We start from the raw sequence: 522,449 nt of genomic DNA on the forward strand, positions 1-522,449 counted from the left end.
TGAGCAGTCATAGTATGCATGTGTACAGTTTATCTATTAACCTGTTGTAGGGCATTTGAATCGTTTGCAGTTTCAGGCTATGCTGCCGTGAACAATTGCTTACACTCTGTGTGGATGGAAGTGTCGAGTGTGGGTGCTTTGTCATTGTCCTTGATTCATAATTCTCTGTGACTCTGTTTTGTTATAATATTTAAAACTGTTCTTTAGTTGCATACGTATTGGCAATCGCTAAGTAATAGAAACATGTAAGCTCTTTTCTCCTGTGGATGGTTTATTTTGATATCAAGTATTCCTTTTATTTGTAAAATTAGTTTTAATTTTGTCTTTGGGGAAGAGCTAGTTCAAGGAGTGTGACTTGATTTCATATTTAAGGACTCTTTTCTTTCTTCCCCTGGAGGTTATTTTTTCATCGTCTTGTAAACTTCTAGTTTACAATTCAATTATGGTTAGAGAATATAGAAATATTCTCTATATCTAAATATAGAATATACAAATCTCTCTTACTTTTTGGAATTCATTAGGGTTTTCTTGATGACCAAGAATCTGACTTATTTTTTTCTGGTTGGTTTATATTTTATCATTACTATTTTTAAACTTGCAGTTGGATAGACCAGGGCAGCCCAGGGCCAGAGCAGTGAGGTCATCTGGCATGCTGCAATGATGTACTCTGTTGGGTTGTTCAGTTTGGGGAATCTGAAGTTTTTCTAAGTAGAGAAGAGCTCTCCTACGAAGAGGGACCACAACGTGCTTAGTACTCAAGTCAGGGAAGATGGAGACCAAGAAGAAACATAATTACAGAGAGAAAAAACACTACATTTATTGTCTCATAGATGCTAACTCCCGTGCTTGGCTTTTGGTAGTACTAATCATTAGGCCTTTAATTGTGTTCACCACGCTGTACTGTATGGAATACATTATGTTAAAACACGTGGATTAAAGATGTTTATAGGAGCACTAGAAAAACAAATCATTACACTCTTAAAATCCAGTGAGTAGGTGTGAAAATTTTTATTTTACGGAGAAGGAAATGGAAACTCAGATTAAGTAACTTCCAAGGTCACAAAGCTAATAAGAGAGTTAGGATTTTAATTGATTTTTTCAAATATTTCATGGATATAAGATATTTAGAATAATTTACAGAAAACAAAGTTTTATACATATGCTTCTATTAAGTAAGATGTGTATCACTCACATCTTCTATGGCATTGCTGTTATTTTGTCTATTTGAGCTGTCAAACTCTAAGAGTTGTATTACGTATATTATCATGATGGATGGTTTTAGCAAGTTCCTATAACTAACTCTAGAAGTTTTAGCTTTATGCTCAGTGCATAAGGAAACACAATGTCTATAATCTTTATGATTCTATCTTTTATCCTTGTGTAATCCTCCCTTTTTGTCCTCTTTAGTTAGTTGAGGTCTTGAGTTTTGGCGAATTTGATTTGATTCTTATATGTTTAGTTCATTACTTTTTTTCCATTTGCATAATAAAGACTCTAGATAATGTGTTTATGTTACAAAGAATAATATGAATGCATGTTCAAGTCCTACTAGTTGTGTGTGTGGGAGTATAATTTAATTTTGGAAATTCCGATTTTTGTATACATCAGCCGTGCTGATAAAATCAAAAGCAGGAATTTACCTTTAGATTTTTGCTTCCAAGTTTGGAAAAACTTGAAGAACATGCAAAATACAGGAATTCAGATTTGTTTTCAAACGGGTTTCAGGTCTAAATGAGTTCAAAAGTGTACACGATTAGGAGCGAGGTCAAAGATAGGTGAACAATATTATAAAAATCTTACTTTTATATACAGATTTAATGGAGAAAAGGAAGTGGTTAAAACACTCAAAGGGAAGGACATAAAAATACTGAAACTTACTTAGTTCCAAATAATTAAGATGCAACTATTGGAAATACCATTTCAGTCTCCACAGATTAATGTAATTTCTATAAATTATATCTTAGATGTGCCAATTAAATAGATAGGAACACTTTCACAAGGTATATGTATACCAACTCATCATGATGTATGCTCTAAATATCTTTATTAGCCAATTATTCCTCAATAAAATGGAGTAAAAAACTTTTCTTTTTTTTCAAGAATGGGTCTTGACTTATAAAGGATAAATATTACTGTTCCTAGGTTAGTATTTGAAAACAGAGTTGAAATAAATGCAGTAGATTCAAAAAAAAAAAAGCTATATTGAATTCTAGATTCTTTTTGATTTGAAAAGAAAGCCAATCTTATATTTTGGATGGGTAGAGAAATTTCCATCCACATAGCATCAAATGTTTTGATAAACATGGGGATGTGAGGAAGATAACAGTTGCTGGATTTAAAAAAAAAATGGCAGTTCCTGTGTAAACCAGTTTTAATTTTCTCACTCACAAATATTCTAATTTTTTTATTTAAAAAAAATTTTAAGAAATATTTTTGATTGCCTATAACCCAGGACAAGACAGACAAGTTCCCTACATTCATGGAATTTATATTCTTATGGGACAAGATAAACGATTAAAAAAGTACATTTGGGCTTTGACATCACTTTTTTCTTTATCAAAACCCACACTACTGCATGTTCTCCTGCAAAAAAGTGCACACCGTTTGCCACATGCCACCAAAACATGAAAGTTTCTTGGAAATGAATTTATTATTGTATGTTAACTCTTGAGCCTGACCATTTCTATGGCTAGGATTGCAGGACTTGAGATAAAACCCAAAACTGGAGAGACAGAGTATAAAAAATGAGGAAAGATTGCAGATTTTCAGTGAGCATGTGGCAGGGAGGGTAGACATGGAGCACCAAGATAATTTCGACTTTGCTGTTCTCTAAATTTTGAAACTGAGCTATTGAGATTTGTACAGTGTGTGTTCAGGGCAAAACTGTAGCCTGCCATGTCAGACAATTTTTCTGCATAGTCATGTTTGAAGAACAGAATTTGATGACACATCTAAATCCAAGTAGCGATAACTTAAAGTGAGACTTAGTATTTTATTCCTTTCATATGTATACACAATGTAACTATGGCCATCAAAATTTGAACCAGTTATTTTATTAAAAAAATTTTTTTAAAGTTTTATTTATTTGAGAGAGTACGAGTGAGGAGGGTCAGAGAGAGAGAGGGAAAGGGACAAGCAGATTCCCCACTGAGCAGGGAGCCCATCAATGGGGCTGGATCCCAGGACCCCAAGACCATGAGCGGAGCTGAAGTCAGACTCTTAACCACCTGAACCACCCAGGTTCCCGGAACCAGTTACTTTTAAAGGAAAATTATTTATCAAGAAGAATGGGCATTTTTCTATAAGAAATGTTTGTGTGGTTGCTTTTTTAGGAAAGAGCTCATGAAAAGAGGAGAGGCCGGTATATAACTGTGTGACGGCAGCATCAAGATGAAACAAGATGGGATTGGGAGGAAGACAAACCATAAATGACTCTTAATCTCACAAAACAAACTGGGGGTTGCTGGGGGGAGGTGGGATTGGGAGAGGGGGAGCGGGCTATGGACATTGGGGAGGGGAGGCGAACCATAAGAGACTATGGACTCTGAAAAACAACCTGAGGGTTTTGAAGGGTCAGGGGTGGGAGGTTGGGGGAACAGGTGGTGGGTAATGGGGAGGGCACGTTTTGCATGGAGCACTGGGTGTTGTGCAAAAAGAATGAATACTGTTACGCTGAAAAAATAAATAAAATGGGGAAAAAAAAAAAGCACAAAAAAAAAAAAAAAAAGATCTCTAAATGAGATCTTCCAGTTGTCCATTAGGTGGCAGCAGCTCTTCAGTTATCTGGAAATCCTGCAGTGAAGGTCACGTTCAAACCTTAGGAGGCTGTAACTGCCCAACTGAGAATTTTTACAGGTTGCACTTTTTTTGTTGTTGCCAGATTTCTTTTCTTGCCCCTTCTTTGCTCTGTCTCTCTTTCTCATTCTTCCTTTTTTTTTTTTTTTTTTTTGGCAAAGTTCAGCCATGGATCACCTTTTTATTAGCTCTGAGCCTTCCTCTTCTGAAATGGCCTAGTTATGAAGTCAACAGGCAGACTTCGCAACAGTCCTCAGGGCCAAATTACATACAGTTCAGCATCCACAGAGGTTGACTTGGCTGGAGACCGAGAAAATGGAAACATAATTGATCTTGCATTTTAGAGGAGAGGATTGCTTCCTTCCGGGGATATGCATTTATCTTTTTAAAGAGAAGTTTCTGAGGATTAGATAGAGGCATTATAGATAAAATGTGGATGCCATCGATGTTTTGTTAAACAGTTAATTTAAGGCTTTAAAATGATTTATTTACTTTTATATTTTTTGCTTTAAAATCATTTTAGAGATTAAAATTTAGATTATATTAGTCTTTTTGTGAGGAAGGAACTGTTTTCTGGAAACACTCAGTTAAAATAAAGGATTTAAAATTGCACTTCATTTTCCACCAAACTTTTAAAACTAAATTGTTCGATGATTTTGACTACAGTATATTGAATACATTTAATTCTAATAGACTTCCTTCCCCAAATGTTTCAAATTATGAGACAATTCTGTCATTGTATTCTTCATCAGAATCTGGCACTACCTCTTTTTCTCTGCTTACTTTGCTTAAATGACACTATTTCTGGCCTGAGTAATGACAGACGTGCTTGATATAAACGCGCTCATAATGGTAGAGTCATTTTTAGATGCTTTAGAAGTCTTTTTTCCATTAATGTTCTTGATCAACTTGCCACTTTCAAGGTGTTGGTTTTATTGATAACGTCTACATTTTTATCAGTAACATTTCTACTTAATTTTTGCTTCTATATTAACTCTTCCCTCTACTTTTAAGAAGTAGACTTTGTTTTTTTAGTACTCGTAAATTCAGAGCAAAATTCAGTCAAAGAACAGGGTTCCCATACAGGCCCTGTCCTACATACACACAGCCTCCCCCACTATCAACATCCCACACCAGTTGTTTTCCCATTATTGATTTTTTTTTTAAGATTTTATTTATTTATTTGACAAAGAGCATGAGTGAGCACAAGCAGGAGGAGCAGCAGAGGGAGAAGGAGAAGTGGGCTTCTGCCTGAGCAGAGAGGACATGGGGCTCGGTCCCAGGACCCTGGGATCACGACCTGAGCTGAAGGCAGATGCTTAACTGATTGAGCCACCCAGGCGCCCTTCCTATTATTGATTTCCAGATTAATACCGTTGTCATCTGAGAGCATATATGATTTCTATTCTCTCAGATTTGTTATGGTCTCTTTTTGTGGCTCAGAATATCTAAGTTGGTGAATGTGCCACATAAATTTGAGGAGAATATATGTATTTCATTGTTGGGCGAAGTGGTCTATAGTCAGTTACAACCAGTTGATTGATGGTTCTGTTGAGTTCAGCTGTGTTTTTTGTGTTCTGCCTGCTGATCTATTTCTGATGCAGGGATGCTGAGAGCTCCGACTATGATTGTGAATTCATCTATTTCTCCTTGCAAATCTACCAGTTTTTGGCTTATGCATTTCAATGTTGTGTTGTCAGGTACATACACATTAAGAATCGTTATGTCTTCTTAAAGAACTGACTCCCCTGTTATTATTTAATGTTCCTATTTATTCATAATAACTTTCCTTACACTGGGAAGACTGATCTGTCTGAAATTAATAAAGCTATTCCCATTTTTAAAATTAGTGTTAGCTATGTCTCTCTTTTTTAAAGATTTTATTTTTAAGTAATCTCTACACCTAACATGGGGCTCAAATTCAACCCCAAGATCAAGAGTCACATGTTCTGCTAAGTCAGCAGGCAGCTCTGTGTCTTTACCTTTAAAGAGGGTCACTTGTAGACAACACAAAGTTGGGTTTTGTTTTTGATCCACTCTGACAACTAACTCTGTGTAGTACATTTAGATCAGTGGCATTCAAAGCAATTATTGATACAGTTTAATGTCTTTATATTTATACTGTTTTCTATTTGTTGCCTGGCTCTTGGTTCTTACTTTCCTTTCACTCTTTTTCTGCCTTTTGTGGGCTTAATCGAACATTTTATATGATTCCATTTTCTCTCCTTTCTTAGCCATTCAATTATACTTTTTTAAAAGATTATTTTATTTTAAATTCCAGTCTAATTAGTATAGTGTCATGTCAGTTTCAGGTGTACAATATAGTGATTCAGCAGTGCTATACATTACTCAGTGCTCCTCATAAGTGTACTCTTTGTTGTCGTTGTTACTGTTTTTAGGTGAGCTCTGTGCCCAACACTGGGCTCAAACTCATAACCCCGAGATCAAGAGTCACATGCTCTACTGACTGAGCCAGTGGCCCTACTTATGCTTTTGTAAAAAGATCTTTTTAGTGTTGCCGTAGAGTTTGTAATATACACTTACAACTAATCCAAGTCCGTCTTTGAATAATATTGTACCACTTATGAGTAGTACAAGTATTTTATAAAAGCAAAATATTCCCAATTCCTTGCTCTCATCCCTATGTCACTGCTGTCATTCATTTCACTTAAACACAAGTATATACAGAAGCATACATAATCAAACACATTGTTGCTATCATGATTTTGAACAAACGTTCCTATTAGAACAAGAATAAAAAAATGAAAGTTTTTATTTTACCTGAATGTATTCATTCTCTCATTTCTTCCTTTCTTTATGTAGATCTCACTTAGTTTTTTAAATTCAAGCTCTATGCTCAACATGGGGCTTGAACTCACAACCCCAAGATCAAGAGTGGCATGCTGTACTGACTGAGCCAGCCAGGCATCCCTGTAGATCTGTTTTCAACCCATAATATTTTTTTCTTTCTTTCTAAAGAACTTCTTTTAACATTTCTGGCAAGGTGGGTCTACTGGCAACAGATTCTCTCAATTTCTGTTTGAAAAAATTCTATTTTCCCAGCACTTTTAAAGGATAATTTTACAAGATACACAATTGTGGGTGGTGTTTTTTTCTTTCAACACTGTAAATATTTCACTCTATTATCTTCTTGTTTGCATGGTTTCTGAGGAGAAGTTGATTTAATTCTTACCTTTCCTCCTTTATAGGTAAGGTTTTTCCTTTTGATTTCTTTCAAGATTTTATCTTTTTTATGTTCTGCAGTTTGAAAATGATACAGTTAGGTATAGTTAGCTTTTGTTATTGCTGTTTTATTTTTGCATTTATTCTGCCTGCTGTTGTTGAGTTTCCTGATCTGTGGTTTGGTATCTGACTTTAATTTGGGAAAAGTTTTGGTCGTTATTGTTTCAGATATTTCTTCTGTACCTCTCTCTCTTCTCCTACAGTATTTCCACTATGTGTGTGTTATACTTACTTGTCCCACAGTTCCACTTTTTTTCATTATTTTTTCTCTTTGTTTTTGTGTTTTGGAAGTTTCTATTGACATATCCTCAAGCTCAGTGATTCTTTTCTCTGAATTTAGTCTCAGTTGTCTAGTCTACTAATGAACACATCAAAGGCATTATTTCTGTTACGGTGTTTTTGATCTTTAGCTTTTTTTGTTTTTGTTATCTTAATTTTTATTTGATTAATTATAAAGGAAATTGAGCATTTTTTTTCAATTTCATTGTGGTAAAATATACATAACATAAAATTTACCAGCTTAACCCTTTTTAAATATAGAGTTTAGTGGTATTAATTACATTCATAATGTTGTGTAACATAACTACCATACATCTCCACAACACTTACCATCTTATAATACTGAAGTCCTATATCCATTAAATAGTAACTCCTCATTCCTGACAACCCACTTTCCCCAGTCCTAGCAATCACCATTCTAATTTCTGTCTCTATGATTTTGACTATTTCAATTAACATACGTGAAATCATACAGTATTTGTCTTTTTTTGACTGGCATATTTTACTTAGCAAAATGTCCTCAAGGTTCATTCATGTTGGAGCACATTACAGAATTTCCTTCCTTGTTAAGTCTGAATAATATTCCATTATGTAGGTATACTGCATTATATTTATCCATTTATTTGCCAGTGAACACGTTATTTCCAGGTTTTAGCTTATTGTAAGTAATGTTACTATTAACATGAGTGTACAAATGTCTCTTTAATACCCTACTTTCAGTTCTTCTGGGTATATACTGAGAACTGGAATTGCTAGAAAATATGGTAATTCTATTTTTAATTTTTGAGGAACCACCATATTGTTTTCTACAATGGCTGTTCCCCATTATCCATGCACAAGGGTTTCAATGTCTGCACATCATTGTCAACACTTAATTCCTGTTTTTTGAATACTAGACATCTTAATGGGTGTGAAGTGGCATCTCATTTTAGTTTTGATTTGTATTTCCCTGATGATTAGTGATGGTGAACATATTTTCATGTGTTTATTGGTTATTTGTCTGTCTTCTTCAGAGAAATGTCAATTCAAGTCTTTTGCCCATTGTTGAATCATGTTTCTTTTTTTTTTTTTTTTTTTTTTTTTAAAGATTTTATTTATTTATTTGACAGAGATCACAAGTAGACAGGCAGGCAGAGAGAGAGAGAGAGAGAGAGAAGCAGGCTCGTTGCTGAGCAGAGAGCCCGATGCGGGACTCGATCCCAGGACCCTGAGATCATGACCTGAGCCGAAGGCAGCGGCTTAACCCACTGAGCCACCCAGGCGCCCCATGTTTCTTTTTATATTGTTGAATTTTAGGAGTTCAGAATATATTCTGGATATTAATTCTTTATCAGATTTTTGACTTGCAGATATTTCCTCTCATTCTTTCAGCTGTCTTTTTACTCTATCGATAATGTCTTTTGATCCATAAATTTTTAAATTTTTCACTAAGTTAAATTTACATATTTTCTTTTGTTGCCTGTGCCTTTGGTGTTATATTCAAGAAATCATTGCCAAATCCAGTGTTGATAAGTTTTTGCCATATTTTTTCCTCAGTTTTATAGTATTAGATCTTCATTTAGGCTTTTGATCCATTTTGAGTTAATTTTTGTATACGATGTTAGGTAAGGGTCCAACTATTCTTTTGCATGTGGATATCCAATTTTCCCAGCACCATTTTTTTTTTTTTTTAATTTGTTAGAGCACAAGCAAGGGGGAACGGCAGGCAGAGGGAGAAGCAGGCTCCCCAGTTAGCAAGGAGCCCGATGCGAGAGACTCATCCCAGGGCCTGGGGATCATGACCCAAGTCGAAAACAGCCACTCACTCAACTGAGCCACCAAGGCGTCCCTCCCAGCATCATTTATTTAAAAGACTGTCTTGGGACACCTGGGTGGCTCAGTCAGTTAAGCCTCTGACTCGGTTTTGCCTCAGGTCATGATCTCAGGCTTGTGGCGAGATTGAGCCCCACCTTGGGCTCTGCTCAGCAGGGAGTCTGCTTGAGATTCTGTCCCCATCCTCCTCCCTTCCCCTCTGCTCCTCTTCCTGCTTATGCCCATGGTCTCTTTCTCTTTCTCAAATAAATACATAAAATCTTAAAAAAAAAAAGACTTTTATTCCCCATTGAATGTTCTTGGCAGTTGTGTCAAAAATCATTTGCTCATATATGCAAGGGTTTATTTTTGGGCTCTTTATTCTACATGTCTGTTGTTATGCCAGTACCCGGCTGCTTTGATTACCGTAACTTTGTAGTAAGCTTTGAAATCAGGAAGTTTGAGTCCTATAGCTTTGTTCTTTTAAACGATTGTTTTGGCTATGTGAGGTCCCTTGAGTGGTTACAGGAATTTTAGGATAAGTTTTTCTTTTTCTACAAAAAATGACTTTGGGATTTTGATAGGGATTGCACTGAATCTGTCTATTGCTTTGGGTGGTATTATTGTCTTAATAATATTAGGTTTTGTTATCCATGAATATGGAATATATCTCCATTTATTTATATCTTTACCTTCTTTCAACAACATTTTATGGTTTTCATTGTACAAGTCTTTCATCTTCTTGGTTAATTCCTAAGAATTTTATTCTTCTTGATGTTTGAAAATGGAATAGTTTTTATAATTTCCATTTCAGATTTTTCATTACTTATATATAGAATACAACTGCTTTCTGTGTTAACTCTATACACTTATTCAGTTCCTTACTGAATTCATTTATTTTAATAGCTTGGTGTGTGAGTGCATGTGTGAAATCTTTAGGGTTTTCTACATAGAAGATCATATCATCTGTGAACAGAAATACTTTTACTTTTTCCTTCCAATTTGAATACTATTTATTTACTTATTTACTTTTGCCTAATTGCTCCGGCTAGAACTTACAGTACTATGTAGAACAGAAGTGGTAAAAATGGGCATCTTTGCTTTGTTTCTGTTTAAGGGTATGGTGTTCACTGTGGATTTTTCACAGTTGGCTTTGATTATGTTGAGAGAGTTTCCTTCCATTCCTAGTTTGTTGAGTGTGTGTGTTTTCTCATGAAAGGGTACTGAATTTTTTTGAAAGCTTTTGCTGCATCAATTGAGATGATCATATGAGTTTTCTCTTTCATTTTCTTAATGTGGTGTATTATATTGATCAATTTTTGTATTCTGAACATCTTTAAACCCAAGAATAAATACCACTTGGTCATGGTGTATAATCCTTTTACTCTAGTGCTGAATTTGGTTTGCTAGTATTTTGTGGGGGGATAGGCACATCAATGTTCATAAAGGATATGGGTCTGTAGTTTTTTTGTAGGGTCTTTATCTGACTTTGGTGTCAGACTAATGCTGGCTTTACAGAATGAGCTTGGAAGTGTCTTCAATTTTTTGGAGAAGTTTGAGAAGTACTGATGTTGTTCTTTAAATGTTGGTAGAATTCACCAGTGAAGCCATCTGTTCCTGGGCTTTTCCTTGACGGATTTCGGATTACTGAGTCAATCTTTTTACTAGTAATAGGTCTATTCAGATTTTCTATGTCTCGTAAGGTAGACTTGGTAGGTTTTATGTTTCTAGGAGTTTGTCTATTTCATTTAGGTTATCCAGTTTGTTGTATAGTTGTTCATAGTGCTCTGTAGAATTGGTAGTGATGTTCCCACTTTCGTTTCTGATTTTAATAATTTGAGTCTTCCCTCTTTTTTTCTTAGTCCATCTAGCCAAAGGTTTGTCAATTTTGTTGATTTTTTTCAAAGAACTGATTTTTTGTTAGGTTGACTTCCTCTATTTTTTTTTCTATTCTCTATTTTATCGTTCTCTGCTCCAGTATTTATTATTTCCTTCTGCTAGCTCAGTGTTTTCTTCTTCTTTTTTTAGTTTCTTAAATGGTAGTTCTGTTAGAGAACATCTAGTAGAGAAGTTCTATGTAAGTTTGTTTCTCCAGCACCAGCAGCAACTTTGAGCTCCAGCTCTTGGATAAGTTGCAGCTGAGTAAATATACACAATTACAGTATTTAGATAATGCTCTCCCTGCTTTTATTTTAATGCCAATTCTCCAAAGAAAAGTGCCTTCTAAATTAGATTGTTGATTTGAGATCTTTCTTGTATGGGTTTTTTTTTAAGATTTTTATTTATTTGACAGAGAGACAGTGAGAGAGGTAACACAAGCAGGAGGAGTGGGAGAGGGAGAAGCAGGCTTCCCGCTGAGCAGGGAGCCCGATGCAGGGCTTGATCCCAGGACCCTGAGATCATGACCTGAGCTGAAGGCAGAGGCTTAACAACTGAGTCACCCAGGTGCCCCTCTTGTGTATTTTAATGTTAGCATTTATACCTATAAATTTCCCCCTTAATGCTCTCTGTGTCATAGATTTTGGTATGTTCTGTTTTCATTTACATTTGTCTCTATTCTATAGCAGTTTCAGCTCAGGTCATGATCTCAGGGTCATGAGATTAAACCCTGCACCAGGCTGTGCACTTAGCTTGGATTCTGCTTTAAAGTCTCTCTCTCTCCCTCTCTGCCCCTCCCCCACTCGCACGTGCACTCTTTCAAAATACAATCTTTAAAAAAGAAACCCACATGGAATAGTCACCAAAAATGGGTCATATCCTGAGCCATGAAGCAAGTCTCAGTGGATTTCAAGAGAATGAAATCTTACAGACTATGTTTTCAGTGATCTCAATAGAAGAAAAACACAAATCAGACCTCAGTAAAAAAGTGATCTCTCTTTTCTCACATAAAACTGCTCAGCCTAAATTCCTTAGTAGGACATGGCCTATATCCTTTTAGCCACCTCCCCCCGCAGTGGGAACCTTCCTAGTGTGCCACTGGTGTGTGGATAACTCCTCACTTTTTTGTCCTCTTTCGCCCACTGGTAATTTGTTTCACAGAGCTTCCTGTTCTTTTTACTTTATGACTCTCCATGTTATACAGAAGGCACTTCTCTTATTTGTATCTTTTAAACAAAATGTGTTTTCTGCTTTGATTCTGTTTAGGCTGACATTAATAGTGCCAGAGTGTGAGCCTTCACCTCGTTTATCAGTTTCAACTCTGTTATCTTCCGGTTTTGTGTCATTTTGATTTATGGCGCATTTTCTGTAAACAGCATACAGCTGAATTTAATTTGTTTCTATTTTTTAGGTCAGTCTAAGAATTTTTTTTTTTTTTTGCTGGATTTAACCCATTCATTTTTACTGCAGTAATTGACATAGTCTTATAGCTCTGACCTTGGTGTATGTTTCCCATTTATTGTACTTTCTTTTTAACCTATCAATCAAGTACTCTTATTTCTTATCCTGTCTCCTTTTCCCCTCTCCCCCATCTCTTCATCACTCTTGTCCTTCCTTTTAAAATACTTTTGTGATTTGAAAGTTATATATCTTCTTCTTTAAATTGGTAACCTTATATTTTTCTATCACCATTGTGAATCCATCTTTTTTACCTGCCTCTTTTAAAGCCTGAAAAGTCAGGGATCTTAGTGTAGTTCAATACCCCTCTTTGCCTACCCACTGAATTTACTTTCTGTGAAATTGTAGTTGCAGAGTTTTATTATTTAAAACCATGATTCATCTACTTTTAGGGAAATGGTTTCTTAAATATATATAGTATAGAATGAAATGTCATAAAAAATTTTACTGGTTTCTTACTTTCCATTATTTCCATTATTATATAAAAAAGCCATGATGGCTTTTTTCCAACTTTTTTGGTTAATTTTTAGTGAAGTATAGCATCTAGTAATTCCTTAGGAATGTGTTCCATGAGAAGTAAACTTTCAGAATCTTTGTAATTTGAAAATCTCTTTTTCTTTGGCCTTTAAAATTATATGATGGTTTGGTTTTATATTTGATTCTAAATTTAAAATGATTTTACTACAGAGATAATATTACTCTGATTTCTTGTAGATATATCATCTTAAACAAGTGTACTTATATACCTTAATAAGTAACTTACTTTGCACTTTGTTTGCCCTCCCTCCCCTCCCCTTTCTTCCTTCCTCCCTTCCTTCTCTTTTCTTCCTTCACACCTAAATAACTTTATCCTCATCAAAATTTTCAATTAGCTATATCTAGTATGCTGTCCACCCCCACAACTCCTCCTAGACTTTCAGTGGGCTCTTATGTTTATTTTCCCTGCTTCTTAACATTTCCCCCATAATTCATTACTTTTTATTTTACACTCTATTCCAGAAGAATCCCCAGCTTGCATTTCCAGGTTACCAGTTTACTTACTTATTTCTATTAATTCCAACTCACATACTGAAATTTATTTGTGGAGTTGAGGGATGACAGTTGTTTCAACCACTCTGGTCACTTTTTTCTACAAACTTTGGCTTGTGATAGCCTCTCACTTCTCTGAGGGCCCTAATGGCTATTTTGCAGTTTCCTCTGATCTTCTTTGCAAATTGTGTTTTCTCATGTTTGTTCTTTTCACATTGTTGATTTTTTCCCTCAGGTATCTGTTTGTTCTTAGAAATATGTTTAAATTTATGAGGAGAGATTTTTATTTCAGTGCTTTTAGATGAAAGGTATTCCTTCAGCAAGTTGAGCATTCTTATTTTCCTGGAAGTGAATACAGATTCCCAAGGTTGTACAGGAAAGACAAGGAGGATGTACGTGCAAGAGGGTTTTTCTTACTGTAAGGGGTTACCTTGTCTTGTAGGTGCAGGCCTCCCATCCTTATCAGCTGCCATGTGTGTGGGCTATTACTCCATTTCTGTGGTGCTCTGAGTCTTTCATATCAGAACTCATAATTTATTTAGAGCAGTGTACTCTCAGCATATTACAAACACACACAAACTTTCGTCATAGTCACCTATGAAACACCAGCCTTCAACACTAGAAGGGCTATCAAGATTGGAATGAGAGGAGTTATCCGTCAGTTAAATTTTCACTAGGGTAGTGAGGCATACTGATTTTTTATTATTGCCATAACAAATAACCACAAATTTAGTGGCTTAAAACAACCTGGATTTGTTAACTTAGAGTTTTAGAGGCCAGAAGTCCTGAAATCAAGTTATCAACAGGGCTGTGTTCCTTCTGGAGGCTGTAAGAGGAATCCATTTCCTTGCTCTTTGCTGGCTTCTAGAGGCTGGCTGCATCCCTTGGCTCATGGCCCCTCTTCCATCTGTAGAGCCAACAGTCCCTTGTCTTCAAATCTCTCTCTGACCCTGCTTCTGTCATTACGTTTCCTTCTGTGAGTCTGACCCTCCTGCCTCTCATATGAAGAACCCTGTGATTACACTGGGCCCATTTGCATCATCTAAGATTATCTTTTCATCCCAAGATTCTTAAATGAATCAATTTTGCAAAGTCCTCTTTGCCATGTAAGATGACATATTCATGGTTCTGGAAATTAGAACGTGGACATCTTTGGAAAAGGGACATTATTCTGCCTTCCTTAGGAAGCGAAGAGTTTTGTGCCTCTCTTTGGTGAGGCATAGCCGTGGGTGGTCTCAGAGAAGATAAGGAGAAGGCATCTTTGGTTTGGAGTAGATTCCTTAATAGTCCTTCTGCCCTTTCCCTGTTGGTCCCCTGCTCCCTACTGAGACCATCTCCTCCTTTTCCTACTCCTTCCCACTCCTTAACACGGATAACTCAAAGTCACCCTACAGGGATGCAGAAGCCATTCCACCCAATTAACACAATTCAAAGGATAAATGTCAACATTTATCCACAATATTGTCAGAAAAGGTATAAAAAGTAGGGACGGATTCTTTACAGATTCTGTAAAGGCCTGTAAAAATCCAATTTATGTACCAGAAATGACTACATATGTTATATAGTCGAAATACCTCTACCGAATGCTGAAATGTATATGTGTTGGGCCTGCGTTTAATCTTGGGTCGTCTCTTTAGATTATTATGTGAAATGCACTTTTGAGGTCTTTGATGAGAACCACATGGAGGAGCTTTCCCGCTGAGCTGTAGTACGGGGTAGGTGCTCTACCCGCACAATGCATCCTGTGTAGCTCTCATGTTTGATGAATGGCCCACTCTTCTGCGAATGTCACAGACGCATCTTTCTGAAACAGTGAAATCTGATCATAGAGCCCATATTTAATATATTGGACCTGAGCTGTTGAGAGAATTAAACACATTTCAGCTGAGGATACGGTTCTTTCCCTTTGTCTGAAACAGAGTATTTGTTATTGTTGTTCTTGTTGAACACTGTGCCCCCAAGAAAGGGCAGACAAGCAAAATAACAGATAAAGCATGGAGTAGTGGGAAGTGGGGTCAAGACCTGGCAAATTCATTAATCACAAGTGATGAGGGCCTGGAGGCCATCTAAAGTTTAATTTTGTGATTCTTAATAAGATAGTCTATAATAAACAATTTAATAGAATAAACATTATTTCATAAAAGCTTCTGGTTGAAACACATTTTTCTCTTACAAGTATTTTTCAAATTATGAAATACTTCAGACACATAGAAAACAGAACAGAACATCTATGTATTTAAGATCCAGATTTAACAAATGTTAACACTCACTTTGTTTACTTTAAATATTGAAAAAAAAATACAGGGGTGTGTGGGTGGCTCAGTCGGTTAAGCATCTGCCTTCAGCTCAGATCATGATCCAGGAGTCCCTGGATCTAGCCCTGAGTCAGGTTCTCTGACCAATGGGGAGTCTGCTTCTCCCCAGCCTCCTCCTCCTGCTTGTGCTCTCTCTGGCTCTCAAATAAATAAAATCTTAATAAATCAATCAATAAATATTTTTTAGATTTTATTTATTTGACAGAGAGAGAGACCACAAGTGAGCAGCAGGCAGAGAGAGAGGGAGAAGCAGGCCGGGAGCCCAACACAGGGCTCGATCCCAGGACCCTAGCTAGGACTATGACCTGATCCAAAAGCAGACACTTAACTGGCTAAGCCACCCCAATAAGTAACTATTTTTTAAAAAATATAGAACAGATATAGTCAAAATCCCATTTCAAGTCTTTCCCTGACCTCATTCCCCCTCTTCCCCTCCCGCCTCCATGGGGCTAGCCACTCCTCAAGTTAGTAAATATCTTTCTCATCCAGTCTTTTGTTCTTCCGAAATTTCTGTGTAGTCACAAAATACACATTTTTGTTTGATGTGTTTGGAACTTTGTATAAATGGTATCATAGCACACATCATTTTGCTACTTGATTTTGTCCCTCAACATCACTTTTGAGATTGATTCCCGAAGACACCTGTGGCTCCAGTAACTGCATTTAAACAGTGTCATTCTGTCCCACTGTATTAACACACCATATTTTATTTGTCTCTTATCAACAGATACAGAAATTGTTTCTACCATTTTGTTATTTCATAAAAGTGGGGGGGCTGCAACAATCACAGCTTTTGCCTTTCTTGTTTTTGTGTTTTTTTGTATGTTTGCTTTCTACTTTATTAATTTCTATTTTTGCCTATTTTAAAAAATGTATATCAATCTTGTCCTTGCTCTTTGTGTGTGGAAAGCTCCTGTGTCTCCTCTCAAGTCTACTCATGCTCAACACTTCTGTGACTTGATAGATGCCAGCGTGATTTTCCCACATCAAGCAATTCAGTGATTCCAGTGGGGCGTCCTATCCTCTAGTTCGGAGTTAGTCCCATCTGCAGTTAGCAACAGGACCCGCAGGTTAAGGGCTCAGTCCCACAAGTCAAAAATCAAAACTGGTCCCTAGGGAAATCATAAAGCTTCACCCAGTTCCCTGACTCCTGCTGCTGTGCGGCAGTAGGTGGGCTCTGTCTCCCTAGCAGAAAAGTGAGAAAAGTGAGAAAAACCAGCATCTTGGGTTCATGTAGCTCTTACGATGCTCAGGTCTTTCTAAGTGTTGAGAGGAAGTAAACACCCTGTGAGTATTTACTTGCCTTGTTTTTTGAAACTTTCCCCCAAATTTCACTGAGCTTCTTGCACTTCTGGCAACTTCTATTTCTGCATGATTTAGTGAGATTTGACGTTGTTGGGAACACCTACTATCGGTGGAGTGCAAAATTCAGAAGAGCAAAGTAAGATGATGAGCTTTTCAGAGCACTGCCACCATATTTTTCAGCTCTGCAACCCAGAAACACAAGATTGTCATATAAGAGACACAAGTAAGAGATTTTCTCTGGAAACCAATAACAATAACAACAAAAATCCCTTAAGCTGCAGAAAATTAAATAGATTATAATTGAGGAAATATTTTAAACAAAATCCAGCTGTTAATCTAAATGATGGTGTTTTTATTCTGTTTCCAATAGCTTTGGATTGAGAAGACTCGAAGAGAATGCTTTAGAATAGAATAAAACTTGCTGGTGGTATTATTTTCACCTATATCCTCTCTTAGCAGAGGTACATCTTGTTTGGCTCATATACTTGTCATCCTCATAGTAAAGGAGTGTAAGAGGCTCTATTTATTTTTATAATTTAAAAATTTTTTTATAAACATATAATCTATTATTAGCCCCAGGGGTACAGGTCTGTGAATCAGCAGGTTTACACACTTCACAGCACTCACCATAACAGGCTGTATCTAAACTGACAATTCCAACTTAGTTCATCTTATTCTAGAACATTAGATAAGCTCAAATGTTTGCTACAAGAACTGCTTGCTTGGAATATATACTAGGATGAAATGTAATGACATTTATTTTAAAATAAATTTAGGTGAAACATATTTTTGAATTATACAAACACTATGATTTTAGGAACATTAGAAAGTTTAGATACCGAGGAATATGGATATATAAGTACAGGCTTACGTATTACTAATTCCCATCCTTGACCCCAGACTGCTCTCACAGGAAAGACTAATGACATAAAATAAAAAATAAGACAAGTCTTGATTTTAGGAAAAATGCCAACTACCTTGTATGAACATCATGGAATTCCTGCCACATACATTGCAGGTCGGACCCAGTGAAGGAAGCCACGGAATTCTGAGTTATGGGGTCTTCTTTATCTGAGAGAGCAGTGCAGCATTTCTAGAGGCAAGAAAAGGACATTCTGATGGGGGGTGGGGACAACACTGGAAGGGCCAAGTCTGAAAGCACTGGGGGGATCAGGAGTGCCTGGCACGCTGTGGCCCCATCTCCCTGCTGCAGATCATGGAGAAGTTAAGAGTCTATAAATGAGGCTGATGGCCAGGAAGCAAGAGGCTCGTCCTTACTATTTTCCTATGATCTGGTGATTTCTTCAAAGGATACAGGCTCCTTATGACTTGGGGATGTCCCTAATCTTTAGGGGATGAGTTTTTAAGATTAAAAAAAGAATAGTAGGAGGAAGAGCAAGATGGCGGAGGAGTAGGAGACCTAATTGCATCAGGTCCCAGGAGTTCAGCTGGATATCAAACCATTCTGGACACCTACATACTCAACAGGAGATTGAAGAGAAGCGGCACAGCAATTCTGTGAACAGAAAAGTGACATTTTCTGGAAGTCATATTCTATCTCTTCATTGTATTTAGCCTTATTTTCTGTATACATATGTTTTTCTTTCTTTAAAATTTTGGGATACAGTTTTGTCTAACAGATCAAAATATACCCTTAATCTAGTGCATGGCTTTGTTCTAGTCTTCAGCCTGATCACAATCTTTCTTTTTTTTTCTTTTTTCAACCAACTTCTTATCAATTCCTTTTTTAGAATCTTTTTAAATTTTCATCTTTACAGTCATATTCTATCCCTTCATCATGTTTACCCTTATTTTTGTATATATATGTTTTTCTTTTTTTAAAATTTTGGGAACAGACCAAAATACACCCAAAATCAAGAATCAAGTCTGTGACTCTGTTCTATTCACCAGTATAATATATGTATATGTGTGTATAAATATAGATATAAATATATACTATATAATTTGTATTTATGTAAATATATAATTATATGTAATATATAATATGTCATAAGTATATACTATATATAATACTTAAAAATTATATATAAATATATTGATATATATTTAAATATTTACTTAATTAAATTATATATATTATATTTATGTATATAAATATTTATATATATATAAAAATATACTAAATATACACACACACACACACACATAAATTTTTTTTCCCTTCTCCTCGTTTCAGGTCTCTTCCAATTTGGTTAGCATATATTTTTCTGGGGTCATTGCTACCCTTTTAATATTTTGTTATCTCATTCATCTATTATCTGGATAAAATGACAAGGAGAAAAACTCACCTCAAAAAAAAAAAAAGAATAAGAGGCAGGACTGACGGCTAGGGACCCAATAAATACGGACATTACTAAGATGTCAGATCCAGAGCTCAAAATAATAATTATCAAGGTGCTAGCTGGGCTTGAAAAAAGCATGGAAGATATTAGAGAATCCCTTTCTGGAGAAATAAATCCATTTCTGGAGAGATAAAAGAACCAAAGTCTAACCAAGTTGCAATCAAAAAAGCTATTAATGAGGTGCAATAAAAAAATGGAGGATGGGGGGGCGCCTGGGTGGCTCAGTGGGTTAAGCTGCTGCCTTCGGCTCAGGTCATGATCTCAGGGTCCTGGGATCGAGTCCCGCATTGGGCTCTCTGCTCAGCGGCGAGCCTACTTCCCTCTCTCTCTGCCTGCCTCTCTGTCTACTTGTGATCTCTCTCTGTCAAATAAATAAATTTAAAAAAAAATTAAAAAAAAAAAAGGAGGATAGGATAAATGAGGCCAAAGAGAGAATTAGTGATATAGAAGACCCAATAGTGGAGAATAAAGAAGCTGTGAAAAAGACAAACTACTGGACCATGAGGGGAGAATTCGAGAGATAAAGTGGTACAATAAGATGAACAATGTTAGAATAATTGGGATTCCAGAAGAAGAAAAAGATGGGCAGAAGGTATATTTGGAGCAAACTATAGCAGAGGATTTCCCTAATTTGGTGAAGGAAACAAGTATCAAAATCCAGGAGGCAAGAACAACTCCCCTCAAAATCAATAAAAATAGGTCCACACCCCATCATCTAATAGTAAAACATACACGCCTCAATGACAAAGAGAAAATCCTGAAACCAGCTTGGGACAAGAGGTTTGTAACATACAATGGCAGAAATATTAAAATGCTAGCAGACCTATCCACAGACACCTGGCGGGATAGAAAGAACTGGCATGATATATTTAGAGCACTACATGAGAAAAATAATGCAGCAAAGAATACTATATCCAGCTAAGCTGTCACTGAAAATAGAAGGAGAGATAAAAAGCTTCCAGGACAAACAGAAACTAAAGAATTTGCAAACACCAAATCAATCAATGTGACACAATACATTAATAAAAGAAAGAACAAGAACCATATGATACTCTCAATAGATGCTGAAAAAGCATTTGACAAAGTACAGCATCCCCTCTTGATCAAAACTCTTCAATGTGTAGGCATAGAGGGTACATACCTCAGTATCATCAAAGCCATCTATGAAAAACCCACAGCAAATATCATTCTCAATGGAGAAAAAACTGAGAGCTTTTCCGCTAAGGTCAGGAACATGGCATGGATGTCCATTATCACCACTGCTATTCAACATAGTACTAGAAGTCCTAGCCTCAGCAATCAGACAACAAAAAGAAATTAAAGGCATCCAAATCAGCAAAGAAGTCACATTCTCACTCTTTGCAGATGATATGATACTTTATGTGGAAAACCCAAAAGACTCCACTGCAAAACTGCTAGAACTCCAGGAATTCAGTAAAGTGTCAGGATATAAAATCAATGCACAGAAATCAGTTGCATTTCTGTACACCAGCAACAAGACAGAAGAAAGAGAAATTAAGGAGTCAATCCCATTTACAATTGCACCCAAAACTATAAGATACCTAGGAATAAACCTAACCAAAGAGGCAAAAAATCTGTACTCAGAAAACTATAAAGTACTCATGAAATAAATTGAGGAAGACACAAAAAGAAATGGAAAAACATTTCATGTTCATGGATTCAAAGAACAAATATTGTGAAAATGTCTATGCTACCTAAAGCAATCTACACATTTAATACAATCCCTATCAAAATACCATCCATTTTTTTCAAAGAAATGGAACAAATAATCCTAAAATTTCTATGCCACCAGAAAAGATCTCGAATAGCCAGAGGAAGGGTGAAAAAGAAAGTAAAAGTTGGTGGCATCACAATTCCAGACTTCAAGCTCTAGTACGAAATTGTCATCATCAAGACAGTATAGTACTGGCACAAAAAATAGACACACAGATCAATGGAACAAAATAGAGAGGCCAGAAATAGACCCTCAACTCTATGGTCAACTAATCTTTGACAAAGCAGGAAAGAATGTCCAATGGAAAAAAGTCTCTTCAACAAATGATCTTGGGAAAATTGAACAACCACATGCAGAAGAATGAAATTGGACCATTCCCTTACACCACACACAAAAATACACTCAAAATGGATGAAAGACCTCAGTGTGGAAAAGGAATCCATCTAAATCCTTGAGGAGAACACAGGCAGCAACCTCTTTGACCTCAGCCACAGCAACTTCTTCCTAGAAACGTCACTAAAGGCAAGGGAAGCAAGTGCAAAAATGAACTACTAAAACTTCATCAAGATCAAAAGCTTTTGCATAGCAAAGGAAATAGTCAACACAACCGAAAGACAACTGACAGAATGGGAGAAGACATTTGCAAATGACATATCAGATAAAGGGCTAGTATCCAAAATCTATAAAGAACTTATCAAACTCAACACCCAAAGAACAAATAATCCAATCAGGATATGGGCAGAAGACATGAACAGACATTTCTGCAAAGAAGACATCCAGATGGCCATGTGTCTACATGGAAAAGTGCTCCATATCACTTGACATCAGGGAAATACAAATCAAAAGCACAATGAGATACCACCTCACACCAGTCAGAATGGCTAAAATTAACAAGTGAGGAAACAACAGATGTTGGCAAGGATGTGGAGAAAGGGGAACCCTCCTACACTGTTGGTGGGAATGCAAGTTGGTGTAGCCACTCTGGAAAACAGTATAGAGGGTCCTCAAGAAGTTGAAAATAGAGCTGCCCTACAACCCAGCAATTGCGCTACCGGGTATTTACCCTAAAGATACAAATGTAGTGGGGCGCCTGGGTGGCTCAGTGGGTTAAGCCTCTGCCTTTGGCTCAGGTCATGATCTCAGGGTCCTGGGATCGAGCCCCGCATTGGGGTCTCTGATCAGCGGGGAGCCTACATCCTCCCCTCTCTCTCTCTCTGCCTGCCTCTCTGCCTACTTGTGATCTCTGTCTGCCAAATAAATAAATAAAAAATCTTTTAAAAAAAAAAGATACAAATGTAGTGATCCGAAGGGGCATGTGCACCCAAATATTCATAGCAGCAATGTCCACAGTAGCCAAACTATAGAAAGAACCTAGATGTCCATCAACAGATGAATGGATAAAGAGATGTGGTATGTATGTGTGTATGTATGTATGTATATATGTGTGTGTATATTTACACACACACATATACATACAATGGAATACCATGGAGCCATCAAAAGAAATGAAATCCTGCCATTTGCAATAATGTCGATGGAACTAGAGGGTATTATGCTCTGCAAAATAAGTCAGCCAGAGAGAGACAAGTATCATATGATCACTCTGAAATGAGGAATTTGAGAGGCAGGGTGGGGGGGGGGGATCGTGGCAGGTAGGGAGGGAAAAAAATGAAATAAGATGGGATCAGGAGGGAGACAAACCATAAGAAACTTTTAATCTCAGGAAACAAACTGAGGGTTGTTGGGGTCATGGGAGGGAAGAGGTAGGGTGGCTGGATGATGGACACTGGGGAGGGTATGGGCTATGGTGAGCGCTGTGCATTGTATAAGACTGATGGTTCACAGACAAGTACCCCTGAAGCAAATAATACATTATGTATCAATAATTTTTAAAAAAAGAAAAAAAAATTCTTGTAACCATATAAACAAAAGTAAAAAGGAGATGAAATTAACTTTCGTATGTTGTATGTAATCTATCATATCAAAAGTAATATTATTACACCATGTAATAAGTACTAAAAATTTTTTTAAAAAATAGATCAGAGAAGAAACGGTCATATTCACTTGGGGTTATTTCCGTAGCTTTGGGCCAATAGCAGTGAAAGGAAGAGAAGGAAGAAAGCTATGAATACCTGAAGGGTTTTGTTTTGTTTTAATCTTAAAGTTCTTGGCAATATGGCTGGCTAACACCATTGCAGAGAAGCAAATTGAAGTCACAGCCCCTGGTAAGGCCACTGTACCCCACCAGGATGCCAGTACTCCACCAGAAATGTGGTTATAAGAAACCAAAAAATAGGAACAAACAGTAACATCAACACCTGAAGTTACTGTATGTCAACTACACGGAACTAACCGGGGCACCTGGGTGGCTCAGTGGGTTCAGCTTTGCCTTCCACTCTGGTTGTGGTCCCAGGGTCCTGGAATCGAGTCCCGTGTCCGGCTCCCTGCTCAGCAGGGAGTCTGCTTCTCCTTCTGCTGCCCCACTTACTTGTGCTCTCACTCTCTCCCTCACATAAATAAGTAAAATCTTAGGGGGAAAAAACCTCTATACTGAAGTAACAAATAATAAGGTCAAAAACGGAAATCAAGTTGCGATGCTGAGGTTCCTGTGCTGGGTTTGCCCACAAGACCCACATCCCTCCCATGCACCTCAGATGGCTGAGTGGGCCGTGGATAACAACCTACATCTGGGAGAAAAAGCTACACCAACCAAGCTGTGTTCGTACCAGATACAAAATATGTTAAGGCAAGATGCATTACTAGTGATAAGGAGGGTTCAGCGTGAAGCTACAGAACAGTTAACTAGGAAAACAGAACCCTCCCATATGGTCTTACGCACTTGGTACCTACCACGTGTCTTATGAGAATCCAACAGTAAACAGAAGAGGCAAAAATCCCTAAGCTCAAGGAACTGTGATTCCAAGATTAGATCAAACAATCCCCAAATTGGTAGGGATACAGAAGGTTTGACCAACACAACACACAATGTTCATCCAATGGGCACATAGACAACATTGTTTTCAGTCACGTGCAAAACATTTGTGAAAAACTGAAGACAGGATGGGCTCTGAAGAAATCTCAGGATTAATATCACACGGACCACGATTTCTTTTTTTTATTCCTGATTTTTTAAATTTATTTTTTCAGCGTAACAGTATTGTTTTTGCACAACACCCAGTGCTCCATGCAATACATGCCCTCCCTATTACCCACCACCTGTTCCCCCAACCTCCCACCCCTGACCCTTCAAAACCCTCAGGTTGTTTTTCAGAGTCCATAGTCTCTTATGGTTCGCCTCCCCTTCCAATTTTTTTTTTTTATAAACATATAATGTATTTTTATCCCCAGGGGTATAGGTCTGTGAATCGCCAGGTTTACACACTTCACAGCACTCATGATAGCACATACCCTCCCCAATGTCCATAACCCCCTCCCCCTCTCCCAACCCCACCTCCCCCCAGCAACCCCCAGTTTGTTTTGTGAGATTAAGAGTCATTTATGGTTTGTCTCCCTCCCAATCCCATCTTGTTTCATTTATTCTTCTCCTATCCCCCTAACCCCCCATGTTGCTTCTCTATGTCCTCATATCAGGGAGATCATATGAAGTTGTCTTTCTCCGATTGACTTATTTCACTAAGCATGATACCCTCTAGTTCCATCCACGTCATCGCAAATGGCAAGATTTCATTTCTTTTGATGGCTGCATAGTATTCCATTGTGTATATGTACCACATCTTTATCCATTCATCTGTTGATGGACATCTAGGTTCTTTCCATAGTTTGGCTATTGTAAACATTGCTGCTATAAACATTCGGGTACACGTGCCCCTTTGGATCACTATGTTTGTATCTTTAGGGTAAATACCCAGTAGTGCAATTGCTGGGTCATGGGGTAGTTCTATTTTCAACATTCTGAGGAACCTCCATGCTGTTTTCCAGAGTGGTTGCACCAGCTTGCATTCCCACCAACAGTGTAGGAGGGTTCCCCTTTCTCCGCATCCTCGCCGGCATCTGTCATTTCCTGACTTGTTCATTTTAGCCATTCTGACTGGTGTGAGGTGATACCTCATTGTGGTTTTGATTTGTATTTCCCTGATGCCGAGTGACGTGGAGCACTTTTTCATGTGTCTGTTGGCCATCTGGATGTCTTCTTTGCAGAAATGTCTGTTCATCGGACCATGATTTCTAACCACAGTGCCATGAAATTAGAAATTTTTTTTTCATCCTGCAGTAAAGCTGAAGTTGTGGCTCTCCCATAACTTTGCAATTACACTTCTGGGTTTCTACCCTTGGAAAAAACCTGGCATGTGTGAACCGGGGGAATATGTACAAGAATGTCAAAGAAACTACGTCTATTAAAAGATGGTTGGAAACAGCTTGTCTGGAAACAGAAGTTCACCTACAAAAATTAGGTTAAAAACAATTGTGGTCTGTTCTTATAACCAGCAAGAAGTATTTGTAATCTATACTTATAGGCATCAATATAGATGAAAATCCCAAAAGGTTAATTTTCATGTTATTTCATCTAGACTAGTCTGAAATTATGTACTATGGAATAATATACTGCTTCGTATTTCAGTGTGGGAAGGGGTCAAGAAAAGCCAGAGGGGCTAGCCCCAGAATTCCGGGTTGTAGGAAGGGGATGAAGTCAGAGGAGTAATCATGTTTCCATCTTTTTTTTTTTTTTAAGATTTTATTTATTTGACAAAGCGAGCGAGCACAAGCAGGGGGAGCAGCAGAGGGAGAGGGAGAAGCAGACTCCCCACTAAGCAGGGAGCCTGAAGAGGGCCTCGAACCCAGGACCCTGGGATCAGGACCTGAGCTGAAAACAGATGCTTTACTGACTGAGCCACCCAGGCATCTCTGTTTCCATCTTTTTACCTCGGGGCAGGCTGGTTATAGGGTATAGTAGAATTCTACGATGGACCCAGTGATCTCTGTCCCTTACTCTTACATTGGCAATGATGTCACTTAATATTGCAAAAGGGATTTTACAGATACAATCAAGGTAACTTATCAGTTGATTTTCAGTTAATCCAAAGGGAGATTGTCTGGGTGGGTTTAACTTGATCAGAGAAACTCTTTAAAAGCAGACTTTCTTCCAGCTAGTTGCAGAATAGGAAGCCAGAGATTCAAAGTGGGAGAAGGCTGTGACTGGCATGCCATTGTTGGCTTGAAGATAGGGGTGCCATAGGTCAAAACCTCAGGACTTAAATTCTTCAACTGCAAGGAACTGAGTTCTGCCAGCAAGACTAGCTGGATGCTGATTCTTCCCTAGAGCTTCCAATGAGAATTCAAGCTGGCCATCAGCTTTTCTTTTCTTTAAGATTTTGAGAGAGAGACAGAGAGCGAGCATGAGCACGGGGAAGGGCAGAGGGAGAGGGAAAAGCAGGCTCCCTGCTGAGCAGGGATTTCCCCATTCAGGACTTGATGCCAGGACTCTGGGATCATGACCAGAGCTGAAGGCAGATGCTTAGCCAACTGAGACACCCAGACGCCCCAAGCTGGCCATCATTTCGACTTCGACTTTATCCCATCCCACCCTGCTGGACTTCCGGCACACAGAGCCATGAGCTATGAATGGGTGTCGTCTTAAGCAGCTATGTGTCACAGAGCAATGGAAACTGACACACATGGGTATTTATATTGTTGTAGTTGTGCCTTTTACATATGCTATAAATATTCTTCGGTGTGATTTCCTTATTTAATAAGCCTTTTTGTTGTTTGCGGAATATTTTTTGAAATTTATTTTTAGTGAGATGTAATTGACGAATAACATTGTGTAAGTTGGAGGTGTACAGTGTGTTGACTGGATACATTCATAGATTAAAGAGAAAGTCAGCAATGAATTCTATTGACTTCAGTGTGCCTTCAACAATGTAGTTGTGACGGGGGAGGGGGGAAGGAGGCCTCTGTAAAAACAATGTAAAAATCTGACCCTTGCGATAATGACAATATGGCTTCCAGACAGATCATGGGGTCACAGGCCCTTTTTTCTGATAAGTCTTTTGGTAGACTGCGTAAAGTTACCAAGCAAAGATTACAACGCTGGGCCAGGAATACCAACTACTATTTATGGAGGCCTAGAATTTGGGAAATGATTCAGGCCTGTTTATTCTATGTAATGATGTTATTGTTGAACTAAACATCGGAGTTGTAAAGTGATTCTGTATGTTGGTCTAAATGTGTAAATATTTCTGTTATGGTATCCGTATGTACACTGACCATGAATATTTTATTTTATGGTGTGCTTGAATTAAATCCATTACAATCAAAGAAGGCATTTGAACCTGGAGTGAAGCTGGCATGGCTGCAGTACCCTGAACCCAGGAGGCATGAAATTGCGACTAATAATACAAGGAAATAGGGGCATAAAACCCGGAGCCTTAAGAAGGCAACGCTGTTGCCTCTAAAAAACAATTTAGCAGATTTTAACAGATGTGAGATGAATGGCAGCGGATAAATGAAACCAAATGTAAATAATCAGCCACAAGATGGCATTTGAATACTGATGAATTTAAAGTTTGGGACTGTATTGTGACTTAAAACATGTTTGTCTCAACCTCTTCCCTCCCCTGGTCACTTTTTCTCATATCGCCTTGTAATAAGACCATCAGGCTTATTTTTTCTATAGCCTAACAGTCCTAAAATATTTATTTTTCAGCTTTTTAAAAATCTCTTGTTAGTGGTTAGTTTTATGTCAGGTTGAGCCATGACATGCCCAGATATTTGGTCAGACATGACGGTGGATATCTCTGTGAGGATATTTTTGAATGAGATTAACATGTGAATTGGTAGACTGAGTAAACAAGATTGCGCTCTATAATGTGGGTGGGCCCCATCTAATCAGTTGAAGGCCTGAACCTTCCCCAACCTTCTCCTGCCTGATACTCTTCAAACTGTACCACTGGCTCTCCCTGGTTCTCTGGTAGCCTATCAGTCTTCAGACTCAAAGTGGGACATGGGCCCTGCAGATTTTGGACTTAATAATTATGTGAATCAGTTCCTTATAACAAATCATCTCTTTCTCTCCTCTCTCTCTCTCATCAGATTTATCAGTCTGTCATCTATCTATCTGTCCCACTGGGTTGATTTTTCTGGAGAATCCTGCCTACTATATCTCTCAATTTATTTGACAAACTCCCCACTATTATGAAAGCTCCATAAAGGCAAGGGCTTTGTTTCATTTGCTTTTATAACCCTAGTGTCCAGATGGGCCCTTAAAAACATACAGATGATATTTGCTGAGTGAAAGTATCTCCTTGGGGGAGCCCCGATGCATTTATGTGTTCTCGGGTGTCACTGAAGGGGACACATATGGCAACTCGAGAAACCAGCGTCTCCTTGGGTGAGGGGTGAAACTTGTCCCGTTGTTGCAAAAAATAAAAGGGAAGAGAATTTTTAAGAGTCAAAGCATATTATTACTCAAAGAGGAAGTTTATATAAATTCTGCTAAAAAGCAGGGATAATCTATCCATGAGTTTTAAATATCACTTGTAGATATTTGGAAATCATGTATGTTGATAAAGAAAAATGACTCTTACCCCGAAGCTTTGGCCAGGGCTGGAATCTCCAATCATATGGCTCTGTTGCCCCAGAGATCGTCCGTCTTGACCATGTCACTCGGCTGAAAGCAGACTGCAAAGAGAACAGTGTCGGTCATGACTGCAAATCTCGGTTGTACAGAAACCATGGCCGCAGGCTGTGGGCACTATGGATGTGAGCTGAGAGGCTCATGAGTCACGCCTGTGACCTGCGCATTCCGTGACAAATCACCATGTCTCACCGCAGTGCATTGCTATGATAAAACAGGTAGCCCTCTCTTGGGAGCAGTCTCACAAAGTTTTGAAAAAAAAAAAAAAATCAGGTGAGAAATATATCCTGCCTGACTTATTGAGTGGGCTGAACAGAGTCAGGGTCCAATCAGGAAACACACTATTTTTCTCTCGTGCTGCCTTTAGACAAGCTCTTTCTGGTGTCCCTTTCCCCGGTCCCTGCTGGCAGCTGGCGTATGCACTTTCAGCGGTGAGCTGTCAGGAGTTGGACGTCCAGTCCAGTGTAACCCAAAACTGCCCCTCGGCTCCAATACCAGCCACTGGTCTCCTTCCCCTCCTGCCTGGAAGCTGTGGTTCAAGAATCTGCGGTGGGGTCAGGTGAGTTCGCACTCTCTGGGACCATCCCCAGTGTAACCTGAAACTGGCCGCTGGACACGGGAGGCAGGGAAGGCAGATAGAGACGGAAGAAAGAGGGAAGCCACCCCCCCCCCATATTCATAAGCAAGGAAACTTACTTAGGAGGCTTGTCCTGGCGGCGACAAGAGGAGCAGATCTCCGCACCTGCCCGGCAGAATCTTAAGTTTATGTGGCGTCTATGACTGGGTCCAGTCAGGCATCCGGTCCAGGGTTCTGTCTCAACGCCACATTTCTGTCGCAACGCTGTATCCTTGGAGCAGCTCTGGGAACATTCCAAGCGGGCAGGGGAGGGGCTGGGGAGTCTCCAATTGCCTGGGTCCTGCCCAAGGGTCACCTGGTGGGGACGGGTGTATTACAGAATGTTTTATTCTTTTTGTCGTTGTTGCTAACTTATTGAGATATCATTGACACACAGCACTGTATGAGTTTCAGGTGTACTACAACATGATGTGACACTCGTGTACGTCACCACACGGTCACTGCAGTGTCTGTCACCTTGCCAAGTGAACACAGTGTTCCACACAGTATGCCCAGGATGGACACGGTCACAGCTTCTTGCTGACCTCCTCCCACAGCGCCGCGCTTTCACGAGTGCTCCACTCTGATCTCGCACTTCTCCATTAACTACTGCTTTCCTAGGTGGGTGGGACAAGGAATGGGAAGAAGGGGAGACGGAAAAGGGACAATGTTCTCTTCACGGGGATGGTGCGTTTTCTCCTTCTCCGGGCGGCGTCACATCGCCCTCTGTGAGGCGGACCTCCAGCTCTGGCTCTGGGGGGGCATAGTAGGGGATCCTCAGAGAAGCCCAACGGGGAGCTCTGCCCTGCGCTCTCCCGACCCCTCCCACCTTCTCCTTACTTCATTTCCTGCTTGCCTGTCACCACTGCCCACCCCCGCCGGCTTTCTTCAAGGTCTCTTCATCCTGATTGGGAACCCCCTTGGTGGCAGGAGTGGGGGGTCTGTTGAAGCTCGCTCATGCTCAGTCACCTGCCACAGAGCCCTTAGCCCTTGCAACTCGTGCTTCCGTGCCCCCTCCTCCTCAAACAGGGCAAGTACAGCCGGCTGGACGCGTGCCGCCTACAGTCTCTGGCCTCCAGCACCCTGTGGGTGGCTTCAGGATCTTCCAGCTGGGAAGCCGGCGCCCCCATCTCTTCGAGTGTTTCTCCATGGAGCCGCCCTCACCTGCTTTGGCAACATTACTGCCCGCCCTCCCCAGCTGCAGGGCTGCACGTGGAGGGTGCATCCCAATTCTGCACCCCACCCCCCCAACCCTTCCCCTTTGACTAAGCACCTGCGCCGTGGTTTTACCTGATCATCTGAGTTTCAGCATTTGCACAGGGAGCCTTCCAATTGCATATATCTGAGCCTCACAAAACCTGGTTACCCCACCTCCTGAGGGAAACTGCTCAGACGGAGTGACTGCCCTCCCTGACAATTCAAGGCACACCAAGGGTGGCAGAATAAAATGGGACAGGCAGCCCCCGACCTGCCAGTTTGGTTAGAAACTGGCTTTCAGGGCTCCATTTGATTGCGCCATACATTAAGTTAAAATCTGGGGAAGCGTGTTTTGCCCTCATTATTCGAGGTGACTCCAGGGTCAGTGGAACACATACCTGTTGATCTATCTAGTCTAACAACACAGACACTGTAAAAAACGAAGTGAGAACATACACGCAGTTCTTCAATTTTCTTCTTATTGATCACATTACAGGCATTTCCTTGTCTCTCTCTGTATAAATCTGCCTCATTCTGCTTACCATCAGAGTGCATGATAATTTTTAGTCCCTACTGACATTTAGATTATTCCAATTTTTCTTTATTATAAACACACTTTTATGTAATGTTACTGTCCAGAAAGGTCATAACACGCACTCACTGGGGCTTCGCGGCAATACCCATCCACCCCGATAAGGACGGGTGCTGTAAATCTTAATTTTTGCCAAATGTCGAGGCTCCAAACTTCTTACCTCCTTCCTTCAGTTTGAAAAAATAGGTTATAAATGAAATTGAACATCTTTACCTACGTATATTCACTTTTTAACTTATTCAGTGTCTTCTATAGCGAATCGATATGGAATATTCTTTTAGTTTTGACTCTGGATGCCCATTAGGTCCACGTTAGTACCGACTGCGCGGGATGTTTAAATCGCAAGTTTTCAAGGGCTTGTCGTGGCTTTACCCCGGGAAAGGTAACTGTACTTGGTGTGGCGCTCCCCGCTGACGAGGGACACCTTTTCTGTAGATAAGCAGTTGCACAGTGTCCCTAAGGGCTGAGATTACTTAGTGCAGCTGGCGAGTGGGCCAGATTGACCCCTGCAAGGAAGAAAGTGTGCAGAGGTCAATCTTGAATTTAAGTGGCTGCCCTCAGGCTGAAGAGTCACCCCCATCATGTGGCTTCCAGTTAGCTCCAGAGAAGGGGTGCCAGACTGGCGAATAAATAAATTGGATGTCCAGTTAAATTTGAATTTTAGATAAATTTTTTGAAAGATTTTATTTATTTGAGAGAAAGAGAGCATGAGCAAGGGGAGGAGTAGAGGGAGGGAGAGACTCCCCACTGAGCAGGGAGCTCAATGAGGGCTCTATCTGGGGGACTTTGATGGCAGACACTCAACTGAGTCACCCAGTCACGCCCACAAAACAAATTTCTGTACTGAAGTCTATTCTATGCAATATTTGGGATATACTAAAAAGTATTTGCTGTGGGCCGCCTGGGTTGCTCAATTGTTAAGCATCTGCCTTTGGCTCAGGTCATGATCCCAGGGTCCTGGGATCAAGCCCCACGTCGGGCTCCCTGCTCAGCTTGGTTCCTGCTCTCCTACTCCCACTCCTACTCCCTACTGCCTTCCTACTCCCACTGCCCCTGCTTGTGTTCCTGCTCTTGCTGTCTGTCAAATAAAATCTTTTTTAAAAAGTATTTGTTGTTTATCTGTAATTGATATTTCACAGAGTATGCGGTGTTGTAGCTGGATACCCTTTTCTAGATTGATGAGTTACCTTGAACATAGCTCCGGGTGCCCAGGATCCAAATTGTACAGCGTATTGTATTAAGGACCGGCCCCATGGTAGAAGGGCTCTAGGAGCTCAAACTTCGCAATTAGCAAGAGCAGCTTTGATCTTCCAGCAGAAACAGACTTGGGGAATGAAAGAAAGCACACCCCTGGCATTCTCTTGGTAAGTTTCACAGGCTTCGACAGAGAAGCCACGGGGTACCCAGCTCCAAAAATGCCAGTTCACACAAGAGAGTTTTTCCCAGGGCAGAGCCACACTCACCGCAGCATCGAGTTGCCAGAAATGTGAGACCCAAAGGAAAACTTAGTAATTCAACTGACTGAATATGGCCGATGGAAAATGAAGGCTTAGTGCCTGGAACTGTTTCACTGCAGAGGTAATTAGCAAGAACAGAGCATGTTTAAGAATGCCGCTTTCTGAAGGGGGATCCAGTGCGTACAGGAGACTTTCTCCCCTGTGTATTAATGCGTAGTGCCCAGTTTAACCTCTTGATGGAAGATCTCTTCGAATGGAGATTAAATTCCTAAATTGTGGACTCTGGACAACTGATGGAGATTAACCAGTATCTTGGTGACTTGAATCAAGATCTTCTCCAGTCTCTCCTTCAGATGCCAATGACTTTTTGCCTTGTACTTCGCAACTATCTTAAACTATCTGAAAACATAATTTTATCTGGGATAATTGCATATAGGGTCTGCAAATTGGCTTGCTTCCTAAATTTGGTAGCTGTAAAGCCAATGTTAGGATATTCTTACCTTTCTTTGAACACACTGGACTTGTTAAAGGCAGGGTGTATGGGAGGCTGGAAGTTCAACTTCTCTGGTCCAGAAGGAATTACACCTTTCCAGAAATCAACCTAGTCTACTGCCGATGAGTAATCCTCTCTCCACCCAAGCATCGAGGGAGGTTTAGAGATCATGAGCAAAATCAGAGCAAAATCAAACATGGCAGAGGAGGAGGAATATTAAACCTCAATTTCTTTGGGTTTTTAACTCACCAGGGCAGAAGCTTTTGGATGTTATATCTTTTAGATTGTAGTTTAAGAATTCTGGATTTTGAAATTGGAGGGGGAGATGAAGCATGAGAGACTGTGGACTCTGAGAAACAAACTGAGGGTTTTGGAGGAAGGGGATGGCGGGATGGGTAAGCCTGGGGTGGGTATTAAGGAGGGCACATATTACATGGAGCACTGGGTGTGATACACAAACAATGAATCTTGGAACCCTGAAAAAATAAAGAATAAAAGCATTAAAATAAAAAAAAAAAGAATTTTGGATTTTGTAATCCCAAAATTTGTACGGAACCAGAAAAGACCCCAAATAGCCAAAGGGATGGTGAAAAAGAAAGCCAAAGCTGGTGGCATCAGAATCCCAGACTTCAAGCTCTATGACAAAGCTGTCATCATCAAGACAGTATGATACTGGCACAAAAACAGACACACAGATCGATGGAACAGAATAGAGAGTCCGGAAATGGACCCTCAGCTCTATGGTCAAATAATCTGCGACAAAGCAGGAAAGAATGTCCAATGGAAAAAAGACAGTCTCTTCAACAAACGGTGTTGGGAAAATTGGACAGCCACATGCAGAAGAATGAATTGGACCGTTTCCTTATACCACACACAAAAATAGACTCCAAATGGATAAAAAACCTCAATGTGAGGCAGGAATCCATCAAAATCCTTAAGGAGAACACAGGCAGCAACCTCTTTAACCTCAGCCACAGCAATTTCTTCCTAGAAACATTGCCAAAGGCAAGAGAAGCAAGGGCAAAAATGAACTATTAGAACTTCATCAAGATTAAAGCTTTTGCACAGCAAAGGAGACAGTCAACAACACCAAAAGAAAACTGACAGACTAGGAGAAGATATTTGCAAATGACATATCAGATAAAGGGGTAGTATCCAAAGTCTATAAAGAACTTATCAAACTCAACACCCAAAGAACAAATAATCCATCAAAAAATGGGCAGAGGACATGAACAGACATTTCTGCAAAGACATCCAAATGGCCAACAGATACATGATAAAGTGCTCAACATCACTCAGCATCAGGGAAATACAAATCAAAACCACAATGAGATACCACCTCACACCAGTCAGAATGGCTAAAATTAACAACACAGGAACCAAATGTTGGTAAGGATGCAGAGAAAGGGGAATCTTCTTACACTGTCAGTGAAAATGCAAGCTGGTGCAGCCACTCTGGAAAACAGTATGGAGGTTCCTCAAAAGTTGAAAATAGGGGCACCTGGGTGGCTCAGTGGGTTAAGCCACTGCCTTCGGCTCAGGTCATGATCTCAGGGTCCTGGGATCGAGTCCCGCATCGGGCTCTCTGCTCAGCAGGGAGCCTGCTTCCTCCTCTCTCTCTGCTGCCTGCCTCTCTGCCTACTTGTGATCTCTGTCTGTCAAATAAATAAAATCTTTTTTAAAAAAAGTTGAAAATAGAACTAACCTAGGGCCCAGCAATTGCTCTATTGGGTATTGACCCCAAAGATAAAAGTGATCCAAAGGGACATGTGCACCCGAATGTTTATAGCAGCAATGCCCACAACAGCCAAACTATGGAAAGAACCTAGATGTCCATCAACAGACGAATGGATAAAGAAGATGTATATACACAATGGAATATTATACAGCCATCAAAATTGAAATCCTGCCATTTCCAACAACATGGATGGAACTAGAGGGTATTATTCTAAGCAAAATAAGTCAATCAGAGAAAGACAATTGTCATATGATCTCACTGATATGAGAAATTTAAGAAACAAGACAGAAGATCATAGGGGAAGGGAGGGGCAAGATAAAACCAGAGAGGGAGACAACCATGAGAAACTCAATCTCAGGAAACAAACTGAGGGCTGCTGGAGTGGAGGGTGGTTGGGTGATGGACATTGGGGAGGGTATGTGCTATGGTGAACATTGGGAATTATGTAAGGCTGATGAATCACAGACCTGTACCTGTGAAACAAATAATACATTATATGTTAATAATAATAAAGAATTCTGGATTTTGACTGATTGATTTGCTGTGTTGTTGGAATAGTTCTGTATCTTTAAATTTTTAAGTACTTATTTTTTAATTTAAATTTTAGTTAACATATTGGTGCCATGCTGGTTTCTTGAGTAGAATTCAGTAATCACCAGTGCTCATCACAAGTGTCCTCTTTAATGCCCATCACCCATCTAGTCATCCTCTATCTTCTTCCCTCCATCAACCCTCAGTGTGTTCTCTATAATTAAGAGTCTTTGTGCTTTGTTTCCCTCTCTCTTCACCCTTCCCATATGTTCATCTGTTTTCTTTCTTAAATTCCACATATAAGTGAAATCATATATGGTATTTTTCTTTCTCTGACTTACTTCATTTAGCATAATACACTCTAGCTCCATCCACATTGTTGCAAATGGCACGACTTCATTTTTTTGATGGTTGAGTAATATTCCACTGTATATACATTCCTCAGTCAATGGACATTTGGGCTCTTCCATCCTTTGGCTTTTGTTGATAATGCTACTATAAATACGAGGGTGCACGTTGCCCCTTCAAATCTGTATTTTTGCATCCTTTGTGTAAATACCTAGTAGTGCAATTGTTGGATTGTAGAGTAGTTCTATTTTTAACTTTTTGAGAAATTGGATTTTGATTTCTTTAAAAGTTAATCTTCAAATTTTAATTTCTCAGGAAGAAATTCATAATGGGAAAGGGTTTTCATTCAAATGTGAAGTAATTTTATGTTATTGGAATTTTATTATTAACTTAAATAACAAAAGATTTGATATAAACAAGTTATTGGATTAGCTCAATACCATGAAGAACCTCTGACAATACGGCCAGATGTAATTAGGTTGGAAAATAGGGAGGGTTTAGCCTTGATTACAGATTGGCCCAAGGAAAGAAATTAATGTGTTTGCATGATTCCAGACCATATTAAAGGATGTAAAACTTGCTAATTAATTTTATGAAGATAGCATTATCTTAGTACCAAAATCTGATATAAAGATAACAGATAAAAACATATAGGGGTCCTCCTTTATCCAGGGGAATACACTGAGACGCCCAGTGGACACCTGAAACTGTGCATAGTGCTTAACCCTAAATATATTATGTTTTTTCCTATACATACATACCTATGATAAAGTTTAACTTACAAATTAGGCACAGTCGGAGATGAACAACAACAATAAAATAGATCAATTATAACAAGTACTGCAATCCAAGTTATGCGAATGTGGTCTCTCTCAAGATACCTTAATTCTACTGTACTCATCATCCTTCTAATTGCGACGATGTGAGATGATGAAATGTCTAGGTTTTAAGAGGAGGTGAGGTAAGCAATTTTGGCATGTGATGTAGTGTTAGGCTGCTGTCAATCTTTTTTTTTTTTTCTTTAAGATTTTATTGATTTGTCAGAAAGAGAGAACACAAGCAGGGGAAGCAGCAGCAGGCAGAGGGAGAACCAGGCTCCCAGCCAAGCAAGCTCAGTGCTCAGAATGAGGGCCATCTGCTTCTGGACCATGGCTGACCATGGGTCACTGAAACTGGGGACAGTGAAACCATGAATAAGGGGGACTACTGTACAGCTAGTTCATGTTACTTGTGGGAGTTCCGTTCCATACAACTGCCACAGATCCTGAATTCGTGGATACAGACCCATCGCTCCTAGGGGAAATACACAGGTTCCTGCAAGCTTTTGGTCATAGTTTTTTCATCAACCAATTACTGCATAACTTTTGTTTCATGTGTGTTTCTGTTTAGAGACACTTGTTTGTTGTATATAGTTCTTCAGAACATTGAACACATGACCAACCCGTGCCTATAAGCCGTGCTTGAATGAAGCTTTCCTAAGATACATATTTTCTCCCAAAGGCACATCACAGTCTTTTTACACATAGGCACACTGGACAATACCTCAGCACTATGGCTATGGGCCATTTCAACCATTGTAATCACTAACAAAAAGCACAAAAATGGAAAAAACATAGCCCTAAATATACCAGGAGCTGGACACTTGCTTACAGTATGAAAATTGAAACGCAAAGGCAGAGAACTGCCCCAGCTGGGGCCGCGCACATGAGCTGACTCAGATGTGTCTCCCTCTCTGCCCAGGCGCGCGAACGACAGTGAAAGCATGGAAGGTGTGGATTTGGGGTTACAAATGTGTTTCTGCCACAAGGTGAATTTGCAAATAGAATCTGGAAATGATGAGCATCACCTGCCTGGCAAAATTGCATTCACAGCAGCAACATAATTCTAACTGTGGACTATGGACCCAAATGACGGCAATGGTAAAATAGTATTAAAGGGCATTAGACAAGACCTGAATAGATGGATACACCCACTGTTTCTGGATGGGAAGACTGAATCATATAAGATGTAGTTAAAATTACAGTGGGTAGTTTTTACACATTACTTTTTTTTTTTTTTGAGAGGAAGAGGGTGTGTGAGCTGGGGGGTAAAGGAGCAGAGGGGGAGGGGAAAAGAGAATCTTAAGCAGACTCCATCCCAAGTGCAGAGCCTGACGTGGAACTCCATCCCATGACCCTGAGGTCATGACATGAGCTGATACCAGGAGTTGGCCGCTTAACCAAATGAGCCACCCAGGCATCCGTTTATTTTATTTCTTTAAAGACAAATCATTTTAAAGTTTTTGTGTAAAAATAGCTATGTAAGAGTTGCCTAAACATTTTTAGAAAAAATAGAGAATATAAAATTTACTATGAAAGAATGTCTTCTATGACCACACACCATTTCAGTTCAGCAGAGGACAGGGTGTATGCCTGTATTTAAGTGTTGGAAGAGAACACCGAGACCCGAACCTCACATGATATACACAAAAATGCCTTTCAAATGGGTGAGTGAACATTCTTGACCTTTTTAACTGTAGGAATTTTAAAGAAAATTTAAGATGCCGGTTTTATCACCTTGGGTGGCATCCACCTTTAGGAAGCCTAGAATCCATGAAGAGTTGACTACCTAACAATTAAGAATTTCTGTGTGTCAAAGGACAAGATTAAGAACAAAGCTAAAAGACAAACAAGTCTGGGGAAAAAACTTATTAACACATGTGAAAGACCAAGCGTTAATGTAATTCAGCTTCTACAAATTCCTAAGAAAAGGACCCTACGTCACAAAAGCTGTGAACAGGCATTCTCAGGAGAGAAGAGGCCCCAATAAACACACACAGGTAAACTCAGCATGAAACACGGACGTGCAAACAGAAATAATAAAATCCTCTGAAGCTCATAGAGTTTGGGGAGAAGGAGGGAAAGCAACCTGTGCTCACAAAAGTGTGGGATACCAACATTTGTATCTATTTCTAGATACAAGACTCGTTAGCATAATAACACTTGTTAGCATAATTTTTGAAAATAATACACCAATATACTTAAATGTCCAATGTCCATGCCTATAAATACCCAACCCATGGACAGCATGTGTAGGAAACTATCCTCCAGAAATCAAAGCATCATTTTAACACTTATTCACATATATTCATCGACTGCAGCATTGTTTGTAACAGAAAAAAAAAAAAAATGGAAACACTGAGTGTCGACCAGCAACGAGTGTAGCCAGATCATGGAATAGTCTGTATCTGTGAAAATGGATGTTATAGTTTTCCTGTTCACGTGGTGGCTTTTTTCCCCACAAAACAATGTTTTTATGACCCTGTGAGATCTTGCTCTAAATTTCTCTAGAAATTCTCCAGGCTTCGCGGCGCTGGCCGAGCTTCAGGTAAGATAGTGTTACAGAAAAATTTGTGTTTGTGATCTTGCATTGAGCAGCAAAACAGGTTTCCCTCTCTGGGGCCACCCACACGATCCTGGTTATGTGCTTAACAGGTTCACAGCTTTCTCCCCTCTCCCCCCCAAGGGGCAGAGGAAATCGCATCATCCTTCTACCAAACCGATTCGGGTTTCACTGGCCCGGTGTGATCTGCCCCAGACCCTTAGAAATATGACCCTTTGGGTGGAACCACATTAAAAAAAGTTTTTTAAAAAATGATTTCAGAAAACCCTGGGGACGGGGTAGGTGGGGATAAAAAACACAATATGGGTTTTTCAGTAACATCTTGAACTTATAACTCTGTGAAATATTGTCTTTGAGCCATTAATGAGACCCACATTGCACCAGCGGCCTTGATGTTGCACACGGCGGGGGCGGGCCATGGCATTCCCTGTCCTCTGGCTCTGTACTCCTCATTACGTCCTTCTTTCTTTTTGTTCTCTCGAAGATAACTTCTGGGGTGCCCATGGCCTCTGTGACATTTCTCCTGGGAAGAACTGGTTTAGAAATTCAAGCAATGCTTGACTCTATGTCCCATGCCTGACACTGCCAGCTGCATAGCCTGAGTAACTCTGGGGCGGTGGACCCCAGCCTGCCCTCCTCAGTTTGGGTTGATGAGCATTCCCCTCGGAGCCTAAACCTTTAAAGTCTGCCCAGGAGAACAGCAGTCCTACAAATTAGCAGAGGTGCGCAGGGCCTGAAGGAAATTGGAAATCTTAGAAATGACATTATTTCTAGGCTGGTAGAAACTTTAGAAGTGTGTGTGCTTAAATCCGCCCCCATTTACAGACTGAAAGGAAATAGAATTTCAAGAAAGGAAGACTTCAAAAGCTTCAGAGAGTTGCTCTGGACCTGGGTGTCCCTCAACTAGTTCTTCTCGGAGTGTGGTCTGTGGACAAGTTGCTCCAAATCACCTGGGAGCTCATTAAAAATGGAGATTTCGGGCACCGGGTTGGCTAAGTAAGTTAAGGGTCTGCCTTCAGTTCAGGTCATGATCCCATCCCAGGGTCCTGGGATCGAGTTCAGCATCGGGCTCCCTGCTCAGTGGGGAGCCAGCTTCTCCCTCTCTCTCTCTCTGCCCCTCTCCCCTGCTCATGTGGGCTCTTTCTGCCAAATAAAAAAAATAGTCTTTTAAAAAATGCAGATTTCAGAGATTTCAATTCAATAGTTCTAGAAGGGGGCCTAGAAATCTGGATTTTAAAGTCTTCCCAGCCAATTTGTGCATTCTCTAGGGCATAAGAACCAGTGCACTACGCTCAGTCTACCTACCTGGGGCAGGCCGTCTCCGCTGAGAAGGCAGGCAGCCAGGTGCATTCGAAACAGTGAGACAGCCCCGATTTAGAAATTGAGCCTGTAACGCCCCAAGACAGTCTCACTGAAAGACAGAGCTTGTCCTTCCGGATCATTGAAAAGATGAGGATTTCTAATACTGCTAATATAGGATGTTACAGTACTGTAACTTTGTGTGTGTGTGGTTTTTTTTTTTTTTTTAAAGATTTTATTTGACAGAGAACACAAGCAGGAGGAGCAACAAGCAGAGGAAGAGGGAGAAGCAGGCTTCCCGCTGAGCAGGGAGCCTGATCTGGGTCTCGATCCCAGGACCCTGGAATCATGACCTGAGCCAAAGGCAGATGCTCAACCGACTGAGCCACTCAGGCGTCCCTAATATTGTAACTTCTAATACTGCTAATTAAAGCTGACACTTTGTCTTGTTTCTGTGCTGACAAAAGCCAGTCAGTGATCATGGCCATCTGGAGAGTTAGTGGTGCTCCTTGGGTGCAGGGGATTCGATCCTTCCTACTTCGTAAAGCGCTTCCTTTGGCTTGTGGAAGGTGCGAGATGCTGACATCTGGCAAAGCTGGGAAAGAACAGGCCAGAAGGGCTGATGTTCTTCCCATGGGACTGTAGATCTTTTCTGAATCTAGGGGACACTGTGCCCCTCCTCCATAGAAACACTTACACAAAGTTGCACGGAAATTTCTGAAAACACACTCTGAACTCAAAAACCCCCACTAGAGACAGAGGAAATCTTTTCTACTTTAATTGACTCTGAGAACTCCCAGAGGTATATTCTGGGGAATCTGGAATGTAAAGTATCTAATTTTTCAAGAAAAGTGGAGAACAGCAAATTTTGTAAGGGGCTGATAATAAAGTTGGGTGAGAGTTGTAGCAGGGTGCATTAATATGCTTCCTTTAGGGTATGAAACTCTGTAGCAGAAAATGGAAATACGTTGAAATATCAAAGTCTCTTCTATTCATTTACATCTGGTTGTCTGTTACTGAGGGAATCTGGGATGCCAGCAGAATATTGATGGGGACCAGTGAAGTCACACTGATAAAAAACAATCCCCAAATTTTGCAGCTGTAAAAAAAATTCCCTATTATACACCAAATACCAGGCTTTCCCTTGTAATTTATCATCTGTTTTCTTTTCCGTGGGGACTCCTATCAGTCAGCTCTCGCCACAAATTGCTGCATAACACACCATCCCCGAACGTGGTGGCATTTAAAAAAAAAAAATTATTTGGGCTCACATTTCTGCTGGTCAGCTGGGCAGGCTGGCTCTGAGCGAGAGGCTGACCAGGGCAGCTCTGATGATTCCCGCATGCTCCAGCATGTTCTAAGTGCTCCTCATTTTCCTGGGCTTGTTCATCTCTCCAAGGCATGCTCTTCCAGAGAGGCTGAAAAGAGCAAGGCCCTCCTTGCATTATGTTGCTAATACCCTGTCAGACAAAGCAAGACACCTAGTAAAGCCCAGAGTCAAAGGGAGGAGATCACAGCAGCAGAGGGAAGAGTTACAAAGTCCCCAGTCCCCTGTCACAGCCGCTGGAGAGGGGGTGGTCAGTAATCTCTTCACCATCCGCCTAGTCCACTGGATTTTCCACCCCCCAATAAAGAGAACAGTCACTTCCCCTGGGTATCTAGAGTGAGCCAGGCCTCTGTTACCCAGGCTGGTCTCCCCGCAGGGGGGCCCATGGGATACTGTCCCCCTGATGAGGAAATAAGTCTGTGTTGGGAGGTGGTGACCAATCCCGCAGGGGAATCCCAGTCCCGGCGCCAGGGCCATCCCCACTTTCCCCTGCCCCGCCAGCCGCAGCCGGAAGCGGGGCACAGAGACAAAGTACAAGAGCACAAACTAGTCTGTGCTCGGGCTCAGACCGGGAGAGGTTACGCTGTCCCGGGCCCGCTGGTGTGAAATATTCTCCGATCCTTCACGGTCTCTGAGGCCGCTAGGACTTTTGGGCCCGGATCCAGTCCACGATCGGTAACATCTGGTTCCCTGACCAGGAAACCCAACCTCGCTGGCCCATTGCTGTCACCGGTTTGAGGTCAACGGCGCGGCGGCAAGCAAACGAGGGGTCAGAAGGAGAAGGTGCGCCCTGCCTAATCTTCAGTGGTTTCCTACCCGGTTGCCTGGGACCGCCCCGCCCCGCTGTTCCCACCGGACTCAAAGGAGACTTGGCAGGTGTGGACCGGGTTCCGATGTCGGATTCCCGTGAGGCCTGGGGCCCCAGGGGCCCAGTCAGACCCACCCATCAGGGTGGAAGCAGGAGACCTGCAAGGTCTCACAGGTAGGACTTCCTAGAGAGGGAGGTCACTCAGGTCACCCCCTCAAAAAGGGGATCAGAAAGGAACTTCTGAAAGGAATTCCACAGCTCGGGGCCTCTCGGGGGTGGGAGTCAGAGGGGGCTGTAACAACTTCGGTGTGACTACCCTAGTGAACGTGCACTTGGACCTGGCTTGTCAGGCGGACTGATACTGTGGGTCCCCAGTCTTGAGACCATGGAGTCCGAGTGGGCCCCAACCCGTTTCCGTCGTGACCTTGTAGGGTCTAATACGAGCCCTTGGCATGCCAGTCTGGGGTTTATATGGACTCCCTATGGCTAAGAGGCCCTCAAGTCTCCTCTGGGAGGGTGGACAGACGGGTGTCTGCCTGGTCTCTCCTCAGGAGGGGCGCCCACCTTGTCTGTCTCTGCGCCACCGCACAAGGCTGAGCAAACCTAGGGTCCTAGGTTTCAGGACCTAGGTTTCAGAGGGTCTGAGCAGTTTCAGGAAGGGGTTTTCAGAAGGCTATGGAGTTGAGAAGCATCCCAGCAAACCGAGAACCCTGTGAGTTACAGTGGCCCACATTTAAGGTCAGCTGGTCTTCAGAAGGGACACTGGCTGTCTCAGCCGTTCATCGAGTGTGACAAGTTGTTTTAACAGAGGAGCCAGAACACCCCAACCAGTTTCCATACATTGACTCCCGGCTGGGAATTGCCCAGACCCCCCCTCCCCCCACCGCCAACCTTGAGTGCGATTCACTTGCAATAGGCAGGGACAGGCCAGGGTCTTAACTGCCTCATCCGCGTGGCCCCAATATACCACAGAAGCACCAGCCTCCACAGATCCTAGCCAGAGATCCCGAGGCTAAACCGATCCTGCCCCCTCCATCTGCACCCCCAAGGCCGTCCTCACCTGGCCCCTTCTAGTTCCAGACTCTCCACCGCCATCCGTCTCCCTGGCCCAGAGGATCCACTTTCTCCAGCACCAGCAGCCAGGCTGCGCCCCAGGCCGGGCCAAGTGCCCTCCCATTGCCGGTACAAGAGAAGCGAGAAACCCAAGAGACACAGTAAAGACAGAGCAGTCCGGCCTGGCCATCCCATGCTGTATTACCAACATTCCTCCACGCCGATCCCCCCCCAACTGGACACAGGAGCCCACGTGTTCATGCTGGGGAAGAATTTTCAGAGTGGCCCTGTGGGCGGGTCTATAAGACAGAGAGCCCCCAAGCATGGAAAGGGGGGTACCCGGAACTCTCTTGGCCGGTGATCAATGTGCCTACTGCAAAGAAAAAGGGCATAAAAAAAAAAAAAAAAAAAAAAAAAAAAGAAAAGGTATGTCCCAGCTGGGGAAAGGCTCAAAATACCAGCGGCTACAATGAAAAACCCTGGAAAGGGGACCTTATAGGCCTTGCAGAAACAGACGCAGACTGAAGGGAACCGGGCTCTCTTCTTGGCCCCCAGGAGCCCGCGGTCAAAATAAAAATAGGGGTCGGTGATTTCATGGTTCACACTGGGACTGAGCACTCTGTCGTCACATCCCCAGTGGCCCCTTTCAGCAAAAGGACTGCGACCACCCTTGGGGCTCCCAGGACATGGGCAAATACAACAACCTTTTTGCCTGGCCCGTCTATAAACTCGGGGATCACAGGGTCCGACATGAATTCTTTTATCTACCTGATAGCCCCATCCCCCTCGTGGGCTGAGTTATACTCTCCAAGCTTAGCGCTCAGATAACATTTGCGCCTACAGGGCACACCAGCCTCCAATTAAACCCAGGCAAAAGGAGACGGGGTCTCTAGCAATTACCACACCAAGAAAGAAATGGAAGCCATTCTGCACCCAGGCCCAGCTGAATGGGCCGCCAGAGTTCAGGCTCACGTTCAGTTTGGGCTAAAGATAACCCACCTGCACTAGCCCAGACCTGGGCCCCTATCATCGTTAAAATGATCCTGGGAGCCCAACCCCAGAGGCAAAGCAACCCCTTCCCCCCCAGAAGCTAAGCTTGCATTCAAGAACATTCGGCCAGACTTAAAAAGCAGATATTCCAATTGAGTGCCAATCGGCTTGAAATATCCCCACTCCTGCCAGTTAAGAAGACAGGAGGAGGATATCGACCAGTCCAAGACGTGGGCCATCAACAAGGTAGCCGTCTCCCTCCACCCAGTGGTCCCAAATCCATGCACCCCCCCTCCAGGATGTGGATGACCTCCTCCTCTCCAGGGACACACAAGACGACTGCACAAAAGGCACAAAGGCCCTCCGACAGCTCCTGCCAGTCTCATGGAAAAAGGCACACATCTACCAACAACAGGTCTGTTATCTCGGTTTCCTCTGTACCCAAGGGAGAAGAGAACTAGGACCAGAGGGAAAAAAAATCATCCCCTTGCCACAGCTCCAGACGAAAAGGGGCCTACAAGCATTCCTGGGGGCTACAGGATTCTGCTGCATCCGGATTCCTGGGTTTTCGGCAACGGCAAGACCCCTCTATAATCCCTTGGGTGGGGGGACCAAACCAGGAACCCCCCTGCCTGGACTGAAAAAGCAGAAGCTGCCTTCACAGAGATAAAGGCTGCCCTGAGGTGGGCTCCAGCCCTGGGCCTACCAAACACAGAAAAATCCTTCAATCTCTTTGCACGTGAAAAAAATAGTGCCCGGGGTACTCACCGCGATTGCTGGGCCCAGACAATGAGCAGTTACAGATCTGGGGAGGGACTGGACTCCGTGGCAGCAGGATGGCCCCTGTGCCTCAGGGCACTGGCAGGGAGGGAGACAAGCTCACGCTGGGACAAGAACTTAATGTCAAAGTCCCTCATGAACACACAGGGGCACCGCTTCCTGTCTAGCTCTCGGCTAGCACAGTACCAAGGGCTCCTCTGCCAGAATCCATGGGTCACCCTTGAAACAGGACATTAAACCCAGCAACCTTCATCCCCACGGAAGAGGGGGAACCAGGCCATGACTGCTCCAAAGTAATGGATACAGTCTATGCGGGCCGCCCAGACTTACGGGATCCAGCCATAAGAAATCCAGAGCCCACACTGTTCAGCGATGGCAGCAGTTACCTACAAGAAGGTGTCTGAAAAGCGAGTTACGCAGTGACCACGACCACTGAAGTCCTACAAGCTGCTGCCAAGACCATAGCCAGTGAGGACACGGACAGGGCCCGTTCCCTCACCATGGCCCTGACACCCCCGGAAAAAGTCCCTCTGGCCAGTGACACTAAAAAGAGGAGGGGAGTAGCCCCTCTCGGCGATCTAGAAATAGATTTCACAGATGCGCAGCCGAGTGGGCGCTTGGACAGCTCCCAGCGGGGATGCGCCCATTCTCTGGATGGGTCCAGGCCATCCCCATCACGACCGAGCGAAGCTGGGAAGCAGCCAAGGTCCTCTTGTGGGAGCCCGTGCCCTGGTTCAGCCTGCCATTAATGCTCCAGAGTGACCCTGTGCCCTCTTGACCACGTCTCCCAGCATCACCTGGAGGCTCCACACCGCCCCCGTCCGACGCTCAGGGAAGGTCAAGTGAAGGAACGGCACCCTCAAGGGAGCCTCAGCACAGGTGTGTCGGGAGACTTGTCTCCCAGGGTCAGATCCACTGCCCTGGCCTCCTGAGGCCTGCTGCACCCCGGGGGCGCTTGGTTACTCCAAATTCGTGTAAGGACGGCCTCCCCCGTGCCTGGGGAGCCTTCCAGGAAACTTACGTCAGACTGGGGGTAAAGAGATAGAAAGAGGACTTCAGGCCCTGGGGGCGGCCCTAAATAAATGACAAAAGTACACCATTAAGAGGACCCCAATCTCCTTGGATTCCCAGGTGCACTCCTTCCAGGCAGGAGACCCAGTCTGGGTCAAAATGGGAAAGGGACCGCTCAAACCACAGTGGACAGGGCCTCCCTCTGTTGGTCCAACCACCTCTCCTGCCCTTAAGGTCTCTGGTGTCACCCCGTGGGTCCACCACTCCAGAGCGAAAAGCCCATGACCTGGACAAGAAGCCAGGCCACTGGAAAGTCCGGCCAAACCCGCAGACCCTCTCTGGCTTTGACTCTGACGAGACCCCACCGACGCATGGACGGACACCTGCTCGCCGTGGTCCCTGGTTCTCACCGGCACCATAGCCCTCATCCTAGAGGTCGGACTCTACACGTTGCCCCTTCTGACTGGGCTTTCCCCCAGAGACTTGCCATGGCTGTTGTTCATCGGGTGACCCTAGGGTGTTTTCTTGCCCTTACTTGTCCACAGACTTTATCTGCTGTCGGGCTAGCCACAATGGTGCCCTCTAACTACAGTTGTGGACCCCACTTTTGGTGGCCCTCTGTGTCTACTCCTAAGGGCCTTTCACTACGGTTTTCCCAACCCCAGTCAGTCCTGGTCTCCTGCTACCTGGTGTGTTGTTCCTCCTCCCTGCCTCCAGCTCGCCCGACCAGGCAGCGGGGGACAGACACCCCACACGATCACGCCGCCTCTCAGTCCCTTACCCGATCTTTCAGTTCTCCTCGGGAGCGACGCTCCACTTACATGAAAACCCAGCCACCCCGATGCGCCCCCACGGCCATTCCCCTCCTCGTGAGCCTGCTGGCCGCGGCGGGAGCTGCCCTGGGCACCAGGGGCGTGGGGATGTCACAGGTTCAGTACCAGGGGCAGCAGCTCAGCCGCTCACGGCACATTTTCCCGCCCTTGCTCAGCCCCAGCCCTGCAGCACCAGCCCACCTGGCTGGCCTCGGTGTCCCCCAGAACAGGCACGGACTCCATGGACTCCCAGCCACGCAAGGGGGGGCTCTGCCTCTTCTTACAGGACTGTTGTTTCTGTGCTAGTAAGTTGGGGGCATCCAAGAAACCCTCACGCAATTGCAGGGGCGATTAATCGCTGGGGGAGGCCCTCCAGTGGGTGCCTCTGCAAGATTCCCTCCCAGGACAGTTCCCTTGGCTCGCGCCCTCACCGGCCCCATCCTGAAGCTCCTCCTCGCAGTAGCATTTGGTCCTTGTATTTTTAACGCCCTCACCAGGTGTATCACCGCACAAAGTGCCAAGGCCAGAGTCCAGTTGCTGCTCACTTGCTATAATAAACACGAGGCGCTCTAGACCAGGTGTTTAAGGGGGCATCAAGGGAGGAATGATAACGAAAATCTGTGTTGTGAGGTGGCTGACAATCCTGCGAGGGAATCCCAGTCCCGGGCCCAGGGCCTTTTCTCTTTCCCCTGCCCCGCCCGCCGCAGCGGCAAGAGGAGCGCAGAGATAGACTGCAAGTGCACAAACTACCCCCTTTGTGCTCGGGGCTAAGCCCGGGAGAGATTACTCTCTCCTGGGCTCGCTGGCATGAAGTAAACCTCCCATCCTCCAAGGTCTCCGAGGCCGCTTGGTTTTTTTGGCCGGGATCCAGTCCGTGATCGGTAACATCCCCAGTCCAGATTTCGCCCAGTTTGGGTGGGACTATTTCCAACCCTGGCTCTCCAATCTCTTAAAATTATTATGTCGGGGATGAGATGGTTCTACTATGTGAAATCCCAAAGGCTGTCAAATTGGATCCAGACATCTAAGGGATAAACAAGCATATTAATAGGATGGACTTATATTTTTATTATTCATATTTACACTGATATAGGTGAAACCCCACCAGGTCTATCAGGAAATCATGAAGTTGGAACAAACCAGCTTACATGTACCAAGAAGCTTAGAAACTCACCCTCTGTTAAGGGACATTGTGAGAAGTCCACTCTCCTCTGGTGACGTGGTTTTCCTGTAAGGCCAGATGGGAAAAGGCCCCAAACTTCAAACCTGAAATTAAAGTGAAAGGTGTATTTATAAGTTTTTTGGTTCTACAATCTTTTCCAGTTAATGAAAAGATTTTTAGTCACCAGAAAGCTAAGCTAACCCCCCTCAGAAAACCCTCCTCAAAAAGGGGGGGAGAAAAAAAAAAGATGGTGATTTTCCTTACCGGCCTTGCTCTTCCAGAATTCGTCACCTGATAAATTCTTACCTTTGAGTAGGGACAGGACAACCCTCTGGGCTCAAAGTGTAGAAAGGGCATTCTCTTCCAACACGGAACATGAGGCTTGTTTGTCCTGTGCCTTTAGAGGAAAACTGGTAGGTTGAAGGCAAAAATGGCCAGAATTCACCACCTCCCCCTTGACCCACACCTTTTATCGTGCAATTTGGAATTTCCTCCCACCAAGAGGTGGAGCCTCTTTCTCCACCTCTCAAATCTGGGCCAACCATGTGATTTGTTTCGGCCAACAGAATGCCCTAGAAGAATACCGCACCGCGCATGAATCTAACTAAGCTAGCCTAACGAGGTTTCGCGGGCTTCGTCTCTCATTTTAAACCCCGCGGGCGGCCACGTGACCAAACCGGGTGCACCTGCAGGGGTTGGGGGCGGGGCACAGATGGTTCCTCCCTGCTGGCCCCCAGCTGCCCCGCCAGCGGACCACGAGATCCGGCTACAATCAGCCGAGCCTGCCCGGGTCAGCAAAACTGCCCGGGGGAACCCACAGAACTCAGCAGCAAGACGCCCGCTGTTCTATACCCTTGTGGTTTCGTGTAATGATGGAGGGATACGGCAGGGCTGGGGGAGCTCAGGAAGACACGAGCCTGCTGACCCCAGGGAGTCATCGCCACTCCCTGGGGGGAATTGGGTGACAGTGCGGACTGGCCTGCAAGGAGGACGGCAGCGGAGAGGAAGTGAATTCGTCCGTTGGATCATGCCCCTCCAGCTGGCTAAGAATGATACACTGCCAGAAAAGCGGACGATTTATTCCACGGTGCTCGACAAATATTGCGGTGTTGGCATTCTCAGATGAAAGAAAACTCAGGCAGGTGCGAGCCAATGTGCTGGTTTCCCGACAGGCTGCAGGTGCGAAGGGTGGTGACGTGGAGGGGGAGGGGAGTGCTGGCTCACACCTAAGCCCACGTGCAGATTCCCTCTTCCGTCTCCAACAGGTGTGTCACGAGAGGCCGAGAGGGTTCTTTCGACTAACTCTTGGCACCTGGGAGACTCTTCGCCAGGGGAGCCACACCTTAGCATGGTCATGGGAGGCCACGAGTGCCTCCTTCTTTGTGGGAACTGTCTCCGATACGGTGACGGGATCTGGCTCCAGAAATGATGGACAGGGCAAGAGATGGGGTGTTTTCTTCCCGGAAGAATTATTCCAAAGGCGAGTCAACCTCTCTAGCTTTTCTTGATAACGGAAGATTCATGGGTCTGGTTGCCGTTCTAGCAAGTCAGGCTTTTTCTGAGTGTGGTCTGTGGAAGAGGCAGGAAGCTACGGGGGAAGCCCCCTGACGCCCCGCACCCCCCCCCACCCCCAGTTCCCGACCCGCCAGAGCAGCTAGCTGCACATCGGCCGATGCCGATGCAAATGCACATCGGCCCCTCTCTTCACGCGCAGCCTTCCGTCCCATACTGGCCTTCAGGAGAAACTTGGAGAAGCCTGCTCTCCTGTGCCCTCCACACTTCCGCCCACCCTCCGCCTTAGGCTGCCTCACATCGTCTGGGAACAAGACATTTCTTGTATGCTTAAGGCACTTCATACCCTGAAGTGCTCTTCGTGCTTTCACTTCTGAACTTGTTTTATCTTAAACGTGGAAATGATTCACTAGGAAAACAAAGGTCTTTTCCTACTTTATAGACTGGGAAAACACAAGAGCTCAGGAGTAACCCCAGGAGTCTGGTGACTAACACCCAGCCCGGTTCCTGTATGACCGACAGACAGTTTGGCCGTGCTACGCGGACTCAGATCCTAAATTTCTTGGCTCTACAGTCAGGAGATGGCAGCGGCTGACATCTTCCCAGAGCTCCAGAACCTTCCTGGAGCAGCTCTTTTACTTTGCTAATTTTGCTAATTGGAAGCTTTCTGTGTCAAGGCCTTAAAGTGAGTGACTGCAGAAAGAGGGTGAAAGTGTATTTTCATGCTGCTGAGTCTAATGACAAGGAATCAATTCCACAGGTACCTTTTTCATTGACTTTTTTCCACATGGTGCTCTCAGGAAATTCCATTACTATTGATCCCCTCCAATTGTCATGCTCTAACGATGCTGTTCCCATTCACCAGGGAAATGATTATGGACACTCTGAGCTGTGTGAATGCATTCCACGTATTTATCTACATATCTTTGCTGCTCTAGTAAAGTTCTCAATGCAGTTAAATGGTTTGTGAATATCTTTCCTAACCCCCCTCCAGAAGTGTCAAGCAGCATACGGTAAAGTCAGACTTTTCTTCTGTTTGTTGGTTGGTATGTGCTTTGAACGTGCCAACCATTTCATATTATACAAAAGGGATGACTCTAGGTTTGTTCTCCTCTTCTCTCCCCCAAACCCCCCACCGCAAAGAACTCCTTTTCAACGTAAGAAGTCAAAGCGTCCTGTGTTATTCTTTGGATCTCTCCCTACAACATTCAAGCCTTTGTCTGGGTCAGAAGAAGAGTCGAGGAGGCTCCCTCCGGATTGGCAGCCAGCTTCCAGAGTCTCCCCTTTCCAAACGGAGAAATAAATTAAAGCTGACACTTGGAGCGTGTGTACGCCTGCTGCCTTTAGATTTGCGCTTGCGAGAGCTTATTTATTTTTGCTCCATTGCAAAAAGATTTATGACCCCTAATTATGAATTCTGATACTCTTGCGCTACATGGATGCACTTACGTTGCTTTTCACTTTCTGATGGCTTTCAAAAGCCTTCCTTTTCAACTCTCAACCCTCAAGGGCAACAAGGGTCCCTTTTGAAAGAGGGTCTGGCCAGTGCCCCTGCCTACAAAGGCTGTGTTTGCATGGCTGGGGTTTCATCAGGGCTCCGGGATTGATGGATGGGCAGTAACCTCGGCCGCTGCTTTATTTACTCTTTCTTGGCCCCTGTCTCTTCTGGAGAATTGAAGTGAATGTATAAAAAATGTGTTTCTAAATAAAAGCCAGCAAGCAGAGTGTTGGCCTGGAAAGAACCTTTTTCTTCCTTTCTTTCTTAAATTTCATTTATTTGACAGGGAGAGACACAGTGAGAGAGGGAACACGAGCAGGGGGAGTGGGAGAGGGAGAAGCAGGCTTCCCGCTGAGCAGGGAGCCCGATGTGGGGCTCGATCCCAGGACCTTGGAATCACAACCTGAGCCGAAGGCAGACGTTTAAGACTGAGCCACACAGGCTCCCCCTGGAAATAAGCTTTTCAAGCCATTTCAGAAGAGCACGAGTACTTCATTATTTGAAGTTAATTCTGAAAAGATAACAGTGATGGCCGAATTGGCTGGGACTGTCCTGTTGGCCCAGCAAGTGAAAAACTGCATTGATTATGCAAAACAGAAAAATTGACTCAAACTTTACGGACAATTCATCCCAAGTGCCTTCGGAAGATGGGGAGGAGCCTTTGGTTTCCTCCGCTAATGCGCAGCTCTGGGCATTTCCTCAGAAGCAGGGAAGAGGTCAATCTGATGGGCGGAGCAGTAGCTATGAGACCTGGAATCAGCCGAGGCCCCAAGAGGCCTGAGGGAGGTACAGGAGTTCACCCCGGTGGCGGTGTGTAACAAAGGGTTTCAACAGCATCTGAAAATCCAGGCATCTTCTGGAACCTGGGCAGGATTCTTAGCTCTTCCTTTCCTGGCTCCCTTCCTTCGGCCCAGACCCCAGTGACTACTCTTCTCGTGTGTGGATCTGATACTTAGGGTGTGGGGCGGCAGTTGGGGTGGTGATGGGCCTCTCCTGCTGGACAGCAGGCTCCCCAGGGGATGGAAGCAATGTGTCGGGTCGCCCGAGACATCCTGAGGGGTTGGGGAATTTTTCTTTACCGGAAAATGGCGAGGAAGAAGCCAAAGAAATTAATTGATCAGCCGTTTTAAAACATCATAATCTCTAAATTTGAGAACAAACCCAGGTATATTATGGAATGGGAAGTTAAATCGACATAACCCTTGATACGGTCTTAGCCTCCCGAGAAGAGGCTCCTTTCCCGGGGGCCCCCACTCACCCCTGAGTTAGAGCCCTTTGTGGGTATCATGGAGGAGGCGTGGTCTATGGCTGTTCTCCCAACCCTGCGAGGTGAAGAGAGTTGAAGTAAATCTCCTTCCTTCCAGAGTTGGTGAAAATAACTAAATTTTGTTGGTAAATTTAGCCTTGTAGGAGGGGAGCATATTCAACAACCCCAACTAAAGAAACCACCTTCTTCTTCTTCTTCCTCCTCTCCTCACATTTTCTGTCCTGAGTTACTATGGGGCCACAGTGGGGATTCTCCCAGCTGTCTGGGCCAGGGTCATTCAGTCCGGACCCCCAGTTCCTGAAGGCTTGCCCCGCCCAGCAGGATTTCTGCCCACCTGGCCCCAAAGATCCCCCCACATGAAGCAGTCGCCATGAAGAGCTATTTTGAAGACCCTCTACTGACCGCAGCAGGGAGTTTAAACACCGCGGGAACAAAGAAGCCTTTTTCTGCCCCATGCGACATGGGATCCCCAGTGCTGGCATGGATCCTGTCCCATGGGAGGAGCCTGGTGAACGTTTGTTGAGTGAATGAATGAGTGAATGAATGAATCAATGTGTCAGGCACGCTGCTGGTGGTGGAGGGGAAACAGTGAATGAGAGCTGACCCCCCACCTCCATGGGGGCTTGCAGGCCAGTGGAGGAGAGGAGAAATGGAACGGTGACCCCTGGGCTGTCCCATGGGAAGTGCCGCGAGGGTAAGGCTCCCGGGGAAGGACAGACTTGAGTGGGAGGGATCAGGGGGCGTCCCCAGGGAGGTGATAGGCGCTGAAGCACGAGAAGAGTTTTCCACTTGATAATTTGGTGTTAATTTGGTAATTAGCCTGGCTCCCAGAAGGTATCAGAGTGAGAGGCAAGCATCACGGTGGGAGTGAGTGGCCGCCCAGAAGGACCTCTGCAAGGCCAGGGGATTCAGTTCACGTCTTTTTACACCTGGATCCGCTGTCGCTCCCCTTTTCCTTTTCCTCTCTTTCTCCTTTTCTTTTTTTGAGAAGTGTTAAACTCTCTTCACAAAATACACTGATTTCTTTCGACCTACAGTTGCTTCCCCTCAACCCCCACCCCCTAGTTGTTTATGATTCCAACGCAGGGGCCTTGCAAATGTCTTCTCTTACGCATTTTGATCTTTTCTGTCAGAGAGCGATGATCTCCTGTGTCCGTGATTGGCCTGGAGGTGCTCCTCCTCCTTCCAAAGCTGGTCCCAGCACCGCGTGTCCCAGCGGTCCCTTGTCACTCGGGAGCAGGCTGGAGCAAGAGGGCCGCAGGCTTTATAAAAGTACAATAAATCAGAATGCAGCCAGGCTCTGCCGGGCACCTTCTCGTTTCTCCTGAAATTCTGTGCGCGCTCCGAAGGAAATTTCTTCTGCCGCTTTCCCCTTCATTTGAGTCAGCTCCTGAAAATGGTGTTTCTTAGAGCCACTGCAAGCTCAGCAAGTCTCTGCCCCTTTCACCTTCCCCACTGGTGTCTAGAGACTTCGGAGCTGCGTGAGGTTTCAGATGCTCCCACCTGGGGCGGGGGAACTGAGCTGTTCTTAACTTCCCGCTCAGGGTGCTGCTCCTGGGGGGTGAGTCTTCTTTTTAGCCATTTCCACCTCAAAGTGAAGGAAGCAGGGAGGTGACCCAGTCCCCGCACAAGGAAGGGACTTCCTGTCCTCCATCAGAGAGATTTCCCTCATGGCCAGTTAGAGCCCACGGCCACCCTCCAGGTGCATGGAGGACAGCCCTGGAGCTCTGCCCGCGTCTGACGAAGGTGTCGAGATCCACATACCAGATGGTCTCAGGCTCTCAGGACACCAAGGTCCCCATTGCCTCTTAAATACAAAGAGCAAAAGTCCCTTCTAGGAGCTTATGGGGAAGCATGCTGAGAGCAAACCCCTCCATGGCCCCAGGAAAGGATGATGACTGTTTGAAAGCCTGTGAACTCTGAACAATTAATTGAATATAAAGTTGATATTAATCTGAGAAACACACATTTCCAGGTAAAAGGGTTAAATGTCTGCAGGCAGTGATTATTACAAACAAAAAAATCCCGCTTTGTGAGTAAGGGTGTTTGGGAATCGAGAAGAGGAAACATTCTGGGCTCAAATTTTTTCCCAAGATGATCTTGTGAGTAAAAATTGGTCCTTACTTTAGGTAAAAGTTCAGATGGAAAGAAAAACCTATCCAGGGAGACAAAAAGCTTACAACAGGGTTTTGGAAGTGAGGTCTTTTTAGACAGATGGATGTAGTTTTGGAATTGTGTTTTGAAAATTGTTTTTTAACTCAAGGACCTGAAGTTCTGCTTGAAATTCTGCAGAGGGCTGAATCCTTTGGGTGTTGGTTGTATCATGTCCTGAGAAGAATTCAGTCTTTATTTTGTCAAGAGATCTATTTGATCTAAGAAGATAAGAATACTTCCTTTTCTTCCAGTTTCTTCCCACTGGGAGAAGCTGAATCCCGACGAAAGAAAACCATGGCGTTCACCCTTGCGGGGAGAGTGGCCTTATTCAACAATGCTAGTGGTTGCTCCCGATTTTGGAAAGTGCGCGTTAGTCCACTTTGCTCTTAGGGAGGACCTACATTAGTATCTGTTTCTGAGAAACCACAGAAATCTAAAGAGAATTTTTGCTTTTAGGAGAAAAGAGGAAAAGTGAAAATCGCAGCCAATCGGGTCCCACCGATCTTCCCCAGGAACCCCACTCCGCACCTCAGGCCCAAGTGGTCACTGCTCTGACCTGTGTTCATGAGCATCTGGGCCTTTACCTTGATTTATTTTGTGCATCTGCTAGCAAGATGTGTCCTAAGGTATCAGTTAAGTCCAAAAGAGGTTATCTTGGGAGTCTGAGAACGCTCAACAACTTTTCCGTGTAAATGAATGGTAATTGCTTCTTTGCTTTACGCCATTCCTAGGAACACGTGGCCTTCACGTGGCAGGGGGAAGCCTGTACCTCAAATCAAGAACTGAGCACACAGGTAAATAGGAAGAAAGGGATGACAAATGTTCTTTAAACTCTAGGTTCAGGACGAAGTTACACCTCGCCCTAGGAATCAGTCCTCCATTATTTGCTTCAGAAATTAATTACCCCAGAAGTCGGGTATCTCTGAGCAGTGTAGTTGCCATTTTGAATGGATTTTAAAAATTCTGCTGAACCCCTCCCTCACACTACTAGGTCCTTCATTCTGTGTTTCTTGTTAGATGGACTCAGTATGTTTTAGCTTTTGCTTGTGAAAGTTATTTACATGGCCTAAGGTCAAACGGTGTTGTTTCATATTTTGCTTGGCGGAAATGGCATGGGACTCCATTGTTTTTATAGGGAAAGATCAGTTTCAATGAGGTGGTGGAGAGCTTCACTTCGAACGTGTCTGTTTAGTGGTACGTTCCCCAGGCATTCGAATCTTCTGGAGAAGATATAAAACAATGAGGTCTGGATCCGGAGTTTCAGTGTGGTGGTTCCTGATCCGCACGGGGCTGGTTCGCACGTTGTCAGGCTCACATACCAGCAAGGGAGAAGGTCAAATGCAACATTCTTTCCAACAGAGGCAATGGAGCGGTGGCTTTGCTCGCTCGAGAATTATGTAAGAAATTGAGATGTCTGGAGGTCATCGGTGGTAACCGGAGGAGAAAATTGAACTGAACAGGCTGCTTCCACTTAGCGAGCCTCCTCTAGGAGATTATTTACAAGCCTCAGAGTCCAGCTCTGGTAGAGCTCAGTTTCACAGAGTTAGAGAAAAGCTGTAAAATAAGCTTAAATCAGCCCATCCAACATTTGAAAGGGCAAGGGACGGGGGAAGGGAGAAGGAACAAAGGGGGAGGGAAGGAAGAGGACTCGTTCCAAAATCCGCTTAATTTATTTCTTCCCTCTTCATCTTTGTCTCCTTGGCTCTCATCTCTTTCACCATGAAGTCTGCAAGTAGAGCAAAGGGGGGTGAGTAGCCAAAATGGTAGCCATCTCTGCTCTTCTGGTAGCAAAGCCTCTGGACTTAGGCGGCCATTTTCCCTTGGATCATGGATGTCCAAAGTCACATTCTATTAGCTCAGCAGCACATGCAAAATAATAACCATAAACCCAGAAATGTGCTGTGGAATTTTCTCCAGCTCTCTTAACGAGCTTTGCAAAGCTCCTCTGTCAAGGAGAGCAGGGAATGTGTAATTTCAAACACATTTTTAATAGTTTCTCTTGGCTCTCTCCAAAGAAGAGGGAGGCATGCTGACGCGGCTGTCGGAGAGGCAGCAACTTTACAAGAGTAATGTTAAACAAATCACCCAGGTGCTAGTAGCACTTGGAAAGCATGGGGAGCTGCCTGGGAAGCGGGGCTCATCCGGCGGAGAACAGCACTGGAGTCTGACGGGTGGTTCTAGCCGTCAAACTGGTGTGGCATATGGCAGGTACAAATAAAGACAGGCACCTTCAGAGCGCTCTGTCCAAATCGTTCTCAGGTGCTTCCACCTCCCAAAGTCCGTTTTCCTCTTACACCCAAGCAAGATTTTGTAAAACACACGAAAGTGGTAGAAAGAGTGGAAAATGGTAGCAGGTGCCAGACCACCAAGGAGCATCAGTTAGGATGCCCGGAACTCTTGGTCCTTGGCTGTAGCAGCAGCTAGATCCATGGTGTAACTCAGTTCTTAGACACATTGCTGAGAACTCCGAACTCCTGGAGATGGGGTGGAGGAGGCATATGACTCTTGGGCTTCTCCTGCTCAAGAGCCCCAAAAGGACTTATCAGAAAGACGTGAAGAACTGACAAAAAAAAAAATATCTTATGCTCTAGATGTGGGAACATCTGAAATCGAGACAATTTTGAAAAAAAGCTGTGACTACAGTTACTGTAATACAGATCTCATTCAATGAATCTACTGAAGTCATTATGCCTATCAAATCAGGAAGTTTTAACTTGAAAAAAAGCCTTTCCTATTTTTTAATCCAGTAATCAGTAATGGCAAAGTTAGTTCCTCGTGATCAGTTTCAGTGTTCTTAAGGGAGAGAGGAAATGGAGATTTATTGAATCAGGGGGCTGAAAAAGATGTTGGGGGTCTTCTGTTCCAAGCCCCTTGTTTTGCAGATAGGCGAGACTGGAGATGACAACATCGGGGGCTGAGAAACTCAGGGCCCCCCATTTCCAAGCTTGGTGTTATCTCAACTACCTTCTGCTGCCCATTGTATATATGTTTTATGGGGGCCCATTCTGACTGGAGGGGTTCTGCTCTCGGCCGTCCATCCTCTCCCATTCCTGTCTGTGATGGGAAGACAGTGAGCTTCTTCCTCGACTCCCAGACTCTTAGTGGCATTGCAGGTCAAGTGGGATCCCAAGGGAGGGAAATTCTGAGTGGGGTGTGGCCATGGTACAAGTAGGCTAATCACGGTGAGTGGCCGGCAGGAGCTGGGAGAAAGACACGAGCTCCCAGCAGTACCATTTTCCTCCCAGCCCCGAGCTTACCCTCCCAGTCTCCTTTAGGTCATCTATTTATTCCCCGACAAAAACATCTGGTTGTTTCCAAACTGAAATTTTTATGCATTTCAACTCATGTAGGAATGTCGAGAAGCTGTTCTGAAAAACACAGCTCCTCCCTGTGCCAAACCAGTTGGGCTGGAATGAACAACTGTTGTTATAAATCTCCACTCTGCCTCTTCGACGGCCCTAGAAGGTACAAAATAGAATGTTTCATGAGACTGGCCAGACGGTTCGAATGAGACCTGCCCAGAGGAGCCCTGTGCGTGAAGACTATGGAAACACCCCCTTTCTCTCCTCCTTCCTCTGTCCTCGGACTCTCTCTTTCAGACAATTTCTGGAACGGCTGGCAAGAGGACAGCATGTCAGGGTTCTCTGTGTTCACCACAAATTCTTTTGTGTCCTTAAGTGGAAAAATATTTTACGACATGGCAGAACAGCTGCTTGTTCTATGAGTGATTCACAAAGAAAACTCAACGACCTAATGATGTGTGTCCTCGCCAAGACCCAGACAGGGAAGGGGATAAAAAAAAAAAAAATTATAAAAAAAAAAGTGGCTCAGAATCAAAAGGCTGAGAGGTATTTTGGAAGTCACTGAGGATACGAGGCCACCTTTCCACTGAGATTCCCCCTGTGGGCTGTGCAGCCGCCCCACTGGCTGCCTGTCATTTCACACCCGTTCCAGAGGGATCCTTGTCCGTGGTGTGACACACCTGCCCATGCACAAGACCTCCTGTCCCCTTGGGCCTTGTTGGTGTGGTTTGCTCACCATTTTCTAGCAGTGTGTGCTCTCATCAAGATGGTCTGTTGAGCTCTTAAGGGCTAGAAATTAAGGGTCCTCTCGATCCTAGAATCAGAGGGCATGGACCAGATGGAGGACACTCGAGGAATCATCTAGCTCCATTTACCACACACTGCAGGGTTACTTTCTGCAAAGTATCTGTCTTCAGATGACTGTGACAGGGTCTTGCCCCCACAGGGAGCTCGCTACCACACAAGACAGCCCGTGTCATTGCTAAAGGGCTGTATTGCTAAGAAGTGCTTCATTCTCTTGTTAAACAAGGCTGTCTCCCTGTCCCTTGGACTTCCTTCTGCAGCACATCCTCCTTCTTTTTGACAAATGGCCCATTCAGTATTCGAAGAGAGCACTCACAGTTCTCCAGCTTTATTTTCCAAGCAACATATCCTACTTTTGCAGCCATTCCTCATGTTCTTCAGAACTCTGCTTGGTCTTCCATCTCTGCTTACCTTCTAGTCATTCTTAATTCTCTGATCTCTTTCCACAGGAAATCACGCCAGCACAAATCTCCTTCATTCTGTTCTTCTGTGATTCATTTTTGGAGATGAAATCTATGGCTTTACCTTCTTTACCTCCCCTGTGTTAAGGTTCATGCCACCAGTTTCAGCCAATATTCAAGATGTTTGATGGCGTGTTGAATCCTGCACCCATTGTCTATGGCACTGGCTATCTCTCTTGATTGGTTTTCACTTGCAACACTAAAATTATCTTTCTTCATAAAGTCACTGATGAAAAAAGTGAACTCTCTAGATGCTGTCAGGCCATTACTCACTCTTCAGATTCAATTTTTCACCAATTTCAGGTCCAGCCAGCGCTTTATTCTCATCCAGCCTCCATCTCACTGTCTTTTCTTTTCTTCTTTTCTTTTAAAGGTTTTATTTATTTATTTGAAAGAAAGCACAGAAGTTGGAGGGGCAAAGGGAGAGGGAGAGAGAGAAACTCAAGCAGATCCCTCAGTGAGTGGGGAGCATGTCAAGGGGCTCGATCTCAGGAACTTGAGATCCTGCCCTGAGCTGAAACCAAGAGTCAGACGTTTAACTGACTGCACCACCCAGGCGCCCTTCACCATATTTTCTCTACAAATCTTGCTGGGTGTTTTGTCACATGTTTTGCTGAAACCACACAGCATGTTCACTGCAGTTTCCTCCTCTATCAGCCCAGAGACACTGTCAAAAATGGAACTAAATCTAGCCCAGGAACCTGTCCCATCAATGCCATAGAAGCTTTCCCTTCTAAATGCCCTTCTTGTGAGACTGTTTGGTTAGCTACCTTTGCTGCTGCTCTCCTCCTTGAATTCCTTTTGGGGATCCCTTTCTTCTGCATTGAGAGCACCAAGATACATTTTATGGACCATCAAAAGAATTCACCTAACCCATCCCCTAAATCCACAGTGGGGCTGCCTTCCAGGAAAACATCTGCATTTCAAGGGCAGCCCTCTATGCCTCAACCCAAGAGAGAAAAAGGAAAGTTTGCGGTGATACCCAGGACTGGTGTGATCATACCTGGAGTCTGCTGACTCTGTAAAGCTGGCCTTCACATCACAATCTCTTTGTGCCTCTAGCAACTCTCCCTATACAACCAAACCTCGCACCCCAACATGGCCAACAGGCACGCTGGCCACACAATGGGAATCTTCCATAAGGCTCAGGACAGGTTTCTTTTAGCCAGTAATGAAAATGGCCTCAAGGGATTATTCCCCCCCTACCCCCTCAGTTCTTTTCTAAATCATGCTAAGCCAAGTTAGGGCAGTAGGGTTTTAAAAATCTCCCCCTCTTTTTTTCTCCTTATCTTTTTCAACACTCTTCTTCGTTAGCCACAAGCAGGGGGTTGTTCATTCATTCATTCATTCATTCATTCAATCAAAGAGTTGTTAAGCCCCTACTATGCGCCAGTCTGAGGTAGGCACTGGGGATTCAGAGGGTCCATGAACAGCGAACCCTGCCCACGGGGAGTAGCCAGTCCGACCAGGAAGCAACCGTGTGAGATGGGCTATGGGAAGGCTAGGGCCACTCTCAGTCTAGAGGTCAGGGCAGTGATGTGGGCAAGAATAGGATGGTGATGACCTGAGTGCATCTCAAAGCCCAAGAGAAGACAGCCATCCCTGGGAACCTGCCCAGAGTTATGTCCCTCAAAACACCTCCGAATTTCTCCAAAGTTGGGGGTCCTGTCTGTATTTTGGGAAAGGAATCTAGTCAGATCTCATTGCATCCCCATCTCAATTTAAGCCCCAGAGCTGTCACGGCCTCTGTTTATCTACAGAATATTTACCTCCCTGTGGGGTGGTTTATCTCTGTAGGGGACAGTGTGGGAAGCGTTTCTTTCATTGCTACAATTGCCAGTTTCCTCCCCTTCCAACCCCCAAGTCTCCCCTTCCTCTTCAAAACACCTATGCCTACAAGTGCCCCAAAGTTGCCTGTTGGAATTAGAATGCCTGGTTGTTCTAACCCAAGGGCGGATTTGAGAAACTAGGGCCAGAAAATGTGCGTTTGGCCTCCATAAGCAAAGCTCCATTCCTAAGGCCCAGCAGGACCGCCTTCCAACCCTGTTTTCTGGGGGGCAGCGAGGGGTCCGGGTCTGGCTGGCCTCCTGGCACATGGGCCTCTGGGACCTGCAGAGCCTGCACAGCCAGAAGAAAGGAAGGTGAAAAGCAGTACAATGAGCAGCGTGTTCTCAGCCTTGTCTGTGTTGGGCAGGGGGGTGCTGCACTCCTGAGGACCAGCCTCGGCCCTGTCCTGCCCCTGCCTCCATTCCTTCCTCCCCCTGCACAAGGTGAATTGCTGGCACAGCCCCTCTGTCTTCCTGCGGGGTGTCCCTTCATTCCCCTGTCCCAGGCCATGCCAGGGCTCCTTTCCTCCAGAAGCCCCTCAAACAGGAGTCAGACGCTTTGCGGAGGCTTTGCACAGCAACTTGGAGCTGGAGCGCGCCGGACCGCCTCTGCAAACGTGGAAAATTTCCCTGTTGCCTTCTCCCTAAACATTTGACAAGAATTAAAGCTTCCCCCGGGGGGACCCCATTTCACATATTGAAACCAAACTTTTTTCCTTCTTAGAGTCTCTCTCTCAGCCCCAGATTCAGAAGGAATGATTTCCTCGGAAAGAAAGCCACTGGTGCTCACGGGGCCGTGGTCAACCCCGCCTGCCCGGTTTAAATTAGGGCGCCGCAGCCGGCGTTCACGTTCACTGTTCTGAATGTGTTTCAGGGCTGTCACAACTCATATCCTACCGGGGCCAAACCTGTTTTCCCTGGAAAAATAATAAAACGTGGAGCCTGTTGCTTTTAAAATGGCTTCTGTTTCACAATTCAAGTTGTTTTCTGTCGGGAAATGATTAGCCATTAAGGCTTTTAAGGTGGAGGAAGGGGGAAGGCAGGCAGAGGGGAGGGGGCAGGCGGAGAAGGCGGAATGGAAGGGGTCTGTTCGGTCCTCCACCCCGAGTCAGGCTGGCCTGGGCTGGCCCTGGGCGGCAGGCCCTTCGTGGGTTCCTCGGAGTCTGACAGCATGGAATCATCCATCGAGGCATGGCCCAACCTCGGCTCAGGACAAAGATGCCACTCGCTATCCTACTCTTCTGTCTGCGGTAGGGTCATTTCTGCAGCTCTGGGCAGGACTCCTTCCAGAAGGGATGAGGACCAGCATAACCAGACGGAATATACATCTGTAATGAAGCCAAGCAGCCACTGGATGTCAGCAGCCGGTGTCATTTTAGGACCACGGGGATGGTTCCGTGAAAATCCCAGGCGGTGTTGGCTGCCAGGAAAACAAGAATGGAAATAGGGGGCATGGGGCTGTGGAGAGGGGGGCCCAGGCAGCCCGGAGAGGGGGCGCAGCCATAATATGCATGTCTGGCCAGTGCGGAGTGCAAATTGAATGTTAACGGACGGACACAGGGCGCACTGGGGCATGTCTGTGAGCATCCCCTCAAGGGCGGGGAGCTCAAACACACACTTGGAATGTTCATTGGAAACACATGCACAATTAACAAAAATGAAAGCATAACTTAGCAAAAGTGAACTTGCACCTAGGCAATTAGCAAGCTGGTTCATTTTGATTTGCTCCATTGTGGGGCTCGAATCACCCACTCCTGATGCCGCGGCAGGAGGGGCAGAAGTCTAGCAGGTTTTCAGATACGTTTAGGCCTGCAGAAGGCTGTCCAGATTCACGCTGAGGCTGGAGGGTGGGATGAAGGCTCAGCTTTTCAGATTTAACACCTTGTGATTCCCAAGTTATTCGGTTTGGAAAAGGGATTGAGACAATATTCATCGTATTTTTAAACTTTTTATGATACACATACAGAGAAGCATGTCTCCCAGCTCAGCGAGTTTTCTCAAACTGAACACATCTGTGTAGCCAGTACCCAGCTTGCAGGAAGGCCCCCCAGCAGCCCCCCAGGAGCCCACCTCAGCTCCCTTCGAGGCCCTGCCATCTCCCTCTTAGTCATTGCAGTTTAAATGACAACATTTCTTGTCAGCCCCTAAGATGATGATGATTTATCTTGTGCCCGAACTTCAGGGCAGATAACGCCCAGGTCAGGGACAGGCCGTGTACCCCAGAGACCTCCTCACGCTCCCCTGGCCATGCCTTCACTTCCCTCCGACTCGCCGGTATTACCCAGAATCTGGTTCAAATATCTTCTCCCTCAAACCTCTCCAGACTTCTACCTCGTCGATTTCAGTGGCTCTGGGAATTGTGAAGTCACTCAGCTTAGATACCGACTAAGTCCACTGGGGCTCTGGTATAGACGTCAGAGACTGGGTGGCTTGTAAACAACAGAAATTTATTTCCCACAGTTCTGGGAGCTGGGAAGTCTGGGACCAGCATATCTGGTGTCCGATGAGGACCTGACTCATGTTCATAGATGGTTGTCTTCTCCCTGTTTCCCCGAGTGGAGGAAGGAGTGAAAGAGGTCTCTATTACAAGTACTAACGCCATTCATAATGGTCCCACTTGCATGACCTAATCGTTTGCCAGAGGCCCCATCTCCTCATACCATCCCCTTGGGGCTTAGGATTTTAACATATGATACAAAGGTTCCGTCCCATCCAAACATATCGAGAGCCAACCAGTACCAGGATCTCCGCTTCTGCAGAGCTTAGGAACCTGTGTGGGGTGAAGACAGACTTGTCAACAATAAGGCGTGGCCACTGCTAAGGCCATAGTCAGCACAGGGGGTGGAAGAGGATCTAAAAGGGAGCATTTAGCTTGGTCTTATGAGGTCTAGGAAGGCTTCCTAGAAGAGGAGGAGCCTAAGCAGGGACCTGGAGGAGCTCAGAGCTTTCCCCGTGAAGGAGCAGGTGGTAAGGAGAATGACGCTCAAAGCAGTGAGAACGCCACGTGCAAAACGGGAGAAAGGTGGGAGGTGGCGTGGGAGAGATGAGCCGGGATCGGCTCATGAAGGTCTTTTATGCTCTGGGTGACCTCATGTCCCAGTCTGTCCTCGGGTAATCGCTACCTACACGTGTTGCGCCAGCAGAAAGGCCCTTGGCCCCTCCTTCACTCTCAGTAGTGATTGGCTTGGACGAAAAAGTGAGATGGTCCCCCGTTGAAGCCGCATCATAGAATCCAAATTCCATCCTGAAGATCCAAGGAGCCAGCAATGGCCTCTGAGGAGGGCGGAAACATGACCCCATCTGCAGTTTAGAAATACTACTTTGGTGGCAGTAGAAGAATGTTTTGAGGGGAAAAAATACCGGAAGCAAGAGATGCTTTAGATTACTGCTTTAATCCAAGGTGGAGATGAGGGTGTCCAGGGTTAAGAGACTGATGGTGATGAAGGATGAATCCATGATACATGAGAAGTGCGGAGAGGAAGAAATCACAAGGGCCGGGTAGTTTTATTTACTCTGTGCTCATTAGTCATTTATACGCTGCCTTCGGAGATTTAAAACTGGATTCTGTTGGCAGCCTGGTGCTTGGGTTCCAGGAACACAGAACCTTTGGAAAAGCTGGAAGAAGCGAATGACCACCAGCCCAGCGTGGTGTTTTCCCTCTCTGGAATGCAAAGCTTTCTTGTGCTGAGCCGGGTCCCAGCAGTGGCCTGGGGTGAAGCCAAGGTCAGGGCTGGGGCAGAGTGGGGCTGGTTCGGGGTGGCACAGACAGCTTTGGTAGCAATGGGGTTCTCCGCAAAGACTTCGCAGGTTCTCTGCAGGTTCTCATCTGTAGGGCTGAGGAATGTCACAGGCTTGTGCGTTACATTTAAAAAATATTTTATCAACACCTCTGACATAGAACAAACTTCAGTCAGTGCCACATGTGTTTTCCATGTGTTGCGACTGTAGGAAGTAACCAAACAACTCAGTATTGAACTTGTCAGAATATAATCAAAAATTCCGCTAATTACTTCAGCATGAAGCCTACTGAGCGCTCTCCCTTCATCATCAGAAGCAGGTCCTATTAGTGAGCACCGTGGCTCAGAAACACCACTTTATTGTGTTTCTTGGACAACTGCAAAAGCTTATCTTTCACCGCAAGGTTTTCTCATTTTTGGAACCTCCGTCCCCATAACAGTCATCATTACTAACTACATCAAGAGTGTAGTTCTGGGAAAAGTACTGTGCAAAGAAATTCCTGAAATGGGAATGGACATTCATGTTGAAGTGGTGGTTTTGCCAGGAAGTTAAACTCTAGCAAATGAATTTATTTTTCTAGGTGGCTGGCTTCATCGCCCGAGAGAGCAGCAAACAAAACTCTGCAGTGCGCACATGCTAGTTAGAGCCTTGGTTTTATCTCTGAGAAGCCAATAATAACCACAGAACAAAGTTAAAGCTCAGAGCCCAGGCAGAAGAATTAAGAGGTTTGTTACTTTTACAAAGAAAAACATTGTCTCTTTAATCTTTCTTGTCATTCAATTTCAGCTCCCTTTAAGCATCCTTGAGGTCTGAGGCTAGAAAGAAAGAGAAAGAAGGAGAGGCAAGTGAAACAGGAAAAAAGAAAAAGTGAGTTCTCAAATAGAGAGAATGCCTAATTGTGTCTGCGGATAGGAAAGCCTTAGTGCAGAGTCTGTAAATGTTTATATTTGGTTTTTAAATGAAATATGGTAAGCCCCATTTACTATTCAGAAATCCAAATTTATAAAACAGATTTTTTTTGTTATTGTTGTTAGCGGGGAAAGGAGGTGGAAATGGGCTGGGATAGGAGTTTGTTCACATTGCATAAAAATTCTTTACTTTGCAAAATGATTCACTGAAAGCTTCCTTTAAATAACAACTCTGCTGGTGCATTTAATTTACCAAAAAAAATCAATTTTAAGCAGAACTTTAGGAATAAAGTCTGTGTTATGTGGTGGAAATGTAGTAGGCATTTAAAAATAAAAACAGACTGGGGTGAATATTAAAATAAATTTGCATTCTTTGAGTAAACTCTTACTAGGCAAGTATCAGGATGTGGCTTTAAAGTGTGATGGGAGTGTCAAGGAGGAAAGGGAGCGGAGAAGGTTGAGGGAGTGAATTAGGTAGGATTAGGAGAGAAAAGATGCATTTATATTTAAAAAGTGGACATGAAATTATATAAGGAATGAATTTTGAGAAGAGATTTTGCTTTAGTAAATGTAAACAAGTGTATTTCTAATTCAAGATGCAGGTAAGCTCCCCTCAATTTAAGCATGCAGGTGATTTCCCCTCCTCCGACAAATTCCCATTGAAATAAGCAAATAAATACACAACCAAGAAATCTGCCTCAGAATTAATCTGGTTTCTACAAAAGCAAGAATGACAGAAAAGAGCAGTGATGGGAAGGGCGATGGACCCTAATATTTCTAGGTTGCTACTCCTGGTCAGACTGCTAGAAGTGACTTGAAAGGTCATGTACATAACGTTAAAAAAAGAATTAAGATTAGTAATTTGAGGGCACCTGGGTTGTTCAGTCAGTTTAAGCATCTGCCTTGGGCTCGGGTTATGATCTCAGGGTTTTGGGATGGAGACCCACGTCAGCCTCCATGCTCAGCACTGAGTCTGCCTCACCCTCTCCCTCTGCCACTCCCCTGGCTCGTGCTCTCTCTCAAATAAATAAATAAAATCTGGAAAAAATTCCTAATTTGGGTCTAAATTTTGCATTATTTCAACAGTAATGTGGATCTAGGGGAAACAAAGTAATAGGCGTTTCAGGTCCTGTTTTACATGAAGGACAGCAAAGACTTCTTACCTGTTTGTGATCAAGAATTTAGGTTGAAATATTATTGAAAGGCAACTCCTGTAAAATAAACAGGGACATATAGAGAAAAAAACATTATAGCATAAGTCATGCCAAAAAGAAGAGAAGTCTTCATAACTGGTCCTTTCAAAATAGAGAGACAATTTGGGAGAAAGACAAAATCTTAATATTACATGCAAACACTTTGATGCTGGTAATCACAGGATCAAGAAAACATATGCCCCTTTTCTAGCACACTATGTTAATGAGTTTTGGGAAGGCAGGAAGGCTTGAATAGGGGTGAGAAGCTAACATGTTACCCAGGCAGAAGTAAAGGTCCAGTGAGAGAAAGAAGTCAACTTTACATGTTGGAGAATAGCCACCTATGCAAACAGGTGGCTCGTAAGAAGTGTTGACTGTCATGATGATCACAGAACTCTTTTTTTTTTCTTTTTAGGATTTTATTTATTTGTCAGAGAGAGAAAGAGCGCACAAGCAGGGGGAGCGGCAGGCAGAGGGAGAAGCAGGCTCCGCACTGAGCAGGGAGCCTGATGTGGGACTCGATCCCAGGACCCTGGCTCATCAGTTAAGTGGGTGCCTCCGGTTTCTGTCATGATCAAAGAACTTTTAGGAAAAAGTTTGTCCCATCTGATACTATGTTTCTTAGGCTTCTGTGATTCACCATCCCTTCATCACCTGGAGTGCTCAGTAACCTTTGCAGAAGGTTTGGAAGTAATTAGAAGCTTGTGTAAGGTCTGGAGTGACAAGAACATTGAGGAGATTAAAGGCAAAGGGATGTGAGAATGCATCTGGGCCAGAATGAAGCTGTGGGTGTCACTCAGCTCCTGAAAGTGTTGCAAAAGGTTTTGAGGGTAGAAGACAGATAATCTGAGCACAATTTACCATGAGAATTTAAGTTCCTAGAAATCTGCCAACTGGGAAAGGATGTTCGACTTCTCACTGAATGTGGTAGAAAGGGTCCATGGTTTGTTTTTAGATATCGAGGAACCTGGTGACACCTGGGGTACACAGCATCTACATTACTGAGGTTAAAAAGATACATCTATGAGAAATTAACATGAGAAGTAGCTACAATGCATTAAAGAAGATACACAAAGTTGGATCAAATAAAGCAGTTACAGTAACTTAACTTAATATGAAATGACAAAGACTCAGAGACTTGGCATCATGGCAGGATATAGTAGGTTACAGAAGCCCAATGTCCTCCCTGCAAGAACTAGAATTATCCAGAAAATTTCTAAGATTTTATGTTTCTTTTTCAAAGATTTACTTATCTTTATTTAGAGACAGAGGGTAGAGGAAGAGAAAGAAGCTCAAGCGGACTCCCCATGAGCATGGAGCCCACCGCTGGGTTCAGTCTCACCACCCATGAGATCAGGACCTGAGCCGAAATCAAGAGTCAGATATATAACTGACTGAGCCACCCAGATGCCCCTCCAAAATTATATGTTTAAAGACATAGCAGAGTTGTGGAAACAGAACTAGATGGGTTGAAATTCCACATCTGGGATGATCTGGCAATTACCAGCTTTTCTCTCTGCTGAAACCATTTGCCAATTTGGCCAAAAATAAACGGCCATGTGCCGTTTACAAGACACACACTTTAAACAAAATACTATTTGGAAGAGACAATTTATAAGGACACAAGAAGATGGAAAAATAGGAAGAAAAAAAGATATGCCATACAAACACTAACCAAAACCTAGTTGTCGGAGTTGCTATTAACAGTTGTTAATAGCAAACAATAGGATATAAAACAAGATATGTTAATAGAGGGATTTCCAAAATGACACAACAGCTAGTTCATCAAGGAGACGTAATTTCAACTCTGTGTTTACCTCATAGTTATAAAAGATATAAAGCAAATATTGATAGAACTAAAAGTAGTAATCAATAATCCATGTTTTCCTTGGGGATTTTAATACATCATTCTCGGCAACTGATCATAATTGGTAGTAATATGTAGAGAAAAAAAATGAATGAAAACACGGAAGATCTGAACCTAACTGACACATTAGAACATCATACCCAACAACCACAGGACAAGCATTCTTTTCAAGGTTACATGGAACATTTACCAAAATAGACCATGGGCTGGATCAGAGTAAGTCTCAAAAAATGTCAAGGGACAAGGAGACACAGAAAATGTTTGTGGGCCACAGCAGAATTAAACTTGAGATGAATAACGGAAAGATTAGAAGAAAATCTCCAACTCTGAATAACACATGTATTGAAAAAGAAATCACGGTAGTAGTTATGAGATATTTTAAATTCAATAATAATAAACATGGTATATCAAAACTTGTGGAATATCATTTCTGACCAAAGAGAAATGTACAGTTGAAATGAATATATTAGAAAAGGAAAAGGGGAAAAAAGTAAATGACTTAAGCCTCCAATTTAGGAAATAAAGAGCAAATTAAACCCTCAGAATATGGAAGGAAAAATAAAACTAAAGCAGAAATCAGTGATGGGAAGGAAAGATACAGTGGAAAGGAAATCAATAAATTGCAAGTACAAACTACTTAAAATGACTTAGCAATATCTGTTGAAGCTCACTGTGCATATATCCCGAGACCGTGATTCTACTCCTAGGACACATACCAAGACAAATGACTTCTTGGGTCCTCCAAAACAGTATATATACAAAGCATGGAATAGAGAGGCATGCATAAGAACGATCCCTTCCTTGACCTCACAGGGTCATGTCTCTACTCCCTATTTCAACAGAAGACTTGAGGTTTTCTCTTGGGAGAGGGCAAATCTGACAGGTTCTGTATTTGGGCACACCAAGCACAGCAAGAAAGTGAGAGTGAGGTACCATATTGAAAAGTAGAAGGTCACAGGAAAGTTGACAGTGGTGACGACACCTCTGGTCCTCTTTCTTCATTTGGGTCTCAGAAAACCAACAGCCGGTGTCAACTCTCTTAACAGAAAATTAATTGATTCCTTCCTGAGAAAACCTCCAAGCTCAAATAAAAAGACTAATCTTTTCTTGCGAGAGCCCTGTGTTCTTAAAGCCTGAACAGCTGGCTTTCAGCAGGACCCCAGTGAGTCGGTCAGTTGGAGTCTAGGCGATTGCTTCTCGACATTCTGCAAGTCAGCAGGGGAGCTCATAACCAGTATCCCAACCTGTCTTCGAGGGCTCACCTAATCTGGGGTTCCCTCTGCATTTGGGGGAGGAGTCAAGACAATTTAACTTGAAAGGTATAAAAATGAGGAGAATGCAGTCGACATCTGGATTATACCCTAAATGAAGAAAACAGCCAAAAAAAAAAAAAAAAGGAATATTTAAAAAAAAATTGCAATGATCTTAAGTGCACCCTAATTTAATAAATAAGTCCTAATACAGGTGTTTAACAAAATCAGTCCAATGGTTCTAAATTTTACTGAGTGGTCTTGTCATTATTGTCAACTTTCCTGTCACCTTCTATTTTCAATATGGTACCTCACAATAAATATAAAAGACCATGATTTTTAAAAGGGTAAGGAAAGTAGACTTACTATATAAGATATAAAAATTAATCGTAAATTTATAGGAAGTGGTATTTTACATCAGGAGGGAAAGAATTGATTGTCCAATGAATTGTGTTGATGGCCACTAGAAAAAGAATAGAGTAATGATTGTATGTCTTTTTCATTGGTTAATTAATGAAGAATTTATGAGGACACTGGGCATCCCCAGTGAAAGCTGGTAACCATGACTGCTCCCAGTTCGCTTACTCGTGAAGAACCTGGATTGAAATGGCTGCCTGGTAAGATCACTCTCAGCTCAAATCTAAACTAAGATGGTTCTGCATTTGTTTGTCTTTTTCAAAGCTCAATTGAGTGGTGGCATTTGGTAAATCAAAATAGAAAGACAAAAGTAAAAATAAACTCGGTCTGGCTTTCTCTCTTGAAAGAAGAGGAAAGATGTCTGAGATGGCCCATTCTGGCCTCGAGGGCCTGAGGGACTCCTGGAGCTTTCTGACATGCACTGTTTGTTTTCAATGGGAAATTACTCAAAATGTAATAAGGAAATATTTTGCTGAGTAAATAGATTCGTTTACATCTTGTGGCGTGGACGGTTAAAAAGAATCCTGGCCTTTTAGCTCCCTTGGCTGAAATCCCTCGTGGAAGGGAGGGATTTCTCTTTTCACTAGTATTTCTGTCTTTCCAAGGGGTTCTTCCTCCTCCTTCTTTTGAAATCAGATATTTTAAGACACTTGAAATCCAGGGAGGGAAAAGAGACTTTATTCTACTGTAATGGGGAAGAAAATTATTAATGTTTTGTGGTCACAGCCCTTCCCGGACCTCCTGGGCCTCTCTTAAGAGAATTCTAGCTTTGTCAGCTCAGAGCCTGGGTTTAGGATTCAGAGTGGAGGCAGAGACAGACACAAAACTGGACAGGGGAGGACAGGAGGTTGTCGCTGGAATGGACAAGATTATTCCTGAGAAAGAAAGCGGAGATGAAAGGGAGGAGGGGTGGACAGGGAAGATGAAGAGTAGAGGCCTCTGGGCCATGGAGAGTTGCTGAGAGGGAGGGAGCCTGGGTGGGGGGCGGGGTCAGCTGCCATGGTCAGTGGTGAGCACTGAGAGTGGGGCAGTTGCCGGGACGGGGCTCCAGGCTCCGCATGACCGGGCACACTGAGAGTGTAAGCTCTCTCATTTCTTGGCAATTTTTCTGTAAGTGAAAGTTGGAACTGATTTCATTTATATTTTTCAGCAGAGTGTGGTTCTTTGAATCAAAACGTATGTGCTGAAGTGGGGCCAAGTGGGTTCCAGTTATATTTGGGTTACACCACAAAAGCCAAAGGTTGGATCATTCTTGGCCCTTGTCGTTCACTTTTCTCTTGGCCTAGCCCCATCTTTTTGCTTCATATAAGGGTTCTCCTGTTCCCTGCTCATGGGCCTTCTCTCTGCTTTGGGCTGCCCTTCCCTGATTCCTTTAATCCCAGGGCAGGTAAAAATATGTTTAAAAAATTTAATCTCAAATACTACCCATGTCATCTCATCTTTGTCATCATTTGCAATCTCTGAAGAAAATTTCTGTTTGGAAATGATTCGTCATTCCAAAGTGATAGCAGGGTGCTCCCCACCAACTGGCTACCTAAGGACTAAACGGTACTATTTTTGCATTGCGAAACTCAAGCCTCCAGTAGAAATGCACGAGGCTGGATCCTTGCTTCCTCACATAGCCTCCCTCTGCTTTCAAACACACAAGCTCTTACTTGAAGGTTGCTGCCAAGTCCGTGCTATGTGCACGCATTCATGCAACAAATAATTACTGGATGCCTGGTGCCAGCTGCCCTCCCAGTTGGGAGGATACAGCCGTGCAAAAAGACGTAACGAAATAGGCCCAAGGAATCCAGCTTTCCTGTGTTTACAATCCGGTGACTACATATGAGACAGATGGTGGAGGCTGCTGAGACTTCTGGCTGAAGCAGGTGTAAGGCTAGAAGTTATCAGGATGGAGGGCGGTAGTTGAAAAGTTTGATGGGGTGGTGGTGGTGGGGTCTCACAGGTGATATTTGAATAAAGACCTGAGGGAGGCGAGAAGGAGAGCATTTCTTCTTGGGGGGGGGGTAGGGAGGTGGGGAGGTGGGCTGTGAGCGAGGAAGGTACCTGCCAGAGGCGCTGGAGGAAGCCCAGTGAATGGGGGTGGGGGGCATGGAGGAGCAACACAAGATGGTTTCTGAGAGGTTGTGGGGGGCAGGGAAGAACACCCAAGGCCCTGAAGGTCATAGTGAGGACTCGGGCTTTTAATTTATGTGGGAGGGGAACCCACTGGGGGAATCTGAGAAGGGACCTGATGTGATAAATTGTAACAGGATGGTTTGGGCTTCTGTTTTGAACACAGAGTGAAGACGAGGGGAGAAGGAGGAGACCAGCCATGGGGTTACTGCAGCATTTAGATGAGACAGACTCGAGGCTTGCACCAGGACACTGGTAGTGGAAATGGGGAGAAACTAAATTCTGATGTATTTTTAAGGAAAAGCTGATTAGATCTGCTGACCATCTAGATTCAAGAGTGATTCTAGACTTTTGGTAGGTTAGAGTTGTCCTTCACCAAGAAGGGGGGAAAACTGTGCCTGGAGCAGACCTGGATGGGAACATCACGAACTTGATTTTGGACATGTTAAGTTTAATAAGATATCTAGAAAACATCACATGGAGATACCAGGTAGGTAATTGTGCAGATGAGTTCAGGGCAATGGCTTGGACTGTGGATTTAGATCAAGGCATTGCCATTACATGGTTTCTATTTAAAGTCATAAGACAGTTTATGATCAATAGGGGAGTATCTGCAGAGAGAGAAGAGAAGAGAAGAGAAGATACCCAAGGCTGGGGAACTGGAGCACATCAATGTTTAGAAGTCAGGGAAATGAGGAAGAACCAGAAAAGGAGACTAAAAAGTATGGCCGCAAAGAGGTTGTCTTGGAAGCACAGTGAAGAAAGCACTACAGGAAGGACGGCATGATTAGATGTCAGATGCCACTGGGGACTCAAGAAAACACAATCAGAAATTGGCCCATTGGATTTAGCAAACTGGAAGTTGTCAGTGGCACAGATAGAAGCCAACTCAGCAGCATGGTATGCGTGGCTATCTTATTGAAGTGCTGTACACAGAGAGGAAAATTAATAGAAAGAGGGAAGAACTGCTGGAGTAATGTCCTTTCATACTCAAGGGAAGGCAATGGTAGTTGGAAAACCTTTTTGATTATTTATTCTTTTTCTTCCCCTCCCCCTCCTCCCTCCCCCCTCCTCCTCCTCCTTTGAAATAAGAAGATCATAAGCTGGGAAGGAAGATGGAGAAAGCATGAGGTGGCTTTCTTGGTTCTCTGGGATAGTGGGAGAGTGAATAGACTGAAAAAAAATCAGTTTAACCAACAGACAGCAAAAAACATCCATTAGAAGTTAGTGCTCATGAATTAAAAGAAGACCAGTGAATGCGGTGGTGCTTTTTACAAAATCTACCCCTGGAGACCTGCTTCAAATGGCTGGAGTTGGATTTAACCACGGCTGGGATTTTGCCACTGGAGCACCCTGAAGCAAGAGAAGAGCCAAGGCATTGTGGGCATGTATGAGTGTGTGAGTGAAATTTTAGTTGATTGGAGAGCAAAGTGAGAACATGAAGGAGGTAAGGACAATGGAAAAGATGGTGGAATTAATAGATGGAAAATTCTACTGTCGAAGAACTTGCTGGTGTTGGGGTAGCTGAGAGGAGGAAGTGGAAGGAGGGGAGTAGTGGGATAGAGGGCAAGAGTTCTCAACTTGAGAAAGAGGATTGAAAATTTCTGTTATTGACAGGGTAAAGCTTGTGACCAAAGGAGTGACTGACTGAGACTGGGTGGTGACAAAACTACTGGAGAGGAGGCGCTGAGGGAACTGGATTATGGGGTTTTTGGAATGAGCCTGGGACAGACTGAGGATTAGGGAACAGGAGGGGAAGATGACTGCAACCAAGAGGGGTACGAAGAAGGGCTGTGGAAAAGAAAGCAGCCACCTCTGGGAGGGCTGCAGAGATTCCAAGGTTGGCAGAGGAGAGCCCACTTTTAGAAAGAGGAAGAAGGTGAAGAAAATGTCCATAGAAGAACTAGAGGGCTGAAGGAGCTTTGCTGATGATTGACCTTGGGTTCTAGAGTATAGGGATGTAGAGACGTGCAAGATGGGAGATGGGCTCAGAAGGGGCAGCTTGCAGAGCTGTCTGGGGATTCATGTCCGGAGGAAGAGGGAATACCTGGGGGTCTTGTGGTGACTAACATAAACAAGGATAAGAGGTACAGGAAGATGAGTCCTGCTGGTGCCAAGGCAGCTATGAGTGATAACAGGAGCAAGATGTGGGGTCCAGGTTTCCAGGGGTACACAGAGTTGAGGGTATTAGTGTGCTGGAGATGTCTAATAACTGGCTCTCTAAAAAAAGTGTGCATGCATACATATGTTTATTATAGATTTTACTCATACAAAGACTATGTGGTAGCATATAATTCATAAATAATAAAATATAAATACATATAATAATATAAAAATATTCTGTATTCTAAATTGCATACACCTGTCACTTTTATCTTGCAAAATCTACTATTATTTAATTTTTATGGTGGCAAAAAATACATAACATAAAATTTACCATTTTAATCATTTTTTAAAGATTCGGTTATTCATTTGAAAGACAGTGAAAGAGCAGGGGGAGGGGCAGCAGGAGAGGGAGAGAGAGAATCTCAAGCAGACCATACTGAGTGCAGAGTCCAACACGGGGCTAGATCCCACGACTCTGAAATCACAACCTGAAGGAGGGGCGCCTGGGTGGCTCAGTGGGTTAAGCCTCTGCCTTTGGCTCAGATCATGATGTTAGGGTCCTGGAATTGAGCCCCACATCAGGCTCTCTGCTCAACGGGGAGCCTGCTTTCCCCTCTCTCTCTGCCTGCCTGTCTGCCTGCTTGTGATGTCTCTCTCTCTCTCTCTGTCAAATAAATAAATAAAATCTTAAAAAAAAAAAAAAAGAGTCTCATGAAATCACAACCTGCACTAAAACTCAGAGTCAGATGCCCAACCAACTGTGCCACCCAGGTGCCTCCATTTTAACGGTTTTTATGTATGCAGTTCAGTGGCATTAAGTACATTCACACAGTGCAACCACTGCCACAATCCGTCTCCAGAATTTTTCCACCATCCTATACTAAACTCTATACCCATTAAACAATAACTCCCTATTCTCTCCTCCCTCTAGCCCCTGGGACCATGGTCCTACTTTCAGTGTCTATGGACTCTTATAGGTCTGCAGATGAGTGCAATCATACAATATTAATCCTTTTGTACCTGGCTTATTTCACTTAGCATAGTGTGTTCAAGTTTAATCCATTTTGTAGCAGGTGTCAGAATTCTCTTCCTTTTGTAAGGCTGAACAATATTCCATTATATACATATATATCTCACATTTTGTTAATCCCCCCTCAATGGACATTTCAGTTGTTTCATCTTTTGGCTATTGTGAGTAACACTGCTGTGAACATGGGTGTATGAACATCTTCTTGAGTCCTTTTGTATGATTCTTTTGGATGTATACACAGAAATGGAAATACTGGATCATAAGGTAATTCTGTATCTAAGTTTTTGAGGAGCCACCAAACCATTTGCCACAGCAACTGTACCATTTTTCATCCCCACCAGCAGTGCACCAGCAGGTTCCAGGTTTTCTACATGCTTGCCAACAACTGATTTTTAATTAATTAATTAATTAATTAATTAATGTAATAGATAACCTATTGTTGTTCATACCTATTGTGATATGAAGTGGTATCTCATAGATTCAATTTGTGTTTCCCTAACAAATAGTGATGTTTAACATCTTTTCATATGTTTACAGGCCATCTGTATATGTTTGGGGGTGGGGGTGGCATATCTTTGATTCCTTTGCCCAGTTTACATTTCAGCCTTATTTTGTTTTGTCATAGGAATTCTTAATATACCCTAGTTATTAATCCTTTTCAGATACAAGATTTACAAATGTTTTCTCCCATTCTGTGGATTGCTTTCCTTCTCTGCAGACACGTCTTTTGATTCACAAAAGATTTAAATTCTGATGAGGTTCTGTTTGTCTACTTTTTCATTTGCTGATTGTGCTTTTGGTGTTATACCCAATAAATAATTGCCAAATCCAATGTTCTGAAGACTTCCCTTATGTTTTCTTCATAGAATTTTATTGTTTTAGCTCTCATATTTAGGTCTTTACTTCATTTTGAGTTAATTTTTATAGATGGTGTTAGGGAAAGGACCAATTTTATTCTTTTGCATTTGGATATCCAGTTTTTTTCCAGCACACTTATTGAAAATTTCACCATTAACTGGTCTTGGCATTCTTGTTGAAAATCATTTGACAATGTATGCAAGGGTGATTCCTCGGTTTTCCATTCTGTTATATTGGTCTGTATGACTGTCTTTATGCCAGTATCACACTCTTTTGATTACTGTAGCTTTATAATAAGTTTTGACAACAGGAAGTATAAATCCTCTAATTTGTTCTTTTTCAGATCATTTTCGTTATTGAGGATCCCTTGAGAATTTTAAGATGGATTTTTCTATTTCTGCAAAAACATGACATTAGAATTTTGGCAGGGATTTTATTGAATTTACAGATTACTTTGAGCCATATTGATATCTCAACAATATTAAATCTTCTATCCATGGACATGGGATGTCTTTCCATTTATTCATGTCCTATTTAATATCTATCAGGATTGTTTTGTAGTTTTCAGTTGATAAATTTTTCAGTTTATATATCTTTCACCCTCCTTGGTTAAATTAATTTATAAGTATTTTGTGTTGGTGTTTTTTCTTTTTTTGATGCCATAGTTAATAGAATTCCTTTCTTAATTTCCTTTTGGGGTTGTTGATTTTTAGTATTTAGAAATGCAACTGATGGGGCACCTGGGTGGCTCAGTGGGTTAAGCCTCTGCCTTCAGCTCAGGTCACGATCTCAGGGTCCTGGGATCAAGCCCCACATCAGGCTCTCTGCTCAGTGGGGAGCCTGCTTCCCCCTCTCTCTCTGCCTGCCTTTCTGCCTACTTGTGATCACTCTCTCTCTCACCCAAATAAATAAATAAAATCTTAAAAAAAAAAGAAATGCAACTGACTTTGTGTGTTAATTTTGTATCCTGCTGAATTTATTTATTTATTTTTAAGCACCTAAAATTCAGCACCCCTCCTGCTAAATTGATTAATTCCAGCAGTTTCTTGTGGCATCTTTAGGGTTTTACATATGTGATTATGTTTTCTGCAGAGACAATTTTATTTCTTCCTTTCTAGTTTGAATGCCTTCCCCTTTCCTTTCCTTTTTTGCCTAATTGCTCTAGCCAGTAGTTCTAATACTAAGTTGGACAGAAGCCAAAATCTAAAAGCAAACATCTCTGTCCTTGTCCTAGAGGGAAAGAAGTCTTTTACCATTTAGCATGAGGGTGGCTGTGACTTTTTCATATATGGCCTTTATTGTGTTGAAGTAGTTTCCTTCCATTTCTAGTTTGTTGAGCATTTTTGTCATTAAAAGGTTGAAGTTTTTCAATTATTTTTTCTGCCTCAATGAAATGAACATGTGGATTTTTGTCTTTCATTCTCTTAATGTTTTATATGGATTGATTTTTACACTGTGTATTACACTGATTGATTTTTGTATGTTTAGCATCCTTATATGCCAGGAATAAATCCCACTTGGTCATGCTTTATAATCCTCTTAATATATTAAGGATTTGGCTGCTAGTACATTTTTGAGGATTTTTTCATCAGTATTTTTCAGGAAGATAGGTATGTGGTTTGTTTGTTTCCTTTGTAGTGTCTGTCTGACTTTGGTATCAGAGTAATGCTGGCCTCCTAGAATGAATTCAGAAGCATTTTTCCCTCCTCAAATTTTTAGAAGGAATTGAGAAAAATTGGTGTTAGTTCTTCTTTATGTTTATTTTACTTCACTAGTGAAGACATCTGGTGTGGGGAAATTTTTATTACTGATTTTATTTTCAAGCTAATTATAGGTCTATTTGGATTTTCTTTTTCTCATGAGTTAGTCTTGGTAGGTTTTATGTTTCTAAGAATTTGTCATTTCATCTAGGTTATCCAATTTTTTGATATACAACTGCTCATAGTCCTCTCTTATAATCCTTTTTATTTCCATAGAATCAGCAGTAATGTTCTTGCTTTTAATCTGGATTTTAGAATTTCAGCCTTACCTCTTGTTGCTTAGTTGTCTAGTTAAAGTTTTATCCATTTTATTGATTGATTTTTCTCTATTGTTTTTCTAGTCTCTATCTTATCTTTCCCCATTTTTTGGTACAAAGGACTTTTTTTCTTTTCAAATTCTCATTTAAATTCTAGTTAGTTAACATTACTGTAATATTGGTTTCAGGAGAATTTAACGACTCATCATTTACCTATGACATCATGTGCTCATTATAACAAGTGCTTCCTTAATACCCATCACCCATTTACCCCATTCCACCCAGTTCCCTCCATCAACCTTCTGTTTTCTATTGTTAAGAGTCTCTTATGGTTTTTTCTCTGTCTCCTTTTTTCCCTCTTCCCATATGTTCATCTATTTTGTTTCCTAAATTCCACATGAGTGAAATCATATCGTATCTGTCTTTCTCTGACTGACTTATTTCACTTAGCATAATACACTAGCTCTAACCATATCATTACAAATGGCAAGATTTCATTCTTTTTGATGGCTGAGTAATATTCCATTTTACATGTATACCACATCTTCTTTATCCATTCATCAGTCAAGGGACATTTGGGCTCTTTCCATGGTTTCACCATTTTTTATAATCCTGCTATAAACACTAGACAGCAATGTACACCTTTGGAGCTGTATTTTTGTATCCTTTGGGTAAGTACCTAGTAGTGCAATTGCTAGGGCACAGAGAAGTTCTTTTTTTTTTTTTTTTTAAGATTTTATTTATTCATTTGGCAGAGAGATCACAAGTAGGCAGTGAGGCAGGCAGAGAGAGACGGGGGAAGCAGGCTTCCCGCTCAGCAGAGAGCCCAATGCAGGGCTCGATCCCAGGACCCTGAGATCATGACCCTAGCTGAAGGCAGAGGGTTTAACCCTCTGAGCCACCCAGGCACCCCAAGAAGTTCTATTTTTAACTTTTTAAGGATCCATACTATTTTCCACAGTGGCTGCACCAGTTTGCATTCTCAACAGTGTAAGAGGGTTCCCCTTTCTCCACATCCTCACCAATATCTGTTGTTTCCGTGTTGTTAATTTTAGCCTTTGCGACAAATGTGAGGTGGTATCTCATTGTGGTTTTGATTTGTATTTCCATGATGATGAGTGATGGTGAGCATCTTCCCATGTGTCTGTTAGCCATCTGAACATCTTTTTGGAAAAATGTCTATTCATGTCTTCTGCCCATTGCTTAACTGGATTATTTGTGTACTTTTTGGGTGTTGAGTTTGATAAGTTCTTTATATATTTTGGATACTAACCCTTTACCCAATATGTCATTTGCAAATATCTTCTCCCATTCCATAGGCTGTCTTTTAGTTCTGTTGATGTGCAGAAGCTTTTTATTTCACGAAGTCACAACAGTTCATTTTTTATTTTGTTTTCCTTGCCTCCGGTAACATTTCTAGTAAGAAGTTGCTCTGGCTTAGGTCAAAGAGGTTGTTGTCTGTGTTCTCTAGAATTTTGATGGTTTTCTGTCTCACATTTAGGTCTTTCAACTATTTTGAATTTATTTTTGTGTGTGGTATAAGGAAATGGTCCAGTTTCATTCTTCTGCACGTTGCTGTCCAGTTTCTCAACACCATGTGTTGAACAGACTGTTTTTTTCCCATTGGATATTCTTTCCTGCTTTGTTGATGATTAGTTAACCATAGAGTTGTGGGTCCATTTCTGGGTTTTCTATTCTGTTCCACTGATTTATTTTTGTTCCAATACTGTACTGTCTTGATTACTACAGCTTTGTAATATAGCTTGAAGTCCAGAATTGTGATGCCTACAGCTTTTCTTTTTCAAGTTTGCTTTGGCTATTTGGAGTCTCTTGTGGTTTTGTACAAATTTTAGGATTGTTTTTCTAGCTCTGTGAAAAATACAGGTGGTATTTTGATAGGATTTACATTAAATAAATGTGTAGGTTGCTTTGGATAGTACAGACATTTTAACAGTGTTTATTCTTCCAATCCATGAGCATGGAATGTTTTCCCATTTCTTCATGCCCTCTTCAATTTCTTTAATAAATGTTCTATAGTTTTCAGAGTACAGGTCTTGTTTATCTCTTTGGTTAGGTTTACTCCTAGGTATCTTATTGTTTTAGGCTCAGTTGTAATGGGATCAATTCCTTGATTTCTTTTCTGTTTCTTCCTTGTGTATAGAAATGCAACAGATTTCCATACATTGATTTTATATCCTGCAACTTTGCTGAATTCATGTTCTTGCAATTAGTTCTAGCAATTTTTTGGTGGAGTCTGTCAGGTTTTCTACATGGAGTATCATGTCATCTATAATGGTGAATGATTGACTTTTTCCTTTCGGATTTAGATGCTTTTTATTTCTTTTTGTTGTCTGATTGCTGAGGCTAAGACTTCCATAACTGTGTTAGATAGTAATGGTGAGAATGGACATCCCTGTCTTGTTCCTGACAGAGGAGGAAAAGCTCCCAGTTTTCCCCATTGAGGATGATATTAACTGTGGGTCTTCCATATATGGCTTTTGTGATGTCGAGGTATGTTCCCTCTATACCTACTTTGTTAAGGGTTTCTTTGTTTTGTTTTTTTTAATCAAGAATGAATGCTATATTTTGTCAAATGCTTTTTCTGCATCTATTGAGAGGATCATACAGTTCTTATCTTTTCTTTTATTAATGTGGTGTATCACATTGGTTTGCAAACACTGAACCACCCATGCAGCCCAGGAATAAATTCCATTTGGTTGTGGTGATTAATCCTTTTAATGTACTGTTAGATTTGATTTGCTAGTATTTTGCTGAGGATTTTTACATCTTTGTTCATCAGGGATAATGGCCTGTCATTCTCTACTCTATTTTAGTGGGGTCTTTGTCTTGTTTTGGAATCAAGGTAATGCTTGATTCATATAAGGAGTTTGGAAGTTTTCCCTCTGTTTCTATTTTTTGGAAGAGTTTGAGAAGAATAGGTATTACCTCTTTTTTAAATGTCTTGTAAAATTCCACCGGGAAGCCATCTGGCCTTGGACTTTTGTTAGCTGGGAGATTTTGATTACTTGATTCAATTTCTTTCCTGTTATAGGTTCTTTCTTTTCAGTTTTGGTAGTTTGTATGTTTCTAGGAATTTGTCTGTTTCTTCCAGACTGCCCAGATTGTTGGCACATAATTTTTCATAATGTTCTCATATAATTGTATTTCTGTAGTGTTGGTTGGAATCTCTCCTCTTTCATTCGTGATTTTATTTATTTGGGTTCTTTCTCATTTCTGACTAAGAGTTTATTAATGAATCTGGCTAAGGGTTTATCAATTTTATTAATTCTTCAAAAAACTGTTCTGTCCTACTGGGTTTAGTTTTTATTTCTATATTGTTTATTTCTGCTCTAATCTTTATTATTTCCCTTCTTCTGCTGGCTTTAGGTTTAGTTTGCTGTTCCCCTTCTAGCTCTTTTAAGTGTAAGGTTAGGTTGTACATCTGAGACATTTCTTGCTTCTTGAGGTAGGCCTACATTATAAGATACTTCCCTTTTAAAACTGCTTTTGCTGCATCCCAAAGGTTTTGGACTGCCATGTTTTCACTTTCCTTTGCTTCCATGTATTTTTTAAATTTATTCTTTTTTTTTTAAAGATTTTATTTATTTATTTGACAGACAAAGATCACAAGTAGGCAGAGAGAGAGGAGGAAGCAGGCTCCCCACTGAGCAGAGAGCCTCATGCGGGGCTCGATCCCAGGACTCTGGGATCATGACCTGAGCCAAAGGCAGAGGCTTTAACTCACTGAGCCACCCAGGCACCCCTAAATTTATTCTTTAATTTCCTGGTTAACCCATTCGTTCTTTAGTAGAATGTCCTTTAACTTCCATGTATTTGTGACCTTACCAAATTTTTCCTTGTGGTTGACTTCAAGTTTCATTGTGTTGTGGTCTGAAAATATGCATGGTATATTCTCAATATTTTGTACTTGTTGAGGGCTGATTTGTGACCCAGTATGTGATCTATTCTGGAGATTGTTCCATGTGCACTTGCAAATGTGTAATCCACTGCTTTAGGATGAAATGTTCTGAATGTATCTGGTAAGTTCATCTGGTCAAATGTGTCATTCAAAGCCACTGTTTCCTTGTTGATTTTATGCTGAGATGATCTGTCCACTGCTGTTAGTGTGGTATTAAAGTCCCCACTATTATTGTATTATCATCAATGAGGCTTTTTTAATGTTTGCTATTAATTGATTTATATATTTGGGTGCTCCCAAGTTGGGGGCATAAGTATTTTTAATTGTTAGATCTTCTTGATGTATAGACCTCTTAATTATGAGGTAATGTCCTCCTTTATCTCTTGTTACAGTCTTTCACTTAAAATCTAGTTTGTCTGATAAAAGTATGGCTACTTCAGCTTTTTTTTGATGTTCATGGGCAAAATAGATGTTGTCTATCCCTTACTTCAATTTGTAGATGACTTTAAGTCTAAAATCAGTCTCTTGTAGGCAGCATATGGATGGGTCTTGGTTTTTTTTTAATCCATTCTGAACTCTATGTCTTCTGATTGGAATATCATATATAATAATTGCGTAGTTTTTAAAGAAACTATCCAACTTTTCCAGATTGGCTGTACCATTTAGTTCCCACCATAGATTTATGGGAAACTGAGTTTCTCTTCATTCTCGCCAGCGTTTGGTATTACCTTCTGTTTTTTGTTTTTATTTTTGAGGTTTCAAGCTGTTCTACAAGATGTGTATTATTAATTCATCATGGTCTTAGCATTTCCCTAATGGCTAGTGGTGTTGAAGTCCCATGAGCTTACTGCCACCTGTATATGTTCTCTAGTGAAATGTCTCTTTGTTTTTTGTTCATTATGTTTTGATCAGATTACTTTATTAATGTTAAGTTCTGAGAATTCTTTATTCTGGATATCCTTAATTGAATATGTAGTATGCAAGTATTTCCCCCTCTCTGTAAGTTGTTTCTTCATCCTTTTAGTAGGATCTGTCATAGAATGAGGTTTTAATTTTGATGAGGTTCACTTTATCAATGTTTTCTTTTATGGGTTTTGTTTTTTAAAATTTTTTCCCGTATTTTTTTTAATCTTATTTTTTCAGTTTTCCAAGATTCATTATTTATTGTACCACACAAAGTGTTCCTGTTTATTTTAGAGAGAGAAAGAGAGTGCATGGGGGAAGGGAGGGGCAGAGGGAAAGGGAGAGAGTCTCAAGCAGACTCTGTGCTGAGTATGGAGCCCAATATGGGGCTCGATCCCATGACCCTGAGATCATGACTTGGGCCAAGACCAAGAGTTGGATGCTTAATCGACTGAGCCACCCAGGTACCACTTTATTTACTAGAGATGGATTTCTGGAGATTCCTACTCTATTATCTTCCCTGACATCATTCTTCCACCATCAGGTTTTGTACCATTTCCAGCAATCTCATCACAAAATCAGGCTTGATTACTATATGACTGAGCAAAGAAATCACTCACATCATTAATGTTGGTTGATAATTTTTATTTATTTTGGTTAAGAACAAAGTGAAGGAACATAGAAGTATGGTGGAACTTCACTTATTTGGTAACAATGTGAAAGATTTCTTTGTTGGATTGGATAATAGTTTCCAAATACTGCAAAAATATTTCCTTGTTTTTTGTACTATTCATAATATAACTCTAAGAGACACAACACTCCTAATTTTAATGTTTAAGAATCTGCATTCTTAACATTTCCTTCTCATTTTCCTAAATCTAGACCAGATCAGAAAACTATTTCTGTAAAGAACCACATAGTAAATATTTCTGCTTTGCAAGCCATATTCTCTCTGCTGCAATGACTCAACTTTGACAACATAGCACAAATTAGTGATAGACAATACATAAACATGGCTACATTCCAATACAACTTCATCTATGGGTGCTAAAATTTGAAATTTTTTGTAATTTTCACATATCATGAATATCACTCTCTTCCATGAAATGTATGAACTAAACATTCCTGACTACTCTTCTAATTGCACGCCTTGCCCCAACTCCTAACATTCTTCCATAAACCCACTGTTCATAGTTCTTCATACTGCTCAGGACAAACTGAAATTATTTTGTTCATTTCTATGTTTTCTTGTTTACTCTCTTTCTGTCCACATAGAATGTGAGCTTGAGAACAGAGACCTTATCATTTAGCTTCTTATCTCCAGCACCTGGAGGTGCCTGGTGTCTAGTAAGTCCTTATAATTATTATTATTATTTTTTTTTTTAAGAAAGAGTGAGATTCAATAGTAAATTCATGGTCACCTCACCATCACTTTTATTATGGTATGTATTTTTATGTAACAGAGCCAAAGAATATTTCACATTACAAATGATGTGGAGAATTCCCACTCTATTTTCCTCCTAGAAAAGCTGTAAAGAGCCATGCCCTGAGAGCATGCTCATCTCTGCAGGAGGTCCTATAGCTCCTCATAGAACGAAAGCAGTGTTTCAGTCAGGGCAGCTGTATAAGGCAATGCTCTGTTGGAAGTTGGTTAAAAAATATTTGTGAGAAATGTTTTCCTTAGTGTTCACAGCTTAATGGAAAGTTGTTATTTCAAAGGTGCTGTACGAGGCTAGTCATGTTCCTTGAACGGGTTCTCTCTGAACCAGCTCTAAATGAGTTTCAAGCTCTCTGGGGACTTTTTTGATAGAGACCAAATTTCACAGTTCCTGACTTGGCCGTGTTTGCTCAGGGAGACAGTCTTGTTTGTCCTGCTCAGTAATTGTAAGGCAGCCTTTCCTGAGAAAGCAGCCAGTTTCATGAAGGACTGCTGAGCGTGTGGCTGATGCTTCTGCCCTCCTCCTCTCAATGTGTTTTAAATGCGTCTTGGCTCGAGGTGGACCTGCTGACCTGTAGAAACTTGACACCTTTGAATAGGTGTCACTACAAGACACACACTCTAATAAAAATTGCCATCTTTAAAACTGACCTGTGTTCCTGTCATGATCGTGGTGGAAACATCTGGAATGATATCCAAATGGCGTATTTCAGTATTCTTTGCCACTTGTATCATACTTTGTAGAATTTATGGGGTAACAAACCTTGTTAGTTGGAACGTCAATGTTTCCTAGATGAACAAGCATTCTTAAAATCTGTAGGTAGAAACTGCACCCCAGAACCATTCTAGCTTAAGCAGATTTTCCACAAGTGTTTCAGACTCGTCAAGTTAGAAGAGAGAGGAGGGGAGGGAAAGAGGAGGAGAAATCATCAGATCTTCTTTCCCAATCCTGCTGACCTGGTTTCCATTCAGTGTCTGCTACCACCTCTGTCTTCCTTTTATTCTTCCAGCCACCCAAGTCAGCAGGGCCACAGTGCCGTTCCAGTGACCCCTCCCCCCCGACATTCCACATCCAATAAGCTTTGAGGGCTGTCATTTCTCCGGAACCATCCATCAGAAGGCTCCCCACACTGTTCAACTCTCTGCCCCTCTCCCCGCCCCACAGACCCGCCCTCACTCCGGCCTTTCTTCCACGTTCAGGCCTCTGTTCCTGCTCTGCCTTCGCCCTCCTTCCGCTGGGGCTCCCTACTAAGAAGTGCCCAGGCTACTTCCGCGATTTCCGTCGGGTCTCTCCTCCACAGTCCCCACACGGGAACCTTCCCGCACCACCGCCACCCCAAGCCAGACGAGGTGCCTCTCCTACCTGCACCTTCTGCAGCGCTGCCTGTCCCTGTTTAGCTCTTCCTCTTCCTCCTTGTTCTGTCGCCATTTTGTGTCCTTGGCGCTTCACGGAGCCCCTGGGTGTGGTGGCCTTGCAGAAAGTGAACAGAGAGGATCTCAACCTCCATGAACACCGACTGAGTCCCAGGGCGAGCAGAGGCGGCCAGAGAAGGGGCAGGCTTGTCCCAGTACTTTCGGCCGGCGTGAAGAAGTTCGGTCCCCAGCCCCCAGACAGAGGCAGCCCTACTGGGGGGTCTGGGGACCCGGACAGCAGCACTGGGGCAGGAGGCCATTGCAGAGGCAGTAAGAGTCTTCTGTCAACATGTACCTTTTAGAAGCTGGGTCAAGGGCAAGGTGTGGCCCTGGGAGCCCCGCCAGGCCTTGGTCTATGGCTGGCATTAGGAGGTTTCTCAGGCAGCAGCAACAAGCACAAGGCCAAAAAAAAGAGTTTACCGGTGCTGGGAAGCCGCGGGGGTGCCACAGCCTGGAGATGCCGCCCCGGGAGGAAGCTCCGCCTCCCAGAGCTGGGGAGCCGGAAGCGGGAGCCTGGCGGAGCAGCTTCCCGGAAGCAGACCCGCGTCCCTCGGCCAGGGGCGCCCCACATCCTGGCCGCAGCCCCAGGGGCGTGGAGCGTAGCATGGAAGACGCCCTGCGACAGGAATGGCTTTGGCACAAATACTAGGCCTGTATAGAAGGCTCCTGGTTCAAAAAACTGGGCACAAAAGCAGCCCACGCAGTGGAGGTCCTTGCGCTTTGCTTGCTCTCAGATCCTTGCGCCAGGAGACCGCTCGGGATCCACCGTGTTCTTGCAGCTGTGGGGCCGGAGGAAGGGAGAAGCGCAGCGGCTCCCCCGCGGCTTCACAGGGCCCCTCCGGAGTGACCCCTGGGGCTCCAGTTCCCACCGGACAGGTCGTCCTGTCCCTCTATGGTCCCAGCTCCCGAGGCAGCCACTGCCAAGTAGCCTGGCTTCGGGCTCCGCTAGCGCCTGCCTTGGCTCCTTTAGTCCCTCACCCCTGTAGCCCGTTCCCTGTATGTAAATTCCCTGTTTAAAGGATCCAGGGTGTTCAGGCTTTCCATCTTTCCAGATTGAACCCTGACTCATCCAGTCCTCGGAAGAAATTCCGCAGCACAGCAGGATAACATAGGGCTCAAACGGTGGAGAGAACAGAATTTTGTAAAGGATTTATTGCAGAAAAAGGAAGTCGTATTTAGGCAGCATCTGCTATGGACTGAATCAAATTTAAGAAAACATGGATTTTCTGAAATGGGACTGAAATCAGTCATCCAGCTAAAATTTTCTTTTTAAAGATTTTGTTTATTTATTTGAAAGAAAGAGTGAGTAAAAGAGCACCAGCAGGAAGAAAGAACAGAGAGAGAGGGAGAAGCAGACAGCTCGTTGAGCAAGGAGCCCGCTGTGGGACTGGATTCCAGGACCCTCCCGATCATGACCTGAGCCAAAGGCAAACGCTTAACGGACTGAAGGCCACCCAGGTGCCCCAAGATTTCCTTGAAAAGCTAAACTGAGGGGGGGGGGGTGTGTGCCAGGGTGACTCAGTCGTTAATAAATAAAATAAAATCTTTAAAAAAAAAGAAAAACTAGGACACCTGGGTGGCTCAGTGGGTTAAAGCCTCTGCCTTCGCTCAGGTCATGATCTCAGGGTCCTGGGATCGAGCCCCACATCGGGCTCTCTGCTCAGCAGGGAGCCTGCTTCCCCTCTCTCTCTCTGCCTGCCTCTCTGCCTACCTGTGATCTCTGTCTGTCAAATAAATAAAATATAAAATAAAATAAAAATAAAAAAAGAAAAACTAAATGGGATAAGGAAGGAATGCAAAATGAAATAAAAGATCTGAATTGCTATCCTGGAATACCAACTTAGTAGTATGGAAGACAGGCTTTACAAAACACCCTCGCAAACTCAAGAGAAAATAAGGGAAAAATATTCTGAGAGTAGAAAAGTTTTAGAAGCCATTTTTGTAAACTTATTAAAAGGTTTTATATTTTTATAAAAAAGAAATGGATCATTTATTATAAAGCCAAGGGTTTTGGTTAAAATTTTTTAAAGTTGGATTTTGAACAAAATATAAATGTGTGTTATAGTTTGTATCAGGAATTCTAAAAATCTGTTGTGAATCAGATTCACCTGAGAACTGTTAAACAAACAGCAATTTATGAACCCTGTCCTCAGAACTTTATTGAGTAGGTCTGGAAAAGAGCCTGAGAATCTGCAATTTAAAAAATTATCTCATTTCACTCTGACACATCTGGTCCTGACCAGGATTGTAAAATTATTGGTTTGAACAAAAAGTTACATTACGGTACCACCCAGCAGCAGTAAACCCTGACCGCAAATTTTGTGTGTTGGGAATGGTGGGGTGCTTCCTGGCTAGAATAGGACCTGATTTCCTCTTCTTATTTCTCTTCTTCCTCTTATATTTAAAGTTTGTTTGTTTGTTTGTTTGTTTTTAGTAACCTCTGCACCCAACGTGGGGCTCAAACTTGTGACCCTGAGACCAAGAGTCCCACCCTCTTCCCACTCAGCCAGCCAGGTGTGCTAGACCTGATTTGTTTTAACTGAATTACTTCTATTGAGCAAAATTTAGTAACTGGCTGTAAATGTGGGAAGGAAGAAGGGGATTATTAAGGGAATTGGGCGTGAAAGGACAAAAGAAGTACCAACTGCCGTATGAATTAAGGGAAAAATACCCTTCAGTTAGTGTTAGGATGGGACTCTGTTTTTTTGTTTTTTTTTTTAAGATTTTATTTATTTATTTGATAGAGAGAGATCACAAGTAGGCAGAGAGGCAGGCAGAGAAAGAGAGAGGAGGAAGCAGGCTCCCTGCCAAGCAGAGAGCCCGATGCGGGACTCGATCCCAGGACCCTGAGATCATGACCTGAGCCGAAGGCAGAGGCTTAACCCACTGAGCCACCCAGGCGCCCCGGGACTCTGTTTTTTGAGAGAAGTTCTAAGCCTGTCCTTGCCACACACTCTCCTCTGCAGGGGCATGCTGACCTCAGGGACTCACTGAATCCTTAAAACACTCAGACCTAAACAACATCAAAGAGGTGTTTTCTTGTCTCCCTGAGAATAATTCTTTAATCACAGACAGGTAGAGTGTGCGGCCCAACAGTCACAGCCGCTGGTGGATACCTGACTACCAAATCCAGCCTTGTTTTGAGACTTTCTTTTGTCGGTGTCAGTTTGAAAAGCCACATTTAACAACCACCATTCAGGAGTGGGCTCCCTGTCTCCCACAGACGTTAGACTCCGTGATGTCCAGACCAAGAAAAGCTGAACCCTATTTCACACCTACCTAGGTCCATGCTCTTGGTTCCAATTTCCTTTTTGAAGCTCAAGCTTCTTTCCTAAAAAAGCTGGCCAAGGAATCACTCCATCTTTCTAGTGAGACTCACCTATACAAGGGTGCCATCCAGCCCTTGTAGAATCAGCAGTAAAACTGTGTTAAAACGCGATACGACCATGCATTTTCATTCGACAAGATACCCCAAAACCGTAAAGAGTTGTTTTCAGAAAGAAGTTTTCACAACAGGGGTGGTGGTGGAGGGGTATGTGTGTGTGTGTTTGTGTGTGTGTGTGTGTGTATTAGGTTTGTTTTTAGTATCAGAACTCTCACTTCAACTCAGAGACACAAATTACCAAGTAGTTTACATAGGGAAAAAAGAGGAGAGAGAAAGGGAAAAGAATGAATTAGAGAGGGGCTAGAAAGTTACAAAAAAAAAAAAAAAAAAGTGTGAGGCCCAGTTAGAGAGAAATCGTGTTCTTGTCTCATGTATTTCTGAGGACGACAATGGCAGAAGTGTGAAGTGTCATTCCAGCTACACTTTGAGCTAAGCATGCAGGAAGCAGTCAGCTCCCTTCTGGTTTAACATGATCAGGAGCCTTCCCTCTGGGATGAGATGCTAAATCCACTGGCTCCTTTCTGAAAGGTCTGAACAGGCCAGCTCCAAGCCGAGGCTGTGTCTCCATTGGTCAATAGCAGAAGTATGGAAAATTCCAGACAGTGGATAAACAAAGACCTTCCAATGTATTTGGCTTTTGGGGGTGCGTGATATATGACGGTAGAGTTTTCGGTAGCAGATTTCCTTCCTAATGATGTTTTTCTTAGGCTAACAAGGCTGTCTGCCTCTATGCGCCAGCACATTCGCAGCCGTACCAGCCTGCACGACATCAGAAGCTGTGCCACTCTGGTTTCTGCCTCTGTCACCTGCTCACGTGCAAGTTTGTCTGATGATTCTTAACACATATAAGCAGATCAGTGCAGTTAAGATCTGCGTCTCATGTTCCCTGGAACCTGGACTTGTCTGTTGTGACTAGGTAAAATCACTTAAATATTTGGTGTATGTATTGGCGTGTTATCTTTCTCTCTTGCTTGTGTCTATGTGATGAGCACTATTTTCGGAGAAATCTGGAAACAAGCTTTATATGAACCCAGTATCAGTTCTAACTGGGAGTCATTGGGTAGAGACTCCCTTGACTTGAAGGCAAATTCATTAAACATCCATTCACTTGGTGACCCATTTCCTCAACGAGTGAGGATTCTCCCCAAGTTTGATTTTGCTTTGGCTTCTCCGCAGGTCTCTGACCCTGCCCACCTCTCTCCTTGTCCCTGTCATTTTTGTATACCAATGGGTGGCTTTTGGGTAACTACACAAGACTCTTCCTGTCTTCTGCACCAACAGATTTTGCCCCTGGCCTGGTTTTTGCATTTTCAGCAGGATCAGTCCCTGCCTCTATGGTGTTTTAGAAAGAGAAGCGATCCTTCCCTAAACATTGTTTAGGGCCTTCTCCATTTTTGCTGACTCGGTCATGCAGCTAGCTGCTCCTGAGGCCTTGCTCTTGCCAGGTGCCTGTCCCTGTCCCCTGCCTGTGGCAGCGAACCGGTCACCTGGTGTGAGCGATGAGGGCAGGGCAGTGGTGACAATGTCCAAAGCCCACTAGGTAATTTGGAACCCTGGTTCCATGCTTCCTAGCCTGCCGCCTGCCTAGGCTGCTGCTTTTCCTGGTCACGGTTGCTCCGTGAGCCATTTCAGAAGGGACTGCAGTGGGACATGAGCTCCTGCGGTGCCTGCCCAGGCCTTGGCGCCAGCACAGAACTGGGAGTGTGCTTTTGTTAAATCTCAGCTGGTGCTGGTGGGAGTTGTCACACCCACCTTCCACCACAGGGAGGACTGCTGAAGGGGGAGTCACAGCCTGCAAGTCAGGCAGAGGGACCTGGGGTCAACAGTTCCAAGAGGGGGAGTGTGGGAGAGAGGAGGCAAGGTGGCCCCTCCAGGAGAGAGGCCCAAGACTGGAGGAACGAGGAGCCGGGTGGCGAGGGATCCTCTTGGACATAGTCAAAGGGCCTCCCAATCTGCATGAGTAGAGAGGACCCCAGGACAGGACCCTAAGGTTGTGCATTTACTCAAGTTCGCTCAGAAGAGGTAAATGTGGAGAAGGTAGAAGGCCTGAGGTTACTTTCTGATCTCCTTTTTAAAAAGTAATATATCTTTTTAAAAAAGTATATATCTTTTTTAAAAAGTCATGTAAATGTCATTTTTTAAAAGATTTTATTTATTTATTTGACAGCTAGAGATCACAAGTAGGGAGAGAGGCAGGCAGAGAGAGAGAGAGGAGGAAGCAGGCTCCCTGCCAAGCAGAGAGCCCGATGCAGGGCTCGATCCCAGGACCCTGGGATCATGACCTGAGTGAAAGGCAGAGGCTTTAACCCACTGAGCCACCCAGGTGCCCCATAAATGTCATTTTTAAGGGTACAATTAAGCAGGATTAAGTCCATTCACAATGTCATACAACCATCATCCCCCTTAGATCCCGCATCTCATTACTCCCCCAAAGAAACTGTACCCATTAAGCAATAACTGTCCACTGACCCTTCCCCAGCCCCTGCTAACTTTGAATCTACTTTCTGTCTCTGTGAATTCCTCTATTCTAGGTACCTCAGTTAGGTGGAACCATACAATTTTTATCCTGGCGTTTGGCTTCTGCCACTTAACATAATGTCTTCAAGTTTCTTTGTCTTCAAGCGTCTATGCTGTGGCACGTGTCAAAATTTCATTCTGCTTTACAGCTGAATAATATTTGATTTTTAAACACTGGATTTCTCCCACTTTGCAAAAACACAGTGTTCCATGGTATATATGAAGCCATGCATCTCACTGATTTAAAGACACCAGGGCTGGTGGAGAAGTCCTTGGCAGCTTAGGCTGGGGAAGAAAAGAGATGCCATCTTAATGAATCCACGCTTTCCTTCCACGGACGTCTCCTCCCCATCGAGAACTGACCACATCTGACCTTTCCGAGTTGGGCAGACTTGGAAGAATGACCCGGCAAGGAGTTAAATATATGGAGAAAGATGATTCAGAATCCATTTTAATCTTTGCCTACACCTTAAAGGAATAGAAATGTTCCTAATTTGTGGTTATTTACAGCACTGTAAATCAAGCAAATGCCATGAAGTGCCAATAAAAATTTTTAAAAATCAGCCTTAAATAGCTAAACTCTCAACAGCAGCTCATAAAGTGAGGCTTGGCAGTTGTTAGGTAGTTATGGTTAAATTGACAGTCCTTTGGGGAGTTAAGATATCCAAAAAGCAGAGGTAGTTAAGACTATAGTGATAAATGGTCGGGCTTGTTGGTTGAAGAGATTTTATAGCTCACATTTAAGCTTAACTGCCTGCGAGAAGGTGAACAGGAAATCAAGGTTATCACTTCTTCATAGCTCCATTGTTCATTGCGGACCTCAGGGGGTCTTGCAGCGCAATGGGAAAGGCAAGACGGAAGCTATTGAAAGGAGGAAATCATTTCTAGGTAATATGATCTTGTCAGGCAGAGAGAGATAGGGAGGGAGGGAGAGAGTGAGTGGTGCAAATCTAGTAAAGATACCAAAAAAAAAAAAAAAAGGAAGTTAAAAAAAATCACAAAAGGAATTTTTAAGACCACAATAAAGAAAAAAAAACAAGAATGTTATTTCTTCTGAGGCTTCTGACAGAAGATGGTGGTACAAAGTTATACTTACTCCACTCCCTTTGCCAGAGCCTCCTCCAAGCACCAACAAGAAGAGAAGCAGAGGGCAAAGTTCCATATTTGATGAAACTTGGCTTGGGCTCAACCACAGAATATGATGAATATCTAGTGTAGGCAGTGGCATTCTGACCAAAGGAGTTCTGCCTCTCAGGGTATAGATTGCTCTCAAAGTAAGTGAAACAAAATCTGAAAACAGCCAACCGACAATCCCTTACTTAGAAAGACAAGGACTTGGGTCATGAGCAGACCACAGGAAAAGGGGTAAATGTAGACGGGCATTTATTTTCTTAACGTAGAGCTAGAATGGGGAGGGGGATGCAAGACTTATTTTCTCCTATCCAGAAATGGATTAGAAGTGAGACAGACCTGAAAAAAAAAAAAAAAAAGACAGAAAACATGATCTCATTTCCAATTGCTGACCTGAGTCAGTTGAACAAAGAAGTCATCGGTGAGAGCTGCCGTATTTCACTCTGCGCCTTTTCAAGTCCTGCATGGGAGACATGTTCATCCCGGAGAGGGGAGTTATGCCCTTACACAGACACAGAGCAGATTTGTTGGGAAACAAGAGCAGGGTGTTGTTTTGAAGCACATACCTGGACTGAAGTTGCCAGGGACACTGTGGCCTCCCCTGTCCCACAACCATTTTTGAGCAAAGAGTAGCAGTAAATATAAAGGACAAAAGGTGGGACCTGAATGTTATTTTCAAAAAGGGCAAGATCAAATATAACAAGCAAAAAGCAAATGAAGAACCTCTATGAAAAGGAAGTTTTCCAGGAAAAGAATACGTATGACGAATACTACTCTATCTAGACACTAAAATGGAAATAGATTTTGAAATGCAGTCTCTAAGAGGACATAAATGATTTAACTATCACAGCAGAGAGAATAATAAAGACATGAAGAGTGAGCCTCCTAAGGGCAATAAATGCAAGGTAATTTAAAAAAACAAAACAAAACACAGATATGTGAAAACAACAAAACGAAAACCTGATGCCACTAAATTTAGGTATGAAAGAACAACAGAGGAGATTTACTTGGAATTCTGCTCTACTCTGCTAGTACATGTTACTGACGCCCAACACCCAGCAGAGTGTCTGGTGTAGGACAGGTTTATAGTTGAATAAGGAAAATAAGATAAATGGCAATTCTGAAGAAGCAAACAGAAAAGGGAACTTAAGAAATAATTTAGACATAAGAATTTTTTTCCTGAAATAAATTAAATTTCAGTCTGTAGATCCAGAAGACATGGAATGCTCCATAATGCTTCAAATACATTCTGAACATTAAGTATAAACAAAGACTTGTGTGGGCATTCAGGCAAAAAACAAAAACACGTAGTGTACTGGGGGGAATATAAGGCTGCATCAGAGTTTCCCACAGCAATATCTAATTAGTTAATTCGTAGTGGAGGAGTAACAAGAGTTCCAAGCATGAAAGTAAGACCCAGACTTGTATGTTTTTCTAGATATTATGAATGTATGAAGGACAGCTTCAACCTCAGGGAATACAACATTCATGGCTCATCTTAAAAAAACAAAAAACAAAAAAACACAATAATAACAAAGTCTATTCAATCAAAAAGTAAACCAGAATAGAGAACTCAGAAAGGGGAAGCAGCAAATGAAAGGACTCATAGTAAGCACTAAACCCATTTCTGCAACAGTGGGAGTTAAGATTTCAGAGACTAATTTAAGTAGCACAAATATCAACAATGCAGAATTAATAAGAAAATTGTTTAAATGACATGTGAGAATGAAAAGGAAATATACAATTTTTTAATAATCTTTTTTAAAAAAGATTTTATTTATTTGATATATATAGAGAGATCACAAGTAGATAGAGAGACAAGCAGAGAGAGAGGGGGAAGCAGGCTCCCTGCCGAGCAGAGAGACCGATGTGGGGCTCGATTCCAGGTCCCCGAGATCATGACCTGAGCCGAAGGCAGGCGCCCCGGAAATATACAAATTTTAGCATTCTTTCATATCAAGGATTCAACATCTTTCATATTGGAGACTCAGCAGATAGTACTTAAAGTGTGTAGCTCAAGCAAGATATAGAGATGGGGAAATGGCAGTCGACATATGCATCTCAGCTGCCCGAACCGTCCCTGCCCATTCCTATTCAGTGCCTCAAGAAGCTGCTCTTAAGTCATTAGGCAGAACCTGTGGAGTTAAGAGGACAGAGAGAGAGAGAGAGAGAGAGAGAGAGAGGGAGTGCAAGGAGGAGAGGAAGAGAAGAAAACCAAGAAAGAGTAAGAAGGGGAGTAGAAAAGGAAGGGTGGAGGGAGATTATTTGTTTCCTTTTGTGCAGACTAGAACCTGGAGAGCTGTAGAGAAGAGCCCCAAAGTGAGCATGGAGGTCTAAGTTCTTAGAGAAAATGTAACTTGTAAAAATAGATCTCTGAGAAGAAGGCAGCTTAGCCAGGGTGCTGTCCCGACCCTCAAAGCCCTATGGGATTGCTAAGCAATTAGCCAAGGTCTTCCTACTTTTTGCAGTTCTGCAGGTCTGGAGAGAAGAAGAGATGACTATAGCTGCCTTAACAGGGGATTACAGCTTGCCAGCTGGTCTGTCTCCTGATCATGAGCATAGTGTCTGCTCCACCCTCTCCCTATTCATAAGCTTTTTACTGCCTAAGATGAACTTGGGCTTCATGTTGAAGAAAATCTTGAGCACACAATGAAAATGGTGATTGAGCAGCCAGAGAAAGAATAACAAACACAATAAACAGAACAGGCAGTTTGTACTGAAATGATGGATAGGAGAACTATAATAAACAAACAGACAAACAATGCATTTAAAGAGATTCAAGCATAGTATTTACAAGATATTTTCTAGAAAATACGCATGTATTTTGTATGTATGTAGCATTACATACACACACATACGAGCACAGACATGTATGCATCTGAAAAAGGATTCACATCCAGAATGTATTAGGAAATACTTTGAAATCAAGAAGAAAAGAACAGACAACCCAATACAACAATGGGCAAAAAAGTTGAACCGGATCTCCACAATATCCAAATGGTATATACATATCAAGACCACAAATTACATATTAATTAAATTTAATATTAAATAGCACTAATATTAAATAATTATTTATTTATTATATTTTATATATAATATATAAATATATAATTATATTATATATAAATATATATAAATATAATATATAATATATATTTATTATATAAATAATTAAATAATAAATATATAATGAATATATTGAGTATTATTTTGTTTTAATGTTAAAAACACAAATAAAAACCACAATGAGATGCTTCTGTGAATCTACCATAATGGCTAAAACATTAAAAACTGCCAAGTTTGCATAGTGATTTGAAGGGGCACCTGAACCCCAATGTCCACAATTACCAAATTATGGAAAGAACCTAGATGTCCATCAATAGATGAATGGATAAAGAAGATGGGCATATATATATAATGGAATACTATGCAGCCATCAAAAGAAATGAAATCTTGCCATTTGTGATGTAAATGGAACTAGAGAGTATTATGCTTAGCAAAATAAGTCAATCAGAGAAAGACAATTATCATATGATCTCCCTGATTTGAGGAAGTTGAGAGGCAATGTGGGGGGTGTGGGGGTAGGAAAAGAAGAAATGAAACAAGATGGGATCAGGAGGGAGATAAACCATAAGAGACTCTTAATCTCACAAAACAAACTGAGGGTTGCCGGGGGGAGGGGGATAGGGAGAGGGAGGTGGGGTTATGGACATTGGGGAGGGTATGTGCTATGGTGAGTGCTGTGAAGTGTATAAACCTGGCGATTCACAGACCTGTACCTCTGGGGCTAATAATACATTATATGTTAATAAAAAAATAAAAAAATTTAAAAAATAGCACTAATATTAAATAATATGTATATATTTAGTATTATTTTGTTTTAATGTTAAAAACACAAATAAAAATCACAGTGAGATGCTTCTGCGAATCTACCATAATGGCTAAAACATTAAAAACTGCCAAGTTTGCATAGTGATTTGAAGAGGCACCTGTACCACAATGTCCACAATAACCAAATTATGGAAAGAGTCAAGATGTCCATCGACAGATGAATGGATAAAAAAGATAGGTATATAGACTGGAATACTACTCGGCCATCTAAAAGAATGAAATCTTGCCATTTGAAACATGACATGGATGGAACCAGAGGGTATTATTCTAAGTGAAATAAGTCAATCAGAAAAAGACAATCATCATATGATTTTACTCATATATGGAATTTAAGAAACAAAGCAGATGATCATAGGGAAAGAGGGAAAAGTAAAATAAGACAAAATTAGAGAGGGAGACAAACTGTAAGAAATTATTAGCCAAAGGGAACAAACTGAGGGTTTCTGGAGGGGAGGTGGGTGCAGGGATGAGGTAACTAGGTGATGGGCCTTATGGAGAACAATTAATGTAATGAGCACTGGGTGCTGTATGCAACTGATGAATCATTCAATGCTACCTCTGAAATCAATAATATACTATACGTTAATTTAAATTTATGTGAATTTAAATAAAATAATAATAATACATTAAAAAAATTTTTTAAAAGGATCTCATATCCTGCTTGTGGAGATGTAAACTGGTATCACTGTGATGAAAAATTGTTTGATAATATTCATTAAAACTAAAATATAACTCAAAAAGTCCACTTCTACCTAGTAGAAATACATACATAAATTTATCAAAAGAAATGCCCAAGAATGTGTTTATAGGAGCATTATTTGTCATTGCTTCCCAAATGGGAAACAATCCAAATGTCCATCAAGAGTAGGATGTATTAATAACTTGTGGTATATCCATATAGTGATGTAATAGTATATAGCAATAAAAAAGAATGAAATGCTGCTGTATGCAATGAGATTGATGAATCTCACCAGTTTAGTATTGAGCAAAAAAGACAAGAGTATAACTTTATAACTTCATTTATTTAAATTTCAAAAGTAGGCAGAAGTCAGAAAAATGTTTACCTTTAGGGGGATTTCTGGAATACTTCTTTTTTTTTTTAAGATTTTATTTATATATTTGACAGAGAGATCAGAAGTAGACAGAGAGGCAGGCAGAGAGAGAGAGAGGGAAGCAGGCTCGCTGCTGAGTGGAGAGCCCGATGCGGGACGCGATCCCAGGACTCTGAGATCATGACCTGAGCCGAAGGCAGCGGCTTAACCCACTGAGCCACCCAGGCACCCGATTTCTGGAATACGTCTAATGCTTTTTATCTTTATCTCTGTGTTGGTTATACATTATATTCCCTTTGTAAAAGTTTGATTATACATCTGTGGTTTGCAAAGTTTTCTGTTACAATTTAATTAAAATATTTAGAAAAAATCAACACACATTTATAATAAATCCTTAAGTAAATCAGGAATGAAAGAATATTGTTTTAAAATATAAAAAAGATAACACCTCAAATCAACATCTTTTATTATATATAATATTTAAATACTAGAGGTGAGACCATTAATGTAAGAAAAAAATACAAGAAATCACCTCTATCATTAAAAAATTATTCTGGAAATATTAGTCAACGCCACAAGGTAAGAGAAATAGAGTATAAATATTGGAAAGGGGGCAGTAAATTTCATCATTTAGAAATAATATGATTGTATGACTGGAAATCCAAATTGTATATTTGGAAAAATAATTTAAAGAATAGAATCCTAACTGAGGTGGTTGGCTAAGAGAAACATTTAAATATCGATAGTTTGCCTATAAAAATGATAATTAAGATTACAAAAAATGGAAAAATCCCATTCACAATGTAATGCTAAAATAAATACCAATGAATAAAAATTAAGATACACGAAGGAAAATAAAACTCTTGAGATCAAATGAAAGAAGAAAATTGGACCATAAAACTATTGCAACGCATCAGTTGACCTATATATTCATACAATCCACAAATGCCCACACAATTTTGGGGGCAGTGGGGGTCTGGTAAAATAATTTATCATGTATATCTTTACAAGTTAAGATGAGGAAAGAGCCAGGAAAATTATGAGAAGGAATAATAGAAATGAAGGACTCTATACTCACTGTCGTAATTAGAAACGGAATAAAGGGTTCAAAAGCAACTATTTAGATCAGTGGAGTATCTAGCAAATACTTTTGAGACACGAGTTATATTTCTTTTTGCAGGATGGAGGTGGGGTGTTCAGTGAAGAACCAGATAACTAGTTCACTTTTTCTATTTTTTTTTTAAAGATTTTATCTATTTGAGAGAGAGTGAGAGAGAGCATGAGACGGGAGAAGGTCAGAGGGAGAAGCAGAGTCCCCACAGGCCTGGGCTGGACTCGATCTCAGGACCTGTGATCATGACCTTAGCGGAAGGCAGTGGCTTAACCAACAGAGCCACCCAGATGCCCCACTAGTTCACTTTTTAAAATTAAAAAAATTTTATTTGGATTCTTCATATTTATTTATTTATTTATGTTAAAGATTTTATTTATTTATTTGACAGTGAGAGAGACACAGAGAGAGAGTGAGAGCACAAGCAGGGGGGAGTGGCAGGCGGAGGCAGAGGGCGAAGCAGCTTCCCTGTGGGTCTCTATCTCAGGACCCTAGGATCATGACCAGCAGACGTTTTAAATGACTGAGCCACCCAGGCGCCCCATAAACTTTATCTTAGAGTAGTTTTAAGTCCACGGCAAAACTGAGGGGAAGGTGCAGAGATTTCCCATTCGCTCCATGTCCCTATACATGAATATCCTCCTTCATGTTCAACAACCTCTACCAGAATGGTATAGTTGTTACAACTGATGAACTGTCATTGAACCCATCATTACACCCAAAGTCCATAGTTTACATCACTCTGGATTGGACAAATGTGCGATGACACCTGTCCATCATTATGGTATCATGCAGAGTATATTAACTGCTCTAAAAGTCTTCTGTGCACTGCCTATTCATCCCTCTTCAACCCCAACTCCTGAAAACCACTGATCTTTCTGCTGTCTTTGTAATTTCACCTATTCTAGAATATCACATTGCTGGAATCATACGGTATGTAGTCTTTTTTAGATTGGTTTCTTTCACTTAGTAATATGCATTTAAGTTTCCTCCATGTCTTTTCATGTCTTGATAGCTTGTTTCTTTTTAGCACCGAATCATTCCACTGTCTGTTTGTACCACAGGTTATTTATCCATTCACCTACTGAAGAATATTTTGGTTGCTTCCAAGTTTGGAGAATTATGAATAAAACTTCACCTTTATGTGTAAGTTTTTTGTGGACATAAGTTTTCAACTCCTTAGGTAAATAATAAGGAGCATAATTACTGGTTCACATGGTATGCTTAGTTTTAAAAGAAACTGTCACACTTTCTTCTGAAGTGACTATTACCATTTTGCATTTCCACAAGCCATGAATGAGTTGCTCTACAGTCTTGCCACTGTTGGGTATGGTCAACATTCTGGGCATCAGCCATTCTAATAGGTGTATAGTGGTATCTATTGTTTCAATCTGAACTTCCTGATGACATATGATGGGGTGCATGTTTTCCCATGTTTATTTGCCATGTGGGTATCTGCTTTGATGAGTTTTCTATGAAGGCCTTTGGCCCATTTAAAAACAGATCAAGTTTTCTCATTGTTAAGTTTTAAGAGTTCATTGTATACTTTGGATAACAGTCATTTTTCAGATGTGTCTTTTGCAAATATTTTCTTCCAGTCTGTGGTTTTGTCTTCTCATTCTCTTGGCATTGTCTTTCCAAACTTTTTAATTTTAATGAAGTACAGTTTACCTTTTGTTTCATGTGTCATGCCTTTGGTGTTGTATTTAAAATGCCATTGTCATCCCCAAGGTCATCTAGATTTCCTATGTTGTCTTCTAGGAGTTTTATAGTTTTGCATTTTACATTTAGGTCTGCGGTCCATTTTGAATTAATTTTTGTGAAAGATGTAAAGTCTGTCTAGATTCTTTTTTTTTTTTTTTGCATGTGGATGTCCAGTTGTTCCAGTAAATACATTTTTTTGAATTTTATCTTTTCTTTCAAAAATTATTTTTAAATTTTACCATTTTATCTTTTCTCCATTGTATTGCCTTTGCTACTTTGTTAAATATCAGTTGTCTGTATTTGTGTGGGCCCATTTCTGGGCTCTGAATTCTGCTTCATCATTGAATTTGTATACTCTTTTACCAATACTATGCTGCTTTGATTACTGTAGTCTTAGAGTAGGTCTTGAAATTGCATATCAGTTCTCCAACTTTGTTGCTCTTCTTCATTGTTATATTGACTATTTCAGGTCTTTTGTCTCTCCATATAAACTTTAGAATCAGATTGTGGATATCCACAAAATAACTTGCTGGGATTTTGAGTGGGATTGCATTGAATCTATAGATCAAGTTGGGAAGAACTGACATCTGAGTAGTATTGAGTCTTTCCATCCATGAACATAGACTATCTCTCCATTTACTTAGTTTTTAAAATTTCATTAACCAGAGTTCTGTCATTTTCTTCATATGGATCTTGTGCATATTCTGTTAGGTTTATACATAAAGATTTCATTTTGGGGGGCTGCCCAGCTCATTTTTTATGCCAAAATAAATTGAAAATGGATATAAGATTTAAACATGTAAAAATAAACCATAATACTAACGGCAGAAAAGATGGATTTTTTTTTTTTTTTACAATCTTGGCACTAAATACGAGGTAATATGATTATAAGTGCTTTATATATAATAACTAATTTAAGCCTCACAACACTACCAAGTAATTATTATAATACATATTTTACAGATGAGGAAACTGAGACTAAATAGGTTAAGTGTCTTGTTTAAGATTGTAGAACTAGTAAGCAGGAGAGATAAGATTTGAATCTCAGAAGTTAGTTTCAGAGTTTGTGTTCTGAACTACTATACTATAAATATATCCAGTACTCGCCTTGACATTCTATGCATAGGTACAGATTACGTTTAAGCTTCTGAATTTAAAAATACTATAAGTGAGGTAAAGTATATTTAAAAACAGTCTTGGAAAATATTTACAGCATATATTGTGGACAGAATAGAAGAGAATTTTAAAATATACAAATAATGTACAAATCACTAACAAATGGATGAAAGGAAGGTAAGAAGGAAAAAGAAATGAAGAAAAAACAACAAAAAAGACATGAACAAGCAGTTCATTGAAAAGAAATACATGGCCACTAAACATGTGTGCCACTCACCTTGAAAAAGTGCAACTTTTTAACTGCACTTTTAACTTTTTTTAACTGCAGTTAAAGCAATGACAAAATATCACTTTTGCCTACCACATTGTCTAGTATGGAAAAGTTTAATAATACTCAATGTTTTGAACAAGTTGAAGAAAAACAGACATTCACTTTCTACTGTTGACAGTGTAAATTGGTAGACATTTTACTTGGTAATTTGGCAGCATCCATCAAAAAACTAAATTTACCTATCATTTGACCTATTAATTCCACTTTTAGTTATTTATTCCATAGACATACAAGTGACTGAAGTCACATATATACAAGAATGTTCGCTGCATCAGTATTTTTAAATTCTTTTTTTTTTTTTTTAATTCTTTTTTTTTTTTCCTTTAAAGATCCATTCATCCGACAGATAGAGACCACAAGTAGGCAGAGAGGCAGGCAGAGAGAGAGGAGGAAGCAGGCCCCCAGCTAAGCAAAGAGCCCGATGCGGGGCTCGATCCCAGCACCCCGGGACCACGACCCGAGCCGAAGGCAGAGGCCTCAACCCGCTGAGCCACCCAGGCGCCCCGCTGCATCAGTATTTTTATCAGTGATGTTGAAATATGGTCTGTTTGATGATGACAATTCATCAATTGTTGGTTATTAGTCTGGGAGGAGATAAGGGGTCAGAATATAAATCAGCTAAGAGCTCTGTGAGTTCAGGTGACAACTTTATTCATAGAAGTTTTTCTTCCAGTATGCTAATTTATATTCTGGGGTAAGCACCTTATCTCAATGTAAAACAGCACTTTGAGTAGCACTAGTTTATAACAACCAAAAATAGGAAATAATCCAGAAGTCCACCAAGGAGGTATTTGCTAAGTAAATTATAAAAGATCCAAAATAAAATCCTATGCATTCATTTAAATAATGAAATCTACATATATATATAGATATGAAGCATATATACACATACACATGATAGAATGGAAAAAATATTGCAGGATCGTATGAATATGGTAAGAAGTGCAAGATGAAAAAGTACAAGTTTGTATAAGCATAGAGTTTCTGGAAATAGACACAAGACATTGTTAACCATGGTTATCTTTGGGATGTGGGATTGGGATCATGGAGAGATACGGTATGGGTTTTTTTTTTTTAAATCTTATGTCCTCCTACACTGTTTAAATGTTTCTACAGCTAGCATAAGTTATGTTTATACTTTTACAAAACATGAATTAAAATTTTAAATTTTGTTTAAAAGTCATGAATACAAGTCAGATTAGACTCACTTCCGGTCAAATTTCCAGAAGCTGGCTTTGGGCTGAAATTTATTTCAGAAGACTTACTGAGACAAATTTTATATGAATTTCCATGGAGTCATTAGTGTAAAGACGTAAAAAGCACGTCAGCTTATTTGTCCAAACTTAGAAACTGGTTTTTCTCACCTTAAAAAAAAAAAGAGTTTATTATGGGCAATACATACACTTCTCCAACCAAATTTTTAGTCCATCTCTAAGATGTGTCTCCAGCCTAGGAAGTGATGAAATTAGGATTCTGTCCCTGATATGTGACAATCAGTCACCGAATTCTGACCATAACTGTTAAAAAAAAAAGGTGAAAAATAAAAACAAAACAAAAACAAACAAACAAAAAGAAGTAGAGGACCAGAGACTTTGCTCAAGATGGCCCAAAGATGGTAGATCACAATATGAACTTGACAAAATCTGGTGGTCTTATATGCTTCATGGAAACCACAGTTTATATTGCCAAAAATTATAGGATATTAAGTGTTTCAGAGTCATCTGGAGCACATTAATAATCATTAACATTTGTACAGTACATGCAGTTTGCGAAGTACTTTTATATTCACTGCCTTATTTGATCTTCACAATAGATCTTTAGAGTAGGTAAATTTCATGATCAAATTTTATAGATGCAAACACTGGGTACACAAGGCTTATGCTTATTCCCCAAAGTCACCAAGCAGTGAGGAGGCAAAGCCAGGTTATGCCAGTCCAAGTCCTTACCACCACCCCACACTGCTTTCCAAGGCATGGCCGACCTAAGCTGCCCCAGACAGAAGAGTCTGGGCGGCTTGCTTACTCTCTGTGTTTATTTGCATGATGTTATGCTGTTGAGCTGGATGAGTTTAAAAGCAGACCATGGCTGTTGCCACTGTTTGTTAAACACTGCTACTTGGAGCAGGCAGGGATACAGAGAGCAGTTTGAGTTCTTCGTCATCTTGAACAGGATCAAGCATGATGAATAGAGGGAAAAGCAATTCTAGCTGATATGGATGAAGGAAGCTCTCCCACATGCTATGTTTTGTATTGGCACCTCTGTTCTTTCCTACATTTGTTATACTTTATTCTTTACTCTGGGAAGTTCAGGGTAGTAATAATAAAATGATCTTTCTTGAAGGTCTCTCTAACTCTGATCCCAACTATTATTATTCCCCAGCAGTCTTTGATGTCAGACCTCTTTCCTTTCCCAACACTCCTCATGAAACTCTCCATATCTCATACACTGTGTGTATTGCTACTTTCTTGCACACAAACCCTATATAGAGGAATTATAATTATGTGATAATACCTTCCATCTATTAAGCACCTATTAAACGCCAGGCATTGTGGTAGGCACTTTATATACTTTATGTGATCTCTAAACCTTATAGCCAGTCTACAAGCTATGACTCATTCCTCTCACTTTGCAGAGGAAGAAAGCCACGTCCGGAATGACTGAGTCTGGATCTTATGTAGTGGGTGACGGAACTGAGATAGTTAGAGCTGTCTAACTTCAAAGCCAAGATTCTCTCCAGTACATAGCACACAGTGATAATACTTACTGTATTGGCTATTCAAAGAAGGTATTTAGTGCAAATGTTCATTTTAAATTTATGTATGCATTTTAACAGTTAGCATCATACTCTCTTTTCCTCAGCTCTTAAAAGGTAGGCTGGTGGTCTAAGGTGATGAAAAGCAAACCTAATACAAATGTGGTGCTCCCATATCATATCCCTTACTGACCTAAAGAGACTTACGGCATATAATGGACCCTTCTGTTCTATTTCTTTCTCCACCTGGTCAACTCTCAAAGGAAAACAAAATTCATATGATCATTGAAGTCTAGAAATTAACTTTTATTTTCAATCTGTCAAGAACTCCTGGCAGTTATTAATTTTATTAAAATGATTACATATGGCAAAACAAAGAATAGAGGTAATTCTATTTCTCTACAACATAAATTATGAGTTAGATTCTTAGCTGCTGGCTCAGCATTGTTCAAGATTCTTTTAAGGATTGGGGGGAACTTTAATTTCCAGAAAATGTTAAAGCAGCAAAAAGAAAAAATAAATTAAAAGTAATTGCAATTGGAGATATTGCCAAGGATATGCTAATTATAAAATCTTTTTGATGTGTTTATAGGCCAGATTCCAAGCTTTGGTATTTAAAAATAAAAATCATGTGAAAGCTCTCCTATAATGCCTTGTCATCCATAGTTTATAACACAAAACGAATTTGCTGATTCTTTTTAAAGGGATGGCAAAAATGAACTATGACTAATTCAAATAAAAAACAACCAGCATCCATTCATCTAACTGAAATATGTCAAAATGAAGTCAATTTTATTAAAATATTTAATACTAGAATAACTTATAATAGTATGAAAAAGAGTGAAGTACTTGTCCTTAGTTTTCTTTGACATGATCACATTATGACAAAATTAATTTGTAAAGATTCGAAAGTTTTTGTCAAGGATCTGTAACTATTTAAGGATGTAAACCAAATGAACTCATACTTCATCTGATCATACAGTCATAACTTAACATATCCTGCTTTGCACTTACTGTTACTGCAAACAGCAATTTAGAAAACAAAGTAAAAATATATATATACAAAATATTTTTATATCAAATTATTTTCATTACACTAAGTAAACCCAAACCCCAAATACTATGTTACATGAAAAAGTGTCCTACGATTTATATCAAGATTGATATTGTCCACATATCAACTAGAGCAGCCTTTGGTTTGAAAAACGTTTTGCAAAATAAAGAAAAATATCACCACATGGCTGCACTAATGGCTCTCATTCACACTCACGAAAAAGCTTTCCAGTTAAAAAAAAAAAAATTACAAAATAGATTACATACCCAGAAAAAACATCCCACCATAAAAGAGTCAAATCCTTTTTACTTCTCTGTAGCACATATTCTCTGTTATATTTGGCATCTCCACTGTTTATTCAAGTTTCAAGTCTCCCCCAGCTGATTAGAATATTATTGTTTGATTGAAAACTATATTCTTCTTTCTTGATACTGATTATTCTCACTCAATGATAGTCTAATTTAGAAATGAAACGTTCCTTCTTTTAATGCATGAGTTCACTTAATTTTTACTTTAATGTCCTACTTGGCAAAACTCAAAGACTGTCAATGTTTGTTTTCCATATGTTTTAAATTTAAAAACCAATTTTATGAGTGTATATGTATATTCACATAGAGATACATTTCTTTCATTGTCTTGTTCTCGTTGCAATACAAATTGTCCATCAGCAATTATAATTTGAAATGAACCAACTAAAAGGTGTTTTAACCATTCCACATGAAAAGCTTTCCATCACAAAAAGCACTGAACTTTAACGCAAACAGGATTATGTGTTAAAACTAAACTATAGGTTTAGTTCTACACAGGAACATGTTGAGTAATTTATATAATAAAATTTTAAGAACTTCAGCGAAACTTAAGAAAAAGAAAATCCAAATTAATTCTAAAAGGGCATTGTGGTATTTTCCAGCAATGCTTGGAGAAGGTACTTCGGATCACAATGTATTCGCTGGGATTCTTCTTACACGTACATGTTCTGTGATCGCCGCTCCTTTCCTTGTGGAACTTTGTAGTGGGTCTGATAGCAGGCAAGATACATGCATGAAATTCTCACTGTCACTCTGAAAAGCATGCTGAACAATTTTAAATGCTGCAGAAGTTTTTTTTTTTAAGAGGAACGTTTCATTTGGGCTGAATAGATGTCCAAGTTTTAACACGTGAATTACTGAATACTTTGTGAGGCCTTTCAGCGCGTGTGGTTTCAGTCCCGGAATGGTCAGAGGCCCGTCTGGCATGACACACAGATGAACAAGCATGGCGGTGTTGTCATTTGAGGCATAGCTGCTCTACTACGCCCACGTTGCTGCTGAGTTTTGGGAAGCAAGGCACTTACTGTAATGGCAATGCAGACACCTGATGCATAGTTTGAGTAACATAAAATAAGTTACTATTTTTGATTAAAGTGAGGTTTTTTATAATTTATATGTCTTTTATAGAAGCAACTAAATGATATAGTTAGGATAATTAAAAATTAAAAGAGGTTTGAAAGGGAGTCATTTCCTCTTCTGCTTCGGCTCGTAGGAGGAGGCTTTATGGAAAAACACTGATGGGAAGAACAGCCATTGGTTTGAAAAGCGACAAACCCTTAAAACTGGTGGACCAGTGGCACTTTGACGGTCTTGACTTCTGCTATATGTGACGACTTCTGGATGATGCAGCTGGTGGTTCCCTGCAGTGTGTCTTTGCCCTGTGCAAGATTTGTTAAGGCCATAGCGGCATTAATCTCCTTCCAGTACGTGTCATCCTTGCTTGGTCCCTTCCTGTGGGATGCACTGGATTTCAGCAAGAAAAGAAAGATAATGATCAAACCCACTGTAGTGTACACAGAAAATGCCATCAGTGAAAAGCACAAATGGCGGATAAAAACATATTTCTCACCTGTCACCCTTATTGGATCCATTTTCCAGAGCGTCTGTAAAGATAAGCAAAAACTCAATTATTTTTCTTTCCTTGTTTCTTTCTGTTTTACTCTCTGGAATTGCCTCATTAACGACCAGGAATAGAAGCTCATCAGGAAATATGGTTGAAAAGCAGTTAATTTTTTGTTTAACAAAGATAAAGTAGTTTAAGATACAAAAGAAATCTCTCTGCAAAGAAGCAGGAATAAGATGAGAACAGGTAATAAAAAAACAAAATAGCTTTCATAAATATACAGAAATCTGAAATTGATTTATTCCAAGAAATTGTTTTTTTTTTTTTTTAAGATTTTATTTATTTATTTGACAGACAGAGATCACAAGCAGGCAGAGAGTCAGGCAGAGAGAGAGAGGAGGAAGCAGGCAGTCCACAGAGCAGAGAGCCTGATGCGGGGCTCGATCCCAGAACCCTGGGATCATGACCTGAGCCGAAGGCAGAGGCTTTAACCCACTGAACCACCCAGGTGCCCCAGAAATTGGTTTTTTTAATGAGGAGGCAAACAGTAAAGGGACAAGAACCCTAACTCTTCCTGCGGCCAGGTTCTGATCTCACTCCTCCACTCACCTGCTGTACCTTTGGACAGGCTATGATGCTCCCACAAAGTCTGGGATGCAATTTCCTCAACTATAGAATAAGAGAGTTCTTGGAACTTCAGGGTGCCTCTGGTTCAACCTTCTATGACTTCGTGGGAATCAAACCGTGATTTTAGAAAAAGGATTGACAAATAGTTCCCTCTGGCTAGCTGTCAAATGAGTGGCAGATTCAATGCAACAGCACAGGACTTCTGGCCCTATTAGAATAAGCAGGCACCAGTCTTCTAGCTGCAAAGGAATCCTTCCCACTGCAGGAAATGAGCATTATGGGGTGAGCTTTGCTTATGCACTCTCTCTTCTGGTGTACATTTCCTCCCTCTCTCACGCACTAATGTCTACCAGTGCAAACATCAATATCAAGAAAGATGAAATGGGCTACTGAACTTGATGAATTCTCCCTAGGTAGCTTTTAGGGTAAAAGAATATGGTATTGGGAACCCAAAAATAGACAAGCTGGAGGGAAAGACAGACAGAGGGTAAAGAGGATTTGCTAGCACGGCATGGGAAGTGGGGACAAAGGACAGGGTTGAGACTCCCCATCAGCCTATGAGACTCCAAAACTAAGTTAAGTTACGACCACCATCACCACCACCATCATCATCATCAACAACAACAACAATAAATATTACCCAGTAGGTACGAAATGAGGCACTTTGCCCTATACAAGAAACATGAAAACCAGGGTATTTACTCAAGACCTCCTTCCAGTTGTATGGCTTTGGAAAGCTTTATTTTCCTGCCCTCCCTCCTCTCCCTTTGTTTTACCTCTCTCAACCCAATATTTTTTGAAAACATATTTTTTTTCCCCTCTGCAAGGCTCAAGGCTAGTAAGGTGAGGCAGCATAATTTTCCAGTTCTGGGCTCTACGACAGTAATGGGACTTGAGAATAAGAGCATCAACATGACCATAATACAGTGTAACCAGGGTAAAATTTTCCAAGGAAGATATGTTCAGGAGAAAAATGATTTATGTCCATGGAGAGGAGGCAGCTAAAGTCCTGTGTCCTCTAGGAAGGAAAAGAATTAGGAAAGCCTGTTAGTGCATCCTGAGTCAGGCCTCCTGGTGTGGACCTGGGGGAAATAAAGGGTCACTATGGGCTCTTTGTACAATCCTTCCTAGGGTCCCAGGGAGCTTTAAAAAAAAAAAAAAGGCAAGCCAACAAAACAAAAACACTTAGTGCATAAATAACAAGATTGTTATAAGGAATAAGTGAGATGCTATGTGTCTGGCCCCAAACAGAACAACAAATATTAGTCCCTTTCTTTGATCTCTTTTCATTTAGGGGTCCTTTGGGGAAATAGCTCAATCTGTGAGCAGTTGGATGGTCACCGACTGTATCTTCTGGTCCTTCTAGGTTGGCCTGCATCGATAGCTATATTTCGGCTGCTTTTGATATTTTTGGAACTATATAATTTCTTATGTAATTGAAGAAAGAGAATGACAATTTTTAATTCACAGAACTCCAATAATCCTAGTTTACAGATCCCTTCCTCTGTGCCAGGCACTATTCAAAGCACTTTGTGTCTTAGCTTATTTTGTATTAGTGACTCTGTACGTGGATAGCATGTCTCTGTTATGTCTGTTAAGTCACTCTTTGTTTCATACTATTATCTGTAAATCTTTACTCAGGAATGACAGAGACAGCGTACTACAAAAACAGAGAACAAGTCAAGGTCTTTGTTTAGGAGGAGGAAAGCCAGCAACACTGGATATTTTACAGAGGAAAAAAAAAAGAGTTAAGCCTTTGCTCAATTTTGCCCACAAATTGCAACAATTCTGTTGCCAAAGTGAAGCAATAGGTTATGGAGATATTTATTCAATGGAAAGACTTGGCAAAAGCAGAATAAGTTCCATGAAGCTTAAATAACATTAGGGAAATAACAAAACATAATTTAGAAAAGACCATGTAACTGATGCTCTGGCTTACAAACAAAGCAGTCTCACATATTCAAAGGGGACCAGAGGCGAAGTCCCTACCTGAACGATCAACCCAAGAGTGACTACCGCAGAGACGACAAGAAGGAAGGCTGTGACCATCAAATATGTAATGGGTTACAGAATCCAGAAATGCCATAAATGAGTGGAGCCTACATGTGAATTCACTGTTCAGGTCCACGGAGAGATTCTGTTGAAGAGGAAGAGTGAACGTGTACGTCCTACAGCGCGGTCAGCAGCTAGTCTCCCTGAACTCCTTCCACGGAGAAACAAGTTTACTACAGCCAACTGCGAAATTATAAAATTCTGCTTACTCTTCGGGTGTATGAGTTTTACAGCTCAGTGCCTATGAAAATACCTTTGAAGTGTAAAACCTAGATTCCAATCCCATTCGGGGATTCTTAATTAGTTTCACGATTTCAACAATGTCCTCAGCAGCATTCAAAAGACTGCATCCAGCGTTTCATTTCTAAAGCTGACGGGTATGTTCAGTGTCATTAGGTATGGATTCAGGTTCTTTCCCCAGCAACAGAAAAAAGGTCTTCATAAAAAGTAAGGAACAGGGGCACCTGGGTGGCTCAGTGGGTTAAAGCCTCTGCCTTCGGCTCGAGTCATGATCCCAGGGTCCTGGGATTGAGCCCCACATCAGGCTCTCTGCTCCGCAGGGAGCCTGCTTCCTCCTCTCTCTCTGCCTGCCTCTCTGCCTAGTTGTGATTTCTCTCTGTCAAATAAATAAAATATTTTTTTAAAAAAAGTAAGGAACAGAAGAGACATTTTGCTTCTCTATCAAGAGCAATGCAAAACAGGGTGTAACAAAGCTCAGTGTCAAACATTTCAAACCAACAAGAAAGAGGTGACTACTACTATTTGGGGTGGAGGGGGGTGGGGAGAGTCTCTGTGTCCAGGGTGCTTCTGGTTCAAAACATAAATTGGTGTTAGAAGGGCATGCTTTCCCTGTTGCTGTTATTGGTGGGTTGCCCAGGGTCACTAGGATATTATGCGTCCAAGAGCCACCTCCTGCAGAGTAGTGTGTTCTAGTTCCCAGAAGAGCTAGCAGAAGCAAGATAGCAAACAGGGGTCCTTTTACTCTGAAACATTTGTGCTCTTGCAGGAAAGCAAAGGGCAATAAAGATCTGCTGGTTTGGGAAGATTGTTTTTCCAGTCCTTATTCTGAGCTGAAATCTGGGGAAATACCCCAGCTATTTTAGAGAACTGACATCATTGAGGGGAACTCAGAAAATGTACCCTCTAGTCCTTACATTAAATAACTCCATTAATTGTGAAGATGCTTTTTTCTTAAGCTTTTTTCTTTTGATGTGTAAACTAGCTGGCTTTTATCTGATTCAAGTGTTTTGCATCTTTTCAGCCAATAGATAGGTGCTCGGTGGGGGGCTCAAGCCACTTCTACCCACAGCAGACAGGTGGTCTCCCTGGCTCCTGTCCAGAAGTGACATCCAGTCACAATCTGCCAGGAGAGGGAAGGATTCTGAATGCCGCTGGAAAGAGAGAAATCTGAAGTCTGAGCCAGAGCAGACGTTTCCCTGCTGTTAATTAGCATGCACAGACTTAGGGTCTGACTGCCCTACATTCAGCTCAGCTGTATCTCTCACTCTGCAAGTAGCTTGGCTCGGCCTATCCGAAGTCTGGGCTAAAATGCCTTTTTAGATTCTAAGGTTCCAAAAATCAGCTACGCTGTCAATTACCATAAAAGCAACTGGTTGGCAGGAACAACTTATTGAACCAGCCAAAAGAGCGTGTTTTAAGACCAAAAAAGAAAAGGAAAGAAAAAAAAAAGAGGTGCGTAGTTAGGAAAATCTTGGATGCCGTAAAACCCAAAGCATGCTGAAATTTAAAGTGGGGCTATCCTCAGTTTGGACATGTGTTTCCTTATAAAGTTATGTAGAGAAACAATTATACTGAAAACCACTTCTATTGCAATTCGAGATGTGGAAGCACCAAGCTCTGTGGGCAGAGTCCACTCGACTTTGATAAACGCAATCTAGAAACGTATTAATTCTGATATATATTCCTGAAGTAAGAGTTATGGTCATAAAACGAGATAAAAATATGGCCAAATCTCTGAGATTTTTTTTTTAAATTGAATCAATAAGCCCTAAGGTTAAGAATGTTTAAAAAGATTCCACAAATGTGGAGCAGAAACTCACATCACTTAAGTGTAGATAAAGAATATGAGGATTTTAAAAAATTAAATAATCTAAAAATCATGCACTACATATTTCCCTAAATTGTGATGGAGTGATTCAGAGATGCAGATGCTTGACCACTGAGCCCCCTCGCAACTGTGTCCGTTTTGGGGCCATCACTGGGGACAGCGGATGTGGACAGCTAGAGTTCGTTGTGTTTCTGATCTCACAGGTCCCAAGAGCCCCCAGGACACCAGATCAGTTTCTGCAGTTATTTACATACTTGGAACTGTTGAGATAGAGAGCAAGGCTCTGGCAAAGCGGGCAGATGGAAAACCTTCCTGAAGATTACGAAATGCCGACGGCTCTAAATCTGCAGGACCTTACCCCAAACGAACGGAGCGATCCCCGGGGCTCCCCGCTCCCACCTCCACAGTCTTTATCTATACTTCCCCACATACTGAATTGGGGGGGGGGGGGGTCACACACACACCTACAGATTGGTTCCACTATGACTCTATACTGTCCTTTTAAAAACAGCATGTTTTTCTAATAAGAAAGTCATACAGGTTCACTGCAGAAAATCTAGGAAAAAAGTATATAAGAGAAAATACAGGAAGTTTAGGGATAACTAATATAACATTTGAATATATGGCTTTCTAAGCAAGTCTATATACATTTTAAAAAATGGGGTCATTCTGTACATGTTTGCTTTTTTCACTGAACTTCGACTTTTGCCTTATTAATAAGATGGTAATCTCTTTAATAAATAAGATAGTAATCTACCATGTGGCCTTCCCTGATGCGGCAGTGGTTTTGGCCTGTGAAATAGAAACAGATTGAAAGAATTCAAAATCCAGCTTCATCCAGTTCAAACTTGAATATTGAGAGACTCCAATGTTACGAGAAGGGGTTATCTTTAAAATAACAATTACTAACATTGATTGGATGGTTATTCTTGTGCCAGGCGCTATCCCAGGGACTCTAAAATGTTATCTGGCTAAATGCTGATAATAACCCTGTGAAATAGCACCATGGGCCTTATTTCCAAAAGACACTGGAACTTAGAAGGGTCCAGACACTCGCAAAGGACTCATTTTGGCAACGGGGGTGGTGAGTCTCAGTTCCACGTCAGCCGACTCTGAAGGTCATGTTTTTAACTACTGCATTCAATTACTCGAGTGGTCTCCATCGATAAAGCCACCTTCGAAGACCGTGACAAGGCTTAATGCACTGTTTACACAGAAAGCCTGTCGAATGACAACTTATGAAAAATTGGTTAAACACCTTTTCTGTTCTTTTTTTAAGTATTTTAGACCACAGAGATGCAAAAAGAGACTTTTTTCTGCTTATGATTTAATCTATAATATTAAAAAAAAAATCTGTCCAAATCACAGAATAGGGACTCTGAGCTCTCTCGAGTTCTCTCCCAGGCTTTAATTGGATTGACGTTTTAATAGATGTGATATCCTTATAATCACTCTTCTATTGCCCAGAGTGAATTACTGCTAAATAACTCCTAGACAGCTGTGGCTGCATCACTTTTAGAGGAAATTTTTGTGGTTAGCCTCTCTTTGGGGTAGTCAGAGCTTCCGAATGAGTAACGATAAATCATTCTAAGTGATGTTTGCCCCAGCAGGAAGGAAAAAATACCCAACGCACTGCAACACGTATCTGGATGATGGAGCTGCTTCTTCCAGGCCCACAACCACCCGAAGGGAGTTCTTTACAACTCCAGCACGGCGGGAAGAGACTGCGTCTGAGCCTGCTGAGTACAAGGACGCTGCTCGCAGAAGAGCACTGGAGCCCGAGTTTTGAGGGCCTTGAGAGGGGTGGTGGGGCAAGAGTTTGCCAACCTTTCTGAATAGCTGAGAATTATAAATGAAACCCACCTCCTCTTCACGGATAGCGTTTAGATTTTTTTTTTCCTTTTTGCAATTTACTAGCACAATTATTTATCCTGAAGCCCTAAAGAATGAGTGGCTTCCAAAATCACTTCAGGGTTTGAAGAAAAATCTTTTCCAAAAATGAAGCCAGTGTTTCCTCCAGCCATGACTTCGAACATCTGGCCAAAGATTCTTTTCCTTCCTGCTGCCTCTCATGTGGGCTGGCCCCTCACTATGGCTAATGATGCCCAGATGTCCTGGATCCTCAGGATCCCCACCTTCGGCTGCCTCTCTGTCAATGCATCGTCTCCTCTAACTCCTGCCGGCCGCGAAATAAAAAATGAGAAACCACACCCCTCTCTTCTGGACCAATAGCGAAGAGCTCCTCCGTCCAGGTGGCGATAAGCTGACTTCGCAAAACTTTCGGGATAGGTTACATCTCCATTAACAACAACAACATCTTCATTATTCCAGCAGTACCCACGTGTGTGTGCAAACCTGGGAAAGTGTTGCTTGGCTCCTTATCAGTCAGTGAGTGGTGGCCTTGTGGCTTTCCTTATTGGGCAGAGCATAAGAACTTGAGACTAATGGCTCCTTATCAATTCCAAGTGGAACTGTTACTGTAAAATGCACCGGTGTTCTGACTTCAATCTAGGCCGGAGGACTGAAGTTGTAGGAAGCGGGATTTAACAATTTGAAAGTAACTTTACAAATAAGCTGAGTACGACCCAGTTATAATGCCTCCACTTCACTTTCAATCTTTTTCGCTAAATACATTAAATATTCTTGATGCTAAGTTGTTCTGCATGAGCCCATCTACCAAGATTGCTCCTCTGTGATCTCAAAGGCTCCACCTTTCCAAAGTCGAAAACTTTCAGCCTGAAACTTCACTTTGAAAATTAGAATGCAATCTGCGGGGAGGAAATTGTTGGTGAATGACCAGAAAGGGGGTCTGGAAATGTTAAATATTCTCATTTCTCTTCTGAGCTCATCGTTATTAACTACCAGGGTGGTCTGGAATGAGGCACAGGGACAGCCTAGTGCAGTGGTTGGAGCCCAGACCCTGGAACCAGACAGCAGGAGCTGGACCCCTGCTCTACCGCCTACTGTCTGACAGTGGACCAGCTGCTCGACTTCAACTTTCTCACCTATATAATGGGGCTAACAGTACTATGATAATATGCTTCTTCTGAGGACCACATGATTGAATATTTTCTAAAACAGAAGAGCGCTTGATCACGTATACCAAGCACCAAAGGAACCCTCATAAAATGAAAAAAAAAAACCAAACCCAAAAAAACAAAACAAAAAACTTCCTCTCTCTCTCTTTACTTTTTACATCTAGAATATGGGGTTGAATGTAGACACCAGAAAAACTGGTATTGTTCAGAGATTTAATAAGAAAGCCATTATGCAAGAACAGAATGTTTTAACTCTGGGCAAAGCCCATCAGCTCAGATTAATGGATTAAGTGTGCAGAATCTATCATCTTCAGGGACAAAATGGTTTTTCTGATGCTATTTTGTGCCAAACTATCACAACATGCCAAGACAAAGAATACTGGATCCACATGAAACAAGAGCTGCGAACTTTAAGTGTCTAATGGATTTCGTTACTTCATTTTTCTCAAGGGGAATATTGGAGATGTTACCCAAAATGTTTCATCCATGAAAGCTAGGTTTCTAGCCAAAGTCTCAGAAAATGACTTCCTAACTATGCATGAATAACTTCTGTGTGTGTCTGTGTGTTGCAAGGAGCATTAATTGTTTATAAAAACACTCCTTTTGCATGCCAGTTGGGCTACTAGTTTTGGAAACTGGATGGACTTACCAGTTCTTAGCTAAATCTTAATTTTGGCCCAAAGTTGGTATTGATATTCATCCTCTAAGTTCTTCAACAGCACCAGTACTCTTTCTCCTGAGATCAATTTTATAGCTGCTTCCCTGCAATTCTAGAAGGTTGACTTAACAAACATATATCTATATGATATCAGGTTATGAAGTATTAATATGTCTTTCTTCAGCAAAAAGAAATGGAAGAGTATGCATTTGTAATAGTCTAGAAACTGGCTGGAGAGTCTGGCTCTGTCTATGTATTTTCAAGCTCTTGAGTATCTCTGAAAAACCACTGAAAAGTATTTTTGCTTTGATATATGAACCGTAGTGTATCTTTGAATTGGCTCACATTTTTGTCATGCTTTGCAAATTCCTCAAATTACCATCTCCAGAAATGGCACTTGAGATGAGGAGACCTAGCTGTTAAACCTGTCTGACTGCATTAACACCAGAAATGACACAAGAAGGGAGATGACGCTCGCAAACTTCTTGGATCTTTCCGAGGAGTGGCAAATGACAGCTTCTTTACTCACAGTTCATCTGCTGTATTTATTAATAGAAAAGAAACATATTTTGACATAAGATGAACAGGATTACCAGGACTTCTACTTTTCAAATGCATCTCAATGTTCTTAATAAACTTAAAATGTTACAACTGTACTTGGCATGTCAGTGTTCTACGTTCACACATTTCTACATTTAAAGGTTCTGTGATTTTCTGCTTTTCATTTCAGACACAGTCATTTGAAGTCTGAAGTAGGGTGGGGAGGGGCTTTGAAATGAAGACTCGGAAGATTTTTGCTGATGATACTGAAGGGCATTCGAATTTAAACAAGGAACTAGGTGTAAAGGGAGATAAAATGCCTTCTGGGGGTCAGAAGGGCCCCAGAGTACTCCTAGTATAAAGGTTTTCTGATGACCTGTTTGATCAAGGGCATACCAAATCCCAGCCCCCCCCCCATTTAAATCTTGCCAGGAGTATCCACACAAGATTTTGTCTAGGCATCTATATTCCACAGCATTTATTAAATTCCAAGAGTATACAGATCCTAATCCACTATTATCACTTAAATTTAGAATACAAGAGATTTCTAGGGAAAAAAAAAGGAGAACAAATTGCTGAATAGTAACAAGTTGATTTGTTGGGAGGGAAAGCAAAAACATTTTATAGATCAAAACCCATCTTTTTGTACCATAATTTGTAGAAGTGCAGGAAGTGTGGAAAAGAGCTGACTTGCTAGGTATGCGACCTTGGGCGAGTTATTTATGCACATGGTGTCTAAGTGTCTTCCCCTACAGAATGTGGACAACAGTAATGCCCACATCTCTGGGTTGCTGTGAGGGTTAAATGAGGTCATGAGTGTTGAACTTCTGGAACAATGCCTGGCCCATAGCAAAGGCTAAGGCATCATGATTCCTGAAGTAGAGAAACAATGCTGTCAGTCACCCATCACTGGTCACAGGGGTTGCTCCAGGTGCCACCAAGCTGTCAGCCTCACGTGCGGTTTCCACTATCACACCCTAGCCTCTAACCCATCTTCTTCTTTTCTTTTACTTTTTAAAAATTTTAATTTTTTTCTTTATTATTAACATATATTATTCGCTTCAGGGGTACACTTCTGTGAATCATCAGTCTTACATAATTCATAGCACTCAGCATAGCATATACCCTCCCCAATGCCCATCACCCAGCCTCCCCATCCCTCCCCCACCTCCCCTCCAGCAGCCCTCAGTTTGTTTCCTGAGATTAAGAGTCTCTTATGGTTTGTCTCCCTCTTTGGTTTTGCTTTGTTTCATTTTTCCCTCCCTTCCCCCATGATTCTCTTTTTTCTCAAATTCCTCATATCAGTGAGATCATACAATACTTGTCTTTCTCTGATTGACTTATGTCGCTTAGCATAATACTGTCTAGTTCCATCCACGTCATTGCAAATGGCAAGATTTCATATTTTTGGTGGCTGCATAATATTCCATTGTATGGGGGCGCCTGGGTGGCTCAGTGGTTTAAGCCTCTGCCTTCAGCTTGGGTCATGATCCCGGGGTTCTGGGATCGAGCCCCACATCGGGCTCTCTGCTCGGCGAGGAGCCTGCTTCCCCCTCTCTCTCTGCCTGCCTCTCTGCCTGCTTGTGATCTCTCTCCCTCTGTCAAATAAATAAATAAAATGCTTTAAAAAAATATTCCATTGTATGTATGTGTGTGTGTGTGTGTGTGATATATATATATATATATATATATATATATATATATATATATACCACATTTTCTTTATCCATCAACTGTTGATGGACATCTGGGCTCTTTCCATAGTTTGGCTATTGTGGACATTGCTTCCATAAACATTGGGGTGCACGTGCCCCTTCAGATCACTACATTTGTATCTTTAGGGTAAATACCCAGTAGTGTGATTGCTGGGTCATAGGGCTGCTCTCTTTTCAACTTTGTGAGGAGCCTCCATACTGTTTTCCAGAGTGACTGCCAGCTTGCATTCCCACCTTCCCTTTTCTCTGCACCCTCACCAACACCTGTTGTTTCCTGAATTACTGACTTCAGCCATTCTGACTGGTGTGAGGTCGCATCTCATTGTTCTAACCTATCTTCTTGAAATGCTGTAGAAAGGAGAATAACATACACAGGGGAACTTCTCAAAAGAGCAGGCTCATGGATCCCATTTCGGACCATGATTCTGTAGGTCACAGAGATACTAAGGAACGTGCCTTTGAATGAGCTCCCCAGGTGCTCTAATGTAGATGGAAAAGGACAGCCTCCCTGGGAGAAAAAGTGCTGTGGAGCATAAGAAGTGGCTGTGTTCAGTGCTGGAACTCCTGCGGATTCTCTCCAGGGTAGGAGCATAAGGCAGCGTTTCTTTAGTATTTTTCAAAAATCATTATGGATTCTTAGTATTCCAACAAGGGTCAAATAACAAGGCTGTATTTAACAAACGAAGTTCTTGAGTCTACCTTCATGTGAATAGGAGATATAACATTATTGTTGGAAAACACTGTTCAGAAATGGGCTTCAGAAATACTTTTCATTGTGTCTGTTTTTGCTGAAACATGAATATAATACCGCTAAAAATGTTTTTTTTTGGGGGGGCGATAAAACATTTCACTTTACTTATATTGCTTTCCCCCCAGTTATTATAATTTCTAATATACTATGACATATAATTCAGGAATGGTCATTAAAAATACAAACTGGAGAATAAAGAAACCCAAGATTTTCATTGTAATATATTACAGAATACTTCAGAATAAGCAAATCATCCTCCTTCTTCTAATTGGAACAGTGATGGAAATAATACACTGTTATAAGATCTGTGTTTTCTGTTTTGAAAATAAACGTGTTGGCCCAGTTCTATATTGCTGTGATGGTGGGGTTTTTATTTTTGAAACTCTTGTATTTTTTTAATCTTTCCTTTGGGAAAATAGGGGACAGACAGTAATCCACATGGGGTCATCAAAAACTAATTATTCAACCTAACATAGAATTTTTTCTTTCTAGGGTAGGATAATAAGCTTTTTCAAACTAAAGTAAACTTAGTTTCTGCTGCCCTAGTAGAATGTTTTATTCAGGCCTGCCTCAAAAAGAACAGAGCATTGTTTTATTATACATCAACATAGTGATGAGGTTTTACAAACAGTTTTGGGTTATTTTAATGTTATTTTTACCACAGCCCTGAGATGTAGCTGGAGCTATATGATCTCTAAGGAGGAACAAGGATGAGGAGTACATGCAAAAAGCAGGCCACCACTAAGGTCAAAATCACTAAAATTGAATGTAGTGGTCATGATGTTGAATACGGTTGTGAAGAAGGATTAAGAGGATCCTGTCGAGGCCTGCCAGTGGCTTTGCTTTTAAACAATGGCAGAATGTCAGAGCACCTTGGACCAAAGGACTGAAGAGAACCAAAGTTCTAATAATGGTGGTCATTTCAAATCCATGTAATGGTGGATAGGCAGGCTGAAAACTGAGAACAGCTCTTGGTTGGGTGTCCACAGGAGAGTGAGCTGAGAATGTTCTTTCCCTAGAGCATACAGAATCATCCTATGCTGAGACCACCATTGCCAATGGCCTACCAAATTTCGACGTAGCAAGTCTAAAATAATAAGGTTCCACACCAAGGCTTAAGAAGTGTAATGTTCAGGAAGGGTACTTCTGTGAGCATCACAAGGTATTAAAAATATAGTACTCATGCATGGAAACAAAGAAATGATAAAGAGAAAGCAAGCATCCTTACGATCACATACACAAAACAAAACAAAGCAAAACAAAATGAAATACCAGAGCTCAGTGACTACCAGGAAAGAGGGAGAGAACAAGTATAGTATAGAGAAAAATTCTTGCAAAGCCATTTCATGAAAATGTAAATACAAAAGAATGGCAGGTTTTCATGACTTAAATATATTTAAAAGCAAGCAGCTGCCATAAATATTGTCTTACGAAGGTCACATGGTGTTATAAGTAAATATGGAACCTTTAAAATAAAAAAGAAAACATTTATTTTAGTCATTAAAAATTATTTGATTTAGAGAGAGGAACAATGAACTTTCTCCAGGCTAAAAGTAGTCCTCTCCTACTCCTTATATTTTCTACCTTTTCCCATACTTTTTGAGACTTTAGAAAGAAATGTATGTTTTGACAATCAATAACATAAACCAACTTTAAACAAAAGAAAGAAAGGGAGAGAAAAGGCAGAGGGCTGTGCAAAAGAGAAGAGAAAGCAAAAGTTACACTTCCAGAACAAACTAGATCCACTTATCCACATTTTTGTTTCTGGTGATGGAATATACTATACATTTTCAAAAATATTTTAAAAATTAAATGTTCTAATTCTAAATTCTCTCCAGACATCCAGAAATATGGTGAATCAGCAATGAGAAAAAGAGTTATTGCCTTGAATCAAAGGATTATATGATAGAACTTGGCTCACATATATAAGAGAAAACAAACTATATAATTTCATCATGAAGGCACCAAAATTACCCTTTTGGGGGAGGTGGGGTAGAGAACGCTAATAACAGCCATTCCTTGTAAGATTCCCAAGATCTTGTAGGTCAGTTGCTCTCTCTCCTTCCTAATAGGATGTGGTAGTTCTAGTCACTTTTCCACACTCAGGAGGTGGAAGCCAGAGGGGTTGGTATTCAAAGGCAGACTAGTTTTTCACAAGAAACCAAGTGTCGTGAAGGCCCCTGACCCTAGAAAAGTGCCACAGCACCACTGTTCATGACCTCTATTATTTCAGATGTCTGTCTACTTAGAAGCACACTCAGTTAATGTCCAGCACTAGTGTACCACTCTCTGTTATGCATAGTTCACATGTGGGTCCAAAGCCAAGGGAGCTTAGGTTATCTACTGAGCATAGGAGGAACAACCATGCTTCCCAGGCCACCCGCAAAGGGAGCTGAACACAAGACATTACAGAACACACATGAAGAAGTGAGCCATTGTTTCAGGCTTCAGTTGTGGTTAATTATACAGCCCTTAGCATAAGGTGAGAATGGGAGAGAAGAAGGTGGAGTTGGGCAGCAACACTTTTTAGAAAAAGTATTTCTCTTCTTTCCCAAACTTGAAGTTGGCTGGATACTTTATCCAGTTGATTTTCAGCCTACATTAGGAGCTTTATAAAAAGCCATTCTATAAGATAGTTTATTACACAACATAATATGTTGATCTTACTTGGACAAGAAGATGGCCAATCATACTCTCAAAGTGAAAGAAGCAAGAAATCTGTATTTGAGTTGACTTACAGGAGGTCCTGGGAGAAGAATAACGAAATGAAAGATGAGCAGTGATAACGAGCCCCAGGTGAAAAGGCACTTAGTTAATTATTCACACAACGAAACCTTGTAATAATAAAAATTGGCAGGGCTAGAAAAGCAGAAAGTGGGCCCAGAAATAGAAAAGAGATTGTTTTTACACTGAAGAAAAGAGGAAGTAATGGGAGTTGCATGGGGCAAGTGTAGGAAACATCTATCAAAAGGTTGCTTTAGAAATGGGAGCCAGGGCGCCTGGGTGGCTCAGTGGGTTAAGCCTCTGCTTTCAGCTCAGGTCATGATCCCAGGGTCCGGGAATCGAGTCCACATTGGGCTCTCTGCTCAGCAGGGAGCCTGCTTCCCCTCTCTCTCTGCCTGCCTCTCTGTCTGCTTGTGATCTCTCTGTCAAATAAATAAATAAAACCTTAAAAAAAAAAAAAGAAATGGAGCCAGAGTTTATGATTAATTGAAGAATTTTTCAAATAGAATTCCAAGCTAATTTTAGCAGTCTTTGAGGCACAGAGAGAATAAACAATTAGTTACTCAATTTCTCCAGCTGCTTTTAATGGGATTTGTGTCTTTGTTTTGGTTTATAATGAATTGAGTACACCTGTTCTCTGCTAATCAGTGCAAATTTTGAAGGGTACCTTCACTTAACCACACCTGATTCCCCCAACAGTAAGTTACAGTGGAAAGGGCGTAGATTTGGAAGCAAAGAGCTTGGGGTCTGAATCCCAGTTCTGCTACATATTAGCATGTGGTGTGGAGCAAGCTACCTAATCTCTCTGAGCCTCATCTTTTTTCCTCTGTAAACCAGATACAAAAAATATTGAACAATGAGGACTATTGTAGAAATTAGAAATAATCACTGTAAGACACAAGGCTCCCAATAATACGCAATACATAACCGCTACAATTATTCCACAATTGGAAATACTCTGTAGTGGCAGCAACCCTTGATGAATGTGGAAGTTTTACCTTGAAGTGGAGCAGATAACAAGTAACACAACAATTCAAAATAGCTTCTGTATTCGAATTATCTAAGCTAGGTCAAGGGCAGCCATGTTATGTCTATGATGCTTGAGTGTGGAGAATTCTCACAGGAGCAGGACCACATATTATGAAGGCTTCGGTGTTGCAAGGGCTTGGAGAATATTGCTTCAGTTGCTTGGTAGCCATAACATGCAAAACATGAGGATGGAATGTTTGGTGAGAGCGAGAATGAGCACACCAAGGCAAATTCCAGGATTATGTCAGCGACTGGTCTTTTGCTGCTCATTTTGGGGCTGGCACATGTAACTGCTACGGGGCCAGTGGCTTACACGTGTTATCCATGCAATCATATACGCATGTTGTAGTGTTTACTCTTAAATGCCAGGAGAAAGTTTTACATGGGAAGGTCTTTACTTATGATAGGATATAGCACTTGAATTTGGGGAAACAGCTTTGGAAATTCCCTATTTTTATAAGCTACTTCTCCAGTATTTGTTATTAAGAATTTTCTATGACGATCTAACTAACTGGTATACCTGTCCTTTTCACAAGGAATAAAATAACGACTTAAATCATATTTAAAAGACCTTAATTATATCAGGGCTTTATCTTAAACAACCGTACCTGATATTCTTAAATTCCTGATTAACTGAAGGAAGAATGTATAGAGTATTTTAAATATTCCTGATATTTTACAAAGAGACTGAAAATTATTAAACAGTTCTTCCTGGTGCACAACAGAATGGGAGAAGCACTTGGTTTCTCTTGAAAAAAAATTGTTCCCCTCTTCGGATGGCTGGCACTTTGATAGAGAATGTACCACTACATTACAGAGAATCTGAACTTATCAAGGAAAAACCCAAATTATCTTTTTGTATCAAATGGAAAATTATACTTCATACATATCATTTCATCCCCCCAAATCCTCTCTGCCTTTTGGGGGCATAATTAAAGGCTAGGTCAAGTTAACACAATTCAGGTGATGATAATATTTATTGAACACTTGCAAGTCATAAGTGTGCAATTGATCTCATTTTTTTTCTGTGTACACTTATCATTTCCCCCATTTTACAGTATGGAAATTGAGACTGAGAAAAAATGAGAGGTCCAAGGTCAAATTGTTAGTAAACAGTAGAGCCAGGACTAGAAGCCAGATCTTTTAATTTTTAAGTGCAACAGAATTTTCTCTTCTCCAAGTTGTCTTTATTTACTTATTCATGAGTCCATGGGTCCCACAGCAAACATTTACTGAATGCATGTTATAGACTAGACACTGTGGTAGGGCCTAGAAATACAAATCACAAATGGATCTCATCCCTAAGTAAACTCACACTTTGAGAGAGAAATGACAACAGCTCCTTGTGGGAAGTGCTGTGGGAGAGAGCAAAGGCAAAGGCAGGGGGTGGGGGTCCTGAAAGGAGAAGAAAACCTTGGGCAGCAGGCAGGGGCCCTGGGCAGTTGACTTGCAGCTGCAGGGAGCCTCCTGCATTCATGCCAGCATGCCCAGCCAACGTCATCACTATCTGAGTGCCTAGTCCTGGAAAAGATGGGGAAGCACAGGCCTGGGGTCAAGAGGAGCAGGAGTTACTCAGATGAAGACGACGGGGAGAAGCATTCCAAGGAAGGGGAAAGGTGGACTGTGTGAAAACGCAGTGTCATGACATGGTACAGCTCCTTTGGGAAACTCTTTTTGGCACTGCTGAAATGAATGAGGTGTGTGACAGAGCAGCAGGGAACTAAGCCAATAGAGATTTGCAGAAGCTAGGCGCTGAGGGGTTTATGGTTTTGTGTGTAAGATAAGGAGTGTGAACATGATCCTGAAAGGTATGGGAAGCGAGTAAAGATATTGAGCAGTGGTATGATCAGAAGTGGATCTTAGAAAGCTCCCTCTTGCCCTACTGGAAGACCAGATTGGAGGAGCCAGGTGGGATCACGGCAGGGACCTAAGGCATAAGTGAGGATTCCTGGGATTAAGGAGCGAATAGTGGGGATGGCGAGCCAAGATCTGAGAGATAAGGGGGCAGACGTGTTCAATGACTAGATGGGTGTAGGGATGGGAGGCAGGAGTCTGAGATGCCCCTTAAATTTCTGCCTGGGATGACCGGGGTGGGGGACAGTGATGACATTCTCTGAGTGAGGGAAGAACGGAAGAAAAGCAAATTTCCCTTTGGAGGAGGCAGGCCACCGAGAGCGATTCTGACATATTAAGAGTATGTGGTGCTTCGAGGACCTTCAAGTGTGCATGTTGGTGTACTGTTAGGGATGTCTGCCGCCACCCTTAACACAAAGAGAAAGCTGTTTCTGGCTTACTTCGAGAAATTTTCTGATATTTGCTACCGAAAGCAATTTATTTTAACATGGAATTCATCAGCATATAGGAAAAGCAGGTATACAAATAAATAAGGTTAGATCTTACGTGAATCTAACTACAGAATAATATTTTGCACATAGATCTAAATATTTTCCCATATGCTGTTAATATTATTCAACATGTGATTTAAAAAAAAAGTGTAAAATACCAAAGTCCTGAAAGATGAATTATTTAAAAATCTTTATTAGTCGCAGACCCTTAATACATACTGCATTTGCTCTGAGAAGGAAATGCACACCCGAAGGATTCAGGGGAAAAAATAGTTTCCTTAAGTGAAGGAACGGGAAGAGCAGAGGATCTATCTGGCCACTTTCCAGTCTGAGAATATTGAAAAACTAGATGTTTCAAGACAAATCTCCACTAATCCATCTTTTACCAAAATTCTTGCTTAAAGTCCACTTTTTGACATGAAATATTTAATAGGAACTTATTTTAGCCACAAAGTGCCCTTAAAAAAATGTAATATTGGCCCCCATACTAGGCTAAAAGAAGAAGGTATTAGGTGGCTGAAAAGAAACTTGCATTTAAAAAATGGGGGGTGGGGAGGGGACTTGTGGAAGGCCTAAGGCAGTTAATGAGAGTTTCTACTGAAAACTGAAAGCTAATGACAACATAAAGGTTCTTTGCTATTGATGACAGATGCTTTTTAAAGAATGGATAAATCAATAAAATTTGTTTTCTAGTGGCATCTGGAACCACAACTTTAATCTGTTGAAATGGCAGAAGGACAATGAACAAAATACAAATAAACACAAAAGGATTTTCTTTTAGAGAAGCACCATTTAATTGGCTTCCACCCTCGCTGTTTATATCCAGCTCCCTGACGGGGGTAACCCCCCCGTCCCGGCCCCCGCCAAGGTAGCTTTTTGTTGGGTGCATGCATGATGTTCTTTCGTCTGGCATCTAAAAATTAGAACATAACAAGCTTCTAATCATCACTTGTTAATGCAAAACAAAAAGAATTCTTTTTTTTCCACTGAAAGCAGATTGTATTAAAAAAAAAAAAAAGCAGCCTTCTCCAAGGTCATATGCTGTTGGCAAAGCTCAAAAAAACCCTGTAGTCCAACTTGCTTATGTTCAGCTGTGTTTACTTAGACGTAACATCACAAAGTCTGCCTCTGATTATGCTGTGCAGTCATCTGCCCACAGATAAATAGATATTACACAAACTTTTGGAGAGAATGACATTTGGCCTCCATAATTTTGGAATAATTTACTATGTACCTTCAACTTAAAACACCAAAATGATCCACAATATGTTTTTGGGAATGAAACATAAATATTTCATTTTGCAAAGGGAGCTGTCTCCATGACCTTTACGGATTTTAGGTGATTTACTAACAGAGTATGGTACTGGTTTGGGAGGTGTGGGGTAGCTCTGCAACAGGCAGTTTGAGGCAACATTTATTTCAGTCTTTTCAATAACCATCAAGATTTCAAGGAATTTCTGTAAACAAAGTGTCACTTAAAGAAAATAACTTTCCATCAATTTTTGCAACAAGTCTCGAGAACAGAACATGCATATAAAAATAAGAGTTAACTAAATTATTTCCAGACACTGCATCTTGGAGAAATGTTTACACTATTGGTAGAAAGCAAAAGCTCAATGTTTTACCACCATATCTTACATTAAATGCAAAATTTTGCTTTTGGAGTAATGTAAACCATTTCCACAGCATACAGTCTGTTCCTGATTACCTAAGAATTGATTCTGGCCCATCATATTTACTTTGCTTGCTGTTGTATTTACATAATAAAAGATATACATACTTTCCTCTCCAAACGGAGATTGTTTCAAAGGTGGAAGTACTTATTCTATTCCCCAGCTATCAATCAATAAACCAATCAATCAACAGATCTTTACTGCACTTTGCTAACAGCTGGTAACACGGTAGTGAATGAGAGGAGGAGGATTCTGTCTTCTGAACGTTCTCTAATGAGGAAAATGACAAGGGGAACACATGCTGTCACTTTCTGGGTTGCTCAGCTTCATTTACAGAGCTACGAAGGGTTTTCCTCCACGGAAGTGAATATATTTTCAACCCCGAGTCTGGCTTTATTATTGAATTAACGTAGGGGCGGGTCCCTGCACTTGGGGTGGCGGTGGTCTGTCAAGGGAACCAGGAACGTTCTGCCCTGCCAGCTCCCTTTGCCAGTTCATGCACGTCTGTAAAAGGGTTAGTCTTTGACGGATTCATTTAATGCTTTCTAGGGTGGCCTTTATTTTAATTTTCTAAATTTGCTTGGATAGGCACTCCGGAGAGTGGACTAACGTACAGGATGGCACTGCTGCTGTTCTAGCAACTGCCGCTTAAATTCAATAAGCAAAGACTTCCAGAAGCCCTTCCCTCTAAGAACTGAATCCATCCGTGTACCTTATGCCATATTCCCCCATTGTTTTCTCTGACTGTCTTTGAGATTCACGAAAGATGGTTGTAGGCATATATATATATATATATATATATATATATATATATATGTTTTCAAATGTGAATGCCTTTAAGGTCAGCAAACAAATCCAAAACATACGCTGGAGATTAACATCCTGCTTATTCCAGTCTCTGCAAGAGCATACATGTAGGCCTCATTAGCTTTTATTTATTATTATTATTATTATTTTTAAAGATTTTATTTATTTATTTGACAGAGAGAGGGAGATCACAAGTAGGTAGAGAGGCAGGCAGGGGCGGGGGGAGCAGGCTCCTTGCTGAGCAGAGAGCCCAGATGCAGGACTCTATCCCTGGACCCTGAGATCATGACCTGAGTTGAAAGGCAGAGACTTAACCCACTGAACCATCCAGGTGTCCCATTTTATTTTTTTAAGATTTTGTTTTTATTTATTTGACAGAGAGAGACACAGAAAGAGAAGGAACACAAGTAGCAAGAGTGGGAGAGAGGGAAGCAGGCTTCCCACTGAGCAGGGAGTCCAATGCAGGACTCAATCCCAGGATCCCAGGATAATGACTAGAGCTGAAGGCAGATACTTAATGACTGAGCCACCCAGGTGTGATTTTTTATTTTTTGCTTTTTTTTTTTAAAATTAGGTTATGTTAGTCATTAGTTTTTGACGTAGTATTCTATGATTCTTGTTTGTGCATAACACCCATGCTCCGTGCAAATCGTGCCCTCCTCAGTACCCATAACCAGGCTCACCCATCCCCCCACCCCTCCCCTCTAAAACCCTGTTTGTTTCTCGGAGTCCATAGTCTCTCATGGTTCGTCTTCCTCTCTGATCACCCCCCATTTCATTTTTCCCATCCTTCTCCTAATGTCTTCTGTGCTATTCTTTATGTTCCTTAAATAAGCAAAACCACACTCATGAAAGAAATTGAAGAAGATACAAAAAGATGGAAAAACATTCCATGCTCATGCATCAGATGAATAAATACTGTTAAAATGTCTATACTGCCCAGAACAATCTATATGTTCAACATCATCCTGATCAAAATACCAAGGGCATTTTTCAAAGAGCTGGAACAAACAATCCCAAAACTTGTATGGAACCAGAGAAGACCCTGAGTCACCGAGGATATGTTGAAGAGGAAAAGCAAAGCTGGGACCATCACATTGCCTGACTTCAAGCTATATTACAAAGCTGTGATCCCCAAGACAGCATGGTACTGGCACAAAAACAGACACATAGATCAATGGAACAGAATAGAGAGCCCATCTCTGCTCTGCCGGGAGCCTGCTTCCCCCTCTCTCTCTGCCTGCCTCTCTGCCTACTTGTGATCTCTCTCTCTGTCAAATAAATAAATAAAATCTTAAAAAAAAAAAAAGAATAGAGAGCCCAGATACAGATTTTTGACTCTATGGTCAAATAATTTTTGACAAAGCAGGAAAAAAAAAACCCATTGGAAAAACGACAGTCTCATCAATAAAAGGTGCTGGGAAAATTGAACAGCTATATACAGAAGAATGAAACTCGACCATTCTCTTACACCATACCCAAAGATAAACTCAAAATGGATGAAAGACCTCAACGCGAGACAGGAAACCATCAAAATTCTAGAGGAGAACATAGGCAGTAACCTCTTTGACACTGGTCACAGCAACTTCTTTCAAGACTGTCTCCAAAGGCAGGGGAAACAAAAGTGAAAATCAAGTTTTGGACTTCACCAAGATAAAAATCTTTGGCACAGCAAAGGAAACAGTCAATGAAATGAAGAGGCGACTCACAGAATGGGAGAAGATATTTGCAAATGACATTACAGACAAGGGGCTGGTATCCCAGATCTATAAAGAACTTCTCAAACTCATTAGCTGTCAATGCAAAACTGCATTTGCGGTCATTCTAGAAAGGGCAGATGCCTTAGATTAAAAGTGTCATCACAGAACTGAATCCAGGAAAATGAGGGAGTATGAAATTCTCTTCTGAAGCCCAGCCACACAACCAAGCCACTGATGAAAAAGGGAGCCCAGTGAGGAAGGCTGTTGCTGCTCAAAAGAAATTACTTTCACAGCTTGATTCCGAGTTCCTATGAGAGCTGCCTCAAAGAGGAAGGTAAATGGTGTTAGAAAACATGGGGGACACAGATTACCATGCAGTTTACTTTCTGAGCATGGGGGCTGTGGGGCCAGTTGATATATTAAAGTAATGAAAACCCTTTTAAGTTATAGAGCCGCTTGCTGGGGGATTTCTTACGAAGGAAAAGTGATTTGCCAATTTTACTAGATTGGACCAAAACATAACGCTGCACAAAAATTAGTACAGAAGCTCATTTTAAAAAAAAGAATAAGGAAATCCTATATGCACAAATTATCTGAGAGGGCTATTCAGGCGGCAATGTTGTGTCTAAGAAAGGAATGACAGCCATCAGTATCTCCAGGCACAGAGTTCATGCTCTAAAACACAGAATTTAACACAGAGGAAAATGTTATTTAGCAGATCACTTGACAGGAATTAGTTTGCAGAAGATGTGTAGTTAATTGAACTTACATGGCTTTCTCAATGTTAACCAAAGTTGGAAGAAAAAAAAAAAAAGGAAAGCTTTCACAACCAACAATCTTGAAAAATTTCCTCTATTTTTTGGTTTCATTTTTCCCAGAACTGAAACACCACAAAATAACACCATCTCAGTGCACTCAATTCCAGCTCAGTCAGGAAGTGCTGAGGTACATAAACATTTTTTATTTCACTTTTTTACAAGAAGGTGACCAACATTTTCTTAGCCTTCCAAAAAGCTTCAGGTTTGGAATACATTTTGGTTAAATGTCAGCGAAGGAATTTGCTCATCGTTCAAAAAGCACTTTTTCTTTCCAACCTTGGAATATATGTAGAAACTGTGTTGTGAATGGAATTACAGAAAAGGCTTGGAGCCACAAAGGGAAATCCAGTTTTATAATTCCGAAAAGAGTTGCGGAGGGAAGCATTCTGAACAGGAGGAAACAGGAATAACAAGGGACATGCGCATTGCACAGCTTGCCACCTGCTTTCACGACCATTAGCAACAGCGCTGGGAGGGACGTGATTTTCTTTCCCTCATTTGACAGATCCGGAAATAAATCAGAGAAGTTAGATGACTTATCTAACGTTTTTCAGTTAGTTAGTGGTAGAGAAAAAAAAAATACCAGAACCCAGATCTTCAAAGTCTAAAGCTATAATAAAGGCATGGATTGAAAACCAAAAGCCAGCATCATGCATAATGGGAAAGAACTGAAGTGTTGCCATAAAGGTCAGAAGCAAGATAAGAATGTGCACCATCATCACTATTATTTCACACTGTATGTGGAGGTGCAAGTCAATGCAATAAGCCAGGGAAAGAACTCATGGCAAAAATTTCAGCAGGAGGTAAAACCATCAACGTTTGCATGTCATGTAATTGTATTACTAGAAAACACAAGGAAGTCAACTAACAAACTGCCCATAATAAGCTAATTTATGGTGGTAGCAGAGTATAACATTAACATACAGAAATCAATGGCATTCTCATATAAAAAACAACAACCAGTTAGAAAAATGTGATGGAAGAAAGGATTCTACTTACAGAAATAAAACAGCAAAAAGATAAAATACCTACGAATAAATTTAACAAGAAATATTTAAGACCTATTTAAAACATTTTAGAACCCTACTAACGGCCACAATGAAGACATAGACAGACATACCAAGTTTTTGTATAAGATGATTCTACAACCTAAAAATACCATTTTTCTGTAATTAATTTGTAAACATAACACAATTCCAATAAAACTAACAAAATGGTTTCTTACTAAAAGAAACAAAATTAATATGGAAAAATAATCAAGCAGTAATAGCTAGAAAAAGTATGAAAAAAGAAGAATGAGAATAAACACAGCCAGATATTAAATATATTCTAAAGGCTCACTAATTAAAACAGTGTGGGACTGTAACAAGATGGAGTCAGTAGAGAATAGAGAGATAAGATAGGCTCAGTTTAAAATGTGGTATATTTCCACCAGGGAAGGAGAAAGACCAACTGATGCTAAATGGCATTAGGATAACGGAGTAGCTATATGGACAAAAAAACCTGAATATTTTTTTCACATAATATGATACCATATGTCAAACTCAAATGCTTTCCAAATAGGGAAAAGATTTAAGGTAAAAATTGAGACCCACAGAAATATCAGAAGAAAACTTGTGACACCCTTTTTATAGTTGTGAAGTAAGGGGGTTCTATCACTTAAAATCTAGAAGCCATACAGAGAAAAAATATTAAACATAATTACAGTTTTTTAAAAGACTACATGGGGAAATAAATCAAAAAGAAAATAAGAATATACATAGTTAATCGGGACAAAATATTTGTTATTCACAAGGATCTCTCTACTTCATAAAATGTTCCTCAACTTAATAACATTGTCTACAAGAGAGTCCCATAGCAAAAAGAATATGAATATATATACACACACAGAGAATGAAATTTTGTGATTGTCTCATTTCACTTAAAATAATGTGTTCAAGGTTCATGCATTTTGTAGTGTGTGTCAGAGTTTCCTTCCTTTTTAAGGCTGAATACTATTCCGTTACATGTATATACCACATTTTCTTTATCCGCTCATTTGTCAGCAGGCACTGGGTTGTTTCCAACTTTTGGCCATTGCGAACAATGCTGCTATGAATGTGGGCGTTACAAACAGCTGCTTCAGTCCCTGTTTTCAGTTCTTTTGCATATATATCCAGGAGTGAAATTGCTGAATCATATGGTAATTCTATTTTTGCTTTTCTGAGGAACTAGCATACTGTTTGCTATAGAGGCTGGACTATTTTATATCCCTACGCGCAGTATTCAAGGGTTCCAATTTTTCCACATCTTTGCCAACGCTTGTTAATTTCTTTTCTTTTCTTTTTTTTTTTAATAGCCATCTAAATGGGTGTGAAGCAGTATCTCATTCTGGTTTTGATTTGCATTTCTCTAATGATTAATAACGTTGAGCAACTGTACATGTGTTTAACGGCCATTTGTGTATCTTCTATGGAGAAGTATCTATTTAAGTCCTTTGCCCATTTTTAATTGAGTTTTTTTGTTGTTGTTGTTGAGTTGAATAGTCTAACTTTTACGTAAAATTAGGAAAATAATAATGTACATATGCATTTGCTTTTAAATATTAAGGACTCTCTGTAGGGATACATTAAAAGTTAAATATTTAAAAAAAAAGTTAAATATTTAAAAATGTGTACTTAGATGGTATTCCTCTGTTACATATCTATAGGACCCTGTATTTCTTCGTAGTATTTGGCATACTTTATTCAGTGCTTGTCTCCCACAATATGCTGTCTGCCATGTTCATTGTTTTAGCTCTGATTCATCGCAGAAAGAATTCTCGATGATTATGTTAACAGACTCACTACTGAAGAAGAGAGAGTAATTTATCACGATAGAACATTTTATGTTATTAGGAGGCTAGACCGTCAGATTACAAAATAGTAGTCATGCTGGAAAGCAGAAAGAAGGACCCGAGGAAAATAAATAGTAGGCTGAGGGCTGCATTATGACTTCTGTGTACTCTAGGTACTTCTGTCTTTGCACACTCTTTCCTACATTAAAAAATGTTAAAATTACATTTTATGACTACATCAACGTATAGGTGTACATAATCCCTGTTTGCTATTTATTCACTGCTATTATGTTCATTTTTTTTTTCGATTTTAAAAGAAATTAAGATGGAAGTATTTCCATGGGTCCTCGGAATTGTGCCACTGAGGGGAGTTGGTCCTCAGAAAGGGAACCAAAGAAAAAGTAGTGGATGTGAGGTATTTCTTCAAGAAGGCAGGCCTTGATACCAAAGACCTGGTCCTGGGGGCTGGAGAGGCAACACGAACATGCAGGAACCCAGCATGTTATGAAGAGAAGTAAAAGAAACATACAAATTCGACCATTTTGAGGCTCATCTTCTCTGCTTCCACACCACTGTTCGTCTGCCCTCTCTGACAATTACTTGCCACAGTATTTGGCATCCATTGGCATTAAATAGGGGCTAATTCTGCAAAACTAACTACATTTTGAATCTCAAAGACAATGAAAGATAAAATAGAACTTTCTTCCGGCCCTACCCTAAAATGTTCCTCTAGTTAGTACACTTGAAATTTCAAAAGAAATGTATTAAGAAAAAAATGAACATTGGGGAGGGTACGTGCTATGGTGAATGCTGTGAATTGTGTAAGACTGAAGATACACAGACCTGTACCATATCCCGAAACAAATAATACATTCTATGTTAATTTAAAAAAAAAACAAACAAAACTCTGCTTTTCTAAATGGAAGTTTACAGTCTATTTTTTTTTAAAGATTTTATTTATTTATTTGACAGACAGAGATCACAAGTAGGCAGAGAGGCAGAGAGAGAGAGGAGGAAGCAGGCTCCCCGCTGAGCAGAGAGCCCAATGCGGGGCTCGATCCCAGGACCCTGGGATCATGACCCGAGCCGAAAGCAGAGGCTTTTAACCCACTGAGTCACCCAGGCGCCCCAACAATTCTATTTGAAAGCACAGTGACTCATGTCATACACGTGCAGATTAAGTCAAACTGGCCTGTGTATTATTCTATCAAAAATAAGCAGCAATAAACCAAGGCCAAATTTGTACCCTTAGAAGAAATGGAAAAGTGGATAATGCTAACTTTTGCAAATTTTCTAAATAATTTTCTCCTACAATCTATGCATGAAGAGGGAAACTAACTCTCTTCATTGATTTAAAGAATTTTTTTAACCTAACTCTTCCAACCAGAGGGTATTAAAGTATTTAACAGCTGGGATGGCATGTACACCAACCACTTAGAAAACAGGTTGGCTATAAAGATAGGGACCCCTGTGCACACTTTGTTATAGAAAAAAACTTTGCTTCCAACTTCACATGCTTTTTCTCTGATTTGGCCCACTGACCATGGCAAGGTCTTTGATCCTTTTCCTGGACCTATATTTTTCTTGTGCACCACTCATTTATTTAGTAATTCAATCATCTATGCATTTTCTTTATACCTTAATGCACACACAAAATCAACTACAGACCAGCTTTTGGGCGTGGGGATGAATGTTTGCACCTTCAGAATCTGTATTTTAAGGAAGTTGTACCCTAATGAGGGCAACCAACTAGTTCTTTCCTTCACACTGATTCCTGGCAGCTCTGGTGACAATAACAAAACAAAGATGAGCTGATACAGATGTGGCTCTATGCCATAAGCATGAAGCACCATGAAGATGGCAGGGTTTCCTTAAGAGTAGGATTCATTGCTCTTCCAGAATGGGACGGAGGGAATATTAGTCAGTTTTTAGCTGAACAGAACTTTGACTTCCTTCTCCCTGATGCCTCTTCCTTGACATTAGCACGTTGTAATAAGAAGCTCTTTCCCTAACTTGTCTCTTACTACCACCACTAAGGCACTCTCGTCCAAAAGAATCACAATGTGAGCCACAGATGCAAACCATGTAAGCGATTTTAAATTTTCTAGTAGACACAATTAAGAAAGTAAAAAGTAAAAGATAAGATTATATATACATATACATATATGTATGTATGTGTGTGTGTGTATATATATATATATATATATAATTTTTGAGAGAGTGTGTGCATGCAAGTGGGGTGGGGTCAGGGGAAGTGCAGAAGGAAAGGGAGAGAGAATCCCAAGCAAGGCTTCACACCCATTGGGGAGCCAGACATTGGGCTGGATCCATCTCAAGATGCTGAGATCATGACCTGAGCTGAAATCAAGAGTCAGACGCTTAACTGACTGAGCCACCTAGGTGCCCTATTTTATTTTATTTTTTAAAAGATTTTATTTATTTATTTGATAGAGATCACAAGTAGGCAGAGAGGCAGGCAGAGAGAGGGCAGGGGAAACAGGCTCCCTGCCGAGCAGAGAGCCTGATGTGGGGCTTGATACCAGGACCCTGGGATCATGACCTGAGCCGAAGGCAGAGGCTTTAGCCCACTGAGCTACCCAGGTGCCTCCAAATGAAATTATTTTAATAAAATATTTTCTTTATCTCAATATAGCCAAAAATATTATCATTTCAACATCTAATCAATATAAAAATTGACAATATATTTTCCATACTTTTCCCCCCACACATTTAAACACATCTCAATTGAGACTAATCGCATTTTCAGTGTTCAGTGACCTTATGGGACTAGAGGCTACCATATTGGAAGGCACAGTTCTGAGTGGCTCTAGATAAAACGCTCACATGACCTCTCTATGAGCCATTCCTTAACTCTCACAGTGATGTAGAGAATTCTGAAGAAGCTGTGAAAGTACTGAAAATATCCATAGTTTCCCATAGCATTCCTGTGAAAGCAGAAACTTCAAGAACGACTACAATGAAAAAGTGAAGATAAGACAAGGTGTGACTGTGGCCACGTCATTTTGTTTTCCCTCCTTAATCTCTGGTTACAGAAAACTCTCATTCCAGATTCACTACTAATCCCTCCCTCACGATGACCATTTCCCCTTTTTACCAGCTCATCTCCAGTTTCTGCATTAGCACGAGAAGGAAAGAATCCTTGATGTTGCTGAATCCGTACACACTTTGACACAGTTTTTCTCCCTTAACAGTACCTTTTTATCTTATTTATGGGACACTGGGAGAAGACTGAGGCTTACAAAAAGCTTACACATAAGTCCCACAGTACTCAATAAATAAAAATGCCAGCTTAAAGACTCACCCCTTACTACTCAATACAGAATCCATAAATTCCTTCAAGAGCCCATTCAGGCCTAACTTGTTAATAATCCCTGTTTTGTTTTGTTTTTTAATTCTCTTATCCTTTAGTGTGCAAACCCCGATCTGAGAGTAAGATCTGGAAGTAAGAGTCGTTCCTCTATTCTATTCTGATTTTCCTTTCTTTCTCTAGCTCTCCTTTCTCAATCCAAATAATCTTTCAAATGTTCTTTTTCCCACATTACTACAAAGTTGACTTTTTTTTAATGTTTCTCCTCTAGTTTTTCTTTCCTATTACACATTTCTCTATTTCTGATATCATTATTTCTTACACCTGGCATGTTATCATAGTTATTATTTCTCTTTCTAGATGATTCTCTCTTAAAGTCAGATTCTCTAGCTCTTTACCAAGACAGAACTATCTCATCCATAGTCAAATATTAAAACAGTCCTTCCTTCCTAGGAAACAAATTTATATATAATTTACCCAAGTGCCTAAGTTTAAATGATCAGTGGTTGAAAGAGAGGTGAGTGAAGTTACTTTTGACCCTGGCTGAGTCTTTTTATGATGACAGAAAGGACTTAAAAAGAACAATCTAATCATGATGAGCGGGTTAAAGAAGGCAAAATGTGTCTAAAGTTGCTCCTTTGATTTAATATCCTCCTAGCCTTCCTCTGGTTGATAAATCAGAGTGAGCTAAGGACCAGGGACCACAGAAGGAACTCCAGTGCTGGAGGGAAGCATGGACAGGGCCCAATCTCCACTTTGAGGATTTCTACTGCTTCAATACAACTTCAGAACTCTAGGAGTTATAATGACATTTCTGGTCTATCCCTAACTCCATACCTCTGCCGGGTCTTACCACTGTTTACAAGGGCTATTTCTAGGTCATATAATGGGACTGGATGGGAGGCTTCCTTCAGAAATATGATAAACTATAGCCCAACCATGTCACTGCTTTCAAGTGAGAGGAAAATCTTTTTGTCCTGCTCAATCACTGGTAAGAACCAAACTCTACATGCTAGAATGCCCTGGGAATGGAAATAGAATGAAAGCAGCAGTGCTTTGAAATCACAGACCATCACCAAGGAGGGAAACTTTATCACCTATCTATCTCTCAGAATAATGTAGTTGCAAATTTAAATCAAATGGAAGAAATTACCTAATTAACTCTTTTGCTAAAATTACTATCCACTTTTTTATACCAATTTCTATTCCTGTATCATGTTCTTCACTTTTTCCAATAATACATGTATCATTTTCTTAATAACACATAAACATGAGTGGAAGTTTTTTTTTTTTTTTTAAAGATTTTATTTATTTTACAGAGAGAGAGATCACAAGTAGGCAGAGAGGCAGGCAGAGAGAGAGGAGGAAGCAGGCTCCCCGTGGAGCAGAGAGCCCAATGCGGGGCTCGATCCCAGGACCCTGAGATCATGACCTGAGCCGAAGGCAGCAGCTTAATCCACTGAGCCACCCAGGTGCCCCGGAAGTGTTTTCTGTTAGATTAATTGATTTGTTGTCTTTTTCCCCAGAAGCTTCAATGTGACCCTCAGTTTCCAGACTGGCCAGGAAGATGGAATGGGCAAATCCTCATGGGCTCCTCAGCCCAGAAATGATCTCCACACCAGCTGTCCTGGCCTAGATTCTGCCCTGCAGAGGTTATGAGAGCACATTGTGCCTAGCCACCAACAAAGAAGAACCCCAAGAAAGTTCTAAATTCACAGTCCCAAGAAGACTAGAAACTCCAGAACTATCTCCAAACCTAGGGTGAATGATGGTTGGGTTTTAGGGAATCCCTGAAACCCCTAAAATTTTAAACACATATAACTGAAGAAAATAAGTTGCCATTTAGTAGCATAAGTATCTTATAAGGAAAATGAAGGTAATGAACCACAAGGCCCCATAGGTTTGCTTAGCATCTTGGTGGGTGGGTTTGAGCATGCAAAGGTAGGTCTGGAGCAGACTTTGGGAGCTGACACCAGAGACAGCTGGATTCTACTTGGAGATTTTGAGACAACTGGGGAATTAGGGGGTGAATAAGAAAGGGTGGAAGGTGGAAACATGGAACTAGTGAGATGTTATGAGTCTGGGGGCCATGTCAGGCATCGCAGGAAGAGTCCCACGTGGGATGTCTAAAAGACACATAAGAACAGAGAAAAATAGTGTTCCCCATGAAGCTATGTGAACTGCTATGATCTAAGGCCCTCCTCTGGCCCCTCCAAATTTTCCATAGGCTACTACACGTCTGCATCTTCTGAGTGGAAGGACACGCTGGCATCTGAGGAGGGAATCATGTCATATCTGAATCAATGTGATGCAGACCAGGGACCACATATGTGAGATGGCAATGCAACCCATAAGCTGAATGCACTTTTGAAAGTACACAGTGACATATGCTTTTAAGACCGAACCCTCAGGCAGAGTCAGGAATCCTCAGAAGGGTCCAACCTTCCACAGCATGAATAAAGTGTCCAAGACAATCTTACTTAGATCTGAAGAATCAAAGATACCCCTTCTGCCATCTGGGTTACACTAAAGCGTGGGGTGGGGAGAATGGATGCCTGTGCCTCTGGACAGGGATCCGAAGCTTTTTACCCAGTTTTCAAAGCAGCCCATGTACAAAAGGAGGAACAGCTCCAAATAAGTTAAGAGTCACTGTTTTGGAGAGTTCTACTCCATAAATGATTTTTTTATTTTGAGTATACTTAACCAGGATGGAAAACACCGTAAAATCGAGTGGAAAAAGCCTGAACGAGGGAGCTGAGAGATTCAACTTCTCTTTCTGGCTCAGCCGTTAAGTAGCTGTACATCAGTGGGTCACTCCCTCCTGCCCTGCGAGAAAGCAGGAATAATTATCCTTATTTTTACCTCCTAGAGTTGTAATGACGATCAAATAAAATAACAGCTGTTCATGGACTTTCTAAAGTACGTAGAGCAACACAATGTATTATTAGATCTAATCTGGCATTAGACTTGCTAACCTAATACCAGAATAGTAAGTACAAAAATGACCTTAGTAAAAATATTTTTGCAATTCAATCATGGATATTATCCCCTTTTCTTGCCATAATAAACAATGACATTCTGCTTTAAAGGATATTTTTATCGGCCATCCAACTTTTGGAGGCTCACTGTGTTCTAGTCTCACTGTACAGCTTCTGTTTTGTGATTCTTCCTACCTACTGCCTTGCTCCTCTGCAGGTGAGCAAGTCAAACCTGTGGCGGCGGGGGCGGGAAGGGACTTAGCCTGCTTCTATGCATGGCAATGGGCATGACATTTGATCTTAACACAAGGATTAAGTCATTCATGAGTAGAGCCCAAAGAGGGGGGAACAGCTCCAAAAAAACCACGAGTCTTGCTGGTACTACAACATCCAGAAATTCACAGTCGCTTCTGCTACAGTTACAATTTGTAGTCTGTCTGGCACTGAGAAATCCAACTGTAGTCTCTGTGGTTTAAATAAAATGTATCTACAGCAGCTTGGAGCCATGTTTTAAAATGTTCCATGTTATTTTAGTTCAAGGACAAGCTTTTAAAATTAAAAGAAAACTTTGGCTTTAATTATAGATTAAAAGTGAGGCTTTTTTTTTTTTTTTTTTAAGGAATGCTATTGAGTCCAACTTTTGGAGAAAGCACTTAAAATAAAAAAAGAAATTAATTCTTCCCCTAAAGTAACAATCTTCATTAATATAGGAAGATCAAAAAATGGAGAGCATACACTCACATATAAAGACACATTTTTGTGGTTTTAAAACTATGATAGTCACAGTTCATCCATTCGGTATGATATTTTCCGGTAATTTCTGTTACATTTTATGACCAGGATGCAATGCTTTAATAGGCATTACTGCTGACACAATGACAGGCCTAATAAAAGGCAGTTAATACTGTTGTTTAATCGTAATATAAAAAAAAAAAACCAAACCAATATCTTAGAATATATACTTATGAAACACAGAAGTTGAGTTATATTGTTCACATAACCAAAAGATTCAATGCAGGGGTATTTGAAGACATCAAGTGCCTACACTGTCATTAAAACTTGATTCAATTTAAATCTAATGTTCGTGGAATGTATCTCTTCTGCAATTCAAGGCACGACCGTGTTTCCTGTGGATGTCTACAGAGTGGCTTGAAGCAGAAGCCTGAAGTCAAATACACTAGCGGAGGCTGTGCAAGAAGCCTTAGACTCAGGCTCCAGGAAATGCCGGCTCCTGGCCGGCCCTCAGTGCTCTGGGGCTGCTGAGGATGCTACAGGAAGGAATCTCACTGTAGTCCTGCTTTTTGTCTCTGTAGATTTGCTGCCCCTTCCAAGGGAACAGCTCTCCCTAACAAAGGGGCTCACCACCCTTGTTCCGTGCGGCTGCTTTATCTATGCTGTCCCCATGTTTGGACTCCACAATTGTCAGAAAGATTGCTTCAGGCACATGCCTGCCTCCCTCTGGCCACTGTTGTGCCCCTGGATTCCTTCTCCCTACAGAGATGCTCTATGCTTCCTCCTGAAGTCTATGGCTTGTGTGTCATTGCCTGTCCTACAGAGAAAGCTCTGTCCTAATGGCATCATCTCCAGCCTTGAGTGCTCTTACTGGGACTCTGAAAGAAAGAGCCTGCATTACGACAAAGGAAGTGATGAAATATAAATTCCGGACTGAGGGTTGTAATCAAAGATGGAGGAGTCACAAGGCTGAGAACAATCTTCTGGAATGGGGAAACGATTAGGTTGGCCCAGAGTAGCCAAGGAGGCTCCTTTCATATTCTCACAGATTCAGTCACTTACAGACTTGCAAGTTCTGCTTTCAAAATACCGTGTGGGAAATGGGGATGATAATGGTACCTGCCTCGTGGGGTTGTTATGAGGATTAAGTAAGAAAGTGAGTGTTAAGTATTTGACAGAATGCCGGGCACTTGATAAATGCTCAATAATCACCAGCTACTATTACAGCCATTAATGTGCCCTAAACTATCTTGACCACGCTGCTTTTGTCCTCTCACAGGTACCAGCTGTCCTGAGATAAAGGCCGGCAGCTCCAGACCGAGAACCATTAACTCCGGAAGACTGAAGGGGTAGACAGGTGGTGGACTGAGCACAGTACCAGGACACAGGCTCCTTAGAAGCTAGGAGGGAGAAGAAAGCTTAGAAAAGGAGGTGGGAGGATCTCTCAAAGATAAACTACCATCTTTGTAACTTTTCCCACGTTTGGGAAAAAGTAAAAGATAGTGGTCCAGAGCAAGGTTTTAGAGTCAAACAGATCCGAGCTTGAATCCTGGCTCTGCAACATGACAGCTTATGTGGGCAAATGCGACAGACCTCTGTCCTCTCATCCTCCAAAGAAGGGCAGTAAGAACAGCACGGAGTTATTGCAGGCGCTAGATAAATTAGCATGTGAGGGTAAAGCACAGTGCCAGGCATGCAGTAAGTGTTCAATATATGGCAGCCGTTGTTTCTACGTGTGGCGAGTGTTCATCATCCCACAGCGAACCATCTAGGAATCTACATTAGAAATAACTTGTCAGTTCTCTGATGATTGCCTGCGTGTTAAAATGCCAGCTTCAGGGCACTCAGATGGCTGGTAGATGAATGTTCAACTTGCGGTTTTGGCTCAGGGCATGATCTCAGGGCGTCTGCTTAGGAGTCTCTCTCTCTCTCTTTCTCTGCTCTCCTCCAGCTTGCATTCTCTCTTTCTCTCAAAATAAATAAATAAAATCTCTTAAAAAATGCCAGCCTCGTGTTATGAGACAGAATGTATATCGTTAAGGAAAGCAAGACTAACCAAATGTATAAAGAGAATATATAATGTGTGATTTTGTGCTCATATGTAACTAATTATGCAAATGTCATCTAATTTATTTAGACAAGATTTGATTTCCCAGTTTAAAGCCTATCCATATCAAAGCAATATATTTTTTATACTTTATAATTAAAAGATCACACTAATGATAATGCTTATTTTCTAAACTTTTGAGATTGAATGGGTAAAACCTTATCTAAATCCCCCAAGAGATCTCTGCTGGAATAGGCAGAATTTTGCCCTCCTGACTTTTTCCCCATTCTTTGTGCATATGTTATATGTTTCAAATGGCATTGCAGGGGTAATTAAGGTTGCCAATCAGTTGGCTTTAAGATGTGGAGATTATCCTGGATTATGAGTGGGCACAGTTTAATCATATGTGCCTTTAAGCCCAGAGTTTTCTCCTGTGGGGGTGCAGGACAGAGAGATTCAAGTGTTAGAGGGAATCAGTACGCTGTTGCTGGTTTGAAAATACAGGGGAAGAATGGGGCAGCCTCTAGAAACTGAGAGGCAAGGAAGTGGGGACTTCAGTTCTACAATCATGAGGAAATGAGTTGTGCCAATGGCTTAAATAAACTTGTGAGTGGGCTCTTCCTCAGTGCCCCCAGATAAGAGCCCAGTGTGACTGACACCTTGATGTCAGCCTAGTGAGACTCGGAGCAGGGGTGTCCAGTCATGAGTGCCAGGCTTCTGGCTTACAAAACTCAGAGATAATAATGGTGTTAGGTTGTTATTTGTGGTAATTCGTTATGTACCAATATAAAACAAATACATTGGTGTAAGAACTGTTCTTCACATTATAACCACAGCTGTCTTGTTCAGATCTGTCATGGTTAAGTAATGAAAAAATACCCCTTTTCTGACTGTGGCATACAAGTTCTCTGTCCCTAGCAACCTATGTGCTATGATCTCAAGCTGGCTTTCTGGCATTTCTCTTCTCCTTCTTAGTTCAAGGCCTTCAGTTATCATTTTCTTAGAATCAGTTCTTGGATATACTGCTGCCCATTAGCATCTCCAACAGAGGGTCTGCAGGCTCATTGGAAAAGAAAGCCCTTTACATCCCTATATTCCTGGGGCGCCTGGGTGGCTCAGTGGGTTAAAGCCCCTGCCTTCTGCTCAGGTCATGCTCTCAGGGTCCTGGGATTGAGCCCCACATCGGGCTCTCTGCTCAGCAGGGAGCCTGCTTCCTTCTCTCCCTCTGCCTGCCTCTCTGCCTACTTGTGATCTCTGTCTGTCAAATAAATAAATAAATAAATAAATAAATAAATAAAATCTTAAAAAAAAAATCCCTATATTCCAGGAAAACCCTTGTGAAGGGATCTGCTGCAATGTCTGCCTAAGAATTAGTTCTTATATTTACTCTTTATTCATTTTGCCCAACACCAGATCAACCAGTAATAATATGTAAAGCCCTTGGCCTCATCGGAATGATTCTACCACTTCAAAGGATATACCATAGCATTTGATACATAATCCAGGGAAAGACCCACCCTGTATAACTGATACTGCATTACACAATGACAATAAAGTCACCACAAGCAAAAGACTCTGGAAATTTAGGTGCTCCAAATAAAAGAAGGTGCTACTCTAGGAGAGATATTAGGAACAGTGACCTATTTTAAATTAATTACTGTATAAATAGCACAGTTTCCACATGTTGACAGCTGGACAATCAAGCATATCCCTGAGGGATGAAAGAAAATTCATAGAAAAGGATTCTGTGGTCAGTCCACTACTGCCGAGAGACATGGAAATGTGGCGAAATACTCAGTCAACTTAGCCACAGTTGAACAAACTGAGGAAGAATCTGGATAGCAGAGCCCTGAACAAAGACCATGCACTTTAGTGTTTAAAAAAGAGAGAGAGAGAGAGGGAGAGGAGAGAGGAAGAGAAGAAGGAAGGGAAGGGAAAGGAAGGAAGGAGGAAGGGAAGGGAAGGGAGGAAGGAAGGAAGGAAGGAACAAAGAAAAAGATATTAGAGAAAGAAAAGATATTCTGACATTTTCCAAATAAATCAACTATGCAAATTTTAATATGCAATTTATTAATGTGATATTCTTGAAATGTGATAATCCTTTCCCTCCCATGGTATCTCTTTATTTTGATGTATAACTTTAATCAGCTACATTTATAGCACTAGCTAAAAATTATTAAAGTAATCCAAGTACAAAAGGGTTAAAAAAAAACCCTAACAATCTGAAGCACATGATTATTTAATGTCCCATTAATTGATAATTTTGCTTGAAGGAAAGATTGGAAAAAAAGGAATGGAATTCTTAGCTCCTTGTGTTTACTTAAAAATTCCCAATAGTAACCACTCAAACAAAGAACTTAAGTTTTCTACTGGAAGGGTGAAAAGAAAAGTCAGTTCTAGCATGCCCTGCCACATGCTTAACTTCAAGGTAAAATAGTATGGATTCAGATTCTAATCACGTTTCAAAAGTGTAGTATTTATTAGGTCTATGACTGCCAAGCACTACTATATCATAATATAATTACAGGCATTGTTTAATTTAAATTATATTTAGCTCTTTATTTCAAGCACTGCAGTTTGGAAAGTCTTACCATTGTAATGTGTCATGTTTACGTACATGAAAGCCAGCAAAATTTTCCAGGAGTTCCCATATTTCATTCTGTTCTATTATTCCTTTGATATTCAGAATCTGTACATAATTCTGAATGTGTGCAAATTCCCACTAAAAACTATCAGCAACAAACATCTTTTATGAGAAAATAATTTACTAACAACAATCTATATTACAGAGTTCCCTTTAAGATGGTATACTGAACAAGCTTTATTTATTTCTCTTCAAAAGCCCATTAAAATTACAGAGTGTAAATTTAAAAACAAATCAGTGCCTAGCAATGCTCAAAAACAATAAAGGGCACCATGGTCAAATCAAAAAAGTCAAGAAATTCATTAAAGTTTAAATGCATGTGGCATTAAATTGACGAGGAAATCTAAACAGAGAACCACAACTCAAAACAGGTGGAGACCAAGACCATGGCAGTATGTGAGCTCTTCTCCCACCAAGGAAGACACTGCAAGTCAGCAGTCCACAGAGAATAAAGCAGGCCATGGGAAGAATCATGAAGGTTACCAGTTAAAGACAAGACATTAGAAGAGCTAGGCCATGCTTTTCCTTCCTGAGCCTACAGAGCACCTCTAGGTCAACTGAACCCAGGGCACAGTTTCTATAAATGTTCTTTTTTTTTTTTTTTTTTAAGATTTTATTTATTTATTTGGCAGAGAGGGGGAGAGAGAGAGAGAGAGATCACAAGTAGGCAGGCAGAGAGAGAGGCAGAAGCGGGGCTCAATCCCAGGACCCTGAGATCATGACCTGAGCCGAAGGCAAAGGCTTAACCCACTAAGCCACCCAGGCGCCCTTCTATAAATGTTCTCTAAACAAGTTAGGGGACTTATACAAAGACACTCCTAGCAAAGGCTTTAGGCCTTGAAGAGATGCAGAGTAGAGATTCAGGTAACTTCTGATCCCTATAGGGTCGTGACTGTTATGAAAAAGGAGCAATAAGAAAAAAAAATGATGTTCTTGGAAAATGAAAACAAGATATCAAAATTGAAAGACTACAGTAGAAAGGTTGATCAATAGAATGGAAAGGGCAAAGCTGAAGACTAAATGAGTTACTTGGAAAAGAAAGTGGAGAAAACTATTTACCACGTGGAAGGGAAAGATGAAGAATGTGAAAGGGAAAGTACAGAACCAAGGGATCCCAGGCCAAGATGATTTTAGAGGTGACCTCTTTCCAGTCCTCAAGATACAGAGAAAAGCCAATCCTTACATTGTTTAAACTTTTCCAGAGCAGAAAAATATGGAGCATTTTCTAGCTCATTCCACAAGACATAACACTAATATCTGTGCAAGGAGAGCATTAGGAAAAAAGAAAATTATAGACAAATCTCACTTGAGAATTTTGATATAAAAAGGTTAAATAAAATGTTAATAAATCAAATCCAGAAAAATATTAAAATAATGATATACTGTGATAGAGTAGAATTTTTCCCAATAATTCAAGGAGAGTTAAACACCATGAAATTTACTCTGTACAAGTAAATTAAAGGAGGACAAAATTGTCTTAAAAATTGTGGAATTAGCATCTGATACGTATAATAACCTATTTAGTTATGTGTGCATTTTGGGAGTAGGGAAAATCTTTTATTAAATAATCTAGGAATGGAAAGAGAATCCCTTACCTTGATAAAGTGATTATATCAGAAAATTTCTGCAAACATTATACTTAATAGTAAAATATAAGAAAAATTCTCCCCCCCTTTTTAAAAGATATTTTAGTTATTTATTTGCCAGAGAGAGAAAGCGCAAGCAGGGGGAGTGGCAGCAGAGGCAGAGGGAGAGGGAGAAGCAGGCTTCTCACTGAAGAAGGAGCCGGATGCAGGACTCGATCCCAAGACCCTGGGATCATGACCTGAGCTGAAGGCAGATGCTTAATGACCAAGCCACCCAGGCACCCGAAGAAAAATTCCCTTTAATGCCTGCCATCACTACCATTATTCAACATTGTTTTGGAAAATTTGGTCAATGAAATGTAATAACTAGAGAGAGGGAGGAAAAGAAAGAGAGAAAAGAGGAGAATACATAAAACTCTTACTATGTGAATGTTGTATGTTTGTGTGTACTCTAGCAATCCTACTTGAGAAAATATAAGACAATATAAGAAAAATACAGAAAACCCAACAGATTTCCTACTTATCAGTGATAACTATGATCATATCTAGTAAATAGGAACTCATCCACAATGGGAACAATAAGAATGACAAAATGAAACATCTAATAATCTAATGAGAAGTATGCAAACCTTATGTAAAGAAAACTACAAAAATTCATTGAATGTCCTGAAAAATAATCAGAATAAATGGAAAAATATACTATATTCCTGAATGTAAAAACTTGATATAAGCAGGATAAAAGTATTCCCCAAATTAACATATAAATTCAGGGCCATCCCAAATGAATTTCCAAGGAAATTTTTAAAATGACATGTGTCAATCTCACCCAAAGTTCAACTGGAAAAGCAAATTCAAGCCTTGATGAGAATATTTAGAAAAAATTGAGAGTAGACATACCCTACCATACGTCAGAATGCACAATAAAGCTACTGTCATGAAAAAAGTGTGCTACTGATGTAGGAGTATTTTAAAAGTTTGGTGGAATACATTAGAGGCTGGGAATAGACATACAGAAAGGAAGGTAGAGTACAATAAAGGTAGCATTTCAAGTCAGTAAAGAAATGTGGAAGCACTCGATAAACTGTGTTGGGACAAACTGTGTTGGGGAAAAAACAGAAGTCAGATCATTACTTCATATAATTTACAAAAAAAAATCTCAGGTCCATTGTCAGTATATAAATGTACAATTAAAATAAGAATAGTACTAGAGGAAAAAGTAAAAGTGAACTTTTCTAATCTTGGAATAGGTCTTCCTAAACATGACGAAAGACATAAAGAACACATCGATATATTTAATCATAACCCCTCTCCCCTCTTGGCCTCCTAACCTCTCCTCAGGGCCCAACACCCTCCCCGGGCAAAGTCCTTTACCTGCCACCATGGGCGGCTTTTCTGTTGCCATATTTGCTGAAGCTCCTTTGAAATGTTCCTAAGCTCAGAGCCCAAGGTGGGAGTGATAAAATGGTAGGCCTTAACTATGACTTTCTGTCAACTGCAGGCTTCCTTTTCTCCCTATACTTATGCACACCCATTTTACAGGTGAAGGAACCAAGGCCCTGGTTAATAAAGGGACTTGCCTTGGAACACAGACCTAACTGCTGGCAGTTCCAGCTGAATACGGTACTTCTGGTTTCATTACAGAAAGCAATGCTTTCTGCTCTTCCCACCTTATAACTTCGTGTGGTCTAATCTGCAAGGGGGTAATTTCAGTTCAGGTAAGGAGGCTCACTATAAGGAAAATGTGAACCCAGCAAAGTCATTTTCCAAATCACACTTGAAACAGTAGGAATTTAACTATAGTCAAAATAAAGATCAAACTGGTATTGCTTCCACAGAGTCCCTACTTAAACCTTTACACCATCATTTTAGTTAAAGCACCTAAGAGACAGGATGAAGTCAAATAGAATACAGATAGATCATTTGCCTTTATCTTTCTGTTCTGAGCTTCCTATTAGCATTTCACTGAGTGTGTATGTCAGGGGGTGGGGATTAGAGACGGTATTTGGGGGTTGGTAATATGTCATGAAATCATAAAGTTGAGGTTTTTTATATTTTCCTAATGAGAGGAAAGTTATTGTAACCATAAACTAAATTTTACTGCTTCAATCATAGTAACCGTGAAATAGTCCTCAAACACCTTTCAAGATAGTTGAAAATTACTATTCCAGATGATTTATGTTTATACTTTTTAAAACACATTTTAAGAAAAAAATATAAATAAAAAAGTCTTCTGAAGGAAAAAAAGTACACAGGTTAGACAAACTGGAGGCCCCGTGGGTTATGAGTAAAACTGAATTGGTGCCATATTTCTGAAAAGGTCTAAAGTAAAGGAACCCAGGAGACCCAGTAAAAACTAAGACAAGACCAACTGCACTTCTGACAAGGTTGTGAAAAAACTCCTTGATCCAGCTGGATAGACTTAGCAGCTCAGAAAGAATTAAAGAGGGGGGAGGGGGAGGAGGGGAACAAAAACAACAACAACAACAACAAAAAAACAAGACAGAAAAAAATGTGGATAAGGCAAGGATAAAAGAAAATGTAAAACAGCAATGGCACTCGAGCTCAGCTGCAAACTAGCAAAAGCTATGTGGGTTCTCAAGCAGCCACAATATTGCAACCATCTAGCACTGAACTCAGCGAAGACATCACACCAAAGGCACTTGGCACCAAGTAACTTCTGGCCAGGGAGTTTTTACATTTAGAAATGTAAGACCCAGTAACATTTAAGGAATTCTCCCTCTTGCCAGATAGCCATCCTCTGGCCCTGAAGCCATGTGACAAATGATCCTGAATACCACGTTGCCTTTTATGCATCTGTTGTCTAAATCAGTGTAGAAACTGGAAGGACAGACTGAATTCTGGCCCTTAGCAAAAGGGTACATTTTAGTGTCATAATGACAGTCTTGGCAGAACAGGGCATTCTTACTTGAAATGTCTCTGCCATACTGAGAGCTTTGTCCACCATAACCTGAGTCTGGCTCAGTTGAAGGGACTATCAGTTCTAAGTTTTAAATACACAAGCAACTATGTGAAAATTTCAAGAGCAAATTGTTTCTTGGAAATCCCACTTCATGAATGATTGTCTCTGACCACCTTTCAACACTTGAAAAGGTTTCATTTTCATTTGTGTTATTTTCTGTTTTAATTTTATATTACTAAAATATTCCTCTCAAAATCACCATTTAAAACTTTTCTGTTCTCTTTATTTAATGACACATGATCAAAGGCAAAATTGCTTTTGTGTACCATGTGGTGGGTGGTGTGTGTGTATATAATGGCACCAAAAAGGGAACACATTCTTTTTATCAAAGATGTTCACCTTGGTCACTGTATCCAAGATACTCTAAAGGACAGAAGCGGGTGGGCAAGAAACTGTTTGTAACCTTATGTGCAGGTCAGGGATAGTGGCAGACACAACACGTGCTTCCAAGTGTCCTGGCCACAGAGCCATCACTACGGGCTGCCCGGATCTGTGAGACAGCTTTAGTTTTGTTTTTTCTAGGTACATATAGCGGTGTGCCTGGCCCCAGGAAATGCTGAAGGTGAATTCGACTCTGCAGGGCCTCAGCATATCTCGTACCACAGTGTCCTACTTGTCTGAGAGAAAGAATTCATGGCCTGCTTTTCAGACTGGGAAGACCTAAAATTATTGGAAGTGGATGAGCAATGTTGCTGCTTAAACCTGAGACTAGTCTATCTTCCCCAGTGATTTTCCATTTGGGTTGTTATTATCACTTGATTTTTTTTTCTTTTTCTGTTTCTTTTTAAAAGATTTTATTTATTTATTTGGCAGAGGGCAAGACAGCAAGAGAGAGAGAGTTCAAGCAGCGGAAGCAGCAGAAAGAGGGAGAAGCGGGCTTCCCACTGAGCAGAGAGCCTGATGCGAGGCTCGATCCCAGGATCCTGGGATCACGACCTGAGCCGAAGGCAGGCCCTTAACGACTGAGCCACCCAGACACCCCTTAAGTTTTTTTCTGACCACTAGCAGGAAAAGGACTCAATGTCTCCAGTGTTCACACAAGGAAGAGGGAAGATACCACTGGTCAGTTTCAAAAGCCACCTTATTTTCCTAACTACATTCAATTTCTATTAGGACTATGACTACACACACATGTAAAGACACACACAAACCAGCAGTATTAACCTTTAGACATTTTCTGGAAACTATTCATGTTTCCCTTAGTAACCAAAGGATGACCCCTAGGTAACGATGTCTGTTACAACCTGCAGTCCATAAACCTCCGTGAGGATCTTTCCAGTGCAGCGACTGAAATAGAGAATTTTTAAAATGCACACACACCTAGCCTAAGTTCTCAAAAGTTTAACCTAATGGTTTAAGTATGTACTTTCATTTTAGAGTGAAAGTCAATTAAGTACCTGCAATTGCCCAAAGCAGTTAGACTTATTGTGCCAAGGATCTGGATCATATCTCCAAGCAACCAAGCAAAACGTATCCAAAAAAACTAACGATTTTGATGCCTAGGATACAGCCTAAAGCAATTTTCTAACCTGTTAGAGGATCCTTTAAAGTTCACTGTTGGATTTATAAAAATCCTTGACTATTTACTTCTTTAGTACAATGAAAATGAGAGAAATTGGGTGACAAAGTTGTTAAAGGAAAAAAGGGACATTATGCCATTGTACCTTAAATGTGCCATCCTTCACCTAAATGGAAAACTAAGAGAAAACTCAGATTTTGCAAAAGAACTATTTCTTTTGTGAGTGAATAAAATTGTTAACTGTTTTTGCTTCCTCAAAACTCACAATTATAAATGATATAATTTCTGGTGGAAAACAAGAACGGAAGCTTCCAAAATTTAAAAGTACCCAAATTCTGGTCTGGAAGAAAACACATATTTATTCTGAGTAAAAATTCTGTTACATAAACAAGACACATTTTGACATAGAAAAATACCTGTTTAATTTTAGAAACAACGTAGGGAGGCAGAAGGGAAAAACTCACTGCAGCTAACCAAAAAAGAAAGAAAGAAAAGAAACCACTTCCATATTCATTAAATAGAATGTCTCGTTATTTTCACAGACAGTAAAAACTTTTTGACATCCTTTTTCGTCCCAGACTGGAGAGGTGTCAATGGATCTTTTTTGGTCTCTTCAGTGTGTAAAGAGTTTACAAACCTACCAAACTTAGAAGTAGTGGGAGTTATGCACTTATGTTCCTTATACATAAGAGAAGAAAAAAAAGGCCCCTTTATGCCAGCTTTGAGTTAGGCTTGAATTTTTATGACTTATTTAGAAGCCCTAGGGAATGAAAAAAAAAGTCTCTTAATGGAAATACTGACACAGGCTTAAATATAGTGACATGAACAAGCACTTCTATGAAACAGTACCAGGATGTGACTGACCACACCAGCAAGTCTGAAATGCAGACAGTTTCAATCAATGACAACTGACTGAATGCCAGGAAAAAAAGTAATGGCAAGCTAGAGAATCAAAATTTCAGGTTGATAAACTTGTTTTTAACAGGAAAAGATGTAAAAACGTATGGGATCTTTACTCCAATATATGGAAGAAAAAGAAAATGTAAAGTATAAAATTTCTGCTAGACTTTCTCCAATTCTGTTACAGGGCTAAAAAAAGTCATTCTTAAAAAGTCCAAGCTGTCCTATCAATCCTGAGAGATGTGGGAGAAGAATTGAAATCAGTAGATCTAAATCTGTGCTTTGTTTCTCAGATCTTACTCACAAGACTATGTGCTAGACAGAGACAACAAATACTTGTTTTTATCTGTCTATCTGCTACAGTTTTTTATTCTTTGGCAGATTTTTAAAAACTAGCTAACCCTTTCCATGTACCATCCTTGCATTTTCCTGAAAGTCGCTTTTCTCACTTGAAAATCGGGTTAGTTTCATTTTATACTTTCTAAGTTATTATTTTGAATCTCTTAAACATCTCATATTTTCAGCTACATCTTGTTTAATATTTCCTCTGGCTTTAACTTCTTCACAACTGCCTTTTTTTAAAGCCGTTTAAACTGATCCGAGATCATTTTCTTTCTCTGGTCATGTTCATGGACACAGACCAACATATATCTGTGTACATTAAAATTCTTTTACGATTTGGAAGGCAAGCAGACCAAATCATTAAAACACTAACTCATTTAAGAAACAGTTATGGGGCCAATATGGGAAAGACACTGTACTAAGTGCTAAGGGGGCTATAAAATGAATGCAACGCCACTTCAGGGCCTGACAGAACTTTTAATACACGTAAGGCAGTGAGCAGCAGCACAAAAGAGGGACAGAATGCAGAAAAACAGCGTGTCTAACCGTCACACACAAGGACTATTCGTGCTGTAATCATTTTTAGGTACCACGTGGAAGAAACACAATGTGAAAGGACAGAAAACATTAGGACCAAACACAGTTCTAAAAAATGTGTACATTTTCTAAACCAAGCTGCCATATACTTTCGATTTGTTTGTGAGCAGGGCTGTAGGTCTCAGGATTTACATTCACGTTTTTCAGACTCTCATATGATACCAAATAACAAAGAAAAGTGAAGGAAACGCTACCCCTGAAGGAGGCAGCAAACCACTCATGCCAACAGTTGTTCTTCTTTTCTATTTTTGTTTGCCATTATTCCCCCAGTTTGTAACAGTAGATGGAACACTTAGGCAATTTCATTTAAATTTTGCAAGTGAATCCGTAAGGGAAATTCAATTTTAACAATCGAGCTACTTTTAAATAGTCCACATGAGCGTGTTTGGTCTTCATCACCACTGACAAACATTTAAAAATCTGTGGTGTTTAGAATATCATGCTTAAGTTTTAGTAATTCTAGAGTAACCCCACGCTTATCCAAAAGTCAGAACTTCTGTAGATCTCATTTGTAAGATTGCCACTTTGGAATCAGTAATTAAGAAAGAATCCCTTCCAACATGCTATCAGAAAGACACCATTCTTTATTCAAAGGTGTGAGGGGCAGATTTGGGATTGTGGTTAATCCTAAAATTACTGATTTGAAAGGGTGGGATATCATATAAAAAGCAACAGGAGGTGGGAGGTTGGGGGAACCAGGTGGTGGGTAATAGGGAGGGCACGTATTGCATGGAGCACTGGGTGTTGTGCAAAAACAATGAATACTGTTGTGCTGAAAAAAATAAATAAATTAAAAAAAAAAAGCAACAGGAGGAGGGAGTTTAGAGAAGAGATGATATTGAAGCACACCCCACATGCTGCGTTTAATATCCTAAGCTTAGGAGAGCAGAAAATTCTCTATTTCTAAAATCAGTACTTAACTTTCTATCTGGAAATTTCACTTACGTGGAATACCTCATTCCCAGATGGTGTTTGATAGGTGAGGTATTATTGTACTAAGGATACAAGACAAGGAATTGGATAACCTTTCAAGTATCCTTTAAATGTCACTAACTGGGCTGGTTGATAGAGGGTTTTATTATTCTCTATTGGAGTACACCAGCAGTCATTTGCATGCCAGGAAAAGGATGTCTGGAATAATCCAAAAGGGCAAAGCTTAGTTCTTTCACTAAAAACAAGGAAGTGACAGGCACAAAAAGGGAAATAAAAGAAGATAAAAGTATCCAAAGCAGACTTACTGGTCAACAAAATCACGTAGAGAAACTAGCACGTACACAGAAACACACACTATTTTAACAGCTGGCGCCTGACAAAGCCTTCTCTCGACTACCAGGAGGCTTTCTTGAAGCTACCCACAAACACAAAACCTAAAACTGATGAAACATATAAATTAGTAGTGATTATCCACTGTTCAAAAAGTTCTGCCAAGACAGCCCTTTAAATCTTTCTTCTACTTCATTTAACTGTGGTTTCTTTGATGAGCAGCCCAACACAAAACACAGGGCTCCGGTGAGCCTAAAACAGGGCCTGTGCGCAGTAGCTCTTAATAGACATTTCTGTATGTGGAGAGAAAGCATGAAAGGGTACCGCATATATGAGTGAACTGTATCCCAGGGATGTACCTGTGAAGTCAGCTCTTAGAACGGAGAGCCCACTTCTCCCAAGAAGTCATGCTGTAAATTAAGGTTAAATCCCAGGCTAATCCAGGGCTTTATGGAACTCATGGGCATACTTGGGTTTTTACCACTGATAATGCCAGTTTAGATTCTAAAGTACATGCGTATGCAAGAAGGGAGAGAAAAAAGAACATCTCTCTTCTCCTGAGGGGGCATCGTTAGCCAAGAAAAAATGTTTGGAAATGGTATTTAGCCTCTGGCATCCTCCCAAACTAACTTTCTACTTCCTAGTTCCTCTTTCCTTAGTAACCAAAATCCCTAGTTCTGTCATTTTGCTCCAACGGCGGCAGGCCATCTAAATGGACTCTACGTTCCAAAGAATTCCATACACCAAGTAAGTGACTTCTTTCTTCTCTCAATCAAAATCTCCATTTCTTCAGGGATAGTCACCTCAGTCAAGTGGAGGGGAAGCTAATCTAATTAATTCACACTAACATAGAAAAGAGTTCTATCCGCCTACATGTTTTTGCCCCACCAGATGTGTCTAATTAAGAGGGATTTTAGACAGTTTAACAAGATGAAGTTTAAACATTCAGCCTGTGGGAGCCGGTTAAATTTATGAATTATACACTAGCAGAGCAATGGGGCTCAGAGAATAACCATTCGAATGTACTAGCCATTTATAAGTTGATCATTTGTGAGCTGCAAAAAGAAAGAACATAACAGGGACTTGTCCTCAAGCCAAGCAAAAGAAGGAGGGGAAGTCCACACGTTTTATTTCAAGACTTGCCTGATTTTCCCTGCGTCAGTACACTTCTTAGAACCTCCCCCCTCTTTCCTTCGGTAAAGAAGGAAATTTGATAGGCTTTTGAGGGTAAATCAAACTTGAATGCAAGTTGGGAAAGGCTCCAGTGAGGACTCACTCTGTAAGATGGCCCAGGTGGCAGATGGCTCCTTCACAGATGGTCCCATCTGGAGAATATCGGTACTGATTCAACAGAAATGGAGGTAGATATTAAAGCTAGAGTCCTCATCCTGGTACCTTTGAGAGCAGACCCACCCAAGACTACAGGACTTGAGGTCAGTTTGTAATGCGAATTCACTCCATCAAATATCTGAAAATTGTCATCCATTAACCTAACATAATGAAAGGTACTGTAATTTTAATTTAGATAGCTTAATTCAACAGACAACACTGAGTGAGTAACTTTTCTCAAGTATTATTTAATTGTATTTAGAAGCAATAACCTTAAAAATTCTAATTAATATAATTTCTGTTGTCAGAAATGCTTTAGCCAATTTTTATTGAAAGCTTAGTATACCCCCTGAAAAGAGAGCTTTTTTTTTTTTCTTTCTGCACGATGGGGAGACTGCATATTACAGAGAAATATTTAATGTCTACATAAAATCAATAAAAACATGTTTGTATCTACTTTGATGTTGTCAATCAAGTGGAGAGGAAGCTAATGTGATTAATTCATACTAACATAGAGAAGAGTTCTATTGCCTCTATGGTTCAATTAGGAGTATGACTTTATAATCTAGCAGGTTTCGCCCTCCTAGAATTTAACAAGAACAAGTGAAATGAAATTCAGTGATACATTATCCTTCCACACACCAACTCTTTGATTTGGTACTTGATTCCATATCATTAATGAAACCCATCATAAGATAGCAAAAACAGGTGGAAAAACAGATACAGTTGTTTTTAGCATAGATGAATAAATTACGTTTAAAGGTGATCTATTCTGGAAAAAGAATTTAAAAGGTGAAATCTTTGCACTACTATAAAACTGGTTTGGGGGAGGGGAGTGGTGTTTAATAGCAGATTTAGAGGATTTCTGTTTAGGTGAAGAAAGAAAGATATAACCAGAAGGAATTGAAGGAATTCAGCATAAGCCTGTATGCCAGAGAAAACCATAGCAGTTGCTCAGAAAGTATTTATTGAAATCCCCTGTTCTACTATTTATGCATGAGCGGTAACCCAGCTAAAACTGTAGCAACGTTGTTGCTCGGTTCCCCCAGAAGACAGCCCTTTATTGTTTCAGGCTGAGATTTAGCAGACTAGTTTCAGACCACCAGTCTTTCTCAATTCTTTATCCACAAAACCAAAAATTTTATTCTGTTCTTTTTAAAGTTTATACACACGCATGCAAAACCAGAAGTTTACGTGTCTAGGCTGCTTTCTCATCGCTTGCATAACTAAAAAATAGGTTTTTATTTAAAAATAGAACTTGGCACATGAATGGGCCATTGGATATTTTAATAAAAATAAATGGCCAAGATACTTAACTTCAAGAAGCATCAACTACCCAGGCATGCTATTCCCTCTTCGATTTTCTATTTTATCACTTTTGAAAAGAGCATGAATTTTCAGGAGACTCATCACATTGGGTAAATTTCAAATTTGTTTTGACTGTGCAGCATAAAGAACTTTATAAGAAATTTTTAAAAATAATAGACCTTCAATTATTCCACCTATTCAAAATTAATTTTCATTGTTTCCAAAAATCTTGTTTTTGTCTATACATACTTGTACTGTCATAACTGCATTCAGTGTCTCCACAGTTTTAAATTGTTTTTCACTTAACCTTCTGTTACCAATATTTCTCATGCTGTTTTAAAGTCAGCATCAGTATTGTAAATAAAAATGTTGATTTTTATGCTATTCTAATCCGGTTTTGGATTAGGATAACATTTACATTTTTAAAAACTGACATACTTCCCATATTTTTACATGTTCCAGAAAAATGCATAAAGCATGAGATTTAACTATTTCTTCAAGGTTTGGAAAAAAAATCCAATGACTCTATCAAATCATGTGTTTTGGGAATGGAGTTTACTAAAAACCTTGACTTTTCCTGAATTACTGGTGTTTACAACTTTTCTCATTATAATTCTCTAATTTAATTTGTGTGGGATAATACTAATTCATTTCATCTACACATTCACATATAGTATATTGTCTACAAACTGTACATAGTACAGTACCATTTAAAAAATATTTTTAATGACTTGTATTGATTGCTGTACCTCTTTGTCACTACCAACATTAATCTGTGCCAATTTTTGCTTGTTTCTTTTAGTATTGCTTTCAAAGAGTCAACTCTTTATTTTTCAGCTTTCCATTGTAACTTTTTTGTTTTTATTCTTTTTCCAATTCTCTGTACTTGAATGACTTGATTTCCTATCCTTACCTATCTCTGTACATAAAATTCATGAAGCTTTGAATTATCTCCAAGTTCTGCTCTGGTCACATTAGCTAGATGTTAGTGTGTAGTTTTAAAATTTTGTTATTAGCTAAATAGTCTTTTATTTTATCTTTTACTTCTTCCTCGACCCAATTATAATTTACAAGACTAATTTTATATCTCAGAGCGTTTGGAGTTGTTTTCGTAATTGAAGTTGGAAATGCAAACAGAAAATGAGGTTAAGTCCTTAAAACTAGATTTTCTCTGAATCCTCACAGATAATATATCTTATAACCATTTGTGGACAGAAAAGTAAGATTTCTAATTAAATAATCTGGAACGTGTATTAAACAGACCAAATTTCAATTCTTTTATAAAGCTCTACTCTTCACATATCAAGATTCCTACAAGACTACCTATAAAGTCATTTATGTAGTGTTTAGCAAAGGGCCAGAATATTGTAACTACTCCATGAATGAGTGGTGGCAGTACATGTAATCATTAAGAGTCATCACAGGCTAGTAGTAGTTATAGTCCCCCTACCTCTTATGCAGGCTAAGCTGCACTACTGATCTAGGAAGAGTAACTAGCTATGTGTTCTTGGTGTGGGTTTTCTTATCTATGATATAACATGGCTGGACTAGATACTTTCGGAAGTTATTTCCAGCTCTAAACATTTCTAAATTTCCTTTGTTGGCATTTTCAGGACCTGGACCCTATCTACACCAGATGTAGGTCACACATATCCTTTGTTCTGAAGCAACTTGCTCAAAACTCTCTAAAAACTGAAGTGAAGATAGAAATTTTTACCAAACTTACTACTCCATCAGAATGTTTGGACAAGCAGAAATCGATTCATTATTTTTGGAATAAAAGTAAAAAATTCAAAGCTATTTATCAGCCCTATTTGTGCTTTCCAGGAATAAAAGTAAAATTTCCAAAGCAATTTAAGCCAGATCTACACTTTCCCTTCACAAGAGCCTTGGCACCCAGGCTAATTTGTGTTCATTTTCCACCACTATTAGCAATCAAAGAATTTAAGAGAAATGATGAAATACAAAGTGTTTGCATGGCTGGCTACAATTCAAGGCACTCCTCCTCCAAGAATGTATATCATTGAGATTAAAAATGAGTATTAAGGATGAAAATTCTCATCTTTATTTTTGAGGGTGAAAATCCCCAGTAGACCATCATCTACTAACAAGCACATCTGGTAATTAAAAACAGAAGCTTTCAAATTAAATTTTATGGGTTATCTGTGAATAATCTCATACAAAAGCAATAAAAAGTATGTCTTTATACCTGTTGAAATAGACCCCTTGCTGGGATTTTAGTTCTGTTTCAAATAAGGTGTTACGAAAAGCACAGACTTACCTGTACGGTAGACAAAGTTGCCTTCAGTTTCTGATGATGAGGGAGACACCAATTCTTCCTCGAATTCATTGGAACTAAAAGATCCCGAATGGTTTCTTTGCCTTGTCTTTCCCATCATGGCAGCATTTGTGGCCATGACATGTCTCAAAGAGTCGTTAAGGTAACGATTCAATAAGCTGCTCTTGTATTTGGGGGGTGATACGTAGTCCTCACTGGCCCGTGACTCTGGCCTGATCACTCCAGCTTTTATGACTGAGCTCTCACTTTTAATCACAGGATGGTGAACTGGATTATTATAGCCCCCTTCATTTATGTGGTTTCTTGGAGGATTTTCTCCATCTAAGGGAGAAAAATATCAGTAGGTAGTACTTACATATACTTTTCCCCAGCCACCAAACTGTTATAGTTAATCATTAAATATATACATAAAGAAGGAATATTTAAAAGTATATAAAATTATCTTTGATACACAAGATTAATTTTTAGGCAAGGAAGCAGGAATCTATATAATCTCTCCCTATGGTATTTTATTTTTAATGAATTTCACAGAAAATGTTATTCTGACACATGATAAATCTATAAACAAGAGGAAATAGCCATAATTCTGTTGGTCATTTATAGTATTGTAAAAGTGAAGTTACCTCATGCAGTAAAAAAGAACCATTATACCATGATGTTTTTGTGGAGTCGACCTTAAAAATAGCAATTGAGGTGAACTTCTTATTAACAGAGGTAAAACAAAATAAAAATATTAACAAACCTTCAGAACATGAATCATCGCTGCTTACACTAAGCCGCTCAGCGTTTCCTTGAACATACTTGTTGTACAATTTTATTCTTAAAGCCCAGCTTAAATCTGGCTGTCGAACAGTGTTCTTAAGCCGACGTCGTGCATTAGCAAACCAATTTGATACCTAAAAAAGTTTTATTTTTCAATTAACAAAACATAAAATATTACCCGTCACATAATTACTTTCCCACAAGAACCTAAGCCTCTCTCAGCATCTCTGATCATTAAATATTCTCAGAATGTAATAGTACTAGACGTTCATTCCATTCATTCACTCATTCATTCAACAAACATGTGCACACTTACTACAGAGACTGAGCATATACTGTATTCTGGGAATAAAAAAAAAAAGAACAGCTTTTGCCATCAAATGCTCAGTCTAGTAAGAGAGGAAGGAGAATGTACAAATAACTCTAATATAGGAAATAATGTGATGAATGGTTTAAGAGGCATTAAAATAAAATGATGCAGGAATCCAAAGGAAGAAAGGGTTACTTTCAAGTCTTCATGAGAAATTAAGTGAAGCGTTGAAGGAATGTGTCCAGTATAATGGGTAGGGAAGTGTGTTCCCAATAAAGAAGACATGGGAAAATATATGTCAAATTCGAGAGACACCGAGGTGAGTGAGGAAAAGGGAAAAGTTAAAGATGACCTTGAATCATCCCTGTGTAACCAAGAGAAGGATAATGCCATTTTGAGAAAGAAAGTAGAACTGTTTAAGGGTGAAATGATGTGCTTGGTTTGGGGAGTCATTAATTTGAGGTACTAGGAAAGCATGCAGGTGAGAGGTGCAGCAAGAAAATAAAACTGTTATCTGAGACTCAAGGGAGAGAAAGAGCAGATGTGGGTCAAACACACAGAGGTGACAGCGGCAGCTTTGAGTAGGTAGAAAGAGAGATGATTGAAGACCAAACCCTGGAAGCCCCCAGACATCAAAGGGGCAGGACTATAAAAGAGGAACTAGCAGAACAATCCGACATAGAGCAATCAGACAAGTAGAGGGAGAAAAATGCCAATAACACCCAGCTTTAAGTTCAAAGTCAAGTTGCTTCAGTTGAAGGCAAAGAAACAAACACTGCAAAACAAAGGGAAGTTACTTCATTGTTTTTAAAAGATGTTGGATTTCCAGAAGTTAAAATGGTTCTTGAGATTTCCTTTAAAATATCAGGCTATCATCAGGATAAAAAAACTATGTAAATAACCTGAGGGGCCAATATTTGCTTTTAAAAGAAATGAAATATGGAAATGAAATGAAATATGGAAAGAGAATTAATTATATCTTTCTGCCAGTTTATTCTAGAACATGACTCCACATTACTATAATGGTTTATGTAGCAATGCTTGCATTGGAAGTTTCTTTTTTTCTTCATTTAGGTTGATAACATAAATATACAGTTTTGACACATTGCTCAAGAGCTAATTATTGAATGGACCTATGGTGAATCCTACTTTTTAAGAAAACAAAACCACAATTCTTTTCCTCTTTGTCTCCATGGGTTTTTAAAACATGGTAGTTCCCCCAATTTATACACATACACAATGTATATATACATACACAGAAAATATATCATATATGTATATATATAGTATATATATATATATATATATATATTCAGTATTCATTACCTCCTAGTGCCTTAATAACTGTCCTCTTAAATTTATGTGCATTGATGCAGTAACTCACCATGACATTGCAGAAAACTTAGTCTTCAACAATATCCTCTTCTTACCAAGCTGTGCTATTATAACTATCATTTTAATCTGGGTTCAAATTTTAAGTCTTCTCCAGCCTCTATAGACAGACAACCTCTGGGGCTATTCATTCAATAAACATACATTGAGTAGTTTGTGTGCTCTAGTCATGACATGACGGTCAGTGCTAAAAATCTTTGTTAGGATACACTTTGTCCCTGCCCACAGGGAAGGATTAGCACAAAACTATGTATTATCTGTGATATACTGGTGAACATTCAGTATGGAAGCACAAAATGCCTGGTCCAGTCCTCAAACCTCCCTCTATTCTCCAAGTTATGGCCGAAGTATTCATCCATGTCCTGGATAGTATAACTGGGAATTTTAGAACATTCTTTTTCTGAACTTCCTTATCTTCCATTCTATGCACTTGAATGAATCTTAACCACCACCATCATCAAATTCAAGTGTTGATATACCCTTATGATTTAATTGCTTAACTTCTTCAAATCCTCATTAGTGTCCTATTACCTATAACTGGTATAATGGAAAGAGATCTGGTTTCCTGTTCTCAATTTGAGAAAAATGCGTGAATTTAGAGAAATCACTCAACTTTTCTGAACTTCATGCCCTTCATCTATAAAATGCATTAGATGGTCCCTAATAACCTTACCAACTCTAAAAACTAAGATCTGTGAATCTAGTCTATGCTCTCCTACAAAATTATTAATTTATTCCCTTTATATAGCTGGTGCTGATCTACCTTCTGTTTTCGAGCAATCAAACATGCGTGTTTATGTCCCCTGACATGCAACGTCTCCTGTGCCTATGTCACTTATATTTTTAGAATTCAACTTCAAAACATATTTCTTTCTTTACTAAATATCATATAATTCAGAGTATCCTTAAATCATAACTGATCATGAATTTTAGCACAACCATCACATAGTACAGTGTAAAATTCAATTCTTATGGAACTCTTCATATTTTATTAAAATGCAATAGCTTTCAAATTTCCAAAAACATTAACATGCCATAACTGTAACTATGAAAATGGGGACCGTTAAGTGTCATGGTGGGATTACAGTTTTACATGTACAGGGGTCATATCCTTTTTCATGTTTTATATACTCAGTTCTTACCACAGTATATTAATTACAAATTAGAAAATTTTCAGAAAGGTTTGCTGATATCTAACATGGGCTTTCTCTGACCTGATTTCATAAGTTTGACTGGCAAACAATCTGCTAATAGATTTACTCTGCCAGTATTTTATCACCAGAAACTTTCTGTACAATTTAAGGGCTGGATATAGTCTAAGGTGTTTAATATCATGTAAACAGCAAAGAGTTGGTTAACAAATTTGCATAAATACTGTTTTGCAATTTTTTTTTTCGTCCTGATGAACTAATGCAAACTCCATCTGTCTCACAGAAGGTAAAAATACCAGTTCAGATTTTCTACCTTTAACTTACTATGGATTCCGTCAGGTTGTCATGCAAATCTCATTAAATTCTACTTTACATGAAACAGGCCTCCTTACCATGGTTAGGTTCTGCAACAGCATTTTGATGTCAAACTCAGAGCTCAAGAAACACTATATTTTATAGTGAAAACTTGGAGAACCAAATATCTAGAAGCTGGAAGAGAAAACTAAGTAATTTTCATCCCTACTCTAGCCGAGGTGTTTACATTCATCGTATTGACAGAGCAATCATTATAGTAAACCCAAAGGGATAAGCTGGCATCTGTCCACCTTTGAACATACAGAATTAACAAACTTATTCTGAGTTACTCAACTGAAATATTGAGACTCTCATTTCTACGCCATGATGTATAACACTTGGAATAACATAGAAAGACCAATCTGAGATTTTGTTAAATATTTAACGGTTGCTATAATCCTTGCAGTTGATAACTACATACTTATCTCAGCAGAAGCACTCACCCGGCAAAAACAGAGCTATGTTAATAGAGGGGGTAAAATCTTAAAACTAGCAGTTTTAACCAGCGGTACATGGACATTATCACAGGAATGTGAAACTTCCACAAGTAAAGGAAGCATTAACATCCAATCATTAAATGTAATCTCAAACTCCACATGCATTGCGCTCTGCGTTGTGATCATGAAGGAAATCACCCCAAGGAGACATTTCACTCTTTTAATCCAGAAAAAATATTAATATGTTAAAAAATATATACATGTGAACAATGGGGATCACTGGACCAGATATAACACCCATCTGCCCTTCTCTGAAAAACTTCTTCCAAGGCAATTATTCTGCAATAAGCTCTCTATATCTACAATAATACAAAACCTCAATTGCATATCACCCTATGTTATTCCACAATAAAGCTGTTCACATTTTGATAATACCAGAGTCTATTTTTTATAATGTTTAAGCAACAATCATCCATAGAAATTAAGCACAGTGGAATATTTTGGTTGGTTAAAGTACACACACACACACACACGTCATAACCTGTTAATTTTAGGAAAATGTTTATATCTCATTAGGAAATTAATAATAATTAACTCTTTCTGCTCCATTTCTCAGGGATAAATAAAATGTAGGTGTGGATTAATGTCCTTAGAACTTCTATTTATCAGAAAAATTACCTTTTGTGGTCCTAAAAATATTTCCTCCAGTAAAATTTCAGTTCCTTCCTTCTAGGTTTAATGGAGAGTGCAGACCAGGTTTTATGTCTTTCCTTATCAATTTAAGAGTAACAAAACAAGGCAAAAGTACATTTTATGAAAAGTTTAACAGTTTGACACAGGGCCAAAAAGAAAATGTTAAGTGTTAAAGAAATTCTCAAAATACAAGATACTCTCATAGTTAAGGAATAAAAGTTATGATAACTGCTTATTAACATCAGTTACAAGAAAGATAGGAGGTACTGCAATAAACAGGAAATAGGACTTTAGAACCAGAAATGAGGGCAACACTCCATATTCATCCACAGACATAAAAATATGTCACACTTCCAGCTATACTGAAGGTAATAAATGAGTTATATTCATGCTGTGCTATAGAACCATCATATAGCATTAAGGATAATGAGCTGCCCTCTGTGTATTCAATGGAGGGGATTTTAAAACCAGAATATCTTAGATTTCAACACATTCTCTAGTTTTCAGGACAGTGTTTTGGAAAGCTGCCTGGTGATTATAATGGTATTCCCCCACCAGAACCTGTTCACTTTGCAGACATGTACAAACAGTTTATGGAAAGCACGGTGCTGGGATATGGGGGTATGAAGATGAAAAAGACATGATCGCACTTCTCAAGAAGGCTGACTCCACAGGAGAAATTTATTCACTGGGAGAACTTGACTCATTAAATAGGGGTCTAATTTGCAGGGATCAAAAGTTTTATTCAGCTTCCAGCTTTTTATTTTTTCCTCCAGAAGTGTAAAGTGTTTACACAACTCAGTTGGCTTCCTATAGAGCCAGAATTTGCTTAGATGTTTAAGGTATGTCTGACTTTCACAAACTCTCCCATATATATCAACATAAGTGCAGGTGACTCTTGAATAACACAGGTTTAAACTGAATGGGACCACTTATACGTGGATTTTTTTCACCAAATACAGTACAATACTGTAAATGTATTTCTCTTCCTTATAATTTTCTTAATAACATTTTCATTTCTGTAGCTTACTTTATTGTAAGAGTATAGCATATAATACATATAATATACAAAATACGTGTTAATTGACTGTTCATGTTATGGGTGAGGCTTCAGTCAACAATAGGCTATTAGTAGTTAAGTTTTGGGGAAAGTCAAAGTTCTATGTGGATTTTTGACTTGCAGGGAGGGTTGGCACCTCTAACCTTGTGTTGTTTGAGGGTCAGCTGTAGATAGACACGTATGCATACATATATACGCACACACATATACATATATATTTATATCCTACATGGATATCCTATTATGCCTAACTGAAAGTAAGTGGAGCCAAATTGTATTACTATGTTTAAAGTTCCTTGGCTATCCTATACATTTTGATTTTTTTCCATTTATCACTATAACATTCCAGAAACCAACTTTATTTACCATAAAAATTTGGAAATCATTAAGCAGGTATCTTATTATTACAAATAATTATCTTTACTCCATTAAAAATTAAATCTGTGCATTTTTATTTTCTGAGGACTAGAGTAAGAGAAATAAAATATAATGAGAATATAAGATATAATTAGAAAATCATAATAGTATTACCAAGATCTTAATGCAGAAAGAATGGTTATTTGTATTTGAACTATCATTGTAGGTAGGAAATAATTTGGTTCTGTATTAAAATTACAACTACTTGCATTGCATCTCAACAAAACTACTGTACCCCCCAATTTAAGTATCTCTGCTAATAACAATGTTACCTTTCATAATTAAAAAATGTTCTAAATATGTCTTTTTTTTGCTTTCTGTATGAAAGAATGGCAAGCATTAAGTATGCAACTGTATGATATACCAAAATTAATCTAATGTTTTATTGCTGACATCACAGTGAAACACTCAAATGCTCTATAAACTAGGGTATTTTCAAAATAAATAGCATACCTGTTTAAACTGAAATCTGAACATATGCATTTATTTTCACAAGTCAAGTTTTTCTGACTGAAATCACCGAAAATTCATAGTTTTATGTTAAACAGATATTAAGCCAAGAACACTAAATAAATTTTCCCCTCCAGTGCTGCAGCAAATCACTATTAATACTATTGCCTGTTAACATGAAGCAAAACAGATGTTTTTCTCTACAATTGTATTCTGAATACAAGCAGACAAATGCATATTATAGTTTTAATAAACTTGAATACAAGTCAACTTTCATGCTTTGTCAAACTTTCCAGCAATTCCTAAAATGCCAACCTTAAATACTCTGGAAAGCAAGTTTTATTTTATCTAGTAGTTAAATATTATCTTTTATTTGGGGCCTCCCTCACTATAAATTTAATGGAATGACCAAAACTTCACAAATGTAGTAATGTTGTGCTACTATAATATATGAAACTTCTCAGCTTATTTAGCTCCTCCTCCTCGTTCTGAATAAATTTGTTTGCACCTATAAAAGTTCACGTCACCAAATTTATTAAAGAAGTCTGTGGTGTGTTGGAAAGAGCGGTTGATCTGGAATTACCTTATTTCCAGGCCTACCTCTACAGACCTTACTAATACTTAACTGCCACAGTGCCTTGGTCACATCATCTATAAAATGCTCACTGCTGCTCTGCCTCACCACGTTTTCGTGAATACCAAATAAGACTGTGTAAGGAAAAAGCCAGTCAGATATTAAGGAAACGAACTTGCACCCTGTTTCTGCACCTAACAAAATAAGCTAATCACTTGAACATGGCCTCTTCTTAGACCCAGTAGAAAGGTATCAGCAGCACAATTGTGTGGATTCCAGCTAATGCTCAGGATGCCTTTTACTTAAAAATAAAATCAAAACCCACTTCTTGCCCTTCTACCCTATGTCCTAACTGTTTCAGTAAAAGTAATTTTTAAGTCACCCTGTACTTGATCTTTAATATGGGTGCCCAATGTAGAGTGCATTCCCGCATGGTTCTTGAAGTTTCATCCAGGGCCAGCAGCTGTAGGACCATCCCGAGAACTTGTTAGAAATGCAGCTTATGGACCCCACCCAAACCCACGACGGAATCAGGATTCGGGCGCGGGGCCCAGCTGTGTGAGTTCGAACCCGTCCTCCAGGTGATTCTGACGCCCACTCAAGGCTGAGGATCAGCGCAGGGGGTCCCATCTGTACCCACCAATACAGACTCCCAGACACCTTTTCATGACTCGAAGTTGACCTTCACTGGCCTCCCTAACAAAACACCACGCAATCCCTCCTGAGAGGAAGCGCCCCGAATCCATAGATAAGACTGAGAGGAAATCCAGAAACTTCCTACAACCCCTCAGCATCCTCTGAGGCAGCGTCCGGAGCACCGGGACCTGCCTCGAAGGGCCCCATCCCTGCCCAGCGGGAGGCGCCGGGCGCAGAGCCGCGCGCACACCACGCGGGCCGGCTCCTCCCTCCGCCGCGGTTACCTGCACCAGCGTCATCTGCGAGCCGAGCGCCAGGAGGATCTTCTCGGTCTTGGTGGGGTACGGGTTGTCACGGTGCTTGTAAAGCCACTGCTTGAGGGGCCGCGCCATGTCTTGCAGAGCCTGCCGCTTGTGCCTCACCTTCCCGTTGTTCTGCCTGGCCCTGGACAGCGGGAGAGAAGAGACCCGGGTGAGCGGCGCGGCCGGGCCGCCGTCCCCGCGACCCCCAGCGGCCGGGGACCTTTGCGCCCGCAGCGCCGCGCCCCCGCCCCCTCCCCGGGAAGGGCCGCCGCGTCCGCGTCCGGCTGCGCAGGACTTCCGGCTCGGACGCACTAGCCCGCCCGGCGCCTCCAGGCTGAGGTGAGGCAGGGGCCGGGGCCCCAGGGGTTCTGGACGCGAATATCCTTCCCTGGGCGTCTCTCTTTGACATGGCCTCGTTGTCGCAGGGGGTCATGTGGCAGTAGCCAGGGGTTAGAGGTTTAAGTGACGACGGTGAAGTGGTCTGAGGGGAAAAGTGATTCAGGCTATATAGTTCGGCGCCGCAGGGCTGCCGCTCTCTCCACGCCCGCCCGCACCCTTGCCCTTGAGCGGCTCTGGCCTCTTGGGCCGGGTCAAGCTGCCGCCAGCTCTCGAACGTTCTTTATGGGCACTCTTGCGTGCCGCTTAGGGCTTCCCGTCGCCCGTGGTCAAAGGAAAGGTCGCCCACCGGACGGCGGGCATAAAGCAAGGGGTGATGGCCGTCCCGCCGCCCTGGTTCTTTCTCTTGGAGCTATTTCCTTTGATCTTCTGGAAAAGGGGGAACTTTCCAAGCAAGTGCTTGTGGAGTAAGGACGCAGAACCTTAAAAGAAAAAAAACCCACTCTAGGGGCCTTTCCCCGACCGAAGGAGAGTTTTAAAGTGTGGAAAACTCCGTCGGTGAGGAAAAGCACACTCAAACCGGGAAGGGGTCCAAGTAGCCTGGAGCCGGACGCTACGCGCTGCGCTCCCGGGCGGCTCCGGGAGGTGTCGCCGCGCGGCCGCCCGCGCGCCCGGCCACTCGGGGAAGCTCGCGCGCCTGCGCCGCAGCCTCCAGGACTTTTGCCTCTTTAAACACTTTGAAATGCAACTCCATCCGAAAGGACTGGTAGTAACATTTTGACGAAACCTAAGCTCTATTTTACTAACCAACGACGCCGCAGAACAAGCAGCTGATGCAATCGCTCAGGTGGAGACGGCCAAGTACGGCCGCCCCTCCCCCCGCGGGGCGCTCTGGGAGCCGCCGCTACGCCTCTGCAGCCGGAGCTGCTGGCCCACCCGCGCGTTCTCGCTCCCCAGCAGCCCCTCACCCGGCTAAACCGAAACCCGGCCCGGGAGACCCGCGGCCTTCCCCTCCGGGCTCGCAGCGGGCCCAGCCGAGCCGAGCCGCGCGCGCGCGCGTCCAGGGCGCCCTGCGAAGGGCCGACCTTGCCAACACCTTGGCGCGGGAGGTTCGAGGCCATGGCGAGGCCCTGTCGTGACATAAGAGGGGAAGCCCCGACTGCTTGCCCTGCCCGGTTCCTAGGCATCCCGCTCAGTCCTTTCGGCCGCGCGTCTGCACGCGTGCTCCGGGGAGAGGCAGGTAGCCCCGTGTCCTGAGGTCCAACTATAAGGGGACTAAGGGGCCGTTCCAGGCGTCCTCAATTTCCAGCAAGCCTCTTTTGAGCTGTCCAGATGAACCGATTCCCCTATATTTTGAGAAACTAATGCCTTAAAAGGACAATAAGCGAGACCAGGGGCGGAGACCCGCCCTCCCGGGAACTCTGGGCCCCTAACCCAGGGGCCCGGGGTGCCACTTGCACGCCTGCGCCGCACCGCTCCCACCCCTCCGGGCTGCAGGCGGGCAGGGGTCCCGGGAAGGTGAGCGTACCCTGTTCTCCGGTGTCTCAGGCCGAGGTTGTCCTTGAGGGGCGGGCCGTCCGGAATGCCCACCTCGGGGCGGGGGTGGGTACTATCCAGGACGCCACCATAGGGCCGGCTGCCCCGTTCCCGTTCCGGAGCGCCGTGGTCCTCAAAAAGCACGGCGCCGCTGAGCTTGTTGAAGACGATGGTGTTCATGGTGCCGGCTGGCTGGGGCTCGCCGCGCGGCCGCAGCGCCTCGAGGCCTGGCCGCCGGGAGCTCCGCAGGGCTCGGGTTCTAGGAGAAAATGATGCATTACGTTACTCGCTCAGCTCTCACATCTCTATAGGTCCTGAGCCCCGGACTTGGCCACGGCTCTGGGCTGGGGAGTCGAGGGGAGCAGCGACACCAACGCACCTGGGCACTGGAACACTTGCCTCTCCCCACCTGATTACACCGCCCCCCCCCCCCAAGTCCCCACTTGCTCCCGGGACAGGTCCCTACCCTCCTCCTTGCCCTGGCGATCGAGTTCCCAAGGAACCTCAACCAAGAATAATTTACCTGCGTGGGCAAAGGAAAGTAATTCCTAAACGAGTTCTTTTCTTGGTTTAAATCTGGAAGTACTGGACTCGGGTTATCGGAGCGGGATAGGCGCGGAGGGCGGGGGTGGGGGGTTCTTCAGTCACAACGGAAGTCTAAGCATCTCTGAGCTCCCACTCGGGTTTTAAGGAGGGGTTGGAAGGAAGGGAAATTTGGGGGCAATATGAACAACTGCGTCTGCAAGTCCCGTTAATGAGTCCCAGGCCACACCGGGATTCCTGGGATTTTCATGTTTTCTAGATTCTGGATGGTTTGGCTGAAACCCCGTGCGTTCTAACTTCGGTTAAGGTCCCTGGGGGTAGCGGTGAGGGCAGGGAAAGTTAGCTGACTCCAGAGCTAGATAGTTAGGTGGCGTCAGGGACAAATGCACCACATTGTCTCCCTCCCCCGGAGTCTTCTACCATCCCCCAGCCCGCTCCAGGATGCGCAGGGTCCGGGCAGGTCAAAGGCGCCGGAGTCCCGGGCCTCCCGGGGCCCACTGTTAGTGCTGCCCTCTTCCAAAGCGCGGGTGTGAGCCTTAACTCGGAGCCCTTTCTCACCCGCCCCTTTCTGGGGTGTCGGGGAACCATTTGAGGTTGCATAGGTGTTAGTAGCCGAAGGAGGCATCACGGTCCGCGCACCACGAGCCTGCTGGCTGCCATCCTTTTACAAAGCTTTTCAGCTCACCTCCCGGGTCGAGGCGGCCGGGAGCCTCAGGCCGCAGAGCGTGGGCCTCAGGTTCAAGTCCGCACAGCCGCCGAGCAGTCGAGTTACCGCCCCCATCACCCCGCCTCAAGCCTCGGGGTAGCTCCAGTTTCTTCCCCGCCGCCTCCGCACTGCTGCCAGCGCCCCCTCACCCCGCCCCGCCGGCGCAGGCTGCCACACTAACATGTACAGATCTTCTGCCTCGAAGAGCGCCCACACTTGCCAACGCCCCCTGCCCCGCCCTCCAGCCACCGCAGCAGCGGCCACGCGCGACATTTAGGGCCGTGACCATAGCGATTTAAGCGACAGGTACCGGCAGTATTCGTGGGGAGGTGAAGTCAGACTTCTGCTGGCTGCCCCGTGTTCCGTAAGGCTGAGTCCTCCCACGCAGACAGGTACGTGTCTGGAGTGTGCACACAGCCTCGGCGAAAAGTGTCAAAGCAAATTTCCGTGCTCGAAGCCCCTGTTCTAAGGTCAGGACTAGCCTTGGTTCTTCTTTTTTTTTTTTTTTTTTTTTTTTTTCCCTTTAATAATCAGTGCGCTTAGTGCTTTGCGTTCATGCTGTATTATTTGTAAAACACACCCTTTTTCAGTCCCATAGTGTTTCCCCACCCCAGTCCTGTCCTCCCATATTCAACGGCGAGTTTTTCTTAGCGACTCCGCTGAAAGGTGCCTTCCCGGTTGTCCCTAGCCCACAGAGAGGCCGCAACCACAGACACCCGGCGCGATCTGGGTCTGCAGGCGGCAGGCGAGGTGGGAGGGGGCTGCAAAGGTCCAAGAGCTGAGTCCTGACCGGAAGGGGTGGGGGGGGGGGTGCGTGTGAAGCGCGGTCCCTGGCCCTCATCCAGGGCCCAGGCGCAGTCCCAGCGCTTCTTCTCTGCTCCTGTACTTCCCACTACCCTTACCCTGTCTCACTCCAAACTGTCGCTTGGGGAGCTCCCTCCCTGCGGAACTACCCCGCCCAACGCCCGCGAACAATTCTAAAGCCAAGGAGGAGCGGCCAGGTGGGCTCCCAGACTCCTCGCAGACCCTCGGGCCAACCTCGGCCACCACCAGGGCGCGTGCCCACTGGACCTTGGGGGGGGGGGTGGGGGAAGGGCGGGGAGAGCGCCGGGGGCAGAGGGAACCAGCCGCTCGGGAGCCAGAGCCAAGTTTTGCACCCCGAGGCCCGGAGCAGGGACGCCGAGACCCGAGGGCTGTACCTGTGGCGGTGGGGCCGGCGGCCGGCGGCAGGGCGGCTGGCTCTCCCGCGTCGAGGCTAGGCGCACTCCCATCCCCGCCGCATGTTCTCGGCGCGGGCTCCAGCGCGCTCACCGCAGCCACCGCCGTCGTCTCGGCTTTATTTACCCAGACGGGCGCGCGCGGCCCGGGAACAGGAATACCGAGGCCTTCTCATGTTTCTTGACTGCCCGGCCCAGCCGGCGAACATCCTGCGGGCGCGGTATCCACGTTCCCGGGCCGGCGAGAGGAAGCCTCAGCACCCTCCCGGCCGCGGGGACTTCTGTTAACCCTCGCAGACGAGCCGCCGCTGCAAGCGCCGCCGGGGAGCCCCCGGCCCGCCGAGTCCTCCCCAGCGGGGCCCGGCCCTCAGATCCGCCGGCCTCGCAGGCGCAGAGCAAAAGGGGTTATTTCCTTCGCACTTAGGGGAGAAATCCGAGAAGCCGCAAGTAGCGCCCGGCTCCGGCTCTGGGATCTGAGAAGCTGCGGTACAAATCCCGCGTCTTAGCTGGCCCGAGAGCCGGAAATTTAACCATGCGTGGCTAGGCACGAGAGAACATCGCGATGCTCCCTTTATTTTCCTCGCGATTAGAGGGAGTGAAGTTAGAGCTCGGGTTTGTGCCTATAACGCGTGAGCACGTTACAGGAGATGCTTGCATCCCGGGAGCTGCTTTTCTGGTGTCCCCGGGCTTCTGAGGTCCCGGCTGTCTCAAATCCAGGCACACGTTCGCCGGCCGAGGCCAGCGCTGGAGAGGCTGCGCTCGCCGCGGGCCATAAGGGTGGTGGGAGGCAAGGCTAGGGCGAGGCGAGCCCAGGTGCCCAACCCACTGTGACCCAGGTAGGGAAGAGAAGGCGAACCCTGGGCCAGGAAGCTGCATGGAGTAAAGGGATGGAACTTGGAAGAATCCCGAGCTGGGACACAGCGCAAGGAGAGAGAATGCCTCTCAGATTCTCTTACTGATGATCATTCCCTTTCCACCGTCACCCCAAAGAGGAGAGTAGCGAAAACTGTGATTTAGGTGCAAGCTCAGTGTTCCTGGCAGCCTTGGAGATCCTCAAGGAGCCGAGCACCAAGCCGCCCGCGTTCTTGCCGTGGGCCTTGCCGCCGCAGCGACACCTTCATCTTTTTGTAAGAGCGAAAGTAGATTTTCCCAAACCTGAAAGTTATGGCATCATTTGTTCTTTTCTCCTTCAAGGTGGCTGGCCAGCTCGGAGGCAGGGGCCCACCTAAGCATCTTCCTTTTATGTGGCCTGGAATTGGTTAAATATTTATATATATTAAAGCCATTATTTCCAAGACTAATCACACCTTCGAATTTTCCATTATGTTAGCTCCCAAAATGCGCGACGGTAAACCGGGCAGTGGCACAATCTAAAACAGAAAAGGGCGAAGGTTTAAGTTTTTGCGCATTAGGCGGATAAATATCATTTGAACACATATCCCAATGTCCTTGTTTTCCTTTATGGTGTAATTTGCGGTTGGAGCGTTCGCATTTTGTCATTGGCGCTGCACTTCACTTGCTGTAGTGTGAATTCAACATACACATCGGTCTACAGCCCTCGCTGTGGGATTTAAAGTCAGGGATACATCATAAAATCTGAGCCACAGACTTGCAGCCACTAAGTTTCACAACAACTGATAATTGATAATTCAGGGGGAGAAAGACGGATTCTCTCCTATGGTCTCTATAACTGATGGTAGTCACGAGACATTATAATGAAATCAGCTGTAAAACGCCCCTCTGACATATATTTTGATCAGCTGTGCTGGATAAAACCTACAGGCATGTATGTAGTTGCTTGCAATTTCCTAGTACAATACTGACTCATGGAGCAGTATGCTGTAATAGAAGCTAGTCTAGGACTGCATTTACACAATTTTAAAGAGCATTTTAAATTTTAAAAACTTACCTGCATTTACACAATTTTAAAGAGCATTTGGGGAACTCTGACTGAAGATATATTTACATGTAAGATTTGTTTTCTTGAAATCTGATATAAAATACACATCAAAAAAAATCTTTCTGTAAAACTTTTAAAAATTTGATATAGGAATAATATACACCTTAGTTTTAAGTCACTGAAAAAGTAATGCAGAATTACTTTATAGTTTATTAAAATCCATTTTAAAATAAAACAGTGAAGGGTTAATTTTAAAATGAAGTAGTATGGAGAATCCCTATGTAATATACAAATGGGCATGTATTTTGTGATAGACCAAAATCTTATTTTTCCAAGTTTCATCCTCTCTGCAAGAGTGAAGTTTCTTCTTTATTTTAATCCACAGTTCAGACACAGTTATCATTATCTTAAATTTCACCTTTTCTGAAGATGAATTTTACTGAGCTTCTAATGTTATATTCTAATCTCAGTATGTGAAATGCTGTATTATAATCCTCAGAAATAAACCTTGAAGTTTTAGAAAACTTGTCAGAAGATTTAAGAGAGTGTATAGTTTGTAGGAGATAGCCATATGCAGGGAAAAGAAAAAACAGCTATAGGCCAGAAGTCAGAAAATTTGAGTCCTAATCTGAATTCTGGTTAATTTGATCTTGGTTTAGCCTGAATTTACTCAACTATCAAATGAAGATATTAAGTTTTCCACAAATTTGCCATATGCTATTATTAAGATTTTTTTTTAATGTGAAAGTAACGTGTTGCTGTTGCTAAAACTAGAAAAATGTTAAGTAAGAACATTTGGCAGAAATCTTAATTCATTCTATTAGACCTGGAGTGTGGTTATAAATATAAGTAATTTTTACTTCCTAATAAAAAAAAAGCCTTCATTTTAAGCATTTTGTTATTTTACCAAGGAGCCTGACATTTCAGAACAAATATTGGTTAAAGTTTTTGAAAATAAGATTTGCTTTTAAACTCTCTTTTCTAGTTATTACTTATAAGCAATGAAATAAATTACAAAGCCAGGGAATGACTGTTACTTTCCGTCCAAATGTTATAAAATAGTAAATTTATGAACAAATAGAAGGTTCACCTCACACTTGGCCAGTGTGACTTGTAGAGATACATGTCGAAATGCGTAAGTGGAACAACCGGACAAGTAGTGAAAGTCACAGCTGCAGAAACACTGTGGGCAAACGAGGAGAATCGGGGGGCCTCCCAATTTCTCACAAGACACTTGTGCTTTGGTTGTAATTTAGCTTTAATTGCATGAATAATGCAGGATAAATCCTCTCAGAGAGGGTCTTCTCCATAAATTCACTCGCAATCAAAGCAGAGTCTAAGTGAAAGTTCCTCGTCTGCCACCTTCACCCAATCACGTTCCTGGGAAGCAACCACCAAAAGGTGGCCACTGCTGGTTTGATGTGTAGACTTTGACTCTTGTTTCAGTGTGTTCACATATGTGAATGCAAACAAAACATTATAGTTTTGTTTTATGACCTTCTGAAATAGATGAGACCATACCTTATACCCTTATGTAGATGTACACACTCACAGACAGCCAGAATTAAACTAAAGCTAGCTTTGTCATTCAGTTTCGTAGAGAATTTCATATTAGGACATATAGATGTAATACCATATTTTTAACTGTTACATAATGCTCCAATAATCCATTTAGCCATTCCCCATCCTCCTTGCTGCCTTTTCAGTTTTCACTATTATAAACATGAAACACCCTTGTTTAGGATTATTTCTGCACATGTGTAAACATTTTTTCTAGGAATAGCTACACAGACGTAGAATTGCTGGGTTGGAGACATGATTTTAAAATTTTGATGGATATTTCCAAATTTCCTTCCAACCTGTACCCCCATTCGCTGCCATGCTATACCACATTTCTTATGTTTGGATTTCATAATGTTTGCCAGTCTGATGAGTAAAATAATGTCTTATTTTCATTTGTTTCACTTGTTTTCCTTTGTTTATGAGCCATTTGTATTTCTTAATTGAAGAAACTTGTATCTTTATCAGATGCCTTGTTAATTTTATAAAGGTCCTTTATAAATCATTTTTCCATTATATATATGCTTTATATATGCAAATATGTTACCTGGTCTGACGTCTTTAGCCTATTTTGTTTTTGTCTTACAGAAGGTTTAAACTTAAATATAGGTCAATAGGTCTGCATTTTCCTTTATGAATTCTTGTGTCTTCCTTACAAAGGCTTTTTATAAAAAAATTTTTTTCCAATTCTTTTAAAAAATTGTTTTCACTTGGCTCTTTAATCCTCCTGGAATTAACCTGTATATCTTGTGAGGTAGAAATGTGTAATTTGATTTTTTTCTTCTTCCTCAGTTGAATAGCCAGTTATTCCTATGGTGTCTAATAAAGAGTTTTCCCCCATTGATTTGAAATTACTTTTCTGGTACACACGGCAAATTCCTTTCCACGTGTAGGTTGGTCTAAGAAGGCTTTAAGAGATGTTGCAAAACACCCAATAGACTGTAATAAATTTAATCTTCAAAATTTTAAAACCATCTTGCGTGCCAAAGACTTCCAGTATTATTCTGTTTCTAATTTCAGAGCATGTCAAGTATCAAAATAGTAATATGCATGGCCTGGTTATGGTTCTAATTTAGAAGGCTAATTCAGTACTGTTGTAGGACAAAGTTGCCGTTTATTTTGTCGCTGTCCTGCTCGAAGCACGAGAGCAGTTTCAGGCAGCCATATTCTCCAGAGTGGAGTACGGGCTGCACAGAGTTTTGCAAACACATCACATAACCAAGTGGTAACTGGCCACGAGCAACATAAAGTTATTTGTCAAAGTGATGAGTACCTGTCATCCATGATTTGAAGAGTAAAATGCATCGTCTTTTCCTTGCTCAATTCTTTATGGAATGTGAATTCCTTTTTTTCATAAAGCAACCAGTCAAGATGAGAACCTTCAATCTGATTGCATATTAGTCAATTTCACTCTGGACAAAAATGCAAATGTTTTGTTGCCACCATTTCCTCAAAACATTAGCTACATAAAAGTACTGAACTTCAAATCATAAACAGTTAGTAGAGCTGAGATCCGGGGAGGTTAATGTTTTTTCTACTTCACAGAGCTGGACACAGGACCTGAAGTAACCTTGGGACACTAGTATGTCATCTTTTTGCTTGATTCCAAAATATCTCCAGTAGCCACCAATGATCCTGGAGTCTCTACTCCATTACACACATGAAAATATACTATGTACTGGGGTCCAGAGGAGAATCTGGGGAACATTTTGTCCTCAAGTGGTGCGTTGAAATCAAGAATTTCTCCCAGGAGACTATTCTATCTTGAAAATCAATTTGCTTGCACGTCAAAACATGACCATTTAAATTAATACAGTGAAGACTTTTGATCACAAGCTCGTATGTATGACTCGCTATTTGGAACCTAATGGACTTCAAGTGCTCAATAGAGTTTTAAGATTTAATTGCTATATGTACTTCATGGTGGATCAAGCTTTCAGCTGACCTCCCACCCCATCCATCCTTTCTGCTTTCATTTTTATCCTGTTTTCACCTATGTGTAGGATATTTGAATAAATTCATCAAAGGAATGCCTGTGAGCAAAAGTGATGTGTTCAACTTCTGCTTAATGTGCTTAAAAAGAAATCACTTGTCCTCCTCTTTAACTCTTCCCTGTTACTAAGGACCGGAACGCGGATGTGGCAGTGACCCACATCCATTGATCAGATAACAACTCAAAGAACAGCAGAGCCACAAAATGAAAGGAACCTGGGGCCTCGAATGGACCACACGGGCAAGAGCTTCTGGGCTTGACCTCAGCTAACTCTTTCTAGAAAGGGCTGCACAGTAAATATTTTAGGTTTTGTGGGTCATAAGGTCTCTGTTCATTTCTGACACTGCAGTGCAAAAGTGGTCATAGATAATGCTTGACGATGAATGAGTCAATGGCTGTGTTTCAGTCAAACTATTTGATGGACACTGAAGATCGAATTTTATGTAATTTTCATGTGCCACGCAATGTGCTTCCTCTGACTTTTTTTCTACCATTTAAATATGTACAAACTGTTCTTACCTCAGAAACAGAAACAGACAGCAGGCTAGATTTGTCTGGAAGTTGTATCTGCTGGTGGCCTGGACCTGGGCTACTCAGCTTTGGACTCTTATGGGAGAAAAGAGACTTCCCCTTCTTGAAGTCGCCGAATTTTGGGGTTTCCTGGCCAAGGGAACTTAGCTTGTACCCTCCATAATGCACACCTGTATGAAGTTACCACAAATGGGCTTAAGCAAAGTGCTTTTTAGATGACCAGAGGCTTTCACAAACAAAGAGAACTGGAAAGGGGATGTAAAGAAAGCGTGCTTTCTCCCCTCTCTTCCTGACAATGTGTTACATGTGTTTAGAGAATTAGCCTTATTATTTTTACAATAGTTTTGATGCTGTTCTTTTTTTATTTTAACCCCTTTAAAAAAAAAAAAAGGTATTGACAGGCCTTTGGGCACGGTATTGGTGTTTGGGTTTTGATGCTTATTTTTTTTATGTCATGGAAAATGGTGTTTAACGTATAGGGATTACTGTTTTCTGGCTCACTTCCTCCTGCCTCTCCTCCAAACCCCACAAAGTTCATACTATGTTTTTCATTGTTTTTTTTTTTTTTAAATAATCAACAGTAAATATTTATGGGACACCTGCATGCAAACTGCAGTGCCAAGATATGTGTCGGATGTGATTTAAAAGACATGATCCTTGCCTAGCTTACAAACTTGTTAAGAAAGCCCCAGAAAATAAACATACCTCATCTAAAATGTTCAAAGGTGTCTGATATCAAGATTGCTTGAATCCAGTAAATCTGTAAATCATCTGTAGAAATGCACGAGGGAGCCCGAAGACGATAGAAGGGCCATATTATGTGTCTGCTAAAAATTTTGTAACCATATTACCAACATCCTTCCCGAAAACATGCAAAAAGATCATTATTTCAGAAATTTGAGCCTGATTGAAAAACAGCATTTTCACCTCTTACATCAGACTTTTTCAGGTTTTTTGCCAAAAACTTCTGCGTTTCAAGAGAGATTTTTAGGGCTTCCATTGAAAAAAACTATATGGGAAGAGTAAACACACGGGTTAGCTCATGACCTTTCCTTCCTCCTGCCCTTGTCCAGGACTTCCTGCAACCTGCCTCTGGCCCTCCACCTTTACATGCCTTTGGACAACTGTTGAAGGGAGAGGGGGATTGGAGGAGAGACGTTTTGTGAATAAACTTGCCGTACGTGGCAGTGAGGTAATTCTTGAGGCTTAGAGAGAGAAGCCCCCACCGCTCCTTAGCTTGAGGAGACTAATTCTTGCCCAAGTATCTGGGACCCAAAGCCCCCCCCCCCCAAGAAACTGTTTTTGGGACGCAGTCAGGTCTACATCTAGAACCATGCAGTGATCCTAAGTAATTGATTAGCCATCCATTTGTTTTGATATTCATTGATCTTTGCTAAGTGTGCTTTGATGCTGCTGGCTACCACAAATCCTGTTAAGAAAGGAGTGTGGACTACACAAGAAAGGGAAAAGGAAAAAAAAAGGTGTGTATGCCAGTGAATTGTGCAATTTAAATAGCCCAAAGTCTAGGATAAGAGAAACCTTGCAATATCCAAATGTCACAATTTTTTCCTTGGATGTGCAGTAGCAGTCAGCTCAAAACAGACTGTCCTAATACAGCTCTTCTGGACTCTTGTAACTGGGGACATAATTACGGATTTTTTTAAAAAAATTACATAATGTGCACACAACACTTACTACACGCCCATGTACTATTCTAGGCACTTAACTTATGTAATTCTCACAGGCACTCTTTGCAGTAGGTGCCCATTTTGTAGAAAAGGACAAGTAAAAGGACAATGCCCACTGGTGCCCATTTTGTAGAAAAGGACAAGTAGGGATAGAATTGCCCAAAGTTTCCGGTTGATCTCTGGTGGACTCCGGATTTGAATGCTTTCAGGCAGGGGCCAGAGCTGTTTGCTGAATCATCTAACTATAACTAGCTGCATCCTTGCTGGTTCATGGGGAAGGTAGAGAGAAAGCACTTTCAGTACTTGACTGCATAATTGTAGGTACAACTAAACATGTGGTTGACACTTTTGGCTCCAGCAGGAAACTGGATGCCAATGTGTTTGCTTTTCTTTCTGTATGTGACCTTCTTCCTAGGTGGGGAGCTGGTGGGATCTCAATGTCACCTAGGCTGTGACGACTTCCCATGGCTCCGACATCATGGTAAAAGGCTGTACTTCCTATTCGTCTTCATGTGTGGGTTCACACTCAAAAGCCGTAAGTGCTGACTCTTCTGTGGGTTCTCTAAATCTGGAGAACATCCTTCCTACCAGGCAGGAAAGTGATTCAGCAATGAAAAAAAAAATGCTTTGGAATAGCCCCAGAAATTTGGAAATGTTGCTTTGTTACAGGCGTAGACACAGCACGATTACAAGTGGTGTATCTCAAATGGGGTCAAAACCAGTAGCTTTGACTGCGAAGCCTACAGAGATGATAGTCATGAGCTTCTTCTTGTTGTTTTGTCTATGTTTTGTCTTGTTTTCATTTGTGACAGTTTTTAGGCCTGCCTCTAATGTTTGTGTAGTCCAAGGCAAGAGTACAAATGAACGCCTACACACCATATGTCTAAATATTTAGAAGTTACAAATCAAGCTAAACCACTGTTAAATAAAATACGTTACATCCATCTGCCTTGACAACTATATTATCATAAGGAAAAATCGGAAACTATGTAAAGTTATGATTTTTGTTGGGAAAATATCAAAGGCAAGTTGGTTTAATTGTTATTGCACTTGTCTGGATGTTTTGTTGCTTGGACTGGCAATGTTAGATGAGTAATAAAATGAAAGAGACATAATATGTAATTTATTGTGTATTTATTTAATCAAATTTGTTTTTCTGATCTTCATTTCAATAAAAATCCCTGTGTTATTGTAATCAATATTCTCTCAAAATTTGTGCCCTGAAAGAATTAAAATAAAATGTAATTTTATGAAAAGTGTCCAAAATATATAGAATATATGAAACATAGGAATATATTTTCATCAAGAATGTACATTAAAACAAATATAGACAATTTTAAATTTATTTTAGTATATATTGTTATGAAGTGCTATTTTTATTCTAAACTACATTGTTTATGACATTCAAATAGAAAAGAAAAATTCATAATTAATACAGGATTTTAAATAAAGCTGAAATTTTATTTAACATATTGAAAAGTTAAGAATAATTTATGTAAACAAATTATTTGTTAATGTTAGTGTCCAAGGCACAGCTGGCTGTCAATGTAAAGCATTGGTATCCGATTTTGGGAATGGTTTGTGTAGATCTACACACTTACCAATCTTTGAGTGATATGAATTGTTTAATATTGCAAAATGTTCTTTCGCTGCCAGGTTGCAATCATTGAAGAGATTGGCTAAATATTGCATACCTACGGAAGCTTGTGTTGGAGAAGCAAGAAAATGATCCCCCGCACTCCTGGAAAACAAGTACCACGCAAGGTAAGTCTAGATTGCATTCATGGGATTTGCTGTGATGATCAATTGGTCTTTTCTCCCTGCTCTTGGAAGCAGTGCTCACCTCCAGTATTCTTAGCAGGATAACCCAAACCTTTACCATTTTTGGATGGGATCACTTTTTCTTTGAGGACATACAGCAAAGAGGTTGTAGAAGCATCTCTATGGACCCTGAATGGTGCTGGTCATGACGGCATATTTTTGGGTTTAACATTGCGCTTTTTTCAGTTTTTATGTATTCGTTTAGTTACATACTTACTTATTTGTTGATCTTTTTCTACTTTATTAAACTTAGGCCCTCTGATGAATTCAAAAGAAATCACACTTACCAGAACCTTTCCATCAGTGTATTCTCCGATGATCCTACAATGATAAACCCATAGCACAACACCTGAAATGACATTTTTAGGATCATAAATGGATGCCAGGGACACATACATTTTTTAGCGGGCAATTATTACAGAGCTGTCCTTTCAGACATAATGTCATCCCCGAGGATCGGAGGATTATACACTTGAGCGAAGTCAGCTTTGCAAGGTATTCCCCTTAAGATGAACGAGGAGACAGCTGATTATGGGCACTGCATCTGGCTACCACTTACTTGCCTTATTCATCGGCAATCATGAGCTCCACGAAATGTTTTTTATTTCCTTCAACACCGTGTTTTTCAACATGTAGACTATGAACTGCCTTCAGCAAGGGTACTGGTTAAAAATGCATATTCCAGATCCCAACTATACATGATGAAAGTCAGGTTTTCTGGGCTTAGGCCCCATGGGGATGCTGACAACGGTGTTTCTCAAACCATGCTTTGAGAAAAAAAATTGATCTAAGACAATGGCACTTAAGCTTTTTAAATTATATACACTGATTAGTAAAAATATTGTGGGCTGGTATCTCTCATATATAATCATTTATTTGTAAATTGTGTATGTGCACTATTGTGCTATTATATCATGTCAACTGTAAAACACAAAGAAACAGAAATTTTTTTAAAAGGCAAAGGTAAACAGTATTTTAAAATAGCTGTTTTATCTCTCAGTGATACAAAAATATTTTTTGTTTCCAGCAAAATATAATTGTTAGTGAAAAATATATATTAATGTGATCACCAGGCTATTTTTAGTGAAAGGAATATAGTTTGAATTGACTCGTACTTTAAAAAATCTTGGCTTGGGACGCCTGGGTGGATCAGTTGTTGAGCATTTACCTTCCGCTCAGGTCATGATCCCAGGGTCCTGGGATTGAGCCCCGCATCGGGCTCCCTGCTCAATAGGAGCCTGCTTCTTCCTCTCCCGCTCTTTTTGCTTGTGTTCCCTCTCTCGCCATGTCTCTCTCTGTCAAATAAATAAATACAATCTTAAAAAAATTAAAAAATAAAAAATCTTGGCTTGATAATAATTTAAAGGTTGGGACTCAAGTTTGGGTTAATCGGAACCTTGTTTTTCATGTCATCTCTAAAAAAAGATACTTCAAGACCAGACTGGTTCACACAGGACAGGTTGATTTCTGGCTATATTTACCGTTTGTTTTCAGCCCATCCACAAATTACAGAAGGAGTTTGCTTAAAATTATGCTTACAGGTCTTCCCTGATATCAACCAGTTCTTGTAAATTAATCACAACGTGTTACATTTTAATTTTTAAAAAACTGACTTTAATAATTCACTGAAACTCTGAGATTTTAAAATAGATATGAAAATTCTGTTTCCAACTTTTTAAAGTATGATAGGCGTTTCAGTAGGCAATATAAGTCACTTTTAGGAACAAAAATCACACCCTGATGGGTACATTTCTAAATCACGAGTGTCTTTTGGAAAGCAGTTACTTTCTCAATTACTGTTAAATGTCATCTTTACCTGAAGGGGGCAGATGAAGAGTGTTTTATGGTTTTTTGTTTTTAAATAATAGTAAGGTAGATTCCCACTGAAAGTCACATCCTCAAGAAGATAAACAAATGACCGTGGCTTAAAGCTAAAGTTTCAGAGGTATAAAGGAAATCGTGAAAATCATGAGCCTGCCAAGAAGTGGGCGAAGGCTAGATATTGGGAGGCCTGTATTTTATGCCCACTGCTTTCATTTGTATTCCCTAAAAATGGAGCAGTCATAAATGCTAATTGTGGATGTGGCCAATTTCCTGTGGGAGGGGCAGGGAGACCTCTGGGCTGAACCTCAGCCTTGAGTGATTAGGGGCATAGTGGAACCCTTCACTGAGAGAAAGACAAGAGCTGATAATTACGGAAATTTGGATGCTAGGCACTGTCCAGGGTTTAGGTGAACCACTTTATTTCTTACTCACACAATGTCCTGGGCACAGTCCTAGTATCGGGCTTTTATGGACAAGGAATCTGCATTCAAGATCATATAGCTACTAAATAATGGAGCCAAGAATCTGGCAAGTTTAGGGACTTTGTTTGCAGACCTGAGGAGTTAAAATGCAGGTCTGGCCCCAGACCTACAATTATGACTCAACTCTGGCTTCCCAGTAAGATGGAAGAGATACCAGAGGGGGTCTGGGGGCTGCATGCCACACACCCAGGAAGCAGACCTCCCTCCCACCACAGGTGCCGTCTGCAATCTTAAGTCTGCAAACAGAGCAGAGGCTACAATATCTGAAATCATCTGCTGATCCCGTGGAACACTGATTTCCTGACATCTACAGCCTCCTTGGCAGGAATTCTCTCTCTTGTTGTTTTGGATATCATCAACTTCAGAATGTGTTTCTTTAATTTCTGTGATGTATAGAGATGTAGTAGTAGTGGCTATAGGGCACTTTCTAGTATTATAAATATTAGCTTGTGTTTTCTTGGAGCGTTTCTTCTGAATGAGTCGACATATACGCATCCATTCTATTCCAGGGGTTGTGCTAGATTCTTGCGTTTCTGTGGTTTCAAAAACCAGCCCCTTTCTCTCAGTCTAGGGAGAAAGAGGTGAGTGGGTAGGTAATTCAAATTTTTTATAGGGCTAAAACGGCTGTGCTCAGACCTGGGAAGACAGAAGTTAGCAGGTGGAGGGGTAGGGACTGCCGACGAGGCTCCATTCATGGGTGTATCATAGTACTTGAAAATAGATACCACGTGCTTCCTCTTTCATTTCTCACGTCTGTCCTTCTCGGTTCCCTTCTTCACAAATTTCCTTTCATTGCCTTTCTGTTTTTTTCTTTTCTTTTTTTTAAAGGATTTTATTTATTTATTTATTTGAGAGAGAGAGAGAGAGAGAGCATGAGAGGAGAGGGGTCAGCAGGAGAAGCAGACTCCCTGCTGAGCAGGGAGCCTGATGTGGGACTCAATCCCAGGACTCCAGGATCATGACCTGAGCTGAAGGCAGTCGCTTAACCAACTGAGCCACCCAGGCGCCCTGCCTTTCTGCTTTTTTCTTAATTCTTTCCTTCCTTTAAAACAGAATCACTGTCTTATGTTTAGAAGACATATTATTAGCAATAAGCAAAAGGAGGGTGAGCAAGTCTTCTCTAATAATCCTTACCTGGGATTAAAAGTTCTCTGTTTGAAGTCATCAAAAATTGTTGCAGTAATCACTGCTAGGTACCAAAATGGTCTAAAACTCTAAGAGCATTGAATCATGACAATCCCACTCTCACTGTGTAATTCTTACAGTTTTTTAATAAAGAAATGTCTTATTGTTCTAAATAGTGTATAAGCACCTTGAGAAAGCTAGAAAATTAGATAAGCAAAAATTAAGAGAAGAAAAGCTCTGTATTCCTACTAGTGGGGATTATCTTTAATATCTTTTTGATTTGCTTTCAGATACTTTATACTTATGGATATATTTTTGTTAAAATGAGATAATACTTTGCAAGCTGTTTTGTATCTTGGTTTCTAATAGTCTTTCCCTTTATGGGTCAAAATTTTAATCTTATGTAATAGTCTATCCCTAATCAGATTTCTCAGTTATCCTCATAATACCCTTTAGAGCTAGTGAGTCCTACATATTGAAACTAGTTTTTATGGTTCTCAGATTTCTTTTACTCTAGCATCATCCTTAATTTTTTTCCCATTATACACTGACTTGTTGAATAGACCAGACCAAGGATCTTAACTGAATGATTCATCTTAATTTTGTCTGGCTGCCTTCTGATGCTATCACTGAACTTCCTCCATTCACACTATTTTCTTATGTTGAAAGTTAGGTCTAAACTTTGGCTGGACTCATGTTAAACATTTTGGCTAGGGTATGCCATAGGTGATGGTTTGTAGTTCATAGTGTCACATCAGGAGGTTTGATGGCTCTGCCATTCATGGGGCTAAATTTGCACACCGGATTCGGGTGATGAAAATCCATACACTTATGTTTTTCTCCTGTGACTAGAAAGAAATCTTTGTGCTATTACTTTGGCGTCCTGCGAAAGTCAGATTCCCCATAAATCATGCACTTAATGCTTTTAACACTACTTGACAGTCCTTGCCTGGGTCAATAATTTCATTAGGGATCAACCATGATTAAAATCTAATTCAGTCCTTCCTTTCTCTTAGTTGATGAAATTCTTCTATGAGATAAAGCTTTTCCTCATCAAGTGGGATTGTTTTGGTTACTCTGTAATATAGTCTAACTGGAGTGGTGGAATAAATATTTAGTATTCTCTCTTAGATACATGTTTTCAAAGGAAAAAGCTTACTTAGTAACTGCCTCAAATGATGGCATCTGGTTGTGGGGGCGGGGGGGAGAGGGCTTTTTCTTTTTTAAGTATCATTCTTGATTCATGGATTTTCATTGATTCAATCAATGTTTCTATACCCTCGAAACATTTTTTTGGTCTAAAAATTTTAAGTTGAGTAATTCAACATCAGTTGCTTTACACTGCCATGCTATTTAAAAGAAACAGATACAGCCAATTCTACCATTTTATGAATATTTTGAAAAAATGAGATTGACAAGATGGTGAAAATCCCTTTCATTACACATGACGAGCCACCTGGCTCAGAGTATGCCCTCCGCCCGTTGCAGTGTGTGAATTTCAGTCTGTCAGCCTTGCAAGATGAAAATGAATTCACTCTTGGAAAAATGGATTTACCAAGGCCAAAAGGAAAACACCATTTCAATAACTGTTCACTTGTACCATAGTCAAGATGAGATGTCTCTATTTGGGGCATCTTTCTTTCTTTTTTTTTTTTTTTTTTTTTTTTTGGCAATACTGTTATTGATCGTCAGATTTTTTTCAATTTTTTTCTTATCCTTTAAAAAAATAAGTTGATAAACAGCTAACTACTGGCTTAATGGCACAGCTCATTCCATAGCCTGTACCTTGAAAAGAGGCATGTATTTATTTGCTTGTTACTCTGCCTTCTAAAGTGAAGTTAAATCTAGAAGAACATGAAAATTATGTGTATGAGCAGGCACATGTGAGTGTGCACCCAAGCACACATGCGCGTGCGCACGCACACACACACAGAAAGATGTATTATTAAATTATAGAGTTACCCATAGTCTTGACTTCAGCACTGAAAGTCTCTCCAGTCCCAGGGAAACGGGAGGATTGGTCACCGCAGTTGCTGTGTAGAGATCGCATGGGATTCAGCAAAAGGTGAACCTAATGAATCTTCCTGTTCTTGACTGAGACATTTAATAAGGCTTTTAATTCAGACATAAACTGATATGTCAAACGGGCAGGAAACGAATTTATTACATACATTAGAATATGTTTTCAAAGAAGTATCAGAAATGCACTCAAAGTCTTTAAAACTGCCAGTATGAAAGGGATCAAGAATCTTAGTACTTATTTCTTCTTCAGAAGGAGTCATATAGCTGCCAGTATTTCTGAGTACTTCAGCCAAAGCTTAGAAAATGGAATGGCGGAAGGTACAAGGGGCTTGAGTTGATTTTCACTATGGAATTTTATTTATGCAGAGACAATTTAATGGATGTTAAGTTGAAAAAGACCTTGAGGAGTCATAGAATCTATCTTTCCCCGTCTAGTCAAGGCCACAATTAGATCAGGATGGGATTCTACCCAGTATATTTTTAAATACCCTTAAAGAAAGAGATGTTCCATTATTAATTTTATGCCTTACCTGAAACTCTCATCCTTTATATGGAACTAATTTTTTTATTTTTCTGGTTGATGCTGGAGGTTGCGAACAGCCAGAAACTGTTCTTTGACAGAGGTTAGATTATTTTTCAGTTTCCTTTAGGTATTCTAATTCTAGAAGCTTTTAACTTTTCTTCAGAGTTTGTTCTTTTAAACCTTGGGTTACATCCGTACTCTCCTCCAAATCCCTAAAGCATACATTTGGGTGTGTTAACCATCATAAAAAAAAAAGATATGAGTTTTTATATTCTTTCACTTATAGTACCATGAAACCAAAATATTTGTAGTGAGAATAGTATAATATAATAGCCTTTGTATCAGGCTCTTAATAAATTGCTGCTTCAAGAAATAAAACCACCAGTTTTATTTATCACAGTTTAATAGACTCTATAGGATCTCCAAATAGCTTTGCAGATATGGCATCTTATCATTAAGGATTTATGACTAAAATCTCATTCTTCATCTTCAAGACCTGAGATTAGATTATCTTTCTTACTAAAAAGAAGTGCTTTGAGATCACAAAAGGGAAAGAATCTGATCCTATGAGACATATATGCTAATTTTAGTTCTTTTTCTGGCTTCCTGATATTTGACCTTAGTTATTGTGTTTGTTGGGTAGTTTAGGAATACAGAAGTATTTCACTTAGGTTGTTGGGTTTTTCTGAGATTGAAAGAGCTAACAAAGTTAAAGGATATTTGCTATTGAATGTCAGTGCAGAAGAATGAAAAAGCAGTATTTCAAACTTGAACATGCATACAAAGTCACCTGGGCGATCTTATTAAAAAAATCAGCTTATGATGCAGTGTGGCCCAAAATTCTGCATTCCTAACTAGCTCCTAAGTGGTGCCAGTGGTCTAAGGACCTTATTCTTGCTTGCTTGCTCGCTTAATTGAAGTATAGTTGATATGCAATGTTACCTTAGTTTCAGGTGTACAACATAGTGATTCTGTTACCCTTCCTCACCACAAGAGTAACTACCTTCTGTCACCATACAACACTATTACAATACCACTGACTGTATTCTCTGTGCTGTAACTTTCATCCTTGTGATTTATTCATTCCGTAAGTGGAAGCCTATACCTCCCACTCCCTTTCATCCATTTTGCCCATCCCTCGCTGCCCTCCCCTCTGGCAACTACCAGTTTGTTTTCCATACTTAAGAGTCTACTTTTGCCCTTTTGTTTGTTTGCTTTTGTTTTGTTTTCTTTTTAAGGACCATACATTGAATAGCAAGGTTGTAAAGAGTTTAGCTAGGGCTTACTTCAGAATTTTTTTTCTTAACCTAGAAAGACAAATAGTACCCAATGAGATACTCCCTTTATAGGGAGCATTGGGGAGATGGATAGAGATGGGAAAACTATTTTAATGGTATTACTGGTATAGAGAAATATTTGTAAAAACTAAGAAAGCTATTTCTGTAGCACAGTGACTAAACCGTGATATAAATATGAATACTATATATAAAGGAGGCTTATCCTGTAACTGGTGAGTATTTTATTATGAATTTTTACTTCTCACTATATAACTAGATTTAGACTTGTTTTACTTCCTTTTGATGTAATTAATTTTTCTCTATTTCATATCATGAATAAATGAAATTACTTTCTACCAAGAAAGCTCATATACAGAAATGTGGTATTGCAAATACCAGAAACCAAGTACATTTTTACATTTTCTAATTAAAATTAACATTTAGATCGGGGCGCCTGGGTGGCTCAGTTGGTTGAGCACCCGACTCTTGATTTTGGCTTGGGTCATGATCTTTGGGTTGGCTGAGCCCCTTGTTGGGCTCCACCCTGAACATGGAGTCTGCTTGGATTCTCTTTCTCCCTCCAGCCAACCCCTCTCCCCCCATTCCCACCCTATGTGCCTGAGCTCACTCTCTTTCTCAAAAAAAAAAAAAAAGGTTGACATTTAGATCGTTTGCACCAACCCCTGGTAGCCTCATTTCATGTAGTGCCGATTTCAATTTATGGCCATTTAGTATTTCAGCAAAAATCGTTTATTGAGCAGCTCCTTACTTGCTTACTGTGCTTTTTGAATTCTTGTTTGATCTGTTAGGATTGTTTGTGATTAACAGAAAAAAAACCAAAGTGGTTTAAACTAGATAATAGTTTACCTCTTTCTTATATATTCAGGTGTCTGCCTTACATTCTCAGATGTTAAGGATCTAGTCACCTTCTGTCTTGTTACTTCTCTAAGTCATGTCTTTCTGTCCTGACATTACTACCTCATCCAAGATGGCTACTGGAGTTTTCAGCACCGTGACCACATTCCTGTCAGCAGAAAGGGAGAAAAGGGGACAGAAATGCATGCTTCTTCCACCCCCACACTTACATTTACATCACATTTAATCACATGACCACACTTAGCTGCAAGCAAGTCTGAGAAGTGCAGTCTTCATTCCAAGTGGCCATGGTGCCCATCTATAAAATTTAGGATATTATTACTGTGGAAGAAGGATTGGCAAACTATGACCTGTCAGCCAAATCTGGCCGCTGCCTATTTTTGTAAATAAAGTTTTATTAGGCCATAACCCCACCTTCATTTACATAATGTCTGTTGTTGCTTTTACACTACAATGGCAGAGCTGAGTAGTTGTGAAAGAGAGTATATGGGCCACAAAACCAAAAATATATTCTGTCTGGTCATTTACAGAAAATGTTCGCTGATCCCTGCTATGAAAAAAAAAAAAAGAGAGAAGGATAACCTGCAGCTTCTGTTATCTTTTTTAGGATCCTTATTCAATTTTTAGCTCATTTATTTATCTAAGATTTTATTTGAGAAAGAGAGAGAGAGAGAGAGAGCAGCATGAGCGGAGGGGGAGAGGCAGAGGAGGAGGTGAAGAGGTGAGGGGCAAGGGGAGGGGCAAGGGGGTGAAGCAGAGGGAGAGAGGCAGAGGGAGATGCAGGGGGTATGGGGGGGTGAAAGGGAGGGAGAGGTAGAGGAAGAGAGACAGAGGGGGAGAGGCAGAGGGAAAGCAGACTCCCCACAGAGCTGGGAGCCCTACATGGGCCTTGAACCCAGGACTTAGAGATCATGACCTGATCCAAAGGCAGATGCTTAACCATCTGAGCCACCCAGGTATCCCAATTTTTAGCTCATTTATAAAAACCAGTAGTGCCTACAGAATGTTAAGAAAATAGGGTTTGAGTGAGAACTGTACATATCCTAGTATAGGACATTGGGGAGACCATTTGAGTAAGTTACTAAAAATGTCCCCACATGGTACTGTCTTTTTCTTTATTTCATCAAGACAAGATTTATAACTGTTCCATGTTTGAGTCTTGTATCAGTCAGGACCTAATTGATGTAAACAGAATCGACTCTAGCTGGTTTAATCAGGACGGAATTAAATGACATAGAAAATCATTAAGAGCTTAAGAGCAGGCAGGAGAGGGACTCAGTAAGTAAATTCTGGGTCAAGTTTTTAGAAAACAGCTCTCTAAGTTCACTGCAAAGTAGGACCACCAAAAGAGCTTCCATCTCGTCCCTGATCAGGAAGCTATTGACTCCAGACCACCACCAGCCCTGTGTTGTAGTCAGGAATCGCTATAATTAAAAAGCCACCATGCTTCTAGCTCCGGACTGTGATTCACTCAACAGCATCTGTGTCCTCCACTGTGCCTCTGGACACAGCAGACCCATGGAACTTGTGTGTGGATACTTGGAACATCTGCTGAGAAAGGCATGATAAACTTCAGCTGTCTCTGGGAGGAGGTCTCCAGGAAGACATGGCACCATTGCAGAGGCAAGGCCTCCACCTTACTTCCAAATGCCCAATCCCACGCAGAGCACATATGATTTGTCAAATCTAGATCGCATTCAGAATCCAAGCTGCAAGCTACGTCTGGAGAACGTAGGTCTTAATTGTCTAGTCTCGGTAGCGTGAGAAGGCCAGCTAGGAAAAGGATGGAATGAATGGTGGGCACCAAAGCTTTATGCCCTGTTCTGGAACAGTAGATGTTCTAGAATGGAAGCTCAGCATCTATAAGGGATGATGTCCTTGTTTGTTGATTCTGACAAGTCAGTACATCAGTCTGTCCACAGTCTTCCTGAACTTGGTCAAACCATAAATGTTTCTATTTTCAGAAGCATACCAGAATGAGGCAATCTTAGCTTTGAAATAAGCATTTTTATTTTTTGGATCAGTGTCTACATGTATTTTTTTTTTTTAGCCAGAAAACGTGGTCTTCCGGTAAAATATCCCTTGGAATCATTATGCATGAGTAAACAGATAAACTGCTTCTCTCATCAAAGCAGTGGTAGGGCCAGAAACAGTGTGAGCTCCTTGTCTATTTCAGGTGCTTGCTCCTGTCTTCCAGATTCCCTCGAAGTTAGGTTGCGACCACGTGACGGCATTCCTGCCCAGGAAACGTGTCACTTAGCTGGCCCTAAAAGCCCTGTGGACCCTCATTTCTTTCTTCCCATTGCAGCAGTGGAGTCCAAAGCTGGATACAGTAGCGTCACACCATGATGACGGCCGGACCCCGGACTTAGCAGATGGAAGAGAAGGCCTGCAGCAGTGTTTGTGGGGGAGAAATAAAAGTTTGTGGCATGCTGCCACTGAGCTCATGGGCCGTCACAGCATAGCCTGTCTCTCTTGACCGAGATGGGCCTGAAGTCCTGCTGCCACTGCCTCTCATTCCTTCAGTGCCAGCCTCTATGCCTCTCCTTTTCTCTCTGCTTTCTACCCACCTCCCCAGGCAACTCCACATAGCGATTTCTGGGGGCCCAGTTTATGAGCCGTTACTCTGGGCTTTTCAAGTACCCTCTCCTCTGGTTTTGGAGTTTAAACAACTGTATAAAAAACGAGTGAAACAAGATGGGATTGGGAGGGAGACAAACCATAAATGACTCTTAATCTCACAAAACAAACTGGGGGTTGCTGGGGGGAGGTGGGGTTGGGAGAGGGGGAGGGGGTTATGGACATTGGGGAGGGTATGTGCTATTGTGAGTGCTGTGGAGTGTGTAAACCTGGCGATTCACAGACCTGTACCCCTGGGGATAAAAATGCATTATATGTTTATAAAAAAAAAAAATTGGAAGGAGAGGCGAACCATAAGAGACTATGGACTCTGAAAAACAACCTGAGGGTTTTGAAGGGGCAGGGGTGGGAGGTTGGGGGAACAGGTGGTGGGTAATAGGGAGGGCACGTTTTGCATGGAGCACTGGGTGTTGTGCAAACAATGAATACTGTTACGCTGAAAAAATACATTAAAAAAAAAAAGCGAGTATATTGCTTTATGGGTAAATGGGAGTAGGGAAGGCAGGTGTTGATCTCTCATTGCACTTCCCTGAGAACAGCCCTGAGTTTATGTTATACACGTAGAACTTGCACTACTCAGAAAGAGTGTGAAAACCATCGTTTCCAGGTTTTGAAATTATTATATATGGAATCCATCCTTTTCTGGAAACGGCATTGTTTGTCCAAGTAATACAATTTGGTATCATTTGAATCTGACTTTTCGATAGAAATGATGTTAAAATAGGCACAAATGGGCCTGATTGAAAGCCTAATTTCTGATGGGGCGCCTGGGTGGCTCAGTCATTAGGCGTCTGTGTTCAGCTCAGGTCATGATCTCAGGGTCCTGAGATCGAGCCCCACGTCTGGCTCTCTGCTCAGTGGGGCGTCTGCTTCTCCCTCTCCCACTTCCCCCTGCTTGTGTTCCCTCTCTCTCTGTGTCAAATAAAATAAAGCCCAATTTCTGAAATAAAAATCACTATAGACACTGTATTTAACCAGCTGGAAATAGTATATTTGATTAGCAATAGAAATAAAATTATATTATTTAAATAAATGGGAGCTGTATTAACCAATCACAGAACATTTCATTTAATAAAAAGCATTATGATAGTACACTGTAACTAATTAATCAGCCCATGAAAAGCAATCTCAACAAACAGTTCACAAAATTCAGGTGGTCTTCTCTGAAAGATTGACAGGTTTTGGGGGGAAGAGACCTATGGCATGCTTCATTCAGGAATTTAATGACTTTCTTTTTTCCTCATCAGACATTTCCCTGTAATAATCTTAGGCATCAGAGATCAAGCAGTTGACCTTATAGATACATTGGGGGTCAGACTGTTTCTGTCAGCGTCTCTCTGGGACCTTTGGTGTCCATGCATGTCTAGAAAGTCAGGAAGAAAAATGTGAGTGGACTGAATATGGATCGCTCTGCTTTTACGGAGCGAGCTTCTATTCCCTTCAGTCCTCAGCTCAGATGCTTCCTCTTCTGGGAGATCTTCCCTGACCACCGTATCTGAAGTAGCGATTACCTTCCTCGCCCATTACTTTCCAAGCCTTGCTTTACCTTTTTTTCCTCATACCACTTATCACTATTTGAATTATGTTGCTTATTGTCCTTTGTCTTCACTAGCATATTAGCTCTGTGAAGGGAGGGGTGCCTGGGTCAGCTGAGCTTCCACTCTTTCTTTTTTTTTTGCAAAGTGTTATCATTTATTATAGCAAATGTGAAGAGTAAACTACAGAGTTGGCTATTCCTTCAAAGAGTTGGATCAATTATCCAATAAGGCTAATTTCAACATTGATTCATGGTTTTCTAGTATGATTTCTTTTTCTTTTTTATTAACATATAATGTTTTATTTGCCCTAGAGGTACAGGTCTGTGAATCATCAGGCTTATGCATTTCACAGCACACACCACGGCACATACCCTCCCCAATGTCCATCACCCAGCCCCCCCACACCGCTCCTCCACCTCCCAGCAACCCTCAGTTTGTTTCCTGAGATTAAGAGTTTCTTATGGTTTGTCTCCTTCCCAATCCCATCTTGTTTCATTTTCCTTCCCCATCCCCACGACTCCCCCACCCTGCCTCTCAAATTCTTTATATCAGAGAGATCATATGATAATTGTCTTTCTCTGATTGACTTATTTCGTTCAGCATAATACCCTCTAATTCCATCCACATTGTTGCAAATGGCGAGATTTTATTTCGCTTGATGGCTGCGTAGTATTCTATTGTATGAACTTCCACTCTTGGTTTCAGCTCAGATCATGATCTCAGGGTGTGAGATGGAGCCCTCCAATGGGCTCCACACTCAGCACGGAATTTGCTTGAGATTCTCTCCCTCTCCCTCCCCATCAGCTCCTCCTCTTGCTTGCGTACTCTCTCTCACTCTTTCAAATAAATACATTAAAAAAAAAAAAAAGCTCCCCAAAGGGAGAGATTTTGTTTAATACCACTGTAACTCCAAAAAATGCATTGCCTGGTGCATTACATAATAAGTGTTCAATATTTTTTCGGTTTCTCTGCCAGACACAAGAGGGCAATTTTCTCTGATATTTGCTGTGAGAACCTGGTAGGGCTCTTGGAGGTAAAGCTCATAAAAGTGCCTTCCACCTTCCCAAGGCCAGATCCTACTCTGGAGTTTTTAATTCTCAAACTTGTCGACCCAGAGCCTCCAGGAATTTGTCAATTACAATTTAGGTTTCCTACCCTATTGCTAGGTTCCCAGGAAGTTTTTCTTGGTGGGATTCACCTGTCTCTATAATTTTGGGGACAGAGGTTTGCCCTGTGACCTCAGTTCTTGAATGGATCCCAGAATTGTTGATTTCAGCTCATTCAGCTTTTTTGGGGGGTGGATAGGTGAGATGACTCCCAAGCTCCTTATGAGCTTGACTTGGAACTGGAAACTATTCAGTGTTTTTAATAAATAAGTGAATAAATGCTGTTAGAATTTATAGCTATCAGCAGGCTCGCTACAATTGTTACTCTAGTTTTGTAAAACTGAACTTTATTTTAATCAATTACAACATAATTGTACAGGAATTCATACCAGTGAATGGCACTCCTCTGATGATTGAGCTTTTTTATGACATGGGATTGTTTGCCTACAGAGAGTGGTAAATAAAAGTTACAGTACAAAAAAAAAGTTACAGTACATTAACCAATAATTCCTTAAACTGAAAGCAACGTATTCTAAATGTATTGATTATGGTATAGGCCAAGCTGCAATAACAGATTCTATAAATCATTGGTTCAAACATAATAGAAGTATATTTCTCTCTCACACAGTCTGGAAGGAGGTGGTGGCCTGGGTTGGGTGGGCATAAGACCAGCTACAGACCCAGACTGAGTTTAAAGAGAATATGTAATCTGGATGCTGACAGTTTAGTTAGGAAGGATTGCGTATGATCCAAATATAAAGTGTGTATATGTGTGTGTACGGGGGTTCAGATGAATCAATTTAAGCATAGCATTTCATTTGAAGAAATATATCTCCAGCAGCCCAACATAAATAAAAAGACATTTTAATATTTTATGTGCATTTCTCAAGAACTGTTAAGGAGAGCTGTGCCATAGCCCACAACAATACTTTTAAAAATATCATCTCCTCCACGCTTCTTTCGTACTCCATATTTGTTCCAGAGTCTCCTTACAATCCCCCATTTCCCCTGACACCCACCTTTTATGGCTTTTTCTGTCTTCTTCCTCCTGCCTCCACCTCAAGCTCTTTCTTATTTAGTTCAGTTCAATTTAGAATTGCACTTCTTTTTATGGTTTCGTTTCTGCTTTGCTCATTACCTGGATTCTCCACAAGAAAGAACCCAGGGCTGACCCAGAAAGCAAATATCCTTTCCCTTTTCTTCACGCAGCACTGGCCCAATTGCTCTCCCTGTCTTCTAATTCTGCATTACAAAAACACCAAGACCGAGACTGGCAAAGAAAAACCTGCTTAAGGTGGTGGGGGAACAGTAGAATCTGCAGAGACAGGAATGGGGAGGCAATGAATACTTACACGTTAAAACGTCTTGTTTCCATCACACATATATCATTAAGAGCTCAAGTGAGGATAATGTGGACTGCTATAACTCTGAAACAGATGGAAAATCTCTCAGTTTAAAAATATTCACAAAGCTGGATTTATGCAGATGTTCCACCTGAAGGCAGAGCTGAGCAAATTAATGCTCACGGTGGACTATGAAAGTCTAATCTATAATGTGAAAAGGGAAGGGAAGGAAACTGAAAATTACTGAGCACTTACTCAGTATTGTGTTAAGCTCTTTAAACAATGTCGAGTCATTTAAAACCCCCCATAACCCTTCAGATCAGTGTTCTCGGCTTGGGGATCTGCAGACCATATACTCAGTAGTACATGAGTGCTGAGATTGAAAAATGCTTATGTTTTTCTACCAAAAATAACATGAAAATGTTTAACATGATATCCTGACATTAAGCTTTTTTGATTGTTATGTAAGTGCCTGACATTAAGCTTTTGATTGCTGGGGAATCCATTTCAAATATGTCCATCTCGAATAAACATATTGTCAGCTGTATGACACAGCTCCTAGCTAAACAACTAAGGTAAGGAGTGAGGTTGCCCCCACCTGCAAAGGTCCCTTTTCAGAAAGCCCTGATTCACCTAGGTAACTGACTGCTTGAGTCACCCTGCTTTTTCATTCCTACTCCCCAATCCCGCCCTCATGTTCTAAATTCACCAATAAAGAATGAACCCAAGACACTAGGGACCCACACTTGAACAGCAATAAAGTCAAATCCCCAGGTCCACATTCCCTCCCCCTCTACCTATGACCTCACTAGTAGCCTTTGGTTATGCTGTGTACTCTCCAGGAACCCCAAAGTCCCCTTATGGTTGTTACTGAGGTGCGTCTTTCAATTGTAAAAACACAATGGCTGGTACAGCCACAACCATTGGCTCTGGCCAGGGAAAACGTCTCCGGGAGCTTGCAGTAAGTAGTATGGGCCCAGGTAATTGGCCTTGGAAATTCCCAGCCCAACTAATTATTAATGATTGGCTGAAGCTGGCAGAAACACAGGAGCATGTTCTAGATCATCAGAAGGATCATCTTATAACCAAATAATTATAACCAAAGTCACACCGTATCTCACTGCTACCCTAATTGAGGTAGTCTAATGAGAAAGGCACAAAGTCAGACTTGATCATGTGTCTTCCAAGTAGAGGCCAAAAGACCTCATACTGTATGACATGAGTGATGACTTTGCAAGACTTCAGATTCAGAATGGGTCTAAGAGATTTGAGTCATCATCTGGCATATGGATGTAAAGTCATATTCTAAAGAACATGCATCAGAGCAGTATTAACATTTGAGCTGTGATTTGGTATAAACAAGAAAATGTTATCACATTGTTAATGCTGCTCCCTTGAGTTTTGTTGTTTTTATGAGTATTTGAACAAATTTACAAATATGTGTTGATTTATATCAGTGTGGAAATTGGATTATTCTTCCCAACTTTTCACTCTTTTACTATTCTACCATCATATAGCCAAGATTGTGTCCTATGACTCTGAAGCACTTCTTGCAAGAAAAGGCAGAAGGTCATAGGAGGCTGGAAAAAAGGCAGCCTGTTTATGTGGCAGCAAAACATTTGGTGAGACGGTTGCTTTCAATAGCACAAAGGCAAAAAAAAAAAAAATGTACCCAGCAAACCTGTGGCATTGGACAGATCAGAATGCTGATAACGTGAACAGGTTGCAATTTGCAGCATAAGAAAATATACAACAGGAAAGTGATGAGCTCAGGAAAATTGGCCAGTTTATAGACAAAATTGAGAGAGTGTAGAGAACCTAGAAATTCCAGAAGCTGTAGGGTTGATAAATAAAATTGTTTCTCATTTCCTTTCAATGAAAGATAATATTGAAAAATACCTTGTGTTTGAAAGACCTACTAAAATAGCCTCATGGAAATGACAGAATCCAGGCACAACCTTGTTAAGACAAACCTTAAGGCCATGTCTGGCAGTAGATACTTTCACCTGCACAAAATGACTTTGGGAAAAATGGTTATGAACCCAAAGTACTTGTAATTAAGTCTAGAGAGAGAGAGAGACAAGCCTCACAAAAATTACAGTGTGGATTTTGGCATATGGATTGGCTGTCATTAACTGCATCAAAAAATCCAACAGGTTTTTGAGAGGCGTGTTTGCAAACATACCACTGTGCTGGGTTAAGAGACTGACTTTGAGATGGATAAAAGAGCTCTGGGCTGCCAACTTTCTACAGGTAGCAAGTAAGTGAGAGAGCTGCTCATATTCTGTGATATGATTTTAGATGTGGCCCAGAAGGGTGGAAAAGAAAGGTCATGCTTGAGGCAGAGCTTGGCCATGGAGAACAATGGACAGGGGCATTTTTCCCAGGGAGCAGAGCCAAGGCCTAATAAAGGACTTTCCCTACCCTAGTGGAGAAAGTGGCTAATACCTTCCTGCTTCAGAGTGTGAAAGGACCAGTTGACCCCTATATGCCTCCCAATCTTCCTCTTTTCAAATAGGACCAAACTTGGGACCATCCACTAATAAGGCTGATACCAACATCAAAGTGTGCTGCCTGAAAAAAAGAGCATCCTACAGAATTAGATGAGGGATGAGAGGCCACTGGGGAATAAGAATGCAGATTACAAAGCATTCTACAAAAGTAGAATCTTCTAGTGTTCAGAAGAGATTTTCTTGTTGAAGTTTTCCTCACTAGACCGTAAATTGAGTAGCTTCAGACCTTAATCACATTGTGGAGGAGTGAAACCACTCCCACCCCCCAGAGATTTATGTTTTTATGTGGCTCATTATTAACAAGCCTTTTTATACATAGAAGAAATGTGAAAGCACCTTGGGGGTTTGCACAAACTGTCCATAAGATGGGCCATTCGGAAGCCCATGATCAGTCACACTATGATGAAAGTCCTTGATTCCTTAAGTCACTGCCTCCTTTGGGTGAGCAGAGACCAAAAGTCCACAGACCCAGAGCAGCTCCAGGGCCTCCCTATCTGTCTAGACTGCTACATGGGTGCTGTCACACAGGCAAGCAGATCACAAGAATGTGTTGTTTATGAGGATTACTTCCTCAAGCAGTGTTATGGGGATACTAAAGCGGTAAAAAGAAGAAAAGGAAAAACTAATAAAGAAAGGAGGTTAAATCCTCTACCTCCAGCCACCAATAGTCAATTTTCTCACTTTAGAAAACTTCATTTCTGAAAGTCCTCAAAACTTGGACACTTCTGAATTCATTGGCCATGTCTTGGGAAAAGAACTCACCTCCTTCACATGACATGCTGGGACACAGTTGCTCTGGGAGCGGTTTGGAATCAGAGAAGGATGGTCATTCCATAAATGCAGGGTCTCTTTCAGGAAATAACGCAGAGTGGTTCAGGTTCAACAGATGACACTTCTTAGAAAGGTCTCTCTTACAAACTCATGATCCTGGGAAGGTCACTCTGGTTTGGAGGTTCTCAGCAGGTGCTGAGAATCCTGTGTCCAGGATTCTTTGTCATTGATGGCCTTGGGGACAAAGAGAGCAGCTGTTTAGCAAGGTCAAACTCTGGTCTGTAACACTGTGAGGAAAATAATACTTCAGACAAATTAAATTTGCGTCAAAAAAAATCACAGATTTTTCATCAAATGTAGACTTGCACGGTTATCTTTATTGCCTCTTTCTGTGATCATAGGTAAGACTAATTTATTTCCACCTTTTCCTTTTCTACACTCCCCCCAGCTCCTTTTTTGGGGGGGGGTGCTAATCCAATTCTTTGTGTTGTGAGGGTGGACATGGAAAAGGAAAGTGGTTACAATTTTGGAAGGAGTGGGGGTATGAATCTTATTCTCAATGCAGTTTTTGCAGTAGTTTTTCTTAAAAAACCACGTTGAGCTAAGATGTTCAAGACAAATTGATATGAGCAAGATGGCTATAAACTCTGATTTTGCCAATTTTTAAAAATATTTGAATTTATCAATTAAATGAAATGTCAAAATACTCTCAAAAGCCTGAAGTGACATGTCTGGTTTTTAAAATTGAATTAGACCTTTTGGTCTCTCTAATCCAGAAGTTAAATGTGAATTGATTATAGTGACTGTTAGATACCTGACAAGATGTGACAAATTACTAATAAATAAATCTGAAATTAGATATAGTTATGTCTTATATAGACTACTGTCATATCCTTAATCTTTAGTAATTCTTTTTATTTTAAAATTCTTTTTAAATCAGGAAAATGAATCTATTTTAATAAATATATTTATCAAAAAATAAAACTTTCTAAATAAAACATAGGCAGTAATTTATTTGACATTGGCCATAGATACAATTTTCTAGATGAAACAAAAAGCAAAAATAAACTAATGGGACTACATCAAAATAAAAACTTTGGCACAGTGAAAGAAACCATCAACAAAACAAGGCAACATACTGAATAGAAGATACTCGCAAATGATATGTCCAATAAAGGGTTAATATCCAAAAAAAATATAAAGAAGTTATACAATTTATCACCAAAAAACCCACAAATAATCTCATTAAAATGGGCAAAATACCTGAATAGACACTTGCCCTAGGAAGACATACAAATTGCCAAAAGACACATGACGAGAAACTCTAAATTACTAATCATCAGGGAAATGCAAATCAAAACTACAAAGAGATTTTACCTTAATACCCATCAGAATGGCTAAAATCAAAAAGACAAACAGTAAGTGTTGGCAAAGATATGGAGAAAAAGGAACCCTCTTACACTGTTGGTGGGACTGCAAATTGGGCAGCCACTGTGGGAAGCAGTGTGGAGTTTCCTCAAAAAATTAGGAAGGGAAGTACTGTATGATCTAGTAATTCTAATTCTAGTAATTCCACTTCTGGGTTTTTCCCCAAAGAAAACGAAAGCATTCATTTGAAAAGGTATATGTATCCCTATGCTTATTGAAGCATTATCTATAATAGCCAAGATATGGATACAACCTACATGTCCATCCATAGATGAATGGATAAAGAAGATGTTACATATATATGTTACATATACATATATGTATATACATATACATATACATATACATATATATGTAACATCTTCTTTATCCATTCATCTATGGATGGACATGTAGGTTGTATCCATATCTTGGCTATTGTTATATATATATGTTATATATATATATGTTATATATATATATGTAACATATATATGTAACATCTTCTTTATCTATCTATCTATCTATCTAGATATATAGATATGGAATATTACTCAACCACAAAAAAGAATGAATCTTGCCATTTGCAACAACATGGAAGGACCTAGAAGGTATTAGGCTAAGTGAAATAAGTCAGACAGAGAAAGACAAATACCATATGACTTCACTCATATGTAGAATTTAAGAAATAAAACAAATGAATAAAGAAAGAAAACAGAAAGAAAAAAAAAACAGACTCTTAAATATAAAGAACAAATTGGTGGTTGCCAGAGTGGAAGTGGGTGAGGGAAAGGAGATTAAGAATATAGACATATCGTGATGGGCACTGAGAAATGTATAAAACTGGTGAATCAATATATTGTACACCTGAAACTAATATAACATTATATGTTAATTATACTTCAATAAATTTTTTTAAGTAAGACTTTTTAATTGAAATATTTCAAATTATTTAGTGGTACATAAAAAATATCCAGTCTCTCTGATAACCGTTTAAAACTTTGGTGTATGTTCTCAAAGACATTACACACACCTCCAAATATAAATGGACTTTTTAAAAGATTTGATTTATTTGATATGTGTGTGTGTGTGTGTACAGAGAGAGAGAGAGAGAGGGTGCACATGCATGTTCATGAACAGGGGGAGAGGCAGAAGGAGAGGGAGAAGCAGACTCTCCATAGAGCTCAGATTCATGGTTTGATCTCAGGACCCTGGGATCAAAACCTGAGCCAAAGACAGATGCTTAACTGACTGAGTCACCCAGGCACCCTCATAAATGGACTTTTAACAAGCTTTCTCTCCCTACTTTTCATTGACATTGTTTCCATATCAGTTTATGCAATTCAATTCATTATTCTAAAAAGTATTATATATACTAGAATTTATTTAACCATTCCTCTATCAATTGGACTCTTGCAGAAACCAGTATCAAAAAATTTGTGGACATATTTCAAAACCATCACAATTACCATCAGAGAAGAGTGAATAAAGGTGACAGTTCTTTAAGGAGGGAAGAAATGAGGGTGACTGATGGGGAGACAACAAATTATTTTTACTACCTTCCACTCTTGGTTTGCTATGTTCTTAAAAATGATGTACACTTGAATTTCATCAAATATCATTTCAATTATAGAAACAAATGTAACTTTTTTCTCCTTTAATGAGTTGGATTATATTCCTAGGTTTTTCTAATTCTGACACACATTGTTATTAGTAGGATACATCTTTACTATACATCTTTACTATCATTCTAGATTATTATTTTTTTATACATTGCTTATTTAGTTTTGTACCTGTGTTCAGAGATGAGATGGATTTTTTCCTTATTCTTCTATTGTCTTGCCTAGCTCTGGTATTAAAGATGCTAACCTCATAAAATGATTTGTTGTAGTCTTTCCTCTTTTTCTATTTTCCGAAAAGTAAGCTATGTCTAGCTGTCTCTCTTGCTCTCCTTTTTGCTCTCCTTACTCAGCCCTTTTTGGCTTCATCTGAAAATTTGTGTTTCTTAAGTGTGTGGTGTTTTCTACCCGTCCCCCCCCCCCCCACAATAGTCATATTTAGCCTCTGGCTCCACAAGGAGCCCACAGTTACAGTCCCTCTGCTTTATTTAGGGAATGGTTTTTCAGGCTTTATTCTGCTGAAAATGCCACAGTTTCTGTGGAGCAGTAACCGAGTACATCCTCAAAGTTTTAAGTAGGCATTCGTCTACCTATGCATGATGCTCTTTGGCCCCATGGATTTACTGACTCTACCCTAGGTGGATGAGAGGGTTCTTGATGGAAAGATAGTGATGTGATTCTCTGGCAGTCGTCTCCCATATGTGCTTGGACTTAAGGGTCACTCGCTTGGTGCTGGTTTCTTCATAAGTTCGACCTCATTTACTTTTGTACGATAAAAACCTCATCACAATATCTGCTTTACTGGTTATACCAGTCCTTGGTTTCCAGAACTTAATGGATTTATTTTATTTTTATTTTTTATTTTTTTATTATTATGTTCAATTAACCAACATATAGTACATCATTAGTTTTTGATATAGTGTTCAATGATTCATTAGTTGCACATAACACCCAGTGCTCATCACAGCGCGTGGGATTTATTTCTTTTACTCTTTGTCTCCTTGGAAATTTCAATGAGACTTTGGGAGGAAGAATTATAAAACTTCCTTTAGTCTGTTCAGCCTACCATTTAGTCTGTTGCTACTATGCATTGTGCACATAGAACTTGACCCCTGCACAAGCATGTCCACAACTGCGGAATTTAGAAACCATTATCTTTTAAGATATACATTATAAAAATATCAGATGCATACTATAGAAACCCTGGAAAATGCAAAAACATGAAAAGAAGGAAAAAAGATCCATTGCCCAAACACCTCGAAACAATTAGCGTTATCAGACCTGGGTATTTTCTTTCTTTTTTTTTTTAAGTACACTTTCTTTTTTTTTTTTTCCCCAGTATTTAAATTTATTTATTTTTTCAGCGTAACAGTATTCATTGTTTTTGCACAACACCCAGTGCTCCATGCAATACATGCCCTCCCTATTACCCACCACCTGTTCCCCCAACCTCCCACCCCCGACCCTTCAAAACGGGAGGTGGGGTTGGGAGAGAGGGAGGGGGTTATGGACATTGGGGAGGGTATGTGCTATCGTGAGTGCTGTGAAGTGTGTAAACCTGGCGATTCACAGACCTGTACCCCTGGGGATAAAAATACATTATATGTTTATTAAAAAAAAAAATTGGAAGGGGAGGCGAACCATTAGAGACTATGGACTCTGAAATACAACCTGTGGGTATTTTCTTATAAATTCTATTAAGTATTTGTAATCATGTATATGTTTATGTATTGTTTTTGGTGTTTTTTTTTTGGTTTGTTTTGTTTTTTTGAGATAGAGAGAGGAAGACAGAGCATGGGGAGGGCAGTGCAGGAGAAGAGAGAAAGCGACAAGCAGGCTCCCCAATGAGTGCAGAGCCCAACCTGAGTCTAGCTCCCACGACCCTGACATCATGATCTGAGCAGAAATCAAGAGTCAGAGGCTTAACAGACTGACCCACCCAGGTGGCCCTGTATATCTTTTTTTTTATTTAGCATTATACTAGAATTCTTTTTTTGTGTTATTGCTTGCTTTGTAATAATGGTAGTGTCATTTTTTAAGTCATAATTTTCATGATTCTAAAATCTAATTTTTTTAGTCTGATATGGCCTTCGATGTTGTTTATAGCATACCATTTTTCTATTTTTATGGGGTTTTCTACTAGTCCTTGGGTTGGGCTTGCTTTATTTGGGGAGGGGGGTTGTGCTTTCCATAAGCAACGATTGCTCACCTTTTGTCTTTGCACGATCTTTTCCACTATGTTCTTTGCTGCAGTGTAATTATTTATCCTTGCTATGTTGTCTTATTACTGTAGGCAGCTCTACCAAGGTGTTCTCTCTCATCTGAATGTGAGTGAATCGTCTTGATTTCCTTCTCATTTATCTGAAACCTCAGAATTCGAGGGCAGGGTGCTGGTGTTCCAAATGCTTTTGGAAGCCTAGTTCTGATCTTTAGTGAATGAGTCCTGATCTTTCTTCTATAATTTCAAGCCCTGCGATGGGATTCATTACATCCAGGTGTGGCATTTCTTACTTCCTTAGGTAATTTCTTTAAGCTTCACATAGTTCCCTCAACTCAAGCTGTAACACTTTAGTAAAGAGTCACTTCTTTCACTTCCCTCAGTTCTCCCCAGCAGTAATTTACATTCTTCTCTGGCTTCTTTTTTTAAATAATAGTTTTTTTTTAAGATAAAATTTACATACATGAAATTCTTTGCTTGAAAGCATACAATTCGGTGTTTTTGGTATATTCACAGTGCTGTGCAAGCATCAGCACTATCTAATTTTAGCACATTTTCATTACCCCAAAAAAGAAATCCCCTACCCATTAGCAGTCCTTCCTCATTGTTGTCTTCCTCCCCAGTCCCCTTAGTTTCCTGGGAAGTGCCAGTCTACTTTCTATGGATTTGCCTATTCTAGACATTGACTATACATGGCATCATACTATATGTGACCTCTTGTCACTTAGCATGATATTTTCAAGGTTCATCCATGTAGTGTATGAGAGAGAGAGAGTTGAGAAGGAGCAGAAGGAGAGGGTGAGACAGAGGCTTGAGTAGGGGCTACCCCTCAATGTGGAGCCCACATGGGGTTTGATTCTGACCTGAGCCAAAATCAAGAGTTGGACACTTAACTGACTGAACCAACCACCCGGGTGCTCCTATCCATATACTTTTTTAAAAATCATGGTAAGAATTCTTACTATGAGAGCTACAGCCTTAACAAAATTCTCAGTGTACAATACGGCTTTGTTGTCTATAGGCATGACGCCATACAGCAGATCTCTAGAACTTATTCATCTTCCACAATTGAAAATTTATACACATTGATTAGCAACTTCCCATTTCCCCCTCCCCCGGACCCTGGCACCCACCATTCTATTCCTTGTTTCTATGAATTCCATTATGTTAGATTCTTCATAGAAATGGGGTCATGCAACATTTGTCCTTCTGTGACTGGCTTATTGAACTTAGCATAATGTCCTTAAGTTTCATCCATTTTATCACGTATTACAGGATTCTCCTCTTTGTTAAGGCAGAATAATACTCCATTGTACTTATATGCTACCTTTTCTTTATTCAAGTTGTTTCTTTATTCTGTTGTATGGTTAGGCCACATTTTACATTATCAATTAATAAACATTTGGATTATTTCTACTTTTTGGCTATTATGTCTCAGGGGTTTTAAGAGGGGGAACATCCCACAGATTTTGATGCAGGCAGTCTTGGTTTGGGGTATGGGAGGGAAGGAGCGGTGGGACTCTCCTTAGACCTCTCTGCCCCATGCTTTCACTCAAGCAATGGATTTTCCTTCTTTCTCCTTTGATTTCTTTCTTTATTTCCCTCCCTCACTCCCTTCCTTCTTCTTCCTTCCTCCCTCCCTTCCTCCCTCTCTCCTTCCTTTCCTCCCTCTCTCCCTCCCTTCTTTGTTTCTTAGAGAGAGACAGCACTAGAGAGAGAGAGAGAAAAAAAACACAAATGGGGGGGGGGCGCTGAGGGAGAAGGATAGAGAGAATCTCAAGCAGATTCCATGCCCAGCACAGAACCTGATGTGGGGCTTAATCTTGCAACCCTGAGATCATGACCTGAGCTGAAATCAAGAATCAGAGCTTAACCAACTGAGCCACCTAGGTGCCACTCTCCTTTGCTTTCTGTTCCAGCAAATCTTTATCACTGGGCTACTTGTCTGTGCCTCACAGGGACTGCTCTGCAGCCTCCTCTATGTTTCTAGTCAAAAAGAACAGGAATGGTGAGCCACCATTTTCATTATGGGTGAGACACAGGCTTGGGCGAAACGTTTTCCCTTCTACAAGAATCTGCTGCTTTTCTTCTTCCATACTGCTTCCCTCTGTCCTAAATAAGCCTCTCCCTAAACTGCGTAGGAGTCACAAGAATATTTAGGATTTCATGTACTCACCTTCTTCCTCCCTCTCACTTCCCACTGTTCTAGAATGGAAAGTTAGGAGCTCATCCAAATGACATAATTTACTGGTCTCTTTCTTGCCCTGACTGCCACTTTTCAAGCATTATTATATGAAGTTGGCCTTCTCTCTGAACATTGCTTTATTCCTTCTATTTGTAGCCTATTTTTGCTCATTTAATTAGTTTTAAGGGGAGGGACATTTTGTGATCTGGCTTTGTTTTTTCAGAAACTCTTCAAGTGATTCTCCAAAAACTGTTACAAGCTATTTCCTTAATTGCTATTTAATAGTCCATGGAGTGAATGGAACATGAGTTTTTCCAAAATTCCCTTATATCTGGACAGTAAGTTTGTTTCCCTTTTTGGCTATTATAAATAATGCTCAGAAGAGAAATTTTTGCATAAATCTTTTTGTTTTGAGATCATTTTCTTAAGTTAAATGGCCAGATATGTAATTATTTGACCAAAGAATAAGTTGGTTTTTAAGGTCCTTGAAACATCTATGCCAAATTTTGTCCCCAGAAGATTATTCTCACTTGCACTCCCAGCAGCATGGTTTAAGTGCACCTCTCTGATTAGATTTTTGCTCTTATTTAAGCAAAACAAACAACAAAACACATAACTAACTTCTTCTTGTTAGAATTTATAGCACTATGAGTTAGAAAAAGCATAAAATTAATTGCAATGGCCTTAAAAGGCATAAAGGTATGACAAAGCTATTGTTACCTTATTTTGTATATCTGTGTACTTTTTGATGATTACTGTCTACATTTCACTGAAAAAAATAGAAAGATGCATGCTGGATCAGTGTGATCTAGCAAGTTTGGGTATACTTAAGTAGATTTTTCAGAATCTTTTCAGCTGGGTCTCTTTTTGTTCTCAACAGTTTTATGGAGGTAGACATACATACTGCAACATATAGTATACTGCATTTTTTAAAGCGCACAATTTGCTAAATTTGACATATGTATGTGCCCATAAAACCATCAGCCCAATGAACATAAAGAATATTTCCATTACTTCTAAGCTTCTTCTTGGCCTTTGTATTCTTTCCAGATCCTTCCAGCACTCCCACCCCCATCTGGTTTTTTTGTCACTGAAGATTATTTTGAATTCTATAGAGTTATGAAATTAAATCATAAATCACATACTCTTTTTTTGTTTGGCTCTTTCAGTCAGTGTAACTATTTTGAAAGTCATCTATATTGTTGTGTTTCCAGTTTGCGGCCATTACCAAAGGGTCGCTATGAACATTCATGAACAAGACCTTGCATGGACATAGGCTTTCTCTTCTTTAGGGTAAATACCTAGAAGTGAAAAGTCATATGGTAGGTACATGCTTAACTTCTAAAAAAATGGCCAAACTGTTATCTCAAGTGTCTGTACCATGTTACGTCCTACCAGCAGGACATGAGAGCTCCATTTCCTCCACACCATCACCAGCACTTGGTATGGTCACTGTTTTTGAGTTCAGACACTATGATTCTAATGGATATGTAGTGGCATCCCACTGTGGTTTTAGCTTGCATTTCCAACAGTGCTACTTTGGTGTTCTAAGAATGTGCAGTAATATAGTGGAATTGTTGTGTCCCTTTATATAGTTTTGTGATGCTGGATAAATTTTTTTTAAAGATTTTATTTATTTATTTGATAGACAGAGATTGCAACTAGTCAGAGAGGCAGGCAGGGAGAGAGAGGAGGAAGCAGGCTCCCTGCTGAGCAGAGAGCCCGATGTGGGGCTTGATCCCAGGACCCTGGGATCATGACCTGAGCTGAAGGCAGAGGCTTTAACCCACTGAGCCACCCAGGCGCCCCGTGATGCTGGATAAATTATTTAATCTCTCTGTGCCTTCGTTAACTCATCAAAAAAAAATAAAGATGAAAACTATACTATACACTTCAACAAAGTTGTTATTAAAATTCATGGACATCGTGAATCTAAAATGCTTTGTAAACTACGTAAGTAATAGTTATTATCATGATGATAGTTAAATTGCTGCATGATTTTGGGCAAATCACTTCAACTTATTTGAGGATTACTTTCCAGTTCTGTAAATTGAGGCTAAATAAGTTGACCTCTAAATTTCCTTCAAGTACAAAAATGTTCTTGTCTAAAATATATACTGATGTTCCAATACCATATATATATATATATATAACACATTTATAGAAAAGTACTCCTTAATGTGGAAAAATCATAACTAAACATTAAAAAACCATGCATACTTTATAATTTCTTATTAGCTATGCCAAATTTTAAAATTTTAGCACAGATTTCTATTTTTCAGTGTCTTATGTAGAGGTGGTTACTACTAAGTCCCTCCTTTGTTTCTGAGATTGCTCTGACCCAAAGAGAAAGAGGTTTTAACATTTATATGTAAGTTCATCTTCTGTATTCTAAATCTTCAAAATAATATGATTATTTCACCAAATATCATGCAGTCAGTTAAGGCATTTTTGTAAAGTTTAAAAAACTCTCTCTGTTTATTCAGATCAAGTGCCAGGCCAAATTTGGTGATGATATAAGGTCTAGAAACCACTTCTGTTTGGATTTGTATATAAATGAAATCATTTAAAGGAACACCTAATTGGAATTGAGAAAATCAAGGGAACTGTGGTTTGGAGGTGTTGGAAGATTCCAGGCTTCCTGTTTTAATAATGTTCTGCCAAACATCTGTTTTATTGCTTAAAATCAGGTAAACAAATAATAAGAAATTTGATAGGAAAGCATCTCAAAATTGAGTTTCAAGTTATTAAGAGATTTAAGGATATGGCTTGTTGTACCTAATTAATGTATTTCTTAGCAAACAACATAGTTGTTTGACTATGTTGAGTTGTTGACTCAAACATAGTTATTCCCTGATAATTTCAGTGACTTCATCGATATATTTTGATGCAGTTTAACTGCTTGGTTTGAAATATACTCAGAGTGACATGTTTTTTTATTCAAGTTCTCTTAAATACATTATAATTTGTCCATATTCCATAGAGTCTAACAGCCATCTCTTAGTTGGGAGAGAAACAGTAGCAAGCAGGAGCCAATTCCTTCATTCTCTGGTATTTAGCACATTGCAAGCTGACAAGGTTACACTACTGGTCTCCCATTTCTGCTTAAAAATTCTGTTTTTCCAATATTTATTTCATCATTTCACCATCTTTCTTTAGTTCCAGTACTTGATTTCAGGGCTTGATCTCACTGGATCTGTATTTCCAACAGTTGTAGAATTACAGTGATGGCCCTAGTTCTGTCTCCCTGCCTATCTTCATACCCTTGGCCATCTCACTGCAAGTGAGTGGAGTGACTGCCCATGCCTCACGCCGGGCTCAGCCAGCTGACTTGCTTTGGCTAATGGGATGTCAGGTGGTCTGACACAAGCCAAGTCTTGAAAAGGGTGTCTGTGGCTTGTTCTTTGACACCTTGGACATCACCATGAGAATACCTTTGAGCTAGCTTGCTGGAGGATATGAGAAATGTGGGCAGAGTCAGAGTCACCCTGGTCATGTCCAGTAATTTGGATCAGGCAATGGACAGCTGACCCCCCAGTTGTCTGAACTAGGCCAGGGAAGAGCAGCAGAAATGCTAAGCCGATCCTCAAGTCACCCATAGATGCGTGAGCAGTGAACACAACATTCTCTGTCAGTGACTGTGACTCTTTGTTGTGCAGGTTACTGCCACAATAGATAAGGACACACTAAGTCCTGTTTCTGAGTAACATCCCTTCACATACATAACATTTTTTTTTAAACTAAACAGACTATAAAGTTAGAATGGTCTAGAACAAAAAGATATGGACATCATTAGCCAAATTTTGCAAGTATGCCAGGAATCCCCTGTGCTGTTGATAGTGAATAAGAAAAAGTTTTATACTTACATTGTTTGACAAGATGGGTTGAATAATACCACTGGAACTTTTATTAGGATAAAAAGGTTAAAAGCCAGAGACAGGGTGTGATGCTTTTCTGAATCAATTCAGGTAGGTGTCTTTTTTTTTTTTAATAAACATATAATGTATTTTTATCCCCAGGGATACAGGTCTGTGAATCACCAGGTTTACACACTTCACAGCACTCATGATAGCACATACCCTCCCCAATGTCCATAACGCCCTTCCTCTCTCCCAACCCCACCTCCCCCCAGCAACCCCCAGTTTGTTTTGTGAGATTAAGAGTCATTTATGGTTTGTCTCCCTCCCAATCCCATCTTGTTTCATTTATTCTTCTCCTATCCCCCTAACCCCCCATGTTGCATCTCCACGTCCTCATATCAGGGAGATCATATGATAGTTGTCTTTCTCCGATTGACTTATTTCTCTAAGCATGATACCCTCTAGTTCCATCCACGTCATCGCAAATGGCAAGATTTCATTTCTTTTGATGGCTGCATAGTATTCCATTGTGTATATATACCACATCTTCTTTATCCAGTAATCTGTTGATGGACATCTAGGTTCTTTCCATAGTTTGGCTATTGTAAACATTGCTGCTATAAACATTTGGGTACATGTGCCCCTTCGGATCACTATGTTTGTATCTTTAGGGTAAATACCCAGTAATGCAATTGCTGGGTCATAGGGTAGTTCTATTTTCAACATTTTGAGGAACCTCCATGCTGTTTTCCAGAGTGGTTGCACCAGCTTGCATTCCCACCAACAGTGGAGGAGGGTTCCCCTTTCACCACATCCTCGCCAGCATCTGTCATTTCCTGACTTGTTAATTTTAGCCATTCTGACTGGTGTGAGGTGATATCTCATTGTGGTTTTGATTTGTATTTCCCTGATGCCGAGTGATGTGGAGCACTTTTTCATGTGTCTGTTGGCCATCTGGATGTCTTCTTTGCAGAAACGTCTGTTCATGTCCTCTGCCCATTTCTTGATTGGATTGTTTGTTCTTTGGGTGTTGAGTTTGCTAAGTTCCTTATAGATTTTGGATACTAGCCCTTTATCTGATATGTTGTTTGCAAATATCTTCTCCCATTCTGTCGGTTGTCTTTTGGTTTTGTTAACTGTTTCCTTTGCTGTGCAAAAGCTTTTGATCTTGATGAAATTCCAATAGTTCATTTTTGCCCTTGCTTCCCTTGCCTTTGCCGTTGTTCCTAGGAAGATGTTGCTGCGGCTGAGGTCGAAGAGGTTGCTGCCTGCGTTCCCCTCAAGGATTTTGATGGATTCCTTTCTCACATTGAGGTCCTTCATCCATTTTGAGTCTATTTTCATGTGTGGTGTAAGGAAGTGGTCCAATTTCATTTTTCTGCATGTGGCTGTCCAATTTTCCCAGCACCATTTATTGAAGAGGCTGTCTTTTTTCCATTGGACATTCTTTCCTGCTTTGTCGAAGATTAGTTGACCATAGAGTTGAGGGTCTATTTCTGGGCTCTCTATTCTGTTCCATTGATCTATTTGTCTGTTTTTGTGCCAGTACCATGCTGTATTGATGATGACACTTTGTAATAGAGCTTGAAGTCCGGAATTGTGATGCCACCAACTTTGGCTTTCTTTTTCAATATTCCTTTGGCTATTCGAGGTCTTTTCTGGTTCCATATAAATTTGAGGATGATTTGTTCCATTTCTTTGAAAAAAATGGATGGTATTTTGATAGGGATTGCATTAAATGTGTAGATTGCTTTAGGTAGCATAGACATTTTCAAAATATTTATTCTTCCAATCCAGGAGCATGGAACATTTTTCCATTTCTTTGTGTCTTCCTCAATTTCTTTCATGAGTACTTTATAATTTTCTGTGTATAGATTCTTAGTCTCTTTGGTTAGGTTTATTCCTAGGTATCTTATAGTTTTGGGTACAATTGTAAATGGGATTGACTCCTTAATTTCTCTTTCTTCAGTCTTGTTGTTGGTGTACAGAAATGCAACTGATTTCTGTGCATTGATTTTATATCCTGACACTTTACTGAATTCCTGGACAAGTTCTAGCAGTTTTGGGGTGGAGTCTTTTGGGTTTTCCACATATAGTATCATATCATCTGCGAAGAGTGATAGTTTGACTTCTTCTTTACCAATTTGGATGCCTTTAATTTCTTTTTGTTGTCGGATGCTGAGGCTAGGACTTCTAGTACTATGTTGAATAGCAGTGGTGATAATGGACATCCCTGCCGTGTTCCTGACCTTAACGGAAAAGCTTTCAGTTTTTCTCCATTGAGAATGATATTTGCGGTGGGTTTTTCATAGATGGCTTTAATAATATTGAGGTATGTGCCCTCTATCCCTACACTTTGAAGAGTTTTGATCAGGAAGGGATGCTGTACTTTGTCAAATGCTTTTTCAGCATCTATTGAGAGTATCATATGGTTCTTGTTCTTCCTTTTATTAATGTGTTCTATCACATTGATTGATTTGCGGATGTTGAACCAACCCTGCAGCCCTGGAATAAATCCCACTTGATCATGGTGAATAATCCTTTTAATGTACTGTTGAATCCTATTGGCTAGTATTTTGGCGAGAATTTTTGCGTCTGTGTTCATCCAGGATATTGGTCTGTAGTTCTCTTTTTTGGTGGGATCCTTGTCTGGTTTTGGGATCAAGGTGATGCTGGCCTCATAAAATGAGTTTGGAAGTTTTCCTTCCATTTCTATTTTTTTGGAACAGTTTCAGGAGAATAGGAATGAGTTCTTCTTTAAATGTTTGGTAGAATTCCCCTGGGAAGCCATCTGGCCCTGGGCTTTTGTTTGTTTGGAGATTTTTGATGACTGTTTCAATCTCCTTACTGGTTATGGGCCTGTTCAAGCTTTCTATTTCTTCCTGGTTCAGTTGTGGTAGTTTATATGTCTCTAGGAATGCATCCATTTCTTCCAGATTGTCAAATTTGTTGGCGTAGAGTTGCTCATAGTATGTTCTTATAATTGTCTGTATTTCTTTGGTGTTAGTTGTGATCTCTCCTCTTTCATTCATGATTTTATTGATTTGGGTCCTTTCTCTTTTCTTTTTGATAAGTCTGGCCAGGGCTTTATCAGTCTTATTGATTCCTTCAAAGAACCAGCTCCTAGTTTCATTGATTTTTTCTATTGTTTTTTTTTTTTTTTTTTTTGGTTTCTATTTCATTGATTTCTGCTCTGATCTTTATAATTTCTCTTCTCCTGCTGGGTTTAGGGTTTCTTTCTTGTTCTTTCTCCAGCTCCTTGATGTGTAGGGTTAGGTTGTTTACTTGAGACCTTTCTTGTTTCTTGAGAAAGGCTTGTACCGCTATATATTTTCCTCTCAGGACTGCCTTTGCTGTGTCCCACAGATTTTGAACTGTTGTGTTTTCATTATCATTTGTTTCCATGAATTTTTTCAATTCTTCTTTAATTTCCTGGTTGACCCATTCATTCTTTAGAAGGCTGCTGTTTATTCTCCATGTATTTGGGTTCTTTCCAGCTTTCCTCTTGTGATTGAGTTCTAGCTTCAGAGCATTGTGGTCTGAAAATATGCAGGGAATGATCCTAATCTTTTGATACCGGTTGAGACCTGATTTGTGACCCAGGATGTGATCTATTCTGGAGAATGTTCCATGTGCACCAGAGAAGAATGTGTATTCTGTTGCTTTGGGATGAAATGTTCTGAATATATGTGTGATGTCCATCTGGTCCAGTGTGTCATTTAAGGCCTTTATTTCCTTGTTTATCTTTTGCTTGGATGATCTGTCCATTTCAGTGAGGGGAGTGTTCAAGTCCCCTACTATTATTGTATTGTTATTGATGTGTTTCTTTGATTTTGTTATTAATTGGTTGATATAGTTGGCTGCTCCCACGTTAGGGGCATAGATATTTAAAATTGTTAGATCTTCTTGTTGGACAGACCCTTTGAGTAGGATATAGTGTCCTTCCTCATCTCTTATTATAGTCTTTGGCTTGAAATCTAATTGATCTGATATAAGGATTGCCACCCCAGCTTTTTTCTGATGCCCATTAGCATGGTAAATTGTTTTCCACCCCCTCACTTTAAATCTGGAGGTGTCTTCGTGTCTAAAATGAGTTTCTTGTAAGCAACATAGTGATGGGTTTTGTTTTTTTTATCCATTCTGATACCCTGTGTCTTTTGATTGGGGCATTTAGCCCATTAACATTCAGGGTAACTATTGAGAGATATGAATTTAGTGCCATTATTATCCTGTAAGTTGACTGTTACTGTATATTGTTTCTGTACCTTTCTGATCTACTACTTTTAGGCTCTCTCTTTGCTTAGAGGAACCCTTTCAATATTTCCTGGAGAGCTGGTTTGGTGTTTGCAAATTCTTTCAGTTTTTTGTTTGTCCTGGAATCTTTTTATCTCTCCTTCTATTTTCAATGATAGCCTAGCTGGATAGAGTATTCTTGGCTGCATGTTTTTCTCGTTTAGTGCTCTGAATATATCATGCCAGCTCTTTCTGGCCTGCCAGGTCTCTGTGGATAAGTCTGCCGCCAATCTAATATTTTTACCATTGTATGTTACAGACTTCTTGTCCCAAGCTGCTTTCAGGATTTTCTCTTTGTCACTAAGACTTGTCAATTTTACTATTAGGTGACGGGGTGTGGACCTATTCTTGTTGACTTTGAGGGGGGTACTCTGCACCTCCTGGATTTTGATGCTTGTTCCCTTTGCCATATTAGGGAAATTCTCTCCAATAATTCTCTCCAATAGACCTTCTGCTCCCCTCTCTGTTTCTTCTTCTTCTGGAATCCCAATTATTCTAATGTTGTTTCGTCTTATGGTGTCACTTATTTCTCAAATTCTCCCCTCATGGTCCAGTAGCTGTTTGTCCCTCTTTTGCTCGGCTTCCTTATTCTCTGTCATTTGGTCTTCTATATCACTAATTCTTTCTTCTGCCTCATTTATCCTTGCAGTGAGAGCCTCCATTTTTGATTGCACCTCATCAATAGCTTTTTTGATTTCAACTTGGTTCGATTTTAGTTCTTTAATTTCTCCAGAAAGGGCTTTTATATCTCCAGAGAGGGTTTCTCTAATATCTTCCATGCCTTTTTCGAGCCCGGTTAGAACATTCAGAATTGTCATTCTGAACTGTTGATCTGACATATTACCAATCTCTGTGTTGATTAGGTCCCTAGCCTTCGGTACTGTCTCTTGTTCTTTTCTTTGTGGTGATTTTTTCCGCCTTGTCATTTTGTCCAGATAAGAGGATATGAAGGTTCAAATAAAATACTAAAATGGTGGCAAAGACTCACAGAAAAATGCGCTGTTACCAAATCAGAAGAGACCCAAAATTGTGGGGGGGGGGGGGGGAGAAAGGGGATAAAAAGAGGTACAGAAAAAAAAAAAGAAAAAATTTAAAAAATAAAACAAAGAAAAAATATAAAAAAGAAAGAAAAAATATACATTTTAGATAAACTAGTCAAAAAACATTAAAAAAGAAAAGGGTAGGGGCACCTGGGTGGCTCAGTGGTTTAAGCCGCTGCCTTCGGCTCAGGTCATGATCTCAGGGTCCTGGGATCGAGTCCCGCATCAGGCTCTCTGCTCGGCAGGGAGCCTGCTTCCCTCTCACTCTCTCTGCCTGCCTCTCTGCCTGCTTGTGATCTCTGTCTGTCAAATAAATAAATAAAATCTTTAAAAAAAAAAGGTAAAAGTTTTAAGAAATTTAGCAGAAGAAGAAAAAAGAAAGAAAAAAAATTGAAAAAAAAAAACCACTAATTAGCCACAAGACTAAAGAGTAATGGGGAGAAAGCCATGAGTTCCTTGCTTTCCTTTCTCCTCCTCTGGAATTCTGCTGCTGTCTTAGGTATTGAACCTGCTTTCCTTGATAGATGAACTTCGTCCTGGCTGGATATTTTGTTGATCTTCTGGGGGAGGGGCCTGTTGTAGTGACTCTCAAGTGTCTTTGCCCGAGGCGGGATTGCACCGCCCTTACCGGCGGCCGGACTAAATAATCCGCTCGGGTTCGCTTTTGGGAGCTTCTGTTCCCTGAACACTTTCCGTAGAGTTCCGGAGGACGGGAATGAAAATGGTGGCCTCCTAGTCTCCGGCCCGGAGGAGCCGAGAGCCCGGGGCCCCACTCCTCAGTGCGCCCCCAGAGGACAGCGCCCAATCACTCCCATATCCCCAGCCTCCAGCCGTGCTCCGAGCTCACCCAGCCCGCGACCGGTTCAAGGTAACCACGAGCTGAGAGTTCAGTCTTCGGCTCATTCTCTGTAGCCGGCTTCTCCGTTCTAACACCTGCGAGCTCTGGGACACTCCGACACCCCCGATCCTTCTGTGACCCTGCGAGCTCTGGGACACTCCGACACCCCCGATCCTTCTGTGACCCTGTGGGACCTGGGGCCATGCTGACCACGCGTGGGCTTCACCCCGGTTCAGCCTCTGGAGCAATGTCCCTCAGCGGAACAGACTTTTAAAAGTCCTGATTTTGTGCTCTGTTCCTCCGCTGCTTGCCGGAAGCCGGCCCCTCCCCTCGTGGTCTATCTTCCCGTTGTTTTAGATTCACTTCTCCGCCAGTCCTACCTTTCAGAAAGTGGTTGATTTTCTGTTTCTAGAATTGCTGTTCTTCTTCTCTTCAATCTCCCGTTGGATTTGTAGGTGTTTTCAATGTTTAGATAAGCTATCGAGCTGATCTCCTGCTACCTGATGTAGTCTCAGCCTGCTACTTCTCCACCATCTTGACTCCTCCTCCAATTCAGGTAGGTGTCTTAAAGAAATGTGGAGTTTCACTGTTAGTTTGCAGTGTAGTTAGATGATACAGTTACAAGGCAGTGGTTCTCAGCCCTGGCTGCATCAGAAGCATGGGGTGGGGAGAGTTCCAAAAATGCCCATGCTCAGGCCCATCCCAGACCAACTGCATTGCCATTCCTGGGAACGAGGCCCAGGTTTATATGTTGTTTAACAGCTCTCTGGGTTTTCTAATGTGTAGCCCAGGCTGGCAGATGTTAGCCTCAGAGGAATGATTACATTATATGGGAGATAATGCTAAACATCTCAGTCTGACCTCAAAAAGTAGGCTCCTTAAAAAAAAGGTAGTGCTCCGCCAATTCTATGGTGACGAGGTGCAGAGCAAAATGGGTGTAAAACATGAAACATATGGGCACTGACTCGAAGGCCTCTGCTTCCAGCATAGGAGAGAGCTCACTATCTTGTGAATGTTGTTGGCATGTGAGGTTTTAAAAAAAGTTTTTATTTAAATTCCAGTTAGTTAACATACAGTGTAATACTAGAGTCAGGTATAGAATATAGTGATTCCATAATTCCACATATCACCTGGTGCTCATCTCAAGTCCCCTCCTTAATGCCCATTACCTGTTTCACCCATCCCCCCACCCATCCCCCATCCATCATTGGGCTTTCTGTAGTGAAGAGTCTTCTTGCTTGGCCTCTCTCTCTCTCTCTTATTTTTTCCACAAAGGAGTGAAATCATATGGCATATGTCTTTCTCTGACTGACTCATTTCACTTAGCATTAATACTCTCTAGCTCCACCGACATCACTAGAAAGGGCAAGGTTTCATTCTTTTTTCTGGCTGAGTAATATTCCATTTGGGGGGGTGTTCAGTTTTATAACTTCTTTATATATTTTGGATACTAAACCTTTGCCAGATAGGTCATTTGCAAATATTTTCTCCCATTCTGTAGGCTGCCTCTTAGTTTGGTTGATTATTTTCTTCAGTGTGCAGAAGCTTTTTATTTTGATGATGTCCCAATAGTTTATTTTTGCTTTTGTTTCTCTTGCCTCAGGAGACATACCTAGAAATAAATTGTTATAGCCAATGTCAAAGATGTTACCACCTGTGTTCTCCACTAGGATTTTGATGATTTCCTATCTCATGCTTAGGTCTTTAATCCATTTCTAATTTATTTTTGTGTGTGGCATAAGAAGGTGTTCCAGTTCATTCTTCTGCATATTGCTGTCCAGTTCTCCCAACACTATTTGTTGAAGAGACATTTTCCCATTGGATATTTTTTTCCTGCTTTGTCAAGGATGAACTGACCATAGAGTTGTGGGTTCATTTCTGGGTTTTCTAATTTTGTTCCCTTGATCGATGTGTCTGTTTTTGTGCCAGTCGCATATTGGCTTGATCACTACAGCTTTGTAATATAACTTGAAGTCTGGAATTGTCATGTCACCAGCTTTGCTTTTCTTTTTCAAGGTTTTGTTTTGTTTTGTTTCGTTTTTTGGTTATTCAAGGGTCCTTTAGGGTTCCATACACATTTTAGGACTGTTTATTCTGGCTCCATGAAAAATGCTGTTGGTATTTTTTTTTAAAGATTTTATTTATTTATTTGACAGACAGATCACAAGTAGTCAGCGAGGCAGGCAGAGAGAGAGAGGAGGAAGCAGGCTCCCCGCTGAGCAGAGAGCCCAATGTGGGGCTCGATTTCCAGGATCCTGAGACCATGACCTGAGCTGAAGGTAGAGGCTTTAACCCACTGAGCCACCCAGGCACCTCTGCTGTTGGTATTTGATAGAGATTACTTTAGATGTGTAGATTGCTTTGGCTAGGATATTTGTTCTTCCAACCCATGAATGTGGAATGTCTTTCCATTTCTTTGCATCATCTTGAATTTCTTTCATCAGTGTTTTATAGTTTTCAGGGTAAAGGTCTTTCTCTCACCTCTGTGGTTAAGTTTATTCCTAGGTATCTTACGGTTTTTGGTGCAACTATGAATGGGATCGATTCCTTAATGTCTCTTTCTGCTGTCAGCCTCTGTTTTGAGTAACAATTTCTGCCTGTCTTGTTCAGTAGAGCACACAGTTCAACAATCTCTTAACTTTCCAAGACTTTTCATTAACAATTGCTTCTTGAGCCCCTTAGTCTGCTTCCCCTAAGAAGGTACTAACCAGGGGCGCCTGGGTGGCTCAGTGGTTTAGGCCGCTGCCTTCGGCTCAGGTCATGACCTCAGGGTCCTGGGATTGAGTCCCGCATTGGGCTCTCTGCTCAGCGGGGAGCCTGCTTCCCTCTCACTCTCTCTGCCTGCCTCTTTGCCTACTTGTGATCTCTCTCTGTCAAATAAAATTTAAAAAAAAAAAAAAAAAAAGAAGGTACTAACCAGAGCTGAAAAAGCAAAGTATAGTGCCTATAGAAATTAAGAAATGCAACAAGGATTTTAGGCTTGGAAAATGGCAATTCTGATTTCTGCCTCCATAACAGGTTGAGTTGCTGTTTGAATAATTTTAATGGTAGCATTGCTTGCTAGAATAAGAATTCTAGCTCTAAATTCAGATAGGCCTGGACTCAATATCTGGTTTTATCACTTACTAATTTTAGTTTCATCATTTTAAAAATGGGGATGGTCCCCAGGGGTACAGGTCTGTGAATCACCAGGTTTACACACTTCACAGCATTCACGATAGCACATACCCTACCCAATGTCCATAACCTCCTCCCCCTCTCCCAATCCCACCTCCCCCCAGCAACCCCCAGTTTGTTTTGTGAGATTAAGAGTCATTTATGGTTTGTCTCCCTCCCAATCCCATCTTGTTTCATTTATTCTTCTCCTATCCCCCTAACCCCCCATGTTGCTTCTCCATGTTTATAAAAGAAAAAAAATTGGAAGGGGAGGCGAACCATAAGAGACTATGGACTCTGAAAAACAACCTGAGGGTTTTGAAGGGGCAGGGGTGGGAGGTTGGGGGAACAGGTGGTGGGTAATAGGGAGGGCACGTTTTGCATGGAGCACTGGGTGTTGTGCAAAAACAATGAATACTGTTACGCTGAAAAAATAAATAAATTAAAAAAAAAGAAGGCAAAAAAAATGGGGATGGTAATGGTCACTTGCTCAAGAAGTTGTTGGGTGCATTAAATAACACGATGCAGAAAAGTGTCCCTTACAGTTCTTGGCACATGGCAGTACTCAATAAATGTTGCTTACAATAATGATAATAGTTGTTTTAATTACTATTTTAAGGTAGTTGATTCTGTTTTATACGGTTGGGCAGCTCTGTATGATATTTAAGTCATTATATATTTTCTCAGAACTTCCAATGACTACAGTCATATTCTGAAATATTGGGGGTTAGGACTTCAACCTATGAATTTGGAGCAGGGGCACAATTAAGCCTATAGCAAAAAGCTTCAGACTCTTCTCCAAGAGTTTGAATCCAGAGCACAGTGACCAAGGCCAGAACACGGCACGAGCTGGTTCCCCATGACAGGGTGTGTTGGAGGATCTTTCCATTAGTACCCAGGGCTGCCCTGACTTGACTTCTGTCCTTCATGAGACCCTGTCCTTTGCTTTCTCTTCTTTTCTATGAGCAACTCCCATTTCATTGTGATACATTCCTTCTTCTTCCCTTGAAGCCAGCCAGAGTCAATTTCTATTGTTTGCAATACAAAAAACCAAAAACCAAAAACCAAAAAAACCTCTAACTGACACATATCTCTATGTCTATTCCCCCTGTGTGGACTCTAGACAATTTGTGCTGAAAGCCAGCATCATCCTTTTGGAAGTCATTGCTACCAGAACCAACAAATTCCCAATTTGAGTTGGACTGAAAGAAAACTCCCTAATTGTATATGTATGCCTGCAGATAGATTGCTATACAAGTGAATTAAATTGCTTATATACTTAATAGTAATCTGTTTAAAGAATATGTGCTGTGACAACCTCTTCGACCTCAGCCGCAGCAACTTCTTCCTAGAAACATCCCCAAAGGCAAGGGAAGCAAGGGAAAAAAAATGAACTATTGGGACTTCATCAAGATCAAAATCTTTTGCACAACAAAGGAAATAGTCGACACAACCAAAAGACAACTGACAGAATGAGAGAAGATATTTACCAATGACATATCAGATAAAGGGCTAATATTCAAAATCTGTAAAGACCTTATCAAAGTCAACACCCAAAGAACAAATAATTCAATCAGGGAATGGGCAGAGGACATCAACAGACATTCCTGCAAAGAAGACATCCAAATGGCCAACAGACACATGACAAAGTACTCAACATCACTCAGCATCAGGGAAATACAAATCAAAACCACAGTGAGATACCACCTCACACCAGTCAGAATGGCTAAAATTAACAAGTCAGGAAATGACAGGCGTTGGCGAGCATGTGGAGTAAAAGGAACCCTTCTACACTGTTGGTGGGAATGCAAGCTGGTGCAGCCACTCTGAAAAATAGTATGGAGGTTCCTCAAAAAGTTGAAATAGAGCTAACCTAGGGCCCAGTAATTGCACTACTGGGCATTTACCCCAATGATAAAAATGTCATGATCCAAAGGGGCCCATGTACCCCAATGTTTATAGCAACAATGTCCACAATAGTTAAACTATGGAAAGAACCTAGATGTCCATAACAGATGAGGATAAAGAAGTTTTGGCACATATATACAACGGAATATTATGCAGCCAGCAAAAAACCCCAAAATCTTGCCACTTGCAACAATGTGGGTGGAACTAGAGGGTATTATGCTAAGCAAAATAATAATCAGAGACAGACAATAATCATATGATCTCACTGATATGAGAAATTTGAGAAACAAGACAGAAGATCACAGGGGAAGGGAGGGAAAAAAATGAAATAAGACGAAACCAGAGAAGTAGACAAACCATAAGAGACTCTTAATCTCAGGAAACAAACTGAGGGTTGCTGGTGTGGAAGGGGGTGGGAGGAATGGGATGGCTGGGTGATGGACATTGGGGAGGGTATGTGCTATGGTGAGTGCTGTGAATTGTGTTAAGACTGATGAATCACAGACCTGTACCCCTGAAACAAATAATACATTATGCATTAATTTAAAAAATTAAAATAAAAGGGAAAAAAAGAATATATGCCATGAAAGGATTAGGAGAAAGTATTCATTTTTTAAAAATTCCATTTATCATTGAAAACCCTTCATTTATTTTTTTTTTTTTAGTTTAGTTAACAATTGTGGAAGCTCCCATCATGAAGACCAGGAAAAAAGTTGGGTTATGGAAAAGTTGAGTTAATCTGATGGAGCTCAAGTTCTGTATGTAAGAAAAGTGGTGCGTGGGAATAAAAGATTTCAACTGAAAGTCAAATCCATAATGCTTTATTCACTGGGTAGTGACTCTTGACAGAGACTACGATTTATACTCAATGTCCATCCCCTCTCCCCTTTACATAGTATTGGATTATTTTAGCTGTACACATGGCCACCCAGAACAAAGGCAACATTTTCTGGCTTCTCTTGCCTCCAAGTGTGGCCATAGACTACAAGCAATTGGATGTGATACATGTAGAGTGATATAGGCAGCTTTTAAGGTTTGTACCCTGCCCTTCCCTTTTATTCCTTGCCATTGCTAATTATGGATCTAGTGAGCTCTCTTAGATGTTGTAGACAGGGGCAACACTCCAGAATAGCACTATGCCAAAAGAGAAGGAACATAGCCAATTGCTGATTTTATGGGACAGACCCTTGGTACCAGCTTGGATATCAAGGGGATCCTTGTGTGATGGAGAAAAATAAGCCTCTCTCTTATTCTAGACTCTGTATTTGATTTAACCTACAGCAGTACCTATGTCCTATCTGACATAGTGGCCATGAAAATGTTTTCTATTCTTGATTAAGTATGGGGGTAATAGTGGAAAATTGAAATATAACCAAATTAGAACTGCTGTTAATGAGTTGTATTCAATGTGGTCAGTGAACAATGAAGGTGTATGATACTCAGTTTTGTCACACGTTGAAAGTAAGAGGAAGGCCCTCAACTTCAGTAAAAAAATGTTATATATTTCAAGTTCTCTTTAAAAATACCAATAAAGAACGTTTCCATGATTTCAAGAGGTTTGCCAAAGTAGCTTGTATTGCAGTCGAGTGAGTTTTGTTAATGGCTGGATCCTATTGCTTCAGAGCCAAAAACAACTTAATTTTTAAATGTTCAATAGAAGAAAAGAGAATTTCTTAAGAAAATCAAACTCTGGTGCAAACAGCTCTATCACGGTGTATATAACTCCTTTCAAACATCAAATACTCAATTTTCTTCCATCTTCAGAGGAAAAAAAAATAATGACATCATATTGGGCGCATTATAAAACCACATACATATGCTGTAACAGAAGTGGGAATGCTTTCCAGAGTCAAATGGAACCAAAGAATGGAAACCATTTGCCTCTAACGTCCAGCTTGAAGCATACAACTGTCCAACGCTTGAGTGTGGTATGTTCCTTGATTTAGTCTTTGACAGAATGCTGAAAGTTGTCCTCAATTGGAAGTTTCTCTGTATTTTCAATCCAAATATCCAGAGCCATTTGTCAGAGCCATAAAATATTTTCTGCCAGTTCTGATGACCTATAAATCGTGAGTTAGAATTTTCTTATCTGGAATAATAAAGAATGAAAAATAAAACCATTTGAACTTGGAACCTAATCTAACACTTTAGCTGTCCATTTTAGAGGTTGATGAAGATTTTTGGTGAAAAGATGGCAAATGTTAAAATCTTTCTAACAATTAGGTATTTTCTCTTTAATAGTCTCACGAATGCTTTTAAAAAAAATTACCTAAAATGGATGGCCCCTATGTCCATCCAGTGTCTAATAAGAGGAACTTCTGTTCCAAAAGTTAAAGAAAAACGACTTCTTTTCTTCAGTCTACATTTCCAGATTCCTCAGGGGTAAGTTTCTTTAACTGGGGTCCATGGGTGAATTTATGAGTCTATGAGTTCACTCGCTAAAATGAAGTTCAAAATTTTGTAGGATTCAGATCCGTAGTTTTCATCAGGTGCACCCAAGTATCCCAATCCCCAAATAGATTAAGAGCCTATAAGGTATGGGCGCCTGGGTGGCTCAGTGGGTTAAAGCCTCTGCCTTCGGCTCAGGTCATGGTCCCAGGGTTCTGGGATCGAGCCCCGCGTCAGGCTCTCTGCTCGGCAGGGAGCCTGCTTCCTTCTCTCTCTCTGCCTGCCTCTCTGCCTACTTGTGATCTCTCTCTGTCAAATAAATAAATATTATCTTTTAAAAAATTTTTTAAAAAAGCCTATAAGGTATATAAGGTATCCAATATATATATTGGATAATAGATGCTAAATAAGAGTTTAATACAACCTGGCTCTATACTATTAAAAGATTAAAAAAGCTTAATTCTTTTGGAATGACAAAAGCAGGGTATCTGTTGCAACAGCCCACGGTTTTCAAAACCTTATTTTTTGCCTCAGTCGTGCAAAGTTGGGCTTGCTCTCTGTGATACTGAAGCCAGAGCCTTGCAGCGGCTGCTTAATGGAGAGTAAAACTCAAGACTGGAGTAAGAGTTTGATGTTTACTGCATCAGTTTCAAAGTCCAGCTGTAAATATACTATAGTTGAGAAACGGAGCAATATAATCTTTTCAAGTTTGAAAAAACAGTCATGCAAAGCCAAAGGCTTTGAACTGTTTGCTTGTTTAAGAAGAAATCTATTTCAAGATTTGATTACCACTAACTCAGACAACTTTTTCATCACTAAGTCCTTTCAATTCCATATCATGTGTTTCAAATTTTGTCTGCATAACTTATTTTTGTTCTACTTCTCTGTCAAAAACAATGTGGAAATCCCAGGTTATATAATTGAGGACTTGGAGAGGCAATATACATCTAGCCAACCAAAATAAAATGAAAGCTATTATCATGAAACATGCTTAAGGAAGTCTATCCTTCGTTCGGGTAAGAGTGCCAACACTGGTGATCTTAGACTGAAGTCAAAGGAAACTAAAATGGGTTTTCCTTAATGCAGCCATGTGCAAAATCACTCTTCACCATACAGATGATCCGTAAAAATATTTGTGCATTTTTAGATTCCCATGAGAACAAGTCAATTTTAAGTAAAATAGTAATGTATTATTTTATGATATACCTGGAAGCTGAAATCATTCTATTCATCTTCCTTATTTGGGTTTATCATCATACCCATTTGACAAGTCAAGTGAAAGCGTCTTTGCATACTCTGTGTAGAATGCACACACAGAAGTGCTCATTTCTTTCTTCCTCCTTCCTGATATCAGCTTGATCATGTAATTCATTTGAGTTACTGTTAGAAGGGAAAATGTTGCATGGCTTTGAACTAATGTCTCTCCTGTCTATAGTGTTTTAAATTCACATTCAGGGGTTCTAGGAAGAGGAGGTTACCAATGTACAGAGTTGTGAAGGGTCCACAAAGAGATAAGGCAATTTCAGTTTCTTTGTGGAGAGGACAAGAGAGGAGTAGGACACTCTTTTGATAGCCACTGGATAGAATTAGGGAAACATTCCTCTGTGGGGTGGCAGTGCAGAAAGGCTGACCATTACTGGATTGGCCATTGTATAAAATTGCCACAAAAATGCTTAATAAAGAGAAAATGAACAGCATATGGACTCCGGTTGAGGCTTCATGAAAACACTCAGGGAAGAAAAGAACAAAGGGCAGTCTTTCCAATGTATATGGAAGAAGTAAGATGTTTTTCTAAATTTTTCTATCACTGTCAGCATTTTGGATGGAAATATGCTGTAGGAAAAAGATTAGCTCCAGTTTGCTCAGAAAGAATTTTTCCTGAAAATAATCCTGTGTGTTTTTAATATGTCGGGTTACATTGCCAATCAGTTCTATTTGGTAATTTTCAATATGATTTCTTTTTAACCCATGAACTATTTAGAAGGGTTTTTTTAAATTCTGGATTTATCGATGTCTTGGCTCTCTTTAGCTATTGATTGCATTTGTAATTTGAGCGCATTGTTTTTTGTTGAGTTGTGCTTTGTGGTCAAGGGTTGATCCACTTTTATAAATGTTCAATGTGTGCTTGAAATTTATACCATAGTTTATACCATATTTATTTGCAGGACTGTATACATATGCAATGTATGTACACATGTATGTATCAGTTATGCCAAGCTTAATAATTCTATTGTCAGATTTTCTGGATTTCTACTTAATTTTTATCTACTCAATCTGTCTCTGAGAAAGGTGTGTTAACCCTTTTCTGCTATGATCTATATGACTTTCCACTATGATCCATTCACCTCATTGCCTGCCTTGCCTTGTTTTTCTGCTTGTTTTTTGCTGCATATATTTTGAGGTTATGTTTTCAGGTGGATACAGAATCAGAATAATTATGTCTTCCTGGTAAATTTATCACTCTGTAGCTCTTGGTCCTTAATACTGCTGTTTTGTGCTTAAATCTCTTCAGTCTGTATGAGCTTTTCTTTGGTTCCTATTTATCTGGTATTGTGATCATCACCAGTTGCTCAGCCAGCATCTCTTTACCCCTCTTCTGGTAGAAGCGGGGCCTCCGTCTTGTTCAGGTATACCTCTTTCTCACACAGCTGAGTGTCTTGGGTGAAGGTCTGATTGGCTGAGTCACTTTGTGACTCCAATCAGACTCACTCACAAAGGGTGAGTACATTGTGTTTTCCAGTTGATTGATTATTGGGCATGAGATCCAATGCTGGCCAAAATGAAGCGTGTGGGTAGGCAGGGAGCCTTTGGGAAAGTGTCTTTCTTCTTAACAAGAGTCATGGTTTCTTATTTCCACCTGGATGTTGCTATTTCTGGTATGACACCCAGAATTGCTGCGACCATCTAGTTATAAGCCTATAAACCAACACAGGATTGTCAGACCAGAGAGGCAGAAAGCACCCGGGTCCTTCATGCAATCATTTACCTAATTTCTTTTTGTATATCCTTTTAATTTTTTAAAAAGATTTTATTTATTGGGGCGCCTGGGTGGCTCAGTGGGTTAAAGTCTCTGTCTTTGGTTCAGGTCATGATCTCAGGGTCCTGGGATCGAGCCCCGCATTGGGCTCTCTGCTCAGCAGGGAGCCTGCTTTCCTCTCTCTGCCTACTTGTGATCTCTGCCTGTCAAATAAATAAATAAGATTTTTTTTTTTTTAAAAAAAGATCTTATTTATTTATTTGACAGGGGGAGAGAGCACAAGCAAGGGGAATGGGAGAGGGAGAAGCAGGCTTCCTGCTGAGCAAGGAGCCTAATGCAGGGCTCGATTCCAGGACTCTAGGATCATGACCTGAGCCAAAGGCAGATGCTTAACTGACTGAGCCTCCCAGGTGCCCTTATCCTTTTAATTTTTATGTGTAACTTTCCTTGTATTTCATTACATAATCTCAGTAAAGTTGAGTTGCTCCAGACCTGAACACAGGTTTTTTTCTTAACCTCTGAAGAGGTACATTCATCCATACACACTCATTTAATAATATATTTGTACATGTTGTGATGACCACTGGGTGTTACACACAACTAATGAGTGGTTGAACATTACATCAAAAACTAATGATGTACGATATATTATCTAATAGCATAATGATAAAAATATATATATATTTGCTCATCTGTCATCTTATTTTGTTGTTTTCAATTTCTTTGCAATTTCTTTTGCTTTTTAATCTTTTGTCATATGTATTAGGTTTTATTTACCTTTTTCTTGGTAATTTTTGAAAATTACAATTAGTTTTTCATTCCGCAAGCAGGGGTCTTTAAAAATAAGGAAAATTCTTGATATTCAATGCCAGTTTTGTAAAATCAAAAAATGATACATTTAAACGGTAGCAAGAATGAAATAAATCATTATGTATGCACATAATAAGGTCTTTATAAGCAATTGGAGTGGTAATATTAATACTCACCTGAAAAAAATTTTAAAACATAGTGATAAAAAGTTTATAAAACTCTGTGTACAGTTGACCTTCTGTGACTTCCTGTAGTTTGTTCTCATTCCCTTTATATTTTAGCAGAAATTCTGTTACATTCCCAGTATGTAAATGCCACTTTTCCTAGTTTCCACAACTAGTTCAGGCTTTCTCCTATTTTTTTGTTCCTTTGGTTCTATCATTTGCCTGAGTGGTGGTGTAAGAATTAGGATTTCTAGGGGCGCCTGGGTGGCTCAGTTGGTTAAGCGACTGCCTTCAGCTCAGGTCATGATCCTGGAGTCCCAGGATCGAGTCCCACATCGGGCTCCCTGCTCAGCAGAAAGTCTGCTTCTCCCACTGACCTCTCCCCTCATACTCTTTCTCTTTCTCTCTCTCTCTCAAAGAAATAAAAACAAAATCTTAAAAAAAAAGGAATTAGGGTTTCTACATTTACTGTAAGTTTTTTTTTCTTTAGTGTTGTGTTTCATTCCTTCCTTCCTTCAATAAATATTAGTGACTAGTTACTAAGTGTCAGGTTTTTGAGTCTAATTGTAAGGTTATATAATCTATATACTAAAAACAAAAGAGGCCGGAAGATAGGGGCGCCTGGATGGCTCAGTTGTTAAGCAACTGCCTTCAGCTGGGGTCATGATCCCAGGGTCCTGGGATCGAGCCCCACATAAGGCTCTCTGCTCCACACGAAGCCTGCTTCTCCTTCTCCCACTCCCCCTGCTTGTGTTCCTGCCCTCACTATCTCTCTCTCTACGAAATAAATAAATATAATCTTAAAAAAAAGAGGCTGGAAGATAGAAGGGTTAGAAAATAAAAGCCCTATAGGGTAGCTTTGACCATGAATGACTAGGAGAATCTCTCATTCATATATTTGCTATGTTCCACCCGAATAAGTAGGGTAGAAGAAGAGAATTCAAGGAAAGTGGGAGCGTAGTAAATCTGAAGGGTTTTTTTTTTTTCAAGATTTCTTTGAGAGAGAGAGAGAGAAAGAGAGAGAAACAACAGTGAGTGGGGGGAGGGGCAGAGGGAGAGCATCTGGAGCAGACTCCCTGCTGAGCCCAGAAGGCCAACGCGGGGCTCAGTCTCATGACCCATGAGATCATGACCTTAGTTGCAATCACCAGCCCAATGCTTGACTGACTGAACCACCCAAGTGCCCCAGTCTGAAGTTATTTTTAAGGTGTGAATCTTACTCTATAACTTACCAGGAAAATCCTGCCATGTCAATAGCTCAGAAAACCAATAGCCCTATTTATTATCTATGCCTCAGTTTCCTCTGTAAAATAGGCTAAAAAAAATAATACCGACCTTTCTAGGTCTAGACTAAGGATGGAGTAAACACTTGAGTAAACACAGGTAAAATGGGGTAATAATGACTATTGTGTACTAGTACTATTGTATATTATAATGACATTGTATATTACTATATATTATACAATGATATTACATTAATATGCCAGGCACTGTTGTACTTACTTCTCGTATGTCAGCTCCTTAATCCTCATGTTACCCTACAACATCAGTGTGATCATTCTTATTTGCTGATGAGCTTTAGTGGCTTACTCTAAACATTTTCCTTTTTTTTTTTTAAGATTTTATTTATTTATTTGACAGACAGAGATCACAAGTAGTCAGAGAAGCAGGCAGAGAGAGAGGGGGAAGCAGGCTCCCTGCTGAGCAGAGAGCCCAATGCGGGGCTCAATCCCAGGACCCCAGGATCATGACCTGAGCGGAAGGCAGAGGCTTTAACCCACTGAGCCACCCGGGGACCCCTAAACATTTTCCTTAAGAAATAAATTCCCCCCCCAGCAATCCCAAAGATATCAAGACTAGTAATTATAGGAAAAAACTGAAGTTATGTTTTTTATAGAACCAAAGTTACTGTTAATATAAGATAAAAATGCACCACACATTTATTCTCACCAATTACATTTCACTGAAATGAAAATAGAATTTAATGAGATGATAACTGCCTACAGGACAACTATTTGCCTTGAAATGTTTTCAGTTTTATTTTTAACTGAGCTGGAAGCACAAGAACATTTGACCCTCCCAAAGACCCATTGTGAGGAGGGTATTCACACACCTCCACCTTTAGTGGTACAATAACTGAGAAGAGTAGAAGTGTAATAATATTTACAGTAATAATAATAATAGAACTGTGTAATACCTATTATACTTTTTAATATACAGAACTATTGCTCTTCTTTAAAGCAGAAGTGGGAAAGATCCAGGCTGAGGTTTCTCTAACCTGCCATGGTTGTTACATTATAGCCTTGTTTCTTACTATTTGTCTACTTAGTCACCCAAACCAGAACAGACCAGTAAAGGACAATCTATTCCGGCTACCCTCCTGTCACCTGCACTACCTGAGGGGGGATCTTACTAGCTCCTTCCACTGCACACTTCCCCACTACATGGGGTGGGTGCAATGGAGCTCCCATGTTGTAGTCTCCATAGGACCTGAGGAAATCAGCATAAAACCATCTCCTTATATAGCTCCTCAGGGACAGATACAGCTGGGTCTAAGGCAATCTCTGTTGTCATTACCTGAGCCAGTTCCATCAGCGGGAAGCCCAGACAGTCTACTCAGTGGCTTGAGGAAGTGAAACACTTCTGAATGGAGTGGTATGAGGATATGACCTTCAGAACCGCTGCAGCTGTTTTGTAGCCATGAGGGAACCCTGCTGACAATAAAGCCAACATACAGGAGAAGGACAGCCAACATAATTTCATACAATAGAATTCAAACCCAGATGAAAGTTTACGTGAAGATCATTCTACCTTTGGACTTTTGGTTACATGGCCCAATAAATTCCCTTTATTTTAAATGCCATTTTGAATTAAGATTTCTGCTCTGCAACTTAATGCATCTTAGTCAGTGCTGACTGTGGTGCCAGGCAACAGGCTTGCAGAAAAATATATGAAATCCAGAACTGGTTATTTAGCCACATGGTAACATAGTCAATAATAACTTGGTCTATTATTGCAGCTGATTAACTGCTTCCTGATGTCTTTTGTGTCTACCCTACATTGTATTATCTTTCTCACTTTTGATGTGGTCCCCTACCCATTTGTGCTCCTTCTTTTTGTTCATCCTTGGTGATCTGGCTAGCCATCTTTCCTTGGTTCTCTAAATTGTCTTTCAGAACTTTGCACAGTTCTGCTTCGCCAATTTGGCAAGCTGTTCCCTGTCCTGCACTTCCCATATAGTTTGTTCACCTGCCAAAAGTGTTTGTTTAAAGACCATCCAGCTCTTCTGGACTCCTTTCTTCCCATCAGGTCTTTTTTTTTTTTTTCTCACATCAGTGCCCTACACTTGTTGAAATTTGCTTTCCCAGAACTGATTATTTTTCCCTCATCAGCTTCTTTCCTTTTCCTTAGGAAAGAAATTTTTTTTTATTACTTTCACAGAAGTTTCAGTTCTCTTAGGTCTTTATTAACCCTGCCATTATTGAAAATTGAATTAAAAAGGATTTGCCTTATGATTCATTTTTTAACAAGTATTTATCTCCAGTGTATTTTAAATCTATTTTGCAATTTGTGGTTGATCCATTTTCTACAGCAAATATCAGGGAAGTTAGAAACCTGGCTGATCACCACACTAGGATATTAGGATTCCTGTCCTCATATAATTCTTGTGACGGGTAAAATAGAGCAGTTGTAAATATATGTTTATATTGTTTGCTTATCTTAAAGTCACTCTAGCAACACATTTTGAAAATTAAAAATAAATTACCATAATCCCAAGAGCCAAAGCAATGACTCTTATTTTTTACACATCTTCCCCCTACCCCCCACCCATACACACACACTCACACACTGACATTATTTCTCTGTGTTCCTGGGGAGAGGGGGAAACCCAGCTGTTTAAGCGGTGGCTGCAAAATTCTTCTGAGGGGAAAGAAATATCTTTTTACTAAAAACAATTTAAGGGTCACATTGATTGTAGAAAGATAGTCCTTAGGATTTGTACTGGTTGGGTTCAGAATGAGGGAGAGAGAATTAAACGGCTCTATATAAGAGAAACAAGAAATTGTAAATTATCTGCTAAAATAGCTATAATTAATCTCTACCCCATCCCTGGCCCACCATATGCTTACCTCTTTGCAACGTGACTTTGTCGCTCACTCTGTCAAGTGGAGACTTGCTTTGCAGCAGAAGAGGTGGTGTACTAGTTGTTCTAGGGTTCAAGAAGCCTTGTGTACATGTCCTTGTGCTCTTGGAACCCAGCCAACCTCCATGTGCACGAACACTAGCTAGCTTACTGGAGGATGAGAGACTACACGGCAGATTCAAAACAGCCCATTTGTCCCACTGAGGCCCTACACATGAGAAATCCCAACTACTAAAAAGCAGAGCTAACCTCCCTCTGACAGTAGAGGCATGAGGGTACCCTGCTGAGTCCAGCCCAAATTGCTGACCAGCAGAATCACTAGCTAAATAAATGGTTGTTCAGAGTGGTTTGTTAAACAACAAAAGCTAATCGATATAGAAATATCTAAATCTCTGAAGATAGCATCATGTGAGGAGGTGCTGGGAATGGGGAGAAGCTATGGGAAAGGAAAATCAGTGGGGAGGAAAAAAGAGCCCAACAAGGCAGGCGATGTCAGTGAAAGGTTGACTGTGAGAATGTCTGGGAAGCAGAGCTGAGGTTGGTATTACAGAGTAAGCTTTCTTTAGTCCTGCCTTAACCCCAGAATCTTCTGCAAATGACTCCTACTCATGTTTGCCTTGGATGAGTGGTATTTTTCAGAATCAAATAAAATGGGTTGTATTTCATATCTGTGATCATAAGCATATGAAGGGAGGAAGGAAAGGGGAGTAGTTGTCAGAAGTGAGACTTGGGTGAGCTGAACATCCAGAGGAACCAAGCAATGACTGGAATCATGAAGTAATTTGGAAAGATATGTTGCACCCAAGAATTCTTGGAAATATTGAATGGGTTGGGGTTTTGTTTTTGTTTTTGCTGTATGTCAGATCAAGTCAATTTTATCTAATTAGTGCATAAGATCATCCCCAGGAACCAGAGAACTTTCAGCCACCAAGAGCCATCAGGTTATACATAGTTTGTGTCTACCATACATAATGTTGCATCATTTGTTTCAAAAGTGTAGGGTGGCTGCCAAAAAATTGTACGGCACACTAATTCAGCTCTGGCATGGGTAGAAAGTCATTTTCATTGGTTCATTGCTAAATTTTCTTTTAATACATCTGGAATCAAAAGAGAAATCTGCTCATCAACCCCTGTAAAAAGCCAGGTGACCACAAAACAAGTGTGAAGTTAAAACTGAATTCCTGGATATATTTGAGGTAAAGGGAACAATGCAGGCAAGATGCAGAGGCAGGACAGTCCAGCATATTTGGGGGAAGAAAAGCAGTTTAGTTTGGCTGACTACAGTGGCCAGTTGTTTGAAATACCATATGATGTGTTTTTCCTCCCTATTATTTCCAGAGTCGGTTTTTTTTGTTTTTTTTTTAATTTGTTTGTTCGGTCAGTTGGTTGTTTTGAAAACCCTGCAGCCCTCCCTCCATTAAATGAAGAAGCTGAAGATAATTTTTTACAGGGAAAGGGATACTGAACACTATCCAGAACAAAGTCTTTGCTTAGCTTTGGGTTTCAAACTAGATTTTCAAAATAAAGTCTGTAGATAAATAATAGTCTCAAAAAATTAGACTTTCAAATACTCTGCAATGCTAGAAAATCAAAAGAGTGATGGTTTTTGTACAGTGACTGAGATGAGGTCTGAAAGGGACTTCTGAGGTGCTGGTGATGCCCATTCATTGATCTGTGTGGTCTTGATCTTATATGCATGTGTTTGTTATGAGAACATTCATTGAGCTACACAATTTTGTTTGTATAAATAAATAACCAAATGAATAATCAAGAGAAAAAAATAGACTTTCAAGCAGTAGAAGCATGTCTTCTCAAACTTCTTGGGGCAGAGTCTTTATCTAAAGAACCAATATTTGGAGAGGTGGCCTCAGAAAAAGATGAAGAATTTCATTAGAAAAAGTGCCCGCCCTACAGAGGAGAATGAAGGCCCTCTACTTTGGGAGGAGATGCCTGAAAATGCAAGGAAGAGAAGGAGAAGAGGTTGTCTGTGAACTCTTGGCCCACTTGGGATTTTGAAGGAAACAAAAAATATTAGAGATAGCCTGGATGGGGGCATGTCTTGGAGAATTTCCAGTGTCAGCAAAGCACATTAGGAAGATGCCCTAGCACACCTGTCTGTGGGGGGCGAGGGGATGTCAGGGCAGCCTCGCAAGAATCCCCTCCCAGCTCTGTGGTGCTGGTAAAGTCTCCAGCACATCCCAGGCCTCTGGGAGGGCCTAGCAGTGGGGTAACAGGGATGCCACAAGAAGTCAGCGGTCCTCAAGAGAAGCTCTGAGATGGTGGCCTCTTGGCCAGGATCCATGGAGGACTCCAGGCATCAGCACAGTTGTCAACACAACACCCCAAATCCCAGCCACATGTCAACAGCCACCAAAACAAGATGCACAGTGACTGTGATGGCCCCAGCTCCCTGCAGTGTGCAGGGAGGCAGTCTGGTGATGAGACAAATAGAGCAACACAAATTACCTTGAGGCTTCTGACCTGCTGCCTCCCAGGAGTCCTCTGCCTACAAGGTATGAATGACGGAGGGAGGTGAGAAAGGCAGGGAGCACTCAAGAAGGGGGCAAAGCCTGAAAGATGGAGCGGCTACTCTAAATCAGGAGAGGCTGGACCCTTTCAACTGGCAGAGTCAAGTTTTTCAACCATCAGTAGAAAAATATGTAAAAATCAAAGGAAGTTACATAAATTTTTACACATCTGAATCAAGATATGTGAATTTTTTTTGGACCAGAGTACATATATTTGAAAGAGAATAGTGGGAGAGAAGACTGGGGAGATAAGTTGAAATTAGAATACTAAAGTATTCTTTAAGGGAAGGGAAATCAAAGACATTTATGTCAGTTTCCCTAATATCTGAGCAGAAGGGCCAGGACTACATTGGATAATCTAAGAACATTTATTTAGAAGGTTATTATTAAGAAAGTTTTCTCCTGGAGGACATTATGCTAAGTGAAATAAGCCAGTCACAGAAGGACACAGTGATGTTTTTCCATGACTATTCTAACAGTCAAACTCACAGAAGCAGAAAAACCAATAGTAGTTGCCAGGTGATGGGGCTGGGAGGAAATGGGGAGATGGTCAGTGGGTATAAAATTTCAGTTATACTACATGAATAAAATCTAGAAACTGCTATACAATGTATCACTTACAGTTAACAATAGTGTAATGCACAATTCAAATTTGTTAAGAGGGTAGGTCTCATGTTAAGAGTCCTTATTATACACACACACCCAAACATGACACAAGGAAACTTTGGAAGGTGTTGGATATGTTTTATTACCTTGACCGTGGTGCTGGTATCATGAGTGTTTGCATATGTCCAAACTCATCAAATTGTACACATTTGCATATTAATTAAAACTCAATAGAGTTGTTTTTTTAAAAAAAAGAATAAAGTGAGGGCTTTCCAATGTTCATAAGGGATTCCTCATTCCTTCTTTGGAACATCAGTCCTCTGCCTAAAGGGCATAAAGAGAAATATTCTTTCCCAGGAAATTATTCACAGTATTATCCAAAAATGAAAACCTCACACAGCTACAGTCCAGGGCAAGCCCGTTTGAGCTCCACTGGGCTCACAAGCAGAATCTGCCCAGCTCTGAGATGATGGACTGCAAATCTTGGCAGGACCACCTCTGTCTTGCACATTTGTCTGATGCCTTCATTGGCAGAGAAGAAAAGACTCTCCTTTACACCTTCAAGTTTATTGTTTTAGCTCATAATTAGTTCAGATTAAGAGAATAACCCAAATGAATTGACCTCAGAGATTACAGTGCGTTGGCTTGTCTTCTGTTTTAAATCAGCGTTCACTGCTTCAACAAGACGGTATAACTAAGAGGATCCCTTTATGTTTTGCACCTTGCAAGTGAAGGTTGTAAACAGCCGCCGAAGCTTTAAAAAGTGACACATTTCCTTCAAGAGAAACCTGGGGCTAGCTGTGAAATCCTCCTGTGTGCGCGCGACAGGCCAGCAAGACAAGGTTTGGCTGGTGCTACCGTTGCCCTGCAGCAGAGGGGCATAACGCAGAGGGAAGAGTGAGCAGATGCAGATAGTGGCGTTTGCAAGCAGTCAGGATACCGGTCTCACCGTCTTTACAGGCCTCTTTGTTTGTAAATTTGGATTGCGTCCACAATGCAAATTGCACAAATTCTCATGGCAGCTCCCACCGAAGAAAGAGTTCTGAGAGCTCCAGCATAAAGTTTTCAGAGGCCTTCAGCCTCTTTTTCTCTCTACAAGTGCAGTATTGTACACGGTGGTTGCAGAAAAGACACATTTGCCTTTTAGCACAACCTAAACATCACACAGTGGAACTTATGAGAGGTTTGTTCATATTTTTTAGGCCATTTCGATACTATTAGTGGCACAGTTGCAAGGCCTTACTATTTTTCCAAAAGTATGACTATACCTTCTTAAATGCCTAATTTGCACTCACTGAATCACACACTGGGAGAACTTGGCTCATTCAGAATTTAAAATATACTAAACCTACTGAAGCAGCTTGAGGGGATTCTTTGTCTATGAGTCAGTGACCGTGAAGCTGTTGGAATGTTTAGGGAACAGAGGTCCTTCTAGAGAGATGGCGTGAGTGTACCTCAAGTCCACTGACTCTGCTGGTAAGCATGCCGCAAGCCACCATTTCTCACTATAGGTTTGAAGAGTTAGGTCTTAAAAATCACTGTATCCAATTCAGGAATTCCACTCTTGTGTCTATACGCAAAAGGACTCAAAGCAAGGACTTGAACAGATATTTGTACACCTATGTTCAGAGCAGTAGCCAAATGATGGGAACAACCCGAATGCCCATCAGTGGGTGAAGATTCCATTGTGTACACCTACAATGGAACAGTATTCATCCATGAAATGGAAGGAAATTCTGACACCTGTCACAATTAAGCTTAAAGACAGGCTGAGTGTGATAAACCAAACGCAGCAGACCAAATACTGTACGGTTCCACTTCTTTTTTTTTTTTTTTTTTAAAGATTATTTATTTGACAGAGAGAGATCACAAGTAGATAGAGAGGCAGGCAGAGAGAGAGGGAAGCAGGCTCCCTGCTGAGCAGAGAGCCCGATGCGGGACTCGATCCCAGGACCCTGAGATCATGACCTGAACCGAAGGCAGTGGCTTAACCCACTGAGCCACCCAGGCACCCCTATGGTTCCACTTCTATGATGTTTGTAGAGCGTCAGATTCATAGAGGCAGAGAGTAGAATGGTGAGTCCCAGAGGCTGGGGGAGGGAGGAGAGGGAGGAGTTACTGTTTAATGAAAGTAGAGTTTCAGTTTGGGTTTCTGCAGATGGATGGTGGTGATGGTCACACAACAATGCAAATGAACTTAATGCCAGAGGACTGTATGTTGAAAATGGCTACATTGGTACATTTTATGTCATGTATATTTTATCACAATTAAAAAAAACACTTAAAAATAACCATACCAGTGGCAACTGGGTGGTTCAGTGGGTTTAGCATCTGCCTTCAGTCAGGTTGTGATGCCAGGGTCCTGGGATTGAGTCCCACATTGGGCTCCCTGCTCAGTGGAGAGTCCTCTCCCTCTACCTCTGCCCCTCTGTTCCCCCCACAAGCTCTCTCTCAAAGAAAATCTTCTAAAAAGATAACTGTACCCCAAATATAATGCTGACTATAGCCTTCTAGATGAATTGCACTGAAATTCATACAAACTAGAATTTTAAAAGTCATCATGCCAGTAGAAAGAGCATGACTCTGAGAAATCTGTCAAGAGGGAAAGAAGCATTCAGACAAGACAGCCAATGATCTGACATAAACCAAGGAAATAATGAAAACTTATATAAATTAACACCAGTATTGATGAAAGAAACCCTTTAGCCTAACCAAGTGAATAGGCTAAGACTTATCCAACATGGTACCCCTTTGATTCTATGGGACTAGTGAGTCCTTGAATTGTGGCTGGTCTGAATTGAACTGTGCTGCAAGTGTAAAATACACATCGACTTCAAAGATTTGGTGAAAAAGAAAATGTGATGTATCTCAATTTTTATACTGATTAAATGTTTAAAGGGGAATATTTTGGATGCATTGGGTTAGACAGATTAAAATTAATTTCAACTGTTTTAACATTTTTAAATAAGGCTACTGGAAATTTTATTTTATTCATGTATTTATGTTTTCATTACTTTTTTTTCCTGATATATTTTTTAATGGTTTATTTATTTATTTTTTCAGCGTAACAGTATTCATTGTTTTTTGCACCACACCCAGTGCTCCATGCAACACGTGCCCTCCCTATTACCCACCACCTGGTTCCCCCAACCTCCCACCCCTGCCCCTTCAAAACCCCCAGGTTGTTTCTCAGAGAAGTTTACTTATTTGTTTATTTAAGTAAACAAAGTCTACACCTTATGTGGGGCACAAACTCACCACCCCAATATCAGGAATCACATGCTCTTCCTACTGAGCCAGTCAGGCATCTTTGTTACTTTCTAATTGAACTATAATTGACATACATTCATTAGTCTCGGGGGTACAACACAATGATCAGTATTTGTATATATTGTGAAATGACCACCTCAATAAGTCTAGTTAACGTCTGTCACCATACATGGTTACAGAAGAGCTTTTCTTGTGAAAACTTTTACGATCTTCTCTCTTGGCAGCTTTCAAATATACAATACAATATTTTTTTCACAAATACTTCTTTTTTATTTTTATTTATTTTTTAAAAAATTTTTCAGTGTTCCAGAAATATAGTACTTTTAACTATAGTCACTATGTTGTACATCACATCTTCATGACTCATTTATAACTGAAAGTTTGTGCTTTTTGAATCCCTTCACCCATTTCACCCACACCCACTCTCTGCTTCTGGGAACTGCCAGTCTGTTTTCTATCTATGAGCTTGGGCTTTTGTTTTGTTGTTTAGAGTCCTCATAGAAGTGAGAGCATATGGTATTTGTCTTTCTCCATCTGTCTTGCTTTACTTAGCATAATGCCCTCAAGGTCCATCCATATTGCCACAAATGGCAAGATTTCACTGTTTTCTTTTATGGCTGAATAGTATTCCATTACACACACCACACACACACACACACAACACACACACACTATTTTCTTTATTCATTCATCGATCAATGGACAACTTAGCTTGGTTCCATATCTTGGCTATTATAAATAATGCTGAAATGAACATGGGGGTGTGTTTATATTTTTGAATTAGTGTTTTTGCTTTCTTCAGATAAATACCCAGAAGTGGGATTGCTGAATGATGTGATAGTTTTTGAGAAAACCCCATATACTTTTCCAGTTTTTATTTCCACCAAAGAGCACAGGAGGGTTCCCTTCATTTCTCACAATATGTATTATCTTTTTGAAACTAGCTATTCTGATAGGTGTGAGCTGATATCTCATTGTGGTTTTGATTTGTATTTGCCTGATGGTTAGTGATGTTGAGCAGAAAAATTTAAAATACAGGGTGGCTTGTCTTTTATTTCTGGGGGACAGCACTGCTGTAGAAGTATACCAGAGCTCTTCCTAGTAGAACAGAATAGAGGTAGATTTCATTTCATGATCGTGGATTCATTCTCTAATGTATAAGGGACAGATATTCGTAACTTTTTAAGATTTTGTCAGTTCTGCTAATGTTTTCTTAACATTTTTTCTCATACTTCTTCCTTTCTATTCCTTTTTTTCCTTGTTTTTCTTAAATTTAAATTCAGTTAATTAACATATAATGTATTATTAGTTTCAGAGGTAGAGGTCAGTGATTCACCAATCTTATATAATACCCAACAGTAATTACATCATGTGCCCTCCTTAATGTCCATCACCCATGTACACCATCCCCCTACCCGCCTTCCCCTCCAGCAACCCTCAGTTTGCTTCCTATGAGTAAAAGTCTCTTATGGTTTGTCTCCCTCTCTGATTTTGTCTTGTTTTTTTTTTTCCTGTCTATTCCTATTCCCCAGTCTTGGCCCTCTGCAGCTTTAAACTGGATCTTGTATAACAAATGTTTATTGGTTTCATTTCCTGTCCTATAATCTATTCACTATACCCCTACCAGGTTAACTTTTAGGAAATCCTTGTGTAGCTATCTTTTTCTGTGCTCAAAACCCAGTGACTACAGTCTGGGGAGTTTGCAGATTCTGGATTTCCCAAAGATTCTGCATCAGTCGGTTGGGGTAGGACCCAGACTTTGCATTGTAACAGTTACCCCAGATTGTCGTAAGCAGAAGGTCTGAGGAACAGTGGCCTGGAGGATTAAGCTCAGATTCCTTAAAGCAAGTTTCAAGACTCTTTTTATCTTCATAATCTGGCTAGTCCAATCTGTCTGAGGGAGAATGCAAAGAATCTATACCTAGAAAACCACTGGAAGAAAATAGGCTTCTGTCCTGAGCAGCTTTGATACTTGCCTAATTAAGGCAAGTGATTTGGCCCTAAAGACATCTCCAGCACTGCTATTCTATGACCCTACACTTACCATTATGATAATCTACATCTCCAGCATAATTTTTCCAGGTTTCTATATGAATTTGAGGAAGTCAACCTCTTCAGTACTACATTTTGTAGTACTGCTATCATAATATGAGTCTACACAGACCAAGATAGTTTGACATGTGCCCTTTTGCACAAATTATTTTCTTTGGTTTTCTAGCGATTTGTTCCAGGCATCTTTAGGGGGTGCGATTGTAAGGATTTAATCAAATACACTCTTATTCTAATAGATGAAGATTATGATGTTGCAGATTTGTGAACCACATCTGGTTCACAGAATCATTTTGGTTTTTCTGTGTGTTTGCTGTTACAGACTGTCTCATAAAAATTCACATGTTGAAGCCTTTAACCTCTAATCTCAAAATATGGAGATAGCCTTTTAAGGAGGTAATTGAGGTTGAGTGAGGTTAGGGGGCAAGGCCCAATCTTACTGGACGAGGGTCCTTGTAAGAAGAGGAAGAGACACCAGAGACTGGTCTCTCTTTGCATGCACACAGAGGAAAGGCCATATGAGGACATAGCAAGAAGGCATCTGTCTGCAAGCCAGAAAGGCCTCATCAGAAACCAACCTGCTGGCAGCCTAATCTTACACTTCTAGCCCCTAGAACTGTGAGAAAATAAATGTCTGGTGTTTAAGCCACTGTGGTATTCTGTTATGGCAGCCTTAGCACACTGATACCATAGCCAATATTTAAAGTTTGGGAGGGTGCCTGTAAAAATCTGAATTTCTCTTGAGAAGTTGTAAGATTTAGCAACAACTGGCTAGAGATGAGCAGTAATTCGTCTGCACTTTCTAGTTCTCTAGTTTCCACCAGTCCCTTTTTCTCCTCGACGTGTAGTCTGAAGGTCAATTGCCAGTTGTGTTTCTCTTATTTTTTATTGTTTTAATTGCACTTCCAGTGTAGTTAGCATACAGTGTTATGTTAGTTTCAGGTGTACAATATAGTGATTTAACACTTCTACACATCAATGGTGCCCATCATGACAGGTGCCCTCCTTAATCCCCATCACCTATGTCCCCATCCCCCTACCCACTTCCTGTCAATATGTCAAAAACAACAACATATCTAGCTCTCTCCACTCATTTATGTTACTTGTCTAGCTCTTGTGAACGCTTTGGTTTATAATTCCTAATGTAACATATCTGCTGAGGAAGGTCAGTTTTCTTTCCAATGTGAGGGATTTGCGTTTAACTATGCACATTCTTTATCTGAACTCGATTTTTTGATCTATAGTCACTCTCTGTGAGCAAGCCAACCAGCTATAGATTAAGCCTGTATGAACCATATGACATACACTAATATACCTTTCAATCGTTAAAAATAAATTGGGGCATAAATCTAAACTAATGACAAATCTTAACTCTGAACATCATGAGCCAATTATGTAATTTGCAAAGGATGTCGTTTTATCAGCTAATCAGGGTGGCACGAACTGAAGAAAGAAAATGTCCCTTTGGTCTTGACAGATGCAAATAAAGAATAAATTATTTTTACTTGAAAATTTGAAAATAATGGAGTTATAAGGATTCCATCTGTTACATGATTTCAAGTCAGCCATGACAATTGTGCATTGAAAACATATTGAAAAGCTAACTTTATATCTTGCATTTATAGAAATTAAAGCATAAAACTTTTTAAGAGGCAGAAAATGTAATAACCATTTGTTAGAGAAATGGGAACGGAAGCTGAAGACATAGAGATTTGAATGCAGAGAAAAAAGGAAAACAATTGCTAGAGGGCAAGGAAATTAATCTAACAATTAGAGCATAAAAGAAGAGCACACAAAAGGGGAAATGAGAAGTCGTTCATAGTCTACCGTATTTACTTACTGGTGGGCATAATTTTGTGGGGACTGTATTTCTATTAGATTTATACAGGAAAAATATATTAGAAAATTACAGTATTGTTTGTCTTAGGTATCTATAATGGAGTAAACAAAACAATGTTTTATGAAGCAATCTATCAATGACCTCTAGAGTTATTTCATTTGTCTGCTTCCTACATGTTTGGGAAATAGAATTCATCTGCTTAATTTACAAAAACCAAGTAAGAAAATGTTCAGAATTTACTACGGGCCACCCCAGTATGTTTCAATTATACCATACTGTTAATTAGCTGTAGTTGAAAGCTATTGCAAATATGCATTTTGCAGAAGAAAGATATTTTGATAGTGGTTTAGATGTTGAAGCTATAATTCTTACTTCATAAAAAAACCCCCTGCTCATTAATTTTTTTTATTTTTTATTTTTTATATATACTTTTTTATTTGTTTATTTTCAGCGTAACAGTGTTCATTGTTTTTGCACCACTCCCAGTGCTCCATGCAGTACATGCCCTCCCTATTACCCACCACCTGGTTCCTCAACTTCCCCCCCCGCCCCGCCCCTTCAAAACCCTCAGGTTGTTTTTCAGAGTCCATAGTCTCTCATGGTTCATCTCCCCTTCCAGTTTCCCTCAACTCCCTCTCCTCTCCATCTCCCCATGTCCTCCGTGTTCTTTGTTATGCTCCACAAATAAGTGAGACCATATGATACTTGACTCTCTCTGCTTGACTTATTTTGCTCAGCATAATCTCTTCCAGTCTCGTCCATGCTACAAAAGTTGGGTATTCATCCTTTCTGATGGAGGCATAATACTCCATTGTGTATATGGACCACATCTTCCTTATCCATTCATCCGTTGAAGGGCATCTTGGTTCTTTCCACAGTTTGGCAACCGTGGCCATTGCTGCCATAAACATTGGGGTACAGATGGCCCTTCTTTTCACTACATCTGTATCTTTGGGGTAAATACCCAGCAGTGCAATTGCAGGGTCATAGGGAAGCTCTATTCTTAATTTCTTGAGGAATCTCCACACTGTTCTCCAAAGTGGCTGCACCAACTTGCATTCCCACCAACAGTGTAAGAGAGTTCCCCTTTCTCCACATCCTCTCCAACACATGTTGTTTCCTGTCTTGCTAATTTTGGCCATTCTAACTGGTGTCAGGTGATATCTCAATGTAGTTTTAATTTGAATCTCCCTGATGGCTAGTGATGATAAACATTTTTTCATGTGTCTGATAGCCATTTGTATGTCTTCATTGGAGAAGTGTCTGTTCATATTTTCTGCCCATTTTTTGATATGATTATCTGTTTTGTGTGTGTTGAGTTTGAGGAGTTCTTTATAGATCCTGGATATCAACCTTTTGTCTGTACTGTCATTTGCAAATATCTTCTCCCATTCCGTGGGTTGCCTCTTTGTTTTGTTGACTGTTTCCTGATTAAAATGCTTCAAAGTATAGGAATAGAGGGAACATTCCTGAACTTAGGATGCCCACTCTCACCACTCTTGTTCAACATAGTATTAGAAGTCCTAGCAACAGTAATCAGACAACAAAGAGAAATAAAAGGTATCCAAATTGGCAAGGAAGAAGTCAAACTCTCTCTCTTCGCAGATGACATGATTCTTTATATGGAAAACCCCAAAGACTCCACCCCCAAACTACTAGAACTCATACAGCAATTCAGTAACGTGGCAGGATACAAAGTCAATGTACAGAAATCAGTGGCTTTCTTATACACCAACAATGAAAACACAGAAAGGGAAATTAGAGAATCGATTCCATTTACTATAGCACCAAGAACCATAACATACCTGGGCATAAACCTAACCAAAGAGGTAAAGGACCTGTACTCGAGGAACTACAGAACACTCGTGAAAGAAATTGAAGAAGACACAAAAAGATGGAAGACCGTTTCACGCTCTTGGATTGGAAGGATAAACATTGTTAAAATGTCTATACTGCCTAGAGCAATCTATACTTTTAACGCCATTCCAATCAAAATTCCACCGGTATTTTTCAAAGAGCTGGAGCAAATAATCCTAAAATTTGTATGGGATCAGAAGAGACCCCGAATTGCTAAGGAAATATTGAAAAACAAAAACAAAACTGGCGGCATCACGTTACCTGATTTCAAGCTTTACTACAAAGCTGTGATCACCAAGACAGCGTGGTACTGGCATAAAAACAGACACATTGACCAGTGGAACAGAGTGGAGAGCCCAGATATGGACCCTCAACTCTATGGTCAAATAATCTTTGACAAAACAGGAAAAAATATACAATGGAAAAAAGACAGTCTCTTCAATAAATGGTGCTGGGAAAACTGGACAGTGATATGTAGAAGAATGAAACTCGACCATTCTCTTACACCGTACACAAAGATAAACTCGAAATGGATAAAAGACCTCAATGTGAGACAGGAATCCATCAGAATCCTAGAGGAGAACATAGGCAGTAACCGCTTCGATATCAGCCACAGCAACTTCTTTCAAGATATGTCTCCAAAGGCAAAGGAAACAAAAGTGAAAATGAACTTTTGGACTTCATCAAGATCAAAAGCTTGTGCCTGCTCATTTATTTTATCTATGGGTTGTGTATCCCATTTGTTAACTGAGGATTTCTTTTTTAAAATTAGTATTAGGAAGAACGCCTGCCTTAGAAATATCCAAATAATAAAAAATTGAACTTCATTGGGAGTGTTTTTATTGAAAAAAAGGAATTCATGTTCATTGTGAACAGATTAGAAAACAGATGAGCAGAGAGAAAACAAAAACCATTCTTATTGCACCATTCAGATATAATCATTTGTTTAATCACAGTTTGGTATATTGAAATTGTATCTTCTTTCATTGTGACTAGCTATATGTATATAATTTTCTAAAAATGTGCCCCCACTGTGTATATACTGCTTCAGAACCTGCTATCCAATTTAATAATATTTTATGAAAGGCCTTCTATGTCATTAGCTAGTATTCTACAACATAGCTTCAGTGTGTGGTTGGACCATAATTGAATTAACCAAAATTTCCCCTAACATTTGTACCATTATAAACAATGATGTGGTAAATAGTCTTATAGCATAACTGGACACCATCCAAAAGGCACACAAAATTATAAAGCTTTTGGTGTGCATTGCCAAATTGCTCTTGCAGAATGATCGTGCCCATTTAGGTAGACCCTAGTATGATATGAGAGCCTCTATTTTGTCAATTCTTCTGTATTTTAAATAAGATCACAAGTGGGAAATACATAATACAGTGCCTGCATGTATTAGCATTATGCACAATTTGGTTCTTTTTCTACTCCAGTCTCCTTAAGGGACAGAATTCTACCTTCTACCTTTGGGTACATGAGAAAGTATTCTTTGGGTGGGCATTTAGTGCATTTGAGTCACTGAGATTCTTAAATTAGTGGGTTTCCCTATTGTTTTTGCTGAATTGTAGGTATAAACATAGCCTATTCCACTGCCAAGTCTTCCATGGAATGAGATTAAACATCTTGAATTATTTGGACTGTGAAATTACCTTTTAAACCTAATCCCATTAGGTCAAAGAAAAAAGATTTACTCAACATCTCGGTTGTCTGTTTATCAACAACTGAGATTCTCATTTTCCTAAATGGAAATAATGGAGTGTTTTGGATCATAGTCTCTGAATTCTATGCAAAGGCCTTAGAGAGGCGTAATGATAATACCAAAGTCTATCAAAATAACAGGATTTGCAATGCCATCCCCTAAGGAACCCAACATTCTGTTAATTGTCAGAACCCAGGAAAGTCTTAAAAAGAAACGAGCATAAGGAATAACACAGAGGACATTGGGTGAAGGAGAGGAGAAATGAGTTAGGGGAAGTCGGAGGGGGGAGATGAACCATGAGAGACTGTGGACTCTGAGAAACAAACTGAGGGTTTTGGAGGGGAGGCGGTGGGGGTTTGTGAGAGCCTGGTGTAGGTATTAAGGAGGGCACATATTGCATGGAACACTGGGTGTGGTGCATAAACAATAAATCTTGGGACAATGAAAAAATATTAAAAAAAAGAAAAGTTATTTTTAGTGCAAGTCATTTTGATAGTAGCAAAAGAATATTCACTATGAACAGCAAAATGGTCATGGCAAGGATTTCTAAAAGGAAGCCCTGCAAACCAAAAACAGTGGAAGATAAAAGAATATCTACTTAAAATTCCTTCCTCCTTAAACTCCTTTCAAACTGAACACCTGGCTATCACCCAGGAGTATATTGGATTCCTAGGATGTCCTGGGGAAGAATAAAACCTAAAAAAGAACTGTTGCTGAACACTTATAAGGAATTAAGTTTGTCGGCTTTAAATAGCAAAAAATAAATTATAACACACAAAATCTTACGAAAAACTAATGAAAAAAAAAAAAAAAGAAAAGACAAGTTCTATCACAGCATGTAGTAGCAAAGAGATGGTGTGTCTGTCCCCATGCTTGTTCTCGGATAGCTCTGGGTGTTTTCACTGTCTTTTCTTTTCTTTTTTTCTTTTTTTCTTTTTTCCCAGATTCAGTTAACCAACATATAGAACATCATTAGTTTCAGATGTAGGGTTCAATAATTCATCAGTTGCGTATAACACCCAGTGCTAATCATATCACGTGCCCTCCTTAATACTTTCACTGTCTTCAACATTTTTCTAGTGAGATCAGAGTTTTCTGTGTTGTTGTTTCTCACACACACACACACACAAACACACATACAGAGCCAAAAATTGACCCTTAACCTCAGGTTCTCCTTCGTGGTACCTAAAAATACTACATTTCTGGTGTTTAAGAATTCAAAAAAAGTCTTAGGAATATACAAGATGATTTTCATGTTAATTTCCTTGATCTGTTTCCAAGTGCCTAGTTTCTTTTCAAATGACACTGTTGCTTTCCTTTTATGAATTTATTAATCATAAAAAACATAAACCCCAGCTTCTTTCTGTGAAGCATATTGTAAAGGAGCAGTCATTCACTCGCAATTCTTTCTGTGCTGCTGTTTTCTACCTGCTACTTCCCATGGATCCTAGGACCCGGTAATTCGGAGAAGATCTTGAAATCTTAAGACAGTGATAAAAGCTTCCTTTAATAAAAATATAACAATAATGTTTGTTCATTTTCTATGGCTGTCATGATCTGTGATTTCTGAGATGTACCTTTAATGTTCATGAACCATGGCGAAACAGTTACTTTAACATTAGAAAAATGTTGAAAGTTAAAGGATTTAAACTATTATTTAAACTTGGTTCTTTTTGTTTTGTTTTGTTTTTTAAACTCAGTTCTTAATTAGCATTAATTACCTTGTTCCTATTATCTTCTATAACCTCTTCTGAAAAGCAGGGAAGATGAACTGGTGTTTTATAAAACCTTAAAATGCTCAGAAACGTCTAATCTTTTTATCAGAGAATATATTACCATAATTTTCATCCTGTACAGGCTTTTCATTTCATACAAATTATTTACATTTAATTCAATTAAGGTTATGATTCTCTGCAAATTATGACAAACATAGACAGTACGTAGTATTTTTTTAATAAAACCGCCTAGCCTGCTCTTCAAAGAATTAACCGAAATTGTCAGTTTATGGAGCTGATGCATACAAAGCTATTTTCCTGGCTAGTACCGGATACTTGGGACAGTCAGTTCCCAAACATTTTAGCACACCGAGGTTACATAGGCGATTCTTTTAAGTGGCCTCTAATGTTTCCATAACCTGATAAAATGCTATTAATCTTTTGTGGCCACTTAAAAGAAAAAAGTACTTGGTGTGCTAAAAGCGAGTTCAGAAATTCAAAGCAATTTTATGTGAAGTAATATTATCCTTAGAGCAGCATAAATTAATTCTTCAATAAAAGTGTTGGTCAGTCCTGTGAGGGAAATAAAACATAATTGTTTATGCTTTGTAAGTCTAAAAGTAAAAATCCCACTCATTGCTTATGTTTTTGTGATTTGCATTATCTGGTACAGTGACAGTCACACATTATTTTCTCCATTGTTTGATAGGATGACCTCAGGATGATCTCTCTAGGTCCCGCTGCTTGACTCTAAATTCTATTTAATAAGTTCGTGAAATCAGCACGTCTCCTTAGCGCTCTCCGGTGGGTTGCAAGTGATCAAACAGACAAAACCATAATGACAGAGCAGTCAGATAGGTTTAACAGAAGGGGAATTCTTAAGACATGCTCGAATGACTGTTGAACTGCACACTGGGAAGGCCATATCTTTTATTAAAATCATCACAAATACAAAAGTATCCCCAAAATGTATGTATTGTATACATATGTTCTCAAATCTTGGAAAATTATCACAAATTTATTGGTTTTACATTTCCTTATATGGCATGTCCCTAAAATATTAAACAGGACACAAATACCTATGCAATTTGTGGGTGAATAGCACCCTTTGCCTTTTTAGTTCCTGCATTTTCATCCAGACATTTATCTGTTTGTAAAGCATTTGCTAGTCAATGCTTCCTGGTCTAGGCTCCCTGGCCATGGGACTGCCTGGTTCTCTGTCACGTAAAATTTGGTAGATGGTAACGTCTGTCCACATTTCAAGTGTATCTTGCCTTTTCTGTAGCAAGAGCCAGTCTGCGTATGTTGGATATACAACCGGCAGCGGCTTCCTGGAGGTCCTGGTCTGGCGACCCAACCATATCCAGCAGAAGCTGTGACACGTAAAAGAGGACAAAAAGGGAAACAAGTATAAATTAATTAATTAAATTAACCTCAAAGCATAAAGTTAGGCTTTGAAAACAATTTTCAACATTAAATGTCTTTTAAAAGTTACCAAAAGAGAAAAAGAGAAAAAAAACAAGAAATTCTTTTTAGGCAAATGCAAATATAAATGGTACCTAACCAGGTACAGGGATTTCTCTTGAAACACTTACCTTTTTATTTTTTGGAGCCGAGCTAGACCTGTTTCTCTCTCTCTCTCTTTTTTTAAGATTTTATTTATTTATTTGACAGAGATCACAAGTAGGCAGAGAGAGAGGCAGGCGGGCACAGGGGTGGGCAGGCTCCCTGCTGAGCAGAGAGCCTGATGCAGGGCTTGATTCCAGGACCCCGGGATCATGACTAGAGCCAAAGGCAGAGGCTTAACCCACTGAGCCACCCAGGCACCCCAGCTTTGTTCTTTTTATCATCTAACTGCTCTGGATTCTGCTTTGAAATTTCTCTTGCATTCATTCTTTCTGGTTTTTCTGCCTCCAGGCCAAGCCAACAGCATATCATGCCTAGACTATTAAGGTGCGCCCTTAGATTTAATTTCTCTGTATTCCAACCCACCTGATCATGTCACAACCTAATTATGTCAGTCCCCTAACTGCATTGACTCCCAGTGCTAAATAACTACAGACCAGTCTGTTAACTTGTCCTTTAAAGGATATTTGTGCCCTGGCTTCAGTTTACCTTTCTAGCCATGCATCTTTCTCTTGCTGTATCCTGTACACCAAGGTCACATACTTCCTCATTTCTTTTGTCTTTGTTGATGCTATTCCTCTTCCTAAAAGTCACTGTCAGCCTCTTCTTGACTTTCTAAATTTTATCCATCTTTCACAACCTAGTTAACTTTTCCACAAAGCCTCTATTGATTTCCCTCAAATAAGATTGCTATTTCTCCCTCATCAGAACTCTCCCAGCAGTTTATTCAAATGCCTATTACTATTCTTGTATCTTCCCTTTTATTTTTTTTAAGTTTTGCTTTTTATTTATTTAAGTAATCTCTACACTCAACGAGGGACTCAAACTCATGACCCTGAGATCAAGAGTTCATACTCTGCCACCTGAGCCAGCCAGAGCACCCCTATATTTTCCTTTTTAAACAGATACTTGGATTAATGTTTTCTGTCCTTTTGATTGTAAACTCTGAAATTTATAATACCATATTGTGCCTGTTACATAGTAGATGCCAAATGTCATAAAAATGAATTAGAACTTTAAAAATCTGGGGCGCCTGGGTGGCTCAGTGGGTTAAAGCCTCTGCCTTCAGCTCAGGTCATGATCCCAGGGTCCTGGGATTGAGCCCCGCATCGGGCTCTCTGCTTGGCAGGGAGCCTGCTTCCTCCTCCCTCTCTCTCTCTCTGCCTGCCTCTCTCCCTACTTGTGATCTCTATCTGTCAAATAAATAAAATCTTTAAAAAAAAAAAAAAGAACTTTAAAAATCTATCACTTAGGATTCTGATGAGTAGTTCTGACAAAGGATTTGAAAATTTAATTTGAGTTGTATATTTTCTACACAGTACCATTTGGGTACAAATGTTGATAGTGAAAGAAAAGAAGGATGACTTGACAAGCGAAGAGATAATGTAAAGAGAAATGTTGTGAAACATCTTAAATATGGCAGGATTAGAGGTTGGACTTTCATTCTGTAGGAAATAAAAAGAAGTTATTTAAGCACTTTAATCAGGAGAGTGGCATGGTCACGTTTGTATTTTAGAAAAATAACTTTCACAGCGCCACGCAGAGTATGGATATAGAGAAAAGAACTGAAGGACCCTGCAGTCCTTCGGGTCAGAGGTGATGAGGACTGCATACAGGAGGACCCAGGCATAGTGCAGCCAGAATGAATATGAAGGACATTTGGGGGTTAAACCATTCAACAAATGGCCCCAGGATGCCTGGTCATCCAAATAGAAGAAAATAAAGATGACAATCTCCCATCATACATTAACATCATGTCCAGGTGGATTAATGGTTGAAATAAGAAAGGAAAAATATAAAACATTTGGAAGGTTGTAGATAAGAAAACCCTGATAAAATTGAGTTTCTGAAGGATGTCTGGCGTCTTAGGTCCTCGACCTCCTCATTGTCCATGACCGTCACCACCCGTCAGCACCCTACTTCCAGGGTCACAGCCTGGTCCTTATTTTTCATCACTCTACCATTCCCATCTCCAAACTCTCTGACCACTGTTTCTTCTGTGATTTAGCCATTGAATAGCTCCTACTTGTTTGTCTTCTTCATGATCTCTAGTCCACTGGCCTGTATATTTTTTTTCTCTAAGCATCTCCTGTCTCCTCCTCCTCAAGAACCGGTTTAGATTCCATAGTCCATCTTTTCACTGGCATTCTCTTACCTGTCTTAAACCTCCTCATGACATCCATCTGGCAAAACTGTAACTGTAACTGTGCATAAATCCAGCTCTGTCTTCCTCCCATTCCCCCACCAATCACTGAGCCCTCCTGGAGGCAGGCAGATGAATACAATATAAATCCAACCTCTACAGGATTTTCATCACTGCTCAACAATTTAAATATGTCTCTCTCTAAGTACGTCACTTTCTTACCCTTGTCAAGGCCTATTTCAAGTCTTCTTCATTCTTCTCCAATCTCCAACTCTTCCTTAAAGCTCCTGTTCTCAACAGATAATGTGGAAGGGCTCCTTCATAAACTTGATAGAAGTCATCAGATAGGAATTACTCCAGCCAAATCTGCAACACTACCTGCACACTTTTTTCTTCTTCCTTCCAGACATAATGGATGTCTCTCTCCTACTACCCAAGGTCCACCATGCCACTTGTGTTCTCTATCCAGTCTCCTTCTCTTTAGGACATTTTACAACCACATACCGTTCCTTCTTTCTAAGAGAGAGGTTAAAGACCTCTCTCTTCTACTGATTCCTTCCCGTCATCATTTACACCATGTCTTTGTATCTTAACCTCCCCCCCCCGCCCCATTCCCACCACCACTGTGATTCCTTTTCCTCTCTTCATAGCAAGATTTCTTTATTAAAAAAAATATATAAAAATTTTATATAAAATAAAAATTTAAAAAAACTTTTAGAGAGAAATATTAAGAGAGAAAGAGGGGAGGAGGGGCAGTGGGAGAAGGAGACAGAATCTTAAGCAGGCTGCATGCTCAGTGTGGAGTCCCAAGCAGGCCTCCATCTCACCACCCTGAGAGAGTGACCTGAGCAGAAATCAAAAGTGGATGCTTAACCAATTGAGCCACCTAGGCATCCCTAGCCAGACTTCTTTAAAGTGTTTTCTGGACTCTCTCTCCAGTCATAAGTTCTATTCAGCTCACTCCAGGTTGGCTTTTGACTTCATCTCTCCACTGAAACAGCCCTCTCGAGGTCATCAAAAACTTTCATCTTGCCAAGAACAATAGACTTTTTTTACTCATCTTATTTGACTCCTTAACAATGTTTGATGTAACTGATCATTTTCTCCTCTTTGAAATGGTCTATGCCATTGGTTTCTTATATCACACTGTCCTTATACCCATTTGTCCTCATCTTCTGACTCTTCAGGGATGGTTCTTTCTCCTCCCCTCCATAAATTGTTAGAGCTCCTTAGAACAAATTCCTTTTCTGTCTTCATTCTGTTTTCTCTCCCTAAAGGGTTTCTTTAACTACCTGCCTTTAAATATCATTTATATGGAGCCATCCTCTCAATTTATGTCTTCACCTCAGAACCTTCTTCTGGAGAGCACACCTCATATCCAGTGCTTCTTAGACATCTCCACTTGACAGCCTCAGAACAGTCTTGAATTTAATATTTTACAGGTGAAGTTTCTTTTTTTTTCTATCTAAACCCGGGATCCCCACCACCACCATATTCCTGTATCAGTGAAGATATCACTACTTAGTTGCTCAAGCCAGAAATCTCCTCACCTCACACTCACTCCCACCTCATCTCCCCTGCATTCCATCCAACAATTACCATATCTTTGCAATTCAACTGCCTACACTTACTCATTGTCACCACCCCTGTAAAGCCTACAGCAGTCTCCCCACTGTCCTTGCATCCTCTCTTGCCTGGTCCCCAATCAATCATTCGTACTGCATCCAGAGTAGTGTCCTAAATTGTGAAGTTCACCAACAAGGGGCGAAATTCTAGAGAAGCAAGGGGAATAAGACATGATCAGTTTTCTGAAATTCAAGAAAGGAAATACTTTCTTCTGAGTAAGGGAATGAGGGCTGTTTGGGGGAGCTCCTGCCGTGGGAGTTTTGCATTGTTAAAGTAATTAAAAAAGGAGGCCATTAGACAAGGGGGCTCTAAAGCTTTGATGGTCGATGTAAGCAAACCAAAATCTAACCCAGAGTCAACACACTTCAGTCTAAGAAAATGAAACCTGAGGCCAACCAATTACAAATAGTCAATGAGGCTTTCCCAAATAAGGCAACTGCTTAACTTACCTGCCAATCAAATAATTTCCCTGCTTTCCTTCTGCATCTTCTTTATTAAAAACCTTCCCCTATCTCCTGGAGGTGGAGCACTCCTAACCACTTTCAGTTTAGTACTGCCTGGTTTGAAGCATGCTTCAGTTTACCTTTTAACAGCATTACTGAGTGTTTTGCTCAGTAACCGAAGTGTAAGATGGAAGAAATGGGTTGTAGGTTTGCTGTTCATTTGAATAGCCATGTAGTCCAAGCTGGGCTAGAAGGGAAGTACAAACAGAGGCTACTGATAATCTGGGAGATCGTCTGGAAGAATTAGAAAGGGAGATCTCTGTGAAGTGAGAAAACAATGTCAGTGGAATTGAAGCTCAGGAAGAAGTTGAAAAATAGGACATTAAAGTCTGAGAATGGATTATCTGGAGTTTAAGATATAGATTTTTTTTTAAAAGATTTTATTTATTTATTTGACAGAGAGAGATCACAAGTAGGCAGAGAGGCAGGCAGAGAGAGAGGAGGAAGCAGGCTCCCCACGGAGCAGAGAGCCTGATGCGGGGCTCGATCCCAGGATCCTGAGATCATGACCTGAGCCGAAGGCAGCGGCTTAATCCACTGAGCCACCCAGTCGCCCCTAAGATATAGATTTTATCTACAGATAAAGTTGCCTTGATTATTGACAAGATCCAGGATGTGACCATGGGAACATAGGTCAATATAAGATTGCTAGGCAATTTTATGCACACAAACATGAAGACACATACCACCCTATGAACACATTTATTTAACTTATATTCCCATTCTCTCTCTCTCGGCAGAAAGAGCAAAAGTGGAAAAATAATGAGAAGGAAGAACAGAGTAGCCAGCTCTCCTTGGTCTCTCCTTGGTTACTGTTACATGTGGCTTAGATGTCTTGGTATTGTAATTCACCCTTACATCCCTTTTCTAGCTTGCAACTTTTAACTCTTGATCTATAATTCCGTATTTTTATCAACTTATTTATTTGCTTATACCTCATTGTACTGTCCTATAAAAGCCGCTAAAGCAGATACGAAGCTTAGACTATTTCTTCTAAATACATACTTAACAAGGACTTTCACCCACCACTCTTTTTTCACACGCACACATTTTAGTTGTCCACCTCCATCCCTATAACCTTCTGTCACTCTTGAGTATTGAGTATGAGCTATAAATGTGGAGATTTTGCTCCTTTGCATCATTAGAAAATCAATAAAAAGAGCAGTCCCACTCTTGACACCAAGCCTGATATTAATACTTCTCCATTCTCAGATGGACCTTCTTTTTTCTTTCACTTCTGCTTTCCAAGCTTTAAATTGGTTCTTTAATCAAAACAAAACATTCCAATTTTTTGAGTAAATTAATAATCCCTTGAGGATTTTAAAAGAAATTATTAATAATTTCCCTTTACATAACGCATTTTCTCCTTCCTTCTCCAAAGTAGATGATTCAAAAGAATTCATCAGTTCCCTCATTGATTCTATTGTTTTAGAAATGGAGTATTAAACTCTTCCAACAGCCTGAGTCACTTTAATAGATAATATTTACTACTATATTAATTTTTTATTACAGCCATGTCATTATAATGAGTAATGTCGGTTACCTGTATGCTTTTCTGGGCCCTGAATGAGGGAGGGCCTGAGGCTACATGAAAAGCTTGATTTCCACCAGCAAATGGGATGCATAGGTTTTCTACTGTCTGAGTTCTCTGTATATGTTGTTCAGCAAGTTGGAGGAACACAGATTGCCAGTTCCAACAAGCCCAGCTAATGTCTATCCCACAAGGCCAGCCTGCCTTGCTTTGGCACTGATCCTTGGTCACTCCTCCAGTAGATTCTGTTGTTGATATTTTTTAAATCTAGCAAGAGGTGAAATAGAATTCTAGCTGCGATCCCAGTCTATCTGAGCAGGGAACTAGACCCTTGCCTTATGCAGTTCAGCTGCTTTCTAGGAAAGGCAAACAGTAGTCAAGGAGCTGGGTTTTGAGGTCATAACTCCTTGGATTTGTATCCTGACCCTTTCACTCACTGGTTGGGTTACTGAACCTCTAAACCGAATCTTCTTCTAAGTTTAAGAGGATTACCTGCCTCTGAGGCTTCTTGTGAAGATGAGTGAGATTATAATAAAGACGGTGAAAAAATGTATGAACACCTGTATTCATTGCTTCTTCCTGTCTTTACATCCTTTGATCTCCCCCTCCTCTCCGCTTCCCATTTTGTCTGACTGTTCCCTGAGCCTTGTTTGGATCCGACCATGCAGTGTGAGAGAGGAAAAACTGCAGAAGCACAGGCGGGTAGAATTCACACCAGAAAGGTGGAGGATTCCTTGTGGGAGAGAAAGAAACAACACGTAGGGAAGGAAAGGAGGAAGGTGGAGAGAGGGAAGAGCTTCCACCCTGTTTTGAATAAAGTTTGGAAAAGTTGGAATTGAGGGGGGTTATTTTAGGAGCAAGTTTAGGGTGAGACATATGTACTGAGTATAAAAAAAGATAAGGGGATTTTAAAGAAGTTTAACAGTGCACAATTGTGCTGTTTTCAAGAAAGAGTGCAACTAGGATTAAAATTACTTTCAACTGCTCTTTGGTTGCCAGGCTTTTGTGTCTGACTGCATTTCCATGTCAGGACTAGACCACGAGGCCGCTTGGCTTCATACAGGTTATGCAGTTGAATCACATAAACCCATGCTCGGTACAAAGTGAGAGCTCCATAAGTGGTATTCATTATCATGGTGATTATTTCGCCAGTTCTGGCTTCTATTCCCTGGAGCCTAGCCCTGGTTAGTTTGGGAGGAATGAGGAAGCAAGAATTTTGGCCCTAAGGTCAGGCTATCCCTGTCAGCATTTGCTGCAGTCCCCACCTCATCTCCGGTAGACCCCTATGGGCACCAATGGCCCAGGCTTCACTCGGCATCAGCCGTTGCCACCACGCCTCACATGGTTCCCTTGGAAAGCAGCCCTTTGGCCCGATACCTGCCCAAACCGGACCTGCATTTTGCCCATTATCCCTCAGATCTTGTTTTTGCTCTGTGGTTCCCCCTCCTCTGGCTTTCCAAGTCAGTTGCCTTTATTCCCAAACCCTTGTGCCAGTTATATAATTTCATATTACATAAACTAATGAACTGTGAGTGTGAAATGTACCAGTCATAACGTTTGGCAGGCTGTTGGCATCTCGGTGTTTCACAGCGAGCCTGTAGCGTTTTGGCTCTGCCGGGAGTCAGCAAGATAAAGGTTGCAGAGGAAAGGATCTCTTGTGCATTCACATGCTGTACGTTAGAACAGAACGTTAAATCAATGCAGGACCCTTTTTATGACTCTACTCTGTAAATGACTTTTTCTAGGACCTGAGAAACTTCTAGCCCTGAACGCATGAAGAGGACTATCAAATTTTGGGGAATTAATTTAGCCTCAATTTCTTGCATGAACCACGAGGTTTCATTCTGTATCACATATAGTGGCTAGTAAATGTTTAATCTAAAAGCTCAACTAGTAGAACCCAGCAGTCCAGGATCTTAAAGACCTAAAGTAGAGGCAAGGGTGAAATTAAAAATAAATAAAAGGAGAAAAGGATGTCTTAGAACAGTACTTGTGGTAGGCAGTGAGAGTTGCTTCCTTTAATGTACCTGGAGTGACTCCCTGGCATCAAGCCTGTGAGTTACCTAACACACTTGTACCATGTGAAATGACTTTATTAGCTACCAAGCCCACTAGGTGCCAGGCACTGTGATTTATTCATCACTAGTTAATTTATCCTGCTCTACCCATTTTCCTTAGCCAGGAACATTCTCAAGGGTATAGTGTTGGAAGTGTAGAATTTTCTGTGTGCTCAGGATATGAATGACTTGATATTTGAGAAGCACTCCTGAGACTCTCTTTTGGTGATGTTGCTTTCTGAATTTATTGGTTTTCCTGCTTTTTATTTACAGCTGTCAGTGAATGTTCCTCATTGCTTTGTTAATACACCCAGAGGCTGTGTTGATAATGCTGCTTTACAAATTGAAAAAGGATGTGCTACTTGGCCAAACCACTATCTGAACAACGTGTGCTATATATGTGTCTTAGTTTTGAATTGGACTCAGGATTATATGCTTTTGTTTTTCTTAAGAGCATAGTAAGCAAACCAAGGCATTCAGAGGAGTGTTATAAAATGAATAGAAACATCTACATAATAGACACTTGGTGCAAAATTCTGCATTTGAGGGGCAGCTAACAGAAAGTAAAGAGCAGCATATGTTTTCCAATCACTAACACACGGGGCAAGGTGAGGGCAGTTTGTAATACTTTGCGATAATTACAGAAAGGGGTACTTTTCTTGGGAAGGTGAGATGCAAATTGGGTAGAAATGACCTGTAGACGTTTTCCAACTATAAAAGCATTTTTCATATTACAAGGGGGAAAAACACCTCAGGTTTACCTTTTTGAAGTGTTTGTTCCTTTCAAAAACTTTCCTCTTTTTAATCTTTCCCTCCCCCAAACATACCCAAAGACCTTAAATTTATTGGGAGTTTCATACATACAGTGAAGGAAAACTAGCCCCCTTGCTTTCAAAGTTAATTGCATAGAGCACTTTAAAACTTCATTCAAGCACATTACTTTTTATAACGTTGGCGTGAACGAGGACAAGGGGAAGGGCACAAAGCGTGGTTTGTGATCAGGCTAACACGAATACTTCCTCCAGAGTCAAAGGCTTTGATCTCGAGGCGCATGCCCTGACGATGCAGCTGTGACCTACGTTTCACATCCCGGTAAAGGTAGCATGGGGATTGGTGTCTGCATTCAATTTTTAGTTTTATATCTAACAGTTCGTGATTTTATATAATATTTCAGTTGTATGAAAAATATGTACCCATTTGAGTGATAACAGATTTTCTTGTGGTTTGACTCAACATTGTTTGGGTGAACACAGACTGGAAATATGAATTTTAATTAGAGCCGGATGAGTTCGGAAATACCTGCATGCACACCAAGCTTAGCAGGTTTTCCAGAAAGATCTTGAGTTCCCAGAGCTCATTTGAACTGTGAACCGTTTTGCTGTTTTCCAGTTCACGAGGCACTGCGGTGTGGTTGCAGCACTAACGTGCAGCCCAGCAACAATTCGCACCGTGTCTGCCCTGCACAGTGGCTGCAGAGGCTCCACAGTGGTTTCTCTCACAGCCCGCCTTTGAGCCCTGGTAATTCATTTCATATGACAGCTCACCAGAGCCGTGGGCCTCAAAACATATTTTACATTTGCTGGTTGGGGCAAAACCTTTGATTCTGTTTGGTCAGTGAAGTCCATCAAGGGGCTTGCCTTTTGGTGGTGCCTGTCTGCCTCCCGGTGACAGGAGCGTGTGCCCTATTTATACGATCTGAGGTTCATGTCCGCAAAGCTTGAAAGCACGGTCTACTTGTTTGATCTGGTGTTGCCTCTGTGCAGATGTACGTTTACACTTGAGCAGGTTGGCCCTCGGGTTTTTCTTCCACGCTGTTTTTCCATGAGCCTTCCAGTAAAGAGCTCTTGTGCCCGGACGTACGCACGCACGCGCACACGCACGCACTCACGCAAGCACATAGGCATGCGCATGCGCAGATACGAGTGCTGATCTATAGTACTGGGAATTAATTAGGGGATATATAAAAAAGAGAATCCTAACCACTGTCTAAAGAATGCTATAAATTCTAGAAATGGACTATGCCTTGATGACTGGCAGTATCAGGAGATTGCAGGACCCTACGCTCTTCGTCGGAGGAAAAGGAAATGGTAAATCTTCACGCGCCCTCCATGGAAGTTCGTGGTGTCTTTTGCAATGGCTTCAAGTTGCTGTTCGATTTTTTCCCCCTATCAATTATAAAGAATATTTGTGTATATGGGAGTTTCATGGCTAAGAATGCTAAAGAAATGATAGGTTAGGAATGGATAAAAAGATTTATGAGGATAGGGTTGTTTAGGATTGCATTTTGCTATTGGGTAGATCAAAGTGACAATTCTCTGGAAGTAAAAAAAAAATAGTATGTTCTCAGAGATTATGGAGTGTAGTGACTGTGAGTTCATGCTTTGAGTTCATGCTTTGAGTTCATAGTCTGGGTCTGAATCCTGGCTTCTTCTGTGTATGATGTGTGGTGACTCTCTCCCTGAGCCTGTTTTCTTATTAGTAAAATTAGGATTGCCCATAGTACCTTTCTTAACAGGATAGATGTGGGGATTAAATGAAATAACAAATGTAAAATGATGTTCCACATGCTCATGCACCATGATTGTTGTAGTTACCACCGTTGGTATTATCTGGTATTGGAGGTTGTTGTAGGGTAGGGAGAATAAAATAAAATTATTATTATTATTTTTCTGTCAGCTCACTTTGTCAGCTTGAGTTCTAATCAGATCGACTCAAATAAGCAATGTTGGTCTAGTTATATTGAGAATATGTTAAGAGGGGCTTGTCACATCCTGTGAAGTGAAAAAAACATAAGGGAAGAAAGTGCCACTAACACAACTCTGTATTCATGGTAATAGATTGATCAGTTCCTCAAATTACAGTTTCCTCCTGCTTCAGTCTCTAATCCAGAAGGACGTCAGCCCTGATGGGTAAATAAAGGCATGAAGTAGCTGTTAATAAAATAACAGCAACAGAGATAAAAGCATTAGATATGGAATATGTTTGCAAGGGGGAAGAAGTTGGATGAATAGGGAAGTGGTTAGAATTCTAAAGATTCACAAAAGATAAGGCTAAACTATATTATTTACTAATTTATATTATAGAGAACCAGAGTTCACTCACACCTACTTTGCTATTAGACTAATTGAATAAAACTACTCTACCTTCCTCTTGGAAAAGATTATCCTATAAACTCATTTATGAGTCTGATCAGGACTCGGATGCTTTTTTGGTCAGGTTTTCTGCTTGTTCCTGTTGGGTTGGAAAATGTTGAAGTTAGAAAATTCAGTCTAAGCCAAGGAACATGGAGAAGACCATACAGAAATGAAATACACTGATAATATTTTAAATGATTAATATTAATCTCTTCCCCTGCCTGACTTTTCCAAGACCTGATAAGAAAAATATTTGCACCCAGGTTGTGCCTGCTCTCAGAGGAAGACAGTAAATTGGGAAAAGATGGAGTATATGATAAGGACCAAGGGGAATGTACATGGGAAGCCACCTATGATAATCCCATGTTTATTATTACCTATGATATTATCCATAAAGGAGGCAAAGTTATATCTGTAAGAATCTCAGAACAAGGGTTGGCTCGCAATAACTACTATTTGTTAGCCATTATTACTCCAGTAGAAAACGTACTGCAAGCACTGTCCACTTGTCTTGATGCTTATAGCAAGTGGCACGTGACAAAACGTGTCCAGCACTGTATTGGCTGGCATGATGTCCTCTCATGAAGAGGTCAGGTTGTTGCTACCTGTGGAGGCTGAGAGTCATGTGGGTGGCACCTCTATAAGGAATGGCGAGAGGCCCACAGGAGAAGGTCAGCAGGAGAGTCTCTCTGAGTCCCTATCAAATTCTGCTTCAGTGATAGGTTCTAAGAGTCCCATCTGGATAAAGGAGAGACAGGGCTCACAGTAGTTGGGACCCCTGGCAGGTGGTAATATGGACAGGTTACTATAGGTCTCACGGAAACATAGTAGAAGGAATAGACACTGTATTTTATGCCTTGGGTTTCACTATGGCTTTCTTCTGGTTTTTGTAGTAGGTCAAAGAACTTTTGTGTGGTAAAATGATCTAGGAAATAAGCAGTCGGGAACTTCATCAATATGTGGTCAAGATAAAAATCAAGTATGAGTTAGAATAACTCAACATTCTCTTTGAAGATTTAATGATATTGGCATAGTCACATCCCCCCGTAGCTTCTTGAAAAACGTGCAAGAAAGGTAAACTTCTTAAGACTCACATGTCTTTTCTCTTACTGGATTAAGAGTTAGTGTAAATACAGAATTCTAGGTTAGAAGTAATTTTTGAAGAATTAGAAAAGTTTTGAAGGCATTACTCCATTTTCTTCTTGCTTCCAGTGTTACTGTTGAGGAGGCCAAATTGTTCCCGAGTTTTGGTTCCTCTCGCTCACTTTATCTTCTTTTTCTCTCCTTTCTCTTTTGAAGATTATAGAATCTTTTTATGATTATTACACTTAATGTCCTAAAATTTTACAGTGATATATCTCCTCTAGGATTTTGATGGTTTCCTGTCTCACATTTAGGTCTTCTTTCCATTTTGAATCTATTTTTGTGTGTGATGTAAGAAAGTGGTTCATTTTGATTCTTCTGTATTTCTCTCTTGAGTTTCCCAACACAATGTGTTGAAGAAACTGTCTTTTTTCCATTGCATATTCTTTCCTGCTTTATTGAAGATTAGTTGACCATAGAGTTGTGCATCCATTTATGGGTTTTCTATTCTGTTCCATTGATCTATGTGTCTGTTTTTGTGCCAGTACCATACTGTCTTAATGACTACAGCTTTGTAATAGAGCTTAAAGTCCAGAATTGTGATGCATCCAGCTTTGCTTTGCTTTTTCAGGATTTCTTTGGGTATTCAGGGTCTTTTGTAGTTCCCTGCAAATTTTAGGTTGGTTTGTTTTAGCTCTGTGAAAAATGCTGATGGTACTCTGAAAGGGATTGCATTAGATGTGTAGATTGCTTTGGGTAGTATAGACATTTTAACAATATTTGTTCTTCCAATCCATGAGCATGGTATGTTTTTCCATTTCTTTGGTCTTCTTCAAATTCTTTCATTTATTTCATCATTCAAGTGTTCTATAGTTTTCAGAGTACAGATCTTTTACCTCTTTGGTTAGGTTCATTCCTGGTTATCTTATGTTTTTTGGTATAATTGTCAATGGGGTCAATTCCTTGATTTCTTTTTCTGCTGCTTCATTACTGGTGTATAGAAATGCAACAGATTTCTGTATGTTGATTTTTATATCCTGGGACTTTGTTGAATTCATATATTAGTTCTAGCAATTTTTTGATGGGGTCTTTCAGGGTTTCTACATAGAGAATCATGTCATCTGCAAAGTGAAGTTTGATTTCTTTCTTGCCAAGTTGGAAGCCTTTTCTTTTTGTTGTCTGATTGCTGAGGCTAAAACTGCCAGCACTATGTTAAATAGTAATGATGAGAGTGGTTATCTGTCTTGTTCCTCAGTGTAGAGGAAAAGCTCTCAGTTTTTCCCCACTGAAGATAATATTAGTTGTAGGTCTTTCCTATATGGCTTTTATGATGTTAAGGTATGTTCCATTCATACCTACTTTGTTGAGGGTTTTTATCAAAATTGGATGTTGTATTTTGTTAAATGCTTTTTTCCCATCTATTGAGAGGATCATATGGTTCTTATCCTTTCTTTTATTAATGTGGTGTATCAAGTTGATTGGTTTGTGAATATTGAACCAACCTTGCAGCCCAGGAATAAATTCCACTTGACTGTGGTGAATAATTCTTTTAATGTACTGTTGGATTTGATTTGCTAGTATCTTGCTGAAAATTTCTGCATCCATGTTCATCAGGCTTATTGGCCTATAATTCTTTTTAATGGGGTCTTTATCTGGATTTGGAATCAAGGTAACATTGGCTTCATAGAATGTGTTTGAAAGTTTTCCTTCCATTTCTTTTTTTGGGGGAACAATTTGAGAAGAATGGGTATTAGCTCTGCTTTAAAATCTGGTAGAATTTGCCTATGAAGCCATCTGGTCCTGGACTTCTGTTGGTTGGGAGATTTTTGATTACTGATTCAATTTCTTTACTGGCTATGGATCTGTTCAGATTTTCTGTTTCTTTCTCTTTCGGTTTTTGTAATTTGTATGTTCCTAGGAATTTATCATTTCTTCCAGTTTGTGCAGTTTATTGGCATATAATTTTGTATAATTTTCCCTTATAATTGTATTTCTGTGGTGTTGTGATCTCTCCTCTTTCATTCATTATTTATTTGGGTCCTTTGTCTCTTCTTTTTGATAAATCTGGCTAAGGGTATATCAATTTTATTAATTATTTCAAAGAACCAGCTCTTAGTTTCATTAATCTGTTCTACTGTTGTTTTTTTTTTAATTTCTGTATTGTTTATTTCTGCTCTAGTCTTTATTATTTCCCTTCTTCTGCTGGCTTTAGGCTTAGTCTGCTGTTCCTTTTCTAGCTCCTTAAGGTATAAGGTTAGGATGTGTATTTGAGACTTTTCTTGTTTCTTGAGGTAGGTGTGTATTGTAATATACTTCCCTCTTAGGATTACCTTTGCTATATCCCAAAGGTTTTGGACTGTCATGTTTTCATTTTCATTTGCTTCCATGTACTGTTTTATTTCTTCTCTAATTTCCTGGTTAACTCATTCATTCTTTAGTAGGATGTCCTTTAAGCTCCATATATTTATGGTCTTTCCACATTTTTTCTTGTGGTTGACTTCAAGTTTCATAGTATTGTGGTATGAAAATATGCATGGTATGTTCTCAATATTTTGTACCTGTTGAGGGCTGACTTGTGACCCAGTATGTGATAAATTCTGGAGAATGTTCCATGTATGCTCAAAAATAATGTGTATTCTGCTGCTTTAGGATGAAGTGTTCTGAATATATCTATTAAGTCCATCTGGTCCAGTGTGTCATTCAAAGCCATTGTTTCTTGTTTATTTTGTGCTTAGATGATCTGTCCATTGCTTTTAGTAGGGTGTTAAAGTGCCCTACTATTATTGTATTATTATCAGTGAGTTTCTTTGTTATTAATTGACTTATATGTTTGGGTACTCTCATGTTGGGAGCATAATATTTTAAGATTTATTTATTTTAGAGAGAGAGCGAGAACGAGGGAGTGGGAGAGGAGCAGAGGGAGAAAATTCTCAAGCAGACTCCCTATTGCGCATGGAGTCTGATGCAGGACTTGATCCCATGACCCATGAAATCACGACCTAAGCCAAAACCAAGAGTTGGAGGCTTAACTAACTGTGCCACTCAGGCGCCCACATAATTGTTATATCTTCTTGAGGGATTGATGTCTCTTTAGAAATTTCTTTATCTTCCAGCTCTTCTATTCAGTTTGTGCTCCCTGAATGTTCTTTTTCTTATAGAACCCTGTTTGGTTTCATAGACGCAATAATTCATTATTATCACTTCTATGTTCACTTCTTTTCCTTCTCTCTGTTACACTCTGTTTCTTTTCCTTCTCTCTGCTACACTCTGCTTCTTCTGAGGATTGATTTGTTTCTATTTTTTTCAGTTTCTGTCTTCTTTGTTCAAAACATCCTTCATATGTGACTTACTTATTGGATGAATGGAAAGTTTGAGCACATAGACAGGGCTTATTGACTGTATATTTTACTGCAGGGTAATCTGTGTGGTCTCAGGGCTGCTCTGAGTTGTGCTCTCCATGAAGACAACAAATTAAAGGAGCCCAAAATGTAGATCTCACTTGCTCACCAATTCATGAATATTTTTCAGGAGCTACATCTTCCTAGAAGAAGGGTGACTTTTTCTTCCCACAAAAGTGGGAAGTGTTATCTCCTTTTAAAGTCTAACACCAGCAAAGCTACATCTGTCCAGAAGGAACATCATTTTCTAATTCACACACAACAGTTTCCCACAAGCCATCAAAGACCCTGGAAAGGCTGGCTGGAGTTCTCCCCAGGTCAATATCTTGAAATCTTTTGTGTTGAGCTGGTCAACTTCTCCAAGGAAGAGCTTTTCAAACACAGAGTAAGGGACTTGTTTACAGGAGTTTGGGACTGAGTAAAGCAGATAGTCCATTCAGCTTTCAGTGTTTGTATGGTCACTTAATCTCCATCTTCAGTAGAATATCCTTAACTCACAGTAGCTGTTGTCTTCCAGTCCAGAGACCCTGTTTTATCTTCTCTGGGCAGCTGCTGAGTTGGGGAAGAGCAGTGACTCGTGTGGAATTGGGGAAGGGGCCCTTTTACTCAGTCTTCCTCATTATAGCCTCCTTCCTGAACCCTACCAACCAATTCCAGAGGCATTTAGGGCTACCAGGTCCTAACATTTTGAGACTTCCATGTTACACACTGGGTTTGTTCTTGGTTTCTCTCACTATTGGCTTTGCATTCTGATTCTTGAAGTCTGCTAGGCATTTGTCACTCTTCCACTGAATTTCAATTTATAAAATTTTGTTATTTTCTCCTTTCCAATTCTGTCTTTGTTGGACTTTTTTTTTTTTTTTTTTTTAAGTCCCTTGAGTGTAATGTTTGATTCCAGAAGGAAGTAAAATTAGATTCAGGAGTTTAACCTGCTACTGTACTTGGGACGATCTTTAGGTTTTCTCCAGACCCCGGGAAAAATGCCCTGGCTACCAACTCTGGACACAATGCCTGCATTTAACGTGGGTTATCTCCCATGAGAAGAGTCTGAAAGTCTATGTGGTTGTCTGTGTTAGATCAGTTTTTTTTTAATAGATTTTATTTATTTATTTGACAGAGATCTCAAGTTGGGGGAGAAGCAGGCAGAGAGAGAGAGAGAGGAGGAAGCTGGCTCCCCACTGAGGGGAGAGCCCAATGCAGGGCTCAATCCCAGGACCCTAAGATCATGACCGAAGACAGAGGCTTTAACCCACTGAGCCACCCAGGTGTCCCTGTTAAATCAGTTTTGTGAAAGAATATTTAGAAATACATTTTCTGGAGGGAGGTTGTGTGTACACACATACATACATACATGAGTCTCCAGCTCAGACCATTCAGCTGCCTGCTTGACATATGCATTTGGATATATACTAAGTTTCATATGAACAGAGCTCAACTCTTGATCCTTTCTTCCACAACTTGTTTTCCCATGGCCTCCCCACCTCAGTCCATGTCAGCTCATCTCTCCAGTTGGTTGGGCCAGAAACCTTTGAGTATCCCTGATTTCTCTCTTTCTCTTTATCCAAATATTCCAAATAAAGAGATATTCTCTCTTTATCTTTACCTTTATCCAAGCCATAAACAGATCCTGTTGGCTTTACCTTCAAAATGTACCCAGAATCTGACCTCTTCTCATTACCTCCACTGCTATGACCTGAGCCACCATCATCTGCTTGGATTTAAGGATGAGGCCAAGTTTTTGATATGCAAGAAAACCTGGACCTGACTTTGAAAGGTATAACTTAGAGAAATCTAAATCACTCAGACTGGCAATTTGGGAGAATCTTTCCTTTTTAAGAAGAAAAGGCAGAGAAGAGAAGAGACAGTAAAGAGATCCTGAGATAATGAATGCCTAGTTCAGAAATGGTCACAGGACTTTTAATGAACTACCAAATGTAATACTTGAATTGGAAGTTGTTGGCATTGCTGCAATGTATATTCCCTTTGATCACTACAAATCTTTGTTTTTCTTAGTTAAGTAATTCTTTTTTTGCTTTGCATACAATGACCTTACAAGAATGTACTTGTTTTGTTTGTTGTTTTCATCAAGGTAGAAGTTAGTGGGGAGGACAAGATAAAAGGGTGGAATTCCAAGTCTATGCCAGCTCTATATAATATAGGAACAAAATGCTTACAAGAGTGAAATAATCCATAACCTGCATCAAATCATCAGATGCTGGTTGATACATAGAATTCCCTCTAAATTCTCTCTAAATTAGACATTGTCTAGGGTATGGAAAGCAGAGGGAAATTTGAGCCCCTATTTCCTAAATGGTCATGGGAATGGCAGCCTTAGCTAACATCTGAGCTACTGAATATGGTTTTGTTTTGGTTTTTGTGACATGAATAAAACTGTGTCTAAAGATGACATCTCACCTCAAAATAAAAAAAAAAATAAAGTGTGATCCAAACAATAATGTCAGCTGTAGGCTCAGAAATTGACCTCCTCAGTTCTATTGACCTTTATCCCTACTGTATCAACTAGTCACCCATTCTTGTGGTTATACCTGGGCCTTCCCAACTAATACCAGCAGCTATTTCATCTCTGCCTCTGATTGCCCTCGAGCAGAAGCTCCAAGTTCTGGAAGAGACAGGCTGGGATGGAGAACACAGAAGACACTTGTATATGCAGTCTCCGTCCTGTTGCCTGCCTTCTGTGATCCACCGTGTCAGCTGCTTTTCTGTCACTAGGTTCAGCTCTCTTTTCTCTACTGTTCTCCTATCATGCCAGTACCACAGATTAAAATCCCAGATCTCAACCAGGCTTCTGAGTAATGCGCAAATGTTCATGATCTCTTATCTCACCTGGTTCTCCATTCTGGCAATCCATGTAGGTATCTTTCTCATCAGTTTGCTTTCTCTGCAGCAGCTATTTAAAACTTTCTCTACTCTCCTCAAATTACCTAACTTACCACCTTCAGTTCCTTGCTCTCAGCCTGTGCCTTTGCCTCCTACTTGATGGGGAAAATAGAAATCACAAAAAGGGAAATTGCCCAACTCCCTGCCATCTCATGTATAGATTCCCACTGCAAGTGTACCCATCTTTTCCCCCTTGCCATCTGTCATATCCAAGGTGTGTCTCTCCTCCAGGCTAAACTCATCTCCATGCCCTCAAGCTCTGTGTTCCCCCATCTCTCTAGTCCTTTGGAAGCTTACTCAATCATCATTCCCACTCTGATATCTTCATTGTCTCCCCTCTCTTCCTGCTCTTGCCAATTAACACATAAGCACACTCATGTCCCTGCTGTCTCTGAACTTAAAACAAACAAGCAAAAGAAAAAAGAAAACCCAATTGCCTTTACTTCCCCTTTCAGCTATCATTCTTGCTCCCTTTTCTTCTCCACCAAACTTCTCAGAGTGGCCTCTCTTGCTGTCTTCATTTTCTCCCCTCTCTTTCTGCTCTTGCCAATTAACACATAAGCACACTCATGTCCCTGCTGTCTCTGAACTTAAAACAAACAAGCAAAAGAAAAAAGAAAACCCAATTGCCTTTACTTCCCCTTTCAGCTATCATTCTTGCTCCCTTTTCTTCACCACCAAACTTCTCAGAGTGGCCTCTCTTGCTGTCTTCATTTCCTCACCTCTTTTCGGAGATTAGGAATTGCTTTACTCTGAATCCAGTAAATACTTTTTGTTACTATCTTTCTTCACTTTGTCATATCCTTGTGCTCAAAATAATCTTTCTTCTTGATCTCCTTAAAATAGCACTTTCCTGATTTGTTTTGATTGTTTTCTCTTTAATACTCTAATTGCTTGTTTGGTTTTTTGTTTTTTGTTGTTGTTGTTGTTTTTTGTGGAATCTTTCTCTTCCCATTGTGCTGTGACTTAGGATATCATATCAACTCTCTCATTTTCTTCTTTTCTGTATATACTCTCCAACAGAAATGTCACCTACTGTCATTTTATTATTTTAAAAACCATAACAAGTGGATTAGCAAGAAAAAAGTGAGACAAGCAAAGGAGAAGAAAAGCCAACAGAGAGAAAGGAAGAGGACCAGGAGACTGTGGAATCAAAGGAACTAAGGAAGGGTGGCACTTTATGAAGATGGTAGGCTCAATATTATAATGAGACTTGGGGAGAGCAAGTAATTTGAAAAGACTGCCTTGGATTTGGACACTTGGAAATCCTAGAGATTATCGATGGAACAATCTCTGAATTTTTGAAGTGAAAGCCAATGACAATCATCTGAAGAGTCAGGGACAGTGGGAGAAATGAGGCTCTCCAGAGAATGATACTCCTCTGAAAGGGTGGATTCCATAGTGGATGTGATCAGTTGATGGGGCATTATGAAATGAGTAAGTAGGCAAGAAGACATTAAGATTGAATATGCAGGGCGCCTGGGTGTCTCAGTGGTTTAAGCCGCTGCCTTCGGCTCAGGTCATGATCTCAGGGTCCTGGGATCAAGTCCCACATCGGGCTCTCTGCTCGGCAGGGAGCCTGCTTCCCTCTCACTCTCTCTGCCTGCTTCTCTGACTACTTATGATCTCTCTCTATCAAATTTTTTTGACTACTTATGATCTCTCTCTGTCAAATTCTTTAAAAAAAAAAGATTGAATATGCAGAAGTTAGAGGGAATAGTTAATGTCAGAATTTCCAGCTTTTGGAGATAAAATGAGATAATGAGTACAGTGGGTGAGAATAGCTAGGAGAAGAAATACTCAAAGACCAGAGAGATGTACAGACTGAATGTAGCTACAGTTAAGTTGTAGGTGTAGGACAGAAATCAGGTATTTTCCTGCCAATAACCTCGATTTTTCTTTTTAATTTTGAGGACAAGATCATGTGAGTAATATCCTTATTTAATAGATAGGTCTGTAATTGATAATTTCACATAGAGATATTTTAAAACAATAAAGGATATGCACTATTTATAAGAAGACATTTACCTTAATTACCTAAAGAAATCTTCATTGGAAAGATTTTGTTTTGGTTTACAACTTTGCTCTAGGAAATGCTAAGAATTTATAAAAATCTGACATCAAACTATAAAATTAAATCTTGCCAAGCTAGGAAAAAATTTAAAATTGTTTAAAATAAAAACAAGGCCAAGCATTATCTCAAAATGGATAAATTAAAATAGTTAATAATTTCCACAAGATTCCTCAATATGAGAATCAGCCTGAATTATTAATGTTATATTGTTTGCATTTATATTTATCTCCAAAAACTGGCACATTATTAGAAGGAATTCAAAACCAAAGACATGTTAATATGTAAAATACTTTACTGGATATAGAATTCATCCCCTGTGGGAGCAAAAATGGAAAGATATCCAGAAGAGATGAAGCTAAAGAAGCGAAAAGGAAAAGAAAAAAAAAAAAAACTAAAACCTTTAGTGAAACCACTTTCCCAAATTTTATTTTGATTTCTTTCAGCTTCAAGAGCAGCTTAATATGGAAAAAATAAAGCACAAGGCTGGAGAGAAGAGGCACAATTTTTCTTCTTCAATGTCAAAGAAATAGCTTTCCCTGCTCCTACTAAATTGGAACTAAGCTTTTAAGGATGAAAATAAATGACTAATTTCTTGGGAAATAACCTTAAATGAAAGATTCTTTTGGCCCAATGGTTGCTTTTCTTAAACTCCAGTTGACTTAGCCTCATTCTCAAGGCCCCTTCTGCCCTTCCTTTCATTGCACCCTCCTGGTATCAAGTGTACCTTAAAAGTCTGTTTCGTCCTTTGCTACACCTTTGGGAAGTGTTTTCCTTTTCTGATACAATTTGTGGGAAGGAATAAGTCAAATGTGATTGTGCTTAATTACTTAATTTCTCTTTTAAAACCTTATTTCTAATGCTTAAAATTTTTAAAAATGCAAACTAAAAAATAGGACCATAAAATTTCAAAGTAATGTTTCCACCAACTCTGACAAAAAGCCTTCATAATCCTTTAAAAGTTTTTAATATATACCTAAATATTAATTTTAGTCTTCTCTTTTTAGCTAAAATTATATGAAATGATGCTTCTTAGTGTCATCTGTGTAAGAACTTCCAACTCCAGTGAAAGAAACAGAACTAATTTTATAACAGAATGAGCCTTCTTCCTCTCTGGCAAAGACTGTGTTCATTTCAGAGCACATCTCGCATGAGTTTTTGCCAGGTTAGCTATTTAGAACTTTAGGGCTGGCCCTAAGCATAGTATGTAGGCCAGTGATTAAAAAAATTTTTTTTAGCAGTGGAAATCTTTTCTTCCCCTGCCCTCAAATAAAACCTTAGCTATCCAATGAAATTCACATATACATAAATATATGTATATAAAATAAAATGGAACATCTGAAGAGAGAGTAAGGCATGGGTTCCTAGAACTCTGCCTGTTTCTTTTTCTTCATATAGACTCTCAAGCTACCTTCTTTGATTCTATGACACACAAAACCCCCTCATCTTCACAATAGGAAGAGGGCCAATCTTTGGTCTTCATGGCTATTTCCTAGAATTTCTCTCTCACTACAAAACACCTCCTCTTGATGCTTACTCCTCAACTGGTGACGTAAGCCAGCTCATGGAGTGTTCATTCCACACAGATCTGCCCAATCCACACTTCTTCCAAAAACTGCCCCAAACCACCACCTGCACCACAATCCTAAAAACTCAGTCCCTCCATTCCGATAGTCTCGGCTAGACATTTGGGAGAACACAGTTCGAACACATAGCTACTGAGTTTTACATGATGGATAGCCTTGCTTACTCTTCCCAGATTCATAAATTTGTGTTTACAAATTTTAGAGAAATAATTTTTAAGCCAAATACTTAGTTTACAGAACTTCAAATTGTACGCCAAAGCAGTACATTTAGGCAGCACAAATAAAACTGTTCCCTTTAGGAAAGTCTTCTGGGCCCTCCTGAAATGGTACATGTTGAACATGATTTGTATGTTATACTAGCCTGTCTCAGTATCCTGAGAGAACTGGAATGGGTCACATCCTGAAGCTGGTTCCAGGACCGGCCCAGAGATCCTGATCAAGTATTTTCATGAAGTCATTCCTTCAGTCTTACTTTAAAATCTACTTGGACTGCGTTACTAAAGTAGCTCATTTGTATCAATACTTAGTTTATGTTAACCTAGACTCTTCAATATATATCTTACACTTCTGGAAAGATTTCACTTTTAAATCAATTTTTTTCTCTATTACATCTCTTTGGATGTGATAAGCAGGTGGGGCAGGTCTTTGTCAATAAGGGAGAGGTGTTGGTGATCACCTGTGATGTGATGTGAAAGACATTATAAGGAAGGCACAGTCTAGCCCTCAAGGAGTGTACAGGGTGAGGAGCAAGGTATGAGGCAGCCTGTGGCCCAGGGGAGCAGCCCCCAATCTGCCTTGTGGTGGGGGCCCCAGGAGACAGAGACAGATGGCTGCCCAACATTATGGTGGTTGTTCCCAGTGACTCTGAATGGGTGTGAGGGAAGATCTCTGTCTTTACACACCAAAGCCCAGGCTGGACATAAGCAAGAGCTCAGACAGGCTTTCTAAGATGATCATTACCTAGTATCCACCAGAAATGACATTCCCTCACCCATTCCACCATTACAGACCCAGGAGAGGCTGGGAGAATGGGTATCACTTGAGAAGGATGGGGCTAATAATAGCAGCTAACATTTCAACAAAGATTAGCATTTACCAGGTACCAGGTATTATTCAGAGTGCCTTCTATATGCCAATTCATTTAATGCTCTCAACAAACACAATGATAAATATTATCATTAATATTCTAGTGTTACAGATGAGGAAACTAATGCATAGAGAGATTAATTAAGTCACTTGCCCAAAGTTACCATGTTTGGGAAAGCCAGGATTTGAACACAAGGTCCAGATCCCATGCTCTTACCCATCACACACACTGCATCCTTTGGTCTAAGTGCCCATGGAGAGGAATGGGGAGGGAGCTGGTCTGGCCTGGTCCCTGAACTCCTGGTGCTAGCATTTCTGGTGGTGCGTCTAATATTCCCTGGTCCTTGGGCCATGTGCCTGCACCCCATCTTGAAATCTGTAGTTGCAGTCAATTGCCTCCATCTGTAATTCTTCCACTCAGTGGGGCCTCTTCGCTTCTGCAAACTCTCCCTGTGGGTCCTATGGGAGCATGTGGCTTCCTTGTATGCTGTGAGCGATCTGTGGGGACCAGGACCTACCTGTGGCTGACTTTTTAGATGCCCATCTCCACCTGTGGTGGACCATTGCTCCTGCACCATACTGGGTTTGCAGGCAAACACACTCAGGGCTTCTCCTGAAGCCTGAACCCCTTACTTTCATCTGTGTATCCTCAGGGGCTAACTCAATCAACATTATTTTGAGTAAATATTTGAGTATATTGTGTGTAAGGGGGATGGGGTAACTGGGTGATGGGCTTTAAGGAGGGCATATGAAGTAATGAGCACATTATGTGTTACATGCAACTGGTGAATCACTAAATTCTACCTCAAACTAACAATACGCTGTGTGTTAATTAAATCGAATTTAAATTTAAAAAAAGATGCTCTGCATATCTCAACTCCAGCAACAAACACAAACTGAGATTTCAGAATTGCTCTTCTGATGCTTTTATGCATTTCAACTCCTATTCCTTTTCAAAAGCACTTGAATTTTCTATTTCAGGTCCAAAATAAAACTCGACTGGTTACTTTTGTCTGGGCACAGTGACGCTGGATCTCTCTGCTTAATAGTCCTCAGGGCTTACTTGTGTTCACAGACTGGATTTCATTGTGTATGTTGTTTCTCAAATTGTTCAGTATTCCTAGTACTAACCCTTGAAGAATGCTGCCCAGGAACTGCTGGCCCCTCTATCTCTTCTCTCTTGTCTTTTTGCCCTTGTCAGTTTCCCTGACCATAGTGAAGCTTACTTCTTTTGAATTGCTTTGGTCAAGAGCTTTGCTACAGACGTCCTAGAAACTTACAAGATTACTGGTCCACCTTCTGGGGCACTAGAGGAGCCCGAAGCACCTTTGGTAAATTACCAGAATACATGTAACTAGCAAAGCTAATTTTTCCTCCTTGAGCTTTATGTCTTCACACAGGGTTAAAGGACTTACTTAATGCATTCCAAGTGGGGACATTCACAATGCGAATCTTACTCTCTCCATGATCCTATGGTATGTTAAAAGGTCTCATGTATTAAAACTAAGTATCTCGTTTCAGTCTATCAGTTTCCTCTGACATAAGCCATTACTATGAAAATTATCTTTTTTTTTACTATGAAAATTATCTTAATGAGCATTAAAGTTATAATTGTAACTAACAAATAATTTAAAAATTATTTCAGTAAAGTCAAGTGTATATGAAAAAAGTCTCATTGCAAAATGGCTTTCCCAACTTGGCAATGGCAGGGAAAATCTGTGATGAAATTTTTACCTCAATGCAACAGACGGGCTTTCTCCCTTGCCCAGCAGTGCTTTTTGAAGTTTTTCATGTACCACAAAATACATAATGAGGGACAGTTAAATTCACTCTGAACCCCAGCTACATGACCATGACATATTTGGAGGTGACTTTGAGGTGCATTCCCAAATATGGTGCAACGCTTTCTAAATTTCCAGTCTGATTTCCTGCTGCCAGTTGCTTCTGCCAAATGCTTCTGACAGTGCGGCCAGTTTGTGGTGTCCCTAAAAATCATCAGCAATTTGAAAACATTAGCGCCCGGCAATAGTCATACTTTGCAATGATTGCCTGTATTTATCACCTTACTTTTCCAGGGTACGAATGGAAAAAAAAAATCACAGAGAAAAATTAAACTTCTCTAGCAGCGGGGAAAATACAGAGTTGAAAAATCAAATGCCTGATAGGATCCCAGCCCCTTTCTGTATTGTTTAAAAAAACAAAACAAAACAAAACAAAACTGAGGCACTGGGCTGTTGTGGCTACGGAGAAGGAAAACAGCGTAAATATGTATCCCTCCCCAAATGCTGCTTAGTTTGTCTGCACATTGGCAGAGTATTTTGATATTAGGATATTATGGGTATGTGGTAGTACTAAAAATGGGGAGACGTTCATTGCTTCATTCAACAAATAGTCACTATGTTCTGGTCGGTGGCAGGAACTGGGCTGGCAGTGCATAAGTACAGGAGACAGGCCTGGCATCTGCCTTCAGGAATTCTGTAGTCTCCTGAACAAACAGTGACGTCCATACAGTAGAGAGGAGACAGTCTTAGGGGAGCACAGATGGATGCAGGGGGTACATGCGGACTTCCCTGAGGAGCAAGAGTGAATCTGAAGCCCAACGGATGGATGTGAGCAAGGCAAAGCGTGGTATGGACCTTGGGAGAGCATTCCAGACACAGGAAGAAGAATGGGACCACCTACTAAGGATCCGTGGTTTGTACAGAGCACAGAGGTGCCAAGAGAAGAGATGAGTAGCATTCAGCCCCCGCTCTTCCCTCAACTTGTATATCGTGACACATAGCTGTCTCCCACCCAAGACCATGTTTCTCTCCACACAAGTAGCACGCTTAACAAGCCAGCTCCTAGGAGTATGTTACCTTGAGTCCAGGATAAACTATTTTCACATAGAGACCCCCAAACATAGTGGTTTAAACAACCTAGAAGTTTGTTTCTGTTTATGCAACACCGTAAGTGGCCCAGGATTAGTAACATGGCTCTGCCATCTTCAGTGAGTCGGCTGATCTCTGAGTCCAGAGCTGCCCCATGGTCTCTATGCTTCAGCCTTCAGGAATAGGGATGGGGCCTGAGGATATACACGCATCTCTTTATGTAGGGCGAGAAACACAAGTCGTGTGCATCACTTCTCACTTCTCCTTCACGACAACTTAGTCACACGGTCACACCAAGATTCAGGGGAGGCTGAGATGTATTCTGTGGCCGGAAGGCAGGTGGTGTGCTAAAGCTAGCTTCAAAGAGTGGAGGATGGCTGTTGGTGGGCGTGCAGTCGTCCATGCCACAATGGCAGTGGGGAAAGGGGGAGGGGCACAATGGCAAAGAGGCAGGCAGGAGTCCGATCCCATGAGGCCTTGTTCAGAGCAAAGGAGACCACATTAGTGTCTTTCAAAAGGGAAGCAGCAGATTTATGAGTACAGTATTTGTTCATAGAAAAGGCTTTTGCAAAAAAAAAAAAAAAGCCTTTATTGATCAGGGCAGACACATGCCAAGGTTTTCCACAGCTTCTCCCACTTAATTATCACATGTCCTTGTTTACCAATAACACATCCAAGGGACATATATCTGAGTCATATGGTCTCTGAAGAAATGGACTGTGAGCTTTTAACAGGTAGTTGTGTGTAGACAGGGACAGAAACCTGAAGTCTCCTGTGCTATTCAGCTTTATACAGTCAGTGACAGTAGAACGTGCTCTAAGCTTACATATAGTCAGCAGCTCCCAGCAGAACACGCAAGCCACGGTGCAGAGGTGGCCACATCAGCACATTCGTATCTGCAGATACAAGCGTGGCCTCTGCACTGTGGTCAATGCACAGGAGAGATGAACCACCTCAAGGGGGCCCAGTCCTGCCCACAGCCTTTCTGGGGAGCATCAGATCCCACCACAGATACAGGGCCGTTCAATGGCATTCAGGCCAACACCCCAAATTCTGTCTGCACTGGAAACATCGGGGCCAAAGACTTAACTGCTGTCTGAGTTGGTTCAGGATACAGGAACTGGACTTGAATCCAGGAAGGAGCACTTTAGAAAGCCTCCTGTCCCATATCCACAGCCTCGACTTGGCAGAGTTCTACTCTTGTGAGGACAGCAGCATTCTGACATACCCACTGTGAGGCAGGGTCTCTCTCTATATATAAATGTAAATGTAAATATGTGTATATATATATGTGTGTGAGTGTGTGTCTGTGTATATATATGTATGTATGTGTATATTGTCATTTTTATCCTCTTGGTAACTATTTGAGGAACATATTATCATCCTTATAGAACCACAGAGCCCCGGGAAACTGGGTGAGTTGGCAGCTGTACCCATAGCCAGGATTCAAACCCAGTTATGTCTGCCACCAAACACATGCTCATTTCTCTGCCTCTTATGCTGGTTATTTAATTAGTAGCTTTCTTCCTCAGTTTTAATTCATTTTCTAAATTGGATCAATGGATTCACTTTGGGACATCTGTCTAAATTAACGTATTATATATGTCTATAGTCTAAAATGATTTTTTCTTTTTTAAGATTTTATTTATTTATTTGACAGAGAGAGATCACAAGTGGACAGAGAGGCAGGCAGGCAGAGAGAGAGAGAGGGAAGCAGCCCCCTGCTGAGCAGAGAGCCCGATGCGGGACTTGATCCCAGGACCCTGAGATCATGGCCTGAGCCGAAGGCAGCGGCTTAACCCACTGAGCCACCCAGGCGCCCTAAAATGATTTTTTCAAAACCTACCTAAATTAACATGCAAATCACTGGCTAGATCCTATAAAAAGTACACTGGAAAATTCTGATGTTCTTCTTAAAAAAAAAGTGGCTTGTGGCAAGCTTTAGTGCCTATAGCCTGTCTGCACCCTTGTCCTAAAGCTTCATTATCAAATCATTCTATTTATGATAGGACATCATTTCTTTTAGGATTTCAATTAGTGCGTATGAAAAATACAGATAAGTCATGGTGGTGGTGGTGATTTAATTATTAATGTTATCAACTGATTAATACATAATTTCTGGTTAATAATCAATCACTAATTGAACTGGCAGAACTAAAACTTCAAATGGAGCTAAAACACAGGGGACTGATTTAATAAAAGTCAAACCTAACCAGGAGAATTAAGTGAATCACAGCTAAGCCTCAAAACTAGGAAATGGGGCTTCTCTCCCTTTAGCCAACAGTTTTTGAGATTCGTCTATATTGTTGCATGCATTCACAGCTTTTTCCTTCTCATTGCTGGGTAGTGCTCCATCGTATGAATGTACCTGTCTTTGTTCAGCCGTTCACCTGTTGAGGGACATGTGGATTTTCTCTGTGTTTTGGTGATTAGGAAGAAAGTGGCTGTAAGTATCCACAGAGAGGTTTTTGTGTACACATATGTTTTCATTTCTCTTGGATAGATACCTGGGAGCGGAAGGTTTGGGCCACAGGGTAGGTGCATGTTTAATTTTGCAAGAAGCCAGCGAGCTGTTCTCCAAGGTGGCTGGATCATGTTACATCCTTAGTGTAGGAGCAGTGTATGAGGGTTCTGGTTCCTCCACGTGCTTGTCAGCACTTAGTACTGTCAGGCTCTGGAATTTTCGCCATTCTGATAGACATGTGTCAGTGTCTCAAGAGGTTTTGGTTTGCATTTCCCTGATGGTTAGTGGTTTTGAGCATCTTTGATCAAAACATTTTTGGTTTTGGTCTATGCTGAAGTGTCTATTCAGACATTTTGCAAATTTTTAATTGAGTTGTGTATCTTGGTATTGAGTTGTAATAATTCTTTTTTTTTTTTAAAGATTTTATTTATTTGACAGAGATCACAAGTAGGCAGAGAGGCAGGCAGAGAGAGAGCAGAGGAAGCAGGCTCCTCTGTGAGCAGAGCCCAATGTGGAGCTCGATCCCCTGGGATCATGACCTGAGCCTAAGGCAGAGGCTTTAACCCACTGAGCCACCCAGGCGCCCCGAGTTGTAATAATTCTTTATGTAACTTGAATAACACAAGTCCACTGACAGATATGTAAAAGCATATATATATGTATGTAAAATTGAAGACTTTGTGCTCCAGTTTGGCAAAAGAGCTGGCTGAACCCAGTGTTACCCAAGTCAGGATCTTGAGTACCCCACTTTCAGACCCAAACTCCTCCATTGCGAGGATTTCTGGGACTTATACCAGCAAAACTGAGAGGACATTTTGGTGCAAGAAAAGTATATTCATCCAGATAGATATCCAGACCTACAATCATTTGTTGTCAACATGCAATTTCGCCGTAAAGGAAAGCAGTGTCTTTGCTGCCTCTCCTGGTCTCAGTAAGCACGCTGCATGTCCACCATGCGGCACTCCCAGACCTGTCCCTGGCTGATCCTGCAACACAACTTAGAGGTGTTTCTACTTTTCTTTGGCAAAGATGCCAATTTTCAAAGAGATTTTCATTTTTACTTCTCTCTGTGCTAAATGGGGGTAAAAATGATCCAGTCAACATTCTTATAAGTAGTTGTACTGACAAGTGACCATCTGAGAAAAAAAAAATACTTTTAGGAATTTATTTTCACAGAAATTTGATCAGATTTCCCCCCAATCACAGAAGCATGACCTAGGAAAAGTATCAACATTTGCAGTGGTCAGTGTGCATATTTTAAGTTACTTCTTACCATAAGCAGAGGTAAAAATACTAAGTCCCATGTCATAAAGAGACTGCCTCAAACTGCATGTCAGTTTTCATTGCCATACATGGAAAATTAGGGGTGCTTTTCTGATTTTTTTTCCTCCTTAGGGATTCAGACTTTAAACTTGGGCTATAAAGAATAATAGCTTCAACGTTAAAAATATTTTTACTTTTACTTATGGGTAACTAAAGACCTAGAGAATGAAGTGCTTTTTCCCAAAAGCATATTGCAAGCTAGGACATTATAAACAAGTCTTGACTTGTTAGCCATAAGGATAAGCCATTATGTTTGATCACTCCTGAACCACAGACATAGTTGCTCTGATTTTGATCTGCATAAGCTATAATTAATTTGATTTTTTAAATGTAACTTTGGTTTAGCACCTGTACTTTTAAATTTGTGTCCAAAGATATTTCAAAAAGACATCTTACACCATGGCAATGGGTTAGAAAATCCAGAGAACACAGCTCCTAAGAACCGAAGATTTTTGTATTTTTTCTTTTAATAACAAAAACTGATTGATCCAGAAGGAAGTGAAAAAAAGGGAGCCTCAGAAGGGAATGTTAATGCATGCATATTTCTGGTACATTAAAGACTCTGACGTGCTAATTCAAACACTGTTTACTTTTTGTATATAACAGGATTGCTGTTTTCAAGTGAAAAACAGAAGATATTTTCTGAGTGCCAAAAACTACTCATTCATGCAGTCTGAAATACCATTATTATTATTATTAATTCTTACGTCTAGCATCTGTGAATAGCTTCTTATACGAGAAAACCATTTTGGGTCAGCTGAAGGCCAAAAATAATGAGCTGGCCTCCTGCCTCTGTGTATTGAGTCAAGTAGCTGCCAATGAATAAAACTGATTTTTTTGTTGTTGTTCCTGGGATAAATTTCAGAAAATGAAAACAAACAGTTGTTGGTGCTTTTCATATATTTCCAGTGGAAAGAATATATTTTTCACAGGTTTAAAGACTGACTCCACTATAAGTAACCAAACAATTACGAGAAGCCGCCCGGTGTCTTTCTGTGGTTTAGCAAAAGGGCCAAGTCGGAAGGAAAAGACATTCCCGGCATTTTCTGAAGCTAGATAAATACAGAGAAGAAATATAGATGAAAGATGGAACTGCTCTCCACAGTCCCTGCCAGATTCCTCGACTTTTTGGCATACTGATTGAATTTGGCAAATGTAACCAGTAACAATCTTTTCCATTAAAAAGAGTAGCGTATACTTTATTTTACCATACTGTTTGTGCATTTTTGACCCTCCAGAACTGTCTCTCTTTTTTAGAGAGTGATTCCTTCTGCAGAGTTGGCTGCAACTTCGTTTATTTGAAACGGATCATTTATCATCAAAAAAAGCTGCAGGGCACAGCTACTGTTGAACAGCTCCAACCTACAGCTCGGCAGGAAAAGTGGCTTTTTCTGAGACCGAAAGATGCTTTACCATGTGCCAACAGCATCTCATGCCAACCTAATGCCTTGATATCCAAACCTGTGTAAATGTGAGGAATCCTGAACTGTACCATTTAGACAACATAAACTACCCGGTCCTGTCATTTTCTTTTATTTGTGATCAGAAAAGCTTTAATGTGGCCTGATGTTCCCAATTTTGGTAACATGATTATGTTAAGAAAAAGAGTACCTCTCCAGCCCCAAATCTAAATTTCATGGACTCCAACACTTCTTAACCCGAAAAAATTTTTTTCTCCTCTGGCAGTGATACTGTAGTAAACTTATTCGGATAGGTAAGTAGCAATCTCTGAAAATATGATGCCAGGGAGCAAGGACCAAGACCATGGTTTCCAGCTTTGCACAATTCAGGGAAGAAAGGCTCCCACCTGATAGGCCTCTTATTCAAACTCCGATGGAAATGACTTTTTGTTTTTACCTTTCATTGGTTTCATCTACATTAAACAAAAATATAAGATTAGGGTGTCTACCTGTTGCTGTGAATTTCTGAATGCAACACAAAAGACATGTTTTGTTTTTTTAAACAGCCAAAAATTCGAGCAGCCTTTTTATAGTTGGCAGTGATGTGTGTACATTTTTCCTCTAATGTTATTTGCCATCTCATACACCCTTTCTTAATCAGTAAGTAGCAGCTAATTTAAAGCAAGGGAAAAAGCATTAGCTTGGTGTGAGTGCCAGGTAAACCCTGTGGTTTCAATTTAAAGTTGGAGCCAATAGTGACAGATATAAAAATGAGAATCTGTTTTTCAGAGTCCATAGTCTCTTATGGTTCGCTTCCCCTCCCCAATGTCCATAGCCCGCTCCCCCTCCCCCAATCCCACCTCCCCGCAGCAACCCCCAGTTTGTTTTGTGAGATTAAGAGTCATTTATGGTTTGTCTCCCTCCCAATCCCATCTTGTTTCATTTATTCTTCTCCTATCTGTAATTTGCCAAGTTTAAAGTCCCAAAACCAACATGTGAATGCTTCACAGGTTTATACATCCATAAAATGAAGACTGTTTTGCATAGATTCAAAATGCTGAGGGAGTGTTATTTCTTCAACTTAAGATGACGGTATAATAATAGCTCTCATTTAATCACAAAGTATTTGACCAAAAAAATAAATAAATAAACGCCAAAAGTCACTGTTTAAATTTCAGAATGTGAAATACATACCAACAGTTGGCAATAGGTAGGTCTGAAATATTTTCAACAAAAATTATAAATAATTACCTTTCACCTCTTATATTTACATCCATTTATCTTACAAAGTTTGCTTTATGAATGAGTTCTTTAATAATAATAATAAAATAGAGATAGCTAAAGCAGTTAGCAAGAATTTATAATTTTAACAAATAAGGCACAACACTTTATGTGGTGCCGAAGCAAGCACAAGGCCCAACACTTTAGAAATACTGGGTAGAATGACTTCTATAGATCTTTAAAGGATTTGCAACAATAACCTCTCAACTAAAGTACATATAACTCTAAAACACTCTCAAAAACAGCATGATAATAAAAGACAGTGAATGTCAACTGACCTAACAGCTTCTCATGTTAGTTGCTCCAGAATCAAAATCCTGGCTTGTCACATTAGTGCACACCCTTTACCTTGTCTTCCCAGCCCATCAGGACTGGAGTCCATCAGGACTCTCCCTGTCCCCACCCCCAGGGCAATCCTTGAAAGCCAATTCTGTAAACAGCGCACTATTTCCTTGTCCACACTGGATGAGAAGTGGGTACTTTTCCTGAATGGGGCCAATCAGATTCCTTTCCCTGAAGTTTCTGAATTGAAAGTGGGAATAGTATGTGACTTCACTGGGTTGACTGGAGGGTGAAGCTGGGGGACACAGTGGAGAAAACCATGGAGAAACAGGGAAAGACAACTGACAGAGAAAGAATAAATTGAAATGGAGACAGAGGACAGATGAAAAAAGAAGAATGTGCTATAAAACCTGTGAAACTCTGTTCCAGCACTTCTTTTGGGCTCTGCTGCCTGCTTTCTTTCCTTCTTTCCTCCTTCCTCCCTTCTCTCCCTCAATTCTCCGGTTCCTCCCTCCCTCCCTTCCAATCTCTCCCTTCCTTCCTTCCTTTTCCCTTTTGCTCTTTTTTCTTTATCTCTCTTTCTGTTTTCCTTCCTTCCTCTTTCTTCCTCCCTCCGTCCTTCCCTCCCTCTTTCCCCCCTCCCTCCCTCTCTCCCTTCCTTCCTCTTTCTTTTTTCTTTTTCTCTGTCTCTCTCTCTCCTTTTTCTTTCTTTTCTTTCCTTCCTTCCTCCCTCCCTCCCTCTCTCTTTCTCTCTCTCTCTCTCTCTCCCTTTTTCTTTCCTTCCCCAAGACAAAACTAAGAGTTAGGTGCTCAGCTGACTGTGCCACCCAGGTGCTCCCATGGCTCTGCTGATTTCTTGCTCATGAGATCTGTCAAACATCTATGTATTCTCTTTGGTGCCCAAGCTTATTTGAGTTATTTATGTTGCTTGCAGTTTATTGTATTCTAATTGGTCCTGCACTCTATCTATGGGACTTTGGACACATCACTTAGATTATTAAACTAAAACTTCCCAACCTTTAATATGGGTACGGTAATGCCTGTATCACAGGGTTATTGCAAAGACTAAACAAAATAAGAAATAAAGCACTTAGCCCAGCAGTGACCACTCAGCAATTGGCTGCTATTTTAAAAAGAGATTATCCTGTAATTTACATTTTAGAAAATACATAAGGCTATCTATATTACATATTTGTTAGTCAAGGGAAAGCTCTGCAATCTCTTATTATGAAGCCTAATATTCTAATATTTGTTCATTCATTTAATGGGTGATTCAAAATATTTGGTGAAATTTAAAATGAAAAGGGCTTGCTGACAACTATTATCACTATGGTTATTTCCCTCTTCGTAGTAGAAACCTTGGGGGAAAAAAAAGATTTGTGAATAAATCCATACTTCTTCCTGTTCCCCTTACTCTCTCATCTAATCTGTAATGAAGTCCTGTTTAGGCTGCCATGTGGTCGCGCACTGACAGCTCACCACCTTCCTAGGGAGCTTTTTGCTAACACACTTTCTGGCCTGCTCGCTGTGCACCTCTGAGAGTGAGCTTCAAAAACAAAAATGGGGGGCGCCTGGGTGGCTCAGTGGATTAAGCCGCTGCCTTCGGCTCGGGTCATGATCTCAGGGTCCTGGGATCGAGCCCCACATCGGGCTCTCTGCTCCGCGGGGAGCCTGCTTCCTCCTCTCTCTCTGCCTGCCTGTCTGTCTCCTTGTGATCTCTCTCTGTGTCAAATAAATAAATAAAATCTTTAAAAAAAAAAAATGGGACCATAGCACTGTTCTCATTAAAAATTTCGATGGCTTCTTTGATTCTTCTCCTATCCCCCTACCCCCCCATGTTGCTTCTCCATGTCCTCATATCAGGGAGATCATATGAAACAAGATGGGATTGGGAGGGAGACAAACCATAAATGACTCTTAATCTCACAAAACAAACTGGGGGTTGCTGGGGGGAGGTGGGATTGGGAGAGGGGGAGCGGGCTATGGACATTGGGGAGGGGAGGCGAACCATAAGAGACTATGGACTCTGAAAAACAACCTGAGGGTTTTGAAGGGTCAGGGGTGGGAGGTTGGGGCAACCTGAGGGTTTTGAAGGGTCAGGGGTGGGAGGTTAGGGGAACAGGTGGTGGGTAATGGGGAGGGCACGTTTTGCATGGAGCACTGGGTGTTGTGCAAAAAGAATGAATACTGTTACGCTGAAAAAATTAATAAAATGGAAATTAAAAAATAAAAAAAAATTTCGATGGCTTCTCAGTAAAGTAGAATAAAATCTCAATTCTTTATTATGGTGTGGCCCTGCCCATGTAATCCAGGCCCCCACCTCGCCAGCTCTCCAGACACCCTTCTATCACTCAGCCTCCACTACCTTGATCTTCTTGCAGGTCCTTGGAAACTCTAAGCACATTCCCACCTTAGGACTGTAGCACATACTTTCTGTAAATTCTTCTCTTGTCTTCTTCTACACCTATCTAAGTGTAGACGTACCTGCTCCAAGATGCTTTCTCTGACCTCCCGGGATAAAGTATGTTAGCCCTCTGTTATTTTTCATCCAACCTCATTTGTATCCTTCATAGCCTTCAGCACACTTAGTAATTATTTCGTCCATTTATTTGTTTTTGGTCTGCCCCTTCTTATGGTGCTTGAGAAAGCTATGAGTCCCTTGGGCCTCCTCTTTCTACCTGAATTCTGGGAGTGATGAATAGTTCAAGTCCTGTCTGTGTGGAGAATCTATATGCTGTGTCTTTTTCTATCCCTTTGCAAAGGGATACCTTTGTGAAGAAGGAGTCATTTCCTGGATCAGCACTAATCATATGTGGTCATTCTTGGCTATATCTTCAAGAGGTCTTGTGCCCGTTAGCTGCATATTTTCCTCTGATTTCAATAAATGAATAACCACTATATGGTATATGGAAATGAAGTAGGGTGGAATCACCTCTTTTCACAAAGAGTTATCAATATTCAAGCATTTGAAGGATTAATTTGTTAAAAGGGAAATTCAGAAGCATATAAAATTATCTTTAAATGGATTCTATAAAGCCATAGGCTATCTCCAGATAGATGAAATTAAAAGATAATTTCCTGTGGCTAAGTCTTTAAATAAATTTAGATGGTAAACTGAAAGGGAAAGCCAAGTCAGTGATTAAAATGCTTTAAAAAAAAGATTTATTTATTTATTTGAGAGAGGAAGCAGGGAGAGGGGCAAATGAAAGAGGAAGAGAGAGAATCTCAAGTACGCTCCACGGTGAGGGACAAGCCCCGCAGGGCTCAGTCTCACAAACCTGAGATCAGGACCAGAGCTGAAATCAAGAGTTGGACGCTTAATCAACTGAGCCACCCCAGCGCCAAGTGATTAAAATTCTGAACAAAAAATATTTATCCAGCTTTTACATTTGAACTCTCATCTGACATAAACTCAGTATGGTAGAAATAATCATTTAGTAATAATTATTAAAACCAATTATCAGTCAGTGCATAAGTCCACCAAAAATCATGTCAAAAGTATTCCTTGCAACACTATTTTAATAGACCTAATTTATTCTCGCCTTAATATATAGAAGATTATTTAGAAAGAGTCTTGTTCAGGTAATGTAAGCAAAGTAAGGATAAATAAAAAGTTGCTTTACACTCAAAGTAGAAGACTTATGCATTTTCTTTTCTAACTGGTGGTTTGGGATAATACTATGAAATAAATAAGGGTTAGAAAAGTTATAGTGACCACATGTTCTGATCCCAAATCAGGAATTTTAGCAATTTATATAAAAAGTTTTATAAGGGTATAAAAATTAAATTACATTTATACATTTAACATACATTTAGGGTCCATCTAAATCAACTTTATAGAAAATGTTAAAACCATATCAAATTTGAATAGTTAATAAAGGCAGTCACAGAAGAAATATTTTAGCAGTATTCAATTCCTTTTTCTAAGTTTAAGTGTATTCCTTATCCAGAGCTTCTCAAACTTTACTATGAATATGAACCATCTGGGAATCTTCTTAAAATGCAGATTTTGATCCAGTGGGTCTGGGGTGGAGTCTGAGATTCCAAACTTTTTTTTTTTTTTTAAAGATTTTATTTATTTATTTGACAGACAGAGATCACAGGTAGTCAGAGAGGCAGGCAGAGAGAGAGAGGAAGGGAAGCAGGCTCCCTGCTGAGCAGAGAGCCCAATATGGGGCTTGATCCCAGGACTCTGGGATCATATCCTGAGCTGAAGGCAGAGGCTTTAACCTACTGAGCCACCCAGGCGCCCCTGAGATTCCGAACTCCTAACAAAGCACCTTGGTGCTCCTGTTGCTGTCTGTCTGGGACCACACTTTGAATAGCAAGTCCTGAGCACTTGGGCTGTTGGGAGAGACCAAGAACAAAAGGCCCCAGAGCAGTTGCCTCCAAGCCACAAGCAACTTTGTTCATTTATTCCAGTGTGCCATACAAATATTCCATGTTTTCCTGCTGACAGGGAAAAGTTTAGGAAGCAGCTTTGCAGAAGACAATCATATAACATAGATTTTGATACACTTTCACGGGTAACAGTTGGATTGGGTCTGGCATACTGGGTCAGGTCTTCCTATTTTCAAAGTTTACAGCTTTGAGGATAGTATTTTAAACAAGTTAACATGCCTGTTGTCTTCTTTCAGGTATATATTTTTTATAACTTACATTTTTTGTAACATTAGCAGAAAGTTCTTGTTTTCTTTGATGAGGAGCAAAGAAAGTGCTCTAGGGACATTGTCTTCACACTCGCAGGGGTGCTGCAAAGCACAATTCTACAACTCTGTGCCTATCACAATTCCACATGGGCCCAAGCCACACTCTTGCTGTTCAGCATGACATCATACACTGGAACATTCTACACGCAGAGTTGTATTTGTTAGGTGGATTCGTTTTCAATGCAATGGCTTAATCATCCTCTGGTGTTCTTTAATCTTTTCCTTTGAGAAGGTTGATTTTTGTTTCCCTTATATTCAGTATCATGGACAAACTAATGTAAATGGCTGTCTTGCCACCGAAACTCCTGGGGATCAGTGACTCTTAAACTTTTGTGTGCTTTTCAGTTACCTTAGCAGCTTGGTTGAAATAGTTTCTTGGTCTTAGTCATAGAAGACTCTGAGCCAGTCGATTTAGGGTATGGCCCAGCCACCTTTATTTATCTTTTTTCAAGCTCTATGTTGCTTTTGACAGATGAATTGTTGACCACACCCTTTGAGAAACACTGCTGCAATGGACCAGAGTACATGAGCATGACCAAGGAGTAACTATTGGGAATGTTCCGTAATAAAGAGCATTGTGTAATGAGAGATGAAAGCTCTGACTCGTAAGAAGTTATAAGGCCTTTGTAATCAGGTTTTCTACTTTCAATTTTCTCAATTCTAAAAATGCAAATATATACATATATGTGTATGTGTATACACATACACATACAAACATATACAACATAAATTGCCATTAAGATTGACGAATATATCACTACCTTTGGAAAATACAGCTACTCTTCTTAAAGTCCATGTAATAATAGAAATAATTGTTTTGGAAAAAAATCACAAAATCATCTGGTTTTAACTTCATATACTATAACTCTTACTAGTAATAACATTTAATGGGCATAAATTAAGAATACACAGAAGCTACAAACACTGCAAGCAAGGCTAGAAAATCCTGAAAACTAAGGAGAGAAAGAGAGCATTTGGGCTGCAGAAGGACCGCAGCATTCCACCATAAAACAAGTACGATCTCTGCCAAGTCCTCTTCCCCCTTTGTGCTTTCCCAGACAGCTGCTCTGTCTCCTACAGCAGTTTCTCAACCAGGCTCAGTCTTCCAAACACAGCCTTAAACACCAGCACCCACACCCACACACATGTGCCATTAGGGCCCTCCTGCTTTACCCTGCAGTGGGCGTTAAGAGAACAGACTATGGAACCAGATTTCTTGGGTTCTTTCCTTATGAGGGGTGATTCAGGGCAAATCACTTAATCTCTATGTAACTCAGTTTCTTTATCTGCAAAATGGAGATGATTCCCATCACACTGGAAAATGGAAAAGACTAAATAAAAGGATATGTGTGAATGTAGCTTTTGGAATGGTGGCTAGGCACCGAGGAAGCCGAATAAAATGAAAATAGTATTACTTTCACTATTATCTCTTTTGCTGTACTTACATGCAGCTCTGTTTTTCATCTTTTCTCGCCTTTAGCTTTCAAGAAGGGGAGGGAAGTGTATTTTGCTGGGATGTGGCGGTGGTGACGTAGCCAAAGCATGGGATGGATTCATTATAGTGAAGCAGAGACAAGTATTCTATTAGCCCAGACTGTCCTAGACACATCTGATTTTTCCAAAGACTCCTTGGATATTTGAGAAGACTGAATCACCTCAAGGGCAAAAGCATTGCCTAGAGCTCTCCAAGGAAAACTTAAAAAGAAAAAAATAAAGTGGCTTTAAAGAATCATTCTTGTATCAGATTTTTAGATGCACTACACTTATAAGATGCAAAGAATTAAGATTAAAATTCTTAATTCCTCCTGAGAAGATTCTTATCTTGTAAACCTTTCTGTCAAAGCCAAGTGCTAAATAAATATGAAAAGGATGGCTCCTACTGGGCTCCATAAACAACTATTAAAGGGCAGCACGGGGGCGCCTGGGTGGCTCAGTGGGTTAAAGCCTCTGTCTTCAGCTTGGGTCATGGTCCCGGGGTCTTGGGATCGAGGCCCGCATCGGGCTCTCTGCTCAGCAGGGAGCCTGCTTCCTCCTCTCTCTCTGCCTGCCTCTCTGCCTACTTGTGATCTCTCTTTCTATCAAATAAATAAATAAACATTTTTAAAAAAAGGGCAGGGGCGCCTGGGTGGCTCAGTGTGTTAGAGCCACTGCCTTCGGCTCGGGTCATGATCCCAGAGTCCTGGGATCGAGCCCCGCATAGGGCGCTCTGCTCAGCAGGGAGCCTGCTTCCTCCTCTCTCTCTCTCTGCCTGCCTCTCTGCCTGCTTGTGATCTCTGTCAAATTTAAAAAAAAAAAAAAAGACTTTACGTCCAACCAGTATAAAAAAAAAGGGGGGGGGGCAGCACGGCACTAGTACAGTAATTTTCGGTTCTTTCTTTTTTTTTTTTTTTTGGATGTAATTATTTAATGACACAGGAAAATAACATGTTATGAAACAAGCTGGTTACAAGCAGGGAGTAAAGGATGACTTCACTTCTGATAGAAAATTTAAAAGTACATATACAAAACCTTTGATGGCTATGTATGAAAATACTGAGTTTTTACTCTTGCCCTGTGATTAAAGTCTTTCCTTTGTTTTTGTGTGTTTTTTGAGACATGATTATTTCTTTAAAAAAAAAAAAGTTACTGAATGTCTTAGGTGAAGCATTCTTAAATGCCACGAGTCTAACAGTCAAGGCCTGAATCTGAGGACAGGTCCGGCCAGGGGACAACGGTCGAACCCAGACACAGAGGATCACTTTTTTTTTTTTTTTTTAACTACTGGGATGCTACTTTGAAAGAAGATCCCATGCATAATTTAAATATATAAAATGGAAAAACTAGCTGGTCTGAGTAAAGTAAGTGACTGTCCCCCACACCAAGCACTGGCTTCTCCCTTGCCTTGAGTCCTGGGCCCTGATGTCTCCCAGGGGAACCCTAACAGTCCATGAGACATGGTTTAAAATTTGCTCATCTAGTGGAAACAGCCCTGAACTAGACATTACAATCATTTATGATGTTATGCCATGTGTTGATTGTGTGGTTTTTGGTACCTCACTGATCTCTCAGACTTACATTCCTTGTCTGCAAAATGTGTGTTTAAAATGGATAACTCACCTCTATCAGCTCTCATTTTCCTTGAATTTTATTGTATAAAGAAAGTATGAAAAGAAAGTTAAGAATTTTGCTTCATGCCAAGATAGGGTAACAGGGAATGGATTTATCTTCCCATCTAAAACAACTTAAAAATGCTAAAATCTATAAAACAATGGGTTTTAAGACATTGAACATCAGGCACCTGTGATCCCCAAGAGAAGGAAAACTCCAGAGGTAAGCCTACTGCCTGGAGCAAGTTGCAGTACAGAGAGAGAAAAGCCCAACGAAGCACAGCAGCTCCCTGAGCTGGGAGGCCAGGCTTGGGGATCTGTGATGACTAGAGTCCTCAAGCAAGATTACTCTGAGCACCAAACTCTGGAGATTTGCTGTCGGTACCCCTGAAACTTCAGTGCAGATCTGATGAGCACTTGTGTATGTGGGAACCACAGACCCAAGGACAGATCATCTGGAACAATCTCCGAAGCTCATACAGGTCCACTAATGCCTGATCTCACCACCCAGTGTGGAAGACTTCCTAATTTATGGGTTTCAGGCAGAGTAACTGTGAGTCTCTTAACTCAGTAGTGGGTAAGAATTAGCCATACTCTAATGTTGCTAACAAAACGTGGAACTGAAAGGAGCAAATTGTTTGTGAGTAACATAATGGCATCCTAGGAAGAAACTCAAGAATATTTACAGAAACTATCTAGCACTTGACACATTAAAATTTGGTGTCTTCTAAGAAACAGACTCTTAACTGTAGAGAACACACTGATGGTTAGCAGAAAGGAGATGGGAGGGTTGGGGAGATGGGGGAAAGAGGTGATGGGGATGGAGGAAGGCACTTGTCATGATGAGCACCAGGTGTTGTATGGAAGTGTTGAATCACTACATTGTACACCTGAAACTAATACAACACTGTATGTTAACTACACTGGAATGAAAATAAAAAACTTAATAAAAAATGCTCCTCTGTCCCAAGGTCAGTGTCTGACATGACTCATGATAGAGAGAAAAATCAACCAACTGAAAGCAAACCAGAAACGACACTAGTTACTAGAAATGGATTTCGTGAGCTATGGGATAGATTCAGCATGTTACGGAGAGACGTGAAAGATAGAGAAAGACTCAACTTTAATTTTGAGAGATGCAATTATGCTGAGACGTAAAATGCACTGATGGAAATAAAGGTAATTTGAACATTGAAAAAAATAAGATTTTCTGAACTTGAAGGCATAGAAATAAAAACATTCCAAATTGAAACAGAGAGAGGAAAAAAAGACTGAAAAAATGAACAGAGCCATAAGGAGCTATAGGAAAACATCAAGTAGCCAGATATAGGTGAAAACAGTTTCCAAAGGACAGTAGAAAAAGAAGACAGAGCAAATAGTTTTCTATTTGAAGAAATAATGGCTCCAAATTTTCCAAATTTGATGAAAACTATAGCTTATAAATCTAAAAAGTTCAATAAGCCCAAGCATAAGAAACAGAAAGAAAATAACATGAAGGCACATCATGATCAAATTGCTCAAAATCAGGGAAAGTGATAAAATTTTAAAAGCAGTAGTACAAAAACATGACATATACATTAACAAGTGAAAGAATGACTGCAGATTTTTTCTCAGAAACAACACAAGTGTGAATACAATGAAGAAACATGTGTACTGAAGGGAAAAAAAGTCATTGTAAAATTCTCTCTACCAAAAATATTTTTCAAACACAAGGATAAAATAAAGTCTCTTTTAGACATACAAAAGATAAAAGAAGTTGTCAATAGAGCTATACTACAAGAAATGTTAAAAGTCCTTTGGGCAGAAAGAAAATGAGACCAGATGGAAATCTGCATCTACAGAAAGGAATAAATAGCACTTTTTCCTACTTACTTAAAGCTCCTTAATTGATAATTGATTATTTACAGCCAAAAACAAGAACAATATGGAATTTATAATACATACAAGTCAAATAAATGACAAAAGCCAGGAAGACAAAAATGGAAGCCTAGAGCTGTATGATTCTTAAACTATATGTTTCTGTGTGTAATAGAACTTGAAGATACACTGTGCTGAATTTTATATAGATATACATACACATACACTATAAACTCTAAAGCAAGCACTAAAGGAACAACAAAGAATTATAAGTAAGAAAAACTAAACAATAAATAATAAAAACAAAAAGAATAAAATGGAATGTTAAAAAGTTTAATTAAGCCACGGTGACAAAAAGAAAAGAATAGATGGGGAAAAGAGGGAACAAATAAAATCACATTTAAAGCCAATAATGTCAGTAGCACATTAAATGTAAATAGTATAGATACCCCATAACCTCCCCCCAAAAGGCAGAGTTTGTGATTTGAATTAAAAAAAAAAAAGCAAGTCCCTACTAAGTGCTGCCGATAGTTAATAAATAAAAATACACAAATGAGGTAAAAGTTTAGGAAGAGCTATAGGATTTAGCATGCTAATTTTAACCAAAAGAAAGCAGGAGAAAAGGGCAGATTTTAAAGCAAAGACTATGACAAGGGATGGTGATTTCATACATATAAAGGTGTTGTCAAGAGGACATACTATTCCTAAAGACTTATGCACGTAACAGAAGTTTCAAAATCCATAAAGATAAACTGATGAGATGGGACAGTGAGAAAAGTGGGTAAATCCACAGTTACTGCGGTATTTCTGCAGTATAGTGGTTAACACATTTCCCTCACAAAATAATACATAGAACAAGTAGTTATAAAATCAACAAAGATGTAAAATATTATTGAACAATATTAACCAACTTGGCCTTATTAAGCTTTATAGAACACTTTATTCAACTACATCAGAATACTCATTTTTTTCCCAAGTGCATGTAGAGCATCAATGAGTTAAAAACCATATTCTGGGTCACAGAACAAATGTCACATTAAAAAGAGCAGTCAAGGAGGGGGCCTGGGTGGCTCAGTTAGTTGAGCATCTACCTTTGGCTCAGGTCATGATCCCAAGGTCCTGGGATTGAGCCCCACATCAGGCTCCTTGCCCAGTGGGGAGTCTGCTTCTCCCTCTGCTCCTCAACCCATTTGTGCTCTTGTTCTCTCTCCCTCTCAAATAAATAAATAAAATTTAAAAGAAATAGTCAAGTAATATAATGTATGCTCTCTACCGTGGAAGTAAATTAAAAATCAATAACAGAAAAGCCAATGAAAAATCCTCAAGTATTTAAAAACTAAATATAACAATTCTAATCCACTCCTAAAATATTTTTAACCAAATGAAAATAAAAACGTAACTTACCAATATTTCTGAGATGAAGTTAAAACAGTATTAGAAGGAAATTTATATGACTAAGAATCATTTTTAGAAAAGATTAAGGTATCATGTTAGTTTCCACTTTAAGAAAGTAGACATAGAAGAGCAAATGAAACCCCAAAGTAATCAGAAGAAAGGAAATAAGAAAGATCACAGTAGAAATCAGTGAAATAAAAAAATAGAAAAAGAGAAAAGGAAACAAAAGCTAGTTCTTTAAGAAGATCAATAACATGGATAGATGTCTAGCCACACTGATCAGGAGAAAAGAGAAGACAAAACTACCAATAACCAGAGTGAAAAAAATGTCATAATTACAGATTATAAATATATATTAAGAGGATAATGGAATGTTATGAACAACTTTATGCCAATATGTTTGACAATATAGCTTAGATGAAATGAACGAACTCCTTGAAAGACACTATCAAAGTTCACTCAAGAAGATAAAAACTTGAATAACCCTATCTTGAGTAAAGAAATTGGATTTGATTTTTTTCTTTTTTTTAATTAATTAATTAATTTTTTCATCATAACAGTATTCATTGTTTTTGCACAACACCCAGTGCTCCATGCAGTACGTGCCCTCCCTATTACCCACCACCTGGTTCCCCCAACCTCCCACCCCCGCCCCTTCAAAACCCTCAGGTTGTTTTTCAGAGTCCATAGTCTCTTATGGTTTGCCTCCCCTTCCAATTTCCGATTTGAAGTTTAAAACCTTCTGAAAACAAAAACTTTAGGTTTAGGTGGCTTCACCTGTGCATTCTACCAAACATTTAGGGGAGAAATAATACCGGCACTATAAAGTTCTCCCAGAAAACTGAAGAGGAAGGAACACTTTCCAACTCATTTACTAAAGCATTATTGTGATACAGCATTACTATGATAGCAAAACAGAGACAATATAAGAAAAAAATACTACAAACCAACATCCCTCATGAACACAGGTGTAAAACTCCAAGCAACATTTTGGTACATTAAGGTCAACAATGTATAGAAAGGATAACACGTTGTAACAAAGTGGGTTCATCCTAAGAATGCTGGGTTGGTTTCATTTAAAAACAAATCAGAGTGCATGGAGGTTCCTCAAAATGTTGAAAATAGAACTACCCTATGACCCAGCAATTGCACTACTGGGTATTTACCCTAAAGATACAAACATAGTGATCCGAAGGGGCACGTGTACCCGAATGTTTATAGCAGCAATGTCTACAATAGCCAGACTATGGAAAGAACCTAGATGTCCATCAACAGATGAATGGATCAAGAAGATGTGGTATATATACACAATGGAATACTATGCAGCCATCAAAAGAAATGAAATCTTGCCATTTGCGACGACGTGGATGGAACTAGAGCGTATCATGCTTAGTGAAATAAGTCAATCGGAGAAAGACAACTATCATATGATCTCCCTGATATGAGGACATGGAGAAGCAACATGGGGGGGTAGGGGGATAGGAGAAGAATAAATGAAACAAGATGGGATTGGGAGGGAGACAAACCATAAATGACTCTTAATCTCACAAAACAAACTGGGGGTTGCTGGGGGGAGGTGGGATTGGGAGAGGGGGAGCGGGCTATGGACATTGGGGAGGGGAGGCGAACCATAAGAGACTATGGACTCTGAAAAACAACCTGAGGGTTTTGAAGGGTCAGGGGTGGGAGGTTGGGGGAACAGGTGGTGGGTGATGGGGAGGGCACGTTTTGCATGGAGCACTGGGTGTTGTGCAAAAAGAATGAATACTGTTACGCTGAAAAAAATAAATAAATAAAAAGGGGAAAAAAAAATCAGTGTGATTCTCCATAATAACCAATTCTTAAAGAAAAAAATAATAATATAATCTCAATAGACAGAGTAAAAAGCATTCAACAGAATGCAGTATCCATTCCTGATTTAAAAAAAAAAAATTCTAATCAATGTAGTAGAAGGGAACTTACCCAGCCTGATAAGAGTCACCTAACAGGAGTGTCTGGGTGGCTCAGTTGCTTAAATGTCCAACTCTTGATTTCAGCCCAGGTCTTAATCTCAGGGTGTTGTGAGTTCAGACCCCATGTTGGGAGCCTAAAGCATGGAGCCTAAAAATAAAAAGTCACCTAACAAAAGCCTATAGCCAACAGTGAACTGAATGGTGAAGGACTGAATGTATTACCTTCAAGATAAGGAATAAGACTGGGACATCTGCTCTTAATTGCTTTTTTCTCAATATTTCATAAGAGTTTTTGGCCCATGCAATCAAGCAAGAAGAGTAAATAAAAGACATCCAGGTTAGAAAGGAAGAAAGAGAAGTCTGAATTTGTAGATGACATGATTATTTTGTAAGACACTGGCAATTGACAATCTATTTTTGTATGGCTCAAAAAATGAAGAATGGTTTTTACATTTTTGTACAGTTGTAAATAATAACAACATCAATAAAAGAAGAATCTGTCCCCCTACCCCCCCACGTTTTGCATGGAGCACTGGGTGTTGTGCAAAAAGAATGAATACTGTTACGCTGAAAAAAAAAAAAATAAATAAAAAGGGAAAAAAAAAAGAAAAAAAAAAAAAGAAGAAGAATCTGTACAGAGACTTTATGTGGTCCATAAAGCCTAAAATATTTATTATCTGGCCCTTTAGAGAAAATGTTTGCTGACCCTGGCCTATGTAGGAAATCTGCTGGAATCTCCAAAAGCCTACTAGATCAAATAAGTGAATTTAGCAAGGCTGGGTTGTAGGATATAAGATTAATATGCAAAATCAGTTAAATTTCCATATATCAGTGAATAATCAGAAGATGAAAATTTTAAAATTAAATCTAGAGTAGCATCAAAAATATTTACATAGGAGTAAATGACAAAAGATGTAAAAAAAAAACCTATATGACAAAAATCACATAATATTGCTGAAAAATTAACACTTAAATACTGGATATTGCTTCTTTGTGATTCAGATGACAATAATATTAAGATGGCAATTTTCTCCCAAATGATGTATAGATTTAATGCTCATCGCAATCAAAATCTCAGAAAGCATTTCTCATAGAAATTAACAAACTGATTTAAAAATTCATATGGAAATGTAAAAAACTAGAAGAGCCAAAATAACTTTTTAAAAATATTTACTTACTCATGAGGAACAGAGAGAGAGAGAGAGAGAGGCAGAAGCAGAGGGAGAAGTAGGCTCCCTGCAGAGCAGAAAGCCTAGGGACTAGATCCCAGGACCCTGGGATCATGACCTGAGCTGAAGACAGACGCATAACTGACTAAGCCACCCAGGCACCCTCAACTTAAAGAGAAAGATAGGAACCCTGATACCACCTAACTTTATGGCTTATTCTAAAGCTACAGTAATTAAGACAACGTGGTATTGGTATAAATACAGACAAACAGAACAATGGAACAAAACAGATATATTCAACTTTTTTTTCAAGATTGCAAAAGAAATTCAGCAAGGAAAGGGCATTATTTCAACAAAGGATGCTCATATGCTCCCCAAATGAACTGTAATTCATTCCCAAGATCATAAACAAAAATTAACTTAAAATGGTTCATAGACTTAAATATAAAACCAAAAGTTATAGAACTTCCAGAAGAAAACAAAGAAGATCCTTGCGACCATGTGTTAGGCAAATCTTTCTTAGATATAACACCAAAAGCATGGTCCATTTAAAAAAAAACAACCCCACATTATTAATTGGACTTCATCTACTTTGGAGATAAAGATCATTATCCTGATCTGATCGTGGCTTTGTGGGTATGCATATATATGGCACAATTTATCACGTCAACACTCTAGATATATACACATGTATGTCAATTATAAAACTATTACATATTTTAAGTTAGAAATGAAATAAGGAAAACATTTGATATGTATATAATATTAGAATTAAAAATCTATCTCACTGGAATCCTTAAAAATCTTTCTCACTTTAAAGGATAAATGCAAAAAAACAAAAAAGTCAATCAAAAACATGTCTATAGATGGGAGGAGTCAAGATGGCGGAGAAGTAGCAGCCTGAGACTACATCAGGTAGCAGGAGATCAGCTCGATAGCTTATCTAAACATTGCAAACACCTACAAATCCAACGGGAGAGCGAAGAGAAGAAGAACAGCAACTCTAGAAACAGAAAATCAACCACTTTCTGAAAGGTAGGACTGGCGGAGAAGTGAATCTAAAACGATGGGAAGATAGACCCCGGGGGGAGGGGCCGGCTCCCGGCAAGCGGCGGAGCAACGGAGCACAAAATCAGGACTTTTACAAGTCTGTTCCACTGAGGGACATTGCTCCAGAGGCTAAACCAGGGTGAAGCCCACGCGGGGTCAGCGTGGCCCCAGGCCCCGCGTCAGAGTGTCGGAGAGCTCGCAGGTATTAGAACGGAGAAGCCGGCTGCAGAGACAGAGCCGAGGACTGAACTCTCAGCTCGGGGTTACCTTGAACTGGTCGCGGGCTGGGTGAGCTCGGAGCACGGCTAGAGGCCGGGGATACGGGAGTGATTGGGTGCTGTCCTCTGGGGGCGCACTGAGGAGTGGGGCCCCAGGCTCTCGGCTCCTCCGGGCCGGAGACTAGGAGGCCGCCATTTTTATTCCTGTCCTCCGGAACTCTACGGAAAGCGTTCAGGGAACAGAAGCTCCCAAAAGCGAACCCAAGCCGATTACTTAGTCCGGCCGCCGGTAAGGGCGGTGCAATCCCGCCTCGGGCAAAGACACTTGAGAATCACTACAACAGGCCCCTCCCCCAGAAGATCAACAAAATATCCAGCCAGGACGAAGTTCATCTATCAAGGAGAAAGCAGGTTCAATTCCTAAGACAGCAGAGCAATTCCAGAGGAGGAGAAAGCAAAGCACGGAACTCATGGCTTTCTCCCCATGATTCTTTAGTCTTGTGGCTACTTCAATTTTTTTTTTCTTTTTTTCAATTTTTTTTCTTTTTTCTTGTTTCTTCTTCTGCTAAATTTTTTAAAACTTTTACCCTTTTCTTTTTTAACGTTTTTTGACTAGTTCATCTAAATATATATATTTTTTTCTTTTTTATATTTTTTTGTTTTATTTTTTAAATTTTTTTCTTCCCCCCCCCTTTTTTTTCTTCCTTTTTTTTTTTTCAGAACCTGTTTTTATCCCCTTTCTCCCCCCCACAATTAGGGGTCTCTTCTGATTTGGTTACAGCGCATTTTTCTGGGGTCTTTGCCACCCTTTTAGTAGTTTATTTGCTCCTTCATATCCTCTTATCTGGACAAAATGACAAGGCGGAAAAAATCACCACAAACAAAAGAACAAGAGACAGTACCGAAGGCTAGGGACCTAATCAACACAGACATTGGTAATATGTCAGATCAAGAGTTCAGAATGACGATTCTGAACATTCTAGCCGGGCTCGAAAAAGGCATGGAAGATATTAGAGAAACCCTCTCTGGAGATATTAAAGCCCTTTCTGGAGAAATTAAAGAACTAAAATCTAACCAAGTTGAAATCAAAAAAGCTATTAATGAGGTGCAATCAAAAATGGAGGCTCTCACTGCTAGGATCAATGAGGCAGAAGAAAGAATTAGTGATATAGAAGACCAAATGACAGAGAATAAGGAAGCCGAGCAAAAGAGGGACAAACAGCTACTGGACCATGAGGGGAGAATTCGAGAGATAAGTGACACCATAAGACGAAACAACATTAGAATAATTGGGATTCCAGAAGAAGAAGAAACAGAGAGGGGAGCAGAAGGTCTATTGGAGAGAATCTTTGGAGAGAATTTCCCTAATATGGCAAAGGGAACAAGCATCAAAATCCAGGAGATGCAGAGAACCCCCCTCAAAGTCAACAAGAATAGGTCCACACCCCGTCACCTAATAGTAAAATTTACAAGTCTTAGTGACAAAGAGAAAATCCTGAAAGCAGCCCGAGAAAAGAAGTCTGTAACATACAATGGTAAAAATATTAGATTGGCGGCAGACTTATCCACAGAGACCTGGCAGGCCAGAAAGAGCTGGCATGATATATTCAGAGCACTAAACGAGAAAAACATGCAGCCAAGAATACTCTATCCAGCTAGGCTATCATTGAAAATAGAAGGAGAGATCAAAAGCTTCCAAGACAAACAAAAACTGAAAGAATTTGCAAACACCAAACCAGCTCTACAGGAAATATTGAAAGGGGTCCTCTAAGCAAAGAGAGAGCCTAAAAGTAGTAGATCAGAAAGGTACAGAGACAATATACAGTAACAGTCACCTTACAGGCTAATAATGGCACTAAATTCATATCTCTCAATAGTTACCCTGAATGTTAATGGGCTAAATGCCCCAATCAAAAGACACAGGGTATCAGAATGGATAAAAAAACAAAACCCATCACTATGTTGCCTACAAGAAACTCATTTTAGACACGAAGACACCTCCAGATTTAAAGTGAGGGGGTGGAAAACAATTTACCGTGCTAATGGGCATCAGAAGAAAGCTGGGGTGGCAATCCTTATATCAGATCAATTAGATTTCAAGCCAAAGACTATAATAAGAGATGAGGAAGGACACTATATCCTACTCAAAGGGTCTGTCCAACAAGAAGATCTAACAATTTTAAATATCTATGCCCCTAACGTGGGAGCAGCCAACTATATCAACCAATTAATAACAAAATCAAAGAAACACATCAATAATAATACAATAATAGTAGGGGACTTGAACACTCCCCTCACTGAAATGGACAGATCATCCAAGCCAAAGATCAACAAGGAAATAAAGGCCTTAAATGACACACTGGACCAGATGGACATCACAGATATATTCAGAACATTTCATCCCAAAGCAACAGAATACACATTCTTCTCTAGTGCACATGGAACCTTCTCCAGAATAGATCACATCCTGGGTCACAAATCAGGTCTCAACCGGTATCAAAAGATTAGGATTATTCCCTGCATATTTTCAGACCACAATGCTCTGAAGCTAGAACTCAATCACAAGAGGAAAGCTGGAAAGAACCCAAATACATGGAGACTAAACAGCATCCTTCTAAAGAATGAATGGGTCAACCAGGAAATTAAAGAAGAATTGAAAAAATGCATGGAAACAAATGATAATGAAAACACAACAGTTCAAAATCTGTGGGACACAGCAACGGCAGTCCTGAGAGGAAAATATATAGCGGTACAAGCCTTTCTCAAGAAACAAGAAAGGTCTCAAGTACACAACCTAACCCTACACGTCAAGGAGCTGGAGAAAGAACAAGAAAGAAACCCTAAACCCAGCAGGAGAAGAGAAATCATAAAGATCAGAGCAGAAATCAATGAAATAGAAACCAAAAAAAAACAATAGAAAAAATCAATGAAACTAGGAGCTGGTTCTTTGAAAGAATCAATAAGATTGATAAACCCCTGGCCAGACTCATCAAAAAGAAAAGAGAAAGGACCCAAATCAATAAAATCATGAATGAAAGAGGAGAGATCACAACTAACACCAAAGAAATACAGACAATTATAAGAACATACTATGAGCAACTCTATGCCAACAAATTGGACAATCTGGAAGAAATGGATGCATTCCTAGAGACATATAAACTACCACAACTGAACCAGGAAGAAATAGAAAACCTGAACAGGCCCATAACCAGTAAGGAGATTGAAACAGTCATCAAAAATCTCCAAACAAACAAAAGCCCAGGGCCAGACGGCTTCCCAGGGGAATTCTACCAAACATTTAAAGAAGAACTCATTCCTATTCTCCTGAAACTGTTCCAAAAAATAGAAATGGAAGGAAAACTTCCAAACTCATTTTATGAGGCCAGCATCACCTTGATCCCAAAACCAGACAAGGATCCCACCAAAAAAGAGAACTACAGACCAATATCCTTGATGAACACAGACGCAAAAATTCTCGCCAAAATACTAGCCAATAGGATTCAACAGTACATTAAAAGGATTATTCACCATGATCAAGTGGGATTTATTCCAGGGCTGCAGGGTTGGTTCAACATCCGCAAATCAATCAATGTGATACAACACATTAATAAAAGAAAGTACAAGAACCATATGATACTCTCAATAGATGCTGAAAAAGCATTTGACAAAGTACAGCATCCCTTCCTGATCAAAACTCTTCCAAGTGTGGGGATAGAGGGCACATACCTCAATATTATCAAAGCCATCTATGAAAAACCCTCCGCAAATATCATTCTCAATGGAGAAAAACTGAAAGCTTTTCCGTTAAGGTCAGGAAAATGGCAGGGATGTCCATTATCACCACTGCTATTCAACATAGTACTAGAAGTCCTAGCCTCAGCAATCAGACAACAAAAAGAAATTAAAGGCATCCAAATTGGTAAAGAAGAAGTCAAACTATCACTCTTCGCAGATGATATGATACTATATGTGGAAAACCCAAAAGACTCCACTCCAAAACTGCTAGAACTTGTCCAGGAATTCAGTAAAGTGTCAGGATATAAAATCAATGCACAGAAATCAGTTGCATTTCTGTACACCAACAACAAGACTGAAGAAAGAGAAATTAAGGAGTCAATCCCATTTACAATTGCACCCAAAACTATAAGATACCTAGGAATAAACCTAACCAAAGAGACTAAGAACCTATACACAGAAAATTATAAAGTACTCATGAAAGAAATTGAGGAAGACACAAAAAAATGGAAAAATGTTCCATGCTCCTGGATTGGAAGAATAAATATTGTGAAAATGTCTATGCTACCTAAAGCAATCTACACATTTAATGCAATCCCTATCAATATACCATCCATTTTTTTCAAAGAAATGGAACAAATAATCCTAAAATTTATATGGAACCAGAAAAGACCTCGAATAGCCAAAGGAATATTGAAAAAGAAAGCCAAAGTTGGTGGCATCACAATTCCGGACTTCAAGCTCTATTACAAAGCTGTCATCATCAGAACAGCATGGTACTGGCACAAAAACAGACACATAGATCAGTGGAACAGAATAGAGAGCCCAGAAATCGACCCTCAACTCTATGGTCAACTAATCTTCGACAAAGCAGGAAAGAATGTCCAATGGAAAAAAGACAGCCTCTTCAATAAATGGTGCTGGGAAAATTGGACAGCCACATGTAGAAAAATGAAATTGGACCACTTCCTTACACCACACACGAAAATAGACTCCAAATGGATGAAGGACCTCAATGTGAGAAAGGAATCCATCAAAATCCTTGAGGAGAATGCAGGCAGCAACCTCTTCGACCTCAGCCACAGCAACATCTTCCTAGGAACATCGCCAAAGGCAAGGGCAAAAATGAACTATTGGGATTTCATCAAGATCAAAAGCTTTTGCACAGCAAAGGAAACAGTTCACAAAACCAAAAGACAACTAACAGAATGGGAGAAGATATTTGCAAACGACATATCAGATAAAGGGCTAGTATCCTAAATCTATAAGGAACTTAGCAAACTCAACACCCAAAGAACAAACAATCCAATCAAGAAATGGGCAGAGGACATGAACAGACATTTCTGCAAAGAAGACATCCAGATGGCCAACAGACACATGAAAAAGTGCTCCATATCACTCGGCATCAGGGAAATACAAATCAAAACCACAATGAGATATCACCTCACACCAGTCAGAATGGCTAAAATTAACAAGTCAGGAAATGACAGATGCTGGAGAGGATGTGGAGAAAGGGGAACCCTCCTCCACTGTTGGTGGGAATGCAAGCTGGTGCAACCACTCTGGAAAACAGCATGGAGGTTCCTCAAAATGTTGAAAATAGAACTACCCTATGACCCAGCAATTGCACTACTGGGTATTTACCCTAAAGATACAAACATAGTGATCCGAAGGGGCACGTGTACCCGAATGTTTATAGCAGCAATGTCTACAATAGCCAAACTATGGAAAGAACCTAGATGTCCATCAACAGATGAATGGATAAAGAAGATGTGGTATATATACACAATGGAATACTATGCAGCCATCAAAGAAATGAAATCATGCCATTTGCGACGACGTGGATGGAACTAGAGCGTATCATGCTTAGTGAAATAATTCAATCGGAGAAAGACAACTATCATATGATCTCCCTGATATGAGGACATGGAGAAGCAACATGGGGGGTTAGGGGGATAGGAGAAGAATAAATGAAACAAGATGGGATTGGGAGGGAGATAAACCATAAATGACTCTTAATCTCACAAAACAAACTGGGGGTTGCTGGGGGGAGGTGGGATTGGGAGAGGGGGAGGGGGCTATGGACATTGGGGAGGGTAAGTGCTATCGTGAGTGCTATGAAGTGTGTAAACCTGGCGATTCACAGACCTGTACCCCTGGGGATAAAAATACATTATATGTTTATTTAAAAAAAAAATTTGGAAGGGGAGGCGAACCATAAGAGACTATGGACTCTGAAAAACAACCTGAGGGTTTTGAAGGGTCAGGGGTGGGAGGTTGGGGGAACAGGTGGTGGGTAATGGGGAGGGCACGTTTTGCATGGAGCACTGGGTGTTGTGCAAAAGAATGAATACTGTTATGCTGAAAAAATAAATAAAATGGAAAAAAAAAGTTGTAGGAAAAAAAAAGAAACATGTCTATATATGACTCTATATTTAGTATCATTATATAGCCACTGATACCTAATAGTGCTAAGTAATTTAATGGCATATCACCAAGAGACTATCCCAGCACTCCAGGGAATATCTGGAATGTGAGGAAAATACAAAAGACCACAAAGATACAGAAAGAATATTAATTAACACAATACTATAGTTCGATCAAACATTAAGCATGTGGACTGCAGATAGACCCTAAGGGTTCTTGGTGATCTCAGCCTCTAAAGCCCATTTACTTGGCTCAAAGGCGTTAGTGATATTTTTCTTTTTGGTGCCAGGCTTCAAAGACTGTGGGGTGTGTATACTTCTTGGGTTTATCTTCCCCACTCTCCAGAATGCCATTTCATGTGCTCAGTCTGGGAGGCTGCCAAGACAGCCTTTGCTATTCCACCCAATGTGAACTGTTCCTCTCTCTCTCTCTCTCTCTCTGTTGGACCCACTTCTGGTTGTATTTTCTGCCATCTCTTTAATTTCCTGTCTTCCAGAAAGTTATAGGCCCTAATGTAGCTTTCACCTGCCTGGTATAGACATTTGTAAAACAAATCCAATGTCGCCATGGGGAAGGGAGCTTAATGCCTTTTGTAGGTGCTCATCATCTTTCTATCTGATCACTTTTTCTGTCTTTGTCTTGCTCAGTTTTTCCTGCAACTTCGTTCCCTCCTTGTATTACTTTCCTATGTTATAGATTTGTTATAATTAGCAAAAAACTTTGGTATATCTCCTAGAGTCCTCATGCTTTCAACAGAGTTGCAAACAGATCTGCATCCTTGTTCACAAGTCCCTGAACTGATACTTTTGAGGAGATCTGTGTAAAATCATAAAAGGAAGAAGAATGCATTATTCCTCTCATGTCGCATTTACTAGGGCAGGGGATTTATTAGTTCATATAGAAGAAAGCCCTACCTGGAAAGCCTCTAACACCAGGATTATATTTCAACATAATTGAGTCAGGAAATCCTTGTTGCCTGCTTAGCAGCATTTAAACACAAACCCTTTGGAAACTCCCTCTTCCTCTGGATTCTAGAACTTCTGGGTAATGTGTTAACTTCCTAAAGTTACTCTGACAGGTCTTCTTCCTAGCCTACATGCTCTGCAAATGCAAATGAAGACATTTCCCAGGCTTCTCTAAACTCTCTGCCAAAAACAACTTGTCCACTCCTGTTCATGATTTATTACCTCTCACTGATACTTCCCAATCTTCCCCTCTCCTGCCTTTAGACTTGTGATGTCCAACAAGAAAGCCACTAGCCGTTGGTGAGAACGTGAAATGTGGCCAGTCCAAATGGAGATGTACCATCTGTATAAAACACAAATACTAGATAGATAACAGTATATACAATATATATACACAGATAATAGTATATATAATAGTATTGATTATATATATAATGGTATTGATTATATGTATGTATATATATAATACTCATTATATATATAATAGTATTGATTAAATGTTGAAGTAAAAATATTTTGGATATATAGGGTTAAATAAAATATATCACAAAAGTTAATTTCACCTGTTTCTTTTTATCTTTTTTGAAATTCTAGCTCTTAGAAAACTTAATATTAGATATGTGGATTACATTACATTTGCACTGGACAGCCCTTCTCTAGACCTGAAATTCAAACTGACCATTTAAATCGAACACAGTAGAAACTGAAACCAATCTATTCCAGACCCTCAAGTCTGCTCACTGTTATTATGGAATAAACATCAGCTGGCATGAGACAGGTTGTGTAACATCAGCTGCTGCGGTCAAGGAAATTGTATGATGAAGGAACTGACTCTAGAATGAATTACTTATGACCTGGGTGACAGGATGACTCTGGCAGTTGTCAGTGTTGCTCGTGGGTAGCTGCAGCGGGCATGTACTTAGGACTGGGATATAACACTGTAAGCTTTCTACTAGGAAAGCACAGTAGCAATTAGGAATGAAAACAACCAGGGATCTGCCAAAATAGTGGATAGTTTGTATGCATTTGGAGTCAGAAACATTAGCAGTTACATGTTGTGACATACTCAGAATAGGTATTGTAACCACCCAAAGGTGCCAGATGGAATCTTCCTCTTCACCTAGCCCCAAACCTGGAGTCATTTTTGATTCAACACTTTCCTTACTCCCCATAGCCAAGCACTACACTAAACCCTGTTTATTCCACCGACACCCACTTGCCACATCCACATTTCTTTCCTCTTTAAAGAAAACCAGAGGGGGGCGCCTGGATGGCTCAGTTGGTTAGTGTCTGACTCTTGATTTTGGCTTCAGTCATGATCTCAAGGTCCTAAGATCAAGCCCCATGTCGGGGCTGGAGCCTGCTTAAGATTCTCTCTCTGCCTTCCCTTGTCTCCTGCTTGCATGCACTCACTCTCTCTCTCTCAAAAAAAAAAAAAAAAAAAAGAAAGAAAGGAAAGAAAAAAGAAATGGAAAAAACAAACAAACAAACAAACAGAGAAGGGACACACAGGTCCATATGCTGCCCCCATGGTCCCAAGAGGGAGAGCTCAGGATTAGGCTTGCCTTTATATCATGACAGTCACTTAAAAAAACAACATCCTGTTCTTTACAGTTATTCTTCAGTAGAAATAGCAGGCAGTTAGGAAGGCAAATAGGGGAGATGAAGAGGCACTCAAGAGACCTTAAGATGTTGGGGGAAAGGGCCTAAGGCTGAACAAACCCAATTTTCTTTCTTTGTTTTTCCCTTTCCTGTTCCCTCCCCCTATCCATTTTTGTTGCCTTCTTTTTCTAGTACACATAGCTGTGTTGGGTGGGTGAACAGAGTTTCATCACTTTACACAGCAGACTACAATTCCTAAGTGATTTTGGATTATCCATTGACTTGCCTTATAAGAAATGATTCAGAATTACATGTACAGCTGAGCTTTATGTCAATTAAACCGTAAACTTTATTAAATTTTAAAACTTTGAGTAGCCTAGAAATTCTCTTCTTAAACTAACTGGCAATTGTCTAAGCATACGTTGTATGTCAGATGCTATATCAGCGTCATCAGACGCTACTTAATTTTTTTATAGTTTCATTTTTTTAAAGGCCCTACTGATGGAATGTTAGATTGGGCAAGTCCTGTTCAGAAACATAATGTATAAATATATTAAAGTCTTTGTGCTTCTAGAAGCTCTCCTACTTGCGTATTGATTAAAGGCAAAGAAAATCCTGATGCACAATTTTTTTGGAAAAAAAAAAGTATCTTTGACTTGGTCCTTTGCTATTACAGTTAAGACCATCAAGTTGTCATCTAGTTGTTTCAGTCAGCTCCTTTGCTGTAGTTTGTGCCTTTATTTTGTTATTTAAGTCCTAAGTAAATAATATATTAAGTAGACTTATGAATGCCCCTGATTATTCATGCCCTGTACATTTTTTTTCAATCAAATTCAAATTATGGAGCAGTTATTCAACTAAGTATGTCTTATACTCTTCAGTTTAGGAAAAAATTGATCTCCAACGTTCCTGCTGCATAAACCATGCTGACACATGGCTCAATAGCCACCATGACCCAACAAGAAGTAGTTTTGTGTGTTCAAATACTCCCCATCAGTGAAATCTTATTGTTACATCAGTTTCTTTCCAACCACCATATACCTAATTTGGACTAAACCCCAAAGTCGATCAATCAATAGTACCTTTACTGCCCCATTCTCGTGCATGGTGATGCAGTTATCCGCATCTTCTGAGAGCTGGTACAAGGCTTGAGCTGTCGCTCGATGTACATTGGCATCATTTGATTTCAGGTAACGCACTAATGGAGCCACTGCTTTGTACTCGCCAAAGGCCACTCTGTTTCTCCCCCACATACAGCAGCGTGAAATAGCTTCTGCTAGATGGCGCCTCAGTTTATCATTATTCTGCACAAAGGAAATGGACAGTGGTACATGCATTGCAATGAATGTGTGAGGTCATGTTTCTGTGCTAGATGTTTATTACCCAATAAAAGGCCAAGGAGTCAAGGGAGAACAGCTAGGAGGCTATTCAGGTGGTGTCTTGAAAGAAATGAGTATTTTGGTGATCCCCAGTTGGGCCAAGGTTCAATCCTGAGTTTTCTTTTTATGACTTTAAATATTTTAAATTTCTTTTTATTGACTACTGAATGTCGTCAATACACTCAAACATGATCAAGTGTCAAGCATTTGTTATTTGCTCAAGGCTTGATTTCCTTTTGAGAACATGCTAGAGGGAAAAAAATAGTTAAAAATATTGGACATTCTTAAGGGAACATTTCATCTGACTGGGATATGTGGATTAACTCTACACCTTCACCCCAGGAATACTTCTACATCAGTAATACACCTTGGTTCCCAACAGGGAGAAGGCAGTGCAGCAAACAATGATAGGTTTGAGTCTCCCATTTTCCTTTCTGTAGCCTTTGTCCAGACTATATCCTTCTTTTTGTATGTAATTAACTCCTATGGGTATAATATAATTAAATACGATAGAGTTTTCTATTTGTTAATTGTATTGTTCTCTTGATTGAGGCAACAACTTGGTGTCCTTAACTGAATCTGGCAGTTATTCTTAGGAACTCTGTGTCAGACTAGCCCTAAAACGTCTTTTAAACCAAGTATCCTTCCAGTGACTGAATTTCTGCTCTATGATTTTCCTGCCAAGAGGTAGCCCAAGCTATGCTCAAATACCTCTGGTCATGGTGAAGTCACTATCTCTCAAAGCTGCTTATTCTGTCTGGCACAGCTTTGGATAAATAATACAGTGGTTGCCAAAGTCTCCCAGCCCAAGAATGCCTTCAATCCAAGCTTCCTAAGCCTGAGGAGGAGTTTTTAACTTCTATAGTTGGCATGAACAGTTATCTTAAGGATAATGATAATGATGGTGGTGATGGAAGAGGATAGTTAACACTTCTACAATAACATTTATATTTGCTACCACTTTATGACTTGCCAGTAACAAATAAAAAACAGCCTCTGTTTTCTAAGGATCTTGCATATTAAATTGTACCATTAGAATACACTTTCACATTGATTAGTGTCAGAGAAATTAAATGAGGTGACCAAAATCTCATACCTCATAGGTGATGGATTTTAAGCTTGAATCCAGGTCTCTGGACCCTAAGCTTATTGTTTTTACCACTACACCATGATATCTTACGATAATACACATTTAAAATGAAAGGGTGTATTACTTACTGTATTTGCTAGTTTGGACAATAAAGGGACAACTCCATGATCTGTAATTACAGCTAAATTTTCTTGATCTTTTGCTATATTGGTAATAGCAGCACATACACTTGCCAAAACTTCTTTATTATCTGATTTCAGTAAGTTGACAACAAGTTCCAAACCACCAACAAAGGAACGAACCATTTCTCCAGCATCCTAGAGAAAATTAAAAACAAAAGATGTCATCAAAAATAATTTTATGATCAGCATTTTTTTAACATGAGTGTGTGCTTTTTTATTTTTTATTTTTTTTTCAGCGTAACAGTATTCATTGTTTTTGCACAACACCCAGTGCTCCATGCAAAACGTGCCCTCCCTGTTACCCACCACCTGTTCCCCCAACCTCCCACCCCTGCCCCTTCAAAACCCTCAGGTTGTTTTTCAGAGTCCATAGTCTCTTATGGTTCGCCACCCCTTCCAAATTTTTTTTTTTTAATAAACATATAATGTATTTTTATCCCCAGGGGTACAGGTCTGTGAATCGCCAGGTTTACACACTTCACAGCACTCACGATAGCACATACCCTCCCCAATGTCCATAACCCCCTCCCCCTCTCCCAACCCCACCTCCCCCCAGCAACCCCCAGTTTGTTTTGTGAGATTAAGAGTCATTTATGGTTTGTCTCCCTCCCAATCCCATCTTGTTTCATTTATTCTTCTCCTATCCCCCAACCCCCCATGTTGCTTCTCCATGTCCTCATATCAGGGAGATATGATCAGCATTTTTTTAAGCAAAAAGTAATGATAAGGCTGTAAGGTATACCTTTGGCATAAAAAACAAATTCAGTTTATTTATTATATGTGATTTCTATGTATGTACGTATATGTATACATACACAATTCAGTTTCAACAGATATTTATTGAACAACTATTATGTGAGAGTTTCTATGCTAACTTCTGGGGATATAGAAATTAGTAAAATACAGTTGTCTTATTATTTGTTGTAGTTATATTTTATAAATTTTTCATAAAAACTGCATTAAATACTAAACCACTATTTCTAGGGGAAATGCAGCATTAGGTTCCTGTGAGCCTCTGGTCACAAATTTTTCAACTGATCGATATATAACCTTATTTTATGCGTGTTTCTGCTTAAAGATGTCTTGTCTTAAATAGTGGTAATTCATTAACATTGAACTCATAGACACCACACTATAAGTCATGCCTGAAGGGGCTTTATCTAACACACGAACTTAGGAACACTAGAGAGCACTTGGGTACTATATGTGGGCCCCATGTCAAATAGTGAATCACCAACAAAACCCACAAAGATATGAAAAATGTGGTTTTAAGTAGACTACAGAGTGGATGCTTGTTAATAATATGAGAGCTAAAACAAATGGCAGAGTGTCATCTTTTCAGCCCCAGCTGAGAACATACATTTTGGGTGACTCAAATTTTTCATCTCTGTGTGCATGTTCAAGAACGACCACAGAGGTGCTGTGAATATTGATTGGGCGATGACAGAGATTTTAGCAAGTAGGCAAAAATTCCCACCAAATACATTAAGAATATGGATTGATTGTGTATACTCTTTTGCAATTATGTTGCTTGCAATCTAGTGGGGAGTGGGGGCATTCAGAAATACGTATAATGGGGACACCTGGGTGGCTCAGTCGGTTAAGTGACAGACTTAGTTTTGGCTCAGGTCATGATCTCAGGGTCATGAGACAGAGCCCTGCATTGTACTCCACACAGCGGGTAGTCTTCTTGAAATTTCTCTCCCTCGGTCCCTCCTCCCATTCTCTTTCTGAAATAAATAAACAAATCTTTAAAAATAAAGAAATACATATAATAAACAGCACTAAGAGGAAAGATTCAAGGACGGCCCCCCAAGATGATGTTTGTAAACAAAGTCTAAAAGGTGAGGAGTTACCAGTGTGAAGGGGGTTCAGGGTGGAGGAATCGTCATGAAACAGACCTGAGAATGAGAGGAGGGAACTTTTTTTTCTTTCTTAGTGCAGAGTAGCATAAGTAAGAAAGGGAGAATAGGAGAAAATGAGACTTACTGAGATCTTCTTGATGGGTCTTCACTGAATGCCTTGGTAGAAAGTATGGAGTTAATTTTAAGGGCACAAGAAAACCACTGAAATGGTTTAAGTGTGTGTGTAGTGACAGGGGGGAGGGAGGGAGGGGAAGGGAATTTTATCAATTTTGTATCACCATAGATCTCTCAGAATTGGATTTGAGTTTGGGGCAAAGCCTGGTGCTGGGAACCCAGAAGCTATTTCATGAAGTTCAGATAAGAGGCAGTAGAAATTTGGAAGGAGGTTATGGTCTAGACCTGGAGGAAAGGGTGTGGATTTGTGTGCGCTGACTGGAGAAGATAAGGACCAGTGACTCAATGACGATTCCCCTGTTTCTGGCTTGACCTAATGGCGCTAATGTTGGAAAGACAGGGTGTTGTTTTGTTTCCTTGGGGTGAGAAAGGATGGTACTTGATATCAGAGGCCCAATTTGGATGAACTGCCTGCAAAACCTTTATGAGGAGACAGCCAGAAGGAAGTCAGCTGGATATATGTGTTTGGAGCTCAGGAAAGGAAACCAGGATAGAGTCATAGATTTGGAAGTCGTCAGCATCAAGACTGTAACTGAAGTAATGTATGTGAGAGGTGGGGAGTGAGGGAAAAGCGGGCTCTCTATGCCAGGGCTGCAAGTGTGGGCAGGAAAGGAATTTGTCAGAGGAACCTGAAAACAGATTGTTGCTCAGAAATCCTCACCTCCCCTAATGTATGATGGTGGCTGGTGATGTCCAATTATTTGGCTCCATTTCTTTCTCAAGTAACAAAAATTAGTATCTTTTGAATGCTAATTATATCTTGGGCACTTTGCATAAATTTTTAGATATTATTTCCATTTTATATGTAAAAAACTGAGGTTTCAAAGATGTTGAACCACATAGACTGTTATTCCTCAAGGGGCCATGTTATAGTAAACTTAGTGAACTTTATAATCATAAATCTGAACATCTCATCCCCATAACCTCCAAATTCTTCCACAGCTCTCCCCTGCCCTTAGGATAAAATCCAAACTCCACATGATGTTTGTGCCGCTGGCTTCCTTGTCTCACCTTCTATGCCTTGATCCCCCTTCTCTAACCACACACACAAGCCCTAAGACAGGGTCTCCCCACCCCCTACCCTGGAGTTAATAATCAGAATCCCGACACTCATTCTCTGAGAAAATGGTTCATTAAGTCTGGGGTAGGGCCTATAATTTTTTTTTTAATTTTAAAAATCTCTCCTGTGATTCTAAACTTCACCAGTATTGGGAACATTGCTTATTCATCAGTCCTTCAAGTTCATGTCCTCAAACATGCCACTTGCAGATCTCCATGTCTTTGCATATGGCTTTTTGGTCTATTTTCCCACTAGTTTGGGACTTTTCATGTGGTCTCAGCTACTGACTACGGTACGATTCCCTTTAAGGAGCTTTCTTGAACTTCGAGTGTGGGTTGAGCTGTTCTATATTATAGTACTTCCTACTGTCTGCCGTAGTGGCTTATTTATTTGCCTTTGACCTAGAACATATGTTCCAGAAGGGCAGGGACACTTTTCTGTCTTGTTTATTGTTGTATGCCCAGTTTCTATGAAAGTTTCTATGCCAGTTTCTAGAAACGACACTGACTTAATTTGTAAACTCACAGCTACAAAAGGAAGCTTTTGCCAAGGACATAACAAACCAAACCAAACCAAAGTTCTAGTGAATGGTGAGTGATAGACCCCAAGCAGGTTCATCTCAAATATAAGTAGAAAGCATCTTCTCCACAACACGCTTCCTCTCCTGGTTGCTATGGGAGGTGTGTGAGCAATAGTACTGGCCCTTGCTCTCAGTATCACATTTAAATACCATCTCTGCAAAGACATACTTTTATATTCTGATGTATTAATAAAATTATTTTGAAAATATTTGCCATTTTCCCTAAAATTCTATAATAAAGCTTTTTACATAAAACAAAAGGAATGATGATCCTTTTAATTGTATTCTACACTGCCACCTTACTATACTTCTGTACACTAGGATGCAACCAAATCAAAAGATTGAAAGTTAATTTATTAACCGTCAGTAAAATAGCCCACATAATTTAGTCCCAACGGCCCCTTTGAAGCACTTAGTGCTCAGCTGCTTAGCGGTAGTTGTTGTAGTACTCTTTCCATGTTGTAGATGAAGAAAATCTTAGAGAAATAAATTAATATGTGACAAGTGAAATGAAAAATGGCAGAGAAGGATCTGAATCCATGTCTGTCTGACCCAAAGCCACTACACAATACTGCAATTACGTGAATCCCAACCACACACTCAGCCCAGGTGAAATAAAATTCATAATCCTAACCATATCCTTGGTCCAGATGCACATGGAAACTCAAAGGGAAAAAAATGGCTTTTAGAATTTCAGGGAACTTCACAATGTAGCCCCTGAACTCTACTTTTCAGATGATGTTATTTGTGTCAGTAAGCTAATTTACTTGTCAGTTATGAAATTACAAAACAAATTCTTTTTCTCAAGAAAGACTGGAGAAATTGCAGGAAGATGATGGTGGCATATTCTTTGAATCTCCCTAAGAAAACAGAGAAGTTAGTGGCAGCAAAATAAAAACACACAAATGCTAGGTGACAAGTTATCTTTATGGACCCTCAAGTACAAACAGATTGGGACAAACTAACAAAGCTACATGATCTAAGAAATTAGAAGACTGCAGAGAGAAGGCAGAATGACTTATGAAGGCTGTAGAACCAGGGAGCTCCGTCTGCCATTAGGTCTCCCTGGAAAGTTCTGGAAAGCTCAGGAATAGCACGATGGACTTACCAGGCTCTGATTAATGGATAAACCAAAATGCCCCCAGGTTTGACAGTGCTAGAGCATTCTATGGTCTGAGTTCTCTGCATTTGCAGTACTACCAACTGAAGGCTTCTTCTGGGTTGAAGCCCCATACCAAAGAGGAACTCCTGGGAGTTGCATCCAAACAGAACAAGGCAAGGACAATGGGATGAAGGAATGATAGAGTCCAGGTAAAAAGAGAGAAGAGGAGCAAAGGAGTCAGAGTCTACTCTCCATCCTTGGGAAAATAACAGAAGCGGGATCTTGAGAAGCATGAAATTAGAAATGAAACTCTGGCCCACATCTCCCTCTTAAAACAAAATGAGAACTTATTTCACTTAAAAATGAGCAAAACAAAAAGGCCATGTAAATTTCCATAAAGAATTATTATAAGAAAAAGAATTAGCTGGGGCACCTGGGTGGCTCAGTAGGTTAAAGCCTCGGCCTTCGGCTCAGGTCATGATCCCAAGGGTCCTGGGATCGAGCCCCACATCGGGCTCTCTGCTAGGCAGGGAGCCTGCTTCTCTTCCTCTCTCTGCTTACTTGTGATCTCTCTCTCTCTGTCAAATAAATAAAATCTTAAAAAAAAAGAAAAAGAATTAACTGAAAGAAAATCACAGAAGCAATGGAAAGAAATATCAATTAGAATTATCAAAGTTCATAAGTTAAGTGATTAATCAAGAAAAAAAACCCCAGTTTTTTTTTTCATTTTATTTATTTTTTCAGTGTAACAGTATTCATTGTTTTTGCACAACACCCAGTGCTCCATGCAATACGTGCCCTCCCTATTACCCACCACCTGTTTTTAAAGGCAAGTGAAACCCATCCACGAAGAATTAGAAATGGAAGAAAAATTCATTTTGAAAATGAAGAGCAAATTAGAAGTAGTACAAAAATGAGCATATATAAATGGGTAATATCTTAAAAAAATAGGATATGTGAAGAATCTGAAATGATGGGGAGAAAGCTAACAAAAAATTCAAAGACTAGGCAGAGAAAATAGCATACATATGGTGAGTTCTTAAGAAGGAAACAAAGCAATATAATAGAGCAAAATTTTAAAACCATGATTCAAAACTCTCTCCTGAAATAAATAAAACCTGAGAGTATATTTAAAAGTCACCCTATATACCTGGGGAAATAGGCCCAAGAATGTGCTAACATAGAGAAATATTCTAGTACAACTGCTGGACATTAATAAAAAAGAAAAAAATTATTTGCTCATCTAGGCAAAAGACCAAGTTACTTGTCAGGGAAAGGATAAGATATTATCTTAAGCCTTTTCAGCAGCAGTGTTTTTATGCAGAGGGAAAGGGAGTAATGTATGTAAGCAACCTCAAGAGAAAATGTGAGTCAGTGTTCTAGTATCCAGCCCAAATGACCTTCAACTATAAAACTGTTATAAACATGGAAGACTCCAGGGGATGTGTTAACACAGGACCTTCTGAGAAGTCGACTCGAAATTGACTGTCAGATCTCCAAAGAAACTAGAAAGACATCAACGAAAGGATGGCGGATTTCCTAAAATGCCCTTCTGGCTTCACTTCCTTCTGGATGAGGTTTAAATCATTAACATGATTCAAATATTTTCCCAGTTTGGCTCAATCTCACCCTCTGGTCATATTGCACATTGTACCCGCCCCCCCCCCCCCATTTCTTAAAGATTTTATTTGTTTGAAAGAGAGAGAGGGAGAGGAGAAAGAGGGAGAGAGAGCATGAGAAGGGGCAGGGTCGGGGGAGAAGCATACTCCCTGCCAAGCAGGGAGCCCAATGCGGGACTCAATCCTGGGACTCCAGGATCATGAGCTGAGCTGAAGGCAGTGGCTTATCAACTGAGCCACCCAAGTACCCCCATTGTACCCTTTTATATAAATTATATTGCAGCTCCTAGGATTACTGGTGTTCCCTAAAGTGCCATGTTGTTGTACATCTTTGGCTACATCATTTTCTTTACCTGGGTGCCCTTCTAAACTCCTAGAAACTTCTACTCAGTCCTGAACTGACTCCTTTTAATAGTAGCTTAAATAACATTTCCTCCATAAAATCCACCACCCTCCCCTTCTCAGTATGGTTCACTTCCTCCCCTGCACATTCCTATATATGTTTTTCTCCAAAATTCATTCCCTCATTCTCTCATATTTGCCAAGGCTTCATTTTCTTTGGGTGTCTAACTCTCACACAGAAGCCCTGCAAAAAGTGCTTCTATACCCTAGAGGTAAAACTTGACTGGCTTAAGCCTATCACAGAAGTCTCATTCCCTCTGCCATTGTTTAGTGGTGGGCTAGATATGGCCCAGTGATGGCCAGAGAGTTCTGAGATGATGTCTCCTAGGAATTTTCTAGAAGTTTTAAGGACTAATCACAGGTCACACTGATAATGACAGAGCAGAAAGAAGAAAACAGCCTGGGGTCTTTGATGATATTGTTGAGCTATTGAATCAACCAGGCCCAAAATCCGATTTGTCCATTTAAAACCAAAGGCATCCTACAGCCACATTTTTCATTCTATTGTAATTGTTTTCTACTGGGTCCTTTCCCTATGAATTTGTAAGCTCTTCAAGAACAGAGCCACCTGGTCTTGTTCTTTGACTCTCATTTGGAATATGGTCTGGTGTCTGTTACACAGTAGACTCCAATAAATGTTTGCTGAATTGTGAAAAAATAAAAGTAATGAGGGGACTATGACTTTAAGATCCTTGGCCACAGTCCCAAATGTTAAAAAAAAGCATTAATTATGTATTAATAATGTAACTATGTAAAAGGAATATAAATGGGTAAGGCCAATTCAACCCCATAATCTAGTGACTTCCTGGTTGTCTCACTGCTTTATCAGTAGAGACAGTGAGTCACAGCACTGGGGACGTACTGGGAGAGGTAACAACAGTGATCACATCTGCTTAGGCTCCAATAACTTCCTAAGGTGCATGGTATGAGATAGAAGAAGCCAAAGTCTCAATGAGATCATGGGCATGGCTCACCAAGGTCTTGTAATGTTTATAATCTGGGACAGTGAAATGTTAGACTCAAGCCCATGGGTCCTGCCAAAGTTTGTTTATTTGTTTGGAAGGTGAGACTTCTCTCTCTCTCTCTCTTTTAAATTTTATATTTAAAGATTCTAAACATATGACATCTTGCCTCACATAGTTTCTATGGAAAGGGAGACAGTATATTTGAGGATGGAAAAAGTAATTATTCTGCCAAAACTGTCTTTCACTAATGCTAAACGACTGGGCAAATTCAACACATTTTCCACCTTCTCACATATCTTAAAAACTAGTCTTTGCCAATTTGCCACTGGTGCGATACTGGTTGTGCACAATTCAAATTTTTATCTGTAATGCAAAACCCCCCAGATACAATAATAATAATAATAATAATGACGACAGCCTAGCATTTTGCAGTTTACAAAGGCCTTCCACATAGGTATGTCCTCAGATCCTCACACCTCTGCCTTCAGGAGGCATGAAATCCCCATTTTACAGATGGGAAGGGTCAAGGTTTATGAATAATTAGTAACAAAACTAAAAATTAACCTTATGTTGCCCGATTTCTCATTTTCGCTCTATACTGTGTGCTTAGACTTGGAAGTGCCAACAATTCTATTTGCCAGATTAGACCTAGTTTATAAACAGAAGACTCTTCACAATTTCGAGGGCTAATCATTCCAAAGAGATGAAGCTATTTTGCCAATGACAGTTCATGAGACAAACAAAAACAGTAACTGAAAGAGAGAATATGAAGCATCTTTATAGTGTCATTCAAGTAGTAAAGCTGGAATGGGTGAATAAGTAGGAAAATGTGTCACATTCAAATTAACCAACATCGAGTCAAATACACAAAATAGGACCAAAAATGTAAAGTAACAGAGTACTTTTGGTTAAAATTCAACTAATAGGAAAATAGTAAGGCCTTATTTACAGATTGATGAATAAAACAGAAAATTGGATGTTTTGGCATAGAGCAATTAAACTAATGGGTATGAAATTCCTTCTTTTGCCTCCAGCGAAAAGAACTGGCAGTTTTCTGATGAGGTGAGATATACATAATGCAACTTTAAAGCACATACAAGGCAAGCGTAACATGACTTAAGAACAAAAATTTTTAACCAGAAGGGCTATAAAAACACTGTTTTGTGCCATACAGAGACCATACAATGCATAACACAGTATTTGAAAAAGATTTAAAAATAGCACATTGCATATAAAAAATTCCAAAAATGCTACATTCACGTTGGAACAGCATGTCAGAGAAACCAAAACTGAACTGGCAAATCTTGTCCTAAAAGTATATTCGTTCTATCAAATGCTTTTAAAATTCTAAATACAACATATATGCAGAAGAATAGACTGTTTGTGTGGCTCTATCTATCACAGTAAGATCCTTGTTCTGGTTCTAGGAGTTAACAAGTCCCACAGCTTAAAAACAAACTACTGATTTAGAACTATCTTACATTTTCAAATGTAGTTCTTCAAAAATCAGAGTTAGGATATCATTTATTACCTTTTTCCTTCTGGCCTGAAGGAAAAGTAAATTAATTTCAGGTAAAATAAATGAATCAGTATTCACAGTGTAGACTTACATAGGTGAAAATGTATTGTACTTTGAGGGTAGCTTTATCAAATTAAATCACAAAAATTAAAGAGAATAAATGTAATGGTTCTGATTTTCTTTACTTCTCCAGCCTAATTTAAGATAATTTTCTTAGGCATCACAGAGAACTGTGATTTTTCCATTTTACTATGTCCTGTGCTGATACCATTTTAGATATAATATTCTGTTAATGAGGAGGTCTAAAGAGTGAGAAACTATTATGTACCCAGAGGTTTAGAGAGTTAATTAAATGACATTCTTAACCAATGATGTCTTTTTTTTTTAAGATTTTATTTATTTATTTGACAGAGAGAACAGCAAGAGAAGGAGCACAAGCTGGGTGAGTGGAAGAGGGAGAAGCATGCTGCCCACCAAGCAGGGAGCCCGATGTGGGGCTCGATCCCAGGACCCTGGGATCATGACCTAAGGAAGAAGGCAGACACTGAATGACAGAGCCACCCAGTCGCCCCACCAATGCTGTCTTTGAAAAAAGCATATAAATAGTACAAGGAGCTGAACAAATATAAGTCATTTTATTATGAAATAGCTATTACATAGATCTGCATGTGCCTATATCTATGCATATATGTATATATATTGCTTTTTTTTGAATTGTTGGTCTACTCTTTTCATTTCACAGGTACAGATCTGTGATTCATCAGTCTTACACAATTCACAGCGCTCACTACAGCACGCACCTTCCCAATCAATGTCCAGGATCCAGCCACCCTATCCCTCTTACCCACCTCCACTCCAGCAACCCTCATTTTGTTTCCTGACATTAAAAGTCTCCTATGATTTGTCTCCTTCTCTGGTTTTGTCTTATTTCATTTTCCCTCCCTTCCCCTATGATCCTGTCTTGTCTCTCCAATTCCTCATATTAGTGAGGTCAGATTATAGTTGTCTTTTTCTGGTTGAATTATTTCATTCAGTGTAATACCCTTTAGTTCCATACACATCATTGCAAATGACAGAATTTCGTTTTTTGATGATGGCATAATACTGATTGACTATTGTGGACATTGTCTTTATAAACATTGGATGCAGGCACCCCTTTGGTTCACTACATTTGTATCTTTGGGGTGAATGCCCATCTTTGGGGTGAATACCCAGCAATTGTTGGGTCATAGGTAGTAATATTTCCAAATTTGAGGAATCTTCCTCAATTTCCTTCATAAGTATTCTATAGTTTTCTGAGTAAAGATTCTTTGCCTCTTTGGTTAGGCTTATTGCTAGGTATCTTATCATTTGGGGTGCAATTTAAATGGGATCTACTCCTTAATTTCTCTTCCTTCTGTCTTGCTGTTTGTGTATAGAAATGCAACTGATTTCTGTGCATTGATTTTATATCCTGACATTTTAATGAATTCCTGTATGAGTTCTAGCAGTTTTGGAGTGGAATCTTTTGGGTTTTCCACATAAAGTATCATATCACCTCCAAAGAGAATGAGTTTGACTTCTTTGCCGATTTAGATGCTTTTTATTTCTTTTTGTTGTCTGATTGCTGAGGCTAGGACTTCTAATACTATGTTGAATAGCAGGTGAGAGTGGCCATCCCTGCCTTAAGGGAAAAGCTCTGTTTTTCTGCATTGAGAATGATATTCGCTGTGGGTTTTTCATAGATGGCTTTTATGATATTGAGGTATGTACGCTCTATCCCTACACTCTGAAGTTTTTTTTTTTTTTGTATTTTTTAATTTTTTTTCAGCGTAACAGTTTTCATTGTTTTTGCACAACACCCAATGCTCCATGCAATATGTGCCCTCCCTATTACCCACCACCTGGTTCCCCCAACCTCCCACCCCCACCGCTTCAAAACCCTCAGGTTGTTTTTCAGAGTCCATAGTCTCTTATGGTTTGCCTCCCCTTCCAATTTCCCTCAACTTCCTTCTCCTCTCCATCTCCCAATGTCCTCCATGTCAATTCACTCTGAAGAGTTTTGATCAAGAAAGGATGCTGTACTTTGTCAGATGGTTTTTCTGCATCTATTCAGAGTATCATATGGTTCTTGTTCTTTCTTTTATTAATATATTGTATCATATTGATTGATTTGTGGACATTGAACCAGGAAAGAATCCCACTTGGTCATGGTGAATAATTCTGCTAATATACTGTTGGATCCTATTGGCTCGTATTTTGGTGAAAATTTTTGCATCCATGTTCATCAAGGATTTTGGTATATAATTCTTTTTTGATGGCATCTTTGTCTGGTTTTGGGATCAAGGTAATGCCAAAATGAGTTTGGAAGTTTTCCTTCCATTTTTATTTTTTGAAACAGTTTCACAAGAATAGATATTAATTCTTCTTTAAATGTTTGGTAAATTCCCCTGGGAAGCCATCTGGGTCTGGGTTCTTGTTTTTTAGGAGATTTTTGATGACTGCTTCGATCCCCTTACTAGTTATGGGTCTGTTCAGTTTTTATATTTCTTCTTGGTTCAGTTTTAGTAGTTTATATATCTCTGGGAATGTATCCATTTTTTCCGGATTGTCAAATTTGCTGGTGTATAGTTCCTCATAGTATGTTCTTATAATAGTTTGTATTTCTTTGGTATTGGTTATGATCTCTCCTCTTTCATTCATGATTTTATTAATTTGGGTCCTTTCTCTTTTCTTTTTGATAACTCTGGCCAGCGCTTTATCAATCTTATTAAGCATTTCAAAGAAGAAGCTCCTGGTGTCTTTGATCTGTTCTACTGTTCTTTTGGTTTCTAGTTCATTGATTTCCGCTCTGATCTTTATTATTTCTCTTTTCCTGCTGGGTTTAGGCTTTCTTTGCTGTCCTTTCTCCAGCTCCTATAGGTATAGGGTTAGGTTGTATACTTGAGACCTTTCTTGTTTCTTGAGAAAGGCTTGTATTGCTATATACTTTCCTCTCAGGACCACCTTTGCTGCATCCCAAAGATTGTGAACCATTGTATTTTCATTTTCATATGTTTCCATGATTTTAAGAAATTCTTTAATTTCCTGGTTGACCCACTCATTCTTTAGTAGGATGCTTTTTAGCCTCCATGTATTTGAGTTCTTTCTAACTTTCCTCTTGTGATTGAGCGATAGTTTCAAGGTATTGTGGTCTGAAAATATTCAGGGAATAATCCCAATCTTTGGTGCCGGTTGAAACCTGATTTGTGACACAGGATGTGATCTATTCTGGAGAATGTTCCATGTGCACTAGAGAAGAATGTGTATTCTGTTGCTTTGGGATGGAATGTTCTGAATATATCTGTGAAGTTCATCTGGTCCAGTGTGTCATTTAAAGCCTTTATTTCCTTGTTGATCTTTTGCTTAAATGATCTGTCCATTTCAGTAAAGGGTTTGTTAAAGTACCCAACTATTATTGTTTATTGTTGATGTGTTTCTTTGATTTTGTTATTAATTGGTTTATATAGTTGGCTGCTCCCATGTTAGGGGCATAGATATTTACAATTGTTAGATCTTCTTGTTGTACAGACACTTTAAGTGTGATATAGTGTCCTTCCACATCTCTTATTATAGTCTTTGGCTTAAAATCTAATTTGTCTGATACAGGGATTGCCACCCCAGCTTTCCTTTGATGTCCATTAGCATGGTAAATTGTTTTCCACCCCCTTACTCTTATCTGGAGGTGTCTCTGGGTCTAAAATGAGTTTCTTGTAGACAGCATATTGATGGGTCTTGTTTTTTCATCCATTCTGATACCCTGTGTCTTTTGATTGGGGAATTTTGCTCATTTACACTCAGGGTAAATGATACGAATTTAGTGCCAATGTATTGCCTATATAAGGTGACTGTTACTGTATCTTGTCTCTCTTCCTTTCCGGTCTGTGTTACTTTTAGGTTCTCTCTTTGCTTAGAGGACCCCTTTCAATATTTCCTGTAGGGCTGGTTTGGTGTTTGCAAGTTCTTTTAGTTTTTGTTTGTCCTGGAAGGTTTTTTTGTTTGTTTTTGTTGTTGTTGTTTTTTTTTAATCTCTCCTTCTATTTTTCATGACAGCCTAGCTGGATATAGTATTCTTGGCTCCATATTTTTCTTGTGTAGTGCTCTGAATATATTATGCCAGTTCTTTCTGGCCTGCCAGGTCTCTGTGGAATAGGTCTGCTGCCAGTCTAACGTTTCTACTGTTGTAGGTTAGACCTTTTGTCTCAGGCTGCTTTCGGGATTTTCTCTTTGTCTCTGAGACTTGTAAGTTTTACTATTAGATGTTGGGGTATTGACCTATTTTTATTGATATTGAGGGGGATTCTCTGTGCCTCCTGGATTTTGATGCCTGTTTCCTTCCCCAAATTAGGTAAATATGATGAAGGGATGGAACATGACTGCAATGATGAAAATTTTAAAAGATTTTAAAGAAGGAGTTGGTAAATTGCTTGATAAAAGAAAAAGAAAAAAGAGAGGGAGAATGTGATCTGGCAGGAGTCTAGAAAAAAGCCATACACTAGATTTAGGATATTTTGGTCTGTTAGAAGAAACTGTATCCCAAAATTTTGAGAGAAAGAAACAAGAAAAAAAATAGAAAAATAAAAAAAATTAAAAGAATTGGGGTGCCTGGGTGGCTCAGTGGGTTAAAGCCTCTGCTTTCGGCTCAGGTCATGATCCCGGGGTCCTGGGATCGAGCCCCGCATCGGGCTCTCTGCTCAGCGGAGAGCCTGCTTCCTCCTCTCTCTCTCTCTGCCTCTCTGCCTACTTGAGATCTCTGTCTATCAAATAAATAAATAAAATCTTTAAAAAAAAATTAAAAGAATTAACTTTGAAAGACTAAAGAATCATGGGGGAAATGTCATGAATTTTATGTGCTGTATTCCCATAGTGCTGAAGTTTTGCAGTTCTCATTGATCCGTAAACTTGGTCTTGGCTGGATGTTCTTGCTGATCTTCTCGGGGAGGGGCCTGTTGCAGTGATTCTCAAATGTCTTTGCCACAGGTAGATTTGTACCACCCTTGCCAGGGGCCAGGCTAAGTAATCTTCTTGGGTTTGTTCTCAATAGCTTTTGTTCCCTGAATGCTTTCCGTATATCTTTGGAGGATGAGAATGAAAATGGTGGCCTCCCAATCTCTGGCCCTGGAGGAGCCAAAAGCTTGGGGCCCCCTTGTTCAGTGCACCCTCAGAGAGAAGCAGCCAATCCTTGTCTCCCTCAGGTCCAGCCGCACTCCATGCTCACCTTGCCTGTGACTGAGCATTTCTGTCTCTGGCACACGATCCCATTTTGAATCTTGAAACACAGCAGATTGCTGCAGCATACTCCTGCACTGTTCCTCCCGGTGGAGGAAGTGGGGGGGTCTCCCCGGATCTGTGGGGTCCCTGCTCGAAGAGTAGTGGCCCCATAGTGCTGCAGATCTCAGTTTATAGCAACCCTGAACTCAGAGCCCAGTCCTCAGCTAGGTTTTGCAGCCAGCTTCCCCACTCCGATACTTGGGAGCTCTGCCACACTCAGGCACCCCCAGTCTTTCTGTGACCCTGAGGGTCCTGAGACCACACTGTCCCAGCAAAGGCACCACCCCCCACTTGGCCACTAGAGCAACATCCACCCATGAAGCAGACTTCTAAAAGTTCCAATTTTGTGCTCTGCTGCTCTGTCACTTGCTGGTAGCTTGCTGATGGAGCCCCCACCCCCACCCCCATCATGGTCTGTCTTCCCAAATGTCACCTCTGATTCACTTCTACACATGTCCTACCTTCCAGAAAGTTGTTGCTTTTCTGTTCATAGAATTGCTGCTCTTCTTTTCTTTGATCCCCTATTGAGTTTATAGGTGTCCAGAATGGTTTGATAACTCTCTAGCTAAATTCCTGGGACTAGACAAAATTTAGGTCTCCTACTTCCTCTGCCATCTTGCTCCTCCCCCCACTTAATTTTTTAATATTAAATATATTGGGAACTTTTTCCCATTTGTACTCAATAACACACAGATTAAAATGAGTAAAACAGTTTCAGGTCAAGATCCAGTCAGATGCCTCCAAAGAGCAAGTTGTGTGGACCAACCTAAGAACAACACTTGAGACCATAATCTTGACAGAAAAAAAAGTTTAACTATATGAAATATTGTACTCTAAAAAACCCAAGAGTCTTCCATTTATGGAGAGTCTGTTTTCTAAAGTTTACTTGTTGGGTCTATTACATCACATTTTTCTGTAAATGTGTGGTTAATATCTCAGTTTGACAAATAAGAATCCATTTAACTCATAATGAATGAACCTGAAATATAACATACTAACTATAACCAATCCTCATTTTCATGCATGTTCTAATATTTGAAGCCAGATATCTTGTCTCCCTCATCTTCTGTGATGTGTATTTTTAACCAATTTTCACGTGAAATGATTTTCTTAGGTCTCCCCTCTCTGTTATCAAAGTTTCTCTTAAAACACACCCAGAGTTTAACACAATTCCAGATGTGGTCTGACTAGGGCACAGCACATTGGAATTCTTATCTTTCATGAAGTAGACACATTACTTCTGCTAGTGTGGCTAACCACATGCACTATTGCAGGAATTACATTACCCTATTTGTTCACATTAAGCTTTGAAGTCAGTCCAAATTCCTTTATCTTTTCTAGGTGAATTATTATGCAGCCAGTACTCCCACACCCTGAATTTATGGGATTTCAGCTTCCTTTTATTGCATAAATTAGATTGAACAATTTTCATATAAAATAGATAAGATTTTAGATGTAAATTTCACTTTGTAAAAGGGAATTTCTATGTAAAACTTAGAAAAACTAAGAAAACCACCTGGCTATTTTGAGGTAACTAGTTTATCTAAGCATTCTTATGTTTAAAAAAATTCCTTAGGGAGATATAAAATATAGTTTTTGAGGCAGTAGTTCTCACACTGTGTTGTACATTGGGATTCCAAAGGAAATTTTTAACTTTCTCTAAGCTCAGGTTGGACCTCATACCAGTTAAATCAAAATTATCATGGTGGGGATCCAGCATCCATACATAGCTCTAGATGGTCCCAGTATACACCAAAGTTTGAGAACCACTGGTTTAAAAGTTTAAGTCATATGGTAAGAATACCTGGGGGCACATTCCAGTTTCATCATTATTAGCTATAAGACTTTGAGCAAGCTATGTAACTTCGCTAAGCTTCTCTTTCATCATCTCTGAAATGGAGCTAATATTATTTCTCTCTTAAGGGTTATTAAAAGGATACATATAAAACATATAACAAGGTGCTTGGCATATTATATAGCTGTTCCTACTGTTATATTTTCTAATATTTTGAGAATGTATGTGTTACCAATAGTTTGCACAACAAAATATCAAATTAAGGAATAACCACTTGGAATTTATTTGATTTCACAAGTCATTCACCCTTATTAATATATTCAATATATATAACTCAGCAAAATACTTAGTACATGTTCAGTCCTGTTTAAAACCCAAACAAAGAATTGGGTTTTACATACATCCTTGATTGTTATTAGATAATAAATCTATCTTTATTTATATCATTAAAACCACTTTCATTCATGCATTCATTCATTTGGCAAATTAGGACCCTCAGAAATATTAAGATATTATTTTATGTTGTGGGATTCAAAAGAAATAATTTGGTTTCACATTATAATCACCTGGAGTAATTTTTTAAAAGATTTATGTATTTATTTTAGAGACAGAGAGCAAAAGAAAGAGGTGCATAAGTGGGGTAGGGCATTAGGTAGAGGGATAGGGAGAGAGAGAATCTCAAGTAGATTCCCTACTGAGGACAGAGCCCCGTCCTAGGATTTTGTGATCATGACCTGAGCTGAACTCAAGAGTCCGACACTTAACTGACTGAGCTACCCAGGTGCCCCACCTGGAGAGGTTTTTTTTTAGCAGTATGAATGCCTAGACCTCAACTTCAATATATAGAATGGGGATAGGGCTCTTGCATAAGAATATATTTTTTAAAACCCTTGAAGGTAATGTGTATCTAGAATAGAGAATAATTGATGTTCACAATTCAGATTGTGTTGTTATTACTTACAGGGTCAGAGCATTGGTGGTGAGCTCAAGTGCCCACATTTAGTTTAAAATTAGAGGAGGGAGGACACTTCTGAAATCTCCTCTAACAAGAATTAGAACACCAGCAAAAATTAGCAAACGTAATTTTTTTCAGAATTCTAGAATTTAATGAAAACCTTATAACTCATCATGTTTATGCAAGAAAAATGGCTGAATCTCAGTAAGAACAGTGAGTTTCTCGCATTTAAAAACTTTTCCTATTCTCACCTCTCTCACTCCAGGTTAGTAGTAGTCTTGAAACCATAGTTCTGGGAAAACCTTCAGCCTAGCAGCCATAGGAGGGGAAGAATGGGTTTGGAGCTCCTCCCCAAAACCCCCATTCCAACAGAATGGTTGCAATTTGAGATGGTAATATTAGTTGGGACAAATAAGAGGCTGGCTAAAACATAGTTAAAAGGAAAATCTTAAAAATGGGATATCCACAGAAGGTTTTGAAAAACTCCAACCTATTTGTAGGGATCTGAAATACCATAAATAAGTGCAGGACTATGGTCATGGGCAGAAAAGAACTGAGATAGCCCTAAATGCTCACCTCCAGCTGACCTTGAGGCTCTACACAAGCAGAAATGAAGGGTAAAGTTGTAAATTATTGGAGTGTTTGATATGTGCCATAAAACACACACAGAACAACTCACCAAAGGATGAGAAACCTAGTGGTGCAGGGAATTTAAGGAAATCTCTGTCAACTCATTAGCTGACCAATAAGGTAACTGAGCAGAAATCTCAGTGGCCACAATGACAAGAACACAGAGATTATAGAATTAGTCCAGGAAAATCACTAACAAACAACAGCAAAAATAGCAACAAACAGCAAAAATATACCCCTAAGATGGGGAAAATTGGAGTTTCAGAGATTCTATATTATATTATATTATTTAAAATACTAACTTTCTTTCCCAAAGAAGTTATGAGATACAAAGAAAGAGGAACATATACCACAAAATATAACCAAGGAAAGAAAACAGTCAATAAAACTGGACCCTAAGGAAATCTGTACCAGCTTGGACTTAATAGACAAAGACTTTAAATCAGCTATTAAAAATACATTCCAAGAACTAAAGGAAACCATATCTAAACAATTGAAGTTTGAGACCATATCTTGGGAAGTAGGGAATATTAATAAAGAGATTGAAATTACATATAAAAAAAGAATTGTTAGAAATTCTGGAGTTAAAAAGTACAATAATTGAAATGGAAAATTCACTTCAGGGACCAACAGCAGATTTGAGCATGAAGAAGAGACTCAGTGAACTTGCAGATGGGCCAGATTATCCAATATGAGGAAACAAAAGAAATGAATGAAGAAAAATGAACACATCCTCAGAGATCTATGAGACACCAGCAAGCATACCATCCTACATATATGAGAGTTTTGGAAAAAGACGAGAGAGAGAAAGGGCAGAAAGAATATTTGAAGAAATAATGACAAACACTTCTCAAATTTGATGTAAAACTTCAACCTATATATTTATGTATCTTAATGAATTTCAAGTAGGATAAACTCAGATATACATACCTAGACACATCATAATCAAATGATGAAGGACAAAGCGAGAATGTTGAAAGCTGTAAATTGTGCTTTTAAGCTGTGCATGACTCATCATGTAAAAGGAAACTTCATTAATAGTAATAGCTGACTTCTCATCAGAAAGCATGGAGACCCTACCAAGATGGTGGACCCAGAAGTTCCAAACACTTGCTTAAATAAACAACTATAGACAACTAATATAACTTCATAGGAGCTCTGGAAACCAGTTAGAGATCTAGCAAAGAAGGAAGACAAAGTCACAATAAAAACTTCAGGAAACTTCCTGGCATATTTACATTCTCTTGTCCCACTTCCTTCCTGGCAATGACCATAGTGTGGTCAGGAGGAAGCAGACCAATTCCCAGCTCCTTCCCTTGGCCAGAAAGGGCAGAATGGAGATTATTTGCAACACTCTAGCCTGTCTGTGCGTCGCCTAAGAGAGACTGATTTCTATCTCACCTGACTCAGAGCTCAGACAGGAAATTGTGGCAGAGTCTGGATCTCAGGTGCAAAAACTATGAAAGGCACTGGCAGGCACTGTGGTGTGGGGGACTGTAGATTCACAATACCTGGGGGCAAAAGATTATAAGCAGAGGAAAATAATAAAACCATCTATGCCCCCAAAGAGAAGCTGGGGTGAGACTCTGAGAAATTAAGACATTTAAAGACAGTCATGAACACAAGGGAATTTTTAAAAAAGGGTACATACAGGCCCAGAGAGGACACATGCCCAGAAAAGATCTGAGGAGAACTTATACCTTCACCCTGGGCCGATTCCAAAAGGAATGACAGGATCTTATTAACTACGGAAGGTCTTCCAAGCCAATCTGGAAAAACTAGAAGAGGTGGATGTTTTTTCAAATGCCCATTTTTCAACAAAAGATCACAAGGCATACCAAGGAATAAGGCAATACAGCTCATTCAAAGGAACAAAACAAATCCTCAGACCATCTCTGAAGGAACACATGTGTCAGAATTACCAGGCAAAGACTTTACAACGATTGTCTTAAGTATGTTCAAGAGCTAAAGAAAAACACAAAGAATTAAAGGAAATAAAGAAAATTATATCATATCCTATATCATTTTCCTTATTTCTTTTAATTTTTTGTTTTCCTTTATAATTTATAATGTATATAAATTATATATACGTGTGTGTGTGTGTGTGTGTGTGTGTGTGTGTATCTTCAAATAGAAATTCTGGAGCTGAAAAGTATAATAGCTGACTTGAAAATATCACTAGAAGGATAAAATCACAGACTCAACTAGGCAGAATAAAGAATCAGTGAACTTGAAGACAGGTCATTTAAAATTATTGAGCCTAAGCAACAAAAAAGTGAAAGATATAGGTCAATATCGGCATTATGGTAGTCACAGAAGAAAACAGAGAGAAAGGGGCAGAGAGATTATTTGAATAAATAATGCCTAATAATATCCCAAATTTGAGTAAATGCATGGATTAACAAGTTCTCTCAAAACATTCCACCCAACAACAGAAGAATATACATTTTTCTCAAGTTCACATGAAACACTGTCCAGGATAGACTGTATTTTAGACCACAAAACCGTCTAAATATTTTTTTAAAGATTGGAATCATACAAAGCATATTTTCCAAACACAATGATTGAATGAAAATAGAAATCAACACCAATAGGAAAGCTAGAAAATTCACAAATATGTGGAAACTAAACAACACACTTGTAAATAATCAATGAATTAAAGAAGAAACCACATCTATTTCCTACAGGAAAAAAAAGATAGAAAAATAGTAGAGAAAAGTAAATGAAATCAAGAGTTGGCTATTCAAAGATCAATAAAATTGACCAACCTTTAGCAGGACTGACCAAGAGAAAAAAAAAGGCTCAAGTAACTTAGATGGGAAATAAAAGAAGATATATAACAATTCCACAGAAACAAAAAGGCTTGTAAGAGAATATTATGCACAGTTGTATACCAACAAATTGGATAGCCTCGATAATATGGGTAAATTTCTAGAAACACATAATCTAATAAGACTGGATCATGAAAAAATAGCAAATCTGAACAGACAAGTCCGCAAATTCAAACAGCACTCAAAAAGCTCCCACCAAATAAAAACCCAGGACTCGATGGCATTACTAGTGAATTCCACAAAACATTTAAAGAAGAATTACCAATAATCCTCCTGAAACTCTTCCAAAGAATTGAACAGCTAACATTCTTGAACTCAGTCTATGAGGACAATGTGATTTTGATATCAAAGCTAGACAGACACTACACAAAAAGAAAACTGTCGACCAGTATTTCTAGTGAATACTGATGCAAAAATTCTCAACAAAGTGCTAGCAAACAAAGTTCAACAGTTCAAAAGGATTATACACAATGACAAAGTGGGATTTATTCCTAGAATGTGTAGATGGTTCAACATAAGAAAATCAGTAAAGGTAATATACGACATTAAGAGAATAAAGGTAAAATCCATAAGAGCATGTCAATTGATGCATAAAAAGCATTTAACAAAACTGAATACCCTAACATGATTTTTAAAAAATATTTTATTTATTTTATTTGTCCGAGAGAGAAAGTGAGAGAACACAAGCAGGGGGAGTGGCAGGCAGAGGGAGAAACAAGCTCCCTGCTGAGCAGGGAGGCGAAAGTGGGACTCAGTCCAAGGACCATGGGATCATGCATGACCTGAGCTGGAGGCAGATGCTTAACCAACTGAGCTACCCAGGTGTCCCACCCTTACATGATTTTTTTTTAAAAGTCAACAAACTCAGACTAGAAGGAAACTATTTCAACATAATGAAAGCCACATAGAAAAAACTCATAGCTCATATTATAATCAATGATGAAAGACTGAAAATTTTTCTTCTAAGATCAGGAGCAACACAAGTATGCCTGTTTTCACCACTTCTATTTGAAATAATACTGGAAGTCCTAGCCAATTGGACTACCTAAGTCCAATTAGAAAAGAAAAAGAAATTTTATTTAAAAAAAATATTTATTTGAGAGAGAGAGAAAGAGAACAAGAGTGTGTGTTCAAATGGGGGAAGCAGAGGGAAAGGGAGAAAATCTCAAGCAAACTCCATGCTGAGCCCCAGGAGGGGCTTGATCTCACAATCCTGAGATGGAGACCTGAGTCAAAACCAAGAGTTGGACTTTTAAGCAACTTGCCACACAGGCACCCTAAGAAAATGAAATTTTAATACCCAAATTGAAAGGAAGAAAAAAATTATCTCTGTTCACAAAAGACATGATCCTCTATGTAGAAAGCCCTAAATTCTACAATAAAATGGTAGAATAATTGAATTCAGCAACATTGTAGGTTACAAAATCAATATGTAAAAATCAGTTGTTTTTATATACTAATAATGAACAATATGAAATGGAAATTAATAAAACAGTGCCAATTACAATAGCACCTAAAAGAATAAAATACTCAGGAATGAACTTTCAATCAAAGATTTGTACACTGAAAACTATAAAACATTGCTAAAGAAATTAGATACAAATAAATGAAGATATCCATGTTTATATATTGGAAGAAGTAATACTGTTTAGATGTCAGTACCACCCATAGTGGTCTATAGATTCAATGCAAACACTACCAAAATCCCATTTTTTGCCATAAATAAATAGATTCATCCTAAAATTCATATGGAATCTTAAGGGACCCTGAACTGCCAATCTTGGAAAAGACAAAGTTGGACTCCTCAAATGTCCTGATTTCAGAACTTACAAAGCTATGATAATTAAAGGAGTAAGGTACTGACATATAAACAGACATGTAGACCAACAGAATAAGATAGAGACCCAGATATAAACCCTTGGGTATTGATTTTGTCGAATGATTTTTGACAAGGTTGCCAAGACCATTCAATGGGGGAAAGGACAGTTTTTCAACAAAGAGTATTGTGAAAATTGGATATCTGCATGCAAAAAGAATGAAGCTGGACCTTAACCTTTTACCATATTAAAAAAAAATTAACTCAGAATGGGTAAAGGACCTAAATATAAGACCTGAATGATAAAAATCCTAGGAGAAAAGAATCCAAAGGACAATGAGCATGCAGAGTTCAGGTCTAGAAGCAGGATAATGTAAATATTCTGGGCACGGAACTCAAATCTATTTCACTTCTTAAAAATAGGGGTACACAAGGGCTTCCACTTTCGTGAAAGGAGGCAGGAAAACATTACTACTAAGTACTGCCTATGGCTACTTCTTATATGATGATGTGTGTCTAGAGAAATGGAGGGATATAAACTTGTGACGAGAAACTTGGGTCTCAGATATCCGAGTCAGTGAATTTTGAGATGGTACAATATCTGATGGCAACAAAGTACAATGTGATCCTGGGAGTTTGTGGACATAATAATATGATCAATTTAATGGATGAGATGATTAATTTAATAAAGTACCTCATAATTAATAACTATACTTTCAAAATAAGATGGTTAAATGGTTCACAAATAGCTAACTGTTGGCAGGATTTTGTACATACCTGTTTAGAATAGGCTATACCTCAGCATTATCAACAATAGCCAAACTACAGAGAGAGACCAAATGACCATTGGCTGATGAATGGATAGAGAATGGAATATTATTCAGCCATCAAAGAGAATGAAATCTTGCCATTTACAATGATGTGGATAGGGCTAGAGTGTATTATGCTAAGTGAAATAAGTCAGTCAGAGAAAGACAAATACCACATGATCTCACTCATATGTGGAATTTAAGAAAGAAAATAGATGAACATATGGGAATGGGGAGAAAAAAGAGAGAGGGAAACAAGCCATAAGAGAGTCTTAACAATAGAGAACAAATTGATGGGGCTGGGGGATGGGCTAGATGGGTGATGGGCATAAAGAGGGCACTCTTGATGAGCACTGGGTGTGTATATAAATGACGAATCACTGAATTCTACTCCAAAAACCAATATTACCCTGTATGTTAACTAAAATTTAAATTAAAAAAAAAAGGTTATAGCTTTGGTTGTAACTTTCCATTTGGTGTATTATACCTCTGTTAATTCCATCCCTTCCTGGACTAGCAACCTGCATTGCAGCCCTTTTTGGAGTAGGGTCTGAGAAGCATATGGGATGAGAGAGCAATAGTAGAGCAAGAGAAGAATCCAGGTGTAAGCAACAGATTTGACTTTAGATGGTGGTCCTTCCAGCTGTAGTCTAAAGATAAGCTGTTTAACACCCTCACTATTGTTTTGGTCCTTCATGTCCCCACTTGAAAATTTGGCATACAGAAAAGATACCTGTAATACAGTTCACTTTAATCTTTTAGGGTTTTAAGAACTGGGGGCCAGATAAGTACATTTTGAATGATTTGGTGACTTAAAAATGATAACAGACCCCAACTAGGCAGGCAGAACACAAACACAGATAACTTTTAAAGAGATTTAAAATTAAAAAAAAAAATAGTGTAGCCTGTTTGGCACATTGTTGGACAGCTATACGTTCTAGGGCCCAAACCTGATCAAATCAAAGCTCACAAACCATGTTTATGGCAGTATTCTTAAGTATGAAACTATACCCCTACACATGCCTTCTCCAGCTTCTCTTTGGCTTCCTGATTGGGCATGGGTCATTGGACGGCTGAAGCTAAACAAAGAGTGATGTCAGATTTCTGTCCTGTTTGATCAGCTGTGTTCTGTCACACCTGGAGTTAGGAAGCTGGCCTCATCCACACTCATAACTCAACATTCCTGGCTAAAATTACCTAAGCATGTATTCCAATCTCACAGAGAGTAACTTTTTCTCTTCTCTTTTGGGGAATCATTCTCAAATGTCTCTGATTAGCTGCTCTGCTTGGAGGAGATCCTTAGGCCACTGGTTTTGAAATTACTAGCAATTATTTTCCTCCAAGATCAAAATTCAGAACCAGACATTATTTTCTAAACAAGTAGCAAAATTAAGTTTAGGAAAGTTACAAAGCCAAATGATCTCATGGGTATATTACTGATTTGGAAGACAGATTGAGTTTTCTTCTTAATTCTACAACTGGCTTACTATACATGCAGAATATTCACTCTAAAATGAGAATACCTGTTTTCTATTTAATTTGTAAGTGGTGGTTATAACATAATATTTTAATATAATTTGCCTTATAAAAAGGCAAACAACATAAAAATGCAATGATATTTTAAGAAAGAAAATGATTCTTACAAACGTCGGTAGAAGACAAGAAAGTAATTAGAAGTGACGTATCAATTATATATTCTTCATATGAGTTTCTGTATTTTTCAATACCTTATTGTTCACAGAGCACAAATTTGAGCTGACTTTCTGCAGCAGAGTTTTGCTTCTTAAGAACAAAGAATTTAATGCATGGATTTTTGCCAGACTCAGCTGTTGCATTCTTTACATCACAAGTTCGTAATACTGAACACCTGTTCAACCACTGTTTTTTCCCCAAAAATGTGTTTGATCATTCAGCTTGAAAGGAACAGCTTTTCACTTCCATTTACAAATCTTTCACACTTTTCACAAAGTACTTAATTGTCTGCAACCATACTTGCGACTCATGAAATTTACTAAATAACATTACTATAGAGGCTCTCTATCCTTTGTAGCAAGCTTAATTGGAAAAAAAAAACAAAAAAACCAACAACAAACTTTTCCTAAGCCTGACTCAAAAAAACCTCTCCTTAAAATGGTACATGGTTAAATAAAATGGCTTAGAAAAATATGCAGTGAATTTTTTGTGGTTAGTTCACTTTAGTTCAGCCTTCTGTTCCTCAGGTCTCGATAGACTGAAGAACACTAGGTAGTTTTCTGGTGGGAATGCTTATTTTCTGTCTTAGTGCTTCAAGTTTTATATATGACCATAAAACTGATTCATATTTCACATTCTGATTTCCCAGTATATAAAGAATGGACAAATAATTATTAAGCTTGCCAAATGTACCTTTTTCACCAAGCACATTTTCTTTACCACTGGGAAGCTATCAGAAACTATTTTATACTAACCTTCTCAAAAATGAAGGACAATTTTATGCTTTCTCATTAAGACCTGGTCTAGTGGCGAAAGTGTCCAAACTCCTTACCACGAAGATCTCACATTCCATTTGTTTTAGGTATCTAACAACTATAAGGCAGTTGCAGTGCAAAATTACATTATGAATCTTTGTCTCAATGATCCCACAATTCACTCTCATTCCCTGATCAGTAACTTTAAATATTCCTTTGCAAGAAAAGATGCAATACATTCACTAGGACTGATTTCCACGTCTCATTTTCTTAACAGATAGATCTGAAAATGTGTTCTAATACACTTGCTGTTAAAAATATAAAAAAATGAATAACATCTGTTTTGAACAGTTGACATTTCACCATATCCATTCCACATGGACTCAAACCTAGTGTGCTTAGGTTTCATGATGCCTGACAGACGTGGCAGGGACCCCGAAATAGCCATAATTTGTCTGAAGTCTTGGCTTGTGCTCTCTTCCCATTTGTGGTGCTCTTAGCCAAACTGACAATGGCTGATTTCTGCTGCATTTCTGTCAGTGCTGTTAATCCAGAAAGGAGGTTCTTTATTTCAGAATGGTGCCAAATCCTATCATTCATAAAAGTTAATCAGCCTAAATGACTTGCAAAACATCTTCTGTGAAAAAAAATGTAGAAATGGTTTTTTTTTTCTTTAATTTCTTTTCGGCGTAACAGTATTCATTGCTTTTGCACCACACCTAGTGCTCCATGCAATACGTGCCCTCCCCAATACCCACCACCTGGTCCTTTCTTAAAAATAAAAGGCAATCTTTCCTCAAAAGTTGAGTCATTAACTTACCTGTAAAGGGGAGGGGTGGGGAGGAGGAAGGAAGAATGGACCAAAATATCTGGCAAGATCTCTTCTGGGGGCGCCTGGGTGGCTCAGTGGGTTAAGCCTCTGCCTTCAGCTCCGGTCATGATCTCAGGGTCCTGGGATTGAGCCCCGCATCGGGGCTCAGAGGGGAGCCTGCTTCCCTACCTCTCTCTGCCTGCCTCTCTGCCTATTTGTGACCTCTCTCTCTCTGTGTCAAGTAAATGAATAAAATCTTTAAAAAAAATCTTTAAAAATGGGCAGAAGATATGAACAGACACTTCTCCAACGAAGACATACAAATGGCTATCAGACACATGAAAAAATGTTCATCATCACTAGCCATCAGGGAGATTCAAAATAAAACAACATTGAGATACCACCTAACACCAGTTAGAATGGCCAAAATTAGCAAGACAGGAAACAACATGTGCTGGAGAGGATGTGGAGAAAGGGGAACCCTCTTACACTGTTGGTGGGAATGCAAGTTAGTGCAGCCACTTTGGAGAACAGTGTGGAGATTCCTGAAGAAATTAAAAATAGAGCTTCCCTATGACCCTGCAATTGCACTGCTGGGTATTTACCCCAAAGATACAGATGTAGTGAAAAGAAGGGCCATTTGTACCCCAATGTTCATTGCAGCAATGGCTATGGTCGCCAAACTGTGGAAAGAACCAAGATGCTCTTCAACGGATGAATGGATAAGGAAGATGTGGTCCATATACACAATGGAGTATTATGCCTCCATCAGAAAGGACGAATACCCAACTTTTGTAGCAACATGGACAGGACTGGAAGAAATTATGCTGAGCGAAATAAGTCAAGCAGAGAGAGTCAAGTATCATCTGGTCTCACTTATTTGTGGAGCATAACAAATAACATGGAGGACATGGGGAGATGGAGAGGAGAGGGAGTTGAGGGAAACTGGAAGGGGAGATGAACCATGAGAGACTATGGACTCTGAAAAACAACCAGAGGGTTATGAAGGGGCGGCGGGTGGGGGGGTGGGGGGGGGTGGGAGGTTGAGGAACCAGGTGGTGGGTAATAGGGAGGGCACGTACTGCATGGAGCACTGGGTGTGATGCCAAAACAATGAACACTGTTATGCTGTAAATAAGCAAATAAAAATAAATAAATAAATAAATGAACCAGAAAAAAAAAAATCTTTAAAAAAAAAAAAAGATCTCTTCTGGTTCCATGATTTTACTGCAAGCTGGATGCCCAGCATATTCAAAAAATGTTTCCTGCCTATATTCTCCTTCAGAACTTATAATCTCATTAAGAAAACAATTTTAATTCACCTAAAAACAACTGCGTATCCAAACGTAGTGATCCGAAGGGGCACGTGCACCCAAATGTTTATAGCAGCAATGTCTACAATAGCCAAACTATGGAAAGAACCTAGATGTCCATCAACAGATGAATGGATAAAGAAGATGTGGTATATATACACAATGGAATACTATGCAGCCATCAAAAGAAATGAAATCTTGCCATTTGCGACGATGTGGATGGAACTAGAGGGTATCATGCTTAGTGAAATAAGTCAATCAGAGAAAGACAACTATCATATGATCTCCCTGATATGAGGACGTGGAGATGCAACATGGGGGGTTAGGGGGATAGGAGAAGAATAAATGAAACAAGATGGGATTGGGAGGGAGACAAACCATAAGTGACTCTTAATCTCACAAAACAAACTGCGGGTTGCTGGGGGGAGGGGAGTTGGGAGAGGGGGAGTGGGGTTATGGACATTGGGGAGGGTATGTGCTATGGTGAGTGCTATGAAGTGTGTAAACCTGGGCATTCACAGACCTGTACCCTTGGGGATAAAAATACATTATATGTTTATAAAAAATAAGAAATAAAAAATTAAAAAACAAAAACAACAAAAAAAACTGCATATCCAAACTGCTACTTGAAAATGCTAAATTTAAGATAATTGAGTGGGATAAGTTTTGGATGGTGTTATAAAATAAGATACATGACACCCCAAGAGTTCCAAGTACACACAACCTCCCATACAGACATTGACAAGTATCTTTATCCATATTATTTCAGCTAACCCAAAAGGCAGTTGATTATAAAATGTACAATTATTTTACGTCACACTATGGAAAATAGTGCCCTTTAACTTATGATACAATGTCAATTATAAAACACTCCCTGAGCTACTTGTTTGAATTTCTACCAACAGATCAGAGGTAACTTTACTTTCTCTCTGTATGTGAAAGAACACTCTAGAAAGGCTCAATTGTTTTGTCTAATCTCATTCTGTAGTTTAACACTGGGAAACTTAATTGCTTAATGCTATGCATTCATGTTAAGATGATTTTAAAAAGGCATACAAAATGTAATGTGTACCTACATATGGTTTGGCGAGCAATGCTAAATAATGTTGTTGACTTAATGAAGTTATTTGATTAGCCCGGAGATTAAATGAAATCACTAACTTTTAATATTATATTAATTATATTACATTGATATTAACTTTTAATTTTATTCTATTCATGTATTATCACAAAACTCTTCCAAGCAAAATACTCAAATGTAAGTGATTAAGAAGTATAAACCCAGTCCACTTGCTAATTATTAATAACTACAACATATTCCGCTCAGGCATTATTTTTATTTTATGGTTTTCAGAGAACAGGTCTTCCACTTCTTTGGTTGAGTTTATTCCTAAATATTTTATTATTTTTGGTGCAATTGTGAATGGGTTTGTTTTCTGCTGCTTCATCACTGGTATATAAGAATACAACAGATATCTGTACATTCATTTTATATACTGTGACTTTACTGAATTCATATTTCTAGTAATTTTTTTATGGAATCTTTAGGGTCTTCTATATAGTATCATATCATTTGCAAATAGAGTTTTACTTCTTTCTTAAAATTTGAATGCCTTTTATTTCTTTATATTGTCTAACTGCTGTGGCTAAGACTTCCAGTACCATGTTGAATAAAAGACATCCTTTTCTTATTCCTGACCTTAGTGGAAGAGTGCTTAGTGTTTCACCAATAAGCATGATGTTGGCTGTGGGCTTTTCATTTAAGGCCCTTATTATGTTGAAATATGTTCCCTCTAGACTTACTTTGCAGAGAACTTATATCATAAATGGATGTTGTGCTTTGTTGAATGTGAAAAAACATCTATTAAAATGATCATATGGTTTTTATCCTTTCTCTTATTTATGTGACATATCACATTGATTATTTTGTGAATATTAGCCACCCTTGCATCCCAGGAATAAATCCCACTTGATCATGGTGTATGATTTTTTAAATATATTGTTGGATTTGGTTTCTTAGTATTTTGTTGTAGATTTTTGTATCTATTCTCATGAAAGATATTGGCCTGTTGTTCTCCTTTTTTGTGGTGTCTTCTTTTTTGTGGGGCCATACTTTTTCACTGTTTAATGGAAACCATGGATTAAACCCTGGGAAACTGTGATTTACCAGTGGATCAGAGATAACTTCATTTTCTCTCTCTATATGAAAAGAATATTTTAGAAAAGCTCACATTAAAATTTTTGTTTCACTAACCTCATTCTCCTTTAACACTGGAAATCTGATTGCATAAAACATTATATGGACACACAACAAAATACTATATAGCCAAGAAAACTAGACAGGGATATGGAAAGACATATGCAGAGAATAAGAGAGATGTTCACAATTCATTGTTAAGGAAAAAACCCCAGTCTAACTCTTAATGATGGTTAGCCCCAAGTACTGAAATTACGGGTAATTTTTTTCCCCTGCTTTTATTTTTAATTATAAAACATTTTTAAATTGTGAGAATAAACTCATAAAGCTTCTTGTTTTTATTTACTTTCTAAATTTTACATAGTGAACATGTAACCATATGTAATCATGTACATTTTGAGGTTTACAGCTCTTTGTAGGGGTTGCCTTAAAGAAAACAACCCTCCATTATTTGCATATCTTAGATTTGGGCTATCTAAAACAACAGCCACTAGCTACATGTGGCTATTTAAGTTCATTAACATTAATTTGAATAATTTAATTAAATTAAAGCTTAATATAATTAAAAATTCAGTTCCTTAGTCATACTAGTTACATTTCAAGTGCTCAGTAGCCACAGGGGGCTAATGGTTGCCATTCTGAAGAGCACATTTCCATCATCACAGAAAGTTCTAATAGATAGAGCTGTCTTAAACCATGAATTGGGATCTGTATAAGTAATGAGATGCTATTTTTCAATATTATAAATGTGCATTCTTCCTTTTGCCTTTCTGAGAATATGACCTTTTCCATACTCTACCCCATCCTTCTACCTTGGGAAGATGAGTTTTGTTCTATAAAGACGTAAGGAGAGAGACCAATATAATATTCATTTACCCCTGATCCTAGAAAATAGGATTTTTCAAAAAGACAAAAGAGCTTTGCAAATCAGGCTATTTTCTTGAGGAAAGATGTTCTAAATTTCCTTCTGTCTCATTTCATAGGCCATACCTGATATATGAGACCAAAAATCTTGAAAAATTTTTGCTCACAGAGGCAAAACTGTGAGCCCTCGGGGGCTCAGTTGGTTAAGCATCTGCCTCTGGCTCAGGTCCCAAGACCCTGGGATGGAACCCCATATCAGGCTCCCTGCTCAGTGGGGAGTCTGCTTCTCCCTCTCCCTCTGCCTGCTGCTACCTGCTTGTACTCTCTCTCACTCACTCTCTCTCTCATAAATAAAGTCTTCAAAAAAAATTTTTTTGCTCACATATCCCAATGTATTTTTTAAAAGATATGTATCTCTCTATTGCAAATTGACATCTAAAAGTGTTCACCATAAATTCAGTCCTAGAAGATATATTTTCTGATATATATGTCATCAAAATGTTTACTTTAAATATTTAGTTAATTCAATTTATGGATAGGTCTTCTATATTACCTAATCAGAAATACCAGTCCTCGTTGTTGAAATAATCATCCAAATTATATTTACTGTAAACTAGGAAAAGTCCGACTTAAATTTTTTTAATTTAGATAAAGGTATTAATCCAGATCTTTTTGACAATTTTCTGACTTTTAAATTCAATGATGATAGACAGACAGACTGCAGGTTGGTTATGTATATGTGACCTGAATGAAATAACACATTGCCCTTTTCAGTATTTCTTACCAAAGTTCTCCTGGCTTGCTCTCAGTGGACTCACTTGTAGGAATTATGCATTCTAGAACTGTCTTTTTGGTTGGCACTCCACAAGTTTTTTTACACTACTCAGAGCAATGTGCTTGTAAAATTAAGGAATATTTAGAGCTCTTCCTTCCTTTATCCCTCCCTCCTTCTCTTTCCTCCCTCCCTTCCTACATCTGCTACACAAATACCCTCTCCCTCTCTCTCATACCTTTCCCATATTAATCATTCCCTTAAACCTGAGGTATCTTCTGGACTTCATACTGTCTCCTTTTAACAGCTAACCTTCTGGTAAGAACTCATAACCTTCTTTATATCTGTTTCTGCCCTTAATTAATTTCTCACACCATTGCCATCTGATTTAAATTCTTTCTTCTCAATTAAAAGTCTGTGAACGATGCCCACCTGTTTTTCATATTTAATGTACTTGTTTCAATTTTCAAAGGTAAAGGACCTCCTGGGGCAAATCATGTTTTTGAATATGACTCCCCCCTCCCCATTCTTGAATTTGTTTCCTTTCTTCGCTTTCTTGTCACCCTCCGTGATAGCCATCTATCTTATCACTCTTTAGTCTTCTATGACTTCTCTTTGCCCTTCTCTCCTCACTCCCCACCCTCTGTCTTTCCTTTATTCTTCAGACTTTAGCTACTTTTGACATGCTGATAATTCTCACATAGCCATCTCTAGTCCTGAGTTCCTTCGAGATACCCAGGTTTGTATACTCAAATGACTGGATATCTCTACCTGGGTGAAAACAAATCCACCATCTTTGCCTGACATCATGTTCTACTCATGTTTTGTAAAGTTACTATTTCTTAATTGTCAAAGTTAAAATACGACAACAAAAATTCAAACTCTCTCTTGACCTCCTTCTCACAGCCAACCACCAATCACTCACCAATATCTGAATCTACTTTGCAAGCATTTCTTTTTTCTTTCCTTTTTATTTTTAGAGAAACAGAGTGGGGGAAGGGCAGAAGGGGGGGGAGAGAGAGAGAGAATCTCCAGTAGGCTCCATGCCCAGTGTGGTTGATCTCCCAACCCAGAGATCATGACCTGAGCCGAAATCAAGAGTTGATGCTTAACCAGTTGAACCACCCGGCACCCCTGCAATTATTTCTTACGCTGACTCTTCCTCTTTGCCCACACTGCTGCTGTGTTAGGTCAGATTCTAATTATTTACACCTGAACCACTGCACTAGCCTAATTAATCACCCACTCATATCTTCTAAGTAATTAATCTGCTCACATCACTTTCTTGTTTTAAAATTGTTCAAATGTTTGTGTTACCTAAATGATAATGCATAGAGAAGAGGAGTGTAGTTCTTGGTAAAAGTAGTGAGCAAGCGGATATCATGCATCTGCTTTTTCCTTAGGAGTGATAAGATGAGGGCTGAGGTTTCCTTTTCTTGAGAGCAATATAAAGACACTAAGGTGTTAAGAGTAGAGAATGTGCAGAGGGCAGGTAAGGTTCATCAGAAATGAAGCAAGTTGGAGCTCTTTATGGAGACCTGGACCAGTGGAGGCCTTGGGGCCAAGGGCTAAACAACAAACATATTGGGTTGTGTTTAGTTTGAGTGTGGTTCAGTTTAGGTTGCTGGCATTGTCAGATATTCAGGACAGAAATCCTGGGCAGGGATAATGAAAATGACAATACTGGAATGTCTCTTACAGAATATATTATAACAGGTAGTAATAGGTAAATAGGCAGATTTGTACTTAAAAATCCATGAGAATAAAGGACATAGTTTACATATAATAACAGCACTGTGTAGAAATGTTCTCTATACACAAAATGATATCTCACTGATGAAACAAAGTTAAGTTCTGCATTTAAATTTAAATTTTCATGATGATTGAGAACGAACCAGTATCTATAACATCCTTCTTCAGGAAAAGTAGAGAACTTTAGTATGTATTTACTAATACCTTACACTTATACATTTTTGGACTCATCTGGCAGTTTAGATTCAGATTGTTACTGTGATAATATTATCTGCTTTATTTTTATTTTATGCCATTACTTTAAAATTCTTTCTTAAAAATTTTATAAAATTCGAGAGCCATATCATCAACACAAATTTACATTTAACTATAAATTCCAGTGAGTTATTTGCTTCTTACTGTTTCTATAACTAATGTTATTCTCTTTTTAAAATCTTTTGTTTTGGTGAAAAATAGTCTTTTTTTTTCCAGAAAGGTTTTATGAGGAATAAGCTTCCTGAGTCTTGACATTTCTGAAAGAAAAATGTCTTTATTCTGTCCTTACTCCACACTCATTTGAATGCTAGTTTTTATAGGATATAGAATTCCAGGATAAAAATACTTTCCTCTGAAGACAGTAAAGGATTTGTTCCATTTTCTTTTACAATTTATTGTGAATGATGTTAACTCTAATACTGGTATGATCCTAGTTCTTATGTAACTTTTTCCTTTCCTTTAATTTTCTGGAAACGTCAAATTTGAATTTATATCAAGGTATAGATAACTTTCTTTGTTTTTCGTACTTGACACTAAGTAGATCTCAATCTGAAGACTAGGATCGTTCTTCAACTCTTTAATTTATGGAAAGTTTCCACATTTTTTTTTTAAAACGATGATTTTTCTTCCTTTCAATTGTTCTCTTGCCTTTCATGTATTTTCTTGTCCTGTTTTCTTTTTACTTTTACTTTGCATTCTTAGTTATTTACTAGACTTTATCTTTGAGATAATTAGTCAGACCTACTATTCGTCTCTTCAATTAAATTATTGTATATTATTGATTCATTTATTGGGGTGGAGGAATGGAGGGAGAGAGAGATGTGCATTTTATGATATTATATGACCATAAAATCATCCTGTTGTCCATCTTCCTGTAGGTTGACATTTGAGGTGTTTTTATTTTTACATTATAAAATATTATGTTTTATTATATTTATTTTGCTGTTATAAAAATATTTTTCTATTGACTAGTTTGTAATAGGTATCCTCTAATATTAGTACACATAACAATTCACTTTTTACAAAAGATTATTTCAGTCACAAATACTTAGGATGATACTTAGAGTCATGTTAAATTGATTATAGGAATAAAATCCTTTTAGATAAAAATATTCAACAGAGAAAAATATCTCTAGCAACAAGAATCTGAAAAGGCAATCTCTAAATCAACAGAAAAATATTTTTAAGAAAATAGAGGTTGGAAAGAGATCTTTACAGAAAATAATAAAATTTACAAATGAAGAGCTAAAATTCTTCCAGTTCAATCTTTTTTTTTTGTCATGTAAAAATTTTATTTATGGGTTTTATATCCAGTCTTTATTGATAAAGAAAAGTGGGATTCATGAAATTATTTTCCTTTTTCAAGGTAACAAAGAACTTAGTTATCTTTCACTGTCAAATTTCAGGCTATATAAATAAGATGGAAGCAATCTTATGCTTCTTAAAGTAGCAGGTAAATACAATTTTCTGATCACCCAAGAGATAAGAACAGTCAACTTCTCTTTCTCTTGACTTACCTGGTGTACCTGTTTCAGTTGACCAGCCAGGTACAACTTTTAAGCACTGCCACCTGAGCCCAGTTTCATTTGGCATTTAAAAACTAACCAGGAAAAGGAATTGCTCAAAAAATATTTTGGCACAAACATTCAACACTCTTTTCTACCATGTAGGTCAGACCAAAAGTTAGTCAAAAGCAAGTAGTGACTTGTGGTGACATTATTCAATATAGTATTAGAGATTCTAGAAGGGATTGATTTATAGTCTGTTCTTACCTTAGCATTTTGGATGCAGGGACAGAGGGCCCAAGCTGCACTGGCCTTCACATCTGGGTGAGGATTTTTCAGCAGAGACCACAACAAACGAACTCCATCTAAACGATCAATTATCCTGTTGTGAGACCAAAAAAAGAAGTAAAAATGAAAACTTAGTACATAGAAATGAAAACTTAAATGGCCTATCTAGCCACACAATTCTAATTATTCTCATTTTGACTTTTGACCTTCTTAAAAGATTTTATTTATTCATTTGAGACAGAAAGATACAAATGGAAAGCATGAGTAGCAGACTCCCCGCTGGGCCGGGAGCCCAACACGGGGCTCCATCCCAGGACCTGGAGATCATGATCTGAGCCAAAGGCAGATGCTTAACCATCTCAGTGCCACCTCAGTGCCCCTTAGATTTTCTTTAAAAACTTCAACAACAGCAGGTAAGCCTGGGTGTCTCAGTTGGTTCAGTGGCTGATTCTTGGTTTCAGCTCAGTTCCTGATCTCAGGGTCTGAGTTCAGGCCCCATGTTGGGTTCTACACTGGGTGTGGAGCCCACTTAAAAAGAAAAACAAAACTCTAACAACAGCAGGAATAGAAGGTGCTACTGAACTGTCAGCTCTCTGATTTCAGTTTTAATTTCATGACACAGAAAGCAAGCTCCATGATAATTACGATTCACGTAAACTTAAAATCAAGCCATGTAATTTTTTAATTAGCTGTACACAGACTGTTACCTAAATGTCAAAATACTGGTTTCTTTCATATAGCAACATCTATGTAGTTTCCAAAACAAATATTTATGCCTCAAAATGTGAAGTTACATTTTTTATTTGGTCTATGTTTAATTGACTTACCTTACTGTATGACATATTTTAAACTCCTCCAGTCCTAATCTAGCATTAGGAATTAAAATCATTACACCACAGTGCACCCTTTGTTAGGCATGGATAACACGTAACTTGTTTTCCATGTGCTCCCTGTTCAGCAAGACTAACATTGCAGACTGTGTTATAATTACTTAAACACACTGTAATCAAAATATCTTCATGACTAGCTGAAAAATGAATTATCATCAGAGTCATCTCTACACCATCTGTCTTCTGTTTATATATCAATCAGTCCAGGGAGCATAACCTTGCATTAAGGTCCATTGAGTACACTTGCAGTTGAGAAGGTGGCCAAACAAAACTTAATATCCTTTACAAACATGGCTTTGTTCAGAAAGATATGTTAAACTCAAAGCAGATGAAAAATGATAAAGAACATCGAAACTCCTTTGACTTTTAATCTCAGGTTGAGTTAAACACATGTAGTATTTAGCCACAGATAGAATAAATACTACTAGTTTAGAATGCCATTCAAATTCTTTCTTAAAAATTGACATAAAGACAACTACATTTCTTGATTATCTGAGATGAGTTTACCAGGGGGAAAAATATGCTATTTCAAAGAGTCCAAGTATGAAATCAGCTTTGCATAACCTTATAAATTCGTTGGTAATGCACATAACTTGTAGTAAGATACAGATTATCTCTTAAGAAAATGACTTTTAGTAAGAAAAAAGCACATTGAGTAAGCATTTTAACATGAAGTTTAACTAAATAGCTTTCCAAATCTGAAGCCGTCAATACCATGCTGAGAAAGTTTTATTTCTCAACTGATGGAAAATGTAAAGAATGATACTGAGCACTTCGTAATGAAGGATTTACTTTACAAAGGTCAACCATCTTACTGCTTTACATATAGTGCTGAAATCGTAATTGCTGGTCCTTGGGTCTCTGTATTTTTTCACATGCAATTTCTCAATGAACAATCGGTCTGTCCTCCCTTCTTGCAAATGTAGCAGTAAAATTTGCATTAGTAATATTTAACTGTACAGAGTTGGACATAACTTCACAGTACAGCAGAAGTCATTTGCATGGCACACCTTTCCAGATTTTTTTTTTTGAAGGGATAATTCAGTGCAGACCCACCTCCCAGGCAAAATTTCACAATTAACTGTAAAAATTCACTGTTGATTGTAAAACTACATCTACGACGTGGATGGAACTAGAGCGTATCATGCTTAGTGAAGTAAGTCAATCGGAGAAAGAAAACTATCATATGATCTCCCTGATATGAGGACATGGAGAAGCAACATGGGGGGGTAGGGGGATAGGAGAAGAATAAATGAAACAAGATGGGATTGGGAGGGAGATAAACCATAAATGACTCTTAATCTCTCAAAACAAACTGGGAGTTGCTGGGGGGAGGTGGGATTGGGAGAGGGGGAGCGGGCTATGGACATTGGGGAGGGGAGGCAAACCATAAGAGACTATGGACTCTGAAAAACAACCTGAGGGTTTTGAAGGGTCAGGGGTGGGAGGTTGGGGCAACCTGAGGGTTTTGAAGGGTCAGGGGTGGGAGGTTGGGGGAACAGGTGGTGGGTAATGGGGAGGGCACGTTTTGCATGGAGCACTGGGTGTTGTGCAAAAAGAATGAATACTGTTACGCTGAAAAAATAAATAAAATGGAAAAAAAAAAAAAAAAACTACATCTACTGTTCCCAGTCATCACCCCAAACCCTAGGCAACTAACTCATCGGATGCTTAGTTGTAACAGAGGAGGATTGTGACCCCATCACTGATGCCTTAAAAGACTCAGCACAACACAGAGTAATAACCTCAGATGAGGGAAACATGATTGGAAGACATCACAACCTTCTTGCGCTTGAGAACATTAGACCGGATCACTCTTCAGCACTTTGCTTAGGAATCATTTTAAACAGCAAAACCACCAACTCAAAACAAAAACATGTGAAGCATATGGCACTTCACAGGCTGTAAAAAGACACTCGTTTGCAGTAGGAGAACTGAAGCAAGAAGAGAGAGCCTAGACTTGTTCACTGTCAGCTGGACAGGCGCATGAGAAGACTCAGATTTTTCCCTGTTCTGCACAGGTATGTGAATAACAGCCAAAGTGCTCTATATATTGATTTGGAGGCTACCAATAAATTTTCGCTGGGGTATGAATTCACAAATACAGAATCTTCAAATACAGAGGATTTTAACTATTTCAGGAAAGTACAGTCTAGTGAGAGATAAAGAAACCATTATATTCCATTACGATAAATGCTAAAATAGATGGGTGCACGGAGTTCCATCAGAACACAAAGGGGAGACACTACTCATAGACTATAGAAATTCTCTCAACTATAAGACTTTCCCTATGTTGTTGCCCTCTTTTACTGTAATAGCCCATCTTATAAGGTCTATAACAAAATGTCTCCCACAGGTCCTCTGCTTTCTCCCACCTTGAGCCTCTTTTGAGTTTTGCTGTCCCCCTTTCTGACATTCATGACACAATGCTTTGCCTTGTAGTCATGTGTATATGCTTACCTCCCCATTAATTATTTTTTAAATTTTTTAAATTTAAAATTTTTTTAATTAAAAAAATTCTTTTGATTTAAATTTAATTGGCCAACATATAGAACATCGTTAGTTTCAGATGTAGCATTCAGTAATTCATCAGTTGCATATAACACCCAGAGCTTATCACATCATGTGCCCTCCTTAATGCTTGTCACCTCCCCCATTATTGTTATGATTACTGTGTCATTTCCTTGACTGCAGAACTCATGTGCCACCCACTATGCTTCCAGCATGGTACCATAGCCAGTGAATATTGGTTAAATGGACATGAAACAAGATAGACTTTGCTCCATGAATCAAAAATCTCTCCCACCATGAATACATTCATTACTAACCTTATTTTTGCAAAGTACCTATTCAAGTTCTAAATCTAACCATTAGAGTAAGTCTTCACTTGAAGTTGTCTTTAGTTAAAAGTGCATTTTCATAGAATTTCTTTATAATTCTATTGCTTTTTCATATACAACAATGGGCTTATAGGTGGCATTAATTTACACCCACTGTCCATTGCAACAGGTTTATCTCCTTTTGTATAGTTTTAAAAATCTGATTGGCATCTTGTTCTGAGTTCATTTCCAGGAGTAGGCAAGCTCTTCCCATTTTTTTATCAGTTGAATTTTACATTAATTCTTTGACATTATAAACAAAACTGAATTGTGTTTTCAAAACCTTCAATTTTATCATAGAAGTCAAACTGTGTGGCTGGCAGAATAATAGTTCTAGAAAGATGAATACATATTCATACTCTGGCTATTAAGCAAACCCAAACAAACCAAAAATGATGTAGCTGCTTGTTATCTTTCTCAGTTTTTGTTGTTGTTATAATAACATTTGCCAAGATTGTTAAGAAGTCTGGCTGGCTTGCCTGCTCCTTTAGGACATATATATGGACAAAAGTGAAGAGTTTGTGCCCACACAATAGGCAGAGCCACAGTAGAGTTTCTTTTTGGCAATGTCAATGCAACAATTTTGAAACTATAATTTTATATCATTTCTAAAAATTTCACAATTTTCATTGAGAAGTTCACTGATAAATATTATTATCTGGCAGTGATTCCCACTAAATGTAGTTAGCCTGGGAAAACATGATATTCTTACATCACATTAAAGGATGCAACTGAAATCTATACATTTTGAAGCCAAGTTGGCAACTCAGTAAAAATGGAAACATAAAAAGGATGTCAGAATGAAATGATCATCTCCATGGAAAGCTATAATTAGAAAAGAATTTTACTTTTTTATAATGATTCTCTAAGTTTTTATGATTACCTCTCTAGGTATTATATTAAAGACTATGGGAGACCAAATTTGAAAGAAAGAAGTAAGTGTGACAGTCTCTAGAAAGTTATGTCCCAGAATTTCTTGGCCCTCAAAGCACAGAATAATAATCTATCCTTTAATAGCTGTATAAACAATATGATTAGAAAAGTCCCAGAAACATTTTCTCAGAAAAAAAAATCACTCTTACAGTAAATATTAAAAGTGTGCCTATCAGGTACCAGGTAATTTTTGAGGCACTGTGGATTTTTTCACATTGAAAGCAAACAGAAATCCCTGCTTTCTTAGAGCTAATATTCTTTTGGGAAAAGACATAGAATAAAAGTGAAATCTGCACATTATATGAAGTGCTGAAAGGTGACTGGAGAAAAATGAACCAGAAAAGTGTGGTGGGATGGAGCTGGGAGGGTGCAAGAAGTCTGTCCATGCAACAGTGCCATGTGGCAGTCACCCTTTCAGGGTGAGGAAAGCTAGCGTGGGGCTAAGAAGGGTACTCTGGTCCTTGGGGTAGTCCCTGGCATGGAGAACCCATCATTTTCAATCAACACTAAATGAAAGTTACGCAGTCATCATTGTATTCATCCAGTATTAGTATTAGATCCTAGAGAACATCTACTGTTGTAGATGAGAAAACAGAAGTAGAGTGCCTAACCAAGCCTGTATGATGTGTTGGTCGTATAAGCAAATAAAACATAATTTATCTTTTCTTTCTTCTCTGAAAAAAAAAATGATTTAGAGGAGTGCATTAAAGGTAGCTGAGGTATGGTTTACCCAAAACAGAGAGCAAAATGCACCAATGCAAATGTTAATATTTATGGTCACCACAATGACAAGACACCCACTTACTATACCTAATGACAAGATAGTATTGCTGTATTGATGTACTATAATATATCTGAACAATCCTTTAATTGAAATTAGGTTCCTAATGCTTTTGCATAATAATGGAATAAAAATAACATTGCAAAGGCCATCCTTGCATCCTTTTGCAATACACTGATTATCTTCTGAGGACAAATACTGAGGAATGGAATTGCTCAGAAAAGATTCTATATATGTTAATTTTAATACAAAAAAGACTGTTCTCCGTAAAATTTATGGCAGTTTGATTCCACATCCACAGATAATAAGAAAACCAGTCACCAGCATCAGCAACTAGCCATTAAGAGCAAAGACTTCAATTTTTATCTTAATTTCTCTTCTCCTTGTCATTATGGAAAATCCCAAACATACTTAAGTTTTTAATGGTAAAATAAACACCAATAGATACAACATTCAAAACCTAATAAGTCTGTATCATCTATCAGTATGTGTGATTCATTTTTTCTAAACCATTTGCAAGTAAGTTAGAGCTACAACAATTCACAACTCAAATTTTCATCTTTTAAAATAAGTATGACCTTTTATTTTATCATTGTACCACTGTTACATTTGAGAAACTTAAAAATAGTTTCATAATTTAATCAAGTATCCAGTTCAGAGTCATTTCCAGTTGCTCCCAGAAGATCCTTTAGAGCTTTAAAAACAAATAAAACCTGGTTTCAAACAAGGATTTTGCCCTATATATATATTTTAAAGATTTTATTTATTTATTTGACAGATCACAAGTAGGCAGAGAGACAGGCAGAGAGAGAGGAGGAAGCTGGCTCCCCGCTGAGCAGGAATGTGGGGATTGAGACGTGGGGCTCAATCCCAGGACCCTGAGATCATGACCTGAGCCGAAGGCAGAGGCTTTAACCCACTGAGCCACCCAGGTGCCCCTTGCCCCATATTTTTGATATGTCTTATTAGTCTCTCTTATTATAAGAACATCTTTATGACATTGACTTTTTAAATACATCAAGTGCTACAGAGTTTGCCTTCTCAAGGTATCATTAAATTTTTCCTTCTATTCTCTGTGCTTTCTCTGAATAGGAAATTAGAACTAAAATCTGAGTTTGATTCAACTTACATATTTTGGGCACAATACATCACAGGTGATGTTATGTACTTCACATCACACAGCACATTCAGAGGCTCATAATATCAGTTGTCCCATTCAGTGATGCCAAGTTTGGTCATTTAATTACCCTGATAACTACTATCTATCTTCCTTATAAAGATATATCTTTCTATTTTCACTGAATAACAATCTGTGTGGTGATACTTTGTCACTTTAAGAAGGTCCTGTCCCAACAACATTTTCCCTACCTTAAAGTTTTAGCAACTATTAATTATCCTTGCCTAAAATAAGTACTTTATTGGGAGTTATAGTGATTTTTGAATTTTGTATACTCTATTTATTAACTGGCATTCTTTTATGAAGAAGAGCTTCCTCTCATCAACTGAGGGCTTAGTAATCCTATACAAAGGTAGAATAAATGTTTAATTCTTTCCCTTTAGTTACTAATTTGTTCAGTAAGGAGTTACTATAATGGTCATTTCCAGTGGAAGCAAAGTAGATTTTTCTCCTCTCTCTCTTTTTCATTCTTCTTTAGTATTTAAAATCCTATACAACTAAATCTATCAATTATTTCTTTTATGATTTTGATCTTTTACTTATGCAGTCCACATCCCAAGATAATAAAACTGGAATATTTATTTTGTTCTCTTATAACATTTTGTTTATATTTCAATCTATTAATTACCTGAAATTTCTAAAGGAAGTAGGGGTCCGGCTTTTTTTTTTACAATCACTCTAATAATATCCCCAAATTTTTAAAATTTAAGTATAGTGTATCTGTCTCCTCAGGCAAAGTAAACAAAACTGAAAATGAATATTAGGACATTAAAAAGCTTTTTTACAACAAAGGAAACTATCAACAAAACAAAAAGGCAACCTACTAAATGGGAGAAAATATATCAGATAAGGGATTAATATCAAAAATATTTAAAGAAATATAAATCAACACCAAAAAGCCACAAATAATCTGATGAAAAAATAGGCACAGTACCTTAATAGGCATTTCTCCAAAGGAGACAGCCAGATGACCAAGAGACACATGAGAAGATGCTCAACATCACTCATCATCAGGGAGATGCAAACCAAAACCACAATGACATATAACCTCATACCAGTCATAGTATCCTAAGTTTTCATATATAGCTATGTAGATATATATTGAGTGTATCTATTGTGTTCCATTAATCTGTCCATACCTACACAATTAGTTGTTTTCTTTTATTTTGGGGGGAGGAGAGGGACAGAGGGAGAAGGAGAAAAAGAATCTTAAGCAGGCTCCATGCCTAGCATGGAGCTCCACGCAGGTTGTTAAGACAACCCTGAGATTATGACCTGAGCCTAAATCAAGAGTCAGGTGCCCCTGTTCATTTGTTTTTAATAGTACAAGTATGAGCTCTAATGACTGAAAGATAACCGACCAAATGGGTACCCCTTCATTGTATAAAATAAGTTGTTTCCTGATTAAGAGTCACTTACATAATTTGATTATGTATTTTTTAAATGTTTATGAATTCAAAAAAAAGAAAAATCTGCAACCAGAGACAGGAAAACTATTTTAAAAAAGACGAAGTGGAAATGCTAGACTTGAAAACTCCAGTGAGAAATGAAGAATTTATTAGATGAGCTTAAGAACAAACTGGAAATAGCAGAGAAAGGAATCTGTGAACTTTAAGAAAAGGTATCCAAACTGAAAAATAAGGAGAAAAAGCAAAAAAAAAAAAAAAAAAGTCCAATGTCTGTGGACTATTAAATGAAATGATACCTGTACAATTAGAGTTTTAGGAAGAGAAGAGAGAGCAAGAATGAGACCAAAGAATATTTGTGAATGACTGAGATCTAAAACTGATGGAAGACATGAGTCCACAGGTCTGAGAAGCTCAGTGAACGCTAAACAGAAAACACACAAAGAAAACCGCACCTTCAGCATGTCAAAATCAAACTGTTGAAATCCAAAGCTAAGAAGCAGATCTTAAAACCAGCTAAAGAGGGGTGCCCGGGTGGCTCAGTGGGTTAAAGCCTCTCCCTTCGGCTCAGATCATGATCTCAGGGTCCTGGGATCGAGCCCCACATCAGGCTCTCTGCTCGGCGGGGAACCTGCTTCCCCTCTCTCTCTGCCTACTTGTGATCTCTGTCTGTCAAACATATAAATAAAATCTTTAAAAGAAAAAAAAAGACACATCAGGTATAGGGAATTTAAATAAAAAGAAAAGCTGACTTCTCACAGGAAACAATGAAAGCAAAAATACTGGAATAGCATTTATATTATGGTAGAAGAAAAACAGCTGTTCATCTAGACTTCTAAACTGAATAAAAATATCTTTCAAAAATAATGAAGCATAAGAGACTATGGACTCTGAAAAACAACCTGAGTGTTTTGAAGGGTCGGGGGTGGGAGGTTGAGGGAACAGGCGGTGGGTAATAGGGAGGGCACGTATTGCATGGAGCACTGGGTGTTTTGCAAAAACAATGAATACTGTTACGCTGAAAAAATAAATAAATTAAAAAAAAAAGGTTAAAAAAAAATAATGGTAAAGCCCTTCCTATGCCTCCTGACTAATTTAGCCCCCAAGTCATTATGTGTGGGAGAACAATGGAAAAAGGTAAAAGTGTTTTAGTGGCTCCACATGAGATGTTAGAGCCAAAGAAGATGAAGAGGGAATCTCTAAGGATAGGGTAAAACAAGCATAGGTTATCTGAGCAGCCTCTAGGTGTGCAACTCAATATGGGAAGATAGAACCCTAGCAGAAGGATAGATCCCTTGAGAATCAGCCTATTGTATAATGATGAGCCTCAACAGGGTGAGGAGGATAACAACACAGAGGAGCAGGCTGGCATGGGAATTGAGCAGGTTGAGAAGTAAAGACATACAAGGGGAAGGTGACCTAGCATGAGGTACCAGTGCCTGAATAGGATAAAGAGAATATTCAGGAGTCTAAGCCATCCAGCATGTTGAATTGGAGCTAAATCAGGGTGAGGATAGCAACTGCAAACGGGACAAGAGAGGGTTGAACATGAAGGACTGGTTACATACAGGGAGCTAGGTCTAATAAGTACAGATCAGAGTCAGTTTATTATTGCCAATGGAGGGAATTATAAATACATAGAAAAAAACAAATAAATTGATAACCATGGAGAACAATTTTAACATCTCTTTCTCAAGAGTTGATAGAATAGGAAAAAAATGTGTAGAGATACAGAAGACTGAACAACATACTTAACCAATCTGACCTAAGCAACATTTTAGTATATGTGCTGCCGAAGCGAGCACCCTAAGCAACATTTTAAAAACACTACACGAAACAACTGTAGAAGACACATTTTTTCTCCCATGCGAACAGAATATTTACAAAAATGGACCACATGGCCAGGCCATAAAGCTAAATATGAAAAAGTTAAAATCTCAGAGAATATAATCTCTGACATGGTTTTAAAATAGAAATCAATAGTGACATAGCCTCTGGAGAATATCCACATTTTTGGAAATTAAGCAACACTTGTAGGTAACCCCTGGGCCAAAGAGAATTCAGAAAGAAATTCAGGAAATATTCTGAATCAAATAAAAAGAAAACATTTGTGTAATGTGCTAAAATAGACTGAGAGGGAAATATATAGTTTTAAATACATTGGCAAAAGAATGGTCCTATAGTGGCGCCTGGGTGGCTCAGTGGGTTAAGCCTCGGCCTTCAGCTCGGGTCATGATCTCAGGGTCCTGGGATCGAGCCCCGTATCGGGCTCTCTGCTTGGCAGGGAGCCTGCTTCCTCCCCTTTCTGGCTGCTGCTCTGCCTACTTGTAATCTCTCTCTCTCTCTCTCTCTCTCTCAATCTGTAAAAAAGAAAAAAAAAATTTTAAAAAGAATGGTCCTATAATATCAATTATCACAGCTTCTACATCAAGAGAGTAGAAAAAGAAGCAAAAACTTAAACCGAAGAAGAGTAAAATAAATAAAATAATAATGAGATGAATAATACTAATAAAACACTAGAGCAATTATTCTTTACTTTTTATGTAAGAGACAGTGAATATTTTAGACTGTGTAGGCAACATATGATCTCTGTTGCATATTCTTGTTTTGTAAATATTTAAAAATGTAAAAACCATTTTTACCTCACATGTTATTAAAAAAATGAACCATGAGCTGCTTCAGAGAGACTGACTGAAAAAGAGACACAGAGAGAGAACGCAAATTACTATTATTACAGAACTTATAAGTGATAAAATGATACAAGGTATCATTATCATTATCAATGATAAATGATAATAATACAAGGACATTATAAATTAGTATGTCAATTAACTAAACTTAAATGAAAACAAATATATCATTGAGAAAAACAAATTACCAAAATTGACCCAAGAAGACATGGAAAACCTAAAAATACCATATATATTAAAGACATATAATTTACCTTTAACACTCAAAACAAATAAATCACCATCAACAAAAATCCTTTCCACAAAGAACTCCCAAGTCCACATGGTTTGCTGGTAAATTCTAGCAAACATTTAAGAAAGAAATAATCCAGGGCGCCTGGGTGGCTCAGTGGGTTGAGCCTCTGCCTTTGGCTCAAGTCATGATCTCAGGGTGCTGGGATCGAGCTCCACATCGGGCTGTCTGCTAGTGGGGAGCCTGCTTCCTCCTCTCTCTCTGCCTGCCTCTCTGCCTACTTGTGATATTTCTCTCTCTCTCTCTCTCTGTCAAATAAATAAAAATCTTTAAAACAAAACAAAACAAAAAAAACCTGATTATACTTTAAAAAAAAAAAGAAAGAAAGAATCTTACACAAACTCTATTTGAAAATAGAGAGGAAAGATGATCTTTCAACTTGTTTTATAAGGCCAGCATAACCCATATACTAAAACTTGGCAAAAATATTACAAGAAGTTTATAAATCAAAATACCTCATCAGCATAAACACAGAATACAAAACACCAACTAGTAAAATCCAAGGATAGACGAAAAGGGTAATACAACATAATCAGGGTGATTTTATCCAAAAAATGGAAGGTTGACCTTCAAAAATCAAGTCATACAATTCACCTGTTAAAGAACAAAGAAAATTTATCTGATACTCTTAAAAGCTGCAGAAAAAGCATTTTACAAAATTCAAAACCCATTTATGATTTAAAAAAACAAACAAACTTCCAGGTAAACTAGGAATAAATGGGACTTCCTCAATCTGGTAAAGAGCATCTATGAAAATATCTAGGAAAACCAAATGTATGCTACAAATAGCATACATAATGGTAAGAAATTGAGTATTTTCTCCCCAAGATCAGGACAGCCCACAGATGTCTAACCACTTACTTCACAGAGGTCCTGGCCTATGCAACAAAGAAAAAGAAATAAAAGACAAAGATTGGGAGGGGGGGAGAGTAAACTGTCGCTGTTTGTAGATAACATAATTCTATATGTAAAAAACCTACAAAATCTATAAAAATTATTAGAAAGAATAAAGTTAGCAAGGTTGTAAGAATACCTAAAGATACACTTGAATATATCCAAGTGTATTAAACAATCACTTATATTTCCACTTACATTTCAAATAGCTGGAAAATGAATTAAACACAATTACCAATCACAGCAGCATAAATAAGCAGAAACCTAGAAAAAAATATAATGAAAAATATCTAAGATTTCTATGTTGATAACTACAAAATATTGCTGAAATTGTAAATGGAGATTCATGCCGTGTTAGTGGATTGGCAGTCTCAATACTGCTAAGACTTCCATTCTTTCTAAATTGGTCTAGATAGTTTCCTAACAACATTTATTAAGTGTTAAAATAACCTATAATTTTGAACAAAAAAAATGTCAGACAAAACAAACACATACTATAGGCTTCCATTTGTTTCCAAATAGAGACAGCACAAAACTATACTCTATATGGAGGCATTCTCAAGAATAAAATTATGAAAACAAAGCAAGATAGGAATTGCCATAAAAGGCAAGAGAAGGGCACTCTCCAGAGAGAAGAGAGGTCGCAGTGGGTACCCTGCAGTAAGGAGGAATAGCTGGGAGTTTTTAGGGTAAGGACAAAATTCTACTTCTTGGCTTGGGTTGCAGTTACATGAGTCTTCCCTTTTGAATAATTTACAAGTACGTACATCTGCATCATGTGCTTTCCTTTATACATATTACATTTCACAAAATAAATGTTTAAAAATGTGTTTTAATTTCCATACGTGTATATATTCTCTCTCTCACAGGAAATGGTACTGAACAGCTCATTTAATTCAGCTATTAAAATAAGCACACATCACAGCTGGCTGAATGAAAGACATAACGTGGGTAAATAAAATCCACATCATCCTCAAATTAAAAGCCCCTAGAGCTTGTTTTAAAATGAGAAAATGAAGACCTAGAAGATGAAATTATTCACATAATTACTTTGCTTTTGTCATTTTGGTATCACAGGTAAATCCATGCGCTTTTAAAAGTAGGCAGATGAAAAACAACAAAAAGAACGTGAAAGGAAGGAAAAATGTTCTTAGTGATACAAATAGATAAAACATATGCTATTTTATGTCTTACATAAACCCTAAAAGGTCACAAAGACTAGTTCTGTGGTAAAAGAAATATCTGGGCAGCCACAAAGAGATTAAGTCTCTTTTGTATACAAACAAGTGTAGCTTTACTTTTCCCCCTCTTTTAAAAAGAACAGACAAACCCAATGTAAAAATAAAAAAAACTATGTGAATGCAACATAATTATGTTGAAACCACAGAAGACAGGAAATTTAGAGTTACAGATTCCATGGTAGGTTTTAATTCTATCCTTGTGTACATGTTTTATAAAAGAGTCTTTCATTACATGATCACATAACACTATACCATGTAACAATCAGTTCAGCAAATGTTTATTTTACAATGTGTGGAAGGAAAATATTTTATAGGATAAACTGTAGGCAATTAGTACATTATTGAAGTAGATTGTTATGTAAAATTTCTGAAAATCCTGGGCATATACAAAATATTAATAGAAATACTTTTTTTCTTATCTTCTAAAGAACATGAAATTTAACCTTTTTGTGGGCAGGCACTTATATTTGAAAGCTGACCTTCAGATTTTAAGGTTATTTTGAAGTAATGAAGAGCTTAGGGCATTAGGATTTTAGCATGTTTTGAATTATATATGCCAGGCATTTTACATAAAAGAACAGTAGAGACTGAAGTAAATCATGAAAACCCCTGAGTTCACAATAAATCCCTAGAGTAGCCCTTATTGTCCCTACTGGAGTTTGCTAGGGCTCCTAGCAATTCATATATCTGAAATTTTATTTTTTTCAAAAGGAAGGAAAGGCATTTATCCTGTTGTCTTTCCTGTATTAACTATATTTCAGTTTTTTATTTTTTTAACAAATTTATTTATTAGACACAGAGGAAGAGATTGGGAACATAAGCAGGGGGAGTGGAAGATGGAAAGGGAGAAGCATGCTTCCCGCTGAGCAGGGAGCCCAGGGAGGAGGTGGGGCTCAATCCCAGGATCCTGGGATCATGACCCGAGCCAAAGGCAGATGCTTAATGACTGAGCCACCCAGGGCCCCTATATTTCGGTTTAACCAGATAGTTAGCAATCAACTCTGGGATAAACCTAATAAAAATATTATTTTATAAAGACTACCCCCCCCGAAAATCTCAAGACCTCCAGAAAAAAAGGTCAAATAACTTACAAAAACAAAAGAATTAGACTAACATCAGACTTCAAAAAGAAAAGTTATGAAGTAGCATTTTTTTTACTTCAATGAAAAACGTGGGAATAAAAGATTTTATATCTAGTAAAGCTGTCTTCTGAGTATTTATAGGAAAATAGCTTCACTGGATATCGAAATGTGCTTCTGCACAGCAAAGGAAAAAATTAAGTGAGGAGGCAAGCTATGGAATAGGAGAAAATATTTGCAAACCATAAATCTGATAAGGAGTTAAAATTCAGAATATATAAGGAGTTCATATAAGTCAGTAGCAAACAAACACCTTGATTAAAAAATTGGCAAAGGAAGAGAACAGACATCTCTTCAGAGAAGACCTACAAATGGACAACAGGTATATGAAAACATGTTCAGCATCACTAATCATCAGGGAAATGCAAACCAAAGCCACAGTGAACTATTGCCTCATTCCTTATAGAATGGTTATTCTGCAAAAGATAAGAGATAAAAAATTGTTGCTAAGGATATGAAGAAAAGGGAACCCTTGCACAATGTTAGTGGGAATGTAGATTGGTACAGTAATTATGAAAACTGTATAAGGGTTCCTCAAAAATGAAAAATAGAATTATCATATGATCCAGCATCCCACTTCTGGGTATATATGCAGAAGAAATAAATTCAATATCTCAAGAAATACCTGCACTGTCATGTTCGTTGCAGCATTATTCACAACAGCCAGGATATGGAAACAACCTGAGTCCCTTGACAGATGAATGGAAAGAAATCGTGAGTGTGTGTATACACACACACACACACACGCACAATGGAATATTATTTGGCCTTAAAACAGAAAGAAATACTGCTGTTTGTGATGTGGAAATTTGGACCACATAATGCTTAGTGAAAAAAGCCTGACACAGAAGGACAAATATTGCATGATATCACTTGTATATGGAATCTAAAAAAGTTGAACTTAGATGCCCATTGATAGATGAATGGATAAAGAGATGTAGTATATATGTACAATGGAGCATTATTCAGCCATAAAAAATGAAATCTTGCTATCTGCAACAACATGGATGGAGTTAGACAGTATAACGCTAAGCAAAATAAAAGACAAATATCATCTGATTTCACTCATATGTGGAATTTTAAGATACAAATGAACAAGGGGGGGGGGGGAGAGAGAGAGAGAGAGACAAACCAAGAAACAGACTCTTAGCTATCGAGACCAAACAGATGGTTACAGGGGCGGGGGATGGGTGAAATAGGTGATGGGGATTAAAGAGTACACTTATTGTGATGGGCATTGAATAATGTATAGAAGTGTTGAATCACTATATTGTACACCTGAAACCAATGTAACACCCAAGGTCAACTACACTGGAATTAAAATAAAAAACTTTAAAAAAAAAGTTGAACTTAGAGGAACAGAGTAGAATGGTGGTCAGGGTTTGGGTGGAGGAAATGGGTCAAATGTACAATGTTTCAGTTATGAAGTGGATAAGTTCTAGAGATACAGTGTATAACACAATAAATATACTATAAATAATGTATATTTGAAATTTGCTAAGAGAATATATCTTGAATGTTCTCACCACATACCCCAAGACAGAAGTAACTGTGAGGTAATGCCCTAATTAGCTTGATTGTGGAATTTTTACACAAGATATATTGTATCAAAACACCATGTTGTATACACCTTAAATATACACAATGTAAAAAACTGTCAATTGTATATCTAAAAACTAGAAAAAAGTGAAAATACTTTAAATATTTAAGAACTTAGAGAATTCTGTCTGCACCCATGAGCCCTTTTTGAAGATACTACTACAGGATGAGTTCTCAACTAAAATATGACTAAAACTTCAGCAAAAAACTGAAGTGTATGTATATGTGTGTGTGCACATATGTGTGTGTGTATATATACACATACACATATATGATTAAACAAGGGGGGCAAGGGAAAAGGTAGAATGATGTTCAAATGTTGTATGTTATGATAAAGTAGAAATAATGCACTTAAAAACGGGATGAAAGGGGGTGCCTGGGTGGCTTAGTCAGCTAAGCGTCTGACTCGTGATCTCAGGGTTGTGAGCCTACTTAAAAAAAGGGGGGATGGGAAGGAAAAGAAAGAGGGAAAGAGAAAAAACAGAATACAACCATTGACTACTATAGAGATAATAGGTGGGAGTTAAAAAATAACCAATAAAGGGGGTGCCTGGGTGGCTCAGTGGGTTAAGCCACTGCCTTCGGCTTAGGTCATGATCTCAGGGTCCTGGGATCGAGCCCCACATCGGGCTCTCTGCTCAGCAGGAAGCCTGCTTCCTCCTCTTTCTCTCTGCCTGCCTCTCTGCCTACTTGTGATCTCTCTCTGTGTGTCAAATAAATAAATAAAATCTTTAAAAAAAATAACCAATAAAAACTGAGAAACTCAATAGCAAATAACTACATAACAAAAAGTTAAAAGAGGGCAGTAGAAAAATGTGTAGGTAGAAGACAATGACTAGAATAAAACAAAAATGAAAAGCTTAAATAACAAAAATTAGAGAGCAAAGACTACAAATCTTATAAAGCAGAAGCAAATATAACAAATATGATTATAAAATATTATTATTGTTGAGACAAGCATATCAGTCATATCAGTAAGTGTGACTATATTTAACTCATTAAAAGAACATGTATTCTGGGGCACCTGGGTGGCTCAGTCCATTGAGTGTCCAACACTGGATTTTGGCTCAGGTCACGATGTCAGGGTTATAAGACTGAGCCCCGTGTCAGACTCCCCACTGGGCATGGGGCCTGCTAAACCCCACTTGCATGCTCCCTCTCACTAAGAAACAAAACAAACCAAACAACAACAACAACAAAAACAAGTACTCTTAATTTGGCTTGTGAATCAAGGTCCATCCACATACTGTTTAAAAGGGAATATCTAAAAGAAAGGTCAAGAAAGACTAAAAATAAAGGGTTGACCAAGATATACCAGGAAAATGCAAAAAGTTAGACAGCAGGACTAAAGATCCTGATATCAGACAAAGTCAAAATCAAGCCCAAACTCATTGAGACCTTGGAATATTAAAAGCCAAAATTCACAACTATTAAAAACACTTATGTACCAAATAATATAGCACCTACCTTTAAGAAGTAAAAACTTTATGAGATGTGAGAAAATAAGATAGAAGCACACTAATGGTAACAGGTTTTAAGAAGCCATTCTTAGTATAAGATCATATGCACAAAAAAATGGCAAGTAGAGATAGAAGAGCTCAGTAACATAATAAAATAGATCTTTAGAATATACATCAAACTCTACTCTCTGTAAACAGGGAATATATTTTCATCACAAGTACCTATACATACTTTGCAAAAATTTACTTTGTATTAGCTCATAAAACACAAGTAACTTCTGTTAAAAGTAGAAATTGAAAAAATCAACACAGTCTGACCAAAACATGGTAGAAGTTTCTCCTGTTATCCAAAATTAGAGTGTTCCTATGAAACCGTTCACTAGCCAAAAGGGTATAGAGCAAAGAATTACTATTAATTTATATGAAAAAGTTTCTGAGTATTCCCAGATCCCAAAATAACCTCTCTTAGGCTTTTCTGATTCCTTAGGACACATCTTGCTAACAGATGCCCAAAATAAATTGAGATATGACAGAGATGCTTGTAAGACACAGTTCAAAGATATGATGGCTTGATGCTGAGATGCTGAGTGTGGTAAGAATGACGCTGCCATTCTTACTGCTTGGTGTGAACACTGCTTGTGTAAGGGCTCACCAGGAAACAAATGCTGAATGCTATTTTTGTTTTTTGCCTTTTCCCATAAAAGCAAAAAATGTTTAGATTTCTTTTGATTAGTGAAAATGGGTACTAATGTAGGTCTTTCATAAATGTGAAGTGGCATCATGTTACCTTTCAAAAAGTGGGTGATGCTTATGTAATGAGAAATAGTTAACCAAAACAAAAGATAAAAACGTTCTTCTTTGTGGAATTACAAAAAAAAAATTCTATTAAATAAGTCCTGAGATAAAATTAGGAAAATATAAACTGAAATAAAAGAATTTCTAAAAAAAAAAAAGGTAATGAAATCACTTTATATTAGTCATACAAGGGATATTTAAAGCATATCAAAGAAAATTCATGCACAAATTACTTTTATTATTTAAACAAAGAATGAAAATAAATTATATAACTTCCCAGCTCAAAACATTAGGAAAAAACTACAAAATAAACCAAAAGAAAGCAACAAAAATTCATAAAGAGATAAAATAAATTTATGAGGCATAGAATGGTACATCTAATTAATAAAGTATTTTAAAAAATAGAAAAACTATACTAGATAACTCGATCAGGAAAATACTAGAAGGAAGCTCACTTATACAAAAACAAAGAAATAGCAAGTGGTGAATAACCATTGAAAAAAGACAAAATTTAAAAATCATAAGGTATTACTTCGTAGACCACTAACTCAAATAAATTTGATAGCACAATGAAATTCATCATTTTATAACTAAACACACACACACACACACACATACACACACACAGAGTAGGGTTATATGAATGCATAGTAGACTTCCACTGAACCTTTAAAACTTAGGTGGTCCCATTGCTCAATAAATTATTCCAGAGTATTGAAATGAAAGAAAACTTCCTAACTCCTTTTGTGAAGCAAGTATAACATTTATACCTAGAGTTGATAGGAAAAAAAAGGAAAAAAAAACCCCAAGGACCAATATCACTCATGTCTTAAAATATTAAAAAACAAAAGCATATAGCACACCAAGAAAACAGAACATTATAACCAAATGAAACTTATTTCTGGAATGCAAGTTTGGTTCAGTGTTTGGAAACCCATTTAACAGCATTTACCATATTAGTAGATAAAAGGGAAAAATCATAATGAAGCATATAGAGCATAATATCCATAAGTGTTTAAACAGCCTTTGACAAAATTCAATACTTTTCTGATTTAAAAAAAAAAATGAGTGCTGTGAATTGCGTAAGACTGGTGATTCACAGACCTGTACCCCTGAAACAAATAATACGTTATCTGTTAATTTTAAAAAGTAATAAAATAAACATTGATTTTAATTTAATTTAAACTTAATATGATAAAATATATATACTTTAGTCCTCAAGACATTATTTTACTTACTAGAAAAATACTGGAGGCATTGCCGCTAAAATCAGGAATAAATAGGGCAAAGAAGACCACTATCTATATCACTATCCAACATTATGCTAGGAAATTAGTTAAGAGAAATAAATTTAAAGAATACGAATTTATAAAGAAGAGGTAAAATTTTCTCTGGAATGCCCTAGAGCAGAGGTCAGCAGATTTCTTGGTAAAGAGCTAGATAGTATTTTAGTTTTTGTGGGTCATTCGGTTTCTGTCACAACTACTCAACATTGCCATTGTAGCATAAAAGCAGCTGAAAACAGTAATAAATGAATGAGCATGACTGAGTTCTGGTCAAACTTTATTAAAAGATAGGATTTGGCCCAAGGGCTATATTGTGTCAACCACTGCACTTAGACAATTAACAATAAAATGAACTCAAATGAGAGAATTCTGTAAGGTAACAGCATATAGAATTAATATATAAACTTCAGTAGTGTTCATAGAGACAATAAATTGAGGGACAAAATGGCAGGACAAAAAACATGTATGCCATCAACAAAGAAGATGAAATACGGAGGAATGACCCACACAAAAACTAACAAAATCCACATGAAGGAACTTTTACTCTTCACAGTGAAAAAAATGAGAGTTCAACAAATGAAGAGTTCCTATAATTTCACTATGGTTATGGAGGACGACAAGGAAAGCTGGATGAAGGGTAAATGGGAAATCTCTGTACTCTGCATCTTCTATTTTTGCAACTCGTCCATAAGTCTAGTGCTACTACAAAACAAAAGTTAAAAAGAAATATTTTTAAAAAGTGAAGTTCCTGACATGTAGAAAATAAATCTCATATATATATATGAGATTTATTTAACACACACACACACATATATATATATATATATATATATATATATATATATATATACGTTAAAGATTTTATTTATTTAGGGCACAGGCAGGCAGAGCAGCAGAGGGAGAGGGAGAAGTGGGCTCCCCACTGAGCAGGGAGCCTGATGTGGGGCTTGATCATGACCTGAGCCGAAGGCAGAGGCTTAACCCACTGAGCCACCCAGGCGCCCCTAAATCATATATATTTCTTAAGTTTTTAGCTTCCATATTTTTTAGTTTGGAATTTTAAAGTATTTTAATAGAAAATTACTTTCCCCCAAACTCAAGTGTTTTTTGTAATGTTGATGTGATTTCATATACCTGAAGGCCAGATTACCTCCAGAAGAATTCTATATATTTAAAATAGATATTAAAAGTCAAGAAGAGAAAATTCAGCACAAATAAATCTACTTTTTCATGAACTTAGTGTGTCAGAATACCCGTCCTTCCATTTTAGATCCTAGGGAAGGACATAATCAATATGAAATTATTTATTTATTTACTTTTAAAGATTTTTATCTTCTTAGTTGACACAGAGAGAGAGAGAGCACAAGCAGGGGGAATAGCAGAGGAGAGGAAGAAGCAAGCTCCCCGCCAAGCAAGAAACCTGATGCGGGGCTCGATCCCAGGACCCTGGGATCATAACCTGAGCCTAAGGCAGACACTTAAGCACTGAGCCACTTGGGCACTCCTAATATGAAATGATTTATAGTGAGTTTCTAGAAGCAGTGAATTGAAGTATTAAAAAAAGTCAATAGAGCTTTAGGAAATCATTGGTTACTCAAAAACCATTTTTGGTTCAGTAGCTAAACTTATTATTAAGATCTTTCTGATTCTTATTAAAAATATATATAAGGGAGGAGAACTGGGTATGCATTCTATTGTACAAAGTTAATAAAACTGTGAGTATATGTTTATCCCGCTATGTGACCTGAGTCTTAGCCACAGCCACAGACAAATTACTAAAACATAAAACTGCTAGTCATTAAAGTAAGTTCCTAACCTATGAATTATATAAGACTTAATGGGGGAGAGGTCTTTGTCATTTCCTTACCCTTTAATGGAAAGCTCAAAGATGCAATAAATCCTGCAAATCTAGCAAGAACAGCCATGTCTGAAATATGATGCCAGGAGCAATGCTGTTTGGATTCTTACCAAACCCAAAATACTGTTTTCTGAAACGGCCTTAGTGCGTTTCTAAAAACATTTGTGGGAAAACCATATTTACAAGTACAAAAGGATCCATCAGCGACCTTGTTGCATAAGGAAGGACAATTTTGTCTTTATCATAGGAAGCCTTCTCAGAGAATTTGTCAATCTTGAATGCTTTTTCTCTTTTAAACGCTTTCTTTCCTTTGTTTTTTCAATAACTCGTTTAATTTTCTTCACAACTTTGGGTGATCCTTCTCAGTTTCTTTATAGGTACTTTGGTATGTTCCTTCTTCCTGAAAGATTGGATTCAATAGGCTTCTGTTCACTCTGCTTTCCCTTCCTCACAATCTTTCACATACAATCAGACTCCAGTTACCAAATATTATAACACTATGTCTAACCTGCATCTCTGTCCTAGCTTTAGACATGAATATCCAACTGACTGGTTACCATCACCACATGAATGTGTCATGGGAACTTCTATGTCCTCCCAAACATAACTGAATTCACCATCCATCCATTATGTAATAAATGTTGGTTGGGTGCTTACCCTGAGCCAAACATAACTGAATTCACCATCCATCCATTATGTAATAAATGTTGGTTGGGTGCTTACCCTGAGCCGGACTGCAGCCGGCACTATAACGATGAGCAAATTGACTTCATTTCTCCCCTAGTGAAGAAGTTCATTCTTCCTTCACTAGCCCTGCACGTGTATTCTCTATGTTGGTAAGTGATACCATTATCCATCTAGTTGCCAAAGTCGGAAACTTTTATGCATATGATCTCAAAGTAACATACTGTACACCTTATACTTACACAATGTTACACATCAAATTTATTCAATTAAAAAACAAGAAAAGAGGGCGCCTGGGTGGCTCAGTGGGTTAAGTAAGCATCTGCCTTTGGCTCAGGTCATGATCTCAGGGTCCTGGGATTTTGCCCCACATCAGGCTCCTGCTTCCTCCTCTCTCTCTCTGCCTGCCTTGCTGCCTACTTGCGATCTCTGTCAAATAAGTAAATAAAATCTTTAAAAAAAAAAAAAAGAAAGAAACCTAAATATCATCCTGCACTTCTTCTTTATGACTTATGTTCAGTCATTGCCCCAGTTTTATTCATTCTTTCCTTTTATTTCTCTTTAATCTGTCGCTTTCTTTATGCTCTATTCTATTATATTCCACTGGCTTAGTTTAAGCCACCTTCTCCTCTGGCCTGCAATGATCCCTTAACATGTTCCTCTGTCTCAGGTTATACTTAAAACCCTTCAGTAAACTTCAATCAACTTTAAAATAAAAAACAAATGTATTAGCATGATGCAAAAGCCTGAGTTATAACTACCTATGTAAACATGTAAAATGTCAAGGTCACACCCTCCATGCTCCTAATTGCAGGTTGGAATTTAGAGTGAATTATTCACCATTTAGGGGTCACGTTTCTCAATTTATAGCCAATTAAATAACATGATTAATTTGATGCAAAAGAAATGCAGAAACAAGGAACTCATCTATAGATGAGTACAGACACTAGACAGTCTGACTTTAATTGTCTATTTACATATTATTTAAAATGTTTTTAATCAAAGCTACTGCTACATGAAAAATAGTGGCCAACATTTACCCAGCACTTACTATGTATCATGTACTTTACACATACTAATTCATATAATAATTACAACACCCCAATGAGACAGGTTTCCTTACCATTCCCAATTTTATCTATGTGGTAACCAAAGCACCAAGTAGTTAATAATTTACCAAAGGAAACATTTGGTAAGTGGTAAGACTGGCACCTAAGCAATGGTTCCAGAATAAATGTTCTTTTTTATTTTTTTAAGATTTTTTTTTATTTGGGGGGAAGGCAGAGGGAGAGGTAGAGAAAGAATCTCAAGCAGACTCTGTGCTTAGCATGGGAGGTCTACTCAGGGCTCGATCTCAGGACCCTGAGATCATGACCTGAGCCGAAACCAAAGGATGGATGCTTAACTGACTGAACCACCCAGGCTTCCCTGGAATCTATGTTGTTAATCATTATACTATATAGAATAAAGGGGGATTGTGCAGGGTATTAAACAAGAACTGAGATTTTATAAAGATGATACATATTTGCCATATAGATTACATAGGAAAATATAAAGAAAAAAAGGAAATGATCACAAATCCTGCCTTTCAGAAATAATAATCATTGATAACTGATGTAAATAATTCTGGATTCTTCTTTACGTCCAAAGCTAGAGAACAGGATGGATGGGTAAATAAGAGAGGTAGAAAATGGATGGATGGATGATAAACAAATAGATAAAAGGGTGTTGTATACAGTATCTACCGATTCATTTATATGAAAGATGATAAAATTTGCACACTGATTCACCCACCTTGAGTTTGTTTTTATTTTTGTCAGTTGTATTATTAAATTATTAGTAGTAGTATTTATAAAATGTAGATGATTCCCCTAATGATAACTCCTCCATGATTTCTTAGTCTAATATTTAAATAAATTTCAGTGGTCTCCACTGGTACCATTTAGCCATATTTTGCTGTCCTGAAATACATTTAGTAATTTCTTGATTGACTTTCTGTAATTGGCAGTTTTTTCAAGAAGGGCTAATATGGTACTCACTAATTCCTTGTGTGACTGAGAATGTGCTACTACCTTCATACTTGAAGAACAACTTGGATGTAACATTCTTGAGTAATATTTTCTCTACCTCAGAATGTTAATCTGAGGGATCTGATCCTCCCATCAATGTCTTTTGACCTTAAAAGAAGTTGTAGAGAAGTGTGAAGACATTCTGTCCTCATGGTTTGTTCTTTTGCCTAGATATACTCACTTTTCCTTTCCTTTTGTAATGCAAGCAGATTTATCAGGATGCATTACTGTTGGCCATTCTGTATTAATATTGCTGGGGTCTTTTTGGGTCATCTGACCTACAGATTCACACAAAAATTTTTCTTCTATTGTTAACTTTAATTAAGATCATATTCCATTGGTTCCAAACTCTTTTTAAAGAATACCCATTATGTTTAAGTTGGGTCTCCTTGAGTTCTATATTTACCAACTCCCTTATTGAAATTTTAATATATTCTTCATTTTACGTTTCCTATATGCCACATGCCTGTGCTTTCAGTTGTTTATCATACTTCTTTTGCATATATTCAGGCTTAAAGTTCAATAATTTTTTTATTTCTCTTTTGAGCTCTGGCTACTAGCTTGTCACAACAATTTAAGTTATTTTATAAAGTCTTCTTGTAAAATTTGATGTGACTTCTTTTGGCTCTTTTATTAAGAGGTAGTATACTGCCTTAATAGTCTTGTGATTGTGGGAAAAGTATTTGTCTCAATCTATCTGTTTCCTTTTATGATGGAATTACCTCAAAAACAATCCTACGAAAATCTGCAATTCTCTTTACCTTGTGAACACATCTCTTCCATTCAGTTTTGAGCATTCAAACAGTCAATCTGGCTTACTCCAGATCTCTAAAAATGTATAGCTTCATTGTGTTGCAATCCGGCAATCATCATCTCTAGTATCCTTTTCACTCCAAAGGGTCTCCAGCAGTCTCCTTGGGCTAGAAGACTATTGTAGACAATATGAAATGACATGTCCATATGACTTTTCCTTAGGCTCCACTTCTGGTGTTTTATAATGCAAAACTAGGTCTCTGATGGGAAATTCCTCACTTCTTCCAACGCCTATTCACTCCCCTAGTCTCTGCCATGAAGACAAAAGAGAAATATTGGCTACGCATTTCATAACCATGACACTTATTTGGGGGGAATCTCGAGATACAAAGAGGCATGTGTTAGCTGTCAGCATATTACATGCAGGTCAGTAATTTACCTACATTCTGCAGGTGTGTTTCACATGTAAGTTTTGCAACTGTGGAGATTTCCTTCTTGTTGTTTTTTCCCCCGACTTTTCTTTTTTGTAGTTTTCATATTATTAAGCAGAAATCAAAAGTTTTATAAAATTATTCAAACTACTACCATGTATTTACAAATAAATGTTGATTTATTGCCATTTCATCATCTACTCTAGCATTCGAAAATTACTTGTCGTCTCCCCAACTCAGTCAAAAGGTCCTTGAGGCCTACTGTTTATTACTGAGTTGTTCTCTCATTACATTTTGTTGCTTCAAAGGTTTGGAATAAGAAAGGTTTGGAATAAGAAAAGCACGGAGCTGTTTTCTCTGGCTTTTTCTTGAATGGGATCAAGTGAAAAATCAATAAATATAACAATTTATAGTTATATTAAAAAGGGTTTGAAAGCTTATTGTGAAAGTAATGTAATGATGAGATTTAGAAATAATTTTGGGGTGTCAACTAGATAACCTAGTCATGACTTATATGGAAATCATTAAATCTGAGATAGAGAATAGTGGAAGGGGCTTTTTTTTTGCAAGAATGAATTCTAATCTGTATAGATGAAATTTTATATATTTATTATTTATAATTGGAACAGAATAAAAAACCCAGAAATAAACCCACAATTTTGTGTTCAGTTAGCCTTTGACAGAGGAGGAAAGAATATGCAAAGGGAAAAACACCCTCTCTTCACCAAATGGTGTTGGGAAAACTGGATAGTTACATACAAAAGAATGAAACTGGACCACTTTCTTATACTATATACAAAAGTAAACTCAAAATGGATGAAAAAACCTAAATGTGAGACCTGAAGCCATAAAAATCCTTGAAGAGAGTGCAGGCAGTGATTTCTGACATCAGCCATAGCAACATTTTCTAGATATGTCTCCTGAGGCAAGGGAAATAAAAGCCAAAATAAACTATTGGGACTTCATCAAAGTAAAAAGCTTTTGCACAGCAAGGGAAAAAATAAAACTAAAAGGCACCCTACTGAAAGAGAAGATATTTGCAAATGACATATCCAATAAATGGTAAAGAAGATGTGGTTCATATATACAATGGAATATTACTCAGCCATTAGAAAGGATGAACACCCACCATTCACTCCAACATGGATGGAATTGGAGGGGATTATGTTAAGTGAAATAAACAGAGAAAGACAATTATCATATGGTCTCACTCATATGTGAAACATAAGGAATAGCATAGAGTACCACAAGGGAAGGAAGGGAAAACTGAATGGGAAGAAATCAAAGGGAGACAAACCATGAGACTCTAGACTCTGGGAACCAAAGTGAGGGTTACAGAAGAGAAGGAAATGAGAGGATGGGGTAACCTGGTGATGGGTATTAAGGAGGGCATGTGTTGTGATGAGCACTGGGTGTTACACACAACTAATGAATCGTTGAGCACTACATCAAAAATTAATGATGTACTATATGCTTTCTAATTGAACACAATTTTATATGTATACATATATATATATATATATATAGAGAGAGAGAGAGAGAGAGAGAGAACACTCAACAGCCAAAATTAAATAAATAAAATAACCCAATTTAGAAATAGGCAGAAGACATGAATAGATATTCTCCAAAGAAGACATACAGATGGCCACCAGACACATGAAAAGATGTTCAACATCACACAGCACCAGCGAAATACAAATCAAAACCACACTGAGATAACATCTCATACTTGTCAGAATGGCTAAAATCAGAAATGAGAAAAAAAGGTGTTGGTGAGGATGTGGAGAAAAAGGAACCCTCTTGCACGGTTAGTGGGAATGCAAACTGGAGCAGCCACTCTGCAGAACAGTATGGGGTTCCTCAAAAAGTTAAAAATAGAACTAGCCTGTGATCTAGGAATCACACTATTGGGTATTTACCCCCAAATACAAAAACGCTAATTCAAAGTGATACATGCATCTCTGTTTATTACAGCATTGTTTATAGTAGCCAAACTACTGGAAGAAGCCTAAGTGTCCATCAATAGATGAACTGATAAAGAAGGAATGGTACATACAGACACACACACACACACACACACCGGAATATTATTCAGCCATAAAAAACTAAAATGTTGCCATTTGCAATGATATCGGTGGAGCTAGAGCATATAATGCTAAGTGAAATTAGAGAAAAATACCACATGACCTCACTCGTATGTAGAATTTAAGAAACAAAACAAATAACAAAGGAAATAGGAGAGAGAGAAACAAACCAAGAAACAGACTCTTAACCATACAGAACAATTTGACAGTGACCAGAGAGGAAGTGGGTGGGGGGGGATGAGTGAAACAGGTGATGAGGATTAAGGAGGGCCCTTGTCATGAGCACAAGGTGATGTATACAAACATTTGTTGAACTGCTACATTGTACACCTAAAACTAATATAACACTGTGTATTAACTCTGCTGGAAGTAAAATTAAAAACTTTTGTAAAAAAGAAATTAGTAATCATCAAGAGAGAAAAAGATGATTTATGACACAGTCACACAGTGAGACAGAAATCATATACTATTAACAAGGCAGACAATGGTAAAATATACATGAAATATATGTAAAAAAACAAGCAAACATACCTCAAGGTAGCTTCTCAAGCAGAACTCACTCCCATCCTAGGGCTTTTGTGTTCACTACTCCTTGTCAATGTGTTTTCATCCCTCAGGTGGTCTTCTCTCTCTCGGGTCTTGATTCAGATAACCTCCCAGGGACTACTGTCCTCTCTCCCACTGTCTCTTTCCTCTTTCCACTGTTGCTAAAGTAACCACCTCCCACTCATTCACTCTCTTTCAGTCGTGTTGTTTTCTTTTCTTTATAGCATTTAGCATTATCTGAAATCATTTCATTTAAGAGTTTATAGTCTGTGCTCCACATACACAATAGAATGCGCGTTCCAAGGGGCAGGAACTTTGCTGTGGGTACACTATTCTTTCGGTGGCTAGCACAAAAATGCTTGATAAATATTTGTTCAGTGAATAAGGAATAAACAGTATAACTTTAGATATTTAACATTTGCAAGGAAAAGATGAAGCTTGAGAAGCAGGATGGGGTCAGGAGGCAAATGCTCTGAATAGCAGGCTAAGGAACTTTGGTTTGGCTTTTAAAGCTTGAGAGGTCAGGATGGTTCTTTAGAAAACAGCCCTATCAGATCTATAGTTTAGAAGAATTAATTTCAGTGGCATGCAGGAGAGATCTGGAAGGGGAGAACTATGAGATGAGACCAAACAAGACTTGCTTCAGTCGTCCAGGTAGAAGGTGACAGAAGCTCAAATGAAGGCAGAGAGCCTTTGAATGCATCCTGGAGGATGCACTCAGAAAATGTTCAGAGGCAGTTGGTGTAGTTGGCAGACATGAGTGGACAAAAAGTAAGCAAGAGCCAAAGATCAAAGGTATACGTAAAGCCATTTCTTTTTTTTTTTTTTAAGATTTTATTTATTTGACAGAAATCACAAGAGAGGCAGGCAGAGAGAGGAAGGGGAGCAGGCTCTCTGCTGAGCAGAGAGCCCGATGCGGGACTCGATCCCAGGACCCTGAGATCATGACCTGAGCCGAAGGCAGTGGCTTTAACCCACTGAGCCACCCAGGCGCCCCGTAAAGCCATTTCTAACAAGTGATTATTACGTGCTAATGAATGCCATGTGTTTTTTTGTTTTGTTTTGCTTTTTAAAAGGTGAATACATTAGAAAACTGTTTTGTAGGCACAGTGGATGTTCTTCTGTTGGAAGTTATCACGAGTAAGACTAGTGTTCCTTGGTGTCTGAAACACTGAGCCTAAGGCTCCAGTAACCAAATCAGAAGAGAGTTACAGAGGCCTTAGTACTTTTGTCCCAGACATGTGCTGTGAGACTCACATTAACAGAGCTCCAGGGCTGTCTTGGAGTTGCAGGCTTCCGGTGAAGAAAGAGGACCTGACCAAATACAAATGAGTCACAAAGGCCAGGAGAGTTGGCAGATGGAAGAAGGCATGACCAGAGACTCCTGGCATCAGGTAGAAGCTTCCTGTACCAATCAAATGGTGAAACAGATAGGAAAAGATACTTATCAGCAGGGCTGTATGTGTAGCTCCACAATGTATGGTGCTGGGTATATGTCTGTGGGAATGGTGCTCGCTAGAGTTGTGCAGGTCACACACTGAAGAGTTGAATGAATGAGCCAATCAGAATGAAATGGTATAGGAGATATATAGGAGAATCATATCATATAAAGATTACAGGTGTGACTCCTGGATCCAATCAACCATCTCAAGAAACACTGCTAGGACTGAAGGGGACAGAAATGGGATGAAATGAAGAAAGGTTGTCAGACTCAGTCTATAGGACAGGCCAGTAGAGCTATCCAGCTGCCCAATAATGTGGTGTTATTTCTTACATAGTCAGGATTCCTGGGGGTCCAGGAATCAGGGGATGGAAATGAGAGCGGTACCTAGTACTCACTATTACTACTGTGACCCACTAGCAAATGTTTTTGCTTCTTGTTCCTGTGACCTTACACTTTGCTGGTTTAGAGGTCTTAGTTCCAAAGCAGGGAATGCTTCCACCAGGAGTCCCAACAACGATTCCAGTGAACTGCAAGTAAAACCTGCCTCCCGGCCACTTTGGCCTCCCCATGCCTCCAAACCAATAAGCAACCAAGAGAGTTATTGTGTTGGTTGGAGTGACTGATCCCAATTATCAAAGGGAAATTGGACTGCCACTGCACAATAGGGGTAAAGAAGACTATATCTGCAAAACAGGAGATCCCTTAGGGCGTCTCTTAAGTATTACCATGCCCTGTGATTACAGTTAATGGAAAATTACAACAACCTCATCTAGGCAGGACTACTTATGGCCCAGACCCTCAGGAATGAAGGTTTGGGTTACCCCACCAGGTAAAGAACCACAATGAACTAAAGTGCTTGCTGAGAGCAAAGGGAATATTGAATGGGTAATGAAAGAAGGTAGTTGTAAATACCAGCTATGACTCCATGGCCAGTTACAGAATGAATATTGTAATTTTTATGAATATTCCTTCCTTATTTTATTATGAATATGTCTGTGTATATCTTTTTTCCCTCTTTTATCCTTTTATCATGTAATACAAGATATATTAACTTTGTTACTTATGTCACATACTTATGTCACAGTTTTTAAGTATGGTCAACTTTACTTCTGAGTAAGTAACAGGACATCAAGGAGAAGAGTAAACGTCATCTAAGAACTTTGCATCCTCTTCTGAGAAAAGGGTTAGTGAATTTTCAGTGGTACATGGGATAGTTATATAGTGTTAGGCAGGGATATGGCCTTGTTATTATCCCAATAGAGATTAAGTATGGTTTAAGGAGATGCATGAATGGGGACCAAGTTGACAAAGGGTATGTGATGGTTAATGTTTATGTGTCAACTTCGACTGGTTTAAGGACTGCCCAAACATTTGGTTACACTTTTGTTTGAGAGAGAGAAAGCACATGCCAGCAGGGCAGGAAGGGCCAAAGTGAGAGGGAGAGAGAGAATCCTAATCCATGCTGAGGATAGATCTCACAATCCTGAGATTAAGACCTAAACCAAGATCAAGAATCGGATACTCAACTCTCAGAGCCGCTCAGATACCCACAGTCAAATGTTAATTTATATATTTCTGCGAAGGTGGCTTTTTGGCAGAGATTGATATTTAAATTGGTGGACTTTGAATATAGCAGATTATCCTCCATAATATTAGTGGGCCTCATCCAATCAGTTGAAGGCCTTAATAGAAAAAAGGCTGACTGGCTCTAAGCAAGAAGGAATTCTGTCAGCAGACTGCCTTTGACCTCAAAATGAAGCTCCTTCCTGAGTCTCCAGCCTTCCAGACTCCCCTCTCAGAAGGGGGAACTTGTCAAGCTTCCACAATCATGTGAGCCAATTCCTTAAATCTGTCCCCACTATGCCTCCCACCTTTCTCATCCTGTTGATTCTGGTTCTCTGGAGAACTCTCGTGCAATAACTTTGGCCCATATGGTTCCTCCCTTTCTGGGCTTCATATATATATGAAGTATATATATATGAAGTATATGAAGTACTTCACACACACATATTTCATATAAACATGTAATTTATACACAAATACGTGTGTGTGTGTATAAAATCTTGCTATTATTCTAAAGTTGTATAACATTTAAGTCTTTTCTTCCCAATTAGAGAAGAATTTGCTTAAGGACCAAGATCACAGCTTAAAATCCTTTGTCTTTCTCCCTCATCGGTTCACAGCTCTTGTTAGGTGCTCAAAATATGTTTGCTGAATTGAATTGAAAAACAAAAAAGATACTAGGAAAATGCTACCTAGAACTACCTAGGGTCTCAGTTAGGGAGAGAGAGAATTCTTCCTTAGGAAGCAGAGAAAAATTTTGTTGATTGTATGAAGGTTTCTGGGTGGGATGTTAATTACCGGGAATGTTAAATCCTCCCAATAAGCCCAGTCTCAGCCCTCTAGCTCATCCAAGGGAACAATCTGGCTCTGTTAACTCATGACTGGTAAACTTGTGGTTATTTATATGGAACTCCACTTTACTTTTTCACCATTTGTGAATGCCAATTCTAAGTGATGCCACTATTCTATGACAACCTGAGTATTTCCCCTAATACTCTCAAATAAAATCTTTCTGTTGCTAGGCTACTTACGCCATACTTTCAGATTCTGCTGCACAAGCACCAACTGCTTTTGTGACGTTGACAAGAAGAGTTTGGTTTATTCCAACGAGGAGGTTCACAAGTGGTTGAATGCCACCACATTTCCGGACAAGGACTCGGTTTTCATATTCCTGACAACATTCTCCCAGTGCACCAACCACATTGACAAGTACTTCTTCGGGCTGGTCAGTTAAAAGTCCCACCAAAGTTTCAATGGCTTTGTATTCCCGAAACCTATGTTCATCACAAGAAAAAGAGGTAGGGGGAGGAAAAGAGGAGAACAATATTACTTTGGGTATAAAATTAGCTAATATTAATAGTACAAAATTCTGCCTTCGGCTCAGGTCATGATCTCAGGGTCCTGGGATTGAGTCCTGCATCAGGCTCTCTGCTCAGCAGGGAGCCTGCTTCCCCCTCTCTCTCTGCCTGCCTCTCTGTCTACTTGTGATCTCTCTCTGTCAAATAAATAAATAAAATCTTTAAAAAAATAATAGCACATATCGTGAGTGCTGTGAAGTGTGTAAACCTGGCGATTCACAGACCTGTACCCCTGGGGATAAAAATACATTATATGTTTATTAAAAAAAAAAATTTGGAAGGGGAGGCGAACCATAAGAGACTATGGACTCTGAAAAACAACCTGAGGGTTTTGAAGGGTCAGGGGTGGGAGGTTGGGGGAACAGGGGGTGGGTAATGGGGAGGGCACGTTTTGCATGGAGCACTGGGTGTTGTGCAAAAAGAATGAATACTGTTACGCTGAAAAAATAAATAAAATGGAAAAAAAATAATAGCACAAAATTGCTAAATGACAACTCTATGCTCATTCAGTCCTTACAAAAACCCTATGATGCAGGTACTACGACAATCCCCACTTTCAGAAAGCTCATTTGAAGCTTTGTAAATAGTGAAGGTGACATCCACATCCGGCCATCTGTACCTTTAATCTCTATACTGCACAGACTCTAAGAAAACTACAACTTCTGCCACATCAGTGTCAGTGATTCTACTGTGCTATGGGTGTTTTCCTCATGTCACAGAGACTATTTAACAGGAACAAAACAAAATAAGCTTATTTCGTGTTAAATAAGTGAATTTCTTGTTAATATCATCACACTGAGGGGGCTCCTGGAGGGCTCAGTCAATTGAGCATCCGACTCTTCTTTTCAGCTCGGGTCCTAATCTCAGGGCGGTGAGACTGAGCCCCAAATTGGGCTCTGTTCTCAGAGGAGAGTCTGCTTGAGATTTTTTCTCTCTCTCTCTCTCCCCCTTTGCCCTTCCTTCCACTCATGTATACTCCACTCCTTCTTTCTCTCAAATAAACAAATAAATCTTAAAAAAAAAATGATCACACTGAGACAAAGAAGAGTTGCCTCAGAATATCCATCATAGAGCATGAGAACTCTAAAAGTACACAGGGATAAATTTGACTATTAAAATAAATCTGGGGGCACCTGGGTGGCTCAGTGGTTTAAGCCTCTGCCTTCGGCTTGGGTCATGATCTCAGGGTCCTGGGATTGAGCCCCGCATTGGGCTCTCTGCCCAGTGGGGAACCTGCTTCCTCCCCTCTCTCTCTGCCTACCTCTCTGCCTACTTGTGATCTCTGTCGAAAAATAAAATCTTAAAAAAAAAATAAATCTGATGATCATAAAGTTTACAAATACTTTAAAATTCAATGAAATCATTTGAAAATGTCTGCTCTTGAACTGATTAGTTGGCATTTAGCTGATTTATCTTGTTTATCTTTTAAAAAGGAATAAAGAATGGAACCACTTCAATCCATAAAGATTCAGTGGGAAATTCATCCCCTCATCTTCTTCAATCAGAGATGATTGTCATTTATAAGGCAGTCTGTAAGTAAAAGAGCCCATTTACACAGATTACATCAGCAAGTCCCTTAGTACTTAGTGAGGCACAGAAAAACCATTGCCAGGTGGTGGGATGGGAAGTAGAAGTCTTTCATTTAAAAAAACAAAACCTTAATCCTGCCAAATTAGTCTAGAATATATGTGTATGAAAACTAGAGGTGTAGCATTAGGATTGACTCTTTATTAAAAGTAACATTATAGGAATGTGTTTCAGGGTCCATATTTTTTTATGCATCTACACTTCATTTAGAAACATTTATATCTTAATGAGAGAAGATGTTAGTTGAAGGACTCACTATACACAGTGTAGCTTCTGTGAGCTAAGAATACAGCTCTTCCTCAATGGCCATATTTTTATCACAGAATATTGAATGGCTTCTCTTACTTGGTCACATTCTCTTTGCTGATGGAACATTTCCATATTGCTCCCGTGACCGCAGCCAACCGTTCCTTATTGTCAGTGTTATTGAGCAGACTGGCCAGGGGTTTAAGTCCTCCATGCAGTCTCACCAGGTCACGGGTTTCCTTATCTTCGGCACACTACACAAAAAGTCAGAGCAGAGGCTGTCAGTGATGAAGGCGTATCAAGCTTTCAGTGATTGCTAACGAGGCTGTCATGCTAGTGGCTCTGAAGCTTCTTTTCAGAGAGTATCATTTTCTGAAGGGACCTCCAAGTAAAATATAATTCCTCTCTGTACTGGCAGCTCTCTAACAGTGTCTCTCTTCCCTTACATGATTTTGGCAATGTCTAGAAGTTTCTACCTACTTAGAAATTCTGCCAAGCCGTTCTGAGGTAGTGTGGGCTTCCACCAAGACAGAAAGAGAGGTTGGTAAGAGACCTAGAATGCCACATGCGTGGATGGAGGATTTCTGCAGTCATGCAACCCACAGTCTTGGGAAAATATAGTGAAGATACATGAGTGATAAAGCTATTGTCTGATCTTCAATGACCCCCAAAAGCTAAGAGATGAGTATTTCCCTAATAGAGTTTCTATGCTCAGAGCAGTGAACTATATCAATAGCAAATGATATTATATTTACATATGTTTATCCATACATTTGTGTCATCCTTTGAAATAAACATGTACTGCACAGACATTCCCAGCTGATCACACTTCCCAGGTTACATAGAAAAAAGATGCTAAATTTGGTACAGACAGATTATCATCCGAGGCATGCAGTTGGTCTCTGAGGCCACATGATACAGATGCACGTGATGCAGCACCCATGAGGACCACCAGAAGAAATCCTCACCGGAATGCACCACAAGGCATCGGTCATGTTTATCTTCTATTTATGACTTTCGGTTTTGGTTCAGTTGCAACTTTTAAAAAATTAATCACGATTTCCAACCAATCCTTCATAGTTACTCATATGAGGCATATATGCAAATCAAGGCTATATATCCTCATTATGAACTGAGTTACGTTCCCTTAAAACTGATATATGTCAAAGTCCTAACCCCCATACCTCAGAGTGTAACCATATTTGAAGATAAAGTCTTTAAAGAGGCAATTAAGGTTAAACAAGATCACTGAGGTAGGCTCTAATCCAATATGACTGGTGTCCTTAGAAGAAGAAAATACTAGGACACAGAGGAAGGAACATGGCGAGACAGAGGGAGAACAACATGCGAACATGAAGATGGTCATCCATAAGCCAAGGAGAGAGTCCTTAGAAGGGAGCAATGCTGTTAACAGCTTGATCTCAAACTTGTAACCTCCAGAACTATAAGGAAATGAATTTCTGTTATTTAAGCCACCCAGTGTGTGGTATTTTGTTATGACAGCCCTGGAAAACTAATACAATGCTCTACTGACATGAACCCTTTTCTCTGACTCTGTCTTTTTGGCATACCCTCACCGTGCATGTTTTAAAATGCATTCCTCCAGGAAACTTTCTCTGATGACCAATAACTAGCCATCTAATTTGTCAAGGCCATCTTTTCTTGTTTTCTCATATACTATGAAATGCGTAACTCACAGAAAGTTAATGAAGATTAAAATACATTAATAAAAAGATAAAACAGGAATACACACACACACCCACACAAAAGCACACACTCATTTGTCCATCCATCTTGTTTTGGCAGAAAGTAAAGTTCCCAAGACCAGCATGTTTGAAGAGGGTAACTGAAAAGCAATGTAAAGGCACCATGTATATATTTAGCTATTTTACACTAAGTAACTCATTTGAGGAGACAAAGATACATAAGTGGCTTCCAGAAATGTGAATAATCAAGACATGTTGGAGCAGGTTTCTCTCTCACATACACAGGCATCTGTCATTAGCACAGGACAGTGGTTCTCAGACCCGTATGTGCAGAAAAATCCCTTGGGGGGTTCTTGTTAAAACGAAGGTTCCTGATTCCAAACTCCAGAGAATGAGACCTCACGTGAACCATCTAAAGCACACCACGACGGTTTGGGGAGTCCGCCATACCTGGTAGATGGCCATAGCACAGTGCTCCTGCAATTGTTCATTCTCACTATTTAGGTTCTTGACCAGATTTTCAATTATCCTCTCTGCTTTGATTGCAGCTCGGTAGTTTTCCTAGGAATACAAATTTAAATATTTACATGCATAATGCATGAATAGAAATATCTATTTATATGTACTAATAATGATGCCAAATGAACTCTCTTAATAAACACTAAAGTCCATGATTAACACAACCATATCGTAAGAGAATTAAGTCAGCATTATCAGAAATACATCACACGGGTGCCAATTAAATTAATGTTCTATTAGTTTCATCTTCTCTTTCTAAAAGGCTACTGACTCTCAAAAAAAAAAAAATCCTTAGCAGTCACAATAACCTTAAAAATTGTTTTCAACTAAAGAAGGTTAAGGTAGATGAAAGCAAGGCAAGCAGAGCTGGCTTGAGTACCTCTGATGCACATTCTTGCAATGTCCCCACCACGGGAATTAGCATGCTCTCAGGAGAGGTCTTCAGTAAGCCAGCCAACAAAGGAATGCCGCCAGCTTTACGAATGGCTTCTTTATTCGCGTAACTCTTACTGCAGCTCCATAATGCCAGCGCCCCACAGCGAGCTACTTCCACGTCTCTGGCATCATACAGACTTGACTGAGCCGGTTCTCGTGAATTCTGTGCACAGTCGAGTAGAGCGACCTACAAGAACAGATAAATACGGTGTACATGGGAATCTTTAAAATAAAACAACGTACCCTGCAAATAGCTACAGGGCTGCTATTAGGCTAACCTCCATCAAACATAAGAACACTTTTATGGATTAGTTTTCATACTACACAGTAGTCCGTGAAAGCAAAGAAACAAACCCTTCAAAATACCTTCCTCCAGATGTGGGAGGCTTTCTATTTTCTTCCTGCAAGAAATTTAATCTCACCAAGATTGTACTAATATAGCTGTAACACTTACTTTAGGAAGAGTTGTATACTACATCCTCAGCCCTGGTATCTCACATTATGAGGCTCCCTAAAGCCATTAGGACTTTCTAACGAGAACTGAATGGCCTGTATATTCTCAAAACCATGAGACCTCTTCCGAGGATATGGCCCTCTACCTGTACTACTGAAACCCACAAATCCGCATGGCATAGCACCATGATCTTTTCTTTTCTTTGCAATAACCAAAGCCACCGGAGACTTTAAGGGAAAGGCAAGTTATATAGAAACAGCAGGATGTCAGGGTGCTCCACAGAGGAAGTGAAGTCCGGGCTCCCAGGGCTGTCTTTATCCTATGCATGTCTACTCCATTCTTCTACCTCTGCAGGCCAGATTCCATGGATGTGTCCTGTAATCGTGACCACCAATCCTGAGTTTAGAAAAGAGTAGTCCAGACTGAGTAGAGCCTCTGATCCCTAATTCCAGATTCCTGGGAGAGAAATCTGGTGGGACTGGCTTGAGTCAGGTGGACACTCTGCTGTACATTCATCATATCAGGGACATGTGTTTATTTATATTGATGTTCCTGCCCCCCGTGTTTCTGTATTTGACATTTCAGTAAATGTTTGATATGGTTTTCAGTGAAAGGGTCAAGTACACCATACATCCAAAGGGATGTGGAATTGGCCACAGGAGTAACAACATTGAATCTTAAAATCTTTTCCTACCTGGATGTGTTCTCCACACTTGCTCAGACACCCAGGTTTCTATTGGGTGTGCCTCTTCAGAGACTCAACCCCATCTAAGTGCCCAAACCCCACTATGGCCACTATACCCCTTCCTGCCTGCTCTGATCTGACCTCCATTCCCTTGCTCTGATGTCGTCACCAGCTCACTGCTCTGAACTGAGTGATCTCCCTCACTTCCAGTTTTGGCTGGGGACTCGTGTATTTGTCACCTACCCTCACTTAGTTAGCAAACCAAAAATGGATCCCTAATCCTGATGTTTTCCAGATGTGTTCTCAACCTAGCAATTGTAAGTCTATTAATGCCTGATCCATCCCCGTGCTTCCTGTTTCTAATTTAGCTATCATTTAAGATTAAAACTTGTGGCATTATCTAATAGACTAAGTAAGTGCAGTTGTCCAATTCTAGTTCCCTGAATGTGATATATAAGACTCCCATAAAAATAAATTTGTTTTAAGTTACATTATTCATTCTTATAATTTAATGTGAGAACTTCCATTGGACAGCCACATCAGTCAACCGTATGACTTCATTATTTAAGCAGAATACTGATAATCACAGTAATAATTACCTTTCCCCCGACATTTTATTATGAAAAAATTTCAAACACACACAAAGGCTAAAAGAACTGTATGGTAATTATACAGCAAATCATGTATATGCCACCTAGATTCTATAATTAACATTGTCATATTTGTTTTATCACATAGCTAAACATCTACTTATCCACCCACCCAGCCGTAAGTCTGTCTTATTTTTGAAGCAAATAATTATACTCTATAGTACTCTATAGAGTACACGTGGATTCAGAGGTCCCCAATTTACAATGGTTCAACTTATTTTTCAACTTCACCATGGTGTGAAAGTGGCGTGCGTTCAGTAGGAATCCTACTTGGAATTTCGATCTTTCGAGCTAGCGACATGCAGGTTACATTCTGGCGATGCTGGGCAGCGGCAGTGAGTCTCAGCTCTGCCAGCCACACCATCCCAAGGGTAAACACCTGTGCACTTACAGCCATTCTGCACCCATACAGCCATTCTTTTTTCACTTTCAGTACAGTTTTCCATAAATCACAGGAGATATCAATACTTCATTATAAAATCAGCTTTGTGTTAGATGATTTTGCCCACCTATAGGCTAATACAAGTATTCTGAGCATGTCTAAGGCAGGCAGGGTAATCTAGGATGTTCAGTAGATTAGTTGTATTACATACATTTCTACTTATGATATTTTCAACTTCTAATGGGTTTATTGGGACCTATAACTCCATTGTGAGTCAAGGAAGAGTTGTACACAGAATCTCTTAATTTCTGAAGACATGCCACTGCGCATGCATTCACTTCAAATGCATATTGATTCAATGCATATTTATTAACCCTTCATATGTGTAAAGTACTGGGCTACATGTTGTGAATGACACGGAGATGAATAAGACATGTCTCTCATCTTGAGCTTCGAGTGCAGAAGTGGAGACCGTCCAGTATGGTGTAAGCTGCAGGAGCAACACGGAATCTACTGATCCTTCCAAAGGTGGATGAAAAGGCACTTCCACACTGCCCTGTTTCTCCTTGACGTGAGTGTTGAGCAGAATGCTCGCTTCTTTCTTTCAGGGATAGTTATTGATGAGCCATTTTTTTAATTATAAAGGTAATACTTATAAAACATATTGGCAAATGTGGGAAAATATGAACAAAAAATGGTAGTTATTTCAGAGGAAAGCCCTGTGAACAGTTTTGTGTATTTATTTCACGTTTTTGTAAAAAAGCTGTTACAGACTTGTGAGGTAGGTCTCTGAAAATTGGGATCAGAGGTGTCAGTCAGTTTTCGATCCTGTCAGAGTTTTATATAATATTATATATACATTTATTCCTTGCTACTAAATAGATTTTGAAAATGCAGTACTGATAGCTGACTAAACGTTTCCTGGAGGCATTGTTCCTGGGACTTTACTGCTCTCATATTGTAAACACGCTGTTTTCAGTAACAATGAGATGACTAAGCATCTGCAGGTCTGATGGTCGCCTTGGGCTGCAGACCTCATAGTGAGGTCACCACGGCAGAGAAAATGGATGACCAGAGCCCTTTCTAACAGGGTCTCCACCCCCTCACCCACTTTGCACGTGCCACACACAAATGTATCCCCACCAGTGCGGTAGGTGCAAATTACATCTCTTTTTTAAACATAGGTTTCTTTGCAAAAGAAGGTCAGACATGTTTTCTGGCCAGTTGCTAATGGAAATATACAACAATAATTTTCAAGGACATTAGACAAAAAGAAAGTTCCCAGAACACACATATTTAACGTCCGGAAGTGGCCAGGAAGGTCAGCAAGGAGGTGACATTTTGGTGGCGGGGGTGTGCTGAGGATGGTGTCAGCAGTACTCACCAGTTTGGTGATGCCCCCATGGCGTCTCACTGCCCGTCGGGCTCTTCTAAACTTGGCAACATTTGCGATTGTCTCAGCTGCCAGGCATTTCAGACTCTTATGTGGAGAATCAAGTATGTTAACCATAATTGGTAAGCCCCCAAGGTCAACAATATTACGTCTGATTTGCGGATTATGACTGATTTCCTTCAGGATTTTTAATGAACCAATCTAATGAGAAAATAGAAGTTAGAGGTGAAAATAAGTGCTTAATACATCACCAGTGCTAGAGTTTTAAAAATTCCGAGTCGGCCTCAAATCCTTCCCCAGTGACGTTTTTTTTAAGGAAATACTTTCTATTCCAGGTATTACCCATAGCCTCCTTACTTTTCTCCAATTATGCAGACAAACATTCATCATTTAAGAAGCACATACTAGTGGAAAAGAACCAAAAGATAAACAAGAACAGCCAAGAAGAGAAGAGCGGCGGACAACCGAAGGAGCAAGTTCGCAGTGAGACTAGCAGGCAAAGTCAAGAACGAGGGAGAAGTGACAGGCACCTATCCGTAAAAAGAGAAGCACGAGGAGCTATAGACGAGGTTCATCACCCGCGTCACGTAAGCCACTCACCTTACATTTGACTTCGTCTGTATCAAGTAAATTTATCAAAACTTCAAGGCCTCCGACATCCCTGATTGCCAGCTGGCAGGTCTCTTGCGCTAAGTTGAAATCCTTCATTGAACACAACGCAATCACTGTAGCTGTCTGATTTCCTCCCTACAAAGACGCCAGGCCACAGAAAGGTTAAATAAGAGCACGCATCCATTGAAATTTACTTAATGGCTATGAATCTACGAACTGGGAAATGTGTCTCCCCGTACATGGTACGTTAAATTTTTTTAAGTTCTCTGAGTGGCTTATAATTTGTTAAATGAATCATGTAAAGTTGAAGCATGAAAAAGCTTTACAGAGTATCATAAAACATTATTCCAATTAAGAGTCAGCATTTACAGGTGGTCTGTCTGCTTTAAACAGCGAGGGCATTAGGCGGTATTAGTACGTTAAAGAGAGTCGAGAGGCAAGCCTTGAGAGACCCACTGAGGAATGTAAGTTTTATGTCGAGGTAAAAGGCAGTCCCTGTAGTTCTTGAACAGAGTACTGTGCAGTCCAAACCATGTCTGGAAATGATTCTCACAGATGTATGTAGAACAGTCTGGAACAGGGAAAACCTAGAGAAAGGGAAACCATGTGGGAAGTGGTACAGTGATCCCTGCTGGGACTGGGGAGTAAGTGGGAGAAGGGCCATGGGACTGGGAAGGAGGAGGTGATTCCATTAAGAACAGCAGATGACTCAGTGTGTGGATAAAGGGGGGAAAAAAAAGAAGAAGACTTCAGTATCGAGAGCATAATGCTGGCCCAGTGTAGAGAATCACACAATCAACGTCTGCTTAGCTAATCACCAGATGTCAAGGGTAGTGGGGAATGGTTCCTTTAAGGTAAAACAATCTGGGAGATTTTTAAAAAAATGAATGATTAATTAGTGAAACAGACCCGCCAGGAAATTATCATCAGAATTCACTTCAGGAGTTCTGATGTCCACTCATCATTAATGCTTTGAAATTTTGAATTTTGAATGCTTTGAAATTTTCAAAATTTTGAAATTTTGAAAATTTTCTGAAGGACACTGCATAGTACTTGTTACTTCTCCTGCTTTTAAGACTGAATGGTAACTAAGAGTTCCAGTGTAAGTGCTGAAATAGTTCATAAGACACAAAAGCAGTGGCTCAGTGGGTTAAGCCAGTGCCTTCAACTCAGGGCGTGATCTCAGGTTCCTGGGATTGAGTCCCACATGGGGCTCTCATCTCAGGTCAGCGGGGAGCCTGCTTCCAACCCACCCCCCCACCGCCTCTTCTCTGCCTACTTGAGGTCTGTCAAATAAATAAATAGAATCTAAAAAAAAGAAAAAAAAAGACACAAGAGCAGTATTTCTAATGGAGCTAAGAGTAAAATGTTTTTGTAAAAGGTGCTTATGAAAGTCGGCCTTGGATCTTGACCTCAAAACAAGTATGAATGGCCTCAAATATATCTCTCTCTCCTTTTGGAGGAAAAGACACCTAGGAATTATATTTATTCTCATTTGCTAATTATCACTTTATATTGTTATATCTATTATATACACATGTTCATAAATATAATATATACACTTAAGACAAAAATGGAAATTATAGGGGTGCCTGGGTGACTCAGTGGTTTAAGTCTCTGCCTTCGGCTCAGGTCATGATCTCAGGGTCCTGGGATCGAGCCCCGCATTGGGCTCTCTGCTCAGTGGGGAGCCTGTTTCTCCCTCTTTCTCTGCCTGCCTGCTCTGCCTACTTGTGACCTCTCTCTCTGTCAAATAAATAAATAAGATATTTTTAAAAAATGGAAATTATATTCAAGCAGCCCAACCCCTTCTTCATATCACACATACACACACGCAGATCCTCTTGTGAATTCAACACAACGTGTTACTTTTAAAACAAGAAATTGAAGTGGGATTATAAGAGGGCAAGTATCAAACAGATGAAAAAGTGCAGACTTCAGCCTTTCGTCTTAACCCTTCCAGAAAAGTCCCTCTACATCTCTAAAAATGTGCAGACACCACCCTAATTCTTTTTCTGGGTAATCCAGGCTGTCCTCTATATTCAAGTTTAAGTTGAGAATAGCAAAAGCCTTCATTTTCTTATTTACATTGAAAATAATGAGTTTTGTTCTTGTAGCTTTTAATGTCTTTTTCTCGATATTGAAAGAAATTTTTAACACCGCCAATTGGTTTTGAAACACAAAATAGTAAGTCTTTCACTTATTACTTTCAATTTTATAATCTCCCTTGTTTGGGGGTATAGGACCCTCCCATAAACACACACATTAGCATTTCTGGTGTCTTAACTTTTAGAAAAACAGAAGACAGATATTTCATAAACCATAGAGAAGAATCTAAGTGCTAACCGTAATTCAAGAAAATAACATAGAAAAAAGCAAAAAAAAAAAAAAAAAAAAAAAGAGAGCGAGCCAGAGAAAGACAATTATTTAACAAGGCCTTTTGCTGAATTTAAATGGGTTAGAAGGAACCCGGAAATTCCCATGGGGTGCCCAAAGGAGCAGAGCTGGGCTCCCACATTAAAAGTTTAAAAATGCAAACGCGGAGCTTCAGACAGAGTTCTTTAGGCAGTGGCTTCAGACTCAAGTGTGACTTGAAAGCGAGAAGACGTCAAAACATGTCATGCCTCAGTCAAGCCAAGAGAGTCCACCCACGCATGTCAAACTCTGAAGGAGAATGTGCCGTCCCGACATTCTTAGTTCCACGTGATGGAGGACCTTCTTGACTGCTGTTCTTGCATGCATTTTCTTTGGTCGCATTTTTCTATGTACACATTCGACAGGGTCATTGTTTCCGATTTCATTTTGAGGTCTCTTAAATTTTTCTTTTCTAGGTTATTTCTATCTTTTGTGCTTTATTTCATCATACGCATCATAACCAATGATACAACATTTTTAAAGAGTCTTGTGATTGTGGTAGATGCCCAAAAGGTAAGAGGTTATATTTTCCTGAGTTATCTCTAAGCCAATTTTGAAGCCAAAGGATGGAAATTTACATTTACCATTAAGAAGTTAGATCCTTATAGAAAAAAAAATTCTGTAAATCATCAGCTTTTTATGAAAATCTGGAAACATATTCATAGGCTTGAGAGATTTTTTTTTAGAACAGTTTTATATTAGGGAAAGTTAGTTTTTCCACATTTCAGGATTTAGTTCTACTCTTGTCACTGACCACACTCCCCAAAGGATTATAAATCTTTCAGAATGAATACCAGAGGATGGGAGCCAAAATATTCAACATACAGAGCCACAAATGTTAGCCAATTGCTATTCTTTAAATACCAGCTATGTCAAAGGATTTTCAAATGTTTGTTCTGCTTTGACCAGATGCCATAAACATCTTACTAAGGAGAAGCAGTGCAAATATGCTCATTTTTCAATTAAATCTCCCTGAGAATGTAATCAGTTGCCAATACTTATTTTCACATTTTATCACGTATTTGCATTTGTGAACTTAAAGAGCTGGAGAAAACATAGTAAAATATTATTTTACTAGCTTCTGAAGGGTTTTTGAAGAATGCTTCCAATAAGCTTTTCCACTTCTTAAATTAATACAAGTCTTCTGCTCATTGTCTTCCGCCCCTGCTTCTCCTCAGACATCTCCAGGCTCCGTCAGCCTTCGGACACTTTGCAGTTTGCATTCCTTTCTAGGACCAGGAGGCTTTTGTTCATTGTCAAAATCACGTTTCCAACATGCAAAAGTTGAATGAATGTTGCTTTCCTTCGTTTTCCTCAAAATCTCTTTTAGAAAGAGAAGTTCAGTAGAGGGCACTTTTCTAAATAATGTCTCTCATTGTTTTAAGTAAATCTTTGAAATAAAAAAGTATTACCATATCTGGTATATAGATTTATACCTACCTCCAGTCCCCTTACTGCTGACAACAGAGAAATAAACATTTACAAAGTTGAGATGAAGAATGTGTTTGAGACTAAATCAGGGAGCCAGCTGCCTCCAATCACTTCTTAATTCTTTCATTCAACAAATTTGCCCACTTATTATTCACCGAGTCTGATTCCAGCAACTAGAGACATCCTGGAGGATAAAAACAGACCTGGTCTTTGCCTCGTGGAGCTCATCAAGTTTTGTGGAGAAGAAAGATTTTATTTTTTGAAGCCCATCCAAATAAATGAAAAACTCTAAGCAGTGCTATCCAGAGAGCAGCACGGGGCTATGGACGCTTGCGGTAGGGGACTTTGGGCCTGGACCTCAGGAAAGGTTTCCCTGAGGAAAGTATGTCTGGACTGAGGTGTGGACAGAGTGGGAGCCTTCCCTGGTGGAGGAGGAGGGACGTGATGAAAGGCATGCCAGTCAGAGGACACAGTATGTGTAAAGCCCTGTGGAGGCATGGAACGTGGCCTGTTTAAGACCTCACGAAGGCCAGTGTGGCTGAGACCCAGAGCATGGCAAATGGTCCCATACCAGCTGAAAAAACTAGGTGGGCAAAGGAATCTGCTGGGCCCATAGGCCAGGTTGAGGATTTTAAACTTTATTCAAGATTGATAGGAAATATTTAAGGATGTTGTTTTGGGGGAGAGGGGGAGGACTCACATGAGTTGAGCACATTTTTAAAAGATCATTCCAGCGGAAGAGGCTGGAGGGGGCAAGGAGGGGACAAACGGGACATGTGGGGACCATGCAGGTTACTGCAGCTATCCAGACAAGAGGTAGCTGGGATTAAGAGGTCAAAGTGACTCATTATGTGTCATAAAGACTTCAAGTAATGTGCTTTAGAAAAGGATACCATAGAGCTAGCAGACAAAGCTCTGGTGGGCTACATGCTCACCGGGCCATGATTCGGAGCTTCCTGTCAGAGTCCCATATGGTAACAGCGAGATAAGAAGGCAGGCAGAGGCACAATCCGGAGTGGAGAACCCGTCTGTGCTCCCCACTGTCTGCAATCAAGGGGCAGCAGGTGAGACCCGGTGAAGTGACACAGCCATCACACAGCCATCCAGCCGGCTTTCAGTGTTCTCAGCATTTTTTCCTCCAAACATGCCACTCAGAGCGCAAGAGAAGTGAAGGCCCGCCAGTGACTATTTATTGATGATGATAGAGGGCCTGGCACGCAGCACAGAGGTTGGCTTACAGATACTCTTCATCTCCCAGGATCAGAAACAGTAAAAAGTCAATGCTCAAAGTGAGTGGCATATGACCACGTAAGTCAAGGTAGTAAATTGCATTGCTTTGCCTTCTGTTTATTTGCAAACCAACTTTATACTGATGATTCAGCACTCATAAACCTCAGACTCAAGTGATGAGACTCAAGAGGACTCCAGGAAAGAAAATGAGAAAATACTGTGCCAGAAGAAAAAAGAAATTAGACTCAGACTGTTGCATTACAAGCTTACAGAGAATTTTTATTGGGAATGGGTACGGAACAATGCAAGCATTCCCTACACATTCCTTTTAAATAGACATGGAACATTTACCGAAATAGATAATCTGCTGGAATGTCCTAGTCACTGCAATGAGGAAAAAGCTGTAGCAAATATAACTGCCTTCCTAAAAAATTCAGAAGAGTACACTGTATAATTATGATCATTAATAGAAGTAGCTCAATAAAGTGACTGGATGTAAGGAAAATGAGTAACTCCTCCAATATACTAAGAATAATAAATCAAAAGGTGTAATTTGAAAAATATTCTCATGCCAGTATTGGTAAAATAATAACAAAAATATCAAGGAGTAAATCTCACAAGAAATGTGTTGGAAATATATGGAAAAGAAGCTATTAAGTTTTACTAAAATACATACAAATTAAAAAATAAATGAATGGTCATACATTGTTGCTGAATAGAATAACTGATGTTATTAAAATTTGCAAACCCACAACGATATGGTCAATTAATCTTCGACAACGCAGGAAACAATATCCAATGGAAAAAAGACGGTCTCTTCAACAAATAGTGTTGGGAAAACTAGACAGCAACATGCAAAAGATTGAAAGTAGCCCACTTTTTTATACCATCTACATAAATAAATTCAAAATGGATTAAAGACTTAAATGTGAGGCAGGAAACCATTAAAATCCTAGAGGAGAACACAGACAGCAACGCCTTTGACATCGACTGTAGGAACTTCTTACTAGATATGTCTCCCCAGGAAAGGGAAAGAAAAGCAAAAACAAATTATTGGAATTTCATAAAAATAAAAGGCTTCTGCACAGCAAAAGAAATAGTCAATAAAACTAGAAGTCAACCTATGGAATAGAAGAAGATTTTTATAAGTGACATAGCTAATAAATAGTATCCAAAATCTATAAAGAACTTATAAAACTCAACCCCCAAAAAACAAGTAACCCAATTTAAAAATGGGCAGAAGATACAGGCATTTCTCCAAGAAGACATCCAGATGGCCAATAGACATATGAAAATATGCTCAACATCACTCATCATCAGAAAATACAAATCAAAACTACAATGAAATACCACCTCACACCTGTCAGAATGGGTAAAATTAACAACACAGGAAACAACAGATGTTGGCAAAGATGTGAAGAAAGCAGAACCTTCTTACACTGTTGGTGAGAATGCAAGTTGGTGCAGCCACTCTGGAAAACAGGATGAGAGGTTCCTCAAAAAGTTAAAAATAGAACTACCCTATGATCCAACAACTGTCCTACTAGATACTTACCCAAAGGATACAAAAATATGATCCAAAGGGGTACATGCTCTCCATTATCAACAATAGGCAAATTATGGAAAGAGCCCAAATGTCCATTGATTAATGAATAAAGAAGATGTGGGGTGTGTGTGTGTGTACATATACATACATATGTATACAAATGTGTATATATGTATATATATTTTGGAATATTACTCAACCATCAAAGAGTGAAATCTTGCCATTTGCAACAACATGGATGGAGCCAGAGAGTACAATACTAAGTGAAATAAGTCAGTCAGAGAAAGATAAATACCATGATTTCATTCATATAAGCAATTTGAGAACAAAACAAATGAACATGGGGGAGGGAAAAGAAAGTAAAACTAAGAAACAGAGCCTTATCTAAAGAGAATAAACTTATGGTTACCAGAAGGGATGGGGATTAAGGAGAGCATTTGTTATGATGAGCTACTGGTGTTGTACGTAAGTGTTGATTCACTAAGTTATACACCTGAAACTAATATTACACCATGGTTAAGAAGCTGGAATTTAAATAAAACTTGAAAAAAATTACAATTTACCCAAAAGTAATTTATAAATTTATATAGACTGACCAAAATCCCCAACCGCATTTTTGAGGGTTTTTTTTTTAATTTGATTTTCAACTTTTCTAAAAATGATCTGGAATGGAAAATATGCAAAAAGTAGTTTTAAAAATGTAAGAAAGCTCTCTGGCCGATCAAATATAAAATACACCAAAGTTACAGTAATTAAAACAGCATGGAACTGGCAGGGGAGCATCCAAATAGCTCAATGTAATAAAGATCAGAAACAAACTCTCACATACGAGATGACAATACTTGATAAGGGTAATATCTCAGATCACTGAAAAAGTGGAGGAATGAATAATCTGTGTTGAAACAATGGACTCCCCATTAAAAAAAAGAAGAAGAAGTAAAATTCGATCCTAACCTCACATTGTCACTATGAAATGACATCAAGATGGATTCAGGATCTGAACATTTTTTTTTTTTTTAAGCTATAAACCTACCAGGAAGAAACAGAAAAATTTTTGTTCTCTTGGAATGACTTCAGAAAACCCTTCCTAGCTCCTAAGACACAAAACTTTATAATATAGCCATGAAGGAAAGTCAGTATAGAACAATGTACAGTTGTACAATGTACAATTTAAAAGTTTTCAAAGAGAAGAGTAGATAAAAAGACATGAAAAACTAAGAGAAAATATTTGCAAATAATATAAAAAAGGATTAATTTGCATTAAAAATCAAAAGACAACCACAGAAAAATAGGCAAGGTATACAATACAATGGCTATTAGACACATAAAAATATTTACCAACCTCACTAGTAATCAGGAATATGCAAATTCACACAAGATACATCCCCACCCCAGTTGGAATTGGCCAAAATAAGAAATAAAAAAAGACTGTAGGTTAGTGAGAATTTGTAACAGTGAATCTTATTTCTAGGCAAACAATCTTAATACTCTGGAAAGATTTTAAAGACCATCAATGCCTGGACCTCACTTCAGACCAATTCGTTTAAAACCTCCATGAATGTTACCTGGGCACCAGGGTCCTTGTTTTGTTTTGTTTTTAGGAGACTGACTGATTTCGCTCTGCATTCAAGGTTGAAAATCATTGATATTTATTAATTAAGCATAAATCGACATTTGCTTTGTGTAAGGAGCCATCAAAAAATTTTTATACAAGCCAAGTTGGTTGGTTGATTACATTTCATTATTTCCCTTTCAATTTAAAATATTTTGGTGGAGTACTCAAACTTCAGTGTGCATATATTTTTTTGTTTAAAATCCCTTTACCAAGGGGCACCTGGGTGGCTCAGTGGGTTAAAGCCTCTGCCTTCGGCTCAGGTCATGATCCCAGGGTCCTGGGATCGAGCCCCACATCGGGCTCTCTGCTCCGCAGGGAGCCTGCTTCCTTCTCTCTCTCTGCCTGCCTCTCTGCCTACTTGTGATCTCTCTCTGTCAAATAAATAAAATCTTTAAAAAAAAATCCCTTTACCAAGGTGGAATTGATACACAAAAAATTTACGTATTTATGTAACCAATTACGTATTTATGTAACCAATTTGATGAGCTTGAGCATGTGCATACACCTGTGAAACAAGGTAACAGATGCATCCATTACCTCCAAAAGTTTTCCTATGCCTCCTCTTTTTTTTTGCGGTATTTACACTTACCATGAGATCAAATACCCTCTAACATATTTCAAACATACAATTCAATATTGTTAACTATGCTGTGCAGCTTTCCAGAGCTTGTGAAACTAAAACTTTGTACCTATTTAACAACAGCTCCCCATTAGAACTATCCAAATTTGAATGCCCATACTCTTTGACCCAGGCAATTCCACTTCAGAGAATCTCTTGTACAGAAATAGGCTGCATATCCAAAGAATATGTAAAAATATCTGCTGCAGCCAAGTTGTAATAATAATAGTTGATTTGGGGGACAAGGCAAAGTGTTACCAGTAAGGGAACTGTTACAAGAGTTATTGACAGATACATATAGTAGCCTACCACGTGGTAATTAAAAGGACTGAGGCGGATATGGAAGACCACCGAGAAGACATGTATATACAATACAATAAGACATAAAAAATCAAAAATGTCGCATAAGTAGTATGACTTCATTTTGTGTATAAAACTTACATTTGTGTATGTATATACACAGAAACATCTGGAAGGGGGCTTTCCCTGTTATTCTTCTGCATGGCTTAAATTTTACCAAGGGCATATGTTAATGTATTATTTTTATAAGATTTTACTGATTTAAATACAGGAAGGACTAGAAGAGGAACACATGCTTCTGCTAAGCCCTGCATGTCACAGAAATACCAGGAGGCCACAGCCAGCCACACCCACCCAGAGGGCAGGAGCTGGGAAGGGAGCAGCAGCCCTTGCTTGTGTGGAGTAGCAAAGGCTAGTGGACCAAAAAGGGACCTGGAGCTTAATACTTTTCCTACAAATACACAACTTCTAATAATGAGTACAACAGAAGTATATGCAGGAAGTAAATAAAATGAAAAGATCACTTATACCAAATCTGGTACCTTTTACTCCTGAACTCTTATATTTATAAATTCTTCAGTGTGCTCAGGCTTCTAGAATAGGACATGAATATATGTTTTTAAAATAAAAAGTAAAGCAGCTTAGAGCATTATGTAAACTGGGAACTAGGCAACGCTACTCTCCTACAATTTATTTAGCCTCTCAAATAAATTTGGGGGAAAGCGTACTTTGAGGAACAAACGATAGGGTAGCTGCCAACACATCAGGCAACAAATTCCCCCAAAAGGTTGAATACATTTTCAGATTACATAAAACTGAACAGAATGCCACATAAAACTTAGATAGCAAAATTCTTTCCAATCAAAAATCTTATGAGTAGCTGGATAGACAATGTGTAATATCCTATCTTTATACTCTAGCTGGACGAGCTCACAGTATGCATTTATGAATGAATGAATGAATGAATGAATTAAAGCTTCAGAAACCTCCCTTAAGATTTTTAATGTCAATTCTCTGTAGGTAGGTTGATGTGGTTGTACAATGCTAGCTAACGGTAGTATAAGCTGTTACGATTCAGTAGTGTTACTTTATCATACTTAGCCAATTCTCTTTGCCTTTCTCCACTCTTGTTTATGAGAGCCAAGGGGCAAAAAGAGTTTATATCTCAAAAACTAAAAAGCTTATTAGTTTATCTGTGGAGTATAGATTCCTCTGTGGAGATGAGGAGCCTCTCCATCAGTTCCATTACCTCCTTTGTCATAAAAAAACGGATAATTTTCTTTTGGGCCATATATAAACATACAAGTCACACACATCTCAAGTAATCCAAATACTTAAAACGTGTTCATGACATACACTGCATTATTTAAGAGTAAGTTTGCATAGATGCAAACTCTACTAAGAAATTTTTTAGATGATGCAATTTAAAATATCTTATGATTTCTGACAGGCAGTGTTTTTTTTTAATACAAAACTCTTTTTTGTCGTGGAGACATTTTCTTTTAAAGTGAACCCACATCAATGCAACACCATATGTATTAACTTAAAGATTTTTTCTCAGGAAGGTGGGAATAATTTTCCTTTCTAACTACTGGTGTTTATTTGAATATATAAACAGTGACCACTGTTTTCCATTTTTTGAAAGAATCTGCTAAACACGACTAACACTGTCCTATCACCGTCTTCTCCATCTCTTTCATTTAGCAAAAGAGCACATTCTCATACTGCCTTCCAGAAATAAACATTGAAGTCCTTTGTTAAGAAATGATCCCTTTTGGGATGCCTGGTGGCTCAGTTGGTTAAGCATCTGCCTTCGGCTCAGGTCATGATCCCAGGGTCCTTGGATGGAGTCCCCACCTTGGGCTCCTTGCTCAGCGGGGAGCCTGCTTCTCTCTCTGCCTCTGCCTGCCACTCTGCCTGCTTGTGTGCTCTCTCTCTCTGGCAAATAAATAAACAAAATCTTAAAAAAAAGAAAGGAAGGAAGAAAGAAAGAAAGAAAGAAAGAGAAAGAAAGAAATGCTCCCTGTATAATTAGTCTCTCACTCAAATGAAGAAAACCAAGTGAGAGAGAAAATAGAAGCACACAACAGCCAAGCCTGCAGGCCCTCTGGGTCCTGAGTTTCTTGACAGAGGGACAGAATAACCAGGCAACAGGCAGTAAAGATAGAAGCCTGGACACCAGCCTGGCCCGGAGCCGCCTCGCCTTCTGTGTGGCCCAGAGTGAACTATTTCTCAGCTTTTCCACCAATGAAACAAGGATCACACTACCTGCTCCTCCATACCCAAAACCCGAGTAATGGGAAAGGAATTTAATTAACTGTAATTGATTGCAAAGTACATCAAATTCCTGCAGTGAAAAATCCTATAACTCCCAGTTACCACTTAGAAGAACTCCTTAACCAATTAAGATGGTTGTGTGTGTGTGCTTGTGTGTGTTTTTAATCAGTTCCTGAAAGATCATTAAGGAACTGAACACCACAAAAGTAGTCAAAGGTTTTAAAGTTTCTAAATGTCTCTGTGGTGAATCCCTTTCCAGAGGGGACATCCAAAACATGCCAAGGACAGAGCCCACAGTGTCTCTTGGGAAGTCTTGTGGAATTTCTGATGTGAGTCTTTGAGATGTCATGAAGTAGATGTCACAGCTAAGCTGGGGGAGGGGTTTGCTGGGGAAGCCATCAAGTACCTTCACTGTTCATGGCCTGAGAAATCTGAATTTGTAGATCCCTAATAGAAGAATAACTAGCAAGACCCCTGGTACACATGCAAGGTGAAATCAACACCAGTGTTTCATGAGTTTGATCAAATACGATAAAAAAAATTAGGCACTGCCCCTCACTGACACACGGGGGGCGGGGGAAGAGGATAAACGTGTGTCGATGCCCCGCTGAGATCACACTCCACCACTTAGCAGCCTGCATTAGCCATTCTCCACTGAATGACACTTGTCCGGACAACATCACCATTCCCCGGGACTTGGGGATGGAAATCGCACAGATCACAGACTCAGGAATGATATCACATTTGGGAATTTGCATTAAGAAGTGCATCGTTTCCTGGTGTTCTGGCTCTGGGATGGCGGAGGGTGGTAGAGTCTCGGCTAAGGTAGGCGAGGATTTCATTTCCGAGATGGAAAGCCCGTCCGACTCAGCTGTGATTTTACCTAGCACTCCACGGGCCTGCGCCAACCCACCATCTCCCCGTACAAGCAGTTTAAGAAAACAACCTATGAGTGCAACACTTAGAGAACGGTTAAGGAAAACTAGAACTTCATTTAATTCCTGTTACAGTGTGGTAAAACATCTTAAAGTAGAGAATGAAGAAAACGATCAGACTTTTCCTGAGAAACCAGCATCTTCAACAGAAGAAAGCTGTTTGGAACTTCAGGAAAATTTTAAACACAAAGATGGTGAATTCAAAGAAAGCACACGTTTGAAAAATACCTTCAAGAATATCAGTGCGTGTGAATCTAAGTCTCTTGATACTGAGTCATGCAGTGATCTCCAAAGTGACTTTGTGAATGAGGAACTTCCCAAACAGGGATTAAGTGAAGAAAGAACAAAATTGATGAAGCAGATTGAAGAGAAAGAAGACCTTCTTCGGAGGCGAAAACTGGTCAAAATGTATAGATCAAAGAATGACCTGTCTCAGTTACAGTTGTTAATACAGAAGTGGAGAAGCTGTAACCAGCTGTCGCTTTATGAGTTGCAGTCAGCCATGTCTGCGGAGAACAGGAAACTCAGCCTTACTCAGTTGATAGACCACTATGGGTTAGACGATAAGTTGCTACACTATAACAGAAATGAAGAAGAATTTATGGATGTTTAATTCATAATTATTTCCCTAGAATATTTTTGAGAATGATAAGTTAAAAGATACTTAATACATTTTAAAAGGAGGTAGAAACCATTATGTAAAATAAGATCTAAAATGAAAATTTAGTAGTCTGGATAAATTTGCCAAAGAAAACTTCATATTTAAAGAAATGCAAAAAAAAAATTAAATCATGTTTAAAAAATAGTTTGGTTATTTCTGTAAGTCAATTTAATATATTGTTTATTGTGGGAAAAAGTTCTATTTTTTTAAGGTTTTATTTTAAATGTTAAAAAATAGTTAAGTCTGGTGAATGTGTAAACCTAAAGTGGTCTAAAAATGCCTGTCTCCTAAGTTTATGGACCGTGTTTCTATCCACTTACCACATACTTGCATCTGGATGGTGTAACAGGTAATTAAACTTGTTCATATGTCATTTAAAAAAAAAAAAAAGAAGTGCATCGTTTCCCGATTTCATACCTAGATCCTTATGGTTTTAGTGTGTAGGAGCTTTCAACTGGAAGGAAACTTTAAAAATGAACATTTTTTTTTTTGCCTCAAACTTTCCAACTTATTTTTTTTAATTAATCTTTTTAATCTACTGGCTAGTTGCATAAAATTACCAAATAAAATGTTACTTTCACTAAGATTTTTCTTTAAGGCTGATGAAGCAATCTGTAAGATGGCAAACTAATAGTTAAGGAAGGACTGCCTTTGGGATAACACTGGAATTCTGATCTAAAAATACTACCTTGGATGCACTAACTCGAATGGGAGACAGCCACTTTCTGAAGTGCTATAAAGAGGTCATATTCGATCATGAATAAAAAGACAAAAACAAGCCCATATGCTCCATTCATTTCCCTGCTTCTGAAGCAGTCGTTCGATTTCTAATGAAGACTCTGCTCATATTCTTCATTATGCATTATTCATGTCTCACATACTCAGTTCTTTATTTCTAACTATGGCACGGGCATTTCTCTTCGGGTATTTCACTCTCTTCAAACTTAATCTGCCCTAAACCAAAGCGTCCTCATAAACTGGCCCGTTTTCTTTCCTAGCCACTTCTTTGCTGCTTCCAGGGACATTATCCCATTCCAAGCCCCCAGTGCAACCCCCCTCGTCGCTGGCCTTCTGTCTCTTCCCACTCTGATTCATTCTGCATACCACCTGCTGCTGGACTCCACGCTTTCTAGATCCACGCTTTCATCGTCCTGACCCCCTGGCTGGGGTCTGATCAAAATCCCAGGTGTAGAAATAGGCCTCCTGCAGGGAGGAGACACACCTGGGAACACAGCCCTGGGGATTAACCCTAGATTCTTCCATTATTGCAGCAAGGACTCGGGAATAAGGGCAGCTGAATGAAGCACTTCAGGGCCAGACATCTACAAGCTGCTGCCTAGTAATCTCCCATCTGAGCCTGGAGCTGATGTCAGGATAGGACTGACATCTTATCCTCAAGTGACAAGGAAATGCCTACAAGGGAGATAAGGCATGATTCTGTACCCACACTCTGCCGTCCCTCCAAACTACCTAAAATCTTGACCAACCGCATTCTGGGCATCGCTCTATAATCTCCTCAATTTTCTCTGGGATTTATTTATCCTACAGTATTAAGTTCCATCCCCAAACCTCCTTCAACCTCCATAGAAATGGATTTCAGTAGGCTTGCAACCTTGTGTCCAGAAATTCATTCTTCATTTTAATGACATGTACACTGTGTACGAGGTGGGTATGAAAGGCAGACCTACTTAGAGTTACAGCCTCTCAACATTTTATCTCACTCTACTGAACAGTACCTATTTGTACTAATTTATAATACTATCATACTTGTGACTAATCTACATTTCCAAACAAAATAAAATTCTGCAACTCTCCTATTTCACAAAGGCGTTCTCCACACAATTGGTTGAGTAATGAGTAAAACTTCTGCGTTTTTACGAAAACTCACAGAATTAGCGTCGGGCATACCTCTTAACAAACTATCTTCCCCGATCACTGGAATCGATGCAGAGCAAAACATTTTTAATTGTGAGAATTTAAAGCAGCCCTGGCCAGGGAGAGAAAATAATATTCACAGAAAGCTAGCAAATATAGCAATAAAATGGCATATCTACAAGGAGAAAGGGAACAGGAGGAGGAGGAGAAAGAGTAAGAGAAAGTGGGGAAGACGTCAACAGCAGAAGGAATGACTCTGGCTCAGAGGGAGGTAAAACAGTTCTCTAGGAGCTGAGCATGAAGAACAGCTCAGCCTCACCCCTTGGGAACCTACTCTCTCCCCCTCACACCTTCTGAGCAGAGGATGGAGAGGTAGACTGTGCTCACTGGCTAGACACCCCGCAAGACACAGAAATGAGTTTGATATGGTCCTTCTATTCATGTAGCTGACAGGACAGACAAGCTGGACCATAAAGATAGCAGAAGGCAGAATGTAAGTGTTTCTCGCTGAAGAAGCTGAAAAGGTGGTTTATTGCTTCACTGAGAATTAGGGCACAGTGTCACCAGTCATTTGGGGGAACAGAAGTTGGAAGGTTGGTGAGTAAAAATGCAAGGTCTTCATTAGTTTAAAAATTAAACTGTGTTCTAAAAATCCAGATTAAAAGAATATATATGTATATAAAACTTGTAAGTTGAAATGAATGTATGTCAAAGCCAAATAATAAAATGCAAACTCCCTTTACTTACATGCCAAGATCTGAGCTCATAGCTTTGGATAAATAACAAGATATAGTTCGTTGACCTGTTTGGGTATTAATGAGCTCATCAAAAAAATTTTTTTTTTTTTTTTAACAATCAGACATTGCTGTACTTGGAAAATGGTAAGTAGAAAGTCAGGTCAACATTAACATTTCTCTGCTAGCGTAAGCCTACATTTAAGGCACAAGTTTGCAAATTAAAATGTCAGGTGTATTTATTTTGAGATTACCTAGAGACATTGAATTTTGCATTTCATAGACTTTTAATATCCTTTCATATCCCCGTATAAAACATTTATCTGTGTCAAAAAGCTTGAAATCATTTGTAGATATACTTTTTCTTTTATTGGCTATGTTAAGAATATCTACCTGTGGGAACTATAATAATTCCAAGCAATTTACTGTCTGGCCAAAAGTATCACATTTGCACATGATTTATTGATGAGTAACTTGTGCAAGCTTAAGTAGCACTTCATCAATAAATGTTTTCCTTAGCTGTTCTGGGACAGAAATAGTGCATCCCTTTTTGGCCTCATATTAAATGGACTTATCCTAAATAGTTGAAAAACTCAAGACAGTTATTCACTAGTTAGGCTATTATGAGAAACTCTCATTGCCATGTTCACTGGGAGGATATTATTAAGGATGTCATTCACTACCACACTCACTGTCTGCTTCATTAAGTCCTCAGGGAGAAAATTCTTTCTGCTCTTAGTCCCAGGATCAGTTACACGCATTGGCAACTGGGCTATTTTTACCTTATGAGGGTAAGAGCCTTTCCCTCACTATATTAACTCACTGCATTTCCCTCCTTTTATTGGTTACTAGAAAATTTAAAGCAAAAATTGAGGGCCAGATGTGCAAGTCAAGAAGACTCCATGCCATATGTTGTCTACAGTAATAATGTGTCATAGAAGTCATTATTATTGCTAACAAGTCTTGAGTACTTTCTGCAAAGCACTTAACATGTGTTGGAATTTATTTGAAATTCATAATAATCCTAAAACATGAGAACTTCTATTTATGCAACCTTGACCAGTGAGAAGACTGAAGATTTGAGAGGTCAGTGAACTGCCTCAAGGCTGCTGAGCCAGTAAGTGGCCAGACCACAGACTCAAGCAGAGTCTTTCCGACATGGAAGGTCATGCTTCTAACTGCTCTGTTAGTCTGCCGCCTGGCCCATCCCTGCTTCTTCCCCAGTGACTATTTCCTTTGACTAATGGAATAGACTTAAGAGACCAGAATTTTTTGGATAAACACCAGGGCTCTTAACAATCTTCTTCCAAAAGGTTATGTCCGAGCTGCAGTACCCATCTGGCTCAAGGTGTTCCAAGGCTGGGTGGCAAAGTTTTCTAGTGCCATTTTCTTGCTAGAGTGACATGTGCTTTATGAGGAGAGGAGAGATCATGGGAAGATCCACTGTTCAGTAAAGGAGCAGGGGTACCATCGGGAAGGTCTCCTGAGTCTAGACTTTGGTGATAGGTGTGGTGGGCTTGGCCACTGTGTTGACTGCCTGGTTTGTAGGCGAAGATGCCTACCAGGGGGCTGGGTCTGACCATGGGGCCTAAATTGCAGCCTGTGCTCCAGCTAGAATTTCCAAATTCCTGATAGGTATTAATATTCAAGCTCCTGGAATAAGAAATCAAAATTCCCCCAAATTCTCAGGAATTCTTGAAATAATTAATTCCATGTCTTTTCTCAAGTTTTATTTGTATGCTTTTAGGTAATAATGATGACCATAATAGTGAACATTTTCCATAATAATAAACAGTAAATAATATTTTTGTGATCGAGATGCTAAAGATTTCAGAGATTTTCTATTAAAAATTAAAAAAAAAAACCTTAAACATATCAATTGCATAACATGTAAGAATGACCTCTACCTGATATCTGGTAATACTAAAACAGGGCAAAATTACCATAAAATCCCAAGTCAAAGCCATTTTAAAATTAAAAGATGATATAAAAAATATTTACTATTTATAAGATATTATTATTATAAGATGAAATTTTAAAACAAAACATTAACTATCCCAATGGTCTTGATTTTTGTTTCACGACAAATATTCCAAACACACACAAAAAATTTCTTTTATTTTGCACTGACATTGGTCAAATTGTTAAGATGCTTTCAAAAGTATAGCCAAGGTGGGCATTAGGATTTGTTTCATAGAAGCTTCTGTCCTTTTTTAACAATGCAAATATTTTTAACAAAGCAAATGTTATTTGCTTGCCCAGATTCTGGTTTGGCCATTGAAATCTATGTTGCAATGGAGAATTAGAATACCTTTTCCCAATTTCCCAATTTCTTGACTAATTTTTCTTGGATTCAGGATTCAGGAAAACATAGAATTTTTTTCTGAGAAGTGCAGGGAATTGTAGCTGGGGTCATGCTAAGAAAGGGGGCATATTTTTCTTGCAAAAAGAACTTTTCTCAGCTATTAGGCTGTGTCCATGCAGAGGATATTTGTTGCATTCACAAAAATGCACATATAAACTATTTTACCTATCAGCTTTGAAGGACCTCAAAGGCATCAGAAAAGTACTCTTAAGTAATTTAAGAGTCACATAAATATCTTTACATATGCAAAGCCACTGGCAAATGCCCTTGGTTCATTTGATCAAAGATGTAGAAAAGCTGGAGGAAATATGAGGTAACTAAAAATGTTCTCTTTACAAGTACTTCTCAACTACAGCTTTAGGCTTGGCCTACCCTAGACATTATCAGTATCAGTTATCCATTAATATTAATCTGGGTTTTGGCAAATCATTTCCCTTGCCCTGCTCATATTCAAGTCTTAAATACATTATATAGGCCATTATTATGTAACATGTTTTCGTACATGTTACATTGAGAGTAATGAAATGGAACTGATACATATCTTAAGCACCTACAATGTACCAAACATTATGCCACATCTTTCAAATATGTGTTTCCAACCCTAAAGAATTCCTATAGGGCAGGTATTAACTTTATCCCATAGGTTAAAAAAAATAAGGCTCAAAACCACAACCAATGGCCATCCTGCTAGTTAAGTGACACAGCCTAGAATTTAGTTGTAGTCCAGCTTCAAAAAAATCCAAGCTCTTGCCGCCACACTATACTACAAGTTGTAAAATGGTGGTTAAGTCATAGTATCTGCTCACGACTGTGCCCCAGGGGAGAGGGCTGGTACCAGGCAGCCTGGCTGCTCTATGAGAACTAACCTTGCTATCCTCAGGGTAATTAGACCTTCCCCCGTGCACACTTAATAACAGGGGTTTTTACTACCCTTATTTGAAAGAAACATAATAAACTTGGAAGCAGAATATACATTTTTGGCAGAAGAATTAAAATAATCGTTGTAAACACAATACAAAAGATCTGTCTTACCTTTAAATATTTCACCAGCTTCTGAATTTGCCAATATTCTGATGGCAAATCTGCATTTGCTTCCTGACGATGATCAGGTGGTTCTTCATCTTCCTCACTCTCTGAGGAGCTCTCACTGATAATCTCCTCAATCTTCTCACCACTCTTGCTAAGAACAATAACAACCACCACATGTAATAAATATATTTATGGTACAACATGGATGTGGTTATAATCACTAATATTTCAGCAATATGAACATAAGCAATGAAAAAGATACCAACATCTCCTGAGTTCTAGAAGATCTTTGGTAAGATCTAAGTGAGGAGATGAATGAATCCCTGTCTCTATACCAGATACAGGTCATTATTATTGCTTTGTGTGCCATAACAATAAGGAAAATGGTAAGAAATGTACAAGGGCATCAAGTATATGTCCAATGGCTGTGCTGTACAAAAGGGCAGCACCAGTCATAGTGGCTAAATAACCTGGGTTATTTGTGTTTATATTTACTTAAATTTAGTTATTGAATTGTCTTTGTATTTATTTAAGTTTACTTATTGAATTGAAACAATACAATTAAATATTGAGTTTCATCAGCTTTTAACATTCTCTGATTTTTTAAAAATTTCTCAAAGGTGCCGTGCCAGAGAGCCATGCAGAATGGCACCGTCGTGCCATCTGGGCTGCAGTGGAGAGAAAGTGCAGTCCCAAACTGAAGTGCCTGTTCAATTCAGCAAGCCACGTGATGGGTATCAGGATAATGTATTCTCTGGCTCAACAAATGGCAGGAAACCTGGGTTGGTTACAGAGCAAAATCTGGTAGATAAGGCTGACTGAAGAATCAGTGTAACGTAATTCAAAGGTATGAGATTGAAACATATTCTAAATTCACCTGCATTCTCTGGAGAATCTGTAAATGTACTTTCCCTTAGACTAAAAAGCTTCTGGAGTTAAGAGCAGGGTGCACTGAGTTTACCCCCGTCACCCCCACATCCCATTAAAAAAATCAGTACCCCAGAGGAAAGCTGTTCTCTTTTTCCACTGATGAATCTGTTGACCTATAACTTTAAATGGCTTTCCCTATTTTATAAGGTTCCCATCCTGTCCTGCCCCACAGCAACCATACATTCAGGAGGTAAAAGAAGCAAACCTCAATATTTCTTTGAGCTAGGGACTCCACCTTAAGAAATACTTCTCTACCACATAATTATATCCTCTTAAGCAAGAAGAAACATGGAGAAGTTCTCATTTTTGTCAGGGTAATGGTTGTTGCTTGGATACACTACCCCTTTACCCTTATCTATCACTCTAGACTTCTCTGACTCACTAAAATGTGACTTAAAATTGAAACACTTATGGCCAAACATTTATTTCAGAAAAGATGAAGTAGATATACTTTTCCTTAATCCTCCCACTAAGTACATAAAAATCCTGGATATTATATATAAAACAAACATGAGAGGGCTCTAACAGGTAGAAAGAAGAAGAAAGACTATATTGAGATCTGTGGACTGGACGAGCAACACAATGGTGAGTTATTTGGATTTTCTTTTTGTCTCATGTATCCCAGATTGGGTACTAGAGAAGACAGTGATGTGGAAACACCAGTGGGCACAGGAAAAAATGACCTAAGAAAAGCCTGCTCTTTCTTCTCAGAGGACCAGGAAAAGAGCAACTTAATAAGACAGAAAACTTTTAGGCAACAAATGATCTATTCTAGTCAACACCACAGAAAACACTGTGGCCTAAGCCTGCTTCTGCTAGCAATTTCCAAGCAGAGAGCTTGGTGTTCTAACTTTATCAGACTACAGCAAAGCTCTCTATCCCCATGATAAACATGGTATCAGAGGAGGCCTAATGCCGAGTCAGGACTTTCACCAACCCCAACCCCCACTGACAAAGTAACAGGGTGTTTCTCCCTCTCACAGACAGGGTGGTATCCACAGAGACCTAGTCAGAACTTGAACTTCCATTACCACTCAGAAATAATGAGGAGCCCCTCACCCACCTCCCCAAGTGTCAATGAAGGCCTACTTGAAAACTTGTAGTTCCTTGTCTAACCTGAGGAGGCAGCACACACCTTATCCCACCAATGTGGTATCAGAGAAGGCCTGCTTAAACCTAAGATTTCAATAAGATCTAGAACTAAGAGAATCATAGAATCTCAAAAATTGTTAAAAATTACCCATTCTCTTACCATGCTCCAAAATGGAATAGATTTAAAAAGACTTTCATGGAAGAGGGGATTAGAGAGAATAGAGGGAGAGAAAGAAAAATCACAGAATGAAAAACAGAAAGAACGAACAGAAAAAAATATATATAATGACAAACTCAAGCCCTAACATAATAATGACATTGAAAGTAAATGATCTAAATACACCAACTGATAGAGTTTAGCTTAATAAACCAAAAAGAAAAAGAAAAGGGAACCAAACAAATGCTACCTACAGGGAATTCATTTCAAATATAATGATACAATATTATTAGTTTGTAAGAAAAGGAGAAAAAAAAAACCCCACCATGCAAGCAATCAAAGAAAGCAGAAGTGGCTATATAATATCGGATTAAGTCGACATCAATAAAAAGATAAAACGACAAGGGACATAGAGGGAAATTACATAATCATGGAGACATAGCAATCCCAAACATGTATATACCACACAGAGCTGCAAAATTCATGAAGCAAAAATAGAACTAAAAAGAGAAACGGAAAAATTGCAATTATAGTTGGAGACTTCAGTTCTACTCTCTCATCAATTTATGGAACAAATGGACCAAAAATAAGCTAGGAGATGGAAGAAATCAACACCACCAAGCAATGTGATTTAATCCACACTTACAGAACACTCCAACAGCACCGGACTATATCCATAGCTCCCTGTCTTTCAAAGAACTCTTCACTAAGAGGTTATCTTGTAACCTTGTGCATTTAAAGATTTTCAACATTATCATTTTTATAACTAGTAGCTGTCAGTACAGGTGTCCTGAATCTAATGAAAAGAAGACTAGTCCTGTGCATGTGAACTAGGCCAGGCTTTAAAGAAGGGCTCATGCTAACGGACACTTACCGGACTAACTGTGCTCTTCCTGCGGAACCAAGTGGTCCTGACCTTTCAAGTCTTCCCCCGTGTCTTTCCTCTTGGGTGTCTCTCAGTATGTTTTTGGGCCTGCAAATATATTAACTTTTTAAATTTAATTATGTGGAGTAATAGGAAATTAAACATAGAAATGTATACAAAGATCCCACTGTTTTCATGCATCCCAGGGATGTGTTTTCCTAATACAGAAAACTACACGAGTTCCAGCTCCATCTGACACCCGCGAGGCCCCTTCTGTCTTTCCAGCATAGCCATGTACTTTCTATAGTGGAGGAACATTTTGCCCCCCTTTCCTTTTATGAGGAACAGGCTGCTGTCACTGTGCAGATCCTCCACTCTGAGCCTTCTACTCTTGGTGGGTCCTTCCTGCTCTGGGGGAGAGCTGCCTGGTCTCTTCCCATCCCCACCCAACTCCACGGCAGCGCCTGGATCTGGTTGTTCAGCTGTTTCCAGGTTTAGCACGGGCCTTGGCACATCGCTGTTAGGTAAATTCATAATTGAAAAATGTCAGCACCTGGGAAAGGTTATTTTAAAAATTCACCTCCCAGGTAACAGAGCAGCCCATTTATGTGTCATTTTCCCAATCCTTCAAATAGAGTCACAAAGATCAAACAGTTCAAACTTGATGAGAATTAGAGGAGTGAGAGCATCTCCTCTTTCCCCAGGACTTCTTCAAGTCTGTTCTCTGGGTTTGCTTGCAAAATGTGATCAGCCTGTGGTTCTCAGTCCCTGCGGGTGAGGGTCCCCTGTGACCCGCTGGAAGGCAGTTCTTTCTTAACCCAATCAGGTGACTGCATGGAACATTTAAAATAGGCTGAGACTTGTAAGCCTCTCTGCTAATTTAAAAAGTGCTCTAGGCACTTCGGACCACTCTGGCCTTGAGGTCACATTGGACGTTAATCTGTGAGTTGGCATACATGGTTACTGGGGATGTATCCGAAAACCCCTCGTGCAAATTTCTACATACTCTTTGAAATCGACAGTGGCCTTCCAGTTTAAACTTGGCTCTAATCTTTTGGTCATTTGACTCTTCCCAAAATTAATTTGGTTCTTCTCCCTCACACTCTTGCTTGAAGCAGGGAGAGCTTTCTGAAGGGTGGGCTCTTCTTCCTTTTCAGGTGCCTCCTTAAGCTCCTTTTCTTTTTTCCATTCTTCACTGAATCTAACATCCTTTATGTACAAAAAACAAAAATAATTTTTACAGTGATATCACTTCTGAATTATATAGTACTATCTGAAAATTAACACTGGTGATAACTTCAGAAAAGGAAGTCATTGACTCATCTAACTTGTGCTCCTTAGGACATATTCTGGGGAAGGGCTACCTTCGGATTCTGGTCTCTGTTGGAGCTAGTCTGCCAGAAATGTGATGTTCCTAAGCTCGCCTCCCCCTTTCCCTGCTGCAGCACACAAGGGTACAATAGCAGGGCTGGACCTATTCCTGCTCACCACCACCAGAAAAATCTAAACTCAGTGTATTGATGGGGACACATCACGTACAAATTGCTGAAACCAAGGATAAAGAGAATATCTTGCCAGAGACAGAAAACACAGAGGGAGAAACAAAACAATTAAAAGAGACTTATCCAAAACAATGTAAGCCAAAAGAAAAGAGAATGACATCTTTAAAGTATTAAACTAAAAGACCTGTCAACACAAAATTCTAAACAGAGACCAAAGAAAAAAAAGCTTTCCAAAATAAAGGCAAAATAAGACTTCCATTGATGAACAAAAGCAGAGAATTCACTGCCAGAAGGCCTGTGCTAGAGAAATGTCCATGAAGTTCTCCATTCAGAAGGAATATCATACCAGAAAGAGTATCATACCACATCTACACAGAGAAATGAAAATCATTAGAAATTCTTTGAGCTGTTTTTGATCATTCTAAAATACAGTTGACACTCTAATGCAAAAATAGTAAGGAGGGCATGTGTTGTGATGAGCACTGGGTGTTATATGCAACTAATGAATCTCCGAACACGACATCAAAAACTAACGATGTGCTATATGTTGGCTAATTGAGCATAGTAATTAAAAAATAGTATCAATGTGTTGAGGGGTTAATACCATGCAAAAGTAAAATGCATGACAATAATGCCAAGGGAAGGAAGAGGCACTGAAGGTGCACCGTGTAAGGTTCTTAAACTAGTCATGAAATGGTAAAATAGCATTTTAAATTGGACAAGATAAATTAGAGATATACATTAAATCTCCAAGGGCAGCAACCATGAAACTTTTAAGAAGTATAACAGACAAACAACATAAATAAAATAGAATCATTTCTAAAAGCTCAATTAATACAAAAAGGGCAGAAAAAGAGGAAAAAAGAACAAAGAACAAATGGGACAAATAAGAAACAAGAAGATAGTAAATTTAAATTCAATGTATAAATACATTTATTTAATGTATCACTAGGTACATTAAATAAAAATGATTGTTAAACTTCAGTTAAATCATCAGACTGGATGAAAAAGGAACACCAAGTATTTGTGGTATTAAAAAACCCATTTTCCACGCAACCAACAATCAAAAAATCCAGGAGTGACTACATTAAAAATCAAAGAAAATGGACTTCAAAACAAATACTATCAGACCTAAGGAGGGAGATACGTAATGACAGAGTCAACACAACTCTGTGTATTCACCAAACAACAGAACTTCAAAATACATAAAGCAAAAGTAAATCCACAATTATGAGACTTCAAAACTCTTTGCTCAGTAGTCAACAAAATAAGCACACAAAAATTAATAATATAGAAGACCCGAGTAACACTATCAACCAAATCTACAAAACAGTTATACAATGTACTACACACAGCACCAGAACTTACATTCTTCTCAAATGCACACAAAAAAAGAATCAACCAAAATGACCACATTCTGGGTATAAAACAAACATTCAAAAAGCTAAAAGGACTAAAGTCATACAAAAGATTTTCTCTTAATACAATGGAATTAAACTAGAAATCAGTAAAAGAAAGGTAACTGGAAAATCTTCAGATATAGTAATTTGCATGAAAACATATCAAAATCTGTGGGATGTAGTTTATGTAGTGCTTATAAGGAAACTTACAGAATAAAACTTTATATAAGAAAAAATAAAGGTCTCAAGTCAATGGCTAATTAAGAGCTTAAAAATTAAGTGGTTAAATAAGAAGAGCAAATTAAACCTAAAAAAATCAGAAGGAAAAAAATCATAAAGACCAGAAATAAAAAGGAAAGCAGCCAAACATAAAGACAATCAATGAAACAAATAGCTGTTCTTTTAATAAAACTGATCACTTCAGGTGCCTGGGTGGCTCAGTTGTTAGGCTTCTGCCTCTGACTCAGGTCATGATCTCAAGGTCCTGGGATCGAGGCCCCCATCAGGCTCCCTGCTCAGCAGGGAACCTATTTCTCTCTCTCCCACTCCCCCTGCTTGTGTTCCCTCTCTGTCTCTCTGCCTCTGTCAAATAAATAAATAAATAAAATCTTTAAAAAAATCCATCACTTCTTTGCAGACTAATCGAAAATAAAAAGAGAGAAGACTCAAATGACCCATATTAGAAATGAAAGAGGGGTCATCACAAAAGATCTTCCAGACATTAAAGGATAATAATGGAATATTGTATTTGATGCCAATAAATTAGATAAGTTAGATAAAATGTATGAATTCATCAAAACACACAAACTACCAAAGCACAACAAGAAAAAGAAATCTGAATAGTTATATATCAAAGAAATCAAATTCTCAGTGTAAAAATATTCCAATAAAGAAAACTCCAGGTACAGATGGCTTCACTGGCAAATTCTATCAAACATTTAAGAAAAATAATATCCAATCTACACAAAGAATTCCAAAAAGAAGAAATATAAATGAATTATTTCCCAGTTCATTTTCTGAGGCCACACTGCCCAGATACCAAAACCAGACAAAGGTATTAGAAGATAACTACTAACCCATATCCTTCATGATTATAGATGTAAATATCCTCAGTAAAATATTACTAAATTTCATCCAGCAATATCAAGCGGGTAAGCCATAATGATCAAGTGGGATATTATCCCAGGGTTGAATGTTAGTTCAATACACAAAAATCAATGTAAATGGTCATCAACAGACAAAAGGATAATCATGTGTTCATCTCAAGTGATGCAATAAAGTCATCACCTCCAAGTAGCAATGGGTTCATCTCCCATGGGTTAAGTGGAGACCCCATGGAAAGAATGTAAGAAGGCACTTGCTCCCTCCCAGCCAGGGTAGTGTCAGAGTAGGCATCATGAAAACTGAATTTCCACCCCTCTCCAATGGTAATGAGGCACCCTACACCACCAGAGTTGTCAAGGAAAATAAGTGAAGAACTCAGACTTCAAAGAACCTTCAGACTCTGCCAGTGAAGTGCTTAAGAAGGCCGGTTAAACAGTTATATGCCAATAAGCTAAGCAACCTAGATGAAATGGATGCATCCTGGAAAACTATAAACTCCCAAAATTGAACCAGGAAGAAATTGACAACCTGAATAGACTGATATCTAGTAACAAGATTGAAGCAGTGATCAAAAGCCTCCCAAAAAACAAGAGCCCAGGACCTGACAGATTCCCTGGGGAATTCTACCAACCTTTCAAAGAAGAAATAACACCAATTTTCCTGAAGCTGTTCCCAAAAATTGAAGCAGAAGGAAAACTTCCAGACTCTTTTTATGAAGCCGGCATTACCCTGATCCCCAAACCAGGCAAAGACCCAACCAAAAAGGAGAATTTCAGACCAATATCACTGATGAATATGGATGCTAAGATTCTCAACAAGATCCTAGCAAACAGGATCCAGCAGCACATTAAAAAGATTATCCACCATGACCAGGTGGGATTCATCCCTGGGTTACAAGGTTGGTTCAACATTCGCAAATCAATCAATGTGATAGAACAAATCAATAAGAGAAGAACCACATGGTCCTCTCAATGGATGAAGAAAAAGCATTTGACAAAATCCAGCATCCGTTCCTGATGAAAACACTTCAAAGTATAGGGATAGAGGGAACATTCCTGAACTTCATCAAATCTATCTATGAAAGACCCACAGCAAATATCATCCTCAATGGGAAAAAGCTTGCAGCCTTCCCGTTGAGATCAGGAACACGACAAGGATGCCCACACTCACCACTCTTGTTCAACATAGTATTAGAAGTCGTAGCAACAACGATCAGACAACAAAGAGAAATAAAAAAAGGTATCCAAATTGGCAAGGAAGAAGTCAAACTCTCTCTCTCTTTGCAGATGACATGATTCTTTATATGGAAAACCCCAAGGACTCCATCCCCAAACTACTAGAACTCATACAGCAATTCAGTAACGTGGCAGGATACAAAGTCAATGTACAGAAATCAGTGGTTTTCTTATACACTAACAATGAAAATACAGAAAGGGAAATTAGAGAATCGATTCCATTTACTATAGCACCAAGAACCATAAGATACCTGGGCATAAACCTAACCAAAGAGGTAAAGGACCTGTACTCGAGGAACTACAGAACACTCATGAAAGAAATTGAAGAAGACACAAAAAGATGGAAGACCGTTCCATGCTCTTGGATTGGAAGGATAAACATTGTTAAAATGTCTATACTGCCTAGAGCAATCTATACTTTTAATGCCATTCCAATCAATATTCCACCGGTATTTTTCAAAGAGCTGGAGCAAATAATCCTAAAATTTGTATGGGATCAGAAGAGACCCTGAATTGCTAAGGAAATGTTGAAAAACAAAAACAAAACTGGCGGCATCACGTTACCTGATTTCAAGCTTTACTACAAAGCTGTGATCACCAAGACAGCGTGGTACTGGCATAAAAACAGACACATTGACCAGTGGAACAGAGTGGAGAGCCCAGATATGGACCCTCAACTCTATGGTCAAATAATCTTCGACAAAACAGGAAAAAATATACAATGGAAAAAAGACAGTCTCTTCAATAAATGGTGCTGGGAAAACTGGACAGCGATATGTAGAAGAATGAAACTCGACCATTCTCTTACACCGTACACAAAGATAAACTCAAAATGGATAAAAGACCTCAACGTGAGACAGGAATCCATCAGAATCCTAGAGGAGAACATAGGCAGTAACCTCTTCGATATCAGCCACAGCAACTTCTTTCAAGATATGTCTCCAAAGGCCAAGGAAACAAAAGCGAAAATGAACTTTTGGGACTTCATCAAGATCAAAAGCTTCTGCACAGCAAAGGAAACAGTCAACAAAACAAAGAGGCAACCCACGGAATGGGAGAAGATATTTGCAAATGACAGTACAGACAAAAGGCTGATATCCAGGATCTATAAAGAACTCCTCAAACTCAACACACACAAAACAGATAATTATATCAAAAAATGAGCAGAAGATATGAACAGACACTTCTCCAATGAAGACATACAAATGGCTATCAGACACATGAAAAAATGTTCATCATCACTAGCCATCAGGGAGATTCAAATTAAAACAACATTGAGATACCACCTGACACCAGTTAGAATGGCCAAAATTAGCAAGACAGGAAACAACGTGTGTTGGAGAGGATGTGGAGAAAGGGGAACCTTCTTACACTGTTGGTGGGAATGCAAGTTGGTGCAGCCACTTTGGAGAACAGTGTGGAGATTCCTGAAGAAATTAAGAATAGAGCTTCCCTATGACCCTGCAATTGCACTGCTGGGTATTTACCCCAAATATACAGATGTAGTGAAAAGAAGAGCCATCTGTACCCCAATGTTTATGGCAGCAATGGCCACGGTTGCCAAACTGTGGAAAGAACCAAGATGCCCTTCAACGGATGAATGGATAAGGAAGATGTGGTCCATATACACAAGGGAGTATTATGCCTCCATCAGAAAGGATGAATACCCAACTTTTGTAGCAACATGGACGGGACTGGAAGAGATTATGCTGAGCGAAATAAGTCAAGCAGAGACAGTCAAGTATCAAATGGTCTCACTTAATTGTGGAGCATAACAAATAACATGGAGGACATGGGGAGATGGAGAGGAGAGGGAGTTGAGGGAAACTGTAAGGGGAGATGAGCCATGAGAGATTATGGACTCTGAAAAACAACCAGAGGGTTTTGAAGGGGGGGGGGGTGGGAGGTTGAGGAACCAGGTGGTGGGTAATAGGGAGGGCACGTACTGCATGGAGCACTGGGTGTGGTGCAAAAACAATGAACACTGTTACGCTGAAAATAAACAAATAAAAAAAAAGAAAGCCTGTTAAAACAAAAGATTTAAATAAAAACCAGAATTTCACAACATAAGGCCCCAAATAAAAGATCAATCATTCCTACTAAGAACCAGGAAGATCACAACTTGAATGAGAAAGGATAATGCACAGGATAAAGCTTATACCAAGATGAAATAGATGTTGGGAAACTCTGATAAGAATTTAAAGCAGCTATCATATTTTATATGTTTCAGTGAACAATTATGAAGACTTGAAACAAATAAAAAACTAGAAAACCTCAACAATTAAACAGAAGATATGAAAAACAACCAAAAAGAAATTTTGAAATGTATAAGCCACAATAAAACTCACTGGGATAGGCCTAACAATATGATGAAGAGGACAGAGGGGAAGAACCCATGAGCTTCCATGGAATTACCCATTATGAATAAAAAGGAGGAAATTCATTGGGAAAAAAAATGAACAGAGCCTCAAGATCTGTGAGACTATAACAAAAATTCCAAAATTCATGCCATCAGAGTAACAGAAAGAGAGGAGGGAAAGAGTCAGACTAAAAATGTATTCTAACAAGATTTGAGATTTTTCTCAAACTTGGTAAAAGTCATAAATCTAAGATGCAAGAAGCTGAGGAAATCCTAAACAAACAAATGAACTCAAAGAAATCCATGCCAAGATGCATGATGATAAAAGAAGAAAAATTACAACAGCAGAAAAGAACAATGGAAAAGAATAAAAGTGTGGCTAAATACTTTCACTCTGCTCTTGAGTTTTCTAAGTTTGATGGTTGAAGCAAAGCAATGTCTCATACAGTTATCAATGTATATAGAATAAATAAAGATAATTACAAGTAAGAGAGGGTAAGAGGACTTAAAAGGAGATATGATTTCCTTTTGTTGGTACTAAAATTGTATTTATTTTTTCAGTCTCATCAGTGTAATAGTATTAGAGCGTTTGCAACAAGTTTATGTTGAAAGAGAAATGACAGATTCTCATGTAGTGTATTTGCAAAGGAAGAGTATGTTGACAGTTTTTCTTTTTGTGACACATCAGGAGTTGCAAGGGATTGAGTCATATGCAATTACTGTTTGAAGGAGACATGGTTTCTATGCTTCACTCAAACTAGTATAATGTCAAACAGCAGATTATAATTAATTATGTATGCATGATATGGTACAATACCCATAGTAAACAAAGGCACAAAATCTATACAGAGTGGTACACCGAGACACTATGGATAAATTAAAGTAGAATTGTAAAAAATGTTCAAGTAATCCACTGAAATGCAGGGGGGAAAAAAAAACAAAAACAAAACTAAATGGAACAGAAACCAAAGTAAACTAGCAAGTGTAAACCCTAACATATCAATAATTAAACATAAATGATCTAAATACACCAGTAGATACATAAATAGAATTTCACAAATTTATTTTAAGATTTTATTTATTTATTTGACAGACAGAGATCACAAGTAGGCAGAGAGGCAGGCAGAGAGAGAGGGAGAAGCTGAGCAGTGAGCCCGATGTGGGGCTCTATCCCAGGACCCTGAGATCATGACCTGAGCTGAAGGCAGAGGCTTAACCCGCTGAGCCCCCCAGGCACCCCACAAATTTATTTTAAAAACAACTGAACTGAATGCGGTCTACCAGAAACTCAGTTCAAGTATAACAATATAGGTAGCTTGAAAGTAATAGAGGAGAAAGATATAACACACAAACAGTAGTTAAAAGCAAGGTGGAGGGGCTATAAAAATATCCAATAAAAGTAGACTTCAGATAAAGAAAAATTACCAAGGAGAGAGAGGGACATCACACAATGATAAAGTGATCCATCTATCAAGAAGATATAGCAATCTTAAATGCATATAGAGCTAGAAAAACAAAAACAGAACTCAAAGAAAAATCTGACAAATCCACAATTACAGTAGAAACGTTTCAAAACCTCTCTCCAACAACTGCTAGAAAATCAGCAAAAATGTGGGAGATCTTAACATAAAAAAACACATGTTTTAATCTACAAAGTAAAAATATGAGAAGAAATAATAATTACCAAAGTGAAGTGGGGGAAAAAAAAAACAACCGAGAAAAATCAATGAAACTAAAAGCTAAGTCTCTTGAGGAAACTGAGAAAATCAAGACACCTCTATCCAGATGGATCAAGAATAAACAAAACACCAATGACCAGTATTAGAAATGAGAGAGGTAACAATGGCTACCAAAGATGAAAGGATAACTATGAATAAGGTTATGATCATAAATTTGACAACTTAGATGAAATGGAGAATTTCCTTTAAAGAAGACCAGGGTTCCTGGCTGGCTCAGATGGTAGAGCATATTGCTCTTAATCTTAGAGTTTCATGTCCAAGTCCCACACTGGGGGTAGAGATTACTTAAATTAAAAAATAGAATGGTTAACATAGCAAAGGTTATGGGTACTTTATCTCAGTACAAATAAATAAATAAATAAAGACAATCTACCAAAACTCCCTCGAGAAGAAACAGATAACAGCATGGCTCTCACTATTAAAGACATAGAAATCTGTTGTTTAAAAACTTATCTACAAAGGACACTCCAGGCCCTGATGGCTTCACTACCAAACATGTAAGAAAGAAACAATACCGATTCTGCACAAACTCTACAGGAATTGCAGAGGAAAAATAAACTACCCAACTCATTCTAGAAGGCCAGTATCACTCTGATAACCAAAACCAAAGATATTAAAGAAAATTACACACTAATAACCTTATGTAGATGTGAAACTTAAAATCTTAGCATGTTAGATCCCATAACATATAAAAAGGATACTGCATCCTGAACAAATGAGATTTATTCTGTGAAGGTAAGGTTAGTTTATGTTTGAGAACTCATCAATGTAATTTACTACATAAACTAAAAAAGAAAAAAAATACTATTATCTCAATAGGTAATCACTCAATAAAATCCAATATCCATTACTTTTTTGGGGTTTTATTTAAATTCAAGTTAGTCAACATATAGTGTCTTAGTGATTTCAGGGTAGAAATAAGTGATTCATCAGTTGCATATAACACCCAGTACTCCTCTCATCCAGTGCCCTCCTTAATGCCCATCGCCCAGTTACCCCATTCCCCCAACCATCTCCCCTCCAGCAACCCTCAGTTTGTTTCCTGTAGTTAAGAGACTCTTAGGATTTGTCTCCTTCTCTGTTTTTATCCAATATCCATTCCTAATAAAAGTTCTCAACAATATCAAATAGAGGGGAACTTCTTTAACCTTAAAAATTTCATCTGTGAGAAAACTACAGCTAACATCATACTTAATAGTGAGAAACTGAAAGGTTTCCCTTTACCACTGGGGACAAGAGACTACTTTTATATAATTCTGTACTGGAGGTTCCAGCTACTGCATTAAGGAAAGAAAAAAAGGGGACTGAGTTTGGAAAGGAAGAGGCAAAATGATCTTTATACACAGACAATATGATCATCTACATAGGAAACCCTCTGGGATCTACAAAGCAGACACTAGAATTAATAAGTGTTTCAGAATATGAAAGCAATATATAAAAATCAAGTGTATTTTTATTTAATAGCAACATATCACATATTGAAATTTTAAAACTACCATTACTCATAGCCCTTGTTAAATAAAAATTCAACAGAGTAAGTTTGAAGATTTAACTGGTTTTATGAATTGATTCATGAATCCAGCAGCATCCTGCCCAGCAAGCAAAAAGGTGCTCTACAGAACTAAACAAAAGAAAGGTTTTTAAAGGCAGAGAGCATTTAAAAAAGGAGTTTATTAGCAAGGAATATATCGTTTAGGCAAGGATACCCTTCTACAAGGAGCAGAAGGGGTAAATCAGTAAATTTCTTGGTATGGACCAGGCAGCTGCAGTTGACTGGTTAGAGGTTATACTCCTGGGTGGCTGAAACTGCAGTTATTTAGGTATAAATAATATAATAATATATATTATAAAATATATAATAATATAATTCTTGGATGTTGACTTGGCCTTTGTGATGCCATTTTGAGCCTGTAAAAATATGAAATACTTACAGGTAGGTTTCATAAGGGTTGTGCAAGAGCTGTGCACTGAAAGTTACAAAATATTGCTGAGAAAATTAAAAACCTAAACAGATGGAAAGACACACTCTGTTCATAGATTGGAAACTTCAGTATTGTCAAGACATTAGCTCTTTCCAAATTAAAATAGACTAATCATAGTCCCAACTATAATTTTTCAGGCTTTTCATGAAGAAATTGACAAACTGACCCTAACATCCTAATGGAGGTGCAAAAGATGTAAAATACCCAAACAAGTTTGAAAAAGGAGAACATTGCAGGATTTAAACTACCACTTCAAAATTTCTTATAAAGCTACAGTAATTAGACAGTGTGGTACTTGCATAAGAATGGACAAATCACTGGAACAGAAATACACCCACACAAATAGACAACTGATTTTTGAGAAAGGCATAAAGGTAATTCAATGGAGAAAGGATTTTTTTTCAACAAATGGCATTGGAACAACTAGATATTAACATGCAAAATAACTTTGATCCATACCTTATAGCATGTACAAAAAATAAATTTTAAAAAGCCTAAATGTAAAACCTAACATTTGAAAATGTCTAGAAAAAAAAATTGGAGAAAACCTTTGTGACCCTGAGTTTGGCAAAGCTTTATCAGGTACAATGTTATAAAGAAAAAATTAGTAAGTTGTACTTCATCAAAATTAAGGACACTTGCTTTTTGGAAGACACAGGTTAGAGAATGAAATGACAAGCCACAGATTGGGAGAAAATACTTACAAGTCATATATCTGACAGAATACGCAAGCCAAGAGTATATATAAAGATCTTCCACAAATATCAAACAACCTAATGAAAATCTGGGCAAAAAATTGGAATAGACACATCATCACATATAAGAGTGGCAAAATAAGCATATGAAAGAATGCGTTCAAGAAATGCAAATTAAAACCCAGTGGAATACCAGTACACACATCTATTAGAATGTCTAAATCAGAGGATTGACCATACCAATTATTGACAAATATGCAGAAGAACTGGAATTCCCATACATTGCCAGTATGTATGTAAAATAATACAACCGCTTTGGAAAACAGTTTATGAATTGCTTAAAAAGTTAAAGAGACAGTTACCCTATGACCTTGCTGTTTTATTCCTAGCTTTCACCCAAGAGAAAGGAAAACATAGGATAGGTAGAGAAAAACACCCAAAAACAAAATGTTGAAAATATGAGAGCTTAAATTTTAAAGATACATACAATGTTTTGAAGATAAAGTAAAAGAATATTTACAAAACGTGGGCAACAGAAAACAAAATCAGAGGATTAGTCTCAGAGGCCCAACATTCAACTATTAAGTTTCAAAAAGAGAGCAAAGAGAACAGAAAGGAAAGAATGATTAAAGATGTGATACCAAAAAAAGTATTTTTCTAGTTCTGAAGGACATAGGTCGTCATTAATGAAAAACAAACAAAACCAGCACCAACCATATCATCATGAAAATTATAGAACATCCTGAATAAGAGAAGATCCTAAAGGCTTTTAGATGAGAAAAGTCAAAACAGACAGGCCACACAGGAAAAAAAATGCCTTTAAAATTCTAAGTAAAATTATTTTTGAACTATCATTATAGAAACAATAACTGAGAGAGAAAAATAAAGATATTTCACATGCTAACCTTCAATTTTTTTCCCCGTTATATGCCTCCTTCACTCAGGAAGCTCCACCAAAAATTATGGTGTACACCAACAAAAGGAAGACTAAATGAAAGGGAATCTCCTCAAAATAATAAAGGCCATATATGAAAAGCCCACAGATAACATCACACTTAGTGGCAAAAGCCTGAAAGATTTTTCCCCTAATATCAGGAATAAGACAAGGAGCTAGCTTTCACTGCTTCTATTCAACACAGGCCTAAAAGGTCTAGCCATAGTAATTAGGCAAGAAAAATTTTTAAAACATCCAAATTGAAAAAGAAGAAGTAAAACTATCTCTGTTTGCAGATGACATGATCTCATGCATAGAAATAACTAAAGACTGGGTTACATGGGTGGCTTAGTCAGTTAAGTGTCTGACCCTCGATATCAGTTATAAGTTCAAGCCCTGGGTTGGGCTCCACATGGAGTCCACGTTAAAAAAAATATTTTTTTTAATTAATATTTAAAAAATATCTATTTATTTGAGGAAGAGAGAGCATGAGAGGGAGGGGATGAAGAAGAATCTGCACTGAGCAGAGAGCCCAATGTGGGACTTGATCCCGGGACCCTGAAATCAGGATCTGAGCCAAAGGCAGATGCTTAGTTAACCAACTGAGCCACCCAGGAGCCCCCAAAAAGAAAAACAGTAAAGAAAAAGACAGACCTAAAGATTTTTTTAAAATGAGTTAATAACTGGATTTGGTAAACTTGCAAGATTTGATTTTGAATTTCACTTTCAAAAGAGCCAGATCTGATTTAAACACTCAAAAATCATTTCTCTTTCTCCACACGAGCTGTGAACAATTCGAACAGAAATTAAGGAAACAGTTCTATTTACAATAGCATCAAAAAGAATAAAATGCTTAGAAATAAATTTAACCAAGGAGGCAAAAGACTTGACAGAAAACTATAAAATACTGCTGAAAAAATTAAAGGAGACAAAAACAAATGGAAAACCACTCCATGTTCATGAATTAGAAAAATTAATATTAAGATGACAATGCTATACAAAGAATTCTATAAATTCAATATAATCCCTATCAAAATCCCAATGCTGTTTTGTGTAGAAATGGTAAAACCAAACCTAAGATTTATATAGGAAGTAAAGGGAGCCCAAATAGCTAAAACAGTCTTGAAAAACACAAAGTCTGAGGACTTATATACTTCTCAATTTCAAAACTACCACAAGTATATAGTAGTCAAAATAGTATGGGACTTGTATAAGGATAGACAAGATAGAAGAGAATTGAGAGTCCAGATATAGTCCCCTATATCTATGGTAAATTGATTTGCAACAAGGATGCCAAGACCATTCAATGGGGGAAAGAACAATCTCTTCAACAAATGGTGCTAGGAAAATTGAATATCTGTAAGCAAAAGAATGAAACTCTATCCTTACTATACTCATACCATCTACAAAACTTAACTCAGAATAAATCAAAGACCTAAATTTAAGGGTTCTTTGTCCCTAAATTTAAGAGCGAAAACCATGAAATTAAAAAAAAAAAAAAAACAGGGACAAATCTTCATGACATTAGATTTGACAATGTTTTCCTAAGTACTGTACCGGAAATTCAGGCAACAAAAATATTTTCATTGGACTTTATCAAACTTAAAAATGTTTGTGGATCAAAGGACACTATCAAGATGAGTGAAAAGACAACTACTCTATCTGATAAGGGATTGATATCCACAATACATAAAGAATGCCTACAACTCAAGAATGAAAAGACAATCCATTTTTTTTTAAATGGGCAAAGGACTTGAATAGCCATTTCTTAAAAAAAAAAAAAAAAGACTACAAATGCTAAATAAGCACATGAAAATATGCTCACCATCACTAATCGTTAGGGAAATGCAAATCAAAAGTACAATAGGATACCATACTTCATACTTACTAAGAGGTCTATAATAAAAAACACACAAACATACACACAGAATGTGGAGAAACTGGAATCCTTGTACAGGAATATAAAATGCCTCAGTCTAAGTAGAAACAGTCTGGCAATTCCTCTAAGAGTTAAACAGAATTACCATATGACCCAGAAATTCCACCCATAGCTATATACTCTCCAAAACTGAAACAGGGACTCAGATACTTGTACGCCAATATTTATAGCATTTTTCACTGTAATCAAAAAGTGGAAACAAAGCAAGTGTCCATCAGTAAATGAATAGATAAAAAAAAATGTGGTCATATCCCCAAGGAATGAAGTTCTGACACATTCTACATGGATGGACCTTGAAAACATTATGTTAAATGAAATAAGCAAAACACCAAAGGACAAATATTGTATGATTCCACTTCTTGAGATATCTAGAAAAGGCAAATTTATAAAGACGGAGAGTAGATTAGAGGTTCCTAGGAGCTGGGGAAGGAGGAAGTTAGTGCTTACTCAGAACAGAGTTTTAGTTTGAGACGATGAAAAAAAAATTGGAAATAGACAGTAGTATTGGTTGCACATTATGAATGTAATTAATGGCACTTGGTGATATACAAAGTGGTCAAAATGGCAAATTTTGTTTTGTATAGGTATTTTATGACAACAACAAAGAAAAACTGGATTCTAGGAAATAGGTGATCAAACATCAGGAAATTTCAAAAAGAAAAAGAAAAAAAAGCTCACAGAGCAATGATAAAGAGAAGTTTTAGGACAAGAGCAGCAGCAGTATAGTAAGAAAATAGAATGCTCTGGAAGTGGCAGGATCAGAAGGAAAGCAATGGACCGGATAAATTATCTGATGTGGGGTTTGTGGAACTGGCACATCTTAAAAATCAGCCTGGAGGGGCGCCTGGGTGGCTCAGTGGGTTAAGCCGCTGCCTTCGGCTCAGGTCATGATCTCAGGGTCCTGGGATCGAGCCCCACATCAGGCTCTCTGCTCAGCAGCGAGCCTGCTTCCCTCTCTCTCTCTCTGCCTGCCTGTCTACTTGTGATCTCTCTCTCTCTGTCAAATAAATAAATAAAATCTTTAAAAAAAAATCAGCCTGGAGCTTAAGTGTATCACATTAGTATTTCTTGCATATTGTTTCTTACCCACATCACCTTCAATCAAAATTTTATAACTATATTAGCTGATTTCTTCATCCAACACTATTTCAAAAACCATGAAAGATACAAAGGAAGCCCAGTTCTTATGCATATGCAATTGACACACTTATTGAGACAATCCAATTAGGTAGTAATCATGGGCTGCCCAGAAAGGGTCAAAAATAATCAAAACATCTAGCCTTCGTTAATAGGGCTGACTCCTTTGTTCTCAGTGTTATTAATTCAAAAGGGAAGATGAAAAGTGCTACTTAGGAAGCAATCTGAAATATTTCACACCTATTACCTAAAGAGAATCAGAAACTTTCTGGAAGCACTCCACTTAAAATATTTCTTATTTTGTAAACTATTGTGAAAAACACTCTAAAAATGGGAAGCAGAGGCCAAAAAAAAAAAAAGCAGAATTACTCTCAACAGAAAGTTTAGTCAAGTAATACTATGCTGTGAAATTTCAAAAGTCTATAAACTTACCTGTTTAGACATATTTTCCAAGAATTTTGCTGATTTTTCTTTTAAAAATGTGACAAGGTCTTTATAAATTTCACTTTTTCTTTCATAATTAATTCCCCCCTCATCGTCTGTTTTGCCCTTTGGGAGAAAAATTTTGGCGCTATCATTAATTATTTACTGAACCTGATCAATACATCATAACCCAAGCCCACATACTATTCTCTTCTATCAACGATCCATGTGGTAGTCTTTATACATCAAAAATACAGGTGAAACCCTTCCCTCTTAAAATTATCCATCTGTCTGTCCATCCATCCAACCATCCATCCCTCCATCCAGCATGACTTTACTGAGTACCTCCTATATGCATGTAGGGCACTTTGCTAGTTGGCAGAGAATCGAGAGCTTTCTTCCCTCTGTACCCTCCTCATGCAAAAAAAAAAGCATTATGACTTCAAGAACCTCTGATGAAGTCATAAAAGGCCCCAAGGTTAGAATGGCACCACAGAAAAGCCTCTGTTTGTCACATTCTGCTCTTGTTCAGTATATAATGCTGTTGCTGTAGGTGTACTTTCTAGACTTAGAGCCTCCATGTAACCATCTGTCCCTCCACCCTTTGCGTCTGGACCTCTTTCTTTTCATCTCTTTCCTTTCCTCATTTTCATTTGCTTGCCTGCCCTAACAGGAAAGATTTGGTTCTGCCTTAATCAAATGCATATATAAAAAACTGTATTCTGTTATCTATATACATAACCACATATATACAAAACATCACACATACCCATGTAAATCTCACATGTTACACATTTTGTTGTAATTACTGAATAGTTTCGTGTTCCTTTCATTTTTGAAAATAAGAGGAACGCTTAGAGATTTCTGAAACAAAGTTATACGTAGGTCAATAGACTTTGGTAGACACAAAGTCTCCTTGCCTTACTCCAGAAAGTCAAAGTCTCTGATTTTCTAAACTTAAATTTCACTTTCTTAGAGTATCAAAACAAACCAGAAGCAAAATCAGATTGAGGTTGTCTCCCTTCTCTGTGCAGACATAAGGCACAGTGTTGTTCTGAGAAGGAAAGCACAAGGCATGTCACGAAAGATGCCTGCTGGTCATCAAGAACGTGGCACAGGCATTTTGATGACAAACCAAACCACGAGTTAGCCATGCTCCAAACAGTCCCCTGTGATAAAGGGTCCCCTTCAGGATTTGGGTTCTCCCTGCAGATGTTGCCTATGAGGCCCCAAATTACACTGAAGACACCAAGGGCAGGGCGTGGCCAAGAAGAAAGCCGGGCTCCTAGTTAAGTTCAGTGAGCAAGTATGAGGCCCAAAATAGCCTCTGGGCTGGGTCTCAGCTCTGCCAGTTCTGCAAAGATTGCCCTGGGAGTCCCTGAGGTAGCAGTGCTAATTGGGCATTGCTCTCCTCAGAGGTCTGGGTGCCGGGTTCATGGAGACCTCCAAGGGGACCAGCACAGCCTGGAAGTGACTGTTCCCCACAGATAGGGGTCCCAGTTCTGAGGGGAGAGGGGAGGCCATCTCCCAAGGGACCATCGCCAATGTAAGCAGGGTCCATGGCTCAGAGGTCTAAGTCCCAGCTCTGCAAGGTCCATCTTCTGAGATCCTAAGTTTCCAGCACAGCCCAGTGACGCCGCCTCACTAGACATCTGGGTCCCAGCTTCATGGGGCACTTCCGCCAAACTCCCACATTTTATTGCTCCCCCCCTTCCCTTTGTCCCTCCACTCTTAGGGTAAAAGCTATGGTTATTGCTCCTGTGTTACCTGGGGCCTCCTTTTCTTTCCCCTAATACTCATATAACTAATCAGTGAACTGACTGTTAAGGAGGTTTTCATTTTATAAAGTGGCGTGGGTCCCTTTGCAAGGCATTTCTTAGAAGACCGATTTAATGACCTACAATGGAGACCACTGGCGCTAATTCTGAAACCGTTTTGGATTTGCTCAGCAAACACATAGCAAAGGGATCTGCTTCAATCCCACAGAACAGTATCGCATTTTCTGTGGTCATCAGGATTCAGTCCTGGAGACGGGCCTGCATTTAACAGAGACGCAGCTAAGCACCAAAGTCAACACGGTTCTTAAAAAATTACTTACACCATTTAAAAATACTCCTTCGGCACTACAAGTAATGCAGAGAGTTTCAACATCATGTGGTTTCACCACCACATAACAAATTTCCCCGTGAATCTGTCTCCAAGGTGGGGCTCGGCATCCATTTGAAAATTCATAATCTGAAACCAATCATCGATGAGTTAAAAGGAGCTCCAAAAATAAAATATGTTGGCTTTAAAAAAATAAATATGATTATAGTCTTAAGTTTTCATTTTTTCAAATATTCAATCCTAATGTAGCTAGTGAAGCATTTGGAAATGATCATTACTGTACATAACAAACAACGAATTATGAGAACATTATGAACCTGAGGTATAGTCGATAGATTCCAAGACGGTTTGTTCTCCTTTCCCTGAGAGATGTTTTAGCCGTTCTATATCATTCTTAACAATTGCTGGGTTTAAACATATTTCTCTGAAATGAACGGTAAGAAATTCATTTTAACACTCTACAAGAGAATCCCCAGAAAACACATGAAAATATTCCATTTTTGGGAGGGGGGTATTATTATTTATAATTAAAACTGTAGTCAAATTATACAACAACTAAAAGATTGCAGTTAGCTTTAGCTGTGTTATAATCTTACAACACTGTCAAAACATCAAGAGATCAGTGATTCATATTTAACACAACATTAAATACACTCATTTAAATATTCACGTGATTTCTTAGTGGTAATAGTAATACTAGAATACTAGGGGAAAAAAACTAGAAAAATGAACAAGTTTTAAAATTTACAAACTCTACATGATATTTGCATTACTATTTAATCATTTATCCGGTAGCCTGAGCAGACTGAAAATAACAAGGCCATTTCATGTCCTCAAAATCAGGTACACGCCCACAGAAAGCTTTAACAATGCTAACTGCAAACGTTTAAGTTTTAGAATTAGAAATATCCATGCAATAAACTAAAATCTTATCCCAATAAAATTTAATGTTAAGGGGCGGTTGGGTGGCTCAGTTGGTGAAGTGTTCGACTTGATTTTGGCTCAAATCATGATCTCAGGGTCCTGAGATCCCGCCCTGCATCAGGCTCCAAGCTTAGCGGGGAGTTCGTGTAAATTCTGTATCTCCTTCTCCCTCATCCACCACCCCCCGCATGCACACGAGCACGCTCTCTCTCTCTCAAAGAAATCTTAAATGAAATTAATGTTAAATCAGTCGCAATAACTTCCATACTTTATTTTTTGTGTGTTTAAAAAAAAATTAACCAGGGCACCTGGGTGGCTCAGTGGGCTAAGCCTCTGCCTTCGGCTCAAGTCATGATTCCAGGGTCCTGGGATCGAGCCCCACATCAGGCTCTCTGCTCAGCGGGGAGCCTGCTCCCCCCTCCACCACCCACCTGCCTCTCTGCCTACTTGTGATCTCTGTCAAATTAAAAAAAAAAAAATCTTTAAAAAAAATAAAAAATAAATTAATTAAAAAAAAAAACCCAAGTCTGAAAGCATTCTTTGTAACTAGTTGTTAGAGGTTTCTTTTCTCGAAAAGACTCACAATGAAATATGTTTCAGAGAATGATTCAGTAGGTGCAGATCCAGATGTTTGAGCAGCACGCCAAGCTTCATCTTAATCTCACTTTCGGGATCTCCATCTTTGGTGATTTTATCAAGAATATTCACTACGGATGTGTCATCTTTCATCGCATTATAATCCAGACCCAGGATTTTTGTTACGGGATCTCTGTTAGCTGATCAAACAAGTAAATAAATAAAAATGACCCTCTTTGTCTCCTGTTGCAAGAAACATAAAGACTACAACATCCTCCCAAGCCCACCCAAATGTGCCTCCTTCATTAAGCTTTTCTCTGATGGGCCCACTTTGAACTCAACTCTACTTTTCAGATTCTGCTGTATTTAGGAGCTTTCTTGTAGTCCTGGAGAGGCCCCGCCTTCTACTGCAGTACCAACTATCATCTAACAAGACAGAGAAAAAGACATCCTTTTTTTTAGTTGACTATGGAGCATTGCCAGAATGGGTATCCCATTAATATATTCAGGATTGATCTGAAGATAAATACTGGTCTTAGAAGAATCATCAGTAGAACTGTGTGTGTGAGTGTACACACGCACACCAGTGCTCAGTGTTCACAAATGCTTTCTTTCCGAAACTACGTGTTTCTTTCAGTCTACAGATCTACTGCCAGTCTTTCCCACCTGTTCAAACTGCTTATATTTTCAGTGCCTTTTGATGTTCGAGTTGGAAAAACAAATCTGGCCAGTACTTACACATGTACCAAAGTTACACTGAAAAACTTCAATACTAACTCATGATCGAGGCTGACATAGGTGTGAAAGTCCACCCTAGAGAGGCTGAAAACAATTTGGTAAAAGCCAAAGAACCATGAAGTTGCAAGTGAGGAGGAAGGGGGCAAAGCCTTATTTGGGAAGGGGGAATTTAGGTAAGATGAAGTATTTTTGCATTTGGACAGGGAGGGAGAAAGGGCCTACGGGACTAGTCCGGAAAACTCGATCTGGTTGATATGAAGAGAAGCGCATTAGCCCTGCAACGGGAAGTGGACTGTGGCACCAGGAAACAGCAGAAAAGACGTAGGGCCTCTTAGAAAAGCCCACAGGAGGGGAGGTGTGGGGGAAGGAGATCTAGGAATCACCCACTTACTGAACATCTCAACTTACCCTTATGGCAGTCATTTCCTAAAGATTCATGAAAAAGGAAATAGAATTATTTGGGGGAAAGACAGAAACCTGACCTCCAAATTGCCATGTACCATGGAATTTAGACCCAAAACTAGGAGTTGGACCTAGAACTCTTAAAGGACAAAACACAGCAGAGGATACACATTTAGCCAAACCAGATCTATAACCTCAGATCCAGGCACCTCAGGTTTGGGACCTTCTAGTCACACGATTCCAAAGAAGCAAAACATGTAGATGACATCATTATCTACTGTTAGGTATTTCTACTCATAAGAAAAATTGAGAATACCATTATAGCAGGCAATTGATCAATTCCTTTTTGCATGTTAGATGCTTAGACAATAATGAAATCTACATCCTTAATGAAGAGGAAAAACACTTCCCATTGAATGAAAGAAACTATTCACAGAAGCCTATGCAGCCCGCAGTGGAACAGGACTGAGACCAACGGAAAGTGAGATTATTCTGCACTATCTCTGCTACATTCACTGGAGAGGAAACACAGCACCATCCCTCCGAGCAGGGCTGAGAGTGGAGGGGGGCTTCCAGGGCTGCCCTTGCTAATCTGTCTTCTTTCCCACGTGGACCTCAAAGGCTACAGGCCGCGGGTCCTTCACAGAAGCTAGGAAGCCTCTCTTTAAACCACATGCTAAAATTAGAGAAATCTAGAAGTTTGCTAGTGGCAAAGTATTAGCCCTTTTCGTTTTCAAGTGGAAACTGGATACGAGCAGGACAATTCGGCCAAGAAAAATGAATGACATGTTTATGAAGTCGAACATAGGACTTTTAACCTTTTAGGTCACAGAACTTTTTCTAAGAGGCTGTAACAAATGACTCCCCCCAAGATTGTGTTTCTAAAAGAAATCAAATCAAATCAAATCACAGACAGGAGCGTAGATGTCACCTTCGATACAGGCCTGTGCTTCCTCCAGTTTTGTGTCTTTGGCAGTAAGCAAGAAGCGAGACAGCTGCCCGAAGCTCCTGACCTTGATGTGGGGCACAGAGAGGAACAGCAAGGGCTGCCCATCTTTATCGACTTCTTCTGATTTGACTGTTGTCTCACTAGGAAAATAAATTTAAAAAATACATGCATACATATGTACATACATACACAAATTAATAAATATGTATTGAAAGCTTAAGATTACCTAGATGCTAGTGAAGTTAAATGCAAGACATTTCGACAGATTATTCCCAGGTCTCATTAAAAAACACAAAATATAAATATTTCTTGTGAGAAACCCATCTCTTTTCCTCCGTTGGCCACACTCAGACCCTTAAGTTCTCAGCCTTACTGGCGACCACAGAGAGCTACACAAGATATCCAGGAAGGAAAACTTCAGCAAGTTTCTGCAATACTTACATGAACTCAATCACAGTTTTTGTTTTTTGTTTTTCTAACAATGTGTTGGACATCGTGTAAAAAAAAAAAAATCGCTGGTTCTACAGGACCATTCATGTTTTGGGGATTTCTAATGTTATATTATTTATAAAATTTACACCGCAGTAATTAGTGGTTAGGAATTTTCTTGGCTACTCTGTGTTTATGAACAAAAAGCTATATAAAAAAAAGAGGAAACAAATTAGATTTCCTCTGTGGACTGCTTTTCCCACTCTAAACCCCCTAATTTGGTTTACTTTAGGATAATAAGCAGTTTTTCTAGGTGGACTTGTCCTGATCAGAAGTTAGAGTCCCCTAGATTTGTGTTTCTGTCCATTTTAATTATTTTTTAGGTCGGCATTTAAAAGGTATTAAGATGTTTTTATGGCATTCATATTTTTGTATATTTCTACCACTTGCAACATTAACTAAACTGCATAAGTTCTTATTATATATGGATATCCCTGGCAAAACTGTTCTCATCTTAAGGCCTGATATAACATACTTCACAGTGTAATGCAGATAAGTAGATGTGGAATTTTGCTGGTCCATCAGAAACAGTAAGCCTCACAGGCTTAGACTCAGATCTACTAAGAACACTATTTCACTAGAAAAGGAACAAGAGCAGAGAGACTGTGGGAGGCAGAATGGTGGGTTCCCAAAGACGTCCATATCCTAAACCCTGAAACCCCATGTGTTGCCTCACATGGCAAAAGGGACTATGAAAATGGGTTAAGTTAAGGAGTTTGAGGTGGGAAGATTCTGAAATATGCAGGAGGGTCAAGTCAGAAAAGCCAACGTGACATGGAAGCAGAGATCAGAGTAACACAAACCCAGGAGCCCAGAAACGCAGGTGGCCTCCAGAAGCTGGGAAAGGCAAGAATGGATTTTCCTCTAGCCCCCAGAAGGAACACAGCCCCATGGACACCTTGATTTTAACCCTACGGATTCGTTTTAGTCTTTCGCCTCCAGAACCATGAGCAATTAAATCGGCATTGTTTTAAGCCACTGAGTGTGTGGTAATTTGTTACAGCAGCAATAGGAGGCCGAGACAGGGAATTTACCTGTCTTTGCCCACTGCTGTATGCGCAGTAACTTACATAGTAACCGCACACAGAAGGAGCTCAATAAATAGAAGAGGAATAAATGAATAAAAGATTTCTAACCGACCAGTGCTGTGTGTTAGATACAGAATGTGTGTTTTCTCTAAAATGAAGCTTTTGGAAAAATGTCTAGAGGATCGAGGTGATTTCTTAAAGGTTTGTACCGGGCTGGCCATGCATGCTAAGTGGATGATGACAAGACTAAGTTATAAGCCAACTGAATGCCAACAATATCAAGCCACTGAACTGGAGAAGGTGAAACTCCTGGTGAGAAATGGGAGAAGTCAAGGGCACAGGACACATATTTCATTGCTCCCACTGCTTGAAACCTGTAACTCGCAGAGCACTAGGAACTAAACGCCAGCTATGGGGAGGATATGGAAGAGCAGGTTTGTTTCTGGGCTCACAGTTTCTAATGCCTGAAGAGCGAGCTCTGGAAAGAAAAATACAGCACCCACCTCGTGAGGTCAAGATGAATGTGCTGTCAATGAAATCCACTGACCTGATCAAAAGACTTTTAAATTGGAATTGGGCAAGGCAGCTGAAAATACTATAGCTTATACTATAAAGCGAGAGAGGAGGAGAATGTCTCATTTATTTCATGCCCAGTGCCTACTTTAGTGTCCAGAATACGGTAATTACTCAATAAATGAGTCTAAATAGTAACAAGGGAAATGAGGCTATAGTTGAGAAACTAGTTAGGAATTCTCAGGAATGTAAAACAAAGAGCTCAGTTAATTAAAGTTATGGCCATTGATCCTAGTGGCATGATATAGAAGTATCACCAAAATATGGGGCATCCAGGTGGCTCAGTTGGTTGTGTCTGACTCTTGGTTTTGGCTGAGGGCATGGTCTCAGGGTCGTAAGACTGAGGCCCATGTCGGGCTCCACGCTAAGTGCAGTCTGCCTGTCCCTCTCCCTCTGCTTTTTCCCCTGCTAGCTCATTCTCTTTCTCTCTCAAATAAATACATAAAATCTTTAAAAAAGAAGTTCTACCAAGATATAATAATTATAGGGGCGCCTGGGTGGCTCAGTGGATTAAAGCGTCTGCCTTCGGCTCAGGTCATGATCCCGGGACGCTGGGATAGAGCCCCGCATCAGGCTCTCTGCTCAGCAGGGAGCCTGCTTCCCTTCCTCTCTCTCTGCCTGCCTCTTTGCCTACTTGTGATCTCTGTCTGTCAAATAAAAAAAAAAAAGATACAATAATTATAGTCTCAGAAGATAATACAATTTTAAGATCGGAGATCATGTAACTGAGCCTTCATGAATTGATAACAGAACTAGAACGAAAAGGCAAAAAGATCAAACAATGCCCGTTACCAAGGAGTACGGGGAATAAGCATTAAAATAGATGCCTGTGGAAATTTAGTCTCATCCTGTCTGATCAGAACAAAAGCAATTGAAAATGGTAATACAAGGAGACCTAAGATTTCCATTAAAATGAAAGTGGCGCTCTTTTTCCCAAAACACTGAATATGGAGAGATGATGACAAGTGTTATTACATGACGAAGACCTGTACATTGGAAATGATTTTCAAGGAAAAGAATGCGTCATCTAACATGTGGAAAGTGACGTGCCTATCTACTCAGCAATGATCCTCACAAAGGAAGATGGGCAATGAAATATAAAACCTTTTCCGTGCCGGAGGAGCGGATCAGTTTTGACGTCAGATTGCCTGTTAGACTAATTCAGGAGAAGGCTGATCACACTTTTACTGACTGTTACAAACAGTGCATCTGGAGATGCACAACATCAAATGAGAAATCAGGCCATATGTGTAAATACAAAAGAGGTCAACAGAAGGGCGTAGCTTGCTTCTTTCAACAGAATTTCCAAGCAGATAAAACCAGCTTGTTTTAGAACAAGAAGCTGAGAGAACATATATTCCCAAGAAGAAGAAAGGGCCTAAATACTCTAAAATACGCAAGAACATTCCGGGTTTGGGAGAAACATATCCAGGGACTCCACACTCAAAGCTATACTTTGATACTAAGGTATCTGTATCTACGTGGACTTAGAGACCTGAATCCTATTTGAAAGGATAGCAGTTTCCCTGCTTTAAATAAGTGAACTTAAAGTGTTCTAAGAACCAGCAGCTAAGCAAGAAGAGTGCATGTGGGCAAAGAATGAGGTAGCTGGGGCTCTTTTAATAATACGTTCTTGGGGGGTCGGGAGAGGGTGGTAGGGTTATGGACATTGGGGAGGGTATGTGCTATGGTGAGTGCTGTGAAGTGTGTAAACCTGGCGATTCACAGACCTGTACCCCTGGGGCTAATAATACATTATGTTTATTAAAAAATTAAAAAAAATAATAATACATTCTTCCAGCCATTGAAGGCATCTCTGGTCTGTATCACTTGTTATATTGCCTAACATAGCATACCAAGTGGCTATGGGTTGCTAACAGTTCTTTGATTTGGGGAGTAGAGCAAGGAGAATGGTCAAGACTTGGATGTGTAAACATTTGGTATTTTCTACTAGTACCAAAATCTCAGCTGTATCCTTTGCCTTCTTCAGGACAATCAGTGCTACCTGTTTTCATCAAGCCACAAAGGGATGGTTTCCTTCAAATACAACAAGTGTTACTGTAAGATCCTTCTTTTCCCTCCTAGCATTAAAGATATCAACCATAAAGGTCAGAAACAAGAGCAATGGATAGAAAATGGATACATAGGCACAAGGAAAAGTTGCCTTGCCCATTTGACAGAAGGAAGATAATCAAGGGGCAGTTGGTTCAAAACACACATGGTGCCCAAATGTGGAGACATCCTGCTTAATAGGGACCACTGTGTGTGAAAACCGGGTGCAGAATTGTAAGAATGAAAATAGAGCAAAAACGAAATCCGACAAGGACAAAGAAAGAGAAATAGTGATATAACTGAGGTGTGTTTAACAGCCCACCTAAGTAGGTCACAGATGTGGTCATATATGTACTTGCAACGCAAAATAAGGACAGAGGCAAGATACGATACCACTCCTGATATTCTTCTGACATCTGTTTAAATCCATCTTGGATTAAGTGAGCAGTGCTTACTTACTTAAGTAGTAAGTAGTTCCGTACTAAGTAGTTCCTATGTGTTTGAACTACATGGTTTTGCAGATGAGTTCATCCTTCAAAGGTCAGGAAAAACGAGGTGTGACACTAGACTGAATTGAAGTAGGAGCAACGAATAATGACAAGCCCTTTGGGAGGAAGTGACCATAGGCACAGTTAGATATAAAATACAATTAAAAAAAAAAAAGACTCCAGGAAATTCAGAGAGAAGGTAATCGAGAGGGCAGAACCAAAGCCCTCCTGAAATGCAATTCAAGAATGGCGTTTCAGTTCTAAGAATGAAATTCAGAGTTTATTCTCACAAATAACCCCAAAGGGAAAAAATGGAAAAGGCATTTCTAGGGAGCTGAGGCTGGTTAGTGACCTGTCTTGGATAAGGTCAGGCTTTAAAAGCTCACATGCAGGGCACCTGGATGGCTCAGTGGGTTAAAGCCTCTGCCTTTGGCTTGGGTCATGATTCCAGGGTCCTGGGATTGAGCCCCGCATTGGCTCTCTGCTCAGTGGGGAGCCCGCTTCCTCCTCTTTCTCTGCCTGCCTCTCTGCCTACTTGTGATCTATATTTGTCAAATAAATAAAATCTTTAAAAAAAATAAATAAAAGCTCACATGCAAAACCAGGGAGGAATACGGTGACAGAAAAGAGGCTCCTAGTGTCTGAAAGTGGAAAATAAACTGAAGCTGACCAGAACAACAGAAAAGATTTACATATGCATACGCAAATTAATCTTTTATAATTATAATTACATTTACGTAAATACATATATATTTTACCTATGTTCTTTGCAAGAGCTAAGTTGATAGCCCCCTGTTTGAAGTAGAGGTAGGATCTTTTTTAAAATCTCAGATTTCGAAGGTTCTCATTTGAGGACAATGCTAACTGTCAAAAATTTATAGTAGTGAGCAAAATTTACCACTATCTCTCCACCGCCCCAGGAATTAGTAGATTTAAATATCACAGGGGATTTTGTCTCTATCCGAGATCACAAAACCAATGCCTACTTGCACCTGGAGGGTGGAATGGGTGAGCAGAAAGCCCAAACATAAAGCAATAGCAAATGTTGGGAGTGTGGTGTCCTGGGGAATGCATCCCGTATCAAAAGAAATTCAGATCAAAATTTAAAAATTAGATGAATACTGTGTTGGCCAAACAAAATATCCTCAGATTCACCTGAGTGCCTCTCGTCCGCAATCCCTGGGTCAGAATATTTCTGAGATTCACAGATGTTAAATAACTTGCCCGAAACCGACAAACCCCTTAACAGAAATATGTACAATGACGATACTAGTTGTTAGAAGCTTACCTGACAATATAACCTGATTCAAATGCCGAGGGGTCCAAGTTTGTTTTCCATTCAAGTGGTTCTACAAAAACATATTTTGCCTCTTGGGGATGTTTGTAGATAAAACTCTCCACGAATATCATAATTTCTTTCAATATCGCCTCATTGAGAGGAGTGATTTCCAAGGTTCTGGTCCCATAGCCCGCAGCAGTCCACTGCGCAGATTTCGTCAGAGCCACGCCCATGGGATCCGTCAAGGCTCGGATCTGAGCTTAGAACACACACTGCAGGGGAGTGGAAGGAGAAACAGAGAATCGCAAGCCCCTTTTCCCCAAAACCGTTTTCATTTTTAAGCCTTTAAACCATCCAACCCACATTCTGCTTATTAATTGTAGTGGCCGATTCTTTAATCTTCGAATTGCTCTTTAATGCAATAAAGTAGTTCATTTTTACTCAGTCAGATCTAAGGAAAAGTGATGGGTGGGCGCTTGGATTTTCCAATATCTGTCTGCTCTGAAGTGAATAACTTTCTCATTTCCCTGGGCCTAAGAGGGGAAATCCAAGTCACTGGGCAGCAAACAGAACTAGGGAACTCCAACGGTGGAAGGAAGAACTGGAGGCTGGCCGCCTGGAGGCCTTTGGTTCGCAGGTCTGCGGGAGCCGGAGGTGGTGAACAGCGCTCCTCTGAGCAGGGCTGCTCATCGTTGAGAACCATGCTGTTAAACTGAACTCTGTTATTCTGACTTTTTTAAAAAATTCATTTTTCTTTAAATTCAATTAACCTATAATGTATTATTGCTTTCAGAGGTAGAGGTCAGTGATTCATCAGTCTTCTATAAAACCAAGGGCTCATTACATTACTTGCCCTCCTTAATGTCTATCCCCCGTTACCCCATCCCCCCACCCCTCTCACCTCCAGCACTGACTTCCCTTTAAAAAGAAAATAGTATCTGTAACATTAAATAAGAGCCAAGTTAGAAAGCAAGTTCTCACTGTGAACATTCAAGGCTTTGCTCCCTGATAGTCTGTACTTTTTGCTCTCATTAAAGGAATCATTAAAGCCCTCCTTCCAGAATATCAGACCACTTATAAAGTCAAATATAGAATAGAATTAGCCTCCCCCCTGACTAAAGCTTAGAAGCACCAAGACTCTACAGAATGACTTGGAGATTATGGGTTTTGTACTGTATTCAATCTTGATAACCAGTAAAAGGACACCTAGATCAGTGGTTCCCAGGGAAGCAGTACTCATAATAGAGAAGTATTATAAACGACATTTCATTTTCAAAATGATAGGAAGGGGACATCATTGGCATTAATGATGAGGACCAAGAATGTAAGATGTCCAGCAATGTGCACGGCAGTCCCTGGAAGGAAGAATGATGCCACAATCTCCAGGCATCTAGCAGGTGAAAAACTTTAGGTAAGTCATACCTGTGCTTAGAACATAGCTCCACGTTACAAATTATCACAAAGTATTTTTTCCCACGGTTTTGATATACACTGAATTTTCCAGGATTACAACTATCATGTAAGTCAAAGGAAGGTTGTACATACTTTGTTTCATATGGAAGTCTACCAAGAGCTCAGTGTTTTGGAAAATCACGCCATTGATGGCCATGCTGATCACGCCGTTTAAGTTTCAATGACATGTTTGTATCAGCCTACATCTGGAGCCACTGCATTCACAGTAGGTAATTCTGTGTAAGGAGGGAGCATCTGACTACTTCATTGCATATTCTAGTAGAGTGGTACCTGAGCATTTCCATGCTGATATTGTATTATGACAATTCACCTTTTAATTTTCCTTTCTTTTACAGTCAGCACACCATCAGCATTTAAAACTGTGCATGTATGTAGAATTATTATCTAGGATTTCGATTTTGGAGTAGCAAGGTAGGCATTACAAGACATTTGTTATAAAAAATGATACTCCTCAGGGCTGAGAATGGCTGATATATGTGTACATAAATATGTACATATTTTTATATCTGTATATATATTTATGTCTGTATATATTGCTAGTTAAATAAGATGTATACAATTAGAGTACAAACTTTTTTGTGCGTTTATTCTAGTATTCCAGTAGTTTGTTTCTACTGCTTGATTCAGAACACAAAAGCATGTACTGATCTTATATGTAACACTATTGATTTGCCCAATCTTATGAGAGTGCAAGGTAAGTACAAATAAGTTTATCGTGTAAGAAAGTCCTGGGTGCACAGTTCTGTTTTTAATCTTAATTATACCATTTGTTTCAATGCTCTTATAAAACTATGGCATGTGTATCATTTCCTTCTTGTACTATCTTAAAGGAAAATGTGGACGTACACAGATTACACATGAATGTAGCAGTCAACACCCCAGACAGCAACTTCCTGGGAGACACTTTAAAAAGAGCCAAGAAATGCAAAAAGGTCTTTTCATCATGATGAATTTTTATACAAAAGTAACTGTAAAAAAAACTAACTGTAACACTTTTGAATCTCTTCAAATTGTTTCTCTAAGTCTGGTAAACCAGGAGCTGCAACAATGAACCCGCTTGATTTGAGAAGGCGGGTTAGCAGAAGGTCCAAGAAAATTTCAGGGGGGCCTAGGACAATCCAGAAGGCATATAAAATATTATCAGGGAGGAAAAAAAAAAAACTGGAACAAAATCCCGAACAAGAAAAGACAGGTTAAAAAAAGGTTTAAAAAAAATACTTTGTAGGTTTAACTGAATAAATTTTAAAAAGAAAACAGGGTAATCTAATGTTTTTCATGCTAAGTCTAGGCAATTTCTAATGGCTTCATTTACCAAAAGAACCAGAACTACAACATTTATTCCACTAATCCCAGAGGTGTTAAAAAATGGTCAGTATAACTCAGGTAAATATACAAAACTAGCACTTTTTATCAAAACAGGTTGTTCCCCAGTTTCTCCCCATGGCCAATCCAGGTGTCCTTTTGGCCTAAAAACCATGGTTGCAACGAATACATTGAATACATAGTACATATCTTTCAGGTTAAAAGTTTAATGATTAATAGGAAAAAGTTTTTGTGCATGTGTTTGCATAAATTGAGAATCACTTATATTCGTTTTCTCTACGAATTCTCATTTTCTGTACTAATCAAATCGCTGTAAAGAATTTTTCTTTTTTAAGGGTTGTGGCAAGCTTCCTGTTATCATTAATAAAATGAAACACGTCCGTGAATAATTTCTGTAACACTTGAGCAGAAGCAAACCCGAATTCTTTATGAAGCTCGGGGAATGTGAGCATCTACTCTGAGATCTAGAAATGCGGCCGGTAACATGGACCGGGCGTCAGGGAGCACCCTGGCATTCCGAGAAGGATGAAGCTACAGAAAAAGTAAAATTTCAGGAACTGACATGAAGAGCGCCCTTAATCAAAGTACACTCAACCCCCGTGGGAAAACACGCGCTGATGGCACCCACCAGGCGGGTGACGAGCGCTAGAATTGAGACTCAGTGTCTAGGGATGAGGGGTGAGGAGGACGTGCAGGAAGGGGCAGGCCTTCTAACAGGACAGTTAGAAGGAGGCACAGGCGCAAGGCCGGAGGAGAAAGGGGAAGAGAGGCAAGGAGTGGACCTGAGAAGCAGAGAGAACGGATAACGGAGGAGATGGGGTGCAGCGGGGGGATTAGGGATGGGAGGGGGTTTGGGGGCGAAGGAGCAGGACGTGCCCGGGCAGGGGCCAGGTGTCGGCGGGGAGGCAGGGGCTCAGTGTGGGTGGGAAAGAGAAGGCGAGGGGACGGATCTCGGGCCCGAGGAGAGAAAAGGGAAGAGGCGAAGGAGACAGAACCGGGGGCCCGAGAGACGCCCCCATCTCTCGAACCACTCATTAGGCTGCAAGGACCCCAGCGCGGGGCGAGCGCGAGCTGCGGGACCCGGGGCCGCAGGACCAGCGGCGAGTCCCCCTGGGTGGCCGCCCTGCGCCCACCCGCCGCACTCACCTGCAGCGCCCGGCTCCGCGCCAGCACCGCAGCCCGCGCCCCGCGCCGCTCGCCGCGCGCCGGCCGGTTGCTAGGACGCCAGGTAAACACCCCGCGGCGCCGCGCGGCGCCGCCAGGCGGAGGGAAACTCCGAGCCCGCCCTCCGCGCCGCGCCTGCAGCGCAGCCGCGCGCAGAGTTCGCCCCGCCCGCAGCCGCGTGCGCCCCGGCAGCCCCGCGCTCCCGCACGCCCCGCCGCCCGCCCGGGGGACGCCCTGCAGCGCGGGGTTGTACCGACGCCCGCAACCGCTGCTCCCCGCCGGCGCTTCCCTGGAAACCGTGCTTTCGACCTCCTCCTTCCAGGACGCGTCCTGACTCGCGCCATCAGGTGGGAAACGTTTACCTTCGCGAAGGCCCCCAGCGGCGAGGGGCTTGAGCCGCGAATTAACGCGACGGAAAGCAAATAGCGTTCGGTAGAAACACCGTTTTATGTGCGTTCCCGAGTTTCTGGACGGTGTTCTGCCGTGTTCCATACGGGGTTCTGTGTACCCTAAACCTTCACTGAGTTCTCAGAGTAACGCAGGGCCTTTCGCCGGACGTTTGAGGCCTCAGTGGGCTTCTCCGGAAAGCACCTGCGGTAGGCGGTCAGGAAGACTCACTGCAAAAGCAGAAGCTGATCTTCAGTAGTCTAGTTCGGGGAACTGACCTGAAATGAGAACGGTTCCCCCTGTTTTTAAACTCCTTTTACCTTTTACCAAGATGGCCTTAACCCCACCTGTAGACAGACACTTCTCCCAGCAAGAGTCCCAGCTCTGAAAAACCAGAAGGGGCTGAAGGAGTGGAAAAAAGAAACTATTTGGAGAAAAAAATAAAAGCGATCAAGAACAGTATCCTGCCTTGGGGGTAGAGTGTTTACAGACGGGTCCTGGATCGTTTAGGGCGCTGGCATGTCTAGTAGAACGAGATTCTTTTTCCAAAGTCAAAGACGCAGATACGGATGATTTTAAGATATTACATGTTAGGATATTATATTGTCCCGGCTTAAAAGCAGAGCCTTTGCGCAGACGCACAGAGAAATGAAATAGATTAGGCTTTTGTTTGGCGTTCTTTTCTTTTTTTTTCTTTTGTTTTCTTTCTTTCTTTTCTTTCTTTTTTTGAGTGTAAAACTTGTTGGAAGTGGAATCATTTTGCCTAAAGTAGCCTCAGCCTCCAACGAAGCCTAGACTTGCAGTGAATCAGAAGGGAAGATTATAGGCGAATAGGTATATAATCTGAAGGGAGCCCTTCCGGAAATGAACAGACGACACTCTGAGACAGCTGCAACACCGCATCTATAGGATGAGGCAGGTCATACATCGGTGAGGGTCAGAATCCACCCTTCAGAGGGCTGCTGAAACAGTCCTGGAGCAGGGAAAATTCTCTGGGTGTTTTCTGTCACTTGCACATTTTAACCAGCTGTATTATGTGAGAGAGCATTACTGAGCCGACGTAGAAACTAGTCAGAGATCTACAAATTCAGGACACCTGACCTTGATTTGCAAAGCTGGAGGAAGCCAGGGCCCACCAAGATCTGAGTAACCGTGTCCTCATTTGTCAGATTCATGGCAGGCGTTACGATCTACCATTGCTTAATCTGATGGCAAAATTTTAATTTATTAATCCTGAGATCGTGCAAGAAGGAAAGGTCATATAATAATATCTGTAGAATTCCCAGCTGGCTGCTTCCAATTTTATCTTGCCTCGTTGGAGTTCTAAGTTGGCATGCCTCAGTCCTGGAGGCTGTGGACTGCCTAGACCCCCACCACCAACCATCCCACTCCTCCATGCTCTGGGCTTACATGACTACTTCTCAAGACTGCTGACCACCCAAACTAAAGAAGTCTCCCACTAGGATTTGTCTTGACTAGTCTGTCTTACTGCCCATTTGCTACCTCCGCAGTAAGCTCCATGAAATGGTGAATCCTCTAGTCAAAGATCCCTTGCTACCTGGAATTCTTTGTTGAGCCAGGCACGGAAGGGTGAAGTTCACATTTCCTCAGACATAGTTGATAGAACCCACGGGATGATTCTGAGTGGCTGTGTTCAGGAAAGAGCCTTCAACACCGAGAGCCCAGCTAGGAGTTTGCTGCAGCCAAGTACCTTCCCGGCACTGCCTTCCGAAAGTTTGGACGTGGGACCCAGTTCTGCCCAATGGAGCTTTACTCCACTGGACAGAAAATCTGTCAAGGACTTCTGGGAAAGACTTGAGAGTCGCTGGCCCTTCCCAGCAGCTTTTCATCAGCTACATCTTCTCCCTGAGAAACCACCCACCCAGCTCAGACCAGCTCAGCCCTCTGTAGAGTTCAGGCACAGATTCCGTGTTACAGTCTTCAAGGGCTGTCTTAACAAGGCACCGCACACTGGGTGGCTGAAGCCACAGAAATTTGTTGTCTCACAGTTTTGGAGGCTGGAAGTCCAAAATCAAGGTGTGAGCAGGGTTAGCTCCTTCTGAGGGCTGGAAGTGAGGGACTTATTCCAGGCTTCTCTCCTTGGCTTGTAGATGGCCGTCTTCATGTCCATATGACATTCTCCCTGTACACCTGTCTCGGTGTGCAAACTTTGTAAATTTGCAAATTTTGCAAATCTATCTTGGATTGGAGCACACTCTAATTATCTCATTCTAACATAATTCACTCTGTAAAGAGCCTGTCTTCTGTAAGGCTATACTGGGAATTCAACCTATGCATTGTAGGACTTCAGCCTAATTCAACACATAATATTACGTAAACAAAAAAGTCAGCAGGTCTCCGGGGCCCATTCTTCTGTGTTGAAGTAGGGCCAGCCGGTGTGAAGCAGCCAAGAGAAGCATGTACAGGCCTGCTTGAGTGTCCAGTACCTTAGTCAGAAAGGGCCAACACAGCAGCAACTTCATAAGGCTTGCTGGAAAGTACCATCACTTACGCTGTACAGTATTAGGGATAAGTCTCATTGAGGGGAAAGATGATCTCTCAATGGAATTTTTCAGATTTCGACACAAATTCTGATGACAGAAAATAGTGTGAAGTCTGAGGAAGTCCTAAGAACCAAATTTGCCAGATCCTGACTTCCATTATAAAGACCAGCCATCCGACAGCTCCAGTCGTCTTCCTGTGGACAAAGATATCTCTCGATGGTTCACTTCTGACCAAGGTCCATGGTCTGGAAATGAAATGGCTCTTTCTCCTTAGGTTCTCACTTTCTAGACCATCAATTTATTCCATTAATACTTGCTTTTGGCTACCAACAGGTGCCAGGCAGTCTGTTAGCAGATCTAGGTTGTCTAAATTTGGGTGTTGACCCAAAAATAAGGAATAAATAAAAATACTCCATTAAAGTCTACCAAGAATCTGGAATAGAAGGAAGGTCAGTGGCATGGAGCACAGTAAACAGTGGAAGCAGAGTGTAGGGCAGAAGAGGATGAACAGGTGGGCGAGATTACATAAAGTAGGTTTGAAACCATGATAAAAGAGTTGGCTTTTATTCCAGGAGAAATGAAAGTTATTAGGAGGATTTTCTTTTATTTTTTATTAACATAGAATGTATTATTTGCCCCAGGGGTACAGGTCTGTGAATCATCAGTCTTACACATTTCACAGCACTCACCATAGCACATACCCTGCCCAATGTCCATAACCCAACTACCCTATCCGTCTCCCAACCCCAAGAAACCCTCAGTGTGTTTCGTGAGATTAAGAGTCTCTTATGATTTGTCTCCCTCCCGATCCCTTCTTGTTTCATTTTCTCCTTCCCTGTCCCTCCACAACCCCCAGCCCTGCCTCTCAAATTCCTCAGATCAGAGAGATCATATGATAGTGGTCTTTTTCTGATTGACTATTTCATTCAGCATAATACCCTCTAGTTCCATCCATGTCATTGCAAATGGCAAGGTTTCATTTCCCTTGACTTTGTGAGGAACCTCCATACTGTTTTCCAGAGTGGCTGCACCAGCTTGCATTCCCACCAACAGTGTAGGAGGGTTCCCCTTTCTCCGCATCCTCGCCAACATCTGTCGTTTCCTGACTTGTTAATTTTAGCCATTCTGACTGGCGTGAGGTGGTATCTATCTCACTGGTTTTGATTTGTATTTCCCTGATGCCAGGTGATGTGGAACACTTTGTCATGGGTCTCTTGCAAGAAATTTGGGTGTCTTCTTTGCAGAAATGTCTATTCATATCTTCTGCCCATTTCTTCATCGGATTATTTGTTCTTGGGGTGTTGAGTTTGATAAATTCTTTATAGCTTTTCGATACTAGCCCTTTATCTGATAAGTCATTTGCAAATATCTTCTCCCATTCTGTTGGTTGTCTTTTGGTTGTGTTGACTCTTTCTTTTGCTGTGCAAAAGCTTTTGATCTTGATGAAGTCCCGATAGTTTATTTTTGCACTTGCTTCCCTTGCCTTTGGCAATGTTTCTAGAAAGAAGTTGTTGCGGCTGAGGTCAAAGAGGTTGCTGCCTGTGTTCCCTTCAAGGATTTTGATGGATTCCTTTCTCACATTGAGGTCTTTCATCCATTTTGAGTCTTATTATTGTGTGTGGTGTAAGGAAATGGCCCATTTTCTTTCTTCTGCATGTGGCTGTCCAATTTTCCCAGCACCATTTATTGAAGAGGCTGTCTTTTTTCCATTGGACGTTCTTTCCTGCTTTGTTGAAGATTAGTTGACCATAGAGTTGAGGGTCTATTTCTGGGCTCTCTATTCTGTTCCATTGATCTATGTGTCTGTTTTTGTGCCAGTACCATACCATACCATACAGTACCATACCATACCAGCTGATGATGACAGCTTTTTTTTTTAATATTTTATTTATTTATTTGACAGAGAGAGATCGCAAGTAGATAGAGAGGCAGGCAGAGAGAGAGAGAGAGAGGGAAGCAGGCTCCCTGCTGAGCAGAGAGCCCGCTGCCGGACTCAATCCCAGGACCCTGAGATCATGACCTGAGCCGAAGGCAGCGGCTTAACCCACTGAGCCACCCAGGCGCCCCTTGATGATGACAGCTTTTTCATAGAGCTTGACGTCTGGAATTGTGATGATGCCAACTTTGGTTTTCTTTTTCAACATTCCTCTAGCTATTTGGGATCTTTTCTGGTTCCATATAAGTTTTAGGATTATGTGTTCCATTTCTTTGGAAAAAATGGATGGTATTTTGATAGGGATTGTGTTAAATGTGTAGATTGCTTTAGGTAGCATAGACATTTTCACAATATTTGTTCTTCCAATCCATGAGCATGGAACATTTTTCCATTTTTTTTGTGTCTTCCTCAATTTCTTTCATGAGTACTTTATAGTTTTCTGAGGACAGATTCTTTGCCTCTTTGGTTAGGTTTATTCCAGGTATCTTATGGTTTGGGGTACAATTATAAATGGGACCGACTCCTTAATTTCTCTTTCTTCTGTCTTGCTGTTGGTGTATGAAAATTCAACTGATTTCTATGCATTGACTTTATATCCTGACACTTTACTGAATTCCTTTATGAGTTCTAGCAATTTTGGAGTGGAATCTTTTGGGTTTTCCACATAATGTATCATATCATCTGCAAAGAGTGAAGAGTTTGATGACTTCTTTTCTGATTCAGATGCCTTTTATTTCTTTTGGTTGTCTGATTGCCAAGGCTAGGACTTCTAGTGCTATGTTGAATCACAGTGGTGATAGTGGACATCCCTGCCATGTTCCTGACCTTAGGGGAAAACCTCTGCTTTTCCCCATTAAGAATGATATTCGCTGTGGGTTTTTCATAGATGGCTTTGATGACATTTAGGTATGTACCTTTTATCCCTACACTCTGATGAGTTTTGATCAAGAAAGGATGCTGTATTTTTTCAAATGCTTTTTCAGCATCTATTGAGAGTATCATATGGTTCTTGTTCTATCCTTTATTAATGTATTATATCACATTGATTAATTTGTGGATGTTGAACCAACTTTGAGGCCCAGGAATAACTCCCACTTGGTCCTGGTGAATAATCCTTTTTAATATACTGTTGTATCCTATTGGCTAGTATTTTGGTGAGAATTTTTGCATCTGTGTTCATCAAGGATATTGATCTCCTTTGGATGGGGTCTTTCATTTTGGGATCAAGGTAATGCTGGCCTCATAAAATGAGTTTGGAAGTTTTTCTTCCATTTCTATTTTTTGGAACAGTTTCAGGAGAATAGGTATTAATTCTTCTTTAAATGTTTGGTAGAATTCCCCTGGGAAGCCGTCTGGCCCTGGGCTTTTGTTTTTTGGGAGATTTTTGATGACTACTTCAATCACCTTACTGGTTATGGGTCTGTTCAGGTTTTCTGTTTCTTCCTGGTTCAGTTTTGGTAGTTTACATGTCTCTAGGAATGCATTGTTTCTTCCAAATTGTTAGTTAAATTTGCTAGCTTATAGTTGCTTATAATATGTTTTTATAATTGTATTTCTTTGGTGTTGGTTGTGATCTCTCCTCTTTCATGCATGATTTTATTAATTGGGGTCCTTTCTCTTTTCTTTTTAATAACTCTGCCAGGGCTTTATCAATCTTATTAACTCTTTCAAAGAACGAGCTCCTAGTTTCATTGATGTGTTCTATTGTTCTTTTGGTTTCTATTTCATTGATTTGTGCTCTGATCTTTATGATTTCTCTTCTCCTGTTAGGTTTAGGCTTTCTTTGCTCTCCTTTCTCCAGCTCCTTTAGGTGTAGGGTTACGTTGTGTACTTGAGACCTTGTTTCTTGAGAAAGGCTTGTATTGGTATATATTTTCCTCTCAGGACTGCCTTTGCTGTGTCCCAAAGATTTTGAACAGTTGTGCTTTTGTTTTCATTTGTTTCCATGAATTTTTTAAATTCTTCTTTAATTTCCTGATTAACCCATTCATTCTTCAGTGGGATGCTCTTTAGCCGCCATGTATTTGAGTTCTTTCCAGCTTTCCTCTTGTGATTGAGTTCTAGTTTCAGAGCTTTGTGGTGAAAACATGCAGGGAATGATCCCAGTCTTCTGGTACTGGTTTAGATCTGTTATTTGACCCAGGAGGTGATTTGTTCTGGAAAATGTTCCATGTTCACTAGAGAAGAATGGGTATTCTGTTGCTTTGGGATGGAATGTTCTGAATATATCTGTGATGTCCATCTGGTCCGGTGTGTCATTTAAAGCCTTATTTCCTTGTTGGTCTTTTGCTTAGATGATCTGTCCATTTCAGTGAGGGGGTGTTAAAGTCCCCTACCATTATTATGTTATTATTGATGTGTTTCTTTGATTTTGTCATTACTTGGTTTATATAGTTGGCAGCTCCCAGGTTAGGGACATAGATATTTACAATTGTTAGGTCTTCTTGTTGGACAGACCCTTTAAGTATGATATAGTGTCCTTCCTCATCTCTCATTATAGTCTTTGGCTTATAATCTAATTTACCTGATATAAAGATTGCTGCCTCAGCTTTCTTTAAATGTCCATTAGAATGGTAAATGGTTTTCCAATCCCTCAATTTAAATCTGGAGATGTCTTTGGGTCTAAAGTGAGTTTCTTGTAGACAGCATATCAATTGGTCTTGTTTATTTAGCCATTCTGATACCCTGTGTCTTTCGATTGGGGCATTTAGCCCATTTACATTCAGGGTAACTATTGAACGATATGAATTTAGTGTCCTTGTATTGCCTGTAAGGTGACTGTTACTGTATATTGTCTCTGTTCTTTTCTGATCTACTACTTTTAGGCTCTCTCTTTGCTTAGAGGGCCCCTTTCAGTATTTCCTGTAGGGCTGGTTTGGTGTTTGCAAATTCTTTTAGTTTATGTTTGTCCTGGAAGCTTTTTATCTCTCCTATTTTCAGTGACAGCCTAACTGGATATAGTATTCTTGGCTGCATATTTTTCCTCATTTAGCGCTCTGAATATATCATGCCAGTCCTTTCTGGCCTGCCAGGTCTCTGTGGATATGTCTGCTGCCAATCTAATATTTCTACCAGTTGTATTTTACAGACCTTTTTTCCCGAGCTGCTTTCAGGATTTTCTCTTTTTCACTAAGAATTGTAAGTTTTACTGTTAGATGAAATAGGTGTAGACCTATTTTTATTGATTTTGATAGGGGTTCTCTGTGCCTCCTGGATTTTGATGCTTGTTCCCTTTGCTACATCAAGGAAATTCTCTGCTATAATTTGTTCCAATATACCTTCTTCCCCCTCTCTCTTTCATCTTCTTTGGGATCCCAATTATTGTAATACTGTTTCATCTTATGGTATCACTTATCTCTCAAATTATCCCTATGTGGTCCAGCACTTGTTTGTCTCTTTTTTGCTCAGCTTCTTTATTCTCTGTCATTGGGTCTTCTACATCACTAATTCTCTCTTCTCCCTCATTTATCCTAGCAGTGAGAGCCTCCATTTTTGATTGCACCTCATTAATAGCTTTTTTAAAAATCTCAACTTGATTAGATTTTAGTTCTTTTGTTACTCCAGAAAGGGATTTTATTTCTCCAGAAAGGGATTCTCTGGTAACTTCCATGCTTTTTTGAGCCCAGCTAGCACCTTGATAATCATCATTCTGAACTCTAGTTCTGACATAGTAGTAATGTTGTTATTGATTAGGTCCCTAGCCATTGGTCCTGCCTCTTGTTCTTTTGTGTGTGTGTGTGTGTGTGTGTGTGGTGAATTTTTCCACTTTGTCATTTTATCCATATAAGAATAGATGAATGAGAAATCAAAATACTAAAAGAATGGCAAAGACTCCAGAAAATTATATGCTAACCAAATCAGAAGAGACCTGAAACCAGGGGGAGAAGTAAGGGGGAAAAATAAAAAATAAAAATAAATATGTATTAAACTGTTGAATAGAACAGAGATACCCACTTGCTTTTGGGTGTATTCTGGTGTCTTAGAAGAAACTACCTCCCAAAATTTTAAAGAAAGAAAAATATATATACAAAGATAAGGGTAAACACGATGAAGGGATGGAATATGACTGTAAAGATGAAGATTAAAGGGGCACCTGGGTGGCTCAGAGGGTTAAGTCTCTGACTTTGGCTCAGGTCATGGTCTCAGGGTCCTGGCTTTGAGCCCCGCATCGGGCTCTCTGCTCAGCAGGGAGTCTGCTTCCCCCTTTCTCTCTGCCTGCCTTTCTGCCTACTTGTGATCTCTCTCTCTCTCTCTCTGTGTCAAATAAATAAATAAAATCTTAAAGGTGAAAATTAAAAATGATTCTAAAAAAGGAATTGATAAGTTGGTTGGAAAAGAAAAAAAAAAAGAGGCAAGAATGTGATCAGGCTGGAGACCAGAACAAAGCCATGTACTAGTTTTAGGGTACGTTTTGATCTATGAGAATAAATTATATTCCAGAATTTTAAAGAAAAAACCTATGTGTATACAGAAAATAAGTTTAAATACAATGAAGGGATAAAACATGACTATAACAATGAAAATTTTAAAAGATTTTTTAAAAAAATTATTGATAAGATAAAATAGTTAAAAATGTTAAAAGAGATAAGAGGAAAAGTAAAAAAAGTAGAATAAGAAAAAATAAAATTAAAAAATTTTAACTTTGAAAGACTAAAGGATCATAGGAAAAAAGTCATGAATTCTATGCATTGCTTTCCCCTAAATCTGGAGTTCCCATTTCTCATTGATTGGTAACTTCATCTTGGCTGGATGTCTTGCTGATCTTCTGGGTTCTGTTGCCGTGATTCTCAAATGTCTTTGCCTGAGGTGGAATTGCACTGCCCTTGCCTGGGGTCAGGCTAAGTAATCTGCTTGGGTTTGCTCTCATAGCATTTTTTACCCGAATGCTTTCCGTACTGCTTTGGAGGACGGGAATGAACATGGTGGCCTCCCAATCTCTGGCCTAGAGGAGCCGAGAGCCTGACCCTCACTCCTCAGTGCACCCTCGGAGAAAAGCAGTCAATCCCTCCTGTCTCCCTTGTCTCTGGCTGCACTCTGAGCTCCTCCAGCCTGTGACCAAGCGTTTCTATCTCTGGTGCACAGCCCTGTCTGGAGTCTCCAAACCCAGCACATCCCTGCTGTGCCCTCCTCTCAGGAGAGGAAGGTGAGTTTTCCTGGCTTTGCCACTTGTGGAGTCCCTGCTCAAAGAGCAATGGCTAGACTGTGCCTTGGGTCATGGTTTAAGGTAACCCTGAGCTGAGAGCCACTCCTCAGCTCCATCTCTGCTGCCGGCTTCCCCATTCCGATCTCTGGGGGCCCTGCCACACTCAGGCACCCCTGGTCTTTCTGTGACCCCTGGGTCCTGAGACCACACTGTCCCCCCAAGGGCTCCACCCCCACTTAGCCTCTGGAGTGATGTCCCTCCATGGGGCAGACTTCTCAAAGTTCTGATTTTGTGCTCTGCTGTTCCACTACTTGCTGGGAGCCGACCCCTACCCCTGCAGTCTCTCTTCCCGCCTATCACCTTGGATTCACTTCTCCACACATTCGACCTTCCAGAAAGTGGTTGATTTTCTATTCCTAGAATTGCTGCTCTTCTTCACTTCTATCTCCTGTTGAATTTGTAGGTGTTCAGAATGTTTTGATAACTATCTAGCGGAACTTCTGGAACCTAATGATATTTTAGTCTCCTACTCCTCTGCTATCTTGCTTCCTCTCCCTGTAATTCCTATTTTTAATGTTAAGTTAAAAGAGATGCGATCCTCTGCCTAGAATAGAAGGATCTAGAGTGACTTCAAAATTTTCTTTTGTCTCTTCTGTTTGCTCACATTTACAATTCCTAGAGGATTAAAAAAAATTTTTTTACTAACATATAATGTATTATTGTTTCAGGGGTACAGGTCTGTGTTTCATCAGTATTACACAATTCACAGCACTCAGCATAGCACATACCCTCCCCAATGTCCATCACCCAGCCTCCCCATTCCTCCCAACCCCTCCACTCCAGCAACCCTCAGTTTGTTTCCTAAGATTAGGAGTCTCCTATGGTTTTTCTCCCTCTCCGGTTTTGTCTCATTTCATTTTTCCCTCCGTTCCTCTATGATCCTTTATCTTGTTTCTCAAATTCCTCATATCAGTGGGATCATGTGGTAATTGTTATTGGGGGATTTTAAGCAGGGTGTGACATGATCTGATTTGTGTTGTTAGCCATTCTGGCTATGTTGTGGAAGTAGGCTCTTAGAGTACCAGAGTTGAAGCCAAGAGACTATCAATCAGCCATGTTGGGTCAAGTTCCCCAGGAGACAGACTCCAAGATGGAGAAATGCATGTGAGCCATTTAGTAAGGAAAATGCGCAGGGAAATGAAGGCCGTGGGATTGGATGAGAGCAGCTAAATTGCAGCAGAGAGCTCTGGAGCTGGGGTGGTCCTGCAGAGTTTTTTTCCATTGTAAGGAGAGGGGGCTGGACTTCCATATTCCCACAGCAGCTTCCTGTTACTGGCCAGTCCCTGGATTCAGGCTTTCAGCCCTTAAGAGCTGTCTGCTGCAAACACTCCCCAGCAGGTGAGGACAAGCATGCCCCGGCCCTGGAGGAGTGGGATGGGGGTTAGGGTCTGGAGAGTCCACAGCACGGACTACGGTCCACGCTTTGCAAAGGTGAGATTCATTGGCATTATGCTGTATACCTGAGAGCAGCTTCTCTGGGATTCTGGTGGGCTGCTTTCCCTAGGGAAACTTAACAAGAGGAAGAAATGAGATAAAATCGCAGCCCCTGTCTGTGCAGCTGGTCTCACGGCTACAACAGATACTCATCATCTCCCTTCTCTTCTGCCTGTTCCAGACACCCCTCACCCTTCAGCAGGGCCTTGCTGATTTAGATGGCTTACCTGGTGGGGTGATCCCTGGCTCTCCCTGCTAAGAGATCTAAACAACTGGCATCAGCCCTTGTCCCGTGGTGACTATTTTATTTGTGCCTTTAGCATCAAAATTGGGCAGGGAATTACCAAGCCATCCACAGGTGGACCACCCAAGTTCCAAACACATCCTTCCCTTACCCCACAGCAGCCCTGCGTCTTCCTACTGATCAGGGCCAGTTGCTCTGACCGGGGTCATGACTCCTTTACTTGCATTTTGGTCTCTTGCACAAAGAGCCCAAAGTCACAAAGTTACCACGAGTTAAAGTTTAAGATTTACTTATTTATTCTAGAGAGAGTCCAAGCAGGGCGAGGGGCAGAGAGAGAGAGAATCTCAGACTCCCTAGTGAGCAGGGAGCCCAAGATGGGGCTTGATCCCATGACCCTGAGATCATGACCTGTGCTGAAATCTAGACTCAGATGGTTAACCAACTGAGCCACCCAGGTGCCCCCCAAAAGTTAAAGTTTAATGTCCATTGCTGAAACATTGCCCCCCCTAGGAACCAGGACTCCTGAATGTACAGAGCCTAGCTCTGGAGGGACAGGAAGGACAAATTCCCCCAAGTGCTGGGTAAACATGGCCACTCCTCCTTCCACCTCTGAGTTCTAGAATCCATGCATTTGACCTCTGTGGGTCACAGCCCCATATCACGGCTGTTGATTTAGGGTATGCACTGCAGTGTGGAGGACAGCACCCCATCCTTCTGGAGTATTCTCTCCAAGCTGGCACTACAGTTGTGCCTTCAGAAGGCCACGTAGTTGTTCTGTTAGGATAGTCGTCCAGAGCCACTTTGGAGCCACTGAACATGTGGAGGTTGGAAGACCATCTCTAAGAAGAGACCTAGCAGAAGGTGGCAGGGATGGAGGCTGTGTGGGTCTGGCAAAGATCTCCCTCTTGCTGTTGCTGTGTCTCCACTCTGCTAACAGCAGGCACTAGCACTAACCCTGTAACACCGCACCTTCCTGCGAAGACTACCCAGGCCCTGCTGAGAGGTCGGGTACATTGGATTCCTTCCATTTTGAAGGTGGCAGAAAGATTCCTCCTTACTAGGACCGACGCCTACTCCAAATAGGGATTTGCCTTCCCTGCCTCGGCCAGAACCACCATCAAAACACTTCCATCATCAACATGGTGGTCCACACAACATTGCCTTGGAACAGGAGACTCATTTGAGAGCAACAGAGAGGCAACAATAGGTTGATCACTGTGAAAGCCATTGCTCTCACCATGAACTGCATGACCCAGAGGCAGCCATCCTGATAGGATAGCGACATGACCTGCTGACAATCCAGTGAAGGTGCCAGTATGGCACAGCACCTCGTGGGGTCAGGTCTCCGTCCTCCAGAATGTGGTTTATGCACTAAGTGAACAATCGACATGCAGTGCTGTTTTCTCTAGTAGCTGGAATTCTAGTTGTGCAAACCAAGGAGTGAACTTTCTCACCATAACCATCAAGGACCTACTTATGGAGCTTGGGCTTCCCATTCCCACAGCCTTGGCATCTGCCAGTTAGAAGCTCTAATTCTCATGGGGGGAACTGCTTGCCTCAAGGAATACAGGGTCCCATTGAACTTGAAGCTATGACTACCACCTGGCCACTTTGGGTCCTCATGCCAGTGAACCAACAGAACAAAAACAAAAAGCAGTTGGGTCATTGATTGACCATAATTACTTCAGGGGTAGGATGCTACCTCCACGAAGGAGGATGTTTATAACCCAGAGGACAAGGGACTTGGCTCTTGGTACTTGGGTAGCTCTTAGTACTCCCATGCCTTGCAGTAGCTATGAGTTGGAAATCACGCAACCACAGTCACATCAGACAACTAAGGGCTCAGAAGTAGAGGTCTGGGTCATCCCACCAGGCAAGCATCTCAGATCAGCCAGGGTGATGGCCATGGGACACTTGGAGTGCATGGTCAGCTTCTTGTTTCTGTCTTATCTTTTCTGTTTCCTACCTGTAGTCCCACTCTAGCCCTTTAGGTGAGAAAGAAGAGGGAAGAGGCCAGGGAACTTTCAAAATTGTCTCCGTGTCAGAAGCTCGCCTTGCAGCCTCTCCATGAAGTCTAAACTGGCTCTTTCTCTAGTGAGAGTTTTTCTCGGCTCTTCAAGAACCATAGACTGTTGGTGTCCTTCCCCTAGGGTGTTGCTCCCTCCCAGAACAAGTGTCTCCATTCTGGTTGTAGCTTCGGCAATCTAGCATTTCATACGTCCGTCTTTTGTGGTCTCATAGCTGTGGTCCCGCCTCCAGCAGAGTATTTCCGTCACCACACTCACACTATTTGCCAAAAAATTGGGGAAGTGCAGCTCAGTCCATCACAGGAGAAGTTTCCTCCACTCTGCTGCCTACCCAGCCTGTCTCTCACCTGCAGGCTTGTCCACTGTGTCCTCCCCATGTCCAGCTGCACAGGGCAAAGGATACATAGTGAGATCTCTAAGTGGTCTCCTTAAAGTCCTTTTCTCCCTCTCTGACTTAAGGTTGGGGGCAGGTGAATAGAGAAGAGATGGCCAGTACGACTCTCTCCGAAAAGCTCCTTCCTGGAAATCCACTCATTTCCCTTCTATAACTTCAGTGTGGGTGAGTCAGGTAATTGACTTTCCAGTTAGAGCCTTTACCATTTTACTTCTTGGCCTAGTTCCTCACTCTGGATAAATTGTCTATTATATCTTGAATCCCAATGTCTTGAATTAGTGAAACAGTTTTAACATATTATTTCTTAGGTATATGTACAGATTGTGGATGATTACACAGCAGATCAATAATATACATCACCTTAAAAGGTGAGGAGGAATTAATCATTATTTATATACCTCTTTATCTTTTGATATAGTTTGATGAACCTGTGTTCCTGTAGTAAAAAATCAGAATCATATAAGAAACAACATAGGACATAGAAGTAAATTCAAAATTCATATACATACAAGTCAATATTAGCCATTATTTTCCATATGTCAAATAACAACGTGTAATAACTATTTCATATGTATCAAACAAAGGGACTTCGATTCTAAAGTAAAATTGTAGGATTGCCTTAAATATTCTGAAGCAACTTCATGGAGGAAAGGTATTTTCGCTAATCTCTATCTTGTATTTACATGTGACTAGAAAATCTGAGCGCGAACATAAAATGACAGGGGAATCTCAAATCAAATTTGGGGGGATAAGGGAGAAGCATGTTATAAGCTTCAGTACTATCAAAAAGAAAACGAATAAACCTAGAGAGTCACATTCTCTTCTCAGTTCGGTCTCTTCTCAGTTCATTCTCTTCTCATTTCTCTAGAAATGATGAAAGCAGTGTATGGAATTAATCACCCCTTTGTGCCATGTCACTAGCCTCCCAGGCAAACGAATGCTTTATGTACTTCCCCAAGGCACACTAAGATCCAGTGGTGACAGAGGAAGGGAGCGTAAGTGAAAAAAGTGAAACATGACAACAAAATGTGGATAATGGAAAGCAGAGGAGTTGGAGTGGCTTAGGAAAGAGGAGAAAGTGAAACCTAGCAGTCTGAAGGGGTCAAAGCCAATAAAAATAAAACATTTGCACATAACAGACCCTGAAAAGACTCAGAACTAGGTAGCATCTCCGAAGTTGCAGAGTGGACTGAAAAGAGGAAGGCGGCTTGAAAGGCTCGGTGGAGCAGCTGGACCCCCGCATCCTTTTCCCCAGTAGAAAGAGTCATAAGTCAGGGCGCCAGGAACAGCCAAGAACTAAGAACAGATGGGCGCGCTGAATGCTGAGACTCTCCTTCGCCCTTCTCCTGGCCGCCTTCCTCACAACGGCGACCAGATCAGGCACAAGAACTGAGACTGACCAGCCGGATGACAAAAATCTACAGGCGCTGACATTTAGGTGTCCTTTCAAGCAAACGCACGGGTGCTGAAGTAAGGACAGTATGTAGGTGGCAGGGGGCAGGAGTGATGGGAAGAGAATTCTACCCTCCTTCAGAGAAAGAGTCACTAAAAATTTCTAAAAAAAGAAAAATCAAGAAATACCAGTTTAAACGTGTTCTTTAGAAATCTGGGAACACTGAGCAGTACCAAAGACAAGTATAGGTCATTACCTGTCACTGTGATTTTAAAGCAAAACCCAATCAGGAGCTAATCAGCTTGTCAAGAAGAACCAGGGCCATCCGCTTGGTAGAAACCTGATTCTCCATCTTCCAGGCTAAGCCAGTGATCACCCAGGCTTAGAGACATCCAGTGCTGATGAACACGGACAGTCAGTGGAGATAAAGCTTCTGTGACAGTTGCCAGTTGCCACCATAATGCCACATAACAGGTCACCCCAGAACTCAGTGGTCTACATGTATTCCTATTCACGCTCACAGCTGCAGGTTCAGTGGCATTTGGCTGGTCCAGTGGCATTTGGCTGGTCCAGGCTGAGCCTAACTGGCTCTGCCTCAGGCCACGTGCTTCTGGTCTCGATGTCAGGCTGTGAACCTGCCCTGCAGGTCTAGTTCTGGAACCCAGGCCGAGGAGCAGTGGCTGCCTGTTGCATGTTCTTGTTCTGGTATATCACTTCCATGGACATTCCAAGTCTCTGACTGCTTCATAGCAAACGGATAGCCTGTTGACCCAAACAAGTCACGTGGCCAAGCACAAAGTCAAGGGGCCAGCAGCTGTTACCTGCCCAGTATGAAACTGCAGCGAGGGTTGTATATATGACGTCCTACAGCAGGGTGAAGACATCACTGGGACCATCCAATCTGCCAGAACACTATTCTTCTCATTCATCGTCCCTCAGATGGTTCTAACTTTCGTCTTCATTCCCGTTACGTTATCAAGGTGGTGCGGTCACTTCATCCTGTTCTCATTCCTCTAGCAAGAATATCTAGGCTGCAAAACCAGAATTAATGGTTAATTGTTCTGATGTGCTGCTTTATTTTGGGGCAGTTATTCTAAACCTTTTTAATGTTTTTATTATTTTATTCCAAATCTTTCCTTTTTAACCTAAGTGCTCTCTCTTATCTGAATAAGAGTACAGAATCCTGTAAAAGTTGTGTAATCCCATTTTATGTCATGGAGCCCTTGGTCCCTTTTCTGGATGTTTAAAAAAAAAAACAAACTCAGAGCAAAGTAGACTGGAATGTAGGGAAGGTTATTTGATATAGAAAATATGTAGTCTAGCCAAGAAGTGATTACTCCAGAAATCCTCACAGAGAATAAAGGATTTAATGTGCGACTTGATATTTTGGAAAAACAAACTGAGGATTAATAATATCCGGGTGATGTCTCCCAAAAACACCAAAGGAAACAGCAAAGACGTCTTAAAAGAATGGCTTCCAGATGCCTAGTAAATCATGTGTCCCTAACAAATGAGAACGTGGCTGAGGGAGGATATTACTTACTTTGAAAAGATATGCATTCTTTGGGTAACTAGTAGCATTTTGCACTTCAACTTTGTAATATTATTAAGGAGGTAGAAGCCAAGAGCATCATCCTTTTCAAATAATGAAATGGTGGATAAATTATTTACAGCAAAAATCAGTTTTGCCATTCAGTGTGATTTGTTTGTTAAGAAAATAAATCAGGGTTTTATGGTGAGGTGATCTGCCTATTTCACTGACTGGACTATATCTCAAAGTCTTGTGAAATGGGAGAGGATGATTGAAAAGAGGAAGGTAGAATAAGAAAACCAGGTTGGTGCCTTGCACATAGGAAGTTTTCAGATCCATAAGTTAGACTCTGGAATCTGGAAATTGATTTTTACAAACTATCTACACCCACATACTCTCTGGAAAGAGCTCATGTGTTCCCAGTTCGGAAACCACTTAGTTCATGGATAGAGCTCCCCAAATTCCTAATGCCCTTTGAGGTCTTAAATCGTTTCCTCTGATACACTCCAGTATGGATTCGCAGCAATCAAAATGTGCCAGAACCTATGAGCTTTCAGAGTTGGGGTCATGAAGAGCATTTAGTAAGGTCACAGGCTTTGGTTTTTCATAGTGAAATCTTCTTTCCATTTTCTCTGTATTTGTCTTATGCCTGTAATATTACCAGGCAAGTGTTTGTGTTTGACCTGTTTTTCTCTGCATCTTGTCACTGAATTGAAGACAACAGAAACAGCAAGAGCAGCAGGAAAAAGAAACCAGTGTCTAGGGACCACAAACAGATTGTAATCAGATATTACAAAAAGGAAGTAAGAGTGTGTGCATTCTCTCTGAGGGATATTCACTTAATCAATTACATTTCCTATGGAGGATATTAAGCACAAATGGACCATCTCCCAATTTCCATGGATATTAAGTGCTTGAAGTACCAAAAAAAAAAAAAAAATCTAAATGAACCAAATTAATCTTCTATTTCCTTCCTAACTGGCAAATCAGTTGAAAGTAGGAGGCAGAAGCATAGATTAATAAACCACATGCAATATATTGTCAGTTGTCACTTGAAGGAGCTGCTTTTTCCTCTGTCATACTAATTACCCAAGTGTTACAATAACATCACAGGAACACTTGGGGATTAGGAAAGCCATGATGCTTTCCCCGCTCCTTTGCAGAAGTGTCTACTGCCTTAGCTTCTGTAAACTTACTCTGTCTTAGTTAAGATTAGGTTCCGGTGTGAGAAACAAAGACTCTCAAAAACCCTGGCTTACAGAAGGCAAATTTATGACAGCAAGTCCGGAGTGAGCGGTGAGCGCCTGAGCAGTAGCTCTCCTCTGAGGAGTCCTGAGCGGCAGGCTGCCCCCTCACCATGCAGGGCCCACATGTCCAAGATCGGCTCCATCAGCAGCCATCATGACAGCATTCCAGCCGCAGGAAGGAGGAAAGGAGGAGGAAAAGGAGCAAGGGGTACATATTGGCTTGCTCTTAAGTAAATTGCCACACTGCATTTCTACTTACAGCTCATCGGCCAAAGTTAATCATATGGAAAATTTTGCCTTTTACATTTTGAAGCTTTCTCAATAGGTACATAGAAATTTAAATTTGTTACATACTTTTTCTTTCTTTTTTTTTTTTTTTAAGATTTTATTTATTTGACAGACAGAGATCACAGGTAGGCAGAGAGGCAGGCAGAGAGAGAGGGGGAAGCAGGCTCCCTGCCGAGCAGAGGGCCCGATGCCGGGCTCGATCTCAGGACCCTGGGACCATGACCCAAGCCGAAGGCAGAGGCTTTAACCCACTGAGCCACCCAGGTGCCCCTGTTACATATTTTTTCTTAAGATTTTACTCTTATCATTATGAAATGACCCTGTTTTTCTCTTGTAATGATTTTTTTAAATTTTTTATTGTTTTATAAACATATAATGTATTTTTATCCCCAGGGGTACAGGTCTGTGAATCACCAGGTTTACACACTTCACAGCACTCACGATAGCACATACCCTCCCCAATGTCCATAACCCCCTCCCCCTCTCCCAACCCCATCTCCCCCCAGCAACCCGCAGTTTGTTTTGTGAGATTAAGAGTCACTTATGGTTTGTCTCCCTCCCAATCCCATCTTTTCCATTTATTCTTCTCCTATCCCCCTAACCCCCCATGTTGCATCTCCATGTCCTCATATCAGGGAGATCATATGATAGTTGTTCTAGTAATGATTTTTATGTGAAAATGTATTTTGTTGGATTTCAACAGCAGTATACCAGTTTTCTATTTGATGTTTTTCTGGTATATCTTTTCCAATCTTTTACTTTTGACTTTTCTGGAAGCTTATATTTTAGAAATGTTTGTTGTAACAGAATATAGCTATTTAAAAAAAGAAACACAGTCCGTAATTTTTGCTTGATGAAGACATTTATTTACACTATGTGTTATCTTATTTTGTGCATTGATTTGTCCCATCTTTTCTGATTGTTTTTCTCTCCTCCATTGCCTTCTATTTGGATTATTTTTTTCTAGCTCAGTTTTACTCCCTGCTGTGTGAAGTCACATACTCTGATACTACTCTTTTAGTGTCTACTCCCCCAAAACGAACCTTTGTAATTATCAAAGTCTCGAGTTAATACCTTTACCTACCTCTTGAGCATTACCCCCATCCCTGTCAGAATTGTATTCCCCTTGGAATAATACGCTGTCGTGGTCATGTGTCTAAAATTCTTTATTGAATTCTTTGAAACGTTAATTTTGTTGTTTTTTAAAGTCATCATTTTCTATTTTTGTATTTATCCATACGTTTATCATTTTTTATTCTCTACTTCTTTTTAAGATAAAATTACGGAGGCATGATTGAGACACAACAAACACACATATTGAGAGTGTACAATTTGTAAAGTTTCAACATATGGGGAACAATCACTACAATCAAGAGAATGAACATATCATCTCCAAAAGGTTTCTTGTGCCCCTTTTAATCCTTCTCTCCACTTCATTTTACTGATGGTTGTAGTGTGTCAGGCAGGAGCAGAAATCCAAATCCAATCACTAATCCTACTAGGGAACCTCTCTCTGCATTTCTGGTTGCATCCGGACTTTGAATATGAAATCACTTTCCTTCCATCTCCGGTACACTCTTTTTAGATCTTCCCTTAGGGAAGGTCAGCTAACACGTAGCTCCCCTCAGTCTTTGATGGCCTGAGAATATCCCCATTTGGCTTCATGCAGAAAAGATTTTTTTCTAAAAATCGAGCTCTAGGTTCAAAATAGTTTTCCCTTTGCACATTGAATATATCATTCCTCTGTCTCCTGGATTCTTTTGTTGCCCTCAGGGAATCAGCTGTCAATTTGCTACCCCTTTTGCAGTTAAATATGTCTCCTTTAAAGATCTTCTCTTGGGGCACCTTGGTGGCTCAGTTGGTTAAGCATCTGACTCTTGATTTCAGCTCAAGTCATGATCTCAGGGTTCTGATCTCAGCCCTCTACGTCAGGCTCCATGCCAGCTGTGGGACTTGCTTGAGATTCGAGTCTCTCTGTTTCTCTCTCTCTACCCTTCCTGGCCCTGCCTCTCTCCCTCTTAGAAAATAAAAGAAAGATCTTAAATATATTGCAAAATACTCACCGTGGTAAGTGCAGTTAGCATTTGTCACCACACGAGGTTATTACAGTATTAGTTACTGTGTTCCTCATATTGTACTTTTTATCCTTGTGACTTATTTCTTTTATAACTGGAGATTTGTACTTCTTATTCCCACCTATTTTGCATATAACTCTACCTCCCTTACCTTCTGGCAACCACCAGTTTTCTGTATTTATGAGTCTGTTTTTCCTTTTGTTTTGATCTTGTCTATTTGTTTTGTTGATTCAACATATAAGTGAAATTGTACAGTATTGTTTGACTTATTTCACATAACGTAATACCCTCTTGGTCTGACCGTGTCACAAATGGCAAGATTTCATTCCTTTTTAAAGGCTTAGTAATATTCCATTGTGTGTATATAACATATCTTTGTTACACATTTATCAGCAGATAAGTTGCTTCCATATTTTGACTATTGTAAATAATGCTGCAAAGAACATAGGGGTGCTTATAGCTTTTTGGTAATTATTGTTTTCACTTTCTTTGGGTAAATACCCAGAAGTGGAATTACCAGATTATATGGTAGTTCTATTTTTAGTTTTTTGAGGAATCTCCGTACTGTTTTTCATAGAGGCTGCATCAATTTACATTCTCCCCAACAGTGTACAAGGGTTCCCTTTTCTCTACATCCTTGCCAGTGCTTGTTATTTCTTGTCTTTTTCATTCAAGTCATTCTAACAGGTGCAGGGTGGTATCTTGTGGTTTTGATTTACATTTCCCTGATGATTAATGATGCTGAGCATCTTTTCATGTGTCTGTTGGCCATGTGTACATCTTTGTTGGAAAATGTCTTTTCTGGTTCTCCACCCACTTTTTAAATCAGATTGATTTTTGCTGTTGTAGGGATTCTTTAAACATTTTGGACATTAAACCCTTATTGCATATATCATTGGCAAACATCTTTTTAAAATAATATCTATTTATTTATTTTTTATTTATTTGAGAGAGAGAGAGTGATAGAGCACAAGCAGAGGAGTGGCAGGCAAAGGGAAAGAGAGAAAGCAGGCTCCTCGCTGAGCAAGGAGCCCAACGCAGGGCTTGATTCCAGGACCCTGGGATCATAACCTGAGCTGAAGGCACATGCTTAACCCACTGAGCCACCCAGGCACCCCTAATTTGCAAATATCTTCTCCCATTCAGTAGATTGCCTTTTTGTTTCGTGGATGGTTTCCTTCACTGTGCAAAACCTTTTTATTTTGATGCAGTCCCAATAGTTTTTTTTTTTTTAGAAGATTTTATTTATTTATTTGTCAGAGAAAATGAGCACAGGCAGAGGCAGAGGGAGAAGCAGGCTCCCTGCTGAGAAAGGAGCCCAATGTGGGACTCAATCCCAGGACACCGAGATCATGACCTGAGCCAAAGGCAGCCACTTAACCAACTGAGCCACCCAGGCATCCTGCAGTCCCGATAGTTTATTTTTACTTTTGTTTCTCTTGCTTAGCTATAAAAATAGTGCTAAGACCAATATCTGAGAGTTTACTGTCTGTGTTTTCTTTTAGAAATTTTATGGCTTTAGGTCTTTCATTTAGGTCTCTAGTCCATTTTAAGTTTATTTTTATGCGTGGTGTAAGAAAGTGGGTTAGTTTCATTTTTCTGAATGTAACCCTCAGTTTTCCCAGCATCAGTTATTGAAGAGACTGTCTTTCTCCATTGTATATTTCCCCCTCCTTCATTGTAAATTAATTAACCATGTAATTGTGGATTTATTTCTGGGCTTTTTTGTTCCATGGACTATGTGTCTGTTTTTGTGCCAGGACCATAATGTCTTGAATACGATAGCTTTGTAATATAGTTTCAAATCTGGGATTGTGATACGACCTTCTTTGTTCCTCTTAAGATTGCTTTGGTTATTTGAAGTTTGTGGTTGCATACAAATTTTAGGAATATTTGTTCTAGTTCTGTGAAAAATGCTACTGTTATTATGATAGGGATTGTATTGGGTCTGTAGATTGCTTTGGATAATATGGACATTTTTTTTAAAGTAGATTCCATACCCAGTGTGTAGCCCAGTGTGGGGCTTGAACTCATGACCCTGAGATCCACACCTGAGCTGAGATCAAGAGCCAGACTCTTAACCGACTGAGCCACCCAAGCACCCAGGTAGTATGGATATTTTAACAATATTGATTCATTCTATCCATGAGAATGATGTATCTTTTCATTTATTTTTGTCATCTTTAGTTTCTTTCATCAATGTTTTCAGGATATATGTCTTTCACCTCCTGTTTGAATTTATTCCTAGGTATTTTATTCTTTTTGGATGCAATTGTAAATGGGATTATTTTCCTAATTTCTCTTTCTGATAGTTTATTATTAGTATAAGAAAAGCAGAAGATTCCTGAATATTAATTTATCCTAAACTTTACTGAATTCTTGTATTCTAATAGTTTTTTAAAGAGTCTTTGGGATTTTCTTTGTATAGTATCAGGTCATCTGCAAATAGTGACAGTTTTAATTCTTCCTTACCTGTTTGGATGCCTTTTCTTTCTTTTTCTTGTCTGACTGCTGTGGCTAGGACTTCCAGAACTACATTGAATAAAAGTGGTGAAAGTGGTCATCCTTGTCTTGTTCCTGATCTTAGGGGAAAACTCTATTTTTCACCATTAAGTATAATGTTATCTGTGGGTTTGTCATGTATGGCCTTTACTATGTTGAGGTATGTTTCTTCTTTATGTACTTTGTTGAGAGTTTTTATGATGAGTGGATGTTGAATTTTGCCAGATGCTTTTTCTGTATCTATTGAGATAATCATATGATTTTTTTATTCTTCATTTTGTTAATGTGGTGTATTACGATGATTGATTTGTGGATATTGAACCATCTCGGCATCCCTGGAATAAATATTACTTGGTTGTGGTAAATGATCCTTTTAATGTATTTTTGAATTCAGTTTACTAATATTTGGTTGGGGATTTTTCTATCTGTGTTCATCAAGGATATTGGTCTTCAGTTTTTCATGTGCAGTAGTGTCTTCATCTGGTTTTGGTAATGCTGCCCTTGTAGAATGGATTTGGAAGCATTCTGTCCTCTTCAATTTTTTTGCAATAGTTTGAGACAGATAGGTATTAACTCTTCCTTCAGTGTATGGTAGAATTCACCTGTGAAGCCATTTGGTCTTGGACTTGTTTGCTGAGAGTCTTTTGATTACCAGTTCAGTTTTGTTACTAGTAATCAGTTTGTCAGATTTTCCATTATTTCCTAATTCAGACTTGGAAGACTGCATATTTTTGGGAATTTATGATTTTATTCTAGATTGCCCAATATTTGGCATATAATTTTTTGTAGTTGTCTCTGTATTTCTGTGGTGTCAGTTTAACTTCTCCCCTTTTAGTTCTGATTTTATTTATTTCAGTTCTCTCTCTTTATTACTTGTTGAGTCTGGCTTAAGATTTATAAATTTTATTTATCTTTTCTAAGAACCAGCTCTTAGCTTCATTGATCTTTTCTTTCGTATTTTTTTAGTCTCTATTTCATTTATTCCTACTCTGATCTTTATTATTTCCTCCCTTCTGCTAACTTTGGGCTTTTCTGTTTTCCTTCTTCTAGTTCCTTTAAGTGTAAGGTTTGTTTGTTTATTTGAGATTTTTCCTGATGTAGGCCTGTATTATTATAAACTTCTCTCTTAGAACTGCCTTTGCTGTATCCCAAAGATATCGAACCATTGTGTTTTCATATTAATTCCTCTCCGTGTATTTTTTTACTTTTTCCTTGATTTTTTTCATTGATCTATTTGTTGTTTAATGGCTAATGTTTATTGTTCCATGTGTTTGTTTTTTTTCTGTTTTTCTTTCCTTATAATTGATTTCTAGTCTCATACCATTGTGGTTGGAAAATATACTTGATATGATTTCAGCCTTCTTTTTTTTTTTTTTTTTTTTTTTAATTTTTATTTCTTTGACAGAGAGAAATCACAACTAGGCAGAGAGGCAGGCAGAGAGAGAGGAGGAAGCAGGCTCCCTGCCAAGCAGAGAGCCCGATGCGGGGCTCGATCCCAGGAGCCTGGGACCATGACCTGAGCTGAAGGCAGAGGCTTTAACCCACTGAGCCACCCAGGCGCCCCCAGCCTTCTTTTTTTAATTACATTTTATTATTATTATTTTTTTATTTGAGAGATAAAATGAGAAAGAGAGCATGAGAAGGGGGAGGGTCAGAGGGAGAAGCAGACTCCCTGCTGAGCATGGAGCCTGATGCTGGACTCAATCCTGGGACTTCCAGATCATGACCTGAGCCAAAGACTGTTGCTTAACCAACTGAGCTACCCAGACACCCTGACTTCAGTCTTCTTAAATTTCAGACTTGTTTTGTGGTTTAACATGTGATCTATTCTGGAGAATGTTCCATGTGCACTTGAGAAGAATGTATAATCTATTTGCTGTTCTTGTCTGGAATGTTCTGTATATATCTGTTAAGTTCATCTGCCCTAATGCGTCATTCAAAACCACTTTTTTTTAATGAATTTTCTGTCTGTATGATCTATCCATTGATATAAGAGAAGTGTTAAAGCCCCCTATCCTTACTGTCAATTTCTCCTGCTATGTCTGTTAATACTGGCTTTATTTATTTACGTAATCCTATTTTGGGTGCATCTGTTATATCCTCTTGTAGGATTGCTCATTCATTATTATGTAATGCCCTTCTTTGTCTCCCATAATAGTTTTTGCTTTAAAGTCCATTTCATCTGATCTAAGTATTGCTATGTCAGCTTTCCTTTTTCACTTCCATTTGCATGTAATATCTTTTTCTGCCCCTTCATTTTCAGTCTGTATTTGTCTTTAGGTCTGAAGTGAGTCTCTTATAGGCAGAATTAGAAGGGTCTCGTTTTGGGTTTTTTTTTTTAAATCCATTTAGTCACCCTGTGTCTTTTAATTGGAGCACTTAATCCATGCATATACTGATAAATATGTACTCGTTACGTATTATTTGTTCATTGTTTTCTTTGTAATTCTTTTGTAATTCTGTTCCTTTCTTTTTCTTTTGCTCTCTTCTGTTGTGATTTAATAACTTTATTCTTATGTATGTATTTCTTTTTCTTTATTTTTTGTGTATCATATGTTTTTGGATTAAAGTTCCTATGTAACATCTTATATTTATAGCAGTCTCTGTTAAGTTGAAGGTTCCTTAAGTTTGAACACAGTCTAGAAGCACCAAATTTTACTCCACCTCCCATGTTTTGTGTATGTATCATAACTCACACGTTTTTATTTCGTATAACCCTTGATGAGTTTCTTTATAATTGATTGTACTACTTGTGTCTTTTAACCTTCATACTGGCTTTAAACATGACCTTACTGTATGTTTGCTTTACCAGTGTAATTTTTTCCTTTCACAGTTTTCTTTTTATGGCCTTTTTTTCCCCCCCCACTTAGAGAAGTCCCTATAACATTTCTGGTAAAACTAGCTTGGTAGTCATGTTTAACTTGTTTGCCTGGGAAACTTTATCTTTCCTTTGATTCCAAATAATAATCCTACTAGGTAGAGTATTCTTGACTGTAGGTTTTTTCCCTTTAACTCCCTCTGGCCTGCAGACTTTCTGCAGAATTAGCTGATGGCCTTATAGAATTTCCCTTGTACATAACTGTTAGCTTTTCTCTTGCTGCTTTTATGATTTCTTCTTTAATTATTGCCATTTTAATTATTATGTGTCTTGGTGTAGACCTCCTTGGGTTCATCTTGTTTAAGATTCTCTGTGCATCCTGGACCTGGATGTCCGCATCCTTCCCCAGATTAGACAAATTTTCAGCTATCATTTCTTCAAATAAATTTTTGCCTTCTTCGTCTACTCCTCTGGGACCCTTATAGTGCAAATATAATTATGCTTGATATTGTCCTAGAGATCCCATTTTTAAAAATTCTTTTTCTTTTTAACTGTTCAGCTTGGATAATTTCCACTGCCTATCTTCCAGATTGCTGATCCACTGTTCTGCATCCTTTAATCTGCTATCGATTCCCTGTAGTGTATTTTTATTTCAGTTATTATATCCTTTAGCTGTGCTGGGTTTTTTGTTTTGAGGAGGGGGGTGTATATTATATCTCTTTGTTGAGGTTTTACTGAGTTCATCCACTCTCTGTCAATCTGGTATCTTTATGACCATTACTTTGAACTCTTTATCAGGGAGATTACTTATCTCCATTTCATTTAGCTCTTTTTCTGAGGTTTTGTGTGTGTGTGTGTGTGTGTGTGTGTGTGTGTGCTTTCATTTGGAACATATTCCTTTGTCTCCTCATTTGTCTGACTCTCTGTATTTATTTCTGTGTATTAGGTAGGTCAGCTATGTCTCCTCCAATAACGGCCTTATGTAGAAGGCATCCTATGGTGCCCAGTAGAGCAATCACTCTGGTCACCAGAACCAGGTGCTCTACAGATGTTCTCCCTGTGGCTGTGTGTACCCTCCTGCTATGGCTGTGCTGCCACTGCTGTAGGTATGCTAGTGGGCAGGGCTGGCCCTCAGCCTCATTGTCAGCTATGCCCAGCCGTGACTACTGTGGGCACACTGGTCGGGAGGGCTTATAGGTTCTACAAGGGAATGCCAGAGCAGGGCAAGCGGTGCTAGCAAGGGAGATAGAGAGTATCAGAGCTGGCTCTCACAAGCTTCTCACCAGCTAGGCTGAAGGAGCTCAAGAAAAATGACATCTGTTCCCAGGGAAAACTGCAGGTCCCCACCCCTCTGGCACATGTCCTAAAATTATTCAATAAATTTCTTTTATGTATAACCCAGGTGCTTTTCAAATTGGTGTCTCTATGCTGGGTCTGGGAGTAAGTGGTAGAACACACTGGCCCTTTAAGAATATGAGACTGAATTTCCTGTAGCCCTGCCATCTCTCACAGTGAATCCCTGCTGATTTTCAGTCAAATATTATGGAGCAGGTCCCCAGGGCTGGAGCTACTCAATGGGGCTTGATCTCCTTGCTCCTCCATACCTGTGATTTCCCTCCTGGTTGTGGGAGCCCTCACTGGGGTTTGGCTCCAACCACATATCAGTCCCTCTTACTCTTCTTGATGTGGCCTTCTCTTTATATCATTAGCTGTGGAAGATCTGTTCTGTTAGTGTTCAGGTTGTTTGCAGAGTGAGTTGTATTACATGTACTTGTTGCTTTGTTTTGTCTGCTCGTGGGAGGAGGTGAATATCTATATTGCTTGTGGGAGGGAATACGTGTATATGTATATATATATGTATATATATAACACACACACACACACACATTAGAAACTGGGACTGCTATGGCAAAGACAATGTGCACTTAAAAAATTTTTTAGACATACTGCATATGACTTTCTGAGGATTCTATCAGTTTATAGCCTACCAATATATATATCCATGTCCTTGACAACACTGGATATCAACAATCTTTATTTTATTGATCTGTCGAGAATATTATTTAATCTGCTGATATCTTACGATTTAATGAGGCTGAACATATTTGCTTACTTCTGTTAACCATTTGGTTTTCTCTTCTTTGTGATTGCTGTTTGTCTAATTAACTCATGTTCATAATCTTTTCTGGCTCATTTTCCTATTAATTTGTAGAATTTTTTTAATGTTATAAATTTTAATATTTGTCCTTTAAATATTTTATCCAGGAACAGTTTTTAAAATATAAATATGAACTAGTATACATTAGAATCAAAATGTTTTCATAATAAATATTGTTCTTGTAGCAAAGATATGCATTGTATAATTGTTCTAAACAGTGAACATTGTGATATTTCCCTCTTCATTTCTTTGCTATTCTTCTCAAGTTTTATACTATGAGTATGATAGTGCTCTTTATGACTACTTTTAGAACTGATACTTTTTCATTTCCTGTGTCTAAGTCATTACTTGAATTGAGTGCTTTACTTGCAATTTGTGGCTATTCAAATTGAAGCAAAAGAGCTTACCAGTGAGTAGTAATTACATATTTTATTGTTGAGAAATTTAAATATAATTGCTTCCTCAATCTTTTTTTTTAAAAAGTGTTGGAAATTCATTTACTCAGTTATAATTAGGGAACTATTTCTAGTCAGATTTCTAATGCCTTGCTAGAGCAATACTTATTTCCAGAGACTCTAATTTTTTTTTAATTTCAAGTGTTTAACATTTAATCAGTTTTCAACAGATAATTTCATCTTCATCATTTATCTAGAGCAGTTATATTTACATTTAACAATTATTGTTGGAGGGAGATTTTAGCATTGTTGGAATCTGAATGTTTTACTAGTCTATATTTTACTATTTCGGAAAATGTGTTATTTCAAATGACTACTGTAATCTGTTTCTTATAAAATTCATGCTTGACTTCCTCAATCAATTCTTTTGGGCTGTGAGTTTTTTGTAACTTATTGAGAATGCCATTTTGTGATAACTATAAAACATTGTAGCTATTGGTGATTTTTTTTTATAGATCTTTAAAATGTGAGAGGAATTGGTTGACTGTATAAATTGAAATAAGCTGAAAAATTATAAACATTTTCATTATCCCATAGGAATGCCTTCCTTAGTGGTAGAATACGTATCATACAAAAATGATTTAACATCAAATAGTTTTTTAAACTGCTTTGATTGCACAGCATTGATAATTGCCTTTTACTGCATGTTGCTTTAAACCAGGAGCATTCAGGACTTCACAAACTCAAGTTATGTAAGCATTTAGAGGAGGAATGTGCAAATTGTCTTAAAAATCAAGCCTATACTTTGAGAAGTAAAGTTGGTTAAGCCTCAGAGTTAAGAATCAGCATGACTTAGAAATTATATTTCTCAGGATTTTCCCAAAGAACTTGCCAATAAACATGCCAAACAAACTTAAGTTCGTATGATTCAGGATTGATCCAAAAGTTAAAGGGATGACAACAAAGTCCACAATTTTGTATTTTGCTGAATATCTGATTAAATCAGTTAAAACATTCTTTAGTGTTTAAATAATATTGAGTATTCTTTCTAATTGTTTCTACAACATATAATGTAAGGTGACAAAAGTTTATATTTTTTAAACCTCATATTCATCCAGCCATTCAAAATGAATTAAATAAGACAGGGTGGGAGGAGGTAATACTGAATTTTCATTCACAAATCTTTATATAACTGGCCTGCAAGAACCAATGATTATACGTAATTGGCTTTCTCAAGGTACTGATTGATAAGAACTATAAACCTGGAACTTCCTCAGTAAAAACTATTATAGTTAAAATAGTTAAAACTATTTGGCTGGTGTGTTAAAAGTGATGTACTAGAGTCTTCCTGCTAAATTGTTCTAATCAGGTTATTTGGAACCTGATCCCAGTCAAAGTTACCTACCTAAATTATCAGTCAAACCCTGGAATTCTCTAAATTTGGGATGCAGAGTATCATCAGCCATGGCCAGAAGGAGCAAGTTCAAAATGAAAGACAACACAGCAAATAGAAGAAGAATTCAGGAGTATCTGTGTAGGAATCAGATTAAGTCAAGAGTAGGAATTATACCAGCATACCAAGTTTAGAGGGAACTCCATGGGTATAAATTTCTCCCAGCATCCTAGAAGACCAGAGATATACTAGCATTGAAAGGAGAGAAAGAAGGCCTTACCTTGTAGTCTACCACTATGTGAAATCTCTAGCTTCCCAGCAGAGTCTTGTTTTAAAATATGTCCTATTCTTAGTAAAACTGGAAAGTTAACTTCTATAACTGACCCTGAATTTTGTAACAGATGTGTAAGTCACATTAAGTTTTGTGTGTGGAACACATAGCTATTTATGTATCATGAAGACGATCGTAGTTTTCTTTTAAAAATCTTTTCATGATTTATGCTAAATATTTTTTTTCATTTTATTTATTTTTTCAGCGTAACAGTATTCATTCTTTTTGCACAACACCCAGTGCTCCATGCAAAACGTGCCCTCCCCATTACCCACCACCTGTTCCCCCAACCTCCCACCCCTGACCCTTCAAAACCCTCAGGTTGTTTTTCAGAGTCCATAGTCTCTTATGGTTCGCCTCCCCTTCCAAATTTTTTTTTTTTTAATAAACATATAATGTGTTTTTATCCCCAGGGGTACAGGTCTGTGAATCGCCAGGTTTACACACTTCACAGCACTCACGATAGCACTTATCCTCCCCAATGTCCATAGCCCCCTCCCCCTCTCCCAATCCCACCTCCCCCCAGCAACCTCCAGTTTGTTTTGTGAGATTAAGAGTCATTTATGGTTTGTCTCCCTCCCAATCCCATCTTGTTTCATTTATTCTTCTCCTATCCCCCTAACCCCCCATGTTGCTTCTCCATGTCCTAATATCAGGGAGATCATATGATAGTTGTCTTTCTCCAATTGACTTATTTCACTAAGCATGATACGCTCTAGTTCCATCCACGTTGTCGCAAATGGCATGATTTCATTTCTTTTGATGGCTGCATAGTATTCCATTGTGAATATATATACCACATCTTCTTTATCCATTCATCTGTTGATGGACATTTAGGTTCTTTCCATAGTTTGGCTATTGTAGACATTGCTGCTATAAACATTCGGGTATACGTGCCCCTTCGGATCACTATGTTTGTATCTTTAGGGTAAATACCCAGTAGTGCAATTGCTGGGTCATAGGGTAGTTCTATTTTCAGCATTTTGAGGAACCTCCATGCTGTTTTCCAGAGTGGTTGCACCAGCTTGCATTCCCACCAACAGTGGAGGAGGGTTCCCCTTTCTCCACATCCTCTCCAGCATCTGTCATTTCCTGACTTGTTAATTTTAGCCATTCTGACTGGTGTGAGGTGATATCTCATTGTGGTTTTGATTTGTATTTCCCTAATGCCGAGTGACGTGGAGCACTTTTTCATGTGTCTGTTGGCCATCTGGATGTCTTCTTTGCAGAAATGTCTGTTCATGTCCTCTGCCCATTTCTTGATTGGATTGTTTGTTCTTTGGGTGTTGAGTTTGCTAAGTTCCTTATAGATTTAGGATACTAGCCCTTTATCTGATATGTCATTTGCAAATATCTTCCCCCATTCTGTCAGTTGTCTTTTGGTTTTGTGAACTGTTTCCTTTGCTGTGCAAAAGCTTTTGATCTTGATGAAATCCCAATAGTTCATTTTTGCCCTTGCTTCCCTTGCCTTTGCCGTTGTTCCTAGGAAGATGTTGCTACGGCTGAGGTCGAAGAGGTTGCTGCCTGCATTCTCCTCAAGGATTTTGATGGATTCCTTTCTCACATTGAGGTCCTTCATCCATTTGGAGTCTATTTTTGTGTGTGGTGTAAGGAAGTGGTCCAATTTCATTTTTCTGCATGTGGCTGTCCAATTTTCCCAGCACCATTTATTGAAGAGGCTGTCTTTTTTCCATTGGACATTCTTTCCTGCTTTGTCAAAGATGAGTTGACCATAGAGTTGAGGGTCGATTTCTGGGCTCTCTATTCTGTTCCACTGATCTATGTGTCTGTTTTTGTGCCAGTACCATGCTGTCTTGATGATGACAGCTTTGTAATAGAGCTTGAAGTCCGGAATTGTGATGCCACCAACTTTGGCTTTCTTTTTCAATATTCCTTTGGCTATTCGAGGTCTTTTCTGGTTCCATATAAATTTTAGGATTATTTGTTCCATTTCTTTGAAAAAAATGGATGGTATTTTGATAGGGATTGCATTAAATGTGTAGATTGCTTTAGGTAGCATAGACATTTTCACAATATTTATTCTTCCAATCCAGGAGCATGGAACATTTTTCCATTTCTTTGTGTCTTCCTCAATTTCTTTCATGAGTACTTTATAATTTTCTGTGTATAGATTCTTAGTCTCTTTGGTTAGGTTTATTCCTAGGTATCTTATAGTTTTGGGTACAATTGTAAATGGGATTGACTCCTTAATTTCTCTTTCTTCAGTCTTGTTGTTGGTGTACAGAAATGCAACTGATTTCTGTGCATTGATTTTATATCCTGACACTTTACTGAATTCCTGGACAAGTTCTAGCAGTTTTGGAGTGGAGTCTTTTGGGTTTTCCACATATAGTATCATATCATCTGCGAAGAGTGATAGTGTGACTTCTTCTTTACCAATTTGGATGCCTTTAATTTCTTTTTGTTGTCTGATTGCTGAGGCTAGGACTTCTAGTACTATGTTGAATAGCAGTGGTGATAATGGACATCCCTGCCGTGTTCCTGACCTTAACGGAAAAGCTTTCAGTTTTTCTCCATTGAGAAAGATATTTGCGGTGGGTTTTTCATAGATGGCTTTGATAATATTGAGGTATGTGCCCTCTATCCCTACACTTTGAAGAGTTTTGATCAGGAAGGGATGCTGTACTTTGTCAAATGCTTTTTCAGCATCTATTGAGAGTATCACATGGTTCTTGTTCTTTCTTTTATTAATGTGTTCTATCACATTGATTGATTTGCGGATGTTGAACCTACCCTGCAGCCCTGGAATAAATCCCACTTGATCATGGTGAATAATCCTTTTAATGTACTGTTGAATCCTATTGGCTAGTATTTTGGCGAGAATTTTTGCGTCTGTGTTCATCCAGGATATTGGTCTGTAGTTCTCTTTTTTGGTGGGATCCTTGTCTGGTTTTGGGATCAAGGTGATGCTGGCCTCATAAAATGAGTTTGGAAGTTTTCCTTCCATTTCTATTTTTTGGAACAGTTTCAGGAGAATAGGAATTAGTTCTTCTTTAAATGTTTGGTAGAATTCCCCTGGGAAGCCGTCTGGCCCTGGGCTTTTGTTTGTTTGGAGATTTTGGATGACTGTTTCAATCTCCTTACTGGTTATGGGCCTGTTCAAGCTTTCTATTTCTTCCTGGTTCAGTTGTGGTAGTTTATATGTCTCTAGGAATGCATCCATTTCTTCCAGATTGTCCAATTTGTTGGCGTAGAGTTGCTCACAGTATGTTCTTATAATATTCTGTATTTCTTTGGTGTTAGTTGTGATCTCTCCTCTTTCATTCATGATTTTATTTATTTGGGTCCTTTCTCTTTTCTTTTTGATGAGTCTGGCCAGGGGTTTATCAATCTTATTGATTCTTTCAAAGAACCAGCTCCTAGTTTCATTGATTTTTTCTATTGTTTTTTTTGGTTTCTATTTCATTGATTTCTGCTCTGATCTTTATGATTTCTCTTCTCCTGCTGGGTTTAGGGTTTCTTTCTTGTTCTTTCTCCAGCTCCTTGACGTGTAGGGTTAGGTTGTGTACTTGAGACCTTTCTTGTTTCTTGAGAAAGGCTTGTACCGCTATATATTTTCCTCTCAGGACTGCCGTTGCTGTGTCCCACAGATTTTGAACTGTTGTGTTTTCATTATCATTTGTTTCCATGCATTTTTTCAATTCTTCTTTAATTTCCTGGTTGACCCATTCATTCTTTAGAAGGATGCTGTTTAGTCTCCATGTATTTGGGTTCTTTCCAGCTTTCCTCTTGTGATTGAGTTCTAGCTTCAGAGCATTGTGGTCTGAAAATATGCAGGGAATAATCCTAATCTTTTGATACCGGTTGAGACCTGATTTGTGACCCAGGATGTGATCTATTCTGGAGAAGGTTCCATGTGCACTAGAGAAGAATGTGTATTCTGTTGCTTTGGGATGAAATGTTCTGAATATATGTGTGATGTCCATCTGGTCCAGTGTGTCATTTAAGGCCTTTATTTCCTTGTTGATCTTTGGCTTGGATGATCTGTCCATTTCAGTGAGGGGAGTGTTAAAGTCCCCTACTATTATTGTATTATTATTGATGTGTTTCTTTGATTTTGTTATTAATTGGTTGATATAGTTGGCTGCTCCCACGTTAGGGGCATAGATATTTAAAATTGTTAGATCTTCTTGTTGGACAGACCCTTTGAGTAGGATATAGTGTCCTTCCTCATCTCTTATTATAGTCTTTGGCTTGAAATCTAATTGATCTGATATAAGGATTGCCACCCCAGCTTTTTTCTGATGCCCATTAGCATGGTAAATTGTTTTCCACCCCCTCACTTTAAATCTGGAGGTGTCTTCGCGTCTAAAATGAGTTTCTTGTAGGCAACATAGTGATGGGTTTTGTTTTTTTATCCATTCTGATACCCTGTGTCTTTTGATTGGGGCATTTAGCCCATTAACATTCAGGGTAACTATTGAGAGATATGAATTTAGTGCCATTATTAGCCTGTAAGGTGACTGTTACTGTATATTGTCTCTGTACCTTTCTGATCTACTACTTTTAGGCTCTCTCTTTGCTTAGAGGATCCCTTTCAATATTTCCTGTAGAGCTGGTTTGGTGTTTGCAAATTCTTTCAGTTTTTGTTTGTCCTGGAAGCTTTTTATCTCTCCTTCTATTTTCAATGATAGCCTAGCTGGATAGAGTATTCTTGGCTGCATATTTTTCTCGTTTAGTGCTCTGAATATATCATGCCAGCTCTTCCTGGCCTGCCAGGTCTCTGTGGATAAGTCTGCCGCCAATCTAATATTTTTACCATCGTATGTTACAGACTTCTTTTCTCGGGCTGCTTTCAGGATTTTCTCTTTGTCACTAAGACTTGTAAATTTTACTATTAGGTGACGGGGTGTGGACCTATTCTTGTTGACTTTGAGGGGGGTTCTCTGCATCTCCTGGATTTTGATGCTTGTTCCCTTTGCCATATTAGGGAAATTCTCTCCAATGATTCTCTCCAATAGACCTTCTGCTCCCCTCTCTGTTTCTTCTTCTTCTGGAATCCCAATTATTCTAATGTTGTTTCGTCTTATGGTTTCACTTATCTCTAGAATTCTCCCCTCATGGTCCAGTAGCTGTTTGTCCCTCTTTTGCTTGGCTTCCTTATTCTCTGTCATTTGGTCTTCTGTATCACTAATTCTTTCTTCTGCCTCATTTATCCTAGCAGTGAGAGCCTCCATTTTTGATTGCACCTCATTAATAGCTTTTTTGATTTCAACTTGGTTAGATTTTAGTTCTTTAATTTCTCCAGAAAGGGCTTTAATATCTCCAGAGAGGGTTTCTCTAATATCTTCCATGCCTTTTTCGAGCCCGGCTAGGATGTTCAGAATCGTCATTCTGAACTCTTGATCTGACATATTACCAATGTCTGTGTTGATTAGGTCCCTAGCCTTCGGTACTGTCTCTTGTTCTTTTGTTTGTGGTGATTTTTTCCGCCTTGTCCTTTTGTCCAGATAAGAAGATATGAAGGAGCAAATAAACTACTAAAAGGGTGGCAAAGACCCCAGAAAAATGAGCTGTAACCAAATCAGAAGAGACCCCTAATTGTGGGGGGGAGAAAGGGGATAAAAACAGGTTCTGAAAAAAAAAAGAAAAGAAAAAAAAAAAAAAAGAAAAAAAAGGAAAAAAAAAGAAAAAATTTAAAAAATAAAACAAATAAAAAAATATAAAAAAGAAAGAAAAAATATATATATATTTAGATGAACTAGTCAAAAAACGTTAAAAAAATAAGGCTAAAAGTTTTAAAAAATTTAGCAGAAGAAGAAAAAAGAAAAAAGAAAAAAAAATGAAAAAAAAAATTGAAGTAGCTGCAAGACTAAAGAATCATGGGGAGAAAGCCATGAGTTCCGTGCTTTGCTTTCTCCTCCTCTGGAATTGCTCTGCTGTCTTAGGAATTGAACCTGCTTTCTCCTTGATAGATGAACTTCGTCCTGGCTGGATATTTTGTTGATCTTCTGGGGGAGGGGCCTGTTGTAGTGACTCTCAAGTGTCTTTGCCCGAGGCGGGATTGCACCGCCCTTACTGGCGGCGGTACTAAGTAATCGGCTCGGGTTCGCTTTTGGGAGCTTCTGTTCCCTGAACGCTTTCCGTAGAGTTCCGGAGGACGGGAATGAAAATGGCGGCCTCCCAGTCTCCGGCCCGGAGGAGCCGAGAGCCTGGGGCCCCACTCCTCAGTGTGCCCCCAGAGGACAGCACCCAATCACTCCCGTATCCCCAGCCTCTAGCCGCGCTCCGAGCTCACCCAGCCCGCGACCAGTTCAAGGTAACCCCGAGCTGAGAGTTCAGTCCTCGGCTCTGTCTCTGCAGCCGGCTTCTCCGTTCTAATACCTGTGAGCTCTGCGACACTCCGACACCCCCGATCCTTCTGTGACCCTGCGGGGCCTGGGGCCACGCTGACCCCGCGTGGGCTTCACCCTGGTTTAGCCCCTGGAGCAATGTCCCTCAGTGGAACAGACTTTTAAAAGTCCTGATTTTGTGCTCCGTTGCCTCGCCGCTTGCCGGGAGCCGGCCCCTCCCCCCCGGGGTCTATCTTCCCGTCGTTTTAGATTCACTTCTCCGCCAGTCCTACCTTTCACAAAGTGGTTGATTTTCTGTTTCTAGAGTTGCTGTTCTTCTTCTCTTCGCTCTCCCGTTGGATTTGTAGGTGTTTGCAATGTTTAGATAAGCTATCGAGCTGATCTCCTGCTACCTGATGTAGTCTCAGGCTGCTACTTCTCCGCCATCTTGACTCCTCCCCCTATGCTAAATATTTGTTAGAGACAACTTCTAGTACTACTTACGATTCAGATATTTAGCATGATTCATTTATTATTTGGCAGTCTAGTCAGTTCTACATTTTCCTTTGCAATCTAGTCAATTCTATATTTTCCTTTGCAAAAGTAATTAACTTTGCTCTTTACTTAAGTCAGTACACAGAAAGTTCAATAAGGCATGAAATTCAATAAATAAAGCTACATTTTAGGAAAACACCACCTTGGGGAGAAAGTATTGTAGTCTTTCTCTTTCAGTATGACACTGGTTTAAACAAATACAGTATATCCATGTGAAGGACTATGACACATCTTTTAAAAAGAGTGAGAAAGAGCATATAGACTGATATATGAAAGCTCTAAAAGTATATTGTCTTTTAAAAAGTCAGGATATGAAACAATCTTTCAGTAGTTTTCAGAGGGTGAAGGGCAAGCTGTCTACCAAACCAAAGACCCTATGAAGAAAAGATGTTAATGGAGAAGTAGTGTTGGTCCAAAGGCACAACTCAACAACGAAGTCTCTGGGTGTTTATCAGCTTACAGAACACAGAGAAGGAAGCAGTGCTTTTAAGAGATCTTTCTGACCTTCCCAGTCCAGGTGAGGTGGCCAAGTGATCTCCTTTTAGGAGATGCTGTCAGTCAGGTGGCTGATGTGATTGCCACAGCAGGTTGTCGTAAAAGTAAGCAGATCCCCCTCCACAGCCCGCCCCCCTGTTTCCTGTTGTGACCCACATGGGGCAGTACCATGGCGAAGATGGGGGCAGACTGGGACCTGCCACAGAGGGAGGGTCTGGTGTATTCTGCCACGCTGTGCACTTTTCATGCTTTGGCTTCATACATTCCTGTGTCTTGTGGAGAAGCCAGATGGACCTGATTTCTCTGGTGAGTTACCGTCAAACATGTGACCTGTGTTCTTTAGTTTCTTTCATTATATCCCTTTGAGATGCTGAAACATCAGCCCTGTACTTTAACAAATAGCACCTGGGCTTTCTCATCTTGTTTCTTTCTGAAGCAATCGCAAAACACTTTAGTAAAAAAGATTTATGACAGCTCTTCTATTTTTTTCCATTTTATATGTCTGCTAAATTCCATTTTTAAACATTATGGAGAAAGCCACTGGTGGAATCGCAATGTCTAGAAATGTTAACTTCTCTGTAAAAATAAGGCCACTCAAATCTTGTTAAACTGATACTGTATTCATTGTGCCTCTTAATGCCCACGTTCATTCCAAAGGACTTATAAAATGAAATCATCAAAAAGTTCCCAGCTGCACAAGTCTTTTGAAACTTTTCTATCGTAACAGAGTCTGCGTTACACATTACAAAAACACGCAAGGGGGCTTAAAGATAGTTTAACAAAAAGACTAGAAAAGGGAGAATATCCAGGTGGCTTTTTAAGTGTGGAACATAATAAAATGGTGTTTGGAAAGTATTATGCCAAGATGTAATAACTAGAAAACAAGAAAGTCCATTTATAAGTTCAAGTGTAACTTTAAGTCATAAATAGAAGAAATGTTGAGAATGGAAAGGGGAGAAATAACATGAGCACTTACTAAATATGAAACAAATAGACACAAGTCCTTTAGCTATGGGAGAGCAACAGGACAGTATATTTTGGACCCATCCTTCTGAAGCTTTGTCCTAGGGCTTTGAGTTCTGTATTATTTCAGTCTTCTCAGGGAAGGTAATCACTTGCATATTTAAAACAGAGAGCCTGATGCAGGAGATTGGCCACCCAGGGGAAGGCAGAGCTGAAATGCCCAACTGCAGACTGGGACACACCCCGTAGATTAACACTGCCAGGAGGCCACGGTTACCCCTGGACCAACCTGAGGAGGCAAAGGATGACGGTGATCACAGGGGAGCTGGAAATGCCTCAGCTATGGCCTCAGATGTTGTCAGGGACAGATAGGGAGCAGCAGAAATACTTGGCTTCTCCCTCTTCCCTCCCCCTATTTCCTGCGAGGGTCCTCACTGACCATTCCCAGTCTGGGGACCAGCCTGAAGGGTTCACCCTTCTTGCAGTGCAGAGCAGAGGAGGACTGAGGAATGGATCCCAGAGAAAATGGGCTTGGGACCAGCACAAACGTTGTGTACATTAGCAGAAGGACACTCTTCCTTCCTTATGTTCAGGTGAGAACGTCCCACTGGGAGGGACCTGCTTCACGCTCTTGTGATCACAGAACTTTCCTACTGCACAGTGCCTTTGCTCAAAGCAAGTATGTTCAGCCCTGACTGTTCCTTGTGTCTTAACAGTATTGCTCTGCTGCATTACTTAAAGCAGTATTTCAGTTTGGCCATACACATTTTTTAAAGGACCCATTTGACTTGTAGTCTGGGTGTCCTGCTGTAATGCATCCACTGGCCTTTGGGTAGAGCACGCTTTATAATAACATTAGAGGCAGGTTAAGTGGAAGTCCAGCTGGGCAGTTGTCCATGGCACCAACCTTTGAGGAGCACTAAGAGATCAATGGAGCATGGAAACATCTCTGGAAATGTCAGTATGTGGGGGGTGCGGGGAATACAACTAAGAAACAAGACAAAAAAACAACTTGCATTTCTCAAAAATCCTCTAGAGAAGAAATGTATTTTATCTGGTTGAACTTTTTAATCCACTTGTAGACACTGCCTCTCCCCATTTCCCCAGTCAAAAGGCCATTCTTTGTTTAGAAACAAACAGAAAACTAAATCCAAACTGTACAGGACCTCAATTGGCTTATATAATTAAAAAAAGAAGGCTCAGGGCAAACTTCAGGTAAGTCTTGATGTACAGCCCAGTGAGGCCCCCCAGTACCCTGCCTTCCCCTTGTTGGTATCATGGTTGTATTATGACCACCAGTGGCATGCCCACAAAGAGAGAGCGTTCTCTTCCCCGAACACCAGATCTTAAGGGCATCATTTATTGGCCAGACTGGGGCTTCTTTGGAAATACAATTTCCTTAAAAATGTTGGGTTTTATCCCATTCATCTGATATATAACCTAAGGTATTTGAAATGTATATAAGAGGTGAGGGTGTTCAGGCCCAAGCTTATTTGCTTTTATAGGAAATTCCCACCTTCCTATTTTCTCTGGCACCAATTTCAGCTTGTGAAGGACAATTAAGCTTTTCTAACCTTGAAAACTTCAGATTATCAGGCTGCCAGACCCTATGGATACCCAGGTCCATAGAACAGTATCTCTTAGCCAAGCCAGCAGAAGAAATCTCTTAACCATCATGGTAGAACTACTTATTGGTCAATTTAAATTCAAAAGGAAATATAAAAGGATAATAAATATTATAAACACTTTATTTTCACTCATCCATTCACTAATTCTTTGGTGTGAGGCCAAGGTCTTTTCTTCAAGTGTGGGTTTTTCTCATACAAACTTAATCCATAATGCAATGAGGCATCTAAGATTTACACTTTCTTTTTTAAGTAGAATGAGAATTCCACAAGAACCTTGTAAAGTATATGAGAGAAAAATCCTTTTAAATTTTAAAATTTTCCCCAATTCTTACAGCTTGAGTGCATTTTTTAAGCAATTGACTTTTATCAAGTCATTCCAAAGTATTTAATTTAGTTTTCATCAGGAGAAAAAAAAAAGCCCATCTATTGTCATATTTATATTTCATTGTTTTTTGTAATTCTATAATACTTAATTAAAGTATGTAATTGCAATAAATGTAACTGGCATAAATAAGTTTAGGAAAAGAGACAAACTGGGTAGCCGTAAAACTCAGTTGGTGGGAACAGCTATGGTTGGTGGGTTAAAGGAAAAACCCATAGCCACGAACATTCTGAGGACAACAGGCTTCTGTCAGGACATTTTACAGAAGAATGGAATGTATTAATTGACCAACCAATCAGTTCAGCAGAGGTTTGGTAAGACAGCAACTGTTATTTTATATTTCTTCTCTATTTTCAGAAAGGCTTACTTGCAGCCTAAGCTTGTATCATTCACATAAGACCTAACTCAAAGTTGGAATATATTTTCAAAAACTCCAAAATCCAGATTCATTCATTCATTCATTCATTATTTTTACTTTTTATTTATTTTTTACCAGATGTATTACTGCTATAAGCCTCGTAGAAATGTGCTCAGAGTCCCAAAATACAATAGGAAATATTTTAGCCTGGAATATTTCAAAGTCTCCAAAATCCCAATTCATTCATTCATTTATTATTTTTAATTTAATTAATTAATTAATTTATTTATTTTTTACAAGATGTGTTACTACTGTAGCCTTGTAGAAATGTGCTCAGAGTCCCAAAATACAATAGGAAATTTTTTAGCCAGTTGCAGCATAAAAACGTTGCCAACTTCCCTGTTTGGGATAGATTGAATCATCCTCATTAACTTCTAGTCTACCTTCTCAGCTCGTCTATTCTGCATTTTAAAATTTATTCTGTGTAACATTCTGTTTTATGATAAATTCTGTGTGAATTATACTTTTGATTGCAAGTAATAGAAAAGACTTACTCAAATGGGTTAATCAACAAAGAAGATATATTGGCTCATGTAAAAAAAAACTCCAGGGGATGAAACAATGTAACATTGTATGTTAACTATGTTTTAGGGAAAAAAAAAACCAAAACAACTCAGAGAATGAGCACATTTCAGGCAAATCTCAGAGATCCAGCATATAGTTGTGTAGATTGTGCGCTGCTCAAAGCAGCGTGGACAAGGAGGTAAGTGGGATCCGAGTTCAGCTTACCCACTCAGGCATGGAGCTGGATCTGTTTGGAGAAGGGGGTGCCATTTTATTTACATGAAGGAGCCTCTAATAGCAAAGCCATGCTCTTGCAACCAAATTTGTCTTGTTTATCTACCCAGAGGTAATTTATGTTCTAATACTGGGAGCCTTGGAGGCTCAACGATGTCAGCCAAAAATTGGTTTATTTTTCCCTGTTATCCATTTTCTTACGTCAGCAAGCCACATCCTTAGATTGGCTCTACTTGAGCGTACCAAATGAAGGCCAGCATCAGCCAAGTCATCATTTGTCTATGCCAGTGGGAGAGTGAACTTCTCAATCATTGAATATGTTAACCTCCATATTTGTTCAGCCGGGGTCTTGTATCCATCACTAAGCCAGTCACTGTGACAGGCATATTTAGCATGTTGGCTAAGGTAGGATTTTGCTATTTTCTGCCATTTTGCTATTTTTCTTTTAAATGTCTTATGTCTCTTCTATTTCTCTATTTCTCCAGTAGTCCCTCTTTAATTTTAAATAAATGTTTTCTAGTATACCATTTTAATTTCCATGTAATTCTTTTAGTAGACTTTTCCTCTTATTTTCTTTTTGGTTTTCCTAGGGATTACAATTAACATCTCAATTTAAAACAATCTAGCTCAGATTGATACCAGCTAATATACTTCTGTCTCTTCCCTCCCTCATGCTATTGTTGTCATATAAGTTAAGGTTTTATGTATTATAAACCCATCAACAGTTTTATTGCTTTATGTAGTCTTTAAATTTTTGACATAACTGTAGACTTACAAGCGCTTATAAGAAATAGGGAAATTTTAGGTACCCTTTACACAATTTTCCTTTAAAACTATACTCTGCATTTTTCAGGGATAAATGTCCAGGAATGCAATTGCTCATTTGTACGGTAATTGCACGTTTATTCTGTAAACTGCCAAACTGTTTTCCAAATGATTGTACCATTTTACATTCCTATCAGCAATATATGGATAATCCATTTATTGCTGATATATCCTCACCAGTGTTTGATATTGTCACTCTCTTTTATTTTAGTCATTTTGATGGTTATGTAATGATATCTCATGTGGTTTTCATTTGTATTTGCATTGGTTAATGAGGTAAATTTTTTTCATTTATTTGTCCTTTATATGTCCTCTTGGGTGAAATATCATTTCATATCAATTGCCCATTTCATATTTGAATTGTTTGGGATTAAATTTTTTAATTTAAAAATTTAAAATTTTTATAGACTTTATTTTTAGAGGAGTTTTAGGCTCAAAATGAAATCAAGCAGAAAATACAGAGAGTTCTTCTATACTCCTTGCTGCTACACATGCCCAGGCTCCCCAGTATCAACATCTTCCAAAAGTGGGGTACATTTATTACAATGAGTGAACCTACATTGATGCATCGTAATTACCCAAAAGCCATAGTCTACAAAGTCCAAGGTTCAGACTTGGTGTTGTATATTCTATGGCTTTCAACAAATGTATGTGTAATGACATGTATGTACATTATGGTATCATACAAAGTAGTTTCAGTGTCCTAAAAGTCCTCGGTGCTCCCCCTGTTCAACCCTTCCTCCCTGCTTACCATGGATTTTTTTTTTTTTTTACTCTCTCCATAGTTTTGCTTTTTCCAGAAAGTCATATAGTTGGGATCATACAGTATATAGCCTTTTCAGGTTTGTAACTTTCATTTAGTAATATGCTGTTAAGTTTCCTCATGTCTTTTTATGGATTGATAACTTATTTCTTTTTATCACTGAATAGCATTCCATTTGCTTGCTGAAGGAGATCTTGGTTTCTTCCAAGTCTTGGCAGTTATGAACTGAGCTGCTATAAATACCTGTGTGAGGGTTTCTGTGTGACATTAATTTTTAATTCATTTGGGTAAATACGGAAGAGTATGTTTGTTGGAGCATATGGTAGGAGTTTAGTTTTGTAAGAAACGCCCAACTGTCTTTCAAAGTGCCTCTGTCATTTTGCATTCCCATCAGCAGTGAATGAATGTTCTTGTTGCTCCATATCATTGCCAGCGTCTGGTTTTCCTAGGGATTGGTGGTGTCAATGTTTTGAATGCCAATTATTCTAAGAGGTAGTTAGTGGTATCTCATTGTTACTCTAATTTGCAATTCCCTTATGACTTATGATATGGAGCATTTTTTCATGCTTATTTATCATCTCTGTATCTTTTTTGGTGAGGTGTCTATTCAGGAATTTGCCCGTTTTTTAAATCAGGTTTTTTAGTTTCTTATTTTTTAGTTTTAAGTTTCTTACACATTTTGAATAATAACCCATTACCAGATAAATCTTTTAAAATATCTTCTTCCAGCCAGTGGTTTATCTTCTCATTTTTTTGTCAGTGTCTTTTGCAGAGCAGAAGTTTTTGATAAAGTTCAGCTTATGAATTATTTTCTAGATGATGCCTTTGGTTGTTTTTAAATTTTTTACTGTTGAATTTTGAGAATTCTTTACGCATTCAAGACACTAGTCATTTGTCAGTTATGTGGCTTGCAAAAATCATCTACCACTCTTGTAACTTTTTTTATCCTCTTAGTGGGGTCTTATATAAAGCAAACTTTTTTTTTCCCTTAAAATTTATTTATTTATTTATTTTTCAGCATAACAGTATTCATTGTTTTTGCACAAAACCCAGTGCTCCATGCAATATGTGCCCTCCCTATTACCCACCACCTGGTTTCGCCAACCTCCCACCCCCGCCCCTTCAAAACCCTCAGGTTGTTTTTCAGAGTCCATAGTCTCTTATGGTTCACCTCCCCTTCCAGTTTCCCTCAACTTCCTTCTCCTCTCCATCTCCCAATGTCCTCCATGTCATTTGTTATGCTCCACAAATAAGTGAAACCTTATGATACTTGACTCTCTCTGCTTGACTTATTTCACTCAGCATAATCACTTCCAGTCCCATCCATGTTGCTACAAAAGTTGGATATTCATCCTTTCTTTTCTTTTCTTTCTTTTTTTTTGTTATAAACATATAACGTATTTTTATCCCCAGGGGTACAGGTCTGTGAATCACCAGGTTTACACACTTCACAGCACTCACCATAGCACATACCCTCCCCAACATCCGTAACCCCCTCCCCCTCTCCCAACCCCACCTCCCTCCAGCAACACCCAGTTTTGTGAGATTAAGAGTCATTTATGGTTTGTCTCCCTCCCAATCCCATCTTGTTTCATTTATTCTTCTCCTATCCCCCTAACCCCCCATGTTGCATCTCCACGTCCTCATATCAGGGAGATCATATGATAGTTGTCTTTCTCCGATTGACTTATTTCACTAAGCATGATACCCTCTAGTTCCATCCACGTCGTTGCAAATGGCAAGATTTCATTTCTTTTGATGGCTGCATAGTATTCCATTGTGTATATATACCACATATTCTTTACCCATTCATCTGTTGATGGACATCTAGGTTCTTTCCATAGTTTGGCTATTGTAGACATTGCTGCTATAAACATTCGGGTACATGTGCCCCTTCGGAACACTATGTTTGTATATTTAGGGTAAATACCCAGTAGTGCAATTGCTGGGTCATAGGGTAGTTCTATTTTCAACATTCTGAGGAACCTCCATGCTGTTTTCCAGAGTGGTTGCACCAGCTTGCATTCCCACCAACAGTGGAGGAGGGTTCCCCTTTTTCCGCATCCTCGCCAGCATCTGTCATTTCCTGACTTGTTAATTTTAGCCATTCTGACTGGTGTGAGGTGATATCTCATTGTGGTTCTGATTTGTATTTCCTTGATGCCGAGTGATGTGGAGCACTTTTTCATGTGTCTGTTGGCCATCTGGATGTCTTCTTTGCAGAAATGTCTGTTCATGTCCTCTGCCCATTTCTTGATTGGATTGTTTGTTCTTTGGGTGTTGAGTTTGCTAAGTTCCTTATAGATTTTGGACACTAGCCCTTGATCTGATATGTCGTTTGCAAATATCTTCCCCCATTCTGTCAGTTGTCTTTTGGTTTTGTTAACTGTTTCCTTTGCTGTGCAAAAGCTTTTGATCTTGATGAAATCCCAATAGTTCATTTTTGTAAAGCAAACTTTTCTAATTTTAATGAAATCCACTTTGTCCAATTTCATTTCAGGGATCATGGTTTTGGTGTCAAGTCTAAGAACTCACCAGAGAACTGATGATTATCCTATTTTTTTCCTCTAAATGTGTATGTAGTTTCATATTTTACATTAAAGACTGATCCATTTTGATCAGTGTGAAGTGTAAGATTTAGATCAAGGTTTTTTTCTTTTTTTCTCTTTTTCTTTTCTTTTGCCCATAATGTCCAACTGTTCCAGCACCTTTTGTTAAAAAGCTTATCTTTCCTTAATTGAATTGCTTTTTAAATTTTCTCTAAAATCAGTTGAACATATTTTTGTAAGTCTATTTATGAGTTCTTTATTTTATACCGTAAATTTATGTGTCTGTCCTTCCAAAACTACCATACAGTCTTGATTACCATAACTCTAAAATAAGTTCTAATCCAGGTAGAGTAATTATTAATGCTTTATTCTTCTTTTTCCAAAAAGAAATCAGTTGTTTAAGTTCCTTGACTTTCCATATAAATTTTGCAATAGTTTTGTCTGTAGTTACAAAAAGTCTTGCTGGAATTTTGGAAAGACTTGCATTAAACCTGTATCTCAATTTAAGAAATAACTGACATCTTTATTATGTTGAGTCTTGCAATCCATGAACCTGGTATGCTTCTCTACTTTTAGATTATTTTTTATTTATTTCATCAGTGTTGTATAGTTTTTGACATACCAGTACTATACCAGTTTTGAAAGATTTACAGCTAAGTATCTAATATATTGACTCTAAATGGCATGGAATTTTAATTCTTGTGTTTACATGTTCATTGTTGGTATATAGAAATGATCATAATATTACTTCTTTCTCTTATAACCTGTGTCATTTATGAATTCCTTTGGTTGTTCTGGTTCTTTCATAGAATCCTTGGGATATTCTATGCAGACAGTCATGTCATCTGTAAATAGAAACTGCTTTATTTTTTCCTTTTACATTTGTACGTCTTTTGTTTCCTTCTTTTGTCTTACTGCACTGAACAGAACTGCCAGCACTATGTTGAATGAGTCACCAGAGCAGATATCCTTGCATGGTTCCAGATCTTAGAGGAAAAAATTCACTCTTTTATCATTAACTGTGATGTTAAATGAAGTTTTTATAACATTCTTTATTGTTAGGATGTTCCCCCTCTCTTATTTTTCTGAGAGATCTTATCATAAATGGCTGTGGAATTTAATCAAATACTTTTTCTACATTAGTTGACATGATCATGTGAGTTTTCTATTTTAGTCTATTAATGTGATGGTACATTGATTTGTGAAGATTGAACCAACCTTGCATCCTTGAAATAAATGCCACTTGGTCATGTGTACATGTATTTTTATATGTTGCTGAAATAATTAAAGATTTTTGTCTATATTCATGAGAGATACTGCTCTGTAGTATTTTTTTTTTAAGATTTTATTTATTTACACAAGTAGGTAGAGAGGCAGGCAGAGAGAGGAGGAAGCAGGCTCCCTGCCAAGCAGAGAGCCTGATGCGGGGCTCGATCCCAGGACCCTGAGATCATGACCTGAGCCAAAGGCAGAGGCTTTAACCCACTGAGCCACCCAGGCACCCCTGCTCTGTAGTATTCAATTGACTTTATCTGGTTTTGATATCAAGGTATAATAAGAGATTAATACAGTGAATTGGCAAGTGTTCTCTCTCTATCTTTTTTTTTGGAAGAGATTTGTACCGTTGGTATTAGTGTTTTACAACATTTTTTAATGAAATGATCTGGGTCCAGAGATTTCTTTCTTGACAGTTTCAAATTTTGAATTCCATTCTCTTAATAGTTATAAGTGATACTCAATTGTCTATTTTTTTTTTGAGAGGGAGGGGTAAGGGCAAAGGGTGAGGTAGAGAGATTCATAAGCAGACTCCATGCCCAGCATGTAGCCTGAGGCTCAATCTCACAACCCTGAGATCATGACCTGAGCTAAAATCAAGAGTTGGGTGCTTAATTGACTGAGACACCCAGCTATACCTCAGTTGTCTATTTAATAATTGATGAATTGCATTTTTTGGTTTTTGAAGCATTGATTTACCTAACTTGTCAAATTTACATATGTAAAATTATTCATAGTGTTCCTTTATTATCCTTTTGATGTCTGGAGGGCCTATGGTGATAACTCCCTATTTCGTTCCTCACATTATTAACTCATGTCTTTACTCTTTACCTTTCGTCAGTTTTACTGACCTTTTTAAAGATTACTATTGATCTTACTAATCTTTGTTTAATTGGTTTTCTTTATATATTTTTTTTTCTAATTTTAGTGATTCCTCTTTAAACTTTATTATTTACCTCCTTGTATTTGCTTTGGGTTTCCTTTGCTCTTCTTTGTTTAGTTCTTAAAGCAAAATCTTAGATTATTAATTTAAGATTTTCCCTTTTTTCTAACATATGTATTAAGTGATATATATTTCCCTCTTGCACTGCTTCAGTTGTATCCCACATGTTTTGTTATAGTGTATTTTTATTTTCATTCAGTTCAATGTATTTTCTTTAGTTTGTTTAGAAATGTGTTGTTTAGTCTTAAGCTTTTGGTGGTTTTCTAGTTACCTTTATGTTACTGATTTCTGTTTTGATTCCATTTTGATAAGAATATGTTTTACGATTTTAAACTTTTTGAAATTTGTTGAAGTTTGTTTGATAGCTCAGTATGTGATCTGTCTTGGTATATGTTTCATGGGTGCTTAAAAAGAATGTGTATTCTGATATTGTTGGGTGGGAATACTCTAAAAATATGGATTATATCCTGCTCGTATTTTCAGTTCTATAATTTCTGTGTCTAGTTACTCTATCAATTGTTGGGAGAGGGACTTTGAAGTCTCCAACTGTAGTTGTGGAGTTGTCTACTTCTTTCAGTTGTTCTAGTTTGACATCACCAGAGTCCTGTTTTTTGGGTCAGACATATTTTGGATTGTTAGGTTTTGTTGGTGGACTGATATTTTTTCATTATGTAATATCCTTCTCTGTCCCTGCTAAAATTTTCTTTGCCCTGAAGCCTACTTTACCTGATATTAATTAATCCACTCTGCTGTCATTTAATTAATATTTGTATGATATACCTTTTTCCATTCTTTTATTTTCATTCTACCTATATCATTACATATACTGAAGTGAATTTTTGTTGACAGAATATAGATAGGTCATGTTTTTTTTTCAGTCCTCTCTGCTTTTTCTGGCCTTCCTGCAAGTTATTTGAACACGTTTTATAATTTCATTTTCATTTATCTATAGGATTTTTGAGTGTATCTGTATGGGTTTTTAGTTGTTGTCCTTGGTAATATGTTGTATAAACATAAGTTATCACAGTCTGCTGGTGCCAACAATGTACCAGTTCAAGTGAAATATAAAAACTCTTCACCTTCCTTACATCTTTTTACTTTTGAGATAATTTCATTTTCTTATATATTTTCTATAGACATTTTCTTTTTCTTTTTTTATATATACATTTAGAAACACATCAGAGAATGGTATAATTTTTGTTTCAAACACTAAATATAATTTAGAGAACTCAATAAGAAAAGCCTATTTATATACCCACACCTTTGCTTACTGTGTTTTTTCTTTCTTCCCAATGATCCAAAGTTCTTTCTTTAAGTGTTTCACTCTGATTAGAGAAATTTCTTTAGCCACATTTTTTTAACTCTCCTGTGACAAATTCTCTTAGTTTTCTTTAATTTGAAAATATTTTGGTTATCCCCTTAATTCCTGAAGTATACTTTTGCTGGATATAACATTTGAGTTGACAGTACTTTTCTTTCAACACTTGGAAAATATTTATCATTTCCTTCTGGCCTCATAGTTTCTGATGGGAAATGCACTGTTGCTGTGATCGGATGTCCCCCTGTAAGTAATGTTTTGTTTTCCTCTGATTGCCTTCAAGATATATATATATGTGTGTGTGTGTGTGTGTGTGTGTGTGTGTGTGTGTGTGTGTGTGTGTGTGTATAGTCTTATTTTTCAGCATAGCATTGATTTCTGTGGCCGTTTCCTGTTTATGGTTTGCTTAGCTCTTGAACTATGTCTCTCAAAAAATTTGGGGAGCTTAAGCCATTATTTGTTTAGTACTTTTTTTTTAAAGATTTTATTTATTTATTGGACAGACAGAGATCACAGGTAGGCAGAGAGGCAGGCATAGAGAGAGGAGGAAGTAGGCTCCCTGCTGAGCAGAGAGCCCAGTGCAGTGCTAGATCCCAGGACCCTGGGTTCATGACCTGAACTGAAGGCAGAGACTTTAAGCCACTGAGCCACCCAGGCTCCCCAAGTTTGAGTACTTTTCAATTCCACCTTCTTCTTCTTCACTGGGATTCCGATAACTTATATTTAGATCTGTTGTTCCACAGATCTCTGAAGAGTTTTTCATTTTTTCCATACTACTTTCTCTGTTGTTCAGATTGGTTAAATTTTATTGTTTTATCATCCCATTTGCTGATTCTTTCCTCTGTCCCTCCATTTGATTGTTGAATTTATCAACTGAGCTTTATATTTTTGGTTATATTTTATTTCTCATATTTCAGTTCGATTTTTCTCTGTATATCCTGTCACATATCTGTGACTTTCTATTTCCTTTCTTGGATTTTGTATTTCTTGTTTCTGGAATGTTTGTATTTGCTGTCAAAGCATTTTATCATGGCACTTTGAAATAGCTGACAATAATTCTAGCATCTCTTTCACTTCAGTGTTGTCACCTGTTGATTGTGTTTTTCCATTATGTTTGAGACCTTCTTGGTTCTTGGTATTATGATTTTTTAAATTAAAACTTGGACATTTAGTATAAAAGACATTCTGGATCTTCTTTAAACCTTCTATTTTAATTGTTTTTTTTCTGACACCACCTGGCAGAGAATGGGGTGGCACTACCTCATTATGGTTAAGTGTAGGTGGAAATCCCAGATTCCCCATGCAGTGTCCATTGTCCCCAAAGAGTTATTCCTGGATAATGCTGTGTGGTGGGAGTTCTAGTTCCTACATGGTGTCCACAGACACAACTGAGGGGTGGCCTTGTTTACACTAAAAAATGGTGAAAGTCCTAGCTCTCCACTAGCCTCCTCTGACAGTACCCCAGCAAGGAAAGAAGGGAAAGGAGTGCTATGTTACTTTCCACTGGGGGGTGGAAGTTCAGGCTTCACACATTATCCCAACTGATACCACCTGGGCTTCATTACTGGCTAATGGGAAAGAAAGTCCTGGATCATTACTCAGCTTTTTCTTTTCTTTTTCTTAATTTAATTTTATTTTTTCAGTGTTCCAAGATTCATTGTTTATGCACCACATCCCATACTCCATGGAATATGTGCTGTCCTTAATACCCACCACTAGGCTCACCCATTCCTCCACCCCCCTCCCTTCCAAAACCCTTAGTTTCTCAGAGTCCACAGTCTCATGGTTCGTCTCCCCCTCCCAATTCCCCCAATTCACTTTTCCTTTCCTTCTCCCCATGTCCTCCATGTTATTCCTTATGCTCCACAAGTAAGTGAAACTATATGATAATTGATTCTCTTTGCTTGACTTATTTCACTCAGCATAATCTCCTCCAGTATTCAAGGATGGGTATTCATCCTTTCTGATGGAGGCATAATACTCGATTGTATATATGGACCATATCTTCTTTATCCACTCATCTGTTGAAGGGCATCTTGACTCTTTCCACAGGTTGGCAATTGTGGCCATTGCTGCTATGAATATTGGGGCAGAGATGGCCCTTCTTTTCACTACATCTGTATCTTTGGGGTAAATACCCAGTAGTGCAATTGCAGGGTCATAGGGTAGTTCTATTTTTAGTTTCTTAAGGAATCTCCACACAGTTTTCCAAAGTGGCTGCACCAACTTGCATTCCCACCAACAGTGTAAGAGGGTTCCCCTTTCTCCACATCCTCTCCAACACACGTTGTTTCCTGTCTTGTGAATTTTGGCCATTCTAACTGGTGTAAGGTGGTATCTCAATGTGGTTTTGATTTGAATCTCCCTGATGGCTAATGATGATGAACATTTTTTTCATGTGTCTATTAGCCATTTGGATGTCTTCTTTGGAGAAGTGTCTGTTCATGTCTTCTGCCCATTTTTGAAATGATTATCTGTTTTTTGAGTGTTGAATTTGAAGAGTTCTTTATAGATCTTGGATATTAGCCCTTTGTCTGTAGTGTCATTTGCAAATATCTTCTCCAATTCTGTGGGTTGCCTCTTTGTTTTGTTGACTGTTTCTTGTGCTATGCAGAAGCTTTTGATCTTGATGAAGTCCCAAAAGTTCATTTTCACTTTTGTTTCCTTTGTCTTTAGAGACATGTCTTGAAAGAATTTGCTGTGGCCATGTTGAAGAGGTTACTGCCTATGTTCTCCTCAAGAGTTTTGATAGATTACTGCCTCATGTTGAGGTCTTTTATCCATTTCGAGTTTATCTTTGTGTATGGTGTAAGAGAATGGTCGAGTTTCATTCTTCTACACATAGCTGTCCAATTTTCCCAGGGCTATTTATTGAAGAGACTATCTTTTTTCCACTGGATATTTTTTTCCTGCTTTGTCAAAGATTATTTGACCATAGAGTTGTGGGTCCATATCTGGGCTCACTACTCTGTTCCACTGGTCTATGTGTCTGTTTTTGTGCCAGTACCATGCTGTCTTGATGGTCAGAGCTTTGCAATAAAGCTTGAAATCAGGCAACGTGATGCCCTAGTTTTGTTTTTCTTTTTCAACATTTCCTTAACGATTCCTGGTCTCTTCTGGTTCCATACAAATTTTAGGATTGTTTGTTCCAGCTCTTTGAAAAATGCCAGTGGAACTTTGATCGAGATGGCATTGAAAGTATAGAATTGCTCTAGACAGTATAGACATTTTAACAATGTTTATTCTTCTTATCCATGAGCATAGAATGGTTTTCCATCTTTTTGTGTTTTCTTCAGTTTCTTTCATGAGTGTTCTGTAGTTCCTTGAGTACAGATCCTTTACCCCTTTGGTTAGGTTTATTCCAATTTTTCTTATGGTTTGTGGTGCTATAGTAAATGGAATAAATTCTCTAATTTCCCTTTCTATATTTTCATTGTCAGTGTATAAGAAAGCAACTGATTTCTGTGCATTGATTTTGTATCCTGCCACATTACTGAATTGCTGTATGAATTGTAGTAGTTTGGGGGGGGGAGTCTTTTGGGTTTTCCACATAAAGTATCATGTCATCGGCGAAGAGAGAGAGTTTGACTTCTTCTTTGCCAATTTGAACACATTTTATTTCTTTTTGTTGTCTGATTGCTGTTGCTAGGACTTCTAGTACTATCTTGAACAACAGTGGCAAGAGTGGGCATCCTTGTCGTGCTCTTGTTCTCAAAGGGAAGGTTGTCAGCTTTTCCCCATGGAGAATGATATTCGCTATGGGTTTTTCATAGATAGATTTTGTGAAGTTGAGGAATGTTCCCTCTGTTCCTACTTTGAAGAGTTTTAATCAGGAATGGATGCTGTATTTTGTCAAATGCTTTTTCTGCATCAACTGAGAGGACCATGTGGTTCTTCTCTCTTCTCTTATTGATTTGCTCTATTACATTGATGATATGTGAATGTTGAACCGCCCTTGCATCCCAGGGATAAACCCCAGCTGGTCATAGTGGATAATCTTTTTAATGTACTGTTGGATCTGATTAGCTAGGATCTTGTTGAAAATCTTCTCATCCATATTCATCAGGGATATTGGTCTGAAATTCTCCTTTTTGATGGGGTCTTTGCCTGGTTTGGGGATCAGGGTAATGCTGGCTTCATAGAAAGAGTCTGGAAGTTTTCCTTCTGTTTCTATTTTTTGAAACAGCTTCAGGAGAATAGGTATTATTTCTTCTTTGAATGTTTGGTAGAATTCCCCAGAGACTCCATCAGGTCCCGAACTCTTGTTTTTTGGGAGGTTTTTGATCACTGCTTCAATCTCATTACTAGATATTGGTCTATTCAGGTTATCAATTTCTTCCTGTTTCAGTCTTGGAAGTTTATAGGTTTCCAGGAATGTATTCATTTCTTCTAGGTTGTTTAACTTATTGGCATATAACTATTGATAATAATTTCTGATGATTGTTTCTATTTCCTTGGTGTTAGTAGTGATCCCTTAACTTTCAGTCTGGATGTATCTTTAGGTTCCAAATGTGTCTTCTGTAGACAGCATATGGATGGGTCCCCTTTTATTCATAATTTTATTAATTTGAGTCTTTTCTTTTGGATTAGTTTGGCCAGTGGCTTATCAATCTTATTGGTTCTTTTAAAGAATCAGCTTCAGTTTTGTTGATGTGTTCTACTATATCTCTGGTTTCTAACTCATTGATCTCTGCTCTAATCTTGATTATTTTCCTTTCTGTGCATGGGGTTTGCTTAATTTTGTTGTTGATTTTCCAGTTCTTTAAGGTGTAAAGAGAGTTGGTGTATTTGGGATTTTTTCAGTTTTTTTTGAAGGAGGCTTGGATGGCTATGTATTTCCTCCTTAGGACCACCTTTGTCATATCCCATGGGTTTTGGACCACTGTGTCTTCTTTCTCATTGGTTTCCATGAATTGTTTAAGTTCTTCTTTGATTTCCTGGGTCAGCCAAACATTCTTGAGCAGAATGGTCTTTAGCTTCCAAGTGTTTGAATTCCTTCCAAACTTTTTCTTGTGGTTGAGTTCCAGTTTCAAAGCATTGTGGTCTGAGAATATGCAGGGAATAATCTCAATCTTTTGGTATCGGTTGAGTCCTGATTTGTTACCCAGCATGTGTTCTATTCTGGAGAAAGTTTCATGTGCGCTCGAGAAGAATGGGTATTCTCTTGTTTTAGGGTGGAATGTTCTGTATATATCCATGAGGTCCTTCTGGTCCAATGTGTCATTCAAAGCTCTTGTTTCTTTATTGATTTTTTGCTTGGATGATCTGTCTATTACTGAGAGTGGCATGTTGAGATCCCCTACAATTAATGTGGTCATATGAATATGACTATTTTTTTTTTAAATTTTTTTTTTATTTTATTTATTTGTCAGAGAGAAGGAGAGAGAGAGAGAGCACACAGGCAGGCAGAGGTGGAGAGAGAAGCAGGCTCCCTGCTGAGCAAGGAGACCATGCGGGACTCGATCCCAGGACCCTGGGATCATGACCCGAGCCGAAGGCAGTGGCTTAACCCACTGAGCCACCCAGGCGTCCCATGACTCTTTATTTTGATTAACAGTTGGTTTATGTAATTGGCTGCTCCCGTATTGGGGGCATAAATATTTAAATTGTTAGATCTTCTTGGTGGATAGTCCCTCTAAGAATGATGTAGTGTCCTTCTGTATCTTTGACTACAGTCTTTATTTTAAATATTATATTTATTTATTTGACAGAGGGAGAGATCACAAGTAGGAAGAGAGGTAGGCAGAGGGAGAGGGGGAAGCAGGCTCCCCGCTGAGCAGGGAGCCCAATGCAGGGCTCAATTCCAGGACCCTGGAGGCTTAATCCACTTAACCCACCCATGTGCCCCTGACTACAGTCTTAAGCTTAAAATCCAGTTTGTCTGATATGAGAATCACTACCCCAGCTTTCTTTGGAGTCCTGTTGGCATGGAAGATGGTTCTCCATCCCTTAACTTTCAGTCTGGATGTATCTTTAGGTTCCAAATGTGTCTTCTGTAGACAGCATATGGATGGGTCCTGATGTCTTATGCATTCTGCAACCCTGTGTCATTTTATCAGAGCATTTAGGCCATTCATGTTGAGAGTGATTATTGAAAGATATGTTTTTATTGACATCATGTTGCCTGTGAAGTCCTTATTTCTATAGATTATCTCTGTAAAGTTCTGGTCTATGTAACTCTTGGGTTCTTTCTTTTATAGACCCCCTCCCCTTTTAATATTTCTTGTAGTGCCAGCTTTGTTGTCACATACCCTCTTAAACCTTGCCGGTCTTGGAAGCTCTTTATCTCTGCATTCATTTTGAATGTCAGCCTTGCTGGATAAAGTATTCTTGGCTGCATAGTCTTCTCATTGAGTGTCCTGAATATGTCTTTCCAGCCCTTTCTGGCTTGGGAGGTTTCTGTGGACAGGTCTGATGTTATTCTGATGGTCCTTCCTCTGTACTTAAGGAATCTCTTTCCCCTAGCCCTTAAGACCTCCTGTCTGAAATTATGATTTGTGAGTTTCACAATTAAGTGTCTGGATGTCTTTCTAGACTCGTTGATCTTGGGGGTGCTCTTTCTGCTTCTAAGACATGAAAACTTGTTCCATTTCCCAGATTAGGAAAATTTTCATCCAGAATTTGTTCAACTATATTTTCTAGTCTTCTCTCTTTCTCCGCCCTCTCAGCAATTCCAATAATTCTGACACTGGAATGTTTCATGGCATCATTTATTTCCCTAATTCTGTTTTCATGGCTTCTAAGCTGTTTTTTCCACTCCTTCTCCTGATTCTTCTTTTCTATCAGTTTGTCTTCTAGATAACTGATTCTATCTTCTGACTCAGTTACCCTAGCTGTTAGAGTATATTTAGATTAGATTGGATCTCATTGATAGCATTTTTAACTTTTTCTTGGGCAGCTTTCACTTCTGCCCTAATCGATTCCATGTTGTCATTAATGGTTTTCTCCAACCTAGCCATTTCCTGGATAATTGTAACCCTGAATTCCCTTTCCAATATACTGTTTATGTTCATATCCAATAGTTATGTGGCAGAGGGCACAGTTTCTGAATTTTTCCTCTGTGGATGTTCCTCCTCCTAGTCATTTTGGAGAGAGGTGGTTGAGGGGATGTATAGCTGAATATATCAACAATGATCCAGGCAAGGTGCACCCTGGAAAGTTTTGGAGCAATCAGAAGTCACCACCAAAAAGAAAGCAAAAAGAAAAAAGAGAAAGAGAAAAAGAAAAAAAAGAGAGAGAAAACCCAGCCAAAATGAGCCCCAAAAGTAAGATTTATAAGGTACATAAACAAAAAATGAACAAACAAAAAGACTAACAAAAGGGACAAGAAAAAAAAACCCAGCCAAAATGAACCCCAAGGATCAGATTTATATAATACCAGAATAAAAACAAATATACAGAAACACTAACAGAAGAATAAGGTGGGAGTGTGGTTATAAATCCTCAGTGTGGGTGAGGAAGGTTATTTCAGTTCTTCCTGGGTGTATCTTGTTATCTTTTTGTTTTTGTTTTTGTGTTTTTTTTTTTTTGGTACATATATGCAATTTTTTGTTTTTTGTTTTTTGTTTTTTTGTTTTTTTCCCATTTTATTTATTTTTTTCAGCATAACAGTATTCATTGTTTTTGCACAACACCCAGTGCTCCATGCAAAACGTGCCCTCCCTATTACCCACCACCTGTTCCCCCAACCTCCCACCCCTGACCCTTCAAAACCCTCAGGTTGTTTTTCAGAGTCCATAGTCTCTTATGGTTCGCCTCCCCTCCCCAATGTCCATAGCCCCCTCCCCCTCTCCCAATCCCACCTCCCCCCAGCAACCCCCAGTTTGTTTTGTGAGATTAAGAGTCATTTATGGTTTGTCTCCCTCCCAATCCCATCTTGTTTCATTTATTCTTCTCCTATCCCCCTAACCCCCCATGTTGCTTCTCCATGTCCTCATATCAGGGAGATCATATGATAGTTGTCTTTCTCCGATTGACTTATTTCACTAAGCATGATACGCTCTAGTTCCATCCACGTCGTCGCAAATGGCAAGATTTCATTTCTTTTGATGGCTGCATAGTATTCCATTGTGTATATATACCACATCTTCTTTATCCATTCATCTGTCGATGGACATCTAGGTTCTTTCCATAGTCTGGCTATTGTAGACATTGCTGCTATAAACATTCGGGTATACGTGCCCCTTCGGATCACTACGTCTGTATCTTTAGGGTAAATACCCAGTAGTGCAATTGCTGGGTCATAGGGTAGTTCTATTTTCAACATTTTGAGGAACCTCCATGCTGTTTTCCAGAGTGGTTGCACCAGCTTGCATTCCCACCAACAGTGGAGGAGGGTTCCCCTTTCTCCACATCCTCACCAGCATCTGTCATTTCCTGACTTGTTAATTTTAGCCATTCTGACTGGTGTGAGGTGATATCTCATTGTGGTTTTGATTTGTATTTCCCTGATGCCGAGTGACGTGGAGCACTTTTTCATGTGTCTGTTGGCCATCTGGATGTCTTCTTTGCAGAAATGTCTGTTCATGTCCTCTGCCCATTTCTTGATTGGATTGTTTGTTCTTTGGGTGTTGAGTTTGCTAAGTTCCTTATAGATTTTGGATACTAGCCCTTTATCTGATATGTCGTTTGCAAATATCTTCTCCCATTCTGTCAGTTGTCTTTTGGTTTTGTGAACTGTTTCCTTTGCTGTGCAAAAGCTTTTGATATTGATGAAATCCCGGTAGTTCATTTTTGCCCTTGCTTCCCTTGCCTTTGCCATTGTTCCTAGGAAGATGTTGCTACGGCTGAGGTCGAAGAGGTTGCTGCCTGCATTCTCCTCAAGGATTTTGATGGATTCCTTTCTCACATTGAGGTCCTTCATCCATTTGGAGTCTATTTTTGTGTGTGGTGTAAGGAAGTGGTCCAATTTCATTTTTCTGCATGTGGCTGTCCAATTTTCCCAGCACCATTTATTGAAGAGGCTGTCTTTTTTCCATTGGACATTCTTTCTTGCTTTGTCGAAGATTAGTTGACCATAGAGTTGAGGGTCGATTTCTGGGCTCTCTATTCTGTTCCACTGATCTATGTGTCTGTTTTTGTGCCAGTACCATGTTGTCTTGATGATGACAGCTTTGTAATAGAGCTTGAAGTCCGGAATTGTGATGCCACCAACTTTGGCTTTCTTTTTCAATATTCCTTTGGCTATTCGAGGTCTTTTCTGGTTCCATATAAATTTTAGGATTTTTTGTTCCATTTCTTTGAAAAAAATGGATGGTATTTTGATAGGGATTGCATTAAATGTGTAGATTGCTTTAGGTAGCATAGACATTTTCACAATATTTATTCTTCCAATCCAGGAGCATGGAACATTTTTCCATTTCTTTGTGTCTTCCTCAATTTCTTTCATGAGTACTTTATAATTTTCTGTGTATAGATTCTTAGCCTCTTTGGTTAGGTTTATTCCTAGGTATCTTATAGTTTTGGGTACAATTATAAATGGGATTGACTCCTTAATTTCTCTTTCTTCAGTCTTGTTGTTGGTGTACAGAAATGCAACTGATTTCTGTGCATTGATTTTATATCCTGACACTTTACTGAATTCCTGTACAAGTTCTAGCAGTTTTGGGGTGGAGTCTTTTGGTTTTCCACATATAGTATCATATCATCTGCGAAGAGTGATAGTTTGACTTCTTCTTTACTAATTTGGATGCCTTTAATTTCTTTCTGTTGTCTGATTGCTGAGGCTAGGACTTCTAGTACTATGTTGAATAGCAGTGGTGATAATGGACATCCCTGCCGTGTTCCTGACCTTAGCGGAAAAGCTTTCAGTTTTTCTCCATTGAGAATGATATTTGCGGTGGGTTTTTCATAGATGGCTTTGATAATATTGAGGTACGTGCCCTCTGTCCCTACACTTTGTGTTTTTTTTTTTTTTTTATAAACATACAATGTATTTTTATCCCCAGGGGTACATGTCTGTGAATCACCAGGTTTACACACTTCACAGCACTCACGATAGCACATACCCTCGCCAATGTCCGTAAACCCCTCCCCCTCTCCCAACTCCACCTCCCCCCAGCAGCCCCCAGTTTGTTTTGTGAGATTAAGAGTCACTTATGGTTTGTCTCCCTCCCAATCCCATCTTCTTTCATTTATTCTTTGTTAAAGGACTCAACTTTCCAGAATACAGGGAAATTAAAACTGGTTTATATATAGAGGTAGTATTGACTAGGAAAAAAGGATTATCTTGAAGCTTATGTCTATATATATTTTTTTAAAAACCACATGTATATGTATTTTAAAAGTTCAAGTTAAAAAGTTATTATGGAATATGTTGTATTAAACCTCTAGTTATAATGGTAAGTAGGTTAAAAAGTTAAAAGAACAAGAATCGTGAGAATGAATTAAAAAAAGAAAAAAAAAAGACAGGTTGTATCTATGAAATATACAGGTTTTGGGACAATACCAGGAGCTTAATATATTGTTTTTCCCTGATGTTGGGGTTGTACAGTTTTATGGGGCCCCGTGGTGGTGGTTCTCTTGTTCTTTTGGCTTGTCTCCTGGGGGAGGGGTCTGCCGCACTGTTTTTCAGTCAGTCCTGCTTGGGCTGAGTCATCCTGCCTGCTATCAAGGGGCTTGGCTCTGTGGAAACCAGTTTTTCAGGCTTTTGTTCTCTAGATGTTTTTGTTCTTTGGCAGCTTTTTACAGTTTTTCCGCGGTTTAGTGGAAAGTAAACTGTCCATACCCAGACCTCTACCTCAGAGAGAAGCCTTGGTCTGCTCCCACTCGGTGGTCCAGAACATAGAGACTCCCCCTCTATAAAACTCTGCTGAACACTGCAGCCTCCCAAAGTCAGTGCACACCCCCAGCCATGGTCTCAGTGGTTGTCAGAGGCCCCCACTTTCCTCTGCACCCCATGCCACTAAAATTGCAAGTGATATTGGTCCAGGAGAACCTGAACCCAGGTGACTGCCATTGCTGAGACTGCTGTCTGGGGTCCATGCCCACACTGGGTGTGCTCATCCCAGGTAGAGATGCAGGTCGCAGAAGGCTGTGGGCCGAGGGACCCCAACTGGAGTTCATGCCACACTCTCTCAGACACGGGCGGGAGTGCCGCAGCCCAAGCGGTGGTGCAAGGAGGGGAAAGCCACGAGCTCAGGGACCACGGACTGAAGGCCCTGCTGGACTCCCTCTGGCATGGGTGGTTGTCAGTGGCAACCATCCTGGGACCATGGGCTTAGGTCCATGCCTGTGACTGCCCGATTCCACCAGTTGCCCCTTGAGATCTTTTGCTCTTTTTGAGTGCTTTTAATAAGACTCCCAAATTTATGCTGGTCCCCAACCACAGGGCACTTTCATATTGGGGTATTACTTTCCAATGGGTTGCTTCTGGTGGCTCCCTCCTCCTTCTGTTTATCCTCTGATATCAGTCTGAGTGTTCTAACACCACTGTACCTCTCCACTGGTGTCTTCTGCCCCTTTAGAGATCCAGAAGTGTATAATCTTATATCTCGGGCTGATTTCATGGGTGTTCAGAGTGTTCTGGTAGATATTTATCTCACTTTAGGGGACCAGTTGAAACAGGGTCTCCTACTTCTCCGCCATCTTGCCCCTCCTCACTACTTAATCTTTTCTGACAACACCTTGGCAGGAGTGTTGGGGCACTCAGCCTTCTGAGTGTGGAAGTCAGGACTCCTCCCTTGAGCTATGTTGGTATGGGTGAGAGTGGAGCCATAGATTTTTCTAGGGTGTTTAGCTGGAGTAGAGTGGTTAACATCTAAAAAGTTTCTATCTTGGCTAGACTTCTCCTATCCTGTTATGTTGGCAGTTGAGAGCAGGCTTAGGTTGAGCCTTTTTTTTTTTTTTTTTTTGCCTTTGCTTATTGATGTTTCTGGATTGCTAGATTCTTCAGCTCCAAGTGTCGGATATATGAGGCAAAAGGAAAACCAAGGCTCTCACCACTTTGTCATATCAATTTGGATCATTTTTATTTCTTTTTCTCATCTGATTGCTGTGGCTAGGATTTCCAGTACTCTGTGGAATGAAAGTAGTGAGAGTGGGCATCCTTGTCTTGTTCCTCATCTTAGAGGAACAGATTTCCCCTTTTCATAATTGGGTATGATGTTAGCTATTTGTTTATCATTTATGGCTGTGATTTTATTGAGGTTTGTTTCCCTCTATACTCATTATGTTGAGAGTTTTTATAATGAGTGGATGTTGAATTTTATCAAATGCTCTTTCTGATCTATTGAGACGATCATGATTTTTATCCTCTGTTTGTTTACATTTATCACATTGATTGCTTTATAGATACTGAACCATGAACTGCATCACTGAGAGGCAGCCATCCTGATAGGACAGTGGAATGACCTGTTGACATTCCAGGTAAGGTGCCAGTATGGCACAGCACCTCGTGGTGTCAGATCTCCGTCCTCCAAGACATGAAGTACTGTTTTCTCTAACTAGTTGGAGCCAAAAGCAGAGTGAGCCACACTCTTCGGAGCTGGGCTGCACATCATTTAGAACCATACTATTAAACTGAACTCTGTTATTCTCACTATCTTTTAAAAAGATAACACTATGTGCGACATTGAAAAAGAGCCAAGTTAGAAAGCAAGTTCTGACATTAATTGACTGTGAATATTCAAGGCTTTTTTCCTGATAGTCTATCACTTGTTTGTTTTCTCATTAAAGGGATCATTAAAGTCTTCCTTCCAGAATATTAGAATGGTTATAAAGTTAAATATAGAATAGAATTAGCGTTCCCCCCATCATTATGACTAAAGCTCCGAAGTACCAAGACTCTATAGCAGTGACTTGGAGATTTTGCCTTTTGTACTATATTCAGTTTTGATATCCAGTAACAGGACATCTAAACCAGTGGTTCTCAATGAGGCAGTACTCATAATACAGAAGTATTATAAAAAGTATTTCCTTTTCAAAATGATACAGAAGGGACATCATTGGCATTAATGATGAGGGCCAAGAATGTCAGATGTCCTTGTTTCTTGATGTAGGCCTGTGTTGCTGTGAACATTCACTCAAAACAGCTTTTGCTGACTCTGTTAGATTTTGGAACATTGTCTTTGCATTTTCAATGTCTCAAGGTATTTTTAAATTTCCTCTTTGATTTCTTTGTTGACCCAGTGGTTGTTTACTAGCATATTTTTAGCCTTTATGTGTTTGTATTTTTTTCCTCTTTATTGACTTTTAGTTTTGTATCATTGTGCTCAGAAAAGATGATGAACTGTCTTGAATTTATTGAGACAGAGACATTTTGTTTTGTAAGTGGAGTGTTAAAGTTTCCTACTATGATTTTATTACTGTCGATTTCTCCTTTTATATCTCTTTATAGTTGTTTTATATATTCAGGTGCCCCCATGATGGTGCATAGATATTTACAGTCCTTATGTTTCTTGTTCGATATCTTTATCATTATGTAACATTCTTCTTTGTCTTGTCACAGTCTTTGTTTTAAAGTCTATTTTGTCTGAATTGGTATCATTACCCCAGCTTTCTTTTTGTTTCCATTTGCATATAGTACCTTTTTCCATCCCTTGACTTTCAGTGTGTGTTTATCTTTAGGTCTGAAGTTAGTCTCTTATAGACAGCGTATAGATGGGTTTTGTTTGTTTGTTTGTTGTTTTTCCTTTTTTACCTGTTCAGTTACCCCAGATCTTTGATTGGAACATTTAGTTCATGTATATGTAAAGTAATTACTGATAGGTATGTACTTATTGTCATTTTGTTCATTGTTTTCTGGTTGTTCTTTTAGTACCTCTCTCTTGCTGTTTTCCTTTGTTAATTTGATGACTTTCTTATTGTTATGTTTCAATTCTTTTCTTTTTATTTTTTGTGTATCTATTATAGGGTTTTGTTTGTGGTTACCATGAGGTTCATATATAACAACTCATGTGTGTAACAGTTTATATTAAGTTGATAGTCACTTAAGTTTGAACACATTCTAACAGCAGTATGTTTTTATTCCCCAGCCCATTTTGTTTTGATGTCATATTTTACATATTTTTGATTTTGTGTATTCTTTAACTCATTATTATATATGTAGTTCATTTTACTACTTTTGTCTCTTAATCTTCACAGTAGCTTTATAAGTGGTTGATTCATTTACCTTTACTGTTAGTTTTTTTTTTTTATTTTCTTATTTCCAATTATGGCCTTCCCTCCCCCCCCGCCCCCCCACCCCCACTTAAAGAAGTCCCTTAACAGTTCTAGAAAGTTCAGTGTGTAGTGGTACCTTTTATTTTGTTGGGAAAACTCTCTCTACTTGAGTTGTGAATGATAATCTTGCCAAGAAAAATATTCTTGATTGTAGATTTTTTTCCTTTCAGCACTTTGAATATATAATTCCAGACTCTTCAAGCCTACAACCTTTCTGCTGAAAATATAGATTGTGCCTTATAGATTTTGCCTTATACTGATGCCTTTGAGATTCTCTTTTTAATTTTTGACATTTTAGTTATTTGTGCCTTGGTGTGGACCTCTTTATTTCATCTTGTTTGGGATTCTGTTCTTCCTGGACTTGGATGTCTGTTTCCTTTCTTAGGTAATGGAGGTTTCCTGCCTCTTTCTCTCTTTTTCTTCTGGGACTCCTATAATGGGAATGATAGCCTGCTTGATATTATTCTAGAGGTCCCTTAAACTATTCGCACTTTTTAAAAAGATTTATTTATTTTTGAGAGAGTGTGTGTATGTGTGTGTGTGAGAGAGAGAGAGAGCAGGGGAAGGGGCAGAAGAAGAAGGAGACAAGCTGACTCCCTGCTGAGTGCAGAGCCTGATGTGGGGCTCAGCCCCATGAACCTGAGATCATGACCTGAGCTGAAATCAAGAGCCAGATGCGCAACCAAAAGAACTACCCAGGGGCCCCAACTATCCTCATTTTTAAAATTCTTTTTTCTTTCAACTTTCAGCGTGGCTGATTTCCATTACCCTGTCTTCCAGATTGCCGATCCATTCTTCCGCATTTTCTAACCTGTTTTTGATTCCCTGTAGTGTCTTTCTCATTTCAGTTACTGTATTCTTTAGCTCTGATTGGGCCTTTTTATATTTTTTTTTAATCTTGTTGTTGAAGTTCTCACTGTGTTTATCTATTCTTCTCCTGAGTTTGATGAACATCTTTATTATTTTGTACTCTTTGTCAAGCTTATTGCTTATCTGTTTCATTTAATTCTTTTTCTGAGGTTTTGTGTGTGTTCTTTCATTACAACACATTACTGACTCCTCATTTGGCCAATTCTGTGTGTTAAGTAGGCCAGCTATATCTCCTGGTCTTGAGTGAGTGGCCATATGTGAAAGTCACTCTGTAGGGCACAGAAGCACAATATTCTCTAGCCACCAGAACAAGACCCTTCAGGGATATCCTCTGCCTCTGTGTGCAGGCTCTGTGTGCCCTCCTGTTGTGGATGGGCCTCTACTGCTGCAAGCATGCTGGTGCATGGGGCTGGCCCCCAGCCTGCCTGATTTGTGTTGCTCACCCATGACTGTTACAAGCACAATGGTGTGCAGACTGGTTCCCCCACCCTACTCCAGGGCAAGAGCCATTTTGGAGTGGCAGATGTCCAATTGAGGCTATCTGTTATGTGTGGCAGGATGAGAGCTGGTTTCAGAGGCTGGTCCCAGCTGAGGCTGCCTACTTGAGTGTGGTAGGTTAGGAGTCACTATGGGAGGGCACCTACAGGAGTGGGCAGTTTGGGCTTGGCAGATCTGCAGGGGAATTCCAGGGCAGGGTGAGTGGTGCTAGCAAGGTAGATGGAGAGTATCAGAACTAGTACCTGCCAGGGGCACCTGGGTGGCTTAGTAGGTTAAGCATCTGCCTTTGGGTCCTGGAATTGAGCCTTGTGTTGGGATCCCTGCTAGGTAGGGAGCCTCCTTTTCCCTCGGTCCTTTCCCCGCCCCGTGTGCCCATTCTCTCTTTCTTTCTCTCTCTCTCAAAAAATAAAATAAAATAAAGTAAAATAAGCTAGTACCTGACAGCAATGGGTCAACTAGGCAGAATGAAGTCAAGAAAAATGACAGCTGCCAGTGTTTCTACATCTGGAGAACATTTCTACAGATTTCTGTCCCTTTGGCGCATGGTGTAAAATCAGTCAATAGATCTCCTTCATGTATAGTTCAAGCACTTTTCAAACTGCTGTCTTCATGCTGGGTCTCAGAGCAAGTGAGTTTGTGCATGGGCCCTTTAGGAGTGGAGTCTCCATTTTCTTTAGTTTTCTAGCTCTCCCAGAGTTAAGCCCCACTGATTTTCAAAGCCAGACATTCTGGCAGCTTGTCTTCCTGGTGAAGGTCCCCAGGACAGGTGGTGTTCATTGTGGGGCCTGAAACATCCCAATAGTGGATTGTCATGTTGGGGGTGTGGGTCCCAACCAAACCATGTCTCTGCCTTTCCAACCCTTCTCAGTGTGTCTTTTTCTTTGTATCTTTTTTTTTTTAAGATTTTATTATTTATTTATTTATTTGACAGAGAGAGAGAGATCACAAGCAGGCAGAGAGAGAGGAGGAAGCAGGCTCCCCGCTGAGCGGAGAGCCTGATGCGGGGCTCGATCCCAGAACCCTGAGATCATGACCTGAGCCGAAGGCAGAGGCTTTAACCCACTGAGCCACCGAGGCGCCCCTTTCTTTGTATCTTTAACTGTGGAAAAAGCGTTCTGCTGTCTTCAGGTTCTTCTTAGAGATAATTGCTCTGTATGTAGTTGCAGCCTTGGGGTGTATGTTATGTGGGAGGAAGTGAGCTCAGGATCTTTCCACTTCTCTATCTGATCAGGATCTTCTCTTGGTCGTTTTACAGTCTGGCTATGATAATGTCCAGATGTGGATCTCTGAGTTAATCTTACTTAGAGCTTGTTGAGCTTCTTGGATTTTTTTTTCATCAGATTTGGAACTTTAGAATATTCTTTCTGTCTCTTTCTCCATTTCTTCTCAGTCCCCCTTTGTACTCATGCATGCTTGGTTATATTTTATAGGACTCTGAAGCTCTGTTTATTTTCTCTTTTTTCTATCTGTTCTTTAGACTGGATAATCTCAACTGACCTTCTAGTTTGCTGATTCCTTCTTCTGTCGGTTCAAGTCTGCTGTTGACATCTTCTTGTGAATTTTTCACTTCACCTGTTGTTCTTTTTGGTACTCCACAAATTTCTATTTTGTTCTTTTTTAAATAATTTCATAATTTCTGTCTCTTAAGTGGTCTTCTCTATTTGGTGAGATGATGTTCTTTCATTCTTTAGATGTTGTTTTCTTTAGTTCTCTGAACATCCTTATGACAGTTTATTTAAAATTTTTGTCATTTGGGTCCAATTTCCGGGCTTTGTCAGAGACAGTTTCTACTGATTGCCTTTTGCATGTGTGTGGGAGGGAGGGGGATATTTTTATATTGTAAATTTTGTTGTTGAAAATTGGACATTTAAAATAACAAAACGTAGAATCTCTGGAGATCCGATTCCCCATCCCCTCTCCAGGGTTTGCTCTTGCCATTTATTATTGTTGCTAGTTTTTATTTAGTGACTTTTCTTGGCTAATTCTATAAAAATCTGTATTTTTTTCTTGCATGTAACAAATGAAGTCTCTGTTCAGTTATCTTAATGTGCAGCAAATGATTGAACAGAGATTTCCTTAAATACCTTGAACTGCTAGATCTGTTTCCTGAGGAGGGTCTGTGTCGGGGTAAGTTATCCATGCTATAGCATGCACATTTTAACTATGCCTTACTCTTCCCTTCCTGCTTGTGCAGTGCCTCCAGGTCAGCCAGAGGTGAGAGGTTAGGTCACCTCAGGTTTTTCCTGTGTATGTGCACAGCCCTGCACATGAGTGTATCCTTCTAGAATTCCAGCAATCTCAGAGCTTTTCAAAGTCCCCTGTGAACATCTCATTTCCCAGTTTTTCCTTTTGAATTTTTTGGTAACCTCTAATTAGCCCCAAATGGTATTGCTGCCTTAGGCAGTTGTTAAGTTAAATAACCACCACTAATTGTATTCTACAGATGCCCTGGTGATAGGGCTCTTCACGTTGAGTAAGCCCTCAATCAAGTTAAATAAAGACAAGATCCAGGAGCTATCAGGCAGGTCAAAGAGTGACAATCATCTGTGAATTGGGCTTTAGGAGAGCTCCACTCGCATCCTGTGCCCTCTCCTGTGGCTGCTAGGCTGCTGGTTTTCACTGCGATGGTGCAGCTGTTGCTTTGGAGTTACGGAGGAGCTGGGGCAAGGGTGATAGGAATGGGGTAAGTCCCAAAGCTTTTTATTTTTACCTACATTCAGCCATTTTCCTTTAATGAACCCTCAAATTATTGCAGTTCTTTGGTTACTATGAGATGTTCTGATGAAGTTAATGCTGAGCATTTTTGCCATTGTCTCACTGTGAATTTTCAAAGGTCCTTACCTCTACCACTTGAGAAACGTTTCACTTCAGTGTTATTTCAACGTTATTCACTCTGTTTCATCTCTCACACTTCACAGGTCTCTCTCAGTAGTTGGCCTCCCTTCCCAGCTCAGAAGAAACTGAGTGGGAATTAACTGCAACCTCCTTGCTCTAACTTAGGAACTCGCCATCCTCTTCCCGTCATCATAGAAGAGATGTCCTTACTCCCAAATCAAACCCAGCACTGCTCTGCTCAACTTTCCCGTGGCTTTCCATTTCACTCAGAGCAAATCCAAAGCCCTTTCCATGGTCTAAGAGGAGTTCTAAAATATACTTACGATACTTATAAATACACTTACAAAATATACTTACTAAAATATACTTACTGGCTCTCTGATCTCATCTCCAACCACCCTCCCCTTGCTCACACTCCTCCAGCTCGTTCGTCTTCTTGCTATGCCTTGAGCGGTGAAATATGCTCCCACCTCAGGGACTTCGTACTTGCCGTTTTCTTTGTTTTGCTCACTTTGACCTTAGTGTCCACATGGTTCACACCCTCAATTCCTTCAAGATTTGCTCAAATTATCAGAGAAATCTTCTCCAAGAACAAATGATTCTATCATCTTTCATCTTATCAAGGTCTCTCTTTATTGGATATCTCCCCTTTCCTTCCTGTACCTTCAACTACAGATTTTAAGTGCTTCATTCTTTTCTTAAGATGAACCTTTTCTTTGTCCCCATTTTCCCTGCTAATTACCCTTCTTTCTCCTCTACTTCAAAGCTTAAATTTTGGAGATTTTTATAGTTTTTAAGATATTTTATACTTCCATCTTCCACTCTCTCACCTTGTACTCACTTCTTAACCCTCGACAACCTTACATTTATGCCCGGCGCCTCATTCAAATTGTTCAAGGTCACCAAAAAGATAAATCATTATCAGAGTTTATGAAGCCCAGCATGATACGACTCTTGCTTATTATCTCTTCACTTTCTTTTTTTCCCCCTTTTAAAACATAATTTTATTATTAATTATTTTTATTAACATATAATGTATTATTTGCCCCAGGGATACAGGTCTGTGAATTGTCAGGCTTACACACTTAACAGTACTCACCATATCACACAGCCTCCCCAATGTCCATAACCCAACCCCCCTCTCCATACCCTTATCCCCCCAGTAACACTCAGTTTGTTTTGTGAGATTAAGAGTCTCTTATGGATTGTCTCCCTGCTGATCCCATCTTGTTTCATTTTTTCCTTCCCTATCCCCCAAGCCCCCCACTCTGCCTCTCAAATTCCTCCTATCAGGGAAATCATATGATAATTATCTTTCTCTGATTGATTTATTTTGCTCAGCATAATACCCTCTATCTATCTATCCATCCATGTCATTGCAGATGGCAAGATTTCATTTCTTTTGATGACTACATAGTATTTCATTATATATATATATATATACCACTTCTTCTTTATCCATTCATCTGTTGATGGACATTTAGGTTCTTCCCATAGTTTGGCTATTGTGGACATTGTTGCTATAAACATTTGGGTGCACATGCCCCTTTGGGTCCCTACATTTGTATCTTTAGTGTAGATACCCAGTAGTGTGATTGCTGGGTCGGAGGGTAGCTCTATTTTCAACTTTTTGAGGAACCTCCATGCTGTTTTCCTGAGTGGCTGCACCACCTTGCATTCCCACCAACAGAGAAAGAGGGTTCCCCTTTCTCCTCATCCTCACCAACATCTGTCAGTTCCTGACATGTTGATTTTAGCCATTCTGACTGGTGTGAGGTGGTATCTCACTGTGGTTTTGATTTGTATTTTCCTGATGCCAGGTGATGTGGAACACTTTGTCATGGGTCTCTTGCAAGGAATTTGGATGTATTCTTTGCAGGAATGTCTGTTCATGTCTTCTGCCCATTTCTTGATTGGATTATTTGTTATTTGGGTGTTGAGTCTGATAAATTCTTTATAGATTTTGAATACTAGCCCTTTATCTGATATGTCATTTGCAAATATCTTCTCCCATTCTGTCGGTGTCTTTTGGTTGTGTTGGCTGTTTCCTTTGCTGTGCAAAAGCTTTTGATCTTGGTGAAGTCCTGATAGTTCATTTTCCCCCTTGTTTCCCTTGCCTTTGGCAATGTTTCTAGGAAGAATTTGTTGCAGCTGAGGTCGAAGAGGTTGCTGCCTCTGTTCTCCTCAAGGATTTTGATGGATTCCTTTCTCACATTGAGGTCTTTCATCCATTTTGAGTCTTATTTTTGTGTGGTGTAAGGAAATGGTCCAGTTTCATTTTTCTACATGTGGCTGTCCAATTTCACCAACACCCATTTGTTGAAGATACTGTTGTTTTTCCACTGGTCATTCTTTCCTGCTTTGTCGAAGATTAGTTGACCTTAGAGTTGAGGGTCCATTTCTGGGTTCTCTATCCTGTTCCATTGATCTGTGTGTCTGTTTTTGTGCCAGGACCATACTGTCTTGATGATTAGAGCTTCGTCATAGAGCTTAAAGTCTGAAATTTTGATGTCACCAACTTTGATTTTCTTTTTCAGCATTCCTCTGGCTATTTGGGATCTTTTTTGGTTCTATATAAATTTTAGGATTATTTGTTCCATTTCTTTGAAAAAAATGGATGGTATTTTTTTTTATTTGTTTATTTACAGCATAACAGTGTTCATTGTTTTGGCATCACACCCAGTGCTCCATGCAGTATGTGCCCTCCCTATTACCCACCACCTGGTTTCTCAACCTCCCACCCCCCCCGCCCCTTCAAAACCCTCTGGTTGTTTTTCAGAGTCCATAGTCTCTCATGGTTCATCTCCCCTTCCAGTTTCCCTCAACTCCCTCTCCTCTCCATCAAAATGGATGGTATTTTGATAGGGATTGCATTAAATGTGTAGATTGTTTTAGGTGGCATAGACATTTAAACAATATTTGTTCTTCCAATCCATGAGCATGGAATATTTTTCCATTGCTTCGTGTCTTCCTCAATTTCTTTCATGAGTACTTTATAGTTTTCTGAGTACAGATTCTTTGCCTCTTTGGTTAGGTTTATTCCTACGTATCTTATTTTTGGGGTGCAATTTAAATGAGATTGACTCTTTAATTTCTCTTTCTTCTGTCTTGCTGTTGGTATATGGAAATGCAACTGATTTCTGTGCATTGATTTTATATCCTGACACTTTATTGAATTCCTTTATGAGTTCTAGCAATTTTGGAGTGGAGTCTCTTGGGGTTTCCACATAAAGTATCATATCATCTGCAAAGAGTGAGAATTTGACTTCTTCTTTCCCAATTCAGATGGCTTTTATTTTTTTTGGTTGTCTGATTGCCAAGGCTAGGACTTCTAGTACTATGTTGAATATGCAGTGGTGATAGTGGACATCCCTACTGTGTTCCTGACCTTAGGGGAAAATCTTTCAGTTTTTCCCAATTGAGAATGATCTTCACTGTGGGTTTTTCATAGATGGCTTTGATGACATTGAGATATGTATCCTCTATCCCTACACTCTGATGAGTTTTGATCAAGAAAGGATGCTGTATTTTTTCAAATGCTTTTTCAGCATATATTGAGAGTATCATTTGGTTCTTGTTCTTTCTTTTATTAATGTATTGTGTCACATTGATTGATTAGTGAATGTTAAACCAACTTTGAGGCCCAGGAATAAATCCCACTTAGTCATGGTGAATAATCCTTTTAATGTACTGTTGGATCCTATTGGCTAGTATTTTGGTGAGAATTTTTGCATTGGTGTTCATCAAGGATATTGGTCTGTAATTCTCCTTTTTGGTGGGGTCTTTGTCTGGTTTTGAGATCAAGGTAATCCTGGCCTCATAAAATGCATTTGGAAGTATTCCTTCCATTTCTATTTTTTTAAAAAGTTTTAGGAGAATAGGTATTAAATCTTTAAATGTTTGGTAGAATTTCCCTGGGAAGCCATGTGGCCCTGGGCTCTGGTTTGTTGGGAGATTTTTGATGACTGCTTCAATCTACTTACTGGTTATGGGTTGAGACCTGATTTGTAACCTAGGATATGATCTATTTTAGAGAATGTTCCATGTGCATTAGAGAAGCATGTGTTCTGTTGTTTTGGGATGGAATGTTCTGAATATATCTGTGATGTCCATCTGGTTCAGTGTCATTTAAGTCCTTTATTTCCTTGTTGATCTTTTGCTTGGATGATCTGTCCATTTCAATGAGGGGGGTGTTAAAGTCCCATACTATTATTATATTATTGTTGATATGTTTTTTGACTTTGTTATTACTTGGTTTATATAGTTGGCTGGTCCCATGTTAGGGGCATAGATATTTACAATTGTTAGGTCTTCTTGTTGGACAGACCCTTTAAATATGATATAGTGTCCTTCCTCATCTCTTATTATAGTCTTTGGCTTAAAATCTAATTTATGTGTTATGAGAACTGTCACCCCAACTTTCTTTTGATGTCCATTAACATGGTAAATTGTTTTCAATCCCCTCACTTTAAAGATTTTTATTTATTTATTTGACAGACAGAGATCACAAGTAGGCAGAGAGGCAGACAGAGAGAGAGGAGGAAGCAGGCTCCTTGCTGAGCAGAGAGCCCGATGCAGGGCTCGATCCCAGGACCCTGGGATCATGGCCTGAGCCAAAAGCAGAGGCTTTAACCCACTGAGCCACCCAGGTGCCCCCATCCCCTCACTTTAAATCTGGAGGTGTCTTTGGGTCTAAAATGAGTTTCTTGTAGACAGCATATCGATGGGTTTTGGTCTTTTATCCATTCTGATACCCTGTGTTTTTTGATTGGGGCATTTAGCCCATTTACATTCAGGGTAACTATTGAAAGATAAGAATTTAGTGCCATTGTATTGTCTGTAAGGTGACTGTTACTGTATATTGTCTCTTTTCCTTTCTGGGCTACTACTTTTAGGCTCTCTCTTTGCTTAGAGGACCCCTTTCAAAATTTCCTGTGGGGCTGGTTTGGTGTTTGCAAATTCTTTTAATTTTTGTTTGTCCTGGAAACTTTTTATCTCTCCTTCTATTTTCAGTGACAGCCTAGCTAGATATAGTATTCTTGGCTGCATATTTTTCTCATTTAGTGCTCTGAATATGTCATGCCAGTCCTTTCTGACCACAGGTCTCTGTGGATAAGTCTGCTGCCAATCTAATATTTCTAATATTAGATTCTAATATTTCTACCACTGTATGTTACAGACTTCTTTTCCAGAGCTGCTTTCAGGATTTTCTTTTTGTCACTAAGACTTGTAAGTTTTGCTCTTAAATGACAGGGTGTAGACCTATTTTTTTATTGATTTTCAAGGTGGTTTTCTGTTCCTTCTGGATTTTGATGATTGTTCCCTTTGCCATATTAGGGAAATTCTCTACTGTAATTCACTCCAATGTACTTTCTGCCCCCCCCCTTCTTCTTCTACTGGAATCTCAATTATTCTAATACTGTTTCGTCTTATGGTATCACTTATCTCTTGAATTCTCCCCTCGTAGTCCAGTAGTTGTTTGTCTCTCTTTTGCTCAGCTTCTTTATTCTCCATCATTTGGTCTTCTAGATCATTAATTCTCTCTTCTGTGTCATTTTTCCTAGCAGTAAGTGTCCATTTTGATTGTACCTCATTAATAGCTTTTTAAATTTCAGCTTGGTTAGATTTTAGTTCCTTTGTTTCTCCAGAAAGGGATTTTATTAATCCAAAAAGGGATTCTTTAATATCTTCGATGCCTTTTTTGAGCCCAGCTAGCCCCTTGAAAATCATCATTCTGAACTCTAGTTCTGACATATTACCAACGTCCATATTGATTAGATCCCTAGCCATCAGTACTACTTCTTGTCTTTTTTTTTTTTTTTTGGTGAGTTTTTCTGCCTTTTCATTTTATCCAGATAAGAATATATGAACAAGAGAATAAAATACTAAAAGGTTGGCAAAGACCCCAGAAAAATGTATGCTAACCAAATCAGAAAAGATCCAAAACCAGGGGTAGAAGAAAGGGGAAAAAGGAAATAAAAAAATAAGAAATAAAAAATTACATATGTATATATTTATATATATGTATAGACACACACAGAGACACATATATATTAGACTTGTGAATAGAACAGAGCCACCCACTTGACTTTGGGTGCATTTTGGTCTCTTAGAAGAAACTGCCTCCCAAAATTTTAGAGAAAGAGAAATTTATATATGTATATATACAAAATAAGTGTAAACATGATGGAGGGATGGAATATGACTGTAAAGATGAAAATTTTTAAAAAATTCTGAAAAAGAATTGATAAGGGTAAACACGATGAAGGGATGGAATATGACTGTAAAGATGAAAATTTTTTTAAAATTCTAAAAAAGAATTGATAAGTTGGTTGGAAAAAAAAAAGAGGAAGAAATGTGCTCAGGCTGGAGACTAGAACAAAGCCATGTGATAGATTAGGGTATATTTTGATCTATTAGAAGAAATTGTGTCCAAAATTTTTTAGAAAAAAAAAAACTATATACAAAAAATAAGGTTACATACAATGAAGGGATAAAGTATGACTATAACAATGAAGGTTTAAAAAAAGGTCTGTTTTTTTAGAAAGGTGTTGTTAAGATAAACTAGTTATAAAAAGTTAAAAGAAGAAAGTGGAATTATTAAAAAAATAGAATAAGAAAAAAGTAAAATTTTAAAAAGTTTAACTTTGTAAGACTAAAGGATCACGGGGAAAAAGCCATGAATTCTATGCATTTTCCCCCTAGCTCTGGAGTTCTGTTGTTCGCCTTGATGGGTGAGCTTGGTCTTAGCTGGATGTTCTTGCTGATCTTCTGCAGGAGGGGCCTGTTGCAGTGATTCTCAAATGTCTTTGCCCGAGGTGAAGGGGCAAAGGGACCACCCTTGCCATGGACCAGCCTAAGTAATCTGCTCGGGTTCCCTCTCAGAGTTTTTGTTCCCTGAATGCTTTCTGTACCACTTGGAAGGACAGGAATGAAAATGGTGGCCTCCCAGTCTTCGGCCCAGAGGAGCTGAGAGCTTAGAGCCCCACTCCTCAGTGCGCCTTCAGAGAAAAGCAGTCAGTCCCTCCCATCTCCCTGGTCTCCAGCCACACTCTGAGCTCCCCTGGCCTGTGACCAAGCATTTCTATCTCTGGCACATGGCCCCATTTGGAGTCTCCAAAACCAGCAGATTCCTGCTGCAGGCTCCTGCCTTGGTCTCTCACACCACTCCTCCCAGGGGAGAAGGGTGATTCTCCCCCGGATCAGCTCCTTATTGGGTCCCTACTCAAAGAGCAGAGGCCCGACTGTGCCTTGGATCACGGTTTAAGGTAACCCCAATCTGAAAGCTTACTCTTCAGCTCTGTCTCTGCCGCTGGCTTCCCCACTCCAATACCTGGCAGCTCTGCCACACTCAGACACCCCCAGTTTTTTTGTGACCCCACAGGACCTGAGATCACACTGTCCCCGTGAGGACTACACCCCTGCTTAGCTTCTGGAGCGATATCCCTCAGTGGAGCAGACTTCTAAGAAGTTCTGATTTTGTGCTCTGCTGCTCCACCACTTGCCCGGAGCCGGCCCCTCCCCCATGATCTGTCTTCCCATAGCTTCAGATTTGCTTCTCCACAGGTCCTACCTTTCAGAGAGTGGTCAATTTTCTGTTCCTAGAGTTGCTGCTGTTCTTCTCTTCTATCTCCTATTGAGTTTGTAGGTGTTCGGAATGGTTTGATACCTATTAGGCTGAACTCCTGGGATCTGATGTCATCTCAGTCTGCTACTCCTCTGCCATCTTGCCTCCATTACCTGTATCTTCACTTTCACCTTGAGCCACAACCCTCAAAATCTATGATCAAGTCATGCTGTGTTTCTTCACTCTTCTCATTCCTGAACTTTAGAGCAGCTCTCCTTCTCCTCTGGCTGAATCTTATGATTCTTTTCAGGTCTTGGTTTAGCTTTCCTTCCTTCAAGAAACCTTCTCCAACTCCCCACATCTAGATTCCATGCCTGTATTTGTGCCATATTATTATACAGGACTCTCTATTAAGCAGACTCTAATTGGGAAAGGGACAAAAGAGAGAAGTGATGAATGTATGGAACTGAAAACCCACTGGAGGTACATTATAAAAAGCCCAGTAGAAGAATCCAGACCCTGTTCTTTAAAATAAAATGTTCAGATGTTTTGGGGTGGCAATGACTAAGGTCCACTAGCAGAACATGGAAAAGAGACCTCAGATATTTGGCCAGAGTGAGAATAACAAATTAGCAAGACTAGTGAAGGGGCCAGGATCCCAGGTCATGGGCAGAAGGAGCCAATCAGAGAACTGACTGAGAACTACAAGTTCCAGGCACTTGATTTTGATTTAAAAATCTTGGGGAAGGTGCCTGGGTGGCTCAGTGGGTTAAAGCCTCTGCCTTCGGCTCAGGTCACGATACCAGGGTCCTGGGATCGAGTCCTGCATCGGGCTCTCTGTGGGGAGCCTGCTTCCCCCTCTCTCTCTGCCTGCCTCTCTGCCTACTTGTAATCTCTGTCTGTCAAATAAATAAATAAATAAAATCTTTAATAAAAAAAATCTGGGGCAAGTATATCTTCCAGGTGTCCACAAGGAGCTAAATATCCACAATCACAATAAAAAAATCAAACCCCAGATCCTATGCCCAGATTTGTCCTTATTTCTAGATCTAATAGATTAAGTCCAATAGGTCTTATGCATGGAATGGTTATCACTGAGTTACCAGCTCTCTTCCTCTTGCTGCTTGTGATGCATGCCTGACTGGAGAACCACACCTTAGTCAGAAAATGACTTTGTCCCTATCTACCCACCATTGTACTAGATGGCTGCCTTATAGTTCATTCATCAACCACTAAAGATGACCCCACTTAGAAATGACCTTAGCTTCCCTTAACGTGGAGATCAGAGATTAGACATTATTATTAGGATGGCAGAAAATCTATTCAAATATGATTAAGAAATTTGGAATTAAATTTGTACTAATTCACCTATGGGATGTGTGTGTGTGTGTGTGTGTGTGTGTGTGTGTGTGTGTGTGTGTGTGTTTGAGAAGACTTGCAAGTACACATTGATAAGAAATCAGCTTTTGGAAGTCATCCTCCCAACCAGTGTACTTTATTTTAGACTGTTAAATTAACTTGATGAAAATAGAAGACTGGGTGAAATATCAGATGACAGGAATAGAGGATATCATTTGTAAGAATGCCAAAATTCACTGTCTACACGTTTTCAGTTGACTTAAAGAGCAGAAACCCACACATCAGGAGTATAACCAAAAAAAAAAAAAAAAAAAAATCTTTCATTGTGCCGCAGGCAGGCAGCCTGGAAGAATTCTTCAAAAACTCCAACTGTGAAGAAAGGTACTGTCATGTCATTTGAGTCCTTGCCACTCTGCTTTGTGCTTTGGCATTTCTTACCATCTTATTTCTAACTGCCTAAGCAGGTCTTTCATTCTATGTGGAAGAAGCGATGTTTCCCTAGCTTCATTTTACAGGACAAGCCAAATATATAATTAGAGACAGGCTCTGGAGAGCAGAGAATGGGTGTAGCAAGAATTTCCTCTTCTTGGGTAGCTGTACCCCAGTTGCCTGTATGTAGATCAAAGTGCAGTCCCGGGATTGGCAGCATCAGCCTCACCTGGGCACATGTTAGAAATGAAAATGTCCAGACCCTCCCCCAGACTTACTGAATCAGACATTCTGACACAAAGTCCAGAAATCTGTTCTGACAGGCTCTCCAGGTTAATTCTGATGCTACTACTATGGGGAACCACTCCCTTTACTAATCTCACACACCCCAGATTGGGGACAGAAAACAAGACCTCTGCTTGTCCAATTAGAGTAAATGTCAGGAATTTACCAGAAGCTCCCAGAAGACTCCTGTTCTTCCAGCTGTCTTGAAGTCAGTTTCCTGTACAGCTGGCTTATAATCCCAAATGGAGAACCTGTCTGAGAATGAAGCCAACACATGGAAGAAAGCCCAGTGAGCTGGGCCAAGCCCTTTGCCTCAAGGCAGAGAGAACCAGGTCCTGATAATGTTACTGGAGTCCAGACATCAAATAAGACTTCGAGCCAGTTCTACCATGGGCTATCCGATACAAAATGGATTACCTTTTTACTGAAGCCAGTTTGGCCCAGGTATCTTGACACTTAAGACTGAAGGAATTCTAAGGGATACAATATGCAAATGATATTCTGTGCCAGTCAGCAAAGATAAGTATTTTTTAAAAGCCACTAAACTGATGAGAACTCACTTTAAGCAGAGAACCTTGCCTCCTGAATTATGAAGAAAATTAAGGTCATTTGGACATTCTTATCAACATGGCTTTTCTCTTCACTCTGAGATGAGGAGGTAACTTCTCTGGAACGTGACCTCACGCACTGTATTCTTGATCCTTTACCGTCCCACATCTCCCAGGACTTTGCTCCTTAGGTCACTCCTTTTTCCTTCTATAGCCTCTCTCATATCCTTACTGTCATCAGTCTATGAATATGCCCAACTCTCTCAGCCTAAAAAATTCCTCTCTTGACAATAAGCTTTCTTGTGGTATGGTCCAGCCACTTGACTGTCATTCTCATTCAGACCTTGCAAGTGAGTAAGATAGATTTACTGTTTTCATTGTGTCACCTCCCAGCACACTTCAGTTTGACGTCTCCCTTTACCACTTACCTGAAAATGCTTTCATTAAGATTACCAATGGCCATACCATGCTGAATCCAATGGACATTGTTCTAACCCTTCTTGAGTTCTCTGCTGTATTTGACATCATCGGTCATTCTTTCCTTCTTGATGTTTTCTACTTTTTGGCTTCTATGATACCACTCTTTTCTAATTCTCTTCACACATCTGACTTCTCCATGTATCTAGTAAACGGTATAACCTGGCATTCTGTTCTTAATACATTGTTTCTCTCCTTTTATATCCTCTCCATGGATGATGTCATCCATTCTCATGTTTCAACTAGCATCTATGTTCAATGGATTCAGGGATCTGGATACCCATCCAAGATCTCTCTCTAGACTTCAGACTCATACATCCAACTACCTACTGAATATTACATTGATGTTCTATGGTCTTCTGACATTCACCATGTCCATTGAATGTCATTTGCCATACGGGAAGTGCAAATCAAAACCACAGGGTGATACCACCTCACACGTGTTAGGATGGCTGGTATCGAAAAAACAAAAACAAAACAAACCCCAAGAGAGACAACAAGTGTTGTGGATGTGGAGAAAGTGGAAAAATTGGAATCCTTGACATTGTTGATGAGGATGCAAAATGGTGCAGTTGTTATGGAAAGGAATGTGGAGGTTCCTTGTAAAATTAAAAGTAGAACTGCCATAGGACTTAATAATTCTACTTCTGGATATTTATCCAAAGGAATTGAAATCAGAATCTTGAATAGATAGCTGTACACGCATGCTTATTGAAGCATTATTCACAGTAGACAAGATGTGGGAACAACCTTAATGTCCATCAATGGAATAATGGATTTTTGGAAATGTGCTGCAGACATACAATGGAGTATTTTTCAGCCTCGAAAAGGATAGAAATACTAGAATAAGTGGCAACATGTATGAACCTTGAAGATATGCTAAGTGAAATAAGCCAATCACAAGACAAATACTGCACAATTCCACTTCTATGAGGCATCTAAAATAGTCAAACTCATTGAGGCAAAGAATAGAACGGTGGTTACCGGGGGCTGAGAGAAGTGAAAATGGAGAGTTGCTAATTAGTTGATATGAAATTTAAGTTTTTATTCCAAAAAGTAGAGGAGGAAGGAAAACTTCCAAATTCATTCCATAAGGCTAATATCACCCTGATACCAAAACTAGATAACGACACTACAACAAAAGAGAACTATAGGCCAATATCTCTGATGGACACAGATGCAAGAGTCCTCAACAAAATACTAGCAAACAGAATCCAACAATATAGAAAAAAAAATCATTCACCACAATCAAGTAGGATTTATTCCTGGGATGCAAGCATGGCTCAATATTTGCAAATCAATCAAGGCGATACATCACATCAACAAGAGAAAGGATAAAAATCATTTGATCATTTCAAGAGATGCAGAAAAAGCACTTGACAAAGTGCAACATCCATTTATGATAAAAAAAAACCCTCAACAAAGTAGACTTCGAGGCAACATACCTCAACATAATAAAGGCCATCCGTGAAAATTTCACAGTTAATGTCATACTCATTGGTGAAAAGTTGAGGGCTTTCCCCTTAGGATCAGGAACAAGACAAGAATGTCCACTCTCACCACAGTAGCCACAGCAATCAAATAAGAAATATAAGTCCTAACCAGAAAAATCAGACAAGGAAAAAGAAAAGGCATCCAAATTGGTAAGGAAGAAGGGAAACTCTCAGTATTTGCAGATAATATCATGCTCTATATAGAAAACCCTAAACAGTCTACCAGTAAACTGATAAATGAACTCAGTAAGGTCATAAGATACAAAATCAATACATAGAAATCCATTGCATTTCTTTACACTAATAACAAAGTAAAGAGAAATTAAAACAATCCCATTTACAGTTGCACCAAAAGCAGTAAAAATGCCTAGGAATGAATTTAAACAAGGAGGTGAAAACTGGACTGTACTCTGAAATCTCTAAGACATTGACAAAAAAAATTGAAGGTGACACAAACAAATGGAAAAGTACTCCATGTTCTTGGGAAGAAAAGATATTGCTAAAGCGTCCATACTGCCCAAAGCAATTACAGATTTAATGCAATCCCTATCAAAATCCCAAGAACATTTCCCACAGGACTAGAACAAATAATTCTAAAAATTTTGGGGGACCACAAAAGCCCCCCGAATAGCCAAAGCAATCTTGGAAAAAGAATGAAACTGAAGGTATCACAATCCCAGATTTTAAAATATATGACAAAGCTGTGGTAATCCAAACAGGTCGGTACTAGCAGAGACCTCTGGGAAGCTGGTGGAGGAGGAGGGCCCTGGACTCACCTGTCTCCTGGGTATCCCTCGGTAATACTCACATAGGCGTAAATAACCCAAAGGGACCTGAAGACTAGTAGAACAGACCCTCTAGCTAAACATAGGGAATAGGCAAATCAGAGAAGGCAGGAAGGGTAGAGACACAGCATAGTTTGGTGCTGGATGGACTCACAGGACCTTCCTCATGAAAGGGGGCCAGCCAGGGGCTGGAAGGGGGAGAGAGAGACCCTCACACCAGGGGACCCCAGGCAGGGAAGACAAATCCTCATAACATTTGGCTTTGAAACCAAAGGGGCTGAATTTTGAATTTCATGAGTTCTTACAACCAGCAGGAGTTAAAAGCTGGAGTTTAAAAAATAAGCAGCTAGGCTCTCAGAGAGCTGGGAGGGTGAGAGGAAGCGGAGTCCTTGCCCTTAAAGAGACAGCAGAACAAACAGCCCATGGAGGTACTGGGTAGAAACAGAACCAGCCATTTGAACAGTGCCTGGGGTATAGGGGAGAGAGAGTCGTTTACTCATCTCAGAGTGTGTCTAGGAGGGACAGACTCCAGCAACAAAGGAGCAGGCAGGTGTCACTTCCCTCCCTTGCTGCTTGTGGGAAACAGTGCCAAGACTTACCCCCTAACTTGCTTGCACGGCTGCCCCCGGCCCGGGAGCTGTGCTTCCATGCATCCACCCCTCGAGACTGGCCTGCTTCCGTTCTGGCGCTGCAGGGCCCTTCCAGCAGGGGACCGCGGGCTACAGACCTTGCTAACCCTACCCCTTCAGCCCTGATGCACATTGTGGACCTTCCCCCCACAAATGCTCTTGGTCAGATCCCATCAGAGCAGCACCACCCACCTGGCGGAGTGCAAGCAGCCAGGCAGGGGTCAGATGACCCCAAAGTGAGTCCTGCCCCAGGGAGAGGGGCAAAAACCACACGCATCAGTCTGACCGTGGCCCTAGCAGTGAGCTGGGAGCAGGCAGCTGGTCTGACTGCAGGCCCTGCCCACCAGTAAAAGCTTCTTAGGGCAGGGCACAGTGAGAATGCCCTGCAGCTTGGTGCTGCTTCATTTCTGGAAAATGCCTGGTCTGACTCAGCTCGAGCCCAAGGCTTGTACTGTTGCTGGGAATGCAGACTGGGGCAGCCACTGTGCAGAACAGCGTGCAGGTGCCTCAAAACAATGCAAGTGGAAATAAATAAAATTACCAGTAATTCTACTACTAGATATTTATGCAAAGAAGAGGAAAACTAATTTGAAAAGATACATGTACCCCTATGTTTATTGCAGCATTATTTACCATAGCCAAATTATGGAAGCAGCCCAAGCATCCATTGATAGACAAATGGATAAGGAAGATGTGTGTACAATGGAGTAGTACTCGGTTATGAAAAGGAATGAAATCTTGCCATTTGCAAAAACATAGATGGTGCTGGAAAGTATAATGCTAAGTGGAATAAATCAACCAGAG

The 522,449-nt window shown here is 39.6% G+C and overlaps 3 protein-coding genes and 1 long non-coding RNA gene across 8 annotated transcripts; 2 read left to right on the plus strand and 2 right to left on the minus strand.

Annotated features, from left to right (window-relative positions):
• Positions 1-106,143: 106,143 nt before the first annotated feature.
• On the minus strand, positions 106,144-172,631 carry MKX (mohawk homeobox). Of its 3 annotated transcripts, none has more exons than XM_046012771.1 (7): positions 172,369-172,631; positions 169,913-170,179; positions 168,031-168,190; positions 160,253-160,406; positions 159,493-159,831; positions 108,305-108,338; positions 106,144-108,198 (listed from the first exon to the last, which is right to left on the minus strand). In XM_046012771.1, the coding sequence occupies exons 2-7, from the start codon at positions 170,098-170,100 to the stop codon at positions 108,012-108,014; spliced, it is 1,062 nt and encodes a 353-aa protein (XP_045868727.1). In that variant the 5' UTR covers positions 170,101-170,179; positions 172,369-172,631; the 3' UTR covers positions 106,144-108,011. The 3 variants fall into 3 exon arrangements, with proteins under 3 accessions (XP_045868727.1, XP_045868728.1, XP_045868729.1); XM_046012772.1 differs by lacking the exon at positions 172,369-172,631 and adding an exon at positions 171,149-171,305; XM_046012773.1 differs by lacking the exons at positions 106,144-108,198; positions 108,305-108,338 and adding an exon at positions 139,751-139,812.
• Positions 168,157-271,145, plus strand: LOC123946905. Of its 2 annotated transcripts, none has more exons than XR_006819676.1 (3): positions 168,157-168,387; positions 181,715-181,822; positions 271,019-271,145. It is a non-coding gene; the product is annotated as an uncharacterized LOC123946905 (long non-coding RNA). The 2 variants fall into 2 exon arrangements; XR_006819675.1 differs by lacking the exon at positions 271,019-271,145 and adding an exon at positions 192,317-192,711.
• ODAD2 (outer dynein arm docking complex subunit 2) lies at positions 249,434-436,578 on the minus strand. Of its 2 annotated transcripts, XM_046012769.1 has the most exons (19): positions 436,355-436,578; positions 430,419-430,576; positions 428,355-428,547; positions 427,165-427,271; positions 426,840-426,976; positions 424,751-424,867; positions 409,299-409,501; positions 408,302-408,400; positions 405,252-405,399; positions 386,205-386,351; positions 385,596-385,805; positions 381,985-382,227; positions 381,537-381,647; positions 379,480-379,634; positions 377,221-377,463; positions 345,275-345,389; positions 309,627-309,815; positions 308,112-308,333; positions 249,434-249,875 (listed from the first exon to the last, which is right to left on the minus strand). In XM_046012769.1, the coding sequence occupies exons 1-19, from the start codon at positions 436,576-436,578 to the stop codon at positions 249,762-249,764; spliced, it is 3,135 nt and encodes a 1,044-aa protein (XP_045868725.1). In that variant the 3' UTR covers positions 249,434-249,761. The 2 variants fall into 2 exon arrangements, with proteins under 2 accessions (XP_045868725.1, XP_045868726.1); XM_046012770.1 differs by lacking the exons at positions 249,434-249,875; positions 308,112-308,333; positions 309,627-309,815 and adding an exon at positions 336,054-336,175.
• LOC123946904 (swi5-dependent recombination DNA repair protein 1 homolog) lies at positions 398,445-399,605 on the plus strand. The gene has a single exon (XM_046012774.1). The coding sequence runs from the start codon at positions 398,445-398,447 to the stop codon at positions 399,195-399,197; it is 753 nt and encodes a 250-aa protein (XP_045868730.1). The 3' UTR covers positions 399,198-399,605.
• Positions 436,579-522,449: the final 85,871 nt, after the last annotated feature.

This window comes from Meles meles, chromosome 7 (genome assembly GCF_922984935.1).
Source record: "Meles meles chromosome 7, mMelMel3.1 paternal haplotype, whole genome shotgun sequence".
Lineage (NCBI taxonomy): Eukaryota > Metazoa > Chordata > Mammalia > Carnivora > Mustelidae > Meles > Meles meles.

Coding starts and splice junctions, on each gene's coding strand:
- ODAD2 (XM_046012769.1), bottom strand. CDS start 436,578: ATGGGCGTGGCTCTGACGAAATCTGCGCAGTGGACTGCTGCGGGCTAT. Junction 386,352..405,251: donor AGCTGGTGAAATATTTAAAG/GTAAGACAGATC, acceptor GCGTCTTTGTAG/GGAGGAAATCAGACAGCTAC. Junction 249,876..308,111: donor ACGAGAATGGGGCAGTAAAG/GTACTATTGATT, acceptor TACGTGTCACAG/CTTCTGCTGGATATGGTTGG.
- LOC123946904 (XM_046012774.1), top strand. CDS start 398,445: ATGGCGGAGGGTGGTAGAGTCTCGGCTAAGGTAGGCGAGGATTTCATT.
- MKX (XM_046012771.1), bottom strand. CDS start 170,100: ATGAACACCATCGTCTTCAACAAGCTCAGCGGCGCCGTGCTTTTTGAG. Junction 160,407..168,030: donor CGCAGATGACGCTGGTGCAG/GTAACCGCGGCG, acceptor AAACTTTTTTAG/GTATCAAATTGGTTTGCTAA. Junction 108,199..108,304: donor GGATCCAATAAGGGTGACAG/GTGAGAAATATG, acceptor GCTGAAATCCAG/TGCATCCCACAGGAAGGGAC.